General features: G+C 36.5%; 1 protein-coding gene and 3 pseudogenes across 4 annotated transcripts; 2 read left to right on the top strand and 2 right to left on the bottom strand.

The window, feature by feature from the left end:
* Window positions 1-45,129: 45,129 nt before the first annotated feature.
* Window positions 45,130-497,782, bottom strand: FER (FER tyrosine kinase). 3 transcript variants are annotated; one of them, XM_030817473.1, is made up of 20 exons: window positions 497,738-497,782; window positions 478,263-478,408; window positions 448,056-448,321; window positions 416,709-416,882; window positions 413,823-413,922; window positions 378,535-378,718; window positions 375,001-375,138; window positions 374,292-374,411; window positions 363,068-363,190; window positions 350,289-350,478; window positions 298,332-298,424; window positions 289,600-289,803; window positions 284,875-284,997; window positions 211,117-211,173; window positions 203,784-203,899; window positions 200,459-200,553; window positions 143,940-144,063; window positions 51,851-52,005; window positions 46,401-46,523; window positions 45,130-45,368 (listed from the first exon to the last, which is right to left on the bottom strand). In XM_030817473.1, the coding sequence occupies exons 3-20, from the start codon at window positions 448,260-448,262 to the stop codon at window positions 45,226-45,228; spliced, it is 2,469 nt and encodes an 822-aa protein (XP_030673333.1). In that variant the 5' UTR covers window positions 448,263-448,321; window positions 478,263-478,408; window positions 497,738-497,782; the 3' UTR covers window positions 45,130-45,225. The 3 variants fall into 3 exon arrangements, with proteins under 3 accessions (XP_030673333.1, XP_030673348.1, XP_030673340.1); XM_030817488.1 differs by lacking the exons at window positions 350,289-350,478; window positions 363,068-363,190; window positions 374,292-374,411; ... (5 more) ...; window positions 478,263-478,408; window positions 497,738-497,782 and adding an exon at window positions 323,049-323,177; XM_030817480.1 differs by lacking the exons at window positions 45,130-45,368; window positions 46,401-46,523; window positions 51,851-52,005; ... (5 more) ...; window positions 289,600-289,803; window positions 298,332-298,424 and adding an exon at window positions 349,693-350,174.
* Window positions 195,058-198,087, top strand: LOC100579462 (annotated as a pseudogene).
* LOC115836364 lies at window positions 353,513-353,800 on the top strand (annotated as a pseudogene).
* Window positions 460,847-462,345, bottom strand: LOC105739394 (annotated as a pseudogene). Its single transcript, XR_004031394.1, has 3 exons — window positions 461,950-462,345; window positions 461,842-461,853; window positions 460,847-461,424 (listed from the first exon to the last, which is right to left on the bottom strand). The product of XR_004031394.1 is annotated as a receptor of activated protein C kinase 1-like (transcript).
* Window positions 497,783-503,317: the final 5,535 nt, after the last annotated feature.

Genomic DNA, 503,317 nt, shown 5'->3' with positions numbered 1-503,317 from the left:
TTGCTTACATGAAATAAGCTCTTTAGTGGTGATTTCTGAGATTTTGGTGCACCCATCACCCAAGCAGTGTACACTGTACCCAATGTGTAGTCTTTTTTTTTTTTTTGAGACAGAGTCTCGCTGTCTCCCAGGCTGGAGTGCAGTGGCGCGATCTCGGCTCACTGCAGGCTCCACCCCCTAGGGTTCATGCCATTCTCCTGCCTCAGCTTCCCGAGTAGCTGGGACTACAGGCGCCCGCCACCTCGCCTGGCTAATGTTTTGTATTTTTAGTAGAGACAGGGTTTCACCATGTTAGCCAGGATGGTCTCGATCTCCTGACCTCGTGATCTGCCCGCCTCAGCCTCCCAAAGTGCTGGGATTACAGGCGTGAGCCACCGCGCCTGGCCCCAATGTGTAGTCTTATCCCTCACCACCCCCCCACCCCATTCCCCCAACTCCCCAAAGTCCAGTGTAACATTCTTATGCCTTTGCATCCTCATAGCTTAGCTCCCACATATGAGTGTGGACATACAATGTTTGGTGTTCCATTTCTGAATTACTTCACTTGGAAAAATGGTCTCCATTTCCATCCAGGTTGCTGTGAATGCCCATTATCTCTTTTTTTTTTTTTTTTTTTTTGAGAGATGCCACACACTTTTTAAAAACCAGATCTTCCCTATTGTGAAGACAGCACCAAACCATGAGGGATCCGCCCCCATGACCCAAACACCTCCCACCAGGCCCCACCTCCAGCATTGAGGATTAGAACTCAACATGAGATTTGGGTGGGGACAAATATCTAACCTGTATCATTCTGCCCTTGGACTTCCCAGATCTCATATCCTTCTCATTGCAAAATGCAATCATGCCTTCCCAATAACCCCAAAAGTCGTAACTCGTTCCAGGATTACCTCAATCCCAAGCCACATCTGTAGATGAGTTCCTTACACCTATAAGCCTGTAAAATCAGAACAAGTTGGGAATTACAGTTCCATATGAGATTTGGGTGGAGGACAGATATCTAAACTCTGTCAGCCAGTGCCATGAAGGTGATGCTGTAGGTCTCCAGAAGGCATCAGCTACGTTTTCATGAAGGGTGAGAACCCACAGTAGATTGGTCCTTGTTCCTCCTACTCCTTGTCCCCTGGAAACAGGTGCTGGGACACACCAAGGTCATCCAGTGAGTTGAGGCTGCATTAAGACTAAAGTCTTCCAAGCCTGGGCATTTCTAGTGCTGCCCCCTGGGGCTGGGGCTCACCTGCACCCACCACCTGCTCTCACAGCAACCAGGCTCCTGGGAGAACTCAGATCTCAGAGCAAGGACACTTGCTGTGCCCTGTCTGACCCAGGCCAGAGGTGGCAAGCGGACAGGCTAGGAATGGGAGTACTCCATCATACCTGACAGGTAGACTTTAGGGCACCATGGCCTAGGGGAATTCAATTTTGAGAGGAAAGCTGTGCCCGACAGCTGAGCCTTCAGTGGTTGTCAGTCTTCCCTGACCCCTGCCCTCCCTGTTGCTCTCCTCCAGGACCTCTGTGCCCCTCCCCACCCCAGGCATTTTTGTAAGCCAGCTCCTGAACACACAAAGTTCCCAGGGTGTGAACAGTATTTCCACACCACCTTGGCACTGCTGCAGGAACAGGAGGTGTGAGCTCCTGTCACCCACCAAGGAGACAAGAGCAGGGCTTGCAAGGAGAAGGTGTGGTTGGGATTGGAACAATGGCTCTGTCCTCTATTGGAACTCTCAAAGATTTTTTGGGAGAAAGTTATAGGTGCACATATATGATTCTGTCAATGGGAGCACCAGACTTCTGAACAGATTTGACTTTTTGAATGAAGGTTGAGATGATAGCCATTATTTTAAAAGTCAAAAATCCATCAGCAGAGGAGCTTTGGGTCTCTTTGTGCCTACAGAACCCCTGGCACACTCTGCTTGCTACTGAGTGAGCAACTGTTGGGGAGGAGAAGAGAGTCCATGACCTCAAGGAGCTCTGGATATGTAGAAAGGGATGAGCGGCAGCCTCTGAAATTATTAGAGACCAGTCAATCAGTCCTGTCAGCTACATCTTCAAAACATATCCCAGTTTTGGCCTCCTCTACATGTCCACTGCTACCCTCTTGACCTGAGCCACCATCAGGCCCCACCTGAAGAAGCTTTCTGAATGAGCTCTGTGCTCCTCTACCACTGACGTATATGTTCTCCACACAGCAGCCATAAAATATATAAAAGAGATATATCCACACTTAAAGGCTTCTCATAGCTTCTTTCCTCACTTGGAATACAACCAACCTTCCACACTTGGAATACAACCAACATTTGTTGAGGAACATTGGCGTCTTAGCCATATTGAGTTTTCCAGTCCATGAGCATCGTATCTCTGTTTATTTAGGTATTTCCTTAATTGCTTCAGCAGTGTTCTTAGGTATGTTGAGGTATTATTTACATGTAGTCAAATTCTTTCTTGTTAGGTATACAGTTTGAATTTTGACAAATGCATACAGTTATTTAACCACCACGAGGCCTGGTTAACATGGTGAAACCCCATCTCTACTAAAAATACAAAAATTAGCCAGACATGGTGGAGGGCACCTGCAGCCCCAGCTACTTAGGAGGCTGAGGCAGGAGAATCACTTAAACCTGGGAGGCGGAGGTTGCAGTGAGCCAAGATGGTGCCGCTGCACTCCAGCCTGGGTGACAGAGCATTATTTCAAAGTCTCCCCCGCTTTTTTAGTCCATCCTTTCCTCCCCTTTCAAATCCTATAGTTTTGCCTTTTTCTGGATGCCATATAAGTGGACTCATAGTGGGTAGCCTTCTGTGTTTTGCTGCATTTGCTTTGTATGATGCTGTTGATGCTTATCCATGCTTTATATTTGCAAATAGTTAATTATTTTTTAGGGCCGAGTGGAATTCCATTGTAAGAATAGGTCACAATTTAATCATCTTTGGATGGACATTTCAGCTGTTTCCAGTTTTTAAGCTATTACACATACAAGTACATGACTTGAGTACAAGACTTGTGACAACAGGTGTTTTCATTTCTCCTGGGTAAATACCTAGAAGCGAAATTGCTGGGTATTATGGTAAGTGTATGTTTAACGATATGAAAATGTCTTCCAATGTGCTGTACTATTTTTTCATTCTCACAAGCAATGTTTGTGAGTTCCAGTTGAACATTCTTGCTGGGACTTCGTATTGTCCAGCTTTTGTTTTTTGTGATCCACTGCAGTAGGTGTGTTGTAGACCTCATTTCCCTACAGACTGATGATACTGAGCTGCTTTTTATGTATCCCTTTATTGGGAAAGTGTCTCTTCAAATATTTTGCCTCTTGCCCATTTTTTAATGTACACTGTTTATCTTGTTATTGAATTATAAGTGTTCTTTTATGTATCTTGGATTAAGTCCTTTATCAGATATACATTCCACAAATATTTCTTCTGGTCTGTTTTTTTCTAGAATTTTTATAGTTTTAATTTTTACAGTTAGATCTATCATCCATTTCAAGTTGATTTTTGTAAATGTTGTGAGAAAAGAGTTAAGTTTGGTGGGGGGGGTGGTTGGTTTTTGCAAATGGATGTCCAGTTGTTGCCAACATCATTTATTGAATAGGCTATTCTTTTTCCAATGAGTTGCCACAGCAGCTTCATTTAAAAAATCAATTGAGCATATATATGTGGACCTATTTCTGGACTCTCTTCTGTTCCATTGATTTATATCTTTGCCTTCACACTCATGCCACGTGGTCTTGATTGCTGTAGCTTTAGGGCAGGTCTTGAAACCTCATGGTAAGAATGCTCCAACTTTGTTCTTTTTCAAAATTATTTTGGCTGTTGTAGGTCCTTTGCAATTGCATATCAATTTTACTCTCAACTTGTGAATCTCTACCAGAAACATCCTGTTGGGACTTTTATTGAAATTGTTTTGAATCTATAGACCTGTATCTATTAAGTTGAACCTGTAGTTAAAAGCTTGCCCACAAACAAAAACTGTAGGTCAGCATAGATTCACTGATGAAATTTACCAAACATTAAAGAAGTCATACCAATTCTACACAAGCTCTAGAATATAAAAGAGAATGGAACACTTCCCAGCTCATGAAATGAGGGACAACATCCTGACTTTTAAGCCTGAGACCAAAACATTACAAGAAAAAGAAAACAAAAGACTGATATCCCTCATCACAGACACAAAAATTCTTAACAAAATTTTAGCAAATGTCATCTTGTCCTAGCTCTAAGCTTTCCTTCCAAGATATTCTGAAAGAGCTACAGATTTATAGCAATACAAATTCCTTCAGTCTCCTGGGGCAGCTGGAGCCCCTAGGTCAGTTGCTTCCAGCTGCAAGCAGTCCATTTACCTGGTGTGCCGCTAGGTGCAAAAGGTTAGGAAGCACTGCCTGGATCTCACGGTCTATCACTTCAGTGCCCCTGGCTTTTGTTCTAAACTGTCTTCCCCTCAAGCCTCATAGTTTCCCTTGTGACTGCCCTCCAGTACCCCCAGCCCCTCTATTCACCTTCAGCCTGATGTCTCTGCTGCTTCCCACTACTGAGCACTGGTTAGGAAACCTTATTTATGTTTATATAGAGAGACAGACAAGGTCTTGCTCTGTCGCCCAGGCTGGAGTGCAGTAGCACAGTCCTAGCTCACTGCATCCTCAAACTCAAACAATCCTCCCACCTCAGTCCCTCAAGCAGCTAGGATTACAGGCAGACCACCATGCCCAGTAGGGCATCACTTTTTATGTGGGTCATAGTCACCAACCTTGACTAGCCCTTGGTACTAGACAAGCTTTCCATGGGTTTCAGCCAATGACCCCTCACATTTTGCTCGGTTATTTTTCTATCCTCAATTGCTTTTTTAAAAGCCTCCTCTCCAACTGCAGCACCCTTTCTTCTCAGATAACCTTACCTGCTATTTTACTGAAAAGAAAAATGGAGACCATCGGATAACAACGTTCTTAGCTATTTTCTCAGCCAGCCACAAGTTCATCAGTGTTGGCATACATATGAGGAATGATTCTCCACGAATCCCTCAAGTCATTAGATGTCTAAGCACAAACAGCCAATTAGATTTAGACTGTCTTCCCAAGAATGTCAGGATAAGCAAGAGCCTTGGAAAGATGGAAATGTCTCTTACATTACAAATTAGTAAAAATAGAGACATCTCCCTTGCCTCCTCAGGGCAGATTTGCTTATATTTCTGGGTAAAACAGATATCTCTTTCTGGAAAGGAAGATGGGCAGGTTTTCCAGAAACCCTTATAGGAGATCAGGGCTTCCTAGTCTCAGGCTCCTTCCCCACAATGCAACCCGCCACATGTGCTGGCAACACTTAGCCCTGATCATGTTGCCCTGTAAGAATTGGGATTGGGGGAACTGGTGCCAGATGTTACTCTGTCTACTACTGTTGCTGAGAGTAATCATCTGTTTTTTTGCCTTAAACCCAGAAGCCTGTGTTTTCTGCCAATATTTATGAAATGTGGCAAGCTGTCTTGTTAACTTGCGTATAGGACAGAATCTTAGACTCTCATAGTTCTGGACTTGGCATATACTTTTTGTACCTGCCCTTCAGTCTCAGGAGAGTTCTGGTCCCTCCTCCTTTACAAGGCTAGTCCCTTCTCTGGGCCTTTGGTTCCATCATTTCTCAACTCTTCAGGGACTTGCTCCATTGATAGTCACTCCTGTCTGGCTTTCTCCCACCATCATGCTAAACATCATCAAGTCTCTCCCAATTAAAAACAAACATTTCCTCCCTCCAGCTACCATACTTCCTGTCTTCTTACTAGCAAGCTTCTTGAAAGATAAGTCTCCTCTTAATGTCATTTCCTACCTCCCATTCATTCTCCAGCTCACTGTAGTCTTATAAGTCTCCTTTACCTGGGTCGACCACAAAAACTTAACCTCTATATTGCCTAATACAATCAACGTTTTATGTGGTAATCCTACTTCTTAGTGACATTTGACAAACGTGCTTCTTGATTTGTCCCCTGGATATTGTGACACGTCTCTCACTTTACCTCCTTTTCATTTTCTTTCATGGGTTCTCTTTTCTTCCTCACCTTAAGCATCCATGAGGCTTAGTATTTCACCCTCTGCCTCCTGCTTTTCTCACACCACACCCTTGCTCTCTGGGGACTCTCATCCAAACTTATCCAAATCCATAGCTACCCTTACCCTCAGGAAGCAGATAAATCCCAAATTTACATTTCCATTCCCAACTGCAGACCGATATACCCAACTGCCTCCTGATCATTCCCATTTGGATGCCCCAGATTGGACTCATTGCTTTTTCCCACACCTGTTCCTCGCTTGCCCTCATACCCATCTTAGTGATGCCCACAGCCCTGCCAGTCTTGAGACAAGAGACATCAGCATCATCTTCCATGCCTTCATTTCACTTTTTTCCATACTTAATCCTGAAGATTTACCCTTCAGATGTGCCTTGAAGTCATGTCTTCCTCTCTATCTGCACAGTCATACTTTAAGAGTTGGGTGCTAAATGCTCTGTTTCTTCCCCCCCAAAAATGTGGTCCCGTCCAGCACTGCTTCAAATTCTTCAAAGTTTGTTGGTGTGATGATTAATTGTATGTGTCAGCTTGAGTGGGTTACAGGTTGCCCAGATATTTAGTTACACATTACTTCTGAATGAATCTGTGAAGGTGTTTCTGGAAGAGAGTAACATTTGAATCAGTAGACTGAGTAAAGCAGATTGTCCTCCCCAATGTGGGTGGGCCTCATCCAAGCTGTTAAAGGCCTGACTGGAAGGCCTGAGTAAGAGAGAATTATTTCTGCCTATCTCTGAGCTGCAATATCAATCTTTTACTGCCTTAGACTTGTACTCGAACTAGAACTTATGCCATTAGCTCTCCTGGTTCTCAGGCCTTTGGACATAGACTGAAACTATACCAGTGGCTCTCCTGGGTCTCCAGCTTGCCAACTGTTGATCTTGGACTTCTCAGCCTCCATAATCATATGAACCAATACCTTATAGTAAATCTCTCTAGATAAATAGATTGATGATCTTTCACCCTCTCTCCCTCTCCCACTCTCCCCTTTCCTCTCCCTGCTGCTTCCCCTACCCCCATTTGTTGCATTTCTCTAGAGAACTCAGACTGATACTAATACAGATGGACTTTCTATCCATCCACACATTTCATATTAGCATGCAAAGCCCTTTGTGTGTGATCTCTCCAGCATCTTCCCTCTAGTCTCATTGCCTCCCCATCACAAAGGCCTTCACCAGATCTATGGAACCCCTTCCAGCTACCCTGTGTGCTAGGCTTCTCTGCTACTGGACATGGTATTCTTTATACTTGGGCTGCTCTTCATTCTTCCTTTACTACCTCCCACCCACACTTCAAATCTCAGGTCAGGAGCACACATTAAGTCTTTTTGAAACCTTCTGATCTGTTGCCCCTCAGCCAAGTCACAAAGTTCTTTGCCCTCCTCTGATATTTCTCATACTTGGTAATCATAGTTGATTCATCTTTGCCACTCTCAACACTGAAAGTTCCTCGATGATGCGAATTTTGTCTCAATTTTTTCTATCCCCTGCACCTAGAAAATTCTTGACTCATATCAAATGGTTTTAGTTATTGGTTTAATGAAAAAATAGAGGTCACAGCTATGCCCAGAGCCAACCTGGAGCCCAGCAAAGGAGATAGGAAGAGGTAACATTGGTGTCCCTTCCTCTGGCTCCCTTACCCTTCACATCCATCTTCCACACTGCCATGGGGTTGGTATTCATAAAAAGAAATGGGCATCTAATTTGGCCCCTCTGGGTGGGCTCTACTAATTGGAGACCATTTGAATGACAGACTTGTGGAACCTGAAATCGCTCCATCCTCCAGCACCAACTCATGACTCCTTAATCATCTGACTAGAGCCCCACCAGGGTTGCCCCACCAGTCTTGCCTCACCAGTCCTCTAATTATCCCTACGTTTGCCTGAGTCTTTTAGGGGCCCAGTTTGAACTAGAGCTGATGCCCAAATCCTACAGGAGGTGCGGTGTAACCATCTGTGACCCCTGCCACATGCAGATAAGAGACTGATGCTTGGGACACTGTGTCACTTGCTCACAGCACCCCTACCCCCAACAGCAAGCTATCTTTCTCCTGTGCTAGCCAACCTCCTCACCCGCTTTGTCCCTTCTGCCCCTACCTTCAACCAGCAAGGTGTGCCAAGTCCTCTGAGCAGCCCCTTGCCTTATAATCAATAACGAACAAAGTAGCCCAAGATGGCTGCCCTTGGGCTGACTAGATATTGAAAGAGAAGCAGTTTATAGTGAACTATTTCTGTATTTCAACAGCATTACATTTCTGGCTTTGAATTACATTGCCAGTACCTTTCCATATAGTTCAATTTCAATGAGCAATACATTTCTTTTCCCCAGCTGCCTTTTTAGATGAATTTTCTGGAAGGCTGCACCTCTTATCCCAAGTGCATTGCATGCACCTAAATAAATCTCAATTTGTATAATCCCAACATCACAAAATAAATCTGTTGCAGAAAAAAGACTTTGAGACAGGCAGGGAAGCAAAGTCGAGCAGGGTTCCTGTGACTTCGAACCGGTGACCATACTTCTGGGATAGTCCTGTTGTCCCAGCTTGACTATGAAGACTGTCCCCTTTCACTGTCAGTATTTTCCCGTAAACCTTTAAGGCCCCCTCCCAATCACCTTCCCAACATCCCTTCGTCATCTGTGGGCCACCCGTCTGAAGACATGGCTTCACTTGTGGCCATGAAGGTAGGCTAATTCTTGCAGACTCCATCAGTTCATACCACCTCCTTGTAGATTCCCAAACAAGGGAGGTCCTTGAAAGTGTCCGTGCTGGAATTGCTTTGGACAAATGAAACAATGGTAGGATAGGTCCTTGAAATTTAACTCAAGCTGCACTGGTGTACAATATTCCAGTAACTGTTATTATGACTAGCATTAAAAAGCTGTAAATTACCTTCATAAGGCAAATGTGTTCCAAAAAATTCCAACAGTGATGTAAATGAAAGGAAAGGTTCCCAAGAAAAAGCGCATCAGCCACTTTCCCCTCCAACTCCTTGGTTCTCTGTCTCCCAGGACTTACAGAATATTCATTCCCACTGTGAGCTGTACTGCTCTCCTCCTCTCCTGGGCGTCCAGGTGCCCAGAGGGATGTGGCAAGACAGGAGCTGTGAGCCCAAGGGCTGATCACATTAGCCCAACAGACACTGAAAGCCGGAGCTCCTTTAGGGAGCTTAGAATTTAGGAAGCTGAAAGCAAATCCTAGAAGCATGGAGGTTAGAGGAGAAAAGATGGTGCAAGAAGTTTCCAGGATGACATTAAGCACTGGAAGGGTAAAAAGTATTCCACATCTTTCAGAGAACTAAGCCAGATGGCTTTCCTGTTACCAGTTCTATTTTTCTCAAACTTTGGCACATTTTGCTTTGGAATAAATAAGCAGATGTCAATTGTCAACAAGCCATTATCAATGCCTTTGCCTTTGTGCACTGCGAATCTCCCTCTTATTCCCCAGGCTGAGGCCGAGTTCCAGATGACCAGCCTTGAGCATCCCCTCTGCCCACCCTGCCTGCCTCCCGGAGAGGTGCATATGATAATGAGGTAGCACAATCCCTCCGGACATGTGAAATTGTGGCATTGTTCTCCTGGGCTTGCTGTGAGGCCCTTATTCATTTCCAGTCTCTTGGGGAACTCTAAGGCCAAAAGAAAGATTTTTTTTTTTTTACCTTATCATCTGGGTTGTTAAAGAGTATTTTCAAACTATTATAGATAGAAAATATCTCATCCATAAGAGATATAAAGTTACCAATTTCCTCCCTTTAAAAATATGCTTCAGAGGGATAGAGCGAGTGCAAATCAATCAATAGAGCACAACATGGTTCTCTGCTCAGAGCCTGAGCGTGCGCTGAGCTGGCAATGGGCCTGTGGATGTGCCCCAGACAGACCTAATTTGTTTCTTTTATCTCCAGCGTCAAGACTCCAGGCTTATTTTGTACTCTTTCACTGTCAAATTCTTGCCAGGAAAAATTCTGAAAAAAGGTCTTTAAAGCAGGCATGGTAATGCATCACCCAGAGGAGGCTCAGGGGTCACATCACGGAGACAATCAGTGGGTTTTGAGTGAAACAGCCTTGTGTTTTATTGTCAGTGAAAACTGTATCATTAGTTTTTAAATCTCAAGACCAAACTTTCCTGACCACTGTCATGTTTTAGTCTATAGTCTGACACTTGACGGCAACTCATAAGGATGAGAAGCTCATGCTCGTGTAAAGCTGATCAATCCAGCACATAGAAGTCGAGTGGCTGGAGAACCAGAGAGGCTGTTCTGAGCACCATTCTCCAAGCATGTCTAAGAGCCCTGTTTATTGTAGAAGCTGAGAGTCACTGGGATGGGTATGTGTGTGGCTCTCCTGAGAAAGAAAGTGGAATCTTACAGCATCACAGCATGTAGGGGTGAAGTGTCCTTGGGGGTAACAGCCAGGGTTCCCTAGATGCCGGTCATTTGCACTTGGCCCTGACAGTGCCCCTGTAGCTGCCTATCACCTGGACTTGTGTTTATTTACTCCCGGAACAAAATTCATTTTGTTTATTATAAATGAAAATGATCCCTTTGGTTTGATGGGCTAGTTGCAATTTTTTATTACCACATATTAAAATAAATGCACACCTATAAAACTGATGTACCACCTGAATCATCTCTAGGAATACCCAGTAGCTCACATACCACTTTGAAGAAATATCAGGTGTGCCCGGAAGGCCGCACCAATAGTACTGGGTGCCATCAGCTTTCTTCAATTCTTGATGTCTTCCCTTCAGCTGGATATAGCCTGGCTGGCTGTGCCAGGCCAAAACATTCACTTCTCAGTGTCTGACTGAAAGATAGCAACTCTAGTTTAATACTGCTGATTTCATGGGAAAATCAATTGACTGTTTTTTCACACATGATTTGGAAAGACACGCTATCGAAGTGTGTGTGTGTTGGGAGTAATATAAATGGGTTTTTAGTGGTGGAAGTTTAGTTCAGACAACCCAGAATGGGTAGATGAAGAAACTAAGCTTTGGAGAACTCCAGGAACACACAACGGGAGAGAGGCCTGAAGCGCAAGGGCTCTGATGCCTGGCCACACACACCCCTTTCCTCTGCGTCACCGGCTTCTGCCACTTCCCTCTCCCTCTCCCCAGGGCGAGTTGCTCCTGGCCACATCTGCGTTAAATGGATGACCACAGCTCTTCCCAAGGAGCTGCAGTTCCCTGACCCAAAGGAGGTACAAGGCTGGGAAATGGGCTGTGTTGCACTGGAATGATTCAAATGCTGGCATCCGTACCCAGTGTGAGTGGTTAGGGAGCTCTGTGCAGGGACTGTGAGGTTCTTTCTTACTCTTTGGTCCCCATTCAGGGCCAGATGAGGGCCTGGATGATAGAAATTGTTCGGTAAAATGTGTGGAGTAAGTGCGTGTAAAAGTGAGTAAACTAAACAGAAAGCGCCTCCCATGTGTTGTCTACCCTTCCTCATGGGACCCATCTTCCCTAAACAACAAAGCTAGCGTTGCCCCCATTTCTTCCCAGAGCAAATGTCTTCTGAGGCCGGCACAGAAGTAGCGCCAGGAATTTTAACATTGCCACAGAGGCCACAGTTGACACACCTGGGCATATTTAGCATGGAGAAGAGAACTCTTGAAGGGGACATGCCACTTTTCAGGGCTGCAGCAGACATAAGCTAAGATGACCACCCTGAGTCGTGCCCCTGTCTGATAACCTTGTCTATAATGGTGTGGGTGGAACCTGCGACTGGCTTTTATTCAATGGAATATGGCAAAATTGATGGATGCCCCTCCCTTGATTAGATGACTTCATCTGGCAAATGCCGCTCCTATGATTCTATCTCACTCTGACACTGTCCTCTCAGACTAGAGAGAAACCCTGCTGCTGGCTCTGAAGGAGCAAGCTGCTGTCTGCCACACAAACTGCTGTGGAGGGGTCAGCATGACAGGAAACTGGGTGGTCCCTGGCCAACAGCCAGCGGTGAAACTGGGCCTCGGTGCTACATTTGCAAGAAGACGAATTCTGTCCACGATGAGAGACTGTGTTTCGAGCCTCTTAAGACGCTGCAGCGCTGCTAACGCCGGCATTGCGCCCAGTCAGCCCCTAGAGCGGAGGCCCCAGCTAAGCTGTGCCTCCTGCTGGAAACAATGTTTGGAACTTAGAAACAACAAATATATGTTGTTTACTGCCTCCAGGTTTAAGGTGATTGTTATGGCAACAGAAAACTAATGCCAAGGCTTTCTCTCGGCCACATCCTGTGCTAGACATTTAAAAATGGATCATCTCACTTAATTTTCACAAGAACCATAAGAAGTAGGCATCACAATTTCACTGGTTTTACCAATGTGGAAATCATTGACAGATTTGAGCCCTGGTAAACTTCAGATAACTAAATAATTATGACTAGGCTGATGGTTCCCAAACTGTGCACTGAGCTCCCCACCAAACCCCTCGGGGTGCCGCAGAAACTCACAGGCACCTCCATGGAACATTTTAAATTTTTGAGGAAAACCTCTGTTGGGTATTGTGTGAATGACTAGCTCAATGTGGTTTAGTTTCAATATTAAATCACACTATATTCCGTTTGATGAGATCATATCTTTGTAAAACTAGGTTTTCAGTTGTTGCTGCAATAAAAAGTATTGAAATTGAGGTGGTTAGTCCAATCCGATTCCAAAGTTTGAGAAGCTGTGCAGGGCCCAACATGCACACATCCCATTACTAAGTAATTGTGGTTATTTAGGAACAAACCAAAATATTTCTTCCTTCAATTTATGTGTGTTTTTATATCAAACAGCTACTAAGTTGTTAGAAGATAAATTTCCACCGAGCCTCCATCCAGCCAATCCCTGAGAGTCTCCACTTAGAGCTCAGCTCTGGGACTCTCTGTTCTTCCCGGAGCCAGGCATTCCTAGGGAACCTGGAACTCGAGGATCTGGGCATTGGAGGTGGAATGTCCATATTAGCCCAATGGTAGACTAATACGATGCCATAAAAAAAAAAGAGGCCCCAACCACAGTAGATTTAACATGTTTCTCTTATTTAACTCCTTGAGAACACAGGAATGTAATCTAGGGTTGGAGGAGACCTCTCTGCCATTTTCAACATGTGGTTTCCATCCCTGTCCCCTGTCCAAGGAAGCTTCTCTGGTTGTAGCCATCTCCCAGCCAGCAGGAGGGAGGCAAAGGGACACACAGAGTGCAAGTAGCTTCCACTTGAAAGGCAAGACCTGGAAGCTGCCATGCAGCTTCCACTCACACCTCACATCCTGCTGGCTCCAACTTAGTTTTATGGCCCAACCCCACTGCAAGGAAGGCTGGGAAATTTAGTCTTTTATATGTTTAGCTATAACTAAAAGAACTCTATTTCTAAAGTGAAGGAGAGAATGAATATTGTACTAGTGTGCTGGGGCTGCCATAACAAAATACTACAGGTTGGGTGGCTGATACGATAGAAATTTATTTTCTCACAGTTCTGGAAGCTGGGAAGTCCAAGATCCAGGGGTCAGCAGGTTGGTTTCTTGAGAGGCCTCGCTTCTTGGCTGTCTTCATGTTCACAAGGCATTCTTTTTCTATGCACGTCTGTGTCCAAATTTTCTCTTCTGAGAAGGACATCGGTCATATTGGATTAGGGTTTACTCTCATTACCTCATTTTAACCAAATTGCCTCTTTTAAAACACTGTCTTCAAAGATAGTCATATTCTGTGGAATCAGAGGTTAGGGCTTTAACATATGAATTTTGAAGGGGCATAATTCAGGTTATAACAGATATTGAAGGACAATTCTCAGTCTTCCACAAGTGTCAAGGCCCAGAAGCCTCAGAGATACCCAGGCTGTAGAGATCACAGCAGAAACTGAGAGGAAGAAATGAGAGGCAGGGAATGTTCAAAGGCACCTGTGTCAATCCCTCAGTTAATTCTAGTATCAGGTAAAGGAGCTTAGAAAAATGAGCACTAGAGATTTAGAGATCAGGAAGCCTATCTAAACTTATTCAAACTCAAAAATTTGAAAAACCTACTTGGAATACAATGTTACTATGGGTAGAATTTTGCCTGAAAGTCACCAAGGACAGAGCCTATGTCTGCCAGTTTTCCAGCCCTGACATTATGTGGTGTGATGGCCTTTGGAAGGGCTGATGGTGTCATAGGTCACAGGCTTTTTGGCTCCTCACGTAATGAAAATTAACATGGAGCCAAGCAGATGTCCCAGACAAGGCTTTTATTTCAGCGCCTGTGTCTGAGCACAAGGAAGACAGTGGAGGTGCAAGGATCCTCTGGCAGATTGTCAGAAAAAAAAAAAGCCAGTTAGGGATCTTTTGATTAGGCAAAGTGTGGGAATTGACATGGGGGTCGGGTTGCAATGGTTATCTTAAGTAATGGACCACCTGATGGTCTGGCCAGCAGCACCAATGCTGTAAGGCAATTCTTCAGCATTCCTTCCCTAGGTGAAACACTCTATGACTTTGATATTTGGATTTTCTAAGGCCACTTTCTGGAATTCTTTTAGGTAAGAGGCATGATTAAACATGGCATCAGTGAGACAGTGGTGTGGGTTTTGTGATGAGTGGGGATGTGTGAAAGAATGTTCTAGCAGGGGTGACCTGAAGCCAAACTGCATCCTACCTTGTCTCAAAGGTAACTCATCTGTTACTGATGGCTATGGTTCCTTGAACAGAGATAAATGGATGACATTTACAAGCATTTTGAAGAGGAAATCTCTGGACAAAGTTGAGGAAGGAGAGGAAACGCTTATGGAGCACTTGTGGGTGATTGTTTCACTGGGCACCTTTACACACATCGCTCCTAATTAAAGTGCATAGCAATAGGATGGGTATTATCTTTATTTTGCTGATGGAGGATCCAAGGCTCAAGAGATACTGTGTTATTTTTTCAATGCTTCACGGTGTGTGGAAGAGTCAGATTTGAACTCAGGTCCATTTGATGCTGAAGCTCATGTGCTTTTCATATTTAATTTTTTTTATTTTTTGACGCCTTGCTCCTCCCCTTCATGTGCTTTTACCATGCCCTGCTGTTTCATTTATGTCGAGGTGAAAATAATTGAGAGCTGAATTTCCCTGATAGAAGACATTGCCAAGATAGACAGAGTCAGAGTGGCAGGCTTCAAAAGCCCTGGGAAGGGTTCAAGAGAATGAAAGAGTGGGAAGGTCTACTGCCTGCTTCTCCTGGCACAATTCTATTTTGACCAGAGCTAGCACTGGGTGTGCTGAGACTTGGCTGTACTTTCTTTCTTTTTTATAAAGAAAATAGATATTTATTTCCTTATAAAAACATCAACATCTACAACAAAATCATTATATAGCTAGAGACTTGTAAAGAAATTGATAGGCTAAGAGAAAACATTCTTAACATAAGAAAAAGGTTTAATATTCTGTGTTCATCAGTACATATTAAATATGCATACTATATGTCAGGCACTGTTCTTAGTTGTGAGGATATTGAACTGAACAAAATTGATTAACTTTCCTGACTTCTATGCCTTTAAACATTAACAGATTAAATAGTTTCTTAAAATTAATTTTAAAAAAGAGACAACCCAAAAGAAAAATGGCAAATCTCAGAAGAAGAAATGAATATGACTAAAGGTAAAGATATGAAATTGCAAACAAAATATGGATATATCGTTTCTTTTACATAGATTGGCAGAAATAAAAGGAATGATAATACCTAGTGTAGGCCAAAGCATAAGGCTTTAGGCTGCCACAGCTGTGTTTTTGTGAAAGCCAAGGCTTTCCCAACCTGGCTGAACAGGAAGGCTGGGACAGAATGGTGCATCTTCTATAGCAGCTGTCCTCAACCTTTTTGACACCAGGGACTGGTTTCATGGAAGACGATTTTTCCATGGACAAGGGGCAAGGTAGAGGGATGGTTCTGGGATGATAATTCAAGTGCATTACATTTATTGTATACTTTATTACTATTACATTGTAATATATGTAATGAAATAATTATACAACTCACCATAATGTAGAATCAGCTGGAACCCTGAGCTTATTTTCCTGAAACTAAACAGTCCCTTCCGAAGGTGGTGGGAGATCATCAGGCATTAGATTTTCATAAGGAGTGTGCAACCTAGATCCCTCGCGTGCACAGTTCACAATAGGGTTTGCCTGTCTATAAGATCTAATGCCACCACTGACCTGACAGGAGATGGTGCTCAGGTGGGAATGCAAGCAATGGGGGGCAGCTATAAATACAGATGAAGCTGCCCTCACTCACCTGCCACTCACCTCCTGCTGTGTGGCCTAGTTCCTAACAGGCCATGGATCAGTACTGCTCTGTGGCCCAGGGACTGAGGGACCTTTGCTCTACAGTAATCCACAGGCTGACAGCCAGAGAAGACCCAAATGTGGGACCCCTGCAGGGTGCAGGAGGACCCCCACCCCACCTGAAGTCTGGGTGCTGCAGAGAGCTGCTTTGTCCCACAGCACGTGGGGCAGCCCCATCATGTGTGTAGAACAATCTCCAGAGCAGCCCTCGTCATTTTTGTCCTCACTCTTTAATACCTTTCGTTCCTTCCAGTGATTTCTCTTCCCCAGTCTTTCCCTAATGGGCGCTGGCTCTCCCAGAGCCCAGGCTCAGCTCCAGGAAAGAGGAAGCAGAAGACTGGGGCTGGTTCCGGCAAGGCTCACTGATTAATTTCAAGCATCTCACCCCTCCCAAGATGCTCGTTTCCAAGCCCAGCCTCCTCTTAACATTTTTCCTATTCCTGTATTTTCCTGGCTGCCTTCCATGGAGATTTGGATTTCATTAGTGATGTGAGCTGATAAAGACAGATAGCACATCCTCAATTTTAAATTCGCTGCTCTAATTTAATCTGTCATTTGATGTTTCTGCTTTATAGGCAGGATAATCAGTTGGATTTTCTTGGCTGCTGTTCATAGCTCTAATTTTTAGCTCTGGGGTCAATGTCTTTGCCCTTCCTTGGCCTTTCCTCAGAGTAATTGGTCTCAACAAGCATTCCATCCACCTGAGAAAAATGCTTTCTCTCTCATCTTCTAGTCTCATAAATTCCTAATCTCTTGTTCCATTATATGCTGTGGGCATCTGGTAGACCAATGAGCCCTGACTGAGGCCGACTGTGTCGACTGTGGTTGCCCTTGAGGTTCGTGCCTCACTGGTGTTCAAGCATTCTCTGGCAAATCTGGGCTGGCAGCTGGGCTGGGTGCTCACTTTGAAGGGATGTGACAATGTGTTGCATGATACAGGTGAACATAATCATGTCAATCTTAGGTTGCTGAGCTTTAGGAAAACTCCTGTACATGCTGGTGATGACTTCCCTTTCTAGTGTCATGTTGTCACTGCAGCTCCACCTAATTTCTGAGCAAAACATTACACAGCAGCTCCCTTAGGGAGGATCCTTGCCTGAGAAACTAGATGAGGTGGGTTAGAGGGGGCATTTATGTGAAGATATCTGCACACCACCACTGCCATCCTGTGTACCTGATTGAAAAACGTTGTCCTGAGGAAAGGAGGCCACAGGGACACTCTGGAGATGACTCCCTGAGATCACTCAGCCTAGCCCTATACGGGTGAGTATATACGTCAGTGTGTGTGAGTGTGGGGTGGGGACAGGAGGGTGGAAAAAGGTTTGGCTAAGACAAATTGCACTAGAAAACGCACTTTGAACTGATTAGAGACAGAGAGAGGGAGTATTGTAATTTTGTTGTTAAATTCTACAGTTTTCAAGGCAAACTTCCCAGGAGCTCAACCATCTGCCTTTTCTCTTCCAAAAACCTAAAAATGAAGGGATTTCAAGCATAGAGGGCGGGAGAAGTGAAGAGCTGGTCAACTAGACTCCCTAAGTCTTTAATTCCTTCCTTGAGCAAATGGTCGTCTTTTTAAAATTAGTTTTGAATGGGTTACATATTTACATGATTCAAAGAGCAAAATAATATCAAAAGTACATATTGACAAGTCCCCATCTACCCTGGTTATCTTTCTAGTATCTCTCTAGACAAATGTAAGCAAATGATGATATGTATTATTTCCTGTTTCTTAAATAAAAGATTGTACACTATAGATATAGTGCTGCACCTTGCTTTAAAAAAAAAAAGTTACAACAGACCTGGCACGGTGGGTCACACTTGTAATCCCAGCACTTTGGGAGGCCGAGGCAGGCAGATCATGAGGTCAGGAGATGGAGACCATCCTGGCTAACATGGTGAAATCCCATCTCTACTAAAAATACAAAAAATTAGCCGGGCGTGGTGGCGGGTGCCTGTAGTCCCAGCTACTTGGGAGACTGAGGCAGGAGAATGACGTGAAACTGGGAGGTGGAGCTTGCAGTGAGCCGAGACTGTGCAACTGCACTCCAGCCTGGGTGACAGAGCGAGACTCTGTCTCAAAAAAAAAAAAAAGTTACAAATTTCAAACAGAAGAGATGAAAGATTTTAACAAAGATCAACCATATGCCTACCACCTATATTCTACAATTACATATACACAATTATATATATATATCTACAGTTGTAGACATAGAGTTGTCCTATACTTTATCACATACCTAATCATTTTTCCATTCCTCTGTTCTCTCATCAGTTCATAGTTTTTGCTGTATTTCAGAATAAATTAGATAATAAATTATGTCCTAATATAGTTCAGTATGCTTATCATTAGAGTTCGGTATTTGTGTACTCTTTTCCTTTGATGTAAAATTTATCAACAAGGAAGTGCACAAATTTTCACTGATTGTTACAAGTAGATGTCTCTGTGAAACCCAAATCCCTGTCAATACATAAAACATCATGATTTCCATACAATGGTTCCACGTGTCTCTTGCTTATTCCTTGTTCCCACCCAAGAGGGAACTGTTCTGATTTTTTCTCCACAACAGAGCAGTTTTGCCTAACCTCATGAAAATTGAATCTCGTAATACATGCTTTTTAATGTAAGACTTATTTCATGTAGAATAATGCTTTTGAGATTCATTCTGATCAGTAATTTATTCCTTTTTATTGTTGAATAAGATCCCATTGGGATACATTATACCACATACCAGTTTATTCATGTTTGTGTTTATGGACACCCAGTTTTTTTTTTTTACTAGTTTTTGGATATTATGAATAACATGAACTATTGTTTGTTGACATATGATATATGTTTTCATTGCTCTTGGGTAAATAGGAGAGGCTGGGTTGTAGGGTAGGTGTATGTTTGCTTTTATTCAAAACTTCGAGATGTTTTGTAAAGTAGTTGCACCATTTTGCACTCCAACCAGCAACAGATGAGAGTTCAAATTGTTTCACATCCTTGTCAGCACTTGATACAGCCAGTCTATAATTTTAGCCATTCTGGTGATGTCTGGCAGAATTTCATTATGGCTTTCATTTGCATTTCCCTGATTACTGATGATGTTGAATGTCTTTGCAGTGCTTATTCACCATTCCTGTATCTCTTCTTTCGTGAATTGTTTAGATCTTTTGGCCAAATGTTTTCTCATTTGTCAATACTTATGCCAATACTACACTTTACTGTATGTCTTCCTACTTTGTTCTTCTTTGATAGGACTGCTTTGGATATTCCAGGTCCTTTAAATTTTCACACATACAGCTATTTAGAATCTGCTTGTTGTTGTTTCTTTAAGTGTGACATTTTGCCAATCTGTTAGGTAAGAATGGCATTTCAATGCAGTTTGTATTTTCATTTCTTTCATTAGATGTGAATTTGATCATTGAACAAACTTTCTAATAGTAATTAGAAAAATGCAGCCTAATGCTTTGGAAGAAGGGAGTGAGCTGGATCAGGTAAACTTTTGACAGAGAAGTATAGTCGTGCATGGTGTAATTATGGGAATATGTTCTGAGAAATGTGTATTGGGCAATTGTGTCACTGTGTGAACATCATAGAGTGTACTGGCGTAACCCAGAAGGGATAGCCTACTACACATTTAGGCTGTGTGTTATAGCCTGTTGCTCCTAGATACAAACTTGTGCAGCATGTAACTGAACTGAATAGGCAACTGGAACACAATGATTATTTGTGTATCTAAATATATCTAGACATAGAAAAGGTATGGTAAAAATATGGTGTTATAATCTTAGAGGACCACTGTTGCATATGCAATCTTTTGTTGCCTGAAATGTCATTACTTGTAGCATGACTGTATTTGTGAGAGGACTCATAATTGCCTGGCTTCCCACTCCCGTCATTGCACCATTTACATGACTTTCATCCCCACCTGTAACCTGCCTCAGCCTCTGGTCTCTTCTGGGAGGTGGGGCTATAGGGTGCTTTATGGCAGCTCAGTAAAATAGCAGCTTAAAAATAAATGTGGAAAGATGGACAAATTCATGGGAATCAAGTAGATGGCACAGGTCTAGACTTCCGGGCAGGGGATGCGGAAGTGGGGAGTAAGGCTAAATGCCAAACCCTCCCCTGTGAGCTGTCCACACCAGGACATTTGCTTAGCCCTGTCCAGGCCTCTGTGCACCCTCTCCATGGCCTCTTGGAGTCACTTTGGCCTGGCTGGACTAAGATGGCCAAACATGTTACAGCCTGGGTGTTGGAATAAAGGTCAACAAAGGATCACACTTCACACTCTGAACCTTGCTATTTAAGCAAAGCTCTGGCATGGCTGAGATAAAACAAGGAGACAGAATTATTTTCAGATAAAGAGCAGCCCTTCCAGGTTTCCTGTCTGTCCCCCATGCCAGCCAAGTAAAGACAGTGCTTTTTAATGTGAATGGCAGTCTTGAGATGGTTCCCTAAAAGGCATTTTAGACATAGAACACACCATCTAATGGGCCTGCTCTCCCATTTCAGTAGAACATTCTGTCTGCAGATGGAAAACACTTGTTAGAGACACAAGGTACTACAGGCACTATGTCCCTATAGGAAAAATATTAAACCAATAAATACTTATTTTATATAAGAAAACTGATAAAATGTCTCTTTAGTTGCCTCAGCACAGGAAAAATTGTTCTAACATACAAATTTATCACTCATTTTATTTTCCTTATTACTTTTAACTCCCATTGTATTATGAAAATATACAGAAATATATACTGCGTAAGACATAAAGAATAACAATATAGGTATCAGTGTAGAGAGCACTTTACCTTAAGAAGTAGAGGACTGATTGTGGTTCCAAGATGGCTGAATAGGAACAGCTCCGGTCTGCAGCTCCCAGCATGAGCGACGCAGAAGACGGGTGATTTCTGCATTTCCAACTGAGGTACCAGGTTCATCTCACTGGGGTTTGTTGGACACTGGGGGCAGGACAGTGGGTGCAGCCCACCAAGCCTGAGCCGAAGAAGGATGAGGCATTGCCTCACCTGGGAAGCACAAGGGGTCATTCCCTTTCCTAGCCAAGGGAAGCTGTGACAGATGGCACCTGGAAAATCAGGTCACTCCCACCCTAATACTGTGCTTTTCCAATGGTCTTAGCAAACAGCACACCAGGAGATTGTATCCCGTGCCTGGCTCAGAGGGTCCCACACCCATGGAGCCTCACTCATTGCTAGCACAGCAGTCTGAGATGGAACTGCAAGGCGGCAGCGAGGCTAGGGGAGGGGCACCCTCCATTGCTGAGGCTTGAGTAGGTAAACAAAGCGGCCAGGAAGATCTAACTGGGTGGAGCCCACCACAGCTGAAGGAGGCCTGCCTGCCGCTGTAGACTCCACCTCTGGGGGCAGGGCATAGCCGAACAAAAGGTAGCAGAAACCTCTGCAGACTTAAATGTCCCTGTCTGACAGCTTTGAAGGGAGTAGTGGTTCTCCCAGCACGGAGTTTGAAATCTGAGAATGGACAGACTGCCTCCTCAAGTGGGTTCCTGACCCCTGAGTAGCCTAACTGGGAGGCATCCCCCAGTAGGGGCAGACTGACACCTCACATGGCTGGGTACCCCTCTGAGATGAAGCTTCCAGAGGAAGGATCAGGCAGCAACATTTGCTGTTCAACAATATTCGCTGTTCTGCAGCCTCCGCTGCTGATACCCAGGCAAACGGTCTGGAGTGGACCTCCAGCAAACTCCAACAGACCTGCAGCTGAGGGTCCTGACTGTTAGAAGGAAAATTAACAAACAGAAAGGACATCCATGCCAAAATCCCATCTGTACGTCACCATCATCAAAGACCAAAGGTAGATAAAACCACAAAGACGGGGAAAAAACAGAGCAAAAAAGCTGAAAATTCTAAAAATCAGAGGGCCTCTCCCCCTCCAAAGGAACACAGCTCCTCGCCAGCAATGGAACAATGCTGGATGGAGAATGACTTTGATGAGCTGAGAGAAGGTTTCAGATGATCAAACTACTCCAGGCTAAAGGAGGAAGTTCGAACCCATGGCAAAGAAGCTAAAAACCTTGAAAAAAGATTAGACAAATGGCTAACTAGAATAAACAGTGTAGAGAAGTCCTTAAATGACCTGATGGAGCTGAAAATCATGGCATAAGAACTATGTGACGAATGCACAAGCTTCAGTAGCCAATTTGATCAACTAGAAGAAAGGGTATCAGTGATTGAAGATCAAATGAATGAAATGAAGCAAGAAGAGAAGTTTAGAGAAAAAAGAGTGAAAAGAAACAAACAAAGACTCCAAGAAATATGGGACTATGTGAAAAGACAAAATCTACGTCTGATTGGTGTACCTGAAAGTGATGGGGAGAATGGAACCAGGTTGGAAAACACTCTGCAGGATATTATCATCCAGGAGAAATTCCCCAACCTAGCAAGGCTGGCCAACATTCAAATTCAGGAAATAGAGAGAATGCCACAAAGATACTTCTCGAGAAGAGCAACTCCAAGACACATAATTGTCAGATTCACCAAAGTTGAAATGAAGGAAAAAATGTTAAGGGCAGCCAGAGAGAAAGGTCGGGTTACCCACAAAGGGAAGCCCATCAGACTAACAGCTGATCTCTCAGCAGAAACTCTATAAGCCAGAAGAGAGTGGGAGCCAATACTCAACAATCTTAAAGAAGGAAGTTTCAACCCAGAATTTCATATCCAGCCAAACTAAGCTTCATAAGCGAAGGAGAAATAAAATACTTTACAAACAAGCAAATGCTTGGTACATAACGAAATGAAGGCAGAAATAAAGATGTTCTCTGAATAAAGAGGTTCTCTGAAACCAATGAGAACAAAGACACAACATACCAGAATCTGTGGGACACATTTAAAGCAGTGTGTAGAGGGAAACTTATAGCACTAAATGCCCACAAGAGAAAGCAGGAAAGATCTAAAATTGACACCCTAACATTGCAATTAAAAGAACTAGAGAAACAAGACCAAACACATTCAAAAGCTAGCAGACGGCAAGAAATAACTAAGATCAGAGCAGAACTGAAGGAGATAGAGACACAAAAAAAACCCTTAAAAAATCCATGAATCCAGGAGCTGGTTTTTTGAAAAGATCAAAAAAATTGATAGACCGCTAGAAAGACTAATAAAGAAGAAAAGAGAGAAGAATCAAATAGATGCAATAAAAAATGAAAAAGGGGATATCACCACCAATCCCACAGAAATACAATCTACCATCAGAGAATACTACAAACACCTCTACACAAATAAACTAGAAAATCTAGAAGAAATGGATAAATTCCTCAACACATACACCCTCCCAAGACTAAACCAGGAAGAGGTTGAATCTCTGAATAGACCAATAACAGGTTCTGAAATTGTGGCAATGATCAATATCTTACCAACCAAAAAGAGTCCAGGACCTGATGGATTCACAGCCGAATTCTACCAGAGGTACAAGGAGGAACTGGTACCATTCCTTCTGAAACTATTCCAGTCGATAGAAAAAGAGGGAATCCTCACTAACACATTTTATGAAGCCAGCATCATCCTGATACCGAAGCCTGGCAGAGACATAACCAAAAAAGAGAATTTCAGACCAATATCCTTGATGAACATTGATGCAAAAATCCTCAATAAAATATTGGCAAACTGAATCCAGCAGCACATCAAAAAGCTTATCCACCATGATCAAGTGGGCTTCATCCCTGGGATGCAAGGCTGGTTCAACATACGCAAATCAATAAATGTAATCCAGCATATAAACATAACCAAAGACAAAAACCACATGATTATCTCAATAGATGCAGAAAAGGCCTTTGACAAAATTCAACAACGCTTCATGCTAAAAACTCTCAATAAATTAGGTATTGATGGGATGTATTGGGAGATATACCTAATGTAAATGACGAGTTAATGGGTGCAGCACACCAACATGGCACGTGTATACATATGTAACAAACCTGAACATTGTGCACATGTACCCTAGAACTTAAAGTATAATAAAATAAATAAATGCTACATGAAATTAAAAAAAAAGAAGTAGAGGATTAGGAGGACTTTAAAGACCCTGTGAACCTCTCTCCATCACGCTTATCTCCTCTTCCCCCATTAGTAACCAAGATTTAAAATTGTGCATTTATTTTCTTGGCTTATTTTGTAGTGTTAACTGCATGCTTGTGTATCCCAAAACAAGGCTGAAAATTTTACATTAAGTTTTGATCTTTATGTAAATGCACTCATATGACATATCTATGATTTGGTTTTCATTAAAAATTTTTGCTCAGTTTTTTGAGGTATAATTTACATATAATAAAACTCACCTTTTTAAATGTACGGTTCAAATGAGTGTTGAGGAATGTATACAGCTGCATCATCATTCTCTCACTAAGAGGGACAGCATTTCCACCATCTCACAGTTTCCTCGGACCCCTTGTAGTCAAACATCATTCTCTGGCAACCACTGATCTGTTTTGTTACATATTTTTTGCCTTTTCTAGAATGTTATATAAATGGGATGATATGGTATAAAGTCTTTTGTGTTTGGCTTTTTTTCCTCTTAGCATAAACCTTTTGCACACAGGTCATTGTGTGGTCTTTTGTTTTCATTTCTATCCAGAAGTGGATTTTCTGCATCACATGGTAGATAGATTTTTAATTTTACCAGAAACGCTCAAAATGTTTTCTGTGCTGTTTTGCATCTGCACTGGCAATATGTGAGAGTTCCAGTTGTCCAGCGTCCTTATCAGTGGTGGTAATGTCAGTCTTTTAAAGTTTAGCCATTCTTTTCGCTGTGCAGTATTGAGGTTTTAATTTGTATTTCTTTGACAACTAACAATATTTAGTAACTTTTTATGTGCTTATTCATTATTTGTAATTTTTCTTTGAAACATTGGTTCAATTTTTGGGGTCTAGTTTTGAAAAATTGAGTTTGTCTTATTAGTAAGGTATAAAAGTTCCATGCATATTCTGGAAACCTTTTTCAAATGTGTTTTGTGAATATTTTCACCCAGTCTATCATCTGTCTTTTCATTGTATTAAAACTATCTTTAAAATAGCAAAAGCTTTTAATTTCAAGGAAGTCTAATTTATCATTTTTTAATGGTTTGTGCTTTTTGTATTTAAAAATTATTTGCCTAACCTATGATTGCAAAGGTTTCCTCCCGTGGTTTCTTTTAAATGTTTTATAATTTTACCTTTGTGTTTAGGCATATTTACCTTTCTGTTTATGATCCATTTAGAAATATTTCTTATTTGGTGAGAAGTAAGGGCAAAGATTCCATGGCAAATGGCAAGGGTTTTTGCATAGGGATATCCAATTTTTTGGGCATTGTGAGCCTATTTTGCCATGTGAGTCTATTTTGGAATCACAATTTGGTTTCATTGATCTATACATATATCTTTATGCAAATACCAAATGCAAATACAACACTATTTTGATTACTTGTAGCTTTAAGTAAATTAGATATTATAAGTCTTCTTTCTTTTTCAAATTTTTTGACTATTTTCAAATTTTTTGACTTTACACATACATTATAGAATCAACTTGACCATATCTAAGAGTGACCTGCTGGAATTTTGATTGGGATTGCATTGAATCTTTGGATCATCTGGGGGTAACTGACATCTTAATCTTGAGTCTTTCAATCTATGACCATGATATCTCTCTCCATTAATTGCTCTCAGCAACTTGTATGTTTTAGTGTACAGTTCTTACATACATCTTGTTAAATTTATCCTTAAATATTTCATGTTTTTGATGCAATTGTAAATGGTTTTTGTGAAACTTGTTTCCAGTGTTCATTTCTAGTATATAGAATCAGATTGATTTTGTTTGTTGACCTTTTATCCTGTGACCTTGCTTAATTCGCTGAATAGTTCTAGCAGTTTTTTTGGTAATTTCTTAGGATATTTTGTATGGATGATCATTCTCCCACAAATAAAGATGATTTTACTTTTTTCCTTTTCAGATACATATTTTTTTGAGACAGGGTCTTGCTCTGTTGCCCAGGCTGGAATGCAGTGGCACAATCATGACTCATTGCAGCCTCAGCCTTCTGGGCTGAAGCAATTGTCTTACCTCAGCCCCCAAAAGTATTAATAGCTGGGGCTACAGGCAAGTGCCACCATGCCTGGCTAATTTTTGTATTTTTTGGAGAGATGGGGCTTTGCTATGTTGGCCAGGCTGGTCTTGAACTCCTGGATTCAAGGAATCTGCCTGCCTCGGTCTCCCAAAGAGCTGGAATTACAGGTGTGAGCCACTGTGCCCAGCCTATTTCTTTTTCTCATATTAGTATAGTGGTTATGACCTCTAGGACAATTATAAATAAAAATGGTGAGAGTAGACATCTTTGCTTTGTTCTTGATCTTAGGGGAAAAGACTTCTTTTTTTAGCATTAAATATTATATTACCTGTAGGCCTTTCATAGATACCCTTTATCAATTGAGGATATTTCTATTCCTAGTTTAAGCATTTTTATCATTAGAGGATATGGAACTTTGTCAAATGTTTTTTGTGCAATTAATGAGATAATCATGTAGGTTTTCTTTTTTGGTCTGTTGATGTGGTTAATTCCTTTTTCAAACAAATTTTATTTTTGTTGAAGCACCCTTGCAGTTCTGGGACAAAATCCTTTTGTTCATGATTTATTATCTTTTTTACATATTGGTAGATTTTTATATGCTAAGAATTTGTTAAGTTTTGTGTCTATATTCCTGAGTGATATTGGTCTGCAGTTTTCTTGAAATATCCTTCTATGGTTTTGGTATCTGTGTAATGCTGGCCTCTTAAAATGACTTAAGAAGCATTTCCGCCTTTTCTAGATTCTAGAAGAGTTTGTGTAATATTGTTACTATTTCTTCCTTTAGTGTTTGGTAGATTTCTTCAGTGAAGCCATCTGGCCTAGAATTTTCTTGGTGGGAAGATTTTTAACTATAAATTCATTTTATTTAATAAAGAGCTAATTGGGATTATCACTTCTTGACTGAGCTTTCAAAATTTATATCTTTTAAGAAATTTGTTGATATTATGTAAGTTGGCAAATTTATTGGCATAAAGTTATTAATAGTGTTTTCTTATATTCCTTTCAAGGTATATAGAGTTGCAGGGGTTGTCCCATTATTACTGATATTGGTAATCTTTGTTTTCCCCCTTTTCTCCTTGATCAATCTGGTAGATCTTTGTTGTTTTCATTGATTCTGCCGCCCACCCAAGGAATGAGCATACTTTCATTGATTTTTCTCTTTTGATTTTCTGTGTATTTCATTGAGTTCTGCTCTCATCTTATTTCCTTCCATCTGCTTACTTTGGCTTTGATTCTCTTTTTCTCCTAGTTTCTCTAGGTCATTGATTTGAAGCCTTTCTTCTTTTTAGTATAAGCATAGAATGCTATAAATTTCCCTCTAGGTGCTGCTTTAGCTACATCCCACACATTATTTTATGTTTCACTGAGTTCAATGATGAAATTTTCTCAGCATTCCTATCCCCACCCTGATGGGAGACCACTTCTTCTTCCCCCTACTCAATGTGGGCCTAGCACACAAGGGGGTTTCCTGCCTCAGGGGCAAATTTTTTTTTTTAAATCACAGAAATGAATAATGTTTAGGGGGTGGCCAAGTTCCTGCCTGTCCTTTAGCAGCAACCAATTATAATCTTGTATTTCCACTGGGTTAAGATTGTAGATGGGTTTCTCCTAGTACCTCTGTTCTACTCTCAAATCTTGGCAGTCTCTCATGCCACCAAGAAGGGCTTTCTCAAGTCTCCCACTCTCATGAGCACCTGGTAGATACACATGGAAAAGAGATGGCAAGTGGGTGCAGATGCTCGTTGTGGCTGGAGTTCTAAGACTGACATATGATTTCATACTTTGCCTTTAAGTGCTTGTTATAATTTCAGTTGCTTTCTATTTAACTGCAAATATGACTGTCTCTTCTTCCTGTGCTCTGCCAAAAGTGAAATAGTTTGTGTGTCTCATGTCTTCTCCTAGGATGTGTCACTCTTTGCAATTTAATTTACTTGGTTATATTACAACATTAGTTCTCTGAGGGTCTCCAAAAATTTATGGTTTTGTGGATTTTTCAGGGTTTTTTTCATTGTTTATGGTGAGAGTGACATTTTCTTGTGGCTTCTACGTCCTAAGCAAAAGTAGAAGCCTCCAAAATTTTATTCTTGAGATTTATTCATGTTGATTCTACTAAACACAACTCATTAATTTTTATAGCTGTACAATATTTCACCATAAGAATATATCACAATTTATTTTTCCATTTTCCTGTTAATGAACATTTCAGGTTTTTTGTCTGTTTCTATTTCTTTCTATTCTATTTTTACAGGACAGTGTTACTATGCACTTTTATTTTCTATTTATTTATTTTTTGAGACAGGGTCCTGCTTTGTGGCCTAGGCTGGAGGGCAGTGGTGCAAAAATGGTTCACTGCAGCTTCAACCTCCTGGGCTCAAGCAATTCTTCCACCTTGGTCTCTCAAAGTTCTGAGATTACAGGTGTGAGCCACTGCACCCAGCCTGAACTGTGTGTTTAAATGTCTGTTGAAACACTTCTGTAAGTATTTCTCTCAGACATATACCTAGAAAAGGATTTTCTGAGTTACAGGCAAAACCCATCACTCTCTAAGAATTACTCTTTGTTCCCTATCTTCATCTACGCATGGTATTACCCAACTTTTAAATTTTGCCAACCTTGTAGGAATCAAATTTTATGTGCTTGTAGTTTTGATTTGCATTTCCCTGATTACTAAAGAGGTTGAGTTTTTTTTTCCCCTCATGTGTTTATGGGTCATTCATCTTTCTGTGAAATGGGTTTCATTTTTCTCTTGGGTGGTTTGTCATTTCTTATTATCTGTAGGAGTCTTTTGTATATTACCAATTAATAATTCTTTGTCAGTTGCATGTATTGTAAATATTGTCTAACAGTTTATGGTTTGTCTTCACTTTTTCATGATTCCTCTGCATTTACATGTTTTTCTAATGTAACTGTATTCAGCAATCTTTTCCTTTTGTGTCTTGTTTAAGAATCATTTCTCTGCTCCAAAGTTGTAAAGATATCTATATTTTCTTCCAAAAGTTTCAATGTTTTGCTTTTTATATTTAAGCTTTTAATGTATTTGGCATTTTTTTAAGTATGTAAAGTATGAGGTAAGAGTTTAAGCTCATTTCCCCCTCATATGGGTAAGCTAATCTCCTTGCACCGTATAATGAGTAGTCCATGTTTTCCCCACTGATCTTCAGTGCTGTCTTTGCAATGTGTTAAATATTTGCATTTGTTTGGGTTTATTTTTGGTCTCTCTGTTCTGGTCCATCTTCCTGCTTGTTCATCTCTGTGCTAGTACCATACTCTAGCTTTATGATAAGTCTCATCTCTTTAGGAGTGTCATTGCTATTCTTGATCCTTTCTTTTTCCATATATGTTTTAGAATCATCTTAATTTATATAAGGAATTCTAGACATTAAGAATTACATTTTATTTGTAGTCAATTTAAACAGAATTGATATTTTTATAATATCTGAGTAAAAATGCACAATATCTTTATAAAATCTAAGTAAAAATGTACAATATTTTTACAGTATCTGGGTATTCCTAGCCGTGAAAAGATATGTCTCTCCATTTATCTAATGATCATCTTTAACGTTTTGAAAAGTTTCTCCATAAAGGGCTTACATATCTTTCATTAGTTTGTTCCAGAGTGTTTTGTAGTTTTGGTTCCTATTGCAACCAAATTTTAAAATTTAAATTTTAAATAAAAATGGTATCTTAAAAATACCATGTATCTTATCCTTTGGTAGACAGAAAAGTATTTTTTTTCATGTTGATCTTGTATCTAGAAATTTAGCTAAACTCTTATTCACTCTAATAATGTGTTAGTTTTCTGAGGTTCAAAATGTAAGCAATCATATCATCTGTGAATATGAATTTTTCTTTCCAATTATTACACCTTATTCAGAATTTATTTTTCTTGTCTTTCTGTACTGGCTGGAGTTTCCAATACAAGAGTGGATAGAAATGGTGGTTGATGTTCCGTTTTATTGTCCCTGATTTGTGTGTGTGTGTGTGTGTGTGCGCGCGTGTGTGTGTGTGTGGTAGAGATGGGGTTTCACTTTGTTGCCTAGGCTGGTGGTCTCCAACTCGTGGCCTCAAGCAATCCTCCTGCCTAAGCCTCCTGAGTAGCTGGGATTATAGACACAAGCGATCATGTGTGGCTCTTGGTCCTAATTTTAAAAGGGATGCTTCTATTGCTTCACTGTTGTGTCCAGTGTTTGCTGTAGATTTTTGTAGATCTTTTTATAATTTTAAGGAAGTTACATTTCTCCCCTAGTTTTCTAAGTGTTTTTGATTGCCTGTCAGAATTTTATGTGTTTTCTTCCTTGTTCTGTTAATGTGCTAATTTATATTAATAACTCATAAAAATCATCCTTTTATTCTTAGAATAAATCTAATTCAAAATTGATATTTTATATATTTTATTCATTGCTGAGTTAACTTTGCCTTTACTTTGGGAGAAGTTCATCTATATTCATGATTAAGATTGGCTTGTAGTTTTTTGTATTTTCCTTGTATTTTGTTTTCAAAATTATCTCATTAGATAAAGAGTCATTGTCATCTTTTTTTTCTTTTTTTCTGGAAGAGTTTGCAAGAATTATCCGTCCCTTGGAAGCATGCTGGATCACCTCCAAATCCTATACTTCTTGGTCTGTTACTGTTTTTGTGGGAAGATTCTTGCTTCCTTATATAATTTTTTAAACTTTTCACTTTGAAATAATTATATATTTGCAAGAGGCTGCAAAGGAATGCACAGGGAAATCTGTGTGTTTCTCCTGGCCACCTCCAAGAATTTGACATGGGTACAACCCATAGAGCTTATTCAAATTTCATTGGTTATACATGCACCCATTGATGTGTTTGTGTGCATGTAGCTCTATGAAGTTTTATCACGTGTAGCCTTGTGAAACCAGCACTATATTATGATACTGAACTGTACCGTCAGCACAAGACTCTTTCATGTTACTCGTTTATAGCCACCCTCACCCCTTCCCCATCTCTAGCTCCTGGCAATTGCTGAGGTGTTCTCTATCTCTGTTGTTATTTCATCAATATTACATAAATTATGCAGTATTTATCCCTTTAAGATTGGCTTTTTTTTTCTTAGCATAGTTTTCTTTAGGTTCATCTTGTGTATATCAATAGTTTATTGCTTTTTATTACCGAGTAGTATCTCATGGTTATGCCACAGTTAATGATTCACCTACTGAAGAACTTTTGGGTAGTTTCAGTAGTTTCAAGTTTTTGGCTGTTTTGAAGAATGCTTCTATGAACATTTGTGTACAACTTTATGCATAAAAATAAATCTTCAATTCCCTGAAATAAATGCTGTGGAAAGATTTTAGACTACTGATTTCAGTTCTTTAATGTTTATAGAACTATTCTGAATGTCTTTTTCTTCTTGAGTTTCTTTGGTAAACTATATTTTTTCCTAGGAATATGTCAATTCTTTTTAAGTTTTCAAATTTATTAGCATAAAGTTCATAGTATTCATTTATTACCTTTTCAATCACTGCTGTTTCTGGAGTTCTTTATACCTTTTTTTTTTTATTCCTAGTATGGTTTATTTTTTTTTTTTCTTGGTAAATCTTATCAGAGGATGGCCTTAAAGAACTAAGTCTTGGCTTCGTTAATCCTCTAGATTGCTTCTCTGTGTAAGCAATACATCAAATATGCCAACTTATGGGAAATACATTTTAAAACATTCTGATTTTTATCTTCTCCTGTTCCTTTGAAGTTTGTCCAGTTAAAATCTTCCCCTGATTCTGGATTGAAATTCAGATAGGCCCCATGACTCAAGGTTTCTCAATCATGGCACTACCGACATTTTGGGTCAGATCATTCTTTGATGTGGGGTCTGATCTGTGCACTAGAGGCTGTTAAGTGGCATCCCTGTCTTCTGTCTACTAGATGCCAGTAGTACTCCCAGTAGTGACAACGAAAATGTGTCTGCAGATATCGTCAGATGTCTCCTGGGGGACAGAATGGCTCCCAGCTGAGGATCCGTGCCATGACTTATGTTCAATCTTAGAAAACATAAAGTCATAGAATAACTTTTTTTTCTGACCTTTTAAGTTAAATGCTGAATTCATTTTTCTACCTTTTTCATTTTCTAAAATAAGTACTCCTCCTTGTTTGTTTTGGTTGTCAAGAGATCCAGTGCCATTTATTGCCTAATAGCAGTAATTAACATATTCCAGATACTTGTGTGTGTGTGTGTGTGTTTTCTGCTCTTTACAGTTAGATTTTAATTCTAATTCTCCTCTTTTACCTTATGATTAATCTTGTGAATGATCTCTAGTCTTCCCAATATAGACCAATGATTATATTCATGGAACATCTGCTTTGGGGTAAGAAACTGTGGTGTATACTGATAGAGGACTCATTTCAGACCAGGAGAAAGGGTGTGTCTGAGAGAGAAGAAAAGGAAGAATGGGGGGCAACAGTGAAGCAAAGACGGGCAGGGATGGTGCTGGAAGTCAGCTGGTCTCCTAGTTCTAAGTTTCTATATGCATTAGACCTGCACAGGGGAAAGGCTGGTATTAGTTTGACATGAAAAGAAGTTTAGGGGTCAACCTGGCTGGAGCAGACAGCTGTTCCTTCACTTTACTTGGTCGAGATGAAAAGTAATGCCAAAACAGGTAAGATGTCCCCACTGCTGGCATTCCCTGGAAGATGAATGAAGTGTGCAATCCTGGAGGAGAAAATAAAAGCTGGCTTCTTACATTTTTGGCTGGCTGTGACAGGGTCTTCACTATTCTAAGGCTGTAAGACTGTGAACCTGGATGGGTCACCAGTGAGCAAATCCTTCACCTGCCCCACTAACTTCCTTTCATCAGGCTCATGTATCCTAAGTACCTTCCTCAGAGACCCGCTGTGCTGCATCGCTGTCAGAATCATTCCTTGACGTTTGGCAGGAGGACAAGAAGTGAGTGGCAGGCAGAGGGAAGGGCTCCAGGGGCTACTTAGGACATCAGCTTGAGATGAAATACCAACAGGCTTATTTATTGGCTTTTACCCAGGCTTAGAAGGAAACATTTTGTGAGTTTTTTGTTTGTTTTCAGGAGAGGGAAAGGCCCTTCTGAATGTGGACTAGGACTAAGGCCTGCTGAAAGCTGGGAGACAGAGGCCCTAAGAGGGGAGCTTCTAAGGCTGTCAATACCTCAGCTTCGTTTGACATTTGTTTTTCTATTAATTCTTGGCATTTATATTGCTGTGATAGATCAATTAGCCCCTCACAATGTCTAGTCCATTGACCTTATCATTTATCCTATGGTACCACTGGTTACCACAGGGAGACTGCAAAAGAAACATTTATAATTTTGAATTACTTAAGTCCAGAGCTGGGGAAACATTAAAAAGCTTAGTTTGGATAATCAGCAGCACATTAAGTGAGGGAAACTTTAGGGAATTTTCCTTTTTCTCATCACTCTTGAATTTCAACAGCCATGTTGTATAAGGAAAGGAACAGAACCCACCCCATACAGCGCTGGTGTTTGGATATCTGAAATGACTCAAGAAGCCTTGGGAGATCACAGAATCTCAAAGATCGAAGGTGTCTTAGAGATCGTCATATTGGTCAGGATCCTTGGCTGTAGACAACAGAAATGGACTATGGATGACTTAGGTAAAAAAAAAAAAAAAAAAAAAAAAGGTAATTTGCTACAAGGCTGACATGGGCTCCAAAGTTAACGGGGAGGCTAGAGAATGAGGTTTGGGAATGGAAAAAACTGAAGGTGTCCTGGAGAGCTGGGTAGCAGGAATTACAGCAACACTTTCCTAGGGAGAATGGACTCTGCTTTAGTGAATGCTCTCAGGCTGTTCTTTGTCCTTCAAGTGTCAGCCCTGGGAGAAAGGATCCAATTGGATAAGTTTACAAACTAATGAGAGTCCAACCAGGAATGAGATCCTGAGTTTCCCAGCTCCCAGCTTGGTGCTTGTTTCAACACTAGACAGCTTTGGAACCCAGCACCATCAGCCTTCCTTGGGCATAATCACAAGTTTGACCTCAGTGAGTGGGCCAGTCCACGCGTACCACCACATTTTGGGAGTTTGAAAAAAGCACTTCATTTAGATTGAGTTTTTATTGAAGGGGCAACCATTGATGCTGTTAATAGAAACTAGTTCTTCCATTTATGTGTGTGTGTGTGTGTGTGTTGTTTTTTTGTTTTTTGTTGTTGTTGTTGTTTTGAGATGGAGTCTCACTCTGTCTCTCAGGCTGGAGCATAGTGGTGCGATCTCAGTCACTGCAAGCTCCACCTCCCTGGTTCATGCCATTCTCTTGCCTCAGCCTCCCAAGTAGCTGGGTCTACAGGCACCTGCCACCACGCCCGGCTAATTTCTTTTTGTATTTTTAGTAGAGACGGGGTTTCACCGTGTTAGCCGGGATGGTCTCGATCTCCTGACCTTGTGACCCGCCCACCTTGGCCTCCCAAAGTGATGGGATTACAGGCGTGAGCCACCACGCCTGGCCTCTTTTTTTTTTTTTTTTTTTTTTTTTTCAAAACAAGCAACATCACCATTTGCCTGAAGAAATCAGCTAGAAGGGGGAGTGTGAAACGAAGTGCAGGACTTCAAACACCAAAAGAACTCCAGGATTTCAGAGATGCTATTTATTCATCTTGGGGAATGGGATTTTAGTCTGATAGCCAAACTTCCTTGGTGATGAATGTACCTGGTCCTAATTAATTGAAGTCAGTGAAAGCACAGGTTGTCTAGGAGACTGTCCCAGATCTCAAACCTGCTGGAGCAGAGGATGCAACTCCAGACAGACAGTTATGAGCTATGGTGAAAATGAATTCACCAAGAGCCCAGAAGCACACAGCTCTGGGTAGGGTGCTGTGGAAGCAGGAGGGTTAAGAGGATTGTATGGATTCATTTTGTCTATCCTAAGGAGCTTGTGGCCTACCCCATGAACAGTAAACACGTGTGTTTTTGAGAAGCAGTGGAGGTTGACTCATCTAATCCAAGCTCAGGGATGAGGCGGGGGCTTGGTTTAATGCAAGGGAAGTGTATGTTGCCCAAAATCCATGTAAATAACAGCAGGCAGTTTTAGGAAGGTTACTGATTTGCCAACTGAAGGGTACCTAGAAGTTAAGCGATGGCTCTGTGACCAGCTCAGTCCTGTACAGGACGGGCAAGGATACACATCTGAACTGTTCTAGGGTAGCAGGCTTTAGCCTCTGTTTCCAAACATCTCTCAGCCATTTTTCTCCCCCAAATCCTTGTGTTATGTCAAACAAATCTTGTTATGAAAAGCAAAAAAAAAAAAAGAAACGCAAAAATCCAAAAGTAAAACACAAAAATCCAAGCAAATAGCAAATCCACCCAGAGAACTGGGACTTGAGCTACATTACAGTTTAGATTTCTAAACAGGAAGCAGTGATTGGACTGTAAGCAACACACACCCATTATCATCAGAACTCCTAAGCTTAATTACAGAGAAACTGAAAGCTAATAATTTTTATGCACTGTTACATCACTAGGAGGCCAGTTACCATGGAAATCTTGCCTGCCTTTTCTTCCACTTGGAGCATATTTATATGGAAGAGGAAGAGAGATATAAACATGATGGAAAGATTAAATAAGACAAGGCACAGTTTGCTACAAATATTTTACATTTATTATAAGAATACAATGAAGAGGTTCTGCAGACACATGAGTGGTTAACTGGTCTATTGGAAAAGAAAAGGCAATTAAAAAATGATCTAAGTTTACAAAAATGATGAATCATGCTTTAAAAATGTAGAAACAATTAAAAAATATCCTACAATGTTAGCCAAAGTTCAAAGTGTATTTCTTTTGAATGTAAAAACTAACAAATAAATAAGTGTTAAATACAGATTTGAGTAAAAATGATAAAAGATAATCAACTGCTTTATATATTTAGCTTTCATCCATTTTTCAGACTTGTTTATAAAGCCAGATAAACCCGCCAAAGCCTTGTTTGTGTTTTACACTGAACTTTCCAGAAGAAGCACCCTATTTCCAGTGTTTATCCACTTCACAAATATATTATCTTAAAACAACAAAAATGATTAAAGGTGCTTTAGCCTGACATTAAATGGACCATAAATTGGCAAATCACAGCAGTGCTTTGCTCAAAATGCTGCTTGCAGGTGGAATGTCTTTATCAGAAGTGCCTGAGGGCCCCACTCCTACTCCATCATCTCAAACTCATCTATCAAAGGGAAAAGGAAGGAACTTAGAAAAATCGTATTTCCACAACCACTCACTATGAGAGCCCTAGACTAGCGGGCCACCCATGGCCAAATGAATGGCATGGGCACCATTTGTACATTTTGTCTTGGCTTTCAATTTGCTTGGGTTCCTGAAGAAGTCAGGGCTGTTGCTGGAACTTTGACAACTTGATTTTATTCTTCCATTTTTTCATCTGGGCTTTCCTATATGGTTCTATGTCTATGACTTTATATAGTGTTCCAATCTTTTAGGGCACTTGCCAGAAGAAGCCAGACAAAACCAAGAAAAAACACAAAGAAAACCATAACATAAAGCCAGCAGAATTTGCACCACTACCAACCCCCACTATATTCATTCAGATGCTCAGTTGGGCCATCTAACTTTACATTTAAATGTAAATTTATGTAAAATCTATAAACGTCTGACTAAAGAAGCTGTTGCAGTGGGAAACCTCAGTGCTCTGTAAAGAATGATGAACAGAAGTGGTCCATAAATATGCTCCTGGCCAATGGTCCACATTGACAGTCTGATTATGTCACAGGATGGAACCGGGTAGCTGAAATTTTGTATAGTAAAGTGAAATGCTCAGCAGGTGTAAGAGTTTCATGTCTTTGGCCACTTTGGTCATGGATTTGAAATAACTAAGACCCCTTTCGACCAGTTCCCCGTTATCTGTGATTTTGATTTGATGCTTAGAATCTATATTGGGGATTAAATTTGGAATCATAGGATTATAAAATTTACTTGTTATGGGAAATCAGATGAACATTTTAGAACCAATCTCTTTGACACTAAAGCCAAAAATAGTGAATTCCATTGGAACATGTACATATTCTGTACACTGCAGGTATGAGAGGTCTAGAATCTAAGGTGGAATTATGACAAGTTCTCTTCTGTTGGACTGGTCTTCTGATTGTTACTGAAGCAAAGCAATTCACACTGGCATGGCATGGGATAGACCTCCATAGCATCTTATAGTCTAAATACAAGCAACAGACTTTAGGTAAGGAGAAAATATTCAAAGTCCTATCAAGCATGGCTCTGGGCACCTTTCCCTCTGCATTTGCTTGCAACAGTCTGGCATTTAAGAGCAGGCAGGCAAGTTTATTTCTACCAGGTCAAATAATTTGTAAAAGGGAAATTCCTACATAAGAGGGTGTGTTGCTTTCTTTTGGGTTTAAAAATAAAAGCACGGACCAGTGAGCTGGGAAAGACTGCCAGGCTGGTTCTTTTACCTAGGATCTCAGTAATACCAGATTCCACATTCCCTCTTGGCCTCTAAGGCTTTGAATCCAGGTTAGAGGTCTGAACCCCCCCTCCCCAAATAGGGGGCATTTAGTTTTTTGTTTCATAAATACTGTCCAGGCAACTCAAAGAAGACCCCAAGGTTATACTATTTGACAAGAGCTATATGAAAAATGACTTGGGACTCTGTTTTCTTTCCTGCTCAGTTTGTTGCTGCTCCAGTGTATGAATTGAGATTTTTAAGGCCCTCTTACATTTATCCTGTGTTGCTCAGAATGCCGACGTTTCCCACTGATAAACTGCCCTATGCTTTCGAAAGAAGGTATGATCTTCTGGGATCAGATGAATTGCTTAAGTGGTTACAGTTTTTGCAAGGGTGTTCTAACTGATGACAATGGGGTAAAGTGGTATTTTCTATTGTCTACTTTGGTTACAATTTGAATCTGGCTTCTTACTATGTCATTTTAGAATCTGCTTTGTATACTATTTAGAATGTACTTATTCTGATTCTTAGCAAATAGGAAAATAGGTGTGGTGTTTGGCTTTTCAGGAAGAGTACCGCTTTGAGGAACTGCAGAGTACAGGTATTTTCATGCAGTGTGTTCTGGGGTCTGTATTTCTAGGTAGCATGGCTTATTTTGAACTTAAGGCTTCATATTTGCTGCCCTCTTTTCTGAAGCTATGAAAAAACCCTTTAACATTACACAATTGAAACACTTTCAGACATTTGCTGACAAGAGGAGTGTGAAGAAAACAAAAGGTATTGGCAATAGAACAGTGGAATGGAAGAACTGAGTATTTCCAGGAGTTTAAGATAAAGCAATTATTGCTAGTGTTTACACATTTCTTTAGTGGGTAGAGGAGGCTACCTGATCAGCTTACTTGGACAAGTCAATAGGCTGCCTCCCAGGATACCTCTACTCACAGAAATCTTGCTGTGTTAGAAAAATCTCTCAAGAGCTTCTACTGATAGTGTTACTCATCTAACAAGTGCGACCTGATCATCCTGTTTCCACATCTAGGACTCCAACCAGGTCTTTGAGTTCTAACCTGCCTCCATCATGGGGCTTCTCACATACTGAGTGTGTAGCTGGCCTTGTTGAGTAGGTGCCTGAGAGTTCCTTAGAAGGCTAGGGGCCCCCAAGCACCTGAGGAGAAACTTTGATTGAGGCCAATTACAACATTATTCAATATAAGCCGATGATAAAGGCTTTACTATTTTGGTAAAGCAAAATCTTGAAAAACTAAAGATGAGAAAAGGAAACAGTAATCAGAAGTCAAATACTGGAAAAACTAGCACCTGGTAGCATTCTCTGCACCTCATGTTGTAGATGTTCAAGAAAAACTTTCTGAATGAATACAGCTGAGTGAAAACATAATATTCCACTTCCAGCATCAACACTGTCACTTAGAACAGTTCATTACATTGTAGAACACTTGCATCTTGCTGGCCTCAATAATATTTGACAAGATAGTTAGAAATTCAGGATTTGTATCTCTTAGAGTGAATTCCAAATATTCATTTTTTTTGAGGTTTTTACAAATTTGCTGACAAGAGGGAAGCTAAATCTGTCTCCGTGTCACAAACCTGAAAGACTTTTTATTAAAATTAAAAACAGGAGGTTCACAGCAATTTTCCTGAATGCTGGCTATCCTAGACATACGTGTGCCATTACTCAGCTTGCTACTGCTTAGGGGGAGGGCTGAACCACCATTGTGTCTGAGGCCTCACAGAAAAACAGAGCAAGGGTAATTCTGATTAAACAATGGTTACCTCCTGAGATTATAGGGAGCGTAGGGAAAATTAAACCAATATCCAATTCAATGCCCTTGAAAAAAGTGTTGTAGAGACTTAAGAGGCACGCACTGTTTAAGGACACACAGCAGGAAACTCCTCAAACTTGTGAAGGTTAGTTTCCTTTATCGTTATTGCATTTATTGTTGGCTTTGGGTCATTTTACATTGGTGCTTTGTTACTGCCCTTCATTTCCTTTCAACCTTCCTTTCTGGATGTCTCTTTCTTTTTGTGTCTTACCTTAGGCACCCTGACTAGCTTTAGGGTTTCTAGATTCCTTTCCCTCAAATGTTATTGAAGACAAGGAACATTGCTACTTGCATTCCTCCATTTCTCTGTTGAATACTGTTTCCCCACAGTAGCTCTCATCATAGTAAGCCCCCTCTGTGGGTAACTCTAGGAGCCATTTAGTCAACGTTATTCCAAAGGTGAAATAGGGCTGATCTAATTGTAGTCTCATTTAGGAGACTTTAGCCCAGGTTAAGCCTCACTGCAACCAAAGATTTCTAATAATGTGTGGATAATCAGTGATCTTAGCTTAAGAAATATTAAATATAACCAATGCAAATGTAAAGAAGCTTTGGGTAGTGTCTTTGAAAAACTGGAATACATATGACCAAATGCATTAGTTGGGAAAATAATGAATATAAGCATTTCCCAGCACACAATCATCTGTGAGCTGGGAATATAACACTGCTCCTAACACAAGGAGAGGTATTTGGTTTACTCTTTGCTAAGGCCCACACACTGGAGATGACTGCTTTTGCTTTAGTTCTGCTGATCTTTTTTTATTTTCCACAGGACAGGATCTGGCCTTGTAGCATGTTCTCCTCAGGCTTCCTAATGACATTGTCCAAATCTTTGTTTCACTTTAATTTTTCCACACTCCGTGTGGGGGTGCATCATCCTGCCTTGGAATAACTGGTTCCTCCCTCTTTTGCATTTGAATCTGCTGCCTCAGCACCTTACTAAATATACTGAAGCCTATGCTCATTACTTCTATGCAGTTTAAAGTGACTAAGAATCTAGCACACCAGGATTTTTCTGCCACCCGAGAATCTCAGTCCTTATTAGGTGGCCAAGTGATTCCTAATGCCTACACTAAAAGTTCAGAATTTAATCTCTGAATCGGTATGAGGCAGGAGGATGGTTTTTAATGGGGCACTAAATATTTCATTACATTGAATTATGGCTAAGGTATAGTTTATACACCTTCTGTAGGACAGCATTTTTTTTAAAGGGGAATTTTTGGGACTCTAAGAAAGAGTGTAGCAAAAATCTCCTACAAGTAGGTCATTCTTGGTACATGAAATCCTGACTTTTAAAATCAGTATCTTCATATGTGGTTTTGGATTCTTCCAAAATATACAGTATTCAGACTTGATGTGAAACTAATCAAAACATAGAAAAACAAATGAAATTAAAATATTTAATGAACATTCTGATATGTATAAGCAAATCAGAGTTAGTCATAAAAGAAGTAACACTATTTTGATAGTAAACTTTCACACTAAATAGTATAATGGAAATGTAATATAAACTCATTTCCATATAAAATCTGATTCCATTTAATTAAGATATTAATACCTAAAGAAAACATGTCTTCTCCAATTGTCTGTCTCTCTGCTGCTTATTTTGCACTGTTCTGTTTTGTGGGAGGGTCTGGCTTCCTAAATGCAAAAGCAAGTCTTGCGATGACTCATAGCACTAACCAGGGCAGCCAATTTTGTTGATAAGAAACATCTAAAATATCAATGATAAAGGGAGTATACGTAAAAAGAAGAGGGCTGAGGCAAACAACGCGTTTTCAGAAAATATCAAACTTCAAAAGATGCATGGCCATTAAACAGTGTACACAGTATACTAAGTAAGGTTTTCAGGCACATTCCTACATCTGATGACTCACCAGAATTAATTATAAAGTGGTGTGACTGAAATAACCCTGAACAACTGTGACTTATGATTCAGATATTTGTATTGTTACATTATAATTTATTTGGATTGTTGCATTTTAATTTTTGTTTATCCCACTACAAGGTCCTCAGTGGGTGGCGTATGTTGTAACTAAAACACTTTCTTCTCGACATAATCTAACACTAGTATTGTGAAGCCATAGTTATTTTGTGGTACTAGCCAATCTTCACAAAAGTTATATGGGAAAACTGAACTGAATATAATATAGATAGAAAAATCAAATTATGGTTTAAAGGAAATTAAAACTATTTATTTCAATTACAAAACATTTTTTCTTCTCAAAATAATCCTAAAATGAGAAACAATTGTGAAATGTGCACTGAAAATACCTAACACAATTAGGCTCCTGGTCTATACTTATCTGCTAATGTTTCGGTAATATCGTATTTATAATAAAACAGTGAATTATGGAAGGAGAATTTTATTGTCCACATTAAATTTGGGAGATAAAAGAGAAACAATTACATGAGACCTTTCACTGGAGACCTCGTGGCAGGATAGGCTGAAATAAAGCTTCAGTTTCTGAAGTTTAAACAAAACCTGTCAATTTTATTTTCCCGGAAGAGAAAGAATATATTGGCTTTGGCCTTAGATTACATGGAATACAAAATTAGTTTTAGGTTTCACATGTTGGTAATAAATGTTAATTTAACAGTGAAAAATTTCTTTCCTTGTGAAATGATGAACAACCTAAACTGTCTCATAAAGGCCCCTTAGTGATTCAAGGTAGAAAGACACCAGTGAGAGACAGACTGCTTATGTTTGTTTACCTCCCCCAATTTTAATAAATTTAAGGACTTATGAGAGGAACTATGGAGTAGTGAGATTATATCTTGAGTAATCCATTAACAACACAAAGATTTGTGACTGGACTAATTACATCCAGACCAGAAGAAATTTTGGTTACAACTCTTTTCTTACTAAACAAATCACAGGATTTTGTACATTTCTGAATCTTCCTTTCCCTACATCAACTTGCACATTCTGAACAGTATGTGTGTGCCTCTTGAGCATGGATTAGCCTCCTAAAGTACATAATTCCAATAATTATCAGTGACAGAAGGGATGAATAAATTATGCTTCAAGCACAACAAAATTAATTAACAGTGAAAAATTGTTTGCATAAGTTTTAATGCATGTGACTATATTAAATTTAATATTCTATATGACGGAGAGACTCCCAATAAGTTATTAATCCTGAACTATACCACTGCCTGCTTTAGGACAAAGAATAAAATGGAATTTAAATGCTACACATGTCATGATGTTTTGAAAAGCTTTTTAAATTTAAGCACAGAGTAATGATGTGAACTGCAAATTCTAACAGCCTGGATGAGTGAAATATCAATGCTGTGTTCATTTTTTACACCAGAATGTCAGGATTAAGCTTTAGGTCTTGTTCATAAAACTAAAGCCAAAACCATCATTCTCTCTCCTTGCTGAGAGCTTAGCCTGAAGCCACTATGTGATGGGAGGCTGTTTTCTTTAAACAGACAAAGAATATTACAGAGATTCACTTAGAAATACTAAAAAAAAAAAAGGGTAGGAATATCCCATTTTACTCTTACTTTTGAAGGTTGGTAAGTGCCTCAATACCATAGCACTTCTGAGTTTGCGCTTTGATTTACCATAGTATGTGCCATCAAAAGAAAGTTCCCTTTAGTCTGAATGTACTAATCATTAAGTATGTAGGAAATTTGCAAGGAGATTGAAATGATTGATAGATACAAGTCACTTTTCTCTTCAGTATTATCTTTCATACTCTAAATTTAAAGTACTGGTGTGAGTTCTGTGCGATGGTACAGGCAGCAAACAGCTGGAGAGGGCAGGAGGAATTTTCTATCCCTAAGCTCTTCCAGTGAATGCAGACCAAATAATCACTAAGGTGATGTTTACCAGGACACAGGCCTGAGAACTTATAAAAGCCTTCCAGAACATACTTAGCCCTGAGCATGACCATCTTCTATATATGTATTTATCCTGAGAGGCAACTATATACAGATCATGGGGTAAGTTCGGTAGATAAGAGTTAAGATACAGAATCCTAGTTGTAACTGAGTTACATTTTATTCACGAGACATCTTCAGCACTCTGCTTGCATACCCGTCAGCTAATGGTAAGAATGTGCAGGGGGCAGTATAATGGTCAATGAAGGTGGAAGTAGAAATGGGAGGGCTGTCCCTATGTCATATTTCTCATTAATATTCACCTGACTTCCAGGCTACTTCATTCACTTCTGTCTTGCACCTTGGTGGTGTGTGTGTGTGCGCACATGTACACACATGAATGTGTTGGTGAACTGGAATCATGAAATTCTGACAGCTCTAAAAACTGGTACAAATAAAGGAAATTACGTTTTGGAATGCCCCCTCTAAGGTGAAAATGCTTAGTGAATGTGTTGGTGAATTGGAATCATGAAATTCTGACAGCTCTAAAAACTGGTACAAATAAAGGAAATTACGTTTTGGAATGCCCCCTCTAAGGTGAAAATGCTTAACTGAAAGTATGCTGTTATTTCTGTGGATTTGTGCTTTGCAGTTTCTCTCAAAATTTTTGTTGCCATTACGAGGACTCTATGAACTCCTGAAACTTTTCTTAGGACCTTTTTCATAAATTTAGACCATAAAATAGAATATGTATTACGTGTTTTTAGAATAGAATATGTGAATGTGTGTTTATAAAGGCATAACGCTGATAAGGTGGTTTTATATTTTCACTTTCTTCTTTACTCCGATAATCATTCTTTCTTTAGCTGCTCTTTTCTCCAGCCCACCCTCTTGTTCAAATCTGTTTCTTGATTCACAGCTCTCTGTAACATCCTTGAAAAGCAACTGCCTCAACTCTAACTCTGACGATGTTTCATGCGTTGTGTGTTTTTTTTTTTTTTTTAGTAGAGACAGGGTTTCACCATGTAAGCCAGGCTGGTCTCGAACTCCTGACCTCAGGTGATCCGCCTACCTCGGCCTACCAAAGGAGGGAGGGGGCTGGGCACGGTGGCTCACGCCTGTAATCCCAGGCATGTAATCTCATGCCTGGGATTACAGGCGTGAGCCACCGTGCCCAGCCTACGTCCATTGTTTTCTGATGCCTAGACAAAGGAGGAGGAAAATGACAATGTTACGAATAATGCAGGAGCATGATGATTCTTACATTGGGCTTATACCTGGCAAGAAAGAAAAGAAAAACCTCAGGAGGTCCAAATAATTCCCAATATAAAATTCTGTTTACAAATATAATCTTGCTTTGGCAGAGGAGAAAGCCAGCTGTGGTTGGAACATGTCCTGCAAACATGGCATTACCAATGCTGTTTATAGCACCAACTGAGTAGGGTCTGTGGCATAGGATGGCAGCCCACAAACTGTGCCTGAAGTTCAGAAACAAGGTGTGAAAAGGATAGATCTTTTATCCTTCACACACTTAGAAGCCTGTGCTTTTCTATTTGCAATGGCCTGAAATGGTAGGATTGCTATGGTTAGCTAAGAAAGCCCTTGGTAGGACTGCCTATTTCTTTAACAAATTTGCCTTTGACTTTTTACAAGTGGAACATACCTTTAAAACACCCAGTTAATAAAAAAATAACGGTAGAAGACTGTCGAAGGTAACGTGGTATAAATTCATTGTTAATGAGAACAATAATGTTACTCTGCTGGAGGACAGAGTCCTGAAGGCTGAGTTTGGCGCCATCCTGTCACTATGTGAGTTTTCTCTTGATGACAGTGAGCTCTTTCTGAAGTTCACTGAACTTAGGGCGATTTTCAGGTTTATAATCCCAACACTTCATCATGATTTTGGAAATATCCTCTGGACAGTGCTGGGGAGCTGACATCCGGTATCCTGAAGACCCAAGAGAAGGAGAACAGAGAATTTAGAATGGAGGTAAGACACAAAATGTGTTCACACAGGGCCTTATGCAGTTATTAACTTTTAGTACCTTATGTTATAGTTATATGGAAACCAAACATCCATTTCTGGGGAGGCTGATTTTTTATTTTCTACAGGTGATGCGGAATTCAATATTACAGAGTCATAGACTTCTAATTCAAAGAACATTTTTTATTTGTTCATTTCTCAGAAAGTCTGATGTAAGATACATACAAATACATATTTTAATTGCTCTAAGTATTCACTTTCAGAATTAGATCCTGTGAGCAGTTTTAAAAAATCATCTCTACAACCTATGTTTTTCAAGAGGAAGAGGAGGATTTCATAAATGTGAATTCACTAGGGAAATAAAAATGAATATGAGTCATATTCTTTTACAGTCTGTTGGTTGGCAGTGTTTCAGCAGTGCACTGGGTAGTGTGTAAAGGTAGGAGAAAGGAAGTTAGAAAGGCATATTCCTACATCCACTTCTACAACCATGCCCCTCACTGGGGCCCAGACATTAATCACGAGCGTTCTTTTTGTCGAGACTGTACACTACACAAGTGCATGCAAGCATGTCACCATTACTCAGTTATTCCCATCTATGGTCTAGGAACCCCAAAGGGTTTCTTCGGAAGTGCTACAATGTTGTCACATTCTCAAAAACTTCCTGAAGACTAACTACATTCATTTCAGAGTTTGAGAAACACCACCCTATTTCTCTTAACGACAGTGAACGGCACAATCCTGCAGCTGTCATGCCAGACAGGGAAAGGCTGGAAGAAAAGCCTATATACCTCTCTCTCGCATTGGAATCCTTTAAAGTGTTTGGATATATAAGTAAAGAGCAGAGATGTTAGATAAATCTGCTTCTGAACCCGAGACGGTCTCATAACACAGCCAAACAGTATTTAACACACCCCTCCTCAAGCAGACACACTATAAGCACTGCCTACTCCTGGGGCTGGACATGAACACTAACGATGAATGTATTTGGCTCACCTCTTTCTACTTGCTCTCTTGCTTGTTGATTTGTCATTCCAGGGTATGGACAAACCCCTAAGCTGAAGGTCTCCCAGAGAAGGATGCCAAAGCTCCACACATCACTCTCTGAACTGTATCTCCCTGGAAGGGGAAAAACAACCATAACCACGTGAGGCACAGTAGACAAGTAGGTGACCCTTCCTGGTTATGTATGTCTGTGTGAGTCATGCTTCACATAATGATGTTTGGTCAATGATGGAGCACATATATGACAGTGGTTCCATTATAATGGAGCTAAAAAATTCCTATTGCCTAGTGATGTGGTAGCCACGGTAATGTCATAGTATAACACATTACCTTTTCTATGTCTAGATACACAAAAACTTACCATTGTGTTAAAATGACCTGTAGTATTCAATACAGTAACATGCTATATAGGTTTGTGGCCTAGATGTGTGTTAGGTTTCTGTAAGTATACCCTATGATCATGGAATGATGAAACTGCCTAATGACGCATTTCTCAGAGTGTATCCCTGTCATTAAGCGATACATGACTGTATTTAAACTTACCAAATGAGTTCGACATGCAGTCTTCCTGTTCCCTTCACTGGTTTTACATTCCAGGTCTAGTAATATTACCAATTAAATAAATATTCTTCAGGCTGCTAGTTTAATCAAACTAACCTCCAAATCACTCTCCCTCTCCCCAAGAATAAATATTCGGCCAGTGTGCAAGCTTACTTTCTCTGTGGTATCTGAATGAGATAGATGGTTTATATAAAAAAGATATACGTTTTTATGTTATCAATCCTAGGAGATTAACCAAGTTGGATTCCTGAAATTTTGTCTTATGCCTGCTTCATTTTCTTTCCATTAAAATTACAAACAAACTTAAAGCAATTAGGAAAGTTTCTTCATTTTTTTCACTCATTGCTGTTTACAGATGTTCTTACATGCTTAAAGGTCTCAGTTTCATTTACGAAAAATATTTATATGTGTTTTAAACAGTGGAAATTAACATAGCTGGCTAACAAAAACGTCTTTAAATTACATGGTGCCTTGTTTTGTTGAGATACCTAGGTGCACCTGTTTTACTGAGCTACATGAGCTAAGCTCTTAGAATGTTTTTGGTAGTCTCCTAGAGAAGCACAAAGATACAAACCAGCACAAGGTATCTTCTGGAGATGGACGTGGAATAAAGGAGGGGAAGCAGATCAGTCTTTTCCAATCTCCAGCCTCTCCAAGAAGCTAAGAGTTTCCCAAGATGTTCCCAACATATGTGTATTTTTTACTTTTACATATACTGTCATAACTAAACTCCATTTACAGTGGTTTAAAGATTTCTTAAATTATTTCATTTTCTATCCCTCATGTGGTTTCCTGTCTTAACTCTGCCACTGCAGGATTTATAAATGCTCCTCCTCCAAAACTGCCATGTTACTTTAAAACAGGATGGCCTTTCTTAAAAAAAGAAAAAAAAGTACTTAGTGAAAACCAGAGTATGCCTGCTATAACTGCTCTGACATCAGGGTGGGGTTGTACTAACTGATTATCAGCTTCAGCTGTGTGAATTAGCGTCCTTCTTAGTAGATAGCAATTATGGACATTCTTGGGCAGAAGATTAATTTTCTGGTCTGCCTATCAACTCATTTCATGCTTGGCATTCAATAATTTAATACTTTTCATGAAAGTCTGGCTACAAGTTAAGACTAATTCTTTAAGAAAATGTAGGTTATACAGACTCGTATCTTATTTTGTAAGATAATATCTGGGCAGAGATCAATAAAGACATATTACATATAAACCAAGATCACACTCCAGAAGTAAAAGCTTATAACCTAGTTCTTAAACCTGGATCTTTGAATCTGGTTTTGTTGGGTAATTTTAACAGACCAAGAGTAACTTACAATTGTACAGCATTTTGCTACTTTTCTATGTCTCACTTGATCTTCACAATACTCTATAGGGAAAAGGTCCTATTGTTCTTATTTTACAAATTAGGAAATTATGTAGAGTAGTAGATGGCTTGCCAGGGTCATGCAGCTAATGGCATAACTGGTTGGGAAACCTGCTCACTAAAAAATCTGCCTCCCTCCCATTTCACAGTACTTAGTTACATCATGCTAATATAACTAATTAGAGGATATATCAGCCCCAAATACCCAGGTGACAAAAGGAAAATTTCTGTTCAATAATTGATGATTTCTTAGTTGGAGATCAGTATTCTTTTTCCCCTTATAAAAACAGTACCTTTGGTAACAGCTGGGACTAAGGATGGTAGCAATATATGCCAAACAGGCTTTGAGTATTCTACCATTTTGTATTTTTTTAAAAAAGTATATGAAAGAGACATATACAAAAAGATTTCTCAGCCATTTATGAGAAGAGTATGAGACTGTATCAAGAGTATTTTCATCTAGGAAGGAGAATGATCTGGCTAGCAATAGGGCTGGGAAGGCCCTTTAGTATTGCTTATTTTTTTTTTTTAAAGCCAAATATACAAAAACAACACTTATAACAAAGCAGTGACAATAGGTTTAATTCTATGCCCCACCCCTCGCTTTTCTTGAGACGGGGTCTCGCTCTGTTGCCCAGGCTGGAGTGTAGTGGCATGATCATGGCTCTGTGGCCCTAAGACAGTTTCAGAGAGGTTCCTTGGACTGGAGGTTTCTTTCATCCACCCCGACCCCATACTACATGGGAGATTTGAGTGTTTCACCTATTCTGAGACAAGAGTGAAGAAAGAGTATATACTGCTTTCATATATGAAAGAAGTATTGGATTGGGCGTGGTAGCTCACGCCTGTAATCCCAGCACCTTGGAAGGCCAAGGCAGGTGGATCACCTGAGGTCAGGAGTTCGAGACCAGCCTGACCAATGTGGTAAAACCCTGTCTCTACTAAAAGTACAAAAATTAGCTGGGCGTGGTGGCGGGCACCTGTAGTCCCAGCTACTGGGGAGGCTGAGACAGGAGAATTGCTTGAACCCAGGAGTCAGAGGTTGCCGTGAGCCTAGATCACGCTGCTGTGCTCCAGCCTGGGAGACAGAGCAAAACTCCATCTCAAACAAACAAACAAACAAAAAAAACACGCTAGGATTTAGAGTCAATCTTCAGTAATTTTAGTCTGTGGGAACTAAACTTCTCCGGGTTGCTAGGAGAAGGCTTGTAGAGTCTTTCAGGAACTCTCTCATTGGACTGGGTATTAAATACTATAAACGTCTCCTATAATCAAAATCTTTCCTTCCTTGTCATCTAAATTGTTCTACATTTTATAAAATTTACTAAAGTCTACTAAAAAGTCCCTCACTGTAGATCAAGGATCTTCAGAGACTGGGCGCAATGGCTCATGCCTGCAGTCCCAGCTACTCTGGAGGATGAGGTGGGAGGACTGCTTGAGCCCTGGAGGTTGAGGCTGCAGTGAGCCATGATTATGCCGCCGCACTCCAGCCCGGGGTGACAAAGTAAGACCCTGTCTCAATTACAAAAAATCTTTAGACTTGTCCTTATTACTTAAAATGCTTTGGGTCTAGCTGTTAGATATATTCAGAATTGAAACTTTAAATTGTAAATACAACACTTTAGTCAGCTTGAAATTCAAAAAATATACTGTGATCAAGAGGCAGAATTTTACTTGGCAAAACTGTTTAAGAGTAAGAGGACTTTTAAAGGCTATATAACAGAGGATCTGGCAAACAGAGTTAAGAGCAAATTCTAGAGTTGGATTTTACTGGTAAGACTTTAAGGACTCCCAAGTTACAGCTTCCTTAGTGCTTCCTTACTACTTGAAAATGTTTTGTCATCTAACAAAAACCTTTGTGTAAATATGAGTATTATAATCTATCTTTTATCCTGTGATCATTCCCCTTAGTAATATAATTTGACCCTATAGTTAATAACAACAATCACCCCAGAGAGGAATCACTATGGAAAATAGCAGCTCTGCCATTTTCTGTAGATTCTAAGGAATAGTGGAACTGGCTTGCAATCACTAGAAAGCTCATAAGAACCTCTCTTGCTGACATGCTGAAAGACAAACTAACGGTGAGGGTTAGTATCTGTGGTAGCTGGGTCAGCCCCTATCAACTTCCAAACCAATTACATTCAAAAGCTTTATCTGGAAAACATTTGGTGGTTCCTCAAAAAGTTAAACATAAAATTACCATTTGACTTCTAGTATATACCCAGAACAATTGAAAACTGCCCAAATATACAAAAATGGAATAAATAAATGGTTGTATATCCATACAATGGATTATTCAGTCCTAAAAAGGAATGAAGTACTGATACATGACACAACATGGATGAACCTCAAAAATATTATGCTAAGTAAAATAAGCCAGACACAAGATATCACATACCATATAATTCCATTTGCATGAAATTCCCAGAGTAGGTAAATCCACAGAAATAAAAGGCAGATTGGTGGCTACTAGGGGGGATGATGGGATGGAAGAATGGGAGGAGGATGCTTATTGGGGACAGGGTTTTATTTTAGAATGATGAAAATGTTTTGAAACTAGAGGTACTGGTTATAAAACATTGTGAATTGTACTAAATGCCAATGATTGTTCACTTTAAAGTAATACATTTTATGGTATGTGAATTTCACCTCAATTTTTTAAAAAAGCTTTCTCTAATTTAGGAATTAAAGCATTTATAAATGCTTTACAAATTAGTTTCCATAATGAGGTAATTTTTCATTTTAAATCAACAAAGAATCATTTTACGTTTTTATTCAAAACATACCATACCCACTCACCAATCCATGGCTCATATGCTGCTTCCCTTAATGAAAATGTAATTTCTAATTTCACTTAAAGCACACTTTTTTTCTCTTAAATTCTTGAGTTGTCATTCATCTTGTTATGGTCCATTTCATCCCAACCACAGATAATGCAAGTTATATTTATTTCCAATTACAATGACACATAAAAATTCAAGTGAAAAAAATCCCTGCTGTTTTAAAATGTAATTCCCATCTCCTTCTTTCTTTGCTCAAGATTTATATCAGTTCTACAGACTGAGATGCTAAGAAACCATGTCGATTTCAGAGTGAGAAACTAAAGAACTGATTGACTTAATATTTTAGGAACCTAACATTAGATGAGGTTATTGGACCAATTATAAGACATTTGAAAGAAGTGGTCCAGAGCCACAGCAACACTTACTCTGTGTATAATCTATTAGAAAGTCATTTTTTTGGTATAAAAACTCTTTATCAGATGTATAGTCATATTTAAAAGTACTTATATCTACCTTTTTAATATAGCAATGTTACATATAGAAATCTAACCAATAATTTCAACAAATTAAAAGGTATGAAATTCACTTATTTGTGTTGATCCTCAAATCATTCTAACTTGCATTCTGTGCTACCCCTGTAAATATTGCTTGTGAATGTTTTGTGCTGATGCCATTCATTTTTACCACCACCAAAAAAAAAAAAAAAAAATGTGGTCTATTCTTACCATAATTAAGAGCTTCTGGTGCTGTCCATTTAATGGGAATCTGCTTTAAGCCAGAAGATGAATACACTCCACCATCCTCTTGACGAGACATTCCAAAGTCACTAATTTTCAGCACATTATTTTCACCTACCAGGCAGTTTCTTGCAGCAAGGTCCCTAGGTTACAATAAGACATAGAAAACGCCTATTAAAACAAATTGAAAGCCACTTTCACATTTACGATTTCCACACTTTGCATTTTTACATTTGCGATGTATTTATAATGAGGTTAAGAATGCTTGTGATTTACCAGTCCTCATCTTTTCTGTCATAGGTAAAAAACATCCACGAGAACATATGCATATGGAATAGGCCACATGCTAGTTTTCTAGGTACCACATATATTTCCATTTAAATAGAAAAACACCGATTCTAGCTTTAAAAGAGAAAATTACAGAGGAGAGGCCAAGCAAACTTGGCATTATTTCTCCTTTGGCTTTCCTAGAGCAGCATTGTCCAATAAAATAGCCATCTGCCACATGTGCTACTGGACACCTGCAATGTGGCTAGTGTGACCAAGAAACTGAATTTTTCATTTTATATACTTTGCTGCATGTGCCTAGTAGATACTAAGTAGACTCTGATAAACAATTAATTCTTAGGGCTTCCCAAAGGTTGGAAAGTGGCTGAGGTACCGGAGAGATTGGCAACTCTTTTTCTGCTGCATCTGGCCCTGTCTCTCTCTCGTCCACCTCATCTTGTCTAGTCTCCCTATCATTTACTATATCCCAGCCATACTGGGCTTCTTTTTGTCCCCAAATGCAGGACGAGTTTCCTAAATGAGGCAAGCTTGTTTGCACTGTATACCCTTTGCACTTAGCTGTTCCCTTTTGCCTCCAGTGTTCTTCCAGTTTTGCATAGCTGGCTCCTCTTCATTCATTCTTAGCCCAAACGCTGTCTCTTCAGAGAGTTCTTTCCTGACCACTCTAATCTTTCAAAGTATTTCTGGTAGGGAGGACATTCAATAACCAAATTCATATATAGCCATCCCTTGGGATCCATGATTGGTTCCAGGACCCCCCTCAGATACCAAAATCCAAAGATGCTCAAATCCCTGATATAAAATGGTGTAGATTTGCATATGCACATGCTCCTGTATACTTTAAATCATCTCTAGATTACTTATAATACATTGTAAATGCTATGTAATAGTTGTTATATTTAGGGAATGATGACAAGGAAGTCTGTACGTTTAGTACAGACACAACCATCCATTTAAAAAAAAAAAACTCTGGCTGGTTGAATCCATAGATGTGGAACTTACAGATACAGTCGTATATAAAAATAATAACATATAACCAAGTGGAGCTTGTCCTAGTAACACAAGGTTGGTTTAACATTTTAAAAGTAATTGATGTTATTCACTAGAGTAACAGAATATAGGAGGGAAAATCTTGATCATTCCAACTGATGCAGAAAAAGCATTGGGCAAAAATTCAAACCCATTGGTAAAACTCAACAATCTAGAAACATTAAGGAATTTATTTAACCTGACAAAGGGCATATACAAAAAAATAAATCTCTAACATTACACACTTAAATGGTGAAAGGCTAAATTGTTTTCTATTGAGGTCAAAGCAAGGATACCTGTTTTCACCACTTCTAGTCAAAGGGATCTCTTGGAAACAATTATACTTCTTTTCTGATATCTGCCTCTCAATTTTGTGTTTTCTCTTTACGTCTTTTTCAATTTGAAAATCTGATGTTTTTTACATAGAAAATCTTTGGGAATACTTATAACAAGAACTAGAATTAATGATTTACAAGGTTGCAAATACACAAAGTATTCTTGTAAGCAGCAAACAATTGGAAAATCCATTTACAGTAGTACCAATAAGGCAAATACCTAAAAATAAATCTAACAAAAGACAAGTCTTTTATACTTCAAACTACAAAACTTGACTGAAACAAATCATAAATATGTGAATATTAATATGGCAATTTTTCCCAAATTAATGTATACATTTAATGCATTCACAACCAAAAATTCTGGCTGATGTGTTGTAGAACTAGATAAATGGAGTCTAAAATGTATATGGAAATGAGGGGTTCTACAATAAAGTTATTTTAAGAAAGGTGTACAAAATTGCAGGACTTACCTAACCTGATTTCAAATCCCACTAGAAAGCTACAGTTCTCAATACAGTTTAGCATTGGTAGAAATGTTTATAGCTCAACTGAATAGAACAGAGAGGATCTAGAAGCAGACCCACATATGTATAGTCAACTAATTTTTTTGGCAGAGGTACAATGGCAATGTAGTATGCACCTCCCAACGCTAGTCAGTGGGCCAAATCATCACCCTTGGTCAGAATGAGTTTTTGGTCACTGCAACACTTTAGTCGTGTATAGGATTTCATTGTTAGTACTTTCTTCAGAGTAATATCTATGTTTTATAGCTACATACACTTCTGTTGTCATAACTATCTTCATTGCATCACCAGTTTAGAGATTTGTCCTCTGAAATGAGGATTAGAGTTCTATGAGAGGCCAATCTAAAACTAATTTAGAGATATCTCAATTCAGTGTAAATAAAATTTCAATAACATTTACAGAAAATGCTACTTCCTTTGGGCTGCATTAAGTTCAAATGAGTGGAAATGGGATCTTTTTGGGATAATCTATGCATTAAATAAAACCTTAGGCCTTTAGGCCATAAACATGCACTGCATACTCAGTTTGCAAATATTCTAATAAGTATTAAAGGAGACAGAAAAAAGGATATGGTGTCTGGTCTAAGAAGCCAACAATCTAATTTGGGAGATAAGGCAATCATACACCTTTCTTCCTCCTTTTCTTTCTTTTTTTTTTTTTTTTTTTTTTTTTTTTTTTGAGACGGAGTCTTGCTCTGTTCCCCAGGCCAGAGTGCAGTGGCGCGATCTCGGCTCACTGCAAGCTCCGCCTCCCGGGTTCACACCATTCTCCTGCCTCAGCCTCCCGAGTAGCTGGGACTACAGGCGCCCGCCCACACGCTTGGCTAATTTTTTGTATTTTTAGTAGAGATGGGATTTCACCGTGTTAGCCAGATGGTCTCGATCTCCTGACCTCGTGATCCGCCCACCTCAGCCTCCCAAAGTGCTGGGATTACAGGCTTGAGCCACCGCGCCCGGCCTATTCTCTTCTTTATTAAGCCTACTATTGCCCAGTCCTGAGTCACACTTTGGGAGACACACTAGTACTCCCAGCCTCTTCACACATAAAACTGCTAGAGAACAATCAGTGTGAACCTGTGTGTTACAGACTGCAAATCCTATAGGAATTCAGAGGTGAGAAATCTCATAATAGGCTGGTGTTGTCATTCACCTGAGGTATCAGAGATAGCTATATCTCACCACATGCAGAGGGAAATAATAGCAAATGCTGCTCACTGCCAAAAGGAGATGGAAATGTTCCATTTATGTCTGCTGAGTAATCTTATTTGAAGATTCAAACTTCTGAGTGTATACCAGAGGTGTCTTACAAGTCATACATAATATGAGACAGGTTAATTAAGGATTAAATAAGAACAGAGAGCAGTTACAGGAATGCCAAGGCCAGCAGGCAATTGAGATGAGTAAATTTTCTTCACTGTCTAGAAAGCACAATGGTGCACGTCTTGTTCTGTGGCTATATTCACTCTTACAGCAAATCGTACAGTAAGCCAGGAATCACCATGAGGCTGAGCCAGGGTTCTCCTTTGCAGTGCTGTTTTGCCCCAAGCATTGTTTACTCGCTGCTATGATTCTACAAAGTCAGGATTTATTTCTCATGTAAAAAAAGTTGGAGAAATTTTTGCTTTTTTTTTTTTTTGGCATAAAAACTATTCCCACTGGGTCTGGATAATATTGAGCCACAAATAACTACTAGCACTTATGAGGAGAAAACCTCTTTAAGGCTCTGGAGTTTCCTGATTCTGGCTGAAACATGCCATAAAACCAACAACCCAGGGAGTGAGGATTAAATGAAGCATACTTCATTTGCTCTACTATATTCTGATAAAAAGGGGAGAATTATTATACAAAATCTATTTATATAGTTAGCTGCAAGCATATTTGGGGGACATTACAGTAGTTAAAAGCACCAACTTTTAAAAATATATGAATTACATTATTTTCTAATAATTTTTATATCACTTATACACACATACATGTTCTTTAAAAATTTAAACACAAAAGAATGTGACCAAATGTTTCCCATCAGACTTTGCCAATTTCATTTGACTCATTGTTATAAATTTAGATACATACATTCTTATTACATAAACTTGTACCACATGTATATATTTGTTTACAAACCTGACTTTAATTGTACATTTCTTGTTCTGACATTTATTCCGATATCATTTGATGCCCTTCAGAAAATGTTAATAATTTCCTCCATACAGGCCAAGTGTACTGCTTGGCAGACTTATTTACTTTTTTTGTTGACAACTGCGAGTATACGGTTCCATTACTTCTTTCCCCTATTATTCTTGGTTGACATATAATAATTGTACATATTTATGGGACAGTGATATTTTGATATGTGTATACAATATGTAATGATCAAATCAGGGTAATTAGCACATCTATCATCTCAAACATTTATCATTTGTGTCATGAACACTGAAATCTTCCCTTCTGGCTTCTTGAGAATATAGAATAAATTAACCTTATTCATTCTACACTGTTACAGAACACCAGAACTCTTCCTATCTAGCTATAATTTTGGTATCTACAAACCCAATCTCTTTCCATCCTCCCCACCTCTCTACCTTTCCCAGACTCCTGTACCTTACAATTCTACTCTCTTCCTTCACGAGCTTGATTTTTTTTTTTTTTAGCTCCCACATGAGTGAGAACATGCAGTATTTATCTTTCTGTGCCTGACTTAGTTTGCTTAACATAATGTACTCCAGGCTCATCCATGTTGCTGCAAATGACAGGATTTCATTCTTTTTAAACGGGTAAATAGTATTCTATCGTGTATGTATACACCCCACATTTTCTTTGTTGATAGACATTTAGGTTGATTCCTTAGTTATTGTGAATAGTGCTTTAATAAACACAGGTATCCTTTTCATATACTGAGTTTCTTCCTTTGGACAAATATGCTGGATCATATGTTCTACTCTTAGTTTTTTTTTTTTCTTTTTTAAGAAACTTCCCCACTGTTTTCCATAATATATATATTAATTTACATTCTCACCAACAGTGTATAAGAGCTTCCTTTTCTCTGCATCCTTGCCAGCATTTGTTATTATTATTTTTTTTGGAGATGGGATCTTGCTCTGTCGCCTGGGCTGGAGTGCAGTGGCACGATCTCGGCTCACTGCAACCTCCATCTCCCACGTTCATGTGATTCTCCCACCTCGGCCTCCCAAAGTGTTGGAATTGCAGGCGTGAGCCTCCGCACCTGGCGTTATTTGTCTTTTGATGATAGCCATTCTAACTGGGGTGAAATGGTATCTCACTGTGGTTTTGATTTGCATTTCCATATGATTAGTGTTGAGCTGTTTGAGTTTCTTGGATATTCCGGATTTTAGTCCCTTGTCAGATGAATAGTTTGCAAATATTTTCTCCCATTCTACAGGTTGTCTTTTCACTATGCTGATTGTTTCCTTTGCTGTGCAGAAGCTTTTAAGTTTAATATAGTCCTGTTTGTCTATTTTTGTTTTAGTTGCCTGTGCTTTTGAAGTCTTAGCCATAAAACCTTTGCCTAGACCACTGTCCCGAAGCATTTCTCCTATGTCTTCTGAAGTAGTTTTATAGTTTCAGGTCTTACTTCAAGTCTTCAATCCATTTTTATATATGGTAAAAGCATCAACTTTTAAGTATTACATCATTTATTAGCTCTTGGAGGTTTGGAAATTTACTTACTCTTAGCTTTAGTTTTCTCATTTGTGAAATGGGGATAATAATTGTACCTACAACATGAGGTTTTTGTGAGAATTAAATGAAATATGTAAACCACTTAGAAAGTAGTCAGTGTCGATAAATGTTAAGTCACACACAGATACAAAACTGTACGTTCATCATAGGAAGACTTGAATTTAGCCTCAGAAACAATGCATCGGGGAATCTGCCTCTTTTCCCTTTCTAATTAGATTCAACGATTTGACAATTTTCTCTTCATACGAATGTAAAAGACACTCAGTTTCGTTGTCCTAAAACCAACTTAAATAGTATTTACTATATGCCGGGTACTATTTGAAGCACTTTTTATATGTTAAGTCACTCAGAAATTACTGTACTTATGATCTCCATTCCTATAGATGATAAAACTGAAGCCCAGGAAGCTAATCAACTTGTCCAAGGTCACAAAGCCAGTAAGTGGAGGAAAGCAGAAATTGAATCCCAGCAGCGCAGCTCCAGAGTCTGTAATTTTAGCCACCTACTATAATGCTTTTCAATATAGCTAATAATTCTCTTTCAGAATGTAATCAAACGACACATAACTTAACCCACTATAACTTTTGAATTTTAAATAAGAGCCAAAATGGATGACTTTTGGGAAAGGAAGTGACACTTCAAACTCCCTCCCTGCCCCCTAAAAAACAACAAAACAAATAACCTATGTAATACACATATAAAAATCTGTTTTCTAATGAAGTAAGTAGCCAAATGTCACCAACTGCTTTCAAACAGTATGAGTGTCCTGATGAAGGAGAGTAGGATTGCCTGTTTCTTGCAAAATTTTGCACACAGTAACAAGTGGAACCATAAACTGTCTCTTAGAGCACACCAGGAAACTGAGGTTGGGCAAGGTGGGGTGTCTTTGGCAACAGAAGTGGTATGTTGAGCCCTTTTTTAAAAAACAAAAACAAGGCAATACCATAGCCACTATTTAGCTGAAAGTGATGGGATCAGAGATTGACCAAAAAATAAATGGCCAGCCAGCTTCTTCTGCGTGTCAGATGTTGCTTATTTCCATTTCAGAATCTACCTTATTATTTCCTTTGAACAGAATACATAAATATGAAATCTCCCTACATTTCTCATTTTCAGTGCACTGCTGATTTCACTCTGCTTTCCATTCATCATACTGTTCCTCATCTCTTCTCTTCCCTTTGCAGCCTCCTTTACTGCACTTCATACCACTCTCTGGTAAGTTCTGTGCCCATTACTAATGGGACACTTATTTCTAAAAGAGGCCTCAAAGGAAGCCTGCAGCTGTAAAACTGTGAAAATCAGTACCATTATTGAAGTGTGTCTGTTCTCTCTCTGAAGAATTGTTCCAGTGCCACAGACTTCTGGGAGGATGAAAACAGAAGTCCCGCCTCTTTGAATGCAGCTATCAACTGATGTAGAGTGAGAGCATAATTTGTGCTTTTTTGTTCAGGGTTCGTTCAATGCCCTACAGTTATTTATTGTGAGAGCAAATGACTGGTTATTCTTGAGGGATCTCTCCTGCTACCTGTCAGGACACTCAGAATACAGTCTTCTCATTTACTTAAAGCCACTGTTAAAATGCATATATGTTACTTGTGGGGAGGGAGGTACATATTATACCACTTACTCATATTATAGCATAAATTATTTGAATAGATAATGAATAGACATCACAGTCTTAAGGGATTAGGAGGACAGGGCTGATATGTTCTGACAGTGGGAAAAAATAAGGGAAAACTGGTTGAGCAGGCCTGGGTGAGGCATGAAGTAGGCTTTTAAGGAATAGTCAATTTGGGCACTGGGTGAATTCTGAAGGGTATGACAGAGCACTGGATGGAGGCAACAGTGCAGTTATGACTTATAAAAAAATTTTTATAGGGCTAAGCCCTGATGTATTTATTCTATATCAGGTTATTTCATCTCAATAGCAGAGGAAGATCCCACTGGTGACTTGAATGCCTCAACCATTGAGTCCATTTACTATATTGGAGTAAGGTTCCTCTCTCTGGAGAAAGAGGCCTGTGGTGATTCCCTTCAATGAGGTTGCTGCCTAATGGCTGGAACACAAAACAACCAAGTTGTTGCCTGACACAGTTGACTGAATGGGAATTACTTATGGAAAATACTGCAAGTCATCTGGCTTTCCTTAAAATGGCCATGCTCAGCACAGAGAAGTGCCTGCTGCTTTTGGATCTTTTATCTCATTTCCTTGGGTGACTTCCCTGTAAGAATTCTGGTTGGACATTTACAAGTGCAGATTCCACATGTTCTTTTCTTTAGCTTAGAAATCATATTCCTAGATAAAGAAAGAGAACTCACACTAAATATGAATGTTGAGATAACTCGGAACCAAACATATAGTGATAAAGCTTGTCTTAAAATTACCCGAAAAACCTAAGAGGACCTTTCTTTGCATTTAATTACTGTGATTAATCTGGATGGTTTATAGTTTATGAAATGGGTACTAAATTTGCAGAGTCAGATATAAATCTCTCTCAGTCAATATTTCTGCTCCCTATCACCTGTGGGCCACATTGTGAAATGAAATACCAAATCTCCAGGCACAAATTTTAAATAAATATTGATCTATTGTTAAACCTCTTAATAAAGATTCTGGTCTAGAGGAACTTGGTGGGGGTACAGATTAAAAACATTTAAGTAAATGTTTTAATCTCTTCAGTTCACAGAAACATATCAAATTTTACTGGGTAATTTAATAACAAAACTGAGCTTTGTCTTAAGCAAACAAATTAAAGGCCACTAGCTGTCTGAGGCTACAATAAAATGCACTACAAGGACCTGGCTCAGAAGTTAGTCTCAGTATTGATGGCAATAGCGTCTACTCCTAAAGGACTTCTGGAAGAGAGATTTAAAAAACATCCACCCACTCCCATTCTGAGACTGAAGTGAAAACAGAAGTACTTGCCTGAGTGACAAATCACATAACTTAAAATGTTACACTTGGATGCAATAAGTTACCTGAGCAACAGACAGAAAAAAGTGACAAAACCACTCCTTACTGAATAGCCGTCATGATAATGGCTATCATTTATTGAGTCCTTTATATGTGCCAGATACCATTTTAAATGTCTTTCAAATAACCCATGCTCTTTCAATACTCAACTTCATGCATATTAATCTCTATGCTAAATACTTCCACAGATTTTTTCCATAAGCAGTGATGCAAACATTTGCATTGTTGGAAGTTCTGGACTAGGGATTAGCAGAGTTTTCACCCAGTGTTTAATAAGCTGTATAAGCTTATATGTTCCACATTTTCCTGGATTCTGGAAATGAGAGCACCAGTTCTTGATTTTCGGAGCATGAGGGCTGCTGAATAAAGTCGAACAATTTTATGATCCTTTGCACCACACATCAACCCTGATGTCATGTTTTATAATGGCTGACAGCAAAAATACAACATGATGAAAAGCTACTAAGAATTCGACAATGTTTTGAAGTGAATTTACACTCTACTAATCACAACAGTAAAAGAATAGTGCATATAGATAGATATATGCAAGACATTATTCTGTATCAGATGATGCTGAATAGACACTTGGACCACCTGCAATAATTTGGAGGACCAGGGATCCATGGTGCACCAGCTGGTGGCCAGCATATGACCCTTTCAACTCTAACGTTCTGTATACTCCAGGTTAAAGGCATTGTCTTCCTGTAACTAGCCAGATGAATCTATCCTCACAGAGGTGGTAGATGGTCCTGGCAAAGAGCTTTCCATATTGCCAGTACAACAGTGGGTGTCAGCAGCTAATGAATGCAAGTCACACTCAGGGTAAGTTAGAAGATTTCCACTACCCAGGAGCTCAACTATAACAATGCAGGTATCCTCTAGCTTGCCTTTGCTGAATAACTGTGGGTCACAACCAAGAAATCACACTTCCCAACCCTGTAAGAATATTGGTAACCACTGATTGACACCTATTATGTGTCAGGCACAATGCTAGGAACTTAACCTATTATCCCTAATCCTAACAATCACACTCAGAGGCACAGATGTCTTTGTATATGGACACAGAAACAGGCTCAGAGATTAAAGAACTTGCCCAAGATCACACAGCTGGTAAGTGGCTGAGTATGGAATCTGTTTTGCTCCAAAGCTCCAGTTCTTTGTTTTCCACAGTGTTTAGTGTTCTTTTGGTTTCTTTGAAATACGATTCATTTTATCTTGATAAAAGTTACACTCTTTAATCCCTGAGTAGATAGATTTCTGCCATTTTGTTCCTGGGAACTATTTTCTTTCCCATTTAAGATTAATGAAATAAAGCCCCTGACTTCGTACTTAGGCTATGGAATAAGAATATATTGGGAGGACTAAAATATGCATTTTTTTCTATTCATTTTCTATAAGGGCATATAACAATTCCTCCATAATCATTTGTTATGGTTTATAATTTCATGAAGTGATATACATAGTCACACTAAGACCTAAATTAAGATATAAAAGGCACATAAAGATACAGAGCAACTGTGTAATCTGTGATGCACAGGGTGCCATAATGAGCCTCAGGAACATTTAAATTTTTATAGTCTGCAAAATGTTCAGCTACTAATGAACAAATACACCCTAATTATAGTGGAATACACCTAGATTTAGATACTGAATGTTCTGCAGTGGTTAACTCTTTGCAAGATTTTCTTCTTTGTGCAAGGGATGCCACTGACTTTGTACTTTACCAAGAGTGCCAATAATGGACTGCGTCCCCTAAATTCTCCCAACCAGACACAGCTACATGGTCAGCTTGCACATTTACCTCTGGTTTGGGGATGTCTGACTCCTACGCCACACTCCTGGGTGGCAAATGGCAAACTCTTCATCTGGCATACCATCACAAAAAGCATTTTTAGAGTAGTTTTGGTCCCTACATACAAAGGGGAAATATATTTATTGTAGCACCAGTATTCTGTTAATGGAAAACAGTTTTCAGTATTTATAGGAATTCAAAAGAAGTAATGACTTTTTTATGTGTCTCAACAATTCTTTCCTTGCCTCCCATTTACACTCTTTTAAAATGAAATTTTCATTATTCCCATTTCAATTTCTAATGTTGCTTTCTATGTTTATGAAGTAATATCCCAGGTGACTTTATAATAAATTTCCCTTCAGTCCTATGATTGCTTGTAGCGTAGAAAACTGAAATAGAGTCTAAGTTATGAATACAGGTCTATTTTACAATAATTCATTTTTATCTTGAAACAAAGATCTGAAATTCAATTTCTTTTCTGTCTCTGTATATTTTCTTTCCATAGTGAGGAAAGCTTTATCTTTGTTCAATTTTAATTCTGCATTATATTTGATAAGACTTTATGGTATTAAGACTTGATTTCATATGCGTAGCTACTTTTCTTGTAGCTCTACAAGATAAAGGTTTTTAAAAATATTTACCTAAAATATTCACCAAATGTCCTTCCATGATTGTTATTCATTTTGTGATTCTTTGATGTAATCCACAAAAAATCTGCATTGTGCACTCATGAAGGATTATTTATCTGAGCAAATATTAACTTTCCATATACATGTGTCCTTTTGGTCTCTTAATGAAATTTGCTTTTACTAACTTGCAGACCACAGTTACATAAAAGTGTCTGAAAGACTCCAGGTGGACAAAATAATTTATATAAATGTAAAATTCATAATGCCTGAAGGGTTTGGAAGAATTTTGGCAAATTTATAGCAATTTCCAAATTACAGGAAGAAAAATGTGACAGCTGCTTGACAGCATTCGGCAACAGTGTACAGCAATGTAGGCAAGTGGGTATCATAGGATCTTGGTGAAATTCAATGTGAATTACTTATGTAAGAACTAAGACATAGGATTTTAAAATTCTATGTAACAGCAAATGGTCATTCTAGTGCTATTAGGTAGTAGGCCTTTTAGATTATTCAAAATATTTTTTATACATGCCAGTTTACGATAAATAATATCTTGAATGCTAATGAAGAGGTATGGGTGAAGGGATTCCATGCCCTCTCTGGGTGCACTGCCCTCCAGCACCTCCCTCATCTTTAGCTATCTGGAAGCTCTGGAAACACTGTCCTTTTGGGTTTTTATGGAGGCTTCGATACACAGGCATGACTGATTAAACCACTGGTGACCAATTTACCTTCAGCCCTCCTTCACTCCCCAGAGACTGGGGGATGGAGACAAAAGTCCCAACCCTCCAGTCATGCCTTGGTCTTTCTGGTGACCAGGCCCCATCCTGAAGCTCCCTAGGGGTTGCCAGCTGTCAGTCAACTCATTAGCATATAAAAAGACATCATTTATGCCAGAAAAAGGGGACAAAGACCAAATACATATTTCACAATATCACAGTCAACTCCCAGTCTTCTAACGGGATCTGTTACATCCAAAGGATATATGACTTAAAAGATACTGGGGCATTACTAGAATTCATTTAGTCATTAATACTCTAATTTGTCCAGTCCAGCATATTGTAATGACTATGTCTCCCAGAGTGAGGCCACTCAGGTTTGCAGGCCTCCAAAGCAGGAGTGGTCTCAGAAAACATACAGGATCACTCTTTCAGGCATTTGGTATAATTAAGCTAAGAGACAATGTCATCTCTTGCTCTGAGCCTCTTTTAAGGTAATATAATATTGGATTTCTCTCATATAACTCATTTGTTCATTTCTTTATCCTCAGCTACTATTTTTCCTTCTGTTCATTCATACTGAAACTTTTCTACCTTTGGAAGGGACATTAGGTTTGGCTACCCTGCTTGTCTAGACTATAGGCAACAATCCTAGTCCGCAAGTACCTCCCCCTCAGACCACTCCCATTCAGATAGGGTAAGGTTACACTGGAGCAGAACTAGTAGGCTTTTTTAATATCAGGCAATATAGTTGCATTGTTAACTCCAATTCTGGCAGAAGGCCCTCAGGAATTCTCACATAAGGTTTAAGAACTGTAGTTACAAAGTAATTAGAGTCTACATTTGCAACCACTTTTAAGACCTTGTTATTTTGGCACAAATGGTAATGAATCTGACCTTAAATACACACCAAAGACAAAATGTAACTTGGACTATAAAAGGTCCAACATATTTGACAATGTTGGTGGAGAAAAGAGATGATCATTTCTGGTTATTTGATCTGGGAACTGAATCAGGAAACATTACTAAGTCTCTATTATGCAGATGAATTTGTATGTTCTAGGAACACTGCATTCTGTGGTTATTGACTGACATATACACAAAAATCCCTACTATTTTAAAATGGAAAAGACATACTTCCAATTTACTTTGGAGTTTTTGCAAAGTACCATTTCTGTTATTCTTATAATCACAGAATTTACCCATGTAAAACAGGATATTCATCCATGTATATGCATGTACATATCAGCCAGCTGGCACACCATTCATTTATTGAGATCTTACTCATAGCAAGTCCTCTGTTATTTACTGCAGATACAGATAAACTAATTCCTTCCCTCAAAGATTTGCATAACTATCTATGCAAACCCATAAGTTGCAATATTGAAAATTTCAAGTTTCAAGGTAATGCTGAGAGGTAGGCTCTCAGAGACAAGTGTGGTATGAAAAATGAAGCCGTAACATTTTGTACTTCTCCACCCTTTTGTATCAAGGCTAACCTAGCAGAATGTGGTAGAACTGATGGTATGAAGTTCTGGAGTGTAGGACACAAGAGACCTTGCAGCTTCCAACTTTTGTCTTTCTGGAACATTCCTGATACCACGTAAAGAAGCCCAGGTGAGAAACCATGTCGAATGAGAGGGACTCAATCTACAGCCAGCATAAAGGCCCCAGGTGAGGGTATGTTATACTCTCCAGCCCTAGTAAGGCTACCAATGACTGAAGCTACAAAAGTGATTCCTGGGTAGAACAGTGGAAAACCTTTCAGCTGAGCCCAGCACAAACTGTTGACCCAAACTGACAGAACAATAAGAAATAAACAGTTGTGTGTTAAGACACTATACTATAAGACAAAATACTTTGGGGTGGTATTTTATGAATCAATAGATAACTGGGACAACAGATTTATTAATAGTGCAAATGATAGCTCAACAGTAAGAATGGGCAGAGTTGGGGTTAGACATGGAAGAAAAATGATCACTGTTCAGGGAGGGAGCAGAGCTAATTACTTGCTTCTTTCTCATTCACACCTGATAGAAAGCTGTTGCAGGTGCCTTCTCATTGGTGTAATAATGTCTTCTGTCTTGGCTTCTCATCTTCAACTTTGAACTCATTTTAACCGGCTTGTTAAGAGTTATAAACCTAAATTTTCCCTCTTCCAAGCTTTGGTGCACTGACATCTGCCAGGCTATTAAGTCATATCTCTGTTAAAATATACCCCAACAGACAGACAGACAAGATGGAAACCCTGTAGCCAACATGAGAAAATGGAAAAAAAAAAATCTCATGGCTAGCAGGATGAGGGGTTGGTCTCAATGTTATGCCGTAAGTTTTCCTGTAATCAAGCAGAAACCAGCTCCTGAGAAGCATTGCTGAAACAACTATAGCTGGAAATTTTCCCAACCAACCCTGATAGACTGCTGGATGCCAGCTGACAACCCCTTTCCCCTGCCTTGCGGTCCTGCCATAACTCCAATTGGACAGAGGACCTGTTTTATAAACATTGTTTATTGATAGACAGCCGCTTTCGGTCAGCTGAAGGCTGCACACGAATTGCCTTTATGTCAAAAAGGTGAACTACAGGGCACAAAAAGCCAAGTTCCACCTTACTTTAATACTAAAACGCCACCATAGAATGAACATGGGATGTATGTTACATGTTTACCACCCACTGTGCAAGTGCCTGATTTCCCTCATGAATAGTCATAGATGTTCCCCAACTCTGCTCAATATGTACGTAAGACTGAGTCTGTGATATATATGTGTGTGTGTATATATATATATACACATATATGTGTGTGTGTATACACACACACACACACCAGTTCCCTCCTCCCACCTGTGTGGTGTGCACTTCATTTCCCTAAAAGTGACCCTTCCCTCATCTGAGGATAGTTCCTCCCTCTGAAAATCATGTTGTCTCCTTTCCTTCCTCTCTGGATCTGATGACCTTTTGTTAACATCTTCTAGGAACTGCTTCTTGGAATACCTCTGGTGCCAGCAAATGCCATACCCCGAGGATTCTACTACTACCACTTTTAGTCTGACATGAAGAGAAAAAAAATTTAAACCTGGCATATTGAAACTATTTAATTTAGAGGCACTCGAATTAGAGCAATAGAGATAATGATGACCCTGAGTCATCAATAATGGTCACCTCTTGTAGGGGTATACCTGGTGTCAGAAAGTAGCAACATGTGATAGACAATTTATAATTGTTTCCATAAACAATTTATTCATTCAAAAAATACATATGTAGCACTTACTATTTGCCAGGCACTGTTCTAGGCAAGGCAGAGAACAACAAAAGACAAGAATTCATGTCCTCATGGAACTTTTATGTTCCTCTGATAGGACCTAGTTAAATAATACATCATCAAATAGCACACGTAAAAAAAGAATTACTCAAGCATCTATTCCTTATAATGTAAAAAGGGAATCTACAAAAGGGGAAGAAATGGGGAGCAAAAAACAGGAGCAAAGAAGTGAGACAGTTATGACTACATAATTGTTGATTCATCTGTTTAAAAAATGGAGACAAAATTTTAGATGGCGTCAACATGCTAAGTGGAAGGGAGGAAGTGAAAAGTAAAAATATGCCAAAGTTGCTCTCCTGTTCACATACATGAAAATAAGGATTAAGATGTAAAAGACAAGACTGTTAAGTATATGCTACCAAACAGAAGGTGCGACAATATTGCTATCAGGAAATGAAATTTGAGGAAAAGGCATTGATTAGAATAAAAATAACCATATTTCTAAAAGGTAGAATTCATGAAAAAGATATGTCAATGATACTAAATGGCAAATGCAGCAAATATAGTGAAAACAACAAGAATCACGACACATTGTAAGAGCAAGAATAAAAGAAACACAATTCAATACAGATACAGACATGATTCAGAAAGGAGCAATATATAAAACATGTAACAGATGGAATGTCAGCAATATCAGCACAAATGGAGTAGGCAGCATTAGAAGCAAGTATTAAACAGGGACCAGGGGACCTCCTTCTAAGCAAAGAGCAACTTAGTTAACAATAGTAAAGGAAAATGGAAGCCACCTTGGACTATCTTAATATTATCACTAATGGAAGACAGGGTCATTCAAATTCCATCCATGTGAAAACAATCAGCAATTATGGAATAACACACTATGCCAGCGTGTAGTCTAATTATTAAATAGGCACTGATGTCATTTGGGGAAGTTGTGTCTGCTTCACTGCTCAGCTTATTTGAAGCAAGGCTCATGAATGCCTCTGAAAACACCTTACTGGGAGCAAATGTGCCTCTGAGAAAGAATGAACCAATCTACTAGGACTTTCCAGCTATAATCTCAAACATTATTTTTAAATGTTAACTGGTTTAGGTTTTATGCAGCTTAGGTATTTGGGTGACTGACTACTAACACAACAATAGGCAAAACAACCATTATGCAATAAGGAATTCACTTTATTTTCTGAATGTTTTCATAATCTATTAGCTATTGAATAGACATATAAACCTCATCAAACTGCCATGAAGTCATTGTCTAAAACCCTATCAGACATCCAGAATAGTTTATTAAGGTTTTCCTTATATTCCAAATCATATGTTAGATGATCAAAGAATACACTAAGTAGCAGAAATGTTTTTTAAAAAATGTTTCATAATTTATTCAAAAATTTTTAGGCTGGGTGCAGTAGCTCATGCTTGTAATCCCAGCACTCTAGGCAGCCAAGGCATGAGGATTGAGCGCAGGAGTTCAAGACCAGCCTGGGCAACACAGTGGGATCCTATCTCTAACGAGATATCACTGCGCATACCCACCAGAATGACTAAAACTCAAGACTGAGGGTTAACAAGTGTTGACAAAGACATGAAGAAATAGCAGCTGTCATACATTGCTGGTGAGAACATAAAGTGGAACAACCGCTTTGGAAAACAGTTTTGTAGTTTCTTATAAAGCTAAATGTAATTTTTTTCCATAGAACCCAGCCACTCACCTTCTAGATATTTTCTCAAGAAAAATAACACACTGACACAAAGACTTACACATGACTATTCAGAGCAGCTTTCTTCATAATGGCCCTAAACTGGAAATAACCCACCTGTTTATCAACTGGAGATTGGAAAACAAACTGTAATATAGTCATACAATGAAATACTCAGAAATAAAGCATAAACTAACATACGCAATAACATGGATAGATCCGAAAAGCATTATAAGTTACAAAAAAAAAAAAAAGCTAGAACAAAACATACTGCATAGCTTGATCTAAATGAAATTTTAGAAATGTCTAAGCTACAGTGACAGATGAGTGGTTCCCTAGGGCCAGAGACAGGAAAAGGATACTGACTACAAAACAGTGCGAGGGAACTTTTGCAGATGATGGAAGTGTGGTAATGATTACATGACAGGACTGTATGTATTTGGCAAGACTCATCAAACTGTACCTTAAAATTGGTGCGTTTTATTGTATTTATAGTGCAATAAAGGTGATTTAAAAAATAGGCACCTTAAGATTCTTACAAATATATAATATGCAAGTCTTGTGTGAATCTGTTATTTTTCCTGAGTAAATATCTATTTGTAACTATATAAAATTATAAAGTTAATGGTGTTGCTAATAAAGAACTTGGGATGGCATGTTACTGTGGGTTTCTTTACATGGGATTGCAAAACAGGGGCCACACAGTCAAATTTAAGTTCAACTCCAGAAAATAAATGTATTAAAATGCTTCTGAGGATAAGTTAAGTTTTCTGCTTTCTAAAAATTATCTTGGTGGGATTTTTGTTCAGTCATTTCCATAAGACCAGCACCCTTGTGGACCGTATTTGTGAGAGAAAAAGGCTTGCTGGGAAATGTGAGGCTCTAATGTAGCCTTTTCCAATACAAACAGGATCTAGATGGCACTTATGCTTTTCATTTTGGCCTTTATTTCTGGTAAAACAGTACAAGTAAAATTCAATAAACTATTTTTGTATTTTATTTTAAAGATACTATCCCATTAAAAAATGGCATTTCTATTAATATCCAAATAATGATATGACTGTCTTAGGGGATTATAATGACCAATTCTTTCAAAAGAAAGAACTCTTATGAAACAGATTGAGTTATACTATGAAATATTACTCATTCTGAGATTCCCTGTTTGTTTTAAAAGCTATTAACAGTACAAAAATGACTTGAGAGTAAAGCATTCCTGAAAAAGTACATACATATTTTAGACCACTAAGAAACATTTACAAGAAAAAACCAAACAAATCTGTTAAAAAGTAGGTAAAGGACATGAACAGACTTTTCAAAAGACGACATACATATGGCCAACAAGCATATGAAAAACTCATCATTGATAGAGAAATGCAAATTAAAACCACAATGAGATACCCTCTCACACCAGTCGGAATGGCTATTAAAAAGTCAGTAACAGATGCTAGTGAGGTTGTAGAGATAAAGGAAGGTTTATACACTGTTGGTTGGAGTGTAAATAGTTCAATAATTGTGGAAGACAGTGTGGCGATTCCTCAAAGACCTAGAAACAGAGCTATCATTAGACCAAGCAATCACATTGGGGTTGCACTGGGGTCTAATATACCCATAATGGGCATATACCCAAAGGAATAAAATTGTTCTACCATAAATACACATGTATGCGTATATTCACTGCCTCACTATTCACAATAGCAAAGACATGGAATCAACCTAAATGTCCATTAATGGTAGACTGCATAAAGAAAATGTGGTACATATACATCATGGAATGCTATGTAGCTGTAAAAAGGAATAAGATCCTGTCCTTTGAAGGAACATCCACAGCAAACCAACGCAGGAAGAGAAAACCAAATACCACATATTCTCGCTTATAAGTGGGAGCGAAATGATGAGAACACATGGATACATAGAGGCGAACAATAAACACTTGGGCTTATGAAGGGTGGGAGGAGGGAGAGGGTCAAGAAAAATAACCCAGTAAGTCTAGTGGGTACTAGACTTAATACCTGGGTGACAAAATACTCTGTACAATAAACCCCCATGACACAAGTTTACCAATCTAACCTGCACATGTACCCCTGAACTTAAAATAATATTTCAAGATTCTTATGACCTCATAATTTTAAATCTACAAATATTACTTACAGAAGCATCCTATAGACACTATTTGAAAAGGATATTTAAAGAACCTTTTATAAACAATGAAGCTGTAAGAGGAATACATTAACAACATTCAGCATCTTACTTGAAGCTATTACTCCTATTTTTAATCTTACACATTACTTTCTCTTGATCTTTGCATTTAGTGTTTATGTATGACAAGTACTCAAAAGCTTTTAGTGCACCTTGGAGAGATAGAATTTGAAAAAAGGTCATTATGCTAAGAATGGCAAAGAATAAGATAATATATCAAGGTGTGGCTTTTCTCCAACTCCCACATGTAGCATCCATCAGTCTTTCAGATTCCCAAGAGAAAGTTCAGGTACTAGAAGTCTATTTTTGTCTTAAATTCAGAATTTAGATAGAAAAATTCTCTGGGTGTTTTTATACAGCTACACAACTGGTCTGGTCCCAGAGGTTGGTTTGTTCCTTCTTCTATGACCCAGACAGTTGACATTCTGCTTACAAAAACAGACTCAGAGAAGAGCAGGCAGTGCCTCTCAAGGGCTGCCAAATTGTGTCTACTTTGGCATTTTACAATTAGACAAAATTAAAGGCAACAGTAATGAAAACAGTATCTAGACATAAGAAGGAGGTTACTTGAACGAGGATTGGATGAATTTATTTAGCACAGAGAACCGAAATTTAATAGCTCTAAGAATGAATAAAGTAGGGAAGACATTTTACGAGATGGGCTAGTATTTTGCACAGCAAGTTATGACTGGATGCTTCCAGAACAGGATTTTTCTTCTTATGAAACACTGACAACACCATTTGCAATTATGTATATAATATTTCTTCAAGAAAAGTTATTGAGATACTAACAGAGAAAGGAGATGAGAGAAAATGAACCGAACCAGTTTGCATTTCGCACACAGCAAGGTTTCCTGGTGGACAGGATGCCTCATCAATCTCTTTTCATCCTTGTCATTTGATTCATCACTGTTTCTTCCCATGAAGTCTGCAGATGTGCCAATCAGTATCACTGAGTCTGGAATCTGACTGAATCCTGAGAGTTACCTGTATAGTTCCATAGGCTAACTTTTAATTTTAGGGGAAGAAATCTATTTGGGATGCCTTGTTTTTTTATTGTACTACATCTGAATGTAGTAAGCATGAATGACATTCCAATCTTTCACTAAATATTTACTTGATTTGAGACAGAAAGATATCTTTGGTTCATTTCTTCCCTCCCAGCAGATGCTCTTACAAGGTTTAAGTTGGGACCCCCACCCCCACCAAATGTGGTCTTTCTCTTTGTCACTTTAATAACCATCACTAGGAAAACAGAAAAGGCGGTTAAATTAAAACTAGTCAATGGCTTTTCATCAGTGCAGATCATCTGCTTAGTAGATTACTGCTGCCACAGACTATTTTTGTGCAGAGCCTCTATGAGAGGCCTGGGGAGGGTGGGCTGAGACTATTTGCAGACTCTAGTCTGTGCCTCTGCATTCATAATTTTGACCTTCAAATGTTCCTGAAGTGTTTTTCCAAGTAAAACTGCTTCCTTTTGGCACCTATCTCAGCCATAATCCCTGAATCTCATTTTGTGAAACAGGATTCTACTGACAGTGTTTAAAGAAGTCCTTTAGTACTGACCGTACTACACACCCCACATTTATATACTCCTTGACAACTACTGTCTTATAAATTAACATCTATTTTATATTTTTCTTGACATGTATTGTCTAATAAGGTTTTAAGCCCTTTAAAGAAAATAACTACTTCAAATTGCCATTAGCATGAATTCATTCATTCAACAAACAGAGTGATCCCTGTTCATAGTATCAACTGGTTACTGTGGGAGTTCTAGCATGTAATTAAAATATAATATAGAATGAGAGAGGCTGCTATAAACACAAAAATATGTGATAGAAAAGGTAAAGATTATTTCTGATTGGTGAATGGCAGGAAAATCTGTGAAGGAAAGACTAAGTTGAGCCGCTTGAAAGAAGAGTAGGGTTTTTAGAACTATTTTAAAAGTTGAAAATAACATGAATTATTTTGTTTTCTTACTGTAAAAGCACAACAAGTTTACTGATAAAATATAGAAAAGCCAAAACGGAGGTAGGGAGAAGAGTAGCTTTTATCCAACTGGCCAGAGATAATGACTGTTAATACCAGGTTGAATATGCCTAAAGTTTGCTCAGCAGTTTATTTTTAAAAAATGTGATTAAACATACTATATTATATCCCTTTTGTTTTATCTAGCAATATAGCTTTTCATAATAATCCCACAAAATTCTTTTTAATGACTGATTTTAAAATTATTTTAATAATAATTTTAAATGACTTTCATTATTGGTATTCATGAACATACTAATAATTATTTCAGATATTTTAGCTTCTAAGAATACGTATGATTCTAAGATATGGCAGAAAAGGCAGAGAGAAAGGAAAAGCATTCTAAGTAGAAGGTATAACCTGAGCAGAGGTGGAGATGAGAAAGTGAGAAGTGAGTTCAGGGAACAACGAGTACTTCAATTTTTGAGAGGATCAGTAGGTCCTAAATTCATGAAGACCCTCAAGCTAGATTCTGGAGAGTCTCGAATGCTAGCTATCATCCGAAGGCAATGTTGAGCCACTAAAGATTTCTCAAGAGAGGTATGATAAACAGCTGAGATTTAAAAGAATATTGAAGCAAAAGTAAATGGTAGATTGAATGACAAAATGGAGGCTATAATTCTAGGAGAAGATTGGTATTCTTAAGTGAAGCATTCTCCCTGCCATCATTTTTTTCTAACTCATTTCACAGACTCCCAGCTTCTTTATATAAAATATAGACTAATTTTTATTTTTATTATTTTTTGAGACAGGGTCTCACTCTGTCACCCAGGCTGGAGTGAAGTGGTATGATTAGAGCTCACTGAAGCTTTGACTTCTGGGTTCAGGTGATTCATCTGCCTCAACTGCCCCGACTCCAACTTCTGACCCCCAGTATATGGGACCTACAGGCATGTGCCACCAAGCCCGGCTAATTTTTTGGTATTTTTTTGTAGAGACGGGGTTTCATCATGTTGCCCAGGCTGGTCTCTTAAGTCCTGGGCTCAAGCAATCTTCCCACCTCGGGCTCCCAAAATGCTGGGGGGTTACAGGCATGAACCACTGTGCCCGGCCTATTTGAAAAATAGACACATGCCTTTTTTTCTCTTTTTTCTTTTAACTTAGCTCTCTCCCTTCTTCATCTAGCTAAATCCTATGCATTCTTCAAAACCTAACTCAAGCATTTTTACTTTCAGAAAGGCTTTTCTATGTTACCATAGCAATATTCGTCACGTATCTCACTGAACAGTAATCATAGCTTTGTCTGACTCTGTCTCAAATGTCAGCTTCGTGCAGAACTTCTTATGTGAGTTGGAACCTCAAAACCGAGGTAGATGCTATACAGTAGTTCTCAATACATGTTTGCTGAATAAATGCATCAAAGTTCCCAAGTCCCCAGTATTCAAATGCCACTTAAATTTTGAAACTAAATTTGTATCAGAGAAGTTCTGGGTAGGTAAACTAAAATCTACAATTTTAGAAATAATGAAAATTCCATAAAAATGGAAAGTCACTAAGGAAAATATATCAATTATTTTTTGGAAGCATATCCTCACAATGGGAAATCTATTGAAGTTAACAGCACTGGAGCACAGAGGCAGACTCGTTAGGGAACAGTTTGAAATGCTCGATATCAGAAAAAAAATCAGAACTCATCACCAGTGATCAAATAAAACAATAGCAACCGCAATGTACACTCCAGCAGAAAATTCCAACAAGAAGATAATGGTTTACAAAAATTACAGTCCAGGTATGACAGAGCAAAGGGAGTAGAATTTAAAACAGTGGAAATTTTATAGCCTCCCCCATTACTGATCACAGCAGTAAATTGCATTTTAAAGTATTTTCATAGAAATAGTCACTAAGAAAATCTGTGTAACACTGAACTGCCAGCAGATTTAAAAACACAAGTGTCTCTCAGAAGGTAATAAAGATCAGATTCAATTTAACTGTGTATATATTTTTGATTGATTGAGAAATAGTAAGTCTACAGTTCTGATTGACTTGTGAAGAGAGTAAGGGGCTATACCAAGCTTCATTATGATGTAACAAGCATGAAATCCATATAGCTTGGCACTTTTCAAAAAATACTATGATATTCCTGTAGACTCCTGAGACCCAGCCTAGGAGAAATAACTGGCTGGGTCTCAGTTTAGCATAATTTACTTACCAAGTGTGGTCTACCTCCTCTTCTCCATTGACTCCACTAGCATCTGGGCATTAAAAAATCTTAACTTTGAGCCCCTTCCAGATATCACCCCATTCTCTGTTTCTATTACTTCACCTCCTTTCTTGGCCCTCCATAATATTAATATGATTTTGCCCCCATTACTTTATTGAAACTGCTCTAGCTTCATTGTGGCTACATATTATGCATACTCAGGGCCTTCTTTTTCTTGACTTTTCAGTAGCACTTTACATTACTGACCACTGCTTCTTTGACACTATTCCTTTAGTTTCTAATCACTAGACCACCTTTGACTACCCCCTCTTGGTCTCTTCTGCCCATAAATTCCTTAAACATTGATGTTCCCCCAGGTTTGGTCCCAGGTGCTCTTTTCTTTTCAGTCTATAGGGTCTTTCTAGATCATCTCATATACTTCTATGGCTCTTACTGTCATCTATATGCTCATGACTCCTAGAGATCTAGACCTAGATTTCTGCCCTAAATTCCTCCTTTGTTCCAGGGCTTAACTAGGTGCCTCCAGATAGATAGCTCTAGTTTGCTATCTTACAGCTACCAAAAATTTATCATAATCCAAATCTGCTTTCTTTATCAGCCAGTGGTACCACTATTCACTAATTTGCTCAAGTCATCTTCCTGAGTGTAGTGTTTGGTGTTTCACTCTATTTCCACTCTGATATTCTATTAATGAAAAACCCTGTCCACCTTATGAACTTAAGGTCTTTCAAATCTATCAACTACTGTCTAATTATACTGCAATTCCCTCAATTCCATCCACCATCACCTCTTACCTCCTGGCTTGTCTCTGGTATTAGCTTCATTTAAGCGTTGTCTACACTGCAGAAAAGTGTTACTTGTATAATGCAACTCTTATCATTTCTTAGCCTTAGTAAATATAGATTATAATTTTAAAAAGTCTAAATCCCTTAATATCGCTTTTAAGGATTTTCATGATTTGGCTCTAGTTTATTTTTCTATTCTTACTTTTTTAAAAAAACTTTCTCTTATTTGCCACTTGTTACAAATCCACTTAACTGTATTATCAATTAGAACCCCTTTCCTCATCTAGTCCTCAAGAGATATCATGAGAAACTTTCTCAAAAACCTTAGTGAAACCCTGATATAACCACACTGTTTCCCTTATCTACCAGCATATAGGCTCTCTCAGGAAATGAAGAGAAAGAAATGTTTTTGAGTTCATGCTGGCTTCATTTGACCATCACTTTCCCTTCTATGGACTCACAATCTATTTTATGATCCATTTCAGAATTGTGTAAGAGAGTATCATCAAGCTCTCTGGTATAAAGGTTTCAGAATCTGTTTTCACTCTTGTGAAAAATCAAGACAATATTTGCAGACTTTAGTGTTGCAGTTCCCTTTCTATTCTCCATGAGTGTTGAGATCACTATCAATACTTTAGTGATCTCACTTGCAGGTTTTCTTTTACTTTGGGCTACAATTAGTCTTAACCAGGAAACCCAATCCAAGCAATTAAACTTTCCTAATCACTCTTGAATTACAAGTACCTCTATGCAATTTCTCTTCTCTCCTGATCCGCCCTATCTCTTGTTAAAATGATCACATCTTTTCTAAGCATCAGCTCTATTCTTCCTGGTTTGAACACTAACCCCCCAAATGTTCATCTTACTTTTTTTACTTGACTACTCTTCATATTTTTCAATGACCTCAGCTCATTAAAAATTCTGAAACCTGCTTATGCTAGTCTCACAGAAAGTTTCTTGCCAGATAGGATCCTAGGCAGTGACATATAAGTTACTTAAGAGACATCAATATCCGGTTCTTCATTCCTGAGCACATGGAAGACACTTCCTAGCTTCCTGAGGGCTAGGTGGGCCATATGACAAGAGAATATGAATGTGTGACTTGTTACTTTTGAACTAGGGAGTAAAAAGCTTCCATGTAACTATTTAGGGCTCCTCTTGCCATGGCAAACGTAGAGTACATATTGAGATGATAGAGTTATAAGATGAACCCACACTGGTTTCTCAGAGTTCCTGCTTGAGATGGAGATGCTCTACAGTTATAGGACCCATAAAAGATCTTCCATGAGCAAGAAATACTGTTTTATACATCAAGCCATTGAGATGTAGTATTTATTTGTTATTATAGCATATGTCTAACTTTTCTTAGCTAATACAGGATCTTTCACTATTATTTCAAAATTTCAGTTTTGAAGGTCCCTATTCCAACTGAGTCATTTTTTTCATTTTACGGTCTTAAGATAATGTGGTAGGTTGAATAAAATTTGTGGTAATTTGTTACAGCCACAACAGGAAAAGTGATATAGATGTCGAGTAGTACTTTTCCTTTCTCTGAACATTTTGAAAGTGGCTAAGGTATAAGTAAACTATGTCTTAAACGAGATTCCTCTTTCCTTCCATCTTTATCTAAATGTTAATGGTTAAGGGCTATAGGATGTGAGTTTTTTCTTCCTGTATTCTTTAACCCACTCATTCTTCCATGTTCATCTTACAGGCATGGATTTGGTTTCCCTTTCACTTTCTATAAAAAAGTTTCTTTCCTACTTTCAGTTCTGAATTATTTATCCTATCTTTCCTAATAAACTGGAACACAGAAATCATTTTATCAAGGCTTTCACCTTTTACATAGTAAAGATTAGCTTCCATTTAAGGTTCCTAAAGCTGGTGATACACTTCATCAAGGAAGATAAACATAGCACAGTCTCTGAAGTTTTCTTCCCTGTTCCTTCAGTTTTCATATTGCTGGTAAAGGTTCGTAACTGTTACAGCTATCCATGACACCTGCTGTGAAGAAGTATAATGACAAAACATCTGTTATACTTGTTTTCTGGTTCCAATTACGAGGCTTATCAGAACTAAACTCCTATGCAGGGTGGACCCGTTCTTCGAGCAGCATGGGTTTTTTTGCGTAAGTATGCATATTAACTATATTCTTGCTAGTTTCTGCAAACCTAGAGATCCTTAAACAGATATAAGACAATGACTTGAGAAAGATCACTGAGAATATAATAATTCACTGCTCCCTGCCACTTGATTCTGTGTTTCCAGGCAAACTGTCTATAATAAAACATTCTGGAGCCAGTTGCTTTATTTTTGAGATGAGAAAACAGAGGCTGTGATAACTGAAGTGACTTTCCCAACATGAGAGACAGCATACTGCTAATGGTTAAATACAAGGACTCTGGAGCCTGGGTTCAAATTCAGAGTCTGCCACTTATTACTACCTATACATCATTGGGCCTCATTTTCCTTATCTGTAAAGTGGGGATAATGATATCACTTGCCTCATAGTGAGGATTAAATTAGTAAAATTTTGAATAGATCCTGGCAAATAATAAGCAATACATAAACGTTGATGACTACTGCGTTATGCAGTAAATAAATGATAGAGTTAGTATTAAGAAGTGATTCTGGTGCTCACTCTTCCCACTGCCCCACCCAAGATCTTTCAGTCAAATATGATATACTGGAATTGTTAGCACACTTTATTACTGAAAATACAACTGTTAAGTCAAACCTTTTTTTCCCTAGTTTTAGAATGAATTTTGTTGCTGTTGTAAAATAAGGCATTTTTAAAATAAAAAATAAAGCAATCATAGAAAAGCACAAAGAAAAACAATCATATCAAATCCTACCACTTGAAATATCTCTGTATGTATATGTATAACCAGAAGATGTAACTATATCGATGGATAATGTTATTGATCATAACATAATGCTGCTTTTTAATAAAAACTCAAATGAGTGTCCAAATTGATTTTTTTTTTACCATAAAATTCTGGTTTAATAGTTTGCTTGAGAAACAGCACCACCATGGTATAAGGAAATTTTCGCTGCTTCATGACATCATAAAAAGGGCTTCACGTTCATCTTCATTTTGACTCTGTGGCTAATGAACAGATTTTCCTAATTCTTTTTGTTGTTGTTGTTGTTGTTCTTGTTGTTGTTAATTAATACATTTATTTTTTTACTGGCATAATTATATGACAAAATTTAATAAAAGGGAATTTTCAATAGCTGCGATTCTTTTCCGGACATTATTGAAATTTATTTTATTTCATGACTATTACTGCAAATAATTTTGTTGCATAGAAAAGAGGGTGTTAAAAAGTGCTCTGCTCCAAGTTTTAAATATGCTAGGTGTGCTTCTATCTCTGGGTAGCACCCCTTCCTGGAGGGAACCTTCCATACTATCAGCATGTCTGGCCATCAGCTCAAAAAGAAGCCTCTACTGCTTCTACATCCTCTGTACCTGCCCATGACCTGACCTCACCCTACTGATTTATTTATTTATTTATTTTATTTTTTATGATTATTATACTTTAAGTTTTAGGGTACATGTGCACAATGTGCAGGTTTGTTACACATGTATCCATGTGTCATGTTGGTGTGCTGCACCCATTAACTCGTCATTTAGCATTAGGTATATCTCCTAATGCTGTCCCTCCCCCCTGCCCCCACCCCACAACAGTCCCTGGAGTGTGATGTTCCCCTTCCTGTGTCCATGTGTTCTCATTGTTCAGTTCCCACCTATGAGTGAGAACATGCAGTGTTTGGTTTTTTGTCCTTGCAATAGTTTACTGAGAATGATGGTTTCCAGTTTCATCCATGTCCCTACAAAGGACATGAACTCATCATTTTTTATGGCTGCATAGTATTCCATGGTGTATATGTGCCACATTTTCTTAATCCAGTCCATCGTTTTGGACATTTGGGTTGGTTCCAACTCTTTGCTATTGTGAATAGTGCCACAATAAACATACGTGTGCACGTGTCTTTATAGCAGCATGATTTATAGTCCTTAGGGTATATACCCAGTAATGGGATGGCTGGGTCAAATGGTATTTCTAGTTCTAGATCCCTGAGGAATCGCCACACTGACTTCCACAATGGTTGAACTAGTTTACAGTCCCACCAACAGTGTAAAAGTGTTCCTATTTCTCCACATCCTATCCAGCACCTGTTGTTTCCTGACTTTTTAATGATGGCCATTCTAACTGGTGTGAGATGGTATCTCACTGTGGTTTTGATTTGCATTTCTCTGATGGCCAGTGATGATGAGCATTTTTTCATGTGTTTTTTGGCTGCATAAATGTCTTCTTTTGAGAAGTGTCTGTTCATGTCCTTTGCCCACTTTTTGATGGAGTTGTTTTTTTCTTGTAAATTTATTGGAGTTCATTGTAGATTCTGGATATTGGCCCTTTGTCAGATGAGTAGGTTGAGAAAATTTTCTCCCATTCTGTAGGTTGCCTGTTCACTCTGCTGGTAGTTTCTTTTGCTGTGCAGAAGCTCTTTAGTTTAATTAGATCCCATTTGTCAATTTTGGCTTTTGTTGCCATTGCTTTTGGTGTTTTAGACATGAAGTCCTTGCCCATGCCTATGTCCTGAATGGTATTGCCTAGGTTTTCTTCTAGGGTTTTTATGGTTTTAGGTCTAACATGTAAGTCTTTAATCCATCTTGAATTAATTTTTGTATAAGGTGTAAGGAACGGATCCAGTTTCAGCTTTCTACATATGGCTAGCCAGTTTTCCCAGCACCATTTATTAAATAGGGAATCCTTATCCCATTGCTTGTTTTTGTCAGGTTTGTCAAAGATCAGATAGTTGTAGATATGTGGCATTATTTCTGAGGGCTCTGTTCTGATCCATTGCTCTATGTCTCTGTTGTGGTACCAGTACCATGCTGTTTTGGTTACTGTAGCCTTGTAGTATAGTTTGAAGTCAGGTAGCGTGATGCCTCCAGCTTTGTTCTTTTGGCTTAGGATTGACTTGGCGATGCGGGCTCTTTTTTTGTTCCATATGAAGTTTAAAGTAAACATTTTCCTAATTCTAAAGACTAAATCACTTGAGTTTAGCTATATACATATAATATGTATACAGCTATGGTATCTTCTTCCATACTCTTTTTTGATACTCTCTAGTTCTAATGTATGTTTTGTTAATCCACTGTTAATCTATTTTTAAAAGACAACATGAATGTTTTTAAAGCTCAGTAAAATATCTCAAAATGGCTTGTTCTTAATGGCTTATTTTACAATGTAAGTTTTATTACAATGGTGGTAATAAGACAGGTAGTGCATAAAACTACAGGTTCCACATTTCCTTCCTTGACACAGTTTGAAAAGTCCCCCAAAAGGGCTTTGCTTTCCTGAACATGATAGCAAAACTGAAAATGTAGCCATAAGTATAATAAAGGTGTGCATATACACATAATTTCACTGTGAAGTTATTCTATAAATACTTGCAATTCAGTATGTATCTGATTATATTTGTTTTATATATTGTATACCCACACATATAAATCACAGACATATGTTGACCTTTTTTTTTTCCCGACAGCAATCATAATTCAATACTTTTCCAGAGGGCTGCACGAGTCCTAAACCTGACATTTATATTTATTAATGATTTCTACACAGCCTAATTCTAATGGGTTTATGGTCTTGGCAATACTTCTAGCCTTATGTTGTCTTTTTGAAAATTAAAACTGGTCTCCCCTCTGGGTAGGCAAATGGATTGCAGGCTACATTTATTTCCCATGTACCCCCTAATGCAGGGCACAAATTAGATAACTATATGATGAGTCTGGTAGATTAAAACAAAGATTTGGGATTTAAAAAAAATCTAGACCATCTTAAACTAAGAAGAGGAGCTAGCTGATGATATAGCAGATTTTATAACATTCAGGAACTGACTTTGATTTTACATTTTCGGCAGCTATGACAGAAAGATAAATATGTAGGGTTACATAGCCTTGTTTCCTCAAGTTCGTATATATGTACAAAATCATCTGTATAAATGTATAGGCAAATTTTTCTTGGAATTAAACTCAAATGGAGATATTATTTACATCATGGAATAAAATACCTTGACTATCTACAGCTATGGTTGCCTGAAAGTCTCAGAAATGCTGTACAAACTGAAAATTCTTGCATTGATCCTAAGAACAGGAGGCATGACAGTAAACCATAACTCTATAAAGATGCATCTTTATGGAGCTAAAAATAATGTAGTCATTTGCTTTCTGATTTTGCAAGTTATGAGACAAAATTCGGAATACCTTTTTCAAATTTTGTCACATAACTTGTCTGTAAACTTTGTCTCATAACTTTGTCTGTAAAAATGTCCACTGGACTGTTTCTAAAACATGAGAAAGATGAAATGCATTCTGAGTAGGTGCTGCGCTGCTGTCAGATTATGCTTTGACCGCAGGTCTTGTGATGTATTTTCCAGATCATTGTAGCTGTTGCTGTAATGACACCAATCTGTTTCTAAAAGTTTCTTTACTGGAACAAGCTCTTCTGGAGTCAAGTTCTCCAGTAATTTCTATTACAGCAAATGCCCTAATTTATCAATGAAGGAAAATACATCCCATTAGCAAAAGCAAAACAGAAATCACACACCCTGGTCACGTTCTCTAACTTTGCATATTTTTCTCATCTTTTACCTTGGGTGAAAGATGTATGTCTGTTGCTTTTGTACCAGTCTGTAAATTTAGTAATCTCTGCATTTTCTTTTCTTGAGTTTCTTGTTTTATGGTCTTTGGAGTGAAAATTTCATATACTGCATATAAAGCAGAAAATCTAATTTTTCATTTGAATTTAGTAGTCTTGCCAACAATTCGTCTGAATTTAACCTTATGATTCCAGTTCTTGTGTCTCAAAGTAATGTGTGGAAAAATATTACCTCTAATACTAAAAAATGGATAAAACAAATATAAAAACAAAGTGATTTTTTTAAAAATCTGAAACCTTTCCATCAAAAAAGTATAGCACAGCAGGAAGGCCTCATTCAGTGAATTACAACAATTTTCTGTTCAGCAAAGCCATTTTAGACTATTTTTCCACTTTCAAAGGGAAAAGAAACTAGCCAAAGACACAAATTCTTCAAAATACTTGGTCCATATTTAATTATTTTAGAGCCCATTATTTATTTCCAATACAATTGTATTAAATACCACTTTGATTAACTTGACATTATTTAGTAATTATTAAATTATAATGTATTCTGTTTTGATGGCTCACAGTTATGTAAGATAAATTTGCAAAGGGCTCTAATCCAAGGTCAAACATTTAAAATGTCATGAATAAATGACAGATTGTTCTGACAACAATAATTTAGCAAACACACATGAAATTTCATTTTCAATAATGGCTCAGTAAATTTCTATGCAAGGAGAATGTTAATCACAGGGGAGAAACATAAACAACTATAACGTTAAAGATATATTGTCTCCTGGAACCCAAAAAGAGATAACTTATTGTTTTATTTTCTCTTGCAAGAGCTAGCCAGGCCAATGCCATGCTATTCTATGGCTGTGTTTGCTGACCACCTAGTTCCTAGTTAAGTTACTATTTTGTATTCCAGAGCAGTGTCAGAAAAGTCTACTGAGGGAGAGAGATAACTATGTAAACAACCATAATTAGTGCAGCAAGTGCTATGAGAGAGTAATAAAAGGGGAAGCTAAACAAGATTTGGTAGAGAAATGGGGCTTGCTAAGGAAAATGAGGTCTAACTGGAACCTAAAGGAAATAACAAGGTGAGATGGGTATAGGATGCTCCAGAGGAAGTGAAAGTATGTTTAAAGGTGATGGAGCAAGAGAGGTATACTGGGAAAGGTGGGTTCAAAGGAAGGAAGGGATGACTTAGAGAAAATGAGAGCCAGCTCATCAGATAGATGCTCAGTCTAAGGCGAATGGATGACTTAGAGAAAATGAGAGCCAGCTGATCAAATGGATGCTCAGTCTAAGGCAGTGGTCCCCAGTGCTTTTGGCACCAGGGACAGGTTTCCTGGAAGGCAGTTTTTCCACGAACAGGGATGGCGGTGGGGTTATTTTGGGGATGAAACTGTTCCACCTCAGACCATCAGGCATTAGATTGTCGTAAGGAGTGCGCAACCTAGATCTCTCGCATGTGCAGTTCACAACAGGGTTCACACTCCTTTGAGAATCTAATGCGTTGCTGATTTGACAGGAGGCGGAGCTCAGGCGGTAATGCTCCCCTGGCCTTCCGCTCACCTCCTGCTGGGCAGCTCCGTTTCTAACAGGTGAGGAACCCTTACTGGTTTAAAGTAAGTATTTTTCACTTCTGAGTTCTGTGAAGTAATGGAACTTTTTCAATTCATGTTTACTACTGTTCCTGGAAATTTTATTCCCAGCCACATGGTTTTGTTGTTTTCCTATTTATCTTATAAGCGTGTTTCCATATTCTCCTAAAACTACTTACCTATGTTACTCCTTTTTAAAGTAATCCTTTAAAGGCTTTGTTTACTAGAATTTCCAACACTTGCCATGGTGAGGCCATACCACTGTGAGTTTCTTGATTGATATTAAATTTGTTTCTCTATTGGTGCAGGTATACAAAACTAGATTTGTTTGAGGTCCCTTCAGGATAATATGTACTCTCCAAGCAGTTCTTTGTAGTTCAAAATAAAGAAACTGAGAGCTCCTCATAAGACAAGATTTATAAAGACTCAAATAGAGTTTTCTTCCATCAGAGGGGGGTTGGGGACCCCTGGTCTAAGGGATAAGACTGTAGGCACTCAGAGAAGTTTAGGGTGTCTCATGCTCCAGATACTCTTTTATCTCTTCTCCCTCCCATCCCTATTACAAGTGAACTACTCTTAGTCTTGTACTTTTTGTAGTAAGGGGAAGAAGACAAGAGCCATTTGTCAGAGACCTTTTACATTTAAGAGAGACCTCAAATTTAGACTTTTAAATCATCACCTTTAAATAACGTTACACATATGGTCACAGAAACATTCACATAAGATTAGAGAATAAAAAGACATCACAATTTTAAAACCTGGTTTTGCATTTTTTTAAACATATCAGAAAAAAGGAAAGTGACTTGACTATTATTTGGACCTTTTAGAGACCCTGATCGAACTAGGTTATGTGACAATTGCTAGCAATGGGTAAGACAGATGTAGTTTGGTCATATTTTACTCTCTTAAGTAATATTATAACTTAGGTGAAAATGCAGGTCTCTACATCTACATCATCTTTATTTGATGATCTTTCTAATCCTTAGCATCTCCAAGACCATGTTACACACTAATTGCTACTCTGGTACTTACAACGCCAAGCATCAAAGCCTATCGCTAGCCACTTGCTCGGTGAGAAAACATACACACATACCCATAACCAAAGCCCCATTTTGACTGTCTTGGCCAAGAAAAAAAGTATTTTACATAAGGAAATTATCCAAGTAACAGGGGTAACCCTTTGAGGAAAACATTTAAAAAGTTTTAACCACTTTTAGTGAAAAACTTTCTAAAATGTATCACATACTTTCTTATACTCTTAAACAGAATGAAAATAGTATCCCACTGTCCCACCAACTCTAGGAAATCACTGTGAATAGAATAACTAAACTTTGGTGTAAGAGAGTTGATACGTCAGACAACTTAAAAGCAGGTTTCTTCTCACATGCTATCTGATGCTTTAAGAATCTTGTCCCTTTCCTTTACTGTCTTTTCAATCTTTTTAAAAAGCATCTTTGTTTCTTTTCTCTCTGGACTGCACCTTCCCTGACAGCCTTTTTCTAACTTGCAGATTAAAATCTATGAGAACCTGAAAACCAAATTTATGAGACTTACGCTTAAAGTAAAAATAAAGATGCCTGAAAAGACTCTCCTATATCTAAACTGTCAGAGTTTCAATGCAGGGAACTGTATGGCATACATTTAGGCTTTAGAGCTCTTTCATGGATTAATTCCCATTCTTAATTATTCATTGGAGAGTTGGAGTCGCAGGATAATTATATCCCAGGTAAGTGAACTATTAAACAGATTCTAAAATCTACATGCACCCAGTTAAGACAGATGTCCCTACTACATACTTAATCATCTATATATATATATCTGTACAACATTTAAAAAAACCTATTAAACAAATACTTCATTGAAGAAGGAGTGACATGTAATTCAAAAATAAATACATTTTTGAGTATGGATGAAAAAATTTAATTTTTCTCTAGTTACAAAAGTGACTGGTCAATGGAAAAAAGAACAAACTTATCTGGAACTTAACTAAAAATATCACTCAATATTTTGGGTGTTTCACTAGTATTTCTTTGTCTCTGTCTCTCTCTCTCTCTATATATATATATATGTATGTGTGTGTGTGTTCTCTTTGTATAGAACATACATGTTTGCATGTTTGTGTGCATTGATACTTTTCAAAAAGTTACATTATAGATTCTAACATCTGGCCTGCCTTTTTCAGCTAGAAATAATAGTGTGAACATTTTCTACCAACAAATTTTCTTACGGCACAGGATTTATAATGGCAGCATTTGTATTCTACAAATGGGCATACTATTGTTTATAGAACTAATACTTGATTGTTGGATATTTTATTTTTTCGGATTTAATTTTTTTCTTTTTTTGAAAACTATCATGAATGATGTTGCATGTTTGTAGTCTTTCTGCATGCCTGTAATTTCACAGAATATATTCCTAGACATAAAACAGCTGGTATAAAGTAAAGGCAAATTTGCATGGTTTTAGAAATATATTTCTAACTTACCGCCCAAAGGGGTTGTGCAATTTACACCCCCACTGCTGGCATATGCATGTCTGTTTTCCCATATCCTTATTCACATTGATTCATAGCATTCTTTTAAATTCTTGCCAATTTGCAGTACATAAATATCTTATTTTTATTCTGTATTTCTTTAATGACTATTCAACATTTTCTAAATGTTAATTTTTTGTATATTAATCTGTTTAATTTGCTTTCAAATTTTTTTTGAGAAGTTTGTGTAATCACTTTTCTGTGACTTGCCTTTCATCTCCTTTACCCATTTTTCCATTCAGTTGTTTATTTATAATCTTTATGAATGGAAGTGGTCATTTATCACATATATCCTGTATCTCCTCAACATTTTTGCCTCCATTTATTAATGCTTTAAAAAATACACTGTCTCTTAAATGTTCCCTTATCATATTACTAAATCTTCTGATAGATTTCTAAGGCTCTTCTCCATTATTATTTTTTTAAATCTCCTTTGGATTGTCTCCCAATCCATCAGGTCTGAGGTAATGACGCATACAACATAGCAAAGTCAAGTCTTGCCAATGCCATACTTGCCATATGGAGCAACGTATTAACCTCCGTGGTTCATTCTGTCAGTACTGCATCTCTGGCATATGGATATTTAAATCATTCAAATCGATGTGTCACTTTGGGGAAGAACTTTGTCTTTTGTGAGGCACACATAATTATACAATATATATGATGTCTTATAGGTACTTCATACATGTCATGTCATATATGTTCATAATTTAAAAATTTTGCCATACAAGGAAATGGTACTGCATGTAGAAATAAAAAACAAGCCAGCTAAAACAATTATAATAAAAACAGAGGAGATGTGGATAAATATGGCTAGAAGCTTGTAAAAGATTAGAAGTTAATAAGATTACTCGAGTGAGTAACTTTGGAATTTATATATTTAACCTCTTTAATGCCAGCTGGATCAGGGGATTTCTACTTGTGCTCCCAAGGGGAGAAAGAGCTGGACCTGGTTCTCCACTTCATTGGTAAACAAATTCAAAAACACTAGAAAAGTGCTACCCAAGATATATACATATATATATATGTATTTTTTTTGCTGTAAAATTCTGCAATTCTATCAGTCCCCCTCTCTCTGTGGTTTAAATTCAGACAATTAAAATGGAAAACTATATTTTATAAATTATCTTAACTTTATTGAGAAATCTCTACATTATATAGTTTTTTATTGGTTGCCTGGTATGTCATTTGTACATATCTTAAAAACTAAATACCACAAGACGTAAATCACCTAAGTTTCTATCTCTATATTATTCATGCAAAATTCTGGGAGATTATTGATTTTTTTTAAATAATAACATACAGCTTATAAATTGTAAGATATATTTTCTAGGCAGCCAAATAGCTTCAATATGCAGCACATCTACTCAAGGCCTTAAAAAAAGCAAGTAGAAACACATTAGCATATATTTCCTGAGAAATGTAACATCAATGTGACAATAATAAAGTTCCAATAATAACATTCTATATGCATACAGCCTCCCTTCCACAAATCTGAAGCTTCCTGAATGATCTCAGAAAATGTTTTACCACACTTGAATAAAGATCTTTTTAAAAAACATTTCTTTATTTTTGAATGTTAGATCTTGCTGGCAATCAAGATGTCTCCTAGTCTGCCTCCATCCAAAGATACTGCTTGATGCCAAGCAATGCAAAGCACAGAGTAATTTAAACAGAGGGGAGAAAAGTTGCGGGGGTTGGGGGAGCAAATTATTTACAACTCAGGCAAGAAAAAATTGTAATGAAAATATAAAACACTGAAGCACATAATATGTAGGTAAATTTAACTTCATAAAATGATATGAGAAACTTTCTGTAATCATCCTTTTCCTTCCTCATGTTGTTGTAAAGCTCAGCAAAGGAGATGATTGTGCTATTTTTAAGTCTGGAGATTTCAAAGAGAGCATTTTCTTTGGGAACAGAGTCACTTTCTCTGTTTTGGCTGTGCAAGTCCAAGTGACAGTCCCTTGTTCTTCAGGACGTACTGGGTGAAGTCAGTGACTTTATGCATGTGCAACATTGGAGCTATCAGAAAGTTTACCAGGCAGGGAGAGAGGGAGCTTTGCTAGGCAAAGCTCTCTATAGCTGAGTTTGCCATGCATTATTAACACAAAGGCATAACTCTTAATTTGAAACACAACAATAAAGCTTAATTACATTTTCATAAAAAAAAACAACAACTAAAGAAATGAAACAATCCTGGTCAGATTTTTTTGACTTTGAAAAACAGAGAAAGGAGATTTGAAGGAGAAAAGTGGCAGCACGTATCTCTTCATAGCTTGAAGATTCTTCATAGATGGGAGGAGAAATTGTAACAAATTAAATACCACATTTATTCTCATGTTCTCCAGTTTTCTTGATTTGGAATTAGAATCAATACAAAAGATATTTGTATTTGTCCTCCTATCTGCTATGCTTCCTTTCTTGCCCTGCAGATCCAAAAACCTCTTAAACGCTTTGTGTCCTAGGTCCATCCAAACAACATTTGATAACATCTCTCTGGCCCTTAGCTACTCCAAGAATGGAGGGAAACTGGCTAGGTCCTGAAAAGGCCCTTGTGTCCTGGTTAGCTAAGTGTAGGAAAATCAAACCAAACCAAAGAAAACCCCAAAACAAGCCAAATGCACATTTCAGATATTCTCACTTTTAAAGATCGGAATGAGAATCAGATCTAGGTGTATGTAGATACCATCTAGGTATACACAGATAATTGGAAAAGGCCATCTAGGTAAATGTAGATAATTAGAATTAGCATACTACAGAGTGCAGGGCTCTGAGAGGATGCACTGTAACCTTGATTTCCATAGGAAGACTTAGATCTCAAGGAAGCGAGAACTCCAAGGCTGGCCAGGGACATCACCAATCCAGAATGCACATTCACTGACTCCCAGGTGTTATTTGTGAAATATCTCCCACACAGCCTCTGAGATATAAGGAGCCTCTCTGATATCCAATTTATAAAATTAATCAATTTCTTGTTTACTTTTAAAAAACCTATTGGTAAAAATGGTAAGAGGAAGAATATGAAGGATAAAACAAAGCAGGGAAGTCAGGATTCAGAGTCCAGAGAGCTCTCTACCTTCAGCTATCTGAAACACCTTCACCAGGAAAATGGTTCCAAATCATGCTTTTGTGGTGAGTAATGGATTTGACACTTACATTACTGAAACACAGCAATAAACAAAATAAATTCCTTTCCTCATGGAGCTTAGACATTGGTGGCAAGAGCCAGTGTGTTGCTGGCAATCAAGATGCCTCCCAGTCTGCCTCCATCCAAAGACACTGCTTGAAACTGAAAAACACTAGAAAAGTGCTGACCCAAGATTATATATATATATATATATATATATATTTTTTTTTTTTTGCTGCAAAATTCTGTAATTCTTAGAAATTACACCTCTAGTCCCAGCTAGTAGGGAGACTGAAGTGGGAGGATAGCTTAAGCCTAGGAGTTCGAATCCAGCCTGGGCCACACAGCAAGACTTTAAAAAAAACAAAAAAAACAAAAAACAAAAAGATTGGTGGAAGACACAAAAAATAAACAAGTAAATAAGTGGTACAATTTCTGATAGTTATATCTGTTTTTAGAAAAAATAGAGGAGGTTCGGGGACAGAGTATAAGGGAGGTAGGGTGGAGACTATTTTCATGGGGTTCACGGATAAGGCCTCCGAGGAAGTGATGTCTGAACAAGGGAGGAGATCTCTGAATTCTGAAATTAAGTTACAGTTAGGCTGGTAGAAAGGTCTGACATGAAAAACAGGTCGAGTGAAACAAAAACTTAGATTGGGTCCTAGTTAGGGTTGTTTTCTCCCAAATGTTTCTGCTTGTCCTTTCTGTAACTCAATACTCAGAGGCTGATTAGACAATCTATCTTTTAGGTTGGCAAGAAGACAAGTAAATTTATGTGTCTAGAGTCAAGGACTTTATGGCATACAGTAAACTCTTCTCTCTGTGTAAGTGGATTGGGCTAGTAGTAGTGAAGTATCTTGTTCCCTGATGTAACTCTTCCTGATGCTCCCAAGATTGTGGCAAATGCTGACTCTGACTGCCCATGTTACTTAAAAGAATGACAGAGGTGCTAGCATTTTTCACTGACCCTGAACTCCTTCTTAATGAAACAGGAACATGTGACTCAATACAGATGGGTCCTTGCCTAAATTAAAGCGGCCAGAAGTGGTGCAAGGTTGCTGCTTTTTCCATAAAATAATCACATCCCATCTTCAGTGACAGGATAAAAAAGCAAAGACCCATTTTTCACTGGCTGACCATCAATCTCCCTAACATTGAAGAGGTAAAAATTTTTAGGCTTCCTCAGTATCTACTAGCTACAATCTACAATTCTAATACTCTGCATGCCTCACATTTTAATATAAAACACAACCTTTCACAGAAGAAGGAGGTCAAGGCTAAAATATATATTGACTTGTCACTGAGAGGTCTGCTGCTTCCATTTTTTCTATTTCCATGTCTTTTTGTCTGTTTCTTTGTTTGTCCTCTTCTCTTTTGTTAGTCAAATTTGCCTTTGATGCCTTTGGCCAAATCTCCCTCTAGAGTTCCTGCAAACCATACCATATACAGTATATGCTCTCTCTATAAATATTTACTTTGGATCCATGGTATCTAGCACAGAGTCTGTCGTACAGTGGTTGCTCAATAAATGTTCCTCAAAAGTATGCCTTTCTTTTCGTTTCCCTCAAGCATGGCTCTTGTTATCTTAATTATAAAAGTAAGTTTTATAGTCCCTAGAATCCTACCTCTTTGATGAAAATTTTCCAGATGGAGCCTGCCTGTTTGTGTAATTCCTACACCTGTTCAGTGGCTCACCATCAAACAATACATCAATCCTTGTCATTTATAGAATAAAAACATTGGAGAAGGGAATTAGGGTCAGATTACTAGAATTAAGCAAGGGAAGTGGAACTGAGTTTTCAAATGTTCTAATATCGACAACTTTATTACTATTTTTAAATCTCTTTGTAACTCACATTAAAAGCAATTCTCAGAAAATTCCCATTGTGTAAATAATAGAACATGAACAGGTTTTTATGGCAGTCTCTGTATCCTCCTTCCCACTCTATCTTCACCCTCTTAAATGAGATTATGAATGCCTTTTCTTCCTGAGCCCAAAGTTACAATGTGAAGGGAGTTGATAATGCTCATGGAAAATTCAGTGGTACTAACAAACCAGGAAAAACGGACCTTGGAATCCACACTCTGGTGGCCACACTGGGAAGAACAGGCCATGAAGTCCAAGGCCTCTCCCACTTGATGTGTCTGTAGGCTTTTATGCTGGTGGTTTGAAAACCACAATAAACCAGGCAAACTGTTCTGAAACCTACACTCCATTGGCATAGCAAATAGAATTGCAAGTTTGGTAGTTATATGATTGGTTACAAATATACAGTACCTCTCTCTGCAGGAGGATTACATATCTCCACCACACTGAACGCAGGCATGGCTGTGTAACTTGATTTAGTCAGTGAAATTTGAGCAGAAGTGATGACTGTTACTTCTAGGAAGTAGCTTTAAGAGCCTGTGCACAGCTTGGCAAGTTCTCTGCCTCTATGATTGTAGAAGTAACTGACTCTCCATCTTCCAATGTCCGTAAGTCGCTACTGTGCCCAGAGCTCCTTTACTGACACATGGTAGCAAGAAATACACTTAGCCGTGTTTAAGCTCCTAATATTTTCATGTTGTTTGTTACTACATCTATCTGTGTTAGCCTAACTGATACAGAAGTCAAAACTTTTCTAGCTTCTGTGGTGGCTGGAATATGAGGGCTATTTGCAGTTAGTCTGCAGTACCACTTGTGGCTTTTCAGTTTAGTGAACCATCAATCAAGCCCAATGCAGAGGAAAGAAAGAATGCTGCCTTTATCTTCAAGTATTTTATCATAAGTTAAAGCTCTTGTGAGCTTTTCTTATTCCTAATATTTCAGATATTCATAATAAAATATTGTTAACATGGCTTATAAAAAATTAAGAAAGGAAGTTGAGTTTATATTTTTAAAAAAGGAAATCTTTGTTTTTTCCTGAAAAAGGTCCTTCCTAGTATTCTGTAGAGTTCTTAACTTTAGGTATACAAGGTAAGAGGGGCCACCTGTACGCCCTCTGAAGGTGCCGACCCGGTTAGGCCTCCATTAAGTCTTATACTTGAATAAAGACCTCACAGCTGCTCACATGTTCCTACAAGTTTTCTAAGTCTCTGAACATGGTATGCTCGAGATATGGAAGAATAGGAGCTATTGTGGAATATGGGTCCAGAATTGCACCTTGGAAGACTTCTCAATGGACTCTGGTACTTTGTATATTGGGGGCAGTAATGACTTATGAGGGGGCTGTTCTTGCAACTTCACTTAAATGATAAAGGATTTTTATGTCTGTCACATAACAATCTCTTCCCTCCCAATTCATTATGATTTAAATATACTCCACCCTATTATCACATGGCTCAGACTATGAAAGGCATTTTTGTGTACTAATAATGTCTCCAGTTATAAGACATAAGGTTAAAATTTTTCTATCATTAGGAGCATTATTAAAGGAAAAAGCATTTGAAGTCCAAGACTTTCATAAGGGTAGCATAAAACACTGAAATCATTTTAACAGGCTTTTGTATTTAGTAATTGTTTTTCTTTCTCGCTTCCTTAAAAGTCATTAATAGCTTTCTGATGACAATTTTAAAAAGCCACATTTTCTAGCTACATAGGTCTTTCCTAATATTGTTTTTCTATTTCACGGGCTCATAGCAACATACCACGATCATACTCTTACAAATGATAGCCAAACTTTTTTTCAATGGAATGCAGATGAAAAACTTGGCCAATAAGAGCACAAGATGTACTGACCTTATAAGCAATGGTGTGGTTAGATGCCAATTCAAGATGCTGTTAATGGCGCTTCAGAAAGGATGTTTTGTACTGTTTCTTTATTTGTGTTTTAAATATGATTTTAGTTTAGTACAGGTAAAATTCTGTTATACTGGAATCTATTCTTTTCCACTTAAAGCTTTATTTGAATTAAGAGCCACTCAAATAATCAATTTTTAATATAATAAGCATATGTTTTTTGTGTGCACAGAATTTTAAAAAGGCTTAATTTGCTAGTAGAAAAAAACTAAATACTTTGTTCACTGTAATATTTCACATTATACAAGGCAGAATTGTTTGTTTACTAGGCACTAAAGATATTTGCAATATGAGCTTTTTTGGGAATCACAGGAAAATGCTTTGGCTTTTATTTCTGATATTAACAGGTGACAGCGTGCTGGAAGTCCTCAACGGCCCTCGCTTGCTCTCGGCGCCTCCTCTGCCTGGGCTCCTACTTTGGCGGCACTTGAGGAGCCCTTCAGCCCACCGCTGCACTGTGGGAGCCCCTTCTGGGCTGGCCAAGGCAGGAGCCAGCTCCCTCAGCTGGCAGTGAGGTGTGGAGGGAGAGGCACAAGCGGGAACCCGGGCTGTGCGTGGCGCTTGCCGGCCAGCTGGAGTTCCGGGTGGGCGTGGGCTTGGGCTTGGCAGGCCCTGCACTCGGACCAGCCGGCTGGCCCTGCAGGCCCCGGGCAATGAGGGGCTTAGCACCCAGGCCAGCAGCTGCGGAGGGTGTACTGGGTCCCCCAGCAGTGCCAGCCCACCAGCGCTGCGCTCGATTTCTCACCAGGCCTTAGCTGCCTTCCCATGGGGCAGGACTCGGGACCTGCAGCCCGCCATGCCTGAGCCTCCCACCCCCTCCATGGGCTCCTGTGCGGCCTGAGCCTCGCCGACGAGCGCCACCCCCTGCTCCACGGCACCCAGTCCCATCCACCACCCAAGGGCTGAGGAGTGCAAGCGTACCGCGCGGGACTGGCAGGCAGCTCCATCGGCAGCCCCGGTGCAGGATGCACTGGGTGAAGCCAGCTGGGCTCCCGAGTCTGGTGGAGATGTGGAGAACCTTTATGTCTAGCTCAGGGATTGTAAATACAGCAATCAGCACCCTGTGTCTAGCTCAGGGTCTGTGAATGCACCAATCAACACTCTGTATTTAGCTACTCTGGTGGGGCCTTGGAGAATCTTTATGTCTAGCTCAAGGATTGTAAATACACCAATCGGCACTCTGTATCTAGCTCAAGGTTTGTAAACACACCAATCAGCACCCTGTGTCTAGCTCAGGGTTTGTGAGTGCACCAATCGACATTCTGTATCTAGCTGCTCTGGTGGGGCCTTGGAGAACCTTTGTGTCCATACTCTGTATATAACTGATCTGATGGGGACCTGGAGAACCTTTATGTCTAGCTCAGGGATTGTAAACGCACCAATCAGCGCCCTGTCAAAACAGACCACTCGGCTCTACCAATCAGCAGGATGTGGGTGGGGCCAGATAACAGAATAAAAGCAGGCTGCCCGAGCCAGTACTGGCAACCCGCTCGGGTCCCCTTCCACACTGTGGAAGCTTTGTTCTTTCGCTCTTTGCAATAAATCTTGCTACTGCTCACTCTTTGGGTCCACACTGCTTTTATGAGCTGTAACACTCACCGCAAAGGTCTGCAGCTTCACTCCTGAAGCCAGCGAGACCACGAGCCCACTGGGAGGAACGAACAACTCCAGACGTGCCGCCTTAAGAGCTGTAACACTCACTGTGAAGGTATGCAGCTTCATTCCTGAGCCAGCAAGACCACGAACCCACCAAAAGGAAGAAACTCTGAACACATCTGAACATCAGAAGGAACAAACTCCGGACACGCTGCCTTTAGAACTGTAACACTCACCGCAAGGGTCCGTGGCTTAACCAAGAACTCACCAATTCCGGACACAATATGGTTCAATAACATACTTGCCAGTCAGTAACTGATAGCAGTATACTGTGTTTAATTCTATTTTTTTATTGCAATCCATCTAGCATGGTGTAGATCCCGTTAGCTAATTGGCTGCCCATCTTCCTAACCAATACTTACTTCAGCCAATGTAAAATTGAGATGTTTTCAATCAATTCTTATTCCCAGATTGATTCATCAAAATATTAAGCATTAGATCTTGTCAGCAAAATGTGTGTTCTCATATTAACACATCATATCCGGAAGAAAACTGGGGGTTTGCTTTCATAACAGGGGATATAGTAACTACAATTTTCTGCTGACTTACAGAAAACCTCTAAATCGTAATGGGCAAAAAAGAGAAATAAAAATCAGTCCTGACATCTGAAAATGAAGTCATACTCAAATTGTATTTCCTTAAAAATGCTCTCTTTTAGCATTTTTTCTTAAAAACTGCTATCTTTTAGCAATGTCCCTAGGTTATAAAGAAGAAGTAGCAGGAGAATGGCTTGGACCCGGGAAGCGGAGCTTGCAGTGAGCCGAGATCACACCACTGCACTCCAGCCCGGGCAACAGAGCGAGACTTTGCCTCAAAAACAAAACAAACAAACAAAAAAAGAAGAAGTAAAGACACAGGACCTGCCTTTTAGGGGTACAGGGTGGGGGTAGGAATCTTCTGCAGGGTTGACAGCAAGATAGATTCAGGAAGGAGTCTGTGGAAGACAAGGAAGTGATTTTGATAGACAATATTAAAGAAAAGACCTGAGACTCCTATATACCATCCTTGAATCACTTAGCTCCGCTGTGTTCCTTTTGAGCCTCTCTCAATGTTATACCCTCCACCCCATATTTCAACTAGACCGTTCTGGATTTCTCTTCCTAGATGTCCTACAGGTACCTCAAATTCAACAAGTCCAAAAACAAATGTCACATCTTTGTTCCCTCTGAAACCTGCTCTTAACCCTGTGCCCTATGTCTTAACTCATAGATTGCCATGGGCCCTCTACTCCTGTTAGAAATCTACTCTCAGGGGGTGGAGCCAAGATGGCCAAATAGGAACAGCTCCTGTCTACAGCTCCCAGCGTGAGTGAGGCAGAAGACGGGTGATTTCTGCATTTCCATCTGAGGTACCGGGTTCATCTCACTAGGGAGTGCCAAACAGTGCGCGCAGGACAATCGGTTTAGCGCACTGTGCACGAGCCGAGCCAAAGCAGGGCGAGGCGCTGTCTCACTCGGGAAGCACAAGGGGTCAGGGAGTTCCCTTTCCTAGTCAAAGAAAGGGGTAAAAGATGGCACCTGGAAAATCGGGTCACTCCCACCCTAATACTGCGCTTTTCCAATGGGTTTGGAAAATGGCACACCAGGAGATTGCATCCCGCACCTGGCTTGGAGGGTCCTACGCCCACAGAGTCTCACTGATTGCTAGCACAGCAGTCTGAGATCAAATTGCAAGGCGGCAGCGAGGCTTGGGGAGGGGTGCCCGCCATTGCCCAGGCTTGCTTAGATAACCAAAGCAGCCAAGAAGCTCGAACTGGGTGGAGCCCACCACAGCTCAAGGAGGCCTGCCTGCCTCTGTAGGCTCCACCTCTGGGGGCAGGGCACAGACAAACACAAAGTCAGCAGGAACCTCTGCAGACTTAAATGTCCCTGTCTGAGAGCTTTGAAGAGAGTAATGGTTCTCCCAGCATGCAGCTGGAGATCTGAGAATAGGCAGATTGCCTCCTCAAGTGGGTCCCTGACCCCTGAGCAGCCTAACTGGGAGGCACCACCCAGTAGGGGCAGACTGACACCTCACATGGCCGGGTACTCCTCTGAGACAAAACTTCCAGAGGAATGATCAGGCAGCAGCATTCACCGTTCACAGAAATCTGCTGTTCTGCAGCCACCGCTGCTGACACCCAGGCAAACAGGGCCTGGAGAGGACCTCTAGCAAACTCCAACAGACCTGCAGCTGAGGGTCCTGTTAGAAGGAAAACTAACAAACGGAAAGGACACCCACACCAAAAACCCATCTGTACATCACCATCATCAAAGACCAAAAGTAGAAAAATCTACAAAGATGGGGAGAAAACAGAGCAGAAAAACTGGAAACTCTAAAAAGCAGAGTGCCTCTCCTCCTCCAAAGGAACACGGTTCCTCACCAGCAACGGAACAAAGCTGGACGGAGAATGACTTTGACGAGTTGAGAGAAGAAGGCTTCAGACGATCTAACTACTCCGAGCTACAGGAGGAAATTCAAACCAATGGCAAAGAAGTTAAAAACTTTGAAAAAAAAATTAGACGAATGTTTAACTAAAATGACCAATGCAGAGAAGTGCTTAAAGGAGCTAATGGAGCTGAAAGCCAAGTTTCGAGAACTACATAAAGAATATAGAAGCCTCAGTAGCCGATGCAATCAACTGGAACAAAGGGTATCAGTGATGGAAGACAAAATGAATGAAATGAAGTGAGAAGGGAAATTTAGAGAAAAAAGAATAAAAAGAAACGAACAAAGCCTCCAAGAAATATGGGACTATGTGAAAACACCAAACCAACATCTCACTGGTATACCTGAAAGTGACGGGGAGAATGGAACCAAGTTGGAAAACACTCTGCAAGATATTATCCAGGAGAACTTCCCCAATCTAGCAAGGCAGGCCAACATTGAGATTCAGGAAATACAAAGAACGCCACAAAAATACTCCTCGAGAAGAGCAACCCCAAGACACACAATTGTCAGATTCACCAAAGTTGAAATGAAGGAAAAAATGTTAAGGGCAGCCAGAGAGAAAGGTTGGGTTATCCACAAAGGGAAGCCCATCAGACTAACAGCTGATCTCTTGGCAGAAACTCTACAAGCCAGAAGAGAGTGGGGGCCAATATTCAACATTCTTAAAGAAAAAAATTTTCAACCCAGAATTTCATATCCAGCCAAAATAAGCTTCATAAGTGAAGGAGAAATAAAATACTTTACAGACAAGCAAATGCTGAGAGATTTTGTCACCACCAGGCCTGCCCTAAAAGAGCTCCTGAAGGAAGCACTAAACATGGAAAGGAACAACTGGTACCAGCCACTGCAAAAACATCCCAAATTGTAAAGACCATCCAGGCTAGGAAGAAACTGCATCAACTAACGAGCAAAATAACCAGCTAACATCATAATGACAGGATCAAATTCACACATAACAATATTAACTTTAAATGTAAATGGGCTAAATGCTCCAATTAAAAGACACAGACTGGCAAATTGGATAAGGAATCAAGACCCATCAGTGTGCTGTATTCAGGAAACCCATCTCATGTGCAGAGACACACATAGACTCAAAATAAAGGGATGGAGGAAGATCTACCAAGCAAATGGAAAACAAAAAAAGGCAGCGGTTGCAATCCTAGTCTCTGATAAAATAGACTTTAAACCAACAAAGATCAAAAGAGACAAAGGAGGCCATTACATAATGGCAAAGGGATCAATTCAACAAGAAGAGCTAACTATCCTAAATATCTATGCACACAATACAGGAGCACCCAGATTCATAAAGCAAGTCCTGAGTGACCTACAAAGAGACTTAGACTCCCACACAATAATAATGGGAGATTTCAACATCCCACTGTCAACATTAGACAGATCAACGAGACAGAAAGTTAACAAGGATACCCAGGAATTGAACTCAGCTCTGCACCAAGCAGACCTAATAGATATCTACAGAACTCTCCACCCCAAATCAACAGAATATACATTTTTTTCAGCACCACACCACACCTATTCCAAAATTGACCACATAGTTGGAAGTAAAGCTCTCCTCAGCAAATGTAAAAGAACAGAAATTATAACAAACTGTCTCTCAGACCACAGTGCAATGAAACTAGAACTCAGGATTAAGAAACTCACTCAAAACTGCTCAACTACATGGAAACGGAACAACCTGCTCCTGAATGACTACTGGGTACATAACGAAATGAAGGCAGAAATAAAGATGTTCTTTGAAACCAATGAGAAAAAAGACACAACATACCAGAATCTCTGGGACACATTCAAAGCAGTGTGTAGAGGGAAATTTATAGCACTAAATGCCCACAAGAGAAAGCAAGAAAGATCCAAAATTGACACCCTAACATCACAATTAAAAGAACTAGAAAAGCAAGAGCAAACACATTCAAAAGCCAGAAGGCAAGAAATAACTAAAATCAGAGCAGAACTGAAGGAAACAGAGACACAAAAAACCCTTCAAAAAATTAATGAATCCAGGAACTGGTTTTTTGAAAAGATCAACAAAATTGATAGACAGCTAGCAAGACCAATAAAGAAGAAAAGAGAGAAGAATCAAATAGACGCAATAAAAAATGATAAAGGGGATATCACCACTGATCCCACAGAAATACAATCTACCATCAGAGAATACTACAAACACCTCTATGCAAATAAACTAGAAAATTTAGAAGAAATGGATAAATTTCTCGACAAATACACCCTCCCAAGACTAAACCAGGAAGAAGTTGAATCTCTGAATAGACCAATAACAGGCTCCGAAATTGTGGCAATAATCAATAGCTTACCAACCAAAAAGAGTCCAGGACCTGATGGATTCACAGCCGAATTCTACCAGAGGTACAATGAGGAACTGGTACCATTCCTTCTGAAACTATTCCAATCAATAGAAAAAAAGGGAATCCTCCCTAACTCATTTTATGAGGCCAGAATTACCCTGATCCCAAAGCCTGGCAGAGACACAACAAAAAAAGAGAATTTCAGACCAATATCCTTGATGAACATTGATGCAAAAATCCTCAATAAAGCACTGGCAAACCGAATCCAGCAGCACATCAAAAAGCTTATCCACCATGATCAAGTGGGCTTCATCCCTGGGATGCAAGGCTGGTTCAACATACGCAAATCAATAAATGTAATCCAGCATATAAACAGAGCCAAAGACAAAAACCACATGATTATCTCAATAGATGCAGAAAAGGCCTTTGACAAAATTCAACAACCGTTCATGCTAAAAACTCTCAATAAATTAGGTATTGATGGGACGTATCTCAAAATAATAAGAGCTATCTATGACAGACCCACAGCCAATATCATACTGAATGGGCAAAACCTGGAAACATTCTCTTTGAAAACTGGCACGAGACAGGGATGCCTGTTCTCACCACTCCTATTCAACATAGTGCTGGAAGTTCTGGCCAGGGCAATTAGGCAGGAGAAGGAAATAAAGGGTATTCAATTAGGAAAAGAGGAAGTCAAATTGTCCCTGTTTGCAGATGACATGATTGTATATCTAGAAAACCCCATCATCTCAGCCCAAAATCTCCTTAAGCTGATAAGCAACTTCAGCAAAGTCTCAGGATACAAAATCAATGTACAAAAATCATAAGCATTCTTGTACACCAATAACAGACAAACAGAGAGCCAAATCATGAGTGAACTCCCATTCACAATTGCTTCAAAGAGAATAAAATACCTAGGAATCCAACTTACAAGGGACGTGAAGGACCTCTTCAAGGAGAACTACAAACCACTGCTCAATGAAATAAAAGAGGATACAAACAAATGGAAGAACATTCCATGCTCATGGGTTGGAAGAATCAATATTGTGAAAATGGCCATACTGCCCAAGGTAATTTATAGATTCAATGCCATCCCCATCAAGCTACCAATGACTTTCTTCACAGAATTGGAAAAAACTACTTTAAAGTTCATATGGAACCAAAAAAGAGCCCGCATCCCCAAATCAATCCTGAGCCAAAAGAACAAAGCTGGAGGCATCATGCTACCTGACTTCAAAGTATACTACAAGGCTACAATAATCAAAACCATCAGAGAATACTACAAGTACCAGCATGGTACTGGTACCAAAACAGAGATATACACCAATGGAACAGAACAGAGCCCTCAGAAATAATGCCGCATATCTACAACTATCTGATCTTTGACAAACCTGACAAAAACAAGCAATGGGATAAGGATTCCCTATTTAATAAATGGTGCTGGGAAAACTGGCTAGCCATATGTAGAAAGCTGAAACTGGATCCCTTCCTTACACCTTATACAAATATTAATTCAAGATGGATTAAAGAGTTATATTTTAGACCTAAAACCATAAAAACCCTAGAAGAAAGCCTAGGCAATACCATTCAGGACATAGGCATGGGCAAGGACTTCATGTCTAAAACACCAAAAGCAATGGCAACAAAAGCCAAAATTGACAAATGGGATCTAATTAAACTAAAGAGCTTCTGCACAGCAAAAGAAACTACCATCAGAGTGAACAGGCAACCTACAGAATGGGAGAAAATTTTCGCCACCTACTCATTTGACAAAGGACTAATATCCAGAATCTACAATGAACTCAAACAGATTTACAAGAAAAAAAAAACCCATCAAAAAGTGGGCAAAGGACATGAACAGACACTTCTCAAAAGAAGACATTTATACAGCCAAAAAACACATGAAAAAATGCTCATCATCACTGGCCATCAGAGAAATGCAAATCAAAACCACAATGAGATATCATCTCACACTAGTTAGAATGGCCATCATTAAGAAGTCAGGAAACAACAGGTGCTGCAGAGGATGTGGAGAAATAGGAACACTTCTACACTGTTGGTGGGACTGTAAACTAGTTCAACCATTGTGGAAGTCAGTGTGGCGATTCCTCAGGGATCTACAACTAGAAATACCATTTGACCCAGCCATCCCATTACTGGGTATATACCCAAAGGACTATAAATCATGCTGCTATAAAGACACATGCACACGTATGTTTATTGCAGCACTATTCACAATAGCAAAGACTTGGAACCAACCCAAATGTCCAACAACGATGGACTGGATTAAGAAAATGTGGCACATATACACCATGGAATACTATGAAGCCATAAAAAATGATGAGTTCATGTCCTTTATAGGAACATGGATGAAGCTGGAAACCATCATTCTCAGCAAACTATTGCAAGGACAAAAAACCAAACCCGCATGTTCTCACTCATAGGTGGGAATTGAACAATGAGAACACATGGACACAGGAAGGGGAACATCACACTCCGGGGACTGTTGTGGGGTGGCGGGAGGGGGGAGGGACAGCATTAGGAGATATACCTAATGCTAAATGACAAGTTAATGGGTGCCGCACACCAACATGGCACATCGATACATATGTAACAAACCTGAACATTGTGCACATGTATCCTAAAACTTAAAGTATAATAAAAAAAAAAAAAGAAGATGTTGGTGAAGATGCAGAGAAAAAGGAATTCTTGCACACTGCTGGTGAGAATGTAAATTAGTATAGCAATTATGGAAAACAATATGGAGGTTTTTCAAAAAATTAAAAATAGAACTACCACATGAACCAGGAATTCCACTTCTGGGTCTATCTCCAAACGAAATGAAATCAGTATGTGGAAGAGACATCTGCACTCCTGTGTTTATTGCAGCATTATTCACAATAGCCAAGATATTTAATAAACTGAAGTGTCTATCAACAGATGAATAAATAAAATGTGGTACATATGCACAATGGAATACTATTCAGCCTTAAAAAAAGAAGAAAATTCTGTGATTTGCAACAACATGAATGAAACTTGAGGACATTATTCTAAGTAAAATAAGTCCAGCACAGAAGACAAATACTGCATGATCTCACTTATATGCGGAATCTTTAAAAGTTGAATTACAAGATGTAGAGAGTAGAATGGCAGCTACTAGGGGCTGGCTGGGGACAAAGAGAGTATGGGAAGATGCTGGTCACAAGGTTTAAAGTTTCATTTAGACAGCAGAAATAAGTTCTGAAGATCTATTGTATAGCATGGTAACTACAATTAATAATAATGTACTGTGTACTTGAGAATTGCTAACAGAGCAGATTTTATTCTCACCACAAAAAAAAAAGTATTTGAGGTGATGTACATGCTAATTATCTTGATTCAATTATTCCAAATGTAGAGATATATCAAAGCATTATGTTGCACTGCACATATGTACACAATACAACTTTTAAAAATGTAAGCCAGTACAGTAGGTCATGCCTATAATCCAAGCTCTTTGGGAGGCTGAAGCAAGAGGATGGCTTGAGCAAAGCTGTCCAAGACCAGCCCTGGCAACATAGTGAGACCCTGTCACCACAAAAAATAAAATAAAAAATTAACCAGGCATGGTGGCAAACACTTGTAGTCTCACCTACTCAGGAGGCTGATGTGGGAGGATCACTTGAGCCTGGGAGGTAGAGGCTGCAGTGCACTGTAGTCACATCACTGCACTCCAGCCTGGGTGACAGAGCGAGACTGTCTCAAAAAATTTGTGTATCTATATCTATATCAGATATACATCAAATATTGTCAAATGCCAATTCAGGATCAATTGATAAAATGTGGGTTTTTCTTCTTTAGATTGTCAATAAGATGATTTACACAGATTACTGTTCAATTATTGAACAAACCTTGCATTATTTGAGTAAATTGCATTTTTCCTTAAAAAAAAAAAAAGAAATCTACTCTCAATATCTTCTTTGATTCTCCCCTCTCCTTTACCCTGTCATATCAAGAATTTGTATTTATTCTGTTTCTGAAAATGCTTTTGAATTCAACTATTCAACCCCTTCCTTGGCACTCATACTGCACCTGACATAGTTCAAACCCTTATCATCTGTTTCTGGCATAGCTGTAATAGTCTCCTAACTGCTTTGAGAGGGTAAGTGACTTCACAGCCCTCAATCTGTGAAACATCAGATGGAAACACAAGGATAGCTGACTGATATTAAAATAGAGTGAGAGGAACTGGAGAAATCAAGAATTTTTGAGGCAGTAACATTTCTTCAAACAAACAAAAAAAAACCCAGAGGGTTGGGGAGAGTAACTAAGTCTAAGGCCTTTAGCTGACATTAAGGTCTTGAATTTTTCTTCTTTTGTATTTTAAACTATTTAATTGACAAGGGTGAATATATTCAAGCTGTATAACATGATGATTGGATATATGTATATAGTACATAATGATTATCACAAATTAACACACATATCACCACCCATGCTGTACCTTGGATTCCCAGAGTTCATCTTATAACTCAAAGTTTGTGCCCTTTGACTAACATATTCCCATTTCCCCTACCCCTGAATTTCTCTTCTAACATCTTTTTACTATCTTTGATAATTCCCACTACAAGAAACATAGATAATAATATGAATTATGAAACATCCTGAACACTGGCAAGTATCCCTTGGTAATCTGAAGAAATATTTTCCTTTTTTGTTGAATGGAGAGAGTAATTGTTCATCCTCTTTCTCCCACCCTCCTTTTCCTGTATATGCTTTGTTCCAGCCCTACATATGGCATTCTCTCCTACAGTTCCTGAAGCAGGAGTCTCTTTAGTTCCGATATGACAGAAAGACTTCAGGCTTGAGCTGGAATGCAGGAAACTGGGAAGACCAAACCAGTGCATTAGTTAGAGACTAGAGCTAGAGTAGGCCCAGTACGTCTTGCGGGAGAAAATAGGCCAGGATAGCATTCCCAAGTTAAATCAAGACACCAGCTAATGGGTCTGGGTAAGTCCATAAGAAAAAGATCAGAATTAACCATGGCAGAAACCTCAAGCTCTAAAGACTGGAGTGGGATTGAAAATTGGTTTTGGTGTCCTTTATTGCTCCTTTTCTCACTGGGTTGAGGCCACAGGGGTACTACAAAAAGGTACCCATCGTTTATGGGCCTTTTGCCAGATTCAGTCTCTTACTAACACCACACTGCCTATCTTTCTACCTTTGTTTGTGGCTCCTTTCCATCAGACATGAGTTCTTTCTCTTTCTGGTACCTGTGAATGGCAGCTTGTTAGATCACTTTGTAATTTATGAGCTAGATTTCACCTTGGATACTATCTTGAGTTCCCCCCTAGGACTTTATTCTCTACAGTCTTGCCCTGCCTCTTATAGTTCCCCAAGTTTCTAAAATCCAGACCAAGGTTAGTGCCTTAGCAGTCTTTGGTGATATGTGAATAGAGAAAAACAGGCTTGTCAGGAAAGCTGGTTAGGAACAAACATGGCAGAACTATACAGCTTTAGTAAACCCTAAGGGAGAGTCAATGACTGCATGGTATGTGGACCCTCTGGTTGGTACACAGTTGAGGAAGAGACAGAGCAGCCTCTTGTCCATCCTTTTTTCTTCTGGAAACCAAGGGTAAAGTCTTAAAGTAGGATCTAAGATTTTGCTGTGTAGAAAAAAATCCTTTCATGACTTACCCTAGGTTGGATGTTTCCTTCATCTCCCCCTTTCCTTCACAGAGCCTAATGAACAGACGAGGTAACCAGTTTATAAAAGCCACTGACATCATTAAGACACAATGAAAAATATTTCTTAAGTAAACTAAGAGACTTTGGGAAACACTATTTTAAGGCACAGCACTAGTTTATACAGACAAGTTGTATAGCCTGTATTATCTGAATGTTACATTAGGATAAGGCTTCTTTGCTTCAAATTGATGATATCAAAATTGTTTTTACACCAATAAAAAATACTGCAGGTTACCTGAGTAATTATCACATAGTTGGGAAGTTACTTGGTTTATACAAATGCCACAGAGGTTAAAGCTTGGACTAGAGACTCATGTGTCTCCAGCATTAGCTAGTATTAATAAGATTTTGATTTATAGAATTTGTAAATGTGAAGAGGTTTTGCATTGTAGTGAAAAAAAAAAAGACTAGATCTGAAGGTAGAAAACCCTGAATGAAGCTCTGAAAATACATGTATCTTCACTAAATCTATGTTATTTAATCGACGAAATGGTGATAATTACCTCACTAGGCTACTGTGAAGATCAAATGAAAATCTGTATATGAAAGTAATTTCTAAGCTATAACTAGCTAAAAAAATGTAGTTGCTATCATTATTCTCAAGATTGTCTTTCTAAGGAGTACAGATTAAAGAATAACTGCAAGAAATGTGAAATTACTTTTATATGATATTTATGTGCTACCCATACTTGGAGACATTTCTAAAACATAAAACCAGGAAGGACTCAATTAAAACACTATTTTTTATATATGTATTCTAACTATTTAAAAATTCTCTTATGCTTTAAGTTATCTCCTGTTCAATCCTTTATTGTTTTTATTTTTATTTTTTATTTTTAGATGGGGTCCAGTTCTGTCACCCAGGCTGAAGTACAGTGGTGTGATCTCAGCTCATTGCAACCTCTGCCTCCTGGCTTCAAGTGATTCTCCCACCTCAGCCTCCCAAGTAGGGTTCAAGTGATTCTCTCACCTCAGACTCCCAAGTAGCTGGGATTACAGGTGAGTGCCACTAAGCCCGACTAATTTTTGTATTTTCAGTAAAAACGGGGTTTTGCCATGTTGCCCAGGCTGGTTACAAACTCCTGACCTCAACTTATCCACCTGCCTCGGCCTCCCAAAGTGCTGGGATTACAGGCATGAGCCACTGCGCCTGGTTCAATCTTATAGCAATATGCTTTATGGGTAGACCTGGGATGGCCCAGGCCAAGCAGAAGGAAGCAAGGTCATACAGAAAAGCTTTAAAAAGAGTTGCTTTGCTTTCTTTTCTGTTTTTGAGTGCTGGTTATTAGAACTTCACCTTATAGTAGCAGAAATCACTAGAAACAGAGACGTGTCAGCCAAAGGCAACTGGACTGGTAAAGTCAAAGGAATAAGGTTAAAGGGTGAGGAATCTGGCCAATTTACAAAGAAATGGCAATAAGACAGGCTTAGAGTGGGAGTCCTGGATTATTGGATAATAGTGGTCCTTGTTTTTAGAGAGTTTTGGTCAGTTGGGGAGGCTATAGTCCATTGCCCCCAAAAATCTTGTTTCCCTTGTTCAAATCCCTTCCAGGGTTCCATCTGTATTTATAATATCCAAATTCTTCTGCATGACATTAGGTTGAACCATTTGAAATTACCAATATGTAACCATTCTGACTTGCAAAAATGTCAGTTACATATGTCTAATTTAATACAAAAAGCCCCACACTATTAAGAGCGTAAACTTGGAGCCAGACTGCCTGGGTTCAAGAGCTGATTCTGCCCTAAGTCACTTATACGATCTGGAGCAAATCACTTAACCTCTCTGTATTTCAGTTTCCTCATCTGTAAAAATGGAAGAATAATAATAGTACATCCTTCAAGGATTTTGTGAGGATTAAGTGAACAAATATACATAAGGTGCCTGAAACTGTGTGGTACAGTAAATGCTGAATAAATGTTACCTACCATTATTACCATCCCTCCAGCTTTACCTCCAACCATTTCCCCACCTGTCTTGACTTGGTGTTCCACAGGTATCAACAATGTGTCATTTCTTGAACATCTAATGTAGATAATTACATTTCTGCTTAGTATGCTCCTTCCTATCTTTCTTTACCTGGGTCATTCAGCAATGCTTTTCTTGAGTATTGATTATTATACTAGGCTTTAAAGAAATAATGGTGAACAAAATACACATGGTTTCTGCCCTTACGAAGATCACAATCTCACAGGAGAAACATCTGCTGTTTAAAGACTATTGGTTACTACCCACTTGGACAAAGACTCTTTCCCTTAGCCATGTCCCCTACAAAGCTATTCTAGGCAGAATGAATCATTTTTCCTATGTATTAATCATGTTTCTAGGAACATACTTTCATAGTATGAGTGTACTTGTTTCAATTATGCATTCACATGCTGTTCCTCCTTCCAAAGCAGACTGTGAGCTTATCCGGGAGAGAGACTATATATCCCTCTTCTCAGTGGTTTTAGTGTTGAGCAGAGTTCCTTGGCCGCACTGTTCTTAATGGAAGCACAATCATTCACTAGCTGGTTGTACTGGCCAACCAATTACCCGAGTTAAATCTGTGTGGGAGCCACCTTTCAAACTTAAAAGAACAAAATCTAGTTTTAATTGCTTGTTTAGGACAGGCCTCTAAAGCAGCTGGGGTGGAAAGGAGTATAATCATATCAGTATGTTATTTAAAAATAATTTTTAATAAATGACAAGGAAAAACCTTACGATTATAAGACCTCTTGACGTTACATTTGTATTTTACCCTTTTAATTTTGCTAAATACTGTGCAAGAAATTAAATTTATCTTTAAAATTTGAAACTTGGCCGGGCGCAGTGGCTCATGCTTGTAATCCCAGCACTTTGGGAGGCTGAGGCGGGTGGATCACAAGGTCAGGAGATCGAGACCACGGTGAAACCCCATCTCTACTAAAAATACAAAAAAATTAGCCGGGTGTGGTGGCGGGGGCCTGTAGTCCCAGCTACTTGGAGAGGCTGAGGCAGGAGAATGGCGTGAACCCGGGAAGCGGAGCTTGCAGTGAGCCGAGATTGTGCCACTGCACTCCAGCCTGGGCAACAGAGTAAGACTCCGTCTCAAAAAAAAAAAAATTTGAAACTTTATGTTTCATATAAAACTCTAATATTGACTGGGATATTTCTCGTTCTGTGTTTAGTTTTTAAAGCACAGCAGACTAATCAAGTCACAAAATATTACATAGTATGGAACTTTTCTTTGGGTATTCAAGCTTTTATTATACCAACACAATGAAATATTTTTAATATTCATTTACTTTTTCATGCTTCAACTTCATAGGAAAATGAAATCAATACAGGAAACATTCTTTTGTCCTTTCAAGTAAGAGAAATGAGATACTTAGGAACCGATGTATTTCTTTAAAAATAGAAAAATTATTTATCTATCATCACAACTTGGCAAGAGAGAAAAATTATTCCTGATGTCTTGGTCAAATCCTTCAGCTATCATTAATAATTAAGGATACAATTATTAATCAGAGGTAAAAAGTAACATCTGTGATTAAAATGCTGGTCTTTAAGAACAAATTTTGGAGTTGAAATATATTTTTAATAACTCAGCTACATTTGATGCAATCTTTTATACCAAATTTTGTTTATAGGGTTTACAAGAGTGCTAGAAATGGCAGACACTAAAGAGAAACTAGTTGACTGATGGGAAATATATATAGTTTTGTTACATAAATTTGGATTTAGGGAACAATTATCACATAAATGGAGAAGATACACATAACAACTTTTTCTTGACATGGTCTTGCTTCAACTTTCAATTTTTCAAATAGTCAAATGTGCTTTCTTTTTTATCTCAGAGATACAGGTAACTGTTTTTAAGACCTTAATAATTATGCAGTGCCTTATAAAATTTCTGCCATTTAAAACTGTGAATAAACAAATATTTTTAAAAATATTGCCTTTACTAACCTTTTTTAATTTTTCAAGTAAACCAGCCAAATTCATCATACTATTATCATTTATAAATGTTTAGAAATAAGTCTTGAAATAGCTAACAGAGTAATTCTGGCTGTTACTTCACTTGTTTTTGCTGCTGCTGAAAGTTGAATTAATAGTTCAGACAAAACTTTTGTGTTTTTCTGTAAGTCACATTATCAAATTTTCTAGCATTGTTTGCATATCTTCATGATAGTGTTTTTCTCCTCTAAAAGGAACACTTTCTGAAATGAAAGCCAGGAACTTATTGACTGACTTATCTCCTACAGTCACTTTCAAACTTATCAATTTATGATACGCACTTTATCAAGCTAGATAACCCTTTGCCCAAGAACATACTAATATTTACTTTCCAATAAAACTGAAAGTTACAGTATGACAAAAATCCCAACTTAAATACTATGAACATCTTCTACAACGACTTATACATGTTAGGAATCATTTTGGAAACTACATATGAGGACATATGCTTTGGTTATTTAGCAACAGGCTTCCCTCCACACAGCACCCTTTCTATCTGCCCACAGCTCTTCTCTCAACTGCTGTACATTCAGTCTCTGTTCCTGATTTGTTCTTTATTTCAGTTCTCTACTAAGAGGAGCCTGAAGTCTATCCTCAATTCCCATCAATTGGTTTGGGCTCTGATGACCTGACAGTCCCTTTTCACCAGGCGCTACCATCTGGGCTATACTCCAAATTGTCAGCATTCTTTTTCAATAAGTATACCACCCATCCTCCAAACCTCTACCCAGAGATCTGTATTCCCCATAGATTGTCTGAGGCCTCTTGGACATCAACATCAACTTGAACTGGACTAAAGGATACCTGTTTCCTCAGAAACTAGGCATTAGATTTTGGCCTGATGGTCTCCTGTCCTGGGATCTAGGCCTTTTAACAGTCAAAGTAGAGTGGACCTTCCTTCCCTGCCTCCACCTGTTTCTAGCACACTCTTCTCCCATCCTCACAGCAGAACCTGCTGGGGTTAAAGTTCTAAGTCTAAATTTCACTAGAAAGACTATAATGAAGGAATTTTTGTTTTGTTCACGGATGCATCCCAAGTTCCTAGAATAGCTCCTGCCACACAGCAAGCACTCAATAGATTAAATGAATAAATAAACTGAATGCCTTAGCTGTATTTTAATTTTAGTTGCCCCCTTTCAGGAATTTCCTCTTTCTTATATCTTTCTTATGGAAAAAGATTGAGAAATCATAGCCCATAATATCAGATGTGATATTTGGCTTAGTACCAGTTGCCTATTTTGGTTTTATTTTTGGGAATTGGGTAATTTTTAAGCTTGTGAAGATGCCCAGCATTTAGATCCCAATGCCGACAACAAAGTATTTGGTTGTTTCTTTAGAAAAGACAATAATATTGATGATAATAAAAGTAACTGCTTATTGCATATTTACTGTAGACACATACTTTAGGTACATTTATCTCATATAATTCTTGCAACAACTTTATGAGATGGGTAACATATAGATGAGATTGAGAAGATGCTGGACAACTAGCAAAGCCTGAATTTTAACTGGATCTGTCTGACAGCAAAGCGGTTTTAATTTACATGTCTGGCTGCTGTAACAAGGAGTATGCATGATACTAACGTGGCTAAACAATGATTCCTAGGCCCTTAACCTAATAACAAAACTATTAGCTAAGAGCACATCAGAAAACAAATATAGATTATTTTCTGTTCTTAGCAACAAATACTATAATGGCATAAGATGGCTGCTCAGTTACTATTACTGACAAACTAAAAGCACTCATCAGCATTATTTATAACATCAGTTATGTGGGGAAAAGATATCTCGCACACCCAAAAAATAAATACATTATTGATCTCATGTTTCCTATTAGAAGAAAAATTGAAATATTAGAAGAAAAATCGAAATAATGTAAATGTTAAAATTAATGTTCTACATTTTAGATAAAGAAAGCTTAAGGTAATTATCATAACTAATATTACTAATGCTAAAGCTCATTATATGATTAATATTAACCAACTATTGTGTGTCTCCACTGAAGATCACAGGGGAAAAAAATCTTATGCTACAGCAAAGGATTATTAAGATTGACAGGGAAGAACTCAATAGCTGTAAAATTTATTCAATACAGAACAAGGTTGTATTAAGGAAGGTTGATAAATCTCTAACCCTTAGAGATCTTTAAAAATAAAATCAGTAATCAGCCATATTCGATGGCTTAATCTAAGCCCAAATAAATGAACAGTTGAGGTCTTTCAATTTCTACTGCTAAATGCTAAACAATCCTACAATTTTGAACTTGAGAGATTTAATGTGAAATATCTCAAGAGATGATTTACCAGAAAAAAGTTCTTTGAAGTAAAAAATTAGTTTCTCTCTTCTCTAACTTCCTTGCGACAAATATATATTGAGTATCTTCTATGTCAGAGATATAAAGCTGAATAAAACATGGTTACTATGTTGAAGAGCACACAATTTAAGAGATGAGTATACAAATGAAGAGTATAAAGTATAAAACAGCAAGTGAATATCACAGTTAGAAACTGCAAATAAACTTTGTTTGGGGAAGCAAATTCAAACATTAAAATGTTTATTAAATTCCAGGCACTGTATTAGGCACTGGAGTAAAAAAGATTCCCTTGTCCTCACAGAGCTTACAGTCTAAGGCTGTGCTGTTTGGTATGGCAGCCACTAGCCACATATGATTGCTGAACAGCTGAAACATAGCTAGTCCAACTGAGATGTGCATAAGTAAAAAATACACACTGGATTTTGAAAATTTCTATGAAAAAAGAATGTAAAATTTATCAACAGGCAGCAGGTGGTCAGAAAAAAAAAACCGTAAAATACCTCATTAACAAATTTCACACTAATTGCATGTTAAAATGATAAATTTTTCATGTATCTGTATTGAGTTAATATATTATTTAAACTAATTTCCCTCTGCCCAGCCACCCCGTCTGGGAAGTGAGGAGCGCCTCTGCCCGTCCGCCCCGTCTGGGAAGTGAGGAACGCCTCTGCCCGGCCGCCCCGTCTGGGAAGAAGTGAGGAGCGTCTCTGCCCGGCTGCCCCGTCTGGGAAGTGAGGAGCATATCTGCCCGGCCGCCCCGCTGGGGGGGGGCCCGCCCCCGTCTGGGATGTGGGAGCGCCTCTGCCGGGGGGGGGGGGGGGGGGGGGGGAGCCCTCTGCCCAGCAGCCCCGTCTGGGAGGTCTACCACGGAGGCCAGACGCAATGCGGGGGCTGGAGGTGGTGGCTCACGCCTGTAGTCCCAGCACTCTGGGAGGCCGAGGCGGGTTGATCACTTGAGGCTAGGAGTTCGAGACCAGCCTGGCCAACATGGCGAAAAACATGAAAAATACAACAGACAAACCAACCAACCAACCCAGCAACAACAAAACAGGTCTACCCTGGAGTCATACTCTAATTTTTTCTATTTTCCTCCCTTTCTGATCCCTTATCCCACTTTCTTTTTCTTCCTCTTCCTTCCCCTTCTTCTTTGTCAAATAAGAGGATTGAGTTATTATCATTGATCCATACAAAGTCCCTCTCTCATTTATTTTCTTTAATTCCCACCCCCCATTTCTATTCCCCATCTTCCCATGTGCAACCTTCCTAATATGTTTGATATGCATCTTTTTGTTTGTATGCATTTTTAGAAAATGTTTATTGTTTTGTGTGCAAAAAAATTAATAAACTAATTTCATCTGTTTATTTTTATAACATTTTATTTTCTGTTTGTTTATATTTTTAATGTGGCTATTAAAAAATTTTAAATTACATGTGTAGTTCATACTACGTATCTTGGACAAGGCTAATAGGAAGTACAGACAAATTAACAGAGGACTATATACACTATGGCATCTTTAATAAGTGTTATGATAGTGTAGTACAAAAGAGAAGGAAAATACAGAAAAGCCTTCCCAGGGGAAAACTGGTTTCTCTTAAACATCAAAATGTGAGAAAAAATCAATTAAAACTCAAATTATTATATGTCACATATTAAATGCCAAATTTTCCATTAATCAGATGTATTTTCACTATAATATTTACTATGGGATAAAATCTCTAATCATCTTTTAAATCATTTTTAAAAAATGGGATGTTTTGTAAAACTATAAAGGTATTTCTACTCTGAATCACTATGAAAGAAAGCGTAAGTATAAATGTAAAAAAAAAATCTACACACAATTATTAATACATTGTCCTTCTAAGATATTCATGTATAAATATGAAAATGCAAATTTATTTTCATAAAATTAGAGCATACTACAACTATTATTTGGCATTGTGATTATTTCTCAGTAGTAAAAGTAGGATCCCATATATGTGAGATGTAGGATATTCCCAAAAATTTGTCATTATAAACAATAATATGATGGACAACTAAAAACACACATATTTGATGTTTTGATTATTGCCTTAAGACAAATTCTTAGGAGTTGAATTGCTGTGCAAAAGGGTATGCATTTTTAAAGACGTTTGACATATTTTAATAATTCCTATACAAAAACCTTGTACCAATTTATACATCTGCCTAGAGCATATGAGTATGTTCTAAATCAACTTCCTGTTCATGTCCTTTGTTCATTTTTATATTTGCTTTATTTTGTTTTGCAAGAGCTTTTTATATTATGAAATATTAAAATTTAGTTTATCGAACATGTTTCAAACCCTTTTATCCAGGTTTCTAGGTCATCATTTAACAGTGACTGGTTGTTATATGGAAGTAGAAAGCAGTGAAATAAAAGTACAAAGAGTCTTGGAAATTCGAGGAGGTTTTAATAAAATTACCATATGATACAGGACTTTAATATACCATTTTAGGATTCAGAACAAGTCAAAGGTAAACAAGTATATATAGATATGAAAAGTTTTAGAATAATTAATGGGAAAATTAAGATGTATGTTTGTGACACGAAACTCTTAAACTGTAACAAATTTTCCATATTCTCCAATAACTATTATTCAAACAGAACAAACTGCTGAAAAAGTGGAATCATTTATTAAGATTCTCCACCCGGAATTCATTTTGTCATAAGATAAGGTATGAGTATCTCACTTTGTTCCTCTGCCAACACCCCAGCTCTACCACCAATAGTTACATAATTGTTCTAACACCATTTATGTAAAATAATTTAAAATAATCCACTGATTTAAAATATCACTTTTACTGTATTCTAAATCTTTATCTATATATTAGTGTATTTCTTAACAACATACTCTATTTCCACATACACTAAAAATAGTTCTCATTTTTTCATATATCCATGTCTACCCACTATTGCTTTAATTACTATAGCTTTATAAAATGTTTTAACATATACATGGGAAAGTTCTTTTTCATCCTTCTTTATTTTACAATGTTTTCTCAATTTTTGTGACATATTTATTTTTCCAGACACACTTTGGAATCATTTTGTAAAGTTTTCAAACAAAAACTTTAAGTTTTGAAAATATATTAAATGTATGCTCCATATATGAAAATAATAATTATAACTCATTTAAATTTACATAATATGTGTATTTATTATTTTAGGTACATTGACACCTACATACTATAGAAATTTATGCTTGATTAACCTATGGGTATTGCTGAATAGTAGTGTGGGCATCTTAATACAATCCCCATTCTGCATTGCTACACTGGGGCTTAAACACATGATGAGAAGTGCATGCTACAAGAGAGTAAACACCAGAATGATGACAAGCTATCCTCCTTTTTACTGATTTTTATTAGGTAACTCCCAAGTATGAATTAGAAATATCACATTATTGAGACTAAAGGCAACTGTCTAAAATCAAATATTGATAGTAAAAGTGTTTATTGTGACTGATTATTTAGAAGACTTATTTTAGGTTCCCAAAACTTACAACTGAAAGTTGTCATAAATATTTATAATATGCCAAAACTCATTACTACACGTACAAATGTGAGAATGTGGGAACTGAAAGAATACTATTTCATGATTAAGAAATAGTTCTCAGTATGTCTCTCATAAAAAAAAAAAAACTTGTGTATCTCACAAAGGTATGATGCTAATGACTTGTGTGATCAATAACTGGTTAAGGAAGGAGAGGGTAGGAAAATATATTTCTTTTCCACAGCTAGGATAAACTTAGCCTTCAACACTGTGGCTGCTCAGCACCACTTTTACATTCCACATCTCAATTTAAATGTTAAATTAAAGACTTATAAAATTTCTGATTAACAGTTTTCAACAGAACTGGTAAAAGTTAAAGTCAAATATGGATAAAGCAGTACTGTAAAAAAAGATAAAATAGTTGGTCTATAAGCAGTGTTTATACTAACAAAACTAGCAAGAATATACATTAGAATTTCAATATTATGAAAAGTAACTTTTAATTAGAGAACACATACATTGATTTTCAAGAGCCTACTTCTGAACATATGGCTGATTCTGGGTCCCTAGTAAAATGTAAAAATTAAGTTTGAACATAAAAATATTTTCATTTTTAATGACTCCTAATATAGTTAATTAGTAATAGTTTTCTAATCTTTAAAAATAAAAATGGAGGCCAAGCACCGTGGCTCACGCTGTAATCCCAGCACTTTGGGAGGCCACGGCAGGTGGATCACGAGCTCAGGAGATGGAGATCATCCTGGCCAACATGGTGAAACCCCGTCTCTAATAAAAATACAAAAAAAAATTAGCTGATGTGGTGGCGTGTGCCTGTAATCCCAGCTACTCAGGAGGCTGAGGCAGGAGAATCCCTTGAACCTGGGAGGTGGAAATTGCAGTGAGCTGAGATCACGTCACGGCACTCTAGCCTGGCAATAGAGCAAGACTCTGTCTCAAAAAAATACAAATAAAAGTAAAAATAAAAAATAAAAATGGAAACACAGTTGAGGCACATATTATATGAACATTAATATAGTTATTTGAGGTAATACAGACATACAATACACACAGACACACTCTGAAATCTTTATTATATGTTCTAAGGAAATAGTGTAAATAATCCCCAAAGGTGGGTAGTTTTAAAATAATGGATTTTTGTATTGGTATTCAATACAGATACGTGACAAAGCCCTTGTTTCCCCAAAGTAACTCTATATTGAAAGATAATCCATGATTAGATGGAAATGCACAAAATAAATGCCAATACATATTTATAACATGTGAGAAATAGTCTTGGAACTTTCCCAACACAAGAATGTAGCAGTTAGATTTCTTTGTATTGGAAATATGTGATTTCATGAAAGGCTAAGATAGAGCCTATTATAGCCTTTTCTGCTGGTTGGTAAATCCCTGAATAACCTTTGAAACATAGCCTGGAAACTTGTTCTCCCTGCTCTTCACATTGCTAACTCCCTCAGTGCTCATCAAAATGTAGACTCCTCAGAAGTCTTTCCTGACTTCCTATACTTCCATATAGTTTATTCTTTACACTTTACCTTGTTTGGTTATATCACATCATTTATCAAAGCTACTGTATACCTAATTATTTGTTTCTATACCTGCTTTTTATCTGCCTCCCTTACCTAAGATGAGTTACATAATGACAAGGAGCAATTCAACCAGTACCTAGTGTGATGCTTGGCACAAAATAAACAATCCGGTATCTGCTAACTGAATGAAAAAAGAGATCAGACCTGAGAAGGCTTGTCTCTATTCACTGTAAGTTCATACCCATGAGAGACAGAATCAGCAACAAATTATTATTCATTAATCAATCCCTTTCTTGAAAATCAAAAATTATTTTTTTATCTTACAAAATGTTCTTGTAACCGTGCTTGGATTTAGACGGGCATATCTCTGAAATCAAGATCCTAAATTCTTTTTCTTCCAAGAACTTTCTGTGTAGTGGCTCCATGTATAATGGATAAGGTGAATATGTAAACAGAGGATAAAAGCAAAAGAGTATTGCTCCTGTTGCCCTAGCCCTTCTAAGAGGAATGAAGGCTAGAGCGCTTAAAGATACAGCAAGCATGCAAACCGCAGGGTTCTTACCTCCGTATGCACTTAAAATGGGGCCAAGGGACTAGTTGAACAGGTGCAAGGAAGGGGGAAAGGAAGTGCCTAAGCAGCTATCTCACCCTACACTGTGAATGTTTAGCATCTTTTTTTCTGTGTTTTACAGGTAAGAACTACAATTATTTCCAAGCACATAATTCTGATTATCCACAGAAAATCCAAAAAAGATCAGGGAGTCTGACAGAAAGTATGGTTTCTAGAACTCAGCCAATTACTGGCTGTATCAGAAAAGAAAAAAAAACAACTATAGATATGAAGTTCTGAGCACTAAGAAATGAATCAGCCATCTGTGGATGTAGCAGTTTCAGCCTTCACTGTTTCAGCCTTTCTGACAAAGGAGAACAAAAAAGAGTCCCAAAGAAGTCAGGTGATGCCTAAAAAGAATTTCCAGTTTAGGGAAAAGGATATTAGGAACAACCTGAGAATGTTCTTATTCTAAAACTATTTCTCAAAAGTCTTATATGAGACGATTTACAAAATAAAACACTTGGGAATATCAGGTTTTTAGAAGGACTATATGAAGAGAGAGAGAAAAAATCCAGCTCTGTTACCTTAACATTTCAGAAACAATACTGCTACTACTAAGACCAGCTCACATTTACAGAATGATTAAAATGTTCTAAGCACTGTGCCAAACACTTTACACTGAATGTTCACCCATCTTCTGTAAGTGCTATTATTATCCTAATTTCATAGACTGTGTTATATGTGAGTTTGGCGAGGGAAAGATGGTCTGAAATTACATTATTTTAAAAACATGACTGCAGTAGGAAGAGACAGTGAACTTAGTCACAGATGTTTACAGGTTTGAACATAAGACACTTTTAAGAAAAATTTAGTAAACATTTATGTAAAACCATTTACATAAATAGATAAAATATTTAAATCACAATTAATTTTCACAATGATTACGATTTTATGGTTATGGAATTATCCAAATAATACTTCACAAAACGTTGGAACTTACCATAGTATGTAAAGAGTTCTAATGTACGTATATAAGAGGAAAAAAAACAGATAACAATTCTAAATATTTAATTCATGGGGTGTTAGAATCTTGAGAACAGCAAGTTTAGTGAAAGAATAAAGTCATTTGTTTTAAGACTTTTCCTACTGATTAGCAGTCAACTTCTATCTTTTTTCTTTTTTTTTTTTCTTTTTTTTTTTTTTTTTTGAGACGGAGTCTCGCTCTGTCGCCCAGGCTGGAGTGCAGTGGCGCAATCTCGGCTCACTGCAAGCTCCGCCTCCCGGGTTCCCACCATTCTCCTGCCTCAGCCTCTCTGAGTAGCTGGGACTACAGGCGCCCGCCACCACGCCCGGCTAATTTTTTTGTATTTTTAGTAGAGACGGGGTTTCACCGTGGTCTCGATCTCCTGACCTCGTGATCCGCCCACCTAGGCCTCCCAAAGTGCTGGGATTACAAGCGTGAGCCACCGCGCCCGACCTTTTCTTTTTTTTTGAGACAGAGTCTCGCTCTGTCGCCCAGGCTGGAGTGCAGTGGTGCAGTCTCGGCTCACTGCAAGCTCTCCCTCCTGAGTTCACGCCATTCTCCTGCCTCAGCCTCCCAAGTAGCTGGGACTACAGGCACCCGCCACTACGCGGCTAATTTTTTGTATTTTTAGTAGAGACGGGGTTTCACCGTGTTAGCCAGAATGGTCTCGATCTCCTGACCTCGTGATCCAACTGTCTCGGCTTCCCAAAGTGCTAGGATTACAGGTGTGAGCCACCGCGCCCGGCCCAACTTCTATCTTAAAAGGAATGTTTATGTTTCTCATCTTGTATTTTCTTCCTTTTAAATGTTTTTCTTCCTAAATAACTGGCCCAGAGTCACAGTTTTGAGATCTTGATTTAAAGCTGCTGTCAATCAGGAAGGGTAGCAAAACAACAACAACAACAACAACAAAACTATTAAAAAATGTCTGTCTTCTAAGAAATGACAAACAATTGTATAGCTGGCAGATATTATGCTTCAAAGAACAACTGATACTTTTCTGAATACAGAGGAAGAGAGCAGGCTCCACAAAGTCATTCTGGGCAATTTACATAGGGGTTTAATGAATAACTTCTTCCATCTCACAAGTACACAAAGAGTTCATAAGCCTTAAGAACCAACAGTCTAAGCACAAGCCACTTAATGGAAATATTGCTAATAATTTCCCACAGCATTTAGTTAATGAAAGCCTTCCTTCCAACTGATTATTATAACAAAGGTAAAGAAAACTGCCAAGCACCTAGTTTTTTGTTCCTTTTAATATGTCTTTTTTGAGACAAGGTCTTACTCTGTTGCCCAGGCTGGGGTGCAATGGCACAATCATGGCACACTGCAGCCTCAACTTCCCAGGTTCCACCAATTTTCCCACCTCAGCCTTTTGTAGCTGGGATTACAGGCACACAACATCATACCCTGCTATTTATTTTTTTTTTGTATTTTTTATAGAGATCAGGTTTTGCCATGTTGCTCAGGTTAGTCTCAAACTCCTGGGCTCAGTGATCTACCTTGGTCTCCCAAAGTGCTGGGATTACAAGCATGAGCCACTGCGCCATGCTCTTTTAATATTTCTTGCATTATCAATGTAAACATACAAATGTAAACATAGAACAAAATAAGCCCACAGTGTAACTAGATACTAAGATGTTCAATAACAGGTTAAAATGTTCTCCAGACAAAAGGAGCAATGATCAAACTGTAAATTCACCTTCTTTTGCCCAGTAGTCACTGATTATAGAATTAAATTTTAGTGTGATCCATAACATAAGAAGATAGAAATAATAAGTTAGAAAGCAGGAGAATGGAATTAAAGTATAGAATCTTTATTAGTTTTCTCTTTGCTTGTTACTTTGTTTATACAACCAGTGATAAGTTGACATCAGTTGGAATAAAATAATGTTATATTATTTGGAAGCCTCATAACCTCAAATTTAAAAACATACAAGAGATATACAAAAATATAAAAAGCAAGAAATTAAAATATAGCACCAGAAAAAAGTCACCTTCACCTTAAAAAAAAAAAAAAAAAACAAAGCTAGGTGCTGTGGCTTACACCTGTAATCCCAGCACTTTGGGAGGCTGAGGTGGGCAGATCACGAGGTCAGGAGATCGAGACCATCCTGGCTAACACGGTGAAACCCCGTCTCTAATAAAAATACAAAAAAATTAGCTGGGCATGGTGGCCGGTGCCTGTAGTCCCAGCTACTCGGGAGGCTGAGGCAGGAGAATCGCATGAACCTGGGAGGTGGAGCTCACAGTGAGCAGAGATTGCGCCACTGCACTCCAGCCTGGGCGACAGAGCGAGACTCTGTCTCAAAAAAAAAAAAAAAAAAAAAAAAAAGACAGGAAGGAAGGAAATAAGAGGAGACCACAAAACAACCAGAAAACAAATAACAAAATGGCAAGAGTAAGTCCTTACTTATCAATAACATTGAATGTAAATGGACTAAATTCTCCAATCAAAATGTATAGAGTGGCTGAATGGATTAATAAAAAAAGACCCAATGATCTACTGCCTACAAGAAGAACACTTCATCTATAAAGACACACATATCCTGAAAAATAAAAGGATGAAAAAAGATATTCCATGCAAACAGAAACCAAAAACGAGCAAAGGTAGCTATACTTATATCACAACAAATAGGTTTCAAGACAAAAACTAGAAAAGAGACAAAGAAGGTCATTACATAATGAAAAACGGGTCAATTCAGCAAGATCTATAACAATTATAAATATGTATGCACCCAAAACTTGAGCACCCAGATATATAAAGCAAATATTATTAGGGCTAAAGAAAGAGACCCCAATACAACAATAGCCAGAGCTGTCAACACCCCACTTTCGGCATTGGACATATCATCTATACAGAAAATGAACAAAGACACATTGGACTTCATTGGCACTATATACCAATTGGACCTAATAGATATTTACAGAACATTTCACCAAAGGCTGCAGAACATGTCTTTTTTTTTTTCTCAGCACATGGATCATTCTCAAGGACAGACTATATATTAGGAAGCAAAGTAAGTCTAAAAACAGTATTAAAAATTGAAATAAAGTACATCTTCTCTGACAACAATTGAATAAAACTAGAAATCAAAAAAAAGAATTCTGGAAACTATACAAACACACGGAAATTAAACAATATGCTCCCAATGACCACCGAATCAATGAAGAAATTAAGAAGGAAATTTAAAAATGTCCTGATACAATTGATATGGAAACACAACATACCAAAACCTGTAAGATACAGCAAAAGCAGTACTAAGAGGGAAGTTTAGAGCTATAAGGGCCTATATCAACAAAGTGGAAAAATTTCAAATAAACAACTTAATGACGTATCTGAAAGAACTAGAAAAGTAAGAACAAACTAAACCAAAATAAGAAGAAATATTAACGATCAGGGAAGATAAATGAAATTGAAATAAAGAAAATACAAAAGACTAACAAAACAAAAAGTTGGTTTTTTCTTAAAAGATAAAATGGATAAACCTTTAGCCAGACTAAGAAAAAAAGAGAAGACCAAAATAAAATCGAAAATGAAAAAGGAAACATTATAACTGGTACTGCAAAAATTCAAAGGATCATTTGTGGCTACTATGAGGAACTATAAGCCAATACGTTAAAAAACTTAGAAGAGATGGATAAATTCCTAGACACATAAAACCTCCCAAGATTGAACCATGAAGAAATCCAAATTCTAAACAGACCAATAACAAGTAATGAGATTAAAGCCATTACCAAAAATCGCCCAGCAAAGAAAATCCTAGGACCTGATGGCTTCACTGCTGAATTTTACCAAACATTTAAAGAAAAATATTAATCCTACTGAAACTATTCCTGCTCCCCAAAAATACAGGAAGAGGGAATACTTCCAAACTCATTCTATGAGGCCACTATTAACCTGACATCAAAACCGGATAAAGACACATCAAAAAAAGAAAACTACAGGTCAATATCCCTGATGAACACTGATGCAAAAATCCTCAAAGTAAGAGTAAACTGAATTCAATGACACATTAAAAAGATCATTCATCATGACCAAAGTGAAAAGATGGTCCAACATACATGCAACTCGATCAATGTGACATATCATATCAACAGAATGGAGGACAAAAACCATATTATCGTTTCAATTGATGTTGAAAATGCATTTGACAAAATTCAGCATGTTTTCATGATAAAAACCCTCAGAAAACTTGGTATAGAAGAAACATAACTCAACATATTAAAAGGCATATATGACAGACCCACTGCTAGTATAATACTGAATGGGAAAAAACTGAAAGCCTTTCCTGTAAGATCTAGAACATGACAAGGATGCCCACTTTCATTAGTGTTACTCAACATAGTATGGAATTCCTAGCTAGAGCAATCAGACAAGAGAAAGAAATAAAGAGCATCCAAACTGGAGAAGAAAAAGTCAAATTATCCTTGTGTGAAGATGATATACTTTTATATTTGAAAATACCTAAAGACTCCACCAAAAACTGTGAGAACTAACAAAATACATTCAGTAAAGTTACGGGATACAAAATCAACATACACAAAGTAGTAGCATTTCCATACGCCAACAACAAACAAATTGAACAAGAAATCAAGAAAGTACTTTCATTTACAATAGCTACAGATAAAATTAAACAGCTAAGAATCAACTAATCAAATAAGCAAAAGATGTCTATAATGAAAACCATAAAACATTGGTCAAATAAATTGAACACAAAAAATGAAAAAATATTCCATGTTCATGAATTGAAGGAATCAATATTGTTAAAAAGTCCATACAACCCAAAGCAATCAACTCATTGCAATTCCTATCTAAATACCAATGGCATTCCTCACAGAAATAGAAAAAACAAAGCTAAAATTTAGATGGAATCACAAAAGACCCAGAATAGTCAATGCTTTCCTGAGCAAAAAGAACAGAATTGGAGGAAACACATTACCTGACTCTAAAATATACTGCAGAGCTACAGTACCCAAAACAGAAAGGTACTGGCATTAAAAATAGAGACAAAGACCATTGTAACAAAATAGAGAACACAGAAACAAATCCATACATCTACAGTGAACTCACTTTTGACAAAGAGAGCATACATTAGGGAAAGGACAGTCTCTTCAATAAATGGTGCTGAGAAAACTGGAGATCCATGTGCAGAAGAATGAAACTAAACCCCTATCTCTTGCCATATAGAAAAATAAAATCAAAGCGGATTAAAGACTTAAATCTAAGACTTCAGTCTGTGAAACCACTAAAAGAAAACATTGGGGAAACTCTCCAGGACATTGGGCTGATTCTTCAGTAATACCTCACAAGCACAGGCAACCAAAGCAAACACAGACAAATGTGATCACATCAAGTTAAAAAGCTTCCGCACAGCAAAGAAAATAAAGTGAAGAGATAATACAGAAGAAAATACTTGCTAACTATCCTTCTGACAAGGGGTTAATAACTAGAATACAGAAGGAGCTCAGACAACTCTATAGGAAAGAAAAATCTAATGATCCACTTTAAAAATAGGCAAAAGATCTGAATGGACATTTCTCAAAAGACATAAAAATGGCAAATAAGCACATGAAAAGGTGCTCAACATCACTGACCATCAAAGAAATGCAAATCAAAGCTAAAATGAGATATCATCTCACCCCAGTTAAAATGATTTCTATCTAAAAGACAGGCAATCACAAATGCTGGTGAAGATGTGGAGAAAAAGGAACTCTTGGTACACTATTTGTAGGAATGTAAATTAATACAAACACTATGCACCCAATACAGGAGCACCCAGATTCATAAAGCAAGTGCTTAGAGACCTACAAAGAGACTTAGACTCCCACACAATAATAATAGGAGACTTTAACACCCCACCATCAACATTAGACAGATCAACGAGACAGAAAGTTAACAAGGATATCCAGGAATTGAACTCAGCTCTGCACCAAGCAGACCTAATAGACATCTACAGAACTCTGCACCCCGAATCAACAGAATATACTTTCTTTTTAGCACCACACCGCATTTATTCCAAAATTGACCACATAGTTGGAAGTAAAGCACTCCTCAGCAAATGTAAAATAATAGAAATTATAACAAACTGTCTCTCAGACCACAGTGCAACCAAACTAGAACTCAGGATAAAGAAACTCACTCAAAACCGCTCAACCACATGGAAACTGAACAACCTGCTCCTGAATGACTACTGGGTACATAACGAAATGAAGGCAGAAATAAAGATGTTCTTTGAAAGCAACGAGAACAAAGACACAACATACCAGAATCTCTGGGACACATTCAAAGCAGTGTGTAGAGGGAAATTAATAGCACTAAATGCCCACAAGAGAAAGCAGGAAAGATCTAAAATCGACACCCTAACATCACAATTAAAAGAACTAGAGAAGCAAGAGCAAACACATTCAAAAGCTAGCAGAAGGCAAGAAATAACTAAGATCAGAGCAGAACTGAAGGAGATAGAGACACAAAAAACCCTTCAAAAAATTAATGACTCCAGGAGCTGGTTTTTGGAAAAGATCAACAAAATTGACAGACCACTAGCAAGACTAATAAAGAAGAAACGAGAGAAGAATCAAATGGATGCAATAAAAAATGATAAAGGGGATATCACCACTGATCCCACAGAAATACAATCTACCATCAGAGAATACTACAAACACCTCTATGCAAATAAACTAGAAAATCTAGAAGAAATGGATGAATTCCTGGACACATACACCCTCCCAAGACTAAACCAGGAAGAAGTTGAATCTCTGAATAGACCAATAACAGGTTCTGAAATTGAGGCAGTAATAGCTTACCAACCAAAAAGAGTCCAGGACCTGATGGATTCACAGCCGAATTCTACCAGAGGTACAAGGAGGAACTGGTACCATTCCTTCTGAAACTATTCCAATCAACAGAAAAAGAGGAAGTCCTCCCTAACTCATTTTATGAGGCCAGCATCATCCTGATACCAAAGCCTGGCAGAGACACAACAAAAAAAGAGAATTGTAGACCAATATCCCTGATGAACATTGATGCAAAAATCCTCAATACAATACTGGCAAGCCGAATCCAGCAGCACATCAAAAAGCTTATCCACCATGATCAAGTGGGCTTCATCCCTGGGATGCAAGGCTGGTTCAACATATGCAAATCAGTAAATGTAATCCAGCATATAAACAGAACCAACGACAAAAACCATATGATTATCTCAATAGATGCAGAAAAGGCCTTTGACAAAGTTCAACAATCCTTCATGCTAAAAACTCTCAATAAATTAGGTATTGATGGGACGTATCTCAAAATAAGAGCTATCTGTGACAAACCCACAGCCAATATCATACTGAATGGGCAAAAACTGGAAGCATTCCCTTTGAAAACTGGCACAAGACAGGGATGCCCTCTCTCACCACTCCTATTCAACATAGTGTTGGAAGTTCTGGCCAGGGCAATCAGGCAGGAGAAGGAAATAAAAGGCATTCAATTAGGAAAACAGGAAGTCAAATTATCCCTGTTTGCAGATGACATGATTGTATATCTAGAAAACCCCATCGTCTCAGCCCAAAATCTCCTTAAGCTGATAAGCAACTTCAGCAAAGTCTCAGGATACAAAATCAGTGTGCAAAAATCACAAGCATTCTTATACACCAATAACAGACAAACAGAGAGCCAAATCATGAGTGAACTCCCATTCAGAATTGCTTCAAAGAGAATAAAATACCTAGGAATCCAACTTACAAGGGATGTGAAGGACCTCTTCAAAGAGAACTACAAACCACTGCTCAGTGAAATAAAACAGGATACAAACAAATGGAAGAACATTCCATGCTCATGGGTAGGAAGAATCAATATCGTGAAAATGGCCATACTGCCCAAGGTAATTTATAGATTTAATGCCATCCCCATCAAGCTACCAATGACTGTCAGGATCCAGGGAAGAGATCAAAATAATATACAGCAAATTATTATAAAAATTTAGGCATATAAATCTTATTTCCAGAAGCCTTATTTTACATAAGAATGATATGAGTTTATCACAAAATGACAGAAGTACATGACAATGTCCTTATGGTTTATAAGACCTTGATATTTCCCTGTTTCACATGAAATAGTGGAATTATAGGGTGTAATTACCAACACATGAATTATTGTTTTGTAGTCACTATTTCTTCTGACCCATAGAATCTTATACAATGATTTCATCCAGTGTACAGAGAAATAGACTTAAGTAGGCTAAACATTTAATGGTAAAGGTCATTAAATCTTTCTGGTTTGCCATTCTAGAATGTATTCCTGAAGGAAAAAGAACCTTTCTGAATTGTAACATTGTAAGTATAATGGAGTTAACATACCATATCTGAGAAAGAATAAGTAGTGCCAACAAAGTCCCTTAAAATAAAGGTAAAATCTCGTATGAAAGATGAAATGGAAAGCTAAAAGCCTGGACAAATTGTCTCACGAAAGGTTCCCTTCCAAAAGTTCTGACACTTATGACAGAAAATAGTAAAATCATAAACTTAAAAATTCTATTCATATTCTGTTCTTTGGCCTTTTTAAAAAGCATAATCACGCAAATATGTATTTATTATTCATTTCACTTTAATCCTTACTCTGAACTGCTGATAATTTTCATTCATACAAAAAGTGGAAAATAACATTATGTTTAAAAATGCCATTTGTCTTCAAACTATATTTGTCTTTACTTACAAAGAGTGACATCCTGAATGCAAAATGCAATGCAAATGTTTTATGTGTAGGAAGACAGGCTGCATCAGTAACAATTATCTTGAAATATGGTGGCAGCCTATAATCAATGACATCAGCACAAGCAACATGTAAACAGAGTAAGGCAAAATAGCAACATTTTAAATGAATAACTTGATGCAGATTTGGTTTAATTCACCAGGTGGGCTTTAGAACTGAAAGAATCATTGATTCCTTAACACTTCAGATGACATACACATTGTCAAAATATACTTTCAAACAGAAATGAAGCAATACATTGACACTGTTTTTTTTTTCTTTTTCTTTTTTTTTTTTTTTTTGGCGGAGGGGGGTGGATAATCTCACAGAGCATTCTCCATAAAAAGGGAAAAGAGAAAATCTATGAAGCAACAGAAACAAGTTTTAAATGAAGACTATAGATAAAATAATTCTTTTATAACTGAAGTCTAGAGTCAGTACTACTACTTTGCTTTTCAACATCTATCACTAAAGAAAACTGGCAAACATCATTTCACAGGTTTCCATCTCCCAGTATAGGTTACACATTTTCGGAAGTGTGGCGACCTCTTCAGGACAGTGCTACCATTAGAGTGAGGTGGCCAAGGGAGCACAGAGACTGTAACTCAAAAAAGGCCCCCAGCTCACTCCCTTTGAGTTCATGTATCCAATCTGTTGAAAGAAATATTTCCCCATTTCAAGCCACTTTAGTTTCTTTGGTATCTCATCATTTCATGTTATTATATATTCTGGTTAAATGTGTATGTCTCACATCTTCTTTTATATGAAAAACCTCCTGATGGAAAAGAAATTTTTATTTATTATGGAATTCTGTTAGAACTAACACCACGCCTCCCACAGAGTAGACCAAGGCTTGAGAAAAGGAAGAGAGGGGTAAGAAGAAAAGGAAAAAGTTTACAGTAGTATTTGTGTAAGTGATATTTTTATAATTTTGAATTACAAACAGAAAGCATCTAACTACCAAGTTTATGAATAAAAATACCACAAACCACAAAACAATTGGAAGCTGAAAATTCTGATTTTTCTGAAAGAACAGAGGAGTCGTGCCAAACAAACAAACCAACAAAAACTGCACAAAATCTGTCTGGAAACTTACTAGCAGGAAACTTACTTATAGAGATGTCTAAAAATAACTTGAACTATTTACATAATTTTAGGTTGAATAACTTGAGGATAACAATTATTATAAACGAACATAAAAAATCTCCTAGGTGTAGAGATAATTAGTTAAGATAAGATACCACTTACTTTGCTATGTCCATGCAAAGCCTTTTCCACTTAGAACTGCCTAGGCTGGTGAACAGGTATGGCAGTATTACTTGGAAAATACTTGGTTTCAGTTTGGATCTGAGAAACCTAGGAGTCACTTCACCCACCATCACCAACCTATCAATAAATCATGTTGATTCTACTTCCTAAATAGTCTTTAATTTTATCTCTTTTCCTATCACTACTATAGTTTAGGCCTTTCTCATCTTTTGCCTAACAGGTCTCTCTGGTCTTACATGTTTACAAATTTTCATGATAAAAATGTTAAACTCTTCATTAGCAACAAGCATTTAATGACTACTATGTTAGGGCCTGAGAAATTTAAATAAAATAATTACTTTTATAATATCTCCTATGAGGACAGTCAAGAATTAAAATAAATTCATTATTAGCAACAAAATATCTACTGGCTTCTCCATTAAGAACCAATGTGGAGGAGGGAGGGATGCTAGAATGGAGGGAAGAAAGGAGGGAAAGAAGGAAGAAGGCAATCTATACACTCAAATGGCTAACGAAAGTAATTGGTAAAACAAGACCTTCATTTTAGAAGATAACAGGATATAATACAAACAATAGGGACAGAGAGAATGAGGGGAAGCTGATGAGAGGGGGAGTGGAAATGATTTGAGCACAGTCTCAAAGGAAAATTAAAGATAGATATGCTGAGAAGAGGGATGCTTTTATTCTCATTTTAGAGTATGGGTCTGTAAAAACATGGCCCATGATCCAAATCCAGTCTGCTTTATGTTTTTGGTAAACAAAATTTTATTGAAACAAAGACATGTTCCTTTTACATATTTTCTGTAACTTCTTTCAGAATGGCAGAGTTGAGTAGTTGTGATGGAAACCGTATGACCTAGAAAGCTGAAAATATTCAATACAGTATTTGGCCCTGAAGAAAAAGTTACGGAGCAAGGGTTCAATCATTTTTTTTCTCATCCATTTATTACCCTCAAAAGTTCCAAGTTAAAACCCTGCATGATTATAGATAGCTTCATAAGCAATGAGGTCTTGAAATTAGCATATAAAAATGAAAAGAGCAGTACCATTGACTTTAATATCTTTATTAAATATTATTATTTTAATAAAGTTTACTTCTTTCTACTCAAACATCTGCAGGGTTTCACAATTCAAAAGTGATAAATGAAAAATTAATAATTGATAGCTACTGGGAAATAAATTACTCATATTAAATTTAGTCCTGGGTATGCTACAATCACCATTTGCCTATATAGTAGTTACAAAAGACATGGCTTATAAATGAAATTAATCAAGTCCTTTTACATTAGAGTGAGGGATTAGTGCAGTGAGTGGGGAAGTAAGTAGCCATCACTTCCAATATACAGTTCACTGAGTGGACACACAGACTTTCAATTCTAAGAATGTCACTTTAGCACCAATCATCATTATCACATTTACTTAGAAAGCGTTAAGGGCAATAGCTTAGAAAAGCCATTCTTAAGGCCTTGATTATATATATTTTTCTATTTTTTTTAATCTTGTTTCATCTGTTGCCTATTTCCCATGGCTTTTCTCTTACACATTAAATGATTTAACATTAGATAATGTTTTCAATATCCGCTCTTTGGAGCAAATTAGGGAAATTTACTTTTTCCTCTAAATATCATTATCAATGAGTAAGCATTTATAAAGGTAAAACATACTTTGTGCTGCAAAAAGTTAAGATTTCTTAACACTTAACCTACCTTTAATTCTTTTGTGCATGAATTACTCAGCTGTCCTATGCGCCAGGCATTGTGCTAGGCAAGGGGGATAGTACCTCAACATGAATATAGTTCCACCCTTCAAGAGGTTCCCGGCTGGTACTGTGCATGCATGGACATATAAAGCAACAATATTTAAACAACTTCAGAAGAACTCAGTAGCTTGAAGAGTTTCCTATGAAAAATTTAAGTAAATTTCTGTTGCCCCAAGAAGCGAAAAGAGAATGTCTTTCCTTCCACAACTACTGCTTAAAAGTAGTGGTTCTTTGACATTTTCGTCTGGTAATATAAAATAATTCCTGAAATATCCTGTTTCCTTTGCTTCTTACTGTTTAAAAAATTAGAAAAAGAAATATATTTGAGTAGGTATATATAGTCTACACCTTTTCTGTATCTTTTCCCGCTGCTTAATGTAGGACTCCTGATGTCCTCAAGTCATAGATATGTAAGCAGAGGTTCCTAGGATAGATCAAGATCAGGCAGGAAAAACCCAGTTTTTGCTTCAACAAAGACTTAACAAGCCCTCCTCATATTATTAATCTGTTACTATTAACTGAGCAATTGTGGAAGATGAACTCTGTATTATTCTGACATCATCAGGCGGGTTCTAGTTTCAGCAGTGATGGGAGCCTATTCTTATCTTTTCTCAACACCTAGAGGATTTTAGACCATGGCCACATTTTCTTGCACTGGAAAAGACAGCTGGACAGGTAGATGGATTAGGAAAGACAGATGATTCAAGAGTGCATGGATATCTATGAAAATGTCAAAGGTTTCATACTACTGAGAAGAGGCTGTATATTTGATATACCAGATAAGAAAGCTGTCTGTCTACTCTTCTTCAGTAGGATGCAGACTAACAGCATCAAGAATAGGAAGTTATAAGATGCACTGCTGGAAAATGCAGTGACCCTTCTGCATTAGACATTAATTTTTAAGCAGTTTTCAAATGTTTCAAAATATGGGTTCAACTAAACTCTAAAACAGTGATTTAATAAAGATAATGGGAAAAAAGCTAATTCCCCTCTCTCCTCATAAAGACAAGAAAACTAAGACTGAATCACACCAGCTAAAACTTTCTTAATGTTGCAGTATTTTTCTTCCAAGTAAATAAAATGTTAAAGATAGAAATATGAAAAAGAAAGAGAGAGCGAGAGAGCTGCAGCCAAACCTCTGGGCATAGTGATCTCTCTCAGAACCTGCTTTGAAGCAGTGGCCCACACCAGGGAAGGCCCACTGAGATGACCAGCACTGGATGCCAATAGTAAGTTTTACTTCAGCTACATTACAGTTGACACAGGGTCCCTTTGCAGTGGATACATAGAGAGGCTGCATTCTTAATTAGAATAATGATCACCATCTACATTTATCCCATTCAAACCTTTTTTAACTTGCACCTTCTTCAACCCATTTATTCCTTCAGCTATCTCTTTGTTTTCTTTTCATTTCCTAATATACCTTGGTATCTAACTCCCTCTTCATCTACAACTAGATAATAATTTAATACTACTATAATTTGAACTGCCATTTAGTTTTCTCAAAGACTTATCTATGTCTTATTTTAATTTAACCTAAAAAAACCCAAACAAACAGTGACTGTGAGATAAGTTATCATTATAACCCTGTTTTAAATTTGCACTACTTCTTTCCCCACAAAAAGCAAATAAAACTGTGTAATAAAAGAAGTTCAGCATTAAAAGGTTAATTTAAGAGCACAATAAGCAGGTGTTTTTGTTCTATAATAAAAATATCTGCCCATAAGAAGTAAAAATAGGCACACCAGACCACAAACAGTAACCATTCTAAGTTATTTTATACAAGAATTTCTTATGGTGTCACTATGTTTCCCCACCCTTATCTCATGTTGAATTACATAATTCCCAGTGTTGGGGGGGGACCTGGTGGGAGGTGATTGGATCATGGGGGCGGTTTTCCCCATGCTGTTCTCATGATAGTGAGTTCTTATGAGATTTGATGGTTTAAAGTCTCTCTCTCTCCTGCTGCCATGTGAAGAAAGTGCTTACTCCCTCTTCACCTTCTGCCGTGATTGTAAGTTTCCTGAGACCTCCCAGTCATGCTTCCTGTTAAGCCTGTGGAACTCTGAGTCAATTAAACCTCTCTTCTTCATAAATTACCCAGTCTCAGGAAGTTCTTTATAGCAGTGTGAGAATGAACTAATACACAATTTTTTATTATAAGGTTGATGCAAAAGCAATTGTGATTTTTGCCATTATTTCCAATGGCAAAAACTGCAATTACTTTTGCACCAACCTATATAATAGAGTTCATTTTGCTTTAGAGTACATAATCTTTCTTTAGAAGGGAATGGCCATTTTTTATACCAAACATAATAGCAAATAAATGACATCTTCTCTTTCATGTCACCTTAGTTCTATAGATGACATTGATTCTCCAAAAATTAGCCATGATCTGTTGTTTTTATTAACTAGCAACAACACGGTTATAGATTAGGTAAATAATAATTACCTTTGTTCATTTACAAGCCATAAAACCAGAGACCCCAGATGGAAAATATAGCCCTCTATAAATTATACACATATTTAATTTTACTTATCTCTCTAAATCAATGGGTCTATGAACTAGGATACTATTAACAAAGTATACTTCTAAAGATCTAAAACTTATTTGGGAAACATATGCTCAATTTAAATATAAAAAATTGTAGCTCAGATTCTGAGTGCCATTAATTTCAAGGTCTTCATTTTTCTTCCATTACAAGAATTACATAGTGTCATAAAACAATGCCAGGAGGAATGGTACTCTGTCCATCTTGCTCATGATTATTTCACCAGTAGCACAGTAGTCAGCATATAGTAGTGTCCCAGTAGAAAAGAAGCTATGAGTTATGTTTTTCTTTCATTTGGTTCATTACAGTTTGATGTAGTAATATGTTAAAATTGTTAGAATTACAAAATACAAAAAAGAATTCCACTGATTCTTCATAAACCTGGAACAGATCAAATTGCCATCAATTACCCCCACCTCATGCAGACTAAAAGCCACAGCCCTTTCAATAGCTTACAAGAACTTTATGATCTGGCCATGTAACAACTCACCTGATTTTCTGACCTTGCTGGCTTACTTTGACAGACCTAGCATGCCCCTGTCTCTGTTCTATTTTGCAGTTCCAACACTCATTGCCAGGAAGGCTCTTCTCACTGATATTCACATGGCTCACTCTTTTATCTCCTTTGGGTCTTCTCTTAACACCCTAAATAAAATGGTGCCCATCTCCACTATCCCTTTCTCTTTTGTCCTATTATCCTCTGTATCACTTTTTAACACATGGAATATTTTATATTTGATTGTTTATTATTTTTTAAAAATATGTTTATTATCCACTTTCCCCAATTACTAAAGTTCCCTAAGGGCAGAACTTTGTTTCATTCATCACTGTAGCCACAGAATCTTGAAGAATGCTTGGCCAAAACATACTCAGTATTGGTAACACTTAGCTAAAGGGGTAATGAAAGCGAAGTAGCACACTATGGAGATATGGGTGGAGTCAGAGATACACTGCCTAGAGACAGCCCGCCTTTAACTTTGCATTTTTCCCAGAGTGAGGATTCAACATTGTTAACATTGGATTTGGCACAAAAATCAGTATAGCCCTATGTTTAAAACTTTACATTCTACAAACCTACATAGATGTATAAGTACACCCTGAATGAAAGTATAATTAGCAAGAAAATGAGCATCTCAGATTCAACAAGGCCCTACCCTTTTTTAGATAGTGTCACTATTAGAAACCCTGGGGACCAAGGTAAAGTGAATTGAAATGTCGTGCATTTGCTCTTGCTTTATGTGGCCATCTTTTTCTGGAAAATTTCTGTATCTTCAGCTAAACAGACAATCTAATCTTAAAATGGTATGGGCATGTGTGGTTTCTTCTTAAGTTGTGGTCCCCCTGACATGCTGTGGGGAGTGGAAAGCCTTCAGATACTCCTCTGCTACTTAAGTAGCCTTGCCTTCTCTAACCTGAATCAGTGTACTGCAGTGAATATTATCATCCTGATTTTATACTGGAAGAAATGAAGCATAGTAAGTAACTTCATTCACTCATTCAACAAATTTTTGATGAGCAATGACTAGAAGCTCTGTATTGAGTACTAAGTAATGGACAAAATAAAGTCAATGTCCTCATGGAACTTACAGTCTAGTTGGGGGAGATAAGCAATAAAAAGGAAACCAGTTATTTTATATATGTGTCTATATAAATACATGCATATGAATATATACATGTGAATATATGCACATACATGTGTATGTTTATATAAATAAAATAAACATCAGGTGATAGTAATGACTATCACAAAAAATAAAACAGGTTATGGGTTACAGGGAATTCCCAGGTGGGGACGGGGGGAGGTCTAAAATCACACAGCTAATTTGTTGAAAACCTAGGATTCATGCACAGAGCATTCCAGTTTCAAATCGGTGGTCTAAGCCACTATGCTGAAGCTGCTAACTGCTCTGCAAATGCTTACACTTAATAAATATCAGAGTTGGCAATGTGGATCGAAACAGTCCAGACTGGCACAGAACACTTTAAAAGAGAAGCCTGGGACTGTAAAGGATTTCTTATAGTGCTTTTGTATTTAATAAAATGATGAACAATATTTTAAAACAATAATTGGGCAAAAAACCCAGTAATTTTTAAAATTGAGAGTCAATGTCCAGCAAATGGTACAGTCTAGAGTTCTCTAGTTCTGTATGTTGATTGCTCCAATCCTGCCTGGGAGGCCAGAGGGTAGGAGACAATTTGCAAGCTAGAAGGTCAAACTTATTTCCGTGTCATGTATGTTCTGATGAATTCCCCAGAATGTGATCAAGGCTAACTAGAAAAAGTGAGTTACTTTATCGTAAATCAGGTTTGACTTGAGAACATGAATTCTCAAATCAATGGTTGAACCAATGGTCAACCAAGTTTTGGAGGTAATCACGAACCCAATTCCACTGTACTGAGATTGATCTCCTGCCTATTGGATGGACTTGGTATGAGATAGGATTTAAGGAGACTGAATGGACCAACTGGCAGTCCCTATGACATGAAATGTGAGGGAATGAATCATCCCAGGAAAATACAGAGATAGGACCTATAAAAGACTCTCTTCTCCCTATAACAAGGCTTTCTCTAAATCAGCAGTTATTAGTTTTAAGTTTTGCTTCATAAGAGAGATATCCATATGGCTGATCATCTTCACAAAAAGGGAAGAAAATGATAAATATATCTAATACATAGTTTAATTCTTTTGCTTTACTCCACAGGTTTTGTCATGAGCTCAGAACAGGCCTGAATCTTCCTCTTACTAGCTGTGCGACATTAGAAAAGTTACTTACTCTTTTGTGGCTCAATCTATTCTATTATGAAATGTAGATTAAATAGTACCAATCTCATAGAAATATAAGGATTTGGCCGGGCGCGGTGGCTCATGCTTGTAATCCCAGCACTTTGGGAGGCCGAGGCGGGCGGATCACGAGGTCAGGAGATCGAGACCACGGTGAAACCCCGTCTCTACTAAAAATACAAAAAATTAGCCGGGTGTGGTGGCGGGCGCCTGTAGTCCCAGCTACTCGGAGAAGCTGAGGCAGGAGAATGGCGTGAACCCGGGAGGCGGAGCTTGCAGTGAGCCGAGATTGCGCCACTGCACTCCAGCCTGGGCGACAGAGTGAGACTCCGTCTCAAAAAAAAAAAAAAAAAAAAAAAAAAAAAAAAAAAAAAAAAAAAAAAAAAAAGAAATATAAGGGTTAAATGAGAATATGAATGTACTTGGCAAACAGTGAGCACTCCATGAGTGTATGATAGCCATCTTTTGAAGCCTTTTAGTACATGCCCCATCATCTGAGAACTATCCCCTTGCACACAAGAGATTGGCTCCTCTAGCTCTAGGTAACAGTGACCCTGCACACTCTTTTCTGTCTAGCCATGTTATTAAAATCGGGATAGACATTTAATATAAGCTGGGCCAATTATTTCGGTCCATAATTTGAAATTTGAGCTCAAAGACTAATTAATTACCTGCAGATGCTGGGCCTGGCAGGTTATACTGGCCTAAATGTCATTGGAGGGCCCTTTGCAAGAGGAGCAGAGGAATGTAGTCTTCAGGGCAAGACGGAAAATGAGCAGCAACACATTAAAAAGCATTAATGAAACTCCAAATGAACACAGAGGGAAAGACAAAAAGAGATGCTGCCTTGGTCCCTGACTGCTTCCTGGTTACTAGTTTCAAGAACTCCAAAGCCTGGCTGAACTTTCTGTCCTTGAGTTCTGTGAGATAACCCCATAACTTTCCTTATGATAAAGGAAACTAACACAGGAACAACCAAATATTGCATATTCTCACTTATAAGTGTGAGCTAAATGATGAGAACTTATAAACATAAAGAATGGAACAACAGACACTGGGGTCTACTTGAGGGTGGAGGGAGGAAGAGGAGCAGAAAAAAATAACTACTGGGTACCAGGCTTAATACGTGCATAATGAAACAATGTGTACAACAACCCCCTCCCCCCGCCCCCCGCTGTGAGATGAGTTTACCTGTATAACAAACCTTCACATGTACCCTGAGCCTAAAATAAAAGTTAAAAGAAAAACTCCTATGGCTTAGTTTCTGTTCCTTGTAATCAAATATTCCCTAAAACAAAAATGGTAACTGTAACCATTTGTAGTTGTTTAATGTAAAAGATCACTTTTTTGACACTCTGAATCCAAAATGTACTTATTGTAATTGACTGGAAAAAAGTCAGAAATGAGGAAGAATATGAGACATCAGCCAATTTTCTCTTCTGTCATATCTGTGTAACACAGGACATGGCTAGCCCTAACCAAACCATGAAATAGCCTTAATGTACTATTCCCTTCATTCCTTCTCTTCTAACTCTCAAGGACTTTCAGTGTGCTCAATGGACTGCCCTTAAGTCCTCAACAGTCTCTGCATATGCTGCATCTTTCCTACCAGTAACCACAAATAGTTAACTACTGTCCTCTGACCCTTTACTCCAAATCTCTCATTTTTGTTTTCTAAAGCAGCAGCTAGATACGCTGGTACATTAACCCAAGCAAATATGTTAATTGGCTAACATAAAGGAAGGTCTCTTTTTTCATTCCTGGAAACATATTATACATGTGTCTTTAGGGAAAAGTCCTTAATTAAAATGAGTGAAACTAGTGGTGGGAAATTTTTACCCTGAATAAAGTAGTAGGATAAAAAATTTTTATAAAAGTGTTCACTTACATTATCTTTTGTATGATAATTGCACTGCATATACAAATGCCAATTTGTAACAGGAAAAAAAGGTGAAAGAAGGACTATATATTCTTGATACATTTAAAATTATTGAGCAGTCCTCTCTGTATTGTAGCAAAATTGGTTTCAAAGCTACAAGTAAAAATACAGCTTAATATATTCAAAATTGTAAATCAAATGTTAGAACAAGAAAATTAGTCATAAATGCTTAGTCAACTAACTGAGATGATCACATCTCTATGTTAATCCTGTGTGTTTAATTAACAGATAAAGCATAAGGGGGCATTCTAAACAACAGTATATAAAAATGAAAAAAAAATTCAAGCTCTTATTAGAGAAGCAATAACAAAATGCTCCTGCATTTCAGCAACTGTTCATTAAATGATAAAAACATCTTGGTTTGTCTTTCTAAAATTGTATTTCACAGCCTTCAGAACCCTCTTCCGTTTTTGCTCATGATTACAGAGTGCAGATGTTAAATATAAGCTTAGCCATCACATCAAATGCCATTCGGCTTTCTGCCTTGACTTTCCTAGGTAATCAGAAGATACCTCCGTTGTACAAGGCAGTAGAGTAGATTCAGTGTGTGGGCTTAGAACCAGAGTGCTGAGATTCACATCCTGAAACTACCACTTGCTTTTAATATGATCTTGGGCACAATACTCAAACTCCCTAACTGAGTTTCTTCATGTGTAAAACGGGCTTAAACAATAGTACTGCTATTGTTTTGAAGGTTCGTTCATTTAGCTTCAATTGCTAGGCACCGTTTCAGGCTTTTGGAATCCATTAGTGAACGATATGAATAAAAATCACTGATCTCAGGAAGCTGACATTCTCAGACATTGCATCTAAAGCACTTAGAACTGTGTCTAGTACTCAGTGAGCCCTTAATAAATGCCAGCTGTTAGGGTTACTAATACTTGAATGAGACAGAGCAAAACACTGGCACTGGAATGACAGGAAATGTGTCAGAATGGAGTCAGCACATTTAAGACCTAGCAGTGGCCCAGCCACTAATTGTTTAGGTGACCTTCCTTTAATCTCTCTGGGCCTCAGTTACTTAAAGTGGTCTTACAGTGCCTTCAATTGAGTATATGGTAGATCACCAGTCACAGAAATGATGAAGGGTTCAAAAACGTCACAGAAAACATTTTATTTTATTTTTATTTATTTTGTCTTTATTTTACCATTTAAATGATTTGAAGGTGCACCAAGGACAAAATACTTTTTCAGTATATTCACAGTTTAGGAAGAGCTGAGACACTAGGTAATCATTTTCAGTTCAAATAAAGAAAAAAATCCTCAAAGATCATCGGGAAAAATGTAAATGTTCAGAAGCGTACCAAATCTTTTACTTAATAAAATATGAAGTCTCAAACACACACACACACACACACACACACACACACACACACACACACAGAAATACAAGCCGGAAGCAGCATCTTACATTTAACTTAAAAAGTACACATAGGTAATCCTTATTAGAAATCACTGGACAAGGCAATCTCTTCTAGAACATATAAATGAAATATAATATTATTCCCTTCCTGGCAATCTTAGCCTTCCTAAATTAGTTTTCCCAATGAAGCTTAAAAATAATATTAGTCTTGGCTGGGTGCAGTGGCTCATGCCTGTAATCCCAGCACTTTGGGAGGCCAAGGCAGGCGGATCACGAGGTCAGGAGATTGAGACCATCCTGGCTAACATGGTGAAACCCTCTCTCTACTAAAAATACAAAAAAATTAGCTGGGTGTGGTGGCGGGCACCTGTAGTCCCAGCTACTCGGGAGGCTGACGTAGGAGAATGGCGTGAACCTGGGAGGCAGAGCTTGCAGTGAGCCGAGATCGCGCCACTGCACTCCAGCCTGGGTGACAGAGTGAGACTCTGTCTCAAAAAAAAGAGAAAAAAAAAAAAGAAAAAAAATATTGGTCTCATATACATTTTCATGAGATTATACATTTTTTAGGGTTTTGTAAATTTTGTTCAAATTAGTTTTCTTTTTCCAGTTAAAATTCATATTCTTTCAACAAAATGTCCACAATTAAGTCATGCTCTCTCTTACAAAGCATTGTAACTTTGCTTTCAATTTTCCTTCAGCTGGAATATTCTTACTCCTTCTATTCAGTGACACACCCATCCACCAAGTCTCACTCAGAGGGTATCCTCTGCAAAGTTTCCCTGATTATTCCCATCATAGTCCCCATACTGACAGGTCATATTAGACTCTCTTGATATTACTCCCAAAGAATTCAGTAGATTTTATCACAAAATTGACTATCTCTTTGCATTATTGTTAACTTTTGTTCTATCCATCTGAGGGCAGTGACCATAATCTTCATTTTGGTAGCCCCTGGCACAGAGTAGTCAACTGCCTAGATTTGTGAAACACTGGAAATATCAATGTTTTAAATGGATAAGCAAATCTCTGACTGATTAATAAAATAAATGCGGTCTAATATACTTTAATTTGTAAAGCTGTTAGCTTACTCCATGATAAACAAAAATCACTGTGTTAGAGCAACCAAACATGAGGAGAATCAGTACAGAGTTGAAAATTAGAAAAAGAAATCATATTTACCTAACCCCTCCAAAATACATCTTTTCTGATATTGACAATGACATACGAAATTAAGAAATGTTCCCCAAACTCCCCATAGATTATGGTCTTTCACTCAAGTATATGGCAATAGAAAGTGTGTCCTCCTTTTGCTTTCTGTAGATATCAAAGAACAATGGCACAAAGCCAACTTTCAGAAATAAACCTGAATAAAAACAAATTTGGCAGTAGGATTCATCAAGAATAAAACCATAAATGAATGCCATTACCATTAATATCAAGTATGTCAATCCTGAATCCCCTTAACTTCAAAATCAGAGTATTCTTTATAGATGACATCTAACAATCTAGTAACATACCTTTGTAAGTAAACATACACACACCACAAAGCTTATCAGTGTATTTCAAACAGTTCATAAAGTACAAGTAGGAAAGAAAATTTCACACTGGCCTATAGAGTAGTTTTAAATAAAATGCTGTTGATTAAAACTAAACCAAAATTCCAACTATACAGCAATCCTCAAGCTGTAAACAGAAATAGTTTCCACTAGAAACTTGTAGCAAGAGAACTCTTCTGGAAGTTAAATGGAAATTACAAGAAGAACACCTCCAAATGCAGGTCATTTCTTAATGCAGTAACCTCTTTCCATTTTATAGTTGTCGTAATTGTTTTCCTATAATGAAACACTGCTCTGCTCTTCTTATATCAAAACAATAAACCAAAGCTAAAGAAAGAATATGTGTCCTTAAAAGTTAAAAACACTATTTTGGGAAGAGACAATTGGAAATATTTTCAAGTATGTACTGAGTTCTAGTGATCTCCCGTCAGTGAACAGGATAAAATTTGTAAATTCATATAAAATTTAAAGCAGATTTAAAATTTTTGCTTGAATTTGTTGGACACAAAGCTTAGCTCTGTAATTCATAGACATGCATTTATTTTTGTTATGTTTTGGCATATCAAAAATGAGACTTAGAACCTTTCCTCATTACCTGAAAAACTAAAGGGAACTTTCAATCATGTTTTACATTATTTTAATTCATTAGAAATTTTTTCAGTGAGGAAAAAACTTTTCACTGTAGTAAATCCTATATTTTTTTTCTTTCATATTTCTTAGGAGCAAAAACACATAATCTATGTCTTAACTCTACATCAAGTAAAATTCTATTGCAACTGCTAATATTTCCAAAGAAAGAGCTATGTAGGCTGGCACACAGGAACAGGGTTCTACAGCACAATTCACTACTATAAAAAATTCAACACAAAGAATAATTTATTTTATCAATACAATACTATGAATTGGTGAGGCACTAAAATGAAAAAAAAATTATCCAAAAGTGCAGTTAATGAGTCTGAAGAGGAACAAAGGACCACCAGTTGGGAGATACCATAAAATTCAACTAGCACTCAAGATTAACAAAGGGAATAAGAAACCAGATAGTTTAGAAGAATTCAATGTAAGTGATTAAAGAAAAATATTATATTGTTGCTAATATTATGGCTAGTAAGGAAAAGTCATAACAAGCATTTTCAAACGTCAGAAAAGTATTTATGAGAATAAAGACAAAAAGAAGATATTCTATGCCAAGGATGACAAATTTGGGGCGTGTGTGTTAATACTCGTGAGTACCCTGGCAGATGTGACTAACTGATCACTGGACTCTTTATGGCTGTTCCTAGAATTCTTCTCAACATATACAGGGAGAGCCACTACCATTCACTAAAAGTTGGCGCTAGTGCTGAAACCTATTTGTCAAACCCGCTCTCACTGACATTGTTCAAGATGTTCAACTCGGAAACCTTCCCAGTAGGCAAATGGCAGAAGTCTATGCACAACCTGCTAGGATATGTGGTCAAGAAAGGGTTGACTTTCAAAAATTTGTGAAGGCATGAAAATTCTTAAAAAGCAAAGTGGGAAAAACAACATTACAGCAGATAATATTATGATTTAGAGAGGGAAATGAATTCAAAAAAGCTAACTGCCATCTACAATGTAGAACAGTTTCAATTCTCATGACATAGGCATTTATACAGTGACCCATTTTTTAAGAAAATAATCACTACAAAAAGTAGCAAGAGATTGAAACAATGGTCCTCTCAAATGCAATGTCCCAGAAATTAAAGAATAGTCGTGGTAACTGACAAATTAAAAAAAAGTTTCAATAATGTGTTTTTATTACAGTTTAAAGCCCACAGGCGGTCTAATGGTATGAAAGAAATCAGAGACAAAAGGAGTAACTACCAGAGACAATCTGAAGCACCTCAATATCTCGGCAACCAAAATTACAGATTTTCTCCAAATGAAGAGCAAAACCTTTATGGTTAATTTTAACACAGTGTTGACCACTAATGAAATTAATGACAGTACAATTTTTATCCAGAATCAAATGCTTTTTAAGTCAATTCTTATCATGTGATTCAAGCTATAGTCATAGAAAGGAAAACAGAAATACAATGATAATGTCTTATTTTTAGTTAATTTCCAAAAGAAATATCTCCATAGAAATGAATTTTAAAATATATGCAATTGTTGAGCCATATTTAAAATACAGGTCATAATTATAGTTTCAGAATAAAGCTGAACACTGAGTAAAATTTGGAGTGAGGGTGGGGAAATTAAGTCAAAAATATCTATTGAAATCAAATAAATGTATAGTCAAGGTGATGGTAACTTTGTTTTCCTTTAATTATACATTATACAACCTCACTAGAGTGTTAAAGCAAAGCCTGGACAATGATACCCCTCAGAGAAAAGTATACTTCGGTAATAAAACCAGTTAGATAAAGTGTACAATAGCTCACTCTGGCAATGAACCTTGCTCCACATTAAACAGTATTATGCACAGTTTCTGGTGCATAAAAACTGCATCAGTTCTCCACTTCATTGTGCTTATTTATACTTAGCCATATTTAGGATCTGACATGAACTCTGCAACAGATCATAAGTTGTACTGACATTTACCAGTAAAAAACAATTCACGCTACAAGCAACTAAAACCACAACGTATAAAGCATTAAGACCAGGTCACTACATATAATCAGAACAAGTTTCATAAAATCTCCTTTGAAATAACTAGTATTTATTTTCTCAATATGATGCCATGAATTAGTGAGGTACGAAAATGAAAGAAAAATTAATTTGTCCAAAAGAGCATTAAATGATTCTGAAAATCTTTTACCCTTGACCAAATTCACTGTTATGAATTGCTGTTTTACAATTATGCTTTTCCATGACTTCATATGTAATTTCTTTGGAAAATGAGAATAGACAACACATGAAACAATCTTATCTGATTATAAGGCTGTAGTTTCTTACATTACTAAATTGTAGTACATTCCATGTCACTGCTGTTCATGATTATAATAAAACAAATTCTAACTAGTAGGCAAATCACTGTCTAATTAGGTACTCACTGCAAGTAAGAGGAAAAAGGAGTGTTTGTATAAACTATATAAACAACTAGCAGAGGACACTTTCACACAAAATACAGAAAACAACAAGAAAAGACATAAGTTTCATGAAAGAAAATGACTTCCGTATTGTAGCAAACACATCAGTTTTCCAGCATTCTATTAATAAAACCAAAAATGGCTTTAAAAATGTTCTCCTTACCTGTGTATACAGTTTTTACTCTCGAGATACAACATACCAGCAGCAGCGTCTAATGAAAATTTCACTAACTGTTTGAGTTTTAGTTCATCCTTCTTCCTTCTCAGAAAGGTGAGGAAATCACCTCCTAGAGGAATTGATAGATGAACAATGAGACAAAGTTATGATGAAAGTCACATTTATCATCTATTTGGATCTATTAGGAATATCTGCCAGAGCAAAATGCATTACACATTTGGCCATGCTTTTTGCCCAATTTGTTTGACATAAGGATAACAGAAAACATGAAAAGAACATATCATATTAGAAAACAGACACCATAATCTCTTCTAGATACAGTTTAAGCACCTTAAGTGTTTCATGTTGTACATTATCCAGGTCATAATAATACTCAAAAATCATACTTTTTCCTTTATCACTGTTTTTACCAATTTGCTTCACTAAAACCTATGGAATTTGATTTTCTCTAATACCACATGAAAACTATATTATTATGAGTAAAATACGAGTATGTAAAAACTAAATTATAAAAGCTAATTACAAAAAAGTAAATTATATTGGATTAGCTATTAGATTCAGTGATTGCTTAAAAAATTAAACTATTAACACCAATATAACTGATAGCAGTGTCCGGATAGAGAGAAAAAGAAAAATGCTATGATTTTGGCCTGATTTACTCACTGAACCAGATTGCATTTTTATGTATCAAATAAATTCCAGTGAAGTCTTAGAAAACCTTCTTAAACCTTTTTGGTCGAAGACATACATAATATGAGCTAAGTAGTAATTTGAAGTTTACTAGTAGCCACATTTTTAAAAAGTTTTTTAAAAATGTGAAATTTATTTTAATAATACAGTTTTATTGAATCTAACATATCCAAAACATATCAACATATGTCAATATGAAAATTTTAGTTGAGATATTTTATATTTTAAAATCACACTCTTTGAAATATGATATTTACTCTACATTTATGATACATCTCAATTTAGATGTAAATTTCATCTGAAATATTTGATCTATATTTAGATTTCATTAAATTTACAGCTGAAAAGTAGATTCACATACCCAAGATGTTCCAAACATGCTTAAAATTTTCCAATTACTGAATCAATATCAGTATTTTAATTTAAATCAATTAAAATGAAATGAAATTTAAAATTCAGTTTTTTAGAAGCACTAGCCACATTTTAAGAGCTCAAGAGCCTCATATGGTCAGTGACTACCATACTGACTAATGCAACCATAAACTTTGCATTCACTCTTAATATAACATTCAAAGCTTTGGCTTATTTTTCTTTTTAGTTACTTTATAGTTTTTTGCACTATTAAAAAAAGAGTTAAAGTATACTAAAATATATGTTCTCTAAAAACAATCTTTCCCACTTTCTCTATTAGGCCCCCAGATATTAAGCCAGAATTTTAAAAGAGGGATTAGCATTTTATTTGCCATTTCTAGACTATTTTTTTCTTTTACCTTCTTCACCAGGGATCTATGCTTTCTTAAGTAGAAAAGCTATACAGGTGAATACTTAGCGGCTTTTTCCTTAATGAGAATACCTAGAAAATAAACATCTGCCTAACTCTCCTTTAAATATCCTCTTCTTTTCTAACCTTTTCTCTTATTCACAGATTAAGTATTATACAAAGTTAGGTGAGCCATTAACAAAATCAAATAAGCTATATGCTTTAAACATAAACTTAATGGTATCAGACAATTTTTTTCCTGTTATTTTTAAGAGAATACCAAATATATTAAATTACCAGGATGATGATTGAAATAGTTTCCATCAAGCTTTACTTAAAAATCGGAATAAAATCTGATTTCAAAAGTGAAAAGTAAAATTCCACTAATTTATCAACTTTAATAGGTACTAAAATGCCTATTAAAACAGACTTGAAATTAATATTTAGTTCAAACTATTACTTGAACCAATATTCACATATTAATTCTTTTGTTAGATATATGTATCTGGTTTTAGAAAACGTGTACCCTTCTGGTTTTGAAACCACATAGTATTCTGTCTGAGCTATAGAATAACTTTTAAATGAAATGATCTTTTCTGCAATTTGATTTAAAAGCAGCATATGACATAACCCCAGTGTTGTTCTTTAGAATCCTGATACTTTTTTTCCAGTTGGCACTTTATCATCTGCCTCCTGCCTTTTAAAAATTTACTTCTTGATATAATACTCTTTGTACTCCCAACCCACATTTGTTATTCAACAAATTATTTAACAAATAAACTATTATTCAACAAATTACCAAATATTGTTTAATAACACATAATATATTCATAAACAAAGAAAAACACTACACTTAAATAGCATTAAATAATGAATGAAAAGTGATGTCCAGAAAATAAAGTACTAGGAAAGCAGAGCTATATACAACTCTTTCCAAATACTGTAACACAGTCAAAGACACAGAAGGGGTTTCTGATTGTTCTGTAGTTAATCCAACAATATTTATGCCTTAGAACAATTTCTTGCTTTAAGTCATTAAATCTAGGAAAGTAAATTTTAATTTATTTCCAATTTATAGTTATTTAAGCCACAGATATAGGAATACTAAGTGAAGGAACACAGTTCCACCATTCCACAAGCCTAGTCAGCTTCTTGCAGAAAACTAGGGTGAAGCAAGGACCTCAATAAAAATTAAATAATTATGAATCATTATTGAAAGCCCAAGCCTTCTGCAAGTACAAGTATTAAGAACCCTGAAGCAAGAAATAAACTCCCCAGGAGGCAGAATATGGGACTAAACTTAGGATACCCAGAAAATAACTCAGACTGGGCCAGAGATATTCCCTTAGCCACAATACTCAATTATCACCATTAAGTGACAAACTGAAGGCTGATATCAGATGACATAGTCTTTAGTGTTCACTGTGAAGTTATTTTAGAAGGCAGAGCCTGTCCCTTTCAACTTGTTCTTTTGTCATTTTCATTAAGTGCCAATACAAAAACCTCTCTTAGAATTTGTGATATATGCAATATTCATAAATGCAGCACACAGGTATATATGCATATGGATACATATAGCATAGAGTATCCTACCTAACCACTGCAATAAGGATCTTGGTGCTCAAAGTAGGCAAAAAAAAAAAAAAAAAAAAAAAAAAAGATAACTCACACCCCTTTTGTAATTCTGCTTATCAAGACTTTTTCCTGTATGGGTATGGTGCACATTAAAGCAAAATGGGATAGGTTATTTCCTAGAATTCTATAATAATGATAAATTTCTAAAACAATACTTACAATGTTTTTAATAGTCAGCTTATGGTTTACTAGGGAGATAGCATGACTTGGTCAAAAGACATGGACATTTAAGTCAGACTGACCTAGGTATGATTAACCATGCGGCCTTGGGTAACTAATCTTTCTAAACTTCTGGAAAACAGAGATTTAATACCATTTATTTCTCAAGATGGCTTTGAAGACTAAAATGTCTTTAAAGTATCAAGCATGTGCCTAGCACATAGTACACACAGTAAATGCTATTACTATTTATTACACTATCATACTTTATATATTATATATTTGTATTTATTATATATTTATATACTGTTATAAATACTATTTACTATTTATACTATTATGGTTGTTGTTATTTTGTAAAAAACAAATGAGAAAGGGTTGTAGTAGGGACTTGGTGTTTGCTGTATAACATCTATTTTCCCTGATTCATCCCAATTTCCTTCATGAGACTGCCCCTCTACCATTTTGGAGGGTATTAACCTGACCCTCAATAATAAGGGTGGTCCTAGACTGGCTTAGCCCAATCAATGAAATCTGTTCCCCTGCCCAAGTGATTGGTTCAGGAATAGGCACAAATCTTAAGAAGATTAGATAACACTGAGAGGCAAAGATGCTTGAAGAGTGAAAGAAACTTTTTTTTTGAGAGAAGTGCCAGGAAAGAAGTACAACCAGACATAAACATGACATCACATAATATCCTGAAGATTGGCAGCCTTAGGATGAAAGCATCTTAAGATGCATTCATGGAAAGCAGAAAAGAGTGAAGAAAAGATACTAGCCATTGGTGACATGCCTGAGCCACCGAATTACATACTGCCTGTAGTGTGACTTCCCTCTAAGTTTTTCAATTAATAAAATCTATAGAGTTTTTTATACATCTTCTGTACTAGCAATTTGAAGATATCTAATGGATAAGATAACATCTGTATCAGAAGGTCACTTTGAGGATTAAATATGTATATTAAATGTCTGAAACAAGTAGAAGTGTTATTGTTTGCAGCCAACTTTTAATGAGAGGATAGGTGTCTATTATTTTCAACAACTGTTTCTCAAAGATTTCTGCTACTCTGTGCTAAGAAAATTTGATCTTACCTGTTCTTTCAGTATTAATGGGGCTCAGAGGAACTGATCACACTAAACATAAATTCAGTGAGATTATTATGCAACAAGAATATTAATTTATAATTTGTAATTGGAGAGAAGAGATCATTTAGGGCAATGCCACTAATGACTTCTTGTCATTGAATCATAGGGATCTTAATTTATCTTCGACAAACTTCATAGTTTATTCAATTAAGATATATCAGTTCCCCAGTGATGTATAAAATGTATAATTAATTACCCTTGTTTTTAGGATACCAATTTGTTTCCTGAGAAGTTTGGTTTAGCTACATTCAATTATTCGTTAAAAAATAGGCTAGTAATCAAGGCAAATACTAAATCATACAGAACTATTTTGGGGGTCCATTTATGTCATTATTCAGAATTCTTATATTTAAAATGTTTTGCTTTTTAACTAGCAGTGATGAGAATTATGGCTGTTAGCCAGCCCATCAGAAATGACAGGGAAAAATCGATATGACAAATATAAACAATGAATACTGATGTAAACTGCACCCCATGCAACACAGAATAGATTTCATATAATAGGATATAAACCCAAACAATTTCCTGAAGAGGAGAGGACCAATGCAAACACTAAAGCAGAGGATACTGGCTGCTACATATAGGGTATATTTACGAGAGATGGGCTACACAGAAAGGGAGATTAGCCAGGAGAGGGCTCTAGTTGCTGAGTGGGGTGATGATGGCTTGTACCAAGAACAAACCATAGAAACAAACTGAAACATTAAGTCTGAAAAGACTCAGTAATAAGCTAGAATTAGGTCGGTTTGTGGGGAAAGATGAGGAAGATTAAATACTAAAAAAAAAAAAAACAGAAAATGACTCCAAAAACATACTGGCTTTCCTGATTCCTTTTCCTTCTTTAAAAAAGTACTTCCTGAACAGCTCGCTACCCAAGTAACAGCATTCAGCTAGACCAAATGCACAGCTGAATGTGTGGATTTCTTAATTTGGTCTAATAAATAGCATCAGTCTTTTCAGATGAGGTTCCTCGATGGTCTTGTTCTGCTAACACTAGAATAGCACGAACCTTTTGCATTTTTCCTTGGCAGGTGATTTTTGAGAATATAACCCAATAGCAGCTACGATAACAGTTCCGTAAAATAAAAGAGTACATTTCACTGTATTTTTAATTTGCTTGTTCAAGAAACAACAGCTATACTCTTGCCAGACGTGATGCACACTGCCAGGAGAGATGCCACAGTCAACTCTGGCAAACACTCAGAATGTCTGCATTAGAAGGGACTTTGGAGATAATCTAATCCAGCCTTTTCATATTATACATAAGGGAACTAAATTTATTTGACTTATATTTTTAAGGCGGTGATTTTGGTGATATTACTGAAATTCTAAGGCTAAGTGTCTGCAAACCATGGCCTTGAGCCCAATCCAGCCTATTGCCTGTTTCTGTGAATAAAGTTTTATTGGAAAACAACCACACTAATTCCTTTACATACTGTCTATTGCTGCTTTCATGCTATAATGGCAGAGTTGTGATGGCCTGCAGAGTCTGTATGGCCCACAAAACCTAAACATTTTATTATCTGGCCCGTTATCAAAAAAATTTGTCAACCACTATTCTAAGGTACAGATAGAGTAGTATCTCTTATATGAAATGACTTGGACCAGAAGTGTTTCAGATTTTGGAATATTTGCATTACACTGATTGGTCGAGCATTCCAAATCTGAAAATCTGAAATGCTCCAGTAGGCATTTCCTTTGAGTATCATGCTGGCCCTCAAAGATTTAGATTTTGAGGAGCATTTTGAACTTCAGATTTGGGATGCTCAATCTGTATTAGTCAAGTATTCCATATAGCTGTAGTTCCTTTCACTGAAATAATGCTTATGATTGTTTTGTCTATTTTCAACCAATATTTTACTTTTCAGTCTGTTTTTGTAGCACCAGTGTTCAATAGTACTGTTATTTCTTAATTCTCAAAAAAAAAAAAAAAAGCTGGAAAGGTGGATTTACCAATTAATTTTTTATGTCTGGAGGCTGATACACAAATTTACACACAAATACACCTGCACATTGAGACCATAAGTCCTCTGCCACACTCCCCATCCACAACCCACTGTTTGCCACCAAGGCAAAGAAGTTCGACTGTCTGTCTCTCTCCCTACTTTGATGCTAAACTACTCACTTTTGTATTTTGGGCTTCTTATCCCTCTCAAAGTTGCCTCTGATATACAGTGTAAAAGCAAGAATGAAAAAAAAAAGGAAAGTCAGATGTATAATACGTTGGCTCTAAACCCTCCAGGATACCCTTCAAATACTTAAATGCTACAATGGTATTTTTTTAAACAAAAAGAAAAATCAATGGAATACTCATTTTGATACCTATCTGCTACAGGAAAACCTGCAGAGAAAAAAAGAAGGCATCAATTCAAGCTTCCTTACATTTTTAAAAGAGATGTGAGATAAAATGACATCCACATATACATTTAAATTTAAAAAGGGTAAAATATTTACAAATGTCAGCAATATTTTCTGAAATTGAATGTATCATAACCCAGATATTTTAGGGATATTAAGATTCCCAAAACAATGATATCAGTGGATGTCATAGAATCTTATTAAATAATTAAAAACAGAAAATGTCACACAATCTTACTATTTAAATAATTAAAAACATAAATTTTTGTATTTATGAGAATTTGTTGGTCATAGTCAGAATTTACATGACGTAAAGATTTTCATCAGAAATACATTCACCAGTTTATAAAACTGCTTCTATTAGATTACAGAATATATTAAAATAATACTTGCAAAGAACACATTGCAGCAAGAGTTGGGAATGTCTGTATTAAAACAAGGCTGAATAAACAAGAATCTTCTTTCTCACTTTTTTATTGTGGTAAAAACTACACAAATTTACAACATAAATTTACTGTATTAACAATTTTTAAATGTACAGTCCAATCTTGTTAACATATTGCATATTGTACAACACATCTCTAGAACTTTTGGTTTTACTTGATTGAAACTCTATACTCATTGAACAACAACTCTGTTTTCCCTTCCTTGCAACCCCTGCTAACCATCATTCTACTTTGTTTCTGTAAGTTTGACTACTTCAGATATCCTATATAAGTGGAATTATGCAGTATTTGTCTTTCTGTGGCTGTTTTATTTCACTTAGCACAATGTTTTCAAGGTTTATCTATGTTGTAGCATTTGGCACGATTTTATTCTTTAAGGCTGAATAATATTCCATTTTATGTATATACCCAATTTTCTGTATCCATTCATCTCTCCAAGGATATTACACTGCCTCTACTTCTTGGCTGTTGTGAATCACACTGAAATGAACAAAAGTGTAAAAGTATCTTTTCAAAATCTTCTTTTTAAATCTTTTGAATATATATCCAGAAATGGGATGGCTAGATTATATGGTAGTTCCAGTTTTAATTTTTTGAGGAAGCTCTATACTGTTTGCCATCACAGTTTTACTTTTTCACGATCACAACAACAATGCATAGGATTCTGTTTTCTCCACATCCTCTCCAAAACTTTTTATCTTCACTTTTTCTGTAGTGGCCATCCTAACAGATGTAAAGTGATACCTTATTGTGGTTTTGATTGCATTGTCCTGAAACTTAGTTATACAGAAAATCTTTCAATTTGCTTATCTATGTGTACATCTTCCTTGGAGAAACCCATCCTTTTCTCATTTTTTAACTGGGTTTTTTACTTTTTGTTGTTGAGTTGCAGGAATTCTTTATTTATTCTGGATATTAAACCTTTATCAGGACACATGCACACGTATGTTTACTGCAGCACTATTCACAATAGCAAAGACTTGGAACCAGCCCAAATGTCCAACAACGATAGACTGGATTAAGAAAATGTGGCACATATACACCATGGAATACTATGCAGCCATAAAAAATGATGAGTTCATGTCCTTTGTAGGGACATGGATGAAACTGGAAAACATCATTCTCAGTAAACTATCGCAAGGACAAAAAACCAAACACCGCATGTTCTCACTCATAGGTGGGAATTGAACAATGAGAACACATGGACACAGGAAGGGGAACATCGTACTCCGGGGACTGTTGTGGGCTGGGGGGAGCGGGGAGGGACAGCATTAGGAGATATACCTAATGCTAAATGATGAGTTAATGGGTGCGGCTCACCAACATGGCACATGGATACATATGTAACAAACCTGCACATTGTGCACATGTACCCTAAAACTTAAAGTATAATAATAATAATAATAATAATAATAATAATAATAAAACCCTTTATCAGATAAGTGGTTTGTAAACTTTTCTCCCGTTCTTTAGGTTGCTTTTTCCCTCTGATGGTTTTTTTTTTTTTTGCCATCATAAGGTTTTTAAGATTGATGTACTCTCCCTGTCTATTTTTGCATTAGTTGCCTATGCTTTTGGTGTCATATCCAAATATCATTGTCCAATCAAATATCCATGTTTTCTTCTAACAGTTTTAAACTTTCAGATCTTACATTTAGGTCATTTTAGGCAAGTCCAAGATAAAGATGTCAGCAGGCTTGGTGTCTGGTGAGGGCCTGATCTTTGGTTCTAAGCTGGTACCTTGAAAGCTGTGTCCTCTGGAGAGGACATACACTGTGTCCTCACATTATAGAAGGGACAGAAGGGCAAAAAAGGACCCCTAGCTAGTCCCTTCCAGCCTTTTTATAAAGTCACTACTCTCCATCATAATGATGGTATTTCTTAATATTTGCATTAATTTGCAATATTTGCAATAAATTTCTTAATAAAAAAGAAAGCTCTTCCCTCTTTATTTATTCACCTCTGAAGGCCCCACCTCTTAATATTATCATATTGAGTCTTAGGTAAGAAGTGTGTGTGTCCAGGGGGTCAGGGAGGATGTAGATTCAAACCACAGCATTTGTCTCCTGGCCCCTGAAAGTTCATGACACACTGGGGTGGGGTATTTGCCCCAAAGACCTTGGGTAGACCTACACTCATGGCTTGGCTATGTGCAGTATACACTGCAGCTCTCAAGGGTTGAGGCTGGGTGCCTGCAGCTCTCTCAAGCTGGCTTTCCATGTTGGTGGCTCTACAGGTCTGGGGTTTTAGGAGTAGCACTAAGCCCCTGACTGCTAGGCATTGCTCTAGTCGGGGCTCTCTGTGGTGGCTCTTTGCCCACGGCAGTTATCTGCCAAGGCTCTGAGGCTTTCCATGGAATCTGGGTGGAGGCATCCATGCTTCCACAGATGTGCACACTGCGTACCTGCAGTTAGCACCATATGGACACCACCAAGGTTTATGGCTTGTACTTTCCAGAGGACAGCACCTGGGCCCACAGGAGCCATATCTGGGGTGATCGAGGAACACTACACCAGGATGCAAGGCTTAGAAACTTGAAGCATCCCTGGAAAACACCCTCCAAGGTCCAATGGGTTCCCTAGCCCCCTTAAAAGTGTACTGCCCTCAAGGTCCTGATAATATGGGCCTATGATGGGAGTGGCAGCCTCTAAGATCTCCAAAATGCATTGTTTTGATGAATAGCCTCTGTCTTTCTTCCATCCAGACTAATTTCCTTATTAAATTGTTCAACCACACCTTCGGTGGTTTCTCCCATTCTTTTACAACCTGGTAAGGCTGAGAATTTTCCAAATCTTTATGCTCTGTTCCCCTTTTGATTACAAATTTCATCTTTAATCTGTATCTGTCTTCTCACATTTTCCTAGAAGCACTCAAGAGAAGCAATATAGCACTCCAAGCTCTCTGTCCCCTTCTCTTACTTTTATCCTTCATGAAAATCCCCTAATGTGTACATTGGTCCACGTGATGATGTCCCATAAGTCCCTTGTGGTTTTCTTCACTTTTCCTCCATTTGTTTTTCTTTTTACTCCTTGGATTTGGTAATTTCAAATGACATATCTTTGAGTTTAATGATTCTTTCCTATATTTAATCAAGTCTGTTGCTGAATTCCACTACTAAATTTTACTATTCAGTTATGGTATTCTTTCACTCCAGAACTTCTGCTTACTTCTTTTTTATAGTTTCCCTCTTTGTGAATATTCTCATTTTGTTCATTCATTGTTTTCCTGATTTTTTTAATTGTCTGTGTTCCCATGCAAAGCACTGAACTTTATATTGAATTATTTGTTAGGTAATTAATAAATCCCTGTTTCTTTGGGGGTTGGCCTGTAAATTTATTTTGCTCCTTTGGGCCATGTTTCCCTGTTTCTTCATGTGTCTTGTGATTTTTTGCTAAGTTTATGCATTTACAAAAACAGCCACCACTACAAATCTTTATGGATTGGCTTCATACACAGGAATATATACACCATTTAGTCCAGCTAGATATTTGGGGAATCTCTGAACTCTTTTTGTGGGGATGTGACTTGAGATTGCGCATGTAATTTCCCACCTAGAGAAGTCTTCAGTTGTCTTTTTTAAGAGCTTGTAATCTCTCACTCCATTTGCTGTCTGCTGTACTACCGCAGCTTCTGTGGCATTGCCACAGCAAGTCACTCTGCTCTCCTTGGTTCTCAGTGCCCCCAGTGATCCAAAGACCATTGGCTCCTCATCACTGGTGAGTAGGCAACACAGATACCAGTCCTTCAGACAGACCTCCAAAAAGCCAGAATACTGGATGCACACTCCACTCATCTTCCCTCCTGAAGAAGAAACCACACGTTGGGTGCTTCCTCCGAAAGGCACCAAGCCAAGCCAGACTTTCTCAGCAGCACAGTGGGTCCTTTGGTACCACAGGAAGCGACTTCTACTATCCCTTGTTTTCAGTGGATTCAGGCATCTAATCTATGCTTGTTTCATCAGTGTTTGGGGTCAGGTGAGGCAGAAACCAGTTCTCTGGCGAGATCTCTGAAAAGCTGGAATATTGGCTAAACATTTCATTCTCTTCCTCAAACCCAGGAGAAATTGCAAGCTGAGAAATATGCTCCTGGCACTAAACTATGCTGGCTTGGTAAAGTCAAACTGCTTTTTTCACTCATTTCAAGATAGCTATTCTTGGCTTTGTACTTGCCTGGTGTACTGCAACTTCTTATCTGGTTTCCGGAGTTCTCATAAAGTATTTTAATCCATACATTGCTATTAAGTCAGTGTCTCAGTAGAGGATCAAGGACTGAGACTTTCTATTCTGCCATCTTGCTGATTTCACCTTCTCCTTTCTCACTTTTGACTTATAAAATGTTGGCCAGTATGCTACAAGGTACTAGCACTTCATCATTTTCACATTTCTTACTGAGATGCTGCCTCTCCTTAAAGTCAGTGGTAAAAACCATTAGTCAGTATAGTTTGAAGTCAGGTAGCGTGATGCCTCCAGCTTTGTTCTTTTGGCTTAGGATTGACTTGGCAATGCGGGCTCTTTTTTGGTTCCATATGAACTTTGAAGTAGTTTTTTCCAATTCTGTGAATAAAGTCATTGGTAGCTTGATGGGGATGGCATTGAATCTATAAATTACCTTGGGCAGTGTGGCCATTTTCACGATATTGATTCTTCCTACCCATGAGCATGGAATGTTCTTCCATTTATTTGTATCCTCTTTTATTTCATTGAGCAGTGGTTTGTAGTACTCCTTGAAGAGGTCCTTCACATCCCTTGTAAGTTGGATTCCTAGGTATTTTATTCTCTTTGAAGCAATTGTGAATGGGAGTTCCTCATGATTTGGCTCTCTGTTTGTCTGTGATTGGTGTACAAGAATGCTTGTGATTTTTGTACATTGATTTTGTATCCTGAGACTTTGCTGAAGTTGCTTATCAGCTTAAGGAGATTTTGGGCTGAGACAGTGGGGTTTTCTAGATATACAATCATGTCATCTGCAAACAGGGATAATTTAACTTCCTCTTTTCCTAATTGAATACCCTTTATTTCCTTCTCTTGCCTGATTGCCCTGGCCAGAACTTCCAGCACTATGTTGAATAGGAGTGGTGAGAGAGGGAATCCCTGTCTTGTGCCAGTTTTCAAAGGGAATGCTTCCAGTTTTTGCCCATTCAGTATGATATTGGCTGTGGGTTTGTCATAGATAGCTCTTATTTTGAGATACGTCCCATCAATACCTAATTTATTGAGTGTTTTTAGCATGAAGGGTTGTTGAATTTTGTCAAAGGCCTCTTCTGCATCTACTGAGATAATCATGTGGTTTTTGTCTTTGGTTCTGTTTATATGCTGGATTACATTTATTGATTTGCGTATGTTGAACCAGGTTTGCATCCCAGAGATGAAGCCCACTTGATCATGGTGTATAAGCTTTTTGATGTGCTGCTGGATTCGGTTTGCCAGTATTTAAAATAGCATGGTACTGGTACCACAACAGAGACATAGATCAATGGAACAGAACAGAGCCCTCAGAAATAATGCTGCATATCTACAACTATCTGATCTTTGACAAACCTGACAAAAACAAGCAATGGGGAAAGGATTCCCTATTTAATAAATGGTGCTGGGAAAACTGGCTAGCCATATGTAGAAAGCTGAAACTGGATCCCTTCCTTACACCTTATACAAAAATTAATTCAAGATGGATTAAAGACTTACATGTTAGACCTAAAACCATAAAAACCCTAGAAGAAAACCTAGGCAATACCATTCAGGACATAGGCGTGGGCAAGGACTTCATGTCTAAAACACCAAAAGCAATGGCAACAAAAGCCAAAATTGACAAATGGGATCTCATCAAACTAAAGAGCTTCTGCACAGCAAAAGAAACTACCATCAGACTGAACAGGCAACCTACAGAATGGGAGAAAACTTTTGCAACCTACTCATCTGACAAAGGGCTAATATCCAGAATCTACAATGAACTCAAACAAATTTACAAGAAAAAAACAAACAACCCAATCAAAAAGTGGGCGAAGGACATGAACAGACACTTCTCAAAAGAAGACATTTATGCAGCCAAAAAACACATGAAGAAATGCTCATCATCACTGGCCATCAGAGAAATGCAAATCAAAACCACAGTGAGATACCATCTCACACCAGTTAGAATGGCGATCATTAAAAAGTCAGGAAACAACAGGTGCTGGAGAGGATGTGGAGAAATAGGAACACTTGTACACTGTTGGTGGGACTGTAAACTAGTTCAACCATTGTGGAAGTCAGTGTGGCGATTCCTCAGGGATCTAGAACTAGAAATACCATTTGACCCAGCCATCCCATTACTGGGTATATACCCAAAGGACTATAAATCATGCTGCTATAAAGACACATGCACACGTATATTTGTTGCGGCACTATTCACAATAGCAAAGACTTGGAACCAACCCAAATGTCCAACAACGATAGACTGGATTAAGAAAATGTGGCACATATACACCATGGAATACTATGCAGCCATAAAAAATGATGAGTTCATGTCCTTTGTAGGGACATGGATGAAACTGGAAACTATCATTTTCAGCAAACTATCGCAAGGACAAAAAACCAAACACTGCATGTTCTCACTCATAGGTGGGAATTGAACAATGAGAACTCATGGACACAGGAAGGGGAACATCACACTCTGGGGACTGTTGTGGGTTAGGGGGAGGGGGGAGGGACAGCATTAGGAGATATACCTAATGCTAAATGACGAGTTAATGGGTGCAGCAAACCAACACGGCACATGGATACATATGTAACAAACCTGCACATTGTGCACATGTACCCTAAAACCTAAAGTATAAGAAAAAATAAAAAATAAAAAAAAATAAAAACCATTAGTCAGCCCTTTGTACTTCAGCATTTGTTTACAATGCTTCAAAAAATGTTAAAGGGGTAACAAGTCCATCTTAGTTGTATTTCACTTTTCACTACGTGTTTTCTCTACCAGGGTTCAACAGCACTATTTTAAAAAAATTCTCAAAGAGGAAGCTGGAAAGGTGGCTTCACCAATTTCTAAAAAATGCGACGAAGCTGATTCATTTATAGACAAATACATACATACAGTGAGATCATAGATCTGCCACCCACCCTATGCACAGCCCACTGTCTGCAACTGAAGCAACAAAGTCTGACTGTCTCCCTATTTCCACGCCAAATACAAACTGCCATTTTCACTCTTCAGGGATTATGTTATACACATTTTAAAATCACTCCTCAGAAATCTAGGGTAGCCTACTGCAGAATCTCTCTTAACTTTGTGAGTCACTATCCTTAATACCTTTTCCCTTCGATGAACCACATGTCTCAGTACAGGTATCTTCATTTAATAGTTTTCTCTATAAGAGGCTATTTTTTTTGAAGGAGGTCTTGATAACTTCATCCACCTGGGGTTATATGAATTGTCTATAACTCCCCTTGAATGATACTGGCTGACTCAAGGGATAGGGTACTACCTAGTAGGTAATCCAGAAATAAACAAATTAGCCCTTTATATAACTTACTCTTAATTTTATAAAAGGATTTATTTAGCTTAATGATTTATACATATGGAAGAGCATTAATAAGCTTAGAATAAAACTTTGGCTTCCTCAATTACTGGCTATGTAAGAAAAATAATACTTTTCATCTTTGTATCTTTGCAATTAGCAAATAATTATCTTCCATTTCTCACCCCAACCCCAATGCTCAACCACACCACATTTCTGGAATACTGTTCACCTAAACATTTTCTGATGCTACTTAGATGATTCTGTTTGTACCTAAGAGGGAGGAAAATGCCTGCTTAAATATTTCCCATTATTGATTATCAGAAATGACATTCCATCTTTTTAAAAAATGATTAAATAATTTAGTACCTTAAAAAAAAAGACAGAGAAAACTACTGTGGAACCAAAAAGCAAACAAGAAAATTAGATTAGCAACTTACTGCCTGGTCCAAATGATAAGCCTAGGAGATATAACTGTTAAGTTCATCCTAGGTTTTAAAAACAAAAGAAGAAACAATGCAAATGGGAACCTACCAATTCAGAATCAAATGATTTCTCTCTAGATCTCCGGCCATGACCTGTAATATGTAATACATTTTTCACTATGATCCCAAGTGCAAATATTCCTGTGTGTATAAAACTGAAGAAATATTAATAAAGAAAGATTTACTAAGGCCAATATGTTCTTATGTCTCCCACTGTGTTTGATTTGTAAATGCATATGAAAATCACTAAATTCATTCCATTATCTATTAATGGGTCATGAGCCAATTACTAAAAAACATTGCTATAATACTTTATAAAACTAGATTTTGAAATATTCAGGGATTGTCCCTGGGACAGAAATTCAGGTAATAGTTACTATATTATGTAAAATCATGAAAATCTTTAAGAACGTGATAAAAATTATAGATATTCTACTCAAATGCTTACACATACATACAACATGTTGCATGAAATTTTTGAGGCTGAGTAATATTTAATGTCCATACATTGAGGCAAAATAAACAAATAAATCTCCTCCCACTACCAAAACAAAAACCAAAAAAAAAAGTGCACCGAGGATTGGAAACTTTTTTTCCCAATGAGGATTAAAATGACAAGCCCATTATACCTCCAAGAATATATTCAGAGATTAAAAAAAAAAACCACACACACAAGCAGAAGTAAATATAAAATGATAGCCCAAACTTCTAGAAATAAATGAAGAAAAATTGATAAAATTAAGATAAAAAGACAAACATATAATCGGTGTTGGATATTTAAACAAACTTTTTCTCAATAATTAATAGAATAAGTAGAGCAAAAAGAAATAAAGATTTAGAAGATTTTAGTATGTTATCAACCAACTCAATATAATTGAATATAGAATTCTATACCCAACAACTACAAAAGGAACAGTCACTTCAAGTGTGCACTAACTATTCACCAAAACGGACCATGTGCATGGCAATTAAACAAGTCTGAATAAATTTTAAAAAGTCATACAGAATACATGACCTCAAATTAATTCAGTTAAAATTAATAACAAAGATGTTTCAAGAAAATGTCCAAATATTCAAAAATTGAGCAACACACTTTTAAACAACACATATGTTATGGGCTGAAATTTGTCTCTCCAAAATTCTTATATTTAAGTCCCAACCCTGAGTACCTCAGAATGTGATTATAATTGGAAATAGGTTCTTTAAAGAGAGAATTCAGGTAAAATGAAGTCCCCAGGGTAAGCCCTAATCTAGTATGACTGGTATTCTTATAAGAGGAGGAGATTAGACACAGACACAGACAAAGGGAAGATCATGTGAAGACACACAGAGAAGATGACCATACACAAGCTAAGAAGAGAGGCCTCAGAAGAAATCAACTCTGCTGACATTTTAAATTTGTAGCTTCTAAGATTGTGGGAAAAAAATTTTTTGTTAAGTCACTTGGTACTTTGTATGGAAGCTCTAGCAAACTAATATATCATGGAAAGAAAAGAAAGACAAGAACGAAAGAAACCACAAGAAAAATTAGAACATGATTCAAACTAAAGTATAATCAGAATTTATTGTATATAGCTAAACAGTGCTAGGAGGGAAATTTACAGCTTTCAATGCTTGTGTCAGAAAAGGATAGGAATGAAAATCAATATACATACATTTCTAAATGACAAAGCAAGGCAGGAAAAGGCAAATTTAAGTGAAAGTAGGAAGAAGGAAATAATAAAGGGCAGCAATCAACAATGAGAAACAAATTATAAAAAAAAAAAGCTAAAAGTTGTGTAATAGATTAAATAAAATGGATAAACACCTAGGAAGACTGATCTCCTCCATTCCCACAACCCACCAAAAAAGGGGAGAAAACACAATTTACAAATATCAGAATTGAAAGACGAAACATCTCTACAGGCCCTACAGATGGGAAAAGAATAATTAGGGGATATGATAAATAACCTTATGGCATACAATTGACAAATGAGATGTAAGGACCGATACCTTGAAAGACAACCAAAGCGAACACAAGATAAAATAAAAAAATTTAAATAGCCCATATTGTGAAGAACACAAAATTTGTAGCTAAAACACTTCCTATAAAGAAAACTCTAGGCCCAGATGGCTTCATTGGTAAATTCTATAAAATACTTAAGAAAAAAATAGAATCAATCATATACAAATTTTCTTAGAAAAGGAGAAGAAAATATTTCTAACTCTTTTTATGAGTCCTGTATAAACTTGATACTAAAACCTTACAAGGATATTATAAGAAAAGGAAATTATAAAACAATGTCATTTGACAAATTTTATAAACAAAATATATATCATTAATAGAATGCAGCAATACTTTGAAAAGGTAATACAACAAGATGAAGTAGGTTTCATCCCAGTAAATGTTTAACATTTAAAAATCAATCTACAGCAATTCAACATCGTAAGGGGAAAAGGAGAAAAATCATGTAATCGTATCAATAGATACGGGAAAGCATTAAACAAATTCAGTATCTACTAATGATTTTTAAAAATCTCCCAGCAAACTAGGGAAAGAAGAGAAATTCCTAGGTCCTACAAGGAACACCTATGGAGAACCTACATCTATCACCATACTTAATGGTAAAATATTGAACACTTATCTCTCAGAATCAGGACAAAGGCAAGGATGGCTGCACTTACTATTTATCATTTTACTGAATATCTATCCCAGTGCTATAATTCAGAAAAAAATGAAAAAATTAGAAAGAAGTAAAATCTCTTTGCAGAAAATTATGAGTACACAGAAAATAAGAAAAAAAATCTACAAAAAAAAAAATCCACCAGATTTGGCAGAACAGTGAATTTATGAAGGTCACAGAATACAAACTCAACTATCAAAATATCAATTATATGTCTATATGCCAGAAAAAAATACTTGAAAAGTAAATTAGAAAAACATCCTTTATAAGAACAAATAACAAAATACTTTGGAGAAATTTTAAAGAGGGATGTTTTAAACCTTTATACTGATAAGTACAAAATATCCCTAAGAGAAGTGAAAGGAGAGCAAAATAAATGGAACAATGTATCAAGTCCATAAATTGGAAGACTTAATATTGTAAATTTCCCCCATATTGATTTACAGAATTAATGCAATCTCAACCAAATTCCTAGGAGGCTTTTTTGTTGAATTTGACAAGCTGCTTCTAAATTTTTCCATAGAACTATAAAAGATCTACAATAGAAAAAATGTTGCAGAAGAACAAACCATGAGGAGTTTGACTATCCAATTTTAAGAATTACTACAGAGTTTCAATCAAGAAAGTACGGTTTTTGATTTCAGGATAACTACATAGTTCAATGGAACAAAGTCCAGAAATGATCCACAATTCATTTATAACATAGACACCGAAGCAACTCAATGAGGAAAGGAAAGTCTTTTAAAGAACTGATAGTTGGAAGAACTAGATATAACTGTATGGGGAAAATATAATTTCAACCCACTCGGTCACATCATAGGTGAAATTAGTTTCAAATGATTTATAGATCTAAAGTATAAGGCTCCTAAAAGAAAACACAGGAAAATATCTTTGTGATCTTGGAGTATGTAAAGATTTCTTAGGACTCAAAAGCAGTAACCACACAAAGGAGGGGTAGGGGGAGATAATGGGACTTCATCCAAAAATATTTTTTTAAAGAACTTTTGCTTATCAAAATATATCATTACACAAATAAGTATAAGTAAACTATACAATTGGCTATTTTTAAAATTATTTTTTTATTTTTAATTGTGGTAAATAAAACCCCACATAACAGAATTTGTCATTTTTATCATTTTTAAGTGTACCATTCAGTAGTGTTAGGTATATTCACACTGTTGTGCAATGGATCTCCAGAACTTTCAGAACTGGCTTTTATTCAAGTTGTATAAAACACTCCTACAATTCAGTAACAAATAGGGAAGCAACACAATAAAAATGGGCAAAAGGAACTTCAAAAAGAAGATGTATGTGTGGCAATAAGAATATGTAAAGAGAGTTCAGTATCATTCACATAAAGTTCAAAAATAGGCAAAATTAATCTTTTTAAAGTCCACAAAGTGCTTACCCCTGGTGATGAAGGTGGTTAGGAATGGGTGGGAGTGACCAGGAAGGTTGAATGAGAGAGGATTCAATAGTCATGTCCTATTTCTCAATCAGGCTGGAAGTAACATGACTGTAAACACTTTGTGATAATTCAAGCTCTATACTTAAGACTTGTGTTCTCTGCTGTGTGTTATACTTTGTTAGGTCTAGGATTTTACCTTGTTTATAAAAGTTAATAAGCTAGTCTATTATTTTTTCATGGATGCTGGCAGAAGGCATGATACTCACAGGTCAGAGACAAAGGACTTTATTATTCATAGCATAGCATGGTGGTATTGGGGATGAGCCTAGATGGATACCTGCACACAGAATAGGTTTTAATCTTTGAGTCTGGGATGCCTGCCATTTTACAGCAGGCAGTAAGCAAGCCTACTCTTTGTCTTACAGGGAGGCATTATTTCATCTTTCAAAGTTGCTCACTAAAGATACATCCCTGAGAAATGGCCTGGGTCAAGATCAGTCAGGGCCTTGCATTCTTAATATACCCAGTAAGATGTGCAGACATGCAAGTGATCTGTGGAAAAGTATCTCTTCACATTTTCCAACAAAAAGTTTACTAGATATTTTTATACTTCAAAAAAACTAGATTAGAGGAATGCTGTAACTAAAATGCAATAAGATTTCAGCCAAGCCATTTGAGCTATCATTACAATCTTTGGGTTAAAATGGAGATAAAGTGAGATGGATAGAATTATAGTTAAGTGGATTTGTAGGCTGAACAATAATAGCCATGGAATATTGATTTAAGGTTTGATGGAGATCTGTCATAATGTTATCAGTGGTATGATGTGGGACTGCATGCTTAATCTCCTTTTCAATATTTTCATCAAGAACTGAATGAAGACCTACAAGGTATGTTACACACACAATGAAAAATATAAGTAAAATTAATTCTCATGTCCTGGAAATATTAAAAATATTTGGATAGATATCAAAGCCACTTTCAATAAGTGAAGAGCTTTTTCAAGTGAAGTAAGAACTTGACTATTTCCTATATAACTTCAGGTTTCAAGTACAATTTATACTTTTACCCATACTAGGGCAGCATATCATTAATTATTTCTTCAAGAACACTAAAGGAAATCTTCAAATATAGATTTAACACCTATCTTTTCACTTTCAAATATTTGCTTCAGGAGAATTTAAACTGCCTCTGCCTTTTTTTCTTTTTTTTTTTTTGGGTTCAGAACAGAAAGCTATCTTGCTTAGCATTTAGAATAGAAAAGTGCAAAGGGGGTTCTTCTGATAGGACTGACAGATTTCCACATGATGAACAGTCAATAATAAAAAGATGATTTCTCATATTGGATAAAGAATTTAGAGGTACTAAAATTTCCTAGGATGGATGACATTTCAAGGCAATTAAATTCTTAACTTGATCTCTCAAAGGAAAACATATAAAACTGTTGACATTCTAATAGAGTACAGTAAATGGAATTATTTTGGTAGTATCTGATTACAAGTAGTACTTAGCCCATAAACACTTGGGGTTTTAATGAAAATCAGGACAAAAAAAAATCCTTTTCTCTAAGAGGTAAAACTCTCAGTAGGAATTTAATATAAAAAGTTTGTCTTTCATATGTTTAATAGTTTACATGCGCTTTCATAGGCATTATCTCATTGAGCTCTCTTAATAATAATGTAAGTATTAATTGACTTTCCCAACAATGTACTATAAGTCAGGGCCCGGGCTGGGTCTCGAATCCATGTATTTTATCTAGACAGCAGAATTTTATTGACTATAGCAGTTTTCCAGGTATAGAGCAGTGACTGTGTTCTGAAAGGACACGCATTTGACATTTGTCAGGTGAGGCACATATGACAGTGAGGAACAGATCTTCCACAAAAGAGAGTACTGGGTGCAGGGTGATGCAGCCACTCAAGTCACACAGTAAGCTCTTCAGCTAACCATCTCACAAAATGTCTCCTGTGACACACTGGGCAAGAGTAGGCAGTCCTATCTAGAAATGAACAAAGAAATAATAACGCTCAAAGGACTTTAGAGTAGAAAAAATAAGACAAAAAAAATAGGTGCTTATTTCAGGCAAAGTGCTGAAGGCCTTCTAACTTATCATTAAAGTACATTCCCTGTCCCCCAGTTCCAATTTCATACATAAACTATAATAAGATATAGTAAAGTAATGGCTACAAAGACACACAAATAATATAATGGTTCAGAAACCTTCAATGGATTCTGAAGGGGTAGGAGAGGGATCCAGAGAATAGGTTAAGAATGGAGCATTCTTCCTTCACTGGGAGGAAACAAAGAAGTACCTTTAAAGTACTTTAGGAAAAAGTAATAAAGTAATAAATATTGCTTTAGGATAAAGTAATAAATAATTTAGGAGTATTGATTTTAAAGGGGATGTATTAAATCAAAACAAAGAAAAAGTCTTTGAGAATTAAGAATCCATAGAACTAGGTTCTAAGACTTACATTTCTGTTTTATTTGTATTTTCCTGTTGCTGAAATTTCTGTGCTAAGTCAGTACTACCACTGACAACTACTGAAGTTTCCTCCTAAGTAACTGCTTACGATAAAAAGCTAAATCGGTTTCAATATAATACTGACAATATTCTTTTCCTTAGACACAATTCAGGGTATGAAATAAATGTTAATGCCTTATTTGGAGTTTTTCTATTAGAATTTAAGTCTGTACTAGAAACAACTCTAGGCCTCTAGAAGCAGAAAAATGTTTGGCCATAAACAGCTATTTCTCCTAATTCAGATCGTAATGAAAGAGGTTCCCAATTACACTTAATTTTCTCATATCTAAGTTGGGGAAAAAGATAAGAATAAAGTAATTTGTTTCAAATGTTTTTCTTAGGACAAGTACTTCAGGAAAGAGGTAAGAGTCATGCACACAATAAACTTTTAGTTATTTAAAACAAAAAGACTCATTTTACATTTGTTTAAGATTAACTTTGTAGAGTTTTACTACATAAACTTGCAGATCATCTTTTCTCACTCCAACTTTATAAGTAATTAGTTGTAGGAGCTCAGACAACTTGCCCAATTTTTCTGGATTTCATTGATTACATAAAGAGATGAGGTTAGAATGCTGTCTAAAGTCCATTCTAGACCAGGAAGCTCAGCCCAATAAGGAAGTGGGACTGTGGAGATTATTTAACCACCATCTCTGGGTTCCCTGTTTTAATATGCTCTACTTTGAACACTTCGCATGAAATCATATTTTATTATTTGTAAAAGTCTTCCCTCCTCGCTACCCAGCATTGTCCCTCTTTACATCAAGACTGTGACACTGTTAACTGCACATACGTGACCTGTTGAAAAGCTGGAACTCCTCTGCAATCCTTCTCCACTCTCAACTCTCGATCCAATCTTATAATCAATCTCTGATCTACAGTTCAAGCAATCTGAGAATAATGTTTTACTCATTATCATAGTTTATTCTATATATACAATGTACAATCTTTTTCCTTGCTCCTATCATTTAAACTTTACTGTCACTGTTTTTGGCCCAAGTCCATATCCACTTACTTTTGAACACACAAGAACTTTCTTTATACATCTTGAACTCAGATAAATGGAAATACTGCCATACAGATTGCCAGCTAACTCACTCCCATTATTCGGACCTAAAATTTGTAAGAATCAACTCCTTGATTCAGAAAAAGATGACTTTCACCGATACCTGAAAATCAAAATGGGTAATGCATTGTTTATTTCTTTACAACTCATATAACTTTATTCTTTAAAACAGTAAATATTTAATTACATTTTTAATTAATTTATTATCTATGTGACCTTTCCACATTCACTCACATGGAGTATTCCAACCCAGGTCTTTCATCAATTCCCAGAAAGCACAGACTAGTAAGCCACTTTGCACAACACTATGTGCAAATAAGCAATTAAAATTGTTTCATTAAAATGATAGGTTAAATGCCAGAGATAGCATCAAAATAATTTAGATTACACAGGCATTCCTTTCAAGTTATCATAGATTATTTCTTACAGGGTGTTATTTTTATGTTTATACATGCATATAAGTTTAATGAGCAAGCAGATAGAAAAATGCTATGTATAACTGGGATTTTCTTTTTCACTCTAGATACACTTTATTCATTTAACCATGGGGGGAAAAATGTATTTATCAAAAAAAGTAGCAGTTTTATTAAACTACCAAGCCTATAAGCTTAAATGTAGAGCATAGTGAAGTCACCATCCACTCCATAGGCTGCCAAACAAAAACTACTTTCTGTAATTAATAAATTATCAGAAACTGCTACAAAAGCATGTAGCATTAAGTCTAGAAATGGGGTCAGGATTAGCAGAGAACTGTGGGGTTGGCACTGGCTTGGCTATGGTGTCTGACAGCTACATTGCTGGGCAGTTTAAGCAGGGAAAGGTCTAAAAATCTGCAGAATCTAATCTAATGTGATATTTTCTGTGCTAAACAGATTTCTTCGAGGTAACTATAACCTTTCTTGGGTATCATTTCCCTAGCCTTCAAGCCAGAATTTTACTTAGGGGTTCTGGCGTCTACACTGACATGTGTTCTTTCTAAAATCAGAACAACATTAGTATGACTTCCAACTGTGCATACAGGGGAAGATATTTTATTAATGCTAGGAAAAAAACGAGGAAAGCTAAAATTATAATGTTTTACAATTCATTCACTCAGTAAATATGGTCTAATACGGCACCATAAGACAGTCAGACTCATGATGAAAGAATAAATTCAGTCCACACTTCAGAGCACCAATCTGGAGTTACAATGTCAAACAAGCCTTCAATTGCTTCCCAATATTTCCCACTTTCCAACAGAGAGGAAGGTGTTTTCCCCACCCCTCCCAATAAACATCGCCCCTTGTGAAAGTTTTTTCTCCACCTTTATGGACAGTTTCTTCTCTCTACCCTTCGCCCCCCCAGGTGGAGCAGTGGTTAGGACACTTCCATAATCACAGCATCTCATAAAGTTGATTTTAACAGGGTTTTTCTTTTCAACTAATAAGATAAAATAGGTCTGGTAAATATGTTTGTCTCAGTCTTGGAACATCACCACTAGAAAAAAATAAACAAGAAGAATTTGCACAAATTCATCTTTAAATGTGTCCCATAATTCACTCAATCTGATATTCAACTATGTGGGTATGGTTGTGGTAAGATTTAGGATCTCAAATATGGTCTGCAGATACATGAGAACAAATAAAAGTGAATGCAATGTCATGTGTTCTCTTCTTTCCATCCAAGAGATCAGGTAAGAATTTTGGCAAAAAGATTTACCTGGTAGCTACATATTAAAACCCAATTACTAATGATCTTCTCTCATGGACTTATTGAGTCATAAGGGGACCAACTCTGACAGTATTCAAAATATGAGAAAATAACGGAGACCTTCTATGCAATCTGTTGGAAAATTTTTCAAGATACAAACTCCCACAGGGTTTACAGTCTTTTATATTCCTAATGTGTGACTACACCCATCATTTGAGTAACCCGGTCAATATTTACTAAATGTGTAACTAGTTTTTACAACAGTTGGCTATTCTAAATGAGAAGTTTATCAATTTCTCATTGTGTGGATGATGTGAAAGACGGAGAGTCAGTAAACAGACCCAATCAGACGCGTATTCCTCTTTCTTGAGGTAAACTCAAGAGAAAAAAGAACATTAGCACAGCTGGCTCAATTCTCCAGACCTATCCAGGTTGACTGAGAAAGAAAAAGAAACTGGAATGTCTCCTAATTTTAAGACAGATGTGGAGACATCACCCAGAGATGGAGCTACCTAAATAATGCAATATTAAATTAGCCACGCAGATTTTAATAATCTTGTCAGTGGAGAAAAAATATTTCTGGCTAGTAATAAACTACCTGATTCTCCACAGCATTATTTTTAAGATTACCACTGGTGGGAGAGTTTGTAGATTCCATGGACATATCCTTGAGCCTTTAACTGCTGTATATAGGGAGTACAGAGGGATGTCACTAGTGGCATATATGTCTTTCATTTTGCTCTTTTTGTATTCTTATACTGTAGGTGTTCTTCACACACATGTTGCTGAACCATTCTGAAGCACTCCTGGATAATTCTTGGGCCCAGCCTTGGACTTTTACAGTCCCTTGAGGATACTGGTGATTGCTGACACTAGTACTACTTGATATTAGTTTATTTCAAAAACTTTTTGATCTGCAAGTTTACAATAAATAATATTTTTGACCCATAATTTCCTCCTGTGTAAAGTGGAAATTATAATAATACTTAAGTACTATATAAGATGAAACAAATCAAATTATTTATGATTACAAAAAAACTAATCAGATGGGTTTGAAAGTTCTTTATAATGCTTTGTCCAATTTAAGAACATTTTTAAAAACCAGTAATAATATTAATTGTGTGATATCCACTGCTTTTTCATTGTTCCTTAATATGGTTGGCTGTTACTAGTGAGACAAATGATACACATAGTGGTTACTAGCTATGGAAAAAGGAAAGTCAACAGGGCAGGAAACAAGGAGTATTGCCCTAACAGATGGTCTCGAGTATATGTTCTACTTCTGTTAGGTTTAATGACAGAGTTTACAAAGACCCTGCAATGCAAATGGACCATAACAAATTGATACTATGCTTTAAAATGAATGGTAACTGGGAAGAATCAATTTCAAAAGCTAAATTCCATAGTCTTCATTTTACAGTAATTTCCATTAATAAGATATGCATATTATTTTAAAAGATGATTCTGAATGTAGAAATTATTGATATTTATTAACAATTATTTTATCTTCAGGTATTTTTTAAAGGCTTTTTGGTTAATTGTCCAGACTAGACTTGATTTAGCAGTTAATTCATATAATAAGGTAAAAATCAAGATTGATGTAAAAATCTAAGAAAACTTCATTACGGTTGCTCATGTACTCTACATAGGATTTCTCTTGAAATAGCTCTTGATGACTCCTGTCTGAAAGAGTGATTCACATTTTTGCCCCACAGCACCTCAACATTTTTCATTTTAGCAATATTGTTAAAATTTGGCACTATGCAGTTTCATTATTGCTTTTAATAATAAAGCTGATATTAGAGATAGTGTATAAAAGGCAGACAAGGTAGCCGACATTTATGATGGTATATAAAAGGCAGACAAGTGTAAGAGATGTGAAGAAGATTGGCCTGATTCAGAGGCTCTCTGTGATAAATAACTTAGCTCTGTATACTGGCTCTGGCCACAGGGCCTCAGGCTTATCATCATCCGTAATGACAGCATGAAAATAACCACCTTACAGGGCTGAAGTGAAGATTCCAAAGTGATTAGCACAGTGTCTGAAATACAGAAAGCCAAAAACTCAAGATATATTTACTCTTACTGTTGTTACTATATGTTGTTATTGCTATTATAGGGAACTTAACCCAGACTTCCAGTTTGAAACAACCTTACAGGCCAGGTGCATGTCTCACATCTGTAATCCCAACACTTTGGGAGGTCAAGGCAGGTGGATCACATGAGCCCGGGAGTTCAAGATCAGCTTGGGCAACATAGCGAAATCCCATCTCTATAAAAAATACAAAAATCAGGAAAGTGTGGTGGCATGCGCCTGTAGTCACAACTACTTGAGAGGCTGAGGTGGGAAGAATGGAGGATCACTTGAGCCAGGGAGGGAGAGGCTGCAGTGAGCCATGATTACGCCACTGCACTTCAAGCCTGGTGACAGAGCAAGACCCTGTCTCAAAACACAAAAAACAAAAGAAATTACAGCAGAATGCTATAAAAAAGTACATGAATCCACTAATTATCCAGTGGGCAAGGAAGTCATTCAAAATGATCACTAAGAGAAAATAAAAACAGGGTAAAATTTACTTCAATGAAAGCATAATAATAAAGTTTTCTTTTAGCCTAATATTAGTAATGTTGCTACATAATAGTTTCTGTCACTGTTTTGTTACATGATAGAAAATAACTTTGAATGTCTTGTTTCTAAATTTTACTGATTTTGCTATCTTTCTCCTTATATATAATTTGTTTTTTTTTTTTTTTTGAGACAGAGTCTCGCTCTGTCGCCCAGGCTGGAGCAGTGGCGCAATCTCGGCTCACTGCAACCTCCGCCTCCCGGGTTCACGCCATTCTCCTGCCTCAGCCTCTCCGAGTAGCTGGGACTACAGGCGCCCGCCATCACGCCCGGCTAATTTTTTTTGTATTTTTAGTAGAGACGGGGTTTCACTGTGGTCTCGATCTCCTGACCTCGTGATCCGCCCGCCTCGGCCTCCCAAAGTGCTGGGATTACAAGCGTGAGCCACCGCGCCCGGCCTATATAATTTGTTTATTTTGATGATATAAATTCTCAGAAAGAATAGCCAGAAAAATGCTACACATAATTAATGTAAAAATGTAGGTGGGTGTTATAAAGCTCCAATTAAACATAAACTGACAAAAACTAAGAGATAATGTTAAAAGAGTATGTGTTCCCTGAAATAGCTTCTAATTGATTTTTTCATTTTTCTTTTCTGAAGATATATTACAAAAATAATTAGTATTTATAAACTTTATTATGATTATGGATACGCATGCCACTCCTATGTGGAGATTCCCAGATAATTAGTTTTTAGAAGGGAAGAAACATTTCAAACTGAAAAAAGATAATATTCCTTATTACAAAATATATTTATAGCAAGCTCTAACTATGATTAGCTTCCAAACATGATTAATTCAGGTATGTTTTTAAGTGGTAGACAGGCACATATTAAAAATGCTAAGCAGGCCGGGTGCAGTGGCTCACGCCTGTAATCCCAGCACTTTGGGAGGCTGAGGGTGGATCACAAGGTCAGGAGGTCGAGGCCATCCTGGCTAACATGGTGAAACCCCGTCTCTACTAAAAATACAAAAAATTAGCCGGGTGTGGTGGCAGGCGCCTGTAGTCCCAGCTACTCAGGAGGCTGAGGCAGGAGAATGGTGTCAACCTGGGAGGCGGAGCTTGTAGTGAGCCAAGATTGCGCCACTGCACTCCAGCCTGGGTGACGGAGCGAGACTCCATCTCAAAAAAAAAAATAAAAAAAAATGCTAAGCAAAAGCCATTCCAAAGATATTTTTAGCCAAGAAACAGCCTAGAAAATAATATTCAAAAGTTATATGCTTTCATATATTTGCTATTGATTTATAGATCAGTTTTACAAGTAGATGTAATTAACATCCATGCTTAGATAACAACAGAAAAGTGGCAAGCAATGGTTTTAATGGAATAACTACATTTTCTTACATTAATTTTCTTCTAAGTCTTAACTAGTCAGAATCTTTGGAATTACTCTTTAAAAAAGAACAAGAAAAGAGAGAAGAGCGTAAACAAGAGATGAGAGAAGGGTTGAAGGATCTGCAAAGGGAAGTGTACAGAGGGGACACAGGAAAAGTTAGAAAGCTAATATATATACACACAGAATTTTGATGCTTAAAAACTGATTTTATTAAATTAGCAATACCTGGTTTAGATATAACTTAAATTTGATATATTCCATACTGATATATAGAATACTATGAACATGTCACCAATTCATTAGTATTGTTTTTGTTTATATTTCCAAATAATTTGTTTTTTAATCACGTTGTATGTTAATATTATGAATACTTAGCACAGCAAACTAACATTTACTTGGGTTTTCACATCACTTACTGCACAATACACTGTATCTGAAAAATGATTCATGCCAAGGTAAATGACCCAAACTCTGCTTTCGCAAAAGTGAGCAAAGCCCTGGTTCCAAAAGATACCTGTACAACTCTTCAATTTCTATGAAGATTCTAAATGGTACTTTGATGCTTTTATGAAATCAGGTTTCCTGACCACCCTCTTTAATTTACTTTGAGCTGTGCTCTAAGAGATAGCTGTAAAATTCATTACTGTATTAATAGTACTGCAGAGTGGAACTCCAAGTATATGGAATTCCAGGCTTTAGGGCCAAGGACAACTATGGGTCCAGGGAAAATTTAATTTTGTAGTCACTACGAATGTGGTAGAGTTTATTGAGTTTCTATCTGTGACTTCTAAAGATGTAAGAAATTAATCTGAGACCCAGCTCTAGCAATCCTGCATGATATTATAGTGTGTCTTTTGATACAACTGCTCTACTCTGGTTTCACTATAGGGTGGTGATTCAGAGAACTGGCACTGGATTCTGGCTAGATGTGAATCCTGACAAGTAGCAACTGAAAAGTGTGGAATCTTGGACAGCTAATTAGTCTCTCTTTGCTTCAGTTTCCTTATTTGTAAACTGAGGATAATAATATTTTAAAGAACTATGGTGATATCAAATAAGTTCCACATGTTAAGTGCTTACAACAGTGTTTTGCACAAAACATACTCTAGATATCATTTTACCCTGCCAGCTTTTTATTTTTCCTTCACTATGATTTCTATTTTCTTTGCATTTTAGCCAACCTCAAGTTTCAAATACATTTCTGAGTAAGAGTAAGTGTTTATAAAATGTGAAAAGTGTAAAATTTTTAGGTAATGATTCTTCTACTCAATATTTAAAGCTTTATCCAAGTAAACACAAATAATGTATTTTTTTATTATTAAGAGTTTAACAATTTGTTACTTTTCCTTCCTAAGTGTAGTGTAATATAGTTGACCCTTGAACAACTTGAGTTTGAACTGCGCAGGTCCATTTGTATGTGGATTTTTTTTCAAAGGCTGACTTTTCATGTAAGTGGGTTCTGCAGGGCCCACTGCAGGACCTTGAGTATGCATGAATTTTGGAAAATGTGGAAGGGGAGGAGGATTGATTTACGAAGGGAAAAGTGTAATCATTATTTGGATATGAAAGTATCACATTCATAAAGGCTATGTGCTGAAGTTCACAAGTTCCTTAAATTCACAAACTCTTTACTATACATAGTTTTCCCCATTAGATATTTATATAATGGTGAGATATAAACCACACAAAACAAAGACATGCTAAGGTGCAGATACCCGCCCCTTAGCTAGGATCAATTACGGTATAAATGATTCACAGCCTAACAATAGCCTCAGAGTTCATATTATCCTTAAATAAATTATGACGGACTATATGGCATGAGCCATGAGGACAGAGATGGTCATCAATACTCTGACCACTGGCCAAATTCAAGGTGTTTGAGTCTTGTTGAAAGCTAAGATTGGACAGTGTAGCTCCTCAAGTATCTCAAACAATCAGATGTATCATGGATTTAGCAGAACATAAACTATTGTTTTCTAACTATCTTCCAATATAACATAACCCAATAAAACACACAGATCTATTAATTAAAACAACTAACAGTGTGTACTAGGTTGAATATTGTCCCCCCAAAATTCCTGTCTACCTGGACTTCAGAATATTACATTATTTGGGAGTAAGATTTTTGCAGATGTAATTACTTATTATGTGGTCATATTAGGGTGGGCTCCTAAACCAATGACTAGTGTCTTTATAAAACAAAGAAAATAGAGATTTGAATATAGAGACACAAAGACACACAGAGGGAAGAAGGCTATGCGACTGCAGAGACAGAAACTGAATGATGTACTGCAAATTAAGAAACAACAAGGATTGCTGGGAATTGCCAGAAGCTAGGAAGAGGCAGGAATAAATTACTCCCCAGAGCTTTTGGAGGGAGCATGGCCCCGGTGACACCTTGATTTTGAACTTTCTAACTTTCAGAATTGTGAGAGAACAAATTTCTGTTGTTTTAAATCACACAGTTTGTGATATTTTGTTACTTCAGTCCTACCAAACCAATACAGAGTATACCATGCTCATCTTCGAGTAGATTTCATTATAGTCCTTATATTTCCTTTGAGTCTGATAGCTGGATGTGGAAAGAGAAACATAGCTTTAAGTCACTATCACAAAAAACTGATTAAAGGGAAACAGGACATCACTGGCCTACTGCTTTTTCTGGGATCACTTGATTAAGGCATATGATTTCATTTATTTTTTGTTGTAACAACAACAGAAAATACCACACAATCTGAGTTTTCAAAGTCCTGGGAACAAATTCAGAGGGATTAATGACTCTGAAAAATATTAGGTTTGTGCAGAAGTAATCGCAGTTGTTGCCATTAAAAGTTTTTATCATTACTTTTCATGGCAACAGGTGCGATTACTTCTGCACCAACCTAATACGTTAGATAGACTATCTTTTGAAATACATGCCAACTCACATCATTTACAGTTTTCATTCGCGGGCATAGAATAGAAAGAGGTTTTTTTTTCTGTCATGTTTTTAATTGCACTCAGGTAGCAAAGAAAAAATCAAGCCTGCCTGAAAGCAGAAATGTCATAAGGGTAAACAATTTTCTTAAAAGATCTAATTAGTTATATCTGAATTATTTATATCAAACAGTACAATGTATATACAATCTTCGTCTTATTTATATGAGAAAAATGTGAACCTAAAATATCTTTCTGATTTATATTTCTGTATGAAGAATTAGGTTCGTAACATAACTCACACACAAAATTAGATATCCACCGAAACCCTCGTCAAAAAATGTTGTATCACTAGCAAATATTCAGGAAGAAAAGTTCCCTCATGAGGGTAAAACTATATAAACATTGCCATGTAAAGCTTTTCACAGTTAATGGCTTCTTTCCAGTTTCTCCACTCATTAATTTGTTGCTTAATAAGAATGTTAGTTAAAAATTTTGGACACATGATGTCCAGATTGTCAATTATATATGTTTTCTAAAATTATTTTGCATTACCAATGAAACATAATAAAAATTCCCCATGTCCTCTTCTCATATACTACTTTTTTGAATTGGAACAAGCAAAAAAATCCAAAATTTTGTTAGCTTTTTAAAGATGAGACTGTATACTGTTATAGACTGATTTGTGGGAACACTGTATCTTAAAAGGAATTGTCTGATTCTATGATCTTTGTATATTTTCAAGCATAATAGGAACAATATGTGAAAAAGATGATACATATAGAGATAAAATTACAGAGCATTTATTTGTCACTATAAAATGGTTTACTCAAGTGATGTAGGTTTCTATCACCAGTGATGTCATGTGGATATGATGTACCCCCGATGTGATATAATGAGAAGGGCATTTTGCCTGTGTGATATTTTTCCAAAATCCATAAGGTCAGTCTAATTACGAAGAGAAAAAATTCAGACAAACTCTGATTACCAAAACATTTTCACGGACATCTAGCCAATATTCTCAAAGACTGTCAAAGATGATGAAAAACAAGGATAGACTGAGAAACTCACACGACTAGAGGATACTGAGGAGATATGACAACTAAATGCAACATAATGCCTTCTATTGTAACCTGGAAGTGAAAGAGGGTATTACAGAAAAACCAGTGAATTTTAATTATAGTGTAATGTTTGGCTTAAGAAATGTTTTTACTGATATTCTCATTAACAGAATATACACATACACAAATTTGGAACATTCACAATTATAGAAAATACAATATAGAATTCATGGTATATATTATCCACAGTAAAGCTGTCATGTGATAGATACTTGATATGTACCTTTTGGTTGAAACATGGAGGAATCATTTATTTTTTAAAAATGTCTATTTTCAGCAAAAGATACATGAAATAATCATGTTTGTATTACAAAACAACTGCATTAAATTATAATCAAATTGCCTCTATTCCATTGCAGATAATCCTGAAATGTTTCTGAATTATGTTATTCACATTTCTAAATTTGTCCTTTTTTCTAAATAATATAGAAAAGCCTTACCTATACTGTGACTTATTTTTAATAGACTTATTTTCTTCTCTACTTTCTTTTCCCAAGTATTGAGTCTAAATCATACTGACTACAGCCAAGAGTTAAATTCTTTTTCTACAATTTAACAACAGGTCCACCTTGTAATTCACTTAACCTCTCAATGCATATTTTTCCATCAGTAAAATGGCATACAGTAAGTGTTATATTATTATGGAGCTACTGTTAGGTTATTATCTTGCTCATCACAGGGAACACCTAAATTTCATAGGTTTTTCTTTCATTAGTATTTCCTGAGTTGATTATCTTCTAAGGAAAGGTAGGTATACTCATCACCAAACATGGTGATGTTTAAAATACTCCCTTTCAAAATATACTATTCCCTCAAATCAGTCTGTAAGGGTATCATTCCCCAACATATTATACTGAACTGGATAGACCTTAAGTCTAAAAACATGTGGCATGTCTTATGTTCTTTCATTTATATGACCAAGTGAAACATGTTTTTATCTCCCTTTCTCTCAATGTTTTCAATAATCTTTTCCCAGCTTTATTTAAAAGCTATTTCTGGACTTGCAGGGACGTATGGTTGGGGAGATGGAAAAAAAATCAACCTTTATTATTAAAAAGGTTATCATGTAATACTTACTCCAAAAAAGCACATAAATGGGCTGCAAATGAGTTTGATTTACACTGAACGAGGAGAATAGGCAAATCTCAACGTTTAAGATTGCTACTGTAAAAAGTTATAAAAGTACCATCTTAGAATTGTTCAACAGTCTAAGCTTATGTGTGGCTGCAGATTATATAAAACAACTTTATTGTCCATTCAACACTAAGAATTACAAACCAATAACAAAGGAAGTAAAACAGACCAAATATTTTACTCATCATCCATTACATTTAAGGTTTTTATTTCCTTAGCCACTTAGAGTTCAAAGAGAAAAAAAAAACTTCTACGGCTCATCCTTCTGAAGTAAATAACACAGGGACGTCCATGATGGATTGGAAACACAAGGACATTTTGAACAATCTTTGACATCAACATCTTTTCTTCTTTTGGCAACAACCTTGTCATTTGCTCTGGAATACTACCAGAACCTATCCTCACTTGGACTTACAAGCTACTCTTCATACCACAATCATTTCCCACCTCAACTATTAATTAAACTCTTCATAAATCTATCTTCCATATACTCAGGGGGTAGAGACAATGCAGCCAACTTATTTTATCATTTAAGCCTGTCTTACATACTCTGGTTTCCTATGTGTCTCAGCACATTTCAGAAACTGTTCTTCTATTCATTCGTATCCATCTCTGACAGTTTTTAAACTCTCTAAATAACTCTTGTCCTCTAAGCCACCTACTAACTATCTATGTGTTGTCTAACTTTGATTTGCCTATCTCTTACTATCAATGAATTTGTGATTTTGCTTGGCCAAACTGCCTTCCACTCTTGCCTATTACAAATAATCATTTTTTATATCTCACTTCAGAAACACATTCCTTTCTATATTTATGGCTGACTTTTATAAAATGTTTGGTACACTGAAAGCTGCTATTTGTAATTGTATTGTGTTTGTATGATTTTTCCCTAGAATCTAAAGGTTTAATATTTGCAAATATCAAGAAAAAGGTTACTGATCTACACATTAATAGCATTCTTTCTCTGAAATTCAAAGTTGTTTGGTAATAGTCTAGTAGGAAGAAAAAAAATGAAGGCCCCAGATTAAATTTTTAATTAGTTAACATTTGGACTAAGCCAAAATGGGCGACTACTACTGCTGTGAAATAGTATACTGAGTTTTCAAAAGGTTGGATATCATTTATTCTGAAATATTTAGGCATTACAAGAATATGATAGCTCACTGAACTGAAAATCCAATCTATACATTATGTTACTTCTCAGCCCAGATTAATTTACCAGCAGGTAATATTTACTAAGAACTCAGAATGAGTTAAGAAATGAGCCACATTCTTTACATATATTATTTCATTTAACCCTTTGAGCATTATATTCTTTTCCCATTTTATAAGTAAAAGTGTTGAGGTTTAAAGAGATCAAGTAGCATGCTTAAAGTCACACAGATGATAGTAGAGCAATAATTTAAAACCACATATGGTTCCAAAGCCACAGTGGTCATGTTTAGACCAGCAAAAGTCACTTCCAGGTATAACAGCATCTAAACAAGAACTACAGTGCATTTTGCATTCCACTGAGCATCTGTTTTTATAAGTGTTAAAGTGAGTAATAACAGAGCAACGGGCATGGTGGCTTACATCTGTAATCCCAGCACTTTGGGAGGCCGAGACAGGCAGATCACAAGGTCAGGATTCAATACCAGCCTGGCCAATATGGTGAAACCCCATCTCTACAAAAAATACAAAAATTAGCCGGGCGTGGAGGTGGGGCGCCTATAGTTCCAGCTACTTGGGAGGCTGAGGCAGGAGAATTGCTTGAACCTGGAAGGCGGAGGTTGCAGTGAGTGGACTTTGCGCCACTGCACTCCAGCCTGGGCCACAGAGTAAGACTCCATCTCAAAAAAATAAAAATAAAAAAGATGACAGAGTGAACCTAAATGCTTTGGGAGCAGGTATGTTTCCCACTGGGCTTTCTCAGTTTTCTAAAGAAATTCTGACTCCATAATCGAGTACTCTGGAATATAATAAATTTGGTCTGAGGGAAAATTATATAGAGGTATCAGAAAAAAATACTTTCTGATATTCTTATTCATAAAGAGTAAAATTCCTTCTATGATCACAGCTAGATGTGGGGCTTGCTTGACTATTTGTAAACTCATCTCCTATACATACCTGCTTTTATATACAATATTATAAAGGCTTCTGGAAGCACAGACTCCACAGGGAGCCACTATCTTTTCTAGAAATCTCTTGAGTTCAAATCGAATGCTACCTGAACTGTGGATCTAGAGGTATAAATTTTTGGGAATGTTCATGAATCTTTCCTATACCATATCTATTTAGATATTCAAGAGAGAAGAACTTAACCCAAAATATGTATCTACAAGAAAGAAAACATAGATGCACAAAATTTTGACTGAAGCACTCTGTATTACTATAGTAGCAGATGATCAGAAAACAATTATCAAGGAGGCACAAACAGATACTACCAAGCTGTTAAAAGAATAAATCAAATCTACATATACTGATGTAAATAACTCCAAGATATTTTATCAAATAAAAAAATAAAGAGGGCAGAACAGTGTATAAGCTATCATTTGTGATAAAAAATAAAAAGATGTATACGCATATATGTCTCCATTTGCATAAAAAAGCCCTGGAAGGATAAACACAGAACTAAACAAACAAAAATAACAACAATAAAAATCCCACAAAAAGTAAGAGGAGCTATATCTCCAAGAAGAGAAACTAAGGAGAATAGGGGTCATGAACAGAAAGATGGCTTTGGTGTCCCCTACGTAAGCTCTGAAAATTAAAAACAACAGCAACAACCACAACAACAACAACAACAAACCAGTCACTCCACTCCCTAACACACGACTGACTGTATGGCAAATAAAATCCAATTGCTTACCCTGACCTGTAAGGTCCTACCTTTCCAATCTTATGTCAGTCTCTCTAAGGCTCACTGAGCCGCAGTCACTCTACCCTTCTGTTCCCCAAACACAAAAGACTTTTCCCACCACAGGTTTTTGCATTTGCTATTATCTGAGTCTTTTCCTAGCCCTTTGCAAAGGTTATTTTTATCTTTCAGATCTTAACACAAATGTCGCCTCCAGAAGATGTTTCCTAAAGCCCCAAAACAAAATAGGTTCCACCTGCTACCATCTCTCTGATCACTTTTTTCATATCAAAATTTGAAATACATTTGTGATTATTGTTAAACATATGTTTCTCCCATTACACCGTGACTCCTTTGAGAAAAGAGATCACTGACGTATTTTTCGCCAGTGTATTTTGTATGGAACAAAGCTGATGCCCAATAAGTATTTAACAAATAGTGTAATTAATCTAAATCTCATAGCAACAGGTTTATAAAGAATAGAAAGTCTTAAAGAAAAACAGGTGTATTTCTAAGTTTCAGTCACTTAAATACAGGATGACACTTTTGTCTCCAACAAAAAATAATCATTGCATCTCCTGGGTTTATTTTTAACAGAAGTGACGGGTTTCAACTATTTTTGAAATAATAAAGCTCCATCAAATCATAGCCTCATTAGTTTAGAAATTCTACTTAACTTAAAAAGAATTTAGAAGTATAAATTTGATTCTTAAAAGCAAATTTCAATGATGTAATATTTATAAATTTTGTGCTATGTAATTACCTATGTGCAAAATCTTTTATTTTAAAAAAGCACATATAAAGATGTAAAACATTGTAAAACAATAGATATTTGAGTCTCTCATCCTATTCAACAAATGGCATGAAATCATGATAGGTGTTAACTATAGGAAGGGTTTATTCTTTAATTTATAGCAGCCAAGACAGAAAACACAGAGATTCAACCACTTGCTGGTAGCAGGTATCATCTTATCAGATATATTCATTTTGAAGTCTTTATCAATGACCTGGTAAAGGCTCCTCAAACTAACGCAGACAAACATAGAAGAAGAAAAAGGTTTTAAAAAAACAGATTCTAACCTGAAAATATTTAATATATGTAATCTCTTACAATAAAAAGTTAAAGACACTATAGAAAGTCACCTCTTTAATCACTTTCACTTTGCTGTACAAAATCTTTCATTTTGAATGTGGATATTATCAAATGTGATCATGTTTTCTCAAGTTTGACCCAGAAGAATTTAGGCAAATTTACTCTTCCAAAAAAAGGTTACATTTTGTAGGTACATTTATTAGGCTCTCAATCATATTCTCTCTGGAATCAAAATACATACTTATAAATAGATACCAATGACAATCTAGTTTTACAGGAAAGGACAAATGAAAGCAAATAAAGAATTAAAAAGTTCCACATGTACAAAACCTTGTTATGACAGTTTCTAATATTATTTTCACATTTCACTGACAAGAGGCTATACAATGCTTAATACATAATCCTTCAAAATGAATTTGTGAAGCCCTCCGCTCACATGCTCCACCCTCCTTAGGCTCCCAAAGTGCTAGGATTACAGGATGAGCCACCAATCCCAGCTGATTTATCTTCCTTAATATTAATGCATAAGGTTCATTGCTTCCACAAACTTGAGAAGAGTCCAGATATTTTGTATCGTCATCATTTCTGAATACAGAGGCTAACTTATAATTAAAAAGGGATAAAATTTACAAATAAAAGAGTAGCATTACAATATCTTTGGCTAATGCTGACAAGATCATGGCTTTTATTTGGTTTCTACATAATAGAATCTGAATATACATAGTACATCAGTGCAAGCAGGAAAAAATAAAACAGAATATCCAATTTTAACTTGGATTCAATAAATGTTTTTTTAAAATTTTGATTCAAATGATTTTCAGTTGTCTTTTAATCTTGGAAAAACAGTATGGGCTCCAAACTGTTTTAATGAAATTATAGTTTTCCTTACAATTCTGATAAAATGAAAATTTCATACTGATACTCACTGTTAGTTTCATATATATTGGATAGGTTATTGGTGAAAACCTATTTGTAAAAACAAGCCATTTTACATAAAATTTGGTTTTTATTTCAAATGAATTCACGTTACACTAGTCCTGCTCATACCTCTAACATGTGCATCAAATATAAGTAGACTGCCAATAATAAAGTAAATTCTTATTATTTAAAATATTACATTAAACTTTGTTCATCTTTTGGAATTTTAAGACTTTTCCATGTATAGTAACAAAAATATAAAAATTATCACCTACAAAGCCAACAGTGAAACTCACAGTACCTTTAAAGAAATGTTCATTCATGTGGAAGTATACATACGTATTCATAACTCCTACACTTTCTTTTCAATTGTGAAGGAACTTCAAATAACAGAAAGTCATTTAAAAAACAGAATCTAAGAGCAAGAGTGGTTCAGAACATGCTTTGTCCTGCTCACCATGCCACCTGCCTCTTTGCTGGAGGTACTTACTCATAGGTATAAATGCCACCAGAAGCTCAGAACATAAAAAGCATATGAGTAATACTACTCAGACATACATAATGCATCTATGGCTCAAATGTACCATGAAAACTTAATGTTTCTTACAACATACCAACATTTCCTCATTAATAGAAAAAAATCCCTTGGCACTCTTTAAAACCACTCAAAGAGGAGACAGAGTAATAGTTATAGGTATATTTTCTTTACAGGAGTGATCCTATTAACTGAAATAGTTATATTTTTATTTTATTTCTTATATTCTTCTTCTGGGTTAATGTCTTTATCATTTAGCTCAACCTCTGGGAAAGAATATACACTACTAGAATAGATGCCTACTAAAAAAAGAGTGGCCTACTAAGAGTATACCTAAAAAACATTAGGAAAAAAGGTCAATACTGCACGTGTGGAATGCCAATAGGTTACCAACTTACGTCACATGTAAATTAAATAAAGTAACTCCAATTTACAAGGATATTACTGACTTTAGTATCTGCAGGAATAGTCAGTTTAAACTATTCCATCTGTATTTGCTTTGGGATATTAAGCAGCAAGTGAAACACTAAAGCAATCCAAGGTATCACTGGGGTCAGAAAGAAATATCGATTTAAAGTTGCTATGTCTCTAAATGTTGTTTTGAAAATACATTATATCAAACATATTATGCATGATGTAAAATGACAACCAAGAGCATAATATTTTGACTTTCAGTAATGTAATACTCTTGAATTATAAAATAAAAATGGGAATGTCTAGGTTTAGATACAACATCAGTAAACATGCAAAAGAAAAAAAGTACTCATTCTCCCAAATTGAAACTTACTGCACACTAGGCTCATATCAAAGTTGTTTTAAAGGAATATTCTACCATAATCTTCAAACAACATAAAATAATAAACTCCACAGTATTGGGTTTTCTTTAGTAATCCATTTGCCACGTTAAAAAATTCAGCCACGGAGTTGCTGTATCTTAAAATTTTTTGAACGAAATATTAATTCGAGAATTACTATGTTGTTCTTTTAATTGGCCTCAAAACTGATTACTGTGAAGTAAAATTGTAATATAATTGGCAATGGGTTAAACTATGTTAGGAAAGGCACCAGTTCAGACTTTGAGGATTCTCTTTTAGTGAGTATGAGGCAGAAGTCACATTCCTTAATCCTTTGTTGGCTCAATTTATCCTTTCTACATTTATCATGAGTGAAAGACACAAACGCCAGGCAAGTATCTAGACTCCAAGTGCTGGGATTTGTTACCAAAGCAGCTGAAACTGTCATTGCCAGTTAACTACCACAGTAACCTTCCAGAGCTGTGAAGTCACATAACTGAAATTGACTGTTAAAATCCTGTAAAAATATAAAATTTCACAATAAATGGGAAGGATGAAATGTTTATTTTTTAAAAGAATTTAACTTTTTGGCAAAAATTAGTGAAATGTACTATAGAAATTACGAATGCAAATGAAAAATTAAAAGAAAAGGAATTTTGACAATTCAAAGATTTATATGGAAATCTTTTTATTATTATACTTTAGGTTTTAGGGTACATGTGCACAATGTGCAGGTTTGTTACATATGTATCCATGTGCCATGTTGATTTCCTGCACCCATTAACTCGTCATTTAGCATTAGGTATATCTCATAATGCTGTCCCTCCCCGCTACCCCCCAACCCACAACAGTCCCTAGAGTGCGATGTTCCCCTTCCTGTGTCCATGAGTTCTCATTGTTCAATTCCCACCTATGAGTGAGAACATGTGGTGTTTGGTTTTTTGTCCTTGCGATAGTTTACTCAGAATGATGTTTTCCAGTTTCATCCATGTCCCTACAAAGGACATGAACTCATCATTTTTTATGGCTGCATAGTATTCCATGGTGTATATGTGCCACATTTTCTTAATCCAGTCTATCGTTGTTGGACATTTGGGTTGGTTCCAAGTCTTTGCTATTGTGAATAGTGCCACAATAAACATACGTGTGCATGTGTCTTTATAGCAGCATGATTTATAGTCCTTTGGGTATATACCCAGTAATGGGATGGCTGGGTCAAATGGTATTTCTAGTTCCAGATCCCTGAGGAATCGCCACACTGACTTCCACAATGGTTGAACTAGTTTACAGTCCCACCAACAGTGTAAAAGTGTTCCTATTTCTCCACATCCTCTCCAGCACCTGTTGTTTCCTGACTTTTTAATGATTGCCATTCTAACTGGTGTGAGATAGTATCTCACTGTGGTTTTGATTTGCATTTCTCTGATGGCCAGTGATGATGAGCATTTTTTCATGTGTTTTTTGGCTGCATAAATGTCTTCTTCTGAGAAGTGTCTGTTCATGTCCTTCGCCCACTTTTTGATGGGGTTGTTTGTTTTTTTCTTGTAAATCTGTTTGAGTTCATTGTAGATTCTGGATATTAGCCCTTTGTCAGATGAGTAGGTTGCAAAAATTATCTCCCATTCTGTAGGTTGCCTGTTCAGTCTGATGGTAGTTTCTTTTGCTGTGCAGAAGCTCTTTAGTTTAATGAGATCCCATTTGTCAATTCTGGCTTTTGTTGCCATTGCTTTTGGTGTTTTAGACATGAAGTCCTTGCCCACGAACTATGTCCTGAATGGTATTGCCTAGGTTTTCTTGTAGGATTTTAATGGTTTTAGGTCTAACATGTAAGTCTTTAATCCATCTTGAATTAATTTTTGTATAAGGTGTAAGGAAGGGATCCAGTTTCAGCTTTCTACATACGGCTAGCCAGTTTTCCCAGCACCATTTATTAAATAGAGAATCAAGAGATTTATGAGAACAATATAAATAATCATGTCTAGATTTCTAAGCCTAAAATTTCTAAGCCTAAAATAAACCAAATGAACTCAATTACTTTTTTTAAACCATAAATAAAATGTCATGTTATAGAGGTGAGATAAATTTTGAGAACGTCTTAAGCCTGATGAAAACTCTTCAAAAATTCTAAAAGTTCCAAAGTCATAAGCCATTTTAAAATTAAGATGAGTTTGAGGATTGCCAAGGGCCATGAATCTGTGTGAGCTGAGCAACGTACCAGATAATATAACATTTAATTAGTTCCAGGAAGTTCTGAACTCAAAAAGAACATTCAGGTCAAAAAGAAGGGGGTAGTTACTAATCCCTAGTGAAAGAAAAAGTTGAGATTGACACTTTTTTTCAGGCTTTATAAAATTAATCAGCTTTACCCAGTGTCAGCACAGGCGTTACTGTACTTGGAGGTTAAGGTGCTAAGTCTCCTATTCATCACGGTATCTTTTATTGCAGTCTTAATTTAACCACATATATGAGAACAAAGGACAGCTGCCTAGACTATATATTTTATATATAACATATATTGTTATATATAATTTTTTCTTTTGAGACAGTCTCACTCTGTCACCCAGATTGAAGTGCAGTGATGTGATCCTGGTTCACTGTAACCTCTGCCTCCCAGGTTCAAGCGATTCTGCTGCCTCAGCCTCCCAAGTAACTGAGATTACAGGTGTACACCACCATGGCCAGCTAACTTTTTGCATTTTTAGTAGAGACGGGGTTTTTGCTTTGTTGGGCAGGCTGGTCTTGAACTCCCGGCCTCGAGTGATCGACCCCCACCTTGGCTGCCCAAAGTGCTGGGATTACAGGCGTGAGCCACTACACCCAGCCAAGACTAGAAATATTCTTTTAACTCATAGCTTGTCACTTTTAAAAGTCCTCTCTTAATTTGAATTTCGAAGTAATAACTTGTCTATAAAGTAAGGGGTCATCTTTTAGCATATTAGAGGTTTTTTTTTTCATATTACCCATTGCCATTTAGAGCTGACTTTTGTTTGATTTTACTTACCCAGCAACTCATAAGCAAGCAAGCGAGCAAGCAAGCAAAGTATTCATAATTCAAGAGATGATTCAAACAAAGACAGGATCATCTTGGACTACTCACTCTAAACTTGAATTCTCAAATGTTTATAAGCTCCTCAAATATTACTCTGGTTAAAATATATTTTGGATTTATGATTCCAAAAGGGATCAGTTATCTGACAAGAACAGGAGCATATTAAATCTTGGCATAATACATTTTAGAAATGGTGTGCATATTAGACACTAGGAAGTTAGTAAATCCTTGCTTTTAACCTAACAGTTTTCTAAATCTTCCCTCCACAGCTTGATTCCCAGTAGAGAAAAAAGAAACTCATATAGAAATTTTCCTGTTTACTGAAACAAGGTATTTATTTATCTATGCACAAGGTTGAGAAATTATGAAATAGGGATTAATGTTTTCATTCATAGAGTATCTTGCACAGACATTTTGCTTGAATTTTCATTTAATAAAAGGATTATATATTTTGACCCACATAAAAACCTAATTACACAATAGTAAAAATAGAGTACTATTAGCCTACTTTCTATTTAACTGATGTTGACAGGTCACTTCAAGCTCTCTGTACCTCACTTATTTAATAGTTTCTTTGTAAATGGAAATAATAACTTCTAGTAGAATAACTGACATAATGTTAAAGTGCTTTGACAACTGTAAAATATTATGTAAATGTAAGATACTATAGATTATTGTGCTAGTTTTATAATAATAAAACTAGTTGGTTATTTCCCTATTATGCGTTTTATAAAGAGAAAAGACAAATAATTTTGAAGTGGTCTTCAAGTTTATCAGAGGTTTCAAATTTTCAAAAAAATTTCATAACAATGAAACAATTCAAGGTTACAGCTAAAATTTAGAGATCATGTAATCCAATCACTTCAGTTTTACATATGAAGAAAATGACACTGTATAAAGGCTAAACACTACAACAGACAATCACAAATGACGGTAAAAGGGAAGAACTGAAGACAAACTGTGCTTCCAAATTTGTTTTTAGGTCATTCTTGACTACACAAGTATCAGGTTAGGATAGAGTTAGAAGCAGGGGCATGAGCAGGTTCAGTCTGAGTTAAAGTTATGGCTGGATTATAGCAGGCATTTTAATTAGCCATTTTCTTCCTCTCAGCCAATGATGAAGTATAATGATATTGATGATGATGATGAGCACAAACACATAGTGATTATGTGTCAAGCACTCTTTTTTTTTTTTTTTTTGAGACGGAGTCTCACTCTGTCGCCCAGGCTGGAGTGCAGTGGCGCAATCTCGGCTCGCTGCAAGCTCCGCCTCCCGGGTTCACGCCATTCTCCTGCCTCAGCCTCTCCGAGTAGCTGGGACTACAGGCGCCCGCCACCAAGCCCGGCTAATTTTTTGTATTTTTAGTAGAGACGGGGTTTCACCGTGGTCTCGATCTCCTGACCTCATGATCCGCCCGCCTCGGCCTCCCAAAGTGCTGGGATTACAAGCGTGAGCCACCGCGCCCGGCCAGCACTCTTAAGATATTAATGTAGATGTTTACATATGTGTGTTTGGTGTGTGTGTGTGTGTGTGTGTATATATATATATATATATATATACACACACACACACACACAATCACAGTACATTTAGTAACAATCTTATTTTTTTTTATTTTTATTTTTTGGAGACAGAGTCTCGCTTTGTCACCAGGCCAGAGTGCAGTGATGCAATCTCCGCTCACTGCAACCTCCGCCTCCCGGGTTCAAGCAATTCTCCTGCCTCAGCCTCCTGAGTAACTGAGACTACAGGCACGCACCACCACGCCCAGCTAATTTTTGTATTTTTTTTTTTTTTTTTTTTTTTTTTTTTTTAGTAAAGGCAGGGTTTCACCATGTTGGCCAGGATGGTCTCGAGAAATCCCCTAATTCTTAAAAGCTAACCAAGTCTATTTAGTTTCTCCAGTGCTTTTCATAACCATGTATTTATAAGGTTTTGATTTTGTAGTGGAAATTCTTTCAAGGGACTTTTTGCTTTTCTGCTGATTTATCTTTCCAAATTCTGAGATGTACATCTGCTCTTTGATGAGAACAAAAAGTGGTATAGTAGATGTTAAACGGCAATATATTTAGAGAAGTAAGTAGAAGGTGGGAAGAGATTGTTACCAAGGTTCAACTGGAAAATGGCATAAAATTGGCCGGGCACGTTGGCTCACGCCTGTAATCCCATCACTTAGGGCGGCTGAGGTGGGTGTATTACCTGAGGTCAGGAGTTCAAGACCAGCCTGACCAACACGGTGAAACCCTGTTTTTGGTGAAACTAAAAAATACAAAAACTAGCCAGACATGGTGGCAGGCTCCTGTAATCCCAGCTACTTGGGAGGCTGAGGCAGGAGAATCTCTTGAACCCAGAAGGTGGAGGTTGCAGTGAGCCGAGATCACACAATTGCACTCCTGGCTGGGAGACAGGGCTAGACTCCGTCTCACAAAAAAAAAAAAGAAAGAAAAAGAAAAAGAAAATACCATAAAATTGTATCATTTTTCAAACTCGTTATTTTGGCCCTATTTTCATGATAATATTAGGAAGTTAGATATAACTTGTTTAAGACTAGAGAATTCAAAGCCATGTCTAAAGAGAACACTACTGGAGATAAGAAAACATAATTGGTCAAACATAAATCTGAAAAGTTTAAAACAAAAATCAATTATTTTTAAGTTTTGTAGAATACCACATAATCTTATAATACTACAGTATCTTACCATTTTAATTTTAAATACTGGCAAATAAATATGGTAGCAAAGAAAACATATTCAAACAATTAAAAGATCCCTTTTACTTTTTTCTTCTTTATTGCACCAACTAGAACACCCAGTACAGTAAGAGAAGTTGTGAGTGCCAGCATATCTATCTTATTTCTGATATAAAGGGGGAAAACACTTAGTCAATTGCCATTCATTCATTAAATAAAATGTTAGCTATAGGTTTCTCTTAGAAGCCCTTTATCATGATAAGGAAGTTTTCTATTCCTTGTTTACAGAGAATTTTATTAAATCAGGAAAGGATGCTGGATTTTGCCAAATGTTTTTTTCTGCATTTAAATAATCATATAATGTCTATTTTATCTATATGATTAATTATATTGATTTATGAAAGTTAAATCAGCTTTCAGTCCTGGGATAAATCCCACTTGATCATGAATTCTTACGTATTGTTAAATTTGCTTTGTTAAAATTGTGCTTAGAATTTTTAAATCTACAATCATTCAATATTGGTCTGCAGTTTTCTTTTCCTGTAATGTTTCTGTTTCATTTTAGAATCAGGGTAATGCTGGCCTCAAATAATGAGTTTAGAAATATTCTTCAATTTCAATTTTCTCAGTGGTTTGTATAGAATTGGTAATATTTTCTTCTTAAAAGTTTGGTATAACTCACCAGAAAAGCCATCTGGGCCTGGAGTTTTCTTTGAGGAATGGTTATTTAAATGAGAAATTCAATTATTAAAAGATACGGTACTATGCAGGTTCTTTATTTCTTCATGAATGAGATTAGATAGTTTGTATCTTTAAGGAAATTTGTCCATTTTATCTAAGTTACCAAATTCCGGGAGGCTGAGGCAGGAGGACTGCTTGTGACTGAAGCAAGGCTACAGTGAGCTACGATCACATTACTGCATTCCAGTGGGTGACAGAGTGAGACTCTGTCTCTAAAAATAAAATAAAATTTGTATAAAGTTATTCATAACATTGATTATCCTTTTAATATCTGCATATTCTGTGGTGATATCACCTCTCCATATTAGTAATTTCTGTCTTTTTCTGATAAGTCTGGGAAGAAGTTCATCAATTTTACTAATCTTCTCAAAGGACTAGCTTTTAGTTTTATCACTATTCTCTGTTTTTGTATTTTCCATTCCATTGATTTCTGCTGCTATCTATATTGTTTCTTTTCTTCTACTTATTTTGGTTTAATTTGCTCTTATTCGAATTTCTTAAGCTAGAAGCTTTGAAAGAAAGGACTTTGAGTCCTTTCTTCTTTTAGTGGTACATCAGTGATAAATGTGACAAAAGATGAAGAGTCCCATACGCTAAAGTACAGAACCTTGCTTAGAGAAATTAAAGACAACCTATGTAACTACAGAGATATACTATGTCCATGGATCAGAAGGCTTAATATTGCTAGGAAGTCTATTTTCCCCAAATTGATATATTGATAAAATAAAATCTCACTCTAAATTCTACCAAGCTTTTCTATAGAAACTGAAAAACTAATACTAAAATTAATATGCAAATGCAAAGGACTTCTAAAAGAACATGAAAAAGAAGAATAAACTGGACTAATACTACCTGATTTTAAGACTTTTTAAAGAACTTTTATTGCGGATATTAAAGGTATACGATATGTTATGGAAGACATATTGATAGTAAAAAGAATATTATAGTGAAGCAAATTAACATATCCATCATCTTACATAGTTCCCCGTTTTTTTTATGTGTGACAAGAACAGCTAGACTCTACTCATTTAGCATGAATCCCATATACAGAAAAATTTTATTACCTCTAGTTCACATGTTGTAAATTACATCTCTAGACTTGATCATTCTACATATTTCCTACTTTGTATACTCTGGCCTACATCTTCCCATTTCCTCTGTTCCTGCCCTCTGCCCTAGTGACCCCTGTTTCGTTCTCTATCTCTGTATATCTGTTTTTTAAGATTCCATATATAATATGTAATATTTTTATTTCTGTGTCTGGCTTATTTCACTTAGCATAATGTCCCCCAGGCTCATCTGTGTTTTGGCAAATAGTCAGATCTTGCTTTTTATGGCTGAAGAATATTCCACTGAACACATGTAACACATTTTCTTTATCCATTTCTCTGCTGACGAACATTTAGTTTTTTTCTGTATCTTGGCTATTGTGAATAACACTGCAATACACATAGGAGTGCACATATCTTTACAAGGGGTGATTAAATTTGCTTTGGGCATATACCCAGAAGAGGGATTGCTGAGGTACATGGTAGCTCTATTTTTAATTCCTTTAGAAACCTTCATACTGTTTTCCATAATGGCTGTACCAATCTTCATTCCTACCGACAGTGTACAGGGTTTCTCCATACCCCTGCCAATATTTGTTACCTTTTCACTTTTTAAAAATAGCCATTCTAATGGGAGTAAGGTGCTATCTCAGTGGTTTTGATTTGCATTTCCCTGATGATTAATAATGTTGAGCACCTATCGTATATCTGTCGGCCATTTTTATGTTTTCTTTGGAGAAACGTCTATTTAGGCCCTTGCCCATTTTTAAAAACAGTTCTGTGTTGTTTTGTTTTTGTTTTTTGGATTTTTTTTTTTTTTTGAGACAATGTTTTGCTCTCTTGTTGGCTCATCAGTTGTATGTGATTTTTTTTTTTTTTCTTTGAGACAAGGTTTCACTCTGTTGTGGCACATCTGTTGTGATCAGTGGCATTATCACAGCTCACTGCAGACTCAACCTCCCTGGCCTAAATGATACTTCCATCTCAGCCTCCTGAGTAGCTGGGACTACAGGCACACATCACCATGTCTGGTTAATTAAAAAAAAAAAACAGAGAGACAGGATCTCACTACATTGCCCAGGCTGGTCTGAACTCCTGGATCCAACAATCCTCCTGCCTCAGCCTCCCAAAGTGTTGGGATTACAGGTATCAGCAACTGCATCCAGCCTCCTCTGCCCATCTTTAAACTGAGTTATTTGCTTTTCTACTATTGAGTTGTATGAGTTCTTTATACATTTTGGATATTAACCCCTTAACAGGTATATGATTTGCAAGTAGTTTTCACCATCTGTAGGCTACTGTTACATTTTGCTGATTGCTTCCTTTGCTGTGCAGAAGCTTTTCAGTTTAATATAGTCCTATTTATTTATTTTTGTTTTTGTGGCCTGAGTTTTTGCTGTAATATCGAAAAAATCATCACCAAGGCCAATGTCCCAGAGTTTTCCCCCATGTTCTCTTCTAGGAATTTTATCGTTTCTGGTTTTATATTTAGGTCTGTCATCCAATTTGAGATGATTTTTGTGTATGGTATAAACAAGGGTCCCATTTCATTCTTTTGCATGTGAAAATGCAGTTTTCCCAGCACCATCTGTCGGACAGACTATCCTTTCCCCTTTGTGTCTTCTTGTCAAAAATTAGTTGACTGTATATGTTTGGATTTATTTCTGAGTCAAGACTTATTATAAAGCTACTGTCATCAAGACATTGTGGTATTGGCATGGACACAAAACGATTGACAGAAAAGAATAGAGTCCAAAAATAGAGACACATATAAGTATGAAAAAATGAATTTTATATGAAGGTAAAAAGTTAAGAGAGAAAGAACAGTCATTTAAAACAAGTGGTGCTGGAAAAAGTGGATATCCACATGCCAAAAATATAAACTTCTAACCATTTCCCACACCATATACAAAAATTAACTTGAAATGGGTCCTACACTCAAATACAAATTTTAAAACTTTAAAACTTCTAAAAGTAAACTTAAGAAAAAACTTTTAGGACCTTGGGTTCAACAAAGTTTTCTTAGATATACCATCAAAAGTATGATCCATAAAAGAAAAAAATTGATTAAACTTTATCAAAATAAAGATTTTTTCAAAAGACACTGTTAAGAGAATGAAAAGACAAGACACAGACTGAGAGAAAAAGGATTTGTATCCAGAATATGTAAAGAACCAAGACTTAATTATAAGAAAACAACCAACCCAATTTTTAAAATAGGCAAACGATTTGGACACTTGACCAGTGAAGACATACAAACGTCAAATAAGCAAATGAAAACATGCATGGCATCATTATTCAGTGGGAAAGGGTAAATTAAAATCACAATAAGGTATAGAAGTATTAGAAAGGCTAACAACTAACCAGGCCAAGTAAGTGCTGACGAGGATGGGGAGGAACTGAAACTATCATAGACTGCTGTTGGGAATGTAAACTAGAACAAAAACTTTAGAAAGTAATTTAGTCGTTTCTTAAAAAATTTAACATGCAAATGCCAGATGATCCATTCATTCCACTACTAGGCAGTTTCCCAAGAGAATGAAAGCATTTGTCCAGATAAAGGCTTGTAGAGAATGTTAACAGCAACTTCATTTAGAGTAGCCCCAAACTGGAAATCATCCAAAACTCTATCAACAGCTGAATGGATAAACTGCAGTATATTCATTAAATAGAACTCCACTCAGCAATAAAAAGAATGACCTATTGATACACATTACAATATGGATTAATCTTAAAATAATTATACCTAGCGAAAAAAAGTGCTTACTGCATGATTCTATTTTTTAAGAGTTCTGAGAAATGCTAATACATAGTGACAGAAAGCACCTTAGTGGTTGGCTGTGACAGGGTAGTAAAAGGTAGAAGAAAGGAATTACAAACAGGCATGAGAAAATTTAGGTGCTATAGATTTGTTCAAAACATGTATCTGCTGCAATGAGATTGACAGCCTCCATTACTTTTTTTTTTTGAGACAGAGTCTCACTCTTTTGCTAAGGCTGGAGTGCAGTGGCATGATCTTGGCTCACTGCAACCTCTGCCTTCTGGGTTCAAGTGATTCTCCTCCCTCAGCCTCCCATGTAGCTGAGATTACACAGGCATGCACCACCACACTCGGCTAATTTTATTTTTAGTAGAGATGGGGTTTCACTATGTTGGCCAGGCTGGTCCCGAATGTCTGACCTCATGATCCACCCACCCTGGCCTCCAAAGTGCTAGGATTACAGGCGTGAGCCACTGTTCCTGGCCGCCTCCATTACTTTTCTGAGACTTGTGACATTAATAAATGTGTGATATTACATGATGAATTATATCATTATTTCAAATACCTGCATGACTTGGTGATCTGATGTTTTCCAAATGACTGAAGCATGATGCTATAAAATCATGCATGGGTAAAAGATGCATTCAAACTGCAAGATCAACCAATGAACTTAATGTAACTGAATATGAAAAGTTCACTAATAAGATTTGAGATTCCACACTGCAAACAGCCTTTAGGAAAATTTAGCAAAATCTACTGTGGTAGATAAAATTTGAATATGGCCTCCCAAAGATGTCCTACTGTAATACCTGGATCCCTATAAGTACTACTCATAATATGTTCTATCATGTACAGTTGACCTTAAAATAAGATTATGCAGGTGTGCCTGATTTAATCATACAAGCCCTTTTAAAAGTAGAGAGTAGCAGCTTTTATGAGGTATCAGCACTTTTCTTTCATCGGGGGAAGGGGTGAGGAAAGTACCAAACAGCAGCGGAGTTTTAAACTTTAAACAGACAGGTCTGAGTGCCTGAACTTGCCTTTTCATTTTACTTCATCCTCCAAGGAGTTCAATCACTTGGCATGACTTCACTTCTTTTAAGTAAAAGAGTGGTGCCCAGGCAACATGGGTGACTGGAGCACCTTAGGCAAACTCCTTGACAAGGTTCAAGCCCACTCAACTGCTGGAGGGAAGCTGTGGCTGTCGATACTTTTCATTTTCCGAATCCTGCTGCTGGGGATAGCGGTTGAGTCAGCCTGGGGAGATGAGTAGTCTGCCTTTCGTTGTAACACTCAGCAGCCTGGTTGTGAAAACATCTGCTATGACAAGTCTTTCCCAATCTCTCACGTGCGCTTCTGGGTCCTGCAGATCATATTTGTGTCTGTACCCACACTCTTGTACCTGGCTCATGTGTTCTATGTGATGCAAAAGGAAGAGAAACTGACCAAGAAAGAGGAGGAACTCAAGGTTGCCCAAACTGATGGTGTCACTGTGGAGATGCACTTGAAGCAGATTCAGATAAAGAAGTTCAAGTATGGTATAGAAGAGCATGGTAAGGTGAAAACGCAAGGGGGGTTGCTGCGAACCTACATCATCAGTATCCTCTTTAAGTCTATCTTTGAGGTGGCCTTCTTGCTGAGCCAGTGGTACATCTATGGATTCAGCTTGAGTGTTGTTCACACTTGCAAAAGAGATCCCTGCCCACATCAGGTGGATTGTTTCCTCTCTTGCCCCACGGAGAAAACCATCGTCATCATCTTCATGCTGGTGGTGTCCTTGGTGTCCCTGGCCTTGAGTATCATTGAACTCTTCTATGTTTTCCTCAAGGGCGTTTAGGATCGAGTTAAGGGAAAGAGCGACCCTTACCATGCGACCACTGGCCCGCTAAGCCCCGCCAAAGACTGTGGGTCACAAAAATACGCTTATTTCAATGGCTGCTCCTCACCAACTGCTCCCCTCTTGCCTATGTCTCTTCCTGGGTACAAGCTGGTTACTGGTGACAGAAACAGTTCTTCTTGCCGCAATTACAGCAAGCAAGCAAGTGAGCAAAACTGGGCTAATTGCAGTGCAGAACAAAATCGAATGGGGCAGGTGGGAAGCACCATCTCTAACTCCCATGCACAGCCTTTTGATTTCCCTGATGATAACCAGAATTCTAAAAAACTAGCTGCTGGACATGAACTACAGCCACTAGCCATTGTAGACCAGCGATCTTCAAGCAGAGCCAGCAGTCGTGCCAGCAGCAGACCTCGGCCTGATGACCTGGAGATCTAGGTACAAGCTTGAAAGCATCAAGATTCCACTCACTTGTGGAGAAGGAAAAAGGTGCTGTAGAAAGTGCATCAGGTGTTAATTTTGATCTAGTGGAGGTGGTACTCAACAGCTTATTCATGAGGCTTAGAAAACACGAAGACATTAGAATACCTAGGTTCCCTGGGGGTGTATGGGGTAGATGGGTGGAGAGGGAGGGGATAAGAGAGGTGCATGTTGGTATTTAAAGTAGTGGATTCAAAGAACTTAGATTATAAATAAGAGTTCCATTGCATGATACATAGATAAGGGCTTTTTCTCCCCACAAACACCCCTAAGAATGGTTCTGTGTATGTGAATGAGTGGGTGGTAATTGCGGCTAAATATTTTTGTTTTACCAAGAAACTGAAATAATTCTGGCCAGGAATAAATACTTCCTGAACATCTTAGGTCTTTTCAACAAGAAAAAGACAGAGGATTGTCCTTAAGCCCCTGCTAAAACATTCCATTTTTAAAATTTGCACTTCGAAGGTTAGCTTTCTAGGCCTGACCCTCCAGGTGTCAATGGACTTGTGCTACTGTATTTTTTTTATTCTTGGTATCAGTTTAAAATTCAGACAAAGCCCGCAGAATAAGATTTTCCATGCATTTGCAAATCTCAGCGTTATACATATATTCTTTTTCCATCCACTTGCACCATATCATTACCATCACTTTTTCACCACTCCTCAGCTACTAGTCACATTCATTTAATGGTTTCTGTAAACATTTTTAAGACAGTTGGGATGTCAACTTTTTTTTGTTTTTAAGCTACAGTCAGGGAATCAAGCCATGCTTAATATTTAACAAACACTTGTATGTGTGTGTAAGAGTTTGTTTTGTTTGTCATGTATTGGTACAAGCAGACACAGTATAAACTCACAAACACAGATTTGAAAATAATGCATATACAGTGTTCAAATTGGAACCTTTCCCATGGATTTTTGTGGTGTGGGCCAATATGGTGTTTACATTATATAATTCCTGCTGTGGCAAGTAAAGCACACTTTTTTTCCTCCTAAAATGTTTTTCCCTGTGTATCCTATTATGGATACTGGTTTTGTTAATTATGATCCTTTATTTTCTCTCTTTTTTTTTTAGGATACAGCAGTAATGCTATTACTGAAATAAATTTCCTTTTTCTAAAATGTAATCTTTGATGCTTGAATAATAGAATTTTAGTACCGTAAACAGGCTTTAGTCATTAATGTGAGAGACTTAGAAAAAATGCTAGAGTGGACTATTAAATGTGCCTAAATTAATTTTGCAGTAACTGGTATTCTTGGGTTTACCCTACTTAACACACAGTAATTCAGAACTTGTATTCTATTATGAGTTTAACAGTACTTTGGAGTGACCAGCAACTTTGATGTTTGCACTAAGATTTTATTTGGAATGCAAGAGAAGTTGAAAGAGGATTCAGTAGTACACATATAACTAATTTATTTGAACTATATGCTGAAGACATCTACCAGTTTCTCCAAATGCCTTTTTAAAAACTCATCACAGACGACTGGTGAAAATGCTGAGTACGAGACTTTTCTACTTGCATGTCAGCTACATAAACACTTTTGTACAATGAAAATTACTAATTCGTTTGACATTCCATGTTAAACTATGGTCATGTTCAGCTTCATTGCATGTAATGTAGACCTACTCCATCAGATCATGTGTTCTGGAGAGTGTTCTTTATTCAATAGTTTAAATTTAGTATTAAAAAAAAAAAGTAGAGAGTATTCTTTACCTAGTAACATAAGAGAAAGTTAGAAAAATACAAAACACTTGAAGGATTTAGCAGGCCCATGCTGACTTTGAAGATAGAAAGACCATGTGAAAAGGGATGCAGGCAACCTCAAGGAGCTAAGAGATGCCCCTGGCAGACAGCAGGCAAAGAAACGGGAACTTTAGACATACAGCTGCAAGGGACACGATTCTGCCAGCAATTGAATGAGCTTGGTAGCGGATTCTTCCCTAGAACCTCCAGATAACAGCTCAGCCTGACATCCTGATTTTGGCTTTGTGAGACCCTGAGCAGAGAACACAGTCAAGACTGCCAGGACTTCTAACCTACAGACCCTGTCAGGTAAAAAATGGGTGTCACTTTAAGCCCTCAAGTTGTGATAATTACTTATGCAGCAATCAAAAGCTAATACATTTACATAAATCAAAATACACAGAAACTGGGATCCAACAATCCCACTACTGAATTTTTACCTACAGATACGCTTCCAAATGATTCTTACAGTGAGCCCAAGGATATCCATTGAACACTGTTTGTAAAAACAGATAATAAAAATAAAAATGACCAAACTATCCACAAATAAAGTTATGGTTGAATAAATTATGTAAATCCACAGAATGGAATATTCTGTAGCCATTACCAAAAAAAGGTAGAATTGCATAGATAACTGCAAAACAGTAAAACCATCACACATTATAGTAATAAGAAAAAAAAAAAAGCAAGATCTGAAACAGTGTTGGAGTATAGTTGGTTTCATAATTAAATTTAAAGCATTTGCATTAAACATTTTTCTGGAAAAAAATTTAAAAACTGTAAGCAGCAATTAGCTTTCAGATATAACTAGATTGTTGAGTGGAAGGTTTCATTTTCAATTTTCTACCTTTTATTATATTTTCAATTTTCTAATGAAGTTTATTATTCTTATTCATTTAAAAAACATAAACAGAGGTTACTAGTCAGAGTCTAGATAAACACTTGCTTGGCTCCTGTACAAAGCTATCTTCTTTTGTTTTATTTAACTAGGACTTGTCATCTGGTATTTGCATCTATGGTCCTTTAACAATTGCAATAAGACCAAAATCACCTTTCCTCAAGTCCGTCCCACCTCCCAAATCTAAGTTTTTCAGTGACATTCCTTATTATTCAGGGGCTTCATTTGTACCCATGTAAATGTTAATATGTATTTTTATAATATTTACACATTTAAACCATTACAACCTACAATGTACTTAACACAGACAATGCCATCTTGATGAAGATAAAGATGATAATGATCTAGGTATTCTGCAGTTAGAAATATTACAATAGCAAGCAAAGCAGTATAACAAAACAGGACCAATAATTATAAATCATGAAAAATTAATTTCTGTAAACAGAAATTAATGAGCAATCTACAATACTATGTTTACTTAATATATTTTAATTAAAATCAGAAACGTTTTACATATTTCTTTAAATTTCTCCTAAAATGAGTAAATAATTGTTAAAAGTAAAGCAAATCCCTTTCACTTATTAAATACTCTATTTGTAAAGCTTATGAAATCAAATTTTACTTCTGACTGTATCTTCTACAACAGGAAGTTGGACAATGAAAAAAAACTTTAAAACATACTATTAATATAGCACTTCAAAGTTTTCTTTGTTGTCAAAAGCTGTTAACATAAAGGTGTTGAAAGTCACCAGAAATAAATACCAAGACATATTCATAGACTGATAGCCTTTTTGTTTGTCCACATATGAAAGAAGTTCATAATTCAAAAGTGATTCAAAGCATTGTGAGATTACTATATATAACCATCAAAAAAGAGGTTTTGCAGGGTGCTGTGGCTCATGTCTGTAATCCCAGCACTTTGGGAGGCCAAGGCAGGAGAATCACATGAGCCCAGAAGTTCAAGACCAGCCTGAGCAACATAGTGAGACTCCATTTCTACAAAAAAAAATATAAAAATCAATTTAAACATTTAGAAGACAGGCTGTGTGGAGATGTACTTGGAAAATAATATACAGTGAACTAAATATAAGATAGTACTATCACTGTTATAAAGTCTAAGTACACTGCCTTTTTCTAAATAGTGCTTTGCACATAAAGATATATAACTGAATTCCATGTGTAACTATATTCTAATAATAAATCTGTCTTTTTAAAAAAGCAGTTGACATTTTCTAGAAAATAGCAAAGTGTTATAGCCTATAAAAATACTGAGTATAGGTACAGACTCTTGTTATATGGAAATGTTAAACAAAATCCTTGGAAACTTTACAAGGAGAAATCAAAGAGACTGAACATATAAAAACAATAAAACATGACATTAAAATGTCATCATGCAAAATTCTCAGATCACATTACCTGAAACCAGTTCCATAATGATGTAGACAGGCTGTCTTTGTGTGCAAACTCCTATAAGTTTGACAATATTGGGATGATCATATTGCTTGAGAATTCTAGATGAGATGAAAACATAAGAATAGTTATCATTTGAATAATAAAGCATTAATTTGTGATCACAAATAGTGTTTACAACTAGAATACTCTTGAATCATAATTCAATTTTAAAAATTTCAGTATGACCCCAAATTATGATAAATTGGATGTATACAAACGAGTAAAGCCTTCCCTCAGTGTCTGTAGGAGATTGGTTCCAGGACCCCCGTGGATACGGAAATCTATGCCTGTTAAAGTCTCTTATACAAAATGGTGCAATATTTGCATACAACCTACATGCACCCTCTTATATACTTTAAACCATCTCCAGATTACTTATAAGACCTAATATAATGTAAATGTTATATAAATAGTTGTTATACTGTATTGTTTAGGGAATAATAAGAAAAAAAATTCTGTACATGTTCAGTACAGATGTAATCATCAACATTTTCCCCCCCTAATATTTTTGTTCTGTGGCTGATCAAATCCACAGATACAGAACCCATGGAGACAGAGGCCGAACCATACTGATACACACTGGCAACATAATGTGGATGCAAATGAGTCAATTCTACTTAATTTAATATTCTTTTAAAAATTATTATCTACTCTGAATGATTAACAACCATGTTAAATAGAAATTAACTAGTTAATCTAAAACATGTACAACTCCCTTCAAATTATAATATCTGGTTTTAGCCACTACCACAAAAGTATAGCTGAAAAGTATTAGTGGGCCAAAAATTGTAAGCTGCTGGGGTAGCATATATATATATATATTTTTTAACACACACACTTGATTTTAAAATACATAAAATAAGAAATCATTTTATACTGGTAAATGCTACAGGGTAACCATTTCATTGGATTTTGTAATAGTTAAATACTTTCTTGATCAGTATCAATTTCAAAATGGTAGAAACAAAAGTTCTGAGAAAGTTGGCAAACGGATAATTGAATAATACAGTTTCAACAGAGACTTCAGCTGAAGCAGAGTAGACTTTGGATAAGGGCAAAATTTCATCAGAGGGCTATGAAAGTAGGATAGACTTGAAACCATGTCCCTAAAGAGTTAAGAAAAAAAACCTCAACACAGTAATGACCAACAAAAATTCTTGAGTTTGCGGGATAGCACATAAAAAAAAGAGACAACTTGCTCAATCACTGAAACTCCCGTTGTTTATAAAAGAACTGGCTGAAATTGGTTAGAACAAATAGGGCTGACTGGCATCTGTGCAGGAACAAGCTTGCTAACATCACAGCCTAAATTTCCACTGCATGGTTCAGACTAACTCCCCCTGGATTTGCACATATGAACCATGACATTGCATGAAGAGATAACTGTGTGTGGCCAAGGACTTTCCAGGCCTCCCATTTCCCCTTCCACTGATCACTCAGTAATTTCAGAATCTACCCCCCCTCAACCTTTTCTAATAAAACTATTGCTTTGAAATCATTAAGAGTTGATGTTTAATAGTAAGCTTTTCTTTTCTCAAAGACCTGGTGTCACAGTATTGGCTTCTAGCACACTGGGCAGTGAGCCCCTTCTACTTGATAATGCACTGACCTATAGGACTCCAAACATGAACTAAAAATAAACTAGATTCCCTCAAATGCCTGTCTGTCCCAATTATTTCTATTACCAAATCTTATTCTTTATTATCAAGTTATAAATTCACTCATCTTTGAAAACTGCTGTATACTTTCCTAAGAGAATGAAAAAGGTAACTTTGGAGAAAGATACAAAATTTATGCATGTATTGTACATGTACAACTAAACCAAGGATAACTATAAAAATGTTTTAGATAGACAATATAAAAAGACAGAAATGAAAAGACTGGCAAGAATTTTAAAGGAAATATTCTGCTAATAACTTTGGCCTTGCAACTTCTACTAGAAATTTAAAAGAAAGGTTTAATGATGTTTGACTTTAATACTTTATTTAATTTCTCAGGTTAGAAACTTTTTAAGAAATTTGCACAATGAAGCATGAACTCAGATAATATTAAATATCTAAATATATAGTTCTACCATCTACTAAAGGATACTTGGAAGTTTGCATGAATATAAATTTTGTTTTTAACATAAAACTTTATAATTTCACCTTAAAAGAAGAAATTAAACTCTACTTCGCAATAAAACAAGTTAGAAAGCAAGAAATTTAAATATTTTTGAAAATATGTGAGGCACAGTCTTTTACCTTAATACTCATGAACAACTGTAAAATAATGAGGCTGTGAATTTCAGTTGTGTTAACATGCCTTTTAATTCATTATCAGAAGCTTTTCTGACTTGCCAACAAGTCATGAAAAAGATTTACCACTTTACTCTGCAGATAATATTCCATAAATGCATCCAAACTAGTTTAGCCATTGCCATTATTCATTTTTAGATGATGAATTAGTACATATATTAGTATATATACATGGCTCTATGCCATGTAACTTATGAATCGTTCTCTTGTTGCCATGGCAATATTCTCCCATTGCACTTTCCTCTTAATACACAAACACATATGAATCCATGTATCCTGTTCCTTCCCCATCCATCCATCTGTCCATCAATTCATCCATTTCCCACCCACATGTCCATCCAGCTTACTCTTTCCAAAGTGGCTTTCAATTTGTTTTGTGTTTTGTTGTATATAATCAATTTTACCACTAACAGAAGAGTTTTAACTACGTGCAACATAGGTAGCACGTATTATTTTCTATTATTTAGCTAATAATAGAAAAAAGAAAATAAATCATCTTAGAAGATTAGAAATGAAAAAACATGCAAACTTTAGAAGAAATGCCAGATACTAAGCTGAAGAAATATGAGGTTCTCAGAAATGAAACCTAACAGCTGAGAAAACAGAAGCAAGCAGTACTATCTACGGAGGGTAGGACAGATATAATTATCTACTTAAATGTATATGTAAGCTATACAGTTTATGTATATAATACAGTAACATTTTTATCATAAGCACAGTATTGCATATATACATATATGTATGTGTGATGAAAGCAAAATATCGTTAACATTTTAAGAACTTGAATAATACTGCTTTTTAACACCTGGTTTGACTATGATTGCTGAATTGATCTGCAGACTATCACAAGAGCACAAACTTTTGGATTCCACACTGTAAAAGTGCTTACCCCTATTATTTCAGTAAATCACAATTTAAGATGTCTTCAAACTTACATTTTAATAAATCATTTACATAATAAATACATATTTTGATTACTTTAAATAACTCACTTGGCTTCTTGTAAAAATTTTATTTTCAATTCCTGAGGAAGATCTTCTTTACATGTTTTAACAGCAACAGAAGTTTTATCCTTTAACATGCCCTTATATACTTCACCAAAATTTCCCTGAAAATAGAAATACATTCATTGTCTGGGGTAAATGACAGCATATATATCTTTGCCAAACACAAGGAAAGGTACCAAAGAGGAGGAGGTGCTTACCTACATGTCACTATTACCTATGATGAACTAATTTCTATCAGACATATGAACTTCTAACTTTACTCTATGGCTAGGACATATTTTGGTATAAAATGCCTGATTTGGCTGGGTGTGGTGGCTCACGCCTGTAATCCCAGCACTTTGGGAGGCTGAGGTGGGCGGATCACGAGGTCAGAAGATCGAGACCATCCTTACTAACACAGTAAAACCCCGTCTCTACTAAAAAAATACAAAAAAATTAGCTGAGCATGGTGGCGGGTGCCTGTAGTCCCAGCTACTTGGGAGGCTGAGGCAGGAGAATGGCATGAACCCGGGAGGCAGGGCTTGCAGGGAGCGGAGATTGCGCCACTGCACTCCAGCCTGGGCAACAGAGACTCTGCCTCAAAAAAAAAAAAAAAAAAAAAAAAAAAAAAAAAAAAAAAAAAGCCTGATTTATAGTGTATTTATTTTAGAAGAGAAGAAATTTTAAAATCTATTTTTCAAAATTAAATCCAAAACATTACTGAGAAGATAAACGAGGCTAACACACTAGCACAATGGCTATTCTTGAGTATTCTCTTAGGTTTTTTTACACTGCATATGTATTTTTTACATAGCTATAATCATATTATGCAAACTTTTTTTCTTTTTTTTTCTGAGACAGTCTCACTCTGTTGCCAGGCTGGAGTGCAGCAGCACAATCTCGGCTCACTGCAACCTCCGCCTCCCAGGTTCAAGCAATTCTCCTGCCTCAGCCTCCCGAGTAGCTGGGACTACAGGCATGCACCACCACACCCAGCTAATTTTTGTATTTTTAGTAGAGATGGGGTTTCCACATGTTGGCCAGGATGGTCTCGATCTCTTGACCTCGTGATCCGCCTGCCTCAGCCTCCCAAAATGCTGAGATTACAGGTGTGAGCCACCATACCCGGCATATGCAAACATTTTATAATAAACTTTAATGCTATTGTTGAGCAAGAAGTAACTAAACTAGAAGTCTGCTATACTTACTGAGTTTTAGAGCACTAAGATGAATGTAACTCTTAATATTTCAAGTTCACAAGTTAAAATTTATACCTTGAACTATTGCTTATTAATAAATAAAATTATTAAAATACCTTAAAATATTTTTAACAAATCTTATATTCAATTTTTACTATTTAATCTAAGTCAACTCAAATATTTATAAAACAATGATCATGTTTTCATAAAAAATAAACATACTTAAACAGTAAACATTCATGATAAATTTAAAAAAGGAAAATTTGAGCTTCACATCTGTTACTCTCAAGAGATTGTCTTTTACCCGCAGTTGTCAGATTATTTATTACATCAGAGGTAGAGCTGAGAGAAGATATTAATTTACATGATTACTGCTGGGCCTCCACTTACCTAAAGCACTTACAATTCAGCTTGTCTAAAACTTACTGTTTTATTAATCAGAAGATTCTTCCTGGCTATATTACTTTTTTCAGTTACTAAAACCATCATTTGCCTTGTAAGCATTCAGACCCTACCTCCATAATACTTTTTGTCTTATTCCTTGCATCTCAGAAAGGTTACCCTGATTCATGATCTCAATTCTGTTACCTAAGCTGATCTCATCTTCAGTCCCTCACCTCTCCAATCCACCTACAACAGCACTGCCAGATTAATCTTTCCTAGAGAAAACTTTGATTATACTACTGCTTTGCTCAATATGCATCCTTCAATTACTATCACTTTCTTGGCCTCTATATAGCTCCACATTATAACCCCCAACTGTTACATGTGTTCTGAACTCAAATACATAGTGATCCCTAAATACGTCTCATGCCTTTTCTACATTTTTCCCTTGGTGGAAAACGCCCACCTCCAATCAGAAGCTGATACCTCATCTTTAAGTCCATTTCTTATGCCCCTTGCTCATGAAGACTTTCTTGATTTTCCCAAAATTATGTCTCCTGTCCCTGAATACACATCTCCCCATTGCCCTTTCTGTCTTTCTAATGGTTTCTGCCCTATTTTAAGAGGTACTGGCACATACTAGGCATTTGAAAATTTTAAACATTAATTTAGCAACCATTATCCAGAGAATGTCAACTCTATCAATGGTGGTCAGGGGGACAGTCTTCAGACACTGAGAAATGACTATGCTTCCCCAGACCACCTCTTCTCTATCCAAAGAGGTGAGGAGGAAGCTCAGGACACTCATCACTCTGTATCATTCAATTATCATTCAGCGCAAACCTTTGCTTTAAAGGGGAGGTGAGGGACTGAATATGAGATCAGCTTAGGTGACCGAATTGAGATCCTGAATCAGCGTAAACTTTCTAAGATGCAAGGGGTGAGACAAAAAGTCATGAAGCATGACTTCATCTCTGCTGCTGCCCTTCAGTCCCTGAGGACAAATCTTATGCCCCTTGACTGTGTTTATGTCAGTCAACGTAAGATGAGCCTGGTCCTAGGTTAATCTTCATCTCTCCCTCTCCAGCCCCCTCAGATTCAGCATACTTCTATTTGATCCTCCTTTCTCATCTATCTCCGACTTGCACAGTGCCTTCTGGAATTCATGGCCCATCATCATCAAAATTATATTTTCAATCTATTCTTTGATCATTTCCTTTAACTTCCTGTTCTAACAAAATCCTGGCTCTCACTTGAGAAGACCCTAACGGTGGATGAACTTCCTTTTGCCATCTAAACTTAAGTGATGACTTATATTCCCCACATATAATCCTACTATTGCCCCGCAGATAGAACACAGTGTTCTATTACCTACTTATGACTGGCTTTAAACCATTATCTCTCCCACATTCCTGAAACTCTCAGCTTTGAAAATTTGTCACTCAATTATATTACCCACTATTCCTCACTCCAGCTGTTATTTACTGTATTTGAAAATATTTTATTGGCAATTTGAGCCATTGGGTAACTGTCAGTCTACCCAGTGTCCTAATTCTTTGTAATTTCAATAGCCATTTAAAGGACCTTCCAACAATTCAAACTCTCAGTTTCTTGAACATCTCTCCTCCAATTAGCTTGCACTCCAATCTATTTTCTACGGTCATATCTTAAATTCTGTCATACCAATAATGCAAATGCTCTATAACATCTATCCCATTCATCTCAACTTCTGGTTGGCTTCTATCTTTCCAGCTTACTTCCTCTTCTTTTTGAATACTTATCCAGACTTCAAAAGTCCTTTGACTTTACAGGAACTGCCAATCTTTCAGTTCTATCACTTTTTACGTCATTCTTTTATTATATTCTCCTCCTTCTGTATTCCACCTTAAATTCCATGGTCAGTAATTATAACTGCCTTCCCATACACTCTCAGTTTATTTGCTCCTCTGTTAATCTGTAAAACTTCCTTAGCAAATCTACAAGTCTGATTAAATCCAAAACTCTGCCTATTCTGCACCTATAAAGCTAATATGGCTGGAGAAAAACCATAATCATGCTGACTGATTTAACTTTAAATTCATGAACACAAACCCTTAGGGGGCCCTTAATGCTACTCAATAATCATATTTCTTTAGACCATTCACACTCCCAGTTTTCTGGATGACTGCTTCTCTTCTATTCTCTTCTCAAATCTCCCATCCTCATTCTTAGCTGATGCTTTTGCTTCCTACTTCATTTCAAGAATTGAAGCAATGTAAAGAGAACTTTGGGCTTTTGTCCCTATATTGACCCACCTACCAATTTTCCTCGCTGTTATAAAAAGTGAACTACTGTGTTTCTATTAACGTCAATCCTCCATTGTGAACTAAATTGCATCCCCTCTTACCTACTCGAGGATGACATCCCAGCAATTTTCATCCCTCTGTCTTAAGTGATGAATTTTTACTAGATCATTCCCAACTGCAAACTAGTATGCTATTATTTTTCTCAAGTTAAACAGTAACAATGACAAAGCACAAATCATTCTCTTGAAACTATCACCCCAAATCTCTGATTTCTTTTGCAGCAAAACTTCAAAGAATTACATCTTTGCTGTCACTAATTCTCTCCTCCCGTTCCTCTCAAATCTATTCCAAACTGGCTTTCACCTAAAGCATTCCAAGGAAACTGCTCAGCCAAGTCATCAGTAATCTTCTCATTGCTAAATCCCATCTTGTTTGGCTTTTCAGCGTCATCTGACACCACTGATCACTCTCTTCCTTGGTATATACTTTCTCTTCTTGTCTTCCAAGGCATCATATCTCCTGGTTTTCTGCCTTCCTACTTGGCTGCTCTTTTCAACCTCCTTTGTGGATTGCCTCTCTTATCTCCACCTCTTAATGTTCAAGTGAGCAAGGCTCAATCCTTGACCCTCTTCTCTTCTTCATCTAGACTCACTCCACTGTTGAATCCACCTAATTGTGGTAAGTACCAGCTATATACTAACAACTACCAGATTTGTACTTTTGACTCAGACCTCTTTTCTCTAACTCCAGACTTAATACCCAATAGTTTCCATCATCCCCACTTGGAAGTTTCATAGAAAAACTCAATACATCCAAAACTGAACACCTCCTCTCATTCCCTGAAATCTTTTACACTTAGGAGCGAAATCTTTCTCTAATACCCCACATACAGAGTCCATCAGGATATTCGATTGGTTCAATTTCAAAAATACATCCAGAACTCACTACTTCACACCACCTCCATTGCTATCATCTTAACCTAGCATCATCTTTTAGTCAGGTAAGTTCAACTGCCTCCTAACCTTCCAAGTTGTCAGCCTATTTTCACAACTCCCAGAGTAACTTTTTAAAAAAGATCATGCCATTCCCCCTTTCAAAATTGCCCACCAGCTCGCCATTTCATTCATGATCAAAGCCAAAGTTACTACAATGACTTACAAGGTCAAGGTAATTTATACCCTCATCACCTAACAGACTTCCTCTCCTATCATATTCCTTCTTGCTTACTGTCACAACCAAAATGCCTCCCTTGCTCTTCAAACAAATTTTGCATTGGCTGTTTACTCTGCGTAGACCCCTCTTCTCTCAGATGTCTGTGTGGCTAAATTTCCCACCTCCTTCAAGTCTTTATTCAAAAGTAAACATAAGATAATAAGGTTTATCTGGATTTCCTACTAAAAACAGCAACTACAACTAATAACGCTTCCAATCCCTCTACTTTTCACAGGACTTAGCACCCTCTAACATTATAAAATTTACGTATTTATTATGCTTATTGTTTATCTTCTCCTCCTAGAGAGAATATTAAGCTCCGTAAGAGAAAGGATTTCCGGCTACTTGCTCATTGAAACTGTAAAACGTGCCTAGAAGAGTGCCTTGCACATAGTAGGCATTCAAAAAACACTGGATGACTGAATATTTACTGAATACCAACTATCGACTATAGCTGCATCTGATACTGTATATCAAGTACAGTCTACTAAAAATATAGTGCTGAATACAAAAAAAAACCTCAGCGTTTCTGCCATTACCTTATATTACAACTTAACTCCAAAGTCTCTAATGATAGGAATCATGGCTAATTGTCTTAATTAGCCATGTATTCTTAAGCAGTATACTGTAAATGATTATTTAAAATAGGCAGTGAAAAATGTTAAATAATCATTTTCTTGTACTTAAAAATACTGGATGAAATTAAGCTACGCACTGCCTCAAAGTCACAGTCTTTTATTTAAAATAAATTCATTAAGACTGACATACTACTTGTTGTTGAGAAGATAATTATTCTTTGAAATAGTCTAAGGAGCTAAATTCCTCCTAATACTTTATAGCAGAAACTAAACACAAAAATAGAAATATTTCTCTTTAACTAAAAATATTTTTTCCATAGTACTAAAAAGGCTGTCCTTCTAAACATATTCTGCCTTTATTTCAGTAAATGCTTTAGTTTTACAATTTATTATTTAATTGTATCATGGAAAATTAATCTTTGTAAGATTTTTTGGCCCAGTTACTGCTACTGAGTTACCTAGAGGAAGGGAAAGAAGAAATATTTCCTTAAGGATAAGGAAATAAACCCAGAGGAAATAACATATGAGTCACTGCTTTTAGCTTGAGGTTCTTTAGAATTTACTTACTAAATATGCCAATAAAAACCTGCTTTCCAATAACAATTTGATGCTTCCATTTGGGAAAGGTATTTTAAAATAATAAATGATAAGAATCCTGCAAACTACATTATTTCAACAGAGATTTACTTTCTCAGAGATTTTTTAAAAATAGGGGAAAACAGTCAATTCATCAAGTTTACATTTGAATCAAAAAAGTAATGAGTAATCATTTCCTTATCTAAAATGTTGAGCCTTAATTAAGTTCAGTACTGATCACTCATATGTATGTTAGCTTTTCCTAAATATATAGATTTTAAATTATTTTTTGTATCACACCATGAAGCTAAACTGAATTCACATTTTTATATATTAATGGAAATAATCACTAATTAAGTCACTGACAAAAAAGTGAATATTCATTGGAACTCAATTATAAATAAAACAGTTATTAATAAATTTTCAAATAGTCCATTTGGTTAATTCTCAAGTATCTGCCATTATTGTTAAATAACATATACTTGACTATGGCCTATGAGTTCAAAGAAACTTCCAACTACATTGGATGAAAAGGGACTTTTATTATATATAGTTGCTTTTTCTGATTAATAGAACTAGTTATAAAATTAATATTTATATTGAAACAAGTGTCTTGTCCACATTTTTAGATTGAAATATGCCCAGTGTTGTTACATACTGTAATTCTATATACAATCCTGAAATCCCAAGAGGCAGCATTTCATTTTTTTCTAAACTATCACATGTAACCAGAAACAAAAAGAACAAGACTATTAGGTATTTTTTAAAACTTTTATTATCTCACTGTTTCTTTTCAAATCTCAGTTCACTAGTTTTGACTGTACTGCACACTGAAATAAAATCATTATGATTTTTAGTCCTTCCAGGGGAAAACACACATATAATATTCTTAAAAGTTAAGAATGATCCTTAAATCTTTCAAAGACTTTCACACACCTATTTCAGTGAGCATCATAATATTGATAACAGATATAGCATTGTGTTCTAGTTAATGTGTAATGTGCCTTGCGGCAATATAAGAAAAGCTTTGAAGAAAATGAAAAAATCTGCAGTCTTCACAATCAATATAGAGACTTCTGGTTATTTAGCTCAGTTGATTACATACCTTGCCCAGTAATTCTCCCAATGTGACATCTTCATGACTCAGAATCCATTTCTTGTCCTACAGCAAAGAATAAGAACAGTTGTTTAGTACAAGCAAGGGTACACTTCTTGAAGTTGCATCTGAGCCAGTGGAAAGTCAGCCTAAAGGGATATTTCATTCAGACCATTCAATCAACAGCACACTAAGAAGTTATAACCCCAAGATGCTGTAAAACAAATTTAAGAAACGATACTACACAATAGGATATTAAAGTCTACATTACAGCCAAATTCTATCAGAAATCTCACCCTTTGAAATGATAGTATCCCTGTAATTAGAACACAGCATGTACTTTCCACCAACCATAAAGTTTATGTTATGCTATTATTTGTCATTTCAAAAAGCTGTCATAAGTACATGAGGGAGTTTGATTTTATAATGCAAAATTTTCAGTTCTCATTTAATCTTAGAAATTATTTTTCTACTCAAATCATACTACTAAGAGCTAATTTTTCCACATATAAATGGGCCATGAGTTACAGCTGTCTGTGACACTTCATATAGTCCCATATCTTTCCCAAGTAATCTCCTGTGGTATAATAAAGCAACAAACACCAATTACAATATCACTAGGGTGCATAAGGCCAGTGATGCAAACATATCACTGAAAGAGAGCATCCCATTATCTCATCTCAAGTACTGATTACTAGAGGATATTTTATCATCTAAAAAAAGCTCAACTATGAAACCCCACAATACCAGAATGTAAGAAAAAATATGCTTTTTAATGAAGGAAGGAAAAAGGAAAAAAAGTAAGAGAAAAGGAAGGGAGGAATAAAAAGGAAAGAAAGAGAGGAAGGGAAGAAAAAAAGGAGGGGAGGAGGAAGGAAGAGTTGGAGGAAGAGTATCCTGGTTGATATATTTTATTTATGAGTTAGGTTTCTTATTAATGTTAGAGTGTAGTTTTCCCCTCATTACAAAGACAGATTGAAATGTAATTATGATCTATGAGTTGTAACAAGTAATCAGACATCTTGAAGTAAAAATTCACCCTAACTATGACTTTAAAATGTCCTGGACAGTTATTTGAAGTGCTTTACCTTCTGAAATACCATGTGGCAAACACTCCAGCAACACTCTCTGTTAGGTCAACAAAGGGACGACACTGATTTTTAAAATGCAATAGTTTTGATGCATAGTTTTCCGCCTAAATATAAAGTTAATGCTATAAAGATCCTGGAAGAAAACTTAGGAGGATAACCTCATGATCAAGTGGGTAGGCGAAGGTTTCTTAGAGAAGCACAAAAAAACACTAACTATAAAAAAGAAATGAAAATTGGACCTCATCAAAATTGAAAACATTTATTCAAAAGCATCATTTAAAAAATGAAAAGACAAACTACAACCTGGGAGAACATTTTTGCAATACTGAATTTCTATCTGATAAAGCATTTGTATGAAGAACATATACAAAACTCGTATCTCAACAACAAAAGAAAGAACCCAGCTCAAGAAATTGTGTAAAAAAAGTTCAGAAGAGATGAACAAATAGCCAGTAAGAACATCAGAGACACTTAACATCATTAGTCACCAGTGATACACAAATACAAATCACATTAAGACGGTACTTCATTTTCATTACTTCATACCCATTAAGATACTAAAATTAAAAAGATTAACAATATCAAGAGATTGTGAGGGTGTGGAGCAACTGTAATCGCTGGTGAAAATGCAAAAGCATTTTTTTCCCAAATGCAAAAAAAGCATTTTTGCATTTGGGAAAATAATTTGGAAGTTTCTTATAAAGTTAAACATACACATCCTATGACTCAAATTGCTCTCCTAGGAATTAACCAAAGATAAATGAAAACATATCCATGAAAAGATTCATCCAAAAATGCTGGAAGCAGCTCTATTTGTAATCGCCAAAAACTAGAAACAACTCAGATGTCCATCAAAAAGAAAACTGATAAGCACATTTTGGTACATTCAGGCAATTGACTATTCAGCAATAAGAAGGAACTTACTACAGATGCATAAAACAGAGCACTTGCAAATCATTTTGCTGAGCTAATAAATCTAGACAAGCTTTACATACATACATACTAATTCCATTTACATAAAATTCTAGAGAAGGACAATCTATAATGCTAGATATCAGAGAAGTGGTTGCTTGGGGCAGGAGCTGAGAAAGACTGACTGCAAAAGGGAAAGAAGCAACTTTGCGGGGGGTTATAAAAATGTTCAATTCCTGGCCAACATGGTGAAACCCCATCTCTACTAAAAATACAAAAATTAGCTGGGCGTCGTGGCACACACTTGCGGTCCTAGCTACTCGGGAGGCTGAGGCAGGAGAATCGCCTGAACCCGGGAAGCAGAGGTTGCAGTGAGCCAAGATTGCGCCACTGCACTCCAGCCTGACGACAGAGCGAGAGTCCGTAAAAAAAAAAAAGTTCAATTTATTGGTATTTCATTGAACTATATATTTAAAACCTGTGGAAAATTTTATTTTATATAAGTTATACATCCATAAAGTTCCTTTTTTAATAAAAAATAAAAGAGCTGTACTTTCCATTTGATTAGCAGTTCTGGGGTTTAATTCTCCACCCCACACCCTATATATATAAGAAATGTTATTCTTCTAAGAGTGCCATCTGGCAGTCAGGAAAGTTATTTTAAAGTTGCAAACTGATTCTTAGACAGCTTTTCCACTTTAGACAGTGATAACCTAGGCAGATCAGCCCAATCCTTGTAGTGCAAACCACTGAAAAACAGGATGAAATGTAGAAACAAAAACACAAAAAGAAAAAACAACCAAACAAAGAAAACCCCTAAACATCCATTTAAAGGCACTGGAGAGCTACCAAAATAGTGAAGTATTGACAGACTAAAGCTAGGTTAAGAAAAGAAGCCATGTCAAGGATTTATGGGCTACTTTTACCCTTGAATGCACATGGTCACTGTGAAAGCAGAAGCCAATACATTAAAAAATACAGAGAGAGTTCAGGGCCTGCAAGAAGAAGAGGCTCTGATAAAATATCCCAGGCTTTAAATAAACCCCAAAGATACCACACTGTGGTAGAAAAAGTAACCTGGAAATGAAAAGAAGTAAGCCTACCTTCTAAACATGTGCATCATGGACTCAACCAAATTAGGGATTGGCAAACTAAGTCTGCAGACCAAACTGGCTCACTGCCTGTCATATCAAATTTGAATTTCAGTGTCCTTAGATAATTGATCAATAGATCTACAGAAATTATCCAGTCTAAGTTATAGATAGAAAAAAAAAAGAACAGTAGAGAACAGAATGTTGGTCAGCAGAAATAGGAGATGTGAGGGGTTGAGGAATGGAGATAAGTTGACCAAACGGTACAAAGTCTCAGTCAGATGGGAGGAGTAAGTTTCCAAGATCTATTGCACAGGAAAGTGACTATGGTTAATAATAATGTATTTCTATTTCAAAATTGCTACAAAAAGCTCCAGATTTTCAATGATCTCACTACCAAAAATAAGTTATGTGAAGTGATGGATATGTTAGTTAGCTTGATATAATCATTCCACAACATATACATATATCAAAACAACACATTGTACTCATACCCATAAATATATACAATTATTATTTGTTAATTAAAAGTAAAAATTTAAATAATAAAAAAGACATGTGACTCAGTCTGTAAGTGGCAGGGATAAATGCCCGAGGAGAATTCAGTGACTATTTTGATCAGAATTTGGTACCTGCAGATAGTCTGCAGAAGTGTTGATAGAGAGGCAAACTCCCAATCCGTTAAATTGGATAAAGACGGGGTAGAACTACCAACCCTCTCCCCCTTAGGTATTAAATGGAACATTCCTAAGGAGGCTGCTAAGTGGCTGAGAAAGACATTCAATTTCAGTTATACGATGATGCTAAAGCTTTACTTATGCCTCTGAAATGGTTTCAGGGGGCAAGTCAAAAGTAAATTAGGGAACATGGACATTGAGTAATGCACAGTTGGAGAATGGGGAGTTGCTGAAGAAGCCTGGAACTCTGCATTTGCCTTTACTTTTACTGACTTTTCTCCTTCTCCCCTTCTATCCAAAGGAAAGAAAAGTCACACTCAGAAGATATGGCCAAAGACAGCTGCAGCTCGCTCCTTAACAACTGCTCCAGAGCTGGTTTCTCCTAAAGTGATTATACTACATATTTCTGGTCTCTATCTTTGCCCTGTTTTTTGTAAAGGGACAAGGAGACTTTTTGCAACCTTCTCAAATACAGAGAAAAAACAGAAAAAACGGAAGCAGACTGCCTCTTAGTCTCTTCCAAGAAATAGGAATAGTAGCTTTATCAGTCCACAGGTTAATGAATGAAAATAAAAGTTGTAATTAAGTATAAATCATCAATAGAAATAAGGTAAAGACATAAAAGATGTATTACAATAGGAATGAATAGAGTTGACAGAGTTATATTTAACATTTCATTTGCTTCCAAGTGATCTGTGACCATACAGAAAAATCTACAGACCTGTGTTCAAAACTAATGGTTAAATTTCCCTGATCTTGAAGCTACAACAGATTGATTTAGATTCCTGACATGTTAATATTTGGATTCTATTCTTTATGTTAATTCTTGAGTATTAATATATTATGATTACGGTAAAAGAAAAATATCCACTTTTCCTATTTATCAATTCTCTTATTTTAGAGATATTCTGGAGATATAAATTATGCACTTTGGTAATCACTAAGATATGGGCTGCATATAAAGATTTTGGTGGCCTTATAAACCCATGAAATCACAGTGTACCTTCTAATTGCCTAAGCAAATAATACTTATTTTTATTAATTGATTCGTGAGTGACACTGAGAAAAGAAGAAATGAATGAGATGGATTAACTGCCCTTCTGGGGAGTTGGCTGACGCTACTGAATCTAGTTCTAGTAACTTGTGGATGTGAGGTAGCTGACTGTCCCTGTCTTAGTTTGGGTTCTCTCAGAAGCAGACCCTGAGACAAGGATTCAAATGCAAGTAGTAGTTAATTTGAGAAGCACAAGGAACAGAAAGAAAAAGAGGTGTAATACAGGAAAGTGGGGGCAACCAATAAGGTAAGCTATTACCTGTTGAGTGAAAAAATGAGGCACAGGGAGGAAATGTAAGTGTGTTGGGTGAAGGGTAGGAGTTGGGCAAGAATACCTGTGTAAAAGAAACATAGTTTCTTTCCTAACCTACGATTAGTGGTTGTCGTAGTTCTACCAACATTAGCTCTCTTCTCTCTAACATCTCTAAAGAGTTTATTCTTGTACTTCACTGCCAACAAACTTTCTCTCAGTCTGCCATGCAGCAGTCTCTCTGGCAGAGCCCACAGAAGCCACCACTCCTATGGGACTCAGTATTAACTACGCTGGTAGAGAAGGGGTGTAAGTCTAGGAATATGAACCTGGAATTTTAAGATAGAACTGTCCACATATAAGGATATATTCCATTAGACTCATGTAAAATGGTAGTTATGCTCCATATATTGCATATGTTATAGATACATTTAAACATTGCTAGCACTGCTTCTCTAGGAAAGTTCATCTCCAAACAGATGAGTTAAAGATAAACTTAAGATTACACTCTGTTCAAAATGTCATTTCAAGTGTCACATGAGTAATGTAAGTGATGATAAAGGATTTCAGAGGAAAAGGAAGCCATATTGTGCTAGAAAAGTCAGAAGAAGTCTGAGAGAATAGGTAGTATTTGAGATAAGTCTTAAACATGGATATGATTCTGATATGCTAAAATCAGAAAATAACTTTGGCAAAAGCATAGAAGTAGAAATCTTCTAGATAAGAGTGAATACACAAGAAGAGTGAAGGCAAAGAGTTCTTAAAGGGGAGCAATGTTCAGTAAAAAACTAGAAATGTACTTTCTAACCAGGCCATGGAGAGCTAAAACAAGGAATCAAGTATTCACTTAATCTTATAGACTAGAGGTCTCCAAATATTCTTTATTGTGTAACCCTTTAATTTTTTTAAAAAATGTGAGCATTTATACAAATATATAATGTATATTATCCAGTATCCAAACAAACAATTAAAATACTATGGTCATTGGACAAGTTCTAGAAGCATAATTCTCCCTGCTCCTTTCCACAGGAAAGTATTATAGCTATAAACCCTGGACATAATTCAAGAGGCAAACAAGGAACTCTGAAAGATGGTATGAGGAGAGTGAATTGGTTTGGGACTCCTGGAATGGGAGAACAGAATAGTGGCAGGATGTCTTCCATCCTACTGCCACAACAGAAGGCAGTTTGACTCCCAACATAGCCATAGAAGGCAGCTCAGTTAGGCCTATTCCTCCCCTGGATTATATGAGAGTCCTCAAAATGACCAAATGAGCCCAGTACCACCTGTAAGGGGACTGACTGGAGATCCAACTAAGAATAAGCAGCTAAGGGAAGACTCCCTTTCCCAGCAGGCCTAACACTGCTTTGCCCCACCAAGAAATACTGGGATGGCCCAGAAGTAACAGGAAGATAGATCCCAGCCAAATGAGCGACCAAGCCTAAGAGGCCTCTTTGTCTCTGTGGGCCTGTTATCTCACTTCCCAACTGAGAAATAACAAGGCAGCTCAGTTGCATTGGCAAGAGAAGCACTGCCACAAAATAAGACCTATCCTGGGAAGTCTCTTTGTCTCCATGCATGGAGACTCCTATCTCCCTTGCCAGAGATGACAGGGCAGCATGCCTAATGGGAGAAAGAATCCCATCACAATAAGGTCCCAGCCCAGGAAGTACTCTGTTCCCCAGAGGCAGGAGAAGTCTACCAAACAATCCCACAGGCCTAAGATGCCCTTCCTCGGTGAAACACCTGGCAGCCCAGACTTGGGGAATTCCTTCTACTCCTAGAGGCAGCACTAAAATGAACAACTTAGAAGGAAGCCCAGTGGCACCAGATAAACCAACAAAACAAAATAACAACAAAAAAGCTCTAAAAATTGCACTGTCATTGAAACCGTTTAAAGCAGGCCAGGCCCTACCTGTTAAACCTAAACAAGGTAACTATCTGCAAAAATGAAAGATTTAAATGGGACCCAAGATGTCCTAACATAATAGATTATATGTCTAGGGTACAATTAAAAATCATCCATCATATCAAGAGCCAAGAAAATCACAATCTGAATGAGAAAAGATAGTCAACCAACAGTGGGATGGATCAGATGTTGGAATTATCTGATGAGGATTTTAAAGCTGCCAGAAAAATGCACAATAATCGCTTACAAATTCCCTTGAAAAATATGAAAACATCTAGATTATCTCAGCCATTGAAACAGAAGTTATTAAAAAAAGAACCAAATAAAAAGTATATAACTAAAAATTACAAAGCAAATTTTAAAAACTCACTGAATGGACTCAATAGTAAAGTGAAGATAAGAGAGGCTAATCACTGAACTTGAGGACAGATCAATAGATTACCCAATTTGAACAACAAAGAGAAAATGGAATGGGTGAAAAAAAATGAACAGAACTTTAGGAACCTGTAAGGCAAGCAATCCCACATTTGTATAATCTGAAATAAAAGGAGAGGAGAAAGAGTAGGGCTGAAAGAGTACTTAAAGAAATAATGACTGAAACTTCTCAAATTTGGCGAAAAACACAAATCTACAAACAAGAAGCTGACAGGACCTGAAACAGGATAAACACAAATAAATTCAAGCCAAGATTCATCATAATCAAACTTCTGACAAGGAAAGACAAGGAGTCTTGAAAGCAGCCAGAGAGAAATGACTTCACCTACAGGGTATACCAATTCACAGAAAGCAGACTTCTCTTCTGAAACCACACAGTTCAGACAAAAGTAGCACAGTATCTTTCCAGTGTTGAAAGAAAATAACTCTCAACTGTAAATAGTAAAGGTGGTAAAACCATCTCTCAAGAATGAATGGAAAATGAGGCTGGGCACAGTGGCTCACCCCTAGCACTTTGGGAGGCCGAGGCAGGAGGATTGCTTGAGGCCAAGAGATCTAAACCAGCTTGGGAAACAAAGTGGGACTCTGTCTCTAATTTAAAAAAAAAAAAAAAAAAAAAAGAATGAATAGAAAATAAAGATATTTTCAGATGAAGAAAGCCTAAAAGGATGTAGGTAAAACCAAAACTAAACAGAGTTCTACCTTAACTTTCACAATAACTCTGTGAGTAAAGTTTAACAAAGTAGGTCTGTTTCATTCAGTTTCTGCTTATCTCTATACTCTTGACGACCTTTGGTGAAACTGAGAACTAAACTACCGGAATGTTCAAAAGTTACCGAGTAATGTTAGTCTATAATGACTGAAGTGGCAGATCAAGAAGAACTAGGTTGTTACCATGTTTAAAGTAAACATAAATATTCATTCTACGCACATGGTGCCTGGTTTGGTGTCCTCACCATGGCTGGTCCTGTTAACAGGTATGTGATCAGCCCCTGGCAAGAACTTTGGACTCCAAAACTCAAATGGGATTTCCTGAGCAATGGTATCACACATGGCCTTGCAGTTTGTAGACAGAAAGACTTACCCATACAATTCCTGCTATAAATAGGGCAAGAAAGCCTCTTTTGACCTAGCTTTTGCTGTTCCTACATGAGTCTTTTGCGACAATAAATCCTAGCCTTGAGTATAACTTTATATTAACTTATGTGAGCCTTTCTAGTAGATCAGTGAACTTGGGGGTGTTAGTGAGACCATCAAGCCAGGACTCTGAGGTTCTGAGAGACAGGCTACTCTGACAGTAAATGGCAGAAACAATGTTTGAACCCATATCTGTCTGACTCTGAAGCTTATGTCCTTTCTAACAAATTACACTGTTACCCAAAATAGAGTAATTTATTTAAAGCAATGCATATGACTCTTTCAAGTTCAGAGATGATGATGCAATCAATTTTAATTAATTGAAACACAATGGGTTATAAATTCTATTTTAAGTTTCATGTTCTAGTCCTAACCGATTTTTTAACTTATGATTTACATACTTTGTTTCAAATTATTTCCATGCACATCAATTACAGATTGCTCTTCATCTACTGCATTTATTAGAATATAATCTAATTTAAAGGTTTGCATTTTGCACATTCACAGTTTTTGTGTCAGAAAATAAAATCACAAAAAACTTTACAGTTGTAATCAAGTATGTCTTAACATAACTGGCAGAGTTATGAGTCAATTTTGTATAATCTTTATGTAATCTGTAACCTAAAAAATAATGACTCAACTTCGGTCTCTATACCACTTATTTCCACTAGATAAATGACAAATATTCCATTTTCCCACAATAACTCTGTATCAAATTTTCTATAAAATATAAAATCACTTAAAAATAAGGTTTCAACAAAACTGTCATTAATATAGTACTTTTAATGAAAACACTATGTAAATCCCACATCTTTATACAAGGAGATACAGTAATAAGCAAAAGCTATAAAAATAACTGAAAATAAAATCTAATTAGTTTTAAAATGTTAAAACCTAAATCTTAGAATTTTGCCTCACAAATGTAGTCATTTTAAATAAAGTGAACAACTATCAAATAAGCAACATCTCCTTTGTTCACCTGCGGAAGACAACCAGCAGTCTGCCCAGGCTGCAGGGGACTAACTGTGCTTCTTGGCGGACTGCTACAGGGTACAGATGGTCATTATTTATTATGTCAATCAACCCCTGCCAAATCTCTTCGGATGGTTGTGCCATTTCTTCCTAAAGTTATCCCTTAAAGGGCTTTATGGGGCATAGAGACATATTTGAAGTTCGATCTCAAGTAGGTAAGTCAGAGTGATTAGAAGTGTGACTTAAATTAACACTTCCCTTTGATTCACAGTTCTCCAGGAAGAATGCCCATCAAAATAAAATACTACTAATAGTAAAGAACAATTTTATTCTATTCCTGTATACCTCCCCAACATTCAAAACTGAAATAGAAGTTCTTGCTTCCATGTGACTGAAGTTATATTTTTAATTCAACATTTTCATTTTTAAATCATTGTTTTTGATAAATAATTCTACCTTAAATACAGGCCAATTCACTAATACAGTAATACAATCTATTTCTCAGCAAGAGCCAATGTAGTGCAGGTTCAACATGAGGATTTAATTACAAAAAATACTGGAAATACAAGCTTTGTCCAGCCCCTGGTCAAAGAGATAGTAATCATCCAGTGTAATAGTTTGAAAGAAAGAAAGAAAAAAGGCAAAATTTAAATCAGACTTTAAAAAAAAATATTATCTCACTACAAAGATTTAATACCTGTAGCAGATGAATTTCTAAACATATTGACAACATGCTATTTTGGAGCTAATGCACAAAGACCAACACATAATCCTTGAAAAGAATAATTAGCCGGGTGTGGTGGCTCACGCCTGTAATCCCAGCACTTTGGGAGGCCGAGGTGGGCAGTTCACAAGGTCAGGAATTTGAGACCAGCCTGGCCAACATAGTAAAACCCCATTTCTACTAAAAATACAAAAAAATTAGCCAGGCATGGTGGCAAGTGCCTGTAATCCCAGCTATTCGGGAGGCTGAGATAGGAGAATTCCTTGAACCCGGGAGGCGGAGGTTGCAGTGAGCCAAGACTGGGCCACTGTACTCCAGCCCAGGCAACAACAACAACAAAAAGAAAGAATAATTAACAAAATGTCACAATACATAAGATGATTCTCAGAGATTTTTCTACTACTCATACTGAGAAATATTTGCTATCTCTATTTTTCTTTTATATACAATTTTTCAGTCAGCCTGCTTCACTATCTCCCTAGCTGGCTCAGCACATTTATTCCACTCAAAGTCTCAGCCATAGAACCTTTTTATAATCCAAGAATTATTCAGAATTTGATCAGCTTTGCCATTAAAGTTATCAGGGTTGCTTTAGAGGAAAAAAAAAAAAACTTATTGGAAAGTATGCAAAGTAGTTGCCCATCTGGAATCTACCTGAGAAGCTTTTAGTAACTGAGTATTTGTTTAAATGTTCTATAAATTCATTCTAAATAATCCAAAAGTACTTTCTTCCCAAATGGTTCTCATTTAGGAAACACACACATTATTACCTTAGAAAATATTTCATTATATTTGCAAGCTACATAAAATAGTTCTTGTATGTGTATAATTTATTTTATTCTATCATTCTAGTAAGGATTTTAATTGGTTCTTATTTTTAATGTATGTCTATGCAATTTCCCTACTTATAAAGTAAACTTGTTTATTATAGGATACTATTAATTGAACAAAAGGCTGTACAATTTTCTGTACACATATGAATATTTTCTAACTCATTTTCATTCATCTCAACTTTAGAATGTCTGATTTTTCTTGAATAAAAAATTCTCCGAGCCAACAGTTATGCCCTCCAAAGGAAGCAATGCAGGTGATAATAAGTGAAAAAATGCTGATACAGACCCTTTCCAGGTTCTGGCTACGGAGTGACTAAAAACAGCTAGCTAGAAAAATATATACGTTCAATACAGTCTATCAAATTCCTACAAGAAACATCTTATTATTCACCTCTAAATACTATGTCATAGATTTATCCCTTGTGCTGATGAATTCTTTAACAAACATGATGTGAAAGGCACAGGGGCTCATTAAAATGAAAGCAAAATATAGTTTCTGCTCTCAGGAGTTTATTATCCAGTGACAATAGGAAAAAGAAAGGGGGATTAGACAGTACCTTTATCTTCAAATAGCAAAGAAGATGAGACTCCTAGCTTTTTCCTTTCATTCTTTGGTATCTACCCACTATCCTCCATACCTCACACACTCTGGCCATTATGAAGAAGGGGTCTCTATCAGATGGGCTTGGCACTGTCCCCAGTGGCTACCAGAAAAAGGGAGACCTGCCTGTGAGTTGAAGTGAATCAGGATCTTGCTCCCAAGGACCTCTCTCCACTGCTTTCTTTTGTTTTCTTTCCATTCCACTCTGCATAGGGTGGTAGTCTTATGAGGAAGAGATATGCAAGGAGGGACCCTTGTCCAGGCTTCAAGGAATACTCAGTGGTGTCATTTTGTTGGTCTGTGGGAACCTGACACTGGCAAGAGGCGTCTGAGGAGTATTAGGTACTATTCCACTGAGTTTATCAGAATCCTCTTCAATAGCATCAAAGGCTAAGGAAACTACAGTGATCTACAGCACTGCGGAAATAGTCTTCTGTTCTATGTATTTGTTAAGAGACTAGGCTATGGAGCGAAACTGCTTGAGCTTGAAATATGGCTGTTCTGCACTAGCTGTGTAACTTTCAGCAACATGGCCTCTTTCAGTCTCAGCTTCCTTATCTGCAAAATAAAGATAAAAAGAGAAGCTACTATATAGAGTGGTTCTAAATATTAAATGAGATCTTAATAAAGTACTCAGTCAGTGCTTAACATAATAAGTGCTTAATAAACGTTAATCATTCTTCCTATTACTCAAGAACCCTCAAATCTTTGGGGGAAAGGGGAGTCCATCATCTCTCATACTGTTCTACTCCTAGCACCTTGTCTTTCCTTTTAAGCAAACCACAACTGCTCATTCATTCATTCAATCAACAAGTATTTACTGAATATCTATCAAGTGACAGGCACTGTGCTAGGCACTGGCTAGATAGGGTGAGTGAAACAACGTCCCTCTTCACGAAGAGAAGAAAAAGTGAAAATGTTTGCAAATTTAAAAAAAAAGTTACAAAAAAAAACCCCAGAACACAAACAATACTGAGATAGAGAATAAAAATGGACATAAGGGAACCATTTAGATAGATTGGCATTTAAGCTGAGACTGAAACCAGGCAAAGGTAGGAAAGAATACTGCTGACAAAAGGCACAACTGGAACTAAGGCTCTGAGACATAAGAAGCATGTGGTATGTTCACGAAACAAAAGGAGAGTCCACATTGTTCCCCTGAGTTCAACTTGGACGTATCCAAGTGCCTACTTGAAATCTCCACTTGATTGTCTAATAGTATCTCAAACGAACCATGTTCACAACAGAACTCTCAATTCCTATCTCCCTAAAAAATTGTGTTTCTCTCATAGCATTCTCTATTTCAGTAAATGTAACTACTATTAATCGAGGTTCTCAACCCAAAAATCTTAATCATTCTTGATTATTTGCCCTGCCTCATTCTCCACATACAATGCATCAGGGAAAATGTTAGATCTACTTGCAAAACATCACTCAACACATACACTTTCTGTCTATCTCTACTCCTACCAGTTAAGACCAAGCAAACAACATTTCCTTCCACAGGTCACTATAATAGTCTTTTAACCTGATTTCATGCTTCCATCCTCCCTTTACATACATTTTACACATAAGAAAAAAGATGTGGTTTCTTTAAAAAGATTTAATTAAGAACCTGCTATTCTCTCATTAAATCCCTCCAGTAATGCCCCATTGCTCTTAGATTAAAAACCAAGCTATTATCTATAGCATAATAGGGCATAATCTAGTCCCTGCAGATCTCTATCCTTATGTTATTTCATTCCTTCCTCTGAGGACCTCTTTTGATTCTTTATGCAGATGAAGCATCTGGTTATTGTTGATTTTGATCCTCTATACATTTGTATGACATAGTTATTCTACCTGGAATACCCTCCAGTTAGAACTTACTTGTTTTCCCCTACAAGTTCATGTTCCAGGTCTTGACTTGAATCGTGTCTCCTCAGAGAAACTTTATCTGACCATCCCATCTAAAGCGACCTTCACAAGGTAATATTTCTATATATTATGTCATTAGCCTTTGTGGGGCCCAATGTCGCATGTCTAAATATGTAAAACTTACATATCAAGTTAACAAATCATTAAATGTGGCATGTTCTTTTCCATTACTTTGACAAATACACCTCCCTAATAACCTGGAAAGTCAAATATTCAAGACTTCTGCACTAGAACATGGCAGTATAGGAGAAGTCTCCCCAGGTCCTACACTGCAAGCCTACTCGTCTTTCTCTTCCCATTCCTGCTTCCTTTATGCTCCTCATGTAGCCTAGTATGTGGTATCTCCAGACTCTCCTTCCTGCATATTCCAAGCTGCATCCATGTGTTCCTCAAATATATTGGCCACCCTTCCTGTGGTCTACCCTTGAGACAATGGACATCAGTCATCAGCTTGGGCAGGGCATGGAAGTGGGCTCAGGGTTGCTGGAACAGGAAATATGAAGATCTACAGAATCTGAGGTAGAATGCATGGACTGTATATGGCACATATTCTAGGTACTTTAAACTCAACTATAGGGAGGGTGCAACTGGCAGACTGCCAAAATGGAGCCAGCGATGTAGCCCTCCTTTTGGATCTAAGGACATTATTACTTTGCTTGTTTCCTTTTTAGCATGATGAACCTATAATTATCGTATAAATTATTTGTTTACCTTTCTCTGTCTTCTCCCTCTAGAAGGTAAGCTGCATACCTACAGGGGCTTTATCTGTCTTGCAATGCTTAACATATGGTAGGTATTTTTTGGATTTTACTTCTTGTAGTAATGCAAGATGAACAACAACTTTTAGGAACAAAATTCACACATTTCACAAGGTCATGTTTCATAAATATCTATCAAATCTAAGAAAGCTTGTTTTTTTGCTTTTCAATTAGTCTTATTCATAGAAGACATACAGTTTAGTAGAAAATTACTTTATAGTAATGAGATGGGATATATGTTGTTTATCCTAAAGCTTTAGTAATGTTATAAAGTACTAAGATAAGCACTAAGAATCCTTCATTATTAACTAAAAGCTAGTAGCTAAGAAAAAATTGGTGAAGAAAGCTTACTTTTAGGAAAAACACTTTTATTCTAATAGATTCTAGTATTCAGAATATCCCTCTAGCAAATGTTGTTAGAATACTAAAAATGAAAAAAGCAATTCCCACTTGTGAGTCTACAATCCATTAAATGACTTGATAATTATGTTAAGTATACCCTTATATTATGCATATGCGTTTTTAAAAATAATGTACGTAGAAGCTTGTTGATTTCAACACTAAAAGAAGCATTCAGAAAGAGACTTCACACAGGGAAGTCAACATTATAGTCCCTGTTCTCACTCTTATTCAGGTCAAATAAATCTTAACAGACCTACAGTTAGTAAGCACACCTGCTAAAATCTAAATTCATTAATTAAAATGGTAGTAGGATAACACTGAGTACAGCAAATATATGTATTATATATTCACCTTTTTGGATCTGATCATGAGGCGGGTGTGCAGTATTTTGGCATTTCTGATAAAAGATGTGTAAAGTAGCTACGCTAAAATTATTCTACTTAATATGAAGCAAAACACTTAAAATAACTTGAATTTAAAGGAGAATAAAGGTAAAATGGTTCCTTAACTCCTGGTTATAAGCGTACCAACAACATGCTGGTCTTTATGTTCTGAGTGTTAAAAACAAACAAACATTTCATTCAAATTAGACCCAAATCAAACAGGACCATTTAGAAAATTTCAAAACGATTGAGATAATTATTTCACTACAGCTCTTCAATAATTAAAATAAACAAAAGAGGTTCATCAGTACAAGGCCTGGTGTTTGGCAAAGTGGCTGAAAACCAATTTTGAGGTCTTTTTACAGTGTTCATAAAAGGCAGACTGCTTCTGGATACAAAAACAAAGTCATAAGGCAAAGCTTGGCCGCAAAGTGTGTGCCAAAAGTTCACAAGGGCATATATAATAGCTGAATAAAACATAATTAATCTTTGTCATCCATCAATTTCTCTAACTAGGGAAGATTTCCAGCAAGCCAATTTTAGTAACCAAAAAATTCCAAGTCATATAGAAGGAAATTGAGATCTAAATGTGGCTTATTTTCCTCCTTGATCTTACAAGTTAATAATCTGAAGGAATATTTCTTTTTATTAAATAACAAAGAATGAAAGGGATGTTATTTGTTCAGTTCTAAGTTGATTTTTAGAAGATTCTTTTAAAAGAGAGAAATTTTGGACTTATTTCTAAAACTGTGGTAGAGACCAGTGAGATGGGCCAAATTTATTCTTTATTATATATGACTATAAAGTAATATTACCGATTTTTTAAAAGCATAATTTCAAAGTAAGCTTATTCTAAAAACGCCGATCTTGCTCAAGGCAAGATGTTTTAAGACTGATTTTAAAATTAATTTCCAAATGTAGGAAATTGGAAATTCATACTTAAAACTACCTTTAAGCAACTTAAGAATATTTCTAATGTCTGTAGATTATCAATGTACATACAATTAATTTAGAAAGCCAATCATTAAGAGTCAAATCTGGTGTGCTTGTTAGGAGGTCAAACTTGGTGAAAAACAGGTGCACTGCAAAGCAGTAAGACACATTTTATTTTGGATTAAAAGTTACCTTGAAGTAAATTCTAAAAGAAACAAATTGCAAAGTACATTAGGAAAAGGCAGCATTGCTACAATTTTTTTCTCCAAGGTGATTTTGGTGATAACGTTTATATTGTTATCATCAGCATTTTAAAATCAGTCGTAAAACATTTTTTATATATAAATGTATCTACAGATATATAAAGAAATAGGTTAAGTTTGGAAAGTAAAAGGTTACTGTCAGGTGTGTAACTCACTTCTTCCCTGGAATTGCAGGGAAGAATGCTAGAAGAAATGAATGACCTCCACCAGATCTCTTTATAAAGTTATTAAAATTGTTTTTCAAACTTTAGCCTGCATCAGAATCAACTGGAGACCTTGTAAAACGTGACTGATGTCTCATCCTCAAAATTTCTCAATCAGTAGGCCTGACATAGGGCCCAATAATTTGTATTTTTAGTAAGTTCCCTTATGATAGTGATGCTACTGGTCTGGTGATCACACTTTGACAATATTAAATAATGATACTTTGACCAGATACTGGTTTGGTAATCATACTTTGACAGTACTAATAATGATACTAATAATGACCACACTTTGACAATACTAACAATGATACTTTTGCATTTACTTGAGAGAAAGTTATTAGGAAGGACCTATCTATTACATAAAATTTTTTTTTTTTTTTTTTTTTTTGAGACGGAGTCTTGCTCTGTCACCCAGGCTGGAGTGCAGTGGCGTGATCTCAGCTCACTGCAAGCTCCACCTCCTGTGTTCACACCATTCTCCTGCCTCAGCCTCTCCGAGTAGCTGGGACTACAGGCGCCCGCCACCACGCCCGGCTAATTTTTTTTTTGTATTTTTGGTAGAGACGGGGTTTCACCATGGTCTCAATCTCCTGACCTCGTGATCCGCCCGCCTCGGCCTCCCAAAGTGCTGGGATTACAAGCGTGAGCCACCGTGCCCGGCCCATAAAATGTTTTGAGCAGGATATATTAGTGGTCTTCTAGACTGCTATTGTAAATAAACCCACAATTTAAAATTGTATGAGGGCATGGCTAGAGAATATGACATAATCACATAAGAATTTTTCTTTTAATGAAATTAATGGAGTATAAAACTGAAGAGTTCCAAAACCAAAATAGCATACACTGGAGCCCATCTCTTAATCCAAAACCAAAATCTAATCAAATGTGGATAAAGGGACATTTTTTGAAGCTGTCTATGATACATCCAAACCCCTCTGGAAAAAAAATATTACACTTGTGCCTGGTTTCTGCTTGTATATTTTGAATTATTAGGATATTATGGTGTTAGATAATATCTATGATTCATACGAATCAGCTTTGACAATTCAATCTTTTTTGTTACATAAGTGAATTCTCAAAGTCATATAGTTCAACAGCAGTACTACCCACAGTAATCAAGGTTTCCTGTTCTGTTTTACATTTTCCTCTATTATTTGTCCAAACAAGGGCTTGGGAAAAAATATCCAGAAAACAATGTGGGTGAAATCCAACTCTACTACTTAAGTCCCTTCTAAAGGTTCATATTTTGCTTACAGAACTTGATGAATTCTTCACAATGTTGTGAGAAATAAGTATTATGTCTATGCCATTTTAGATGGTTTTTATATGCCAAACACTGTAATGTTTACATATATACGATTCAAAGGATTACATGATTCCATTAACATCTACACAAACCTACCACACAACCACAATTTACAGATAAGGAAATGGAAGCTCAGATTGATAAAGTAATTTAACCATTCTACACATCCACTATTGTGGGACAAGTCTTTGATTCTAAAATCTGTATTCTTCACCACCAAACCATACAGAAAATTGTGAAAAGGTAAATTAAAATGAAAATAAGGGTGTAAAAACCTTGCTTATCTAAGCTTCTCTATATGAGTAGTCCCAATGGTAAGATATCAATTATTTTAACTTCATCTTAAAGCCATATTGAATTATTGATCAGTTATCAGTCACAAATCTTTATATAATTAATTATCAGAAGACAATCTATTTCTAAGTGGGCAGGATGAAGCAAAACCACTCAATGACTATCACTGATATTAATAGTTTCTAGTCAGTGTTAAGCAATTTTCATGGAAAATTTGTGGACTTTTAAAATTATTTCAGCCTGTTTGTCTCAGTCTCATTTTTTCTTTATGTCTCCAATTCAATGAAAATGTAATAAGTAGAAGTAAAAAATCCAAAATATTAAGTCATTTGACTAGGCATTCTAATTAAAACAGACAAGAGACAATAGGTTGACCATACATACATGATGCTTTCTTTCCCTACTATTACAAAGTAAGATGTTAGAAAATAGGGTTTTTAAAAAGAGAATCTATAGAGAAAATGAAAACAAAGGGTTTGTTACTATAAAAGTCCCAACAATCATGTATGTGACCACAGATGGAGGTTGTCAGGGAAAGAAAAGGGTAGTGACTCTCTACAATGCATTAGTTCTCATAGTTGAGGGAAAACAAGAAGGTTTTGTGAATTTCTTGGGTAATGGTCATTTAAGTATTCACATTTCTAACCTGAGTTGTTGGATTTGGTCTCTGATAAGACTTATATTTTATCTTAAAGCAAATAAATAAATAACTATAATAACATTTAATACCAATGATGATATATATCTTCCAACACTAGTCAACAAAATAAAAGCAAAATGAATTTTATTTTGATTTGGACCCTAGCTAAAAGAACTAAAATTTATGATATGCAAATAAGCTCTCTTTTCTTATGAATTACATTATTTCAAGACAAAGGGTTCAACAAGGAATAACAGAAAGAGTGTGAATATACAAGACTTATTTATAAGGCATGAAAATCTTACTACGTAATTTGGGTACTTCTGCAGCAATCATGAGCAGAGGACATCATATCCAACATTTTGCTTCAAAACAATCCAAAGCAATTCTTAAAACAATATGCTTTGTATTTGTAACGTATGAAATAAAATACTTTAAATTCTATAATAACTATCTTCTCTTTTCTAATAATTTTTGATTTGCAAAATATATAACATATCTTTTTGAAAAATTTCAATAAATCTAGGGATATTTTTCTTTCCTAGCCCCTCATTTGCAATCCTCTCAAGCTCACATTTCAAAAGGCAACATAAAATAACTTTCATTTCAGTAAAAAGCCTGTAATATTAAAATTCCTAAAATAACTATGCAATAGAAATAAGAAAACAGCATGTTTATTACATGGTGTATTGGTCAGCTTAGGCTGCCATAAGAAAGTATCATAGACTGGGTGGCTTAAACAACAGAATCTGCTGAGGGCTTTCTCACTGGATTGCAAACTGCCTTCTTCCCACTGTGTCCTCACATGGCCTTTCCTAGGCATATTCACAAGTAGAGATAGGTCTCTCTTCCTCTTATAAGACCACAAAACCTGTTGAATTAGGATGCCATTCTTACAACCTTATTTAACCTTAATTACCTCCTAAAAGCCCTACCTGTAAATAAAGACATGTTGGTGGTTCAACATATGAATCTGAGAGGGACATAATTCTGTGCATAGCACATAATAAAAAATTATAATAATAGTGTGGAAAATACGTATATATTCAAATAAAGAATAGATTCTAAACATTGACTAAGTATACACATACACATTTCAAAGTTTTGCTATTGCTTTGCAACAAAAGCTTTTTATCTGACAAGCGACCTACAATTAAGTCATTTGATTTACATCTGTTGTCATGGCTTTATCAGTGATACAAGAAAGCTGGTCTGATATCATCAGAGACACCAAAAAAGTACACAAGTGTGTATGGATTACTGTTGTCCTTGGTTAAAGTGAAACCAGTTTTCTCCACACACTGCTTGCAACTTCACTTTGCTTTATAGGAGTTGCTCAATCCTCTTATCTTTATTCATATTCAACAAAAGTCCAAATCAGAGTGGCTGATACACAGTGAAGTTTTAATCAACAAAGACAATCTTGAACTACTCAGAAACTAACCCTCCAGTATTCTATCACCTGGCCTTGTCATCTTCAAACTTATCATCAGCCTATAGAATCGGGATGGATAAAGTTGTCCAAAATTAACAATATATTGTATGCTTCCCTACACAGGATGCCTTGGAATACATAAAGATCTCATAGAAACAGATACTGACAAGGCTATAACATTAGCATGTAATTATAGTCTCTGGTTACTGAAGAAGTGCACAACTTAGGTCAGATATAGAGGGAAAAAGTCACCTAGAAAAGGGCATTCTCAGCTCCTGGTGCCTTTGTTTTCTTTGCTCACTAATAGTAATCCTTAAACTAAATGTGACCCAGTCCTCCAAGAGGAGCAAAGGAAATGCAAATAATCACCCCCATTCAGGAGCATCCAAAGCCACAGAAGGTAAATCTCAGATGCAATATGACATAGTGGTTCAAACATTAAAGACATTCTTGGGAGTATGGAGGGGAATGAGAGGTGGAAAAAGGCACACGATGCTGACAACACAGAAAAAAGCCAATTTCTAAATGACAGCAACTCATTCAAAACTAAAATTTAAGTTAAAAAAGGCTAAATTTACAGTAAGAAAACCATATTTACAGTAAGAAAAAAGGCTTAATTTACAGTAAGAAAATATAGGGTTGCTCATGATTCTATTTCATTTTGAATTACCATATATATTGCTGTCTCCTGCTTCCCCCAGGCATGATGTGCTGATCCTGCTCTAGTGCTTCCACAGTTCTGTTCATGCTTATGTCACCTGTCAGCTTGGATTATACTGATCTATTTACCTGTCAGTCTCCACTGGCAGATAGAAACTTTTTGAGGGAAAAGGCTATGTCTCAGTCACCAGTATAGCTCCAGAGTCTATCAAGAAGCTATCACATAATGGGTATTCAATTAATGTGGCATGAAAGAAGGAATGAATACATGCTCCCTCCAACTACTATTTTAAAAAAAAAAAGTCACACATTTGCTTCTCTATCTACATCTTAACCATTTTTAATTTATCTAAAAGTCAATTTTAAAAGAAAGTATTATTTGATGCCAAGAACTGGTATTTCAAGTTTTACTACAAAAGAAACCGATACAGCAGTTTTAAAAAGTGCTGAACAGCAAAACCAAAATGGAATGATACCACTGTGATAACTGCAAAGGGGCTAGCAGATGTTGCTTTAATAAAAAAAGCCATATTACTATGTGTTAGAAACAAGGAGCTTATCAAATCATACATATACAAAAAAATCAAGATGTATGTAACTGTCAAACACAAAAACAACTTTTTTCTATAACTAGATTGAGTCTGAAATTATTTCTGAAGACACCAATTCCATACTTTCAAATTAACACCTACAGAGACATTTAGAACAAAACAGTCTTTAAAAAAAAATCAACATTAAGAAGATAACTTTAAAGCAAAGATAACACTAAAGCCAAAATGCATTTAACACTTCATCATTATTCTAGTAACAGGTAATTCCGCTCCACACATTCAGCCAAGGGAGAAGTAAATGAGTTAAATATTCAAGGAGAATCTTTACTTCCAATGTCCCTTGCTTTTGTCATTTTAAGTCTATCAAGTATGACTTTGGTAGTTTTTAATTTTTATTTCATTATTCATCATATTGTCATAGAGTTTTCCAGTATTTATAGTCATTGATTTTTTTTTCTCTTTTCCATTTTGGCAAAAGCAAAAGGGAAAGAAGGCACTTCACAATTTCTCAAACTTTTGGAAAGGCTTTATGGAATCATATTACATGAATGTTATCGATATAAAAATAAAAGCTTTTACTTTGAAACAAATCAATAAAAAGTGGGAGGGAGGTAAGAATAAATACCTCTTTAAGATGACTAAATCAGGCCGGCCGCGGTGGCTCACGCTTGTAATCCCAGCACTTTGGGAGGCCGAGGCGGGCGGATCACGAGGTCAGGAGATCGAGACCACTGTGAAACCCTGTCTCTACTAAAAATACAAAAAAATTAGCCGGGCGTGGTGGCGGGCGCCTGTAGTCCCAGCTACTCGGAGAGGCTGAGCCAGGAGAATGGCGTGAACCCGGGAGGCGGAGCTTGCAGTGAGCCGAGATTGCGCCACTGCACTCCCGCCTGGGCGGCAGAGCGAGACTCCGTCTCAAAAAAAAAAAAAAAAAAAAAAAAAAGATGACTAAATCAGTATTGGAATTTCATATTTAGCCTCAAAATATGTACGTAAAACTTTAATTGCCACACGTGAAACTTGCCATCAATTGAAGGCAATGTTGCTACCGCTCCCATGAAAAACATACTAAATAAGCAGCTCACCAATTCTCCACAACAGCTGCTCTACATTTAATCACTAAACCAGCTGAGTGGTATTGATCTATGTGAACATTATCTCTAGTGTAATCATGATCTTTACTAAATTTGCTAAGCATTTTAAGCAAACCTATAACATGGCTGGCATATGTGAATACATAGTCTACCTAAAAGAAGGTTACAATCACACACCTCTTCACAATAAGTAAAAACAAGAAAAGAACTAAGTGAGGAGCACCAAAGAGTGCAGAGAATGCAGAGAAGAGATGGTTACTTCGATCAAGGACAGAGGGCTAAGGATGGCCGCAGAGTAGAGAAGTAGGCTCTGCTGAGGAGTAAAGGGAAGCACAAGAGGGCAATAGTCCAGGTAAAGAAAACAGCATGAGCAAAGTAACTGAAGCATGAGTGTTCACAGTGGCTGTCAGAAGGAGAGGCTAAAGAAAGGATCAATTAGAATTAGGTAAACTAGTTACACTAGATTTCCACAATCAAAGAAAATTGTATCCGCTCGCTATTGTTTTGGAGGTCTTTTGTCCCAAAGAAAAAATAAAAGAGGAGGCAGCCTTGAATCTGTGCAGGTCTGTAGATTTATTGGGTTTTATTTAATTTGAATGAGAGCAAAAAGATAAAATTGCCCTGAATGCATGCAGGCAAAATTATACTCAAAAAAATAAAAGGAAGATAAAGCCCTGCTAAGAACATAAACAAGCAAAAAAGGAGAAAACAATGCCTTGTGAGAGAAGGATAACCATGGGAGGTTAGGGGACAACTCAAAGAGCCTAGCTCATTAAGTCCAAGAAGTTAAAGGAAATATTACAAACGGCATGCTAATAACAAGAAAGGGATAATAAAAAAAGAGGTGAGGTAGAAAGGTAACTGAGTGAGACAAGAAACAAATTCCAGTTAATGTACGGAGAAAGACAAACCAGAAAGTACCTTATCTCACTAATTCGTTGTCTAAAATTAAATTTCTTCTCTCATGTTAAACATTAGAGGTCCTCCTTTGTGCATACACTTTGCTGTATCCACCTCTAATTTCTAGCCTGCTGATATTTACATCTTCTCAACATCTCACTGAATTTTGTTCTTTGTCCCACTTTATAAGTCTTAGAAGAATTTCTAATACTATGCATCAAAAGAAGCTAATTATATAATTTGAAAAAAACAGATAAAAACAATACCTATAGCATTAACACATTTAAAAAACATGCTTAAAATGTTTTTTAAATGTAAATGTATTTGGACATTAGATATGCATATTTAAAAATCTAAAAGAATGTACACAGAAAGCTTAATACTGTGTACATCTGAGTGAGGCTCATGGGTAATTTTTAATTCCTTTTACATTTTTCCATACGTATGTTCCTCACTTTTTCAAAATAAACTCATTTCACTGTTTTATTTCACAAAATAAACTGATTTCATTTCACTTTTGCCAAAAATATTCAAAACTCAAAAACACTGTAAATTATTCAAATACTAATATTCAAATACAGAGAATAATGGAAACCTGAATAATGGCTCTGAGGTAGAAAATGAGAGGGCAGATGTTCAAAATTTATAGTCAGCAGGACTTTATCAGCAACTGAATATGGGAGGTAAGAAAAGGTACAAAAATAATGTAGTTTGCATAACTACAGATAATGCCATGGACCGGGGATCAAGACATAAATTCAGGAAGGGAAGGGAAGATGTGGGGTGAGAAATAGGGATTATGAATTCTCTTTTGGACTATCTTAATTTGGATCACCCACAGGAGATCCAGGTGTTGATCCTTGGAGACAATTATAAATATTGGTGAAAACCTTATGAAACTGGTAAGAGAATAGGAACACAAAACATTTAAAGAAGGATTAAAAAAGGCTGGGTGTGGTGGCGCACGCCTGTAATCCCAGCACTTTGAGAGTCCGAGGCGGGCAGATCACGAGGTCAGGAGATGGAGACCATCCTGGCTAACACGGTCAAATCCCGTCTCTACTAAAAATACAAAAAATTAGCCAGGCGTGGTGGCGGGTGCCTGTAGTCTCAGCTACTGGGGAGGCTGAGGCAGGAGAATGGCATTAACCCAGGAGGCGAAGCTTGCAGCGGGCCGAGGTTGTGCCACTGCACTCCAGCCTGGGCGACAGGGCAAGACTCTGTCTCAAAAACAAGAAGGATAAAAAAGAAAACTAAGAAGAGATAACTAAGAGTCACAAAATAAGAAATACAGTAGACTGTTTAATATCCACACCTTTCCCATCTAAGTACAGATACCTCTTTGAAATGTGATCTTGCTGTTTCTCCTGTCCAGAGGTAGTGTCTCTTTCTCATTTTGACTCTGAGTTAGTCTTGTTACTTACTTTGACCAACAGATTGTGGCAGAAGTGACACTGTGGAAATTACAAAATTTAGACCTGAAGAGGCCTTGATGTTTCCATCTTCACTGTCTTAAAACACTACCCTGAGATCATGACACTGTTAAACCTGGGCTTAAAAGACTAGCCATTTCAGCTGTCTCAACTGAACCCATTCCCTTAATCAACTTGTCAGCTGAATGCAAATACATGAGTGAATCCAGGCTAAGTCAGCAGAACCTCCACCCAGTCAACCCACAGAATCATGAGAAACATAAAACATTATTTTTTAAGACACTAAATTTTTGGGTGGTGGCTTATACAGGAATAAGTAACTGCAACAAGGATAAACAGAATTGTGTCTTGAAAGAAGCAAAATGCAAAGGCAGAAGGTAGATTCTGTAAGAGTAGTGAGACTCTTCCAAAAATAGCAGACATTTCAAACAGGCTGAGGGCTGAGAAGAGATGATTAATGCTAGTAATGAGTTGTCTCCAACATTTAAGAGTTAAATTTAAGTAAGGTGGTCAGGGTAGAGGCTTTTGGTGGGTTTCTAATAGTTCGCTGATGAGAAACATCAACAAAGTAAGATATATTATGCTTATAAGTTTAGTTACTTCATAAGAAAGGAGTCATGACCTACTAAAAACATGGAAGAGGGCCGGGCGCGATGGCTCACACCTGTAATCCCACCACTTTGGGAGGCTGAGGCAGGCGGTTCACTTGAGGTCAGGAGTTCAAGACCAGCCTGGCCAACATGGTGAAACCCCGCCTCTACTAAAAATATAAAAAATTAGCCAGGTATGGTGGTGTCCACCTACTTGGGAGACTGAGGCAGGAGAATCGCTTAAACCCGGGAGGCAGAAGTTGCCATGAGCCGAGATCATGCCACTGCATTCCAGCCTAGACAACAGAGTGAGACTCCGTCTCAAAAAAAAAAAAAAGACTGAAGAGGAAGACTAGACTAGTGAAATGAAAGCTTTGGCTATTGTTTTGTTGTTGTTGTTGTTGTTTTGAGATGGAGTTTCGCTCTTGTTGCCCAGGCTAGAGTGCAACAGCACGATCTTGGCTCACTGCAACCTCTGCCTCCCAGGTTCAAGCAATTCTCCTGCCTCACCCTCCCGAGCAGCTGGGATTACAGGCATGCGCCACCATGCCCGGCTAATTTTGTATTTTTAGTAGAGACAGGGTTTCTCCATGTTGGTCAGGCTGGTCTCGAACTCCTGACCTCAGGTGATCCGCCCGCCTCGGCCTCCCAAAAGGCCGGGATTACAGGCGTAAGCCACTGCACCCGGCCAGCTATTATTGTTTAAGATAAGGACGGAGTGGCTGAGGAAAAAGACCGTAAGGAAATACTCAAAATATTTTTTTAAAGTACAGAAAATGATACATGAACGGCCTAGGGAAGGTGAGAAGAGAAGGGACAAGACAGATGAGTTAACTAGAGAAAAACGAAGAATCAAAGACCTTGGTGAGGTGAGAGGAGCTGCGATAACACAGAGAAAATTAGGACAGGTGAAAATAACTGCTGGTGGAGTGTGCAAGTGTTTCTTCTTCAGGTTCTCAGTAAAAGAAAGAAGCAAGTCCCTGACTAATACTGAAGAAACTAGAGACAGTTTAAGAACTTGAGAAAAAATGGTAAAGGTTGGAAATAGCTGTGGGAAATGGGGAGAGGAATCAATTAGACATGAGAACTATTAGGAACATGGTAAACATCTCTAATGGTAGTTGTAGTCAGGAAGAATAATTACCATTCTGTCATTTAAAGACAATAAAATGATTTTTATCAATTTTATGTACTAATAAACTCAATAATATAAGGTTAAAGAGAGATACACTTTATTTCCTCCATGAGTACAAGATTATAATTTTAATCCACTAGTTTTTTCTTTCTGTGGTTGTCAAAAGTGCCCACAAAGAAGACATACAGATCACAAATAACCACATGAAATGATGCTCAACATCTTTAGTCATTAGGGAAATACATACTAAAACTACAATGAGATACCACTATATATACCTATGAGAGTAGCTAAAATTATCTAATTTATTTATTTTAAACTGAAAAAACTAAAAGCTAGTAAAAATGTGGAGTCACTGGAATTCTTATGCATTGTTGGTAGGAATGCAAAATAGTACAGCCACTTTAGAAAACAATTTGGCAGTTTCTTATAAAGTTAAAGGAACACTTACTGGACAAACCACCAATCTCATTCCTAAGTATATACTTGATAAATGAAAAGTCAATGTTGACACAAAACCCTTTAAATGAATGTTTATAGTTTTATTCATAACTGTTAAAAACTCAAAAACTCAACTGAGGAATGAATAAACAAATGGTGGTACATCACAAGGAAATGTTATTCACAATAAAAGGGGGAAATTACTGATTTGTGCAACAATGCAAATGAATCCCAACTGTACTTTGCTAAATAAAAGAAATCAAATTGAGAAGAGCACATACTGTACGATTCCTTGTATATGACATTCTCAGTTTCCAAAGGCTAGGTAGCTGGGTTGACTAGAAAGGGGCATAGAATAATTTTGGGAGCTGATGGAATTGTTCTATAATTTGACTGTGGTGGTAAACAACTATATGCATTTGTCTAAACTTATCAGAACTATATGCTAAAAAGAATTAATTTTCACTTCTCTATGTAAAATGTATCCCTTAATAAGTCTGACTAAAACAATGAAGAGTCTTTTCAAAATGAAAGGACACTGTAAAGACTGATGTCTCCTACTTTGGGTTAAAACACAACAGGATCACAATACTGATATAATGTTAATACCTCATGTATCTCAGAATATGAGCTATTACTTTGAAACTGCATTTGGCCAATATCAATAGACAATGTAATTAAAACTTTTTAAATCATAGTTTCTCAATTTTCTGAATAACCCACCTAAAAAATAATTTCTCAATTTTCTAAATAACCCAACTAATAAAAACCTCTGAACAACATCAGAATATAAAAAGCACAGGTTCCACAGCATGTTAATCTTATCCAATACCAAAGTTAAGTAAACTTTTGAAGCAAAGAACTGAAGACAACCTCTATCAAAGTTTTCCTCTAGAAGTGTGCTCTTAGTATCAATATATTGCTTTAATAATCTTAATTAAGTGGAGGTGAGCCAGGTAAGATTTTTTTTTCCCACCATATGCGCATCATATTCATTTTAGGCTAATTTTAGAGGACATTTCTGGTAAAATAAAAACAGGTTTGTTCAAAAACTTAGATTACAATTTTTTACTCATCTTTAGAAATCACATGTAAATAACAATTCTCCCCCCACCCTTCCTGTTTTTGTTATAGTTCTAAAAACAAAAAGCAAAAAAGCTAAGAGAGCTGGTTTCATCACAGGTATACGTTAAACACAAAAAGCAAAACCTTGCTTATTGCTTGTATTAGTCTATTCTCACACTGCTAATAAAGACTTACCAAAGACTGAGTAATTTATAAAGGAAAAGAGGCTTAAGGAACTCACACTTCCACATAGCTGGGGAGGCCTCACAATCATGCTGGAAGGCAAAGGAGAAGCACAGGCTTGTCTCACATGGCAGTAGGCAAGCGAGCACGTGCAGAGGAACTCCCCTTTATAAAACGACCAGCTCTCGTGAGACTTACTATCACAAGAACAGCACAGGAAAGACCCGCCCCGATGATACATTACCTCCACCAGATACCTCCCACAACAGGTGGGAATTATGGCAGCTACAATTCAAGTAGCTCAATATAACTGCTCAATGAAAACTCCTCACAGCTTTCTTCATTTCACTATCTCATTACAGAAGGGTAGAAGAAAAAGGAAAATTGTTTAACCTCCCCAAGATTCAATGTCATCATTTACGAAATAGTCTTAATGCTGCTTCTCTCTACATCATGAGGTTGTTACAAAAAGCATATAAGTAGCTTTGTGCAGTACCATAAACAAAATCATGATATGTTCCTACAGTATGTCTGAGTTAATCAATACTGGTTAAAAGCAATAAATATTTTAAAAATGTACAGTTGCTTTTCATTCAATTAATTCTTCTAAAAGTGGTCTCCAAGTGAATACAAATTTGTCTTGTTATACTCTGGTTGACTGAAAACAATATTTAAATGGAATGATTAATTCATTCATTCTTACAACGAGACACTTCCTGGCTGTGAAGCACTGTACAAGAGTTTACAAAGCACAAGAAGGCAGAACACATAGTCCTTGCTGCTAAGGAACTTCAACTGAAGGGAAATTTAAACTCTATGTTCGGTATGCTTTCATTGGTGTGCAAGAGCATGTGTATCTAAAACAAGCGTTACGTCAAGGTTCCCTAGGTATTTTTTGGAACTCCTCTGTCTAAACCAGAATTCTCTTCCAACTAGTTCCGTTGTTTTCTATATTTACTAGAATTTAAATATCTTGTATATGTGCAGATGTTTGTATGTGTCTGGGAGTAGGCACAAACGTTGGAATCTTCCACAAGTAGATGACACATGCTTATACATATCTGTATCACAACTCATGTAAATATAATACCAACCATTAACCGCATATGTATGTGTTACATAAGTATGTTTGAATAAACACATACACAGAAATACACACACATACACATGGGATAGTTTGTTTCCATTTGCCAACCTGCCTCACCCTCTAACACCTTCTATCTTCTCTTCTGCTTGGCTCTATTTCATGCCCCAGGAGGCTGACTCCTCAGACTTCACCTGAGGACTGTCTTGTTGATGGACCTCCAGTTAGATTCCGGCACGAGATCCAAAGGTGGAAGAAAAGAGGTCTGATTTCCTTCCCACTCCTTTCCTCTTGCTGTGTTTAGGACAGCTGCATCATCTCATCATGGGCAGCCCTACTTGCAAAGTTCCAGCACACCCTGGATTCTGGTAACCATTTCTGCCTCTTGTCCCTTTATCCCTAGGGATGGATAGTAATAAGTTCCTCCTGTGGCTAGTTTCTGAGAAATCAGCCATCCCTAGTCAGGTTGTTCCTTAATCCTGGAGTGCTTTTATCAGTAGTTCTTTTTATTAAAAAACAAAACAAAACAAACATAAAAAAACACAACTCTTCATTTGAACCATTTGGTAATATACTTATTAATAAATAATATAAATTTGTCAACCACCACAAAATTTCAAATGAAACAACCTAAAATGAACAGAATTAGTAATGTTTCATAACGTTCAAAACCAGGCTCCAAACCAACATACTTTGACTTTTTTGTTACTACAACAGTAGTATATTATGATAGAAAACATCATAAAAAACCACCAACACTATAATGCTCTGTAATGTAAATTTTAAAATGTTTTAAAATAAATTTGTAATCATATGCTAAATTTGTGGTCATGTGGTTTTATGGCCTGTCTGCTCAATTAGAAGCATATTTTGTAAGCATATTACCATGACATTAATCCAAACACTTATTTTTAATAGGCTGCATAATATCCTTTCATATAAATTCATAGTCATTCACAGCTCCTTGTTGTGGACATTTGGATTTTTTCCAATTTTTGCTGTTGTTTTCAATGTTTTGGTTAGGATCCTTAAACGGCTAATATTTATTTGTAATACATTCCTAGAAATAGGGGTATTTGAAAAAGGATATGAATATTTTGAAACTACCGAGTGATATCCAATAAACTATTCTGTGATTAGGGAAATGTTATCTCTGATGTATGCAATATGTAGCCACAAGCCACATGGAGGCCGTTGAGTGCTTATAATGTGGTTATTGAAACTGAGGACATAAATGTTTAAGTAGCCAATGTACCTAGTGGCCATTTAGAGCACAGGATAGCTCTAGATTCTTACTGCCCAACTGTCATTCAGAAAAGTTGTAGGGATTTACATTTGCATCAGCAGAGTATGAGAGTGCTCACTTCCTCATACCATTAATAGCAATGACATTTATTGTTTTCTAATATTTGTCAATTTGACAAAAAAAAGATTGTATAATTCGTTTGTTGTTTGCTTTTGTTTCTTGAGATAGGGTCTTACACTGTCGCCCAGGCTGAAATGCAGTGGCATGATCACAGCTCACTACAGCCTCAACCCCCTGGGCTCAAGTGATCCTCCCACCTTGGCATCCCAAGTAGCTTGGACTACAGGTGTGCGCCACCATGCCCAGCAAATTTTAATTTTTTTTGTAGAGATGGGGTCTCTCTATGATGCCTAGGCTGACCTTGAACTCCCAGGTCCAAGCAATTCTCTCACCTCTACCTCCCAAAGTGCTGGGATTACATCTATGAGAAACCATGCCTGGCTATAATTTTTTAATTTTTTAAATTTAAATTTTTGAATGTTTGGGATAAATATTTTTATTATTATTATTATTTTTTAATTTTATTATACTTTAAGTTTTAGGGTACATGTGCACAATGTGCAGGTTTGTTACATATGTATACATGTGCCATGTTGGTGTGCTGCACCCATTAACTCGTTATTTAGCATTAGGTATATCTCCTAATGCTATCCCTACCCCCTACCCCCACCCCACAAGAGTCCTCAGTGTGTGATGTTCCCCTTCCTGTGTCCATGTGTTCTCATTGTTCAATTCCCACCTATGAGTGAGAACATGCGGTATTTGTTTCTTTGTCCTTGTGATAGTTTGCTGAGAATGATGGTTTCCAGCTTCATCCACGTCCCTACAAAGGACGTGAACTCATCATTTTTTATGGCTGCATAGTATTCCATGGTGCACATGTGCCACATTTTCTTAATCCAGTCTATCCTTGTTGGACATTTGGCTTGGTTCCAAGTCTTTGCTATTGTGAAGAGTGCTACAATAAACATACGTGTGCATGTGTCTTTCTAGCAGCATGATTTATAATCCTTTGGGTATATACCCAGTAATGGAATGGCTGGGTCAAATGGTATTTCTAATTCCAGATCCCTGAGGAATCGCCACACTGACTTCCACAATGGTTGAACTAGTTTACAGTCCCACCAACAGTGTAAAAGTGTTCCTATTTCTCCACATCCTCTCCAGCACCTGTTTCCTGACTTTTTAATGATGGCCATTCTAACTGGTGTGAGATGGTATCTCATTGTGGTTTTGATTTGCATTTCTCTGATGGCCAGTGATGATGAGCATTTCTTCATGTGTCTTTTGGCTGCATAAATGTCTTCTTTTGAGAAGTGTCTGTTCATATACTTTGCCCACTTTTTGATGGGGTTGTTTGTTTTTTTCTTGTAAATTCGTTTGAGTTCATTGTAGATTCTGGATATTAGCCCTTTGTCAGATGAGTAGCTTGCAAAAATTTTCTCCCATTCTGTAGGTTGCCTGTTCACTCTGATGGTAGTTTCTTTTGCTGTGCAAAAGCTCTTTAGTTTAATTAGATCCCATTTGCCAACTTTGGCTTTTGTTGTCATTACTTTTGGTGTTTTAGACATGAAGTCCTTGCCCATGCCTATGTCCTGAATGGTATTGCCTAGTTTTCTTCTAGGGTTTTTTTGGTTTTAGGTCTAACATGTAAGTCTTTAATCCATCTTGAATTAATTTTTGTATAAGGTGTAAGGAACGGATCCAGTTTCAGCTTTCTACATATGGCTAGCCAGCTTTCCCAGCGCCATTTATTAAATAGGGAATCCTTTCCCCATTTCTTGTTTTTGTCAGGTTTGTCAAAGATCAGATAGTTGTAGATATGTGGCATTATTTCTAAGGGCTCTGTTCTGTTCCATTCGTCTATATCTCTGTTTTGGTACCAGTACCATGCTGTTTTGGTTACTGTAGCCTTGTAGTATAGTTTGAAGTCAGACAGCGTGATGCCTCCAGCTTTGTTCTTTTGGCTTAGGATTGACTTGGCAATGCGGGCTCTTTTTTGGTTCCATATGAACTTTACAGTAGTTTTTTCCAATTCTGTGAAGAAAGTCATTGGTAGCTTGATGGGGATGGCATTGAATCTATAAATTACCTTGGGCAGTATGGCCATTTTCATGATATTGATTCTTCCTCCCCATGAGCATGGAATGTTCTTCCATTTGTTTGTATCCTCTTTTATTTCACTGAGAAGTGGTTTGTAGTTCTCCTTGAAGAGGTCCTTCACATCCCTTGTAAGTTGGATTCCTAGGTATTTTATTCTCTTTGAAGCAATTGTGAATGGGAGTTCACTCATGATTTGCCTCTCTGTTTGTCTGTGATTGGTGTATAAGAATGCTTGTGATTTTTGCACACTGATCTTGTATCTGAGACTTTGCTGAAGTTGCCTATCAGCTTAAGGAGATTTTGGGCTGAGACGATGGGGTTTTCTAGATATACAATCATGTCATCTGCAAACAGGGACAATTTGACTTCTTCTTTTCCTAATTGAATGACCTTTATTTCCTTCTCCTGCCTGATTGCCCTGGCCAGAACTTCCAACACTATGTTGAATAGGAGTGGTAAGAGAGGGCATCCCTGTCTTGTGCCAGTTTTCAAAGGGAATGCTTCGAGTTTTTGTCCATTCAGTATGATATTGGCTGTGGGTCTGTCATAGATAGCTCTTATTATTTTGAGATACGTCCCATCAATACCTAATTTACTGAGAGTTTTTAGCATGAAGGGTTGTTGAATTTTGTCAAAGGCCTTTTCTGCAACTATTGAGATAATCATGAGGTTTCTGTCTTTGGTTCTGTTTATATGCTGGATTACATTTACTGATTTGCATATGTTGAACCAGCCTTGCATCCCAGGGATGAAGCCCACTTGATCATGGTGGATAAGCTTTTTGATGTGCTGCTGGATTCGGCTTGCCAGTATTTTATTGAGGATTTTTGCATCAATGTTCATCAAGGATATTGGCCTAAAATTCTCTTTTTTTGTTGTGTCTCTGCCAGGCTTTGGTATCAGGATGATGCTGGCCTCATAAAATGAGTTAGGGAGGATTCCCTCTTTTTCTGTTGATTGGAATAGTTTCAGAAGGAATGGTACCAGCTCCTCCTTGTACCTCTGGTAGAATTCGGCTGTGAATCCATCTAGTCCTGGACTTTTTTTGGTTGGTGAGCTATTAATTACTGCCTCAATTTCAGAGCCTGTTATTGGTCTATTCAGAGATTCAACTTCTTCCTGGTTTAGTCTTGGTAGGGAGTATGTGTCCAGGAATTTATCCATTTCTTCTAGATTTTCTAGGTTATTTGCATAGAGGTGTTATTTATAGTATTCTCTGATGGTAGTTTGTATTTCTGTGGGACTGGTGTTGATATCCCCTTTGTCATTTTTTATTGCATCTATTTGATTCTTCTCTATTTTCTTCTTTGTTATTCTTACTAGCAGTCTATCAATTTTGTCAATCTTTTCAAAAAACCAGCTGCTGGATTCACTGATTTTTTTGAAGGGTTTTTTGTGTCTCTATTTCCTTCAGTTCTGCTCTGATCTTAGTTATTTCTTGCCTTCTGCTAGCTTTTGAATGTGTTTGCTCTTGCTTCTCTAGTTCTTTTAATTGTGATGTTAGGGTGTCGATTTTAGATCTTTCCTGCTTTCTCTGGTGGGCATTTAGTGCTATAAATTTCCCTCTACACACTGCTTTGAATGTGTCCCAGAGATTCTGGGATGTTGTGTCTTTGTTCTCGTTGGTTTCAAATAACATCTTTAGGGATAAATATTTTTAAAATATGTTTTCTATCCATTTGTTTTACTCATGAATTGTTCTCTTTCTTTACCCATTTTTTTTTTTTACTAGAGAAAGAGTTTGTTTTTCTTAGAACAAATGTACTCTATATATTAAACAAATTAATGTCTGCTTAAATATGTGGCAAATAATTTTAAAATTCTGTTTATGATCTTTCTGATAAACATGTTTTACATTTTAATATAAACTATGGATCTTCCACTTGTGTCTTTTTCCTAAGTCAATTTAGTCTCCACTCAACTTATATATATTATATATCATCTTTATGAAAAGAAAAGGTCAAGATTAACCAGTAAATATATACATTAAAAGACTATCCCAGCCTCCAACACATAGCAATTCAGAAAAATATACAGAGAAAGAATCAAAAAAACCGCTGGACTCAGAAACAAATACTTTCAGAGAAGAGAGATGCCGAGTTAATGCCCCAAACCAGCTGTACTACTGTGTGCTGTGTAGTTAAATTAGACAGTTACAGTAAAGGGCTTTCCTCCTACTTATTAAAAGAGACTAAAAATCAATCCATAATACCAGATTGAAGCAAATTTATACAGTAATACATAGAAGTGGAAAACAGAAGAGCTAATATACACAGGAAAAGATGTTAAATCATCTAGTAATCAAAAAATATAATCTAATCTAGTAACATAATTGAAACCATACCTACCAGGATGGAAAAAAAAATAGTAAGAATTGTAAAGGTGGACATAAATGAAAACTCTTTTGCCATACTGATAGGAGTATAAATTGGTACAAACATATTGGGAAGCAACTTAGCAACATCTAATAAAATTAAAGACATGCAGACCCTTTCTTCTTGGTACTCTACTTCTAGGTATACAAAATAAAAGAAACTCTCACACATACGTCACATCTGTAAAAGAATCTTCTGTATATTCTGTTTGTGTCAGTGAAAATTAAAAGCAAGACAATTAAAAAATATCCATTTAAAGAAAAATGTATGAATTGTGTTACATCCATAAATTTAAAAAATCTATTTAAAAATTAAAAACAGTTGAAACAAACGAACCAGAGCCACACTCTCCATACAGGTGAATATAATTTTTAAAATGTTGAGTACTAAGTACTGGGTTACAGAATAGTAAAATCGTATAAAAAATTTAAAACATGTAACAAATGATAAACATGCAAAGACATATTGTGTATGGCTAGTACAAATAGCACAGTGTAGTAACAGTATAAAAATTCAAGGAAAGAGAAATCAGAGAAGTATTATAGATAACACTAACTGGAAAAAACATAGAATCAAGGAAGGCTACAAGTTTATGCATAATGTTTCAATTCTTACTTTTAAAAAATCTAAAGCAAGAACAGTCAAATGTTAGAAAAAAAATTAGTTTGTATATGGGTATTTACTAGTTTAGTCTCTGTATTTTTTCATGTTTGAAACAGTTCTTATTATGTATCAAACTAATAAAAACCTACAAAGAATTCTCTAGAAGCTTTTCTAAAATACAATGTATATAAATCACTTTAACATCGAGGCAAAAATCCTCAATAAAATATTGGTAAACGGAATCCAGCACCACACCAGACAGCTTATCCACCACAATCAAGTCAGGTTCACCCCGTGAAGCAAGGCTGTTTCAACATATACAAATCAATAAACGTAATTCACATAAACAGAACTAAAGACAAAAACCACGTTTGTCTCAATACACCCAGAAAAGGCCTTCGATAAAATGCAACATCCCTTCATGTTCAAAACTCTCAATAAACTAGGTATTGATGGAACATACCTCAAATTAATAAGAGCCATTAATATGGGGACTGCTCGCAAGATGGCCAAATAGCAACAGCTCCAGTCTGCAGCTCCCAGGGAGAAGGCAGGGGATTTCTGCATTTCTAACTGAGGTATCCGGTTCATCTCACTGGGACTGGTTGGGCAGTGGGTGCAGCCCATGGAGGGCGAGCCGAAGCAGGATGGGATGTCGCCTCACCCAGGAAGCACAAGGGGTATCAGGGGATTTCCCTCCCCTGGCCAAGGGAAGCCATGAGGGACTGTGCTGTGAGAACACTGCACTCCGGCCCAGATACTGCACTTCTCCCACAGTCTTCACAATCTGCAGACCAGGAGATTCCCTCAGGTGGCTAGGCCCCAAGGGCCCTGAGTTTCAAGCACAAAACTGGGAGGCCGTTTGGGCAGTGCCTAGCTAGCTGCAAGAGTTTTATCTTTTTTTCATATCCTGGTGGTGCCTGGAACGCCAGCAAGACAGAACTGTTCATCCCCCCGGGAAAGGGAGACGAAGCCAGGGAGCCAAGTGGTCTGCTATGGCAGGTCCCACACCCATGGAGGCCGGCAAGCTAAGATCCACTGGTGTAAAATTCTCACTGCCAGCACAGCAGTTGAGGTCGACCTGGGATGCTGGAGCTTGGTATGGGGTGAGGTGTCCACCATTGCTGAGGATTGAGTAGGCGGTTTTACCCTCACAGTGTAAACAAAGCCACGGGGAATTTCGAACTGGGAGGAGCCTACCACACACAGCTCAGCAAGGCCACTGTGGCCAGACTGCCCCTCTAGATTCCTCCTCTCTGGGCAGAGCATCTCTGAAAAAAAGGCAGCAGCCACAGTCAGGAACTTATAGATGAAACCCCCATCTTCATGAAACAGAGCACCTGGGGAAAGGGGCGGCTGTGGGAGCAGCTTCAGCAGACATAAACGTCCCTGCCTGATGGCTCTGAAGAGAGCAGCGGATCTCCCAGCACAGCACTCAAGCACTGCTAAGGGTCAGACTGCCTCCTCAAGTGGGTCCCTGACCCCCTCTCTCACCACTCCTATTGAACACAGTATTAGAAGTCTGGCCAGGGCAATCAGGCAAGAGAAAGAAATAAAGGTTATTCAATTAGGAAAAGAGAAAGTCAAATTTTCTCTATTTGCAGATGACATGATTGTACATTTAGAAAACCCCATTGTCTCAGCCCAAAATCTCCTTTTTTTTTTTGAGACGGGGTCTTGCTCCACTGCCCAGGCTGGAGTGCAGTGGCGTGCTCTCGCTCACTGCAAGCTCTGCCTCCTGGGTTCACGCCATTCTCCTGCCTCAGCCTCCCGAGTAGCTGGGACTACAGGCGCCCACCACCAAGCCCGGCTAATTTTTTTTGTATTTTTTTTTTTTTAGTAGAGACGGGGTTTCACCGTGTTTGCCAGGATGGTCTCGATCTCCTGACCTCATGATCTGCCCGCCTCAGCCTCCCCTCAGCCCAAAATCTCCTTAAGCTGATAAGCAACTTTAGCAAAGTCTCAGGATACAAAATCAACGTGCAAATTTCACAAGCATTCCTAAACACCAATAACAGACAAAGAGAGAGCCAAATCATGAGTGAACTCCCATTCACAATTGCTTCAAAGAGAATAAAATACCTAGGAATCCAACTTACAAGGGATGTGAAGGACCTCTTCAAGGAGAAATACAAACCACTGCTCAGTGAAATAAAAGAGGATACAAATAAATGAAAAAACATTCCATGCTCTTGGATAAGAAGAATCAATATCGTGAAAATGGCCATACTGCCCAAAGTAATGTACAGATTCAATGCTATCCCCATCAAGTGACAATTGACTTTCTTCACAACGTTAGAAGAAGCTACTTTAAATTGCATATGGAAACAAAAAAAGAGCCCATACAGGCAAGACAATCCTAGCAAAAAAGAACAATGCTGGAGGCATCTTACTACCTGACTTCAAACTATACTGCAAGGCTACAGTAACCAAAACAGCATGGTACTGGTACCAAAACAGATATACAGACCAATGGAACAGAACAGAGGCCTCAGAAATAATACCACACACCTACAACCATCTTATCTTTGACAAACCTGACAAAAACGAGAAATGAGGAAAGGATTCCCTATTCAATAATCGTGTTGGGAAAACTGGCTAGCCTCATGCAGAAAACTGAAACCAGACCCCTTCCTTACACCTTATACAAAAATAAACTCAAGATGGATTAAATACTTAAATGTAAGACCTAAAACAATAAAAACACTAGAAGAAAACCTAGGCAACATCATTCAGGACATAGGCATGGGCAAAGACTTCAGGACTAAAACACCAAAAGCAGTGGCAACAAAAGCTGAAATTGACAAATGGGATCTAATTAAACTAGAGAGCTTCCACACAGAAAAAGAAACTATCATCAGAGTGAACAGGCAACCTACAGAATGGGAGAAAAATTTTGCAATCCATCCATCTGACAAAGGGCTAATATCCAGAATCTACAATGAATTAAACAAATTTACAAGAAAAAAACAACTCCTTCAAAAAGTGGGCAAGGGATATGAACAGACATTTCTCAAAAAAAGACATTTATGCGGCCAACAAACATATGAAGAAAAGCTCATTATCACTGGTCATTAGAGAAATGCAAATCAAAACCACAATGAGATACCATCTCACACCAGTTAGAATGGTGATCATTAAAAAGTCAGGAAACAACAGATTCTGGAGAGGATGTGGAAAAATAGGAACATTTTACACTGCTGGTGGGAGTGTAAATTAGTTCAGCCATTGTGGAAGACAGTGTAGTGATTCCTCAAGGATCTAGAATCAGAAATACCATTTGACCCAGCAATCCCATTACTGGCTATATACCCAAAGGATTATAAATCATTCTACTATAAAGACACATGCACACGTATGTTTTATTGCAGCACTGTTCACAATAGCAACGACTTGGAACCAACCCAAATGCCCATCAATGATAGACTGGATAAAGAAAACATGGCACGTATATACCATGGAATACTAAGTGGCCATAAAAAAAAGGATGAGTTCATGTTTTTGTAGGGACATGGATGAAGCTGAAAACTACCATTCTCAGCAAACTAACACAAGAACAGAAAACCAAACACCACATGTTCTCATTCATAAGTGGGAGCTGAATAATGAGAACACATGTACATAGGAAGGGAAACATCACACACCGGGGCCTGTTGGGGGGTAGGGGGCTAGGAGAGGGATAGCATTGGGAGAAATACCTAATGTAGATGACAGGTTGATGGGTGCAGTAAACCACCATGACAAGTGTATACCTATGTAACAAACCTGCACGTTCTGCACATGTACCCCAGAACTTACAGTATAATAATTAAAAAAAGAAAAGAAAAGCCATTTATGACAAAACGACAGTCAATACCATACTGAATGGGCAAAAGCTAGAAGCATTCCCCTTAAAACTGGTACAAGACAAGGATGCTCTCTCTCACCACTCCTATTTAACACAGTATTGGAAGTTCTGGCCAGGGCAATCACGTAAGAGAAAGAAATAGAGGGTATACGAATAGGAAGAGAGGAAGTCAAACTGCCTCTGTTTGCAGATGACGAGATCCTACATCTAGAAAACCCAATAGTCTCAGCCCCAAATCTCCTTAAGCTGGTAAGTAACCTCAGCAAAGTCTCAGGATACAAAATCAGTGTGCAAAAATCACAAGCATTCCTATATGCCAACAATAGACAAGCAAAGCACCAAATCATGAATGAAGTCCCATTCACAATTGCTACAAAGAGAATAAAATACCTAGGCATACAGCTAACAAGCGAAGTGAAGGACCTCTTCAAGGAGAACTACAAAGCACTGCTCAAGGAAGTAAGACAGGAAACAAACAAATGGAAAAACATTCCATGCTCGTGGATAGGAATAATCAGTCTCACAAAATAGGCCATACTGCCCAAAGCAATTTATAAATTCAATGCTATTCCCATGAAACTACCACAGATATTCTTCACAGAATTAGAAAAAACTACTTTAAAATTCGTATAGAACCAAAAAAGACCCAAAATAGCCAAGATAATCATAAGCAAAAAGAACAAAGCTGGAGGAATCATACTACTCAACTTCAAACTATACTACAAGACTACGCTAACCAAAACAGCATGGTACTGGCATAGAAACAGACACATAGACCAATGGAACAGAATTGAGAAATATGACTGCACATCTACAACCATCTGATCTTTGACAAACCTGACAAAAACAAGCAATGGGGAAAAGATTCCCTATTTAATAAACGGTGCTGGGAGAACTGGCTAGCCATATGGAGAAAATTGAAACTGGACCCCTTCCTTATACCTTATACAAAAATTAACTCAAGATGGATTAAAGACTTAAATACAAAACCCAAAACTATAAAAACCCTAGAAGAAAATCTGGGGCATAGGCACGGGCAAAGATTTCATGATGAATATATCAAAAGCAATTGCAACAAGAGCAAAAACTGACAAATGGGATCTAATTAAAGAGCTTCTGCACAACAAAAGGAACTACCATCAGAGTGAACAGACGACCTACGGAATGGGAGAAAATTTTTGCAATCTATCCATCTGACAAAGTATTAATATGTAGAACCTACAAGGAACTTAAATAAATTTACAACAAGAAAACAACACCATTAAAAAGTGGGCAAAGGGCATGAAAAAACACTTCTGAAAAGAAGACATTTAAGTGGCTAATAAACATGAAAAAAAGCTCAACATCACTGATCATTAGAGAAATGCAAATCAAAACCACAAAGATAGCATCTCACACCAGTCAGAATGTCAACTATTAAAAGTTAAGACGCAACAGATGCTGGCAAGGCTATGGAGAAACAGGGATGCTTTTACACTGTTGGTTGGAATCACCCAAGTGATTAACATCAGAAGAACCATCCTCATCTTGTATTTGAAAATATGAAGAAAAGGAAATAGAATTAGTCAGCCAAAGGAAGAGAAAGCTTTGAAATAATTTAATATATTTCTGTGGCTAAGTTATATCCTGAGGGCTTTAAAGTGGTTATAACAGAAAATTTTTCCTGAGTAAAATAGCAAATGCTAAAAAAAAAACAGCACTAAAACCTTACTGAATAAATGAACGAATGAATAACAAATGAATAAGGAAGGAGATCCTGAAATACAGAAAAAAAATGTTTATCTGCTTGTGATTTTAAATTCTACACAAATGTGATATAAATGACAATCTTAGAATAAATGTTGAACTCTTAAAAAAATAAAAGATCAAAGTAAATGATCTGAAAAGCTGCTAATTTCTTTTAATGATATATCTTTTCATTAAATTATGAAACCTTACATATGGACAAACAATTTAGTAATTTTCATTAATTTGAGTGTTAAAAATTTGTCTGTTTTGGGGGGGCCATGACATTTCATTGTCTATAATCACTTAAGATTATAAAATATGCCTATACTTTTTTCCCTTGGCCTTAACAATAATTAGAGTAATTAAACTATGTTATAATCCAATTAATTGCATTATCCAGAATCTGGAAGCCAGCTGAAATACACACACACCCATATATACATGTGCATATATACACATATACAAAATGAGACAGACATGCTATGTTAATATTGGTATATAATTTCAATATTGAAACTTTCTCCTTTATACTTATTAATAATTTTCTTACTTTCTGTCTTATTACAGAGTACCACTGTTTAAGATATATATTTGTATATATGTGTGTGTATATATACATATACTATATATCTGAATATTAAATATTTATGTCAAACTCAGAAGCACAGTATGCAAATACATATTCATTCTAATTCTCAACAAAGCCTCATTTCTTGCTTCATAAGTTATGTACATATTTTAATATTAAAAGTAGAGTACTAGGTATTTTAGCAGTATCAGTGTGAAAAATCATAGATGTAAATCTAGAAACATATTTCATTTCTGTATTATAGTTGGGTAGAGAATCTCTGTATTGCTTGATTTCATTTAAGCTTCCTTCATTTTAAAGATGTTAATAAAGATGACTCATCTATTTCACTGAATAAATACTCTTCATTTTCTCACTCATTTCTGGATTTATAAAGACGTATTTCCTGTGTCTCTCTCTCTCTTAAGACCATTTAATCTCTTTCAACTCCCAAATATAGCATTCCTATTAATACTTCCCAAATATTTATACATTATCATAATACTTTCTGTTATCCTCTCATCAATTTCCTTCATTTTCTCTTCACCTGTAATTTTTTTGCAAGTATACTTACCTTTACATTTATATTTCTTTGAAATGTATTAAGTGGGCTGTTAGGATGAAATGTACCTACATATATACACATGCATACACCAATAGAGATACAAGTTTTATCTAATTTTCTAAGCTGAAATATTGACATACATAAATCAATATGTAATACACAATATTTTTAGAAAACTCTACGTCTAGCATTTTGAAACTTATTATCAACCATATTTTTTAAAGTTTGATTAAATATCTATCTATAGAAGGAGAATTCAAATGAAAACCACCAAGTTAAAACAAGCTAGCAAAATCATGTTTCCTTCTAATACTATGTAAATACTAGCTTCCTTTCAGTTTCATCAACATTTTAATTCAATGACAAAGCTAATTTAAAATTTGCTTTTGCTTGTACTAATATACACTAATGTTAAGAAGCTGCTTACTTTTATATGGCTGTGACAGAAAAAATTAAATGGACTGTATGTGTGACATGGCCCAAATCACCTAATCAATTCTTTAGAAATTTACTGAGTATCTAGTAAGTACAAGGCACTAGGGGGACACAAAAAGTATTATGACATACTCCTTGACCTGAGACTGACTAGAGGGAAAATGTGACTGCTTACAATAACTAAAACAAACATTGGTGAATATAGTACAAACTGTCTTCTTCAAATTAATATAAATGGATTAAATGCCTACCCATATCATATTATACTATTTTGTATTAATGTATTCTCATGCTTACACCACATACGATTTTTATAAAGGAAATACTACTAAAATAATAACTATTTTAATTGCTTTCTTGGGCATTTTTCAAAGCTAATACTAATCATCAAGATGCGATGGCAGAGAAATAGTTATAAATAAGAGATACAAAAATGTTTAGAAAATCCTAATGTAATCAAATAAAGAAAAAATACACATATGTAGTATTAGTTAAGTTCATCTGTTAAAACAAAAATGGAAAGATGGATAATATTTCACACTCAGAAAGAAAGGAATACGCTAAATGACCTAGGATTTTTCAAAGTATCCAGGAAGCTCATAAATTGGCCAATATTTCATTGGATTCATAATAAAATATTTTTTGGAACTTAATATTTCTTAATGATTCTTAATATTTCTTAATATTTATTTCTTAATTATTTTCATTTGATTATTTGTAATGTAAAGCAACTGAAGAATATTGCAGAATGCACTTTGGCAAAGATTGTTGGTCTTTTTAAGAAATCCTGAAAGACCAACAGATCAGCATTATCCATCTTCATGCACTCCCATAATCTTTTTTTCATAATGACTAGTTCTGATTTTTTTCTATTATAATAAAAACAAGACGAGTAACACTCAGAACCCAGATTTTACACATTTGAAGATTATTTCAGTAGGACTGACTCCTGGTAATAAGATCAAAAGGTCAACAGTAAAATAAAATTGGAAATCAACTCCAAAAGGAACCTCAAAACCATGCAAATAAATAGAAATTAAATAACCTGCTTGTGAATGACTGTTGCAAATGAAATCAAGATGGAAATTAAAAAATTCTTTGAACTGAACAATAATAATGACATAATGTATCAAAACCTTTGGGATACAGCGAAGGTAGTGCTAAGAGGAAAGTTCCCAGCCTTGAATGTCTACATCAAAAAGTCTGAAAGAGTACAAATAGACAATCTAAGGTCACACCTAAAGAAGCAAGAAAAAACCAAACCCGAACCTATCACAAGAAAAGAAACAACAAAGATCAGAGCCAAACTAAATGAAATTGAAACAAATAACACCAACACCAACAAAAACAAAGATAAATGATGCAAACAGTTGGTTCTTTGAAAAGACAAATAAAATTGATAGATCATTAGCAGCATTAACCCAGAAAATAAGAGAGAAGATCCAAATAAGCTCAACTATAATTGAAATGGGAGATATTACAATTGATACCACGGAAATACAAAAGATCATTCAAGGCTACTATGAACACCTTTACGTACCTAAATTAGAAAACCTAGAGAAAACGGATAAATTCCTGGAAATATAGGACCCTCCTAGATTAAACCAAGAAACAGAAACTCTCAGCAGATCAGTAATAAGCAGTGAGATTGAAATGGTAATAAAAACTTGCCAACAAAAAAGTCCAGGACCAGATGGATTCACAGCTGAATTCTATCAGACGTTCAAAGAAGAATTGGTACCAATCCTAGTGACACTATTCCACAAGATAAAGAGAAAATACTCCCTAAATCATTCTATGAAGCCAATATCATCCTAATATCAAAATCAGAAAAGGACAGAGCAAAAAAAGAAAAACTACAGACCAATATCCCTGATGAACATAGATGCAAAAATCCTTAAAAAATTACAAGCTAACCAAATCCAACAGAATATCAAAAGGACAATCCACCATGACCAAGTGGGTTTCATACCAGGGATGCAGGGATGGTTCAACCTACACAAGTCAATAAATGTAATACACCACATAAACAGAATCAAAAACAGAAATCACATCATCTCAAGAAACGCAGAAAAAGCATTTGACAAAATTCAGCATCCCTTTGTGATTAACACCCTCAGCAATACTGGCAGAGAAGGGATATACCTTAATGTAATAAAAGCCATCTATGGCAAACCCACAGCCAAGATAATACTGAATGGGAAAAAGTTGAAAGCATTTCCTCTGAGAAGTGGAATGAGACAAGGATGCCCACTCTCACCACTTCCATTCAACATAGTACTGGAAGTCCTAGCCAGAGCAATCAGACAAGAAAAAAAAATAAAGGGCATCCAAACTGGTAAAGGGGATATTAGCTGTTTGCTAATGATATGATTGTATACCTAGAAAACCCTAAAGACTCCTCCAAAAAGCTTGTAGAACTGGTAAATGAATTTGGTAAAGTTTCAGGATACAAAATTAATGCGCACAAATCAGTAGCTCTTCCACATACCAACAGCAACCAAGCTGAGAATCAAATTAAGAACTCAAACCCCTTTACAATAGCTGCAAAAAATAAAATAAAATAAAATTTAGGAATATACCTAACCACTGAGGTGAAAGACCTCTACACGGTTTTGGTTTTTGGTTTTTTTGTTTTCTTTTTTTTGAGACGGAGTTTCGCTCTTGTCGTCCAGGCTGGAGTACAAGGGTGTGATCTCATCTCACTGCAACCTCCACCTCCCAGGTTCAAGGAATTCTCCTGCCTTAGCCTCCCAAGTAGCTGGGATTACAGGTGCCCACCACCACGCCTGGCTGATTTTTGTATTTTTAGTAGAGACAGGGTTTCGCCATGTTGGCCAGGCTGGTCTCAAAATCCTGACCTCATGTGATCTGCCTGCCTTGGCTTCCCGAAGTGCTGGGATTACAGGCGTGAGCCATCACACTCAGCCTCTATAAGGTTTTAAAACTACAAAACACTAAAACACTGCTGAAAGAAATCACAGAAAAAACAAACAAATGGAAACACATCTCAAGCTTATGGATGGGGTAGAATCAATATTATGAGAATGACCATATTACCAAAAGCAATCTACAAATTCAATGCAATTCCCATCAAAATACCACCATCATTCTTGACAGAACTAGAAAAAAAAAGTCCTAAAACACACATGTAACCAAAAAAGAGCCGTCATTGACAAAACAAGAATAAACAAAAAGAACAAATCTGGAGGCATCACATTACCTGACTCCAAACTATGCTATAAAGCCATAGTCACCAAAACGGCATGGTACTGGTATAAAAGTAGGCATAGACCAATGGAACAGAATAGAGAACCCAGAAATAAACCCAAATACTTACAGTCAACTGATCTTCAACAAAGCAAACAAAAACATAGAGTGGGTAAAGGACACCCTATTCAACAAATGTTGCTGGAATAATTGGAAAGTCACATGTAGAAGAACGAAATTGGATTCTCATTTCTCATCTTATACCAAAATCAACTCAAGATGGATCAAGGACTTAAATTTAAGATCTGAAACTATAAAAATTCTAAAAGATAACATCAGAAAAACCCTTCTAGACACTGGATTAGGCAAAGACTTCATGACCAAGAACCCAAAAGCAAATGCAACAAAAACAAAGATAAATATATGAGACTTAATTAAACTAAAAAGCTTCTGCACAGAAAAAGAAACAATCAGCAGAGCAAACAGACAACACATAGAGTGGGAGAAAATCTTCACAATCTATACATCTGAAAAAGGATTAATATCCAGAGTCTACAATGAACTCAAACAAATCAGGAAAAAAAAAAAGAGAAGAAAAAAAGCCAGCAAAAAGTGGGCTAACGACATGAATAGACAATTCTCAAAAGAAGAGATACAATTAGCCAACAAATATTTGATGAAATGCTCAACATCACTAATGATTAGGGAAATGCAAATCAAAGCCACAATGTGATACCACCTTACTCCTACAAGAATGGCCATAATAAAAAAATCAAAAAATATTACATGTTGGCATAGATGTGGTGAAAAGGGAACACTTCCACACTGCTGGTGGGAATGTAAACAAGTATAACCACTAGGGAAAACAATGTGGAGATTCCTTAAAGAAGTAAAAGTAGAACTACCATTTGATCCAGCAATCCCACTATTGGGTATCTATCCAGAGAAAAAGAAGTCATTGTACGAAAAAGGTATTTGCATACACATGTCTATAGCAGCACAATTTGCAACTGCAAAAATATGAAACCAACCCAAATGCCCATCAATCAATGAGCGGATAAAGAAATTGTGGTGTATATATACCATGTAATACTATTCAACCATAAAACAGAACAAAATAATGGCATTCGCAGCCACCTGGATGCAACTGGGGACCATTATTCTAAGTGAAGTAACAGAGGAATGAAAAACCAAACATCGTATGTTCTCACTCATGAGTGGGAGCTAAGCAATGAGGATGCAAAGGCATAAGAATGATACACTGGACTTTGGGGACTCGTGGGAAATGGTGGCAGGGAATCAGGGATATAAGACTACACACTGGCTACAGTGTATACTGCTCGGGTAATGGGTACATCATAATCTCAGAAATCACAACCTCCATAAAGAACTTACTCATGTAAGCAAACACCACCTGCTCCCCAGAAACCTATTTAAAAAGAAAGAGAGGAAAAAAAAAAACTTTTAACAAGTGGAAAGAAACAAATAGTGACTGTCAGGTTAAATGGACAAAAAAAACAAAAAGATTAAAAGGTCAAAGAGTAGAACAATTTATATTACTATTTACTGTAAAGATATCATCCCGTTATAGTCCAGCTTTTTTAATTTTGCTAAAAATGTTTCAAAAAATATAATCTATTCAGAGCTTTATTTGTACACATGGTTACATTGAATTGTCATACTTTACATTTCTTTTTTAAAACAATTTTAGTCACTCTCATGTGACCTGTCAGCCCACGTCCACTCTCCATTTAAACCCTGAATTTGTAGTATGTTTCTCCCTATTTTTATGAGTTATTTGCATGATAAGCACTAGTTTTAATTTGTAATTTGTCTTATTATCTTGGAAGTATTCTTTTAATATTTTAGATTAGAATGTTATTAGATGCTCAAAATTGCTAACATTAACCTTTTTTATTTTCTGTGGGTTTTCTAACCTCTAAATGTCTTATCTCCATGTCCAAAAGTTTATAAATATTAAGTTATATTTTATTCTTTCTTACAACTTGATTTTATATGTAATTCTAGTTTATTTTAAAAGTATAATACTGTGAAAAGCAATGTCTAAACTGTTGACTTACCAAATTGCTACCAGTTTATCTCACCACCACGGACTGAGAGACAATTCCCTTTCCAACTGACTTTTGATATATCCTTTGTTACAGTTTCCCCACGTACTTTTAGATAAATGACAATTTGTCATATTTGTGTGTTTTTTAGTGTAATAAAAAGACATGAGCATAATACTCAATGTATATTAAGTACTGTATTATATTCAATGAAATATAACTCAATGAATAATACAGAATGTAAGAAAAATAACTATCGTCGCATTTACTTATTCTCCAACATCATGTTTGGGATAAGAATAATTTCAGTTCCCAGTTAGTTTTCTTCTATAGTATTTTCAAATATGCTTTGATAGTCCTTCAAACAAATCTTATACTCTTCAGCTTTATTCCTTAAGGATATTTAAACTTGTATATATAATAACTTGGGTTTCGTAGGACATTTTATACAATTTTTATATTTATATATTCTGAGCTATTACTAACTTGACTAATTGAATTGTTTCTGTAAATCTGGTGAACACATTCTCAATTCCTTTTTCTGTATTCCTCTAGATCTTTGCCTACAGTAACTTTAACTCCCCATAAAGAGAATTTTAAGAAATAAGAATGGTAAGACAGGAGTCTGGGAAAACTTTAAGGGATCTTTTACTTTTGGAAGAATAAAAGGTAAGACAAGCAAAGGAAAGGACAGAAAACTGCTAGTAGAACTTGACCTAAAATAATATTTTTGAAAAATTAAATGAGTTCCCAGAGTATACATTTCAAGAAGAGTAGGCACCATGTCTGTTTTGTTTTTTACTGTATTGCCAGCACCAGAGGCAAAGCAGGTGCTCAATAAATATTTGCTGACTGCATGAAAGAAACCAAGAGAGCAGAGAGAAAGAGAGAGGGGATGATAGAGCAACGGGAGAATGAAAGTGTGCGCACAAGTATACGGGTGTGTTAGCTTGCTTTCAGTAGCTGTGTAAGGTGTCTCATAATTCTACCCATTTTTGGAAGAACTTGGGTAGTGCATTTTAGCTGACCTAGAAGGACTTGAAATCAGGAGCTGTTTAAATCACCGTATGTCTCTTGCTCGTCTATGACCTTGATTCTGCCATTAAAATTGTAAACCACCTAAAGCCAAATTTCACCCACAGACTTCAGATGAGTAACTCCAGTGTTCCCTCTGCTCTCAACTTAGGAATTCCGTATGGCTTAGAAATACTACTCATCTGCTTAACGTGCTGATGAAACTACTAAGGATGACTGTCATGTCAAAAACTTCACTGTCATAACAGGACAAAAATTAATTCACTACTTTACATATATTTCATACCTGGAAGAATACTATAAATCAGCTGTCCATATTTCTGCCCAAAATCTACTCAATTTTAAAATATAATTAGATTTCAACTTGGTTTAAACCAAAAGCACAAAGGCATTTTAAGGAAGCATACAGTAAAGTAAAAGAATAGGGGTTTTGAGGAAGCAGTAAAGAGCTCAGACTGAGAAAAAGTGTTAAATTATGGTCTAAGTATAACTCTTAGTCAGAGATGCTATTGGTTTTGTAATTTTGTGCTAGTAATTCCTTTTTCAGAAGTCATGTTGAACAGAAATGTTCAATATGATGCTCAATTATGTCCAAAATTGTTCCTGACCCTGTACATATTTCTATATTGTCATAGCATCTCATCAAGATTAGAATCACTCAATTTATCAATTAGCTCATTCAACGAATATTTACTGAATACGTACTAGGTGCTAGGGAACACAATGGCACAAAATATATACCATCCTTGCCATCATGGGGTTTACTGTGTAGTGGTATTAGTATATTAGCAGTAGTAATAAACAAATAACAGAAACAGTTAATATATTTAGTATGCATGCCATTTAAGACAACAGAACCAATGAGGTAAAATTATCACCATTTTATGGATGAGAAAATGAGGCTTAAATAGTTGAATGCTAGTAAATGTGTAATTACAAAAAAAAGAAAAAGAAAAAGGTTGAGACGGAAAACTAAAGTGTGTAGGGAATATCTGATAATTGCCTAGGAGTTGGGGACATATTTCTGAAGAAATAATCTTCACAGTAGCTTTCTTGACTCAACCTAAAATATGACAGACCAAACATAGGTTTAAGAATTACAGTTCTTACAAAGATGAACTTTACTGTTTCAAATCACTTCAGAATGATTACTGTGAATAGTTTATAAGAGGAATACCGAAAAAACAGTGTTAATGCAGAATATTATTTCAGATACCTTTCTTTTGAGTTCTATAAGACTGCAAAAATCAATTTTGGAACATCAACTTCTCCAAAAAGCCATAAAATAGGTATTTCTGCACCACTGATTCTTGATCATTAGGATGCTTGGAGATGATTAAAGTTTAAAGAGGTCATTGCTTATACCTCAAATAATTACCAGCCTAGTCCCTGATAAATGCAATTTTTTCTCTTATTACCAAAGGTAGAATGCACATGCTTTTACTACAAATTCCTACTATATTCTCCATCTAAATTACAAATATAAGGTCATAACAATAACTTACAGGCTCCAGATATCTTTTTTTTCTTTCCATCTAGATTAGTTTATGTTACAGGTTCTCAAACTTTAGGGAGCATCCAAATCACCTAGAAGGGTCATTAAAACACAGAAAGCTGGGCCCTCCTTTTGGAGTTTCTGATTCTGTAGGTGTCGGGTGGAGTCAGAAAATTTGCATTTCTAACACGTTCCCAGGTGATGTTGACTTTACTGGTCCAGGGCCTGCACTTTCAAAACCACTGGTCTAAGAGGTGAATCACAGGGAGGTCTGTAAGTAAAAGTGGGAAAGTACTCATACTTCCCAGTGTCAGTGGTCCTTAATTAGCATCATTGATGGTTATAAGAAACAGTCACAAAAATTCAATAAACTCTTACTATGAACATGAAATTACAGGCACTCTCCTCTTAGGTGCCACTTGGAGAGGCAGCACGGCATAATGTTGAAGACAAAATACCCTCAAGTCAAAATGTCTGGGTTGGAATCCAAGCTCTGCCACTTAATAGTTATGCAGTCTTGAACAAATTATGTAACTTCTGTGTGCCTCAATTTCCTCATCCGTAAAACTAGGAAAATAATATCCACCTCGTAAGATTTTTACAAAAATTTAATGAGTAAAGCACTTAGAACAATGTCTGATTTATATTACATATAAATGTTTATTAAATAAATACTAGTCTTCTGATTAAAGCCTTACAAAAGCTATCTCTAAGGTCTCAGGACTATGCACAGCTGTTCTCTTCAGCACCTTCCTTTATTTTACACTTTTATTGTTTACTCACTCAGAAGTGAATGTCTAGCCTATATTGACTTTAGAGGAACCTTGATAAACATTTCCGTATAATATTTACCTTATATAAGGAGGGAATATATATTTATTCCCTCCTTAAATATGTATATATGCTTTTTTTCTCTTCTCTCCAGTTTCAACATCCCCTCATTTTTAGCCTGTTTTATTTAACATAGCTTTGCAAACGTCTCCTAATCCTTTAGGGGAATTAAGCAAGATATATAAATCAATGACCCCCATACATATGCTCTGCCTTTTTCCTATGTTTAAATACTACAGTCATTAAACAATGGAAGTAAACTAAAACACATTATTAAGCTTCAATTATGAACTAAAAAAAAAAACTTCTGCAATTGTGTATTACCTTTTACACAATAATGAGCTATAATACAAGCATACCCTATTTTATTGTACTTCCCTTTACTGTGAGTTGTAGATAGTTCTCACAAATTGAAGGTTTGGCAACTGTGGGTCAATCAAGTCTATTGATGTCATTTTCCAACAGCATGTGCTCACTTCTTCTCTAAAAAAACCCTACCAAAAGTTACTCTTTTCCCCTTTTAACAAAAACATGTTTTTCAGTTTTTACTAAAATTTTATCAAATGACAAGAAATCTGAATTATAGGTTGAATGTTATATCTGTCCAACAAAACACTTGTTTCTTTTGCTTCTTCACATAATTCAGTAATAGGGTCAGACCCTCAGAGGATATTCAACAATCACTCATGGACTATGGCAAGCAGGTGACAATAATGAAAATGCTCAGTCTTCTGAAGGGTGTTTGGAAATTCACTCTGTTATCGGTCTAAACCTATAAACAGTTTCTTCACTATGACTTCTAAATGCTTCCTTTGATCTTGCAAAGGGCCTGAAAAACCAACCAATTTCAAAACAATTTCAAATAGATTAGTCTGTGACATGGGAATTGAGAATGAAATTTCACATTTCTATATACGTCAGGTGAAATGGCATTGCAGAAATAGTAAGTGCTATTTTGGCTTGGAATATTTCTGTTAGATAGAGGAATCAAAACAATTACAGGAGTTTATCAAAACAGGAGATGCTCTCCTGTATAGATGAATACTGAATATTCAATTTATGCAAAAATTTCAGACCTTTGTAAATTTTCTTGGTCTTTTCTCTATGGCCTTCCTCTTTTTCTAAGATTTTAGACCTCAAGGATCCCAATGATTCTTGCTTTTTTACTCTCTCCTGGCCTACCAGTATAAATTTATACATAGAGGCATGGTACATGGCTGAAATGAATGTCATTCACAGTAAGATTTTCCCTGAATCAGTCATTTGTAATTTCATCCTTTTGATCTCACTCACAGAAAGGAAAAAATTTGGTTTTGTTTTTTATGTTGTTTGTTTTGTTTCAAGGATTTATTTCTGTTCCTCATCTTCATTGAAACAATTGATTATTTAGTATGGGCTGAACAGAAAAAAAACAAAAGTTTTGTAATTTAGAACAGTGCTTCTCAAACCACAGATCACTTTAATGATAATTACCTGGTATCTTTTTGAAAATGCGGATCTTGGTGCCCCATCCCATATTCATTGGATCCTAATCCCATTGTAATGGTCCTAGAACCTCCACATCTCACAAACAGTGCAGATGATCTGCACATATCTAAACACTGGACACTACTATCTGAGGGTAATTATTCAACTTGTATTCATATAAAAAGGCAATGTCACACTAAAAGTATTTCTTCTAAAATAAATTTTTATAAGAAAAAAAGGACATAACAGGAGACAATGCCTTTTATGGCCCTTAGTCAACATAGAAAAATTGGCTCATAAGATGAATTATTTTTCACTAGTAATAGAGAGAAACTTCTATTGTATTATATCAAGTATGAACAAGATTAGAATTATCTTATGCCACATTTAATGATATACTTAGCAAATGGATATTTTAATAAGAATTACTTTTTAATTTTTTAATTAAGCCTTTCTCTTTACTTAAAGTAATGCCATGTAACATTTCTTGAACTCTTGACTCTGACTTAATATTTAAATGCTTAATACATCTACTGTTCAAACTGTAACTTATAAATACAGACTGCTTAATTTCTTTATTTTTGGAGTTAATGCTTTCACCACCTTGCCCTTCCAACAACACTGTGAAGTAGGTACAGAAAATGAAATTCAGGGAAAGAGATTAAGCATATTGTCCAATGTCTCACAGGAAAAACAAATAATCTAGCAAGGATACAGTTGGTAGAGATGTCAAGTGAATCGACTTCTGAACAGGCTTTCCTGCCAGATTTCTTCCAGGAAATAATCAGGAAGAACTTTACAGGAAAGAATATTGCTTTATTTATCTATAACCACAAGCTAGGATTTCTAAGTAAATAATGGAAATGCAATTTGCCAACAATCAAAGTGGTAACTCAGGCCTCTCCAAATATCTAAAAAAAAATAGTTTGATTCACAAGATCTATGATATTGAGAATAATACAAATAAGCTCTACAGGAAGGACACACACAAGAAATCACTGAATCATTAAACAATAATTGTTTCCTTACCTATAGGTAGTTGCATAACACTTCCAAGTTAGTAATCCCAATAATTTCTCCAATCTGAATATTTTTTAGTTTCATTGGCTCTTTCTTGAAGGTGACTACTAGAATTATAATCTAAGGGATGTAAGTGCCACTCACGTCCTTGAGTAAGAACCAGACTATTGTCTCTGACTTATTAAATATAATATTCCTATTAATGCCTAGATCGTTTTGGGCTTCATGTACACAGTTTGCATCTATGAGTATGTATAGTGCTATGTTCTTTAAAACATTCTCTCAACGCATATTTACTGAGTACCTTTTATGTGCCACAATTAAACCAGGATCAAAGAAGACAAAGATATATACTCCCTGACTTCACAAATCCACAACAGAAGTATTTTTAAAAAATAATTTCAATACTACAAAATAAATAATGTAATCATGCTTGTGAATTGTATGCAAGCACAGGGAGAGGAGGACCTAACATGAACTGGTAGAATTAAGAAAGACTTTAAACAGAATTGATGCCCAAAATATATTTCCAAGAAAGAGTGCAGCGTTACAAAGATAGAAAGGTATGAAATAACAGACCACATTCTGGGAGTGAAAGGGATTTTGGTAAATTGCAGCTTCAGACATGCAAAGGATTTTCAGCAGAAACAACTGGAAAAACTGAAAAAATCCATAAAGGATTTTTGTATGTTAGAATGTATCAACCTGATCAATGAGTAATGTAGATTCATTAGGGTATTTTAAGCATTTAAATAACATAAATGGTCATTATTTTAGATATTCCAAACATCTAAACATGACAAAGGCAAACAGGAGAAACAGGAGTTAGCTAGGCATGATGGCTCATGCCTGTAATACCAGCACTTTAGGAGGCCAAGGCAGGCAGACTGCTTGAGCTCAGGAGTTCGAGACCAGCCTGGGCAACACGGTGAAACCCCGTCTCTACTAAAAATACAAATATTAGCCAATCATGGTGGCATGCATCAGTGGTCCCAGCTACTCAGGAGGCTGAGGCAGAAGGATCGCTTGGGCCCAGGAGGCAGGGGCTGCAGTGAGCCAAGATCGTACCACTGCACTCCAGCTGGGTGACAGAGTGAGACTCCATCTAAACAAAAGAGAGAGAGAGGAGAGAAACAGGAGTCGCTTCACAAGTGTCTGACCCACAGTGCTGAAGGCCTCAGCTGAGATAGCCACAGCAAGGACACAGAGCAGGTAACAAATCTGAAAGCCATTATGAGGTTTAAGTTACAGGAATTCATGACTCATTAAATGTGAAGGATGAGGAAAAGGTAGTATATAAATATTCCAAATAATGTTTTTATGCCAGAATGGATAGTGTTAACAAAGACCAAAACTGAAAAGTAGGGGCAGTGGGGAACATAGAAGTGAATCAACATAATGAGTTCATGCTTATAAATGCTGAGTTTGAGGTTCTATATTCTTATACAGTTGACCCTTGAACTACATAGGTTTGAACTGTGTGGATTCACTTATACATGGACTTTTAAAATTAAATACATTGGAAAACATTTTTGGAAATTTGAGACAACTTGAAAAAGCAGATGAATTGCCTAGCCTAGAAATATTGAGAAAAAATAAGAAAAAGGTATGTCATGAATCCATAAAATACATCTATTAGTCTATCTTATTTACTACCATAAAATATACATAAACCTATTATAAAAAGTTAAAATTTATCAGAATTTATGCACACACACAGACCATACATGGTGCCATTTGTAGCTGAGAAAAATATGAACATAAAAATGCAGTATTAAATCACAACTGCATAAAATTAACTGTAGTACATACATTACTACTGTAATAATTTTGTAGCTACCTCTCATTGCTATTGTGGTGAGCTCAAGTGTTGCAAATATCTGCTTAAAATGCTGTGTGATGCTAATCATCTCTGTGTGAGCAGTTTGTCTCCAAACTCTATCACAGTAAAAAGTGATCTCTTGTGGTTCTTGTGAATTTTTCGTCATGTTTAATGCAATACCATAAACCTTGAATAACACCACGGGACCCATACAAAGTGCCACTAGTGATGCTGGAAATGCTTCCAGCAGAGAAAAGTCATAATATTACAAGAGAAAGTTGAATTGCTTGATATGCACCATAGATTGAGGTCTGAAGCTATAGATGCCCACCATGTCAGAGAGATCATTCATCTTGTAAACAGATGATACAAACTTACGGTATCAATAAATACAGTACAATACTATAAATGTATTATCTCTTCCTTATAATTTTTAAAGTAATATTTTCTTTTCTCTGCCTTATTGTAAGAATATAGTATAGACATATAGCACACAAAATATGTGTTACATGTGTTATCAGTAAGGCTTCTGGTCAACAGTAGGCTACTAGTAGTTGTTTCTGGGAAGTCAAAAGTCATATGCAGATTTTTGACTATGCAGGGGGTCAGCACCCTTCACCCCCAGGTTGTTCAGGGGGTCAACTGTATATGCATTCTAACAGGATGGCTAAAGGAAAGGGAACAAAGGAAGAAGGGGCTAAATTGGGCAGGTGAACTAGGATCCCACCTTAGAAAATCTTGATGAGACAAAGAGGCCTGCATTGCTTCACAAAAGCAAAAGAAGTATCATAAGTTTTAAAAGTAGCAACCTGATAGGATAAAATGTGATTTCAGAAGGATAATTCTAGTGAGAAGAGGGAGGAAAAGATCCTAAAGGAAAGATAAGTAGATGAGTTATCAGCAATCTAGGTTTAAAGTGATGAAAGCCTGTATAAATAAGGCAGCAACATGAGTGAAAGGAAGAAATAAGTGAGAGACACCAATGGAGCCACCTCTTCTGCCATCCCTGGATTATCTGTCATAGGCCCTCTTCGCATGCTAAATATTTTCTCATTTACTCCAAACCTTCATGTATTTTCTCTACATATTGGTGACTCCCATGTCTATATCTGTGGCCCTGAGGTTGCTTCTAAATTCCAGATATACATATCCATCGGCCTACAGGTCACATCTATTTGGAAATGTCACATATATGTAAAACTTAGCATGCCCCCAATTTTCTCCTTAACCTGGCTTCCTATAGCATCTCAGTCCATGACATCATCACCTAGCTACTGAATTATAAACCTGAAGGTAATCCTTAAAACCTCTCTTTCACCCATCAACTGCTTTGCCAAGTCTTACTGATTCTGACAGATAACTAAGCTAGTGATTCATAATTTTACCCAGCAATCAATACCCCCACAAATACCTAATCATTCTCTAAAACCCAAAATTACATTTTTACATCTCATTGTCACTTCTATCTCTTACCTGTCAACAACTCACTAAGTGGTTTCCAAGATGAAGCCATAATTATCCTTAGAAAATACAAAGCTGATCATGATTTTTCCTAGTATAAGACCATTCAAAATTTCATGTTGCCCCCAAAGATCAAACCCTTTAGGATGAAATGTTATTATTTGGCACCTTTTCCCTTCTCCAACCTCACTTCCTGTATTAGTTTTCTACTGCGACTGTAACTAATTGTCACATATTTGGTAGCTTAATGCAAGACAAATTTATTTTTATTTTATTTTACTTTAAGTTCTGGGATACATGTACAGAATGTGCATGTTTGTTATATAGGTATACATGTGTCACGGTGGTTTGCTGCATCTATTGACCCATCACTTACATTTTAAGCCCTGCATGCATTAGCTATTTATCCTAATGCTCTCCTCTCCCTTGGCCCCCAACCCCTGACAGACCCCAGTGTGTGATGTTCCCCTCCCTGTGTCCATGTGTTCTCACTGTTCAACTCCCACTTATGAGTGAGAACATTCAGTGTTTGGTTTTCTGTTCCTGTGTTAGTTTGCTGAGAATGATGGTTTCCAGCTTCATCCATGTCCCTGCAAATGACAAGAACTTATTCTTTTTTATGGCTCCATAGTATTCCATGGTATTTATGTGCCACATTTTCTTTATCCAGTCTATCACTGATGAGCATTTGGGTTGGTTCCAAGTCTTTGCTATTGTAAATAGTGCTACAATAAACATACATATGCATGTGTCTTTATAGTAAACACAAATTTATTCTTTTAGAATTCTGGAGGTCAGAAGTCCAGAATGAGCCTCTTGGGGCTAAAATCATGTCTGCAGAGCTATGTTCTTTTTGCAGGTTATAAGGAAATAATCTATTTCTTGCCTTTTCCAGTTTCTAGAGGCTGTCATCATTCCTTGGATCTTGGCCATGTAACTACTTTTGTAGTCACACTGTAGGCATATCTTCTTGTCTGACTATAACTTCTACCTTCCTCTTCCAGGTAAGAATACTTGTGAATACAAGAGGTCCACGTGGATAATTCAGAATTATCTCCCCATCAGCAAAATCCTTAACATAGTCACATCTGCAAAATTCCTTTTGCTTTGTAAGAGAACCTATTGACAGATGCTAGCAATTAGGATGTAGACGTATTTGGGGAGCCATTATTCTATCTACCATGCCTCATTTCCTCTCTTTCCCTGATGACTAACGTAGTCTCCACTCCAGGTGTATGAAATGGAATCCTTCAAATAGTTCTTCAAATGTGCCACAGAATTTTTCACCCCAAGATCAGATACACCTCCTCTGAAAAACTATGCTGTCTCAGGCCCTTCACCAGTGCCCCATAGTCATTCTTCACAACTCAGCCCACCTTTTGTCCTTTCCTCAACTGTCTAACATACTATGTCCCCTAAAATACTATAAAATTCCTCTGGAATGGGGTTCATCACCTCAATCATGAGTGAATTCTTACTAATTTGTCTTGCCAACCAGACTCTTAATTTCTTTTGAGGCAAATATTGTCATAGTCATCACTGTATCCTCAGTACCTAATATAATTTCTATGATATACTAAGCAACTAAATACGTATTTATTGAATGTTAACTCAAGAGACAATCAGAAAAATGCTTCAGAGCTGTGGGATTCCTCAAAAAATTTCGCCTATTTATTTCAGATGAACATTGATGATCTTCCTGAAAACCCACATTCAAGACTGCAATAGAAGTGAAGAAGTCTTTTCAAACTTATTTCTAGAGAAGACTCAGAAAACTTTATTGACTGTCTCATGATCCAGTATTATGGACATTAAGAAATGATTCCTAAGGTCTCCAGCTGAAGTGATTCTAGAGTCAAAAAAGGATATAGATTTATTATTTAAAAGAGAATACAGCATTACTAGAAAGTAGTGAGAAAATCATACCTCTTACAGGCCACCATTAGGAAGTATCCCTCATGGTAAGACCATAAAACAATGAGAGCTATGGTGTGAAGATGAGGATCCTTGATTACTAAGAGACACATAAGCAATTATAACTGATTTTTGCTGGGGTTGATTCTATTTCTCATTAATTTAAATAACAATCAACGTTCAAGGATGTCCACAAGATTATAATTTCTCTCTATGGGTGTTCCTGCTACAAAATCTCATTTTTTGGTGTAGTTTTAATACATACAAATTGTTACATAAATAACAAAAAAAAAGACAAAGAAGTTTCATTTTTCTGTAAGGCTTATAAATACATAAGAATGAGGTTTCTCGTTTTTTAAAAATCACTTGCAGATATCTTTTTAATGTCTTTGGTTTTTCTAACTTAAATCCTAGTATTCTGATGTCATTAAAATTCTTAGCATGCAGACTTAGTCTACATAAAATAGAATGTGGGACCAGCCTTTTGTGGCACAATTAAATCATTCCCTTGAAGGACAAGGTAGCAGAAGGTGAACACTAATTTAATTAATATGATAAAGATAAATGGTGTTTTTTAAAGTGAAAAAAAGTATGTCTGTTCTTGTATATCATTCTCATTTTTCAAATGGGTTAATACAGGGCTTTAATTTTCAAATAAGGAATATTAAATATTACACAAGATTGTGTCATCACTTTAATATCAGAGAGAAATCTCATCAAGGTGTCAAATAAATTTAATGGAAACAATTAGATATAGTTTGCAACAGTATAAAATACAGATAAGCTGAATAAGAGTGCAGCCAGAAATGTTTTCTATCTGTACTCAAAAACATTTATGAAGTTTCCAAAGAGAACTGTAACTACGTGGAAAATCACTTCAAATATAAAGTAATTTAAAAATAGAAAGTAAATTACTGTACAAATAGAATTGAAACTGGATATATCTTATTTCCAAAGAGATGCCACACATAAATCTAAACAAAGCCCAACTCTAGAATCGTTAAATGCCAAAATTTCTACATTATTCTGAAAATAGAATATGAGTCTTTTGTGCATATTTTTCAAATGTTATATTGGGCACTTCTTAGATGTCTAGATTTTTTGAAAAATAATATCAAGTATTTACTGAATGTATATTATACGTAAGACTCTGAGAGATACAAAAAAGTGAGTAAAATATCCTTATTGCTCTCAAACAGCTTGTTATCCAATGGGCACGTCAGATATACAAAACTAACATAGTACAAGACTGAATAAAGTAAATGCCATAACTACTTCAAAGAACAATGTAAGCTGAGGAAGAAGACATTTTTATGAGATGCTTTATGAGTATATATGTCAAATAAAGTAGACTAATAATGAAGATGGAATAATGAAAATATCATCATGCGAGATGTTCTGCCTCAGAAGTGTATGTGAGCTGCAGGTAGGGACAGAGGGAGGAGACTACTAAGGAAAAGGTGTTTTGTGGGTTGAAGAGACCAGCCCAAGACGGAGGCCAAGAAGGTACCCTCTTCTCTCTGTCATACTCCTACTTCTCACACACTCACCACACTCACTCCTTACCACCTCTCATCTGTCCCTCCATTCTGTTAACCACTTTTCTTCTGCTTGAACTATAGAAGCACAAACACTAACAATCCTTGCATCAGAGTTCCTCTGTTCTTTTGGGGCTTATAGAATATCAAATGCGTCCTCAATGTCTAAATTCAAAATCTAAGAAGCAAAACAATAAAAAAGATGGTGACCCTCCATTAAATTAAGTAATTCTGAATTGGTAATTTATAAAATAAAATAAAATATTGGAAACATATTTTCAAAAGTGTAAAGCCTAAAGGGAAAAAAAACTTCAACAATTCATTACATCTTAATGTTTGTTTTCACTCGGCATGTGAATTCTCTACCAACCTGACTAAATATTAAACTGGTCAGGTAAATAAGTATCATGAGATATTTGTAAATGTCATATGTATAACCCATGATATTCTGACAGTTGTTTAAAAGTTTTAATGTATTTAATGCTAATTTTTATTAATATTTTGATAAGTCTAGACTCCTAGAATTTCACTATTCTATTCAGGAAAAATTGAAAATAGGGGGAAAATGCTGATGTAGGATGTTCTTTATTAAGCTGTATTTTAATATTATACCCTTGGCTACATTTAAAGGATGCTAAAATCAACAACCTATGAAATCTGTTTCTAAACTTGTACAAAAATATTGTTGAGGACACTGTTATCTAAAATCCCAAGAGAGAAATTTCCCTTAGAACATGAAACTGGAAATCATCATTCTCAGTAAACTATCGCAAGGACAAAAAACCAAACACTGCATGTTCTCACTCATAGGTGGGAACTGAACAATGAGAACACATGGACACAAGAAGGGGAACATCACACTCCCGGGACTGTTGTGGGGTGTGGGGAGGGGGGAGGGATAGCATTAGGAGATATACCTAATGCTAAATGAGGAGTTAATGGGTGCAGCACACCAACATGGCACGTGGATACATATGTAACAAACCTAAACATTGTGCACATGTACCCTAAAACTTGAAGTACAATAATAAAAAAAAAAAAAAAAAGAACTTACTGGCAGTAAAATTTTGCTTTAAACAAATTAAAATCCTTCTTCCTTTCTAATCATGAAATTAGCTAACTCTTTTTCTGTAACAGCTTCCAGGAAGCTTACGGCTAAATTTTAAGCTCAACAAGGAAATTATACATAGGCCATTAGGAGCCTGTATTTTATTCACTATTTCTGAATTCCTATCATTACTTATTTTTCCCCAGTACTGAGAATTTCTTTCTTTCTTTCTGGGTTTTTTTTTTTTTTTTTTTTTGAGACAGGTTCACGTGATCCCCCACCTCAGCCTCCCAAAGTGCTGGGATTACAAGTGTGAGACACTGAGCCTGGCCATTGTGTTTCTATTTCTATTTTAACATTACTATACTAGGAGTTGGTTTTAGCTACACAAGTACTATTTGAAACATGGTAAAATGAACATTGATTTTTTTCTGTTAAGTGTGCCAATAAATTCCTTAACTTCTTCCCACAATTAAAAATCTGAATAGCTTCAATATTTTAGTGAGGTATGTATATATCTCACATATGAGGTATGAAGTATGTGGTATCACCATCATATTTAGGATGTGCTTATATCACATTCATCCTTTGCTTATAAACCTTTACCGGAGTAGCATTTTCCATCACAATTCTGGTATTCAGGGCCTTCGAAAATCTAATTTTAACCTAGACTTTTCAGATTATTCACCTTTCCAAATCACCTGCTTCTGTCAAACTGATCTTGCCTGACTTAAAACAGGTCTAGAAATTTCCCATGTTTAGCTTCTCCTCTTATCAAATAATTTCCCTCCTCCTCTTTCTGCCTATTCTCAAGACCTACTTCAAGTTCATCTTCCTTTTTAAACCATTCCCAGCCAATTCTTTCCTCTCTTCTGAATTCCCGTAACACTTACTGTGACTTTAGAAATAGCTTTTGTTGATTTTTAAAAATCCTTCATATAAATACTTTTCAAATTGAGGTTCAAGAAACCAACTTATTGGCTGTAAACACTTAAAAATAAAGTATAGGCTGGGTGCAGTGACTGACGCCTGTAATCCCAGCACTTTGGGAGGCCGAGGCTGACGGATCACGAGGTCAGGAGCTCAAGACCATCCTGGCTAACACGGCAAAACCCCCTCTCTACTAAAAAATATGAAAAAAAGTTAGCCAGGCATGGTCGCAGACGCCTGTAGTCCCAGCTGCGCGGGAGGCTGAGGCAGGAGAATGGCGTGAACCTGAGAAGCAGAGCTTGCCGTGAACCAAGATTGCACCACTGCACTCCAGCCTGGGCAACAGAGCGAGACTCCATCTCAACAATAATAAATAAATAAATAAAATAAAATACAACGCAGCTCATTTAGGAAGCATAAAACAGTGTTTGGAAAACTTGTTTGAGTTACACACACACATAAATATCAATACTCTCAAGTTTGTGTGTCCTGAGTCTTAAACTAAAATGCGATTTCTTCATATAAATTATGGGAAAAATAGTTTTTAAAACATTGCTCTATAGTGTTCTACAAAACATTAGCATGTAATATAATTTTAGAAAATGTTCATATTACAAACATAGTAACATGTTCAATGAAAAACATTTTTAAACTGCCCCAAATCACCCATTACTACTCCAATCTAAGGTAATCAAAATTAATATCTTGGAATATAGCCTTCCAACTTTTTCCATGTATTTGGATAACTATACTTTATTTAATAAAAATCAGATAAATACCATAATGCTATTTTATAAACTGCTTTTCCTACTTTAACAATACATAGCATGAATATTTTGTCTTATCAATAATTTCTCAATAAAGCATCATCCTAAAAATTTATAATTGCTTGAGGACAGGTGCCATGTTTTCAGTATTTTTTAATCTTACCTTTTGAATAGGTAATACATTCACTGTGTTCAAAAAAATTATAATGTAAAATAAGACAAGTAAAAAGTTTCCCTTAAACCTCTGCTTTCAATTTCAACCACCTCCCCAAACATGTGATCTGTTATTGTTTATTGTATTATTTTTAAGTTTCTTTATCACATAAAAGCAAACTCAGACTTATAATCATACTCCTACCCTTTTTATATAAAAGGTAACAACATAACCTAAACTGTTTGCAGCTTAGTTCTTTGTATTAACAATGTCTCTTGGAGCTCTCCCCAGTCAGTACATATACAACTTCCTCATTCACAGTACTCCATTGGATAGGGTACTATAATTTATTTAACTAGCCCCTAATGGTGAAAATTTCAATGATTTCCAATTTCCTAATATTACAAACAATGCTGCAGTGACTAACCTTGGAATGACACCACTTCATACATGCATATAACTAAAGGATAAGTTGTGAAAGTGTTACTGCTGAGTCAAAGGTATATACATTTTACAGTTTTGACAGATTCTGCCAAAATGCCTTCTATAGTGGTTTTTCTTGTTGTTGAGAATTTATACTCTCGACAGCAAAGTATCAAAGGGCATTTTTATCCACATCTTTGTCAAGACACTGTTATTAAATTTTAAATTTATGCTAATCTAATAGGTGAATAAATGTATTTTTATTTTTCCTTTGTTTTACTGAGAATGGGGCAAATCAACTTTAATATATTTAAAATCATTTGTATTTCTATTTTCTAAACTAGCCACCCATATCCATTGCCAATATTTTTATTTGGTTGTCCTTATCCATTTCTAGTAGCACATTGTATATTAAAGAGATTCACCCTTTTGTGGTATGAGTTTGTATTGATTATATTAAGTATTTTAATTATTAATTTTCTAAAACCAACTATTATATACATATTATATTTTTCCGTTTTCTAATTCATTCCTTTATGCTTTTAGTTTTATTACTTCCATTCTTCCACATTCCTTTGATTTGATTGTGGGCTTGATTTTCCCACATTTTGGACGAGATGATGAACTCATTTATTTCATGCTTTTTATTTTATTAATACAAGTACTTAAGGCTCCACAATCTATGTGATAGCAGCAAGGGGCAGACAAATGCCTAGGCAGATAGGGGCAGGTCCCCAGTGAAACCCCAACTCCAAGCCAAAACCTCCAGGCTTTTTCAGTTTAAAGCCAGAAAGCCAAGCCACAAGTCAAACTATGGACCACAATGAGAGCCTGTCTTCCCATTTGGCACACTTTCCCCACCTTTCACCTATTTTACTTATACCTACACTTTCCTAATTGTTTGTTTTTTTGGTTTTTTTGTTGTTTTTTGTTTTTGTTTTTTTATTTTTTAGACAGAGTCTTGCTCTGTCGCCCAGGCTGGAGTGCAGTGGCACAATCTTGGCTCACTGCAGCCTCCACCTCCCAGGTTCAAGCGATTCTCCTGCCTTAGCCTCCTATGTAGCTGGGATTACAGGTGCCCACCAACACACCCGGCTAATTTTTGTATTTTTAGTAGAGACAGGGTTTCACCATGTTGGCCAAGCTGGTCTTAACCTCCTGACCTTAGGTGATTCATCCACCTTGGCCTCCCAAAGTGCTAGGATTACAGGTGTGAGCCACTGTGCCTGGCCTCATAATTGGTTTTTTACACTGTCGTGCCCAACTTTCAGTGGTGCCTTTGTTTTAACCTTTTTTGCATACTCACAAACCAATCAGCATACACTCCCCTATTCTGAGGCCATAGAAGTCCCAGACTCAGCCACACTGGGAGAGAAACCAGCTAACTCAGGGTAGCTGACCACTCTCATGTCCCCTCTCTGCTGAGAGCTGTTTTGTTGCTCAATAAAATTATTCTCTGCCCTCATCACCCTTCAATTGCCAGTGTATCCTTATTCTTCTTGGACGCAGGACAAGAACTTGGAAACAGTTGAATGCGATATGAACTATAACACAGGTGGGCTGAGCTGGTGCATAAGCCAGAGTTGGCCTGGGTGGGCCGACTGAGCAGGCCACCTCTTGCAGCAAGTAACATGGCTGTGTGAGGCCCAGGTGGGGGCATCACCAGCTGAAGGTCCATGGCTTACAAAGTGACTGAGAAAAATCATGTGTCATAAGGTGCTTTGGGCTACCTTATGATATACTTTGAAGTCCCTGTTTCATGAAAAATGCAGTTTATGAATTTTCTAATTTTTGTTGTTTTTGTTCTATGGCTTTGTTTGTTCTAAGTTTGTTTGTTCAATGTTACTGTGTATGTTACTCTTTGTTACTGTTCTATGGCTTCCAACAAGAAATGGGGGAGGGGAGAATTATGCATTATACATCCATGTTCATGTCAGAAATATTGTACATTTTGTTGTACATTTCTACAAAAGTACATTTGTAGAAATGCTTTCCAAAGTCCATCCATATAGAAAGTATAACAAATACTTGGCCAGGCGCAGTGGCTCATGCCTGAAATCCCAGCACTTTGGGAGGCTGAGGTGGGTGGATCATGAGGTCAGGAGTTCGAGATCAGCCTGAGCAACATGATAAAACCCCATCTCTACTAAAAACACAAAAGTTAGCCCGGCGTGGTGGCATGTGCCTGTAATCCCAGCTACTCAGGAGGCTGAGGCAGGAGAACTGCTTGAACCCAGGAGGTGGAGGTTGCAATGGAGCCGAGATCATGCCACTGTACTCTAGCCTGAGCAACAGAGCAAACTCTGCCTCAAAAAAAAAAAAAAAAAGAAGGCTGGGCGCGGTGGCTCACGCTTGTAATCCCAGCACTTTGGGAGGCCGAGGCGGGCGGATCACAAGGTCAGGAGATCGAGACCACGGTGAAACCCCGTCTCTACTAAAAATAAAAAAATTAGCCGGGCGTTGTGGTGGGCGCCTGTAGTCCCAGCTACTCGGAGAGGCTGAGGCAGGAGAATGGCGTGAACCCAGGAGGCGGAGCTTGCAGTGAGCCGAGATTGAGCCACTGCACTCCGGCCTGGGCGACAGAGTGAGACTCCGTCTCAAAAAAAAAAAAGAAAAAAAAAGAAAAGAAAAATAAAGTATAATAAATACTTTAAAATGATGAAATGGTGCATATCAGGCAATGTTTGTGCTATAAATATCAAATCCTGCCTTTCAATTTGCATTAAAAAATTCCAATGACTTATTATTTTAATAGACCTTACCTGCCTATTCCCATTTCCCTTCAAATATGGATAAAGTAGGCAAAAAAAAATGTATAGAAGTAATTACTGAAAACCTGGCTCTTCTGACTAAAAACATAATGATATTTAAGAAAGTCTGAGGTAGGCTTATGGATGTGAAACTTTTGAGGTATCATTTATGGAACATCAGTGGTTTCTAAGCTCTATTAATTTTTTGATACTAGCATTGCTTTTCCTCAAAATATCTGCTGGTAGAGTTTTAAAAATCAGTCTGGGTGTTATTAAATATATGTACCATGGTAGGGTTCTTTTATATTATTAAGTAGATCAAACCTAAAGTCCAATCTTAATTTAACTTTGCAGATGATACTAAGTAGTGACTACATATTCAAATATCACCCTGTATTTCCCTTAGCACAACAAGCTCATAGTCTCTGCTAGACTTTCATGTGGGCTGGGGACATAGCTGTTCAGTTCACTTATATCCTGGTGCTAAAATATTGGAGTATAGAAAAAATTTTTGTTAAGCTATTGACATTAATCAGATAGTAGAGATTATGATTTATGCTAGCTGGAGTTGTAATTAAAAGATGATGAATAGAACAGAATCCCTTTCAGGTAACAACTCTGAAACTTACAGTAAATTTGATTAAGGGTAAATTATAATGTCTGAGTTTTCTTACCTAATAATGGGGATAATATTAATACTCAAATTCACAGTTGTTGAAAAGATTTAATAAAATAATAGAGGTAGAGTATTCTCAAGAGTACTCAAGTGTTTTTTTTCCTTCTTTCACAATTTAAAATGCTCCAAATTTTCCTTCTGTTAATTATTTATCTGTCCTGCAAAAAATGCTTTCAAACAAAAACTATATGCTATTTTGCAGTTTCCACCATACAACTACAGAGATTTTCACACATGACTTTTATAACAAGTGAGGTTATTGTAGGCCACAGATGAAGTTAGAAGGCTGGCTTGCCTAAGAAGATGTGGCTGATAATAGTGAAAACTGGGATTTAAAAATGGATTCTCTGTGCTGAAATCCAAGAACGACATGGAGATTTATATATTCCTGATAAATTTCCTAAAAAGAACATTTTGTAACTTTTTTGTGCTCTTCCACTCTCAATAGACCTAATTAATTGATTTAAAAGAGCCAATTAAATAGAAATCTTAATAGTGAATATTCTAGTTCAGAACGTTTTTTTCAAACTGTGAGTTTCCATGACTGGAAATCCAATTTGATATGGTATTTAATTATCTAATTTTAAAGAGCTAAAAATAAAGATCACTCTTATGTCTTTTCAAATTTTCAACACACAGCACTTTTTGAAAAGCCCATACACGTGACAGCATAAATGATTAACTGCAAAAGCACAGCTAACTAGATGCCTCCAAAAATAATGTTACTGGGAAAAAAGTTCTTAGAAATAAAAACATGGAATTTACTGTAATTTATTTGGATGGCCTATTTTACTAAATATACTCCCTTGAAATTCACTACCACTATTAAACATAAATCTTTTGTTTCAAGAGACCCACTATGAAAACTTGTAAAATCTTATGCTGAATTTCTACTCAAATGATGTGAATTTCTTAAATTATACAAAGAAAAATTGGCCTTTTAAGATGATATGTATTAATTATTAAATTAATCCAAATCTGCGCTCATCTCCCATCACTCTCCGTTTTGACCACTCTGCTTCAGCCATACTAACCTCTGTAGTCCTTTCAATCACACCAGGAAACACTCTTCCCCAGATACACAAGGATAATATACAGTCAGTAAACATCTCTATGGCTCTTCGAATTGTTTACTGCTGGCATCTGTTCTGATAGGTTGGTACACATGCTGTACTAACTGCTAAACACTTTCACCGTTACCCCTTTATACAACTACACACAGATAACTCCCTGTCTTGATTTACGTCTCTGTCCAAAATTCATTAGGAGGCTTTCTTTGATATTTAAAAAGTTAGCCCTCTCTATGCACATACACACACACACTACGTAAACACTGTCCTCAACACAGTCTAGAACTTCATTATCTTCTTACCCTACTCCATTTTCGTAACATTTATTCGCTCTAACATAATAAAGAACATAGCACAGAGTGAGTACTAAGTAAATATTTACTAAATGAATACTGAATCACATCTATTTTTCATTCCTTTCTTTCTTAAAAAATTAAATTATTTTAAAAATTACACAATAGCTCTTAATGAATTAAAGAACATGGATATAGACTTAAGGAAAAGGGAGGCTGATTTCATAAAATGATAAATTGGTAAGATATCAACATATCAAAAACTATATTATAAGCCTCTATAAAATGAAAATTACTAAACAGTAATATTGGAAAAGGCAAGCTATATCAGATGTAAGATAAAATGGTATTTAAATATCTAAAACTAACAATGTAAACAGTGCACTTAATTTAAAGTGCAGTTTCTTCTCTTAAAAACTGTTCTTTGCAGTGTCTGATAATCATGAATGTTTCTGCCATGAACCTGTCTCCCCAGGACAAGTTAGTAGTTTCAGCCACAGAGAGACTTACTCTCCTTTCACAAATCTGACTCTAATATTCTGACAATCTATATGACATTCTGGTAAAAAGCTACAATTACAATTACTTAATTTAAGCTGGTTGTCTAAGGTTCAAATTAATTGCTCTCTGCCTATCAAATGTACATTTTGTTTTGCTTTGTTTTGTTTTGTTTTGTTTTTTGAGATGGAGTTTCACTCTGTTGCCCAGGCTGGAGTGCAGTGGCACGATCTCAGCTCACTGCAAACTCTGCCTCCCAGGTTCAAGTGATTCTCCTGCCTCAGCCTCCCAAATAGCTGGGATTACAGGTGTGTGCCACCACACCTGGCTAATTTTTGTATTTTTAGTAGAGACGGGGTTTCACTTGTTAGCCAGGCTGGTCTCGAACTCCTTACCTCAAGCAATCCGCCCACCTCGGCCTCCCAAAGTGCTGGGATTACAGGCACTAGCCACTGCACCTGGCCTAATCTACATTTAATCATAAATGTTTTTGCTTTACTTTCAATTCAGAAAGCGATTTCTTACTTAAAAACATCTCAATATCAAAAAATATTAAACTTAACAAAGCAAATATCTTCCAAAAGTGTCATTTAAATGTTAAACTAGATGTCTTTCTTAAATATATTTGACCAATCACTATATTTTAGCTCAAATCCTAGCTTTCCTTACCAATACTACTGTTCAGTAATTTTTCTTTTATAGAAACTAACAGTTTTTGATATATTAAAATCTTGTTCAAGTTAATACTTTACAGAATCAAAGAGATTTCCTCTTCCTTAAACTCACATTCATATTAATTAAACAGTTTATTTTAGCCTCTAAAATTTAGACTCTACAATCTAGAAAAATAGATAGTGGTTAAGAATGTGGGCTCAAACTCCAGATCTGCCTCTTAACCAGTTCTGTTTTCTTGGGGAATTCATTTACCATTTTAATCTTTAGCTCTTCATTCATAATATTTTATAACAATAACAGCAACAACAATATTATATGAGATTAACAACGATTCTTATTAATATTTTATAGGAATATGTGGGGTTAAATGAGATAATGCGTATAAAAAGTTCAGCAATTACCTGGGCTCCTAGCCATTGCTCAGTGAATTCAATCCTCTAACAAATATTTATTGAACATTACCCTGGATCAGCACTCTTCGAGACACTGGAAATACACTACACTAATTGTTAAATACAACTGTGGCCCTACTGAAGTTATTTTACTTGGGAGAGACAAATGATTAAAAATACATCATTTAATAAAATGTCACTTAAATGTCAGCATGACGAAGAGAAATAAAGGGAGAAGAAGGGGGAGCAAAAGGGCTTGATGTGTTATTTTATACATGGTAGTCAGAGAAGGCCTCTCTGATGAAGTGACAGTTGAGTAGAAACTGAATTAAGTAAAGAACAGGTCATATACATGTCCAACTTGTTTGCTAATGTAAGAATGATGATAATGGGTGATCAATAACCCCTCTTTACAAAAATTTCTTCCATCTTCCATATGTTTACACAAGCTCTGAAGGCAGTGTAGGAAAAATGAGGGAGAGGGATGGGTGGCTCAGGCACTCACTAGTTTTCATAAAGTGAGAAAGTTAAACAATTTAATCCTGTCTAGTTTTCTGTACCTCTGAGTGAATGTGCATAAAAATGTGAAGGTAAGGAAGAGATTACTTTGGCCATTCTGTCCTCAAGTTAGGCATTATGATGATAAACATGTTTTTATGGGTAGGAGCAGAGATAAATGGGAAGAGAAGTAAATGGGAAATAGAAATTACAATGAACTAAAGTGGAATTCTTCATGTAGGCTAAAAATGAAGTCTAGCAAGACAGAAATTAAATATTTTACGGCACATTATATCATAAAAGACATTTACTTTTCACACAAATTAAATCAAGAAATAGATTCAGTTATAAGGGTACAAATAATTCAAACGAAGATAAGTAACAGATACTACCACCATAACAAATCCATATCAATTTGTTGTCTGCTCATACTTGAAAATTATCTAACTCAAAGCTTCTGCTTTGTGATTTTCTTTTAAAAGAGTAACATGATCCTTTAAATCAGTGTATAATATCTGCAACAAACTGAGATAATGATTTGCATATTTCAAATACCGTACTTTAGGTTAATAGCCAGATAAACTTTAAATTTCTACCTCATATAAAAAATCATATATAATGATTTAAATTTCTACAGCATCCAGTATATATTTATTTTCGTAGCTAGTTCTATCAGATGGTGAGATAATCAATTCCAAAGAGTTGGGGGTTGGAAAAACAATAATTAACCACGTAATAGTCCAGAGAATCTAATCTATTATCAAAGTTTTATAGCAAATTTTATATTATAAGGGGTATAGCTTTATTTGAAATTTTGTATTCCTAGTCAAACTCATATCTGCGTTGTTATTTCTTTCTTTTATAGATTTGGTCTCCCAATTTAAACCTGGCTAAGCCTGTAGACAATGCAAATATTTGGTTGACTTGTGAAATGGGACATCAGTATCTCTGAAATCCTATTTGTATATTTTGTTAACCTAATCTGGATAAAAAATATCTTCCTGCACTGAATTTTATTCATACTGATATATGCTGGAATTGATGTTCATACTTCCACATGAATAATTAAGCACACAAAACACTTTATTTATTTAGAGACAGGGTCTCACTCTGCTGCCTAGGCTGGAGTGCAGTGGTACAATCACAGCTCACTACAACCTCTCGGGCTCAAGCAATCCTGCCATCTCAGCCCCCCAAGTAGCTGGGACTACAGGCATGTGCCACTACCCCCAGCTAACTTTTGTATTTTTAAGAGATATATACTTAATTGTAACCTACAGTGCTAGAGGGAGGGCAGTGATGTCAAAGAAAGAGATGTCAAAGAAGACCCCTCAATTTATGACTTGAGAAGCTGGGTATTTGGTGGCATCACTTGTTTAAAAAGAAACAACAAATTTTGAAGTAAAAGGTGATAAGCTCAGTTTGAGGTGGAAAGTAGAACAATTTGAGTTTTGGAAAATAGAAATCTGAGTTATAAATATAAATTTGCAAATTGTTGATGTATAAATAGTAAATAAAGCCATGAGAATAGATTGCTTTGACTAAAGAGAAAATATCTTAGAATTCTATAACAACAGCATTCATTTAGAGATGAAGGAGGAAATATTGAAAGATTTATATATATATATATATATATATATAGTGCTATAGAAAAAATGTGACAACCTATTTCAGGCTGAAGAAGAATTTTTTATGGTTTTGGTAAATAAAGGTAGAAAATGAATTTAAAAAATTAACAAAGAATGAGCCAATTTCATAATTATAAAAAATTGTTCAAGAAAGCCAGTTCCTTAACCAGAGAATTAGACTGTTTAACAAACAACTGTCAAAATCTTCTGTGAGAGAAATATTAAAGGTCATCCTCTCAGTGAAGACTCAGTAGTACAATAAAGTACAAATATAGATATTATTTCCCAGATTAACAAAAGGAAATAAAATAATTGTTTTTTAAATTTCCAAATCATTAAATCCAGACTAGGTACCAGCATTCTTGGAACTAGCACTTACTTCAAATTAAAAGCAATCCCTAAATGTATAAAAGTCATATCAACAAATATTAATCTACCAAGTTGTGTGGCTTTCCTATTTCTATGCTGTTCTTCATATTAGACAGTCCCGAAAGGAAAGAGCTCTTGCCAATACCAACCCAACTCCTGAAACATCAAAAGTGCTCAGAAACTAAGTCAGCTCCATTGTTCCACTTCGGTTTAAGTCCCAAAGATTTTACCTTTAAAACACAAAACTTCCGCATACCCATACTTTATTGAACAAATCTTGTAAAGCACATGTAAGTAGTGTTTTCTGTGATAGATCATAGAGGTAAAAATCACCTAAGACAATCTCTTATCCAACCACCTGGCTCCACATAGGTAAGTTCTGATATACTGCTTCTGTGAAGAGTAGACTAGTTTTAACAGTTCTAATATCTTATAATACATTGTAAATGTGACCTCCCAAATTAGAAACCTAATTTATTCCCAACTGCTAGACATTTTCTTTGACTTATACAACTTAGAATCTTTTATAACCTGAAACTTTCAAAATATGAACCTTATAAAGTGAAGAAAAGCCTCAAGTCTGAAGAAAAACTAGGAAAGGGGAAAAAAAAACAAGTGATTTGTATACTAGCAAATACTGAATAAGAAAGCAGCTCATCTTAATAAAATCAAGGAAATTTCATGTTTCAATTGTATTAGTAATAAAAGCTAGAAAAACAAAAACAAAACTTTCTTTTTTTCTGAACTACTAGCATATAACCTAAGAATTTTATTTACTGTTGGAAATGTTAACTCACCAAAAATTCTTTTAAAACAAACATACAAAAAAGTATATAAGCGCCTACCTTAGGAATAGGATTCAGCAGAACTACACCTGATTTCTTAGTGATGACCTGTTTTGTTGTATAGTGATGATCTATAAGTTGAGGAATGTTTGAAAACCCAGTGCCCTCGAATCGATACATGTTCTGGAGAGAGAACAATAAGGTAGAATAAATGTGAAGACATTGCTTTAGAAAATCTACATTCATTGATAAATTAAATTCCATTCTTAAAAAAACTGTAATTGCACAACAATGTGAATATACTTAACACTACTGGACTATACCCTTAAAAATGGTTAAGATGATAAAAATATAAATAGATAAATAAAACTCTGACATGTTTTAAAATTCTACCTTGTGACAGATAAATTAATTTTCACAATGTTTAAATCTAATTCAAATTTTTGAAAAATAAAAAATCTAACAAACAGACCTGAAATGCATTTTGCTAAAATGCTAACCAAAAGAAACAAAGCATGAGATACACCTGAGTTACTGGACAAGATACATGTTTACATATGTCTACATATGTATTCCATTTGATAAAACTTTCAATATCAAAAATGTCAAAAATATAAGGAAAGATATCCAATCTGATGGTAAATATTTTAATACATCTCACCATTTATTTTCTGTTGATACAGTATTAGTTTGCTTTCTGTAGTGGAGTATTCATTTATTATTCATTACCAAAAACACTCATTCACACATCTTGGATAAAGAAATAAAATGCACCAGTGACAAAACGGCAGATATCAACATGCTCAAATCCTAAGATTTTTTAATTGCATATCACCAGGTAAGGCGCAATTTTCCCCAAACTCCTCCAAGACCGCTTTTCTCTTGTTTTCATATTTCAAATTGGCCTATGAGTAGGTTGTCATATGGATAAATTGATAGCAATAAACCTGGCAAATCAATAATACCCCATTGGCCATATTTTTCAATGCAAGAAGCATTGCAATGCAATGTAACAAAAGCTTCCAACTGATAGTTCTCATACCCAGGAGATATATACAAATACAGATATGGGAGTACCCCCATTTTAAGAAAATGCTGTGAAGAAATAAGAACTTTCAAAACTGACTAAATTCTGACATTACTTGCATTACCGGAAGATTACTTTCCCAGCTGAAAGTTTAAAAACTCAAAGCTCTTTTTCCATACTATAAAATAAAAAAGATTGAATGTATCAAAATTTAATTTATATAAAACTTTTTAAATGAATATTTCTGTTTCATCGAGTAATGAACAAACTCGCATTAGTTTAGTTTAACACTGAACTATGGAGAATAAATTAACTCAAGGGCAGTTAGTGTTTGAGTCAGTTCAAAGCGGTTGTTAATTCATTGCCTAAAGAATTTTTGTACATAGTAGGCAGACCTCCTATGATATATTAGCACCGATGCTTAAGAATATTTCACACTGAAGGTACTAATCTGTTTCTAATAATATATGTTTCTAGGTGTGCAAAACACTGAGCAAGATCTCTCAGTGTCTCAGCTTATTCCTTAGTGAAACAGAGATAATATTTGTACCTCCTCACAGAGTAAAAGAGTTGAATAACTATTAACATGCAAACCACTTTACCCAGTATATGGTACATGTACTGGCACACATTCAATTATCAAATCACCAGATAAATAATAAATGTTAATGAACACAGATTGATTCCTTCTCTTTGCTACTGTGAATAGTACTGCAATAAGCATGGGAGTACAGGTATCCCTTTGGTATACTGATTTATTTTCCTTTGGATAAATACCCCCTAGTGGGATTGCTGGATCATATGGCACTTCTATCATAGCTTTTTGAGAAATCTCCACACTGATTTCCATAATGAATTTACTAATTTACATTCCCATCAACAGTATATAAGAGTTCCCGAGCCGGGCGTGGTGGCTCACGCTTGTAATCTCAGCACTTTGGGAGGCCGAGGCGGGCGGATCACGAGGTCAGGAGATCGAGACCATGGTGAAACCCCGTCTCTACTAAAAACACAAAAAATTAGCCGGGCGTGGTGGCGGGCGCCTGTAGTCCCAGCTACTCGGAGAGGCTGAGGCAGGAGAATGGCATGAACCCGGGAGGCGGAGCTTGCAGTGAGCCGAGATCGCGCCACTGCACTCCAACCTGGGTGACAGAGCGAGACTCCCCCTAAAAAAAAAAAAAAAAAAAAAAAAGGAAAAAAGAGTTCCCTTTTCTCCACATCCTTGCCTGCATTTATTATTTTTTGTGTTTTTAATAATAGCCATTCTACTGGGATCAAATGATGTTTTATGGGGTTTTGATTTCTATTTCTCTGATGATCAGTGATACTGAGCTTTTTTTCATAATACCTATTGGCCATTTGTACAACTTTTTGGAGAAATGTCTATTTATAGTTTGTATTAAATGTTGTATTCAATGTCTTGAATGCGTGAATGCAGGGGTACATGAGCTTTCCAGTATTCATTTCTATGCTGCCTTATTGGTTTATTTAATTTCACATCCTGCAAAGTATGTATTCACTGATCTGATTCTCGCAAAAACTCTTTAAGATATTAACCCCCTGTATTTCCTAAACCACAGAACAAGTAAAGACAGAGCTAGGACTGAAAGCCAAGTGTTCTACCTCCAAATTCAGTGCTCTTTTTATTGATCTACTATTTAATACTTTTAACTCCTCTAAAATCTTGTATTACTTTATAACCTCTTCTTTTGGAACACTTTTTGACTCATTTATTTACAGCTTGTATAATATAAACTCCTTCATTAGAATACAGTAGGCACTCATTAAATATCTGTTAATGAATTTCCCCATTTATTGACCCCTTCTAGTCAACAGGTATATGAGGAAATAAATAGGATAATTTTAGCTCATGGAAGATTCACCTGCACAAAATGAAAAAGAATTAAAACTGTCTATATCATCTTAAACTGTTTGCAACTCCTTGAGGAGCTCAACATTATACAGCAAAAACTCACTAGAATAAAATTAGGCAGCAGAAAACCTGAGACATTTAGTGAAAAATAAATGTTCTCATCTTTAACAGAGATATTTGAAAAATTTCAGTGACAGAAGGAAACCAGATAAAACTATCAAATGTGAACTCGTAGCCTCTTATTTTTAGCATATATTATATTGTTCATTTTAGCCACTCAAAACAAAATGGCAACATTAAAAACAAGCAATAATTTGCACACTGACCCTTTCCTCTTTGTTTCTAAGAATGCTAATTTAAATACTTATAGTTACAATTTAAATTAGAAGTGATAAGATAAATATTTCAGTCTTACATAATACATATTTCAAAAAGTTACCTTTAGAGTTTAGAAAATAAAATGAAACATTCATATAAGCTGTGGTTAACGAGTTTATACTTTACCTACAATCTTTCCTTCTACAATTCTCATACCATGTAATAAATATTGGCAATATGGTCGCAAATTGTAATAGGGTAGGTTATCTAAATTCATAACTTAAAGGCATATACAAATTACAAAAGAGTTTGCCAAGGAAATAAAAAATGACACATTATTAGAAACAACATAGTTTCCAAAACAGTGGGTTAGACGTATGAATGTGGGAAAATATGATTATCAAATTGAGGTGTGAATACTATGAAAAATTAACAAATAGTGTGAACATTATGATAGTGCAAATACTTTAATGAATATATTCCTTTTAACCTATTTGAATGGTATGTACTTTCATTTAGCTATAACTATGAGATGTAAATGTACTAAATGCCACGGAATCCTACACTTTAAAATAATTAATTGTATGGTACATGAATGTCAGCTCAAAAAGATACGCTTTATATATATATATAAACTTATTAAGAGATGTATGTGCGCAGGTGCATGTGTGTGTACATACACCTGCTACTAAGTTATCTAGGCCCTCAGGTTCATCTAATGATCATGGTTCAATTTTTGTAAGGCAATTAGTATCACCCTAGTCTCTAGACATAAAATGAAATCCTGTGGATAGCAATCTTGAAAATGCAGGCCATTTGAAATGACAGGAATGGAAAACAAATAGAGGCATCAATTCCTTCATATGCCAAAAACATTAAAATTCCTTAGTGGGTAAAGTTAAATTTTGAAATTACTCTTCATCTGTTTAAGGCTCAATAAAGAGATGTAACAAACATAGAAAGTAGTTTAGCAATACTTAAATAAATTTCAAAAAATAAATTAGCATTAGAATAATCAATGTAAATAGATTATTTTTAATTCTTCATTAATTTCTATTCATTATTAATGCCAATAAACAACAGCTTATCTATAAAAACCAATTCAACCATCATCCTATTCATTAAGAAATTTTATTATCACTATTCAATAAAATATTTCTTAAAAATCTTTCATGTCACCATTCTGAAAACAATTCCAAGCTCCAATTTCAAAAGTATAAGTTTCATAAACTTAAGTTTCTCTAGAAAAATATTTATCATAATCACATTGTTTTTAGTTTTAATTCAAAATATCTTTAATGTTCAAATTTAACAACATTTTAAATAGCTATATACTTTGATTTTGTAAACATTATTTTTAATTTAAAATATTACTAAATACATGTTTCCTAAAACATATTTAAATATTAGTAAATTCTGAAGCACTGTATTTAAGAAATTCAGAAAAAAATTAAGTGCTAAATTTCAAGTGTTGCAGGCATTTATCACAAACCATTCATTATTTTAATATAATTGTACCACAATGAACTACATCAAAATACACATATGAACTAAACTGGAAACGTACATCAACATATTGTATGATAAAATGTCTCCTCTGTCCATCAGAATATACAGAAAGGACATATTCACCAGGTTTCCCATGACTCTCTCGCACCAAAAAGTCTCCTTGTTTTTTTAACAGTTCTTGAGCTTCTATTCTGGGAATTGCACCATGGTACCAGTCCTGTTCTGCCAAAGGCTTCTCACTGATGGAGATCATATCGGAAAGCTTAAACAAATATTAAAAAAAAAAAACTAAATTAGAGAAAATACTGATTATTTTCTAATAAAATTCATAGCAACTATAAAGGCTTCTTACAAATGTTCCTCCCTTTAATTGACCAATAAAAAGTTATACGATAAACCTAAAATATCTTTTGAAGTACTGGTGCTGAAGTTTACCACAAATACATATGCTTCAACACTTTGTTTTATCTATCATACAAAGGTAGACACAATATTAGCATTTAGAGTTAGCACTGATAATCTTATTCACCATGTCCTAAAATAAATCTATATACTAACATTATCAACCAGAGAAATTATGAAGAAAAACAGGGAATTAACAGAAATGTATCACAAAACAACTTAATTTTTATATAAATGAAAAGCTGAGTTATTTCTTTTTTATGTAATTAACTCTTGATCACAGAGGTTCTGAGCAGTGTTATACGTTCCAGGAGCACTATCTCAGGTTTTATTTGATGCTGCCTTGCTGCTGTGCCTTTCTGTCCTTCTCTTCACTCACCTGACTTCCTTAACAATTACCTCTGCCACATGGCTGGTCCTGCTTCTACAAAGCAATGGTAGATAAAGCCCTAGGAGAAATAGCATCACTGAAAACCACCAACATGCAATTACAAACACATGGCAAAGATAAGGAGTGGTTATAAACCATGAGCATGGTAGAGAAAGCAAATTCTCTATTATTTTAAGAGGCCAAATGCTAACACCATGTCAGAGATAATTGAAGAGATAACTGTATTTCCTTGAAATGTGCTGACAGTAGATTAAATCACACATTTTCTGATTACAAGTAAAAATCTTGTTGATGTTGTTGTTGTTGTTTTTATGGCACACAGGAACTAAACTGCTCCAGATAGAGAGGGTACTTTGGGGATAAGGTGTAGTAATCTGAACTAACTTTTAAGGTTCTCAAAATACAATATGCACAATGCCTCATGAGAAAGTAATTTATAAATTGGAAAAATGACAATTAATAATAAATGAAAGGCAAATATTCATATATGAAGTTTTATAGGCTGATATAAATTCTAGGTAGGGCCAAAGTATGGTAATTTTGTAGTAAGTAAAAACTGGTTTTTAACATAGCCTTCATTGTTTTGTACCACTGAAGAGACCCAAACCTTACTGCTCAAAGTTCTATTTCAGATTATCCAAACTCATTCTGTTGGTTAAAAGAACAAAACAAAACAACAATAAAAAACTTGAGAAGTCCCAAATAGACCTCAAGGAAGAGTCTACATTCTGATTCTTACTTCTTCCACTTGTATTAAGTAACATTTTAAACTTTTAAAATACATTCCGGTTGTGACTATACATGGAAGTTTTGGTAAAGTAAGTCTTTTAATTTTCATGCAAACTATGACAAATAATATTATATCATATTTAACATATATGATAAATATTTTATTTCAAAAAATGTTTTAATGTATTCCCAAAAATTGTTTTAAAGAGCAATTTTATCTAAAGACCCACCCACAAATATCTGAGGTAAAAGAATATTGCTTTTAAAAACAAACACATAATCTACACAAAATTAACTTTTTGTATATACTGATACTAATAATGTACAATTATTAAAGAAGTAGAAATAATCAACTGTTATCTATTTTTATAATCAAAAATTTTATTTTAAAATTTTATCATAGTGCATCTAATTAGAGTAAATTCTAAAATTTTTACTATAATGGAAATATTTCTGTCTCACCAATAGCAAAAGTGCTTATTTATTCAAAAGTTATTAATGAATACAAGAAATTCAATGTAACATCTTTGCAAAGGACTTATTTTTATCACTGTCTCTCTAAAAGGTCTACATAACAGGAAAGCATCCCAAACAAGGATGCTACCTGTTGATTTCTTGTCCTAGCCAACCTATCCTTCCAAATTTGCATTTATTTCCAACTGAAAGAATGTAGAGTTTGATGAACTAATTAAGGTGGAAAGGTAGGTATATTAAGTACAAAAGCTCAGCCAGCATTCCAAGAAATTCATTTAAACATATGATGAAGAATATGTATGGGGGAAAAAGGCATCTGGGGAAAGTATCTGAGTTTTGTTTTGTTTTTAAAAAACTAAATAGTAAGGAACTTATATTGCTGTCTCGTAAAGATCACACTTCAATTCTATAGGCTTCTTAGTTTCTTTGGGGGTAGGAAGGGAAGCTCAAAGATCTGTTATTCCCCATCCCCTATACAACACTGTTATGAAATATAAGCTGAACTTACTGTGAGTGTATGTGTGTATATACACATGTGTACACACCTACAGAGGGAAAAGTCACACATATCCCCTGCCTGGGTATATCAGGTCTTTCAAAGACTTCTCTGGAAGCACTGGAAGGAATATTTTTATCAATATGATTTCAATGAAATCCCAATACAATTGTACAAACTTGACAGTAATATATGTAGGATGCATCAGCAAAAAAAATGCAACATCCCAAGAGCCCATCATAATGACATCACAAATGAAAGGAAGCTTTTTACCTTAAATATCCCATCTTTCTCAGCTTCAACAGACAGGGTTTTTCTTTGTTGGTAAATTATCTGAGATTTTTGCCAAAGATATGGGGGTAGGAGCAAAGCCTCCTTTTTAAAAGTTACAGTTAATACAGTACAATTAATAAATTATATTTAATAAGTTTTCCTGATTGATTGGGCTGTTTAATTAGTTATTTTCCCTAGATCTTGTTCCTAAAGAATAGTCCAGCAAAAATATACTAGAATTAGTGAAATTAAAGAGATTATTTTATATGAAAAGGCAGTAAGGAGGCAGCACTTGAAAATAATTTTTTTCTTGGGGAAAGAAAAAGGGTTATATTTTTCCCCTTACCCTAGTCCAGGCTAATTCTCAAGTATGTAATGAAGATTTGTATACTTTTACTCAAGCATTTGAGTAGCAAGATGAGCTTCTTTTTTGGGAGGCAAAAACAAAAATGTTTTTTAAAAATATCTGGTCTAGATTCTATTAAAATTAACTACCCAATAAACCATTTTGAAAAAAGCAAAACAAGAATAAAACAGCATCAAAAATATACAAGTAAAACCCTTACTGAGCTTGAACAACCTAAATAAAACTTCAACACAAACTTTTTCAAATTCTGAATTTTTAACATAAAAATGACATTTAATTATCTTTTCTATTCTCATGTAAATTTACTTATTAACATTAATTTAATAGTCTAATTAATAAGTTATTCCAAATCTAGTTTAGTAATACACTAGGGTGACAATGAGTAATTCACAAGATTTTAAACATTTCTCAAAACTTCCGTGAGACTCAGCTGGTAGCATGGCCAAGCAGTCTAAGGCACTAGACTAAGATTTGGCCAGGCACAGTGGCTCTATCCTGTAACAGCACTTTAGGAGGCCAAGGTGGGAGGACTGCTTAAGTCAGGAGTTCAAGACCAGCCTGGGCAACATAGTGAGGCCCTATATCTATAAATTTATTTTTATTTTTATTTTTTGGAGATGGAGTCTTGCTCTGTCACCCAGGCTGCAGTGCAATGGCATCGTCTCCGCTCACTGCAACCTCCGCCTCCTGGGTCCAAGTGATTCTCCTGCCTCAGCCTCCCGAATAACTGGGATTACAGGCGCGCACCACCCCGCCTGGTTAATTTTTTGTGCTTTTAGTGGAGACGGGGTTTCACTATGTTGGCCAGGGTGGTCTCAAAGTCCTGATCTCATGATCCACCCGCCTCAGCCTCCCAAAGTGCTGAGATTACAGGTGTGAGCCACTATGCCTGGCCCTATAAATTTATTTATTTTTTAATTCCATAGGACCCCTTTTATTTTAAAGCTATGTATTACTTAGGAATTTTGGGAGGGGATGAGAAATCAACTGTTTACAAAAGATGGGAAACACTAGTCTACTGAATGTGCCTGGTGGTAGTAAAAATTATTTGCAGTGAAAGGGAAATGTAATCATAGGTAGGAAAGTGTATCTTATGCCATTTCTAGTTTGATAGTTGAACATAATTTTTTTATTTGTACATATACTAAATGTTTAATTATAAAATGAAAACAAAAAATAATGTTCTCCCTTCCAGTTTTTTAAAAATTTCTAAATAGTTACCATTTGAATCTATTGAATTAATTTTAAAATAATGAAAAATAAGATATTCTGAATATTTGTACCTCAGGATCATTTATGTTCAGGCTAGACAAACAGGATGTAAATTAGTTAAAATAGTAGTTCTGTCTTTGGCACTAAATGACTATCTTTAATTCTACAAATTCTAATTTTTTAGCAGTAAAGCTGAATTGGCAGCTTTTTCATGTACTGGTATCATTAACCAAAAAAAGATACCTTACCTAATATTTACATTCTATAATGAAACTAGCTGTAAAATTTTTATTCATAAATTTCTTAACAACTTTTTGTACTACAATATTTGAGAATTTGAATTTGTTTGGTTTTTAGCTAACAATAAAACTGTTCTCTAGGATAGTAACTATAAAGAATTACATGTTAATCAGAGATGAGCACTAGTACACAATTCTTTCTAAAACTTACATTAAACAAAAATAGACAACTAAGCCAAACTCAAGTATCAGGTTACCTCCGCAGCTTCCCATTTCCTGGCCTGTCTTTTTGTACCCCTTCTTGGGTCTCTGACAAGGGACACTATCTTTAGCAAAATATATATTTTATTTTACCTTCCTTTCTTTCTAACAGTTCTGCTTCCTTCAGTACCTTCGGGTTTCCTCCGACTTCTTTTTTGCTGGCTTCTTTTGTTCCCTTACTCATCATTTATTGGTAATAACATGCTTTTCTCTCTTTATTATTTTTACCCAGTTACTTTTACGATTGTGCCTGTGACTCTCACTCACCCTCTCTCATCATTTTAACACATTTTTGCTACAGTTTCATTTATTCAGTATCAAATATTCTTTCCTTAAACCCATATACTTTACATATAAAATGTGCCACAATATCAATAAGAACACATTTTCATCAATTAACTATATTCAATGCTAAAATCTTATCACACATTGCAACTAAAACTACTACCAGATCATTGCAATATGTCAATATGCAACCATATTTCAGTAAATGTAAACATTTATCATCAAGTTGGGATTGCCTGTGTAAACTTTGTATCAGTCTGACATGATCTCTGTCATCTGTTTTAAGCATTTGAGCAAATATATAAACAATAGATTTGTTCCATTACAGTACAAATTATAGAATATCAATCTCAGTAAGTCCTTTTAGAAAAATTACATGTAATACTGTAAGTGATTCAAAACTTAATTTTCCTAAACATGACAGAATTCAGTGTATGAGAGTGATATAATGCAAAAAATCTTTATTTTCCCTTGTTTATCACTCTTACATATTAATAAATGGGGGAAAAACGCAACTTAAGATCTTAAGAATCACAGAAGACAACTGGTATATTTTAAATGTATACTATTTAACCTGAACTTAACAACATGCCTTGATTAAAGAAAGTACAAGGCTGCTTTTCTAGACTCAAAGGAGAACACTAAAAAATACAAGTAGTTCACGTCATGCACGAAAATAGCTACATTCCCCTACGCCACTGGAGGAAGCCAAGCATTATAATACTATATTACACCTGATGTACAACTTAACATAACTGAATGATGTTTCTGAAAAGCAGGCAAGCAAGCAAATCTTACTTACAATATTATTCTATATAAAGGAAGCACATTTTTATTTTCCAATATTTTGATTTTCTAAATTCTAGTACAAAGTAATTCTAAAATTGAAATAGCATCCATGTCAACAGAGTGCAGAAAATATGAATTTTAAGGAGACTGCTGTTGAATAATTTAATAATTCTTCTGATATCTATATAAAGAACAAAACATTTGGACCAAAACGTGCTTTATTTTTGTTTTAAAGAATATTTTTCAAAGACTGCTACTATCAGATGGGCATTATTCACTTCATATATCAGTTATACAACTAGTATTCATGAGTGGCGGTAAGATGGAACAAGCGATTTGCTCAGCCATTCATTATAGAAATTCTGCAGTAGATAGATGGCCCTAGAAAAAGGGCAATATTCTTGACATGACTGGAACAGATGTCATTAAATATAATATGGTTTGAAAGACTTTCAATTGGAACGGACCCTCATGATTGCCAGTAGGCTTTTAAAATATGTAATTAATACTGTCTAACATCTCTAGGCCTTGGCTTCAGAAGCAGTCTCTGAAAAATAGTTCTCCATGCAAAATTATAACCTCCTTAAGACGGGAAGATGCCAGATGTGACTGTAGCCTCAGTAATCTGAGATACTAATAACAGGGATTTTAACCCCTTTGGTACACTGGAAAGAAAAGCACATGCTTGTGGCTGATATAACATATTAAAATATTATTCTGATCATAACAATAAATATTAAACATCTGACGACATCAAATACAATATTCAGATGAAAACAAATTCTGCTATCAGCTAAAGTCTTCTTTCTTCTATCAAGACTGTTGATCTAAGTGTTCCATTAGACCGTCTTTAAAGGGAGCTCTACATTTTAAAGATACTGTTAAAAACGGAGGTAAATTGTTATGTCAAATCCAGTAAAAATGCCATTGTGATTAATTCTAATTTCATTTTCCTATATATAATGCATTTGCTTTATTTTATCTAAAATTATGCTTTAACATTCTAATTTTTGAATGTTTATTTGCATAAAGTGATTCATTGTTGCTGCATTTTAAAGATTTTAAGTTAAATATGCTTCCATATGCAAAAGAATGAATTTGAACTCTTAGGGGGGCCGAGAAGGGAGGATCACTTGAGCTCAGGAACTCAGCACCAGCCTGGGTAATAGACTGAAACCTCATCTCAAAAATAAATTAATCAAATAAATAAATAAATAAAAATTTGAACCTGTACCTCACTCCATATACAAAAATTAACTAATAATAAACAAAGATATAAGTGGAAGAATAAAACTCTAAGAAGAAAACAAACAAAGATGAATTATCAGCATAGCCTTGGATTAGACAATTTTTTTTGACACCAAAAGCACACACAGTCAAGGAAAAAATAAACTGCCCTTCATCAAAATAAAAAACTTAGGTGTGTTAAAGGACATTATCAAGAAAGTGAAAAAAAATCCAAAGGGTGAGAAAAAACATTTGTAGATTATATGTATAAGGAGCTTATTTTCAGAATACTCTTATAACTCAACAATAAATAAGCAATTTTAAAATGTGCAAAGAATATTAATAAACACATCTCCAAAGAACACATATAAGCTGCCAATAAGAATATTAAAAAATGCTCAACATCACTAGTCATTAGGAAAACGGAAATTAAAACTACAGTAAGATACTACTTCACGCCCACTAGAATGCCTATAACATGAAAACATTTAAAATAACAATTGTTGGCAAGAATGTGGATAAATCAAAATATTCATATATTGCTAATGGGAATGTAAAATGGTACAATTACTCTGACAAACAGTTTGGCAGTTCCTCAAAAGCTTAAATAGAGAATTATTACCATATAACCCAGAAATTCTACTCCTGGGTACACACCCAAGAGAACTGAAAATATATATACATAAAAACACTTGAAAACGAATGTTCATAGCAGCATTATTTATAATAGCCAACAAGCTGAAATAACCAAATGTCCATCGGCTGATGGATAGACAATATGTGGTAAATATATATAATGGAGTATTATTCAGTCATAAAAAGGAATGAAGTACTGTCACATTGTATGACATGGATGAACCTTGGAAGTATTATAAATCAAAGAAACTACATGCAAAAGGTCACATATTGAATGATTTTATTTATGTGAAATATCCAGTGTAGGTAAATCCATCAGGACCAGAATTAGACTAGTACTTGTTAGGGGTATATACACTGGAGTGCCTGTGTATTTGAGGGGGAAAAAAAAACTTCTCCAAATAAATGGAAGAACTAATGCTTTAGAGAAATGCTTCTGTGTGTTTGTTCATGTGTATGAGATGGCCAAACTGCTGTTACTGAAGATAACTAATACTCTAGCACCACTATGATATGCCAAACCCACATTTCAATGATTAATCTATCAAACAGACTTCAATTTTATAATCAAAATGTTCTTTAAAATATAAATATACATATAAACAAATACATTTTAAAAACATATATAGTAATCCCTACTGTAAAAAGGTTATGTTTCACTAGAAAAGAATGGCTTATACTATTCTTCCAGTAAGACCTCAAAGTACATAAAATGTTTCTCATAATTATTTGTATATTGTAAAGGAATCCTATAATTCAAGTTTATTTCTGTATTCCGTATGTCAATGTTACATGTGATTTTACTATACACACACATAGACAGATTCATATGCACACAAAAAGTTAAATTAGGCACTTATCTTTCCATTTGTAAGTGCAAATTTATATATGTATATACATATACATACACACACACACACACACACACACATATATATATTCATTAGTGCATCAGAAAGAAGCTAGACAATGACCATTTTCAGTAGCACAGAGAGTTAATCCTACTTACTGCTGAAGAGCCCAGTGCGGATTTTGGAGACCTAATTATTCCAGCAATTGAATGACGAATAGATTCAAACTTGGATAGCCTCTCCTTTCTTTCCTGGAGGGATTAAGAAACAAGCCTTCAGCAACAGTAAACTATCCAATATGTATAGACATTTATGTATTTAGGTACTTAATCCACAGCTTATCCATCATGTCTTCCAACTAAATAAAATATAAACTTCCTGACATTCAAGATAACAAATAACCAAATACACAGAAACTCTATAGCATTTTACTTTACTGACCCCTCAACAAATGTTTTGATTTGGGGGAAACAATAAGAAAGAAATAGAAATTCATACAGCGATTCATATAGAATTCATACAGATGAAAACAAGAAATGCAAAGGAAATTCACAGAAAACCAAGTATTAATTAACACATGCAAAAAAGAACACAAGCTATAAGGAACTATTTAACATAGACTATTTAGGATAGGACTATAGTTGTGAGGGAATTCAAATAAGAAAAAAATAAACACAAAAAAAACAGGAAGAAAAGTATATGGAACACATTTTTTAAAGGTGAATTTCACGTCAGTACCTAGGAAGTTTCCCAAAGATTCACATGATGATGATGACCATCATGATGATCCTGATGATAAGGAGGAGAAAGGTGGGTGGGAGGAGGATGAAGTAAAATAAGAAGGTAATGGCAGACCTACCTACCACCAATCCTACCAAATCCAGATTGCTATTTGCCACACAATGCATATTTCTGAATATCATATACCATAATGAAGAAAACTTTTCCTGCAATTTCAAATCTTTAGATCCATTTTACAAACATAAGTGAATGGGGTAGGTAAGAGGGCAGAAAAAAAGAGGGAAAAAAGAAAAAAAATCAAAACTAGGACATAAGAAGGGCACCAAGAGCAAAGCATGTGTATGCAATAGTATAAACGTATAATGAAAGCATTGGTCAATTTTCCAATGACGACTACGTTTCAACTGCTAATCAGCAGCAGACAAAAGAACAAGAGATCCTTTTGTCAAGCACACTAATTCTGTATGTCTTCCAGCATTAGTGATGCCCAATTTTACTTATGGAAAACAAGTAAGTAGGTCACAAATAACATCTTTTGTTTCTTTTGTCTCTAATACCTAGGGTATATCTCTGTAACAGTAAATGTAGATATTCTTGGCCACATGCTTTCTCCCAAAACCCTTTGGTAATATCAAACAAAACATTTTCTAAGTGGGTAATACTAAAATTACCCAATGGATTAGAATTATCTAATGAAGAGGTCCAGTTAGGGGATAAAGACAACTTTAAAAATTGCTCTCTTATATTAAGTTACAATGCATAACATATTGTGTGTTAGATGGGATACAATTGGTAAAAACATCTTTTCATATGAAGGTTCTTTTACAGATAGGTTGGCCTAAAAATATATTATCAAAAATAGTAATAATGAGACCTTAAGTTTCATATAGCAGCAATCAAAATGCAAATAGGGTTAATAAAACATTCCAACCAGTGCCGGATCATTTGGTGCCCAGATTTCTACAAATAAAACATGAAACTCATTTGCCATGTAGTTCCTGTCTATGTAACATCTAGTATCAGCTTTAAATTACAGTCTACCTAATAACACATCAGACTGTGCTGAATTCATTGACAGGTTGATTTTTACATCAAAGAATCAAATAGCTACTTTTAAAAATTAAAATTAAAAAACTTCCCTTCAATTGCCATGAATACAATGCCTAAGTTTGCTTTTAGGCCTGCCAGGGCTGGTGATGATACACTCCTTTTACTCACCTCAAGTAATGGCAAGATACATTTTCCAGATAAAGGAGGTGTAGGAATTAGTTCTGGCAAAAGGATGGCCCCTCACAGTGGAGGTAGTAGGGGACTAATGAAGGGATGAAGGGAGAAGCAATGTTATTAAATAATACCTGATATTATAAAATAATATTCTGATGAGATGCTCAGAAAAAGTGCTGTAAGTACAGCTATTACCTTGGCTTGAAAGAAAAGTTCTAGGTACAGTATCAGTTTCACATCTCATTTAAGAATAGTTTTTCATTATTTTAAAATTAAATGAGACAGTGTGTGTGTTTGTGTGTGTGTGTGCGTATATACACATACACATAAAACTAAGAGACTGGATCATAATAATTACAAGTTTATCTATTATCAATTAAAAAGAACTCTATGCCAGGCTTAGTGGTTCATGCCTGTAATTCCAGCACTTTGGGTGGCCAAGTGGGGAGTACTGCTCGAACCCAGGAGTTTGAGACCAGCCTCGGCAACACAGTGAGACCCCATCTCTACAAATAGTTTTTAAAAATTAGCCAGACATGGTGGCGTGTGCCTCTAGTCCCAGCTGCTCAGGAGGCTGAGGTGAGAGGATGGCTTGAGCCCGAGAGGTTGAGGTTACAGTGAGGCCAGACTGTACCACTGTACTCCAGCCTGGGCAACAGAGCAAGACCCTGTCTCAAAACAAACAAAAAATAAAAACACACAAACAAAAAAACTCTATTAAAAAAATACCTAAATTACTTAAAAGTAAAATCATACCTATCAAGTTTTGAAATTATCCTTCATTAGAAAATTGCAGTGAAAAAGGCTCTTTCACTGCAATATTCCATTTAGTGCCCCCATCCCCTGCGCACTAAAGCACAAAGATATAAAGCGCAAGAATTAAGGTTCTGCTGATTGGAGTGGCTCTCACAAAGATCAAAAGCTCTAACCAATGACTGCCTATCTGGCTGCTGTAGAAAGTGACAACCAAAAAGCATGTAATAGTTCTCAAAGTGAGGTTCTGAAAGGAGGTACTAAGGTAAAGGAATAAGGTTCTTGAAGTCAGAAGGGATAAAGAGTAAGTCTGAGCAAATTACTCAACTACTCTGGCTCTCAGTTTCCACATCAGAAAAAAGGAAGGCACTAGGCTAGATAAAATTTTCATCTCAAAAATTCTGTGACTTTTGTCCAACTCCCCATCATTTGCGTTGCGCTGATCATTAATGAAAACCCCAGAGAAGAGTTTCATGGTGCCAGGCTGGCAATCAGTACTTTCCTTAGAGCACTTAGTCACAGTTCGCCTGAGGTACCCGTAGAATATGAACCAATGAGAAGGCTGAACTATCGTGAAAGGAAGACTTTTATTGTTGTTGTTCATAACGGGTCTTTAAAACAAAAACTGAATATTATTTCTCACAGACTTATGTAAATAAACCCAATCTAGTAACATTCTTGGACAGAACAATGAAAGTGATTATTTGGCTCTGTAGGAACAGCCAGCTACTTATTAAAATCAGGAGGCAATAAGAATCAAGAAAAATATAACATTCATGCTCAAACTCCAGGCCGAGTGCCAAATATCTTAGGGGCTTCTTATGCAAAGCGTCCATAAAATTCAGAGGGATTTTGTGAGAAACAAATACAGGGAAATTATAACCCCAGAGAAGACTACCTTCTGAAAAAATTCTACGTTATAGCTCATAATGTAAATGAAATACTGTAAATATCAGTATGTCCTTCATTTAAAAAAAATGCATTTATAAGTAAGTAACCTAAGGTTTTGAAAATGCTGATTTGCTGGGCACAATGAAAGATAGCGTCTATTCCTATCAGGATACAGAATTTCAGTATTAAAACAGTTTCTAAATGATTTGTTTTAGCAATAGGGTTTCTGACTAAAGGCAAACCATTTTAGAAGTATTCACTCTCTAGTAACTTGGTTTGTCATGCTGTCTTTTCTCTTTGATGCTTGCATATTAAGAATATTTATTAAAAGAAAGAAAACCCCCTTGCTAAATCAAGCATATTCATTTTCTGAAATAATGAAATTAGAAACCAAATGCACAAAACAAACATCTGAATGATTATTAACATCTTGTTTTAAAACAACAATGCTAAGGAAACCTAGAGTAAAACAGAATAGAGTTCGGTGAGATCCAGGTTGTAAAATGTCATAAATCATTCTTTTTGCTTTCTTTATGCTGTATCTCTTAAATAAGATGTCTCTAGGGAAATAAGACCCAAGAAGAAGGCTATAATTAGCTCCCGCCCTATTCAATTGCCAGTTCACATTCCATGGTGCTTTTCCCAAAAGTGTGACCAAAATGGCTAAACATATATTTTTTTAAAGACTACTTTTTAGAACAGTCTTAGGTTCATAGCATAAGCAGGAGGAAGGAACAGATTTTCTCATGTCCTCTGCCTCCACAATTATCAACATCTCCCTCCAGCATGTTGCCTGTGTTACAGTTGAGAACCTTCACTGACACATCATTATCACTCAAGAGTCCATAGTTTTCATTAGGGTTTGCTCTTATTGCTGTACATTCTATGGGTTTGGACAAATGTTTAACAACATGTAGCCCACACTGTCTTAAGATCCTCTGTGCTCTGCCTATTCATCCATCCCTTCACCAAAATACGTTTTTTGTAAATTATCCAGTACTACAAGATGCACACCAACCAGCTTCCTGATGAACGTCTCATTGATATAACAACTTAAGAGCTGATAGACTTTGCTCAGTAAACAACTGTGTAATTTGCTTGTATGAAAAATCGTAACTATTATAAATTAAATTATCAAGGTATCTTAACTAAGATTCTGCTTTTAATACAATTTAGGGACATAACGATACAACAGTAAATTTTTCTACTTGACTTACACTAATTGTGAGACAAGGAATACCTTATAATGAGTGAAAGTATTACATCCCTAAGCATTTTTGTAACAGCTATATTAATGAATATCTCATAATTCCAAGATCTGGACCATCTCTGACTCTGTCTACTTTCTTGCCTATAGGTCAAATTTCTCACTTTTTGGTGTGTCATATAATCTTTGATTGTAGGCCAGACAGTTTGTTTAAAAGAACAGTAGAGTCTGAATTCAAGACTATTTTCCACTCCTTTTTTTGTCAGGCTGCTGGAGAGTTGGAGCTGTAGTTAATAAGTTGGGTCTAGCCTTTGCTACAGTTTTAGTTTAAATCAATTGCCACAGGCTTCAAATACTTTGAGAGAGATCAGTTTTCCTCATCTAGAAATAAAGCTGAGCCATGATGAGATTCTAGCATCCTCCCTCGGCTTCAAAGCTGATCCACCAGCTTTAGGAAATACAGGAGATCTCTCCCAGCCTTATAGCCTCTTGGGTGGGAGAGAGAAGTCTCTTTGCTCTCATCCACTATTTTATGTACCAAAGAAGACAACTTTCAGCTCTAATACCCGTTCCCCAGCCTAGTCTTTGGAGGGCCATTGCCCTAGACTGTGAAGACCCAGAATTCCCTACAGAGAATCACTTTGGGAAGGGGCTCTTATATTCTTTTGTAAATGAAAGCCTAGAGTACTCAGTGTTTCTGCCTCAACTCCTCCCCACCCCCACACCCCTCACCAGGAACACACCCCACACACCACCATTCTGATGTATTGAGGATTTCATTTGAAGTATCTCTCTCAAGTCTCCTTCTCTGATCTACTGCTTCACCCAGTGAAAACACTTGAGTAAGAGTTGGTGGGTAGATAGTGCTTTGCTCTGTGGGTTAGGCTCCTCTAGATTCTAATCTTTCACATCAGCCTACACCTGATGCTACAAATCTCTTAAAAACTTTTGAGGATTCATCTGCTCATACGGTTCCACCAAGGATGAAAGTAATCATGGGTCTATTTTTTCCTATAAAAGGCCTGTCACTTTCTAGATGTAGGTTCATTTAGGTTTACTTCTGTCCTTAGCTGTCTGATGAGGTTTCTAAAAACTACTATTTTGTAGCTTATTTTGGTTGTTAGGAAGAAATGATGGTCTCTTGTGACTTTCCATATCCAACCTGGATATAAATTTCATATGCTTTTCATTAAGGCCAGTAATTTATTTAATACTAGTCATCATTTTACTTTCCTTTATTTATAAAGCAGGAAAACACAAAAACACCTTTTACGGTTATTCACTAAAAAGTCCATCAAAAAGACCACTAATTTGTCAAAAGCTACAGATTTGATTTTGACTACCATTTTCTATGACAGTCAATTACTACACAGTTAAAGGCTACATTCCTCAGAAAATAATTTAACAAGTTAAAGGCCAAATGTATCAAAAGTTTGATGCGTTATTTTGTGGGATTTTGTTTCGTTTTGTTTTGTTTTCCTTTATTGATGAGTTTCAGAGGATAGAGAGGATAAGTTTTATGGGTTTTATATTTGTTGCAGAGGACCTCACAAGGACACAATAAAGACTACTAAGTACATATTTCATTTTTTAAATGTTTTAAGTTTCCAACTTTATCTAAAAAGTTCCTGAATGGTTTTAATGTTTAGTATTCTTGTACCGCACATGCATCAATAATACTCTTATCAGAGCTCCTTTTGTTACTGGAACCAGTAACTGGGAACATTTGGAGTTTCGAGTCCTCAGTCAAGATTTTATTTATTAAAATGGAATCAGAAACTTAAGGACCTAAACGAAAATCCTAAGATTTAATAAAAACATAGAGAAATTAAAATTTTTAAATAAAGAAATATGATGGTTATAATATTGTACTTCTTTTATCAGCTAATAAAATCCAACCAGGAGATGCATTTTAGAAAGAAGTCAGTCAGATTCTAAGTGCTTGTCCCATCCTCAGCCTCTCTGAGAGAAACTGTCACACTATGGGACATCAGTACATCCTTTCTGAGAATGAAGTCAATACAACAGAAGGTAGAGCTGCAAAATGAAAACAAATTCTTGACGACATGGTTTGAACTTCTGTGTATATCCAGCTACATGACTGGGTAAACTCTTTTTTGTTTTAACTAAGCCAACCTGGGTAACTATTGTATAGAACTAATATAGTAGGCTTTCCTGGAATATCAATTACTAATTAAAGCTTTTCAATAAGCAACTTCAAATGTCACAATGATCACTAACAAAACAATACACTAACTTATATTTTTAGGTTTTAGACACATTTGATTTTAATAGGAAAAGAAATCTTTTAATATTGATATATATTAATGTAAATTAAACATTCTTTATAAACTAAACACAGATGTTGTGATAACTATTCTCACTTATTCCCATTAATTTAACAGTTTCAGTACATAACAAATAAAACAACTGCTCAAAAGTATGGAAAAACCCTAGTTTAAATGGCCATTAATAGATGTTATAGTACAAAAGGTTCTGTAGTCCCACAGATTTTAGAAATGCACAGTTAAACAAATTTAAACAGATTCATTAATGCAATATGCCTCAGAGCCTTAATAATGAATTACTACTTGCATCTTTTGGGAGAGAAAATATTCTGCAAGATACACCTCAGAAGGTGTTGTCACAAAGCTTTCAATCTGTAGGGGTGGGAGGGGAAACATTTTTGTCCACTCTACATCAGTCACGGCTTTGTCTTGGACACTATCATCACATGGAATAGCTCTAAATTCAAGCTCCCCTCTTTCTGGCCACAATCTCCTATCCCATCAGTTTGCTTTCAACCAGTTCTGCTGTAACCATTTTTCAATCTCACTGGAACTCTTAAGTCTTGTAGTCTCCCACTTTCTCCCAATCAATCATCTTCTCTTCTCTTCTCTCTTTATCTAACTTAGATGCCATGCTACATCATTTTCAATGATACTCTTGCCAATATTCTAAATTCCCTTGCTACCCTGTCTCTTAGGTGCTCCCTTGTGGCAAAATTCAACCCTGGATGGATCCAACTATCTGCTCTCTCTGAGTTCACACCCAAGTAACTAAACACTGTTACCGGGTATCACATGATTACTAACTTCAAATGGGCCCTAAATATCTAGTCAACTCATTTCTTATTTTCCACTGTCATTGTCAACCATTTCAAACTTTTCTTACTTTTCTATGTCTAAAACAACCTTTTTCCACACCTTCTAGCTTCTTTAGAAGTAACAAAGGTAGGAACCTCTTCATTTTGCTTTTTCAAAGCTATAACCTTCTCTACCTATTATAATCTCCTTCCTTTCTTTGAAACATAGGGCAGATAACTGTCATCTAAGGATTACCACTCTACTTAACTTCGGATCTCATTGCTTCCTGACCTCCCAAGAACCTTACACCTTACAAGAACCTAATGCATCTCTGAGGTACTGTCAACCATCCCTTCTCAAATGGTTCTTTCCCATCAGCCCATCAGTTTTTACTTTGTGTGTGTGTGTGTGTGTGTGTGTGTGTGTATGTGATAGGAAAAAAAAAGGTGGGAAGAGAGTAGGAAATAAAGGAAGGAAAGAGTAGAAGAAAGGGAAGGATGAACCTCTCCCTTCACCACATATTCTGTTCCAGCTACTGCTTGCTCTTTATAAAAAAAAATTCCTAAAAGAGTTATACACGCTCACTGTCTCCATTTTCTCTACTCCCACTCATTCCTCAATCTGCTCTTATTTGGCTGTCGCCCCATAACTACACCAAAGCAGATGGTCTTAGGAAACCAACAGACTCCATTTCACCAATCTAACAGACACATTTTCCACTTCTCTTACTTGACATCTCAACACAATTCCACTCTATTGACCATGTATGCCTACATGAAATATTTATTCCCCTACCACACTATCCTCCAACTTCTCAGACTACACATTCTCAGTTTCCTCAGCAGGCTCACCCTGCTCTATCAGGTCATTAAATGGTAATGTGATTCTAGGCTCTACTGGTTCCAGGTTTCTTCTTTTCTCACTCTGTACTTTCTCCCTAGGTAATCTCTTTCATGCCTCAACTTCAATTACCACCTGAACCAAGTCTACTCACAAATTTAAATCTGCAACTTAAACTTTTTTCACTGAGCTCCAAACTTGAATGTTGAAACATCCGTGTGACTTCTATTTAGATATCACAAAAGGCAGATAAAAGTCAACATATTACTGAACTCATAATTCCCAAAGCTGGCCTTTCATCAGTTTCCCATTTCAATGAATGGTACTAATACCTCTGTTATACAAGCCAGATATCTGGAGGCCCAAGCACACACTCACAATATAATCTAAGCTACAAGAAGGCAGGGGGATTTATTGGTTTCTTAACTCAAATTATTAAAATATTAAAATAAATGCTATATATTAATGATGAAGTTAAGCAAGACAGGAGCTATTAGACATCATTTAAGTAGTAAATAAAAGGGAATATATTTACTTGAACTATTGTTTTGTGCTAAGAAACCTCAAACAACACATAAGAAAAAAATGAAATTAAAGCACTCAAATTTAACCCAAGTCATTCCAATCATATGTAATCTTTTTAACTCAGACTGATTTTAAGAATCTGTAGTTATCCCTATTTAAATAGTAGGAAATTCTCAAAAACAACAGGAGAATACTATCTTGGGAGTTAAAAGATATTTTCCTTTGCATTTTTCAAAAAGGTTGATTTTTCTAATTATTTTAATTTGAAAACTAGTTTGTTGTACTTATAATTAGCTAAAAGTGTTAATACAGAGAATATTTAACTTCTTAATAAAACAAGTTCAAGAAAGGCCTAATACACACCTAGAAATAAAAACGTATTTTTTAATCCCGACATTACCAATTACCAAATCTTATAAATAACACCTCCAGGGCTTAATTTTTATCAATAAGAATGTAAGTTAGAAATCTTAGGACCAGGTCTCTATTTCTATGTAATAGGCTCTAGTCTGCTCGAGTTAATAAAGTACCCATGAGAATTGTTGTACACTGGGTATTTTCAGAAGTTCATTAACTACTACATCAACAGGCAATAAGCATAGGAGAATCAATACGAAATAAACAACATAATAAACCACTGGCCTAAAGCAGCCATTGTATAACTCCAAACATCAGACTTATAACCATGAAGATATCTGATTAAGAGTCATCATCCAAACTACAATTATTCATCTAAAAATTAAGAATGGGTACTCACCAAATAACTGTATCAAAGGTTTAGCAAAATTATTAAAGGTAAAATAATAGCCATTGTTATTTAAAATTGTATCTTTTTATATTAAGCAGAATCATTTTCCTTGAATAAAAAGTTTAAATATTGAGAATTTGAAAATCCCCTCAATCCCTTTGCTCCCAATGAATCTCCAGGTATTTTCCAAATAGTGTGAGCCAGGACTGTGAGCCCTAGAAATACTAAGTGATTTGCTGAACATCATGTGGTCAAGCAGCCGAAATTTAACTTCAGCTTTAATACAAATTTTTTGCTATTAATCATTATGCTATGTTGCCTGCCTTGAATAGTTCTTGCAAGACACAGATCTCATATTTCCCAAGGACTCTTTCCCAAACCACTCAAAAAGTAATGCTGTTTGAAGTCTACTCAATAAATGCATATTTAATTGCTCCAATAATGTAATAAACAGAGGACGTTCTGGTCTCATAATACAGACGTAAACACTTGATTCAGAATCTATGTTCTAGGCCTGGCTTTGACTCTAACTCAGAGTTGGACCATAAACAAAGTATCTGTGCTTCTGGCAAAAGAAAAATATTTTATAGTATCTTCCAGTCCCCAAGTATTATGACTCTCAGAGAAGTACTCAAAAAATTATTTGAATAAAAGGGCAGAAAGAACCAGCTTCTCTCAAGTTAAAGATTTCACCCACAACCAAAGTTTTAATTTTTGAGAACTTTCTTGATAATTAAACAGAAGATAGACACAAACTGTAGGTGGGTTGGATGGTGACTACCACCTCCCCGCACCCCGCTCAGAAGATATTTCCACTAAGTACCTATGAATGTAACCTTATTTGGAAAAGCAAGTTTTGCAGATTTAATTAAGTCAGGGGTCTCAACATGAGATCATACAGGATTATCCAGGGACCCTAAATCCAATGACAAGTTTCCTCATAAGAAGACTTAGAAGAGGAAGAAACACAGAAGGTGATGTGAAGAAGGAGACAGATTAGAGTGACGTGTTTACGAACCAAGGAACGATAGGATCTCCAGCAGCCACAAGAAGCTAGGATAGAGGCAGGGAACAACTCTCATTCAGAGACTGCTGAAGGAATCAACCCTGGCAAAACCTTGACTTTGGACTTCTGGCCTCCAGAACTGTGAAAGAAGAAATTTCTGGTGTTTTCAGCCACCAAATTTGTGGTAATTTTTTATGGAGGTCCTAGACAACTAATACATAGCTAACAAAGAATCACTGCATATTTACCTTATAAGCAGCAGCTACCTTAAATGTCTAAGAAAAGAAAAATCACCCCTACATGTAATATATTAATCAGGAAAATGGGTTAAGAATTGCATGATTCACACAGATTCCATGCAATAAAAATGTGCATATATGCTTTTTTCTTTTTTTCCAATCCTGTTCCTTCTGTAGATATATGCATTTGTTAATCTTTCATTTCCCATCCAGTTTTTGGAATATTATCTCTAACTAAAGCGACACCTTGCCCCAAAATCCACTGTCAGAAATATAGCTGTAGTTCCAAAGACATTTTTTCTCAGCAAGCACCTAGAGCCCTGATAATTCCAGGAAACTGTACAGCAACATTTACAGCTCAGCAGTAGCAAGGTCACTGGATGATCTCCCTCTGGCTATTCACCCACCTATAGTGCAGTAGCTGGAAAACTAGCTAACTTTTTATTTGCTTCACTAGCGTCTCTTTTCACAGTAATTAGCACATGTAGTTTGAAGTTTCTTCTCATATTTTGGAGTCCAATATAGTTGCTGATTAGATATCAGCAAAGAAATAATCTTAAAAAGCAACGAACTCCCAAGACAAAAATAAGTTGGTCAATATACGTTTATGTAAACAGGGCATTACTAAAAAGATTAACATTAAAAATAAGTGTGAAAATTACTGGGCCATAATTTTTATTCTATCATGTTTTTTACAATGTTATCATATAATGAAATGGTCTTAAACAGAATCAGTGGTAGAAGGAACCTTCTGTGTTAAACATTTTATATTTCAGCTTTTTCACTTCATAATACATAAGAAAATGAAGGTCAGAGGGGGTGAAATGACTTGCACTAAGGCACAGAGAAGATAACAAAGTAACTCTTTGCTTACTCTCTTTGTAGTAAACCAGGTAGCCTAGATTACATACAGAAAGCCAGGCAAACGCTGGGCATCCCGTCATTCATTCAAAACCAAGACAAGGATGCCGTCTCACCACTCCTATTCAGCATAGTATTGAAAGTTCTCACCAGGGCAATCAGGCAAGAGAAAGAAATAAAGGGTATTCAAACAGGAAGAGAGGAAGTCATATTTTAGAAAACCCCATCATCTCAGCCAAAATCTCCTTAAGCTGATAAGTCTCAGGATACAAAATCAGTGTGCAAAAATCACAAGCATTCCTATACACCAATAATAGACAAACAGCCAAATCATGAGTGAACTTCCATTCAAAACTGCTACAAAGAGAATAAAATACCTAGGAATACAACTTACAAGGGATGCGAAGGACCTCTTCAAGGAGAACTACAAACCACTGCTCAAGGAAACCAGAGAGGACACAAACAAATGGAAAAAAATTCCATGCTCATGGATAGGAAGAATCAATATCGTAAAAATGTTCATACTGCCCAAAGTAATTTATAGATTCAGTGCTTCAATGCTATCCCCATTAAGTTACCATTGACTTTCTTCACAGAATTAGAAAAAACTACTTTAAATTTCATATGGAACCAAAAATGAGGCTATACAGCCAAGACAATCCTAAGCAAAAAGAATAAAGCTGGATGCATCATGCTACCTGACTTCAACCTATACTACAAAGCTACAGTAACCAAAACAGCATGGTACTGGTACCAAAACACATATATAGACCAATGAAACAGAACACAGGCCTCAGAAATAACACCACACATCTACAACCAACTTATCCTTGACAAACCTGACAAAAACAAGCAATGGGGAAAGGATTCCCTATTTAATAAACAGTGTTGGAAAAACTGGCTAGCCATATGCAGAAAACTAAAACTGGACCCATTCCTCACACCTTACAAAAAAATTAACTCAAGACAGATTAAAGACTTAAACATAAGACCTAAAATCATAAAAACTCTAGAAGAAAACCTAGGCAATACCATTCAGGACATAGGCATGGGCAAAGACTTCATGACTAAAACACCAAAAGCAATGGCAACAAAAGCCAAAATTGAAAAATGGGATCTAATTAAACTAAGGAGCTTTTGCACAGCAAAAGAAAGTATCATCAGAGTGAACAGGCAACCTACAAAATGGGAGAAAATTTTTGCAATCTATCCATCTGATAAAGGGCTAATATCCAGAATCTACAAGGAACTTAAACAAATTTACAAGAAAAAAACAACCCCAGGGCTAATATCCAGAATCCACAAGGAACTTAAACAAATTTACAAGAAAAAAACAAACAACCCCGTCAAAAAAAAAAAAAAAAGGTGGGCAAAAGATATGAACAGACACTTCTGAAAAGAAGACATTTATGTAGCCAACAAACATACAAAAAGAAACTCATCACCACTGGTCATTAGAGAAATGCAAATCAAAACCACAATGAGATACCATCTCACGCCAGCTACAATGGTGAACATTAAAAGTCAGGAAACAACAGATGCTGGAGAGGATGTGGAGAAACAGAAACGTGTTTACACTGTTGGTGGGAGTGTAAATTAGTTCACCTATTGTGGAAGACACTGTGGCAATTCCTCAAGGATCTAGAACTAGAAATACCATTTGACCCAGCATTCCCATTACTGGATATATACCCAAAGGATTATAAATCATTCTACTATAAAGACACATCCACATGTATGTTTACTGCAGCACTATTCACAATAGCAAAGACTTGGAAACAACCCAAATGTTCATCAGTGATAGGCTGGATAAAGAAAATGTGGCACATGCACACCATGGAATACTATGCTGCCATAAAAAAAGATGAGTTCACGTCTTTTGCAGGAACATGGATGAAGCGGGAAACCATCATTCTCAGCAAACTAACACAGGAACAGAAAACCAAACACCGCATGTTCTCACCCAAGTGGGAGCTGAACAATGAGAACACATGGACACAGGGAGAGGAACATCACACACCAGGGCCTGTCAGGGGGTGGGGGCTAGGGAAGGGATAGCATTAGGAGAAATACCTAATGTAAATGATGGGTTGATGGGTGCAGCAAACCACCATGGCACATGTATACCTATGTACAAACCTGCACGTTCTGCACGTGTATCCCAGAACTTAAAGTATAATAAAAAAAAAATGTAACCAAGGGAGAAACACACACACACACACAAAATTTAAGATATTGGAAGGATGGAGGGCCTCGACCTCCTATATTTGAACAATTATCACATTCAAATTGACAATATTATATATAAAATTTGGTTAATTTATACCTAAGAATTATGCACTATTTTTTTCCCCCTGAGATGGAGTTTCATTCTTGTCACCTAGGGTGGAGTGCCACTGTGCATTCTTGGCTCACTGCAACCTCTGCCTCCCAGGTTCAAGCGTTTCTCCTGCTTCAGCCTCCCAAGTAGCTGGGATTACAGGTCCCCACCACCATGCCTAGCTGATTTTTCTATTTTTAGTAGAGACGGGGTTTCACCATGTTGGACAGGCTGGTCTCGAACTCCTGACTTCAGGCATGCACTATTTTTAATACCACATCTCAAGAAAAGAGCCATTTTTGGCCTGGAATGATAAGAGAATTTAGACATGAATGAAAACTGTGAAATATTAATGACATAAAATGATCAGAAACTTTCTTCATTAAAGATAAAACACTAAGAGGAGAGGTCCTTGAATATAAACACAGGAAAGTTTGGATCTACATTTCAGAAATGCTTCCTTCAGTGACATAAATTTATTAAATCTCAGTGTAGCTCAGTGAGACACCAGATTTTTTTTTATTGTAAAATACACGAAAAAAAATAAATGGAAAAAACAGAGTAACATCACTGTTGCTGAAGTTTTATGGGCTATTATAAAAGATAATAGTCACAATATACCATTTGAAGTCTCTGTTTAAAAGAGAATACTAACTTGCTTAGAAAAGGTCACAAACACTGACAGTAGCACAAACTATAAGCCAAGCACCATTGCCCATTTTAATCTTCTATGAACACTATATAGCAGGTCCTGTTATTATCCTCATTTTATAGATTAGAAAGCCAAAGCCTAGAGTGGTTAAATAACTTTTCCAAAGATAATAATAAAAAGTTCTTACTCAGAATAAGAATTTTCATAATCAAATTTATAATGTAATTTAAGCCTACACTGATAGGGGAGCAACAAAATTATTCATAGAACTAATGGGTTGGGCCAGGCATGTTGGCTCACACCTGTAATCTCAACACTTTGGGAGGCGAGGCAGGTGGATCACTTGAGGTTAGGAGTTCAAGACCAGCCTGGGCAACATGGTGAAACCCTGTCTCTACTAAAAATACAAAAATCAGTAGGGTGTACTGTTGCTCAACTGTACTCCCAGCTACTTGGAAAGCTAAGGCAGGAGAATCGCTTCAACTCAGGAGACAGAGGTTGCAGTGAACCTAGATGGCATAACCAGCCTGGGAGACAGAGCGAGACCCTGTCTCAAAAAGGAAGGGGAGGGGAGGAAAAAAGGAGGGAAGAGGAGGAGGGCAGGGCAGAGGAGGGGAGGGGAGGGAGGGGAGGAGAAGGGGCAGGAAGGGGAGGGGAGGGGAGAAAAAGGGAAGGGGAGAGGAGAAGAGGGAGATGGAAGGGGAGAAGAGGGAAAGGGGAGGGGAGGAGAAAGGGAGGGGAAGAAAAGGGGAAGGGAAGGGAGGAAACGGGGAGGGGAGGGGAGGACAAAAGAAGGGGAAAGGTGGAGGAGAGGGGAGGGAGGGGAGGGGATAAAGGGAGGGGAAGAGAGGGGAGGGGAAGGGAGGGGAGGAGAAGGGGCAGGAAAGGAGGGGAGGAGAGAGATGAGAGGAGAGGGAGGGAAAGGAGGGGGGAAGGGAGGAAAGGAGAAGGGGGGGGAGGGGAGGGGAGAAAAAGGGGAGGGGAAGAGAGGAGAGGCAGAGGGGAGGGGAGGAGGGGGGGGAGGAAGGAGAGGGGAGGGGAGGAGAGGGGAAGGGAGGAGAGGGGAGGGGAGGACAGGGGAGAGGAAGAAAAGAGGAGGAAAAGGGGTGGAAAAGGGGAGGGGAGGGGAGGAGAGGAGAAGGGGAGGGGAGAATAAGGGGAGGGAAAGGGAAGGGAGGCAGGAGAAGGGGAGGGGAAAAAAGGGGGAAAAAGGGGAGGGGAAGGGAGGAAAGGGAGGGGAAGGGAGGAAAAAAGGAGGGGAGGGGGGAGGACAAGGGGAGGGGAGAGGAGGGAAAAGAGGGGAGGAGAAGGGGTGGGAAAAGAGGGGAAGAGGGGAGGAGAAGGGGTGGGAAAGGGAGGGGAGGAGAGAAAAAGGAAGGGGCAGGCGCCCCTCCCCCAGCAGCACATCAAAAAGCTTATCCACCACACCAATAACACACAAACACAGAGCCAAATCATGAGTGAACTCCCATTCACAATTGCTTCAAAGAGAATAAAATACCTAGGAATCCAACTTACAAGGGATATGAAGGATCTCTTCAAGGAGAACTACAAACCACTGCTCAGTGAAATAAAAGAGGATACAAACAAATGGAAGAACATTCCATGCTCATGGGTAGGAAGAATCAATATCGTGAAAATGGCCATACTGCCCAAGGTAATTTATAGATTCAATGCCATCCCCATCAGGCTACCAACGACTTGCTTCACAGAATTGGAAAAACTACTTTAAAGTTCATATGGAACCAAAAAAGAGCCCGCATTGCCAAGTCAATCCTAAGCCAAAAGAACAAAGCTGGAGGCATCACGCTACCTGACTTTAAACCATACCACAAGGCTACAGTAACCAAAACAGCATGGTACTGGTACCAAAACAGAGACATAGATCAATGGAACAGAACAGAGCCCTCAGAAATGATGCCACATATCTGCAACCATCTGATCTTTGACAAACCTGACAAAAACAAGCAATGGGGAAAGGATTCCCTATTTAATAAATGGTGCTGGGAAAACTGGCTAGCCATATGTAGAAAGCTGAATCTGGATCCCTTCCTTATACCTTATACAAAAATTAATTCAAGATTGATTAAAGACTTACATGTTAGACCTAAAACCACAAAAACCCTAGAAGAAAACCTAGGCAATACCATTCAGGACATAGGCATGGGCAAGGACTTCATGTCTAAAACACCAAAAGCAATGGCAACAGAAGCCAAAATTGACAAATGGGATCTAATTAAACTAAAGAGCTTCTGCACAGCAAAAGAAACTACCATCAGAGTGAACAGGCAACCTACAGAATGGGAGAAAATTTTCGCAACCTACTCATCTGACAAAGGGCTAATATCCAGAATCTACAACGAACTCAAACAAATTTACAAGAAAAAAACAACCCCATCAAAAAGTGGGCGAAGGACATGAACAGACACTTCTCAAAAGAAGACATTTATGCAGCCAAAAAACACATGAAAAAATGCTCATCATCACTGGCCATCAGAGAAATGCAAACCAAAACCACAATGAGATACCATCTCACACCAGTTAGAATGGCCATCATTAAAAAGTCAGGAAACAACAGGTGCTGGAGAGGATGTGGAGAAATAGGAACACTTTTACACTGTTGGTGGGACTGTCAACTAGTTCAACCATTGTGGAAGTCAGTGTGGCAATTCCTCAAGGATCTGGAACTAGAAATACCATTTGACCCAGCCATCCCATTACTGGGTATATATCCAAAGGATTATAAATCATGCTGCTATAAAGACACATGCACACGTATGTTTATTGCGGCACCATTCACAATAGCAAAGACTTGGAACCAACCCAAATGTCCAACAACGATAGACTGGATTAAGAAAATGTGGCACATATACACCATGGAATACTGTGCAGCCATAAAAAATGATGAGTTCATGTCCTTTGTAGGGACATGGATGAAACTGGAAACCATCATTCTCAGCAAACTATCGCAAGGACAAAAAACCAAACACCGCATGTTCTCACTCACAGGTGGGAACTGAACAGTGAGAACACATGGACACAGGAAAGGGAACATCACACTCCAGGGACTGTTGTGGGGTAGGGGGAGGGTGGAGGGATAGCATTAGGAGATATACCTAATGGTAAATGACGAGTTAATGGGTGCAGCACACCAATATGGCACATGTACACATATGTAACAAACCTGCACATTGTGCGCATGTACCCTAAAACTTAAAGTATAATAATAATAAAATTTAAAAAAAAAAGAAAAAGGGAAGGGGCGAGGAAGGGAGTAGAGGGGGAGGGAGGGGAGAAGAGGAGGGAGGAGAGGGGAGGGGAGGGGGGAGGGTCAGGGAGGGGAAGAAAAGGGGAGGGGAGGGAAGGGAGGAGAAGGGGAGGGAGAAGGGGAGAAGGGGAGGAGAGGAGAAGGGGAGGGGAGGGAGGAGAAGGGGAGGGGAGAAGGGGAGAGGGAGGAGAGGAGAAGGGGAGGGGAGGAGAGGAGAAGGGGAGGAGGGGAGGGGAGGAGAAGGCAAGTGAGGGGAAGAGAGGAGAAGGGAAGGCAAGGAGAAGGTGGGGAGGGGAGGAGAGGAGAAGGGAAGGGGAGGAGAAGGGGAGGAAAAGGGAAGGATGGGAGGAGAAGGGGAGGGGAGAGGAGAGGAGGAGAGGGGAGGGGAAGGGAGGGCAGAGGAAGGGAGGAGAGGGGAGGGGAAGGGAGAAGAAAGGGGAGGGGATGGGGGGAGGGAAGGGGAGGGGAGAAGAAAGAATTAATGGGTAGGGCCAGGCATGGAGGTTTATGCCTGTAATCCTTTTACTTTGGGAGGCCTGGGCAGGAAGACTGCTTGAAGCCAGGAGTTTGAGACCAGCCTGGGCCACAAAATAAGACTCTGTCTCCACAAAACATTTTTTTAAGTTAAAAAATGTAAAAAGAAAAAAAAAAAGAAAGACAAAAAAGGTACTAATGTGTTAATATCTGCAATTGCTTCACTGCTTAGGAATTATACATAGATTCAAAAAAAGTATCCATAAATTATCTTGAGGGTGTAAAGGTACAGAAGACAAATAGCTAATTATTAGATATCTTAAAACTTTAGAAATTCACAATTTTTAAAACAATAACTTACCTTGGAACTAAAAGGCACTAATGAAATGCCTCATTCAGCCGTATCTTTAAAAAGATTATCTTCAAAAACCAAATTATGTATTTCTGTCTCTTCAAACAGTTCAAAATGTACATGGTTTGACTTTCTCTTGATGACTCAAGGCTACGAGACTCTGCTTTGTAATTACTTCTATCTGTATTTTGTACCTTTTTTCCCCGATATTTTAAAGTATTTTTAACTTGGAGACAAGGTCATATTTCTGGAACATTTTTTAATCAACAGGCCCTCTTATTCTGTTACTATTCCCCTCATTCACAGAAAACCTATCACTAGAGAGTTATTCATTTCTTGATAGCCAGACATTTAGAAAAAAAAATCACCTCCTTCTTTGTAAGCCCAGTTCCTTAAAAGGATCATGTACCTTATTTCTGTTAACTTAAATGCAAAGGAAAAGCCAACATTGCTTTGGGTGAAATAATGCAACAGACAAACCATATAACCAAGGATTTCTGTGATTCTAGTAAACACTATCTTAGATGATGTCTAGATTCCAGCTAGCAACATCTGGTGAGATACGAATTGACTTACAAGATGTAGCTTCATCTAATAAAGTATTTATACTTTGTTCTGTCACTACTTACAATGGATTAACAATAACACATTCTGGAACAGAGGAATTTATTTTTGTGTGCTTCTTTAATTAAAAAAAATTATTGGCAAAGAGGGACTTTAAGGCAGCCAATGCTTTTTTACTACCACAAACAAAACAAACAGTCTGTTTTTACTAATTACTGCAGGACATATACCTTTATGACATTAGGAATATAGAAATATCTTACCCGCTGTGATTGAGTAAAAAGGCTAAAACCCGTTTCATACTTTTCCTCTTTCCCAGTCCCCTCAGGGTTACTTACAGTCTATATCTGGGGGTAAATTTTTATCATATATTCAATGTTCTCACATCCCTACAGATATATTTATTCACCAAAATAAAGTTTTTACAAAACATTTTTAAATCCATAGAAAAATATAATAAAAAGTAAACTATAAAGACTCCAAGGATTGTGTGGCTAAAAGACATAGATTAAAGCATTCACCTATCATTATCCTTTTGATTTATTTTCTAACTTTGACCATACTTTCTACTGCTCCTCATTCTCTCTCACCCTCTTCTTTGAGAAAAGAGCAAAAACAGTTTATATGTATATAGACTTTATATATATGTATATGTACATATATTAAACAGTTTATATACATATATGTGTATGCATGTATATGCTTTCAAGGGAGATGCTATATTAAAATTATACCATTCATAGCTAGAATAAACCTTTTACTAGAAATTAATTAGAAACTGAGTATCCAAAGCAGTCCCTAAAATGAAACAATCAGAAAGGGCAATGTGAAATACAATTACCTTATTTTCTCTGAATATATTTAATAGCCATTAAAATCAGTTCCTTACAATATTTATTTTATTCTCATTAAAAAGTTGAGCCCTATAATACATTTCAAGAACTCATGAATTTATTTTCATAAATATTATTATCACATCACCAAAAACTGAAATATATACATAGCTTTAAAATACTTTGTGACATGATTGCCAATCGGCAGCAGTAAAAACTTCCTAAGAATTCAATCAGAAAGTATGGAGCTGGCAGGAGGGAAAGTACCAGGCCTTCAAAATATAGATATTTAGAAAAGCAAGGTGTGATGGCTAGATTTTAAAATCCACCGTAACATCTAATTGATGCACTAGAATTCTTCTACCTTCATAAACTTAGTGCTACAAGAAGCTCCTGCATTTGGGAGCAAGCGCCTTCTAAAACAGGAACAAACAAACTACAGCGATGAAACTAGCGGTACTGTGCTAAGTCATATTATCTATTTTTGTCAACATTTTACCTACTCTTTCAGTTAGGGTTGCTTTCAGCTACTGTGGCAGAAATATGTCTAAAATTAACCTAGATAAATAAGGTTTTATGTCTCTCATGAAATGAAATTCGTAAATAAAGTAAGCAGTCCGGAGTTGGTGCCAATTACTCAACAAAAACAAGAAGAACCGAAGAGCCTTCTTCTGTCTTTCTTAGGAAAAGTCTCTTGACTTAAATTTGCTTATCAGCTACCATCCCTCAGTCAACACTATTTTTAGATCAATAAATGTAGAAACTAAATTTTAGGTGGGTCTTCCACATAACTGCTAAAGTCATCCCAAAATGACCAAAAGTAGAAAAAGAGACTAAACCAGAGAGCACATGCATTGATGAATAAGGAGGAATAAACAGAAGTTCCAAAGATTTCAACAATGAGCGGGGACAATAACAAATGCAGTACAACCAAACTCCACAAGCCTTGAAAACACAAAGACTTTCACATGAGGGTAAAGGAATAATAAAGCCCACATTAAGAGCCACTTCTCAATGCTGAATTATATGGGATATGGGAGAATGAGCAATCTTCTGTTGAACAGGAAGTTTGCTTACCAGAATGAACTTTCAAAGGCCAAATTTAAAAATTCTTAGAAGATGGAAAATTGTATTATAATAGGTGAGGGAAGTGAAATTCCAATAAAGAATGGATCTACCATACATAATACAATATCAATATGACACACTACTTGGAGGGAACAGATGACCCAGAAAAGCAGCTTGAGGGACTGTGGCTTACCAGCAAACTAGGTCTAGACTAGTCTCATCTCCAGAGGAATGTCAGTTTCTGATAAAAGGACAACTTCTGCCAAAATATACTCTTGTGAATCAGTATGTACCTTATGGTGGTAAGAATTCACTGAAAAAAAAAATCATAAATAATACCAGAAAATAAAAACAAAATATGTCAAGAACATCTGTATAAAACACAGAGGCTAAATAGTGACTCCATGAGAATACAAAGGCTTCCTATGATCAATTCAGGTATGTGTGACTGAATATGTATGTCTCCAAGTGAGTGTGGTAACATCTGACTGAGCAGACTGACAATGAGAAGTACTTAAAAGTATATTTTTAGGTTTATCAAGAGGTCTCATTATACTTAGGTCAGTATTAGTTAATAACCAAAGATAAATCATCAAGGCTATGGGTAGAAGTTCATAATTATAAGAGTTCAATTAAGCATTTACTTGTTGAATTGTTTTAAAATTTCAAGAGTCAGTGTGCATCCTTACATGTAATGTCTTCCTAAGGATGGTGGCTGATAGCCATCAAAGCAAAAATTCTTATTCTATTTACTCTAAACAGGATTTACATAAATGAGAAAAGTAATAAAACTGTAATCTTTTCTACTTTACTTTGAAGATATGTAGTAGAACTACTGTAAAAGAAAAAAGTTAATAAAATTTAAGAGGAAAAGTGGGTGAAGGACATGAACAGAAACTTCTCAAAAGAAGACATTTATGCAGCCAAAAAACACATGAAAAAATGCTCATCATCACTGGCCATCACAGAAATGCAAACCAAAACCACAATGAGATACCATCTCACACCAGTTAGAATGGCCATCATTAAAAAGTCAGGAAACAACAGGTGCTGCAGAGGATGTGGAGAAATAGGAACACTTTTACACTATTGGTGGGACTGTAAACTAGTTCAACCATTGTGGAAGTCAGTGTGGCAATTCCTCAGGGATCTGGAACTAGAAATACCATTTGACCCAGCCATCCCATTACTGGGTATATACCCAAAGGACTATAAATCATGCTGCTATAAAGACACATGCAAACGTATGTTTATTGCGGCACTATTCACAATAGCAAAGACTTGGAACCAACCCAAATGTCCAACAACGATAGACTGGATTAAGAAAACGTGGCACATATATACCATGGAATACTATGCAGCCATAAAAAATGATGAGTTCATGTCCTTTGTAGGGACATGAATGAAACTGGAAACCATCATTCTCAGTAAGCTATTGCAAGAACCAAAAACCAAACACCACATGTTCTCACTCATAGGTGGGAACTGAATAATGAGAACACATGGACACAGGAAGGGGAACATCACACTCTGGGGACTGTTGTGGGGTGGGGTGAGGGGGGAGGGATAGCATTAGGAGATATACCTAATGCTAAATGACGAGTTAATGGGTGCAGCACACCAACATGGCACATGTATACATATGTAACAAACCTGCACATTGTGCACATGTACCCTAAAACTTAAAGTATAATAATAATAAAATAAAAAAAGAACTATTTCAAAAATAAGAAATAAAAAGCACAAAATTGTTTTGAAAAGACAATGATGGTACGTATAAAAAAATACATAGAAAAATATTAAAGAAGGATAATAAAAATATATATCAGAGATTGAAGATTCTAATATGAAAGAAAAAAGTTAATAAAATTTAAGAGACTTCAGAACGATTTCAAAAATAAATAAAAAGCACAAAACGGTTTTGAAAAGACAATGACTGTGTATAAAAAACAGAAAAATATTAAAGAAGGATCATAAAAGAATATATATCAGCGACTGAAGAGTAACAAGAAAGCGAGACTTTTTTAAAGTTAAAAAAATTTAAGTTACGCAAGTCACTAGCTAGCTATGTGAGTCATTAATTATCTCAGGCTTCAGAGACATTATCATATATAAAATGATAATTTGGAGAAGATGATCCCAATGGATTCAATATCCTCTAATATTTTTATAAGTTTATAAACCAGATAAGCAAAACTTATGCACACAAGTAATGTTCATTATATTTACAAACAGTACTTATCCAATAATATAGGACACATATTTGGAACACCATAACCCAAATACTGGATGTAGTAATATTAAAGGAAGAATTGTGTATGTATTTCAGCTATTTTCAAAATAAAGAAAATATATAAACTTTTTTGGCATTTACAATTCTTATTTGAAGGCCAGAATTAGGTTTTCCTAATATAGTGAATCTGAAAAAAGAAAGCCTAAAAAAGAGAGGCATTAAATAAGGGACTCAAGAGAATGCAGACAATTAAGTTGCAAAATGACATATAAATATAATTCTTTACCAACACAACAGATTTAAAATAGGGCTATATTCCTATTAGTAACAGAAATTATATTTTATACATTAAAAGAGTAAGGAATTAGTGTATTCCAAGTTACTAAATTAAACCATAAACACTGATTACAAAATTAGCATTGAACCATACAGCTACATATCATAATGAAAAGCTTTACCAGTTATGGTCACCAACTATTAAATACCTATGTTCAAGAAAAACATTAATATTTTCCTTTGGTGACAGACATTGAAAATAACAAGGCTAAATTGAGCTCACCAGCCAGAATAGAAACTGAAATTTGAAAAATAGAAATCTTAATATCATATTTGTTGAATATTTGAGGAGAAACATGGCTCAGTTTACCATGTTTCTCCTCAAATATTCAATAAAACTGCACTCTCTTTCACCTTCCATGTATTGAAATACTGGGAAGGACATATTTTTCTCAAAACTGAGAGGTGAATTAAGGAAACAAATAAAATAAAATACAAATGTGAAAAGAAGCCACTTTCATTTTTTTCAATGGCTTTGGTTTAGCATCTGAGTGATAGCATTGTTCAAAAGAATTTTGTTTACCACCAGATTCAGAGGTCAAGAGAAATTATTCTTCCCATTTGAAGCAGCCGCATAAAATAGATGACCTGCTGGACTCTTAGATAATGTCTGGGCTCTAGGTAAAGCAGGCCTGTGGCAGAACTTCCCCTTACCTGATCTCTGTGGACTTCTGATGTGGAAGGCTCAGAGCTGAATATTAAAGCACATGTTTTACAGGATTGAGAGCCGAAACCAGACTCCAGCTGACGCTTACAATGAGGACATTTCATTTTCTGCTCCATCTCAAAATTTAGCTAAGAGATAGTAACAGTGGGCCCAAGGAAGTCAATTTACCAACAAACCTTCCTGTCTGAGGCAAAAGCAAGATAGAAGAGAGGTGCAAATCTGGATGTCCAATTTCATACTATCTCCCCCTGTTGGCATGGAAGTATACTAATCAGTTCCGGATTAAAGGAACAGATACAGACAACAAATGTTGCATTTTCGAGCAACAAAGAGAAAATCCTTGTATATTAAGTAAAGATACACTATCTAAGAAATAAATCTCTGTTCTACTTGATGTTTTTTTTTTTTTTGAGACAGTTTTGCTCTTGTCGCCCAGGCTGGAGTGCAATGGCACACTCTTGACTCTCTGCAACCTGTGCCTCCCGGGTTCAAGTGATTATCCTGCCTCAGCCTCCTGAGAAGCTGGGATTACAGGTGCCTGCCACCACGCCTGGCTAAATTTTTTTGTATTTTTAGTAGAGACGGGGTTTTACCATGTTGGCCAGGCTAGTCTCGAACTCCTGACCTCAGGTGATCCACCCGCCTTGGCCTCCCAAATCCCTCAGCTGGGATTACAGGCGTGAGCCACTGCACCTGGCCTTTGATTTTTTTAATTAGATAAACAAAATACCTGATTTTATTCCTAAGAAACATATAGAAGTCTTCTTATTTTAGGTTTTGGATCTCAAGGTCTCCGAGAATAGACCAAACTTTCAAGCACTTCTTGAAACAAAACCTTGCAGACAGCTGTGCTACAAAGCTTTTCTTAATCCAATGTGTTTCAATTTTTTTATTTTTTATTGAGGTGTAACTCTCCAATACTTTATAATTCTTCGTTCAAAGGTAAAGAATATAAATTATGTGCAAATGATCTTTAAGGTCTCAACAGAAATAAAAATTTTAAATTTCCTTGCCACAAGAATGTACTACACTTAACACAAAATGAAGTGGCAGGGCTAGAGAGGAAGTAGAGTGTGATACTCAAAACCATAAATGTTTAATTGCAAGGTAAGGCTCCACTTTTGATAACCTATTCTAAAATAATGTGTTAATTGCTTTATAAATCCCTGCTTTATTCATTTGTTTTTTTAAACAAAGATACTATACAACTACTAGATGCCAGGTATCATATTCAGGTATTGTACAGAACATTCTTTCTAATGGACCAAAGTTCAAGAAACTTTATGAAACCAAATAAGAAAAATAGAAAAGAGCAAGAGAGTCAAAAGTCTTACTCAGTAAAACTTTCCTGGGTCACAATTCTGACATAAACATCTCCTTCTTTAAACTCTTTGGCTCCCTTTATAATTAGATGCAATCAAAAAAAAATTTTTTAATTTTCTTGCCTCTTTGCATAATTTCCTCTAGTTTTCTTTTTTGGGTATTCACTTTTTAAATTTTATTGTCCGCAACAAGCATTCTTTATATCACGTCCATCAAAATAAATCTCATTTTGTACACTGAGAATAATTTTATAAAATTTTATACTTAATAAACAATAATAGACAACATAGGGTAAAGAATTTCTTAGGAGCAAGCATTGTGCTCAGCATTTTAGATGGATTATCTCATTTAACTCCCCACATTAACCCTATGAAATAGTTTCTGTTATAAGCCCTAGTTTACAGATGAGAAAACTGAGGTACAGGAAGTTTAACTTGCCCAAAGTTAAATAGCCAAAAAGTAGCTGATGCCACATATTCAAATCCAAGGAACTTTGTTCCAGAAACTATGCAATTAACTATTATACTATGTTTCTTAGATTAAGTCACCGCTCTATTTCACCAAAGGTATTCTTTTGCCAAAAAAGAGTCTCCAAAGATACATTAACAATTTATTAATTTTGTTTTTCTACTTAAGTGTTGATATATTCAGTAAACAATGCTTATAGTTTCCCAATATTCACTCCCTGCACTCATTTTTCCCTACTTGTAAACATAATTTGAATTTTATACCAGAATAAGTTTATATTTTCATTAAAATAAAATTCTATTTTCCTGTATTTTACTCCCTGATTGGTTTCACTTATTTATTTTTTAAATATTCATTAAGCATTCATTAGGTGCCAGGCACTTACCCAGGCTCATAAAATCATAAAACATTAAATATGGAAGCAATTTTCAACATTAAATGAGTTGAAATCAATGCTTACAGTCAAAGAATACAAAATCTTAAGATGCTGGATTTGTTGCTTGTTCTAGCCCAGAAAGAAGCTAATTTTGGTGTTTCTTTGTTCATCATCTGTACTCACTGGTTTTGCTCTTCACAACTAGAAAACTTTAATGTCATCTAGATACCTCACTAGGAAGACCCTCCTCTTTCAGATCATTTATAAAGACAATAATCACAACAGAAGTTGTATTATTCCCTAAGGCTGCTGTAACACAGTACCAGAAATCGGGTGACTTAAAACAACAGAAACTTACTCTCCTACAGTTCTGGAGGCCAGAAGTCTGAAATCAAGGTGTTAGCAAGGCCATGCTCTCTCCAAAACTTCTAGGGGATAACCCTTCCTTACCTCCTATAGCTTCTGGTAGCCCCAGGCATTCCTTTGCTTGTGATAGCATAATTCCAATATCTGCCTCTGTCTTTGCATGGCTGTCTTCCCTGTATGTCAGCCTCTCTTCTCTTTTTATAAGGGCACCAGTCACACTGGATTAGAGCTCACACTAACAACTCCATATTAACAAGTTTACAACTACAGACCCTATTTCCAAATTAGGTCACATACACAGGTATTGAGTATTACAACTTGAAGATATCTTTTAGGGGCACATAATTCAAACCATAACAGATGTGATCATCAATTGCTGGGGCACCTTGCTCTTTATACTTTTCTAGCCAAAAAAACATCTATTCCTACTGTTTGATTTCCGATTTTAAACCTGTTCTTGGGCCATGCTAAAAGCCTATTTCCCATTTCACCAGTGATTTAACATTTAGTAACCTTTGGTAAAAAACTTTGTCAATGTCTTTTCTAAAACCTAAGTGGCTTATTTCATATACCCTATTGCCTTCATAAAAAAAGACTGTTAAGAATAATTGGTCAGGTATGATTTCTTCCATTGAAATGTTCCCTATCCCCTAGGAGATTATTTTACATAAATATTTGATAACTCTACTTGTTGATATGAGTTCTAAGAGCTTGTCCAATATTCAAAAAATATTTACTTAGCCTCCCCTACATAGCAAGCACTGTACAAGGCAGAGGAAATAGTAGTAAACATAATGAAAGTGCCTACCTTCTTAGAGCTACAGTTTGAGGAACAAGCAGGGATTATAGTAGAAGACAGATAATAAAAACATACACACATACATACATACATACCATAATCAAATGAGTTCATACATACCAAAGTACATATATTAGTATTTAATGCATGGAAATATTTAGAACTAACCTACCACAGAGTAAATTATTAGAACTAACCTACCACAGAGTAAATTCTAACCAACGAAAAAGTAATAATTGTAATAATAGTAGAAATGGTAAAGATACTAAAGTAAGTGCTTTGCAAGAAAAGGAAAAAGGAAATAGGATAAACAATGATGGCAGGGGTCAGATAGGGCCTATTACAGCTGAAGTAGTCAGAGATCTCTCAAAGAAGTATCATTTGACCTGAAATTATCAAAAGAACGCAGTCGGTCGTATGAAGATCTGGTATTTTAAGTATTAAAAAGAGATAAAACATAAAGGCCCAGAGATAAGAAGAAACAGCATACCCAAAGGACAGTAAGACTTCAATGGCTGGAATGTGATGGATGAGGACTAGTAGGAAATAATGAGGGGAAGTTGGCAGGGATGAGATCATGTAATTGAGTTCATGGTAGGGATTAGAATTTTATTCTAGTTATATAGGAATACCAATGGAGGGTCATAAGCAAGAGAAATATAAAATCTCATTTATACATTAAGATAACTCAAGTTATTATACAGAAAATAAAATTTACAAAGGGCAAGGGAACAAACAGGTAAACTGGCTGAGGTAGTTCAGACCTTAATTTATGGTGAATTTACTAGGATGATCACAATGGAAATGTTATCAAGAGGTCAGATTTGGAGTATATTTTGGAGGTAATATCAAGACAACTTGCTAACAGGATTTGGAAACAAGTGAACACAAGGGTGATTCCCAAGATTCTGACTTAAGCAATTGACAGAAAATACCCTTTACTAAGAAGACTGTGGGAATGGCAGATTTGAGGGTTTTGACAAGTTAAATTTAAGATTATCAGTGTAATTACTTTATTGTATGAAGTGATCAAAGACAATCTTTATAAATTAAGTTCACATTAAAAAAGTCTTATTCATGCAAATGAACTGTCATACCTTATGTATGACACCAGATATAGCAAACAATTTAAAATATTTATAACAAAAGCATTCTTTCTACATATTCAAAAACCAAGTTGCAGGGTGATAACTTTTGGTAGGTAGGATTAAAAAAGAAGGCCTTCACATATAAACTTTAAAACTATATGCATTTAATTTTATTTTTAAAACATAAGGTGATAAAATACCTCAATTTCAGAAATTTGTTTTTTCTGACACTGAGCTCCACCTGCTGGTAATTTCTTACCTTTAGGTATTACATAACTAAAAAGAACTAAAATATCTATGATAAGGGGACTGTAGTCTCCGAAACGAAAATACTAAAAACTCTACTTAGGAGGCATGAAGGAAACATTTTCCTTCTTTGTAGCTACCATTTATTGAACTTAGCTATATACCAGGCACTGTACTAAACATTTTTGCAAGCATTATTTCACGTAACTTTCAAGACAATTCTATGAGGTTTCTATGACTTGCCACTTTTAACCAGTAAGGAATCTTATCTCAGAGAGGTTATGTGATTTTTGCCTATGGTGATACATTAATAGCACAGAGGATTTGAACTGAAGTCCCTCTGATTACACATCTGTTGGCTTAGTAACCATGTAACACTGATTGTATAAAATAGAAACTTCATTGTCAAGAAGTTTCTATTTGAGTTTGAATCTGCCACACCAATTCTGATAAAGTTCCTTAATCTCTTCAAGCTTCAATGTTCTTGTCTGAAAGGTTGGAATAACTCCTTTGCAGGACTGTTTGCCAGTAGTAAATAAAGTATGTTATGTATCTAGCATACTGTTTAGCACACAGTAAAGAGTAATTAAGGATTAGTTCTTTTAGTAATTTTTGTTAAATGACACATTAAAATGACTTAAGATATGAGGCTTTATTGACAAATGTCAATGAATCAAATGAAGTATCTCTCAAAGAATCTTTTGGAAAATTTAAAATTTTCCATTTTAATAGCTACTAAATAAACTTGTTTAGAAAAACCCTTCCTCCAAAATAGAACATGTTTCATACAATAGCTAAATTTTCTGTACTTTTTACTCATCTCTAAAACCTATAGAAATATTGATCATCTATAAAGTCATAAAAAAATCTACAAAGTGAAATCAAGAATAACCAACTAGAATTAAAAGATCCAACTCTGATTTAAAAAAAAACAAGTAGAAATAGTAAGATATCAATGAGTAAAATGTAACATGAAAATTATAAGCAAAAGTTGAAGTTGAACATTGAAAATTACCCTTTAACCATCAGTAATATTTTTTAATCCTAAAAAGGGAAGCGATTTGAATAACTTGTGGGAGTTATAATTTCACGAATATAAACATTATTTTTAACACAGAAATTATCTAATTATTTAAAAATACAGCTTCAAAATTTTTGAAACTCAGCTAATTAACTAATAAACCCTACCAATTTTACAGATCTAGCCTCAAACAAGTATAGAATATCTGCAATCGAGAACTCTCCTCAGAATACAATTGAGAACTCCCCACAGAATACAATTATCCATCGCATATCCAAACTTTAGCTGAGAGAAATGACACTAAGAAAGGATTGTTAAAAACACACCCAGTCAAAGGCCAGGCGTGGTGGCTCACGCCTGTAATCCCAGCACTTTGGGAGGCCAAGGCGGGCAGATCATGAGGTCAGGAGATCGAGACCATACTGGCTAACACGGTGAAACCCCGTCTCTACTAAAAATACAAAAAAATTAGCTGGGCATGGTGGCAGGGGCCTGTAGTCCCAGCTACTCGGGAGGCTGAGGCAGGAGAACAGCGTGAACCTGGGAGGCGGAGCTTGCAGTGAGCAGAGATCGCGCCACTGCACTCCAGCCTGGGCGACAGAGCGAGACTCCGTCTCAAAAAAAAAAAAAAAAAAAACACACACACACACCCAGTCCACCACCCATTATTCTAAATCTAGATTATATTATTGGATAAAATCAGTTTAGAGACAGCTGCATTCTTAGGCCCACAAAGAACGATTTTGATGTCATGGCCTCCACTTTCACTGATGGATTCTAGATTCTGCAAGAGATGGTCTTATGAGTCTCATTCCTACATTAGCTTTAGTGATATTGTCAAGGGCACTGCCACTATAAAACTCAGAATTAAAGCCTCCAGTAAGAAATTCTATTAGGGCTCAATACAATGAAAAGCTTTGCTTCCCCTGCAATGTGACACGCTTTCTTTTATTTAAGAATGTTATATGACTTTATCTCCCTTTTCATTTTGGCCCTTGGAAAGCTTAGAGACAAAATAATAGCTCTAGGGTAGTAACTATACATACATCCTATGAACTATAGTCTTGATATCCTGTTACAACTTACATTGTTCGTGGTTGTCATTTTATTTTCTATTTATATTTTCCTGAATGTTGTTGTCATTAGCTACCTCAAATACTCTGGGGAGTAAGGCAGAAAATAAATAAATGAGTAAATAAACACAAGCATGTAAATCTTTTATAAAAAGCCCTGCAATGTGAGGTTTACTTATTCAAGGAGCTATAACAGTCTTATCTCTGAACAATTTAAAACAAAAGCCTGATTACCAAGAGTTGGTGACATCACGCTCCTTGGCATCTTCAGACTCCCAGACATGGTCATTCTACTGAGCTACCTTTCTTAGAGGTGATAAAGCTGAAGCTTAAAGCATCAGCGTTTTCATACTTCCTGTTAATCATTTGTTTGACTCTAAGGAAAATTAGAAGCAAACAAGAAGCTTCCCTTGTGTTCTTTGGATTTTAGTTATAATCCCAAGTCACATCATACACCTACTCAGCAAGAAATCAAAGCTGTCTCTGACTTTGGGAAATGGGAAAGAGGCAACATCCCCCAAAATCACCCAAGAAATAAGGAAGAGCAGACAAAGTTAAATTATTTCTACTTAAACTGACTTATCTGAAAAAAAGTTAAATTAGACTTTCATCTTCCTGTGGAAAACACAAGACCAGTGTTTCACTGGTCTAGTGTGACCAGTCCATGCTTGTTTTCCTCCCCATATACCAAATTATCTTAACTATTTACAATAATTACTCCATCACCTTAAAAGCATGGCCTATCTTAAAAATAGAAACAATGATGATGTAATTCCTCAGCACAATTTTAAAATTATAATGAGCAACCACTAAGTTAAAATGAGGCCTCTAAATCGTATGCTGTCATTACATGCTAGAAAGCACATAGGTATTAATTTCTGTTGAGTTAAACAGCTAGCAAAAAGTCAGAATCAACGTATCTACATATCATCTTTGTATCATAGTTCTTTGGAATAAAAGAAAGCCTCGTGGATTGTCATTATTATTTTATAAAGACTGGCAATGAAATTTTCTGATTAAATACATGTTTAATACACAAAGACAATTATCTGAATGAAAGATGATACAGAATACTGTATCATACTAGAAAATGCTAACTGATCAAAATATAGAATTCTATGTTCAATTAATTTGTATTAGATATAATACAGGAATTAAATCCTGGAAAATATGGTCAAATATAATATGAAATTGATGGCAGTTACCCAAAAAGTCTATATAATTCTATTATACACAAAGGGAGAACAAAAATGAATCTCGGTAAGAGTTTTCATGATTATTTGAATTTCATCTTATGCCATCAAACCCATGAGCAAACATGACAGAGTTATCTGGCAATTTTCTTTTCTTTTTTTTTTTTTTTTTTGAGATGGAGTCTCGCTCTGTCGCCCAGGCTGGAGTGCAGTGGCGCAATCTCGGCTCACTGCAAGCTCCGCCTCCCGGGTTCCCGCCACTCTCCTGCCTCAGCCTCCCCCAGTAGCTGGGACTACAGGCGCCCGCCACCACGCCCGGCTAATTTTTTGTATTTTTAGTAGAGACGGGTTTTCACCGTGGTCTCGATCTGCTGACCTCGTGATCCGCCCTCCTCGGCCTCCCAAAGTGCTGGGATTGCAATTTTCTTTTATAATAACACACCTATACTGGAGCCTAATAGCAAAGACTATGAATATTTTATAAGTAATAAAATTGGAAAAGGTTCACTATATCAAAAAATACAGCTGTCTGTAATAATTATATAATACTGCTAACATAAGCTATATCTAAATACCCACAACAATTAATAGATAATTGAAGTAACTATATATATAATGCAAGTCTATACTCATCCAGGCCCCTCCCGATCCAATGCTACAATTAATTACATTTCAGATTTCTGTTTGGCAGGGGGTGGAGGGGGTACCTAAATTATTAAGGTAAACATCTAAATTTCCCATTTCATTTTATCTTATTAAATACCTCCTAATAAAAACTTTTGGGAATCAACAATTTGGAATGAATCAAGTAAGTATAGATAAACAAATTTTCTAAAAATTTTATACTGGGCTCTTGATGTAAAACTTGAATCAAGTATAATAATGAATTTTCCTAAGTATCTGAACCACAAATTGTATCCATATATTAGACTTTATTAAACTATAAAGCAAGAGTTTTGACACCTTTAGGTAAGATTGGTTCAACAAATATTTTTATTTTAAATTCCAAATATTTTTAATTTGAGAATGCAAATATAATCAATGCCTTTTGTCTATGAATTCTTACCTTGTACAGCTCCAGTTTAAAAAAGAAACAGAGGAAAAGTTCTCAAGTCAGTAGTCAACAGAAATGGAAACCTGGAGACTAAACCAGGAGAGAAGAGGGAAGTGGGTCATATCATAGTACCCTGTATCAAGCAGAGGAGTATGGGAAAAGTGAAAGAAGAGGGAATGAAAAGCTTTTCTTACCTCAGACCCTCTTCTTCATCTCCTTTTTCCTACTCCCTTTTTGTTTGTCCTTTCATCTGCCTCTCATTTCTGTATTTTCTTTCTCTCCTGTTCTTTACCCTTCATCTTCCTCACCTTTTTTTACTGATCTTCTTCCTTCCCTCACCTGTTTCTTTTGCTACCTTTCTTCTGACATGTATCTCCTTTTCCCTCTTTCTTAATTCTTCCTTAATGGCCTTAGCAACAAAAAACTGGAAGAAAGAAGAGTTCCCATCAAAATTAAATTTTAATTAGGACAGAGTAATTTATCCCCTTGCCAAAAAAACAAAAGTCCTTTGTGGAATAAGAACAACGTTCAGGCTCCATAAAAACTGTGCCTTATTATAAAGAAACAAACAAGAGCCATTTAACTACCAGAGTTTCAGAAAGTAGCTGTTTGTTTTTTGTTTTTGTTTTGAGATGGAGTGTCAATTTTGATTGATGGGGCGATCTCGGCTCGTGCATCCTCCGCCTCCTGGGTTCAAGCGATTCTCCTGCCTCAGTGTCTCGAGTAACTGGGATTACAGGTGCCACCACCACGCCTGGCTAATTTTTATATTTTTAGTAGAGACGAGATTTTGCCACGTTGGCCAGGCTGGTCTCGAACTCCTGACCTCAGGTGATCCAACTGCCTTAGCCTCCCAAAGTGCTGGGATTACAGGCATGAGCCACTGGGCTAGGCCAAAAGTAGCTATTTGTTATGACTAAGGTTCTGGAGACTCTTAGGTTAACCAAATATCTCAAAAGACAACTAAAGCTTTTTCTTACCAACTGGATTCCATCTCTACCTAACCTTCTTAGTCCTCTGTTCACTGACTTCTGAAACCAGGTGTCTTTCATAATCCATATCCTACTTTACTTCAACTCCTTCCAAGTTACATGCCTAACCCATATCCTCCTTGTCCTTGCTAAACCCTGTAGACACCACCATTCCTGGCTATACTACAGAAAAGAAATGAGTTCTTCTTTCCAAAATTTCAAGAACTTTTCCCTAGCCTTCTCCTCTATTCTAAATTATTTTTTCCTATATACTTATCTTAACCTAAATTGCTTTTGAAAAGGGAAGAGCTAGGCTTACACAAATTTGTGAAATGGGCTAAAGTAATCTTCAGCAACTTTTCACCTTCCCTTCCAGCACTATGCCCCTCACTAGCCTGCCTATCAGAATAAAGACTACTTCAAAGTATCATTTCACATGCTCGTGCTGTCTACTTTCATGCTGATTTCACCGCTCCTGCATTCCCCAAGCCCCTGAATTGAGGTACATATTAACGTCTGATGATGCTTAAAATGCTACTTCTCCAACAGGCATTCAGAATTTAATAAGGATCTTTAAGACAAAAATCCTTTGCCCAATAGTCGTTACTTTTCAACCACAAGAGGTCTGAAGAATACAACACTTTGTTATCAAAAATAATAGCGAACTATAGTTTCTCAGTAAAAGAAAGAAGAAGAGTTACATAGTCCATAGAAGAAACCTAATAATAATGGTTAGAGAGTGGGTAACAGAGAAAAGTAAGTATGGCATATATAGTTTAAAAAGTTCCTTCTCCCAGATAATTCTGAAAAGATAGCCATAGAAAGCTCAACACACAAACTAACACACACACACACACACACACAGAGACAGATAGAGAGAGAGAAGTTAAGCATGCTTTCATTTTGGTCCTATGCTAAGTTAGAACAATTTTTTTCTAAATTTTTTCATTGAAGTACAAGGTGAATATAGCAAAGTTTACAAATCAAAAGTGTGCAGGTTATAAATTTTTGCAGATTGAAAAAGTCCCTGTAACCAGAACACAGATCAAGAAACAAGTCACTGTCTATACTCTAGAAGTGTCTTGTGTGGCCCCTTTCAGTCACTATACCCACCCTACCAAGGGGAACAACTATTCTAACTTCGAATGTCATTGATTACTTTTACCTTTTTTTGAGCTCCATATAAATGGAATCACAGAATATGTAACGTCTGGTGTCTTTTCACTTAGAATTATTTTTGTAAGATTCAGCCATACTGCTGTATGTAGTTGTAATCTGTTCATTTTCATTACTGCGGAGTATCCCATTGGGTAAGTATCCCACAATTTATGTATTCTACTGTTGATTGACATCTGGACAGTTTCTAGCTGGGGTCATTATAAATGGTGCTCCTGTGAATATTCTTGTACATGCCTTTTTGAGAGCATATGTATGTATTTCTATTGAGTACATATGTATGTATTTCTATTGAGTACATATCCAGGAGCAGATACACTGAGTCACAGGGTGTGCACATTTCCTTCTTTAGTAGACACTGCCCAATAGGCTTTCCAAAGTAGTGGTTGTGGCTAAGATATTTTAGAGGACATAGTTCATTCTGGCCCTGCTTAAATAACACAGCATGCCAGATTTCTACTTTGCCTATCTACAAATGATAGCTGTGTTAGTCAAGACTATCACTCTGCATCCTTTCCTTTCTATCAGAATTATGAGCTTATTACTTTATCACACAGATTCTAGATTAATTTACCCCTTATACATTAGCTGAGTGTTTTGTTTTTGTTTGGTATTTATATACAAGGAATATGTAGAGTGAGTCACACATTTAACTAAAAACTGCAACCTAAATGCTGATGGTTTCATTTCGCAACATCAAGCATATTCAAAAAAAATTTATTGAGTACCTACTCTTTGCCAGGTACTGTGTTAAGCAGTAAAAGTTTATATAGAAAATAATTATAAGAGATGCAGTAGGTATAATAATAGCATAAATGAAACCATTTGTGGATATTTACATTCTCAATACTCTCATCTACCTCTCAGACACTCCCTTTTGTTTACTGAGGTATTTGGCAAGTAGTTTAAGATTATTTTCTTTCCAGCTCAACACCCAACATTATCATAAATGATTCTTATACCCAAGGCCTCAAAGTTCCTTGGATGGCTTCATCTCCAAAAGTACTCATCTAGGCTCAACTTCAGTAACTCATTCTACCATTTGTAACTTGGAACTTACCAGTCAGAATTTCTTCACCTGTAAGATTTCAGACCACACTTGATAGCTACTTACTCCAACTACACTTGTTCATAACCGAATTGATACAACCAGCCCAGGTAATACCCCCAAATTTTTTTCCCAGGCCTTCAATCCTTCTATCTTCCTTTCTTGTTTTGCTCTTCTTTCATAGCGTCATGTCTGTGATTATAACCAGTATCCATTCAGATTAGTAAGAGTTCATAGGGCCACGCATAGTGGCTCACACCTGTAGTCAATCTCAGTACGTTAGAAGGTCGAGGCAGGTGGATCACCTGAGGTCAGAGTTCAAAACCAGCCTGGCCAACATGGCGAAACCCCGTCTCTACTAAAAATACAAAAATCAGCCAGGCTTGGTGGTGGGCACCTGTAATCCCAGCTACTTGAGAGGCTGAGGCATGAGAATCTCTTGATCCTGGGAGATAGAGGTTGCAGTGAGCCAAGATTGTGCCACTGCACTCCAGCCTGGGTGACAAGAGAGAGACTCTGTATCAAGAAAAAAACAAAAAAAGTCCATGGTAGGGGCCAGACAAGGTAAACCCTCTAGGCAGGTCACTTAATGAAATTTGTTGTTTAATCCTAAGCAAAAACAACAAATCTGGAGGCATCACATTACCTGACTTTAAATTATACTACAAGGCTATAGTAACTTGTATTAGTCCGTTTTCACACTGCTGATAAAGACACACCTGAGACTGGGTAATTTATAAAGAAAAAGAGGCTTTACTCACAGTTCCAAATGGCTGAGGAGGCCTCACAATCATGGTGGAAGGCAGAAGGCAAAAGGCACTTCTTACATGGCAGCAGACAAGACAGATGAGAGCCAAGCAAAAGAGGAAACCTTACAAAACCATCAGATCCTGTAAGAATTATTCACTATCACGAGAACAGTATGGGGGAAACTGCCCCCGTGATTCAATTATCTCCAACCAGGTACCTGCCACAACACGTGGGAATTATGGGAGCTACAATTCAAGATAAGATTTGGGTGGGGACACAGCCAAACCATATCATAACTAAAACTGCATGATACTTGTACAAATATAGACACAGATCAATGAAACAGAACAGAGAATCCAGAAATAAAGCCATCTACCTACAACCAACTGACCTTTGACAAAGTTGACAAAAATAAACAGTGAGGAAAGGCTACCCTATCCAATAAATGGTGCTCTGAAAATTGGCTAGCAATATGCAAAAGAATAAAACTAGACCCCTAAATCTCACCATATACAAAAATTAACTCGAGATGGATTAAAGACTCAAACATAAACCTGAAACTATAAAAATTCCAGAAGAAAACCTAAGAAACACTCTTCCAGACATTGGCCTACATGAAGAATTTATGACAACAACCCCAAAAGCAAATGCAACAAAAACAAACATAGATAAATGGGACTTAAACTAGAAAGTTTGTACACATCAAAATAAATAATCAACAGAACAAACACACAGTCTACAGAACAGGAGAAAATATTTGCAAGTTATGACTCTAACAAAGTGCTAATATCCAGAATCTATAGGAAACTGAAACAACACAAGAAAAAAATGAACAACTCCATTAAAAAGTGGGCAAAGGACATGAACACACATTTCTCAAAAGAAGAGATACACATGACCAAGAAATATATGAAAAAAAGCTCAACATCACTAATCATCAGAGAAATGCAAATTAAAACCACAATGAGATATCATTTTACGCCAGTCAGAATGGCTATTTTGAAAAAGTCAAAAAAACAACAGATGTTAGTGTGGATGTGGTGAAAAGCAAACGTTATGCACTGTTGGTGGGAATGTAAATTAGTTAAACTTCTATGGAAAACAATATGGAGAATTTTTCAAAGAACTAAAAATAGAACTACTACTATTTGACCCAGTAATCCCACTACTGGGTATCTACTCAAAAGAAAAAAAAATCATTATATCAAAAAGACACCTACACTCATATGTTTATTGTAATACTCTTCACAATAGCAAAGTCATGGCATCAACCTAAATATCCACCAATAGTTGATTGGATAAAGGAAATGCGGTATATATACACTATGGAATACTATGCAGCCATAAAAAATAATGAAATAATGTCCTTTGCAGCAACTAGATGGAGCTGGAGGCCATGATCCATCATCCTAAGTGAAAAAACTCAGAAATAGAAAATCAAATACCATATGTTCTCACCTATAAGCAGGAGCTAAATAATGGGTATATTGGACATAAAGCTGAAAATAATAGACACTGGGGACTCCTAAAGGGCAAAGTGGGAGGAGTGGAGGGGGTTGAAAATTACCTATGTGGTACAATGTTCACTATTTGGGTGATGGGTATACTAGAAGCCCAAACCCCACCATTGTACAATATATTCATGTAACAAACCTGCATATATACCTCCTGAATCTAAAATGAAATTAAATTTTTAAACAAACCTTTTTTTAAAAAAAAAAGTAAAAGCCTCCCAAAGAATAGAGAAATTATGCTAAGTGTGGTCAAGAAATTTGGTGTTTCGCCTGGAAGTCATAAAAAGCCATTGTATCCATTCTTGTTGGGACCACTGTAACCAGACTGGCTGATGTGAAATTTTAAAAGACAACTTTGGCTAGAGTAGAGAACAGGTTGGAAGGAAGCCACTGTAGATGATGACAGACAAGTTTAATAGTTCATTATTTTCTAATTGCATTTCTTAATCATTATTTTCATTACCAGTGGGTTGAAAAGTTTTTAAATATTCTTACGAAAATTTATATTTAATCTATTATGAATATCTTATTCATAATCTTTGTCCATTTTTAATTGGTGCATTACTTTTTTCTAAACCAATCTGGATGATCTACTTGTATATTTACAAACATTTATACTTTGTCACAACAGCAGCACATATTATTCCCAGTTTTTATCCTGCATTTTAATTCAGTTTATTTTCTAACATAGGAAAATGCTCACTAATATTTTCTTCTAGTAGTTTTGTGGCTTTTTAAAAATATTTGAGTACTTAATACATCTGAAATTTCCTCTTTATGTAGCACAAGTTTGAAATAAAAATTGATATTTATCCAACATAAAAAGTTTTGTTTTCCTCAAAATATTATTTTATTAATATATGTGATATAAGTATATATATGATACATATATAAATACATACACATTGGAGTTTACTTCAGCAAAGTATTCTTCTCTATTAGTCTCTCCAAAGATTGTTTCTTAACTATGTGGTACCCTTCTAGCTGTTCAAATGTTTTTTTTCTAACATCACCGGTATGACAGCATTAATTCAAGTTTCAAAAAGAAGGCAGATTTAAACATCTGAATTTGTTTATATTCTTCTTACAGTCCTCTAACAACATATACCACATAGTTAAATATAGAACAGATGTGTAACTGATACTTTTTGAATGAGTTGTTTCTCCTTCCAAGGAACAAATGATTTTTTTACACAACCTTGAGAATTTTCAAGAAAACTTAGCCTCTACTCTCAAAGATCTCTAGATACATTGTGATAGAGAAAACCTCTCCTTAGTTTCAGATCACATCCTTCATCTGTGATTTGCGAAGTAAACCGATGATTTAAAAAATTAACAGTGGATTCTTAAGCTTTTAAGTATGTATAATGAGAAACAACTTTCTGCATAATACTATAATAAAAAAATCGGATTTAAAATTCATCTGGTACCAAATGAAGCAATAAATCACAACATTCACATATTCTCTTTATAAAAACTTTCAATTAAAGAAATCAATGTCATAAAATAATTATCAAAATTCAAGACACAAGATTTTGGAGATAAAAACATATAAATCCTTCACTACATACATTGTCAAAAATCTACCCACAATTAAGCCGCCAGATAGAACATCTTCAAATAATAATTGTTTTGTTTGTTTTCTAAGACAGGGTCTGCTTCTGTTGCCCAGGCCGGAGAACAGTGGTGTTATCTTGGCTCACTACCTCTGCGTCCTGGGCTCAAGCCATCCTCCCACCTTAGTCTCCTGAGGACTACAGGCACGTGCCACCACACCCAGCTAATTTTTTATTTTTTTGTAGATACAGGGTTTCTCCATGTTGCCCAGGCTAGTCTAGAACCCCTGAGCTCAAGCAATCCACCCACCTTGGCCTCCGAAAGTACAGAGATTACAGGCTTGAGCCAGCCACCACACCTGGCCTTCAAATATAATTTTTTTTTTTTTTTTTTTGAGACAGAATCTCACTCAGTTGCCCAGGCTAGAGTGCAATGGCGCGATCTCCACTCACTGCAAGCTCCACCCGCCGGGTTCACAGCATTCTCCTGCCTCAGCAAATACAAATTTTAAAACAAACACTATACAGTTTAATAGAGAGATTAGCAACCAAATTGTATACGTTAGAATGACTTTTTTCAGGTTGAAGAAAATTAAATTATTTTTAAAAATCGTAACAAAATGACTTGAACATGTTATGTGATGGTTTATATGCCAAGTAATTACTTTTGACTGATTTATTAATATTTTCTAATGAACACCCAAAAACTATTGTATAGGCAGGAAACAAGAACTATTAATCTATGAATAGAAATTTCTTTAGCAATTTCATTCCTAAGTTATTATTTCGTTATAGCAATGTAAAGAAAGAAAAAAGGTTTTTAAAAATTGTTTTAACAGTTATTACAGCAAATTAGCCATGCATTTAAATATCTTTTATTCCTTTTTCAGGTAATTAAATTTCTCTTCAGTTTCTCAAATAATATATCTGCATTAAGCTATATCATCATAGTCCAAAGTCTTTGTTTTTTAATTAACACAAAATGAATGCCAGGTAATACTACCTCTACCAGGTAAACAGTTAATCTAAAAAAGAAAATCAAAGGAAGAAAATCTAACTGGTATATAAATAATAATGAAATTGTTCTCAATAAACTAAAATGTTTTACTACATTTAACCTTTTCTGCACGAACTTGCTTAAATCACTTAACTTTCTCTCTGCTTTCATTTTTTGTCTTTATCTGGAGTGGTATTCCAGTATTCCCAATTTTTCTCGAAAATGTACATTTGGGTGTCAATCAATTGATGTCTAAATCATGACAAAAGAAAAAAAAATCCACTGATACCTGAATACAAAGAAAAGAAAACAAACTGAAGACTGAGTGTTAAATACTGAAGCCTAAGGAATATTAATGATCAATTTCATCAGAGTACTTAGTTCTATCTGACGTTTTCTTGTTAATCATTTGTTTATTGCAATTTTCTGCTTGCTGAATGTAGATCTAAGAATGCAGAGACTCTGTCTACTACTCCAGGTTCTCTACATCCATGGCACATAATAGATACTTACAGAAGTTGGTTCACAGTGGCCAGGCACAGGGGCTCACTCCTATAAACCCAGCACTTTGGGAAGCCGAGGCGGGTGGATCCCAAGTCAGGAGTTCAAGACCAGCCTGGCCAAGATGATAAAAGCCCGTCTCTACCAAAAATACAAAAAAATTAGCTGGGTGTGGTGGCGGCACCTGTAATCCCAGCTATTCGGAAGGCTGAGCCCAAGAAATGCTTGAACCCAGGAGGTAGAGGTTTCAGTGAACCGCGACTGCGCCACTGCACTCCAGCCTGAGCGACAGAGTGAGACTCCATCTCAAAAAAAAAAAAAAAGAAGTTGGTTAATTGTGTTTAGTGAGAAGGCAGAGGAGGGAGAGAAAGGTGGAAGAGACAAAAGAAGAGGGAAAAAGGAAATGGAGAAAAATGGGAAAGAAAAGGAACAAAAACCAAATGTGCATTAAGCACCTTCCTAATTGTATCTGGGCTGTATATTGTTTTTACATTCATTCATAAATTCATCCAACAATCCTATGAAGTGTATATTATTAATTAGATTTTACTGATGAAGATATTGTAGTTTAGTGGGTGAAAATCCACCCAAAGGCAATTAAACCCAGGATAATTTGACTCCAATTCCCAAAATTTTTTCCACCCTACCCCACTGTTAGAAAGATAGCTTTTGAACAATACTGAGAGAAAGGGACCAAAGGAAATGGAAAAAACAAGTTTCAACTGGTAGAATGAATAAAATCATGATATTACATAAGATGGCAGAAAGGAGAATTGTTAAAAGGAAGCAATATGAATATCAAAAGCTGTTAATGATTTTCCATAACAGCAAATTTAAACACATATATATACATATTATTTTAGTAATGAATAATCTTAAGATATAATTGTACTTAGGGATTTTTTTCTTTCATTCAAATTAAACTGTAAAAGAAAAGTAACATTACAAGAGTGGGATTACGTGCTATTTTTTATAAAAATTGCATCATGTAAAAATTTAAACACAAACTTTAATAATGTATGAGAAAGGAAAAAAGCAGACTTTTAATAAACTAGTAACACTAAAAATATTTGAAAAATTAGCTGATCAACTCTAATAATGTCGTAAAAGGGCTATTATAAAGGTAATGCATAAGTCATAAGTTAATTACATGACAGTTTTTTAAAAAATGTTTTCCAATCTATTGTGGCTAAAAGACAACAATATTTCAAGTACAGGGAAGAGTAGACCCCAAACATGCTTACCTATCACCTAAAAATTAATAGTTTGCATTTTTAAAAGGAAGGATTTATGCTTAATGAAAAAATAATACCAAGAACAGGGAAAAAAGACCAGCAAAAAAGTAAGCACACACATTAACTTGCTTCTGTGATGTTTAATCAAATAATCAAATATTAGACAATACTAGTTTACTAAGTGACAAGCACTGTTCTGCATGCTTTAAATGTATAAACTTAACTATTCCTGCAACAAACCCAAGAGTGGGTAACACAGTAATCTCATTTTACACATTGGGAAATGGGGACAGAAAAAGTCCCATAACTTGGCTTACACACTGCACTTAATTAAGTGGTGGGGCAAAGATTCAAACCCAAGAAGTCTGGCTCTATAGCTGGGGCTCTCCCTAGAGCAAAGATTCTATCACAACCACTCATTACTCATTATCTCTGTAACTATTACAGATTTTTTCACCCTGTTAGAATACCATTGCCACAATTACTTATTAATAAAGTGGGAAATATTTGATGAAAACAATTTTAACATTTAAGCCATTTTAAAAATTGAGTTACATCAATTTTAACCCGCTTTTGAAATTCTGTACCTATTCATTTCATCTATAAACATTTACTGAGTATACATATAGGTACTGCTAAACACAACTTTAAAAAATGTTTTAATGTATAAATACACACAAGTAAAAATTCAGCCAACTTTCAATTAATTATTAAATCAATTACTTGTGCTCCATCTCTCCAACCAAATCCTGTAACAGCTTCTAAATCTTTTTGACCCACCTTTCCCACAAAACCCCATTACATAATAATCCTGTGGTAAGTAATCATTAAGCACTGTTGAATCCCAAGTGACTGAATAAATAAATCTGAGGAATTCTTTTTATTTGCATTAATCATAGTAGATATTTAATTCTTACCTAACTTTATCTTCTCTCTCTTTTTTTATATCCTTCTAGGGCTAGTTCACCCCTGGCCAGTTAGTTTATGCCAAGAAATTAAGAAATTCATAATTTAAAAGATAAGTTTGAAATATATATGTATAGTTCTTTCCAAAACCAAATGGAAAATCTAATTTTTATTTACTCCATTTTGGCGTATATATCAACTTCATATGAATATGAACACAGATAACAGTTAAAATATAAGCTAAAAAACACTTTGAAAGTTTAAGCATTGTTTTTTCTCTCCTGATACTGCAGATACTGTGGCCTAATGAAAAAGAGTGTTTCTGGCATCATCCATTGGCTAACGTGATGTGAAATGACTTCATTTATATGAGCCAAAGAAAAACGGCTATTGATCAATGGAATCTTGACCTGAATCATTTGGAAAATGATTATAATCATAATCACCTCCTAGCTTACCTGTTTTATAGGTTAGAAATTTATATATGAAATTTATATACAGTATAACATACAACTGTAAATACACTTTAGGTGTCAGATCCATACAAGAATTTAATAATAGTAATGGTTTATTAAGACACTGAAGTTCAGCATGGTAAAATTCATGCCACAGAAAAGCTGGAAGCAAAAATTTACTAATCTACAAAACTGAAGTATTAATGTTATAATTAATATCTATAACTGACATTGTTCTCAGATTCAGAAACTTTTCAACTATTTTGACAGTAAAATCTAAACCTATATAAGCTGAACAAAACCTAAAATATATCTTACACATAAACTACACACAATAATAAGGATTTTCACTGAAGATGTTTTTACAACAAAAAGTTGAAAACCATGTAAAAATGTCACTCCCTCACTCAGAATACTCAACGATTTCTAATTTCGCTATGAATTAGCACTGAAGTCCTACACGGGTCTGTATGACTTTACGATCTAACTGCCTATTACTTCTCAGACCCTATCTCCTATCTCTCTTCAGCTACACTGGCTTCCCTTTGGTTCCTCCTTTCATCTGCTCTTCCCACTGCCTAAAATATTTTCACCCCAAGTAGTCTCATTTGCTGTCTCAGTTCTTCCAGATATCTGCACAAATGCCACTTTATCAAGGAATCCTTCCTTAACCACACTATGCATAAAAATAACTCCTAGCACTCATTGCCTTATTGCCCCCAATCTTGCTTTTTTTTCAAAAGAATTTACCACCACATGACATACTATGTATTTATTTATTATTGACTGCCTCCTCCAATTAGAGTAAAAGGTCCATAACAGTGAAAACAAATTCTATTTTGTTCACTACTGTATCCCCAAAACCTAAAATGATACCTGACACCAGACATTCAATAAATATTTGCTTTTTGAATGAATAAATGAAAAAAAACTGAAGTAACTGTACATTCACTATTATAAAATTATACCTAAGATGCATTAAGTAAAAAAGCAAGATAGAGAACACTACTGTTGTATGCTCTAACATTTGTGTAAAAAGAACAGGAGGCATATCATTTACACTTGTGCTTTTATTTGCATACAACACTTCTGGAAGATTACCTCTAAGGAAGAGAACTGGGACTCTAAGAAAGGACACTTAGACCCATGTACATGTGCACGTACTACCTATCCAAAGAAATTAAGGTTTTTCCTTTACGAATAAGAAATATGTAAAATAATTCTACAGAAAATCTATAATTCATACTTAAGAACTCAGTGAATATCAATTAATTTACCTGTAAACTAAGGTACATTTTTGGAAAAACTGAAATAGAAGCTGATGTTTTTCTACTGGATTTTATAATACATAAAATATGTTTATACACATTATCTCATTTCAGTGTCACAGAAATCCTGTAAGGCAAAAAAGGTATATATTCATTTCCTCCCTCTATGGAAAAGAAAATTCAGAAAGGTTAAGGAATCTTAACCACGTCTGGCTAATCTTTGTATTTTCAGTAGAGACAGGGTTTCACCATGTTGGTCAGGCTGGTCTCGAACTCCTGACCTCAAGTGATCCACGGGCCTCAGCCTCCCAAAGTGCTGGGACTACAGGCACAAACCACCACGCCTGGCCTGACAATTTTTAGCCAACAAATTAAACGTGATGTTGGTTGAAAACATAACAAAATAGGATTTTACTGATACTGCTGCTCAATTAAGCAAAACTAAGTAACGTGCAGAGAAGAAAAATCTATGTTGTGTGTTGCTCTAGCAAAAGGGCTTAAACAAAATTTGCAATTTCAGAAACAAAGGCAATTATCATACAGACTAGCTAATTACATTAATAAAGTAGAAATTCATTTTATGGTGCCATCAATTCTAGATATATCTGACATACAAGGGAGATTCTTTCAACAAAAATTATTGTATGTTTTGTCCAAAGCATATATTGTCATAAAGTAAAATAACCAGATTACTCTGAAGTGAAAACAAAGTCCAATTATTTAATTCAGCATATACTGATTGAATATTTATTATATTCTTACAACCAGATAACTAAAAAAAGAATGAAGAACATGTCTCTTAATAAATAAATAAATATAATAAGAAAGTCAGCAGCTGATGTTTACTTGCAGATTAGAAAATTTTGATATTCTCGTCACTATGAGTCAATAGAGTTCACCCTCCTAATTTGCCCCAGAAGGCAGATTCTTCTACCCCAAAGAGCTAGAATTGAAGTATTATATAAAATAATCCTTAAATTCAAGAACACATAGGCAATTCAAAATGTCTTCAGAATTATTAAACATTTAATCTGTCATTATCCCAATTCAATAAGAAAGAATTTATCTTCTAACTAAGCATTTCCCAAAGTATGCTCCATTACACTATGGTCCCCCCAGGAGGCTCCTTGAAAGGGAATTGGGACAATATTTTCAGAAACACTGCATCCCATATACTATTTCCCCTCTTGGACATTTAATATTAAAGGCTTAGAAAGTTCCTGCAGTCAATATTACTGTTTCTTTTGGCTTCACCCAACGTGACTCAAATTCTGCAACTCACTTCTTAACATGGTACACTTCTTAACATCCCACAAACTAATGGGAAATACACAGAGAAAATAAAGAAGTTATCTAATCTCACAAATCAAATCAATACAACAAAACTCAGACTAGTACTACTGCCAGCCTAGCAAAATAAATATGACTAACACTGCTAGGAAAACCTTCCATAAATTATCATTGTACTTCTCCTTTTGTAATTACAATGGTCTCAAAGATATTATCTCTAAATGCTCTAAAAATGTGTATTCTTATAGCCCATTTTTTCCTCTTTAATAGAGTACTGCCAAAGTTCAAATGAATTTATTCCCCTCCAGTAGTCTATAAGCTTGATGGTATAACAGAAAAGACTAATCTTTCCAATGTTATCCTAAGCCTTAGAAACACTCTGTTAAGTTCAGAGAAGTAGAGTGAATCTTTGCAAATAAGGTAAAACAGTGATTTATGGTTTTTAAAGGTTACTCTACTAATAGGCCAAAATTATTTTTATTTTATTTTGAGACTGGCTCTCACTCTGTCACCCAGGCTGGAGTGCGGTGGCACAATCGTGGCACACTGCAGCCTCAAACTACACAGCTTAAACAATCCTCCTACCTCAATCTCCTGAGTATTTAGCATTACAGGCACGTGCCACCACACCCAACTAATTTTTATATATTTGTAGAGACAAGGTTTCACCATGTTGCCCAGGCTGGTCTCAAACTCCTGAACTCAGGCAGTAAACCCACCTCAGCCTCCCAAAGTGCTGGCATTACAGGTGTGAGCCACCATGTCCAGTCTACCATAATTATTTTTTTAATAATATTAAAGTTTATAAAATGGCAGAGTTTTATTGCTGTGGTAGACACAAAGCTATTATTATTTATTATATTCCCTTACAGGTGTGTCATTGAAGATGCTTCACTTTTATTTCTGATTCTGCTTACTGTCACTGGCTAGAGGAAATTCCAAAATTTTAAGATTCTATTATCTAACCTATTATGCCATAATCACCTGATTTAACAACCTATCTCCTCAAAGCACTTTTCCTAACACTCCATTCCTCTCTTGATGGCCTCTGTCTTTATTACCCAGCTTTAATTCTTTAATCACCATAATCACTTTCTTATATGCATCTTCCCTCCTCTTCCCCTCTCTTACTTAATTCGTCATACTTATCTAGCATAACCACAGCTTTCCTCATTAGTATAGTTGTGAAGGAAAAAAAAAGAAAGAAATTCATTTTTCACACTTCTGGGAAGTCCAAGATCAAGGTGCTAGCAGACTTGGCCTCTGAAAAGAGCCCAATCTCCAATTCCAAGATGGACCATTGAAGACTGCATCCTCCAAAAGGAAAGAATCCTTTGGTTTCACATGGTGGGGGTGGGGAGGTGGGCAAAGGGGTAAAGGGGAGCCGAACTCCCTCTTTTATAAAGACATTAATTACATCCATAAGGGTGAAGCCCTCCTGACCTAATCACCTCTCAAAGGTCCCACCTCTTAACACTCTTAGAATGGCAATTAAATTTCCACATGAGTTTTGGAGAGAACAAATGTTCAAACTATAACAATGAGCTTTAACTCTCATTGACTCATAGAGCTAAAATAAACATCAATACTTCTAAGAACTTGACTATACAACCCCAACCCTGATTAGACATTTGATCATTTGGAACCTTTATAAGAATACCCAATGCATGGCACATTTCAATGGTACAGTTCCTTAAAGCACTCTTCCACAGAAGCATTCACCACCGAAGAGTCGGTATTATCAGTAACACTGCCATTAACTAAGATCATGGAACATAATTTATTGTCTCTCCTGCTCTCAAATAATATTTACACAAATTTTCACAATTTTCCATGATACAACAGTTTAATTTTGAGTTCTTCCATTTCTTCCAATATTCAAATAAGTCTCTTATTGAATTGTATACCATTTATGACAATGGAATTTATAAACAGAAAATACCAATAGAACTGCTTATGTGAATTCCAGGTTTTTCTTGTAACACTATTCAAAAAGCAATGCTTAAACAGTCATTTGGGGACAAAATCATCTAAAGCTTTGATTGTTTTCTTTTCCAAGTAAACTGAAAAGTAATATTCTAATTATTAATTGAAAAACTGAATTACACAAAGGCTTCACTGATACATGTAGACGTATTCTTAAGTTTTAGGAATTGGGCATTGTAAACATTTCTAATTGTTCTGAAAAAATGCTGTAAAATCTCATTAATTGGCATTAATTTGTAAGAATGCCCTGTCTTATTTGTAAAATATTAATTTACTGCTTTAAACTACATATATTATGGTATTCTTTTACAAAAAAATCCTTAATGACTAAAAGCATTGCTTCAGCAAATAGGTAAGATCTAATTTATAATTAGTATTTCAACAATTTAAAATAAATTTGATAATATGAAATATGCAGCACCATCTTGTAAAAATACATAAAGTATTATCACCATTGAATAAATGGACACGACAGCAGAGCTTGAAGGTGCCGGAAGGCAATTCATTCTCTTAAACTACACTATACACTACCTCAGAAACATTATTTATTCATTAGTTAAACAAAACTTTTCTTCAATGATTATGAAATATTAAACTCCAGATGATCACAATTTTTTTTTTTTTTTTTTTTTGAAATGGAGTCTTGCCCTGTCACCAGGCTGGAGTGCAGTGGCACGATCTCGGCTCACTGCAACCTCCACCTCCTGGGCTCAAATGATTCTCCCACCTCAGCCTCCTGAGTAGCTGGGATTACAGGCACACACCACCACACCCAGCTAATTTTTTTTTTGTATTTTAGTAGAGACGGGGTTTCACCATGTTGGCCAGGACGGTCTCGATCTCCTGACCTTGTGATCCACCCACCTCAGCCTCCCAAGGTGCTGGGATTACAGGCATGAGCCACGGCGCCCAGCCAACCCTTTAAATAACCAATCCCACAACCTCATGGTAACAGGGAAATATTATAAACCACACTCAGTGAACAAAAGATTTACTAGACAAGATATTCAAAAGCCAAACAAAAGGAAAACATTTCAAAAGTTCCTTTGAAAGAACACATATGCCAGATACTTATCAAGAATCATGAAGCAAGAAAGGCAATTTAATAGGGTGCTTGGTACATGTGCTGAGATCCTTATAGCTAGGACAGTGAAGGAGAGCAAGGATTCATAATTCACAATTCACAAAGTGATGTGTAGATTAATATGGCTCAATATTACCAACAACAACAATAGTTTAATTTTAATATTTAACAGTAATAGTAATAACCACAATTGTTTAAATACTTCATATTCATTTCTACATTTACCGTATTCTCAGATACGGTCTTTTTTTTTGCCTATGGAGACATACGAATCCACTTAAATCATACTATTTAGAACCACATAAAGTAAAAATTACTAAAATATCAGCTATAGCATAATTATAATAGTTCTATAAGTTACCCACAGGAAATGACAAGGATATAGCTCAGACTTTTTTAACCTTGGCACTTTTGACATTTTAGCCTGGATAATTTTGTGCTGGGAGTGTGAAGGGAGGGGCTGTTCTGTGCATTCTAAGAGGTTTACCAGCATCACCAATCTCTACCCACTAGATTTCGTTGTGACAATCACAGTGTCTGGAGATACTACCAAATGTCCCAGGTATGTGTGTGGGGGCGGGGGGGTGGGTGTCACGGGTGGGGAATGACCGCTTGGTGACAGCCACCAACATACGTATACAGATAGATAGATCAATAGACAGATAATAGAAAAAGGAAAGAGAAAGAAAGAGGGAGAAAAGAGGAAGAGAGAAAGAGAAAGAAAAAGAGGAAGGAAGGAAGGAAGGAAGGAAGGAAGGAAGGAAGGAAGGAAGGAAGGAAGGAAGGAGAGGGGAAGGGAGGGAAAGGAGGGAAGAAGGAGAAAGAGGAAAGAGGAAGGAAAGGAAAGGAGAGGAGAATAGAGAAGAAAGAGGAGAGAGGGGAGGAAAGAAGAGAAGAAAGAGGAGCGGAGAGGAAAGGAAAGAAGAAGAGAAGAAAGACTTTATACTAGGCATTCTTAAACAGTTAATAAAACTATGAAATAAAGTTGAATTTCAAGTTGGTGAATTTGAATGTATTTATTGTAGTTCAAGGATCACATTTATGAGCAGAAAAAAACTTAAACTAAATCAATATTTTGTATTTTAAAAGCAATAAATACACCAGCAATCTCAGATAAATAAGATTCTACTTAAGAAGAAAAAAATTAATAAATAGCTTTCTTCTTATTGCTGACTTCTCTCTTAAGAATAAGACCCTACCTTCCTGCTGTCTCCCAGGAATAAAAACAACTGCAGTCTTTCCTTTCAGTTTTGAAGGCAAGAGAAGAACTTTTTCCTCTGACTCTACAGGTGGTTCCTGAAAGTGCTCTCCAGGTGACCTGAGGTGACTGACAAGTCTATTTTGCATTTACAAACAAGTTTAATAGGACCTGCATATTAACAAGAGTAATAATTTGTTATAGCAAATTGGAATAATTTTTGTATTCACTTATTACCTAGACACTACTCTTCCAAGTTTCTCATTGGATTATTCTTTAGCTTACCATAGATGTAACTGATCGTGCATCTTCTTCATAATTTACTACTGGAGGTGGCTCTTTCCCATCATTTTCTTGCACTTTTTGCTCTAGTAATTCCTTCTGTGCTGAAAACTTTGCTTCAGTGCATCTCAGCTGCTGGACTGACTGTTTCAGTTCTTCAAGTGCCTGCTTTTGGCTTAGCAGAAGCACAATACTAAAAGAGAATAAATTAAATATAAATGATTTCAACTTCATTAAGAAGACATTAAGGAAACCTCATATATGTAAATTATGCTTTTCTTTGATTTCATTTTTATAAGAGCTCTTTAGAATCATAAAACATATGAAACTAAGCAGATTTTAAGTTATCACAGTATTTATTACATGCTAGCATTAACAAAATACAATGAAGTGTTTGGAGTCAAATCCAAATTCAAGATGCTTTCAAATATATTATGATCTATGGCATTCATTTTATTTTAGCTAAACCATATACCTCACAGAGTAGACACTTAGGTCCAGAGGTGTAGGGCCTAGAATGAATTAAAATAACGAAGCAGAATCTTCAATTTACTTTAAGTATCAAAGGCAATATAGCTAGGGTCAGATCTGTGCCTAGGGTAAAATAAATAAAATCAAGGTGACAGTCTGGACACCAAGCTTGTGTATATGTTGTGAGGGATGTGTGTCTGGAGGCAAGTGAAACTACTATGACAAGGACTAAGGGCTAAGATGTAATTGGGGGAATGTGTAAAACAACAGTCCCCAAATCTTTCCAATGTCTCCAATATAAACACAGTAGACTTTCTCAACCCTCCTTTAGAGTACAAGGCCACAGGTTGTCTTACTGTGACTTTTTAACCCTTGGAGGCTGCCTTCAATGGGAATTTCAAACTAATTCACCCACATTGAAGCCACAGGTCAACAGGTAGTGGTGGTAGGTACTTCTGGAAATAGCCCACACTATATATTACAATAATTTCCAAAAAGGACTGTGCCACGCACTGCTGAAAGTAAGTTATTAATATGTAAGAGACAATAGATTATAAATTAGAGAAAATGTCAAAATTGGAAAATAAGGTCAGAAAATATTATCTTCTTAAATTTAAACTATAAGGCTCAACACAAACTGAATAAATATTCACAGGCAAAAGTAACCCACACTAAGAGAGATTCATTTATACATATGATGCTGATCAATATTTTGAAAACTAAATTCCAACTTAATTGAGCACAGTGCAAATCTCAGTGACTGCTATAAAGAAAGCTGTAATCTCCTTATTGTAACAAGTTTCAGGTGAGTGTCCTAACAGTAGAGAAAAAAGTCTAAGAAAAGTAAAACTAATGAGTAAGAACATTTGTAAGAGACCTAGTAAAATCCAGAAGACAGACCTCTCCAGTGGAATTCAATAAATGGTAATCAGTATTTACATCATTATCATTCAACACTCTGTGATCTGTGTTCTAAATCCACACAGACTTCTTGATAAATTCATGCTGGTTTATTTATTAGTTAGTAACTTCTTTTTAATAATAAATTGGCATTTCTGATTTCTCAGTAATCTCTTGAGAGAAAGTTGATTTTTTAAAAGAATCACTTTAGTGAACATAAATTTATAAGGACCAGGTCCTGGAAAAGACTGCACCCACTGTGTACCTAAAGCTTCCAGAGGGTTTCCTCTTTGTATGTCCTAGCTACCAAGAAAAAACAAAAAAAGACTCCAACAATGACAACAATACAAGAAATAATTTAAAACATACAAGGTAAAGTGGAAAAATATATTTTCATGTACATCCGGAATATCAGTCATAAAAAGGTGAATGATTTCAAAAATGTGGGCAAAATCAACAGGGAGGTATACTTCAAGATAATAATACTCTAAAGTAATACTGTTACAGTAATTTTACACAAACAAATTTCATAAAGACTACCAGGAAAAATAAAAAAAAATTAAAAGAATAAAAATGAACTTTGCAAAATGAAATCAGAAATGACAAGGCACAAAGCAAGTAAACATTAACTGAACATCTGAATATAATTCAAAAACATTTATTTATGGAAGTAAATAATATACATTTTACTCTCTTAAACCTACGGTCAGCTGAATAATATCCCCCAAAAGATAACCAAATCCTTATGCCCAGAAACTGTAGTGTTTTTCAGCTTACATGGCAAAGAAACTTTTCAGATATGATTAAGTTAAGGATGTTGAGATGTCAGATTATCCTATATTATCCAGGTGAACCTAGTGTAATCATAAGAATACTTATAAGAAGGAGGCAAGATGAACAATGTCAGAAAAGGTGATGTGACAATGGAAACGGTAGAAGAAAAGGCAGTGTAACTTGGGACCAAGAGTGAAGTAATGAGGACAGCCCCTAGAAACTGGAAAAGGCTAAGGAAGCAAATTCTCCCCTAGAGTGTCTAGAAGAAACCAGCCCTACAAATACCATAGTTTTAGGCCAGTAAAACTGATTTCTGACTTGTGACCTCCAGAACTATAAGAGAATAAATCTGTGTTGTTTTAAGCTACTGTATTTGTGGCAATTTGCTACAGCAGCAAGACGAAAGTAATACAAACCCTGATAGACAACATATACATTTTACGTTCATCTAAAAGGAAAAGATTAAACCATTATAAAAAGTTAAAATTTTGAAAAAAAGATTTCAAGTCATATACATTCTCAAGTTTAGAGAAACAGCTTAATTTTAACAAATGACTTATGATGTTTCCGATCTGTATGCCTTACTGTTATTTCACCTTTATTTTACCCTGGATAATAAATGGGATCTTCCAAAATGATTCTAAAACATTTGTAAAATTTTTAAAAATCACTAATAACTGATTCTCTAACTGCAACAATCCATTTTCTCTAATCCTCACTGGGAACCTGAATAGCCCAATATGATTTGGCTGTGTCCCCATCCAAATCTCAAATTGCAGCACCCATAATTCCCACGTGTCATGAGAGGGATCTGTTGGGAGGTAATTGAATCATGATGGTGGGTCTTTTCTGTGCTGTTCTAGCGGCAGTACATAAGTCTCATGAGATCTGGTGGTTTCATAAGGGGGGATCCCCTGCAGATGCGCTCTCTCTCTTGCCTGCTGCCATGTAAGATGCGTCTTGCTTCCACTGCACCTTCCACCATGATTGTGAGGCCTCCCCAGCCATGTGGAACTGTGGGTCAATTAAACCTCTTTCCTTTCCCCTGTCCTCTTTCTGGTGCAGCCCGCGGCACCAGCACCATGCTCTTCTGTTCTTTTTTCAGGTCCCTTGTGGGCAAGCATGTGGTCGTGGAACTCAAGAATGACCTGAGCATCTGTGGAACCCTCCATTCTGTGGATCAGTATCTCAACATTAAACCTACTAATATTAGTGTCACAGACCCTGAGAAATATCCTCGTAGGTTATCAGTGAAGAACTGCTTCATTCAGGGGTCAGTGGTCCGATACATGCAGTTACCAGCAGACGAGGTCCACAAACAGTTGCTACAGGATGCAGCAAGGAAGGAACCGCTGCAGCAGAAACAGTGATGGCTCCTCCTCCTCTTCCCCCGCTTCCTCTTTCATTGGTGACCCCAAGTCCCAGCCTGAACCCCTAACGCCCAATACTTGAAGAGGTTTTGTTTGTTTGTTTACTAATGATGGTTTTGTGGGGGTTTTTAAGGGATGAGCAGATGAGAGGAATAATAGAGAACAGCTATCCTCTGTTGAGAAGGTGAGAAAAAGCAGGCTGGGAAACTTCAAAGCCTTCCAGTCCCCAGCACCTGCCTTTCTTGCTACTTCCCTGGAGATGGTGGAAGAGTTTCCTAGGTCTTTCCAGGGCAGCATGTGATTCATTTGGAGATGGAAGGAATCTGTCCCACATCAGGAATAAAATTTATGATGCAGGTAAAAAAAACAAACAAACAAAAAAAAACACCTCTTTCCTTTATAAATTACCAAGTCTTGGGTATGTCTTTATTAGCAGTGTGAAAACAGACTAATACAGCCCCCTACCAGTTTTATTTATTATTTAAATATCTGTTCATGGAGTCCTCCACTGCAAGTAGGAACACTTTCTTTAAAAGATGACTATTCATTGGTTTTTATGCTCTTAGAACCATCCAAGAGCAAGCTCTTATGACCATAAGGCCTTTTTTTTCCTTTCCTTTTGCTTGCCCCACACAGTTGCCTTTAGTCTTGCTCCTGTTAGTCATTCAGCCGCTCACACAAATATGGGGGGAGACTTATGGGGACACTGTCACCTAGAATGCTGAACATGCTGTCTGTGGGATGTTTTTGTTCTTATTGCTATTGTTTCCATGTGGTATCCTCATTACTATGTCTGCTTCTGTGAGACATTTTGGCCAGATTATAAAACTGCATCACAAGACCTCCTACTTCTAGGAAGATACAATGTACTGACTCTGCAGAAAAGAGTTAACACAGATTCGAATGTAAAATCTCAAACTATTAAACTTTTAGAAAAAAAAATAAAGAAAAAAACCTTTGAGATCTAGGACTAATAGAATGTACTGACTCTGCAGAAAAGAGTTAACAGATTTAAATGTAAAATCTCAAACTATTAAACTTTTAGAAAAAAAAACAAACAAAACAGAAAAAAACCTTTGAGATCTAGGACTAGGCAAAGACTACTTAGACTTAACACCAAAGCCCCAACCACAAATCTTAAAAGAAATAAAATGGACTTTTTTTTAAAGACTAGTCAAGTGCAGTAGTGACAATGGGAGAAGGAGTAAAACAAGGAGTTCAATCTATAACTGACTGTGAACAATCAATTGAGTTATCCACTCTTCGGACCAGCCTAAGATGGACTTCTTTAAAATTAGAAAATTTTGTTCTATGAAAGACCCTGTCTCTTGAGAAGATGAAAAGACAAGGTAAACACTGGGAGAAAACTATTTACAAATGACATATTTGTCAAAGAAATAGAATATATAAAGAACTAGACTATATAAAGGTCTAGAATATATAAAGAGTGCAAGAGTAAAAAAACAAAACAAAACAAAACAACCAAACACCCAATTAGAAAATGAGCAAAAGAGCTGGACAGGTATTTCACAAAAACAGGATATACAAATGACAAACCAGCACATTGAAAAGATGTTCCAGAACATCATTCATTAGGGAAATGCATATTAAAACAACAATGAGATATCACTACACATCTTTTAGAATGGCTCAAATATAACATAGTGAAAAAGTGACAATACCAAATGCCGGCAAGGATGAGAAAAAACTGGATCACTCACACATTGTTGGTGGAAATGTATAATAGTACAAAACTAAACTAAACATGCAATTACCATACAATTAGCAACTGTGATCCTAGGCAGTTACTCCAGAAAAGTTATAACTTATGCTCACATAAAAACCTATACATAAATGTTTGGAGACCTTTATTTGTACTAACCCCAAACTAGAAGCAAACCAGACATGCTTCAAAGGGTGAATAATTAGACAAATTGTGGTATATCCACACTGTTAGGGGTTGAATTGTATCCCCCAGGAAGATATGCTCAAGTCCTAATGCCTGAAATCTCAGAATGTGACCTTATTTGGAAACAGGGTTGTTTCAGATGTAGTTAAGATGAGATTATACAGGAATAGGATAGGCCATTAATGGAAAAGACTGTTGCCCTTATAAGAAGAGGAAAATTTGGATACAGAGAAGAGATACACAGGCAGAGGGTCATATGGAGAAAGAGGCAGAGACTAGAGTAAACCTTCTACAAACCAAGGAATGTCAAGGATTGTCAGCCATCACCAGAAGCTAGGAGACAGGTATGAAACAGATTCTCCTTTGGCGTTCTCAGAAGGAACCAACACTGCCAACACCTCATTACATACTTTTACCCTCCAGAACTGAGAGAGAATAAATTTAATAAATAAAATTTGTTGCTTTAAACTACCCACTGTGCAGTATTTTATTACAGCAGCCCTAAGAAACTGATACACATACCATGGAACACTGTATTACTCAACAGTAAAAAGGAATGAAAGTAGCTGGATGAATCTCTGAAGAATTATGCTGAGTAAAAAGCCAATGCCAAAAGGTTACATACAACATGACTCCATTTATATAACATTCTTGAAAAAACAGACTAATGGTTTCTAGGGGCTACTAAGGAGGTAGATGGACTGAAGGAAGTGTGGCTATAAAAGTATACAACATGAGAGATCCTTGTAGTGATGGAAATGCTCTGTATCTTAACTCTATAATATCAGTATCTGGGTTGTGATATTATTTTATGGTTTTACAAGATGCTACCATTGAGGGAAACTGAGTATAGGGTACACTGGATCTCTCTGTATTATTTCTAACAACTAAATGTCAATCCATAATGATCTCAAAATAAAAAAATTAATTAAAAAGCATGTATCACCGCTGCTACATCATGCTTCCTCCGGTGAGGTGAGGAATTTTTTTCATTATTTTCGTAGGTACATAATAGGTGTATATATTTATGAAGTACATGAGATATTTTGATAAAAGCATGCGATGTGTTATAATCACATCATGGTAAAGTGGGTATCCATCACCTCAAGCATTTATCCTTTGTTACAAACTATCCTATTATACTCTTTTAGTTATTTTAAAATGTACAATTAAATTATTATAGACTACAGTTACCCTGTTGTGCTATCAAATATTAGGTCTCATTCATCTGCCCAGCACTTCCCACTACCCGTCCCAGCCTCTGGTAACCATCCTTCTACTCTCTATCTCCAGGAGTTCAAATGTTTTAATTTTTAGCTCCTACAAATAAGCGAGAACATGCAAAGTTTGTCTTTCTGTGCCTGGCTTATTTCACTTAACATAATGACCTCCAGTGCCATCCATGCTGAAAATGACAGGATCTCATTCTTTTTTTAATGGCTGAATAGTAGTCCATTGTGTATAGGTACCACATTTCCTTTGTCTGTTGATGGACACTTAGGTTGCTTCCGACTCTGACTATTGTGAATAGTGCTGCAATAAACATGGGAGTGTAAATATCTTTTGGATATACCGACTTCCTCTCTTTTGAGTATATACCTAGCAGTGAGATTGCTGGATGGCATGGTAGCTCTGTTTTTAGTTTTTTCAGGTACTTCCAAACTGTTCTCCATAGTGGTTATACTAACTGAGGTGAGGTTTTTATCCTGTCATATGTCTTGGGCTCCTACCTAAATAATCTGTTTTGGAGGAAGGTCTTTTTTATTCCCCTTCAGGACTTGAAAGTTTCTACTGTATTGTACCATACTGGCAATCAATTAGACACTCAGAGACACTATCCTAATACCAAGAATAAGATTAAAATGTAAATTTCCTGGTTTTGATTTTTAGTGGTTTTTAAGGATAATGAGACTTGCAGGGGGTGTATGCCTCTAGTCCTAACATTTTAAAATCAACATGTCTGATCATGAAATCAATTAGAGAAATTCATTTCTTCCAATTAATCCCATTTCAGCCTTTATCTATGACATAATCTCTCATATACGAACATGTTCCTTTTGTTCAATAATTACTGAAAAAAATGTATTGCTGGTCTCACTATGTAAAATACTATACAATTATGTTATGTTTATAATACCATTGAGCAAACAAGCAATACATACTTCAGTAAGTAGAAATTATAGTAAATGTATGATTATTTAGTACATGATGCATAGGAGGCCATAAATAAATTTAAAATGTGGAAGCTTCCAGGACCCTTGCATGTGCTACTTCCTATCTCTGAACACTCTTTCCATGCACTGTTCACATGCAGGGTACCTCTGCCCATCTCCTAGGAGACCTCTGACCATCCTTCTTAAGTAGCTGTTCCTCTGTTATTCTTCTATCTGAACCCTTATTTCATAGCAATGATCATAACTGGTAATTATTTTAATTTTATATTGGTTTCCTCCACAAAAGTGTAAGTTTCATGAGCCATGTGACCATACATGTCTTACCTCTCACTGCATTCACAGCATCTAGTAAATGCACAATCAACATTGTTGAATGAATTCCCTATTTACATAGCATGTTTTTTTTAAATCACATAATTCAAAAACTCTGAGCCAAAGGAAGAAAAGAAAGGTTCCTGAATTTCAAAACTAGAACACTATTCTAGATTATTAAGTCTTACCTTTACCAGGAGCTAGATGTGACATTTTGCAAGTCTCTTAAAATTTCTGGAATTCATATGTCACATTGTTTGAAAGGCAGTGAGGCTAAATCAAATGATCTCTTAAGATTCTGCATGGCTCTATGATTTTGTAATATATAAGGTATTTTTAAATACTAAGTGATAATGGTATAAAACAGGTTAAGACAATACAAAATTAAATAATCATTTACTTTTTGTAAATCAAACCAAGCATTCAAACCAACAGTAACATCACTAGCTCTTTATGCCACCAAGTCATAAATGACATATGCTTGGTATTTTTTCCCATAACTTTTTTCTAATACAAAAGTCAAGGACCACAAATCAGGAAAAGATTGGTATTATTTCCATTTGAATAAACAGGCTTTAGAAGTAATGAGTGAAGGTATATACACTAGACTGATACTCTGTGTTGGATTAAAGTATATTTAGTGTATATTATACAATACAAAATTTTAGTGTATTAAATATACTAAATGCACCAAGTACACTAAAGGTATTTAATTTAGCATATTTAGTGCATTTAATACATTAAAATTTTTTTATAAAAATTTCAAATGGTTGGTTTTACTCCTTTCATTCTGTATTTTTTAAATAAAATTCTGTGACAGCTACATTTCAGCTAAGACCCGCATTACTTATATAAGCTTGGACTCTGTTTTTGCTAATGTGTCAATTTAAAATCACATAAAAGCCATTCTTGTAGTTTACTTTTCACTTCATATTATTCAGTTATAGGAATCAAAGCTATCAAATGATTTATCATATAATTTATTTTTTCACTGTCATTAGATGTTTTAGAGACATGGACATATTAAATTCAAATTATAAAAATTCGGTTTTAGTCTCATATTTTGATATGACAAATACTGTTATTTCTATTAAGTAAACATTCAATATAATTCCATTAATTTAAAAATAATTAAAGAATGTAAATATCTAACATAGACTATTTTTGACATTCAGGAAGAAATGTAGTCTTAAGTAATAGTACACGAAACTAACAGTGTTGAGAAGTAAAGATAATGTAAGCTTATTATTAAAACTAGATAAAAATCGCTTTTAATTATATATGCATATTTAAACATACATGTGTAGATACATACACATGTACACAATAAAAGGAAATATTCAAGAAATATTAAGAAATTAAAATGCAAACATTTGCCCTGGAATCCCTTTCAGACTATGTGTTTAGCAAAATCTGTTAACATATAATTCAAAGGCAAACTTCAACCCTACCAATGTCTGCATTTAATGAAATTTAGCAGTAACTCTTTAGTCATATAAATATACTTAACATTTTCAAGATTATACCTTGACTTTAACAATAAAAACTCCATGGTAACAAAGGTTAACAGGAGTTGGGTTAAACAGGTCTCATCCCCTGAAAAGCTTGGCATACCTACCCCTGCTAACTTATTCTCTAAAGAATGCTGTTAAAATCATAAGATCAAGCAAATGATATGATCAAAAAGACAGAAGCTATGGAGTCAGCAACTCATGTCTTTTCTACCATTTACTATGTATGTGATTGTAAGTAAGTTATCTAAACTCTCAAAGACCTGAAGGTAAAACACAGGCTACTATACAAAAGGCACAGAAAGATAACATTCAATGAGTTAACACACACACACACACACACACACATATGTTAATATATGTTATATGTGTTATATATATTTTATATATGTTATATATAATATATATTTTATATATGTTATATATAATATATATTTTATATATGTTATATATAATATATATATTTTATATATGTTATATATAATATATACATATATATAAAATATCCAGCATAATACGTAACACAAAGTAAAAACTCAAGAAATGTTACTTTCCTTATATCCACTACCCTTCAAGGCTCCTCTCTTATATCCATTCTCATATCCTGATAAATACAAACAGGTAGAGGAACATGGATTATACACCCATTATGTAGCTAAAAAGAGAGGCAAAGATTTGAGTCAAGAAAACATGCAAAAATTCAAATAATCTCATAACTTCTAGATTAGGGAGCCCTTAAAGATCATCTCCTCCAAAAACTTATAGCCAGACATTCTGGTGAGATGGTTACTACTTTCAATTTTCCTTCTTTATATCCACTAAATTTTAAAATAGGAGTCATTATAATGTGTGCTTTTGCAAAATTGTAAAAAGTAGAACCACTTGGTCACCTATAAATATGTGAAGAGATTCATCCACAAACACAGAAAAGCAAAAGATAATTCTTTTGTTTAATTTTATACAATGGGTGATGTTTTATTTTATCATTCATATAAAATCTTCTGTTAATCCAATACTAAAAATTTGCAGATTTAGTAAAGGAATGATCAGAGTAACTCAAATTTTCCTGTTCTCGCCTTTACAGGGCTCATCGATTCCCATTTAATGTCTCAATGGATTGAATGTTTGTATGCTGCCAAAATTCAGATGTTGAAAACCCCTAATACAATGGTATTAGGAGGTGGGGGCCTTTGGAAGGTAATTAAGTCATGAAGGTAGAGCCCTTATCAATGGGACTAGTGCCATTATAAAAGAGATCCCGGGGAGCTCTTACCCTCTTTCTGCCACATGAGGATACAATGAGAAGACGGCAGTCTGCAGTCTGGAAGAGGGTCCTCAAAAGAACCCAATCATGCTGGCACCCTGATTTCAGACTTACAGCCTCCAGAACTGTGAGAAATAAAGTCTGCTCTTTATTAAATCACCTAGTCTATGGCACATTGTTATAGCAGACCAAACTGACCCAGACAAAAATTTAACACCAAGTTGTAATAACAGCTATAGTATAAATGAGAAAAGTAGCCCTCTAAAATTTGACGTGGTATAATAGAATAGATGATGTTGCCATTCACTGAAATAAAGAATACTAAGAGTGAACTAGGTTAGGCTGAGTTTGGTTGGGTTGTATTGAGATTTTTAAGTCAGCCTTTAGACATTGGGAATTTAGGATACTTCTAAGGCATTCAAAAAGGCATGTCAAGTAGGCAATTGGTTACATGGCCACAGAGTTCAGAAAATAAATCTGAGAGAGAGTAATAAATGGGTCATCTTCACCAGATCACTTAGGAAAAAAGTTCAGGGAGAGGAGTGAGACAGCCTAGTGCCATGCCTTCCATAACTCTAAAATGGATTGGCTGAGTGGAAGAGAATGGGTTTGCAAAGGAGTGGCCAGAAAGAGAGGATTAAGATCTGGCATTTTGAGTTCCAAAGGCAAAGGGAAAAGAAAATAAATGAAGTCAGTAAATTCAGATACTATTAAGAGGTCAAGTAAGAGAGTTTCTAAATTTAGCTAGCATTTTAGAGGTCATTGTGATCTCAGAGCTACCCATTTCCATAGCGATAGGGCAAAAAGCCAGACTTTGAAAACTAAGTGGGAATTGAGGAAATGAGTGAGCATAATCACTCTTGGAACAAGTTTGAACTAAGAAAACAGAAAGCAAAGATAGTACTTGGGAAAAAATATGGAGATTTAAAAAGGATTATTTGGGGTGGGTAGGGAGGTGGAGATTGTTTTTCAGAGTCAAGACTTAAGTATATTTTAAAAGTGAGCACAAGGACCCAGTTGGGAAGGAAAGGTGAACATAATACATAAATTATGTAAAATCTGAGAAAGTAGAGATGAGAAAATACAAAAAAACCAAAAACAAAAAAAAACAGGCATAAGAAATGAACTTAAGACAAAGAACAGTTCCTCTATTGAAGTAAGGAAAGAGGATGAGTACAAATTTGGGTGGGTTTGGAACTCTAATCTCAGAAAAGAAGAAAAATGTCATCCAATGTTTCTAACTTTTTTCTGGGATGTGGATGTCCATCTGCTCACTATGATGAGGGAGATAAGTAATCAGAGATCTGAAATAAGTGGAGGATATATGAAAAGTTGTGCAGAAACAGCAGGTACAAACCAGAGAAATCCTATATATCACAAATTCCTTGAGAGTCTTGATAAATCAAAGAATATGTGAGAGTATAATAGCAAGAAATATGTAAGGTCTAGTCAGGATTAGAAAAACCACACCAGCACCCACTGTTGTAGATGCAATTAATAAAGGCAGATTAGAAACTTGAAGTTTAGATTAAATTTTCAATTCTTAAACAGTAGAAAGCATAATGAAGTCAGTAAAAGAAGAGTATACCAACACAAGTAAAGTCTGTGGACCTAGGAAGATATTTGCAAATCCAGAAATCAGCAAGACAAAACAGCACAGCTAATCACTGAGTGATTTTTATCTGTTTTCTAATCAGTCTGCTTCCTTTTAACATAGTAGAGACTATTTATAGGTAATACTGGTCTGCCACTTTCTTAACAGGGGAATTCACAACGGGTCTGGTAAAAATGGATGTAGGAAAGTAAAGACAGCTTTTAACAATGAATTTTTGAAAGATAGTTCAAACTGTTAAAACATTGAGACATATGATCAGGATGCTATATTTATAAAAATACATAATCATTTTTCCCAAGGACCCTGTATTTTTTAAAACCACAGAATCATTTTTCTAGAATCCTTGAAATTAACTATACAAAACTTTATACTTAAAATGAAAGTTTCTGTTTCTAGAAATGTTAGGTTCACACTGCCATGTAACTATTTTTGCAAAATTACAATTAAACATTCTTCCTTCAAATTGTTTCTCTTTTACTCACTCAGACTTCTTCTCACAAGTCTCAGAAGATTCTTCAATTCTCTTCTCTAACTCCAAAACAGCCTCCTCCTTGTTTAAAAGCATCTGCTGTGTTTGCATAAGTTCTTCTGCTAATGTTTTCAACCTAGAATAAACAGTATCCTCAACATCAATCAACAAATTAACTTTCACTTTATACATATCAAAAAAGTATTCATACATCTTATGTTGCAATATCCAAAACAGTAGCCACATATAATCTGATTTAAACTAAAGTAAAATTTCAGCTCCTTGGTTGCATTAGACACATTTCAAGTGCTAAACAGAAATGTAGCTACTGGCTACCTTACTGGATGGTGGCAAAAAGAATATTTCAATAATCACAGTAAGTACTCGGGCAATACTGGTCTAGAGTCTTATTCACCAAAAAGAAAAAGATAAGTAGGTAAAGAAAAGAGAAGAAAACAACTTTGGGAGACATTGAGTAAATGGTAAGTAGTATTATTTGCAGATGTTATCTCATTTACTCTTCACAACAATCTTATGAGATTTAAATTCATGGTAAGCTATTTCCATTTTCACATATTGTAATAATACTTTAGGAGTATTTTCTGTATAGAATTGAAGACAATTTAATACATAAATTAATATGCGCTCACAAACCAGATAATTTATGTTTGTATAAAATGCATTGAGTCCTTAATGGAAGTATTTCTACCACAAAAACATACATGGCTATCATATCACTTTAAAATTTTTATCTTCAGCTTTTCAAAGCAAAGACATGAAACCCAAAAGACAAAAAAGAAAATATTAAATAATCTAACCCTATAGAAATGTAAATTTATTTGAACTTATAGAGATCATAAAGTCAAAAGCAAACTTCAGACTGAAGAAATACATGCAGCGCCAATTACCAGAAAGAGCTCTTTTCGTGCAGAAAAACTCTTAGAAAAAAGACAAACTAATATGAAAATGGACAAAAAACACAATGGAAGTTCACCATGAAAAAATCAAATGATCAATAAGCATATGAAGTTCATATGCTTAACACAACGGAAGTTCACCATGAAAAAATTAAATGATCAATAAGCATGTGACATTATTACAACTTGACTGACTATATAATAAGTTGTTTTTCACCTACTAAAATTGACAAGCATGAAAAATACTTGGAATATCCAGTAATAGTAATATTTTTTTTTAAATGGAAACAATTACACATCACTGATGTGAAAAAATTGGCACAGATTTTTCAGGGGTCATCTTGGAACTGTCTCTCAAATTTTAAATTAGAAAATTATCTGACCATCTAAAAATGTGTCTTGCCAAAACACTTGTACAGTATGCATAAAGTCTGTCCATACAAAAATATTTGTTGCAATATTGATTATAAAGCAAAACACTACAAAATATTTAAATGCCATAGTATAGCATACAGTCACTAAAAAAAGAATTAGGTACACATATATAAGGTTTTTCTAAGATACAATTTTAAATTAAAAGGCAAGATGTAGCAGAATACATATAGGACTGTTCTAATTATATTAAAATACATATACATGCATATGTTCCATGAACTGAATTGTGACCCCAAAATTCATCTGTTGGGGCCCTAACCCCCAATATAATGGTATCTGGAGATGGAGCCTCTAGGAGGTAATTAGAATTAGGTGAAGTCATGAAGGTGGGGCCCTCATGATGGGATCAGAGCCCTTATAAGAAGAAACAGCACAGAACTCACTACCTCTCCTCTCCCTCTCCTCATGTACGCAAAGAAAAGGTCATCTGAGGACACAGCAAGAATTACCTATCTATAAGTCAGGAAAAGAGCCCTCATAAGTAACCCAAATCAGTTAACATCTTGATCTTGAACTTCCCAGCCTCCGTATCTGTGAGAAATCATTGCCGTTGTTTCAGCCATCCAGCCTATGGTAATTTGTATGACAGTCTGATATGGTTTGGCTGTGTCCTCACCCAAATCTCATCTCAAATTGTAACTCCCACAATTCCCACGTGTTGAGATGGACCCAGTGGGAGGTAACTGAATCATGGGGACAGGTCTTTCTCATGCTCTTCTCACAGTATTAAGTATCATGAGATCTGATGGTTTTAAAATGAAGAGTTCCCCTGCACAAACTCTCTTTGCCTGCTGCCATCCATGTAAAACGTGGCTTGCTCCTCCTTGCCTTCTACCATGATTGTGAGGCCTCCCCAGCTATGGGGAACTGTAAGTCCATTAAACTTCTTTTTCTTCCCAGGCTCAGAAGTCTTTATCAGCATGGTGAAAACAGACAAATACAGTCCAAACAGACTAATACAATATATTTATGTGATATGTGTTTACATGTGACTGCATAGGATAAGAAACAGATGCCTATAAACCAAAGTTTTATCAATACCCTGAGAGGTGTGGGATTGGAGTAGGGAGTGATTTAAGTCCAAAGAAGTCTTTCATAGTTTACTCCATATATATCAGCATTGTTTGAATCTCTTATAACAGGAATAGATTTTTTTAGAATCATTAAATAATAGGTAATAGAGATGAGAGGCAGAAAAACTATCATACATAATCAGAAGAATGCTAAATACAGCAATAAATATTATTTCATTTTTATTTAGAGTGAAACAACATAATAAATTTCAGTAAGTCTCTGACGGCATTTGATATTAAAGCAAAATAAAGCAATAATACTTATAACAATGATAGAGAGTCATCAGGGAAAGATCAGATTGAACATTTTTCTTTAATCATATATATATTCGTAAGACATTTGTATCAAATCTAGTAAAATTATGTTTTTGAATATCATGGAGATACAAGCTTCAGTTATTGAGAGAATTGGCTTGCATGGAATACTTCATATTCTGACCATCAGATAAAGAAAACATTACTGTATTAAGATTCAAGATCATTGTCAAGAAAGCTACATTTCAACCACTGGCTCCAACTTCCTTGTTAAATAATTATAAATAAATATATAAGTAAATAACACATAATGCTTTGCTGTTCCAACTCTGCCTTACATATAATCTCATTTCATTCAAATGAAAGTTTAGAACACAGAGCCCTACCTCAGAATCTGTCCCAACCACTTTCTGACACCCAAGTCTGGTGGAAACAGAAAAAACAACCAGCTTCTTATCACTGCCTTGACCATGCTACATCAAAGCTGAATTTAATAAAAAGCCTTTCCTCTCCTTATCACTTTCTTCTGTTCTACCCTTTGCTGCTTTTCCCTGCTCATTTGCCTTATTCTCATTCTCTTCCTGGTTAATTTTCCATTCACCTCTCTTCTCAAAACTTCAATCATTCATTTAAATAAGTGTTTATTAAACACACTCCTTGCGTCAGACACTCTGCTAGACAGTAGGGATACAACAATAAACAAGTTTGCCCTCAGGAAACTTACATTCTACTAGACAGACATCAAAGAAGAAAAGACAAATGAATTTAGAAGAATAAAATTATACACGGAGGCCAGGAGCAGTGGCTCACATCTGTAATCCCAGCACTTTGGGAGGTTGAGGGGGGTGGATCATTTGAGGTCAGGAGTTTGCGACCAGCCTGGCCAACATGGTGAAACCTCGTCTCTACTAAAAATACAAAAATTAGCTGGGTGTGGTGGCAGGCACCTGTAATCCCAGCTACTCAGGAGGCTGAGGCAGGAGAATCACTTTAACCTGAGAGGCAGAGGTTGCAGTGACCCAAGATTGTGCCACTGCACTCCAGCCTAGGCAACAGAGCGAGACTTCGTCTCAAATATATATATATATTTTTTTATCTAAAAAAAAATACATATGGTGAAAGTATTTACTCTTTCTTACCATTATCCCCTTAAAAAAAAAAACCTGTAATGTGTGAATTAAGTGAAGAGAAAAACATTCGAGTAATTACAGTTCATATATAGATGACATAACAAATGTAAGAATAGTTCATAAATTTCAAAGTACAATATTCACCATCATGTTATTACATGTTTCATAAACAAATATAATAGTAACAGTTCAAAAGAGAACACATAGATACAGGGAGGGGAATAACACACACTGGGGCCTCTGAGGGGAGGGCAGGCAGGGTGAGGGAGAGCATTAGGATATATAGCTAATGCATGCGAGACAATACCCAGTGATGGGTCGATAGGTGCAGTAAACCACCATGGCACACGTTATATATAACAAAACTGCATGTACTCCACATGTATCTGGAACTTAAATAAAATAAAATAGCATAAAAAATAGTAACAGTTCAAACGGCTTATAGTTTACATTTTTAAATTAAATATTATAATATTATAATGCAAAGCAGTTAAAAGACATAAAATGACCCTGCCTGGAAAAAATTCACAAAATGACATAATACTTAACATTTATTGAGTGCCAAGCATAGTTTTAAGCACTTTATAAACAAGCACTTAAATTTATATAATTCTTATAACTCTTATAATCTCCATTTACATATGAAGAACTGAAGCAGAGAGGTTAAAGCTCTTGTCCAAGGTCACAGAGCTGGTAAGTGGGAAAAGCTGATAATAGAGCCCAGGCAGCTTAAATCCTGAATCCACACCCTTAACAACTAATATCCTGTCTTAGTAATTACACATCCTAGAATTTATCCTATATATATGCTTCAAAAGTGTACAAAGATGCAAATACAAGAATGTTTATTGTATAATCACAATAAACAAAAGTAAATGTATTGTGATGCTTATGATGCTTAATTCTCAGGTGCCTCACTTGCATGATCCCTTCCAAGACTCTGTACTTAATTTTGTATCTGTAAGTTTGTATAGATTTTCTTAAAGACGTTCCCCACACTCCAGTTTTATAAGCTTAGAGTCCCACAAAACCTAGCACCAACTCTGGCAATGGAAAAAACTGGAAATAACCTAAATGCCCATCAAATAACAAAACTAAAGAAATTACGTTACATACAAGTAGTAAAACACTGTACACATTAAGAAGATTTAATATGTGTTAAAAAAAGAGGATGATGCAAAGGAATATGCATAAAATAATTCCTACTTACACAGAAGAAAACAATTCATACACATGTATATACATTGTATATACATTCTGGAAAAATACATACTCTTTTTTTGTGAGTTAAACCTGGAAGGTAGTGATGGTGGTAGACAAAAAGAAGAAAGGAAATTTTTAATTTTTATTGTATACCTTTTTGTAAGATTTTATACATTTTATCATCTGCATGCTTTAGTTAGATAACTTTTAAAGGTTTAACAGTATTAAACAATACAAAGGCAGCCCAGCATGTTGGCTCACACTTGTAATCGCAGCACTCTGGGAGGCTGCGGCGGGTGGATCACTTGAGGTCAGGGGTTCGAGACCAGCCTGGACAACATGGTGAAACCCCATCTCTAATAAAAATACAAAAAATTAGCCAAGCATGGTGGTGCACACCCGTAGTTCCAACTACTTGGAAAGCTGGGGAAGGAAAATCACTTGAAACTGGGAGGTGGAGGCTGCAGTGAGCAGAGATTGCGCCACTGCACTCCAGCCTGGGCGACAGAGCAAGACTCAGTCTCAAAAAAAAAAAGATACAAAGTCCTAAAACCTTTATTATGGATAATAAAAACTTTCCAATACTTATCCAACACCTTTTATATCATAATCATTGGATGTCATGATCTAAATCTTACAACACTCTTAAAGGGATCAAACTTCCAACTTCCAAAAAAAAATTATGACTTGACAAACCATCTTAACTTTTATTTTTACATGAAATTTGCAATGCCAAAACTTTAAGTGTGACATTTGGCTTAATTAAAAAAATGGAATTTATAGTTGCCTGAGGTAACTTTTCTGACATCTCTTTTACTCTATTGTTGCAATATAAATTGAAAACATAAACTATTTCTTGCCATCTCTTTCTTAAAATATAATTGCAAGAGCACAGGATTTTTATGGATGACATTCTATACAGTGACACAAATCTTTATGAGCTTTTCTCAAGAGTAAACAGAAGATGGCTTCTACAACCAAGAAAAAGTTATGAGTTTCTGTTAAATACACTCACCTCCTAATACCCACTTAATCCACCTCCAATCCAACAAATCCATCTGCTTTCTTCCATGCAACTTTGCTTCCCTTAATCAAACGGTCCTTCCGACATGTCACCTGATTTCAATATTTTATATTTTTCCAACTCTTTCCAACTCACTCCTAAAGCATTCCCCTACCACAGCCTGAGCAAATTATAATACTGTATATGTTCAACCAGAGACCAAACTTGAGCTAATACTATAAACAAAAACAGCCAAAAACAGATTTGGTAAAAGCAAGGCTCTATGTAAGAGATGAAGGAGTAGTGAAGTATTTCACACCCCATTAAATACAAGGTTGATTCAGATATTTGGAGGGGTTAAATTGGTATCATCCTCTGTAACAGGAGTCAGCAACCATTTTCTGATAAAAGCACAGAAAGCAACTATTTTAGACTTTGCCACCAAGCAGCAAAATCAAGCATAGTATATAGGTATTTATATAACAAAAGAGAAAACAAAGATTCACAAATATTTTGTTGGCAAATTCAAAATATAGTAATAATTGGGTACATGTAATCGTAATGCAAGTCTCTTAATGAGAAGAATGAAAATCTTTTGATGGCCATAATACTTCCTATTACTGCAGTTCAAAGTCAGTGTTCACAATCAAAATCAACTATAAATGTTCACCTATTAATGCAGATATTTAATAAAATTTTAAGTCTTTCACATTTGTACAGTACATAGACTAGTACTGCCAAATACCAATAGCAATCCATGACCATAAGATTTTAATTAAGTATATTCAGTGCTTAGCAGGCATGGTGCAATTACATAATAAACACAATGTTTCTTCATCTAATTCAGTAACAAAATAATCCACACTCTGCTATGCCTTAAAAGTGCCACATTTGAAATCCATTTTCTCTTCTTTTGACACTACAGGCATGAACTGATAATAAAAATAAGATGCCACAGTATACTGATATGTGTGGCACTCAAAATGCTGTTGAGTTATAACTGTGTCACTGTGATTTGTATAGTGCCAAGCAGATGTGTGAAGTGATGAGTGTGCCACATATGGTCTCTGTCACAACTGCTTGGCTCTGCCAGCGTAGCAGGAAATCACTCACAGACAGCAGGTAAATGAATGAGCATGGCTGTGTTCCAATAAAACTTTATTTATGTACTCTGATATTTAAACATCACATAATTTTTGTGTGTCACGAAATATAATTCTTCCTTTGATTTTTTTCCAACCATTTAAAATGCAAACAGCATTCTTAGCCTCATGGGCTGCACAAAAACAGGCAACTAGCTGGATTTGCCTCATGGGCTATAGTTTGCTGACTCATGCCCTATAAGATCCAAGACAATCACTTTTCCACATAAAGAATTACCATTCTTCAATTGAGAGATCCTATTTATATTCTAAAAGCTAAATATGTTCTGATTTTAAACTTTAAAAAATGTACTTGAAATCATAAGGCCTGAGACTAGATTTTGTTTTAGAATACAAGACTACACATTTTATGTAATCATGGTATTCAAATATACCTACTACTGCTGGGCAATAACACCTTATAATAAAGAGACCTCATTTGAAATCAGAAAACAGAGTAAACAAAATAACTAAATAGGACCTTAATTCGTTACTTTATTAAAATTAAACAAAATTCCTTATTTTGCAGACAAGTTAATGCTTATATTATTTTAGAATAACCTGCTATTTTTAATTTGTCATACTTAGCCTACTGATGTGTTGATTCAAAACTCCATTTAAGTTTGCAATAAGTCACCATTAGATGACTCATCTGTCCATAATGACAAAAAGCACAAAACAGACACTTAAATATATTCTTCTAATGTTCAAAATTGTATAGACTTTACCTTTTCAACTAATTTGAAAAACTAAAATTACTGAGTCCCAAATTATTCCATTAAATAGTAACTAGATGAGATGAAATATTTGCATATATAATTTTAATAAATAGATGATTAAAAATAAATTAAGCACAGAAACCCTTTCAGCGTTTGGCAAAGAAGGTAGATGCAAAAAAAGAGGCCGATGGGAGATAGGTGTTGGGAAGGAGAGATATTATATTATATATAATAGATACAAAGAAAGCAACCTCAGATTTAAGCCCAAAAACAATGTAGCCTAAATGCATGTGTGATGGGAAGTGCACAGCTTCAGGTGTCCAGTACTAGAAGTTATCTGAAGCTGAGAAACAGCCTTTGACCACATGGTAAGATACCATCCAAAAAATTTTCCTATAAATAGGAGATAATCCTACAAATAATTGAGTTTAACTCTCCTATGTATTCAGACCTTGATAAATATGGTTGATAGATAAACAATGAGATTACGATAAAATGCTTCCTGGTACATATTCAGATAGGTAAAGGTGGTAACTTTATCAGGTACATGTCATAGTGTTAGATTTCCATAACAGAGGGGATAAGCAATCTGCCCAGTTTCACAAATATAATTTGCCAAATTATACACCACTTACATATGTAGCAACATTTTATAAGAGGGCTTATATAGCTGTACTTTATACAACACTGGGTATTATCCAATTATTTAATCTTTGCTAATCTGGTAAGTTACATAGCCTATTTCTTTTTAATTTATATTTAATTGCCAATGAAGAGTATCTTTTCCAAGTACTATTGGTAATTTGTATTTATTTTTCCAGGAACTAACTGTTCATTTGTTTCTTTCACTTCTATTAGAATAATATCACAACACAAATCTACAACTAAATTAACAATATTAATGCCTTCAGGAAAGAAAAGATGTTTAACTTTAAAGCACTAGAAAGCTAAAAAAAAAAAAAAAAAAAAAAGGAAGAAAGATTTTGGTAAGTCTTATATTACATTAAAAAAATACATACAGTTTTAATGGAATTACCTTAATACTTATTTGAAAGTGCCAACAGAGATCCTGAGTAACTCTCTGGGAATAAAATTCTTGAAGAAACCCTAATCTTAAACTCATATCCTGAACACAGACACTGTTCAATGAAATATAACTAAAGTTTTATCTCAGTAAAATGTGAGCAATTAAAACTTCTATCACATCATCAAAGATTTATTACCTTTAATTTATTGCATTTTTGTTTACTGCTTCATCTCTATAATTAAGAAGCAATGATTTATGAGCATAACTAATTTTGCTCTCATTATACCCTAGAAAGCTATAAAACAAATTCTTCTTTGGTCACAAAATCTCTGATTTTACATAAGCTTATAACAGGTAGCTATTTTTAATTTCACCACATTATATTCCAAAATCTATCTACTCACTCTTTCTGGTGTTTATTAAAACATATTAATCAATTTCAGTGTTACCTTGAGGCTATTAACCCTTACAACCTTAGATATACAATAAATATATCAGATGAATAAATTAGTAAGTTATTTGGGAGCAATATTATAATTAAAAAAAACAGGAGTAATCTATGTCATATTCCTTCACCAGCAGCACGTGAATTGAGAAATGGAATGTCTCACTGCACAGGAATTGAGAAACTCTGCTATCCATTTTGTACCATATATTCAACTCTATTGTTTAGAGCAGAGTCTCTCAACCTCAACGCTACTGATATTTTCACCAGATGATTCTTTGGGAGGCTGTCCTGTGCACTGTAGGATGTTTAGCAGCATCTATGGCTAATGTCTCCAGATGCTATCAAATGTCCCCTGGAGTATAAAATCACCCAGGGCAAGGACTACTGGTTTAGAGATGGCATTGTAAATATCATTGGTCAGAAACCTAGTCAAGTGAGATCCCTGTGTGGGGCATGAAAAACTTAGGAACAGCTTCAAAAATCCCAATAAGGCTGCTAGGAAAAACTCTGTAATGCAGTGTACTCTCATGCCTACACTGCTCTCATCAGTAGTCAGTATACCATAATTATTAAGCCTTCATCTTGTACACATGATTTGTGGACAAATATTTGTTAGTTTCTTCAATCCTATCTAGCCAGCTTTAAAGATTCCAAAACCTGGCTAGGCACGGTGGCTCACGCCTGTAATCCCAGCACTCTGGCAGGCCGAGGCAGGTGAATCACTTGAAGTCAGGAATTTGAGATCAGCCTGGCCAGCAGGGCAAAACCCCATCTCTATAAAAAACACAAAAATTAGCCAGGCATGGTGGCACATGCCTGTAATCCAGCTACTCGGGAGGCTGAGACATGAGAATCGTTTGAACTGCGAGGCAGAGGCTACAGTGAGCAAAGATCGTACCACTGCACTCCAGCCTGGGCAACAAAGTGAGACCTCGTCTCAAAATTAAAATGAAATAAAATTTTTTAAAAAAAAAAAAGATTCCAAACCCCTTCCAAGAGCCAGTCCGCGTTTCCTACCTTAGCTAATTACCCATACCACTACCATGTTACTGAACAATAGAAAGAAGATTGTTTAATTATATTAGGTGGGGACGTTTGGCTGAGTCATTTGAGGTAAAATTCCAACAGGTGATATGATATAACATGTCTAACATTGAGGAGCAATGAGTGCGTAATCATTTATAGCTGTGGTTCTGGCATAAAGAAAAATACATGCAATGTTTGTTAATATATTTCCTTGTGTTGCTCCCACACAAAATCAAGAGATAGGTTAAATATTTAGAAGTAAAGCACTTTATGTTTCCTAAATTCAAAAATGTACTACTAATTGCTTTTAATGTTTGAAAAGAACTAAAAACACATTGAGATTTCTCAAAATTCCTTTAACATTTTACACAAAAAAACAAAGAAGTGAAGAATGAACTGATTTAATAGCATATGACAGAAGACATCCCTGCTTCAAGAGAAAATAATTCAATTAAAAGTCAATTTTTTGTACTAAGTGCTCTAACATCAATAACTCTCTTATCTCTAACAGTAAACAACCTAATTTCCAAAATGGTTCTTCCAATAAATTGTGAGGATGAAATGAGATTTTAAAATATATATAAATTTTGAAAAGCATAAAGCATTATTCCAATGTCAAATACTAGCAACAATTGGGCAAATGAATGTAACATCACACAGAACTTTGATATTCAGAATTACCAAAAGTAGTGATGAAAATGAGTAAAATTAACATATTTCTCAAAACATGTCACTCTGACCCCAAAAATTTACTTTTCATTACTTGTAAAAATAATTGATATTTTAAATCTGATAGAGTACAACTATAAGGCAATAATAATACTAGTATTTAAACTGTTGATATTTTGTGGATACTTACATTACTTGCAAACTTTCTGCTGTTAAATTATTCCACATGATCTCATTTGCCTGAAGATTTTCATTTTCTTCCAATAAGGAAGTATCAAACTCTATTTCTTGTTCTTTAGCAGCCGTTGTTCTAGTAAAGCATGCCAAATAATTTTGATCATTGTAAATACAGTATCATAATATATCCTCATATACACTGAAGGCAGAATATTTGTTTTTATCCAAAATTGTGTTAACAAAGTAAACACAAATAGTATAAATTAAACTAAATCCTGGGTTTCAAAATTGTGTAACTTGAGACTTAGATTCCTTATTTGTAGAATTCAGGTATTAACCTGCTTTATTCCTATCACAATTGTATTAAGTATAAAATAAGATACCATGGAAAAGTATTTGGTGCATCATAAAGTTTAATATACATATAAAGTCATGGTATTATTATATAAGCATTAAAAAGAAAATATAATTTCATGGATTAAATATGGATTTAAGCATGGATTAAATACGGATTAACAACTAACAAATTTTTACATATCAAAAATTATGTAGTTATCATCATTGACAAAGAACTTTTAAAATTAAAAGCAGATAAATTAATATGAAATATTCTATGTCTTAGTAAGATCTTAAGTATTTCTTATTTTTATCTGTGGTTAACTATTATATGAATGAAAAATAATACTGTCATAAATCCTTAAAGAGGAATAAACATGTCATACCTGTGAACATCTATGAAATTATTGTATTCTGTACTAGGATCTATCTGTTCAACCGACATTTGAATCTCTTTATGGACATTCACTATTTCCTCTGTGACAAGACTGGTTATCTGGCTGTATTCATCAAATATACCTTTGCTGAAAACAAAAATAAAATTTTAAAGTTTTATCAAGAGAGATACCATCTCAGAAAGGATTCAGAACAATAAGCATAAGAAATGTAATATCAAAATGTACAGATGGTTGTTTCCTGTACCACCTTATTTCATGCCTGGAGAGTATAAAGTGGAGGGATTATAAAAATTTACAGATTAGCAATTTATATTTGTTATAATACAATAATTACAAACGATCTAGAATATGGCATTACCTTTTCAAAGATGTATTTGATACATCCAAAATGCAGGGCCAGAGTTGATAACTTTCTATGTCTAAATATTCTCGTATAAATTTTGGGTTGTATAACACAGAACTCTGATCAACTCCTGACTCTTTAATGTTCCTTTCCAGTGTCTGTTACTTCCTCACATGCTCTATCTTTCTGGTTCTTCCCTGCTCCTCTGGGCCTCTGCTCTTTTTTGTATACTTAGTTGAACTGGTTCTATACCTTGAATGACATCTAAATTTCTTCTCTTGACCTCCAGTCAGTAGCAAAAATGTCATCAAAATTATTAGCCTGGTCTAATAAATGCAAAAGGGAAAAAACTATTCTGTAGCAGAGACCAGCTTCCTACTTAAAAATGCTATACTGTAAAAATATGCCATAGGTCACTGTCAACAGCAAGTGTAGACAGACAAGGTTATCCTGCATATGCTGAAATAAATACAAAGCATGGTTTTTCTTTTCCACAATCATTACTTATAAAAAACTAATCCTCACAAAAGCTCCCTTATTGTGAAGTATTCTCTCAATTACTTCATTTTAAACAGGAAAATATCATTTGGGTAGAAAAACTGAGATTTAAATTGTTTCAGGCAATGCTAGTTTCAAATAATTAAAGAAATCACCTGACAGACACAATTTAAAGAAAAGAGGAGGCAGAAAAATTTAATACAGACTTAGTCAGTATCTCTGGGATTATAATCTCATAAGTACTGAATGTTGTTAATGTAAATGAGCCTATCTAAATAACTCTTTTAAAGCAATACAGTAAATAGGTGTAATGTAGAGATAATTAACATTCACCTTCAACACAAATGGGGAGGAAAAATGAAAAAAATCTCCTAATATTATATGAATAGGTATTTGTTCCATGAGATTCAACTGTGGTGATATAATCATGCTTGGATTTTTTAAATTCTAAATCTAAAATAATGTATTGCACAAAGTACAGATAACATACCATGAGAAACCATTATATGTCTCAAAAAAATATTCCAGTGATGAAGATACTATTATTGAAAATCATGGGAACAGTTTAAAAATGTCTATTAATAAATGAAAATAGGAAAGGAAACATTTCTAAATCAATAGTATGTACTTTAGAGATAAGTAAATTTATGAATCAAATATTTAAGTAGACATTTCACTATTTCATCAACACTAAGAAGTTTGCATATTCAAGTTAACTAAAAACACTTTATCTTCTTACGTGAATATGGAGGATCACCTAAAATTTAGTCTTACCTACACACAAGTATATACTATCAAATTATCTTTATTTTCACATAAAGAGAAGTAAAAGTCAGTCAAGCAGAGTCTGGAAGGCAGCAAAGACAAATTTGCTCTTCTAATTTCAGAGGCTGTGGATGTCAACAGCCCAAGAAATATTATCCCTAATCTGAAATATTTGTATGTAAACAGAATAATATAACACAATGATAGCTAGTTGTACTAAATCTATCATGGCACCAGGGAGCCCTTCAAAGAAAACGATGTCAATCTCTGCCTCTGTCTTCACAAGGCCTTCTCTGTGTCTCTCTGTGGGCTTCCTCTCATCTTCTTATAAGGACTCCAGTCATCGGATTTAGGGCCTACTCTAAATCCAGAATGATTTCATCTTGAGATCCTTCACTAATCACATCTGCAAAGACCCTATTTCCAAATAAGGTCACATTCTGAGATTCTGGGTACACAAGAATTTTGAGGGTACATTCTTCAAATCACTACATTCCTCTCACAGAGAGTGCAGGGTTAGTCAGAAGACTCAAGCTTCAAGTTCCAGATCTGCCACCTCTTAGCTTTGCGAATCTGGGTCCATTCTCACTTGTCTGTCACAGATATACCCTGGATATAACCTGTACTTCCTAACTCTACAGGATACTGTAAGGAACAAGTGAGAAAATGCACATTAAAGTGCTTTGCAAACTGCAATGTAGTGTATAAATGAAATGCTTTGTTTTAGAAATTATCATTTTACCTTTAACAGTTACTTTGGCATTTATTAACCCATTTATGACTAGTGTTCCATTATTGGAACACTAAGCTTATGGGAGTTATTTATATCCTACTGCTCAAGGTTATCGCTAAGGTCTGATTTTTTGCACAAAAAAAAAGTTCACACAAAAAAATTTGCAACCTCTGGTATAAATGGCTTAATTTATGTAATATTCTGGCTTCCTCTTGCACCATAACCTGAAAAATGCTCATAATTTTTCATATCAATTTACCACTACATTTCAAAATACGCTAAACCTAAGAGTTTATGTGCTAATATGTGTAATTACAGATAAATTAACTACAATGCAAGAACCTGCATTAAACTGACCCAAGTTCCTTTTCTCATACTTCACTACTTATTTGTGAACTTCATCTCCACCTGAGAGATAACCATTTACTTCTTTTCTAATGCTCTTTCATTACTACACCATTCTTCGACCCTACTCATAGTTCACAGCAACTCTAACATTGAAGAATTCCCCGACACAATTTTCAGTGAAAGTAACTGAATTTAGTCATTTGGAAGGCACTAAAACAACTAAGCAAGGAGACAGGGTCTACCAAAGGATGACTTATTTTTTCTGTCATTTTGTATCAGTGTGTATGATAAACATGTGTCCATTTGATTCACTTATTAAAGTATATTGTTAGATCAAGAAGGCAAGAATTGTGCCCTGCTCATCTCTATATCCCTAAGCATCACATAATATGCTTTGCATACGTAAAACTTCAATAAACATTTGTTGATTTTAATCTTATACAGAAAAAAGAACAAGAAGCTGACAAATAAACCTTCAAAAAATCTCTTCCTTGAGACTTTTCAGTTGTTCAAGATTTAAATACCCAACTCTCTGGAGGTAGATATTCACTTCCTAACACTTTTGAACTTATAATTTTTTCATTTAAATTTCCAGCTAAGGAAACAAAACAAAAACATACAAAGGAAGGACCATTTTGGAAGCTAGCTAGAAGGTTTAGGGGATAAGCACAAACTGAAGGTACATGAAAAGTGAAAATCAAGAAGAATCAAGGTCTGAAATACCCACTGGACTGGATCAATAATAAAACTTATGAAGCAACACCTAAACTAGAGAGAAAATATGTTGAAATCATTTTGTGAAGGGATTTTATGATAAAAAGAAAATGTGTCTTACAGTGCTTTTATCATTTCTTCTTGCATCTTTTGTAAGGAGTCCAGAAGCAGGGGAAGTGTGATATCATAATACTGATTCTGATGGAGCTGTGCCCCTTTCAACGCCAACACATACTGATTGTGCAACATATGAAGTTTCATTGTGGCTTTGTCATATCGTTCCTTGGCCTTTTCAGTTTCCTTCCCTGAAAAAAAAAAAAAAAAAAAAAACTGAAGAAAGTTAGTAAAGAGATAAGAAAAAAATTTTATCTTCACTACATACAAACTGAATTACTACTGTTTTATGTTATTTCACACATTTTTTAAATAACAAAATTTTATTGAACACATACTATGTGCTTAGCTTTATGCAAGGTATTGTTATATTTGCCAATCCTTAACACAAAGGTTGCCAAGAAGGAGGCATGTAGGACACTAAATGGTGAATAAAGGTCAAAGTAAAACACAAAAAAGTACAGATACATGATCCTTTTCATCTTCAAGAAGCTTATACCAAATTGAAACAACAGTGCACATAAAACTGTAAAACCAAGAAACCGAGAAAGTTTGTAAATAATGTTAAATTTTGAGGTCTATGTTTGAGATATCAACAAAGACAAGGGTAGTCAGAGCAGGCTTTGTGGAGAAGACAAACCTTAAAATATGGGACATATCTGGAGAAGTATAAAAAAGATAAGAACAGATAGTTCCTTCCTCTCACCTTCCTTCTTTCCCTTCATTCCTTCCTTTCATTCAGTGAATATTATTAGCTGAATGCTACTAGGAACTGTGCGAAACATTGAGAATTCAGTATTTGGCAAAACAGAGTCCTTGACATAGAGCCTTGTGAACTGGAATATTGAGTGAATACATGGAAAGAAAAAGTTACACAGAGATAAGCTTGTCTAAAGACAGTAAGTTTTGAGAAAATTAAGGAAATAGGTCTGCTTAGGGAGGGCAGTTCTAGGTGCTGAATGACTTGAAAATCAAGCAGAGAAATTTAGACTTCATGTGGAAGAAGTCTGAGAGATACTGATAATGTTATGAGTTAAAACATTTTATGGTTCCTTTACTAGTCATTTAAAAAACATTTACAGATTGCCAATAAAAGCAAATGAAGATATAAAGAAATGAAAATTTTAAGCAGATCTTAAACTTTTGATGCAAATTACACAAATATTTCTTGTCAATGTTGACTCAGAAAATAAACTGTTCAAGATATTTACTAATTTCTGCCCTTCCCAAAGAAGTCCTCCAAATAAATCCTCTCCCCAGAAACAGATCTCTTTTTTTTTTTAATGTAAAACAATTTTATTTGCATTCTTTTGTAACTTGTCTTTCTTTGCATTGAGATTCATTGGTGTCAAGGCATCAATTTCTAGCTGATTCTTTTTTTTTTTATACTTTAAGTTTTAGGGTACATGTGCACAACGTGCAGGTTAGTTACATATGTATACATGTGCCATGTTGGTGTGCTGCACCCAGTAACTCACCATTTAACATTAGGTATATCTCCTAATGCTATCCCTCCCCCCTCCCCCCACCCAACAACAGGCCCCGGTGTGTGATGTTCTCCTTCCTGTGTCCATGTGTTCTCATTGTCCGATTCTCACCTATGAGTGAGAACATGCGGTGTTTGGTTTTCTGTCCTTGTGACAGTTTGCTGAGAATGATGGTTTCCAGCTTCATCTATGTCCCTACAAAGGACATGAACTCATCCTTTTTTATGGCTGCATAGTATTGCATGGTGTATATGTGCCACATTTTCTTAATCCAGTCTATCATTGTTGGACATTTGGGTTGGTTCCAAGTCTTTGCTATTGTGAATAGTGCCGCAATAAACATGCGTGTGCATGTGTCTTTATAGCAGCATGATTTATAATCCTTTGGGTATATACCCAGTAATGGGATGGCTGGGTCAAATGGTATTTCTAGTTCTAGATCCCTGAGGAATCGCCACACTGACTTCCACAATGGTTGAACTAGTTTACAGTCCCACCAATAGTGTAAAAGTGTTCCTATTTCTCCACATCCTCTCCAGCACCTGTTGTTTCCTGACCTTTTAATGATGGCCATTCTAACTGGTGTGAGATGGTATCTCATTGTGCTTTTGATTTGCAGTTCTCTGATGGCCAGTGATGATGAGCATTTTTTCATGTGTTTTTTGGCTGCATGAATGTCTTCTTTTGAGAAGTGTCCGTTCATATCCTTTGCCCACTTTTTGATGGGGTTGTTTTTCTCTTGTAAATTTGTTTCAGTTCATTGTAGATTCTGGATATTAGCCCTTTGTCAGATGAGTAGGTTGCAAAACTTTTCTCCCATTTTGTAGGTTGCCTGTTCACTCTGATGGTAGTTTCTTTTGCTATGCAGAAGCTCTTTAGTTTCATTAGATCCCATTTGTCAATTTTGGCTTTTGTTGCCATTGCTTTTGATGTTTTAGACATGAAGTCCTTGCCCATGCCTATGCCCTGAATGGTATTGCCTAGGTTTTCTTCTAGGGTTTTTATGGTTTTAGGTCTAACATTTAAGTCTTTACTCCATCTTGAAGTAATTTTTGTATAAGGTGTAACTCACCACTCCTATTCAACATAGTGTTGGAAGTTCTGGCCAGGGCAATCAGGCAGGAGAAGGAAATAAAGGGTATTCAATTAGGAAAAGAGGAAGTCAAATTGTCCCTGTTTGCAGATGACATGATTGTATATTTAGAAAACCCCATCATCTCAGCCCAAAATCTCCTTAAGCTGATAGGCAACTTCAGCAAAGTCTCAGGATACAAAATCAATGTGCAAAAATCACAAGCATTCTTATACACCAATAACAGACAAACAGCCAAATCATGAGTGAACTCCCATTCACAATTGCTTCAAAGAGAATAAAATACCTAGGAATCCAACTTACAAGGGACGTGAGGGACCTCTTCAAGGAGAACTACAAACCACTGCTCAATGAAATAAAAGAGGATACAAACAAATGGAAGAACATTCCATGCTCATGGGTTGGAAGAATCAATATCGTGAAAATGGCCATACTGCCCAAGGTAATTAATAGATTCAATGCCACCCCCATCAAGCTACCAATGACTTTCTTCACAGAATTGGAAAAAACTACTTTAAAGTTCATATGGAATCAAAAAAGAGCCCGCATTGCCAAGTCAATCCTAAGCCAAAAGAACAAGCTAGAGGCATCATGCTACCTGACTTCAAACTAAATTACAAGGCTACAGTAACCAAAACAGCATGGTACTGCTACCAAAACAGAGATATAGACGAATGGAACAGAACAGAGCCCTCAGAAATAATGCCGCATATCTACAACCATCTGATCTTTGACAAACCTGACAAAAACAAGCAATGGGATAAGGATTCCCTATTTAATAAATGGTGCTGGGAAAACTGGCTAGCCATATGTAGAAAGCTGAAACAGAAATAGATCTTAACTTGAGAATTTTTGGCAGCAGTCTCCCTTCTGTTGCCATTCTGCTTAGGCTCAGCAACCATCTGAGTATTCCTCATTTAAGAATCTCAGTACCCCAGAGCAAAGAGCAGAGAAAAGGTGAAGGTTTTTGCAGAGGGACAATTTCAGACCTCAGACCATTCCTACAAAGAACAACAGAATGAGAAATAGAATTCCCTTGCTTTCTCATCATCCCTCCAATTCTGATGCTCAGGAACTACATCCACATCGTATAAACAGAAACAAACCTTCTGGCAGACTTGTATGTCTCTATTATCAATAAATTCTAGAGTTCACAAATACTAGAATCACCACTGACTTCTAGGGAGCAACACATAATTATTTTAAAGAGTTTAATTCTGTACCCATTGTCCATTCACTGGCTCTTGCACATGCGGATATTAATAACTGTCCAAGTTTTTAACAAAATGTTACCCACATAATCTATTCCACGTTATAATATAAAGAACTTCTCAATAAGAAAATAATCTTTTCACCTGAGTATCTCTAACCCCTGTCACTGCTGACCAGAAACATGTTCTAAAACTAGAGTGGCAGGAGGGAAGCAAGTACATTAATACAGTTCTCACCTGAAGAAAATCAGAAAGAAAAAAAAAAGAAAATTTGAATCACTAAAGTGATGCAATTAGGAAACGAGGAAGTCAAATTGTCCCTGTTTGCAGATGACATGATTGTATATTTAGAAAACCCCATCATCTCAGCCCAAAATCTCTTGAAATAGTTTTTCAAACTTTTTGACTACCACCCACAAGATAATATATTTTATGTCATGGACCAGTAAATAATCACATATGTGTTTATATAAATTTAATATAAAATGATTATTCTCCTTACTATGAGGTATGCCCAGTGATTTTTTCAAAAATTCTAATCTATTTGAATTTTTTTAATGTTTATCAGAAATCAGTAAACTTTTCGCCTCAGTTAAAATAAATCCCTAGAGAAGATTTATCTCACTCTGCATGACACTTGGCACAATTTTTTAACTTAGCAATTAATAAAATAACTTCGGTAATACTAACCATGAATGATTTTTAATGTTCTAAGGAACATATCCTCCCACATAATCAGTTACTATAATAATTTTTCATAGAATAACATAATAGCATTTTTATCCATGAATATTACTACTGAGCATTCTTCTTACGGAATATACTTCATTAAAAGTCCCCAAAAGTCAATGCAAGTGCCTGGGTGCAGCGGCTCACGTGTAATCCCAACACTTTCAGAGGCCAAGGCAGGTAGATTACTAAAGGTCAGGAGTTCGAGGCCAGCCTGGCCAACACAGTGAAACCCCATCTCTACTAAAAATACAAAATAATTAGCCAGGTGTGGTGGTGCGTGCCTATGGTCCCAGCCAATCGGGAGGCTGAGGCAGGAGAATCACTTTAACCCAGGAGGTGGAGGTTGCAGTGAACCAACATCAAGCCTCTTCACTCCAGCCTGGGCAACAGAGCTAGACTCCGTCAAAAAAAAAAAAAAAAAAAGGTCAATGCAACTGACATATCTATGGCCAGCCCACAGCCTTCCATCTAAAAATGATCACCCCTTTTTGTCCCCACCCACACAAGTTAGGAGGAGGCTCCTATACGGAGCTGACATCCAAGATCTAAGGTACATACCTGACAATATAGGAACCAACATTTTGGCTAGAAGCTAAGTCATATGAATTCCTGAATAAGAGTAAAAGTTCACTAACTCCTGCTACAGAAGCTGCCTTTTTTGAGGCCCGTTTCAAGGTTTTTGGTTTTTGGTCTGGTTTTTTTTTTTACTCACCATTTTTAAGCTAGTTTAAGTTTCTGTTTACTACTTGAAATTGAACAAATTAATTCTGACAACAGTTCAAAAGGTCAGGTACAATTAACCAGGTAAGTTAATCCCAAGTAATAAAGACACTTTCCACAGTCCACATGTTCATAATAAGAAAACAAAACAGGCAGTCACCATGCAAGTGTATTTGAGTATTGTGCTCTAAGATGTTACTTTTTACTGTCAGTTCAAAAGGTGTAATCAATTCACTGAATTCCATATTTTGCCTCTTGTTTAAAAATTTTATTTTGTTATATTAACTATTATTCCTCATTAATTCCCTAAATTTTTTAGTCTAACTTCAGAAGACAATCTCTCTACACATTTTCATTGAGACATTTAAACCATTTAAACCACCCATCTGTCCTCTCATTTGCACAGATATTTAAACTGCACACTACCCATCTGTCTTTCTAGCTGGTGTAAAATGATTCACTAAACATACAACACTCAACTCACTAAGATTTTATGCTCCAAGATAACATTAGAAAAGTTAAGAATTTCCCAGATACCTTTTTCTTTATTAAATATAGTATATGACAAACAACCTGAAGCCATTAGAGCCAAAATTTAATCACCAACAGCTTACCAATGGTCATTAATAACAATTACAAAAATATTTAATGCCTTTGGAAACATCCAATGCAGAATCCATTGTATTAAAATAATAATAGTAAATTCTCAAAACCACTTTCAGGTTTAAAACCAGATTTCAGGTTATGTTTTGACAGATTTTGGGGAGGAGTACTCCACAGCTCACACTTCTACATTTGGTTATAAGGCATACTTATGCACGCACATTATCAGTCAATCTGTTATCTCCTTCCCTTGCAGGTATAAACAAAGAGTTTTAAAAACATGCTCACTTACCATGATTTGGAAAGGGATTCTATGCTACTTTTTACTGATTTGTTTTAAAATAAATGTTTAGGGTGCTATACAGGATATATAAGTCAATTTCAGAAATGTTAATACCATATAAAAACCAATGTTACAAATAAAAATTTTAAAATTCCTTTTACTTTACAAAATTATTGCAAAAAATAACCTAATACAATTCTATTTACTTCGAAATATCTCAGATCACTAATATAATTTCTTAACTTTTAAATAAATGCATATGATCTTAAAATTAATGTGAAGTATACAGAATGAAAAAATACTTATTTTTCATTCAACAGACACAGAATCCTATCTTTGTTTTGTGTGCCTTTTTCTTTTTTCTTTAAATGATGACAGGCATTGGAGCACGGCATGAGTGTTCTACATGTCAATCAACGAGGAGGAAAACATCCAATTTTTCCTCCTCCACATAATAAAATTCACAAAGAGATTAAATTATAATTTGTTTGCCACAACTTGTTGACAAATCTATTTAATGTTTTGTAATAACAGAATGTATAAACAACATGTCATGCCATAAACAATATTATGAAGCTAGCAAAACTCAATTATGTAAGTTTGACATTTATAAGAGAAAGGCTGGACTACTCATTAAGCTAGCCTAAAAAGTCACTTCTTTTATTATAAACTTCTGAAGTGTTTGCCATTTGGGAATTATGGTAGAAACCTGCTGATAATAAATAAGAAGTGATTATTTTCTAAAAATAAACTGCCTACAAGTAGACTCTGCCTTGATTTGGATTACTAAACATTCTACCACCTTACAATTTTCCTTTCTTTCAGAACATTCCTTGTTAATATGATTTGGCTCTGTGTCCCCACCCAAATCTCATCTGGAATTATAATCCCTGTAATTCCCATGTGTCAAGGGAAGGACCAGGTGGAAGGTGATTAAATCATGAAGGGGTATTTTTACCCCCATGCTGTTCTTGTGACAGTGAGTTCTCAGAAGATTTGGTGGTTTTATAAGGCAGTTTTCCCTACTCTTGCTCAGTCTCTCTCACCTGCCACCATGAAGTCATGCCTCTTCCCCTTCCACCATGATTGTAAGTTTCCTGAGGCCTCTCCAGCAATGTGGAACTGTGAGCCAATTAAACCTCTTTTCTTTATAAATTACCCAATAATTACATGTCTTTATAACAGTGTGAAAACAGACTAATACGCTCCTCAATTTCACAATTTTCCTTATTACTCTACACTCGCTATCCTAGGCACACTGAGTATGAAGAAAATGAACAGGTATAACCAAGTATATATAACCAAGTATAGTTACTTGGGTCAAACGTATACATACGTTTTTTTACATGGAAGTTAAATTCAAGTGTGATATGTAGAAACAATGAAGGAGCTACCTTTTTTACTCAGTATGGTTCTAACAAGAACAATGTTAAAAAGTCAGTTCTAGTCTCAGCTTTTCCTTTGATTAGATGTGCAGCCCCAAGCAAAACATTTAATCTAAATTTTAGTTTCTAATTTTTAAACATAGGAATTAAATTATCTGCCCTTTCTAATTCACTGGGTTGTAATGCAGATTAAATGGCAGAAAATTGACAAAATGCAGTTAACAGCAAAGGCTAAATAAAGCACAGAATTTGGAAAGACGAAAAGAAAACATTTGTGTTTATATGCTCCTATAAAGCATTAAAAAAAAAATGGGTATGGCCAGGCGCGGTGGCTCACACCTGTAATCCCAGCACTTTGGGGGACCAAGGTGGAAGGATCATGAGGTCAGGAGTTTGAGACCAGCCTGGCCAATATGGTGAAACCCTGTCTCTATTAAAAAATACAAAAATTAGCTGGGTGTGGTGGTGCGCACCTGTAGTCCCAGCTACTCGGGAGGCTGAGGCAGGACAATCACTGGAACCCGGGAGGTGGAGGTTGCAGTGAGCCGAGATCGCATGACTGCACTCCAGCCTGGGCGACAGAGCGAGACTCCGTCTCAAAATAATAATAATAATAATAATAATAATAATAATGATAGGTATATACATATTTTGCTACTTTTAATAAATTTCCTGGCATAAGAAAATTTTATTTATCAAGAAACATTTATTAAACATTTTATGGGTTTTGAACTGTTCAGAGAACTGAAATAGTGATACTTTATTTAAAAATTCAACATAAAACACCTTTAAAGAGCAAGTTCTCAAACCCTGTGTAATATAATTTCCTTGCATATAGTGATTGCTACATTCAATTGACCCACAGTCTTCTAACAACCTGTAAAGTGAATGATGTACCATGTCCAGATCTATATTCCATAATTTCACAATACTGTGAATGAGGGAGTTCTGGGTAGCTAGGATGTGGTAGCAGTATAATTCTGAATCTCCCACATATTACCCAAAAATATAATAAAGAACAAAATGAAAAACATAACTCATACCCTCAGCATAACAGGCAGAGAAAGTCCAAATTTTAAATTGGCTATGACTAGAAAAGTAGACACCAAATCTCCACAAATGATCTCTCTCCCTCCCATAGCAAGCCTTTACGAAGACCAAAAGCTGTTGGGTGGGTTGGTTGGAGGTGGGTGTTGGGGGGTGAGGCAGGGGCAGGGGTAAAGAGAAGAAACAGCAGCGTGCTTAAGACTGATCTAAAAACAACCATCAGAAAAAGAAGGTCTGCTCTACTTGTGAAAATACTGAAAAACTGTAGTGGTAGATCACAGCAGTGACAGCAATGTAAGAGGTAAAGAAAGAGGAAGTGAGATATTATTTCTCATCTACCAAATTGAGAAACGCTCTATTGGTGAGGATGTGGAGAAGAAACATTCATACATTTCTAGTACAAATGCAAATTGGTATAATCCTTATAGAAGGAAAATTGGCAATATCTAACAAAATCACATGTAAGTATACCTTTTAACCCAGCAATCACACTTCTTGGAATTTATATCACACTTCTTGGAATTTATATCACACTTTTGGGAATTCATTCCTCCAATCACACACACAAACACACACACACATACAAAACACATACACAAGGCTATTTATAGTAGCAGTACATATAGTTAGAAAAATCAGAAATAAGCTATATGTCCATATGTAGGAAAGGGCTTAAATAATCTTAAAATAAAGCGGCATGCAGCTGTTGAAAAGAATGAAAAAACTGGCAAGAGACTGTGAGGACAGAAAAAAAAAGAATGAAAAAACAGTCTACCAACTTGAATGTTGTCATTTTCAAGATGCATTATCAATGGAGAAGCAAAGGAAAAAGAATATTATATAACCGTAGTTTTGTGTAAGAAAGAAAGGGAAATAAAAACGATTGAGTTCCCTATATGGTTTTGAACAGTATTAACTTTTGGAATCACTAAAGTTTCACATAGAAATAAATAAACAAAATTAACAAGGATAAGAGGGAGGGGGGAAATTAAAATGAGATACAACAGAAACAAATGAACCAAATTGTATTTCCAGTGAATAACACTAACCACACTAAAAGGAGTAGGGAAGTAACTTTGTAAAAAACTAAGTAACTTTGGAAAACAGTATTTGATTACAATAGAAGGCTAAAGACAAAAAAAGCTTTAAAAAAATACCAAACTGTAGTCTTTAAGTTTCATTTTTCAGCGGTATGAGTTAGCAATACTGAAATTACTTTCTGTATATTCTAGCATTTGAGCAAGTAAGTAAAATATTGTGAATAACAGAAGCTAGGTTTCTCACTGCCAGAGAAAGCAGTTGCAAATATATAAATAGGAAGAGGAGGAATCAACTGTATGGTATTGGACTAGAATTTGAAGTATCAATGTGAACCCCTCAGTGTATTCCTAGATAGACCAACAGATAACAGAAAAAAGCACAGGCGTACATAAGCGTGTACGTGTTGCTTATTTCCTGTCTCTGTCAATTAACAGGACCTAGAATAAGATACTCCACTAGCAATGAGCACACCAATGGCCAGATACTGTTTTCCAAATACAATTCTCTACTAAAAGGAACTAAGGTTTCATAGAGAAATGGAACCTGAAGTAGGAAAAGTATAAGATGAGCCAGAAAATACGTACTCAATGTAGGAATGTGTCAAAAGGACAGAGGAGCCAGTTTGCAGTGGCTCCCACTGGCGAAATCTGAGCATGATACTACATAATTATGATAGTATAAAATTATCATCTATGAATAAAAATCAGAATCTGTGACTTCATTCTAATACATTAAATTAATACATAAATTTAAAAAATAAACAGGAGGGAAAAGCCCTTCCTTATATTAAAAACAAATTAATAAATGTAAAAGGAATAACTGAATTAGAAAATTACCATTTCACAATTGCCATAATAATAAATGATTTAGGCAAGAACCATTGATAGACATAAAAATAGTGGGTGAAAATCTGAAGAGTAACACCACATTTACATAGTGTCAATGTTTTCCCTGCAATACTTATTAACTACAAAGAAAAATGAAAACGTAACTTTAGTGTGGAGAAATCAAGCATATACCACCTTACTCCAATGATCAAATTAATATCCAACAATGGGATGAACTGACATCATGGACCTGATATAAAGCACCGACAACAGAACATCATTTCTATGGTATTCCTATGAAAAATAAATAACAAATATTACGCAGAAAAACAAATCAAGGAATACTTCACAAGATAACTGTTCTATAATGTTCAAAAATGCCAATGTTTTGCGAACCATAAAGACTATTACACCTGTTCCAGTGTAAAGGCAACTAAAAAGATATGACAATGAATATACATTTACGTTTTTATATTTACACATACACACACATGCGTACATATGTATGCACCACATACAGAGATAGAAAAGCAGAAAGCAAATGTGGTAAAATGTGAACATCTGGGAAACATGAGTGAACAGTATATGAGAATTCTTTGTACTATTCTTTCAACATTTCTCCAGGACAGAAATGATGTTAAAATATAGTTAAAAGAAAGCTGTGAAAATTGGATCAAAATTTTAAAGTATCAGAATATTCATTACATCTAAAGAACTGGTATTATTCAGCCTACAGATAAGAAACCTCAACAATTTGTTCTTTAAATATCAAAACACGGATTTCCTAGTTCAGAAAAGAAAATCTAGTTTTAATTTGTATGTCTCCTAGAAGGTATGTTTCCACTACATGTAATATTAATACACAAAGAAGCCACACTGAAAAAAAAAGATTTAACTCTACTTTAGAAGACTAGTCAAGTGTGTGGAAGAACAACATTTACAGAAAATTTAGGGCATTCATCCTTTAAATGTTTATCTACAATCCATGGTGTCCTAGGTTATGTGAGGGATGCACAGTTATAGTCTCTTCCTAAAAGATATTGGATAAGAAAATTAAAATGAAGGTCACCAAATAGTCATCATGTTAGGATATGACTGTATCAGAAGTGTAGAGATCATCATTAATTTAGCATAAACAAACACACACTAACCTCCAACTCCTAATATGTACGATGATACGAAAGGTATCTAATAAGTTGATGAACACACTTAATAAACTGGCTTAAAAGCTACATGTTATGCATAAAATATCTCTAGAAAAAGCAGATAATATCTATTGCCTCTGGAGGAGAAAAATGAATAATGAGTTGGAAAAAAAACCTTTTCATTTTATACTTAATGGTTTGTACCTTATGATTTTGAAATCTGAACCATATTAGTGTGAAGAGGGAGTCTGTGAACCCCATTTTTAAAAATTACTCTGAAGAGAACTTCCATAACTTTCCCCAGCATATCTAACCTTTTTATCTGAATCTATATCTCTCCATCTCTCCTAAGCTATTACTATGAATAAAGTGTCCTTGTTCAAAGTGAAGACTAATCTATTTATTAGGGTACTAAATGTATCCTCTCTCACCTACTCAGGGACACTTCTCCAGCAATTCTTCCTTCATTCCTGCTGCCTCAACTGTTTTTCCTTCCCTGGAAGTGCACTTTCATCAGCAAACAAACTGTAATAGTTCCCAATCTTGAAAAAAAAAAAAAAAAACCTCCCTTTACTACACTTCTGCCAGTCAATTCCGCATTTCATTCCTCCCTTTTACCGCAAAACTGGTACTAGTTATCTCGTTTCTTTTTTCTCCTTCTTTTTAAAACCCAGTCCATTTAGGGTTTTCCCTGTACTACTCCACTGAAACTTCTCTTGTCAAAATCACCAATAACCTAGACTTTGCTAACTCCAAATCTTAGTCCTCACCTTATGTTTTAGCAGTATTCAACCTAGTTGATCACTTGCTCTTCCTTGAAACTTATCTTCCCACATTTGTCTTCCAGAATAGTACATTCACTTAGTTTTCCTTTTATATTGGTCTTTTGTATTCTTCTTTTTTTTCTTTTCTTTTTTTTTTTTTTTTTTTTTTGCTGGAGTGCAGTGGCGCGATCTCGGCTCACTGCAAGCTCCGCCTCCCAGGTTCACGCCATTCTCCTCCCTCAGCTTCCCGAGTAGCTGGGACTCCAGGCGCCCACCACCACGCCCGGCTAATTTTTTGTATTTTTTAGTAGAGACGGGGTTTCACCGTGGTCTCGATCTCCTGACCTTGTCATCTGCCCACCTTGGCCTCCCAAAGTGCTGGGATTATAGGCGTGAGCCACCGTGCTCGGCCGGTCTTTTGTATTCTTTTTAACTCTTTATTTCCCTGACTTCTTAATGTTGGGCTCATTCTTTGTTAAGACTCTTTTCTTTTTTATCTTCATTTATACTACTGGTAATGTCATAAAATCTCATGGCTTTAAATGACAATTAACATTTCATATTTATAGTTCTACTCCAGACCTCTCCCTGGAACTGCTGAACTAGAGATTTAATTCAACAGTTCCACTTGAGTATCTAATAAGACTCTAAAAACCAGTCTTCCCACATTTTTCCCATTTCAGTTAATAACAATGCCATTCTTCCAGTTGCTCAGGCCAAAAATCTTGGAATCAGTCTTTTCTTCTTTCTCTCAGAAACTACATCCAATTCAATGGTAAATCCTCTAGGCTTTTTTTTTTTTTTTTGAGACAGGGTCTTGCTGCTCTGTCAGCCCAGCTGGAGTGCAGTGGGGGCAATCTTGGCTCACTGTAACCTCCGCCTCCTGGGTCAGGCAATGCTGGTGCCTCAGCCTCCCTAGCAGCTGGGACTATAGGCGTGTGCCACCAGGCCTGGTTAATTTTTTGTATTTTTAGTAGAGACAGGGTTTCACCATGATGGCCAGTGGCCAGGTTGGTCTTGAACTCCTGGCCTCAAGTGATCCATCTGCCTCGGCCTCCCAAAGTGCTGGGATTACAGGCGTGAGCCACCACGTCCAGCCAGCTCTACTTTCAATATACAGTAGATTTTCATTATTTGTGAAAGCTGTATTCCTGAATTTACCTACTGGGAATAATTTCTTTAAAACCCCCAAAACAATACATGCATTGCATTCAAGGTCAATTATAGGCATGCCATGTGCAGAGCAGCAAAAAATTTGAGTAAAGGCACAGGTTCTTAGCTGAGGTTGAACAAAGTTAGGCTCCACTTTTTGTTTCAGCTTTCACAACTGTAAACAATTTTCAGTCTATGTGGTGCATTTTTCACATTTTTGTGAATTTTGTTGGTGATTCACTGTTTGAAATGGCCCTAGTGCTGAAGTCTAATGGTCCTACACTCAAAAAGGCTGTGATGACCTTTAAAGAGAAGATACCTGTATTAGGTAAGTTTCATTTAGCCATGAGTTATAGCACCATTGGTTGTGAGTTCAATGTTAAATTAGGCGTCTTTAAATGAAAACATACATAAAACAAAGTTATGTATTGATCAGTTGCTGAAAATGTTGTGTCACTGCTTGCAGGAAACAAACCTTTATGTCCCCTAGGTGAAAGAAGTCAGCACTAACTAATTTAATGTACACAGTGACTTTATCAAACTACCATGAATAACAAGAATTAATTGTTTATACAGAATTTGAGCACTTCTCAGCACTTCTTTTGCTACCAACCAGGTCCAAACCAGCATGACCCCTTGCCTAAACTACTGCAACAGCCTGGAAGTGTCTCCTTACTTCTGCCCTTCCTCTCTCATTTCAGACTATTCTCAAAAAGGTTACAACAATTATCCTGTTAAAATGTAAGTTCATTCACGTCACTCCTCTGCTCAAAACACTCCAATGGCTTCCCATCTTACTTGAGTAAAAGTCAGTGTTTTAAAAGAACTACCAAGATCCTACATAATCTATGCATCGCCTGTCAACCACCATCATTCTTCCTCTCTGACCTCATCTCATACCTCCACGCCTCTCTCTTATCAATCAACTCAGTTACAGACAAAAAGGCATCTGTACTGATCTTCGAATATGCCAGAAATGATAAAATCTCAATGACTTTGTTTGGCTATTCCCTCTACCCAGAGTACTCTTTGCTACAGATGATCCCATGGTTCACTCCCTGACTTCCTTCATTCTTTATTTAAATGTTTCTTTCTCCATGAGGAATACATGATCATCTTCGCAATACCCAATCTCCCTACCTTGTTTCATTTTTCTCCATGGAATTTATCACCATTTCATATGCTATGTTTCACTTATTTATTTCATGAATCAGCTATCTTCTGCTCTAAAATGTAAGCCTCCAGGAGGCTGAGATTTTTGTATGTACTGTTATCTACAATATCCCAAATTAAGACAACAGTGACTAACATATAGCAAGAACCCAACAAATAGTTCTTAAATGCATAAATTGATATAGTTCTTATTTGAAAAAAAGAAATTTAAACAAATCAATTTTTAAAAAGTTATTGAAAGATTATAATTTTACCTTGTGCTGTTTAGATCACGCTGTTTACATTATCAATACTACCCTCTGATATTTATATCATCTTTTTAGTAATTAAGTCCAAAACTAATATTGCTAAGAAGCTTTACCTATAAAATATAGAAGAAAATCAGAAAAAAAATATAGAACTTCTCTTAATTTTTTCACGTGTAGAACTTAGCTTTGTTTACTTAACAAAACTAAGCAAAATATGGACAATTTAGGAAGTAATACAAAGAATATAAATGAATCCTACAGCATATTCCATCCCATATATTTCAGCATTTAATGAGATTATTATAACTGTCATTCCAATTTCTGCACAGCTTTGACCCAATGCAAATTAGATTAAAGCTAAGAGTGCCATTACTTTTAATTACCTTGTAAAATTCCTATCATATTAAGGAAATTTCACTTCATACTTTATGCAGCAAAAAGCATTCATTCCATAAGTTAGCTGCTGATATATATTAATCACTAAATCCAAAAATAAGTGGAAACCTCTCATTTTCAGGTAACTTCAGTAGAACTCATGACCAACAACTGTGGCTTGAACTCTACTTCGCCAACTACTATGTCCAATATGAATTTTTCCATATGTTAAACTGAGAGAGAAATTTGAATTCCAGAATATAAGGACCTCCATATATCACCCAAACATGATTTTGATATTTAAATATCACCAAAATATACAGATATTGAATAAGAAGACTAGTTGCCATTCTTGGTGACCTCAAATTGAGGAAATCAACTGAAAGAGCTTTTAAAAAGTCGTATCCATTTTTTAAAATGTGGACTTATTTAAACATAAATTTAACCATCTGTCTCAAGGCTGGACTCATTTCAAACTGGTTTTCATAATTAAAGTACCCTACAGAGACAACTCAACAGATCTAATCAATTTTAATTGGCTATAAAATATCATAAACTATTCATAATGCATAAAGAGGCAATTTAAGAAAATCTACTTCCCAATTACAGAAAAATTTACTTTTGAATGAGACTTGCAGCTACTCCCCACAGTTCTAGCAGTAGGTAATCCTCTTACTCTGTCTGCTTAGGGTAAATGACGGCTTATAAATAATCAGAGGGTTTACCAATCCCTTAGCACTCTTTTATTTATCACAGAGAAAGGATAATTAGGAAGATAGTTTGTTTCCCCACTTGTGTGATAAAAGAGAGTGAAGAGAACTCCTTTCAAGTGCCTCTAGACTGATTGACATGGGCATGTGTAATGTGGAGTAGCTATCCTGTTATCTTTCTTTTACCTGAACATGATGTATGATAAAGCAGAAGCATTCAGACTCCTACTCATGTAAGGGAAGGCCTTATAAATACTATGATGGGTATTTTGAGGCTTGGTAAACATAAAACCCTAGCATAATTCTAGACATACAGAATCAATTAAGTAGGCTATATCTCAATATATAATTAGAAGGTAGTTATTTTTAACATCTTTTCTGATACTTCAGAATATCTTTAAGTAAACTATAAAATTTCAAAGCAAAATCACATTTGAAATTATTAAATTCAATACCATACAATTCAATATGGTTTTGCTTACATATTATAAAATTGGCATGCATTATATTTACTCTTAATTTTTTTTTTTTTACTTTGAACAAAGTACTACATGGCATCTGTACAAGAACCTGCATGTATATATAGGTGAAGATGACTGATACGGTTTGGCTGTGCCCCCACCCAAATCTCATCTTGAATTCCCACATGTTGTGGGAAGGACCCAGTGGGAGGTAACTGAATCATGGCAGCAGGTCTTTCCCATGGTATTCTCATGATAGTGAATAAATCTCACGTAAATAAGTCTCATGAGACTGATGGCTTTATAAGGCAGAGTTTCCCTGCCCAATCTCTCTCTTTGCCTGCTGCCATCCATGTAAGACATGACTTGCTCCTCCTTGCCTTCTCCCATGATTGTGAGGCCTCCCCAATCATATGGAAATGTAAGTCCATTAAACCTCCTTCTTTTGTGAATTGCCCAGTCTTTATCAGCAGCATGAAAATAGATTAATACAATGGTGTATATTATCTACAGCATGAACAAGTTGAGGAAATTGTGAGCCCAAAATAACTGGGAATAAATAAATTCATATAACTCTCAGAACAAATCAGGAAGGATGATAAACTCCACTAAGACTCTAAAACTTAGGTTAATGTGTTTTGGTCTTTCATTATCATTAACAGAGTTTAATTTAATTCATATTCTTCACAGGAAGAAGCAAAACCAACAAAGGCCATGGACACTGAAATCAGACAGATTTGGTTTCAACTATTTCTTTATTCTCCCAATCATGTACTTAAAAACTGTTTGTCTATGAGAAATTTCCAGAGAAACTATCTAACATTGTAAGTGACCATTATTAATTTTTGTGAAAACTGTAAAATAACAGTGTAGTAAAATCAATTATGATCTGCCCTAAATAAACAAAATTACTGCAATAAACAGAATACACAGATATTCTTTGCAGCATTTCTTCAGAAATCCCCTAACAAGGAAAATAAATAAAAAGTAAATCTTAAAAGTTTAATGTTTTCTAATAGAAAAACAAATAGTATTCCAACTTAAAAAAAGAGATAAAACATTTTCCTTCAAGTTTTATATAAAAATTTTTCTCATTTCACATGAGATCAAAAAACAAATCAAACACAAAGACAAATTACTTAAAGGTGTACAGTGATAAACCTAAACTTCTGGAATCCCTTGAAAAATCAAGCACTACAAAAGGATTATCTAAGTATAGTATACAAAAACTTCAATTATTTAACTTATGCAGAAGAAAAATCAGAAACACCTTAACTGGAATCCTCAGATTAATTTATGAAACAAAACAAACACATGGAAAAGTATACTATAGATACCATATAGAAAAACAGTAGAGGATCATTATAAATTTCAAGAGGAAAAACAGGCTCAAAAAAGGCACTAATAATACGATTTTTTTTTTTTTTTTGAGACGGAGTCTTGCTCTGTCACCAGGCTAGAGTACAGTGGCACGATCTAGGCTCACTGCAACCTCCGCCTCCCAGGTTCAAGCAATTCTCCTGCCTCAGCCTCCCAAGTAGCTAGGACTACAGGCGTGCACCACCACGCCCAGCTAATTTTTTTTGTATTTTTTAGTAGAGATGGGGTTTCATCATGTTGACCAGGCTGCTCTTGATCTCTTGACCTCATGATCCACCCCCCTCGGCCTCCCAAAGTGCTGGGATTATGCCACCGCGCCTGGCCCTAATAATATGATTTTTAAACTTCCATCATTTCACAAACAAAATTTTATTATTCTTCTCTCTATCATGAATCAAGGCAATGTTCTACATTTTCTCCTTGGACTAGAAGTCTTATAGCTTTATTAAAAGTGTTAATGAGACCCAGTCTAATGAATTTAAAGTTAACAATGTATGGTGTCTCATCAAAAGTTATCAGGCATTCAAAGAAGCAAAAATATCTACCCAAAATGAGGGAACAAATCAATCAACTGAAAGTGACTGACACAGATGTTAGAATTGGGTGACAAGGATTTTAAAACAGTTATTACAGTAGTATTCGGTATGTTCAAAAAGTTAAGTAGATATATAAAAGGTTTAAGAAAAGACCCAAATCATACTTGAGGAGGCAAAACCTATACTGCCTGAGATAACAACAACAACAACAACAAAAAAAACCACCACCAGATGGGATTAAAGGCAATTAGGCATTGCAGCAGAAGAGATTACTAAACTTTTAGACATAGGCATAGAAACTAACCAAAATGAAACAGAAAAAAAAGACAAGGGGAAAAAAATTAACAGAGCATTAGGAGTCTGTAAGAGAACTACAAGCAGCCTAATACATGTGTAACTGGAGTCTCTGAAAGAAAGCAAAAAGAGAAGGGGAGACAGAAAACATATGTGAAGAAATAATGGCTGACAGTTTTCCAAATTTGATGAAAACTAAAAACTCAAAGAAGCTCAAAAAACACAAACACAAATTAAAACTTTAATAAAAAACTTACAACAAAGTAAATCATGATTAAATTGCTTAAAATCAATGATAAAAGGAAAATCTTAAAAGCTACCAAAGGAAAATGAAATGTTCAGAGCAACCAAGATGAGGATTAGAGCAGATTTCTCCGTGACAAGGCACGGGAGAAACATCTTTAAAAACACGAAGGGGTAAAAATTTGTTTAAAAAAAAATTCTATACCCCCAAAAAATATATTTTAAAAATGAAAGTGAAATAAATATTTTTTCAGACATACATAAAGAATTCATTACTTGCAGACCTACATTACAAGAAATGTTAAAAGTAAGCCATTCAGGCAAAAGTAAAATGATACCAAATAGAAATAGAGACATAGACAAATAAATAAAGAATGCTGGAAAAGATAAGCACTTGGATAAATATAGGAAATATTTTATTACTGAAGATAATTTACTATTTAAACAAAACAAAAGCAATGTAGTGTGTAGTTTGTAACATAAGCAAAAGTAAAATATATAAAATATATCACAATAATAGCACAAAGACAGGAAAGGGAGAAACAGAACTATCCTACTGTAAGATTCCCATACTATATACATGTGGCATATATACAAAGTGGCATAATATCAGTAAAGGTATATTATAGTAAATTACATACAAAATAAAATAAAACATTAGAGCTAACAAATCAGCAGAAGAGATAAGAATCTTCAGAAAAATGTTCAATTAATCCAGAGAAAGGTAGAATAAAGGCAAAGTGAAATACAGAATACCTGGAACAAAAAGAAAATAAACTGCAAAATGAAAGATTAAACCTAACATTATAAAAAGTTACATTTAAATATTGGTCTACGTGCCACTAATTAAAAGGTAGGGATTATCAAGAAACAAAAGCAAGAGATAACTATATGCTGTTTACAAGAGATGCATTTCAGAAATAAAGACTGAAACTGGTTAAAGTACGAAAAAAGAATATAGATAGGTCAGACGTGGTGGCTCATACCTGTACTCTGAACACTTTGGGAGGCCCAGGGAGGCAGATAACTTGAGCTCAGGGGTTTGAGACTAGCCTAGGGAACATGGCAAAACCCCAACTCTATAAAAAGTTAGCTGGGCATGGCAGCACATGCTTGTTCTCCCAGCTACACAGTTGGCTGAGACAGGAGGATTACTTGAGTCCAGGAGTTCGAGGCTGCAGCGAGCTATGATCGCATCACCACTGCACTCCAACCTGAGCAACAGAGTTGGAGTTGTAAAAATAAAATACAAAGTAAAAAAGGAAAAAGAAAAAATATATTATATAAACACTAATCAAAAGAAAGCTGGAATGGCTACATTAATATCAAACAGAATGAATAACAGAGCAAACAATATTATTACCAGGCATAATAAAGGTCATTTCATAATAGTAAAGTAGTCAGCTCATCAAAAGAATATAATACTCATAAATGCTTACATACCAATAATAATTTCAAAACACATAAAGTAAAAACTGATAGAACTACAAGAAGAAATAGACAAATCCACAATTACAGTTGGAGATTTCAATATCCTTCCGTCAATAACTGATACAACAGGTAGACAAAAAAATTGGTAAGAACATAATAAATTTGAATAATACTATTAAACAACTGGACCAAGTTGACAATATAGATCACTCCAAAGAACAATAGCATAATACACATTCTTATCAAGTGCACATAAAGCATTTACCAAAACAGACATTTACTGGCCATAATAAAGTATTACATAAATGTAAAAGAAACAAAGTCATAAAAACATTCTCAGACCACAATGAAATTAAATTTTAAAAAATTAAAAAACTCTAGAAAAATGATAAAACATTAGGAAACTAGACAACACTCTTCTAAATAACCTATGAATCAAAGAAAAACACACAAAAAAACATAATCAAAAAGGAAATTAGAAAGCACTTTGACCAGAATAAAAATGAAAACATAATATATAAAATTGAGGGCATATTGCAAAAAAAATAGTATTTAAGGAACTTTAGAGTGCCAAATGCTTGCATTTGAAAAGAAGATGGTTCTCAAATCAATGACCTCAGCTTCCACATTAAGAAAAACAGAAAAAGTGCAAACTAAGCCTAAAGCAAGCAGAAGGAAGGAAATAAGAAGGACCAGAGCAGAAATTCCTAAAGTAGAAATCACAAAAACAGAAGAAAAAAGACCAAAAACTGGTGTTTGAGAAGATTAATAAAACTGATAAACCTCTAGTCACAATGATCAGGAAACAAGAGAAAAAGTACTAATAAAGGAAATGTTACTACACATTCTATAAATATAAAAAGGTGGGGAGGCCGAGGCGAGCAGATCACAAAGTCAGAAGATCAAGACCATCATGGCTAACATGGTGAAACCTCGTCTTTACTAAAAATACAAAAAAATTAGCCAGGCATGGTAGCAGGTGCCTGTAGTCCCAGCTACTTGGGAGGCTGAGGCAGGAGAATGGCGTGAACCCGGGAGGTGGAACTTGCAGTGGGCCGAGATCGCACCACTGCACTCCAGCCTGGGTGACAGAGCAAGACTGTCTCAAAAATAAAAAATAAATAAATAAAAAGGTGAATAAAGGACTATTATGAACAAATTACTATCAATACATTCTATAACTTATATGAAATGGACAAATTCCTGAAAAGACAACCTACCAAACCTAAAATAAAAAGAAACAAACTGAGTAGCCTCATTTTTTTTTTTTTTTTTCAGAGACAAGGTCTCACTTTGTCATCCAGTCTGGAGTGCAATGGCATATAACTTCAAACTCCTGGGCTCAAGCGATCCTCCCCCTTCTCAGCCTCCCAAGTAGCTGGGACAACCAACACATGCCACCATACTTGGCTAAAATAGCCTATATTGATTACAGAAAGTGAATTTATACTTTAAAAACTTAACCAGAAAGGAAAAATAAAAACAAGCAGATCCAGATGGTTTCACAAGTGAATTCTACCAATATTTAAGAAAGAAATACTACTAACTCAATACAAATCTTTCTAGAAAATTGGTGAGAAAGGTAATCAGTCTGAGGTCAGCATTATCTTCATATGAAAATGAGACAAAGACATTACAAGAAACATAGACATAGGTGATAAATTATAAACAAAAACTTAGCAAATCACATCCAACAACTTAAAAAGTAATAATACATCATGACTAAGAAAATTGTATCCTTAGTCATAACTAGCAAGATTTTATGCAAGGTTGGTGTAGTATTTGAAATGTGAAAATCAATCAAAAGAACCACATTAACAAACAAAATAGGTATCTATTTATCTCAATAGATGCAGAAAGAGCATTTGACAAGATCCAATATCCATTCTAACACAGAAATAGAGAAAAATTACTTCAGTATGATTTTTTTTTAAGTCTTTAAAAAACTACAGCAAACGTCATACTTGAAGGTGAAAGACTAAATAAATGCTTTACACCTAAGTTCAGGAACAAGGCAAGCCAACATTGTTTGCTCCTCTCACTTCTATTCAATATTATACTGGAGGATCTAGTCAGGGCAATTAGGCAAGAAAAAGAAAAAGAAGGAGAAAAAATGTCACCTAGATTGAAAAGGTAAAAGTAAAACTGTCTTTATACATAGATAACATGATCCTATAAGTATAAAATCCTAAGAAATTCATTTTTAAAAACCAACTAAAGGCCAGGCACAGTGGCTCATGCCTGTAACCCCAGCACTTTGGGAGGCTGAGCAGGCATATCACTTGAGGTCAGGAGTTCAAGACCAGCCTGACCAACATGGTGAAACCCCATCTCTACCGGAAAAATATATATACACAAAAAATAAGCTGGGAGTGGTGGCAGGCGCCTGTAGTCCCAGCTACTCAGGAGGCTGAGCCAGGAGAATCGCTTGAACCTGAGAGACAGAGGTTGCAGTGAGCCAAGATGGTACCACTGTACTCCAGCCTGGGCGACAGAGCAAGACACCGTGTAAAAAAAACAAAACAAAGCAAAACAAAAGCCTACTAGAATTAATAAACAAGTTCAGTAAGTTCACAGGATAAAAGTTAATATTCAAAAATCAATTGTATTTATATATATATATACACCAGCAACGAACAATCCAAAAATGTCATTTTATTTGTAATGGCCCAATACTGGAAACAACCCAAATGCCTATTAACAGGAAAATGGATAAACAAACTGTAGTAGATGCATACAATAGAGTCCTAATGAGTAATTTCAAAAAGTGAATTACTGATACAAGCAACAACATGGATGGATTTCAAAATAACTATTCTGAACAAATTAAGGCAGACAAAATAGAGTGTGTACTCTATGGTTCCTTTTCAAAATATTCTAAGAAATGAAAACCAAACTATACAGTGACAGAAGGCCGTTCAGTAGTGGCCTGGAGATAGAAGATGGAAGATCACAGAGAGGTGGAAGACAGGGATTACAAAAAGGCGCTAGGAATTTTTCAGGGGTGAAAGACATGTTCATTATCTTGATTGTGGTGATAATTTCACAGGTGTGTACATATGTCAAAATTTATCAAAATAAATATTTTAAATAGGTGCTGTCTGTTGTATGTTTACTGTATCAAAATGAACCTGTTAAAAAACAAAGAGGGTAAGGGCAATTCTTCTACATGGCAATTAAACATAATATATAATCCTTTATTTGGACCCTGGAGCCAAAACAAACAAGGTTATAAAGGACATTTTTGTAATTAATTTGAAAACAGATTATATATTTAATTTTATTAGTGTATCAAAGTTTAATTTCTTGGGCATATTAAATTGGGGTTGTGTTGGAAAATACAGTTCTTACAAAATATATGCTTAGGTATTTAAAAGGAAATGTTATGATGTTACAATATACTTTCAAGTGCTTCATCAAAAGAAAACTATATATATGTTCATACATATATATGTTCATACATATGTTCATACATGTATATGTTCATACATATATATGTGTTCATACATATACATATATGTTCATATATATGTGTTCATACATATACATATATGTTCATACACATATATACACATAGAAAGAGGTAGAAACAGAGACAGCAGAAGCCCAGTCGTGACAAAATTTTGGCAATTTGTGAATCCAGTTAAAAAGTATGCAGGAGTTCATTATGTTATCATTTCAACTTTTCTACGGGCTTGAAAATTTTTTTAATTAGGTAGAAATTTGATTTTATAAAAATTTCAACTTTTAGCCAGACATGGTGGCTCACACCTGTAATCCTAGCACTTTGGGAGGCCGAGGTGGGTGGATTACGAGGTCAGGAGATAGAGACCATCCTGGCCAACATGGTGAAACCCCGTCTCTACTAAAAATACAAAAATTAGCTGGGTGTGGTGGCGCACACCTGTAGTCCCAGCTACTCAGGAGGCTGAGGAGGAGAATCACTTGAACCCAGGAAGCGGAGGCTACAGTGACCCGAGATCACACCACTGCACTCCAGTCTGGTGACAGAGAGAGACTCCATCTCGGAAAAAAAAAAAAAAAAAATCAACTTTGAATGGCTTGAAGGTAGGGTCCACATCTTTTTCATTTTTATATCTCTGGCATTTACCAAACAAAAGAAATTCTTATTAAATGAGTGATTAAATGAAGGAATTAATACATAAATGTATAAGCATATAAATATAAAATGATAAAGAATAGATTCAGAATAATTTGATATTGAAATAGTTGCCCCAGTGAGGATCATCTGAGACCTTTCTTTCATTTCTTTTTTTGTTTTCCACAGATAGATAGATAGATAGATAGATAGATAGATAGATAGACAGACAGACAGACAGACAGACAGATAGATAGATGGAATACTACTCAGGCATAAAAAAGGAATGAATTAACAGCATTTGCAGTGACCCGGATGAGATTGGAGAATATTATTCTAAATGAAGTAATTCAGGAATGGAAAACCTGAGTTATGTTCTCACTGATGTGTGGGAGCTAAGCTCTGAGGATGCAAAGGCATAAGAATAATACAGTGGACTTTGGTGATTTGAGGGGAAGAGTGTGAGGCAGGAGCACTCTGTATATACTCTTATACACACCACAGTTTCTTTATCCACTTGTTTATTGATCGACATTTGGGTTGGTTCCACAATTTTGCAATTGTGAATTGTGCTGCTATAAACATGCATGTGCAAGTATCTTTTTCGTATGACTTCTTTTACTCTGGGTGGATACCCAGTAGTGGGATTGCTGGATCAAATGGTAGTTCTACTTTTAGTTATTTAAGGAATCTCCACTCTGTTTTCCATAGTGGCTGCACTATTTTACATTCCCACCAGCAGTGTAGAAGTGTTCCCTGATCTCCATATCCACACCAACATCTATTGTTTTGTTTTGTTTTGTTTTTGTATTATGGCCATTCTTGCAGGAGTAAGGAGGTATCACATTGTGGTTTTAATTTACATTTCCCTGAAAATTAGTGATGTTGAGCATTTTTTCATAGGTTCGTTACCTATTTGTATATCTTCTTTTGAGAATTGTCTATCCATGTCTATTCATGTGCTTAGCCCACTTCTTGATGAGATTGTTAGTTTTTTTCCTCCTGATCCGTTGTAGATTCTGGATTTTAGTCCTTTGTTAGGTGTATAGATTGTGAAGATTTCCTCCCATTCTGTGGGCTGTCTGTTTACTCTGCTGACTGTTCCTTTTGCTGTGCAAAAGCTCTAGTTTAATTAGGTCCCAGCTATTTATCTTTGTTTTTATTGTATTTGCTTTTCAGTTTCTGGTCAAGAAATACTTGCCTATGCCAATATCTAGTTTTCTTTCATTTCTTATGGTGACATTCTTTATTTTTATATAATTTTTGTGGAAAAATTCAAACCTATACAAAAGTAGAAAGAATTGTTCAATATCTCCATGTACCTATCAACTGGTTTGAACGATCATCAATTCAAGATCAATCATGTTTCATCTATACTTCTCTCTACCTACTCCCTAATCTTTAGATAATTTTGAAGCAAACCTCAGATATCACATCCCTTCAGCTGTGAATATTTCTGCATTTAACTCAAAAATAAAGAGAACCTCAAAAAAAAATCACAATTTCATTATCAAAGCTGTAATAAGATTTCCTTAATATCAAATATCCTGTTTGGGTAAAATTTCTCAGATTATCTCATAATTTTAATAGTTGATTTTCAAAAAAGGACCTAAACAGCATCTATATAAATACATACTAAAATATTAATCCTTACAAATCCCAGGTATTTACAACATAATTTATTCCCACAACCATCCATCACTTCTTCACTGATAAGACATAGGAAAAACAGAAAGGAAGGCTGAGTATTTTGCACACCATTGGTCGAGAAAGACCTCCCACTGGGCTCTCACTCTCACCTGATGGTATAAAACAGACTGCAGGTTCAGCAGCTTAAATACTACTTTGTTACTCCTGACACAAACCTTCACTATTCATGATTTTTAAAATTAATTAATAGACTAAAACCCACATTAGAATTATTTCCCATGAACAACAACAGCATTGATGATAGTCAAAGGAAGTTGTTAAGGCACATCATGGCAAATAGTACGTGAATTCCCCATATTTGCCAGAACCCCCAACAAACCTCTGGATGTCTCCCAAGAGATAAATCTCAGAGTATTATTTATTTCCTAATATATACAATTTAAAAGTTTTAAAAAATATATTATTTCCTTTATACTACGTAGTGCAGATACAAGCTTTATGGATTCACAAAACTGCTTTATGGCTAAACCTAAGCATATGTTTAACCAACTAAAGGTATTCAGAATTTAACGTGCAATAGGAAGGTAAAATCTGTGTATTTTGCATTTAAGTACCTGTTATTTTATGCTGATGTCAAGAAACACTTCTAACTCAAATGCATTCACTACTTAGTAAAGTGACAGCCCTGAGCAAGAGGCTTTCTTCGCTCACTGCTTCAAGCCAGCATTACCTTAAAGAGTTCATGACTGGAAAGAGTTAAACGTAAAAAGAGAAGGGTATCAGCAAAGCTTTCGGAATTGTTTTCCCATTTCCAGCTTTTTATTCCTTCTTTACACTATTCTCTGTTTCTTCCCTCAACCCTCCTTTCTCTTCCCAGTCATCTGCTAGGCATTTTACAAATGATGGGCTGTTAACGTAATATTGCTACTGGCAAGGATGATCAATGGATCCCAAGCCATTGGATAGAAGGTTGTTGGGGGATAGGTTATTCACATACGCCAATTACATGGGGTAAAGGTACCTTCACAATGGAGAGATCTGGCAGTCACTACTTGACTTAAGTAATCAAACTTGACTGAGCACTAAGAGTAAGACAAGCCAACTTTATGTGCCTCCCGGTAGGATGCAACATAAAGTATACATTGTCATCTATGAAGCAGTCCTGTCAAAAATGTCTGACCTGAATCTAATCAAGCCTCTAGAACCATCCTTAAATTTACAGGAAATATAGGGGATAGATCAGGGACAGGTTAAACAGTAGTCATGAGAATGCAATCAGACAATCTAGCATATGAGAAATTTTACAAGAAAACTGAACTCCTGAAAAACAAGTCATGAGGAGGACTGTTCTAGATGAAAAGATTAAGAGTCTACAGACACAACAATCAAATGTGGTATGTTTACTTTGATCAGATCCTGCTTCAAAGCAACAACAACGAAGGAAATGATGGACAGAAAAAAAAAAAAAAACTATTAGATTGGTGCAAAAGTAATTGTGGTTTTTGACATTATTTTCAATGGTGAAAATAGCAATTACTTTCGCACCAACGTGTATAAGAGACATTCTGGGGAGACTAGAATATGGACTGGATATTAGATGATAATGGAGAATTATTTATTGTTAATTTTATTAAAAATGATAATTGCATTATGGCTTTTTAGAAGAATGTCTTTATTCTCAGCAGATGCAAGCTAAAGCATTTACTGATCAAGAGTATATGTTGCCTGAAACATACATTCAAATGATTCTGCCAATGTGGCAGAAGGTTAATACTTGTTGAATCCAGTATGCATATTCACTGTCCCATCCTTCTAATTTCTATGGTTGTTTTAATTTTTTTTTTAAAGGTTGGAAAAAATAAAATGAGAAGACGCTTGTTAGGGCTGGACGAGTAGATGTTTTTTCAATCTGTGTAAATTAAAGTCAGTCCCGATAAAGAATCTGATTAACTACTTTTAGAAAATGGCATGGGATGGCCGGAAGCAGTGGCTCACGGCTGTAATCCCAGCACTTTGGGAGGCCGAGGCGGGCGGATCACGAAGTCAGGAGATCGAGACCATCCCGGCTAACACAGTGAAACCCCATCTCTACTAAAAATACAAAAAATTAGCCGGGCGTGGTGGCGGGCGCCTGTAGTCCCAGCTACTGGGGAGGCTGAGGCAGGAGAATGGCGTGAACCTGGGAAAATGGCATGGGGTTGGGGTAGGAGGAATTTCTCTGTGGCTACTTTCGGCTTCCTGCTCTACTTATTGTTTTTAAAAACCCACTGGATATTTACAGATACTTTCCATTGCCTTCTTCTCACTCAGAGCAGACTTCCTTAACCAGCCAGTCTAACTCCTCAAATCTTCTCTTCCTACCTGGACTAACTTGGTCCCTTTTAACTTTTGATTTGACAATCACCTAGGATTCCTGTCATTTTTGGCTCGCCCCAAACTATTTCCTTCACCTGATTTGTGGGAGCCACAATCCTTCACCCATGGTTCCTTCTTCTTGGTCAGCTCTTCTTACTTATTCTGAAGGAACATTTAGAGGCATTTGCATTTTTATTAAATCTAGTAGAGGTGATTTCCTGTCTATAAGAGGCACTGACATGGGCCATGAACAGCTGTGGATATGTATGTGTTTAGTAGTGATGGTAACAGTGATTGGGGGAATCCTTTTACTACCTTTTGTACTTCTTTATATCAAAGGGTATTTGTATCTAAATGTTTGTTAAGGGAATGAAGGGAAAAAAAGAAACACCTACAAGTTATTAACTTCAGCTCAATAGGTTAAAATTATTTTGGTTGTCCTCAGCATACATTATAAGTAATAATCAATAGGTTAAAATTATTTTGGTTGTCCTCAGCATACATTATAAGTAATAATCAATCGACTAATGTTCAAATTAGTCCAAGTCAATTTAAGACAAAATGCAATATACATGTGCTCCCTCAACGTACCACACAGCAATGCACATTTAATGTTTAACGTGTATTATTTTTAGAACGTTTAAGGTGTATTATTTTAAGGTGTATTTAATTTTTAGAAAATTAAAATGATGCTAAATTCATATTGCAAATGAATGTTACATTTTACATTATACTAAACATAAACGAGTGTTCCTTTGTATATAAATTTTAACATTCAAAATTTAAAATATCAGTTTAATTTATACAGCAGGGGTCAGGGGTTTGTAGTTTCAGCATTAACTCAGCCTTCCTGCTGGTTTACTACTACTACTACTGCTGCTGAACTCCCAGTTATAGGAACTGAACTCTTGAGTCCAAACCCATTTCTTGATCAAATATAGAATTTATCTTACTATAGGAATTATTTCCAGGCCTTGTTTCCCCAAAGCCTGTCTTCTCCAATTGGATGCTCTATGTTAGACTGGGATTGTAAATAACTTTTCTAAGAACCTCCAATGTCTAAAGTAATGACTCTGGATGCCAGACAAATATCCGAGTAGCTATTATAAGCACCCCGCAGTCTCTAGGGCCCATTCCAAAAGTGTCCTAATCTGGCCCATGCAGGTGAACTAAGGTTCTGACATAAAGCCTATATATGTTGGAAAAATTTGCCATTACAGCTCATCATCCTTGTAAAGAGTAAATAACTCCACAAAACAACTCCTATTTCCATAAAAACAGAAGCAGTTTGAAACACAAATTTTTCAAAAATAAAATTTTATACTTTTTCATTTACATATGAAATTTTGATTATACAAAATCTTTTGATTATAAAAGAAAAGTTTGCCTATCTCTCATGTGTGAAGTGGATATATAAAAGTACTTATTTTAAAAATAACTATATATTCTATAGGATTTAATGTGAGAAATCAAATTCTTGAAAACAGAAAAATACTATCATGGATACCTTTAGAAAGACAACTATGCTTGTATAATTTTTAAAAAAAGATTCAAATAATTCACTTCTTACAATTTATTACAAGTATGATCTGCAGATTTTCTCGTTGCCTTCCAACTATTAATACAATACTAAATGGTGTTTCATCTGAATCAAGAGTAAAGAATAATGATTTTCCATAATCTTTTCTAACATAAGCATTAGGTATAAGAATTAAAACTTTGACATCAGAATTAGATTTTAATAAACTATATCATTAAAAACAGATATCAAAGACTTGAAAGTAATTAATGTACTTCTTTTTCTAACTAATAATTCTACAACAGATAGAAACCTAGTGCGAAATACACAGCATAGCTGGATTACAATATGGTTGCTGTGGGTGAAGTTAGATATGGATATTTGCAATGTAATTTAATTAACTTGAGAATGCTAGCCAGGCGTGAAGCAATGAACTTTATAAAATTAACTATTTTGACAGATTAAGAAGTAATGTTTAATGTATAAAGTTATTTTTAAACTCTTCTTGATGATTTAGCAAGGGATCCCTTGTGAAAAAGCTAAATTTTGCAAGAGAGTGAGACTTGGAGTTCTCAAGTTAGTGAACCAGACTGTAAGCTCCTTGAATACCTGGCAAATATTGTTTTGAATCTCAGTAACTTAAACAGAGTAAGTGCCCAGTAAATATTTCTTGGTTATCTAAAGCACTCCTAAAATAACAAAGGAATAATAATTAGGTGTACGAAGTTTGAAAATCTATGAAATAATCACACAGTGTTGGAACTTTTTTTTTTTTTATACCTTAGGTTTTAGAGTACATGTGCACAATGTGCAGGTTTATTACATATGTATCCATGTGCCATGTTGGTTTGCTGCACCCACTAACTCGTCATTTAGCATTAGGTATATCTCCTAATGCTGTCCCTCCCCGCTCCCCCCACCCCACAACAGTCGCCGGAGCGTGATGTTCCCCTTCCTGTGTCCATGACTTCTCATTGTTCAATTCCCACCTATGAGTGAGAACATGCGGTGTTTGGTTTTTTGTCCTTGCGATAGTTTACTGAGAATGATGGTTTCCAGTTTCATCCATGTCCCTACAAAGGACATGAACTCATCACTTTTTATGGCTGCATAGTATTCCATGGTGTATATGTGCCACATTTTCTTAATCCAGTCTATCGTTGTTGGACATTTGGGTTGGTTCCAAGTCTTTGCTATTGTGAATAGTGCCGCAATAAACATACGTGTGCATGTGTCTTTATAGCAGCATGATTTATAGTCCTTTGGGTATATACCCAGTAACGGGATGGCTGGGTCAAATGGTATTTCTAGTTCTAGATCCCTGAGGAATCGCCACACTGACTTCCACAATGGTTGAACTAGTTTACAGTCCCACCAACAGTGTAAAAGTGTTCCTATTTCTCCACATCCTCTCTAGCACCTGTTGTTTCCTGACTTTTTAATGATGGCCATTCTAACTGGTGTGAGATGGTATCTCACTGTGGTTTTGATTTGCATTTCTCTGATGGCCAGTGATGATGAGCATTTTTTCATGTGTTTTTTGGCTGCATAAATGTCTTCTTTTGAGAAGTGTCGGTTCATATCCTTTGCCCACTTTTTGATGGGGTTGTTTGTTTTTTTCTTGTAAATTTGTTTGAGTTCATTGTAGATTCTGGACATTAGCCCTTTGTCAGATGAGTAGGTTGCAAAAATTTTCTCCCATTCTGTAGGTTGCCTGTTCACTCTGATGGTAGTCTCTTTTGCTGTGCAGAAGCTCTTTAGTTTAATTAGATCCCATTTGTCAATTTTGGCTTTTGTTGCCATTGCTTTTGGTGTTTTAGACATGAAGTCCTTGCCCATGCCTATGTCCTGAATGGTATTGCCTAGGTTTTCTTCTAGGGTTTTCATGGTTTTAGGTCTAACATGTAAGTCTTTAATCCATCTTGAATTAATTTTTGTATAAGGTGTAAGGAAGAGATCCAGTTTCAGCTTTCTATATATGGCTAGCCAGTTTTCCCAGCACCATTTATTAAATACGTAATCCTTTCCCCATTTCTTGTTTTTGTCAGGTTTGTCAAAGATTAGATAGTTGTAGATATGCGGCATTATTTCTGAGGGCTCTGTTCTGTTCCATTGATCTATATCTCTGTTGTGGTACCAGTACCATGCTGTTTTGGTTACTGTAGCCTTGTAGTATAGTTTGAAGTCAGGTCGCGTGATGCCTCCAGCTTGTTCTTTTGGCTTAGGGTTGACTTGGCGATGCAGGCTCTTTTTTGGTTCCATATGAACTTTAAAGTAGTTTTTTCCAATTCTGTGAAGAAAGTCATTGGTAGCTTGATGGGGATGGCATTGAATCTATAAATTACCTTGGGCAGTATGGCCATTTTCATGATATTGATTCTTCCAACCCATGAGCATGGGATGTTCTTCCATTTGTTTGTATCCTCTTTTATTTCATTGAGCAGTGGTTTGTAGTTCTCCTTGAAGAGGTCCTTCACATCCCTTGTAAGTTGGATTCCTAGGTATTTTATTCTCTCTGAAGCAATTGTGAATGGGAGTTCACTCATGATTTGGCTCTCTGTTTGTCTGTTATTGGTGTAAAAGAATGCTTGTGATTTTTGTACATTGATTTTGTATCCTGAGACTTTGCTGAAGTTGCTAATCAGCTTAAGGATATTTTGGGCTGAGACGATGGGGTTTTCTAGATATACAATCATGTCATCTGCAAACAGGGACAATTTGACTTCCTCTTTTCCTAATTGAATACCCTTTATTTCCTTCTCCTGCCTGATTGCCCTGGCCAGAACTTCCAGCACTATGTTGAATAGGAGTGGAAAGAGAGGGCATCCCTGTCTTGTGCCAGTTTTCAAAGGGAATGCTTCCAGTTTTTGCCCATTCAGTATGATATTGGCTGTGGGTTTGTCATAGATAGCTCTTATTATTTTGAGATACGTCCCATCAATACCTAATTTATTGAGAGTTTTTAGCATGAAGGGTTGTTGAATTTTGTCAAAGGCCTTTTCTGCATCTATTGAGATAATCATGTGGTTTTTCTCTTTGGTTCTGTTTATATGCTGGATTACATTTATTGATTTGCGTATGTTGAACCAGCCTTGCATCCCAGGGATGAAGCCCACTTGATCATGGTGGATAAGCTTTTTGATGTGCTGCTGGATTCGGTTTGCCAGTATTTTCTTAAGGATTTTTGCATCAATGTTCATCAAGGATATTGGTCTGAAATTCTCTTTTTTGGTTATGTCTCTGCCAGGCTTTGGTATCAGGACAATGCCGGCCTCATAAAATGTGTTAGGGAGGATTCCCTCTTTTTCTATCGACTGAAATAGTTTCAGAAGGAATGGTACCAGTTCCTCCTTGTACCTCTGGTAGAATTCGGCTGTGAATCCATCAGGTCCTGGACTCTTTTTGGTTGGTAAGCTATTGATTATTGCCACAATTTCAGAACCTGTTATTGGTCTATTCAGAGATTCAACTTCTTCCTGGTTTAGTCTTGGGAGGGTGTATTTGTCCAGGAATTTATCCATTTCTTCTAGATTTTCTAGTTTATTTGCATAGAGGTGTTTGTAGTATTCTCTGATGGTAGATTGTATTTCTGTGGGATCGGTGGTGATATCCCCTTTTTCATTTTTTATTGCATCTGTTTGATTCTTCTCTCTTTTCTTCTTTATTAGTCTTGCTAGCGCTCTATCAATTTTGTTGATCTTTTCAAAAAACCAGCTCCTGGATTCATTAATTTTTTGAAGGGTTTTTTGTGTCTCTATTTCCTTCAGTTCTGCTCTGATTTTAGTTATTTCTAGCCTTCTGCTAGCTTTTGAATGTGTTTGCTCTTGCTTTTCTAGTTCTTTTAATTGTGATGTTAGGGCGTCAATTTTGGATCCTTCCTGCTTTCTCTTGTGGGCATTTAGTGCTATAAATTTCCCTCTACACACTGCTTTGAATGTGTCCCAGAGATTCTGGTATGTTGTGTTGGAACTTAAATCCAGGACTATCTGACTCCAAAGCCTGTGCTCTTTCCACTGTCATTTCTTTCTTTGCTTCACTAAAATAATTTAGATAATTTAAAGACAAAAGTATTTCAAAAGATATATCTACATTAATAAAGAAACCATAATCTCAAAGTCTTGGCTGAGTTACATGACAAATAAGTAAGGAAACTGTGAATATGCATACAACTTCCCCAGTAAACTGGAGAGAAGAAGACACAAAGTAGATGTTGAGGGTAAGGTGGGGAGGTGGAAGAGAGAGAAGGGGGAGAAACAGGGAGACAAAGGGAGAGGAAGGAAGAAGACAAAGAAGAGGGGAAAAGGAGAGAGAAAGGAAGGAGAAGAGAAAGAACTGCATTTAAATCAGTATCACTTCTAGTGTACTGGGAATAACAACAATATTTTCATTGTGTAAGATACAGCCAAAAGGAGGAGCTGTTTACTTCATTTACTATGACAAAATAACGAGACTGTTTAACAAATAAAAGATAAAGAAAAAATGTAGAGAAAGATAAATTTAAGAACCAAAATAAAATAGAGATTCTAATAAAGGCTTTATTTAGCTGGAAAGAAAATTAACAAAACAAAAAGAAAAATTCTCCAACTTTTATAAAGAAAAAATGTATAAATATGAGCGGTTTAGGCACATTTAAACATAAGGAAAATATTGCCCAATTATAGCAACAGCCAAAGAAGTTTCTGTTCATAAACTATGCTTAATCTTTACTGAAATCTAACATTTCAAAATTTAGATACGAAATCACCGAAGTACTTAATAAGAAATTATAACCATAAATCCCTGTTTGAAACATAAATAATATGCTTCTCTTTCCATTTATTTTTAAGACTTCTTATGAAAATTTTAGGGCAATATAGACATATAAAATTAAGCTATAAAGAGAATATAATACTATAAAATGATGTGGTTTTAATGACTTTTAAATAATACAGGTAAAAAAGAACTTTATTTAAAACTTTATTTAAAACTTTCTTTTAAACTTTATTTAAAAGTTTCTAAATAAATATACTCCTATTTTTCTTACTTAAGCACTCTTTAATTAAATAAGTAAATATGATGCAAGAGAGAAAATTTTAAACATCCCTTCAATTCTATTACACATGCTACATAATTCCATTTAGTATGAACTATTCGAAAATACTTTGAGTCATTTAAAGCAATGGAAAATTAGTAAGACTTACTACACAGTTTGACAATTAGCCAATGTGGGTTTATTTTGAGTTTTTTATACGTGAAATGCTCTAAATGGAATCATCCCACTACTTACAAAGATAACTTTCAAACAGAAGAATAAAAATCACCTAAGTAAACAATTTCTAAAATTTGCCTTACCTTTAGCTAAAGCTTCTTTATATTTCTCTTTGGCAGAATTCATTTCTTTTATTAATTGTCTATAGCTGCATTTTAACTTCTCCAATTCTGTTTTTGTAACCTGTCAAAGAAACAAAATGCATAAATGTTTTAAAATGTTTAAATTTAAATTGCTCAAGAACTTAAATTCCAAAGTATTAACTGATGTGTATTTTACTACTTACAGGTCAGAGTTGTTCTTTAATATACAACTATAGTATATGTTCTTTAATATACAACTATAGTATACAAGTATGTTTTAAAAATCAGTACTAAATTCAATAGTATGTGAAAACAGATAAACTTTTTTAAAAGAATAGCAAATCAGGCCAGGCACAGTGGCTCACGCCTGTAACCAGCACTTTGGGAGGCTAAAACAAGCAGATCACTTGAGGTCAGGAATTCACGACCAGCCTGGCCAACACAGCACAACCCTGTCTCTACTAAAAATACCAAAAAAGGAGCCAGGCTGTGGTGGCGCACGCCTATAATCCCAGCTACTCGGGAGGATGAGGCACAAGAATTGCTTGAATCTGGGAGGCAAATGTTGCAGTGAGCCAAGATCACACCACTGCACTCCAACCTGGCTGAAACTTGGCTCAAAAAAAAGGGGGGGGAGGGCAAATGAAGAATAACACTGTCATTATCTAAACTTTAAAAAAAATTAACTTGGTATGTGCAGAAATATTTTGTGTAATTAAACAAACAATTAAAATATTTATTATTTCTATGGAACAGTGAAACAAATGCAAGTCCTTGACTGTAGTCAAAAAGCCATTTAAATGCAATTTAAGGAAAAAATACGTGTCCCAGATATTGTCTACAAATCTTCAAATTTGCCATTTGAGAAGATTCAGAAAGAGAAAGCATCAAAACCTTGCAAAAGGGGTTATCAGCAACTTGGAAGATAATCTCAAACCCCTTTTAAAGAAATTCTGTATCACCAATGTTCTTGATGACACAGACGATGACACTGTGTGAATAAACAAAAATAACTACAATATAAATATAAATGAGTTCAAATCATTCTCCATTCAAGAAAAAACTCACTAGTTAACTTTGTAAAACTATTTGGTAAAATACCAAACTTTTTTTTTTTTTTTTTCAGACAGAATTTCGCTCTGTTGACCAGGCTGTTAGGGCAGTGACATGATCTAGGCTCACTGCAGCCTCTGCCTCCAGTGTTCAAACAATTCTCATGCCTCAGCCTCTCAAGTGGCTGGGGTTACAGACATGCACCACCGCACCTGGCTAATTTTTGTATTTTTAGTAGAGACGGGGTTTCACCGTGTTGCCCAGGCTGGTCTTGAACTCCTGACCTCAGGCGATCCGCCCACCTTGGCCTCCCAAAGTGCTGGGATTACAGGCATAAGCCACCACACGCAGCCAGAAAACTTTTTTAATAGATTGATCAGGTTGACAACACTGGAACCAATTAGTCAAGTTTCACATAATAAAAAGACAAATCAACATTATATACCTCCTGATATAAAACTGCAAGAAGTATATACCACCACCTATGATGTATTCTTGCCCAAAATACACAGCCAGAATCTTATCAAGTCTCTAGATGTAAATTCCAATTTACAGAAAAAATTAAAGATGAAGGAATATGTGAAATCACATCATAAGACGCTAACAGAAAAACCCAAAATGAAGGAAATTCAATTATATAGAGCAAATTACCTAGTTTCTTCCATAAATAAATGGCATTTTATTAAACACTGTGCAGGAAGGAGAACCTACATATTTTTTAAAAGTATCATTCAAATGCAAGGTATAGATGGTATCTGGATCCTGACTGAAACCAACCAACTATAAAAAAACATTTAAGCAACAACCATTTCAACAAACAATATTCGATAACATGAAGGAATTATTATTTTTAGGCAAATTAACGATATTGTAGTTACATTTTTTTTTTTTTTTTTGAGAAGGAGTCTTGCTCTGTTGCCCAGGCTGGAGTGCAGTGGTGAGATCTTCGCTCACTGCAACCTCCACCTTCCAGGTTCACGCCATTCTCCTGCCTCAGCCTCCCGAGTAACTGGGACTACAGGCGCCCGCCAGTACGCCCAGCTAATTTTTTGTATTTTTAGTAGAGACGGGGTTTCCCCCTGTTAGCCAGGATGGTCTCGATCTCCTGACCTCGTGATCCGCCTGCCTTGGTCTCCCAAAGTGCTGGGATTACAGGTGTGAGGTACTGCGCCCAACCTGTAGTTAACACTTTTAACAAGAACACTTATTTTAGCTATACATTCTAAAATATTTATGGATAAAATGATATCTTTAAAATGATCCAATGTAAAAAAAAAAAAAAAAAAAGTGGGTGAGAGTATAGAAAAAATGGTGACTATTCAGGTGATGGGTAGTTGGAAGTTCATTTTACTATCCTCTCTTTTTTTATACATTTACAAATTTCTATAACAAAAATAATTTGAAAAAAGTCATTCAGAAGAGACAGACTCTCAATGTAGGGAAAATGAGGGATATGTAAATTTAAGAACACCAAAAGTAATTTTGCCTGTATTTTCTTTTTTATTTATGCAAAGTATTAGATAAGACAAATTTATTTTTAAAAGACTCAGAGAACCATTTCAGTAAATAAAAACTAAAAATCCTAAGTGATAAGAAAGCTTTGTGTCATAGTTTAATTGGGGGCCTCTTTTTTCTTTCATAGGAGTATATACAGTAATAGTATATCCTATAATCGATGTTTTATGTTCAATAAGATATTACTTACTAGAGATCATAAACCTATTTCTTGTTGGGAAATGATGAATAAACAATTTTTAAAGCTAAATAAGGTAAAATATTTCTGTGAATTTGAAAAACAATTTCAAGAAAGAACTTCAATATGGAAAAACGAACCTTAATCATCTCTGCCTCTATCTGCTGATGAACACCTATGTAACTTTTCTTCACCTGCTGCTTGTCCTTAATCATCATGGTGAGCCTGTGTAAAGGTCCAGAGTTCAAGTCCTCTGCATGTGTCTTCATTATCCTACTAAGTTGTTCTGTCTGCTGAATCATAAGTAGCCAAGACTTAAAAAAAAAAAAAAAAAAAAATTAACATTTGCATTAAAGGTTTCCATTTAGCTGTGCTTTAAGAGTTCAAAACTTTAAATATTTAGTTTTACATAAATTATTACATTAATATAAAAAATAGGTTTCTGACAACTGTCCAAAGATCTATGAATAGTTCATATTTAACGTCTTCAACTTCAGCTACACATGCTTCAAAATTCTATAATCAGAGACAATACAGAAAACTAAGAAAAAGATTAGGGGACTCTTTAAGAGTCCACACTTGCAGTCTTCATTTGATCACTTCTCATTTGTTGTCCAGCACACTGAAATATTGCTCTACCACACGACTCTAATGCCCCACTATGGTCTTCAGTTCCTAATGGTCAAATGCAACAGACATTGTCCCATCTACATCTTAACCTGCCTCTCTCTGTGGCATCTGATCCTGCTGACTCAACTTCATTCTGAAACTGTCTTTTGTGGAGGCTCGTTTAGCTTCCTATTTCCAACATTCCTGGCTTGTTTTCCTCCCTTTCTAAAATTTCCTTTTCAGTCTTTGGTACCTGTTCTTTTGTTGCCAGTAAGAATACTGGTATTCTATGCATTTCTATCTATAGCCCTATTCTTTTCCTAACAAATACCTTTACATCTCAATAGTTCTTCCAGCACAATACACCAAACGGCACAACACACTGCCTCAATAGCAAGAGGCACACAATTGTAGGTTTGGGATCAGTGGGCATATGGAAACCGCTAGAAAAACAAATCTTTTATCAGTTAGACTTCCTGACATATATATACTTTTTTTTTTTTTTTTTTTTTGATACGGAGTCTCGCTCTGTCACCCAGGCTGGAGTGCAGTGATGCGATCTCGGCTCGCTGCAAACTCCGCCTCACGGGCTCACGCCATTCTCCTGCCTCAGCCTCCCGAGTAGCTGGGACTACAGGCGCCCGCCACCACGCCCGGCTAATTTTTTGTATTTTTAGTAGAGATGGGGTTTCACCGTGTTAGCCAGGATGGTCTCGATCTCCTGACCTCGTGATCCACCCGCCTCAGCCTTCCAAAGTGCTGGGATTACAGGCATGAGCCACCGTGCCCGGCCAACATATACTTTAAAAAAAAAAAAAAAAGAGGAACAGAGGAATCCTCTTCACTACGGTATTCAATATTCTATTCAAAAACAATATTGAAGACTTATGAAAGGGTGATCCAAAAGATATTTTTTAAATGAACAAGTTTGGTTTCAGATACTGACAGGAATAATTTTCTACTCTATTATTTTTGATCTGTGAATGAACAGAATTATTTTCTTTCTGTTAATATTCCAATGTAAACAAAAATCAAAATTTCATAAGCATCTAAAGCAAAATTATAGCCTAAAGAAAGCAAATTCTTAGTCATAATACAAAGTTGCCAGGATCTGACCTGCCAATCTTGTTTTTGATACACTGCATTGTATGTTTTTAAAAAAATAATAACCTTTGAGAACAGTTATTTAGGGAGGGGACTCACTTTTAGTTGTGAAATGATATGATGAACATGGAACATATGTGTGGCCTATAAACCCATCATATTTACTTTTAAATATGAAAATATAATCACTAACTTGCTCTTAACACCACAAAGCAATTTAAAACTAATGTAGTCCTTACTTTAAAATCTAAAATGTAACAAAGATGCAAACAGTATAAAACTATACAAACATGGATTAAAAACATAAACTAAATGGCTATAATACATGTAGCTTTGCCTTTTTCATCTAGTATTTTCACTTCAAACTATGCAGTGTTGGAGAAATATTCTATGGCATGTGCAGAATGTTAATGCTATAAAAAAAATAAAAAGTGAGACAGTCTTCTTGCTCTATCTTCAAAAAATAAATATTCTTTAAGTGCTTTGTAGCAATAACTTTTTGTAATTCTACGTAGCAGTCCTTGCAGCCTAGGGGAGATTTCTTAGAAGCCAAAAAACCACACAATTGGGTCAGATTGCCCTCCTCTCCCAGAAGGGTACATCCTAACCTGCCTAAAAGCCCTGTTCAATGTACTCACTACAGGAAGTCCAAGGTCTCAAAGCATATATTGCCACTGTGTCAACCCCATATTGTCCTCAGTATCTCCTAATCCAACCCAAGCCACTATCTATAGAATCCTGTATTGTCAAGAACTCTTGCTCTATAATTAGAAAACTCTTCATACCTCTTATCAGAACTTTCCATTCATCTTCTAGTTTTAACAAAAGCCTGGCTCTATCTCACTCCCAACACCCCAATGCTGCTAATAAACATTCTCTGTGTTTCTGCAGAAGTCTCAGCTCCTTTGAATCTGAGGATACCCTTCTCCATGAACAATCCATCAGCAAGTCTTTCAGATTCTGTCTCCAAAGTCAATCACAAATCCATCTTCTTCTCTCCATCTCCACTGCCACTGCTTTGAAGGTTATGATTACCTCTGGCTTAGAATATGACAACACTTCCCAAATGGTACACTCTCATGCTCCTTTCCAATCCATTCTCTTTAAAGTAGCAATAATAATAATAATAAAATAATAATTAAAAAATTAATATAACTGTCTTCCTTAAAACACTACATTGGCTTTCCTTTTCATTTAAAGAAAAATCCAAACTCCTTTCTTTTATGTTGAGATGGAGTCTTGCTCCAACACCTAGGCTGGAGTGCAGTGACGCAATCTCCACTCACTACAACCTCCACCTCCTGGGTTCAAGTGATTCTCGTGCCTCAGCCTCCCAAGCAGCTGAGACTACAGGTGTGAGCCACTACGCCCAGCTAATTTTTGTATTTTTAGCAGAGACGTGGTTTTGTCATTTTGCCCAGGCTGGTCTCGAATTCCCGGCCTCCAGTGATCCATCCACTTTGGCCTCCCAAAGTTCTGGGATTGCAGGCATGAGCCACCACACCCAGCCCAAACTCCTTCTAAGATTTAAAATGTCTCCCATTATCTGTCCTCTAATCTATCCTTCCAACTTCATGTTTTGCTGTTCTCTACCAAGCTAAATAAATGCTAGAAATATTGTTCTTTCTTCAGTTTGCTGAACATATCAAGCGCCAATCTCTTCCTGAAAGTTTTTACCTCTACCTGGAAGCTCTTCCTCACCTTCACCTGGCAAGATCCATATCTTCCTTTAGTAATCAGCTAAATATCCTATAAGTCTAATCCTTGCTATTCTGTCTTACTCTTTCTCAGCATTTAAAACAATTATTTATCTATATGTATAATTGGTGGTTTGGTTTTTTATAATGTCTCCTCAATTGAAATGGAAGCTCCACGAAGTCGGTACCACGTTTAATATTTTGAGTATTTATTGTAATGTTTGAGACAAGAGGGAGGGAAAGAGGGAAGAAGTAGGAAAAAAGAAAGAAAAAAAGGAAGGAGGAATGTAGAATAAAACCATGGATTAAATACATGCCATACAAGTGGCTTAAAAAAGTTTTTTTTTGAGACAGGGTCTCACCCTGTCACCCAGGCTGGAGTGCAATGGCACGATCATGGCTCACTGCAGACTCAACCTCCCAGGCTCAAGTGATTCTCCCACTTTGGCTCTCCAAGTAGCTGTGACTACAGGCATGCATCACTATGTCCAGCTAATTATTTTGATTTTTAGTAGAGACAAGGTCTCACTATGTTGTTCAGGCTGGTCTTGAACTCCTGAGTTTGAGTGATCTTCCCACCTCAGCCTCCCAAAGTGCTAGGATTATGGGTGTGGGCCACCATACACAGCCATAAATATCTTTTTAACATGGAATTAGGTAATATTATAATGTGATAGTGAAGAAAAAATAAACAGGTCTATCTTCAACTGAAAAAATAACAGAAATAGCAGAGCGGCATGTAATGCAAATGAAACACTGACCTAAAAGGAATGGTTGAAAGTCACAAACAAAAAGATGTTTGGATGATCTAATTCCTTGAATTAGCCGGGTGGGTGGGATATTTGTCAAAAGAGAGGAGAGTAAAATGTTAATAGATGCTTAACAAAGAAACAAACAAAAGTAAAGCTACATTTCTATATTTGCCATAAAACTGGAATAGCATGTTGCAGATATAGCTCTTTGGTTACAGCATAGCAATGATTAGGACATAGATAAATTGTTATTAGGATAATTTGTGGAAGATAATTCTTTTTCTTTTTTTAAAAAAATAGAGACAGAGTCTCACCATGTTGCACAGGCTGGTCTCAAACTCCTGGCCTCAAGCAATCATCCTGCCAGTCTCCCAAAGTGCTAAGATTACAGGCGTAAGCTACTGCACCCAGCTGCAAGCTAATTCTTTGTAACTTAATAAACGAAATATTGTCAGCCACTTGAAGACCTTAAAATTGCTTCATTATACAGAAAACTGATTGCTAATAGTATTCCTTACAATTGAATTTTACCAGTAGGAAGTCACTGATGCTGAAACTTATAGACAGATCAAAAAATATTAAAAAGTAAAAATACCTGAATTTTAATTTTAGAAAAGTTTAATCGTAGGCAAATAACAATAATACAATCAGAAAAAAACACTGAAAATTTGAAAAACGGAATATAAATATCATCATTATTGAAAGAAGAGCTACAAAACATTAAAGTGATAATAATTTTACTAGACTAGACAAAAATTCCACAGGATACCAACAAAAATAAAGAATGAGAGACTGACGGAAAGAAGTGTAAGTAACTTTTCAAATAGAAGAGTCAGAAGATAGCTTTAGTTCTTAAGTTTGTATATCAAGAAGTATAAATTTGAGTTTATAATTCTTAAGTTTCTGAAGTTAACCAAGTGAAGGTTTTTAAATAAGCAGGCTATTTATACCTCCTGAATTATCAAAAGTGCTTTTTAAGGAAAGTTAACACTATCCATTTTTAAAAAAAAAGGACAAAAAGTAAGTAATAATTGAAAATAAGTACAAAATAAAAATGAGGCCAGGAGCAGTGGCTCATATCTGTAATCCCAGTGTTTGGGGAGGCCGAGGTGGGAGGACTGTTTGAGGCCAGGAGCTCAAGAGTAGCCTGGGCAATGTAGCAAGACAGTGTCTCTACAAAAACAGATTTTTAATCAAAAATTTGAAAAGCTTTGTTTTTAAATTTAAACATTAGCTGGATATGGTGGCTTGTTTCTGTAGTCCTAGCTACTCAGGAGGCTGAGGTTGGAAGATTCCCTTAAGCCCAGGAGTTTGAGGTTACAGTGAGCTATGACTTTGCCACTACACTCCAGCCTGGGTGACAGAGCAAGAACCTGTCTTGGAAAAAAAAAAAAAAGATACTAACTCTACCTGTTAAATATTATACGAAAATGGGATAAACACTTATAAAAAGGAAAACATTATCAAATCAGAGAGGGGACAAAACTTCACTATATGCAATACGTATGAAACAGAAATAAAATAGAGCACAACAACAAAAAGACAAGTGAAAACACCCCAGAAAAATATGAAGAAGACCCTGTAGTCACTATATTCAAATAATATAAAGTCGAATTCTAGGACAAAATATAAAACAAAGAAGAGCTTACTTAATTACAGAAAAAAAGGAAATAAAGTCGCTAAAATTAAGTCTAAGAAAAGAGAAATAACCATAGATTAATAATAACACGAGAACTTTGACAGGAAAATACTAAAGAATGGAAGAAATGAGTACTATTTTTTTCTTCTTTTGAAGAGAACTATAAAGTGCCAAGACTGACACTTCAAGATATAGGGTACAGATCATTTGATTGCTCACAGTTAGAAACCCAGCCCTTTATCTGTGCTGTCCCTTGCTAATTACCTTCTGATAGGGTTGAGGAATAGGAAGAAGGCTGCCAGGCTCTTACTCTTGCACTCTCTCTCCCTCTCCTGTTTCCTTTTAGCTTTTCCAAAACTGTTGAAGATTTTCCCAAAATTAAAACCTGTCTATTGAACTACATGATGTAAGTTCTACTTTCCTGCTGGAATCCCAACTTTTACAAGTACGAAATTCAAAGAGACGAATAACCATGGAGTCCATGGTTGTCATAAACCAATTATGAATAACATACCTCTAATAAAGTGCAAAGCTCAAATGTTTTGCCATTGAATAATATCTAAATTGTATGAATCAGTAAACTTTGGTGCTACTTAAATTGTCTCTAAGAATTGAGAATGAAAAAAAAAGTTTCTAAAACCACCATAACATTGAGAAACTGAGGCAGAACCCAGTGGAATCCCTGAATTGAGGAGACAGAGCTGGGAGTCTGCAAAGAACAAGGTGCTATGCAATAAAAACAAATACAACCTACCAAGACTGAATCATGAAGAAACAGAAATTCTGACTAGACTAAAACAGGTAGGGAGACTGAATCAGTAATCAAGCACTTCCCATCAAAAAGCCCAGACCTTTGTTTGACTCATTAGGGAATTCTACAAAACATTTATAGAAGAATTAACATCAATCCTTTTCAAACTATTCTAGAAAATAATACAATACATAGGAATAAATTTAACCAAGGAAGTGAAAGATCTTTGCACTGAAAACTATAACATATTGATGAAGAAGTTGAAGAAGATACAGATAAATGGAAAATATGCTTATGTTCATGAACTGAAAGAATGATCATCATTAAAATATCCATACCACCCAAAACAATCTACAGATTGAACGCAATTCTATCAAAATTCCTAATTAAAATTTCAGTGATAAAAATTGACATTAGAATTTTGAAATAGAAAAAAAAAATCCTAAACTTCTTATGGAGCCATAAAATACCCTGAAAGCTAAAGCAATCTTTAAAAAGAACAAAGCTGGAGGCATCATACTTCCTTGTTCCAAACTGTATTTCCAAAGGTATATTAATCAAAATAATATAATACTAGCATAAAAACAGATACATGGGCCAATGGAAGAATAGAGGGAGCACAGAAAAATAAACCCACACATATACAATCAACTCATCTTTGACAAGGGCACCAAGAATACACAATAGGGAAAAGACAGTCTCTTCAATAAACAGTGTTGGTAAAACTGGATATCCACATGTAAGAGAATGAAACTGGATCCCTATCTTAGACCATACACAAAAATCAACTCAAAAAGAACTAAAGACTTAAATGTAAGACCTGAATCCATAAAACTCCTAGAAGAAAAAATAAAGGAAAAATTCCTTGACATTGCTGTTGGCAATGATTTTTTGAAGATGACACCAAAAGCACAGACAACAAAAGCAAAATTAAACAAGTGAGACTACACCAAACTAAAAAGCTTCTACACAGCAAAGGAAATAACCAAATAAAAAGGCAATCTAAAGAATGGAAAAAAAATTTGCAAATTATATATCTAATAAGGGAACTGATACAAATATGTAAGGAACTAACACAACTCAACAGCACACAGAAAAAAATAGCTCAGTTTTCAAAATCTGCAAAGGACCTGAGCAGATATTTTTCCAAAGAAGATACACAAATGACCAAAAGATATATGAAAAAGTGCTCAGTATCACTAATCATCAGGTAACTACAAATCAAAACCACAGTGACATATCACCTCACACCTATTAAGATGGCTATTATAAAAAAGACAAAAGATAACGTTGGCAAAGATGTGAAGAAAAAGAGCACCATACACTGTTGGTGGAAATGTAAATTAGGACACCCATTATGTAAAACATATCGAGGTTCCTCAAAAAATTAAAAATAGAACTGTTATATGATCTAACAAGCCCTCTTCTGGTTACATAGCCAAAGAAAACAAAACCAATGTAACAAAAAGATACCTGTACTCTCATGTTCATTGTAATATTGCTACAGCTTGCATATTATTTGCTTGTCCCCACCAAAACTCATGTTAAAGTTTGATCCCCAGGCCAGGCACAGTGGTTCATGCCTGTAATCCCAGCACTTTGGGAGGCCAAGGGGGGCAGATCACTTAATGTCAGAAGTCCGAGCCTGGCCAAGATAGTGAAATCCTGTCTCTACTAAAAATACAAAAATTAGCTGGCCATGGTGGCAGGCCGCCTGTAATCCCAGCTACTCAGGAAGCTGAGGCAGGAGAATCACTTGAACCCAAGAGGCAGAGGCTGCAGTGAGCCAAGACGGCGCCACTGCATTCCAGCCTAGGCGACAGAACGAGACTCTGTCTCAAAAATAGAATAGAATAGAATAGAATAGAATAGAATAGAATAGAATAGAATAGAATAAAATTTGATCCCCAATGTGGTGGTATTGGTAGGTAGGGCCTAATGGAAGGTGTTTGGGTCATGAGGGCTGCTCCTACGTGGGTGGCTTGGTGCCATTCTCACAATAGTGAGTCCTCACTCTGGCAAGACTGGATTAGCTCTTGTAGCGATGGATTAGTTCCCACAAAAGTGGATTGCTATAAAGTCCCCGGATTTTCTCTCTTTGCATATGTCCACTTCCCTTTATTTTTCTCCCTGTGTTATGACACAGCACAATAGTTCTCACCGGAAGCCAGGGTGATGACCTTGAACTTCCCAGCCTATAGAACTATAAGCTACATAAACCTCTTTCTTTATAAAATGCCCAATATCAGGAATTCTATTATAGTAACAGAACTTGGACTAGGACAGGCGTTATTCATAATAGGCAAGACGTAGGAACAACCCTCAACAGATGAATGGATAAAGAAATTATAGTAAATAAAATGTGTGTGTGTGTGTATATACATATATAATGGAATATTATTCAATCATAAAAAAGGAAATCCTGCCATTTTTGAGAACAGGGATTAATCTAGAGGGCATTATGCTAAGTGAAAAAGCCAGGCATAAAAAGACAAATACTGCATGATCTCACCCATATGTGGAATTTTAAAAAGTCAAATTCAGAAAAAGAGAATAGAACGATGATTGCCAGGAGATAGGGGTGAAGAAAATGGGGAGATTTTGGTCAAAGGGAACAAAGTTTCAGTTATGCAGGATTAATAACTCCTGAAGATCTAATGTACACCATGATAACTAGTTAATAATAATTTATTATATAGTTTGAATTTGCTAAGAGAGTCTGTATCTTACGTGTTCTCCCCATGAAAATAATAACTATGTGAGGTGACAGATAAGTTAATTAACTTGATGGTGGTAATCATTATACAATATATATCAAAATATTACAAGGTATACCATAAATACATATAATTTTTCCAAAAAAAAAATAATTATATTATAGAATTTAATAACAAAAAAATATGTGTGTACTTGGAAACCTCTAAGGAGACAGAGGGAGAGACAAGGAAAGTATTCAAAGAATAATGGCTAACGTTTTTCAAAATTGGATGAAAAATAAATACAGATCAAAGAAGCTCAATGAACCCAAGCACAAGACGCATGAAAAAGGCAAGACTACCACTACAATATTTGTGTCAGCCTTGGGATATTAAAATTTTCATAATGATAATATAATAATTTTCAAAAACTGTTTACATATATGAAACTCCTTCAACAGTATAACTCACTGTAATGAGTTCTTGGATATCTTCATTTTTCTTATAATATTTAAAAATTTTACCCTATAAATACAGCAGGAATTGACTAGTCTCTTTCCCTGGATCATTTACGTCTTGGTGTCCAGATTTATAAGCATGGTCCTATCTGGTGAAGGTTTTTAAAGAACCAAAGGACTAAGGTTACCTGATAAATCAGAGGAAGGTGAATCATCTGAGTTAACTATGACCTTCAATGTCAGCAGAATTTCACTTTCTCTTGGTTAAAGCCTTTCTAACAATAGAAAGGTTGAAACTTTTAAGACCATGTTATTTTTTTGAGACGGAGTCTCACTCTATCACCCAGGCTGGAGTACAGTGGAGCAATCCTGGCTCACTGCACCCTCCACTTCCTCGGTTCAAGTGATTCTCTTGCCTCAACCTCCCAAGTAGCTGGGATTACTGGCATGTGCCACCATGCTTGGGAATTTTTGTGTTTTTAGTAGAGACAGGGTTTCATTATGTTGGCCAGGCTGGTCCCAAGTGATTCGCCCACCTTGGCCTCCCAAACTGCTGGGATTACAGGCGTGAGCCACTGCACCTGGCCTAAGACTCTGTTATTTCAAGTATTGCAGATTCTCAGATCATCAAACACTAATATAATAACCAAAATGAATCCAAATAAAAGCAAAAATAATATGTGGACAAAGATTAATTAAATATTTTTAAATAAAATCAATATAATCAAATTAAATAATTGGTTTCTAATGACTGGTACCAAAGATGCTGAGCTGCATTAGCTCAGTCACGGTCCAGTCTCAAAAGTTAGAGAACCACATGACTACCAGGATATTACTACTGCTATTAAAAAAGTAAATCTAAGTATCCAAACACAGATCAGGCCAGAAAAGAAATTAAGAAATTATATTACCTTTTCTTTCCCAATACTTTTCCAGCTTCTTGGTGCTCCACAATTGCTTTTATTCCTCTTGGACTTAAGGGCCACCTTTCTTGTTCTTCTGAAGAACAGGAACCAGAAAAATAACTGGCCATAGTCACCTTTATTCTTCAGAAGTAAATCGCCTAACCTCAACAGTTTTCTCCTACCAAAACTTAAGCATTGAATAAAATACCTTCACAGTCCCTTTCAGTTCCAGCATCCTGTGATCTTTTCCTATTTATTAATAGCTACTTCCTTATTTAGTGCCATCCCCATAAACTCCTTGACTTTTATAGCTAACGTCCAGAGAAGATTCCTTTGTTGATCCAGCTCTAGTAGAGCACTGTTAAAACAATAATGGCCTATTTGGAAATTTTAAAGAGAAGAATGAACTATAGTTAGGATTCTGGGAGATTTTTATCTCTTCTTTAGCTTCTTTTTTTTTAATATTCCTGCTCTCCATTCTTTCCCATTCCCTTTCCATGTCCTAGACAAGATGTTCTGTTATTTTCTATTTCCTGTAGTTCCAGATTATCCTTCATTGGCCCCATCAGCTCAATATTTTTTTAAAAAACAAAGTCCTCTCTTTCCTCCTCCAACCCAATCAACCTTTTCATCTACTGTCTTATCTATCTTTTTTCAAACTCCTCAAATAGACTTCTGGGGGAAAAAAATTAAAACTCAGTTCTTAATCCCAGAAGGTATAAACTAATCTGTATACTCAAGACACTTACTTCTGAATCTCTATCAAAAAAAGTGCTTTTTTTCTCTCACACAGAATGAACAGGTGGAATTGATGGTCTCCATTAGTTCCTTCCAACCCCACTCCTCTTAAAGCTAACTTTGCTTATCTAAATGAGAGAGAGGCTCTCTGCCTCTTTTACGTACTGGGGCTTCACTCATTAATATTACCAACCTCTTGCACACTTGCAGGCTTTCTCTTATTTACTCCTTTTATCAACACTATGAAGAAAATATCTTCATCTTATAAATGTGGAGTTTGAATGTCAGATAAATTAATCTGCCTAAAGTCACACAGCTAAATAATGGAAGAGCTCACATTCAAATACAAAACTAATTCTTAATGTGTTAGACCTGACACAACCTGATGCTTGGAGGGAGCAGTGTGGGAACCTAAAGGTCTTAATATCTAAAAACTACTTTAAGAATAACTAACTAGCCAGGTGCAGTGGGACATGCCTATAATCCCAGCACTTTGGGATTACAGGCTGAGGCAGGAGGATCACTTGAGCCCAAAAGTTCAAGACGAGCGTGAGCAAAACAGTCAGATTCCGGCTCTAAAAATTAAAAAAAAAAAACAAAAAGCTGGGCTTGGTGGTGCACACCTGCAGTCCCTGCTACTCGGGAGGCTGAGGTGAGAGGATCACTTAAGCCCAGGAGTTAAAGGCTACAGTGAGCTATGAGCACACCACTGCACTCCAGCCTAAGCGACAGAGCTAGACCCTGTTTCTAAAAATAAAAAAGAATATCTAGCTTAAACTAAGGAGGATATTTTTAAACTGGTTACAAAGTACACAGTAATCTTTAATTTCTATTTAGTACTTAATCATTAAATTAGAAGTGAAGAGCCATAAGGAAAAGCTATCTACTCCTTTAAGCTACCTACTTTGTAGTATGAGTACATCTAAAAAGAAGTCCTTCTAGGGCAAGATTAGTGAGTCACTCTTGATATGACATGCTCTGTGAGAAGCTATGGATACGAAAATGAAAGAGGCCTCTCACTGTAACTGCCTTTCTAACTAAAGTAATGAGCCATCTCTCAAATCTCCCTAAACAGAACAATTAAATAAAACTATCATCTTATCTAACCGCCCCAATATCTCACTGGATAATTAGAAATAGGACTACTTTAACACAGTGAAAAAGACAGCACACATTTCCCAATGCCCCAGGAAAACAAATTATTCATTTGAGATTTTAAAATTTTAGAACATTTTTCAGAATTCTGAGTTGTATATTAATATTAATATTATTAAAAATATTGCTTTTACCTGAAATGTAAAACGTGATTTCAAAAGATTTATTCTTATCTTTTTTTTTTGGAGAAAGTCTTGCTCTGTCACCCAGCTTAGAGTGCAGTGGCACAATCACGGCTCACAGAAGCCTTGACTTCCCGTGCTCAGGTGATTCTCCCACCTCAACATCCTGAGCAGCTGGGACCACAGGCACACACCGCACACCACCATGCCCAACTAATTTTCTTTTTGTATTTTTTGTAGAGATGGGATTTCACCATGATGCCCAGGCTGGTCTAGAACTCTTGGGCTCAAGCAATCCACCCGCCTTGGCCTCCCAAAGTGCTAATATTACAGGCATGAGCTACCGCATATGGCCAATTTTCTAAATTCTTAAATGTGATTCTTTGGCAGTGTTGTTTTGTGACCAAAAATAAAATGGTTCCTAGAAATAAACACATCACCTATTTCATAATAAAAAGGAGGAATAATAATTCAATTTACAGAAATTTTATTCTCATTTACCCCAAAAAAGAGATCAGTGCATACATTAAATAGCATCTCAGGCTTCTAGAATAATTAACATAAACCCTACAACGCCTATTTTATGCCTAGGAAGCCTATAGAGGTAAATAGTACCAGTTATACTAAGATCAATACATGATGTATAAAGAAAGTAAACTCTGCATGCAACTTTTGAAAAAGAGAAAACTACACATAAGGGGAAAACATATATCTTTTAGAAATGCATTATTAGTCCTTTCTTGCCCTCTAAATTTGAACTAACAGCTGTGTAGTGAGGTAAATCAGTATTCTATAAACAGGTAGTAATTTAAGTGTTCTGAGTTTATTATACCAAAAGTATTTATTCTACAATGCTGGATTAAAGAACAAACTACTACTGGAGCTATAATTATACTAAAACATTGAAAATAAATCAACAAGATGACTCAAGCTTGAAAAATACCTAAATAATAGTTGTTATAAATAGCTTTTCACCGCAGACTACACCTCCAACTACTTGTTTGCTTTCTTTTTGCTTGAATTTTTTTTAAATGCAACATAAAAATTCCATGAAGAATGCATAGTCTGTACACTACACAATAACTCAAAATAAATGGTTCTGTGAGACAAGAGTTTTTATTGTGAGTTTGCCCATTACATAAGAAGAATGTTTTTGGAGTCTCTGTCTCTTTATGGAATATAGAAATCCAGAAGACAACTCCTTAAATTCCCCTAAAGCTGAAGTTTTCAAATATTCAATCGCAAGTTCAAAGGAAATTTTAGATACTTCCCATTCATAAGAGCCTCTCTTCATTTTCTTCAAAGCTTCACGGTTTCCCTGGACTAGTGGTTCACAACTCTGGCTGCAATAAGAAACAACTGCAAATTTTTTTTTTTTTTTGAGACAGTATCTTGCTTTGTTGCCCAGGATGGAGTGCAGTGGCATGATCTCTGCTAACTGCAACCTCTGCCTCCTGGGCTAAAGTGATCCTCCCACCTCAGCTTCCCAAGTAGCTGGGACTACAGGACCAGGCCACCATGCTCAGCTAATTTTCTTTTATTTTTGGTAGAGATGGGATCTTGCCATGTTGCCCAGGCTGATCTTGAACTCCTGCGCTCAAGTGATCTGCCCACCTCAGCCTCCCAGAGTGCTGGGATCATAGGCGTGATGTATTATGTGACTACTAAATAATAAGACTGATTCATCAAAAAGCATTTTTCATTACTTTTTATTCCTATGTGGTATATGTAACATCACCAATATTTCAATTCACTTCATGTTTAAAAGGTAAGGCAATACTTCCTTTTAAATACCTTCCATCATTTGAAGATTCTATTTATCACTGTACTATTTCAGAAGTTGACTGTATGCAGACAGACATAATTTTACATAAATAAGAAGACACAAAGTAAAATTCATCTTCAGCACAGGAAACAGGTCCTAACAATACCATAGCTGTTAAACATATGAAAGATGTTTAATTTCACTCTTTTTAGAGAAATATAAAATAAAAGCACCCTAGATATTATTTCTTACCTATCAGAATAACAAAAATACAAAAGTCTAAGAACAAACTCTGTTACCCAGATTAAGTAGAAGCTGACATCCTCCTATGTTTCTGCTGGATATGCAAAATGATACAAGATCCACAGAGGAAATTTATAGAAATACAAATTTATATTTATATTGGCAATATATAACAAAAATAAATAATATAACAGGTACATTTACATTTTGGCCTGGAAATCTCATTTCCAAAAATTCAACGTGAAGATACCCATGTTACAAAAATACATCTATTCAAAGTTATCCATTGCAGCATTATTTGTAATTGCAAATACTGTGAAACCTAAAATTCCATACATGGTAAATTGGTTGAATGTTCAGATATTTTCTCCACTAAAAGAAACCAGGACTCCTAGGAAAAAGGGTTTATTCCAGGAATGTAGAAAGCAACATTCAAGATGAGACTGGAATATCTTCTTATGCCAAAAAGTAAACAAGTGCTCAGAGAATGAAGAAAAAACAGACACCAGGTAGTTGGGGGAAAAAGATAGCTACCTAGGTCTCCATCTCCTACTATTTCCTCCAATAGGAGTACAAACGAGCAAAAAAAGAAAAGAAAACCACACAAGAAACATGCCCTCAGGATTAAAGACAGAATGTACACACTTCAAAATAACTATAAATAACAGAGGCATTCGAACCACAGTGATTCCATCTTGAGTGAGGGCTAGGAAAAATGAGGCTGCAACTTGCTGAGCTGCATGCCCAGAAAGTTAGGTATTGCTAGCCTCTAGATGTTTATGGTTAAGGAAACAGATTGATAATGTTTACTAAACAGATCCAGACTTAGGAGTATCCTGATACCCTGATGATATCTGGAGAACAGAAGCATTCCTAATTTTGCTTTAAAGATAATAACATCAATTCTTGCAAAATACAGTAATTAAGAAAAGTAATCCTTTATCACAAACCCTTGTAACAGAGCACACCTCCCCATGATCTTTTTTTATCCTGTATATAAACAAGTACTGTACCTAGGGTGGACACATTTCTCCTCTCACTTTCAGGAACGCCCTACTCTGTGTATGGAGTAGCTGTACTTTTACCACTTTACTTTCTTAATAAACCTGCTTTTGCTTTGCACTGTGGACCTGTCCTAAATTATTTCTTGCGCGAGATCCAGTAACTCTCCCTTGGGGTCTGAACTGGGACCCCTTTCCTGTAAAATAAATTAAATGAAAAATTACCAAATCACAGGTTCATGTGATTTCTCATGTTCGTATTCTAGATAAAAAGTCACAGAAGAGATACAACAACTATTAAATAAATGAAATAAGTGACTGTGTATTGAATTCTGGATCAGAATGAAAAAATAATTGCCAAAAAAGGACTATATTCCATATATTCACAAAACTAGAGGAAAGAATAAATATATTAAGTCAAGAGATACAAGATATAAAAGGAATTCAAATCTAACTACTAGAGATATTTATGACTTGTTCGTTTTTAACATGGAAATGGCCCAACTACTTGATTTCTGTTTATTCTCTCCAATTGTTCCACCCTAAAGTATGGGCGTGGAGCAAAAGGAAAAGTTGAGTTTTGGCAGGTACAAGACGATGAAGGAATGGTACACAGGCACAATTTAAATTTAAATATTGGCAAGAAAGGAAGTATTGTTGCCAGAAAAGGAGGAGTGAGGGAAGAAGAGACACTGCTGGAAATAAGTGATCAGGGAAAGAATTAAAGTTAACCTCATTAATAGGGTTACGAAACGAAGTTGGAAATAAAAATACCTGAGCTGAAAAATACAGTGGATAAAATTAACAACCGATTAGACATTGAATAAAAGTAAGGTCAGTGAAGTAGAAGACAACAATAAAAACTAACCACAATGAAACACAGAGAAGAAAGAAAAATACAGCATAGTAAACTGTAGGACAACTTTAAACAGCCAAATCCATATGTAATCAGGGTCCTGAAAGAAGAGAAAAGGAAGAGGGAGAAATAAAAAACAATTTTTTAAAATAATGCCTGAAAACTTTCCAAAGTTGATGAAAATTATAGTAGCCCATGGGTTTAAAAAGGTCAAGACCCTAGCACAAAAAATGTAGAGAAAACTACATAAAGGCACATAACGAATTGCTTAACATCAGTAACAAAGGGAAAACCTTAAGTGTAGCCAGAGGAAAAAAACATTAGGCACAAATTTTTCATCAGAAACAACACAAGTAAGATGATAATACAGCAACATCTTTAAAATATGTAAAGAAATTGCCAAACAGGAATCTTATACATGTAAAAATTGTTTTCAAAAACAAAGGACACCATAAAGATATTTTTACACTTTCAAACCTAAAATTTTTTTCAACAGACTTGCACTATAAGAAATGTGAAAGGAAGTTCTTCAAGCAGAAAGAAAATGATACAAGCTAGAAACCTGAAACTACATAAAGAAATGAAGACTACCATACACTGCAACTCAATGAGCAAATATAAAGAATTATGTACTTATTATTTAAATTATTCAAAAGATAATCAGCAAAAATAATAATGTATTATGGGATTTATAACTGACATATAATTCAAAGTTGTAACAATAATAACACAAAGAATAGGTGGGAGAAAGTGAAGTATACTCTTGCAAGAATATTATTATAGATGAGGTTCTACGTATCACTAAAATACAGACTTATAGTAAGTTATAGATGTATACTATAGACCTTAAAGCAACCATTAAAATAACACAATGAACATTTATAGGTAATAATTCAATAAAGGAGATAAAAATAGTCACATTTTAAAAATGCTCAATCCAAAAGAAACAGGAGAAAGGAATATAAGAACATAAAAAGAGCAGACAAGATAAGGAGAAAACAAATGTAAGATGATAAATTTAAACATAATCATATCAATAATCACATTAAATGAAATAGTCTAAACACACAAACTAAATAGCAGAGATTGTCACATTAGGAAACAAAGCAAGACTCAACTATATGTTACTTACAAAAACCCACTTCAAATATACCAAATATATGACGAAAAAACACATACCATGCTAACAGTCAAATGAAACCCAGTGTGGTTATATTAATATCAGACAGCTTAGATTTCACAACAAAGAATATTACCAGAGTTAAGGTAATTTCTCAGTGATAAAGGGCCTAATCAATAAGGAGAAAATAAAAATCCTAAACATTTCCCACCCAATAAACAAGTTAATTTATTTGTCAAGAAGATATAACATTTCTAAACATTTATGCATCTAATAATAGGGAATCAAAATATAAGAAAAATGGATTAATAAATTGCAAAGAGAAACAGGCAAGTTCACAGTTACAGCGGGAGATTTCAGCATCCCTCTCTCAACTGATGGGACAGGTAGACAAACATGAGTAAAGAAACTGTGATGTTTAATTTTATGTGTCAACTTGACTGGCTCAAGGGAACTGCACATAACTGGTGAAACACGTCTCTGTGTGTCTTTGAGAGCGTTTCCAGAAGAGATTAGCATTTGAATCAGGCAACTAAGAAGATCCACCAGAAGATTCCATGACAAGCATCATCTAATCTATTGACAGTCTAATGGAACAAAAAGGAGGAGGAAGTGAAAATTCACTCTCTTTCTTCTGGAACAGATATTCGTCTCCTCCTGCCCTCAAGAATCAGAACTCTAGGTTTTTGGGCCTTCTTACTCTGGGATTTACACAGGAGATACCTCTGGTTCTCTGGCCTTTAGACTCAGACTGAATTACAGCACTGTCTTTCCTAGTTCTCCAGTTTGCAGACAGCATACTGTGTGTCTTCTAGACTTCCATGATAAATCATATATATATATTTGTATATATATGTGCGTATGTGTATATATATATATAATATATATATATATATATATCTCCTATTGGTTCTGTTTCTCTGGAAAACCCTGACTAATACAGAAATAGAAGACTTAAAAACCACTATTAACCATCTTCACTTTACTGTCATCTATGGAACACTCTAACCAACAACAGCAGAATACATACTTCTTAGCAACTGCACATGCAGTATTTACCAAGACCAACTATTTTCTGGGCCATGAAACAAATATTCATAAATTTTTAAACATTCAACTGATACAAAATAGATTCTTGACAAACAATGAAATTAAATTTAAAATTAGTAACAAAGAGATCCATGGCAAAATATATATATATATTTGAAAATTAAGTTAATACAATGTGGTATTTTGGGGCCCACTCCAGTCCATACCCACGCAGATCTCTAGGCATCTGGTGCATCCACTCACTTGAATCAGCAGCATGACCTGCCCCACCCTTCCCATTCACAGATCTTGGTGCAGGGAGGCCCTCTCCACTTCACACCTAGGCAGATCTCCAGGCATTCAGAGCACCCACTTGCCTGGTTCAGCAGCCTGGGATGCCCTACCCTTCCTGGACATAGACTGTGGGATAGAAGGGTCCTCTCCATTCCATGGCCAGGCAGATCTCCAGGTACTTGGAGCACTTGCTCACCTGGAGAAGCAGGCTGACCCACCCACCCTTCCTGTGCATAGATCATGGGGCAATAGGGCCCTCTCTGCTCCTCACCAGGGCAGGTCTCCAGGCATTCAAAGAACCTGCATGCCCGGATTGGAAGCATGAGCCACCCTACCCTCTCTGTGCAAAGATACAGGTAAAGGAGGGCCCTCTCTTCTTCACCCCCAGGCAGATCTCCAGACAGCTGAAACACCTGCTCACCTAGGTCAGCAGACTGAGTATCCAACCCTTCCTATGAAGACACCGTATTGCAGCTGGGCCCTCTCTGCTCAACACCAAGCAGATCTCCACCGGGAGCACCTACTCTTCTGAATCAGCAACCTGACCTGCCCCACCATTCCTGTACAGAGACTGTGGTGCTGCAGTACTCTCCATGTCGAGGCATCTGGAATACCCACTCTCCTGGATTAGGAGTTTGACCAACTCTCTCACCCCAGGCAAAGAACTTGGGGCTGAGAAGGTTTCCTAGGCACACCTCTGAGCACTTGGTGGACACCCATTGGATTCTCCCTCAGTGCTGGTGCTTCTGCCTGCCACTGGGGGACAGGTAGGCAGGCCTGCCCAGTCCGGCCCCACACATCTTGCTCCCCAGCCCGGAGAGTTGAGCAGGGAACTCAGACCACTGTGCACTACACGGATTAATCAATTTCCTGAGGCAACAGAGAGCTTCTCTCAGTAAGCGAGGATCAAGTATACACACCCAGCTGTGTTAGCCACAGCCACTTCTTACCTATAAGCGCTATGTACTGGCTGAAATATAAAGACAGCCCAATACAAAAGCCCAGTATAAAATCCATCAACAGAAGTCCATATGGCAGAGCCAAAAAGACATTACTGAACATTCTCTATAGTCACACTACCTAGGAAAGAGGGGAAAGGAAAAGAGAAATTAAAAAATAACAATAATATCACAAGAAAAGAAAGAAAAAAGAAAAAATCCTACCTGCACAAAAATAATTACAAAAATTAGAAGTGCCAGCACCTCCAGACGAGAAGGAAACCAGCACAAGAATTTTAACACCATGAAAAATGTGAATGTAGTGACACCACCAAAGGATCACACCAGCTCTCCAGCAATTGTCTGTAACCAAACTGGAAACTCAGAAATGACAGATAAAGAATTTAAAGCACAGGCTTGGCATGGTGGCTCACACCTGTAATCATAGCATTTTGGGATGCCAAGGCAGGAGGATCACTTGAGCCCAGAAGTTTGAGAACAGCCTGGGCAACATGGTAATATCCCATCTCTACAAAATATACAAAAATTAGCCAGGCATGGTGGTCCACACTTGTAGGCCCAGCTACTCAGGAAGCTAAGATAGGAGGATTACTTAAGCCCAGAAGATCAAGGCTGCAGGGAGCTGTGATCATGCCACTGCACACCAGCCTGGGCAACAGAGCAAGAACCTGTCTAAAACACAAAACAAAACAAAAAATTCAAAGCATGGAAAAGCATGTATTACAAGAATGATTAACAAGATCCAAGACAAGGATGAAATTCAACACAAAGAAACTTCAAAAGCAATCCAGGCAATGAAGGAATACATAAGCATCTTAAAGAAAAATCAGTCAGAGCTTACGGAGTTGAAAAACTCACTTAAGGAGTTTCAAAAGACAACTGAAAGCTTCAGAGGAAACTTCAGAGCCTAAATACATGTCTTCAGAACTAATGCAGTCAGACAAAAATAAATAAAAAAGAATTTTTTAAAATAAACAAACTCCCTGAGAAATACGGGATTAGGTAAAGCAACCAAACCTACAAGTTATTGTCATTCCTGAGAAAGAAGGAGAAGAAGTAAACAACCTGGAAAATATATTTGAAGGAATAATTCAAAAAAAGTTTCCCTAATCTTACTGGAGAGGTAGATATCCACATACAAAAAATCCAGGTAACACCTGTGAGATGTTATACAAAATGAACAGCAACAAGACATATTGTCACAAGACTGTCCAAGGTCTAAACTAAAGAAAAAAATCTTGAAGGCACCTGAGAAAAAGGTCAGATCACATGTGCAAAGGGAACTCTGTCAGGCTAACAGTGGACTTCTCAGCAGAAATCTTATAAACCAGGAGAGATTAGGGGTGAAGTTTCAGCCATCTTTAAGAAAAGAAATTCCAATCAAGAATTTCACATCTCACCAAACTAAGCATCGTAAGTGAAGGAGGAATAAAATATTTTCCGGACAAGCAAGTGCTAAGGGAATTCTATACCAGGTCGCCTCACAAGAGATCCTTAAGGGAGTTCTAAACAAGGAAACAATAACAACGAAAATACCTGCTACCACAAAAACATGCACACAGGCCCTATAAAGGAACCACACAATACAAACTACAAAGTAATCATCTAATGACTTCACAATAGGATCAAAATCTCACATATTAATATTAATATTGAATGTAAACTGCCTAACTACTCCACTTAAAAGGCACAGAGGTGCAGGTTGGATTAAAAAAACAAACCCAACCATCTGCTGTCTTCAAGAAACCCATTCTTACATGTTGACACCCATAGGCACAGAGTAAAGGGTTAGAGAAAGATCCACAAACAGAAAACAAAAAAGAATAGTGAAACTATTCTTATATCACATAAAACAAATGTTGGACCAACAAAAAAAAAAATGGACAACAAGTAATAATGATAATAATGATAAAGAATTTAATTCAACAAGAAGACTTAACTTATATTTAATATATGCACCCAACACTGAAGCACCTAGATTCACAAAAAAAATACATCTAGACCTATAAAAAGACACAGACAGCCACACAACACCCCACTGATAGCATCAGACAGATCACTGAGACAGAAAACTAACAAAGAAATTCTGACCTGAAATTCAATCCTTGACCAACTGGATCTAATAGAAATCTAGGAAATATTCCATGTATCATACACAGAATACACATTATTCTCATCTGACATGGAACATAATCTAACATCAACCACATGCTTGGCCATAAAACAAGTCCCAGTAAATTAAAAAAAAAATCTAAATCATACCAACAACACTCTTAGACCACAGTGAAATAAAAGTAGAAGTCAAAACCAAGAAGATATCTCAAAACCACACGATTACATGGAAATTAAACAACTTGCTCCAGAATGACTTGTGGGTAAACAATGAAATTAAGGCAGAAATCAAAACATTTTCTGAAATAAATGAAAATAGAGAAACAGCATACCAGAATCTATGGGACGCAACAAGAGCAGTGTTCAGAGAAAAGTATATAGCACTAAACACCACCCCAAAAAGGTAGAAAGATCTCAAATTCAGTATCTAATACTATACCTAGAAGATCAAGAAAAACAAGAACTAACCCTACAGATAGCAAAAGAAGTAACTAAAACCAAAGAACAACTGAATGAAATTGATATCCAATCATCCATACAAACAAACAACAAAACAAAAACTTTGATCTTCGAAAGGATAAACAAGGTTGATAGACCACTAGCTAGACCAACAAAGAAAAAGGCAGAAGATGCAAAATAAGCACAATAATAAATCACAGAGGTGACATCACAACTGACTCACAGAAAAACAGAAGATCCTCAGAGACTATTACGAACACCTCTATGCAAACAAACTAGAAAATCTACAGGAAATGGACAAATTCCTGGAAACACGCAACTTCTCAAGATTGAATCAGGAATGTATTAGTCTGTTTTCATGCTGCTGATAAAGACATACCTGAGACAGGCCAATTTACAAAAGAAAGAGGTTTAACTGTACTTACAGTTCCACGTGGCTGGGGAGGCCTCACAAACATGGTGGAAGTCAAGGAGAAGCAAATCACATCTTACGTGGATGGCGGCAAGCAAAAAGAGAGCTAGTGCAGGAAAATTCCCGTTTTTAAAACCATCAGATCTCATGAGGCTCATTCACTAACGTGAGAACAGCACAGGAAAGATTTGCCTCCATAATTCAATCACCTCCCACCGGGTTCCTCCCACAACACATGGGAATTGTGGGAGTTAAAATTCAATATGAGATTTTGGTTGGGACACAGCTAAACCATATCATTCCACCCTGGACCCCTCCCAAATCTCATGTCCTCACATTTCAAAACCAATCATGCCTTCCCAACAGACCCCCAAAGTCTTAATTCATTTCAGCATTAACTCAAAAGTCCACAGTCCAATGTCTCATCTGAGACAAGGCAAGTACCTTCCGCCTATGAACTTGTAAAATCAAAATCAACTTAGTTACTTCCTAGATACAATGGGAGTATAGGTATTAGGTAAATACAGCCATTCCAAAAGGGAGACGCTGGCCAAAACAAAGGGGCTACAGGCCCCATGCAAGTCTGAAATCCAGTGAGGCAGTCAAATCTCAAAGCTCCAAAATGATCTCCTTTGACTCCATGTCTTGCATCCAGGTCACGTAGATGCAAGAGGTGGGTTCCCATAGTATTAGGCAGCTCTGCACCTGTGGCTTTGCAGGGTACAGCCTCCCTTCCAGCTGCTTTCACAGACTGTTGGTGAGTGTCTGCAGCTTTTCCAGGCGCACGGTGCAGGCTGTCAGTATATCTACCATTCTGGGGTCTGGAAGACGGTGGCCCTCTTCTCACAGCTCCACTAGGCAGTGCCCCAGTAGGGACTCTGTGTGGGGGCTCCAACCCCACATTTCCCTTCCACATTGCCCTAGCAGAGGTTCTCCAGGAGAGCCCCACCCCTGTGGCAAACTTCTGCTGGGACATCCAAGCATTTCCACACATCCTCAGAAATCTAGGAGGAGGTTCCCAAACCTCAATCCTTGACTTCTAAGCACTAGCAAGCTCAATACCACGTGGAAGCTGCCAAGGCTTGGAGCTTGTGCCCTCTGAAGCCATGGCCCAAGCTATACCTTAGCCCCTTTTAGTCATGGCTGGAGCAGCTAGGATGCAGGGCACCAAGTCCTTAGACTGCACATAACACAGGGACCCTGGGCCTGGCCCACAATACTGTGTTTTCCTCCTCGGCCTCCAGGCCTGTGATGGGAGGGGCTGCCATGAAGACCTCTGACATGCCCTGGAGACATTTTTGCCATTCTGTTGGTGATTAACATTCAATTCCTTGTTATTTATGTAAATTTCTTGAATTTCTCTCAGAAAATGGGATTTTCTTTTCTATCACATTGTCAGGCTGCAAATTTTCCAAACTTTTATGCTCTGCTTCCTTTATAAAACTGAATGCCTTTAACAGCACCCAAGTCATCCCTTGAATGCTTTGCTGCTTAGAAATTTCTTCTGCCAGATACCCTAAATCATCTCTCTCAAGTTCAAATTTCGATAAATCTCTAGGGCAGGGGCAAAATTCCACCAGTCTCTTTGCTGCGACAAAACAAGAGTCACCTGTGCTCCGGTTCACAACAAGTTCTTCATCTCTATCTGAGACCACCTCAGCCTGGACCTTATCGTTCATATCACTAACAGTATTTTTGTCAAAGCCATTCAACAAGTCTCTAGGAAGTTCCAAACTTTCCCACATATTCGTGTCTTCTTCTGAACCTTCCAAACTGTTCCAACCTCTGCCTGTTACGCAGTTCCAAAGTCATTACCACATTTTCAGGTAGCTTTTTAGCAATGCCCCACTCTACTGGTACCAATTTACTGTATTAATCTGTTTTCACGCTGCTGATACCTGAGACTGGCCAATTTACAAAAGAAAGAGATTTAACTGGACTTACAGTTCCACATGGCTGGGGAGGCCTCACAAACATGGTGGAAGGCAAGGAGGAGCAAATCACATCTTATGTGGATGACAGCAGGCAAAAGAGAGCTTGTGCAGGAAAATTCCCATTTTTAAAACCATCGGATCTCATGAGACTCATTCACTATCACGAGAACAGCACAGGAAAGACCCACTCCCATAATTCAGTCACCTCCCACAACACGTGGGAATTGTGGGAGTTACAATTCAAGATGAGATTTGGGTGGGGACACAGCGAAACCATATCAAGGAAGAAAGTGAAACCCTGAAAACACCAATATCCAGCTCCAAATTGAATCAGTAATTAAAAAAACCTATCCAATTAAAAAAAAAAAAAACAGACTAAATGGATTCACAGCCAAATTCTACTAGATGTACAAAGAAGTAGTACCAATTCTACAGAAACTATTCCAAAAAATCAAGTAGAAGGGAATTCTACCTAATTCATTCTAAAAAGCCAGCATCACACTGATACCAAAACTTGGCAGACACAACAAAAGCAGAAAACTACAGGTCAATATCCATGATGGACATAAACACAAAAATCCTCAATGAAATACTATTAGTAGCAAACCGAATCAAGCAGCACATCAAAAAATTAATTCATCATGATCCAATAGGCTTCATTCCTGCAATGTAAGGTTGGATCAACATATACAAATCAATAACTGTAATTTGTCACATGAACACAATTAGAAACAAAACCATATAATAATCTCAATTGATGTAGAAAAGGCGTTTGATAAAATCCATCATTGCTTCACGATAAAAATCCTCAATAAACTAGGCATGGAAGGAATATAATTCAAAACAGTAACAGCCATCTGTGACAAACACACAGCCCACATCATACTGAACAGCAAATGCTTGAGCTATTCCCCTTGAGAACTGGAACAAGACAAGGATGCACACTCTCACCACTCCAATACAATATAGTACTAGAAGTCCTAGCCAGAACAATCAGGCAAGAGAAAAAAATAAAAGGCACCCAAATAAGAAAAGAAGTCAAACTATCTCTCTTAATGGATGACATGTGTCTATACCTACAAAGCTCTAAGTACTTCACCAAAAGGCTCCTGAAACTGATAAACTACTTCAGTAAACAATCAGGATACAAAATAAATTAGAAAAATCAGCACCAATTCTATACACCAATAACATTCAAGCTGATAGCCAAATCAAGAATGCAATGCCATTTACAATAGAAACAAAAAAATAAAATAAAACACCTAGGGATACATTTAACCAAGAAAATAAAAGATCCCTACAAGAAGCACTACAAGACACTGCTGAAAGAAATCACAGATGACACAAACCATTGGAAAAACATTCTGTGCTGATGGTCTGAAAGAATCAATACCATTAAATGCCCATACTGCCCAAAGCAATCTAGATTCAACACTATTCCTATCAAACTACTGTCATTTCTCACAGAACTGGGAAAAAACTACTATAAAATTCATATGCAACCAAAAAGTCGCCCAAATAGCCAAAGTAGTCCTAAGTAAAAAGTACAAAGCCGGTGGCTTGACGTTACGCAAGTTCAAACTATACCACAAAGCTACAATAACCAAAACGGCATGGTAGTGGTACAAAAACAGACACATAGACCAATGGAACAGATTAGAAAACACAGAAATTAAAAAAAAAAAAAAACAACACACACCTACAGCCATCTGATCTTTCATCAAAAATAAGCAACAGGGAAAGAACTCCCTATTTAATAAATGGTGCTGGGATAGCTGGCTAGCTTTATATGCAGAAGAATGAAACCTGTCCCCTACCTTTCACCATGTACAAAAATTAATTCAGAATGGATTAAAGATTTAAATGTAAGACCTCAAACTATAAGAATCCTAGAAGAAAACCTGGGAAATACCATTCTGGGTATCAGCTGTGGGAAGAAATTTATGACTAAATTCTCAAAAGCAATCGCAACAAAAATGAAAATTGACAAGTGGGACTTAATCAAACTAAAAAGCTTCTATACAACAAAAGTAACTATCAACAGAGTAAACAGACAACCTACAGAATGAGAGAAAATAACCATAAACCATGCATCCAAAAAGGACTAATGGTCTACACAGAAGTTAAACAAATCATCAAGAAAAAAAAACATTAAAAAGTGGGCATAGGACATTCACAGATACTTCTCAAAGGAAGACATACAAGTGGCCAACAAACACATGATAAAATGCTCAACGTCATTAATTATCAGATAAATGCAAATCAAGACCACAATGAGATACCATCTCACACCAGTAAGAATGGCTATAATTAAAACGTCAAAAAAACAACACATGCTCGTGAGGTTGTGGAGAGATGGAAACACTTAATACACTATTGGTGGAAATGTAAATTAGTTCAGCCACTCCACTAGGGAAAGCACTCCGGAGATTTCTCAAAGAAATAAAACAGAACTACCATTAGACCTAGCAGTCCCATTAGTGGGTATATAGCCAAAAGAAAATAAATAGTTCCACCAAACAGACACCTACATTTGTATGTTCATCATAGCACTATCCACAGTAGCAAAGACATGGAATCAACCTCATTGCTTATCAATGGTGGATTAGATGAAGAAAATGCAGCACATATGCACCATAGAATACTATATGGTCATAAAAAAGAATGAAATCATGCCCTTTGCAGCAACATGTATGCAGCTGGAGGCCATTATCCTAAGCAAATTAACACAGGAACAAAAAAAAACAAATACTCCATGTTCTCACTTTTAAGTGGCAGCTAAACATTGGGTACACAAGGATATAAAGACGGAAAAAATGGGCACTACAGAATATTAGAGGGGAGAGGGAAGGACGGGGGGAAAGGCTGAAAAACTATGGGGTATTATGCTCACTACTTTGGTAATGGGGTCATTCATACCATAAACCTCAGCATCACACAATATATCCAGGTAACAAACCTGCATGTGTACCCCCAGAATCTAAAATAAAAGTTGAATTATTTTTTAACAATTTAAAATGTATACTATTTTTATTTATTGAAAGACCCAACAGTGTTAAGATACAGATTTTCCCCAAATTTATCTATACATTCAATATAATTCCAAGCAAAATCCCAGTAGCCTTTTAAAAAAAAAATAATTGGTAAGGTGCTCCTAAAATTCATAAGGAGAGGCACAGGATTTAGAAAAGACAAAATAATTTTGAAAAAAATATAAGTTCAGTAGTACCCCTTAATCTGTTGTTTTCCTTCCTGCAGTTTCGATTGCACGTAGTCCAAAAATGGAAAAGTCCAGAAATAAACAATTCGTAAGTTTTAAGGTGACACCGCTCTGAGTAGTATGATGAAATACCTAGCCTCCCCACTCTGTCCCTGCCCAGGATATGAATCATCCCTTTGTCTAGTGTATCCATGCTGTATATGCTACTTGAATATTACTCACTTAGTAGCCATCTCAGTTATCAGATCAACTGTCCTGCTATAGCAGTGCTTGTGTTTAAGGAACCTTTATTTAACTTAATAATAGCCCCAAAATGCAAGGATAGTGATGCTGGTAATTTGGATATGCCAAAAAGAAGCCAGAAAGTGTCTCCTTTGGGTGAAGGGATGAAAGTTCTCAACTTCAGGAAAGAAAAAAAACATATGCTGAGGTTGCTAAGAGCTACGGTAAGAATGAATCTTCCATCCATGCAACTGTGAAAAAGAAGAAAAAGGAAATTTGTGCCTTTGAATTTTTGATGTTGCACTTCAAACTGCAAAAGTTATATGCATAGTGCGTGATTAAGTGCTTAGTTAAGATGGAAAAGGAATTAAATGCGTGGGTGGAAGGCATGAACAGAAACATATTCTGATTGGCAACAATGGACGTTCAGTACTATCCACAGCTTCAGGCATCTACTGGGGATATTAGAACATATCTCCCATGAATAAGGGATGACTACTGTACACTACCTGACTTTGATATTATTATCAACGAACAAATAATTAAATGTGTTACTGGTGTCATGATAGACAAAAATATGAATGGAACAGAATAAAGAGTACAAAAATAGACTCGCATTATGGTCAACTGATTTTAAACAAAGATGCAAATTCAATGGAGAAAGCTTAGTGTTTTCAACAAATGATGTTAGAACAAATGGATATCCAGAAGCAAAAAAAGAAAAAAATATGAACTTCAGTCCATAGCTTGCCACATGTACAAAAATTAAATAAAAATAAATCATAGACCTACACACAAAACTTAAAACTATAAAAATTTCCAGATGATAACACAGGCAAAACTCTTTAACTTTGCATCAGGCAAAGATTTTTTAAGATATAATACGAAAAGCACAATCCTCTTTAAAAAAGGTAGACTTTACTTATAGGTAGAATAAATCATAGTTTTTCTGTGTTAAGAGGAAAGAATAGCTGGTCACAGTGGCTCATGCCTATAATCCCAGATCTTTGGGAAGCCAAGGTGGGAGGATTGCTTGAGCCCAGAAGTTCAAGGTCAGCCTGGGCAATGTACTGAGACCCCGTTTCTATAAAATAAAAAATAAAATTAGCCAGTTATGGTGGCGCATGCCTATAGTGTCAGCTCCCTAGAAAGCTGAGGTGGAAGGATTGCTTGAGCTGGGAGGTCAACACTGCAATGAGCCATGACTGTACCACTGCACTCCAGCCTGGATGCCAGAGCAAGATCCTAAAAGAGAAAAAAAAAGAGGAAAAGCTGACATACTCCTTGATTTTCTGTGAGTTCTCAACCATTGTTCAACTGTTGATTTAATGTATAAATTAGCAATAACAAAGAAAATAGAAACTATGTGACAATGGCAAATAAGACATGTCAACAGAATGTAAGAAAATGAAAAGCAGGTAAGTGGTAACTAATTAGCATACGAGGAAAAGTTAAAACCTAAGTGTTCTGCAAAAGGGAGGTCAAGATTTATGAGGTCAGATGACTACGGTAAAGCTCAGGAGACCGAGGCAGGTAGATCATTTGAGGTCAGGAGTTAAGACCAGCCTAGCCAACATGATGAAACCCCATCTGCACTAAAAATACAAAAATTAGCCAGGTGTAGTGGTACGCACCTGTAATCCCAGCTACTCATGAGGCTGAGATACAAGAATCACCTGAACCCGGGAGGCGGAGGTTTTAGTGAGCCAAGATTGCACCACTGTACTCTAGCCTGGGCGAGACAGTGAGACTGCATCTCGGGAAAAAAAAAAAAAAAAAAAAGAAAAGAAAACAAGAGGGATAAATGAAGCAGAAAGACTTTGGACTCAGAAACACCAGGTAGCTTACCAAAAACAAGAAGATTAAATAAAATGTGACTTTTAAAATACCAAAAGTACTTTCCCTATCTATTCCCATTAACATTAATAGCAGGCTTATACCCACAGATGAAATTGCCAAATAAAATAAAGGATATCCAGTTAAATTTGAATTTCAGATAAATAACAAATAATTTTTAATGTATGTTTGTCCTAAATACTGCATGCAAATTCAAATGGTGTCCTGTATTTTTTGTGGCCATCTCTGGCAGCTCTACCTTCAGACTAGATACTGGCCCAGAAAGGAAGTTAAAGATATTAACATTACTGGGCTCTTAACAGAATTACAAATCCTTACTTGATCAAACACACTATATACACGGTCTCCACAGGTAACAGAGTTTTCCTCTAAAATGTACTCAAATCCTAAGACCCAAAAGTGAAAGAAGATTAATTTTTTTAACATTCTAAAGTTAAAAAGATTTATTTTTAACTTGGAATAAAGATAGTGAAATATGATATTTAAATAAGACATTGGAAGTAACAGAGCAAGAATCCAAGAACTATTGGAGTTTAAGATTTCTTCTTCAATGTTTTCAAAGAACAATTAACAGTACAATTCTGGCCCTTATTTTTATATGACAGAATAATCTTGGATTTAAAAAAATACATTATTCATCTAATGGATGTTTTAAGAGTGACTAACTCAACAATATACTAATAATTTTGTACTGAAATGATAGCAAATAACAGCTACATGCTAAAATATTCCATATGATTCACAACACTAACGATTCACAGAAGAATTCAGGGAATGGTTTATAACTAAAGTTTGTGCAAAAGGGAAAAATAGCAGGGTTCAAATGACCCAAAGCCAGAAGAGTTAATAAAAGAAACCAAAATTTGTAACAATGGTTCTCAAACCTGACCCATTAAGTCAGAATATTAGAGAGGTACAGCCCCCTAATTTTTTGTTTTGTTTTTTGAGATAGGGTCTCACTCTGTCACCCACGGCTCACTGCAGCCTTGATCTAACGGGCTCAAGCAATCCTCCCACCTCAACCTCCCAAGTAGCTAGGACTACAGTCACATGCTACCACGCCCAGCTAATTTTCATATTTTTTGTAGAGACGGGGTTTCACCACTTTCCCCAGGCTGGTCTCAAACTCCTAGGCTAAAGTGATGTTCCCATCTCAGCCTTCCAGAGTACTAGGATTACAGGTGTGAACCACCATGCCCAGCCACTCCAAAATTTATAATTTTAAAAACTTCTCCATGAGATTTTCATACTCTGTAAAACTGTGGAATCACTGCTTTAGAATGCTGACTTAAGTATGCTCATTCAGTAGTATGAGCTATTGCATTTTAAGGACAATTATAATGTTATAAATAACAAATAGTGAAATTATTCTTCTTACCTTGGATACGTTGCTGACATAATTCATTTGGACAGTACTTTCCTTATCAACTTGATTACAAAGGTTCTGTAAAGTAGATGCATATTCTTTATCACTTTTTATTCTCAGGGCCATAAATTTCTTTACGGTTTCCAGTAACCGTAATTCCCAGTCTTGCAATTTTAACACTGCTTCATGTGAATTCTTCAGGTCACTCCCAAACCCCATTTTGTAAGGCACTGGTTATCCTCCACACTGCACAAGTGAGCCTTCTAATCAGCACATATCTGTGTATGTAAACAAAAGAGAAAAACTCTTAAATAAAAAGGAAATTAGTCTTCAAAAAAAAAAAAAAGTTATGATAGATTCTTCTTTGGAGTTAAAAAAAAAATCACAACTGAATACTTTCTTCCAAAGATCAGAAACAAGATGAAGAGGTCCACTCTATTGTTGGCTTCAACATTACTCCAGAGGTCTTAGCCATTACAATGAAACAAATGAAATAAAAGGGGCATTCAGATCGGAAAGGAAGAAGTAAAACTATCTTAATTTGCAAATTACATCATCTTGAATGTAGAAAATCCTATGTAATGCAACAAAAACCATTAAAATAAATGACTAGAAGCCTCCACCAATTGTGCCTCCCTGCCCCCTGCCAGCAGGAACACCAAATTTAACAACTATTTACACACAAAAAAATCAGGTGAGCAATCACAGTACCCAGTTTTAACTTCCCATCGCTGAAAGAGGTACCGAAAAGGGTAGAAAACACAGTCTGGAATCATCAAGACCAGTCCTCTCCCATCCCCCGGCAGTGGCCACATGGTGCACAGAGTATCCCTGGAGGAGAAAGAGAGCACTGCGATTGTGGGACTTTGCAATAAACTCACTGCTGCCATGTCACAACGGAAAGCAAAACCATGATGAACTCAGCCAATGACCACCCAGGAAGGGAGCATTTAGACCAGCCATAGCCAGAGGGGAATTGCCCATTCCAGCAGTCAGAACTTGAGTTTCAGCAACCTAGAGAGACATGAGAGAGGGAGGCTACAGGAGTGCTTGCAACACCTCTTTTGCACCCTGGCCAGCACAACTTGCAGCAACAAAAGTGACTCCATCCTTCCGCTTCAGGAGAGGAGACAAACAGTAAAGAGAACATTGTCTTGCCTCTTGGATACCAGCTCAGCCACAGTAGGATAGAGCACTGGGAAGTCATTAGACTCCTGTTATAGGCCCTATCTCCTGAATGACATTTCTAAACACAACCTGGGCCAAAAAAAAACCCCGCTGCCTTGAAAGGGAGGACCCAGTACTGGCAGGTTTCATCACCTGCTGACTTAAGAGCCTCTGGTCCCTGAATAACCAGCAGTGATACCCAGGTAGTATGCTGTGGGCCCTGGGTCAAATTCAGACATGCTAACTTCAGGTGAGACCTGGCACATTCCCAGCTGTAGTGGTGGCTATGGTGAGACTCCTTCTGCTTGAGAAAAACAAAGAGAAAGTTAAGGGGACTTTGTCTTACACCTTAGGTACCATCTCGAACACAGTGGGGTAGAGCACCGAGCACATTCTTACAGCCCCCAATTCCAGGCCTTGCCTTAGATGGCACTTCTGGACCTGCTCTGGGCCAGAGAGGAGCCCACTGCCCTGCAGGGTAAGTCCCAGGACTGGCAGCATTCACCACAATCTGACTGAAAGAAACTTGGGCCTCACGTCAACATCAGCAGTAGCCTAGCAGTACTTCCTGTGGGCCTATGGTGGTGGTGGCCAGGGAGAGAGGCCTTCTACTTGTGGAAAGGAGAGGGAAGAGCGGGAAAGACTTTGTCTCGTGGCTTGAGTGCCAGTTTAGCTGTAGAATGGGGCACCAGGTAGATTTCTAAGGTTTTGACTCCACTCCTTGGCTAACAGACAACATTTCTGGACCCACTTGGAGCCTACAGAAACTCACCACCCTTCAGGAAAGGACACAAGCTTGGCTAGCTTCACTACCTGCTGATTATAAAGGTCAGGTGCCTTGAGCAAACATAGGCGGGAGTCAGGTAGCCATTACAGTGGGCCTTGGGCATGACCCAGTGCTGCGCTGGCTTCAGATCTAACCCAGTACAATTCCAGTACTGGTAGCAACATGGGTGACTGTGTCACCCCACCCCCTGCTCCAGGTGACTCAAAACAGAGAGAAACTCCATTTGTTTGGGAGAAAGTAACAAAAGGGAGCAAGAGTTTCTGCCTGGTAATGTAGAGAATCCTTCCAGATCTTATCCAAGACCACAAGGGCAGTGCCCCTACAAGTCCGCATAAATCATAGTGTTACTGGGCTTGAAGTGGCCCCTAATACAGATACAGCGTAGATCACAACACCCAAGTACCTTGTATTACCTGGAAAGCCTTCCCAAGGATGACAGGTACAAACAAAGCACAGAAGTGAAGACTACAATAAATAACTAATAAATACCTAACTCTCGAATGCACAGATTCTGTCGAACATCCACAAGATTCAAGACCATCCAGGAAAACAGGATCTCCATACATAAACTAAATTAAGGCACCAGGAACCAATCCTGGCCTGAAAGATATGGGATCTTTAACACAGAGAATTCAAAATAGCTGTTTTAAAGAAACTCAAAGAAATTCAAGATAACAGACCAAATTTAGAATTCTATCTAGATCAATTTAACAAGGAGATTGAAATAAATAAAAAGAATGAAGCACAAATTCTAGAGTTGAAAAATGCAACTGACACACTGAAGAATGCATCAGTGTCTCAATATCAGAATCGATGAAGCAGAAGAAAGAATTAGTGAGCTTGAAGACAGGCTATTTAAAAATAGTCAGAGGGAACAACAACAATTTAAAAAAAGAATAAAAGAGAATAAACCATGCCTACAAGAATTAGAAAATAGCTTCAAAAGGGGAAATTTTTTCTTTTTTTTCAGACAGGGTCTCCCTCTGTCACCCAGGCTGGAGTACAATGGCACAAAAAATAGTCAGAGGGAACATAAAAAAAAAAAAAAGAAGAATAAAAGAGAATAAACCATGCCTACAAGAACTAGAAAACAGCCTCAAAAGGGGAAAGTTTTTCTTTTTCTCCAGACAGGGTCTCCCTCTGTCACCCAGGCTAGAGTACGGTGGCACAATCACAGTTTACTGCAGCCTCAACCTCCTGGGCTCAAGAGATCCTCCTGCCTTAGCCTCCTGAGTAGCTGGGACTACAAGTATGTGTCACCATGCCCAGCTAATTTTAAAATTTTTTTGTAAAGAAGGGGTCACACTTTGTTGCCCAGGCTGCTGTCAAACTCCTACGTGCAAGCAATCTTCCCATCTTGGCCTTCCAAAGTACTGGGATTACGGGCATGAGCCACCATGCCCAGCCAAAAAAGGGAATCTAAGAGTAATTAGAATTAAAAAGGAGGTACAGAAAGAGATAGGGGTAGAAAGTTTACTCAAAGAGATAATAACAGAGATCTTTCCAGAGACCTGGAGAAATATAAATATTCATGTACAAGAAGGTTATTGAACAACAAGCAGATTTAACCTAAAGACTACCTCAAGGCATTTAATAATCAAACTCCCAAAGGTCAAGAATAAAGAAAGGATCCTAAAAGCAGCAAGAGAAAAGAAACAAATAACATCCAATGGAGATCCCATTTGTGTGGCAGCAGCCTTTTCAATGGAAATCTTACATGGCAGGAGAGAGTGGCATGAAATATTTAAAGTGCTGAAGGAAAAAAAAACGTTTACCCTAGAATAGCATATCTGGTGAAAATATCCTTTAAGCATAAAAGAGAAATAAACATGTTCCCAGACAAACAAAAGCTGAAGGATTTCATCAACACCACACTAGTCCTATAAGAAATGTTAAGGGAGGGGTGGAGCGGGCAAGCACAGTGACTCACATCTGTAATCCCAGCACTTTGGGAGGCCAAGGTGGGTGGACCACCTGAGGTCAGGAATTTGAGACCAGCCTGGCCAACATGGTGAAACCCCATCTCTACTAAAAATACAAAAAATTAGCTGGGCGTGGAGGCGGGCACATGTAATCCCAGCTACTAGGGAGGCCGTGGCAGGAGAATCACTTGAACCTGGGGGGCAGAGGTTGCAGTGAGCCAAGATTGCATCATTGCACTCCAGCCTGGGCAACAAGAGCGAAACTCCGTCTCAAAAAAAAAAAAAAAAGAAAAAAAAAGGAAATGCTAAGGGGGATTAATCAATCAGAAAGAAAAGGACATTAATGAGCAGTGACAAATCATCTGATGGTACAAAACTCACTGGTAAAAGTAAGTACACCAAAAAAACAAAGAATATTATCACATTATAATAATAATGTGTAATTGTGGTGTGTAAACTACTCTGGTCTTAAGAAAAAAGACAAGATAAACCAATCAAAAATAATAACTACAACTTTTCAAGACACAGTACAATGAGTTATGAATAGAAACAATAAGTTAAAAAGCAGGTGGGGTCAAAGTTAAAGTGTAGAGTTTTCATTAGTTTTCTTTTTGCTTGTTTGTTTATACAATCATGTTAAATTGTCATTAGTTTAAAATACTGGGTTATAAAACAGTATTTGCAAGCTTCATGGTAACCTCAAATCAAAAAACATACAATGAATACAAAAAAAGTAAAATTAAGTTACACCACCAAAGAAAATTACCCTCCCTAAAAGAAAGAAAGGAAGACAGGAAAGGAAAAAGACCATAAAACAACCAGAAAACAAATAGTAAGGATGTAGAAAAGAGAGAATCCTGAAACACTGCTACTGGTGGGAATGTGAATTAGTACAAACACTATGGAGAACAGTTTGGAGGTTCCTCAAAAAACTAAAAACTGAGCTACCATATAATCCAGCAATTCCGCTGCTGGGTATATAACCCAAAAAAAAAAAAAAAATAGATATCAGTATACCAAAGAGATATCTGCACTCCTATGTTTTCTGCAGCACTGTTTACAATAGCCAATATTTGGAAGCAACCTAAGTGTCCATCAACAGATGAATGAATAAAGAGATGTGGTACATATACGCAATGGAGTACCATTCAGCCATTAAAAAGAGTGAGGTCTTGTTATCTGCAACAACATGGATAGAACTGGTGGTCATTATGTTAGGTGAAATAAGCCAGACAGAGAAAGACAATCTTGAACTCATGGAGACAGAGAGTAGAAGAATGGTTACAATAGGTTATAAAGGGAAGTGGGAAGCAGGGGGAAAGTTGGGATGGTTAATAGGAACAAAAAATATATACAGAATAAGACCTAGTACCTGATAGCACAATAGGGTGACTATAGTCAATAATAATTTAATTGTACATTATCAAATAACTAAATCTGTATAATTGAATTGTTTGTGACACAAAGGATAAATGCTTGAGGTGATGGATACTCCATTTACCCTGATGTGATTATTACACACTGCATGTCTGTATCAAAATATATCATGTACCCTATAAATATATATACCTACTATGTATCCATAAAAATTAAAAATTAAAATACAAACAAATAAAAAATAGTTAAGTAATATTACAGGGTACAAGGTCAATATACAAAAATAAATTATATTGCTATATGCCATCACTGAACAATCCAAAAATGAAATTAGAAAACAATTCTATTTACAAAAGCGCCAAAGAAGAATAAAATACTTAGGAATAAATTTTACAAAAAAAAATAAGCAAAACTTGTATGCTTAAAACTGTAAGACACTGTTGAAAGTAATTTTAGGGCCAGGTGCAGTGGCTCACACCTGTAATCCCAGCACTTTGGGAGGCTGAGGCAGGTGGATCACCTGAGGTCAGGAGTTTGAGACCAGCCTGATCAACCTGGAGAAACCCCGTCTCTACTAAAAATACAAAATTAACCGTGCGTGGTGGCACATGCCTGTAATCCCAGCTACTCGAAGGCTGAGGCAGGAGAATCACTTAAACCAGGAAGTGGAGGTTGCAGTGAGCCAAGATCACGCCCATTGCACTCCAGCCTGGGCAACAAGAGCAAAACTCCGTCTCAAAAAAGAAAGTAATTTTAAAAGACCTAAGTAAATTGAAATATTCATGTTCACAGATCAAAAGATTTAATATTATTAAGAAAGATTCTCCAATTTGATCTACAAATTTAACATAATCCATATTAATATCTCGGCTAACTTTTTTATAGAAATTGACAAGCTATCCTAAAATCTATATAGAAAAGTAAGGGAGCCAAAATAACATGAAATAACTTGAAAAGAGGCACAAAGTTGGAAGATTCACACTTTCTAATTTCAAAACCTACTAAAAAGGTACAGTGATCAACACACTATGGTAATGGCATCTGGACAAACATAGAAATCAATGGAATAGACTAGAGGGGCCAAATACAAATCTTCACATTTATGGTTAAGTGATTTTCTACAAAGGTGCCAAGTCCATTCCATGGGAAAAGAAAAGTCTTTTCAACAACTGGTTCTGGGACAACTGGATTTCCACATGCAAAACAATGAAGCAGGATGCCTTCCTTAGACCGCACACAAAACTAACTGTGAATGGATGACATACCTAAGTATCAGAGCTAAAACTATAAAACTCTCAGAATAAAACATACAAGTAAATCTTTGTAACCTTGGCTTAGGCAATGATTTCTTAGATACAACAACAAAAGCACAAATGACAAAATAAAAATACATAAGTTGGATTTCATCAAAATTCAAAATTTCCATGCTTGAAAAGACACCATCAAGAAAGTGAAAAGATAACCTACAGAATGGGAGAAAATATTTACAAATCATATATACATATGTATATATATATAATAAGGAACTTCTGGATGGAGGACATAAAGAATTTTTACAACTCAATAATAAGAAAAACCAACAAAAAAATGGACAAAGGATTTGAATGGACAATTCTCTAAGAAAAATGTAGAAATGTCCAATAGGCTCATGAAAAGATGCTCAATATCATTAGCTATCAGGAAAATTCAAATCAGAACTATAATGAGATAACTATTTCACACCATTAGAATGTCTCTTGTCAAAAAAGACAGACATATAGTTTAGCACTGAAGAGAATGGAATCTTCATCCCTTGCTAGCTGAAACATTAAATGGTGTAACCACTGTGGAAAAGAGTTTGGCAGTTCCTGGAAAGGTAAAACATAGAGTTAGCATATGATCCAGAAATTCACCTCCCAGGTATATACCCGACCGAAATGAAAACATATGTCTATACAAAAACTTGCATATGAGTGTTTGAAGCAACATTATTCACAATAGCTACAAAGTAGAACCAACCCAAATATCCATCAACAGGTGAACAGATAAAATCGGATAACATCCATACAATGGAATATAATTAGGCAATGAAAAGGAAGTATTGATAGAGGCTACAACATGGATGAACCTTGAAAATGTTTTACTAGGTCAAAGAAACCAGACACAAAAGATCACATGGTATGATTTCATTAATATGAAATGCTCAAAATAGGCAAATCTATAAAGTAGATTACTGGTTGATCAGCGCTGGCAAATGTGGGGTGAAATTAGGAATGACTGTTAGTGGGTACTGGATTTCTTTCTGTGGTGATGAAAATGTTCTAACATTGATTGTAGTAGTGCCTGCATAACTGTGAATGTACTAAAAACAAATTGTACGGTTTCAATGGCTGAATTATTTGGTTGTAAATATTTCAAAAAAGCTGTTTAAAAAAATTACTACAGTATAACTTATAATCATCTAAAGATCAGTAGGCATAAGCTTCCCCAAAATACCATGTTTATTATAAATCCTGAAAATGATGGTAGAATTTATTTTGCCCCCCAGTTTCCTAGAATTTCAGGCAGTAAAATCCTTCAGAGCCAGTTAGAATAAATGAAGAAAAACACCTTTTATCTTTCATTCTAGTTCATCCGTACCAGAGGTGAATTTCTTGTTAATTCAGCTGATATCCTCTAGGCTACACAGAAAAGCAAGGGCTTTGGCTCTCTAACTTCAATAATCTTATTTGAAGACATGGTAAAAATTAGGGTTTTCCAAATAGAGAAAAAAAAAATCACATATGTATACGTATGTAAGTGTATGTGTGTGTGTGTGTGTGTGTATGTGTGGTGTGTATGCATATATGCATACATACAGTTTTTTAAGATGGGATCTCCCTATGTTGTCCAGGCTGGACTGCAGTGGCTATTCACAGGCACGGTAATAGCACAGTCCTGCCTCAAACTCTTGGCCTCAAGCAATCCTCCCACCTCGGCCTTCCAAGTAGCTGAAACTACAGGCACAAGCCATTGCACCCAATGAATATTCTACATTTAAAAAAGAAAACTGTATCTGATATTGTGGTTCATTTTATTCTGTAACTTGGAAAAATATCACTTCTGTTTCTAAATGCATGCAATAACAATGTTTACCTTTCTCTCATCAAAAATTCCTGCTGGTGGGCCAGGTGTGGTGGCTCACACCTGTAATTCCAGCCCTTTGAGAGGCTGAGGCAGGTGGATCACTTGAGGTCAGGAGTTCGAGACCAGCCTGTCCAACATGGCAAAACCCCATCTCTACTAAAAATACAAAAATTGGCTGGGTATGGTGGCACGCACCTGTAGTCCTAGCTACTTGGGAGTCTGAGACACAAGAATCACTTGAACCTGGGAAGCAGAGGTTGCAGTGAGCCAAGATTGCATTCTAGCCAGGGTAACAGAATGAGACACTGTCTGTTAAAAAAAAAAAGAAGAAGAAGAAGAAGAAAAAGAAAATTCCTGTTGGTAGATATTTCAGATACCTCCTGGGTTTTTGTTGTTGTTATTGCAAATATTACTGCAAGTTAATTAAAGTTGGAATAACCCAGAAAATTTCTTAGAAATGGCAAGATATGAATTAGGACTGAAATAATGACCATGATTTAGACTATAAAAAGTCAAATGGGAAATGTATTTCAGGAAATAGAGACGTATAGGGCAAAAAAAAAAAAAAAAAAAAAAAAAAAAAGTGAGTAGGAGATACAGTTAAAATAGCAAATGTCTCCAAAATTAAACTCTGTGACAAGTAGTGGGAGATGGCATGCCACTTTATCCTCTGCTAGTCCTCTGCTCAAGAAACTAATAAAGCCCAAACTCCTTAAATTAATTTTTGTTAACACAAGGTTACAATTTTTGAAAACCAAGATCATGAACACAATAGTTTAAAAAGATTAATTTGTTGGTACTAGCTGCACAAGTATGGTCAGTTTGTGAAAATTCATCAAGCTGAACACTTATGATTTGTATACTTTTCTGTGTGTATGTTATAGTTCAATAAACAGAAGGACAAAGAGACACAAAGATAGATTTTGATTTGGCAGCTAATAAAACATAAGAAGCCATTATAGCAATATAGCTTGAGAAATGAAGATCTAGAATTGACAATGTCAACGCAAATTAAAATGAAAGTTTCTTGACCTAGGGAATGGATTTAGTGAACAAAAGAGAGACAATTCAATGAAATTTTTAAGGCTTTAGAAATAAATAATCATGACAGTATCAATAGAAATGAAAGAACAAGAATATGGAGCTACTTCAAGTAAACTATAATCATTTCAGCTGGAAATTTTACTTTTAGGTAAAATATTAAGGTTAAAAATCCAAATTTTAGAATCAATTACTTAAAGGTGAGAGATGAAACCAACAGACTGAATGTTGACAGAAAAGCAGAGAGTCAAGGATAAAACCCATGAGAACCTGTCAATCCAAGATTGAAAGGAAGATAAACCAACCAAAGGATAGAAATTAAGCAAAAAGATAACAGGGGTATGGCAGAGTGACAGCTATCAAGATAAAACCCATGAGAACGTGTCAATCCAAGATTGAAAGAAGGAGAAACCAACCAAAGGATACAAATTAAGTAAGCAAAAAGATAACAGGGGTCTGGCAGAGTCACAGGTATCAGGATGGAAAAAAAAAAAGATATTAGTGTCACAGGATCCTTAGGGTGTTGCTTTGCCAGCCAGAAAGCTCTATGGCCAGTGGTGCCTCTGCTTGGGTTTTGCTTTTGCCCACTGAACTCATTCCATCCACTCAGCCTGGCAGGCTGCACTCAGCTCACACTACTGGCCTGGATCCCACACATGCCAAGGGTGAGCCACGCATGGAGCAGCAAGGGGCGTGTGAGTGAGCAAGTGCGGGATCTGTCCACTGTGCACAGCCAGGCACACCAGCTGCGGCAGGATAGGCAGCTCCAGGCACCAGCACAGGCGCTGGCTCTGTGCAAGGCTGCAGCTGGACCAGACATACCACACATAGCTTCAGTAGCATCTGGACAGAGGGAACGCGATGGCACCAGAAAGCTCAGAGATACCAGGAACCACAGAGTCCCAAAGAGGGTGTTACAGGGTGTCACAGTCCTGGCTCAGGTAGCCCCAAGGTCTGGGATCCCAGAAGGGCCACAGATCCTCTCTTTCTCATCGCATGCAACGTGGCAACTGGGGGGCATGTTTCTACTGTGTTTGTGTTACCTCTTTTTAGTCTCACCATTCAGTGGGTCCCAAGTACTTGTCCCACATCCAGAAAGAATGAGGTATGCAGACAACTGGAGGATGAGCAAGGCAGAGAGGAGCTTCATTGAGCGACAGAATAGCTCTCAGGAGACCTGAAGTGGGTAAGTCCTTTCTGCAGGCAGGTTGTCCCAATGTGTGTCCAACTCAGAAGGGAGGAGACCTGTAGTGGGCAGCTCCTTTCCACAGGCAGGTTGTCCTGACAAGCATCCAGCTCTCAGCGGAGGAAACCCATAGTGGGTACCTCCTTTCCACAAGCAGGTCGTCTGGATGAATGTGTGTCTGGCTGAGCCTGGGATTTTTATGTGCTCAGAATCAGGGAACTTCATACTGATTCATCCATGGGCAGCCATGGTGGGCCTCGAAAAAGCACCATCAAATTCGCCAAACAGTCATAAATGAAGTTCTCACTCTGGGCCACGGATTTCACCTGGAACTGGCAGCCCAGCCCCCAGGCTTCAGGCCATCCCTCGCCTGAGGTAAGGTTTCACCAGGGGCCCACCCCTTTCTGCCTAGGAACCTGTCTGCCTTTAACATGCCATCCACAGCACCCAAACTGACTGTGCCAAGAGGTGCCTGCAGGCCGGTGCCAAGCTGCTCTCCGCCCCTGCAGCCCCCCTCCCATGCTTGTTGATACCCAAAGTCCAGAGGGGACCATGGTGGCAAGGGGCTGGCATGTCAGCACCACTCTGAGCACACACATACCTGGCGGGGTTGCAACAGTGCCTGGGCTTGGCCACAACTTTGCTCCACCCTGGAGCAGGTGCCAGGAGGAGGGAGAGGCCAGGGAGCAAGAGCAGGCACTTTCAAGCCTGCAGGGGCACGGGGCTTCCTGGGCCCCAAGCCGCAGCTGGGCAGCTGCAGCTGCACCCAGGAGCACAAAGCTCCCGCCTGTTCCCAGCCCCTGCTGGCTCTGCAGAGTGCACAGCCCTGATGGGTGCAGCCCTGGCCACACCTCCCCAGCCACAGCTGGCGTCTCCACAGCAGCTGCTCCAGATAGGCTGCCACCACCATCATTAGCAATGTCAAATGTTAGAGGAAGATGTAAAAACTGCAAAAATATCATCAAGCAGTACTTCAAAAGCTCCTACTGACAATAGTGAAAAAAAAAAAGTGTTTAAGAAAAAACAAAAATTTGGCTGGGCATGGTGACTCACGCCTGTAATCCCAGCACTTTGGGAGGCTAAGGTGGGTGGATCACAAGGTCAGGAGATTGAGACCATCCTGGCTAACACAGGGAAACCCCATCTCCACTAAACATACAAAAAATTAGCTGGGCGTGGTAGCAGGCTCCTGTAGCCCCAGCTGCTTGGTAGGCTGAGACAGAAGAATGACTTGAACCCGGGAGACGGAGCTTGCAGTGAGCCCCGATCGCACCACTGCACTCTAGCCTGTGTGACAGAGCAAGACTCCATCTCAAAAAAAAAGCAAAAAAACAAAAAACAAAAATTTAAACATATCACCAACAAATAAAGGAGTACAACCTCATTCCATAAGTTTCACAGCATGGTTTCAGTGAGTCCAATACTACCCCAGAAGATATTCTGGCAAAGAAACGTTAACAAAATCCTGAGAATTCACACTGGATACTCCAATATGAAAAGAAGCAGGCAGAGAGTGAATAGACCAAACTAGGGAAAGTCAAGAAAATATCTAAAAAGTCCCTCTGTACCAGCACAGGGCTTTAGAAAACATAGGGAGGACAGCACTGGCTTACAATTTTCCAGAGCTCTATGATGAACTGGTGAATGAAATTTAAGTCCAGGCATACAGGAAGTTTAATGAACTCTTTTAAAAGTGAGTAAATCTCAGGGCCTCCAACAAAGCCAAATTCAACCCCAGCCAGTATCTCTCCACTCGTTTACCTCCACACTCACATGCCACAGAAACTGAAATTAGAAGGAAAACCCAGCTTGTGGTCCAGACAAGATGGCACAGACCATTTTTCCCAGTTAATCCCCACTAAGCACAAATATAATACTGCAAGAGACAACCAAAGAACTCTGGAAGGTGGAAAGAAGAAGCCAAACTCCTTTGTAACCCTACAACGAGAAGAACAGCACAGAGGCAGGATGTCTTATGCCTACCTCACCCAAATGAAGAAGGCCACACAGACCTGGTTTTTCCCAGCCACAGCCTAGTAGCAGAAGGCAGCCCATGTAGGCTAATTCCTCCCAGAATAGAATAGGTGTCGCTCTGACAAATATCAAGGAAGCCAGACACCACCAGCAAGACAGATTAATTAGGAACCCCAACAAAAACAAATAGCCAGGGGAAACACTCTCCTTCACCATGAGGCCTGAGACTCCCCATTTTTTTTTTCCAGTTTGTTTGTTTTTTAATTTCTAAAGCTGTGCCATAAACTTCTAGCAGGTGCCCATGTCACCTGCCACACTCACACCAGGTTGTCTGTGTAGTCAGCAAACAAATGACCATCAACAGACCAGGCCAGGGAGGTACACTGGGGTGGTTCTGCCTTGCTGCCAGTACTAATAACTTCTTGCTTCAGTTCATCTATGATGATATTTACCCCTAAGTCCCAGATCTTGATGCTGAGGCCCATGGCAGCACAGAGCCAGTGGCAGTTGGGGCTGAAGCACAGGGTGTTGATAATGCCCCCACCATCTGGCATATAAAGGTGTTTGCCTTCGTTGAGATCTCATAGCATGGCCTGGCCATCCTTGCCTCCAGATGCACACAGGGATCCATTTGGAGAGATAGTCACAGTGTTCAGATAACCTGTGTGGCCAATGTGGTTGGTCTTCAGCTTGCAGTTAGCCAGATTCCATATACCTTGACCAGCTTGTCCCAGCTACAGGAGACAGTGATAGGGTTGTTGCTGTTAGGCAAGAAGCGAACACAAGACACCCACTCTGTGACTCTCATACTAGACAGTGTATCTGCATACACCCAGGTGTTGGGAACAGGCCCCCAAATCTGGCCATAAACTGGCCCCAAAACTGGCCATAAACAAAATCTCTGCAGCACTGTGATACGTTCATGATGGCCATGACGCCCATGCTGGAAGGCTATCGGTTTACCGGAATGAGGGCAAGGAACACCTGGCCCACCCAGGGTGGGAAAACCGCTTAAGGCGTTCCTAAACCACAAACAATAGCAGGAGCAATCTGTGCCTTAGGGACATGTTCCTGCTGCAGATAACTAGCCAGGGCCCATCCCTTTGTTTCAGCCCATCCCTTTGTTTCCCTTAAGGAATACTTTTAGTAAATCTATAATCTACAGAAACAATGCTTATCACTAGCTTGCTGTCAATAAATATGTGGGTAAATCTCTGCTCGGGGCTCTCATCTCTGAACGCTGTGAGACCCCTGATTTCCCACTCCACACGCTATATTTCTGTGTGTGTCTTTAATTCCTCTAGCGCCGCTGGATTAAGATCTCCACAACCAAGCTGGTCTTGCCACCCAGGGTATTCTATAACTTGATGGTTTTATCTCATGATCCACAGGTAATCTGCTGGTTGTCAGGGGAGGCCACATTCAGCACGTCCTTGGTATGGCCCACAAATTGTCTCATGGTGATGCCCACTGTGAAATCTTAGAGGTACGGGGTTCCATCCAAGGAGCCTGAGAGGGCAATCTGACCATCTGAAGAGATGACCAAGTCACTAAAAAAGTGGGAGTGACCCCACAGAGCATGTTGTGGGATGCCATAGTTGGTATCTTCCCTGCTCAGTTTCTACATAATGATGCTCTTGTCTTGAGAGGTGGACAGGATCATGTTCAGGAACTGTGGAGTAGCAGTGATCTGGTTTACCCAGCCGTTGGGGCCCTGAGGGTGCCACAAAGGGTCATCTGCTCAGTCACGATGATGGCAAGTCGAGATTCCCCTTTTCCATCAAGAGAAACAAAGGCAGGCACGAAGAACCAGAAGAGAGAGGGCCTAGTCAGAAACTTCTGTCTCCACAAGCAGCCCGGTCAAGAACCTCAGTCTTCACAGGTCTGAGGATATCCTTCTCTACCCACAGATATCAGAACAGGCAGTCGGAACTGGCAAGCCAAACCCAGTTTTGCTATATATCCAATCTCAGGAAGCCTCTTGTTCTCCACATGTCCAAGACTCTCCTCCCCTGTCCAGAGACATCAGGGTAGCAAGGGAGCATGGTAAGGAAATCTCAGCCCATCCCTTCCCAAGCAATAGATATACACTAACTCAGCCTAAGAATGAATCCCTACTCCCTCAGGCAGCACCAGCTGCTGAGAACAGTGGGAGCCCTAGTGCCACTAGATACAAGAAGCCAACCAAAACAACAGTGCAGTCTCAAAATTAAACTATCATTGGAACCACAACCCACAAAAATATAGGCTAAGACCTGCATGATAAACCTAAACAGGATGATTGCTCGTGAAAATAAAAGGTTGAACTAGCCCTCAGAATCTCCTAACATATTAGACAAAATATTTAAGTTTCAAATGGAAATCACCTGTCACACCAAGAACCAAGAAAAATCATAACTTGAATGAGAAAAGACAATCAACCAATGCAAACACCTAGATGAATCAGATGTTGAAATTATCTGACAAGAATTTTAAAACAACCGTCGTAAAAATGGTTCAACAATCCATTATGAATTCTCTTAAAACAAATGTAAAAATAAAAGATCAAAGCAAGGAAATACAAGTTATAAAAATAACCAGATGAAAATTATGTAACTAAGAAATGCAATAACAAAAGACAAGCTAGATAGGCTCAATAGTAGAGTGAAGATGACACAGGAAACAGTCAATGAGCTTATGGACAGAACAACAGAATTCACCCAATCCAAACAACACAGAAAAAAATAGAAAAAATTAAGAAAGCCACACGGACCTGTGGGACAACAACAAAAGATCCAACATTCGTATCATCAGAGTGCAAGGAGAAGAGAAAGAGAGCCAGACTGAAAGATAATTCAAAGAATTATCTGCTGTAGAGCTACAGAAATCAAGACAGTGTGCTCTTAGTAGAAGACAGAAAATAGATCAATGAAACAGAACACAGAATCCAGAAATAAGCAACACAAATATGTTTAACTGATTTTTGACAAAGGGCTAACAGTAATTCAATAGAAGAATAGCCTTTTCAACAAACAGTACAGGGGCAATTACGCATCTATTGGCAGAAAAGAAAAAAGCACCTTGACTGACAACTGTTACAAAATTTAACTCAGTCTTGGCACAGTGGCTCACACCTGTAGTCCCAGCACTCTGGGAGGCCAAAGCAGGCATATTGCTTGAGCCCAGGAGTTCAAGATCAGCCTGGGCAACAAAGTGCGACCCCATCTCTACCAAAAAAATAAAAAGAAAACAAAAATTTAACTCAAAAGGATTATGGACTTACATGTAAACACAAAGCTGCTAACATTTAGAGAAAAAAAATACAGGAGGAAATCTTTCAGATCTAAAGCTAGGCAGAGTTCTTAGATTTGACACCAAAACCACAATCCAAAAAGGAAAAAATGAATAAAATGGACCTCATCAAAAGTAAAATATTTTGCTCATGTGAACAAGATGAAAACAAGTTGCAACTTCTGGCTTCTACTGGGCATGTAAGAAACTTGGTCTATGCAGGAGGTTGAAGGGGGAGGATAACTTAAGGCCAGGAGTTCGAGTCCAGCTTGGGCAACATAGCAAGATCTCATCTCTTAAAAAAAAAAAAAAAAAAAAAAAAAACTTGCAAGTCACTAGGCCATCCTACTAACAAGAAAAGCTAAACAAACTGAAAAATCTACAACTCTTCTCAGATCAGTAAGAGAAATGAAGTCACACGGCAAACCACTGCCCCACAAATTGGAGAAACAGGTGACTGCAAAGAATCCCATCACACTGAAGCAGAAAACTCTGCAGGAACCAGTGCAGGGTAGGAAAAACTGAACTGTAATTGACAAACTGCTGAAGGCTCAGTGCCAACAAGTGGGAAACTTAAAAAGCCAGGGGGACTCAGTCATAGGAGAGCCTTCATACTTTTATTAGTTTCACCTCCAGTAAATCAATATGGTTCTCACAGTATGTATTACAGAGTGGGGAAAAAAAACCAAAAAAACAACAAAAAAAAAAACCCCTATTACTTCTGACAGAGGGAGGGAAAACAAAATCATTTTTCAATAAGCTAGAACATTCTGTTCTTAATAAGGTCTTTCCTTCAGGAGAAACTATTTAGTCAGAGCCTGCTGGGGTTTTATCAGAGCCTAACTAACTTATAGGAAGGGAAATAGGAAATACCAGTTGCAGCCCATACTAGCCATGCTGTCTTACCTTGGGAGACAGGGGGATAGTGCTAACAAACATCTGTGAACACACCCAGAGACACAGAGACTCATTAAAAGACTGAGATCTAATCATTGGACTGTAGAATGCTTCCTATCCCCCAATACCTTACTGCCACATTACTAAAGGCCTATACAGCAGCTCCTTTTACCCAAGACATCAGCTTCAGCTATCAAGAAAAATTTATATGTCACACTAAAAGGCAAAAAACACAGTCTGGGCTGGGCACGGTGGCTCACGCCTGTAATCCCAGCACTTTGGGAGGCCATGGCAGGTGGATCACCTGAGGTCAGGAGTTCAAGACCAGCCTGGCCAACACGGTGAAATGCCATCTCTACTAAAAACACAAAAATTAGCCAGGTGTGGTAGCAGGCGCCTATAATCCCAGCTACTTGGGAGGCTGAGGCAGGACAATCGCTTAAACCCAGAAAGTAGAGGTTGCAGTGTGCCAAGATCACACCACTGCACTCCAGCCTGGGTGACAGAGTGAGGCTCCATCTCAAACAAACAAACAAAAAAACACAGTCTGAAGAGAGCTAGTATAAGAACCAGACTCAGACATGGCAACGGATGTGAGAATCATCAGCTCAATTACTAAAAACAACTATGATTAATATGCTAAGGGTTCTAATGGATAAAATAGACTGCATGTAAGAACAAATGGGCAATGTAAGCAGAGAAATGGAAATTCTAAGACAGAACCAAAAAGAAACACTAGAGATCAAAAACACTGTAACAGAAATGAAGAATGCCTACGTTGGGTTCAGTTAAGTTGACAGGCTCAGTTTAGTAGACTGGACACAGCTGAGGAAAGAATATCTAAGGGATATCCCAATAGATACTTAAAAAAAAAAAACTACAAAGCAAACAGAAAAAAGACTGAAAAAATACAGAGCAGAATATACAAAAACTGTGGGACAACTAAAACAGGTGTAACATACCTGTAATGGGAATAACAAAAGAAGAATGAGAGAAAGGAACAGAAAAAATATTTGAAACAATAATAAATGACAATTTCACCAAATCAATGTCAGCACTAAATCACCAATCCAAAAAGCTCAGAAAACTCCAAGCAGGATAATGATTAAAAAACAAACAAACAACAACAACAAAAAACTACACCTAGGCATATCACAATTCAAACTACAGAAAATAAAAGATAAAGAAAAAATCCTGAAAGAAGCCAGCGGAAAAAAGAAATTACCTATCAAAGAGCAAAGACAATAATTACATTGACATTACCTCCAAAACCATATAAGCAAGAAGAGAGTGAAGTGAATTATTTAAAATCTTAAGATAAAAAGTTAAAAATTAAAAAAAAAAACCACTAACCTAGAATTATGTACCTTGCAAAATTATCCTTCAAAAGTGAAAGAGAAATAGTTTCTCAAACATAAAAATTGAGGGAATTTGTTGCCAGTAGATCCAACTTGCAAGAAATGTCCAAAAGAAAAGTTCTTCAGGGGGAAGAAAAATGATAGAGGTCAGAAACTGAGATCTATATAAAGAAAAGCACTGGAGATGAATAAGTGAAGGTAAGATTTAAAGAACATTTGTTTTTCTTACTCTCAATTGATCTAACACATAAGCATTTGTTCAAAATAGCAGCAACAATATATTTGATTATGTATGCTTACATGTTTTTCTTACTCTCAAACACATAAGCATTTGTTCAAAATAGCAGCAACAATATATTTGATTATGTATGCTTATGTGTGTGTATACAGATATATGCTTACGTATGTTTATCTATAAGTGTAATAAATAACAGCAATGGTACAAAGGATGGAGGTGGTAATTAGTATTTTATTATTTTGATCCTACTAATATCCGGAACAAGGCAAGGTTGTCCAGTCACCTCTCCTTCTCAACATCTTACTGGAAGTCCTAGCTAATGCAGTAAGGTAAGAAGGAGACTTTAAAAGTGTACTGATCGGGAAAAATAAAATAAAACTGTGTTTGTTCACAAATGACAAGATTGACTGTGTAGAAAATCTGCAAGAATTGACCCAAAGAACTCCTTGAACTAATAAGCAATTACAGCAACGGCAGGCTTCAAGGCTAATACACAAAAGTCAATTGCTTTCCTACATACCAGCAATGAACAAGTACAATCTGAAAGTAAAAACACAATAACATTTATATTGGTAGCCTCCAAAATGACATACTTACATATAAATCTAACAAAATATGTTCAAGATGAATATGAGAAAAACTTACACACTTTTGATTAAAGAAATCAAAGAACTAAATAAATGAAGAGATATTCCATGTTCATGGACAAGAAGAGTCAATATTGTCAAAATGTCAATTCTTCCCAATTTCATTTATAGATTCGATTTAATCCCAGTCAAAATCTTATCAAGTTATTTTGTGGAGATCAGTAAATAGATTCTAGCAAAAGACCCAGAATAGCCAACACAGCATTAAAGGAAAAGAATAAAGTTGGAAGACTGATACTGCCCAGTTTCAAGACTTACAATAAAGTTAGAGTAATCAAGACAAGTGTGGCATGAGCAAAAGAACAGACAAATAGATCAATAGAACAGAATAGAGAGTACACAAATAGACCAACAAAAATACAGTCAACTGATCTTTGACAAAGAAAGCAATACAACCAAGAAAAGATAGTCTTTTTAACACATGGTGCTAGAACAATTGGACATCCACTTGCAAAAAAAAAAGAGCCTAGACACAGATCTTACACACTTCACAAAAATTAACTCAAAATAAATCATAGGCCAAAATGTAAAATGCAAAAGTAAAACTCCCAGAGGACAACATAGGAGAAAATTTAGATTCCCTTGAGTGTGAATATGACTTTTGAGATTTAACACAAAAGGCACAATCCATGAAAGAAAGAATAAGCTGAACTTCATTAAAATTATATTTTCTGCTCTTTGAAACACACTGTCAAGAGAATAAAAAGACAAACCACAAACTGGGAAAATATATTTATAACATATTTCTGATAAAGGACTGTTATCCAAAATATACAAAGAATAATAAGAAAACAACCCAATTTAAAAATGGGCCACAGACCTTAACAGACAACTCATCAAAGAATATACACAGACAGAAAATAAGCATATGAAAAGATGCTCCACATCACATGACCTCTATGCACATTAAAACAACATTGACACATCACCTCACATTTATCAGAACAGCCAAAATCCAGGACACTGTTAACACTAAATGCTGGTGAGGATGTGGAGCAACAGGAACTCTCATTTATTGCTGGTAAGAATGCAAAATGGTATAGCCACTTTGGATGACAATTTGGCAGTTTCTTACAAAACTAAACATACTCTTACCATACAAAATGCAATCATATTAACTATGATTAAATTAAATGCCCCATAAGTCCTTGGTATGGAAAGAGATGAAATTTTATATCCACACAAAAACCTGAACATTCAACATCAATGTTTACAGCAGATTTATTCATAATTGCCAAAACTTGGAAGCAACCAAGATGTCTTTCAGTAGGTGAATGGATGAACTGTGGTAAATACAAACAATGGAATATTATTCATCACTAAAAATAACTGAACTATCAAGCCATGAAAAGACATGGAGAAATTTAAATGCACCTTCCTAAATGAAAGAAGTCTATCAGAAAAGGCTATATATGGCACGATTATACCTATATGACATTCTGAAAAAAGCAAAACTATGAAGACAGTTGATATGATTTGGCTCTGTGTCCTCACCCAAATCTCATCTTGTAGCTCCCATAATTCCCACGTGTTGTGGGAGGGACCCTGTGGGAGATGACTGAATCATGCGGGTGGGTCTTTCCCTTGCTATTCTCGTGATAGCGAATGGGTCTCACGAGATCTGATGGTTTTAAAAATGGGAGTTTCTCTACACAAGCTCTCTCGTTGCCTGCTGCCATCCACGTAAGATGTGACTTGCTCCTCCTTGCCTTCTACCATGATTGTGAGGCCTCCCCAGCTATGTGGAACTAAAAGTCCAATAAACCTCTTTCTTTCGTAAAATTCCCAGTTTCAGGTATCTCTTTATCAGCAGTGTGAAAATGGACTAAAACAACAGTAAAAAGATCAGTGGTTGCCAGGGTTTAGAGGGAAGAGAGGAATGAATAGTTGGAGTACAGAGGATTTTTAGGACAGTGAAACTACCCTCTATGATGCTATAATGGTGGATACATGTCACTGTATATTTTTCCAAACCCATAAAATGTACAACGCCAAGAGTGAACCCTAACGTAAACTACAGTCTTTGGGGGATAATGACATATCAGTGTAGGTACATCAATTGCAAACAAATATACCACTCTGGTGAGAAATATTGATAACAGAGGATACGTAGGGTGTGGAAGTATGTGGGAAATCTCTGTACCTTCCTCCAAATTTTGCTGTTAACTTAAAACTGCTCTAAAAAAATTATATTACATAAAAATAAAAATAAGAATAAGACCAGCTACAGACTGGGAGCAAATATCTGCAAGCCATATCTGCAAGCCATATATCTGACAAAGAAGTACAATTTATAACTATAAAGATCTTTCCAAATTCACCAGTTAAAAAAAAAACAACAACGATCCCAGGCTGGTCTCCAACTCCTGGCCTCAAGCAATCCTCCCACCTTGGCTTCCCAAAGTGCTGGGATTACAGGCATAGGCCAATATGCCTGGCATGAAGAGGTCAATAAAATGAGATTTTTAAACAATAGTTTCTATAATTTCCTGGATAGTAAGTATAAATCAGGCAGAAACAGAATATTATATAAAAGTGCATGCATGTTATTAGCAACAGTATCTACTTTTCGAAAGTATATTTTTAAAAAGTAAAACTAGTAAAAATCCTACTAAAGTATTGACTAGATGTATTTAAATCTATCTTATTTAATGTTATTTAATTTGGTATTTAGGATTAAGTGAGTGCTTACATGTTGAGTTTTCAATTCACCATAAATAGTAATTTAAAACTTTTTTAAAAAACCATTAAAATTGCTGTTTTCTAAAATCAGAAGTTTAGTTTACATAAAATAAATCTATAAATACATGGTTTTTAAACAGAAATGGAAGTTATTAAAAAGCAAAATGTAAAACAGATAACTAGTTTCCTCGGAAGGATAATAGGATTCCCACAGTATTACTTGTGAATATAAGGGTATATGCAAGTATCTGTATAAAATGTCTCCTGTTTTTCAACTTTTGCCTCCACAACTGGCAACTTTTACATTCTCCAAGTACAAAGATGGAAATATTGTTTTTACCTAACATGAAATTTGATTAGTTTTAAATATTTGCTTTTTCGTAATTAGTAATAAACTGCCTAAATTGTAGGGGCAATTTATTTTTTAACAGGATTATGTTTTATGGTTGAAAATACTCATTTATTTCCTTTATTTTAACATTGATATAGAGATTCAACTATACTACTGAAAGTACGCTAATTTATAAAAATCAGAAATATGTGAATAAAAGCTATGTAATAGAAATAGGAAATCCTTCATTCTTCCTCCAACATATATTCTTATTAACTAGAAGGAAATTCAATACAGCTTGAATTTATAATCCTTGACTAATAAAAACCTATCAAAATTAGTTTATGGTTCAAGTTATATTATCAGAATATGTTTGTATAGTAATAAAGACTATAAAATAATTAAAGTACAAGATGAATTATCATAAGGTATTTCCTACCTTTTACATGCTTCAATACTGACAGTTAGAAGTCACAAACAGAGTGACTGTGTTTGAATAAAATATTAAGCTGCCACAGCAAGATAGAAACAAAGTCACAAAAAGCCACTAAGCATGCAAGTACAAACCAAAAAACTAACTTCACATGAATACAAAGTGAGGTCTTTTTTCAGAAGCACTTAAACGCAGAAATGAACAGTCACCAAAGCTTAGCTACCAAAACAGTATCATTCATTGCCAATTAATATATGCTGACCTTCACTACCTATGGACATAATATTTAAAACTCCTCCTATGCTTTCTTTATTTGGAAGTGTTGGTTCTAACTCAATTTAATATAAAAGTTACATGCAAGTGAAACAGCACCTGACTGGCCAGCCTACTGGAGCAACATTAACGGATGATGATCTCCCACTGAGAGAAAACAATAATAAAAACTTTGAAAGTCTATAAACAAATGAATAACATGTTTGCTTTTAAATCAACTATTATATTTTTATTTTTAAACTACATTTGAAGTACTGATATTTAAAATTATTTAAGGAGAGCAGAATTTTTAACAAAAATGTTTTCTTTAAGGTATTGATATAAATCAACAGGCATTTATTAGGGAATCATGTGAAAGATAATCGTAAGGGATACAAAGATAAATAAAATTTAGATTACTGCCTTCAAACAATTTACAGTGTAGTAAAAATAACTAGACAAGTTCACAGGTAATGAGGATACAATTAATTCATTCAAAATTCATTCATGGTACTAGTACCAAAACAGACATATAGACAAATGGAACAGAACAGGGACCTCAGAAATAACACCACACATCTACAACCAACTTATCCTTGACAAACCTGACAAAAACAAGCAACGGGGAAAGGATCTCCTATTCAATAAATGGTGCTGAGAAAACTGGCTAGCCATACACAGAAAACTGAAACTGGACCCTTTCCTTACACCTTACACAAAAATTAACTCAGATGGATTAAAGACTTAAATTTAAAACCCAAAACCATAAAAATTCTAGAAGAAAACCTAGACAAAATCATTCAGGACATAGGCATGAGCAAAGACTTCATGATGAAAACGCCAAAAGCAGTTGCAACAAAAGCCAAAATGGACACATGGGATCTAATTAAACTAAAGAGCTTCTGCACAGTGAAAGAAACTATCGTCAAAGTGAACAGGCAACCTACAGAATGGGAGAAAATTTTTGCAATCTACCCATGTGACAAAGGTCTAATATCCAAAATTTACAAAGAACTAAAACAAATTTACAAGAAAAAAAAACCCCATCTAAAAGTGGGCAAAGGATATGAACAGACACGTCTCAAAAAAAGACATTTATGTAGCCAACAAACATGAAAAAAAGCTCCACTGATCGTTAAAGAAATGCAAATCAAAACCACAATGAGATAATCTCTCATGCCAATCACAATGGTGATTATTAAAAAGTCAAGAAAAAATAGATGCTGGAGAGGCTGTGAAGAAATAGGAACGCTTTTACACTGTTGATGGGCATGTAAATTAGTTCAACCACTGTGGAAGATAGTACAGCAATTCCTCAAGGATCTAGAACCAGAAATACAATTTGACCCAGCAATCCTATTATTGGGTCTATACCCAAAGGGACATAAATCATTCTACTATAAAGACACACACATACATATGTTTATTGCAGCACTATTTAAAATAGCAGAGTCAGAACCAACCCAAATGCCCATCAATGATAGACTGGATAAAGAAAATGTGGTACATATACACCATGGAAATACTATGCAGCCATAAAAAGGAATGAGATCATATCTTTTGCAGGGACATGGATGAAGCTGCAAGCCATCATCCCCAGCAAACTAACACAGGAACAGAAAACCAAACATCGCATGTTCTCACTCATAACTGGGAGGTGAACAATCAGAACACATGGACACAGGGAGGGGAATAACACATACCAGGGCCTGTTGGGGGGTGAGGAGGTGAGGGGAGGGAACTTAGAGGATGGGTCAATAGGTGCGGCAAACCACCATGGCACACATATACCTATGTAATAAACCTGAATATTCTGCACATGTATACCAGAACTTAAAGTAAAATAAACAAACAAACAAACAAACAAAACCACAATGAGATACCATCTCACACCAGTCAGAATGGTTATTATTAAAAAGTCAAAAACCAACAGATGTTGGTGAGGTTGTGGAGAAAAATTAATGCTTTTACACTGTTGGTAGTAGTGTAGATTAGTTCAACCATTGTGGAAGACAGTGTCGCGATTCCTCAAAGACCTAGAGACAGAAATATCATTTGACCCAGCAATCCTATTACTGGGTATATATCCAGTGAAATATAAGTCATTCTATTATAAAGATACATGCATGCGTATGTTCACTGCCACACCATTCACAACAGCAAAGACATGGAATTAACCTAAATGGCCATCAATGATAGAATGGATAAAGAAAATGTGTGCATATACACCATGGAATACTATGCAGCCATAAAAAGGAATGAGATTATGTCCTTTGAAAGGACATGGATGGAGTTGGAAGCCATAATTCTCAGCAAAGTAACGTAGGAACAGAAAACCAAATACCACATGTTCTTACTTATAAGTGGGAGCTGAACAATGAGAACACATGGACACAGGGAGGGGAACAATACCCACTGGGGCCTGTGAGACAGCAGGGGTTTGGGGAAAGGGAGAGCATCAGGAAGAATAGCTAATGGATGCTGGGCTTAATACCTAGGTGATGGGATGACCTGTGCAGCGAACGACCATGGCACATGTTTACCTATATAATAAACCTGCACATCCTGCACATGTACCCCTGAGCTTAAAATACTAAAGAAAAAATTAATAAATAAAAGTAAATATCCTACTTAAAAGTTACCCCTACCTCCTCCTAAAAAAGCTACACTCGTTCCAAATTTCATACACTTCTCAAAGAAAACCTACCAAATCTATGAAACGCAAAAGCAAGGAAAGAAGGTAAAAGAGAACACTCACTGAGTGACAGTTCTACACAAGTACCAGAGAGAGAGGGTATTTAATTAAATCTTTTCTGATTGTGCTTAGCTCTGAGTGTCTCTATGTACTTGCTTACACATCGTTTGCATTTTAATCTACTTCTGCCTTGAAAGTATGCATTTCTGAAAGACTAGACTGCTACTGCTTTATAATGTCCAAAGCTACTATTAATAGATACATATTCCTAGATAGAATTCCTGGTTAGAAGGTGAGTATAGGCAATGGAGGGTGGAGGAGGAACTCCTTGAATTTCAATTGCCGACTAGTGCCAGAGGATCAAGTTCAACATACATCTCCCAGTTTTCTTATCTTTAACTTAATGTAACCAAATGTAAAAACCACAGCCAATGTCATGTATATTTAAAGTTGAAATTATGTTGTGAGGAAAAAAAGCTTGGAAATGACAATGTTATCTCCAGCTATCTCAGGGAATTTAAACAAAAAGGCAAAGTGCAAATAAATTTTGGATGAATAGTATTCTAAGAAACCAGGCAATTCCCAGAAGAGATGTTAAGTACATACAAATTTTATCTCTTAAAAGAAAATACAGATAATGAAAAAAAAGCAAGCAGCTGTTTGAAAATAAAAAAGAATAAAGAGGCATAAGAAGCAAATGCAATACATGAAACCTGCTTGAATCCTATAACACAACAACAAATATATATATATATATACACATTTTAGGCATAACAGGGGAGATCTGAATACAAACCACTGCATTAAACACTACTATGGTTTGAATATACGTGTCCCTCCAAAATTCAACTTAACCCCCCAAGGTGACAATATTAAGAGTAGGGGCCCTCAGGAGGTGATTAGGCCATGAATGATCTGCAGTCATAGACAGAATTAATGCCCTATAAAAGAGGCTGCAGAGAGCTGCATTCCCCCTTCGCAGTTCTATCCCTCCTGTCATATGAGGTCACCAAAAAGGCACCATCTATGAAGAACAAGCCCTCTCCAGACACTAAACCTGCTGGTGTCTTGATGTTGGACTTCTTAGACTCCCTAACTATGGGAAATAAATTTCTGTTGTTTATAAATTACCCAGTCTCAGGTATTTTGTCATAGCAGCCAAAATGAACAAAAAGACAAATATATTCTTAATGTTATGGTTATTTTCTTATATATGATATTGGTACTGTGATTACGTAGGAAATTATCCATGTTCTCAGGATCTGCATGCTAAAAGTTTTAAGTTATCATGATGTCTTTAATATTGTTTCAAATGATATTTTAACATATTTTTTACATATATAAATATGTGAAGAAAGAAAATGTGGCAAAATGTTAACAGTGAGTCCAGGTAAAAGGTAATATAGGTGTTCATTGTCCTGTATACTCAATTTTGATGTGGCACTGAACATTTTCAATAAATGTTGAAAAGAGAGAAATACAGAAAGCATGAGACGGGACCAGTTTGAGGCATGATGAGTGAAAGCAGCATTAGCCTCAACAATCATAAAAGCCAGCTACATGATCTTGGGCAGAACCTCTGATCTTGGACAGAACTTCTCTAGGTCCCAGCTAAAGGAGAAGGAAGTGGAATAATCTCCAACGCATTTTTCAGTTATAAAATCCTACTACTACTAAAATTCTACTACTACCTCTCGGCTCTAAAACTCAAAAGATAACCATATGCAAAGTGGAAAAAATAGAACTGTTGTAAGGATAAAAATAAAATAGTTAAAACAGATAACCAAATGCCTTTTATAGACAACAGAGACAACTACTAACTCTTTTTTGAGAAAACATCTTAAAAATTCTTCAGAGGGGCCGGGCATGGTGGCTCAAGCCTATAATCCCAGCACTTTGGGAGGCCAAGGCAGGTGGATCACAAGGTCAGGAGTTCAAGCCCAGCTTGGCCAACATGGTGAAACCCTGTCACTACTAAAAATACAAAAATTAGCTGGGCATGGTGGCGGGCGCCTGTAATCCCAGCTACTCAGGAGGATGAGGCAGAGCACTGCTTGAACCCAGGAGGCAGAGGTTGCAGTGAGCCAAGATCACGCCACTGCACTTCTGCCTAGGTGACAGAGTGAGACTCCATCTCAAAAAAAAAATTTTTTTTTCAGAGAAAAAAATGAAAGGTAGGACTACTGATGAATTTAGAAGAAACAAATAATACATAGATTTATTTTAAGGTTTATTCCATTTCACTTTGTACCTGAAATATCAATCCTAAGAAGTTGAATACAAATATCCTCTGATGAAGCTGTAAAACCAAAAAGATAATAAATGAACCTCCTAGGAATTTAGACAAGCTAGATGCTTTCAAGTGAGGTTAGTATGACATACATCTAAGGGTGAGATGCTTGAAAATCTCTAAATAGGCCAGCACTGTAGCTCACAGATGTAGTCCCAACACTTTGGGAGGCTGAGGTGGGAGCATGGCTTGTGCTCAGGAGAACAGCCTGGGCAACATAACAAAACTCTGTCTCCGTCTCCCGGCTGCAATGAGCTGTGTGTGATTGTGCAACTGCACTCCAGCCTGGGCAATACAGCAAGACTCTGTCCCATAAAGAAAGAAAAAAGGAAATCTTTGAAATAAATAACAATAAAATTACATATTAGAACTTTGAATTAACAGTCTGGGAAGATTTCGGACTGGCCAAAACTCTTAAAAGAATTATCTCTTTTAAAAGAATGCAAGGGAGAGTAGACTTAAAACTCAGTATAAAAGCATAGACCAATTATTTTCACTTCCAGAAAGACTCTGAAGTCAGATAAAATTCAACTTATAATTAATTAAAAATTATACAAGGCCAGGCGCAGTGGCTCATGCCTGTAACCCCAGCACTTTGGGAAGCCAAGGTGGGAGGATCACCTGAGGCCAGGAGTTCGAGACCAGCCTGACCAACACGGAGAAACCTCATCTCTACTAAAAATACAAAATTAGCCGGGCGTGGTGGCACATGCCTGTAATCCCAGCTACTCGGGAGGCTGAGGCAGGCGAATAGCTTGAACTCAAGAGGTGGACATTGTGGTGAACTGAGATTGTGCCATTGCACTCCAACCTGGGCAACAAGAGCGAAACTCCATGTCGAAAAATAATAATAATAATAATAATAATCAGTGGGAAAAAAAGCAAAATAAAGTATTAACTAGTATATATTACAAATTTGCCAGATGCTTTATTTCTAGCACTAACGTTATTTCTAGAACTATAGCTAATTGCCTTTTGCTAAAATAAGCAATCCATCAGCTAACAAGAAAGATAGTTTTCTAAAAGGTTTCTGTACATGATACCAGCTTCTAATCAGCTGCTCAAAAACCAAAATTCTTGAAGTCATCCTTGAGTATGTTCTCTCCCTCTCTTTCCACGCCCAAACAATATACAAGTCCTATGAGTTCTGTTTAAAAAAAAAAAAAAAACGAAAACGCATCTCAAATTCATCCATCTCTCCCTTATTGCTACAACCATCATGCAGGCCATCACTATCTCACCTCAGCTCCTAAAAGCCAGCTTTCACTTTCCTTTCAACTAGTCCATGTCTCACACAGCAGTTAAAACGATATAAAATGCAAACCTCAGGCCAAACCCTTCAAAGCCCTAAATATTTCTATAATCTCTTCCTACTCAAATCTGCCTCTTTCACTATGTCAACCACACTGGTATTTTTTGGTCCCTCAAATTCACCAAGCTCCTTCCTCATTCAGGGTCTCTGCACACAGTATTCCTTCTAATGAGAATGCTCTTCCAATCAAAAACAACTCCCTTCCCCTGCCCCAACACTCTTTAAATAGCTCCTTCTCATATAATAGGTCTCGTCTTAAATATCAACCACTCAGAGGAGCCTTATATGACCCTATCTAAAGTAGATTCCACCTCCTCATCTCCAAATTATCTGGTTTTTTTTGCTTTCCTTAAAAAGTTGTATTATAAGGCCGGGCGCAGTGGCTCACGCCTGTAATCCCAGCACTTTAGGAGGCCGAGGCAGAAAGATCATCTGAGGTCAGGAGTTTGAGACAAGACTGGCCAAACCCCGTCTCTACTAAAAAAAATACAAAAACTAGCCAGGAGCGGTGGTGAGCACCTGTAATTCCAGCTACTTGGGAGGCTGAGGCAAGAGAATTGCTTGAACCCAGTAGGCGGAGGTTGCAGTGAGCCGAGATCGTGCCACTGCACTCCAGCCTGGGAGACAGAGCCAGACTCCGTCTCAAAAAAAAAAAAAAATTCTATTATAATTCATAATTGTTTTGTCAATTTATTTTTAACCTGTCCCCTCCCCCAGAATATAAGGATGGAAATAAGGATGGAACATCCAGCGTATTCATCATTACATCCTCAGAGGCAGCACACTGTATGATACTTAGAAGAATATCAATGTACCTCAAATGAATTAATGAAATAGTCAATGAATATATGATTATATTAGACAATGAGATTAATAATGTTATTAACGGAAATACAGAAATCAGAACAAAGTGCAAGTATTTGAGAAGAAAAATATGATATGTTCAGTTTGGTGCCAAATGATTGAAAATATAGGACTGGTGGGCATACAGGTTGAGGAAGAGATACAGATTGGGATTCTGCTAATTATAAGTGTTAGTTGAGAGAAATAATTATGTCACAAATGAGTTAAAATCATTGGGATAGATGACAAGCAAAAAATAAAAATAAACACAAATATAAAACGGTAATAGGCTACATAGACAGTAGAATAATCTAACATAAAGAATACTACAAAATCAAGACAAGTCACAATTTCAGAGACCCAAAATAAAAAATGGTTTAGTAACTTATTAAGAAAAATAAAGTAATCCTACCTTACTACTGTTCATTGCTGGTCATGCCTTAGCTAAAGTAGCGTGTCCATGATGAGGTGTCACACATTAGGGACGAAGAAGATACTTGAGAAAACGTGCAGTGAAGTCTAGTGAAAATGGTCATAGGTCTAGCCAAAAAACATGAGCTGCAAGAAGAAATTCAAGGAGTCAGAACTGTTCACTACAGAGAAAGAGATAAAAATGTACACTTTCAGTATAGTTGGCTATTCCTGGAAATTAACTGTGACAGCTTATGACAATCGCTACATTAAAAATAAGAATGCTACACTTACCTAACTTATCTATCCATTGCTTACTCCCTCCCCTATCCTTCTCTAACTTTCCAAAAAGAGTAATGTATTGTTACCTTCTCCTTCAACCTATTCCCTCAGTTTTCAAGAGGTAATTCATGTTTTTCTCCATGTTTACATCATAAAACTAACTTCAAGTTTCAAAGACACCAGGCACAGTGGCTCACACTTGTAATCCCAACACTGTGGGAGGCCAAAGCAGGAGGGTGGCCTGAGTGCAGGAGTTCGAGGCCAGCCTGGGCAATATGGTGAAACCTAGTCTCTACAAGTTTAAAAATTAGTCAGGCACCGTGGCACACATCTGTAGTCTCAGCTATTTGGGAAGATGAGGTGGGAAGACTGCTTGAGCCCAGGAGGTTGAGGCTGCAGTGAGCCATGATCATGCCACTGCACTTCAGCTTGGATGACAGAGCAAGACTTTGTCTCAAAAACCGAAAAAGTCTGAAAGGCCATCAGAAGAAGCCAGTGATTATGCTTGTTAAAATATTATTACAGCCTAAAGTAGTAATTAAGTACATAAGAAAAACTTTTTCAAAGGCTGGGGAAGGTTTGGGAAGGATTCCCCCACCAAACACATACTTTCTCCACCTCATATGTTTTATTTATTTATCTGCTTGTTTGTTTGTTTGAGATGGAGTCTCACTCTGTCACCCAGGCTGGAGTGCTCTAGCATGACCTCGACTCACTCAGCCTCCACCTCCTGGGTTCAAGTGATTCTCGTGCCTCAGCCTCCTGAGTATCTGGGATTACAGTCATGCACCACCACGCCCAGCTGATTTTTGCATTTTTAGTACAGACAGGGTTTCACCATGTTGGTCAGGCTGGTCTCGAATTCCTGACCTCAGGTGATCCACCCACCTCGGCCTCCCAAAATGCTGGGATTACAGGCATGGGCCACTGCGCCTGGCCTCTGCCTCATATGCTTTAGTATGCCAAAGTATGATCCTTGAATTGGCTGTTCTCCCTTCAGTCCTTGAAAACTGTGAACTCTTCTGAGAGGTTTTCTTGGTCACTCTCTCCTTTATCACTAATGTCAATATATGTAGTTTATAGCCCTGTTACAACATCTCACTTTTTGTCTGTGCCGTACTATTTTTAATCCCAACTTCCTGGTTTATCATAAGCTCTCCTCTTCTTCCAAGCTTTTCTTTTTTGTTTGCCTACTCTGTTTCCCATCATTTCCCCTATTGCCTTGACTTTCACATCAGTCAGATGACATTCCATAAATGTTACCAACAAGATTATTCCTTTCCTTCTGGTCAGGAAACAGACCAAATACAGTATGTCAGGCATATTCTCCATGTCTACTTTTCTAATCTTTTAACCATTTCCAAAGGGTGCCTTCGCCCCTAGGAAAGCATTTTATTCCCTTCTAGATATAGCAAAGCTCCTAAAGCTAGAACTGGTTGGAAATCTAATCTATGTGTAATTGAAGTGTGAATACATTTCTCTTCTTCCATAAACTGTGACATGATTGACACAAGAATTTCTATCTTAACGCAGTCAGCCACTTGCACAGTACCTGGAACACAGTAGCCATCAAACAAGTGACTACCAAATGAATGAAATTCCAAAATGAATCATGGTTTCCTCTGATTCGTACACTTTGGTGTCAAGTAAGGCTTAAACAAGAGTTGTTATATAAAACGATAAAATTCATGACAAAATTATTTTTAAATATAAAATTTTAATGATGGCCAGATGAGGTGGCTCATGCCAGTAATGTCAGCACTTTGGGAGGCCAAGGCAGGAGGATCGCTTGAGTCCAGGAGTTCCAAACCCTCCTGGATAACATAGTGAGAGCCCGTCTCTCCAAAAAAAAATACATAAATTAACCAGGCGTGGTGGCATGTACCTGTAGTCCCTGCTACTTGAAAGGCTAAGGTAGGAGGATCACCTGAGCCCAGGAATTTGAGGCTGCAGTGAACAATGATCGTGCCACTGCACTCCAGCCTAGGCAATAGAGTGAGACCCTGCTTCAAAAAAAAAAAGAAAAAATTCAGTCATGACTTCACTTTTGACTGCTTTCAACACATCATCTTTAATTAAATCCCCAGAGTATAGTTCAGTAAACAGTATTACTCATACGGCTTTCTGAGGAACAAAACACATTATATATGTATCCAATTCCACTCCAAAGACAAACCCAAAAATTACTGGATCATCCAATTAATATGAAAAATGTTTAAACTCTCTTCTCTATCAGCAAAGATAGTTGCATTATCTAGAATTCCCTGTTCTGGTCTCTCACTTTGCTATGGAAATGGTTATTTCCACAGACCTAAGTTCAAGAAAGACAACTATTCAACTGAGATTCCATGCCCAATATTGAGCAATGTCAAGTATCTTGCTCAGGAAAGCTAGTCAACTGTAGTCCTAGCTACTCAGGAGGCTGAGGCAGAAGGATCACTTGAGCCTAGGAGGTCAAGGCTGCAATGAGCTGTGATCACATCACTGTACTCAAGCCTGGGTAAGAGAGCAATACCCTGTCAAAAAAAAAAAGAAAAGAGAAAAGAAAGCAAGCTAGTCAAAGGACCCACGTATTGTGTCTCAATCTCTAACTCAGTCTTTTCTACAATTTTTATTTTTCAATGAAACAAAAAGCATTTTTCTTTGATATTGAAAAGATTTGGTTAAAAGTAACAACTTCTTTTGGTGGCATCTCTAAATGGAACTTTTTAAAATTCAAACTACTATAAACCTATGAATCAAAAAAATTATATTCCTTGTGTTACTTCAAAGGTATTATCATGCTTACCAGACTCAGCAAAGGTTTCCATACATAACAGCTGAAAATGCATGACTCCTTTCTAATGCACCTTAATCTTCCCCACGAACTTCCTCAATTACACATACTTTCATCTCTAACTCACATTCATAGCCAAAAAATAGTTCCTATTCCCTGAATTTATCTTCACAAATGGGACTAGGGTGATGCAAAAGAAATACCTGGGGCGCAAAATTTAAGGAGATACTCTCAGGATCATGCAAGTGCCACCCTGCAGTTGCATGACCCTAAAAGTGATTATGTCTCATATTTTGTGTCCTAGGCAACTCTCTTGCCTTACCCTAGTCCTGGCTCTACTTCTCTTTCCCATCTCTACTCTCCCCACCTCTCTAATAAATATCCCCTTAGTTTTTCAAAATCCAATTCTGATAAACTATTTATTTTAAACAATGAATTTACGTATAATTTTACAACCATTTAAAATTACGTTTTCACAGCCAGGTGCACTGGCTCATGCCTGTAATCCCAGCACTTTGGGAGGTTAGGGCGGGTGGATCACCTGAGGTCGGGAGTTCAAGACCAGCCCGACCAACATGGAGAAACCCCATCTCTACCAAAAATACAAAACCAGCCAGGCATGGTGGCGCATGCCTGTAATCCCATCTACTTGGGAGGCTGAGGCAGGAGAATCGCTTGAACATGGGAGGTAGAGGTTGTGGTGAGCCAAGATGGTGCCATTGCACTGCAGCCTGGGCAACAAAAGTGAAACTTCGTCTCAAAAAAAATAAATAAACAATAAAATTAAATTTAAAAATAAAATAAAATTGTTTTCAAAGAAAATTTCTTGTTCATGATATGTGGTAGGTAAAAAATAAATGAAGTAGTTATATCTATATACAGTAAGTTTCTATTTTTTTTTAAATGATTGTGAGTTGCATGTGCATGTAAGTAATAGACCTGTGTTGTTTTTTACTCTGAAGCATCTATCTCCCCTTCTGTTGGTAGCAGCATCTTAATTTTCTTCTCCCGAACTATCCTTCTCTTATCATCAATCCACGTGGTTTGGGTGGCATTGATCACCAGCACTCTAATGTTTCTGGGGTAGGAACATAACCCAGGTCTGGGAAATCAGCATATTCCTTCTCGCAAGCAGTAGTTCAGGAATAGGTATGTTACCCAAATTGGACAGATAATACTGAATCCCAACATTTTTGCAGAAGCTAATCAGGAAGGAAAGTTATCTTTCAGCCAAGGTTGCTAAACTGAAAGATGATGGTAAGTTCCTACTAGACAATCAAACAACCCAAATAAAGAACCAAGAGAAGAGAAACGGAGAAATGTCTGAAAGTATTTTGCCCCTAAATATGAGTTCAGATGTAAACAGATATAGCTGCTGAAATTCAGAATTACTGTTGGGAAACAATTCACTGCATTTCTCATGTTCCTGCACAGAATCTTCTGACCAAAATGTACTACAAATGGATATTTGTGTAACAGACAGCCTTGGAAGCTAGAGATAGTATCTCCCTAAAGATAGAAAACTCCAAAGACCTTTGGAGAAATTAAGCCTTCTCCTTCCCCTCCCTGGAAACATTTACTAATATTCTAGGGTAAGAAACCTAAAGATACCTTCTCCCTCTCCTCTGGAAGCTTTGTGCTTAATGAGTAATCTCTCTCTTGCTCTGCAGGGGAGGATGGCAGATGTGCCAACACTCTATACAAGTTTGGAGTCTCCTTATTTCAAGGCTCCTCTCCTGTGATGCAAATCTGCTGCATGTGTAGGTAAACATTTGGCCCTCATCACATTGCTTTGTCACAGAGATGGGGCAGGGAGAACCAGCACTAAGCTATTTCTCTGGCCACTGCTTTTGCTGTAATAAACCCTCTGAGTCTCTGACCCAGGGCTCTTCTATTAATGTATGTATATAAAAGTATGGCAAGGTAACTTGCTTGTTTGCAAACGGTATTCTCAGTCCCTTCAGAGTTTCAGAGTTAATGGTTACATGAGGCAATGACACATTTTTTTCTTATTTATTAATTTGTTCAACAAATATTTGCTGAAAGCCTACTATGCTATCTGTGTGTCACGAGTTTTCCTATACAACAGGTAAAAATTCTTGCCCTCATGGAGATTATATTCTAGAGAGAGGAAACAAACAAAATACAAAATAAGTAAGTAAAATACACAGTGTTAGGTAGTAATAAACACTATTTTTTAAAGCAGAAAAAGGTAAGTATGAAGTAGGTAGGAGATTTCAAATTTATGTTGAGTGATTAAAGACTTTACAGATAAAGTGACATTTACCAAAGACCTGAAGGAGATAAGGAAGTTAGTCACATGGTTAGCTGAAGGAACCGCTATCTGGAAGAAGTGCATTCTAAGCAGAGAGAACAGAAAGTATAAAATATCTGAGGAAAAACAAGGAAGACTGTGTGCAGTGAATGGTGGAGAAAATCGTAAAAAGATCCTGCATGAGGGAGGGAGAACAGAACCACAAAACCATGGCCCATTTTAAACTACAGTTCAGAGAAGAACTAGTTCAGAGAAAGATCCTGCATGAAGGAAGGAAAGCAGGACCATGAAACTATAGCTCATTTTAAGGACTTGAGCTTTGATGTGGGAAACCCCTGAAAGATTCTGAACAAGAAGAGACATGATCTCTTATGTCTAAAAAGGATAACACAGGCTATTTATGTAGCGCAACGGTAGTAGTGGGGAGACTTTTTAAGGAATCATGTAAAAGGAGAAAAAGGATGTTGCTGAACCAGGATGATAGAAGTAGGGGTGGTGAGAGCAAGTCAGATTATAGGTATTTCTTTGAAGAAAACAGAGTATGCTGAAAGACAAGTTGAGGAACTAAAGAAAAAGAATCAAGGATAACTTTCCTCACACTGGGGTCAGGGCAAAAACAAAGATGGAGCTGCCATTTACAAAGATGGGAAGGACTAAATTGTTAAATAGGTGTCTGCCACTGGCATCCAAAACTAGCCTAACAAATATAAAAATTTATACCACAAAGCAGGCAGATTGCCTGAGGTAAGGAGTTTGAGACCAGCCTGACCAACATGGTAAAACCCTGTCTCCATTAAAAATACAAAAAAGAATTAGCCAGGTGTGGAGGCACACACCTGTAGTCCCAGCTACTTGGGAGGCTGAGGCAGGAGAATCACTTGAACCTGGGAGGCCAAGGTTGCAGTGAGCTGAGATCATGCCACTGCACTCCAGCCTGGGTGGCAATGTGAGACTCTGTCTTAAAAAAAAATAATAATAATAATTATACTAGAAATAAGGTAATACCAGTTACACTTCCAAAATGTGGGACTGAGTCAATAATAGAAAGTGAAGGAAACTTGGTAACCCTCTACTGTAGAGTAAGAAGTCAGCAATCCTTAATAAGCAAAATAGCTGGTAAATTGCTGTTCTCATAAATCAGACAAGTACATATTGTTTTATTGCACTTCGACTTTCTGCACTTTACAAATATTCCCTTTTTTACAAATTGAAGGTCTATTACAATCCTGCGCTGAGCAACTCTATTGGCACCGTTTTTCCAAATCATGTACACATTTCACATCTCTGTGTTATATCTGGTGATTCTTACAATATTTCAAACTTTTTCATTATTATTATATTTTTTATGGTCATCTGTGATCAGTGATCTTTCATATTACTATCTTAATTGTTTTGGGGCACCAAGAACCACACTCATATACGACAGTGAACTTAACTGATAAGTGTTATGTGTGTCTTGACTGCTCTACTGACCAGCCATTCTCTACTCCCTCTCCTCCTTCTTGGACTTCCCTGTTCCATGAGACACAACAATTTGATATCAGGCCAATTAATAACCCTTCAAAGGCCTCTAAGTGTTCAAATAAAAGGAATAGTTGCACATCCCTCATTTTAAATTAAAAGCTAAATTAAGCTTAGTGAGGAAGGCATGTTGAAAGCCAAAATAGGCCAGGCGTGGTGGCTAACGCCTGTAATCCCAGCACTTTGGGAGGCCGAGGTGGGTGGATCACAAGGTCAGGGATTCGAGACCAGCCTGACAAACATGGTGAAACCCCGTCTCTACTAAAAATACAAAAATCAGCTGGCGTGGTGGCAGGCACCTGTAATCCCAGCTACTCAGGAGGCTGAGGCAGGAGAATTGCTTGAACCCGGGAGGTGGAGGTTGGAGGTTGCAGTGAGCCAAGATCGTGCCACTACACTCCAGCCTGGGCAACAGAGAGAGACTCCATCTCAAAAAAAAAAAAAAAAAAAAGAAAAGAAAAGAAAGCCAAATAAGCTGAACCTCTTGAACCAAACACCCACATTGTAAAAGCAAAGGAAAAGTTATTGAAGAAAATTAAAAGTGCTCTTCCAGTGAACACACAAATGACAAGAAAGCAAAACAGCCTTATTGCAGACACAAAGAAAGTTTTAGTAGTCTAGCTAGATCAAACCAGCCACAAAATTCCCTTAAGCCAAGGCCTAACGCAGAACAAGGCCTTAACTCTCTTCAATTCTATGAAGTCTAGGTGAGGTGAGAAAGCTTCAGAAGACAACTCTGAAACTAGCAGAGATTGATTCATGAGGTTGAAGGAAAGAGGCTATCTCAACACAAAAGTGCAAGGTGAAGCAGCAAGTGGTGATGTACAAGTTGCAGCAAGTTATCCAAAACTCTAGCCAAGATCACGGATGAATTTGGCTACACTAAACAACAGATTTTCAGTGTAGATGAAAACAGCCTTATATAGGAAGAAAATGTCATCTGGGACTTTCATAGCTACAGAAAAAAAGTTAATGCATGACTTCAAAGCTTCAAAGGACAGACTGACTCTTGTTATGGGCTAATGCAGCTGGTGACTTTAAGTTGAACCCAATGCTCATTGCCCATTCTAAATATCAGAGTCCATAAGAATGATACTAAATCTACTCTGCTTGTGCTATAGGAATGAAAACACAAAGCCTGTATAACAGCACATTTGTTTACAGCACGGTTTACCGAATATTTTAAGCCCATTGTTCAGACCTACTGCTCAGGAAAAAAAAAAAAAAAAAGAAGATTGCTTTCAAAATATTATTGATCACCAACAATGCACCTGGTAACCCAAAAACTCTGATGGAGATGTACAAGAGTAATGTTGTTTTTGTGACTGCTAACGCAACATCCATTCTGCCATACTGGCTAAGCAAAAATCTTATTCTACTGCCAGGGCAAAAAATCCTTGTCATATCTATCCAGTGAAATATACCTGTATTATGGATGAGGTATCTGTGTGGGCTGTTTCCCCTTTTTCGCTCTTCCAGTTGCTATAGTTTGAATGTGTGCTCTCCGTAATTCACGTATTGAAAACTTCCCCAGGGTCACTGTATTGGAAGGTGTGGCCTTTTGGAAGGTCTTTAGGTCTCAAACCTAAACCTAAACCATGATGGTAGAGTCCTCATGAATGGATTAATGCTGGTACAAAAAGAGCTTGCAGGAATGTGTTCTCTTCTCTTCTCTGCTGCCATGTGAGGACACACAGTTCATCCCTCTCTTGCCCTTCAGCTTTCTGCCATGTGAGGACACAGCAAGAAGGCCCTCATGAGATGTCTACACCTTGACTTTGAAATTTCCAGCCTCTAGAACTGTGAGAGAATAAATTTCTATTATTTTTAAATTACCCAGTCTGTGGTATTCTGTTATAGAAGCACAAAATGGACTAAGACAGAAATTGGTACCAGAGAAGTGGCATGTTGCTATAACAAATACCTAAAAATGTGGAGGCAGCTCTGGAACTGGGTAATGGCTAGAAGCTAGAACAGTTCTGAAGATGAATGCTAGAAAAAGCCTGTGTCGCCATGAACAGAATATTGGTAGAAATATGAACAACAAAGGCTATTCTGATGAGGTCTCAGACAGAAATGAGAACAAAGTATTGGAAACTGGGGGAAAGGCCATCCTTGTTATAAAGCGATTAAGCACTTGCCTGAATTATGTCCATGTCCAGGACTTTACAGCAGGCAGAACTTAAGAGTGATGAAGTAGGATATCAATTAAGGGTTTTTGTTGTCCACATGCTATTTTCCTTCTATCACTGAATACTGGCCTTACTACAATTAATTATACTGGTCAACTGCAAGTTGCTAGACCCTGAGACAGTCTGTTCAAACAGAACTAAAGAAATTATCCAGAGATCCTAGTCTTAAGGCTAGATGCAGTACTTAAACAAATCTCTTAGTTGTCTTCTTTTGTTGAGGGACAGGTGGTAAATGCATCGAAAGTTATAAGCAAAAAATTTACACAATGATAGGTGAGGGCATTTTTTTCAAGGGCATGTATACAAGGGAGGACATGTATGCACGCTAGAGGACTATAGTAAATGCATTTTGCTCACCTAGCATCTACTCCCTCTTTCCAGGGTCACAGTATCTTCTCCTTTCTCCAGTGATTCTAACCATTGCGATTCTCAGGCCAAAGGTTTTAGACATAGCTGACCACACTTCCTATTCCTAGTTCCAGTAGTTAGCACCTAATCCAGATATGGCCTATCATCATACACCATACCTGTGACAATGGGATCAGGGATGGGGAAATGATTGGAATCATTCAGCAAGACACAATCCTGGAACTTTTGCTAGAACTAAGGAAAACGGAACTCTTTATGTTTGGCTTCCTGAACCCAACTGAAAGAAATGTCACAGAACTCCACATGGAGAAGGCCTACCTGAGAGTTTATCTGTACCTAAAGAGAATATACTTTTAGTTTCAGTGCCCTAAGTATGAGCAGAGTTTTGGTCTCATGCAACTGAAGAATCGTGAAAATTCTAGTATTATCACCCTTAGTTTGAACTTGAAAAATCCCAAAGTTATAAGAATTAAATTATTTGTCTAAATTCATACAGCTATTACTAGGAGCACAGATTCAACTCTAGGTAGGTTTGCTCTTTTCACCACACCATACTCCCTCTCAGGAAAACAGTCTGAAACCTCTCTATGCTTTATAATTATCTGTACCCATAAGCTAAATCCTCACATGGGGTGTGTATACTAGTAACATCTGTAGAAAGACCGAAAATGGAAGAATCACATGCCTTCCTGCTTTCTGTCCCATTCCTGCAACAGCTTGCCTCTTGTCTAGCATAGAACATTTCTACATCATTTTTATAATGTAGATTGAAGGCCATGCCTATCTCTTCACCATCTTCATCCTCTTTCAAAATCCATGACATTACTGTATATAATAGCAGGTATCTCCAAGCTAAGACATTTAGATCTTAGAATGCCAATTTCAGACACAGGGTAAACCAGACTCCACAATACAGAAAAGAAATCAGAAACTTAAAACAGGCAACCACCAAAGTCTAGCTCCTATATTTGTTATCATTAATTGTGAAATAATCACCAAAGCAAACCCCCATTATCCCAGAAGTTAGGACACTGTTGTTTATGCGAACAATTTAAGATATTTGTCAGAACTATATTAACTTCTAGAAAGTAGTAGCTGTTAATAAACAAATTCCTTTCAAATATTATTGTTGAGGGTGGGACAGAAGGGATGGAGGACAGGACTCATGTACGTTAAGATTCCTGACATTTTCAAGAAGTCTGTCTAAAGACCATGAGAATTTTTGACAGAGCTGGAACACTCAATGAAAATGTTTCACAAATTAACTTTTTTTTACCTCTAAGGCATGGAGGATTGATGTGCATCAAGATCGAAGACTCACTGAATTCAACATTCCATTGTTAAACTTATTCAAAAATGTCTGTTTTCTAGCTAAGATCCACCACCTTCTCAGGCCTCTTTATTCTCTCTCCACTTCTAGCAGCTGGCTTTCTTTTTCAGGAAAGTTTTTTACAAAGATACATTTTATAACTTCATAGAAGTTATAGTATAGGACAATCTCAAACAGAACAAAGCCAAAGCAAGATATAGACACAAGACCGTTAGCCAGGAGCATGAATATCTTAGGGTCTTGCTTCTAATAAGAGGAAGTAATCTCAGCAAAACTGCAAATATTTCAACACAGACCTTTAGAGTCACTCCCAAATAGGTGAAACTTCTATTAAATCCAGGACTATTAATAGTTTACTATATTTAGACTTTTACCATTTACATTTATTTCAGGTTTAGAGTATGAAACACCCAAGTTCAAAACCCAGTATCATTTTATAACTGGGTCTCCTTGGATAAATGATACGAACTAAAATTGGTTCCAGATCACAAAAAGAACATGCAAGCCATCAAATTCATAAATTCAAAAGAAATGTACAAAAGTGCATCGCACTTTTAGCAGGCACTAAAGAAATGTTAGTGCCCCCACCATTATATCTGAAGCCATGTAATTTACTAAAAGACTTAAGACATATTGACAGAAACTGTCTCTACCTGGGAGGTTAAAATGTTGACGAGGAGAGAAAAAAGAACTATACAAAAACAAAACAAAAAATGTGTGTGTGTGTAGGAGAAAGAAATTGGCTTCTTCCTTTGTAAAAAGTTTCTATTGTATATAAATCTACATAAAGATTCTTACACATCATCCCCAACATAAATGCTTGTAAATAATTGAAATACTGATCTATCATTAATTAATTACATAGTATATTAATGTTATATTGACCTATAATTACATATTACCATTGTATGTTATCATTAATAATTATCTGAAACAACTACATTGTTTAGTTCCCCTTAATTACTCTACTATAGCAAATTTATTAAATATATTAAAAGTAAACAGGCATCACAAAGTAATGGTACTTAGCCAAGTACATAAATCTGGAGTAGATTCAGAATGGACAGGAAATGCGATAGTGACTGGATTTTCCATATTACAAAGTCCATCACACACTTCTATACCGAAACAAAGAAAAAAGGTGATACCTGAAAATGTTTCCTTTGCTCCTAGTAAAGCAAAGTTTGTAAAACCTTAATGAAAATTTAAATAATCGTTAACCCATATAAGAACGTACATAGAAAGCATGTAATTCTAAAAGAAATATAATTCAAGAGAAAGTCAAGACACTGTGTATTTTCTTTTTATTGTATTTATTATTATTTTTTTTTTTTTTTTTGAGATGGAGTTTCTTGCTCTTGTTGCCCAGGCTGGAGTACAATGGCACGGTCTCGGCTCACTGCAACCTCCACCTCCCGGGTTCAAGCAATTCTCCTGCCTCAGCCTCCCAAGTAGCTGGGATTACAGGTGCGTGCCAACACGCCCAGCTAATTTTTGTATTTTTTTAGCAGAGACAGGGTTTCACCATGTTGGCCAGGCTGGTCTCAAACTCCTGACCTCAGGTGATCCACCCACCTCGGCCTCCCAAAGTGCTGGGATTACAGGCGTGAGCCACAGTGCCCGGCTGATATGTATATTTTCATAAAACAAGATGTGGTACAGCTGCTAGGGTGGCTACTGACCCATTTGTTATCAAAACTGAACACTGCAGCCAGCCGCTGTGGCTCATGCCTGTAATCCCAGCACTTTGGGAGGCCGAGGCGGGTGGATCACCTGAGGTCAGGAGTTTGTGACAAGCCTGACTAACATGGTAAAACGCCATCTCTACTAAATACAAAAAAATGAGCCAGGCGTGGTGGCGCATGCCTGTAATCCCAGCTACTCGCGAGGCTGAGGCAGGAGAATTGCTTGAACCCGGGAGGTGGACGTTGCGGTGAGCTGAGATTGTGCCATTGCACTCCAGCCTGGGCAACAAGAGTGGAACTCTGTCTCAAAAATAAACAACAAAAAAAACCTGAACACTGCTAGAAGAGTCAAATGCACTTTTCTTTGTATAATGTGAAATTAACAAGACAGCCCCATCAATCCACAGAAGCTTGGGAAAGTCTCCCAAGCTGAAGACATCCAGAGAGTAAAAAGGACACATACTACAGAAGTGTTCAACTCCAAGGAGAAAACATCCAAGAAACAGCAGCATACAGAAAAGCATTACAGCGACCAAGGACTAAACCTTGTGACAACGCAGGAAGCTTTGTGATTAAGCCAGAAATGCTCTTTTATTCCGCAAACTATAGAATACAAGGGGCAAGAATAAGAACCTTGCGTGTATACAAATAATGTAATGCAAAGTTGTCTGTCTTCATTTCAGAAGCAAAAAAATTAATAGCTTTAATCACTCGAGTCCCACTTACAGGATTGTACGGGTCTGAAGGGATCACTTAAACTTTTCCACTAAATTTGACGGCATTTTACGGAGGTGGTTATATCCTAGATTCACGAAGGTTTCAGGAAATACCACTTGCAAATATCAAAGGTCTTCTGAACATAGTTTTTCTAAGTCTTCACTTAGAACTGTATATTATACGTGGTACTTCCACATAGGATGAGTGATTTAAAATTAAGCTCTATTCATAGTAATGCAAAGATACTTTTCTGACTGAGCCAATGTAAAGAGCATTTTTATATTCTAAGTGCCTGGAAAATAAAAATTCTAGTACTGTTTCCACTTCTCTTAAAACCATGAGTCTCGATATAGAAATAGCCTTTTTGCAAGTAAAATGATTTATACTAGAAAACTAATTTCAATTTTTGCACAATAATTAGTGTTATTCTAGTCACAATACAGACTGAGGTACTGTTACCCAAATATTTTTAAATGTTCATTTAAGTTATTCTAACTTTTAAATATAGGACTCTTTTAATGACATAAAATTAGTGTAATAATATTTTCTTATGTAGCATTATAAGAATGATAAGAAAAACTAAACGGGCATTCACTTCAGGAAAATGTGGAAATAACTTGGGTCCCAACTACAGAATTGTAAGGTGTCTTCAGTATTAGTTACTAACAATACTTACACACTTTTTTGTTTTGTTTTGAGACAGGGAATCACTCTGTTGCCCAGGCCAAAGCACAGTGCTGCAATCATAGCTCAATGCAGTATTGAACTCCTGGGCTCAAGGAATCCTCCTGCCTTAGCCTCCTTAGTAGTAGTACAAGCACATGCCACCATATCTGGCTAATTTTTTAATTTTTTGTAGAGTGCCGTCGCGTTATGTTACCCAGGCTCAAGTGATCCTCTCGTTTCAGCCTCCAAAAGTACTGTGATTACAGGCATGAGCCACTGCACCCAGCCCACATTTTTTAATGACTCACTTTCTCCAATAAATCAGAGTAGATTCAAGTTTATACCCATAATGATGTCACTCTCAATCATCCGCATTCTAATATGCTTTCTTGAATAGGAGAGAGACTGAATTAGGGCTGGCATGCTAGAAAACTGCACAGTGGAATATGTCATACATGTAAATATCTTGTACCTGGACGGGAAAAAATATGAGAAAACTGACTTGGATCACAAAAATCTGTTTTACTGCTGGATGAGACCATATGGACTCTAGTTCAACTCCTAACTCAGTTCAGTGCTTGCTTCTCTGCACACAATAACTATAGGCTGGTCTGCCCATTTAAACTGTATGTTCTTTAAGAATCTGAACCCTATATTTACGGAACACACAATCTGAAATAGGGGTATCTGTAAAATACTGCTCCTTAAAAAATAATCATATGTTTCAGTAGGAGGTGGAAAAGACACAACTAATATACAAATAAGGGTATTATTAAATTTAAAAATAACGTTTAAATTTTAAACAGATTGAGAAAATGTGTTTGCGGGGGCACTAGTTAGAGATTTAAGACAGTAACGTGTAGCTAATACCTGTGGTTTAAATGAAAGGAATTTAGGGCAACCATCCAAAAACACATGATCATCTAGGGAAAAAGAAAAATAAATCAGGAATCCAGACAAACTGGAGATATTTTGGAGTTAAAAATCATTTAAAGTAAATTTATAATTATCCCTACTGACATGCAATAATCTAAGATTTATAAAAAGAACAGCTAATCTGAGATATTTCTAATTATTTATTTGTATAAATGGCAAATGTCATTCAACTTAAGTAAATTTATTGTAAATTTAAGTAAATTTAATTATATTTTAATTTCTTATGTGTGAAACAAGGACTTTGTGGATGGTATAATAAACACATTAATACAAGAAGAGATAAAATCAATGTTACCATGTAAAGAACTGAATACACAAGTTGAATACTTCCTAAAGTCAGTTGAATACTTCCTAAATCTTACCTACGTTGTCTCATTTCTTCTATGTAACAAGCTAGTGCAGCAATTTTACTAACCCTATTGAATAGATGAGAAAATTATGACTTAAAGAGATAAAATAACTTGTCCAAGATCCCACAGAACAGAAACTGGAACTAAAACCCAGATTATCTGACTCTAAAATAAATGGCTCTTCTTTTCACTACACTTTGAAACCCAGCAAGGAACACCTACATAAAATGTCCAGTCTTTTAATACCTACTAAAAAAAGTGACAATATCAAGTTTATAATGAATGGTGATGATGAATAAAAATTAGTAATTGTCTGATATGAATATTTTTAAAATAATTCCAAATCATGCATGACATTAAATTTTTAAAGCTGAATTATGTAATATCCTCCAAAAATGAAGAAATCTGAAATATTTCTTGAAAAGAACCAAGAATACTTCGTTTTACCTAGATATTTTGAATTCCAAAGAAAAAATATGGCCCCATATTTTGTCAGCCATACAGCAGTTTTATATGGTAAACTAAATATTTATATTACAGAATATGAAAAAGTAACTGCTTCGGTCTAATTCCTCTTGTTCTGACTCTAATCTGTCCCTTATTTATTCTTTTCCATTTTTCCCCCAGATCTAGGAGCCCTCTTCTAATTTAAGGTAACAGCCTCAAGTTCAGGAACTCTTACAAATTTTGATGTGAATGCAGATACACTGAAATGAAAACCATAAAATCTCAATAAGTGGTAGAGTGTTACAGAAGAAATCAAAGTTTGTTAGTTTTCAAATCATTATGGTAGAATGATGGGTGACTTCATTTTCTTCTCTATAGTTTTCTGAATTGATTGTAAGGCATTTAACATTTATAATCAAATAAAAATAAGAAAGAAAAGGAGTAAAAAAGGGAAGGAGGAAGGGAGGGAAGGGAAAATTGGAGCCTTGATTTTAAAAAATCCAATTCTTTCTGAGTTCACTGGATCTACAACTAAAGTTCTAAAACTGTGACCTAATTGTTTCCTTTAGGCTCTCAATAGCATAATAGGTCAACCATACATAAGCATACCAAAGACAAATGAAATTTGGAAAAATAGCAATAAAGCAATCCAAAGATCTATAAATTCTGAGACATAGCCCTTAATATTTAAGAAATTACTATATGAATGAGCTAAGTATGAAAAACAGATTTCGGGTATGCAAAAACTAAAAAGCAAGATTCAAATACTTAAAGAGGTGTGCAGGAATTTGCCAGGTAAAGAAAAATTACAAATACACAAATGTGTGAATTTATACCCATTTCCACTTATTCCTTTACTATAAATTGAAGTTTTATATCAAAATATTCCTCAGAACCATGAGACAACACCCAAGATCGTTGAATCCTATCGAAATACTGACTTAAATCTAATTACTTCAGTCTCCATGAAGAAATTCTACTAAAAAAAGTTCACATTTGTAAGCTTTTTCCATTACAAAAATACATTCTTATTCCAAATGAACAGACATAAGATTGACCCAATTTATCAAGTTACCAAATTTTACATAATTGATAGTCCCTTGGACTTCCCTCCAAAAGATGTTTATTTATAAATCAAGTACAAAACTATAATCTATTTACACAGGAGTCCAATTTTGAAGCAAAACTTTTTTTTTTTTTTGAGATGGAGTCTCGCTCTGTCGCCCAGGCTGGAGTGCAGTGGCGCAATCTCGGCTCACTGCAAGCTCCGCCTCTCGGGTTCACGCCATTCTCCCGCCTCAGCCTCTCCGAGTAGCTGGGACTACAGTCGCCCGCCACCACGCCCGGCTAATTTTTTGTATTTTTTAGTAGAGACGGGGTTTCACCGTGTTCTCGATATCCTGACCTCGTGATCCGCCCGCCTCGGCCTCCCAAAGTGCTGGGATTACAAGCGTGAGCCACCGCGACCAGCCGAAGCAAAACTTTTATTTGTATAACAAGTTCATCAGATTTCCTTTTGTCTGATTACCAAAATGAAGTTTACTTATTTGGGCCTTGATTACAAAGATGATGACTTCCTACCTCACTCACAAGATTGCTCTGAATAGCCTCATGTAATTAAGTTAGTATAGTTTTAGTAAGTACAATTCCCACTTACAAACAAAAATAAGCACCTTATAATTTGGTGGTGTGTATATACATATATACTACATACTACATATACATGTATATACATATGCTGGGCTTTTTGTGGTTTTTGTTTTTTTGAAATGGAGTTTCGGTCTTGTTGCCTAGGCTGGAGTGCAATGGTGCGATCTCCACTCACCACAACCTCTGCCTCCCGGGTTCAAGCGATTCTCCTGCCTCAGCCTCCCGAGTAGCTGGGATTACAGGTATGCGCCACCACGCCCGGCTAATTTTGTATTTTTACTAGAGACCAGGTTTCTCCATTTTGGTCAGGCTGGTCTCGAACTCCCGAACTCAGGTGATCCACCCGCCTCGGCCTCCCAAAGTGCTGGGATTACAGGCATGAGCCACCGCGCCCGGCCACATACGCTGGTTTTTTAAGCTTGATCATTTCAGTTCCGCTGTTCCTTAATGTTTACTGTGTAACAGCGGTCTTGAAATCGTCATTGCTAAATATATAGGTGGTGGGTTCAACTCGACTCTTCTGCATTGTTTGAAATTTTTCATAGTAAAATAGTTGAGAAAAAACTGGCAAATTTGAAATGTTCACGGTCCAGAGTTACAGTAACATCTACATCGAAGATTAAATGTAAATGATTTGTCTACCAAAGCCTGAATTATTTCTTCTGAACTAAAGACATCAACCTTTGAAGTAGTGCAGAAGCTGCATCAACTTGACACTACATAGTTTTAGATTACGTATATTTAATGCCGTCAACAATCAATGCAGAAGAGAAACAGATCTTCACCAAAGGTCTTTCAAAGACGAAAACAGAAGTATGCCTATGTACTCTCTTAATATATTCCCAGCATCTTTGGAAGCATAATTCTCTTGGCTCAAAAGTACTAGCAGAAAAGCTTCCCTGGACTACAAAAAGATACACTCTTGCTTTCCTGACTGACAAACCTGGAGCTATTCACAAATGTCTTCTTAAAGGCAACACAGGTATATACAAATACTGCACTATAGATTTTGCAAGTTTTTTTTATCCTATTCTCATTCCACATATGAATTGAAATTAATCACTAAAATAGTTTTGATCTATTCTCTTACTGATTTTCCATTACACTTTTATATATGGTAACCTCATCTGAGAAATTTATTATCTTAAAATATCTGGAGAAAAGGAAAATGGCAGTACACCTTTACAGCAGTTTATGTCAAAGTGATAGTGAGACCACCATTAATATATGCAACTTCTGAATTAAAAAGGTTAAAAAGCTTCTCTTTTTTTAACCATAAGGCGAAGGAAAAAATGTAAGGCTACCAGCCTTAACAAATTATTAGATTTTGGATTGCACTGCAGTGGATGGCAAAATCACAAAAGTACAAAGTGCCCACCTCATAGTACAGTCCTCAATTTGCGCAAGAAGTACCCTGCCCCTATCAACACAACCCAATGAGCGTATTCAGAAAGTAGATCCGAAGGGAAACTGTAAGGCAGAAAGATGACCCCTGAAGGTGCCTCCAAACATCTCCCCAATTCTAACCGGCAAAGAGACCACAGAGCAGAAATTACCGACAACACCACTAGCTTCACACTTAAGATCTATCTCTTGATTAGACTCTTGGAGGACACCTCTGGCCAAGACCGGAGGAGAAAGATGAGGTGGGGGATAAAAGCGGGAGAAGGTGACAGATAGGAGAGCTGGGTAGGACCGCACGGGTCAAGGGAGACGGCGGGGCTCCAGAGGCAGGAAGGGATTGGGAGAACACCAGGGGTTGAGGGTGCCCCCCCAGCAGGACGGCGGCGCCCAGATGAGTGCCGCCGAGAAAAGGGTTGCGGGTACAGGCAAGACTGGGCGGTGCCCACAGTCCCCCCCCACCCCGCCTCACGCCCACCAGCCCCCAGACCCCGCGACGGGGCGGAGCCACTGCGCCTGCCACAGCCCGTTCGCGCCGGCACCCGCCCCCTCAGCATTCGGGTCCCAGGATGGTGGGAGGGGCGGCCCTCGTGGGGCTGGGTGTGTAGCCCGGCCCAAGCCCCAACCAGGAATGCTCCGCTGCGGGCCGGAGGATGGGCGGATGACCCTGCAGCCAGGGACGGGGGTTGGGGGGGGCGCTAGCTGAGGGCGGAGGAAGAGCCTCGGCACAGCCCCCAACGCCCGGGCCGAATCCCGGGCGCCCCTCTGCGGGTAGGCATTGTTGCCCCCGCTCTAGGCTTGCCTTCCCTCCTCTTCCCCCCTCCCCCCGCGTTGCCCCGGGCAACAGCGCCTACCGCCGGCGGCGCGAAACGCACCTACCTAGAACCTGACAAGCCCGAGCCCCTCAGACTCCGGAGCCAGTCGCCACCCCGCGTCACGGGGGCTGCCACAGCCAATAGGCGCCACTGTCACGAACCTCTGCAACCAATCCCGCTGCACTCCGGTCTCCGGGCACCCTCGAGGCCTCAGCCAATGGGCAAGAGCGGGAGGCGGGCGCAGCCGCCCGGCCCTCAGCCCCCTCCTCCACTACCTCCCAGGAGGCGGGGAGCGGCCGATTGGCCCGGACCCCGAAGGGGCAGGACTTGGGCCCTAGGCCGGGTGGGCGCACGCTGAGCCCAGGCGGCGGGTCCTGCGAGTGGAGGCGCGGAGCTGCGGTCGCCGCCTTCTGGGCTCGCTCACCAGCCCGGGTGGAGTCCCAAGGTCTGCGCGTTTGTGCCGCTCTCCCCGCCTCGGTAACCTGCTCCTCCCTAGCGGGTGTCCTGGGCTGCCGGGGTGAGATGCCGCCGGAGACGGACGAAGGCGTCACAGGAAACTTTGGGAGGCTCGCCTGGCCGCGGCCGGGAAGTGGCCGGACCGGCGATGATAAGCTGAGGCCGCCTGGAAGGGACTACTCGGCGGGTCAGCAGCCGGAAAGGAATTCGGAGAGTGGGGGCGGAGGCGTGATTAAAATGTTAAGTGTGCCCCTAGGGCGCTGGGCGATCCCAGGAGCTGAAATCTCCGGGAAGGGAAGCCGCTTCAGGGCCGCGAGGCCCCCACCCCTAAAATAGGCACTTTTCAGCCTCAGAATTGGTCACTTTTTCCTGTACGTTCCCACGTTTTACTTGCATCTGTTATTAACGTGCATTGCTTTAGAATGGTTTTCAGCAACTCCATTTACTCTGAGTCCCTTAAGGACAGGAACTGTCTTTAAATCCTGTACTCCCAGTGCCTGAGCCTGCCTAAAAATGTTAGAAACTCAATGCTGGAATTGTAATGGATGTTTAAAAGCATACAGCAGGTCTTGGGAGTGGCCCCCTATAATAAATTCTTACCTCTTCGGGAGTCTAGAATGCGTGGAGAACCCAAACGGGTCTGCTCTTCAGTGATGGCCGTTTCTGAAGCGTCCTTCACCAAAAGAATTTGGTGAAAAATGAGTACTGTGAACTACAAGATTATTACTAGGTGATCAGTAACAGTAGAATAGGTATTCGTCATTATTCGAGGGTGTGACCCTCCCATGTTCCTGTAGTAGACTTTTTAAGGCGGTGTTATCTTTTGCATTGGTTGAACCACATAGCGTCAATCCGGTATTGCCCCTCCCTCTCAAAAACTGAGTTACATAGGAGCCAAAGAAGAGTGGTGAATATTTTCTCTAAGCAGGGTTATTTATTTAGCCATAGAGAACAGCCCTACACATAGAAAAACATAAATCTTAAGTTGGACTTTTTTTTAAGTCTACTGTTTTAAAGCTAAAGAAACAAAAACCAACATAAAAATTTTAAATAAGAAGCTTAATTCTCCCTGTTGAAAATGGAGGATGAGATTTCCCGTCCCTTAGAAAACTTAAGTACTTTCTTAATTGTTAAGTACTTTCTCAACTCTTTGAAATGTGTATAAATCCATTTGAGGACTAGATAGGTCTTGTCAACTGTATGATCAGGAATGTCTCTGGACCTTTATTTTTTTTTTTTTTCTTAAATGCTGCACATATCAAGGGAGTAGCATCCCTCTCTATCTCCCAGTTTCTGTGAGAGAGTAGGAGCCTAACTTCGCTGAGCAACTTCCTCCATGTTGCAAAACTACCTTCCGTCATAAAGACAGGAGAAGTTTGTTTTTCCTCTGGATAAAACCAATTAAGACAGATGGTCACCCCAATTATTAAGTAAAGATGAATTGTATGTGTCAAATGTTAGGTCCTCTTACCTGAGGACTAGTTATTGTTCATCTTGAAAACGTGTATGTAATGGGTCGTATATACTTGGCTATATAAAAGGGCAAGATTTCTGTCTTTGCAATCTCTTAGCAAATAGCCTGTGATGTGCATCACAGTGTCGTTTAATGCATATTAAATAATAAAAGTGTTTTGTCTACTGACGTTTGTGGAGAGGATTTCTAGGTTGGGAGATTTTGGTTTTATATTTTTCCAACAATGCCTATACCCAGAATGTTGGGATGACAAAGTTAAGGAAATTAATTACTTTGGAGTTTTTAAATGTTCTCTAAAATGATGGTTAATATTTCATATGTATTTCATAGTGATTGTTAAATGCACAAACTATGGTTCTGTGAGTAAACTTCTTAAAATCGAAGTGAATTTTCTGTGAACATCAAATGTTGTGTGTAATATCAATAAGAATGAAATGAATGAAAATTTAGTTAGGTAATGCCAAAATACAACTTTGGAGACTGCTTCATGACTGAATACCTTTCCCAAGAACCTTAGAATTTCTCCAGCTTTATACAAAGGGAATCAAGATGTAGAAAGATGTGGTTGTTGAATATGTTATTACATATTTGCAGAAAGTAGCTTTCAATAAAGATAGGGTAGAAATAGAGCTGTTTGATACACAACGTGTGTGTTTGTGTTAAGGAACCCAAATCTAGAAAAACAGTAAGAATCTTTCCATATCCACAATTGTTCTCTGAGTTCTCACCTATTCATTCCAAAACTTTAAAAGTTGTCTACCATATGCCAGTCATTGTGTGAGGAAATGCAGTTGTGAAAGAATGTACTTGAAGTAAATGAATGTGGCAAAAACCTATGCTGCACTTTTGAAGCATACAAAAATATATAGCAAATCCAGTTTCACGTTTTATTCCTCTGTTGGAATTATCACGTTGCATTGCAACACATTTAATAAACACTGTGTGTCACCTTAGTATATATTCCATGTTCTCAAATACCAAACTTTGTCTGTTCTAATAGCCTTACTTACTGGACAATGAAAATAATAATGTGGACATCAAACCTGGGTGGGTAATAAAAAATGATTGAAAAGTTTTTTACTTTTTTTGATTAGCACCATCCATGCCTCACCCCATCTCTCCACCTCCCTTTTTTCCTGTTTAAAAGTATAGACTGCAAGAGGAATCTTGGTTGTGTGCCATCTTAGTTCAGTAGTTCCCATACTTACCCCTCCCTCCTTTTCTTCATCTGTGTCTCTTTTCTGCCAACTCCTTTAATTTGTGACTCTCTGCTTTCTAATCCACAATTCATACCTATCCACAATTCATAACTAACCATACACACATACTGCTCCTAAAATAGAGATGATGATGAGGTATGCAGTATGGAAACCATATCTATCCTTATTCTATACATGCTGCAGTGTTTGTTTTCAGTGGATGTTATCTTTTTTTCTTTTTGAAAAGTGTTCACTTGAATGAATACTGTTCCTAGAGGTCACATTTGTGTGAAATTTTCTTTAGGACTGTTTTGGCTTTCCAAATTTCAAATTTTCAAAATGGCTTAATCGTTTCCTCTATTTTTTGAATCTGTGTTAGGAAAATAGCAGGGTAGTTGGAGGGGGAGGCAAGAAAAGAAAATGAAGTAGACTTGAAGGAAGAAAACATCTATTCTGTCTTCAAACTAGATGTCAAATGTATTAACACCATCTCCCAACCATCTTTCCCAGCCAGCGGGTGGCCATCCTAGTACTCTAATTAATATCGGTTCTCCTGCTTCCCTGACCTGCTCTCCATTAAGAAATCCACCAACATTCATATCAAGACATGCCTTCTCCAAAATGCCCCTGGATCACTAAAGGCCTGTCCCTTTTTAAGCCATCCTTTTCTCAGATTTTTTTTTTAATTTCTTTAAAATAGAGTCTCACTGTTGCCCAGGCTGGAGTGCAGTGGTGTGATCTCAGCTCACTGCAACCTCCGCCTTCCAAGTTCAGGCTATTCTCCTGCCTCAGCCTCCAGCTAAGCAACTGGGATTACAGGCATGTGCCACCACGCTCAGCTAATTTTTGTATTTTTATTAGAGACAGAGTTTCACCAAGTTGGCCAGGCTGCTTTCGAACTCCTGAACTCAAGTGATCCACCTCTCTCAGCCTCCCAAAGTTCTGGGATTACAGGCATGAGCCACCGTGCCTGGCCTTTTCTCAGAATTGACCTGTCCTTTTCCTCATCCCCTTATCCCTGGTTCATTGTGGCTTCAGAGTTAACTGAAAAATGTGTGTGCCTGTGTAACAGTGCTGTAATAATGAATTTATATGTGTGATATTATCAGAATCACCTGAAGATCTTTTCAAAAATAGACTCCCAGATTAACTCCCAAAGATTCTCACTTGGAAAGGCAAAAAAGTTCAGGAAAGTCTGTATGTTTGGCATGAGACCAGTGAATTGTTCAACATGGTGTGTTGAACTCAGGCATTTATCTCTGCTATGTCCTGAAAATCCTTGATACAACATAAACACAGGTCCAGGTGCCTCAGCCTCCTGAACAGCTGGGATTACAGGCATGTGCCACCACACTCAGCTAATTTTTGTATTTTTATTAGAAACGGGGTTTCACCAAGTTGGCCAGGCTAGTTTCGAACTCCTGACCTCAAGTGATCCACCTCCCTTGGCCTCCCAAAGTGCCTAGGTTCAGGCCTAGGGATCTCTGAGGCGGCCTGGTTGAGAAAAGAGGCTGTAAATAACAGGATTGCTTGACAGTCTGTAAAAGGAGTAGGGAGACCCTACTTCCCCCATCAAGATCACTTCCCCTACCAAGCAGCTGGGTTAACACACTACTCTACCACAATCCAGAGACAACAAGGTTTACTCCTTGGAGTCATTAGAGAAGCTCTGATCTTGAAGATACAGAGACAGCTGAATATTACTAGGAGAAAAGTGCCTACTGCACATTGGGGTAAAGGGAATACGTGAAAGTCTACATACTAAACTATGAGACTTACCCTCCAAGCTCCCATAATGACTGTATTCATGTTCCTGTCCCTCAGAGAAGATCTTAGAGGATTCCTTTTAGGGAAATTGACTTGCCTGAGGAAAAGTATTTTTATAACTAGTGAGTACTGAGGGTGTGGGGGTGGGGGGATTTTCCAAAATGGACAGATGCCCTGCCTAATCACGTCAAAAATAAGGTCTGCCAATCCTTAAAGAAATGAAAACAGGAGGCTATTTTTCTAAAGAAAAATTCAGAGAGAGAAACGAACTTTGAAAAGTTAAAAAAAAATTAAAATTCAATAGCAGATGATAAAATGAAATTGAGAAGTCTCAAAAGAAAAAAAGACAAGCAGTTGAAAAATATGAGGAAAAAAATGTAGGATCAATTCAGGAGATCAAACATCTAATCTATAGAAAGAAAAAAGGAGACAGGGAGAGGGGGCAAAATTAGCAAAGAAAGACTTTTCCCCAGTACTGAAGGACCTGAGTTTCCAGACTGAAAAGGATCTGATGAACGGCTTGCAAAATAATGAAAAAGACTCACACAAAAGCACTTAATCCTAAAATGTCAGAACAGCTGAGATTTTTTAAATTCCCTAAATGCTTCAGATAAAATAACAGAATGCAGACAAAAGAGCAGACATGAGAACAGAGAAAGGCATTGGACTTCTTAACAAATGATACTGAAAGCTAGAAGAAAATGGAGCAATATCCTAAATTCCAAGGAGAGATCATTTACAATCTAGA

This window comes from Nomascus leucogenys, chromosome 2 (genome assembly GCF_006542625.1).
Source record: "Nomascus leucogenys isolate Asia chromosome 2, Asia_NLE_v1, whole genome shotgun sequence".
Lineage (NCBI taxonomy): Eukaryota > Metazoa > Chordata > Mammalia > Primates > Hylobatidae > Nomascus > Nomascus leucogenys.
This window is presented reverse-complemented; position numbering and strand designations above follow the sequence as displayed.

What these genes read in the sequence shown, in the direction of transcription:
- FER (XM_030817473.1), bottom strand. Translation starts at nt 448,262, where the DNA reads ATGGGGTTTGGGAGTGACCTGAAGAATTCACATGAAGCAGTGTTAAAA. An exon ending in AATTTCATAGATGTTCACAG is followed by an intron (nt 374,412 to 375,000) that starts GTATGACATGTT and finishes ATGCTTTACTAG; the next exon opens with AACAACGGCTGCTAAAGAAC. An exon ending in CATTATGGAACTGGTTTCAG is followed by an intron (nt 144,064 to 200,458) that starts GTAATGTGATCT and finishes CAATTCCTCTAG; the next exon opens with GAGGTGATTTCCTCACCTTT.